The 466,962-nt window shown below is 36.6% G+C and overlaps 10 protein-coding genes and 1 long non-coding RNA gene across 27 annotated transcripts; 8 read left to right on the top strand and 3 right to left on the bottom strand.

Moving 5' to 3' along the window:
* Positions 1 to 373: 373 nt before the first annotated feature.
* On the bottom strand, positions 374 to 31,967 carry LOC139971052 (methionine synthase-like). The gene is made up of 26 exons (XM_071977214.1): positions 31,687 to 31,967; positions 28,433 to 28,632; positions 23,953 to 24,042; positions 23,182 to 23,344; positions 22,311 to 22,477; positions 21,790 to 21,985; positions 20,395 to 20,604; positions 20,082 to 20,194; positions 19,229 to 19,369; positions 18,263 to 18,448; positions 16,865 to 17,044; positions 15,594 to 15,710; positions 14,792 to 14,932; positions 14,503 to 14,592; positions 13,505 to 13,603; positions 12,892 to 13,065; positions 12,167 to 12,335; positions 11,298 to 11,500; positions 9,608 to 9,706; positions 8,887 to 8,962; positions 7,943 to 8,098; positions 7,368 to 7,564; positions 6,401 to 6,601; positions 5,437 to 5,538; positions 4,833 to 5,036; positions 374 to 4,028 (listed from the first exon to the last, which is right to left on the bottom strand). The coding sequence occupies exons 1-26, from the start codon at positions 31,862 to 31,864 to the stop codon at positions 3,942 to 3,944; spliced, it is 3,939 nt and encodes a 1,312-aa protein (XP_071833315.1). The 5' UTR covers positions 31,865 to 31,967; the 3' UTR covers positions 374 to 3,941.
* A 159-nt stretch (positions 31,968 to 32,126) lies between these two features.
* Positions 32,127 to 44,383, top strand: LOC139971054 (syntaxin-5-like). The gene is made up of 9 exons (XM_071977216.1): positions 32,127 to 32,306; positions 33,572 to 33,815; positions 36,128 to 36,201; positions 36,580 to 36,635; positions 37,526 to 37,638; positions 38,412 to 38,540; positions 38,934 to 39,021; positions 40,211 to 40,436; positions 40,988 to 44,383. Exons 2-9 carry the CDS (start codon positions 33,633 to 33,635, stop codon positions 41,145 to 41,147), a joined length of 1,029 nt encoding a protein of 342 aa, XP_071833317.1. The 5' UTR covers positions 32,127 to 32,306; positions 33,572 to 33,632; the 3' UTR covers positions 41,148 to 44,383.
* Positions 44,384 to 45,869: 1,486 nt separating this feature from the next.
* LOC139970532 (uncharacterized) lies at positions 45,870 to 81,125 on the top strand. Its single transcript, XM_071976311.1, has 21 exons — positions 45,870 to 46,247; positions 48,642 to 48,734; positions 50,004 to 50,107; positions 54,661 to 54,790; positions 56,139 to 56,642; positions 56,944 to 57,146; positions 57,737 to 57,863; positions 60,558 to 60,592; positions 60,850 to 61,056; positions 61,570 to 61,672; positions 62,282 to 62,351; positions 67,091 to 67,305; positions 68,129 to 68,221; positions 68,445 to 68,545; positions 72,919 to 73,057; positions 74,498 to 74,980; positions 76,390 to 76,499; positions 77,242 to 77,344; positions 77,502 to 77,530; positions 78,820 to 78,981; positions 79,206 to 81,125. Exons 1-21 carry the CDS (start codon positions 46,126 to 46,128, stop codon positions 79,505 to 79,507), a joined length of 3,435 nt encoding a protein of 1,144 aa, XP_071832412.1. The 5' UTR covers positions 45,870 to 46,125; the 3' UTR covers positions 79,508 to 81,125.
* Positions 81,126 to 81,986: 861 nt separating this feature from the next.
* LOC139971040 (uncharacterized) lies at positions 81,987 to 93,769 on the top strand. Its single transcript, XM_071977196.1, has 9 exons — positions 81,987 to 83,702; positions 85,169 to 85,261; positions 85,456 to 85,556; positions 88,161 to 88,299; positions 89,735 to 90,217; positions 91,487 to 91,596; positions 92,336 to 92,438; positions 92,595 to 92,623; positions 93,152 to 93,769. The coding sequence occupies exons 1-9, from the start codon at positions 83,581 to 83,583 to the stop codon at positions 93,520 to 93,522; spliced, it is 1,551 nt and encodes a 516-aa protein (XP_071833297.1). The 5' UTR covers positions 81,987 to 83,580; the 3' UTR covers positions 93,523 to 93,769.
* Positions 93,770 to 96,649: 2,880 nt separating this feature from the next.
* LOC139971038 (enoyl-CoA delta isomerase 1, mitochondrial-like) lies at positions 96,650 to 107,100 on the top strand. Of its 2 annotated transcripts, none has more exons than XM_071977191.1 (8): positions 96,650 to 96,806; positions 98,325 to 98,461; positions 99,154 to 99,281; positions 100,655 to 100,801; positions 101,743 to 101,841; positions 103,360 to 103,441; positions 103,950 to 104,066; positions 105,557 to 107,100. In XM_071977191.1, exons 2-8 carry the CDS (start codon positions 98,332 to 98,334, stop codon positions 105,721 to 105,723), a joined length of 870 nt encoding a protein of 289 aa, XP_071833292.1. In that variant the 5' UTR covers positions 96,650 to 96,806; positions 98,325 to 98,331; the 3' UTR covers positions 105,724 to 107,100. The 2 variants fall into 2 exon arrangements, with proteins under 2 accessions (XP_071833292.1, XP_071833293.1); XM_071977192.1 differs by lacking the exon at positions 96,650 to 96,806 and adding an exon at positions 97,152 to 97,303.
* Positions 107,101 to 113,996: 6,896 nt separating this feature from the next.
* On the top strand, positions 113,997 to 138,914 carry LOC139971593 (enoyl-CoA delta isomerase 1, mitochondrial-like). Of its 3 annotated transcripts, none has more exons than XM_071978215.1 (8): positions 113,997 to 114,151; positions 115,013 to 115,134; positions 115,682 to 115,809; positions 135,344 to 135,490; positions 136,065 to 136,163; positions 136,770 to 136,851; positions 137,190 to 137,306; positions 137,807 to 138,900. In XM_071978215.1, the coding sequence occupies exons 2-8, from the start codon at positions 115,014 to 115,016 to the stop codon at positions 137,989 to 137,991; spliced, it is 879 nt and encodes a 292-aa protein (XP_071834316.1). In that variant the 5' UTR covers positions 113,997 to 114,151; position 115,013; the 3' UTR covers positions 137,992 to 138,900. The 3 variants fall into 3 exon arrangements, with proteins under 3 accessions (XP_071834316.1, XP_071834315.1, XP_071834317.1); XM_071978214.1 differs by lacking the exons at positions 135,344 to 135,490; positions 136,065 to 136,163; positions 136,770 to 136,851; positions 137,190 to 137,306; positions 137,807 to 138,900 and adding exons at positions 120,042 to 120,188; positions 120,712 to 120,810; positions 121,417 to 121,498; positions 121,855 to 121,971; positions 122,462 to 123,678; XM_071978216.1 differs by lacking the exons at positions 115,013 to 115,134; positions 115,682 to 115,809 and adding exons at positions 133,742 to 133,863; positions 134,281 to 134,408 and having other exon boundaries at positions 114,003 to 114,151; positions 137,807 to 138,914.
* A 3,511-nt stretch (positions 138,915 to 142,425) lies between these two features.
* LOC139971039 (enoyl-CoA delta isomerase 1, mitochondrial-like) lies at positions 142,426 to 152,468 on the top strand. Of its 2 annotated transcripts, none has more exons than XM_071977193.1 (8): positions 142,426 to 142,584; positions 146,323 to 146,461; positions 147,924 to 148,051; positions 148,483 to 148,629; positions 149,875 to 149,973; positions 150,258 to 150,339; positions 151,143 to 151,259; positions 151,981 to 152,468. In XM_071977193.1, the coding sequence occupies exons 2-8, from the start codon at positions 146,338 to 146,340 to the stop codon at positions 152,145 to 152,147; spliced, it is 864 nt and encodes a 287-aa protein (XP_071833294.1). In that variant the 5' UTR covers positions 142,426 to 142,584; positions 146,323 to 146,337; the 3' UTR covers positions 152,148 to 152,468. The 2 variants fall into 2 exon arrangements, with proteins under 2 accessions (XP_071833294.1, XP_071833295.1); XM_071977194.1 differs by lacking the exon at positions 142,426 to 142,584 and adding an exon at positions 145,215 to 145,373.
* A 3,606-nt stretch (positions 152,469 to 156,074) lies between these two features.
* On the top strand, positions 156,075 to 434,547 carry LOC139971031 (DNA repair protein RAD51 homolog 2-like). Of its 10 annotated transcripts, none has more exons than XR_011794289.1 (14): positions 156,075 to 156,295; positions 158,266 to 158,424; positions 159,728 to 159,841; positions 161,037 to 161,138; positions 162,835 to 162,971; positions 164,085 to 164,204; positions 167,918 to 168,101; positions 309,522 to 309,630; positions 314,345 to 314,445; positions 321,471 to 321,549; positions 347,441 to 347,544; positions 355,289 to 355,352; positions 426,172 to 426,298; positions 430,609 to 434,547. XR_011794289.1 is itself a non-coding variant. In XM_071977185.1 (12 exons), the coding sequence occupies exons 2-11, from the start codon at positions 158,341 to 158,343 to the stop codon at positions 347,539 to 347,541; spliced, it is 1,131 nt and encodes a 376-aa protein (XP_071833286.1). In that variant the 5' UTR covers positions 156,075 to 156,295; positions 158,266 to 158,340; the 3' UTR covers positions 347,542 to 347,544; positions 430,609 to 434,547. The 10 variants fall into 10 exon arrangements, 3 of the variants coding, with proteins under 3 accessions (XP_071833286.1, XP_071833285.1, XP_071833287.1); XR_011794288.1 differs by lacking the exon at positions 426,172 to 426,298 and adding an exon at positions 412,004 to 412,101; XR_011794286.1 differs by lacking the exon at positions 426,172 to 426,298 and adding an exon at positions 405,773 to 405,862.
* On the bottom strand, positions 277,409 to 285,176 carry LOC139971032 (uncharacterized). Its single transcript, XM_071977188.1, has one exon. It carries the CDS (start codon positions 284,429 to 284,431, stop codon positions 283,541 to 283,543), a length of 891 nt encoding a protein of 296 aa, XP_071833289.1. The 5' UTR covers positions 284,432 to 285,176; the 3' UTR covers positions 277,409 to 283,540.
* LOC139971034 (uncharacterized) lies at positions 296,642 to 301,390 on the top strand. Its single transcript, XM_071977190.1, has 3 exons — positions 296,642 to 297,245; positions 299,633 to 299,733; positions 300,598 to 301,390. The coding sequence occupies exons 1-3, from the start codon at positions 297,154 to 297,156 to the stop codon at positions 300,798 to 300,800; spliced, it is 396 nt and encodes a 131-aa protein (XP_071833291.1). The 5' UTR covers positions 296,642 to 297,153; the 3' UTR covers positions 300,801 to 301,390.
* On the bottom strand, positions 398,197 to 455,692 carry LOC139971036 (uncharacterized). 4 transcript variants are annotated; one of them, XR_011794299.1, is made up of 4 exons: positions 455,329 to 455,692; positions 427,202 to 427,369; positions 412,686 to 412,894; positions 410,193 to 412,088 (listed from the first exon to the last, which is right to left on the bottom strand). It is a non-coding gene; the product is annotated as an uncharacterized lncRNA (long non-coding RNA). The 4 variants fall into 4 exon arrangements; XR_011794300.1 differs by lacking the exons at positions 410,193 to 412,088; positions 412,686 to 412,894 and adding an exon at positions 398,197 to 398,380; XR_011794297.1 differs by lacking the exon at positions 412,686 to 412,894 and having other exon boundaries at positions 410,197 to 412,088.
* Positions 455,693 to 466,962: the final 11,270 nt, after the last annotated feature.

The following is a 466,962-nucleotide window of genomic DNA, read 5'->3' as shown; positions in this document are numbered from 1 at the left end:
ACAATCACATGGACCTCCCTCTGGATATTGTATCCTATATTATCACATGGGTTCCCTTCCCTCCCCACTAGTGAAGTCATAAAAAGAGGCACTGAAAACTTAACCAAACCATCAGTAAAATCTCCCCATATATTCTGTAGGTTTATACAGTAGGTATAAAGCTTATATTTCATTTGCTTAATGAGGGATCCTTAATAATTAAAGTTTACTTTAATTTTGTTTCCCCAAGAAGTCAAACCTGTTTTATAATTCTTGAATGTTCTTCTTCCTACTACTGCATGTCATATAGCTTTTCTAATGTGTTTCGGTCTTTGAACATGTTAATAGAAATCATGTATATGAATTAATAAATGAGGTTGAACAAAAGCAGAAATTGATCTTTTTGCATAATTTATATATATTTTATCATTTGCAGCGTCTGCTTCAATGCAGATACTTGAATACAAACAAGCTCATTCAGCCATCACATCATCTCACAGAAAAGTCCAATAGACTTTCAATCATTCACTTTGATGTTCTTATGAATGTTCACATATGTACTACACTAGCAGTATCAATATCATATCTCAGGGTAATAACTATTAAAATTAACTTAAAACCATGTTGAAGTGAAAAAATAATACACTGATCTCCTTTTCTTTGTTTTCAATAATCATGAATAACTTCTACCTCTCTGGTATTAAATATATCATTGTAATGCCATTATCACATTTCAGTTCTGCCAATGACCATTTTTTTTTTTGACCTTTGAAGAATATCCACTTATGAATTACTCATAAACAACAACATGGGACAAGACAAAAGGCGAATAAACTAAAATCATAATTTCAAACGAATAAACAAACAATCAAGCAAACACAGAATGGTGTACAGATAAAAATGCACAACCCTTCACAGGGTATGCCTCTCATTGTTATACTATGCTAATAGCAGTCAAACTTGAAACAGCTTTTAAACAATCACTATCGTGATAGCCTTGACAAATTGATTTCTATAACCCACCAGAAGTTACACCAGAAATTGTTCCCTCAGTTTTCTGCCAGGTTCCTAGCAAAGAGTTCAGTCAAACACTTAGCTGGCCCAGGCTCATAGCCAGGATTTCTCAGAACAAGGCGAGGGAGGAACCGGTATTTTAGGAAGGATACAATAATTGTAACCTGTAACTTGTGGAGTTTTTGTTGCACATGGTGGTGGGCATATGAGGGATATTCACAGTGGTCTGCATAGGGCACACCTCACCACCCACCTCCACCCCACCGTCGGGCCAAAAGCCTGGCTACAGGTCGGACCTGCCATGTAGTCTCGGCAGCGTAACGAAAGCGCAGGGATGGTAGAGACACTTTGCTCTCACAGAAGGTTCAAAAAGACAAACAATTGAGATTTTTTTCTTGATGAAAATTTTGAACCAATATGTCACTTCATAAATAAAGATTAATGATGACAATACATTAATCTATCGATTGATACAAAAATAAAACTGATTAAATCATCACATGAATTCAACAATTTCTTAAAAAAAGTTTCAAAAATTTGTGCAAACACTTTTTCCTATTCCCTTATAACAGATTATTCTAAAACCTAGAAATCTATCCTTTTACAATCTTCACTGTCCAAAAAGCTTTCACATAATACCTAAAAGTATAAAGAAGTGCACTATAGGCAACTGTCATTGGCCAAAAGCAAAAAAGAAATGGAATGCTGGGATGGTATCAATTCTGTCTAACCTATGATAAAAATGAGCAAGAACCTTCCAATGTAGTTTTGATTGATTGATTGAAGTATAAAGAACAGAATGAGAATTGAGAAGAATGTCTGTATTAAAATAGGTTTGTGCCATGTACTGTTCATGATTCCAGAATGAAACCTAGAAAAAAGACTGAAAAATAACATGAAGATAAATAGAAGAACGTTTTCTAAATTGTCATGAATGAAAGTCACTTTGTATTGTTTAAAACACAAAAGTGGTTGTATTGATGCTTTAAACATCAGAAGACTTGGAAACAAGCCCAGGAATATCTTGCTTGAGATGCCCCTAAATGTGACATACAAACGAGTTATACCAAGCTAACATTACAACACCGCAGTGCTCATAAGACTTGAAGCAAGTTCAGCCAGATTTCTTGCAATAAAATGCCTGTATACCCACTTCACACAGGTCAAGGTTAATTAAGTTGCACTAAAATATCCTGTCAGGACTTTGTAAACAATTATTGACATCCAAATGTACGGCTTTGTACATGTAAATTGAATATTAACCCCACTGAGAATCAGAAAGCCAGTTAGCATTGTGATTCCTTGCCATACAATTTGCTAAAAATTCAAAATACCTATCTGACGATTGTAGAGCAAGTGGGTTTCAAATTTTTCCAAATATTAATTGAGAACCAGAGAAGATTTGTAGCATTCCCTTGTGGGCATCAACCATGTCTTTCCAATAAGGATATTACGGTATAGAATTTTAAACCAAAATGTTTCAAGATCCAGAAAGACCAGTCTTCCTATGTGAAATATAGACACATCTTACAATTTTGAGCTAGTAAATCCCTTAAGTAATTGTTGAGAGTTACATGACACTGATTATACACTGTGAAATATTTGTGAGAAAACTGCCAAGTTTTCCACCATTTGAGATAACCTTTTATACCCCTTGAACCAGTTTATGTCCATTTGAGACAACCTGTTGACCCCTTGAAGCTCAGAGGGTGAAAAGTGATAGGAGGTTTAAGTGCACCTTTAAAGTGCCTTTCAAGTGCACATTGCACCTTTAAAGCAAGAGTTTGAACTCTTGAGAGTCAGATATCATTACCTGGATGCCAGGTATGTTTCATTGAAGACATTAAGAATTCACAGATTAGTTGTAGCTGTAATATTGGAGTTATCATGTTTAAAAGGTTTTCAGACTTTAATGCCCTCATATGACCTCTACCAATTTCAATAGAATTCTTGCATTCACCAAACTAAATCTACACACGAAGTATGAAGTTGAACAAAGATGTACTTTTTGAGTTATTGTGTTCACAAAGTTTCACACTTTGACATCTGTTGACCCCAAAATGACCATTGAGCTTCTTGTACTCAATAGGACGGATCCACATAACAAGTATGTAGTTAATCCACCATTAACTTTTTGAGTTACCTCGTTTACAAGCAAGTGTCACATACATACACACACTCACATCCATGCACGCCATCACTATCGCCATCGCATAGATTACTTTTGCCTCCGGCAAGGAATAAAATAACTGACAGAGCCATTTCTTCTATTTGGAGAGTGCCATCAAGTAATCATTTCCTGAATCTCTTATTTCTTGAAAAAAAATATTGGCACTTATAGTCACAAGATCTTTTTTATTATATTTTACATATTTATCAGATATTAAAAGCAAGCTGAAATCCACATGCATATATCATTCTTATCTTCATCCAGCAAGCATAGCTAACCAAAGTGTACTAAATAAATGTTGGCAAACATTAGAGCACAGGTCACATAAACATTAACATTAACAATAAACTATACATGTTACAGAAAAGATTTCATCATTTTCTTTTTGAAATATCTTTTGACAGCTAATATGACAATTTTAAAGTATTGAACTCTTGACTACTAAGTCATGCCCAACACTGCATATATCTGTCTGGAATCAATCCTGTAATAACCTTTATGCAAAAATAATCCAAATTTGCTGACATCCAGACTAGCTGTATCATAAAAGGCAACCCATTTTTAATTGCGTATGCACAAACGAGACCTTCACCACCCGTGAAGTTAAAACTCGTCTCTAAAAGTGCTGGGATTCTTACGTTACATCTCGCACAAGCTTTAAATTTTCAATATTGATCATTTCAGCGATATTTCTTCCCAGCGAGAGTCACCCTAGAGCGAGAGTTACCCTGCAACATCTATGCAGTGTAAACATCCATTAGACTGACATACGTTAGCTTCAGTTAGTTTCGTAGGCAAGTGATGCACCCATCCATCTCTCCACCTCAGGGACAGCCATTTTCTTCCTCTGAGCATAGTCTTCCACCTACAAGGTCAAGAAAAGTCAGTTGTGATGATGAAGCAGATGATTGATACAGGGTTTGGTTTTGAGATCTCAGCATCTTTCTAAAGTATTTCTTATAGGATAAATTATAAATATAGACTGTCAAACAGGACTAAAAAAAATTGGTTTTATCTTAGGGTTGCAAATTGATAAAAAATATCACAAGTATCCCTAGGTGGGCTCGAATAAGTGACACAGGCACTGAACGAAATAGCATTTTCATTTAAAAAAAAAGAGTATATTTCAAGAAGAAAATGAAAAGTGCAGAAATGATTGATTAGGTTAATATTCACTTCTAATATTTCACTCATTTCATCACTGCACCATGTCCATCTTAACAAATAGCTTACATTTCTGTAATACCTGTTTCATGACATAATATCACTTGAAAAAATACACATCGGATAAAAACATTTCGGATTAAAACACAATAACTCCCCCTCCATGATGACACAAAATTCTCCACAAAGGTTATGATATGACAGAGAATATATCAAACAACTCTATCCTCTTACTTACTCTTACTTCCCCCTCAATGATGATACAAAATTCTCCATAAAGGTTCTGATATTGACAGAGAATATATCAAACAACTATATCCTCTTGCTTAGAAACAAAAGCAAACAAAAAACAAACAAAAAGGAACAAAAAAACAAACAAGATCAGACAAAGGGGTAAAATATAATCAAGAAGAAAACAAAAACAAGACTATTGAAAGAAAAAGGGCAAAACTAGAAGAAAACAATAATATCAAGTAAGAGAGAGATATAAAAAGATAGAACTTACTTGATCTTTGGTGATTTTACCAACAGCAAAGTAGAAGGATTTAGGATGGGCAAAGTATAGGCCAGATACAGAGGCGGCAGGATGCATGGCAAGAGATTCCGTCAGTTCTATCCCTGTTTCCTCTTGGACTTTCATAAGGTTCCACATGGTGAGCTTCTCTGTGTGATCCGGTTGACTGGGGTACCCTGGTGCGGGCCTGATGCCCTGTCATGAATAAAAAATCATTCATAAATCAAATAGGAAACAGAAAATTCTAATAAACAGGACTCCATTTTCGTCACAGATGCGAGCAATATACTGAGCTGAAATTTTGAAGGAAGTGCTCAATATTTCTCTAAGCCAATGAAAATGATTTGGACCACACTTCACTTCCATCGTGAGGCACTTTCCAAATATAAGCCGGTTTAAAACCATTTGGCTATGGTCTAGTGGGCTACAAGGGGCAAACAATTCTCAAACAACAAATGTGTCTGACGTGAGTTCATCCACTCCAGACAAATTCGTCAGTTTTATTGGTTTTCATGGGTTTCCATATTCCGACACAGACGTTGTCAAGTGGTACAACTAATTAATATGGCAGAAGTGGTTTTTACAAAACCCTTACCTCATATCTGATTCTGTGCAAGTCGTTGGCATCTAAGCTTTCGTCTTTGTCGTACCCCCAGAAGTCCTTCCGTACTCTCTCATGAAGTTCCTCCGCGAATGCCTAATGAGAGATACAACAATAAATGAGAGAAACTGAATGTATAATTGATTTTTTATATGAATTTTATGAATGATACCATGGCTTTTAATATTTTACCATATAAGTCATTGAAAAGATCCTTTGCAGCGTATCTAATCCAAACCATGACCTTTGAAAAACCGACTCAATATCATGCAGAACAGAAACTAGTACATAACCTGACATATTCCCACTATCGTTCATTTTGTAATTCTGGAGAGTTACTTTGATAAGATTACAATCCTACTAAGAGGAAAAAATTGAGAATTCATTTAAAAGACTAAAGATCCGATTCTACCACTAACTTGAGAAATCAACTCTACACCACTTGCCACTTAACAACAGGACTTAGCGGTATGGCAGGGATGTAAATATGGCAGCATATGCTATAGGAAACTTAAGGCCTTCTATATTCAAGTTAATGAGATGATTTGAGTTCATCAAATTTACTAAACTTAGTACCATTTTCACATCCAAGGGGAGAATATTGAAGTTTGTGGGGGTACTGCCCTATGGTAGGAAAAAGACGCATGTTTGGTATTTTGTGTAAATATGAGGATGAAGTCAGGCTAATAAATGATTCAAAGCACCAGAAAATCCTCTCTCCACTTTTCCTTAGAAATGCAGCAAAGTCAAAACTGAATTTCATAACCAATGGATAAAAAGAAAGAAAAATTAAAAAAAAAAGAGTGAAATGTACAGCTTATTCTCCCTTTCTTCAAGAATCAGAGAGTAAATTTATCCTGCTAACAGAAAAGTAAAGAAATGATCTTGTTATTAATGTTATGACGACATAACGGTCATCACATAAACTAATAATAATAGCACCAAACTTCCCACTCACTTCAGCTAGCCTGTCCGCTAGTGCCTTGGCCATAATACTGTTGTAGTCGTCATGTTTTTCTTCATATCCCTTGCAAAGATCTTCGACTCCAAATCCAGCAGAGACTGCAAATGCTCCGATATAATCTCTAACGCCAGATTCTTTTGGAGCCACAAAATCTGATAGACAGGTATATGGATCTGCCTTGGCATCTTTCTCAGCCTATTACAGAGAGAAAAAAAAAGACAACCAAAATCACTTTTTGAGACAAAATTTCAGAAAGTGATGCTCAATTTTAGTCTATGATTCATTTAAGATAATCTAGAACAAGAAAGTACAACGAATGATACATTTATTTGCCTAGACCCGAATGAAACACAGGATTAGAAATCTTAATTGACTGTCTGGAATCTCATTCTAGGCTATTATTTCAATTATGTTCTGTCATGAAAGCTGTCCAAACATGTATTTTGATATTAACATTTAGCCGAGCATTGTTCAGCAAAAACCTTTCCCAATCAAGGCTATCAATTAAGTGACACTTTTCCCAAATTTAAATCGACTCAAACTGAGTCAGAGATGTTTCTTGTTTGTGAAGCTATTGACTCTGTGACTCAACTTGACTAACGAAATTGATGAAAACTTGTGACAGGTGTGACTACAACATGCATGAAATGAGATGCATAGAATCCCTCAGTTCATTCATCTCCCAGATGCTTATATAGTACATATGAAGAGAAATTCTTGTAACCAAATGCAGCACAAGTTTCCTAACTTTTACTGTTTTCAGTGAGATAATACAAAACTTGATCAAAATACTTACCAGATAAATTGACTCATCATGAAAATTGCTCCCCTTAAAAAAGTTACAAAAGCAACCCATTAATACAAATACTGAGTACCATTGCTAACACTAGCTTTCAAACACAATTAATTTTCATCGTGTTAATTAAACCATACAAGCGGATCAATGGCAAGTTTCACTCACCTGCTGTCTGAGTCCATAAAATACAAAATCGGGTTCCCCTTGTCGAGGTACTGTATCTTCCTTGTAGACGTGGATGTCATCATCCACACTGCAGGCTGGGTAAAGTCCTACGATTCCTGTCGCACGAAACAGCTTCTGGTTGAGCACATCTTTCAACATCCTCTGTGCTTCATCGAAGAGCTTCTTGGCTTCTTCACCTGTGTGACAGATATAGTTTACATCTTTCAGTTTTGAGGGAGATTGCAACAAAATGACCAGTAAAGATCATATCAAGGGTGAAATTACTTCCATGAGAAAGTCAAAAGTACTTCTCAAGATGAAAGTGGCCAAACTAACCAGTCTTTTTACATCAGCGATGATGGACGTATTATGATAAATATTCCTTCAAGCTGGAATTGGGAGGGTTCCTGCCATTACCTCCCACTGTGACATATAACTAAGAATTCTATGGGGCACAAGTTATACACTGTCAACTATGTATTACTGACATAACTGTAAATCCTTCAACTCCCAAGTCCAACTTTTTGGACCCCCTCCCCAAAGTATAATAATCGATGTCTATAAAGCACACTTACCAACAGTCTTGTCATTGAATATTTTGGGATAACCTCTGTTGGGATATTTGCCACGTAACTGCCAGACATCAAAGAAAGGCTTCCAGTCAATGTACGGTAGCAACCTGTTCAGGTCGTAGTCCTTGTATACCTTGGTCCCCACAAACTTTGGAACGACTAAAGAAAGGGAACGAGACAAATGGCATCCCTTCATCATGAACTGACAAGTTGTTGTATGTGACAACTGATATATGATGATCTGATGGCTTTTACAATAAGCATCAGTTACATAAACTTCGCATTGCAAATAAAAATTTGGAAATGGGTTATACCATTAATAACGGGGATAACTTTGTGACATTATTATTATTATTATTTATTTCAGGTTTACATTCCTAACTCACAGAGTGATGGGGAAACCCAAACTGTTATAAATCAGACACCTAATTAATGTAATGACCCAAATACAGATTATATCGTATTATTTAGAGATTGCAAATGCAGATAAAAATTGCAACCCAAATTTTCTGTTTTTTTCAGGTGCTTTTGTTTGGTACAGACAAAAAGAAGCATTAGCTACAAGAAAAGAAAAAGAAAAAATCTCTATCTATCTTCTTTGTATCTTTGGACCTGAAGTCATATTTTGGGACAACCAAGAAAATGTGTAACGATCCATTCCACTTATATTTTACATTCTTATATCATTACATTGATCAGGACAGAATTTTTAACTGGTAAATTAACTCTTGATGCAAAAATCTGAAATTGCAGTACACGGCCAGCATATTACAAGGGCACTGCAGCATCAAATTGGTAAGGGAACATTGCTCTGAGAGACTTTCTGTGTTCTGTTTGTGCGAGTCCCAACTGTATTTAAATACATAATGATATGCTAGTCTTACTAGGGGCCTAGGGGTACAGTGATGTCTTTTCTCAGCGTTATTTGCATGGGAAAGAACACTTACCTGGCACACTCTCTCCTTCCCAATCTATCTTAAATTTTCTCTTTCTGCACTCTACCAATGGGGTATACTTCCTGTCCTGATGGGAAAATGACAAACGAACTTTATGAACCATGTTCTTGTTGCATTTTGCAAAAAGCATCATACAGAGGAGGGTTGGGGGGTGGGGGGGGAGGATGAATGGAAAATAGAAGAAGAAAACAAGACAGCAGAGTGAAAAAAAACTAACCAAATGGAACAACACCAACCAACCAAACAGGTACAATTACAGAGCGATACCAATGTAGGCAGAAATAGGTCTGTGGAATATGATTGGATGGGTTGGGGGGAGGGTGGGGAAGTGGGTAGTGGTGGTGACCAACCAACCCCTAAAATAGTGTAGGAAATGAATTGCATGAACTAGTTGGTCGGGGTACAATCTAAATCTGACATACTTCAATATGATGATTTAAAAATTTTTATAGTTTTTTGACAATTTTACATGTGAACACAAATATGATCCCATCATTAATTCAAGTTGTGTTTTATTAAACTGCTAATTCTGGTCATATATAATATGTACAGTTTGGTGACCAAAATCTCATGTAAAAATCTGCTATTACCTTTCATAAGCAGTGTAAGAAAGGGAATGCCATTACTTTGTGTCCCTTCTGTTTCACATTTTGAATGTTTGGACTTTAGATATGAGATTCAAACACTGGACAAAAAAACATTGGCATTTTACCTTCAGCGAATCGTAGTGCTCATCCCTGATTTCCTCGTATTCTTCTTTCACTTCCTCGTAAAAGTCGTCGTACTGCTCCTTGTCCATGAGTTGAGAGCACTAGAAGAGAAATTGTTAACATATCATATTAAATTGGAAACGGTAAAATAAAGTGACTAACTATTATCTTGATGAATATGGCTCATCAATGATATCATTCAAATTGTACTCATATGCAGTTTTTGATTTACATAACTGTTATAGTAAATATCCTTTGATTTTTAAGGAACTAAAACTATGATAAATCAGCCTGTGATGACCATCGTGAACTATTGCCGACTAAAAAATATCTGTTTTTATTTTGAAGCAGATGCAATAACGATGGTAACAACAAGGAGATCAAGAAATCCTTTCATTCACTCATATCAGGAGAATACAACCACATGTCAAAGGTCAACTGAGGTTACATGTCGGCACAGATGGCCTTGACTGTGGATGAAACCTCTCCCCAATTACCCCCCCACCCCCCCACACAGGCATGCCCTATCTCCATGGTGGATAGAGTGCCTTGCATGAATAGTTCCCAAAGGCCACAATTTTAGTGACAAATCAACCCTTTAATAAATGTGGTTTTTCTTTTGAATCTGTCTTAACCTTGTAGTACCATACTTGACAGTTAAAGGAACAGCCCCTAAACAATCTAATCAGATAAAATGAAACTTCAGAGGTTTTCAAATACTCCAACAAGATCGTAATTAAATTTGATGGACAAAATCTCTTTCTTGAACCAATGACAACTCACTGGCTGATAACAGCCAGATGGCTGTAGCAACACAGATCTCTTAGTTATTACATGTAAAAATTCCATGATCTGGTCAGTAGAAGACAAAAGTTACAACTCATCACAAAAAACACAGCTTTAATGTTGAAGTTCTAGGCAAGTTTCTTGTCAATCCCAAAAAATCTATGTTACTTAGAGCATGCTCAGTAGACTGCAGCCATTTCAACGAAAATAAACTTTGATCGAGAAAAGCTTTTTGAGATCAAGTCAAAAGGTGAAGGTAGTAAATAGAAAAGGTTAGACAAGCAAAAATAAGAAAAGCAAGTTTGAGCCACAACAGTGTTTGAGGATAATCGACTCCTTCATTTGCCTAATACCTCTGTTTGAGTCCTTGAAGTATCAGGTAAAATCAGATATAACTGTTCTTTATTTTTATACAAAAAGCTAGTTGCATTCCATGATCATATTTCACTACCCGTCACAATTATTCAAGATACAGTCAAACAATGTTCTGCATCAGGTCGATGAATTTTGTCCCTTTTCAACACAATCTGCAAGTAATTAGCCACAACAGTTAATGACGTAGTCATCTTCAAGGAAGGGTATCTTATGCACAAAGTAAACTACACTAGGTACTTTAGTAATGATAGTATGGTATGTCTAGGTTAAATATTAATCCATCTATGGATTACATTCTTAAGGATTCTAAGCATCTTGTGAGGCAAAGATACAACAAACAATCAGTATTAATGTCAGGGAGAATCAAAATGCAAAATTCAAACAGCTGCTATAAGTTTCTAAGCTAGGCTAGGTACTTTTGTAATGATAGTATGATAGGTCTAGGTTAAATATTCATCCATCTATGGATTACATTCATCAGGATTAATGTCAGAGAGCATCAAAATGAAAGCAGCTGCTACTAGTTCCTACCACAACTACACTCTTGGATGCATCCAGGACGTGAATCGCAGGACATTCATATCGTGGAGCAATCTTCACAGCTGTGTGTGTCTTGGAAGTTGTGGCGCCACCTATCAGGAGAGGCACTTTCAATCCTAGTCTCTGCATCTCCTTGGCAACGTGAATCATTTCGTCAAGGGACGGGGTGATCAGACCGGACAAACCAATAAAATCTGTTATGCAAAATTTAAAAAAGAAAAGAAACAACTACTAACACCACATCGGAAAAAAGTTATGGAATATACCATTATTTTGCATATTCTCTAAAGTTACCTATTGTGTGTTAAAGTAAGTGGGCCTGACATTTTGATCCTAGCAAGATCATCTTCAGAGCCTCTGAAGAAATTCCTGCTAGTATTTGAAACGTCAGGCCCACAAAATTTTGTCAGCAGTTTTGTTTTTATTTTGAAGTTACCTATTGTGTCATACGTTTGTTACACACTATTAAGGTCACAGCGGTCATCACTACCATCACCCCTTAAAAGAACTTATTCGCTCTACGCATTGCAAAGTAACTGTCATTGCTGTGTTCTCTGTTAAATTGATTTGTTTCACTTTACGCCTACTGCGTATAAGGAGAATCAAATGCCTTTATAAACTGATGCTGTGAACGCCAAAACCTATGAGAAATTAATCAAACCTGTTACAAAGTCAGGTGGCATCATTTGCAATGTTAGAGTTTAAAGCGACATTTTGTGACCATGGACATTCGTACTTTACCCAATAACAAGATCAATTCTGCCAAGGAAAGTAAGCAACAATGATTTATTTACATAAAATGCCTAAAAAAGTGCCCAGTGCAACATAAGTCTATACAGGACACACATATCATTGGTTACCTGCTTTGTGTTCTAGCGCTGCAGCTAAAATTTTCTCACAAGGAGTCATGACCCCGAGGTCAATGACCTTGTAGTTGTTACATCCCAGGACAACACCAACAATATTCTTGCCAATGTCGTGGACATCGCCTTTCACCGTTGCAAGAACAATCGTTCCGTTGTTGAAATCCTGGAAGATGGAATGAATATGTTGCAGTCAATTCTACCATAGTATTTACTTGACCCTCCAAAAGGGTGGACACTAGCTTGCAACCGCTAGTATACTGCTAACAAAAATTGTGCACATTATCATCCAGATAGGGGTAGGTTTCTTACTCATTGGTATTTCATATTTCATATAAAGGACTAAGGTACCTCTTCCCTTTCTTATAACATTTTTAACATTTAAAAAAAAATTTCAACATTAAAAAAAAGTACCATGTATGTAGAGCTGATAGATGTTTACAACAAAGTGGCAAACAGTTTTTTGGTAGGATTTGTAATGGAACATGAAAATCCCTTAATGAAAAACATAAATTGGTAACAGAGATTTACAATTTAATCAAGGACATTTTCACATTTTTTGATTTTTTATAATTCTAACATATCTAACAGCAAGATTGTAACAACAACCAGGTGAAAACTACTGATGGCTCCCTATACACAACAAATACCAACCCTTGTAATGAACTAGTTTCACGATTAAGAGGACTGCCAATTAACTTTGTAAAAAACAAAATATTCACCATCATTTCACCACACTCGTCACCATTTGCCATCTGTTCAATCATTTGCCTTTTTTCTTCTTCCATGAAAGGTATCAGATGAGCGACCGCTTTCTTCATCACTCGAGCTGATTTAATGACTTGCGGTAAGAACATCTTGCCAGCCCCGAACAAATCCCCAACGATACTCATGCCCTGTTACAGGAAGACCAAAAGCGACAGGTTCTGTATTATAGTCATATTCCTAGTTATTCTACTGATTATCAGTTTTTAATATTCTATTAAGGTTTTTATCCTTGTCCAAATACATGCAACTAGACTGGCAGTAAAGGTTTCACAAAGTTACTAATTAAACAGAGCTTCAGAGCCAATTCTTGTATGTAGGGCAGCCGAGGCTTGGTACATCTGTTGTAAAAGTGTTGTAGTCAACTATGATTTCCATTTAAATAATTCACTTATAAAAATTGTAGGGGAGGGAAGACATGGGGAAGGGAAAATGTTCCTAAACAGAATTGTTGCAACAGGCCAGTGTCCATATTGCTGAATATATGGAAGGTCCCACTCGTTGAGCAGTGGGGGGTAGGGCCAGGGGCCCACGGTTCTACGCAAACTGATATCGATGATAATATATTACCTGCATCAGAGGGCCTTCAATGACGTTCAAGGGTCTTGGATATAACTTCCTGTTGAGTCTGGCTTCTTCTGTGTCTGCGACAACAAATTTGTCGATACCCTGTTGTTCAAAGAAAATGTTAGGAACGGGTCTTGACAGATATTTTCACCAACATGCCATTGGCTATCAGAGATTTACTTTGAAAAGCTCATTACCTTAAACATCGTGGGGAGCGTTTCAACATCTGGCCAACCTCAGTCAATCATTTACCCGAAGAAGTTTTGTACATTGACATGTACAGTGGGTACCACATGACCATTGGGGGGGGGGGTATAATTTACATGATGCCCAGTAGAATTTTCAGTTAACTGTTTGACAGCAGACTAAATGTCAGTGAAGCTTTACTACATAAAATGAATCTTGTGATCTGCTTTTTCCAGACTGAAAGTGGACTTTTGGTAGAAACTTATTTATTCTCAGTCTTTCAAACTTGACAAAAGCTTCAGATTATATAAACTTGGTTTCCAGTCATGACTAACACAATATGACTGACACTGAATCATAGAGTTGTTCGTTTCTCAGATCGAATTTAACTGCTTTTTTGAGGTTAAATGGCATGTTGCGATCGGCTTCTCATAGGAATTGTTGACTTGAGCAATGTCTGCGTAATGTGAAACAAGTTTTCATTAATGTCCATACAGAAATCTCAAATTGTTCAATAGCTATAGGCAATTAACTGTAATGACAAACTTCAGTCTCGATGCTTATATGCAAATTAGGCTAAGCTAATCCTCTCTAATATGCAACTGTGTGCAGATCCATATTCTGGGCTTTGTTTTGGTTTGTAAGAAACTTTCAAGTCCACAAGCTTATTCAAAAACCTGGTACGAATGCAAGAAGGAAACCAAATTTCACCGTGAATTCCCTCAACTGATAAAAGATCATAAAAGAAATGTCAGCAATGGGAGGGGGGGGGGGAACAAACAAATCAATAAAATAGTAAGCTTTAATTTTCACACCTTCACCAAAGAATATGACAATCTTTTCTCAACAGGCTCTTTTCTCCAGGCTTCATCATCAACAGCTTTCTTTACTCCTTTCCCAAGACCCTATACGGAGATTAAAATTAGATCGGATTATATACAAACGTAACTTCACGTAACACAGATACTACAGAACATATCACATAACATTGCTTGAAAAATGAATAGCATCAAAGAGATGGGTACATGACAATAACCTTAAAATTTGAGAGAGAAAGCTTACACTATGCAACTAGCAAAAACATTCCAAAAGACATATACAAACCTCGGCGTAGGTGAGAAGTTTCTCTGTAGCTTCAGGGTCAGTGTTCCACAAGAGATCTTCACAAAGTTTCAGTAGTTTGGGCTCGATGTCATCGTATACTGGCAAATTTCCTGCATTTACGATACCCATGTCCATACCAGCCTTGGTTAAAAGAAGAAGAAGAAAGTAGTATTACCGATTGTTAACATTTCAGCAGCAATAAATAACAGTTTATGCTGCACAATTATCAATTAGACAAAGTGATTATTGTGGATAAGAGAGTTGACCAACCTACTACCGATGGGTTTTGTCTACTTAGGCCTCTAACCCATTCAACAACATCATACTAAAACAATAAGGACTGACAATGTAGTTAATCATAGCTAGTTAGAATCTTAACGTGATGGAATGGATGCGAGAATCAGCAGTATATTATGGTTGTGTTTTCGGAAATGCCTGTAGCTAACAACGGGACGAAAGGTGGGCCGTTGATGCAATTTTCGCTCATGCTGTTGTCCTAATCAATGGCAATGTCTTAAACTGCTGTTCGGTTAATTTCTCTCTTTTTGCGACACAATATTACCTCCTATGGAGGAATGTGGCTTTTGTAAACATTTCCGTACGATCACGGACACTTCTACGCTTCTACACTTCTACTTCTACGAGTCATCGAATGTTTATTGAGCACAAAGCTATAATTTTTCGGTATTGTCACGGAATAAATGAAGGGTAGAGGCAGTGGGGAAATCCAACTTAATTCATGCCAAGACAAAGTTTGACTTTTTCACACAATAAGCAATATTTGTGTGCTGTTTCTACTCACTTTGATGGCATGGTAGAGGAAGACACTATGCATTGCCTCTCGGATTACCTCCTTTCCTCTGAAGGAAAACGACAGATTTGATAGGCCTCCGCTGATACGACAACCGTATAGCGATTGCTGTGGAAGCAAGAGCAAGTCTAAATTGCTAATTGACTTTAACAACTGAAAACCACCCCCAGTGATTGAAGAAATAAGTCTCTCATACAATCATATGACAACAGTGTACTTTTTTTTCTGAACAGTAAAAGAGGTTCCAATACACTCAAACCCTTCTCACTGAATCCTTGTAGAAAGCATTTTCTTCTTGTATTAGCTATTACACACAATAAGTGGGCCTTAACGTGACTATAACTGGTCTGTGATGACTGCACCACATACTGTCCAGAGCTAAATATAGAAGTAACTATCCTATGTTAATAATTGTGGAGACAAATCAATTCTTTCCTCTTCTTTTATTGTGTCTATTTTTGCTCTGTTCTTTGCTCAATTGTCCACTTTAAACTGTCTGTCCTCCTGTGTACCTTAATGTGTTCTTAATTTGTTTACATTTCAGTCAGCCCACCGAGGAGATCCTGCTAGGAATCTAAACATCAGGTCCTCTATTAAACATTTTACACTCTTTTCTGATTATAGAGTTTGAAAAAACCCTGTTTACAACTTTTTTGTGACTAGCAGCTTCCCAATCAATTTTCTCTTAAGCTTTTAGAGGTTGGTCAGTTAATGTCCAGCAAGTTTACCAAACCTCTTAATTTAAGTGAAAAGAAGATTGGGATTGCCCAAACTGAGACCCAAAAGGATTCGGTGGAAATGAAAGTCATTCATGGCTCCCATTGATTCTGGAGCCCATATACTTATTCATATCTCCATAAAAATGAAAGCGTTAACTAGCAAATAGAATAAAAATTACAAAATGTTCTTTTGCTTTATCCTTTGGAATACCTGACTAGTCAAGCTAAAGAACTTCATCGGTATGAATTTTTTTTTGTGTCACATTGCATCTAAACATTTATCGCAATCTATACAGAAAGCTTCTTTAAGAGATAGACAAGTTGTATTCTGACTATGTTATTCATGAATGTAAAGAAAAAATCTTCTCAGAAAAGGAAAAAGAAAACCGTCTTTTACTAACATCTGTAACAATCTCTTTCATTTGATAAATTAATTCCTTTGTGTCGCTATGGTAACTACTAAACTACCTGACCTAAAAACTATTTCAAACTCATGCTTTTAATAATTTGCTATGTTATCGTTGTTGTTTTTTAACCTCTTACCTTGATTTTTCTAGTAGCATCGATGAAGTGAACCCCGTAGAGATTGTGTTCCTCCATGCCCGTTGCTATGGTGAGGATGTTTGGATCAAAGACGATGTCACAGGGGTTAAATCCCACCTTCTGAACCAGAATATTGTAAGATCTAGTACAGATTTCAAGTTTTCGGTCACTCTCTGTCGCCTATAGAAATAATGAAATCGGAACAAAGTTCTGTAATCAGCAAATACTAAACAAAACATTTTCATGCATTAAACGAAACGTTGGCAAAGAGGGTTACGACCAAGACAAAAGATTCTCAAGGCTTGAAGATCACAGTTTTCCAATATGTTCACCGTTGGCACCCAATGAATAGATATTGTCCTAAATTTCTTTAACATTGCTCACAAGTACCATTTCCACCACCACCACCAAAAAGAGTTTGTTATGGCTGTATTTCATTTAATATCTGTTAAGAGTAGCATAAAATGCAGGTATAATTGAAAAATAGCCATCAATATTTCAAAAAGCTTCCAACCGACATGACTAAAATATTCAGAACTTCAAATAGTGTTATTACAACAACAACGAATCTCTATCATTGCTTGATATAGCAAACACTAAATTCTATGTATTTTTTTGTCTAATATTGTGATCCACTGTCTGGTATTTTTCAATAATTGATACGATTCTTACATATCAAAAAAACACACCCATTTCCTGTGTGAAATATATGACAGTATTATTAGTTCTCTGTTCATCTCTCGCCATTTGTCCTTAGTTTGTTTTTGTTTCAGTTAGCCTCTAACAAAGATCCTGCTAGGATCTGAATGTCAAGCCCTCTAACTTTTACATTTTACCTAGATACAGAGGCATTATCAGTAGTAAAGCAGTTTCTAAACAGTTTTTTCTCTCTCTTTGTACATCAGTATTTGTTTGGCTGGAATGCGACCCACATTAATGTTGACACTAAAGCAATACGGGCTGAAAATTTGATGGAATAAAATTCTGTCTCCATGTCTTTCTCAAATAATCATCTGCTGGGTGACAATTCCTGAGTGGTTTCTAAGCTCGGGTTTATTGCAATCTTTTAGTTGCCCACAGAAATCGATGGATACAGTTATATATTGCAAAGTAATGAACAAACTCCACAAACAGACAAGAACAAGAAGACGAAGAAAGAAAAGGGGATAACGAAGTCCGAGATATCAAAAATTTGTAATATAGAACTTGTGGAACAAAGTACATTGATCCAATACAGCTTTGTAGCTTGTTCTATTGTTGACATATCAAATGTTGCCCTTTATTCACTTTGTTTGTAGGGATCAGATTAGGTTTGAATGGGGGTGTGGCAGAATACAATGTTATGCATCTTGTAAAAATGGTTCATTCCCCTTGTAAAAGAGGTAGCAATAGCTTTACCTGTCCGACTTCATCAAAAGCCATGATAACCACTGCTGCTCCGTGCTTTCTGATAATCTTGGCCTTCTCCAGGAAGTCCTCTTCTCCCTCTTTTAAACTTATACTGTTGACGATGCACTTGCCCTGCGCACATTTCAAGCCTGCCTCTACTACCGAGAACTTGGAGGAGTCGATGCATAGAGGCACCTGAAAGATACAGAAGATGGAGAAAAGGTTAAAAAAATATAAAAATATCCTCTAGTTGAAATCCAATGAGCATACTAACACTTATCACAAAATAACGATCATCATGATCAGCAGTCATTTCTACGACGCTTAAGGGACCACAGATGTGAGAGAAACCAGCAAGGACGTATGGCTTACAACTTACACGTCAGGTGGCTTCCAATTCAACATTTTAACTCAAACTAGGAATCTTTTCGATTTTAGAAAGTCATTTCAGATGGGAAAACGGTAGATTGCTCTTGGATGAAACACCCTTCCTAACTATTACCCAGCTGGGTATCGAACCCGGAACCTCCAGGTTGCTAAGCCTCATTTGCTTCAAATGCCACTGCCTTTATCCACTCGGCCACAGCACGGGCCAAAGCACATGCCTTATAATATCTAGCAAGTACATTCATGTTCACACGTTGTCGTTTAATATAACAAGTCTACTCATTTTTTATTTTCATTATGTTTTATACTTAAAAAGTCTTATTCTCAAATCTTACTGACTTGTAATACATCAATCTTCCAAATACAAAATTGAGTTCCAAAACAGGTCAAATTGTACAATTGTACCTTTGAAAATTGCACCAATTTGTGAAAAAGTTTGACCATAAGCTGTAACGATAAAGAGGAATTTGACTATGCACAGTAACTATAGTGACACATCTGATCAAGCATGGTAACCATGGTGACAAGTTTGATTATTCAGAGAAAATCCCTTTATTGAATGATGAAAACTTTTCTGAATTACTGTACCTTTGAAATGTCGGGTTCTGAGGCTATCAGGTTGACAAATTTGGTCATGGCTTTGCATCCATCTAACATACCCTCATCAAAGTTTAAGTCAAGAACCTGAGCTCCAGCTTCAACTTGCGTCTTAGCAATGGCCAAGGCATCCTTTGGGGAAAAGAAACAAAGAAAGGATGCTAAATCTGTTTCTCATATGGCTAGACACTCATCTGATTTAATGGAGAAGAATAAGAATGAGGAGGAGGAGGAGGAGGAGGAGGAGGAGGAGGAGGAGGAGGAGGAGGAGGAGGAGGAGGAGGAGGAGGAGGAGGAGGAGGAGGAGGAGGAGGAGGAGGAGGAGGAGGAGGAGGAGGAGGAGGAGGAGGAGGAATGGAAGCAGACCAGATTTTAATCAGTTTTAAATGTCAACAAGGATATATTCATGAATTAAGCGTCAGCCTGAGAGAGGTGACAGAGCAAGGATTCTGATGAAAATAAAATTTACAAGTATTTAAAATCCACAAGAATGGTACATGTAGGTTGGATGATATATTAGACTTCTAGTTTTTAGACTGACATATTGAAAACCCTACAAAAAGAGAAAAGGAAAACCTCTAAACAAATATTAAATCTGACACCAGCAGGAACTGCAGACACCAATCTTTCCAAATCTATCAATTGTTTGTTTACAAGAAGATCCAAATATATCAATTGTTTGTTTACAAGAAGATCCAAATATTAAATAATTTAATGATTAGTATACAACGGTATTGATGGTAACTTCAAAATGACAGGGACTTTGAGCAAACAGGAGATATGAGATCAATACTCCAGGAAATATTTTTCATCTGTATATAAACTGATAAACAAACATACTCACATCATACTTGTCATTTTTAATGAGTTTAGCAAACTTTCTTGATCCGGCTACATTACATCTTTCACCAATGTTGACAAAGTTGGTGTGCTTGCTGATAATGAAAGGCTCCAGACCTATTAAAACAAAGGCAAGAGATCAAATTTTAATGAAATTCAATGCAAATTAAACTTTAAGCTTTAAACCTGTAAATACCACATTGAGGTACCACAGTATCATTAAAGTTAGTCAGTAAACTCTTTGTCAAGTATTATGTCAATTTCTGTCTTAAGAATTTTACATTTCAAATACCATTGACAGTTAATATTACGTATACCTGAGAGAAGCATTGATCCGGGATGGAGGATTTTAGGTCTCTTCCTGGGTGGATGCTCGCTGACTGCCTCAGCTATCGCTCGGATGTGGTCCGGTCTGGTACCACAACAGCCTCCGACGATGTTCACCAGACCGTCCTTCGCAAAGTTTCCCAAGCTCTCTGCCATCATCTCTGGTGTTTCATCGTAACCTCCAAATGTGTTTGGTAAACCTGAGAATGGAAAGGGAAAGCTCATTGATATAACCTAGTTAGAGCCATTCAATGGCTGAGTGATACCTTCAGGATTAGAGGTAAATTTTTTTTTCGAGTGACCTAAAAAAAAAAGCCAAGTGAGCTTGTAATTATTATAGGAAGGAGGGAGGGCAGGGTGGGGGGGGGGGGGGTTTAAAGGATTTATGTTTTGGAGTGTACTTGATTTAACCCTCCAGTGACCTCTAGTAAGTTGTGACCTATTCACCATCAACCTGGGAGAATCTAAATACCACGAATCAGTTGTATCAATCTGCTGCTCTTAAGTTATGCGTACAAAGTTTTCAGACACATGTATTACTTCATAAAGACAATTATTGCCATGTTGGGATGTTGGAATTATAAACAGCCCTATTAACCACCAAAAACGCCTGAAAAGGATGAAACTGATGAAATCTAATGACAACTTCAATGACAGCAATGACAACTTCACAACAATTATTTAACAGTTGTGAACGATGCCTATCATATTACTGATACTATAAAATAGTTTCTTTAGCAAGTATAAACTCGTTGCAGCACAATACAGTACCTTTGACCTCGTTGAGACCAATTTAGATCACAGAGATAAATTTTTGTCCATTTCTCCTTATATACAGTGGACATGATAAGCTACAGCTATTCCTATTATTGTACATATTCAGCATTAAAATATGCTAAATCTCCTGAAAGGCTGAGTTGATGATGATCTCAGCTCTTCAGTATAGTCCTCAATATTGACATCAATCCATAGTTTCACACATAATAATAACTCCGCCTAAACATGTTATTTTATCAACTTTTATCTACACAACTAAGCACACTTAAAAGACATTCAACACCTTTGATACTTGACAAATTTGTAAATGGATTGTAATGTGTCATTTCCAATTGAGGTTTGTGTTGCATCTGAGGAATTGTTTAGTTTGTGTTTTAGACTATGTAGTCCAGTCAATTTAATTGATGAACCTTAGCTGTTGATAGGTTCATCTTTTTCTTTTCTTTTTCGATTACTGCATACTAAATTTGCCTTATTTTTTGTTTTCCTCTCTGTTAAAGGGGAGCTGCCTGTAAAAACAACTTGCTTTGTCATCTCAGCTCAACATCCTTGTACTGAAAATAAAACTGAAAACTTTAAGACCCGAACTCAAAAGATGTCGTACCAACCTGCGTTAGGGTAGCATATAACATAAGCTGTGGTTGAGAGACCTATGGCCTCGATGAAGGGTCTCATCTCTGTAGCCCCCAGAGCACAGTTTAGACCTAAGCAGAGAGGGTTTGCATGCGACACACTAACGACAAAGGCTTCTCCTGTTTGACCCGACAGGGTTCTTCCACTTTTGTCGACAATTGTACCTGAAATCTGTAAGAAAAGGGGAGAATTGTCATACAGTTTCTGCATAGTACCTTGATAGGATTACATTTAAAGCAATGCATTTAATGCTGTATCAATTGTAACATAAGATGAGAATGTTGTTCGGTTTGCAAGTTTTAGAAGCTAGTGACAGTCTGAACATCGGGCCCCCCAACCCATCACCTCTCCTGGGCCATACACTATCTTTCATTTTAACCAGCTTCTTCGGTAAAGTTGGAAACTCACAGTTTATCCGGTTAGTTGACGGTCACATAAAATACAAATAGGAATGGTAACATGAAATAATGACCTTCTTGACCTAGCGTCAACTTACAAATATCGGAACGGGTGCGTAGTCACTCTCAAACAATTCTTGTATTGCATAGAGGGCAGCCTTTGAATTTAACGTGTCAAAGATAGTCTCCACCAACAGTAGGTCAGCGCCACCATCCAGAAGACCTCGGCCCTGTTCTTTGTATGCCTCAACCATTTCATCGAAAGCTGTAATAATAAATAGGAGAACAGATGTTTATTACTAAAGAAAAGCAAAATGACATTTTTTTGGGACAACAATGACAACCTTAAATCAAACCAAGAGCACTTTTCAGTCTGAAGTCATATCCCATCTTCACCATACCACTCTCATCCAGAAAAAGGCATTACTTAGACAACAGCAAGCACAAAATGGCACAGAGGGGAAATAAGGCCAGCCCTGCCCAAGGCTACTGTAGTGCTATTGGTCAGGTCATTAAAACAAGTACTATACTGAGCTGGGTGGTCAACTTTTGGGGATAATTACACAGAGAAGAGGACAGCTACGTAATTATACGATGGAGAGGACACACGTGTACAAACAGCAGTAGTTTGTTAATGCCATGGTTATCACAGGAATTCATTATATAAAGCATACAGAAATGATGAGGCAATGATGTGCTCAGGATAACAAACAAACTTGCTCTTGTACTTTTGCAAGTCTGCAAGTTTTTAAGCAAAAGTGACAACAACAACAAAAAAATGAAAAGGACAAACAAGCAAGTTTACTCTGCAATATTGCTGACATTTGAAGGACCCTAAGCAACTATGATATAAATATGCTTTTATATAGTTTGAGTTTTGTCAAGCTAATTGAGACATGTTCATTTCTATTGGCCCTTCTAAACCTGTGTTTCAAAACAAAACAAAACTAGGTTTAGAAGAAATCTTACTTATATTTCTGAATTCAGGTTGTTCCACCTTTGGAGATATTGATAATGTTCTGTTCGTTGGACCCATTGCACCAGCCACAAATCTCTGCTGGCCTGTTTCTGCAGTCACATCTCTTGTTGCACGAGCTGCCAATTCTGCAGCCTGCTTATTTAATCTATATACCTACAAGAGAAAGGATGAAAAAGTACATTTCTGAATTTCCAAGAAACCAACTTAGCTTGATCTTTACTTAAGACTGCAACATATCATTTATAATTAAACATAAAAAACTTTGAGTGAAATCAAATCATTCAGAAAAGATGTAATCTATAAAACTGTTTGAACTTCATTAGTAAATCATCTTTAAAATTAATTCTGACAAATCTGCATGGATACTGTTGCAGATGTTACTGATACTGTAGCAACATTTCAAGATCAAAACACAGCTGATTTAAACAGCTTTGCAGTTGGTTATTAAATAAGCTTTATGTAACATCGAGCAGGTTACTTGATTGCATCCGTTGCAGTAGAATTAGGTTGAATAACAAATGAGAAGACTTCTGGAAGAATTCACATATATAAGACAAAAGAAAGCTTCCACTTGAAAGTTCAATATCCTGATTTTTTTCTGTCCTACATTATGTCATCAAGTTTTTCATCTTGTTAAATGCTAAACTGCTCTTTGTCCGTTGTAAAACTACAGCTCTTTACCTAATTTAATGTCTAAAGAAAATACAAGAGAAAAGCTGGTCAAGTTTTGCTATTCAAATCCAACCAATGAAATGGCTTACTATATGCTCCAATCCATAGTCTGCTTGGGCTATGCTGGTACTACTGAAAGTGTTGGTCTCAATAAAGTCTGCTCCAGCAAGAAGATATTCCTGGTAAGTTAAAACGGAAACAAAACCCTTTATGATCAAAGACTCAAACTCTTCCTGTACAAAAATATGATGTCTAGGTACAGACTTCTTCAAATGAATTTTACAAAATGGTCATCTTAATTGGAAACGTTTTACTGCCATCACTTTGTCGCCACCCTTAAGGCAAATATCTTACAAAGACATTGTCTTTAAAATCACCTGTTACTACATCAAAACGTTGACAAAGCTAAAAGTTGGTCGAAGTCCCTGAAGAGTAGACATCTACCTCCTAAAACTATCCTAAGATATGGAGAAAGGTCAATAAGGGACAATAAAAGGTTCTACTGTAGCACGTAAAAGTGCTTTGAGAGGGGCAATAAAAGAAAATCTCTCTAAGACTGATCATTGGTACCCAGTTTTTGTCTTTTGTCTTATATATATACGTATACATATATATATGGGGGGGGGAGGTATGGGGAGAGGAGGGGGAGGTTACTAAAAATGGTTACCTACTATTGAGCAGTCTGAGTTTTGCATGTATACCTACTTTTGGTTGCCATAAATTTCATGTCAATTGTTCAGTTTAAATGAAAAGAGTCTCAAACTTAAAAATTACTTTTTTAATGAGGTTGGGGTTGCCTACATGTACATGGATTTGGTAAGTATACCTGGATAATCCTCAAGCCAGGGAAATGAACATGCATTATGTTGACTTTATTGGTACAGTGCATGAATGGTTACCATAACACTAATAAATCCATGCCATGATTGCATCAGGTATATATTCCATTTGTCTTAAGTGAGGAATGCACAAACTCAAATACAACATTTGATAAACCATCTTCATTACAACTGCACAAGTAGGTTACAGTAGACCTACCGTTCTGTATGTGTTCTAGAATGCTACATTTGTGAACTATATTTAAACCAATCCTCTTTAACATTATTAAATCAACACTCAAACTAGGGTTGGGCGATATTTGCTTTTTAATGTCACGATAAATAGTTCAAAAATTATCGCGATATTGCGATAATTACGATAATTTTATCTTGTTGTTTTTAGTGTGTTCGCGAACACACTAAAAACAACTGCCGATTTCCCACCGGTGCTTTTGCGCAGCAAACACACCGAGCATAATGGCGTGGGGTTCAGGGGCCCGCCTTAGAGCCCCGTTGGGATCAAGGGGTGGAACCCCTTGTGAGGGTCCAGGGGGCGAAGGCCCCCGGAAACGTTAAGTATTTTTGCGTGTCTGGTGATAAAAAATTCGCAATTGAGGATTCAAACTACTGACTAACTTTATCAGTGGCGTAGGAAGGTACTTTTGAGTGGGGGGGGGAGCTGAAGACTGATGGCCGGCCTGGGGGAGGGGTCTAAGGGGAGGGGGTTCCCCCTCCCCTTTGGAATTTTTTGCATTTCCAGGTAGCCTCAGATGCAAATTGGTGCAATATAGCACACTTCAACACCCACTCCATTTTGTAAACTTAATTTTGTATTTTCACCAGGCCTTAGATGCAATTTGGTGCTCCAAATGAGATTTTTTTTCTCATTTGGAAATGAAAAAGGGGTTCTCTGACCTGCGAAGCGGGGGGGCCGAATGATACTTCCGCCCCTCCACATTTTTCACTGGGGGGGCTGGTGCCCCCCAGCCCCCCCGGTTCCTACGCCCTTGAACTTTATGAATTTAAATTGTCACGAAACTGATGAAAGTTTTAAAATGACAAGTTAGAGTAGCTATATTATGTGATAAAATGAAAAGGGAATTAATCTTTCTTACAATCTTTATGAAGTTTAACTTACAAAACTGTCGATATTATGAAACAAACTACGTTCGGCAAAGCCCCGTTTCTAGACTGCCTAACAATCAGATTACAACTGCAGTGTTTAACCGTACTTAAATATCACGGTAGGCTACATGTGCTTCGAATTTTCCCAGGTACCTTGCAAAACAACTCCCCTGTCTAACACCTGTTTGTTCACATTTTTGGCACGGTTCCAAAAAACTTTTCATGGAGTAAACTATTTTGGCTCCACTCTAGAATTAATTAGGTCAGTCAGTAAAGGATCGGTAAAGTTATGCGAAATATTATCTTAGACGTTCAAGGAAAGTAGGTAAATATCCCCGTAACATTAAGGTAAGTAAAACACACCTCAAGCCAACCGACTCCTCCGCATGAACAAAACAATCTATTCCCCATGAAACACGAGGCAAAGTCTATACCATACAGACATAGCACGATATCAAGGCCCCAATAGCTACAGTATGGCCATCTTTATGAAAGTAAACCTTGTAATTCCATGTTTTAGGCCACCAGGCGTGATTAAATTAATGCTAAATATTGTTTCCATGTCCTTGTAGAAATCGTCAACTTCGCAAAATAAAATTAGTTGTGTTTTTGTTGTTACGTGCGATCCGTAACCCACGAAGTGATTGGCTATTTACTGTACACTTAACTATGGTAGGATATTATTAATATTATTGGGGGGAAATTCTAGAAAATACTTTCTTTTCCCCCCGCTTTACACCAGATGTGGTCTTCTGGTTTATTCATAAATGGGTGTACTAGAGCCTTGTTTACATGACACTTGTTGCATTTAGCACGATATGCCAGTTTCGCGTGAATTTTTCGAAAGTATTTTGCTCAATCTTTCGTAAAATTAGAAAGGTGTACCAACTTACTTAATTCGTACACAATTGGTAATTTCTCTACTGATTTTCAGAGTTTTGTTCTCTATACAGTCAATGATGTAAAGGACGGGTTTTTTACGAAGTTCAAAAGACAGTAAATGAAGTTGATAAACTTTATTTCTTTTCAACTTTCTTAACCATGGAATGCTAGAATAACATTTACACATAAAACGGAGAATTTTTTTTCTACATTTATTTCAAATTTCTTTCACAAGAAATTATCGTCATTTGTTCAATCCTCAAAAAATATCGTCTTGAAAAAAAATTATCGCGATAATAATAATTTTCGATATATCGCCCAACCCTAACTCAAACTAAAGAAATGATAACCAAATTATTTTGTTCACTGATCTCGGGTGTCCTCCCATCATCTTCCCACCCATTAATTCCCTTTAATATGCAGAAATGGTATACAGGTGTATGTGCTGACTTTTGAACTTATGATTGCATAATTTATAGATCTGCCCTCTGACATATACACTAAAGAAAATAGGCTTCTTCAAACCATTAAGCTATAGTACTGGTTCCCAAGTGTCTCTTCTTGAGACATTGTGTTTGAAAATATTGTGGACTTTAACAGCTGCTGACTTTTGAACTCCAACAAAAGCTATACTGTTCACCTAAGCTGTAAGTGACATCCACATGTATACAAAATAGATACAATGGAAAGTTTTGCTTTCGACAGATCATGTTTACAAGGTTTCAAACCATGACCTCTGATGACCTCATATGACTTTATTATTTCCCCTCCATTTATTCCAATTTCTGTTTTAACAATTACATTCCTACCCAAATGGTGTCTAATTTGATAGACAGATTTCACTTGAGACATCCCTAATATTATCATTATCCGAAAGTTTTCAAGCTAAAACTTCAGCAGCTAAAAAAGGGAAAGGAAGGGGTCCAATAGGCAGGCCTGCCTAACACAACCTTGAAGTAGAAAAATTCCAGTTGAGTGCATGTTGTTACAAATACAAGGTATTGCAATTGTTATAAAAAACCCTTATCCAGTGCCAAAAGCTGGCACCGAAATAAAAATAACGGGCACTATGGTTCCCAGCTTTGTGGAATTTTAAAGTGTTGTATGTCATCACCTAATATAATATTTATGCCCACATGTACCAGCTATTAACCAAAAACTGTATTCAAAGTTGGATGCATTCTGATTTAAGGTTGTGGAATTGGGCCCGATAGAATTTTTGAGCCCAAATGGTCCCAATTTACATTTGGCCCAAACAGTGTGGCTCAAAAATATATTTGCCCCCCCCAAAAAAAATGGAACCCCTAAAAATGTGGACCCAAATGGTCCCAAACATTCTGTACCTCACAAATTTTGGCCCAAAGAATGTGTCACAAAATTCATTTGAGGTAGAAATAAAAGTTTGGCTCATGTGGCAAGAAAATGGGCCTGGAATTTTTGGGGGCCAGATGGTTCAAAAAATTTCAGGCCTACATGTACCAGAGCTTAACCAACAACAACAACTGTATACCAAGTTTGACTTAAAATTGCAGAGTTATTGCAATGTTAAATTTCGGAAGCTATTCAGAATCAATTACTTGTATACAAAATGAATTAAATTGTAGAGAATTCAGTAAAACAAGATACATGTTACTAGCTGTTTGCTACAAGCAAGGTGTGAGCCACATAAACTTATCAACACACAAATGCACAACCACACAATACCCACACCATGATTGTCATGGAAACCAAAGAGCACAATTACCTTGTGTATATTGTAGATTGTCTCGGGTTGAGTTATACATAAAAGGTCATTGTTTCCCTGCAGATTCTTAGAATGGTTCAAGAATTCACTGCCTCTGAAGTCATTTTCTTCAAACTTTTGTTCTTGAATCATTGTTCCCATGCCTCCATCAAATATCATGATTCTCTCTTGGAGAATTTTATCGAGTGTAACCTCAAGAGCTGGTGAGAAATAATTGAGATTTCATCAACAAGTGGTGATCAACAAGTGGTGATGGTTTATCTCTGTAAGTAGTAGAACACAGGTGTACCCAGGAAAAAATTTACCTCAAATTTACCGCGGTAACATACCACACTTTTACCCCGGTAAAACCGGGGTAAAAACGCGGTAAATTTGTTGTACATTACCGCGGTGTTTTGGCCCTATGGACGCGGTAAACCGCGGTTTACCGCAGTAAATTACCACAAATTTACCATGGTTTTACCTCACTTTTACCCCAATTTTACCGCAATTTACCACGGTGTTACCATACTTTTACCGCGCTTTTACTACACTTTTACTACGCTTTTACCCCAAATTTACCACAGTTTTACCGTTCTTTTACCCCAATTTTACCGTATATTTACCACGCTTTTACCACAGTTTACCGTACTTTTACCCCAATTTTACCTTAGATTTACCACGCTTTTACCTTAGGTTTACCTCAATTTACCAAACTTTTACCACATTTTACCCCAATTTTACCGTAGATTTACTACGCTTTTACTTTAGTTTTACCATGATTTTACACTAATTGCAGGACAGTTTTACCTTACATTGAGCATGATTTTGTCCTTATCTCAATTAGCATGTACACCATATATTCCTTTGAATTTCACCCATCAGTGTACTGTATTATGATTTGGCTATATGCCGTTACCCTTATTGTAATGGTTGTATGCCTGACATATAAGTCCTCAGTTGTAGAATGCATCAATTTTTAATTCATCAAATCCATGGAGGTTTCACACATGAGAAAGCTTTGTTGAATTTCATTTACCCTAGCTGGTATGATTCCTGACTCTCTTCTTTTGACTTGATTGGTAGTCCAGATTGGACTTTTGATCTCTTATTGTCCTCAAAGACTTGTTTTAAATGGAAAGAGTACTCTGAACATAATTACATAGACTTGTAGTCATTTATTGGACCTGACAGAGAATACCCAAATCTGAGGACACTGATTGGTCAATTTTTGTGTGCCACAGTGTTGAGGCACAGAACCTATGCCTTATGTGTGCTAGTTTATATAGTTCTTTTTTCATTTTAAAGGCTTTTAGGTTCTCCCTAATAATGAAAAAAGAATTAATTGTTGTCTCCTCTCAAATACATCAGGGATTCCATGAAGGAATTCTCTATGTATCTATCCTCTGCTTATTTTTTTTAGGAAAAGAGATGCATACTATAACATATAAGAATAGCAGTTTGTCTCTCTTCTTTATTCAACTCATATCCACAGGTAATTTATATTGCCAACATTAAGATATGAGTAGAACAAAAGGTTTGTCATATCAGTATTGCAAAAATATGGGACAAAATCATGGAAAAATTGCTGTAAATGTACCATCATGTTTCATAGTGTGACCCATATATGTTCTACTGTGGTACAATTATGGTAAATTTACCATAGTATAATTGCACCGTATAGTTTTACCCTATTTTTACTGTGGTTAATCATGGCACAATTGTAGGAATTTCACATATGTAGTTTATGTACCATATAAACTTACCCTACTTTTACTACAGTAATATCATGGTAAAACTATGGTAAATTTACCGTAGTAAATGTACCACACTTTTACCCTACTTTTACCGCGGTAATACCATAGTAAAACTGTGGTTAATTTACCGTAGTAAATGTACCGCACTTTTACCCTACTTATACCGCGGTTATATCATGGTAAAACTGCGGTTAATTTACCGCAGTAAATGAACCACACTTTTACCCTACTTTTACCGCGGTAATACCATGGTAAAATTGTGGTAAATTTACCGTAGTAAATGTACCACACTTTTACCGCGGTAAAACCATGGTAAAACTGCGGTAAATTTACCGTAGTAAATGTACCGCACTTTTACCCTACTTATACCGCGGTAGTATCATGGTAAAACTGCGGTAAATTTACCGCGGTAAATGTACCGCACTTTTACCCTACTTATACCGCGGTAATATCATGGTAAAACTGCGGTAAATTTACCGCGGTAAATGTACCGCACTTTTACCGCGGTAATACCATGGTAAAACTGCGGTAAATGTACCGTAGTAAATGTACCGCACTTTTACCCTACTTATACCGCGGTAGTATCATGGTAAAACTGCGGTAAATTTACCGCGGTAAATGTACCGCACTTTTACCCTACTTATACCGCGGTAATATCATGGTAAAACTGCGGTAAATTTACCGCGGTAAATGTACCGCACTTTTACCGCGGTAATACCATGGTAAAACTGCGGTAAATGTACCGCGGTTGATTTTACCACAATTTTACCACACATTTACCCTATTTACCACACATTTACCATAGTTTACCGCGGTAAAATTAGGGTACATTTTTTGCTGGGTAGCCCACTACTAGAAGAAATTTGAACTGTTAAATGTCAAACAAGTCGTAATAAAATTGCTAAACAGGCCACATAGACCTGAGTTCAAAAGGTCTCAACATCACTGTAAATTTGCAATCACTGACTGATCTGGGAATGATTATAACTTTTCTTTAAATGAAAAAACTGATTTGTCTAATGTGTCTGGACAGCATTAAATTTTGATTAAGTAGTTCTTGTAAATATTTTGCAAGACAGCCATGCTTTTTATTCTTGTTATACTAGTCAAAGAACTTGTTATACTAGGCCTAGTCAAAGAAGTTTGCCTTGATGTTCTCATGCAACTTTTGCATTGAAGGTGACTACTTGCCCTAACATATGATGATAACTATCTGGCAATGTAACTCATTAGTTTCAGTTAAGTCAAAGACTCTGGATGGGGTGGTAAACCTACCTATGGTTGTGATTGAAACCTCCCACTGACTGACTGACTGAGGTTGAATGTTGGTGTTCTAGTTACAATCGGCCTTTGTTCGAACTTAGTAATATATAACTCTTGGAACTGTTGTAGTATTTGTAGGCTAGGCTAGCACTAGTAATGTTATACTTGGCCGGAATCAACGTTTAGGCCTAGTTAGAGGAGTTGCGTAATCACAACATATGAAGATTTCACCCAGAAAAAGACTGAAAAATTTACCAGACGGTTGCCTTGTGTCCACATCTACAGCTGCAGGTATAGGTGGCATCGTGCCTTTCCGTTTGGTTACAAACGAACGACAAAAACCGGTTGATTCAACTGGGAAAATGAAACTTTTGTTTTTAGGACGTGCAAAATTCACCACTGACAACAACCGACGTGATAGTGATACTTGCATGCGCGTCTATTAGCTTGTAATGTCTTTGCTGCCGTGTTGCCAACTGTCAAAAGAGACCGTTCTGGTAGTGAAAATTGCTTTTGAAGGAAAATCCCAGTCTTCCCAGTCTTCCAGTTACGTTCCTTCACGCGTGTAAACTTTGACATATTGCATATGTATTTTTAAACTGCATATTCATATTGCAACTTGTTTTTTTTTTTAAATCCCAGAATGCAAATTGTCAACTCGCTGCCTACGTTGACGATACCGGAACTTGTGATGTAGAAACCAACGTTAACGTAGACACTTTCAGATATTATGACCACAGGCCTATATATATCGTGTGTAACGTAGGCTGTGAATGGCAAAATACGTGCATCATAACTTGTAACAATCTGTTAACAACCGGCGCAAGTCCTTTCGAAAGTCCGAAGCACACAATCACTGTTATTAAAAGAACCGGGTTGGTCTTAAGAAATTTTTGTCCATTTCTGTTTCTAAAGTTTAAGCGTTCTTTAATTCCGTTGCTTTCACGTTCAGTTTAACTTTACTCAGTGACCGATCTATTTCAAATAGGCTATGTAGCCTAGGCTTACAAACTTTAGGACTAGCTTAGCCAAAGCAAACATTTGGATACATTTTAATAAGCTAGCTTTGTAAACTTAAATGTATCGCTAACATATTAGGCCCACTTTATTCTATCTTATGAGGAAAAGTAAAAGTAATATAAATTATATACACTCAGTCATAATGAAAGTAAACACCAATCATTGGATCATTCATGCCAGTGTAAGTTAACTAGGCCAAACATGTTACACTGATACAATGACACTACTGCCCTGGCCTAACATTACACTTACAGTAGAGTCACTCCCTCTAATATTAGTGATGGCACTAGATATGCCCAAGGCCATGGGAATGAAAGTTTTAGGTAAATTTTATCCACTGAACAAAGCTCCCGCCAACAATTTTCATTAATTACCCAAATGTCATTAATTAGACACAATCACAAAAATTGCAAGTTCCAACTCATCAAAAGGCAATAAGATAAGGGGTTTAATAAGCATTTATCATATGAACCTACTCAAGTATCTACATGCAGCAGTCACCAAAACCGATTGGCACAAATTCAGTGATAGGCTTTGCCGGAGTGACGTTTCTACTCTTCCACAACTTCACAACTTTATCATTACTGCATTACACACAAACATAGGCCGCCTAGGCTAAATAGTGATGTGTTAGAGATCACTTGCAATGACTTGACCTTAAAATATAGTAACTCAATGCAATTCTGAGGTGTAAAAGTATATGTAATACAGAGCAAGTAAACAGAAACTCCTTGATCTCATCCTCATCGTTTATTTTTATATGAGATAGGAAGTTTTGAAATAATTGTTGTTGTTTGATGTTATACTGCACACAGTGATTTGTGTAAGTATCCATAAGGTTATGATATGTCAAGAGGATGAAATTAAAGTTTTCAAGCACAGGAGTATCAATATGTTGTTTAGCCTAGGCTTTGTATTCCTTGAACATTTTCTCCTCATGCTAATTTCACTCTTTTTTTTTCCTTTCATAAATTGTACCAACATTTTCAATATATCATATGAATTAAAAATATAAAATAAATATAATATAAGTCAGTGCACCGATGAAAATAAAAATCATTTCTGTATGTTCAGTATTTCTCCAAGTAATCACCTACAAAACTCTTTAATTATTTTTCAGGTCATCCTTTCTGTCATTCTTTGCAAGTTTGGCCTGATATGCTTGGCAGTGCTAAGCCCCAATGACAACAAGAAGACGCCATACCTCTGTTGATAGTGAGTTTTTCGGTGGTACACAGCAGGGGTTTGGAGGTTGGACTGTCACACATACGGGTCCAGTTACAGGTCCCATTCCAACAGAGATGACCTGTCGGGACAGAACTACAGAGTTCTTCTCTGCGATAAAGTCTTTACAATCTAGACAGGTGAGTTGGAGAGACCTCTAGGTAAATCTTGTGGGAGAGAGTGCTCGCTTAATTTAATTTAATAACCCACATCAGTGATTTAAGGCATGAGAAATAAAATTAAAATAATAAGAGGCTATATTAGATATTGGTGATGCCGTAACTAAAGAAACTGATGACACAATTTGTATCAAATGTATCTTTCCTCCTATTGTAAGAGGTGAAATGCCAAACAAGAAGTCCTGTAATATTTGTAATACTTCTTAGCAGCCCTGTTTAATAGCAGTAGCTATTAAAAGTTGCTAGTTTTTGCTAACATATATTGCCCCTTACCTATCAGAGTGTGCATATGTGTGTGTCTTATACTGTATGTGTCCTTCTGTTGCTCATAGTCATTTTGTACATATCACTAATGGTAGACTGCTTCTAATTTACAATCGTTATTATTTTTAAAAAGGTTCTTTCATGTATGAAAGCCTCTTGCTTGCTGGCATCCAAGCTAATATAATGATGCAAATGTTCCTATACAGGTGACAATTAAATTCATTTTGTATTAGCCCCATATCTGCTAGAAAACCAAATAATGCAGCATTGTTACGAACGCAGGATTCTGCGTCCGGGACGCAATGTTTTGGCCAGGGGCGCAAACTCTTCAAATTGCTTGCGTCTGGCGGACGCAAACTTTTTTTTGAGAAACAAACCCCAAGTATACACACTCACAACTAGGTCAACGAAAAACATAACAAAACTGTCAAAACACATTTTGGAATGAACATTATTTCTTTTCAAAAACCACAACTTCTTACAAGAAGCAAAAGTTCTCCTACTCCAACAGATCATTGAATTTGTTTGAAAATAAATATATCATAACAATCAACCGCAAGGTACAGGGTTAACAACACCCCATTACGGAGATTTTCATGCTAAATATAGACAACAATGCTTTTCCAAAATTCACGTGATTTGATTGGATATAAGTCCCCATCCATTGTCTGTGAAAATTCTTGCACCTGTAGTGCTCAGTGAACACGGAGTATGTTGTTTAACAACAATTACTTGCAACTTACTTTCCCCTGTATAGAGATAGTGAAGTTTTTTTGCGGTACAGGCTATCATGTGTGTGTACTCCAATATCATAACGTTAGGCCTTTTCACATACAGTACGTATACCTTTTGACAACGAAGAGGGGTTCGTAATCTTTGAATCATTGTTTTGATGAGAAAATGTTAATGAGTGGAGACAATCTATGAATTTTGTGGGCAGCTAACAACTTTGATCCTGAACAGGATATTTCAGCTCACAGTATGTTTCTTCTCTCTGTATTAATAGTTGCTAATGTAAAATGTGCATTCTTACCATCACTAGTTTCTGTTGCAAAAAAATTTTCGCGGTCCAATTTACCACGTGCTTCAGTAAATGTTATTTTGGTGCAACATTCGTGTGTAAACTACTGTACTTTGGAGCATTGAATTGATTTTTTTTTAAATCTACATTGCGTAAAAAACTACTCAAATAGACCTACTGTTATTTTCGTGTAGATGATTGCTTCAAAGAGCCAGGATAAATGTTGGATCAGATTTTAAGGATTTGCACATGTGTAGTTGAAAATGAAGCTCGAACAGGCATGTACATGCAGTAGTACAGTGAACTGGAATTTAGCGAGAGATATGCACAATGTAGGTACTAGGATTTTTGAAGAGTTCTTTGTTGGAATCGCTGCAAGGTCAAAGCACGGATTTACTACGGAGTTGGCGAGTAGGGAAGTACAAGGACAGATGAAAGAGGGGGGGGGGGGGACTGGGGGTAAAAATGGGTTGAAATGGCAGAGTGGTCGAAAGGAGGGGCGCCCCGGTCGCCCCTGAAAATAACGAAGTTAAGGCACTGAGCATTTCTGCCCTACATTGTGTATAACTTTCACAAAGTATAGGCTTTGATACTACACTAGTATTAGTAACAGTAGGTCATACATTAAACGTAATTGGTTTTGGATTGGGACGCAAGTTTTTTTTACGGGACGCAAACTTTATCGGGGGCTTGCGTCCCTGGGACGCAAACTGTTTTTCACTAATAACATTACTGTAATGGTCAGTAAATTGCTCATAATTCAAAAAGTGATTTTATTAATGTTATAAAAGCACTTTACCATAGATTGAATGATATTTTCATTCTCATCAGCCCTGATCACTAAAAATAGAAATCTGGATGGTCATAAACTTGTAGAATTGCAACAGATAGGCAAGTTTGTCGTACAAGTGTCATTTCCCCATGTCTGAACAGCAACATTACCTTGGGTCAATTAAACGAAAACGAAATATTTCCTTTCATTTTTCAGGGTAATGGTGTTATCACAAATCATAAACGCAATGGAAGGCAACAACAACATACAGAATTTATGCAGATAGCAAAGTAAGTTGGTATGCTAGTTTCACTTGCAAAGCATGTTCATATCATACATATTATTAGCTACCCATCGTAAATCCAAAGTAGAAAATATGCTGTATCAGTGTTTGCTCTGAACATTTGTTGTTTACTTCGTAAGTATCTCTGTCAGGGTATAGTAAGTTTATCTTTTTACTTGTCTGTTTGATCTAGTCTGAAGTTTGAACTATTACAAGCACTTATGTAGCCTACAATTTCACATTAAGCATGCTGTCATTGAGTTCATGAACAAGGTTGTCGAACATTTGGTCGTAATTTTTAGGTTGTAGAAATCATCCACACAGATTGAAAATGCTACTTACTCTTTGCAAGTGAAATATGATATTTTCATCTTTTCCTTTGCAGACGAATTGGACAAGACCTGAGTAACACATTCGCCAAACTTGAAAAATTAACATTATGTAAGTGTAAACTGATTTTCATATTCATAGTCAGATGCTGGCAAAGTATTTGAATTGTTGATTCAGGGCCACCTCCGGGCACCTTACAACAAAGTGTTTTAGGGGAGTACATCACAATTGATTGAAAATCACTCGGGTAGAAGTGAAAAGTTGTATATTTATTGTCTAATGAAGAGTAGGGAAGTGACTTATGAAATAAAAGTTGTTTTCCATCCTTCATACTAAAGTGCAAGTTTTTGTAGTTGATTTTCTAAAATCTTAAGTTCTCTTTTATGCTAAAATTGTGTAAAATTTGAAATTTTGAGCTTGACCAGACAAATTTTATTGCAGATAATAAAAATGATAGTCAACAAAAATTCAAATATTTTTGCTTTGCTTGTGATAGATAGTCATAGAAAAGTGTTTTTGTGACAAAATGTTCAAAACCAGATGAAACTATTAATTGCTCTCTGTCTTGCATGGGCATAATCTTGGCAGATGTCTTAGTTTGTTCTATTTGAATCCTATTGCAAGTAAAATTTGAATCCTATTTCAAATTATATTTGGATTAAATTGTTGACTTAAAGCAAAGATATGCTGTATAAAGGCATTGTGTATCTTGGAAATCCAAGCAAATAAAGGCATCTGCCCCGAGCATTGCATTTTCCTGAGCCAGTTCATCAATTTCTTAGTGGAATGCACTGCTGTCATTATACTCAAGCCTACAGATTGTACTGTTTGCAGAAATTTCAAGTTTATGACCAAAATTCCAAATATAAGGAACAAATTATTTTCCAAACTATCTGAGAACATATTCTAAGCTGTAATCTTTGATACCGTTCACTGATGTGTTTTCAATTTTGGTGAAATCATTTGATATATTTTGTTGCCTTTGATGTATTCTCTCCTAGTGGCGAAAAGGAAGTCTCTGTTTGACGACAAATCGGTGGAGATTCAAGAACTCACATATATCATCAAGCAAGATATCAACAGTCTAAATAAACAGATAGCTCAACTACAAGATGTGAGTTAATGATGGTTTCTCTCTTGAATAAGTTAAACAAACATAGCTCAAAGTAGCTCTCATGTCACTACACAAGATATTCAACAGTCTAAATAAACAGATAGCTCAACTACAAGATGTAAATTATTGATCATTATCACCTTCAATGAGCAAAACAAGAACACCACATTTGGTAGCTTGAAGTAGCATCTGTGGGTCGCTGGAAATACCTGCTGTTGGTAGCTCAAAGTAGCTCTCATGTCACTATGTAAGCTATTCAACTGTCTACATCTAAACATATACCTCAATTACACAATTTGAGTTAACATAAGGGTTATTGACTTCAGTGAGCTAAACAAACACAGCTGTTTGTAGCTCAAAGAAACTATATGCCACTAAGTATTTCAGTGAACTATGCTATGCCTAAATGATCAAATTTAAACCTTACCTATAGACTGAATTGTCTTATTATCTGGAATGATATTAATCTATATTTAATAAAGTTTCTGTGGAGAAAAACAAAGATTCTTCCTTAAGTACTACTGTCTCATGACTTCTGTCATTCATTAGTTAATATGTAAAAAAACAAGAAAAAGCCATTTTGCGCAAGTTACGATATTGGAGAAGGTACCTTTTGGTGTTCACAACTAAAAGTTCATTCTTCATACATTGTATTCTGTCTCTATACTTATTAAACAGCTAATACTAAATATCTTTGTGTTTTTCTGACAACTAGCCTCGCATCTATCATGGTATATTTCTTAATGTTTGCCCCTTTCTGTATTTTCCACCAGTTTGTTAAACAAAGAAGATCACAAAATGGCCATCTGCAGACACATTCCAATACTGTGGTTCTGTCCCTACAGTCAAAATTGGCCAATATGTCCAATGATTTCAAGAATGTTCTTGAAGTTAGAACACAGGTAATTTTCATTTTGTATCTCAACAGAGAGTTTTTTTTGGTTTTTGTGGTCACCCGATTCTGATTATTTCCCCTTTTAAAATATCTCCAAAATTCATGTCCATTTTAAATATTCTATAAAGTGCCTAAAGTAGCCCGCATATTCTCCCAGTTATATGTCACATCGATTTGCATCTCGTTTTCAACTTTGGGTATCAAACATTACAAGGGAAGAGTATGACAACCCCTCCCGCCCAACCCACCCAACCCCACCCAATGCCACCCCACCCAACCCCACCCACCCACTCCACCCAACCCCACCCAACCCCACCCAACCCCAAAATAAAGACTTGATGAAGAAATGATTGCAACCATGACTGCTCTGTAATTGATCCGTCTCGCTTGTTACATTCAGAACTTGAAAGAACAAAAAGACAGAAGAGATCATTTTTCTCAAGGAGCAGTGACCTCTAGTCTACCACCGGCAGCTGCTACTGTAAATGGTAAGTGTTTACCTGTTCCTCCTCCAGCATGCTTGATGATATTTGGCAGTGACAGTAGAAGGAATTATGATGGTAACTTACTAACATCTACAGGGAGAAGCTTCTCCATAAGGCAGCATTATCAGTTAAGATCTTTTTAGGCCATTTATGCTGACTTTCTATTGCAGTGGAAATGATTGAAAACATCATCTTTTAGACAGAAATTTTATGTTCGTATGTCAAAAGTTTACAAAATAAAATAAATACATCTTGTGAATGCTCCTTTAAGGGTTGGTTGATCAGTGCTGGCCAAATTGGTTCTGATAACCTATGGTTTGATAAGTTCTAATTCCCCCCTTTCCCCCTTCCAAAACAGTAATATATCAAAAACATTTATCAAACTACAAGTCTGGGCAAGGAAGAAATATGACAAATGATTGTCATTTGGGAAATTGTAATGCACAATTAACATGTAACTTTAAGCCATTAGAGAGTGTCTTGTTTTTGGAATTGACTTTGCTGAGGATATTATGTAGAAGTTAGGTATAAATGTAATAGTCTATGTACAGTATTCCAATCACTTTGATGGATAAGCTACTGAATTTTGAAGGGTATATGTTTGGTCAAGCACTAAAATGATTACAGGTATTTAGACCTAGAGTTCGTACGCCTTCTGTTTATCTGTGTCGTTGTTTTGAACAAGACTCACAATTTGTTTTTCATTCACATCAACAAGTCAGTCATATTTAATGAGGAATATTGCAGAGCCACCCGCAACTAATATGATTTTACAAACTAGTTTTCAGTCCATAAGTTTGGTTTGGTGTAGGTACAGCGTATACAATTTCTGTTTCACTCTGTGCATGTTTTTTAAATATCTGCTTATGTGTCAAAAATAAAAAATTATCGCATTTCTTGTACATTTTTACAAGCTCCAAAAAAAAAAGAGCTACTACATAAAATGACAAGCAAGCATTGAGAAGTTACTGAACATTCAATACTAGAGGCCCTTATGCATCGTTTGTCTCATCAAGTGATAATATTCGATACGAATCTTTGAGCGAACCGTCGACTTAATTGCTACGGTCGACCGAAGCGGCAAGGAAATGAATGCGTAGTAGCCGCGGGTGAAATGCCAAAGCACAAGAAAACTCGCAGTTTGGTTCGATACGGTTAATATACTTTTTTCCTCAATTTTGTGGCAACCCAGGTGGATCACTGCTCAGCCAAGACGTAGCGGTAGATATGAGTGCCTTGGATGACGGACCTAGACATAGGCATGGCATGCAGGATATGCAGCTAGTGCAACAAGACGATACGTATATCAAAGAGAGGGAGGAGACGATGCACAGCATCGAGAGTACCATCGTAGAACTCAGCGGAATCTTCCAACAACTGGCTCACATGGTCAAGGAGCAAGAAGAACAAGTTCAAAGGTACGCGCGCCGAAAACACGGCTGCTTTAAATAACGGCATCTTAATCCCTTTGTCTGAACGCTCGGCAAAGTTGTGAAATGGAGGTGACGTGAATGCCGTATTTCTTTAGAGATATATGATTGTGTTATATGTGTCATGGTAAAGGGGATAAAATTCTTTGTCCAAATGCTCCCCCCCCCCCCCCCATCTTCATCATTTTGAACCAAGGTGGGTGTATAACATCCAGTAATTCACACTCACCTGATATTGTGTGCTGCTGCTGGTGCTGGTTTCTTGAATCATAGGTAACCATGTGAGGGGTGACAAATTATAGTCAACAATTGTTGGTCCAATGTTGACATAGGAGTCTGTACATGTTCTGTACTATGTACACCCTAGCTAGTGCACCCTGCACTTTAATACCTCTGCCCCTTACTAAAGACCATGGCAGTGATTCTTACGTAATAATCCAAGTAGCCATTTACAGAATGGATAACCGTGTAACAATGAACAAATGGAACCAAAGAGTTCACGTGATTGATATTGATGTTCATTTCCTCCTTGTTGACAGGATTGACCACAACGTCGAAGACACCGTTATGAATGTCGAAGCTGCCCACGGAGAGATCCTTAAATACTTCCAGTCAGTAACGTCAAATCGATGGTTAATGATCAAGGTCTTTATAGTTCTTATAGTATTCTTCATCATATTTATAGTGTTTCTGGCCTAAATTATCTTCAACCGTGACATCTTTTGCCGCCTTCTATTGCAATCCTAGATGGCCAGGTACTTGGTAAGTTAAATATGAGGATTCCCATGTGTGTGGAGACAATAGTTTTTAAATACTCATTCTGTAATGAATATCGAAGTGATGTTTTTTCAAAGGAGGCAAGGGGGGAGGGGAGGGGAAACACTGTCTTTGATGGTGTATCTTCAGCTTTAAATTTGGATAAAACATTTGTAACTTACAAAGCCAGTGGGTCTATTTGTTCAAGAAATCTATCTGTGGCCTCTTTGCACTTTTAAAATATTTTGCTAATTCCCCCCCCCCCCCCACGTCATTCATATTCCAATTGTATATTACTCAAGAGTGTGTTTACAAACATGTAAATTTAACTTTGCTCATATGACCAACCAATTTGTAAAGAGGAACATTCAGAGAAGAAGGATGAAAATATTACACATACTTTTTTGTTACTGTTAAACATGTCAAACCAATTGCCAGAAAAAAAAAGGGGGAAAAAAGAAGACATTTCGGGAATGAAAATGAAAACACAGTTTCTTCTCATAAATGTTACACATGGTGATGAAACTATTCTCTTGCATAAGGGCTCAAGCCACAGCCCAATGTACCACAGGATAAGACACACTCTGTAGCCTTCATGTTGATAGGGCGTGGTGAAGACCCATGGTTGGTTGACAGCAAGAATGTTATAAACCTATTAATAATGATAAACTATCAACTTTTAGCTACCGATTTATGAATTAATATCACCGGGTATGAGAATTGAAAGAAAAAAACGAAAATCAGAAGATGGTTAAAAGGTCAGTCAGTATTAGGTTTGTCTCTTATTCACTCATGATTTTTGTTTGTATAGGAGTATTTTTGTGCTTGTTTCTTTTGAGAAAAGCTCTGCTTTTACGTTTAAAAAATAAGAAGATGAAATGCATTTCAAGGGTCTCACCTTGCGAAGACTCACTGTTCTGTGTGTGTTCCATGCTATAGGTATGGATGCTCTTAACACATGCCTTCCGTTAACTACTTTCAAGTCTTTTACTCTAGTAAATGAAAAAAATCAGTTAGAATCTTTTATGTTGCAGCTATAGTAGATAAGGCTTAGATGGAGGTTCTCTCACTTTATTGGTTTTATACTGCTTATATGGAGGCTCTGTAGTTGAAACTATTAGTGGAAACTGTGGAGTTTTGTATTTTCTGCTTGAAATGCGTCAAGCTCCTCCTCACACTGTAAAATATTTGTTACCATTCACTGTCGCTACAGCCAGTTGGGACGATTTTCAAATGCTATTCTATACTCTCTTCTCATATGCTGTATAGCACTTCTACTGACAGTATGAACAGTTCCAAGCCTTTAGTTATCGAAACCAGATATTCATACTGCTCATACTTTCGGTATGAGTGCTTTGGAAGCGGTGGATGAAAGTACAGTATTTTAGCCGTCTCAGCCAATAGTCAATAGTCACGTTAGTTAGTAATGGGGTTCTCCCAATCGGTTTCTGCTCTATGCTTTTCCATTCAGGAATTTCCTGAATGTCACCAGTCATCAAGTTTCATTTACCTCTGATCTTGAGAATAGCCTTCTCAATCGATGCATATTCATTACCATACATCAACTGTCATTTCCACACATTAATTTACTGCTGATCCGATCTGATATTTGACTTAAAATTTATTAAGAATTGTCATTTCAGACGATAGGTTTTGCTCCCATGCAGTCAATCATAACACTATACTTTATTGACTCAAAGACTAAAAAGCAATTCCACTTTTGATGAGCTGAAATATTTTATCCAACTTTAGTTCTGTTTACTAGGATCCATGCCAGACATCCTCTTGAAATTGTGTGAGAACATGTGATAGTATTCACACTTTGAGATGCTCATAGGCTTAAAAGTTCTAACATGTGCCTGCTTAATACTTTCTCACGTATGAACCAATGGCATTGTAAACTGCTTGCTTTCGAATTGGTCTTTGCCTATGTTAGACACAGTACACTTGCTAGAAGTGTCAGTTTTCCAACTAAATTACTTATTCGTAGTTATTAATATCACAGTAGGTCTTGATGAATTATGTACCTTCTCTCCCTACACCTACTCGCACCTTTTATCACCACCCTAAACCCCCCCCCCTACCCACTCACCATCCATTAAGGTTGTAGATCACCTCTGTGAATGATGTATCAATTACATCTACTTCATATTCATTAGCAGGAACTTTGTTGTCTGACCTGTCCATATTTGTTTCAGTACTTGTCGGTCGTCGAAAGAATATTGTTTCAATTCCGTTCGTTCATCTTAATATTGGTGGAAGTGACTGCCATCTTGAGAGCAAGATGTCAACCTTTGATGTTGAATTTCCAAAGTTCTTCAATTTTTTTTTTTTCTCGAACAGCCCTATTCCCTTTCCAATGTTCTTAGGCCTGTTGTGAGTTCTAGACCAGTTCTTGATGCCATTAACGTCTGGAAATACCTGTGATTCCAAGTGAATGGAAAATTCGTTAGTGGTTATAGCTAATTATCTTTGAGTAAATTGCTTAATAATGACTAAAAGAAGCAAAATAAATTTAAAAAAAAAACAAAACTGAAAACTGAAAAACAAAAAAATAAAATAAAAACAATGATGTTTGACATCTTTTAATCTGACTGAAGGTTTCTAAGCAGGTATATTTTGGGGTCCTTTAACTACGATGGGAAAACAATAGCTGAAACAGATATTTAATCATATGAACGCTTTCCACACTCATATACTGGAAACATAATTAACACTGCTATACGTATTTGACCTCACTCTTAGTGCGGTAAAGTGTATACCACTTGGCACTTTGCCCCTTTTTTCATTTAATGTATTATTTAATTTGCTATAGCATATGATTTATTACTTACCAGAACAACTTTTTTTTGTGGATGATTTGAAGAAGTCTGTGAACTTTATTTGTTTGTTCTTGTAAAACCACCTGTAAAGTAAAATGAAAGAAGCTTGTAAATTGTATTTTTCAGTTATTTTTAAGTTTTTGTTATGTTTAAAGTGATATATATGCCAATAACTAAATTATTTTACATGGATTGATTTATGACTGTACAGAAGAAGTAGAAATGAGACGTTGAGTGCGTGCACAGGGCACCTGGAAGAGATGTGGTCATCCTTTTATTTCAATTTTGTTTAATTTGTTTAAAGGTAAAATATTATGGAGGCTGTGATTAATAATAAAAATGCCTTCACACCAGAAACATTGTTTGCTTCTGTTTGTTTTCCCTAGTCCTTGTTTTTAGCATTCGAATGTGATCACTGATGAATGTGATTTGAATATGAATGATCATTTGACATAGAATTTGGAAAAGTATCTACACAAAGTTTCTTGACACATCTCCAAATGTTCTGTTTGATCCTGAAGATGGTACTTCTCTCCTCACCCCCCCTCTTAAAATTTTGTCTCCAAATGTTAACGTTTTGACAATGCAACGAGTTATGTCTAAAATTGTAGGTTTTATCTTGAAATTTTTACATTTTATCCTTTCATTGTTACAATATATCACTAAGTTTCAACATTTTGTCACAAGATTTTAACTTTTCAACTACAGCATAAAAATTTCCACCAATTGTGACAATAAAATGTTGATCACTTGATTGATCGATTTTGTGGAGCCCAAAAAATAACCCCATCCCGCTTGTTGGCTAAACTTTGTGATGCCCCTGGTCACAAGTTATTCAATTTCACTTATCACAAATGTGTTAATGAAAACTTCATATGTATACACCGAAAGGACAGAACCAATATAAGGCACATATATATAATATAAATATATAAAATCAAGACCAAAGTAAAAGTTAATTAGACATTTGTTGAAGGTCAAGGTGTGGTAGGTTTCTGAATTGAAAATAAGAGTGGACATGTCCACCTTTTGCGCGGAATTGCCAAGATCATGTAAAATTCGATTAAAATAAAAAAAAATTGATTTCCTTTCCTGGCACTACTGTCTTTTTCTGTTAAGAAAAGAAACCCCCTTATTACCCTGTAAAACTGCTTGTCCTGTCAACCAACCAAACCATCACTATGCCACCAGGTATAAAGTGTTTATTGTGACAGAACATTGACAGCACTTGTGTGCTATAAGTCTGGTCAATACGTTTGAAATATTCGTTTCTCCTGCGTATTTTTATCTCTCACAAAGCTTACACGATACCGATTATATGTGAGCACAATCGGGGGCGCTCGTCCTCTCCGTTGTAGCAGCTTATTTAGCTACAGTCTTTGCATTGTATGGTGTATCTACACAGCTCGAGTTTATGTATGTTACGAGGGCGCTTGTCCACTGAATTAAACTTGACTGAGCATCTGTCCGTTATTGGTATCGAGAAGAAAACGAGGAAAATGGGAGGGGGAGGGGGGGGGGGGGCGGGGGGCACTATTAACACACACCACAGAGCCAACATAAAGGCACTCTCGTCCTGCGTTTACTGAAGCAGTTGCTTATAGTATACTAATATACTAGTATACTGGTCTTAACAAGACACTCTGCTATCAGTGTAAGCTACATTATTATACCCTCGTGACGTCATCGACTACGTCGTCCTTCGTTAAAGTCTTTCGTCATCAGGGACTTCACCACATATAACCCTACACCGGTTAATATTGTGCAATTTTCTGCTGACATGTATGTCAAAACAAATATATTCTCTATTATACAAACATGAATAGTCAGAACTTGACAACACTGACAGAAAACCAAAAGTTTAGAAGACTGTATGACACTGGACACGCAGAATTTTTTAGTCTATATTTAGTCTATTCTTGTTTTTCACGGGTCAATACATTTTGTAGGGTAAGATAAACAAACCAACAACTTCATTTCACAGTTATGTGAATAGGTCGTATCGGCCTACGCACACGCTTTACGCTTGTCATTGCGGCAACTTTGTCACATCGACAAGGTTGAGAACACACTGAGTAGACTCGGATTGCCTACTGAGAATGATTCTTGATGGAAACAAACACATGATGACTTTACTTACTTCTAGCATCTTGCTTTGTACCATCTTTTACTTTTCGGAAAGTTTGGAAGAAAACGGTCAAAATGTATTCAAACGTACAAGGTAAGCAAATCACCGAGAAGAAGTGTTTGAGAGTATCTCTTAGACTGACATGCAGATGACTGTGTTTCGTTTGTACATGCATTTCCAATATTCGCTGTATATATTCGTGCAAGTAACTACGTTTCCCAGTATCCCACAACTGTGCAATTATTTGCTAAGATTACCGTACATCCAACTTTCCATGTGCATTTCCTCTCATCTGTTCTGTTTTTTTGTTATCTTACGTGAACTCCCAGGTTGGTTTACAAAATTAACACAATATTAATACATAGAAATTGAATTATTGTAATCGCAGTGTATATGCTAGAAGGAACTATATAACTTCGAATCTGGTATTAATTAAATGTAGTTATGCTCTTCAAAATAATTTTACACACAGTTCGTATACAGTTCGTATATGTACGGTAGGCTATATGGATACATGTTGTAGGCCAAGGCTATATTGTGTATTTGGGATTTACAGGGGACGTAATGAGCAAAAATAAAACCAGTGTCGCTGACACTTAATCATGTTATTTGGGATCTAATAGTTTTTTTTTATAGTTTCTGTGCACGTTTATATATATATATATATATATATATATATATATATATATATATATATATATATATATGCAATGGAGGTAAACGACAAAGGCAAATGAATATATATAAATGAAAATCGTAATGAGTTGGAAAATCGTAATGAGTCTGTTCAAAGTATCTCTTTCGAGATCCGGCTTTAGGAATCACAAATGATTTTCGAGTTGGATAGCATCATGTTTGATCTCTAGAGTAGGGCAAAATATGTCACCAAAAACAGAACTAGTATTGTTCGATATAGGTGACAAACGCCTACAGTGGAATTACGATCTTCCTTACCGGTTTCGAACCTCTGGACATACAATCAGCGTCCATAGCCTAGTGGTTAGGGTGTCCGCGTACAGAGCGGGAGGCCCGTGGTTCGAATCCCGGTGGAGGCTGAAAGTTTTTTCACTTTTCCAACTCATTACGATTTTCATATATATATATATATATATATATATATATATATATATATATATATATAGATATAGCTATATATATATATATATATATAAATGAAAATCGTAATGAGTTGGAAAATCAAGAACAGTGAAAAAACTTTCAGCCTCCACCGGGATTCGAACCACGGGCCATATATATATATATATATATATATATAGATATAGATATATATATATATATAGATATATATATATATATATATATATATATATATATATATATATATATATATATATATATATATATATATATATATATATGGAGTTACTAGTGATTTTCGAGTTGGTTAGCATTATGTTTGATCTCTAGAGTAAGGCAAAATATGTCACCAAAATGCCATCAAAAATACCATTTACGTTTTGCAGTTGTCAGAGCGTTTGTCTGTCATTCGAGTGACTTTGCAGTTTGAAACTACAAAAACGTCCCGGCAGAGTAAATCCTTTATATGTATTCTGTACTACAAATTCCAGACAAAGGCTATTGCTATTTTTCATAAACAAAGTATTGACATTTAAAAAAACAATGACTGGTTAAAAAAGCTCTTCGTTCCCGTGAACTAAGATATACGGAAGCCAAAAAGTGCCATCAACATAAGAAAACCTTGCCCCAAATAAGTCAACGTTTTTACTAAATTCTTTAGATAACAAGATAATATCTTACCAAATCAGGAAAAAAAAATGTATCTCGTCAATTCAACCTTTTTCTGCAAAATGTTTTATGCATGTTCACTTCATTCCATCTGAGCAATTGAACAATTTTTCTGCAAAATGTTTATTTGACAACTTATCATATGTCGTCAATTCAACATTTTTATACAAAATGTACAATTGTTCACTTCATTCCAACTGAGCAACTGAGCAATCCAACATTTTTCTGATTTTTGAGAAGATATAATCTTGTAATCTAAACAATTTACTGAAAATGTCGACTTATGGGCAATGTTTTTCTTATTCTAATTGCAATTTTAGGCTTCCGTACAGATAACCAATTAAGTTTACATTTGTTTGTATAAGACAGTGACTTGCACATTATTTTCAAGGTCGGGTGACGGGGGGGGGGGGGATCTAGGTTACAGATATGAACGTTTCTTGAAAGGACTCCATGGGGGCGGAAGTTCTCTTATTAAGTAAAAGACTTAAGTGTAAATATAAAATAATATAAAAAATAATAAAAAAGTTAAAAATAAAATACTGGATGTTTTACCAGACATTTTTCTTTAGATGGTTTAATTATCATTACAATATAAATGCCGAATGAATTCTTAATTCTGGCTTCATCTCCGCTTTCAAAATAGTAGCAAGCTTGTTGAAAAATTCTTTGTAAACCAGTAAAGCGAATTTCTTTCCTTTGCAATTTCCCCATATAAAGGTTAGTGAATGTACAAGAAAAATACCCATCATCTTGGATGAATGATTGGCAATGTGAAGAAGACTTTAACGCCATAACGTGTGATCGTATTCGGTAAGTACAATGACAGCATCCAGGATGTTTCGGTAGGTTATCCGGTGGGGGGGGGGGGGGGGAAGCATGTGCTGAAGGAAGTGAGAGGGGCGAAGGGAGACGGCTTTGGGGCTGGGTGACATCAGCCATTTATCGCTGGAAGACGATATCTTGGTATCTTGGAAGGGTGTCCCCTCCCCTCCTTGAGAAAAATAAGTTGTTCATATTGGGGTGATATATATGTAATATTATGCTATTGAGTATACATTCTCTTTAGTACCTTGTATTATTGTAGTACTGAAAGCGATGAACAATTTGTTGTAACGATATCAGACAATACTTTAAAAATGGCATTCCTGAGATTGTATATGTTTTTTTTTCTGAAAAAAGGCATATTTATTCAGGTGACTGGGGGAGAAAAAGTTCCCAGCCGATTTGCAATCAATAGGGGAACGGGGAAGGGGCGATTCTTGAATCTACCTCTATGGTAATAAAACCTAGTGCCGTCACGGTTTCCAATGACTTGATGCACGAAGACTACACTCCTTTTAGATCTGACTTAACACACAGCTTTGATGTCTTTTACAGTTTTCACAGTGAGACCGATCAGACAATGGACACAATCACTCCGCTTTTAGTGGTTAGCTAATATTTAACAGTGCAAAAGAAAAATAGAATGTTATGTCAGTTTGATAGCATTTGAACGATTCTGTTTTCGCAATATAAGCTCTCATTTAACAGTCCTAGTTTCACATGCTTCTTATCGTGTTTCTTGAGTTTGAGTGGAAGCCTGACAGTTGCTGTCATTGCCGAGAAAGAGAGATAGAGAGTGGTGGGGGGGGGGGGGGTGGTGATGCTAGAATTGCAGTTTGCTAGCTCTAGCCCCCCCCCCCACTCCCTATAAGCGTCCACGTGAATGTCACTTTTCAGGAGGAAAGCTAACAAAAAACATAAGTAGGTTGGGTTGCAATATATTAGCAATCATACGGTCGATGTATAGATACTTGTTGCTCGATTACCAAAAGATAACGAAGTTTATTTCATTGCATGTCTTGGCTCAGTCTTTGGTGTTTAGAAGTTAGTTAGTAATTCCATCGTGGTAAAGGAAGACAAATTTACCAATAATTTTCATACGCACAATCTATTATTTTCATCATCACGTTATATGGACGCGTTGTTGGGCCCCGTAAATTTGGGGCGATGGGGGACCGGTTTTACCTGACCCAGTTTTAAAGTTCGGCCATGCGGTCGGTAAATGATTGAAATAAAAACTTTTTGCCTCCTTCTCAGAAATGGTTTAATCCACATCGATGACGTGTACGTATATACGGAGGAGTTGGTGTGCAGAGATGGCTGGACCACCGTACTTCCAACTGACAGGGGTTGTACGAAAAGTAAGTACGGCCTTTCTTTATCCGTGATCGTGAATCTGCAGATTTTTATGATACTATCTCGTGAAAAGTTTCTTCTACTGACTTTTTCTGAACAAAATACCGTCAACTACGACAAAAATGTGACACCCTTCAGATTTCTCTGCCATCATGATGGTGTGTTTGCTGTATATGGTCATGTACAAGAGGAGAACAGGGGTTGGGCTTGATAAACTTTTGACAAGATGCCTCCATATCGGTGTTACCTGTGATCACTCGTTTTCTTCTGAGACTTATCAAAAAAGAAAGAAAACAAACTGGTAGAAAAAATAAAAATAAAAATAAAACCTTACTGTTTTATTGTTTTACTGTTTTCTTTCGAGGTTTGTTTACATTGCATGCTTCCCGCAAATGAGTTTCACATATATAGTTCTTATATAGTTCATATATAGGGCTTCTTCGGTTTGAAATGAGCATTCATACGGTGGTTAATGTGAAGTGGGGAAAGTATGTGTGAGAAATGAGACGGGATTGTATCAAATCAGATTTGTTTACTTTGTCATTTTGCATTTGCTCAGCTCACTGAAAATTTGATTGATATCATATATACAAGCTGTATTGTTGCGGTTTATTGTCTTTCCCTCCACGTTACCTTCACTTTACTTCTCCTCCTTTCGGGCTCGTCTCCTCCTCCCCATTCCCCTCCTCTCATACAATGCTCTCATTGGATGCAAGGGCGGCGGAACCGGGGGCACACGGTGCACGTGCCCCCCACTTTTCCTCAGGTTAAAAAATGTGCCCTTTTTCTACATAAAAATTGTACTCTTGATCACCTTATTAGGTCAGCGATATTTCAGTAAGAGATCTAATCCTAATTTAGAACTATTAATGAATTTCTGTGGGTCAAAACTCAAAGCTATTTCGAATGGAAAAAAAATTGTTAGTATCTCGATCCTGTCTGGCCACAGTGACATTCGCCTGGCATTTCCGAATGTTCTCTGTCTAATACACATATACCTACTGGCACCAATGAGCGCAGCCTCCGGAGAGAGATCCTTCTCCGTACAACGCCGAATAAAGACATAGTTGCGGAGCACAATTGGTGAAAAACGGTATAATAATATGCTAATGCTTCATATCCATAAAGCAAGAACGGATGGATTAGTTATACGGGTCATCGTTAAAGAGTTTACAAAGCGAAACCCACGTCGAATGAAATATTTCGGGAAGTTTTAAATGTTTACTATACCACAAGGTTTGTAACCAGTGGCGGAGCGTCCATACAGTCAGGGGGGGGGGGGGCGAATGCCCTCCTGACGGACTCAAATGGACTGCTTGTGCCCTTTTCACGGATGCGGTTTACCTTATTATCTGGTGCCTATGTATAGAAGAAGTTTCAGTTTCGATACATTGTTCGCTTCTGTTTTGACAGAACAAAAGAGTTGAAACCCCAAATATTTGTAGTATTTGTGTAAAGTAAGAATCAAACCGTTAGGGTAATTGAAATGGTGTCTGCAGCATATGACAAGCAAGTCACGCAAGCAAACAAAATCAATCAGAAAGCAAAGGCGACGCCTTACAACCACAGAAATAATTAAAAAAAAAATATGTGTCTATCATTACTACCGTGTTTTGCAGTGGCAGTTTCGCCAATCAATTAAAATATTTAGAATGCATATGCAGTATATAATAAGACTTAGTTTTAGAAGGTTAAGTGGAGGAAATTTAACATGATTGTTACAACGATAGTTACTGTGTTGAAAACGCTTCCATGGTGGAGATATGAAGTACAATTGGCGACTTGTTATTGATTTGTGTAATTTGGGGAAATTCCGACAGTATTCAAATGGTTCTGAACAAGATATGGTTACAACCACGAGACCGAAGGTCCGCGAGACCGAAATTAAAAAAGGTCCGCGACACCGAAGGTCTTCGAGACCGAGGTCCGCGAGACCGAAGGTCCGGCAGACCGAAACTATTACTAGGCCCCGCGAGACCGAAACTATTACTAGGCCTATTATAGTGGTAAGACAAATATTACTACTGGTTATATTACGTTGATAAAGCGCGTAATTAAACAGAATTTTACAGCCATTTCTTTTCATAGTGGCCGACCAGTGACTTGCGCAAGGGGGCTGCATGGTGCGGTTTGCATTGATACTAGGGCTCCACTAGTGGCGTAACCAGAGGGGTTGTAGGGGGCGAAAGCATCCCGCTCTCAAAAGTCTCACCCCCCTGCTGCCCCAAAAGAAATTTGAGAATACAAAATAACTTAATAATTAGATATAGCGATACCTTTATTTAAACAATATTGCAACTCTTGTCAATCTCCTTGACCCCCTCTGAAGCCCCTCTAATGATAAACTCTAGTTATACGCCTATCGATTGACCATCCATAGACCATCGGTCTAGCCGACCATCGGTTCGCGAAAATAGGTCTGGTGGAATTCCCCCAAGATATACCTTACCATGCATGATTGCAGTGCTTTGATTATCAAACAAACCAATATGTCAACTGTATGACTATGGTGTGAAATATACTTTTGGAAAGAGGAACTTGTCTGATTGCTTTCATTTTGTTTATTTATTAAGCACAATAGAAAAGTATAGGTCCACAATGAGGTAAGCTTGACTAGAGTTGCAAAATTTACTGACTCATGCTTTATTCATAACGACAGCGATTCATTGTTCGTCATCAGTGCATTTATAAATGGCTATGGAAAGCAATCTCTACGACGAAAGAAAGTGTATATATATTATTTTCAACCATATACTATATGGTATATGTGCCTTAACACAATTCATTCCTCCATTGACTTCAACACTATAAATTCGTCACTTTCCAAGGCCGCTAAATCATAGATCTAGAAGTTTTTAACTGACATGTCCTATATAGCAACCATATATGATAGCTAATGGCCTGGTCGGGCTATCATAGCATATTCTATTTTTGCCACCATGACCGTTTAGACCGTTGAGCTAGAAGAGCTCAAAGTTTAGCATAGTGCTCCCCAACCAATCAGCAAGTTCTCGCTTTCAGAATATTCTTCCCGTTTCACCAAGGATTTTCTCAAACGCCTCAAGTCACCTCCAACCCTCAAGATTTTTAGACCATCAGTAAATTATTTCAGGGAGGCATTAGAGATTATTTCATCCTTTTTAACATACAGGCATGAAAAAAGGAGAATGATTTGAACTAAAACGTCCAAAAAAGAGAGTCGCCTCACTAGGTCAATTTAGGACTATTTTGCGACGCTGGTTAATTTTTTGTTCAGGCTGACATACACTGCTCTAATTGTGGTATGGTATACATATTATATGAAACCCGCCATGTTGGTTTGTGACTGTAAAAGGAACGTATAGCTTGGGGAGAAGGCAGGATACTCTCATGCACATAGAATGCTTATAAGATTTCAGGCGGAATGGCTAATGAACTTTGCATAAATGAACTTTTATGAATGAGTAATGCCAAGTTTGGATAAAATTTTGCCGATGGCGATTGGGGATTTGATGAGTGGGGAAGGGGCGTTAAAAGACTAAACTTTTATCAACACCTCTATTCATGCAATTGGTAGGGGTATGAGACAGACCTTTCCTTGGTCTCCCAACGTGTTTTTTATTATCTTTACTTACTTTGATAGTACTCTGTGTGTAAGGATGATTCCGATGATAATGCACTCACCCCAACCCACTCACCCCCCCTCCTCTCACCCCCTATAGCAGATCTATTTATATGATAATGATGGGACTGGCATCTAACTTGAAGTCTTTACGAACGATGCTGTCATTGTTTTATGTTACTTACGGTAGTGTCATTGTTATGTTAACTACACAACTGTCACAATCCGGGTATAACCTGATTACGTACTGTATGCCTATATGTCTTTACATTCTTCAACGGAGATACTCGTACTTGAAACACTCCTATGAGTTCTGCGACTTCCATCCCGATGACGGCTTGCATATCTTTGATCCTTTGATCTCTGACTCTCTGAACTACGACTATATATGACGCTTTCCGACGCCGTTATGTGCTTGACCTTTGACAGGAATATAACATGACGACTTCGTTACATCATATATACTGATGCTTGCTATATCGCATACACAAGTTAACACGGCGACAATGTCACACACTAAGATAAACTCGACAAATGAAGTAAAAACTTTGTTTAAGTCAGGCATTACAGTTAGTTGTTTAGTAGATTGAAAATATTGTTAAACTATGGATGTCGGACCACTTAAATCCAAAATGTTGGATTTTATTCTAGGTTATATTAATTTTGAACACTGAAATTAAGGATGAAAAACTCCCAAATGTTGTTTGTTAGATTATCATGCCGCAGTGAATTTAATTGTGATGTTATTAAAACATTAAGAATCCACCCCCAAATCTTGACAAATTTCCAGTCTAAATGTATAATTGTAGCTATATATAATTATGTATGTCTGTTTGAATTCCAAATCTGTGTGCGTCCATTGACGGCTTATTTTCTCATTGGTGTGCATGTTCTCAGTTTTGTCACCTTGGTGATTTTGCTTTTTTCTTCGTTTTTGTTTTAAATGATATCCGACAGACTGCCTACCGGGCTACTATGGTGAAAACTGTGCCTTGGCTTGTCGATGTCTGTACGGGAGTTCGTGTGACTCTGTCGATGGCACGTGTGACTGTAAAGAGGGTTGGAAAGGACACGACTGCACCACAAGGTTTGTGAACAATCAATATTGGAACTATATAAATGAACCGACAAATTGTATACAAAACATTATGTGTACTCGTTAATAATGATACTGACAACGTTAATGTCACTCCTTCAGCCATTTCTCTATCAAAGTCCAGTCAAATTTAGTCAAAATATGAACATTTCACTATTTCCAAATTCCAACTAATGTCGCAATGTTGTATCAGTATTGATCTCCCTTATTGCTTGCTTGTTGTGAAATAGCTGCTCGATGGCTATATACTGTTAATTGCTGTTTCGCTTGGCCGCTCTTTATGTCCGCTATAGTTTGAACAGGGAGGGAGTTGCTATGGAAAACAACTTCCTGGTTTGAAACAGGTACCACGGTTGTACCAGGAAGTTGAAACAACTCCCTGATGCCATAACAACTCCCTGTTTGTATAAGAAGACTAATTGTGTCGTTACTATGGCAAACATTTTTAACCATTTACCTCTCTGTTCTATTTAAGTTCAGTTAAAAGAATAGTCCAATTTAAAATTTCTTTTTGATATGTTAAAGAGGAACATAATCTTAGTACTCTGGTGAAATTTGCATGAAATACTACAAATTATACTTAAGTGAAAACCCGTTGTAATTAGCTTAAGTATAATACAGTTCTACTTGAGTACAATAATTTTTCACGCAGTGAAATAGCATTTGACTTAAGTAAAATGCAGTTGCATTTAGCTTTAGCAGAATTGATGACACTGAAAATTAATTCATTCTTCTTAAGTGAAATTCCACTTAACTAAGAGAATAATTCAATTTCGCTTTAGCTATAACCAATCATTCACTTAATAGAACTATATATTACATACGTGAAATTAGTTGCCATTTTCTCTTTAACAGTAAAGCATTCTAATTTAGTGAATTAATTCATTTATAGTTAAGTTAAATAGAATTCCACTTCACGTTAAAAAAAACTAGTTATTTAGCTTAATTAGAGCACAATTTTACTTAGGTAAAATACAATTACGCTTATGTAAAATACAAGTTTACTTAAAGTGGAATTATTTTCAAATATGCTTAGTCTTATTCTACTTAAGAGGATTAATTCTACTTCAATATAATAGAGAGATTAATGTAAAATGTCGCTATTACAAATGTGCGAATAGACAGAGTTACTTTATAAGATCCACCTTAAGAGAGAATACAAAAACAATAACCACCCACGTAAATCTCCTCAAGATTAAAAAAATAACACTTGCCAATTGCACCGGAATGTTTACGGATCTCATATTAAATGGAAGCCATTTTTAATTCAAGGGATTATATTTTATTTGGGTACAGACACAATGCAATGTCAATATATCATGTCCTGATCTTTTACCAGATGCGATTTGGGCGAATACGGTCGTAACTGCCAGTCAACCGCCTTGATCTGTGAGAATGGTGGGGTAAATCATCCGATAGCCGGGGAGTGCTTGTGTCCGGGAGGTTACCGTGACGACCGTTGTCAGGAGGGATGCAATCCAAGTTATGACGAGAACTGTGCATTAAATTGCGAGCAATGCACTAGTTTGAATGCTGATGTATGCGACTATATCTTTGGATCTTGTAGATGTCACCCTGGTTGGAGAGGGTTTTACTGCACCGAACCCTGTGCTCCTGGTTTCCAGGGATCATTTTGTGCAGAAAGCTGCTGCTCGGGTCATGGATTTTGTGATGAGCCAAACAACCGATGTCTCTGCTTAGATGGCTACACAGGGCAAACCTGCTCCGAAAAGTGTCCGAATGGGTTTTTTGGCAGGGATTGCATACAGAAATGCGTGTGTCCGTTTTGTGATCACATCACTGGGTCATGTGAAACTTGTCCACCTGGTTACCAAGGAGATGGGTAAGTTTTGATATACGGGGGTATACATGAGAGCAGGCGATATAAGGGATTTTGGTGATAATGTGGCTCTGCTATACAAAATAATTTCTAGAGTCCACTAATTGGTGTCGAGAGAAGTGACATTTTATAAACTGCTTGCCAATGTGATCCAAATGCTGGTTGGATTTTCCGTTAATATGACATCATTTTGCGCTTGCCTTGGACTTCTTTACCGACCCCACCCCAACCCGCCCCCCCCCATCCTTCTGCTCGTTAAAAATGAAGTTTACAAGTTTTGTCCTGCTTGAAATATCTCATACAGATGCAAGGGCACATGTAACTTGGAGCAATGGGGACCGAACTGTAACTCATCGTGCACATGCGCAAATGATGCAACCTGTGATGTTTTTACTGGGATATGTAAAGAAACGTCAACCAAGAAATATGAAGACTCCGAAGATCAGGACTCTATGGATATTGATCTTTCATCTGAATCCGAATCCGAATCCAAATCTGAATCCCCAGGTTAGTTTCATTGTCCAAAACCAAAGGAGACAAAAACCTAGCCATATTCATTGGCAATATGTGAAAGATAGGATAAGCAATTATCGTAAAACAGCAGAGAGACATCTCATTCCATTTTGGGATATATCGCAGGTTTAGTGTTTCTTAACACACAAGACTGTAAAACATTTCTATAGCCCCCTCCCCTTCTTTCCATTGTGAACGCCACTGTAGATTGGAGAGCGGGGCAATGAAATGATTCACGACAATCACAAGGAGAGACAGATATGCGTGTATGTGTGGTGTGCGTGGGATGGGGTATTAGGTTGGTTGGCGTGGTTACGCAAACGTTCCCTAAAGTTATCCTGATCTAATTTGTTAAAACTTTCACGTGGGTGCACAAGTAGTCATCCTCCGACTGTTCGTTGGAATGTTTCATGGCAATAAAATTATTTGCCATGGAGGGAATTTATGTAACGTTTTAAGAGGGTGGGCAGGGGAGGGGAGGGAGGCTGTACTGATAACCATTAATGAACAACATGTGTCAATTTCTGCAACAGCTGCATATATTGAATACTATGTTTATCCGTTTGGTATACTTTTTTTTTCAGATGATTCAGATGATTCCACCATCAGCATTGTTATTTTGGCCGTCTCGAATCTATGTGGGATTCTTGCAATCGTTTCGTTTATAGGAATATTAGCTTGCGTCTGCTCAAAAAGGCGGCGGAATAGAAAGTAAGTTACACGACTGTGAACCAAAGAGCGACATATTTAGTTGCTTGCATTCACGAACTGTATTCCCTTTTACATAGGCGTACGAGGCGGGGGGGGGGGCAGGGGGCGGGCAGACTGCCCCCCAAATTTCCAGAGGACAAGAAATTCGGGAAAAAGTCCTGAAAAATTCGGGCAGCCTAAGAGGAGAAAAAACTATATATATGTATATATAAATATGCCATGGCTTGCCCGAATCTTTTTCAAATTTTTGCCCGACAATTCTGTGGAGAGCGTTTTATGTTATTTTTCTTGTGACATTAATATTAATATAGGCCTAATGATTTCTTTATTTAGCATCATGTTGCCTGAATATTTCCGTGTAACACCACCGTAAGCGCAGCTCATCTGGGCTACCACGCTTTTTGCACTATCAAAAATTTGTCTAACTAGTCAACTGTATACCTGGACATCCCCGACATGAGTGTATATAAGAAGCGTTTTCTTGTTCATGGATGGTGGGGGGGGGGGGGAGGGGAAGTGCCTACAAGCCTAGAAGTACAGGTTTATCGTATTCTTTGTTATTTGTTATACTATTTTTTGAGACAAATTGCAGTCTCACCCGACACAGCGACATTATCCCGCCTACGTGGAGGTAGCTGAGTACTGTGTTCAAATAATAAATACGGTATAACTAAATAGGAGCTTAAAAAATATAGTGTCCTATTTTTCCCCTCGGATGTTACCATTTTTTCTTCTTCTAATTTACCAAATTTTTGGGGAAGTGTAAATTTCTAAAACGTGAGATTATAAAATAAAGAATGTTTAGATGCAACTTGCAAGGCCTCAGAAGGGCCATTTCCGGCAATCTGAGAGGCATATTTTGCCAAAAAATTCCTTGTACACTACGCGCCAACCGATGGTGGCGCTCAGCTTAGATAGTGTAACGGGAACTCTCGGGCACAAAAGTTTCTGCCCCCCCCCCCAAAATGAATTGGTCCCGTACGCCTATGCCCTTTTGAGAAAGAGCTGTAGAGTAATCGTAGTTCACATGTCAATAAACACTTTTAAACTGTATCCTTCTTGACCAATCAGAGAATGGTGACATTAATCACTTTTAAACTGTATCCTAATTGACCAATCAGAGGATAGTGCCATTAAACACCTTTAAACTGTATCCTTTAATTGACCAATCAAAGGATAGTGCACACGGTTGTTACGTTTGTAAAATGAATTCACGATCACGATCATTATCATCACTAGAACAGTTCAAAGGGTTCAGGTAAGCACCTTAAGATGTTTTGGTGACTTCTTTTACGAGTGATAAAAAAACTAGCAATATTAAATTCAGTATTAAACAAGAGGGCAATCCACGGAGTTGCATATATCACACCGCCAGCAAACACTGATTCAAACGAACAAATTTACTATTAGCTATGCCATCTGGCAATACAGTATTTGAAGTTAACATGATTACAGTCTTCGTGAAACCGTACACTGAACAAAACTAGGCTGGTTGGTCCTGACTCCAGAATCATACTTTTATTAAAATTGTGAAAGATTCCTCTCTTTTGATGGTCCATTTCATACTAACTTTTAACACTAGGAATATTAACACTCATTGTCAATCAGTGAAATTCTATTGTCGCGTGAAGGTAAATTATACATAGACTAGGCCAGTTTAAAATATATATTTAACATTTAACCAGGTAACCGTTGACCACGGTTCTCATTGTTATCCCATATTGATAGTATTTGATATTGCCATGATACCTGTGGAGGTTCCATGTGAATTTAATGTTTCCCCTTGGAGTTATAACAAAACCTCGATTTGCATTATATTTGACCTTTGATATCTGACCTTAGATTCAAAGGTCCTCCGTGACACAAAGGTTTACCCTGAGGTACCTTCCCACCAAGTTTGCAGAAAATCGACCGAGCCGTTTAGGAGTTTTTGACACAAAATTGTGCTAAAAGTAAAGATTTGACCTTTAAGCATGTTACCTTTGACGTCTTTTCCCATGGCAACCACATATTGTGTTACCACGTAAATGATATGTTTCCCCTTGCAGTAAAAACCAAATTCAACAAACTTTGACCTCTGACCTTTGGTTCCGGGGGGGGGGGGTCTGCGAGACACAAGGGTTTACCCTGGTGTACCTTCCCACCAAGTTTGAAGAAAATTGGTCCAGCTGTTTAGGAGGAATTGTGACCAAAAATGGACACACACACGCACACACAAATCTAATTGTTTTCTAATATATTAGCTACAACCGATGACATTTCTCTCTATTCTAACCCTTTGTCTTGGCAACCGATGACTAGTGTTGTCAACTGTTCGACAACTGGTGACAGGAATTTCTTTTGTCCCATGTCACCAGTTGTGAGACCTAGACATGCCTACCCATCCACACGCACGCACACACGCACACGTTTCAAACCCCTCTCTCAGTTATGAACTTCCGGTCACTCTGGGGTATTTCTTTTGTCCCATGTCACCAGTTGTGAGACTCTAGACATGCCCATACCCATCCACACGCACACACCCACACGCACACGTTTCGACCCCTATCTCAGTCATGAACTTCCGGTCACTTTGGGGTACCCACCATGGGTAACCCTCCGAAGATGAAATAATAACTGCTCATAATAGTACTTGTTCAATTTTTTTTCAATTTATGTGGTACATTCTTATTCTTATTTTCTTTACCTTCACAGGAAAACATATAGGGAAAATCCTCCAGAGCCTAAAAGTAAGTGTCGAAGAAGTTTCCATTCTTATAGAGTTCCTATATCATGTCTTTGCAGGTGTATCTGTATATCTGTCTCTGTTACGTCTCTCTAAAACTGCCAGTCTCGTTAATTCTATAGAGTTATCGATATGGACATGCACTAGCGCTTTCTGCAAACATGAATTATGAATACTTGTCATGATAAACAGTCAACCATATTGCACCTTTTTTGTTATTAATATTATCATTCTTCTCTCCATTCTTCCCCTACCCTGCAGTTGTCAATACAATAAGCAAGACGATAGATGAGGAACCACCAGATACATCATATCAAGCCCTAAATCTAGGAAATATTGCAGATCCTCCCGATGATCGCAATTCTTCCTCCTGTTATGAATACCTTGAGATAGACCCTATACCTGGCCCGGAGCCTGAGCCTGAGCCTGACGGATATATGTCATTGCGACCTGATGCACGTATCGATGGTTAACGTAGCATTTGGAGTCGACTTTGCCGAGAAAGTTATGCACAATTTTTGGGCCTTTTATAAGCTTCCGACATTGAACTCTTGCCACTGTTCCGTTTAGGGTATCACTCTATTCCCTCTGTAGATACATACAGCAGAGGAGATTGGACAGTCAGGTAGAAGGAAGGAACACAATGAAGATTTGGGGCTTTGTGATACAGGGGCAGACGAAAATGCCGTTTTTGTTTGCTTTCTGTCGATATTTAAATAACATTTAATGTAGTTAAATGTAGTTATGCAAACTTTTGTTTCAGGTAAGGAAGAAAGAGTGATATATTTGAGAACAATATGACTTTTGTATTTTGTATATATGTGATCAGTATACCATAGGGCCACTGGACGAAAATCTCAAAATTTGAATGTAATCATTAAAAACAAATTTATATTGACATCAATTCAATGTATAAACCCGTTTTCGTTTTGTATCGGTTGATACGGATATTTTGAAGAAAACTCGCTTGGTTTGTTGTAGCTGACGATCATAGGCAATCAGCTGGTCATTGGATGAAAGAGACTCTAAAACGAGGAATTATTCAGCGGATCTTATTTTGTGGAACTTCTCACCCGTGGCAGCTGTAATGTGCTTACCTGTATAATTGTTTATTGTTTAAAATTAATTTGATTGTCCTCCAGAATTTATTCAAGTTACTATAACTAATTAAGCTTAATTAAGTAGTATAAGAGTATACCTGTCCTTACTGGCTGACTGAGAAACGGGTTGAGCTGTATGCAAGCATCTCTAGAAGCTTCACGAACCAACTTGGTTGGCTGCTCCACCGAGGGACTATTAATATACCCGATGAAATTAATAGTAATAATAATTACAACCATAATAATCAGTTATTTTGATGACGCTTAAGCGACCACAAACGTGGGAAAACACGCCCAAGGGCTTATGGATTACAATTTACACGTCGGGTGGCTTCCAACATTTTCCAACATTTTCCAACATTTTAAATCAAATTTGGAATCTTTTCGATTTAGAATTTTTTTTTTTTAGATGTGGAAACCGTAGTTTGCTCTTGTGGAACACTTACAAAAAAAATAAAATTTGTTCCTGATGAAAATAAGACACCTTTTCAGCTTTCTTTTTCTTTTTCTTTTGTTCGCTAATTGAAGGTTACTGAATGTGTCATGAATAACCCTGTTTCGATTCTAAACATTTCCTGACCCGAAAATTGTAGCTTAGAAGACGCTTACCCCTATGACCCTTATATGATCGCCACCAATGGTAAATCGCAGGCCAAACTGAATGTTGGTTTAAATAAAAATATTGAAAGGTTCATTCATAAATTGCCTTCCACGACACCTTCAACATATTTAAAATGTTTAAACTAGAAATTACATTTGTTAAAAAAAAAACACAATTAGAGCCTCCTTGAAGGTTGATGATTCCGAATATGTATACTAACATTTTCAGACCATATAAATTTTGAGATTACTTAATGACCATTAAACGAAAATTTTAGTTATATCCTCGCCACCAAACATTTTTTTTTGCAGAGATAGGAAAACTTGGAAATGCCATGTGACAATTGCCACACAACTATTTTGAACGTTTCATTTACCTCCAACAACTGGTCACAATGCTCAGTGTATCTGTTCATGTGCAATGCGTACAAATGGTAACTAAATAGTGAGACAGGGTGTTGTTAACATATAAGAGATGGGTGCTCTCATGGGGGGCGGGTTGGTGTGGGGTGTGGGTGGGGGTTCTCCTCTCGGTTTATTTCCGTTAGCTTCAAACCGGTCAAAACGGTAGCATATCTGCAACTAGAGTATAGTGTGCATGTATACATTGTGGAATATGGCTTAAAATGGCCCTGTAAAATAACTGTTTTGGGCATATTTTCAGATATTGTTATTTGTTTTCTTTGATTTTATGTTGAACATTGTCATGGTATAGCTCTATTTCCATGAATGTACACCCGTCCAATGACGCCGCAAACTTCACAGCATGTTTTTGCAAATTTGTTTTCTAGACTACTTTGCTTCTGTTGTGATCATTGTGTTAGTTTTCAGAGAAACCGCAACTCTGTTTATTCAACAATTCATTGTAACATCTATGCCATTTTGCCTATAAATTAATCGGAAACCATTAGATAGACTTTACTCGCTGTGAAAAATAGACAACTTTGGAATTCTTGAAAACACTGCAGTTTCGCTTTGCGGCTTTCTGTGTGTATCGATCGCGATATATAATAATAACGTTATGTCTCCCATAATGCAATGGATTATTGCCTTCGAGTAGATCAAAAACATTCATCCCCTCGAAAATGGCAAAGAAAATGTTTGTTCAAAAGTATTCGGTGAGACCAAGTTGCGGCTCTTACTTCTCGCTCATCGTGATTAACTGAATAATTCACAATGCTGTGTTGTTCTGGTCAAAGTTAATATGTGCCTTAAGGTTCACTATCTTTACGAAACATTGCATATTGTTTACGAAGTCTACATATATATATATATATATATATATATATATATATATATATATATATATTAACTTAATAAAGATCAACACACCAGAAAAAGTCCACTTCACGACCGGTTTCGTCCTTTGGGACTCATAGGGCGAAGATAGGAATCGAACCCCGGACCTTGTGTTACAGACCGAAGTCCGTACCACTCGACCACAGTGATGATATATAATGTATTTTTTTCTTCAATGCGTGTAAACTGACTTAGTAGGCGTTTGTCACATATATCGAACAATACTACGGTTCTGTTTTGGTGACATATTTGCCTTTAGAGATACTTTGAACAGACTTTGTTAATGCAATGGAGGTAAACGACAAAGGCCATGTGGACGCTGATTGTATGCCCAGAGGTAAAAAACCGATATGGTAGGTCGTAATTTCACTTAAGGCGTATATATATAAATGTTTTATATATATAAATATATATATATATATATATATATATATATATATATATATATCAAATCAAAATATACATATATAAAAAAATTAAATTTAGTTTCGGTTAATAAATTATCCCATTTTTAGTCGGCAATATAAAAGATCGGGAACACTATCATGCAGTAGCCTACATATGGAAACCTTTGCTCTATAAACGGCCCGTTGTCATCGCACAGCGCAAAGAAATCAATGTGACTATCAACACTTTATTACGAAAGTTGTTCATACATGTGGGGAGAAGAATTTACTACTTAATCCGAAGAAATCAATAGAAATGGTATTTGAAAATATTAACTTGATCGAAACAAAAGAGGAGAAAACGACGATTCATGGTTCATATCATATGTAGAACGCACTCGCCACACAATGTACTATAGGAGTGTGTATCGATGATAAGTTAACATTTACTAACCATATTTCAAGGAGCTTATCTAAAGTATATTATATTGTTTCAACATTAACATATATTGCTCCCCACTTTCCCATTGAAACACGTAAGAAGGTTTTTAATGCTTCCATATATTACCGCATATAATTTATGCATTTCCAGTGTGGTACCACTTCATACATGCTATAGAGACAAGAAGAGGGTTAAAAGTTTCCTAAAATATTGCGCAATTATATTTTGCTTAGACTGTGATATTCTTGTAAGTATGGTTAATGTTGCAGCCCGAAATGATTTTGTTAGACTTGTCAAAAATATACTTGCCTGCCAAAATCATCCTCTACATTGTGAACTGACTTCTCTGTGCAATAATACAAAATACTATTTAAGAAATCCTCAACTCACTCCAAGTTTTAGAATCACACTTTTTAGAAATTCATTTACTTACAAAGCTGCACTTTTTACCCACAATGGAGTCTTAGAACCCTTGTTATTATCATCTGAAGTATTTAATATTCAATATTGATATCCTTATTATACTTTAAAATGTTCAAATTTACCTGTAACTACCTGTAACTAATCACTGTAATTATATGTTTCCTTTGTGTACTTCTTATCCTATTTATAAATTTATATATAGTGGAATAGATAAAAAAAAAATAATAATAAAAAGAAAATGCTGTTGTATACGCACAGGAAGCGTTACGGTTTTCACTCTCCTAAATTGCTGTGAGGGCACTGCACACACATGTGCTGTATTCAGATTAGCCGCGTAAAGGAGGACTTTACAAATTTCTTACGATGCTTTTGATTTGCCGGTGAAAAGTACGAGCCTTAACATTGACCAATCAAGTCAAATTTTATATCACTAGAGAGAAGTGTCAACGAACTTTTCTTTGGCATAGGAAAGAAATTGGTAACACAAATACATCCCCAGCAAGCACAATGTAAGCATTGAGAGATAGAGACATTTTTAAGAGGTTCACTGCTTTCCGAAGTGGTTTTTACTTTTTCAGATTAAAAAGTACAGGGTTTAGTTTATATGCAAAATAAATAAGGACACAGCATTGTAAAGAAGACACAATATTCTTCAAAATGACATGAGAAAGAGTTTTCTGAGTGCTTTATTTAGAAAGTTATGAAAAGTGTTAGCGCCATATGTGCTTATTTTAGTAGCGATATTTGTTGCGTAACGGGGTGTTTTGTGCCGAGTTCCGTAATGATTCCATATGATTTGTAAATTCCGCTTCCCATTTAAAGCATGTTTTCAGATTTGACGGCCAGATGCATGAGTTCGTCACATTTATCATCAATTATATACAGGAAGTTGTTTACAAGTTTCAAATTCTATACAATATATGTAAGAATACGCAATTAATTGATCCCAGGGTACACTATACGAACATAACAGTATTGTTGAAATCATTACGTGAATTTGAAATACATTAATGGATGCATCAGTAAAATGTTGTGGTACAGCTGATGTCATTGGGTACCCTCTTAAATAGATAAATAACTATAACAGAAAACTTCGTCAGCCAATTATGAAATCAGTTGCAAACTTCACAAAAGTGAGCCTATATACGTTTTTGGCATTTATGATCAACGTACTAACCTTCTGTCTCATATGTAACCTTACATTTACCACGTGACTTTAGTATCTGGCAATATTTTATTAGCAGTGCGCCCCAAACTAATGTTGATTATAATATATTTCTTGTGTAAAATTTGGCTCTAAAAACTTTATCATTTTCATTAAGATTAAGAAAATATTTGTAGGCCTACTGACGTACTGAAATATCTTGAAAATATATGTACTTTGTAGGGTACAAATGGATAGCACCATTTCACATATAAAACAAGAAAAAATCCCATTTACTCTAAACCCCACCCCCAGGGCCGGCAGTCCACAACTTCGACTTGAAACCCTCTCAGACAAGCTTGTGCGGGCGTGGAATCGATTCGAACATTTCACCATTATGCTTTCATATAACACTTTATTTAGTTTAAAATACATTGATATCGGTGGGTCTCTACAAATTATGGGATATAACCAGAAAATTTCAACCAACTAGATCTTAAAGTGGTTAAAGAAATATCATGACTCATTGGTTTCAAGAATGACGTGATCCCGATCACTATAGTTTCTAACCGCAGTAAAATTATCTTGCAAAGTTGCTAAATCATTTATATACCCTGGTGTAGTAGCATGCAAAGATCACTAAATAATGCAACTGTTAAAAGTTATTGTAGAATTTCACCTTTTGCTACTTACAGTGACACACCGACACGGTGACGAATGAAAACGTGAAACAATCATCGCATGAATGGTTTCGAATAATTATGTAGTTGTTATCCTCTGACCTCAGTCCTTACATAATTCTTTACACAGTTAAACTTGTTATATGGTTTTTTCCAGTTCTGTACACAGTAGTACACACGATAGGATATCCCATTTACAGTGTCTGTATAGTCAAACACTCTTTGTAGCTTTTTTTCTGCCGCAGAAATAGAGTGTTCACACTTTATGTATTTGACTTAGTTGCTGGTATGAAGGTTGATGCTGTTCCTTAAAGCATATTAAGTAACACTCGTGTTTAATCTTAGAGCTTAATATTCCTGCTTTTGACTTGATCGTGTATATAAAGTTTACTGCGTTATCAGTCTGTATGTTTTCGAGCATGTACTAGCATTGTTTATTGTGTAACAGCCATTTATCAAATACCAAACTACCCACCGGAAGTGAGGCTCTGTATATACACGCTTATACCCTAGTGGACGTGATGTCTCTGCTATTTCTAATTGGTTCCAGCCGTATTCCTTCTTTGCTAATTTTGTGTTTCTTAAATATTAATCCGTCCAGTGGACTACAAAAAGGAGAAGAGAACGTTTGCTCCAAGTTTAGGTAAGCCTATTTTTTTTATTTATCTTCCTTATTGCCACCGTCAGTGGTTACTTACATCACACGGAACCATATTATATGCAAATTATTTCCTCCTCGACCTTTTAGCTTTGCATATTTGAAATGCATATTCTCAAAGAACGACTGGACTATAGGCCTCCTATCAACCTTGTCGATTTAGCTCTATTCACGGTGTATCGGAATTATCAAATGACGCTTGGCTTGTAAAGGCCAACCTAAAAGTTCTATGATGGGTGACTTTCTTAAAAACAAAATCAACTCATTACCACATCAAAACAAAATTACGAACGCGAAATTAAAATTAATATAAACCTAAATTAAGCCTTGTTATTGAGAAAGGTTAACTACAGCATTAGCTTAAAATATATACAGAGAATAATCCAGTAATCGTTACTATATATGTTCAAAATTATAAGGTAAAACTGCAGCATTTCACAGTCACTCTCAAAGCATGCCTGTATACATTCATTGAGACAATTCTTTGTTCAGGTCAAGTTTGGGAATAACTTGGAGGGTTTGAATTTGCATAAAATTGATTTTGTCAACATTTTTCCTTTCGAGTACTCAGCTGTATCTCTACGATTATCTTTGAGAGTCGGAGAGGAGGGGGAGGGGGTGTTAGGCAATATTGTTGACCTTTTACTTATCAATACGGCCTCTCGTAAAACCAAAGCATACTCGAAATGTACTCGTACCCGTTGCACCCGTATCCCGGAGTACTCTGGCAGTGGTACTCGGTATTCGGAACCATAAGTTGTCAGACAGAACCAAACCGCGTTTTTGTTATTTTCTTATTTCATCATAGATCGGTGAAAGTACTCGATGTCTACCCCTCTAACTGGACCGAGAACTGGGACTGCCAATCATATTTTCCTGAAATATCATGTGATCGGATAAGGTAAAAGAAGCATTCGGTTTGTTCTATCATTATATAATTTGTCTTAATTTTCAAGACCTGGTATTATATTTCAAGCTGACGTTTACTTTTATTAGAAGATTATTCAAAATATCGACATCAACATCTTATTTAAACAGCTTACTGATCAAACGAAAAATGCTGCTATCAGTTGGTATTATTTTTTCTTTAAAAAAATCTGTGTTTCTCTTTGTTTCTCTACTAGATCTGGAGAGGTCGACATTGAATCAGTTTACTTCGTACTTGAGGAATTTACCTGTTGTCCAGGATGGACTATGCCTGACGATGTGAAGCATTGTAATAAAAGTAAGTACAAAAGCAATTATCAGGTACTTGGAGGCACACATGAATCTTTATAGGCCTATTATGTACCTTGTTTATCTAGAACTTGTATCCACAGTGGCCTTATACCCAAACAGAGTAATGGGCAGCAATTATTGCACGATGTTATATATGTTTATGGTTACGCATATATATATATATATATATATATATATATATATATATAAACGCATGATGAAATGTTCCACGTGTTGGATAGAAGTTATTGTAGAAAAGATAACGACAACATGTAATGCCTTGAAATCCAACATAATATTAAGAACAGATACAACTACACGCTACACAAATTTTCGGACACCATGGTCCTTCGTCAGGTGTAAAAAAGGTGATTGAAATCACGTCAGTCTACGCGTTAGCCCCAGACTGCCCATAGTGCTTGAACCCGGAAGTAAAGCCATATCCCCATTAAGACCATGACAGTGTGTTAAAAGCAGTCCTAACCAATTTTTTTTAGGGAATTACGAAGTTAGTTAATGTCTTTCCCTTTACAAGTATTGTTCCTACAGGTTGGACAATATGGCTTATTAAGCCAATCTACAAAGGGAAGGGTGCAATGAATGATGGTGATAATTATCGGGGAATTTCCCTTCTCAGTTGTCTTAATTGGTAAATGTTGACTTCCATTTTTAAATCATCGTATCGTCAGCTTCATTGATTGTGTAAGTCTGATTGGGAATGAGCAAGCGGGTTTTAGAAGTAATCATTCAACTTTAGATCATATTTTTGTTTTGCATACCGTCATTGACTATACCTCAGTAAATGGAAAAGGATCTATTGTGCTTTTATTGACTATGGAAAAGCAGTTGATACAATAAATAGATCTTTCTTGTGGTGTAAATTAATTGCTAGTAATATAAACGGTAAAGTATTGAATGTAATTCATGCTTTGTATGAGAATGCCGAATCGTGTGTGTTAAACAATGGTGAAACGTCATCCTGCTTTTATTGTAATATTGGGATGAGACAAGGGGTATAATTTGTCCCCACTGCTTTTTAGTACTATTCTCCATGATTTTGAAAGACATCTAAGCAATAGTTGTTACAATGGCTTAAGAATATGCTTTCCACGTCTATGAAGGATACATTAAGTTATATATATATATATATATATATATATATATATATATATATATATATATATATATATGTATATGTTGTTAACATATATATATTTTTATTTTCATATTTATATGTATATACATATATATATATATATTTAAACGGTAGAATCATCTTATAGGCAGTTTGTATCACCATTTTCAGTTCCCAGTGACTCATAAGTTTTAACTGTTATCATTTTGCTTATGGTGACCGTAGACATCTATTCATACCATACAAGTATAATATTCACTTGTTCAGCCAACCTTGACTGTAGTGTTTTATCCAAACAAATCAAAGTTGCTTCGTCATACAATGCGACAAAGCATTACTCGTGTCTATTATTCTTGAAGGGATATGTGTCGGAAAACCTACTGGAGCGCGTACTGCTTCAACCTTTGTATCCCCCCCCCTTCTCGCACCTTCATTTACAAGTAAACTTTGAAAAGTGTTAATCAAACACTCTGCACATACTTCTAAAATCTTATAAAATCTTTTGAGCAGGTAATACTGTGATAATTTAAACACACTTATATAGTTGATAAAATATTTCAGCATTTTGTAGATGGTGTTCAGTGATTTAGTATATGACATGTTGGTATATTTAACATGTAAACGTTTGTGAGATGTAACCAGTCTAGGCATATAAGTTTATGTTGAGTTGATATATCATGACCAAACCATAAAGCAAACATATCAGTAGGTCAATTTTGTGTACGATCTATGCTATTTTTTCCCCCTCCGTTTATTTAGATTGCATATAATATTTACAGTTATTCTTCAGTAACTGATACAATGATTCGCATATTTACAATTATAGTTCACCTGCACCTTGTAGTGTTCTGACAGAAAAACAAACACAACTGATAACCGGAGCCGATGACAAGCATATAATGTGGGTATAAGGATAACAAATCGTTTAAACATTACTGGAATAGACCTTGACGTGAAGCAGAAGCTTGTAACAAGTCAGAGAAGTTAACACGGTTTTTCCTAGATCTAGACAATCTCAAATTATTAAAACGTTCGATACTTATTGCAAACTTGAACTTAAAGAAAAACTCATCTTTGCTATATATTACAGACAGATTAAATGCCCTTTAGATAATCGTTTTCTGGCTTCATGAGTAAGTTATTGTTAAGGCCAGTGGATGAACCTAAACAATATGAGGTCCCCTTAGAGAAACTGATTTCGTCATGTGTAAACTTTCCTTGAAAGAATCATTCTTAACATTCCACTCATACGCAAACACAAAATTGACATCTTTAAATGGTCCAAACGTAGTGCAACTTTAGAAGCACCTCTTGATGGTACCGAACTTCAGTGAAATATTGTCTTGGTGAATTTGAAAACATGTGCACGGTATTCGATTGTGTGAACCTTAAAGATGAACGATAGTGATTTTTCACCATCGACGAAAAAATACGATTTTATTCAAGAGTATTCTAGTTGGTTTCCATTTTACACATGTGAAAATTCAAGTCAATCCAATGTTGCGAAAGGCTTAAAAAAAATTCCTAAACTCGTTGATTTTTTAAACAAAAATTGGGCTTTTCGCGAAAAGCGATATGATGATCACGTGATCTACAGTGACATGTGACGTCATTATGATGATAACAACGTGAGCTCGGCGTAGTGTACTTCAGCAGTGGGCACTTAGTGTGTGAGTTTAGTTGCAACCTACTCTATATTGGACTCGACAAACAACGTAAACCACTAGCAAAATCCAAGAAATTGCGTTGTAGGGGGATGCAACAGAACGAATGTGGACTCTACAATAAGTTTTTTTCAATTTTCCAAGCGGAAAAAGTAGTGAGAGATATCGGAAACTCTGGATACGATTTGTGAGGAGAACCAGGAAAGACTTCATCGCACCAGGAGTTTCTCATGGCAAGAATGTGAAAGTTTGTTCTGCCCACTTCACAGAAGATGATTCTCGGGCCCAATTGAAATTTGCGTGTGGCAAGGTCACTAAAGTAATAAAAGTTTGAAAGATTGATGCTTTTATGCCGCATTATATCCCGATAAATGCAACAGTAAGTGTTGGAACTGGAAGACATGTCAGACGTGAACAACCTAATGACTATGTGAGGAGAGAATCCACGTGCAAATTTCAATTGGGGCATGGACGTCGCTTAGGCAGAGTTTTTTGGGGCAGAGATGTGTTCATACCCTCCAAACCACTTTAAATGTAATACGAATAGGAAATGTGTGTATGCTCGAGCGAAACAAAACATCGTGTAAGTATTACTTACGGTAGCGCACACTGTTACTTATGTTTGCACAGTGTGAAAGTACCGTTTGCGGACCTACGTGAAGTTGGGTTAGAATACGATTCCTCCTGAAGCCCAAACCACGAGGCATGCATGTGAATAAACGCAATAGGCATTGCATGTAGTGAGAAAATTGTTCGAACTGGACTAACAACTCGATTTAGTTCAAATGAGGTTGTATTTCAAGCTAAATGAAACCTTTCTGTTGGATTTAAAGACGCACGGAACAAGGAACGTTTATGTTTTACAGTAGGCCTAGTGCATACAAGCGAATCTACTTTGTTTAGAACTTTGGATTTTCTTTCGGATGTTATACTAATCTACGTTTGAGACTATCATCACTATTGTTATTGTGCCAGTTTGACTGGTAAGTGAGCACATTCATACATCACTCTGTATAAAACCCGCCAAAAACGTGATCTTGAGATTTACGTTACTTTGGGTCAGCTTGCGAGTTACCTCTTCAGATATTGGAAAATCGTTGCGAAATCGCGGCAAATTTCGTAAAAAAAAACTTTTAAACACGTGGTGAAGAAATCAAGAAACACTATGATATTCACATGTCTTGAACATTACGCCGGAAAATAACAGTTATGCTGACACGAAATGCACGCACAGCTCCGTACTGAACAGTTCACAACAGAAAAGATCATCACAGTGACGTCATTCACTGACCTGAGGGCTGTTCAAGGTCGTTGCAGTGTTTGCAAATTCCTAAATTACGGAGGCGAAAAAACGATGTTTTAATTCCCTTTTTTATAACTTTCCGGTGTGCTATTTTGAAAATTAAAAAAATATGTTGCTTGGTAACATATAAACTACATTATATATGAAAATGAGAGATTTTTTTTCTGTCACTATCGTTCTACTTTAATCAGAGTTGGTCAAAGGTCGATTAGTTCTTCCCTCTCCAAGAAACAGAGCTGGTATCATCGGGTCCTATTAATTTGATTTTGTCTTCCAAGGTTGCGAAAGTGGATTTTATGGAGAAAAATGTCAATTTCCATGTCGGTGCTTCAACAGTCCAGATCGGACCACTTGTCAGGCCACCGATGGATCGTGTGATTGCTCACCAGGTTGGACCGGTCGTGAATGCGACCAGAGGTATGGCTCTGAATTATGCCGTGTCACGAGTCACTGATCATGTGACCAAATATGTCACAGGTGGCACAGATATCATAGATGTCACTGCAGGTGCGACATGTCACAATGATGTCACATATGCGATACGTGCAACAACTTTATATCAACAACATTATATACACTACAAACAAAGTATATGCTTTATAACATAGTATAGGCTTAGGCCTAAACTGATGGGACCGTCTGTTCTCAATAACATTTGAAAATGAACGGTCTTTTTTGGGAATGTCTTATATAGGCAGATAAAGTCATGATATTGTTCATAACTAAAAGAAACTACAAGAAAAATGTTTACCTCGGTGCGACTGTATCCTATTTCTCTCGCAACATGATACTATTAATTTCCGGTTTTTCTGTTTTTATATTTGATATTAATTTTTTTCCGCTGAAATCCTCTTTTGGCGTTCAGTTCGGGATGCGGGAATGGGAGAAGGCGGAGGGTAAATGTAACAATGCAGTTATAGAAACAGAGGGGAAATTCACCATTATAAGTTCTGCCAACTATATAAGCAAAGTGGTTAATAGTTTGGATTACACGATATGCACCACAATAAAAATCTTCACATGTAAGACCAACGTTGTTGTGTTACTTGATAATGAAGACTCATCAACCTGTTTGTTGTATAAACAGTATGAAGCATTTAAAAAACTGCTAACTTCAAATAAGCCAAACGTTTATTTGTCCTGTTTCGGATCTATAGTTTGCATTAAACACTGAAGTGTTCTCTGAGCCCCTCCTTTCACTTTCTATACCTTATACAGAAACCCAACCATCTTCAAAACTTAGAAGTAAGAAAGATTCCCCCATCACCAGAGTAAACTTACATAAAGGTTTAAATGTCATGCAGATGGGGAGGAGGGGGGGGGGGGGTGTTATAATCTTGTTTTTTCCCCTTTCATGTTCTCTCCATGTAACCATGCAATAAACATTTTTACTCACTGAAAACAATGCAATGTGATATATGTATTACCAAAAGTGTATTATTTTAGCAAAAAAAAAAAGAAGAAAAAATAGGAAAAGAAATAAAAAGAAGCCGTTGCAGAATATAATGCTTTGTGAAGAGAATAAAACAAGCAACGCAGTAAAACCAAAAGAATAATGCACATAATTGCAAGCCTCCGGATGATGTAATTCTTTGAATTGTTCACTCTATAGAAGGAATGGAATGGAAACTATACACCTCGACTGAAATAAAGTTTTTGCTTTGCATTTCGTCGAATGTGTTTCATCACAAATATCTTAATCGCATAGCAAATATATAGGCCTACTGGTTTCCATACGTTCGCTTCAACCTAGGCAGCTGCAGGGAAGCACTTTACCGAGGCATTTATAAGACTGTTCACCAGTAACAAATATCCATATAAAGGGTCCAAATTTACTATGCCCCCTTTTTCTTGCAGATGCAACCCAGGGACATTCGGTGCAGGCTGCAGCGAACGTAGTTTATTCACTTGTCAAAATGGCGGTTCTAACGATCCTGTTACTGGAGCTTGCCTTTGTCCAAGCAGGTACATTGGGCCCGCGTGTGAATTTGAAACTGATGAAGTTAACCCCGTCGAATGCGAGAGATGTCCTCAATCATGTGACACTACAGGTGAAAGATGTAGATGTAACGACGGTTTTCGAGGACGCTACTGTTCAGACATGTGTGAAGTTGGCACACGTAGTTTGTTCTGCGGAGAGGAATGCTGTTCAGGCAATGGACATTGTCCTGGAGAAGCTGAAAGTTGTCTTTGTCAAGACGGCTACAGAGGAAAACAATGTCAAAGTCAATGTGAAAATGGGAATTATGGTAGAAATTGCCAAAAGGAATGCATATGTGAATCTTGCAATCACATCACTGGTGTTTGTACGACTTGTCCATTTGGTTTTAAAGGAGATACGTAAGTTCCTTTCCGTAACAATTTTGTGTGTGTTTTGATTGACTTTAAGTCTTCTAGAAACCGTTACTGGATATTAATATGTATATATGTCATTCTCTTCTTTTTTCGGGGGGGGGGGGATGGATAAGGGTGGTTGGGGCACGTGAATGTCTCTTCCCGTTAAGAAGTAAAATTGTTTTTCCAAGTTTAAAAAACTTCATGGAACTTTGTTTTAGATAATAACGTTATTTATTACGTCCGTACGTAATAATATCACGTACGTACGTAGTAATATCACGTACGTACGTGATATTTATTACGTACGTACGCACGTACGTGGTATTTAGTACGTACGTACGTACGTGATATTTATTACAATCGTAGATACGTGATATGTATTACGTACTTGCGTGATAATTCCTACGTAATTAAGTGTCACTATACTCAGTTAAATTAAAGTTATAAAGAATGGTAGTTCATTTTCACAGTCAATTTACCCATGTGAGATATTTTTTTACTAGTTAGAACAATGTTAGCGCATGTGCATGTTGTACCTACTTTTGTACGTAACCTTATTTGCCTACGCCATCAATATATGAATATTTTCAACACCTCTAGGCAGGGCGGAACCAATAACGTAACGAAAGGATGTTAAAAAGAAAGATATTAGGTGATGGTCTTATATTTACCTATTCTAAACTATTTGCTTCACATGAACAGAAAAATGGCGCAATATTATAATGTCACAATGATAACTCTAGGGTCAGTTGATACAGAGTTACCCCAAAGAGTGTATTGATAACTGATCTTTTATTCGACATACCAAAATAAAAGTTCGATATTTGAACCACATGGCGTGACTTCAAATGCCTAATTGTTCATTTTACAAAATTGAAGTGCGCAGTTACACTCGAGACTTTTCAAATTGTTTTCGACACACTTGTATTATTTTGAACATGCCAATATTAGTTTCGACATGTCTTTATCACTTTGGACCTGCTCATATTAATTTGGACATGCTTATATTATTTTGGATATTTCGCAACATATAGCGTAACTTAAACACAAAAACGTTCACTACAAAATTGAATTAAGCAGTTGCATTCGACCCTCTTTTATTATTTTTCGACACTCTGTTTATATTTAAGACATGCTCATATATTCTTTCGACACTCTTATACTTTTTGGGACATGCTTCTTTTATTTTTGGACATACTCATATTAGTTTCGACAAGTTTATATAAATTTGGACATGTTTATATAATTGTCGACATGCTTATTTTGTCTCGGACAGTTTTGATACATATGTCATTCCGTAACTGCAGTAAATGAGTGCACAAAGAGAAATTCTAGTGAACAATATGTCACGCACGCGCATAGTCGACTTCTCGATCAAGTTTATCCAATGGATTTCTTCTCTTAAATTTCAGATGCACCATGATTTGTTCCTCTTCTGAATGGGGAGAATCTTGTAATAATACATGCCAGTGTGCGAACAACCAACCATGCGACGTTTTTAGTGGCAAATGCCCACAATCTGGTAACCTTATGCATATTCAACATTTATTTTTCTCAATCCCATTTCTTGTTTCATACAAATTCGAAAAAACAGTGACATTTCAACTGTTGCTTGATTTCCATGTACTAGACAACAAACGTAATGTTTGAGGAAACTGACAATTTGGAAAAGCCTGGTTAAGTAATCCTTTTTGTAACATTTATCGGCTATAATATGCTCGAGAATCGCTTCATATACGAAAGCTTATAATCCTTTTAATTCCTGATCAAAAAAAAAAAATCATGAAAAGTCAGAAAATAAATGTCACTGTCAATGTCAATCTCAATATAATAATATCTCGTTGTTTTGGTAAACAAATTAGAATTGGCCACTTGAGGTATATCTGCTGTGAAAAGGAAAAAATAAATAAATAAAATTATATAACTGAAATTATTTAACAAATTTATTTTGAATAGCATTATCTACACTGATATTCTAAAACTGCTGAAAGATTGTAGTTTCATCTGTTTTGGTTTTGAAAGCCTGTTTTTTTTATATAAATTTCTCTACGAATATCAATGTTTCGAAAAATCGACCTTTACTACGCCAGTATGATGATATGATGGTATGATGAATGATATCACAGGGAAGGGAATGCATTAAGCAATATGCAGTCAATACGTGACATAAGCTTCGCAATGCATCGTTAAATGTATGTCAACTTGTGCATATACTCAAGTTTTCTAGGACCTATATGCCAATTTCTCTTCTTGTTATCTAACAGGCTTCACTGGGGCTCTGGTGTCTATAATTGCTGTCATCTTTATTGCTGGTCTTCTTATTTTAATATGTGTGACTCTACGTTGCATCCTGAAGAGACGAAACACGTAAGGCTAAACTGCTTACTATTTATAACCAAAACATCTTTTAAGTTTTATGCGGTTCTGTGCACTGGCGTGCACTGGATTCCGTGAACTTGAATTACGTTTCGCAAATACATGGCATGAATCACAAACTAAACAAAGTTTCTATTTTTAATTGCAGCAAAGTTCAGAATGAAAATAATCAGACTGGTGAGTATTGCATTTTAATTTTAAGAAGATGGCTGGGGGGGGGGTGGCAAAAGGGGGAAGGGGACAAAGGGAATGGTTATTGGGTTTCACGGAAAGGACTCCAATTTTAGGAATGGAGGAATGGGACTGGAGTACAACACAGTTCTTTGTACTGCCATATAAAACTGATTGGTGGAAAGAAATGGAAATGTAAGCAATTAATTTCCCCCTGCTTTTTACTTGAAGGTAATGTTTTAAAACACGACAGAGGGCGTACTTTAGATCGCACCATCTCACTCTACCTATTTAGAAAGGGAGGTCGATGGCTTTGTCTGACTTTGTTCTGACTTTATAGTTAATGCGTTATGCAGAATGGGCAGCTTTGGTTTGGATTGGGCTTGATTCTGTATTTTATACATGCAAATCTCTGATAAAGAGCGATGTTATAATGGGCTAGATATATAGAAGGCAACGCCAACTTCTAAATTATCTTTACTTTGACCCCGTTCGTTGCCAATATGCTAAGAAGTCAAAATAATGGTTCTTTACGCTCAACGTTATAGGAGGCATTTCGCTACCACACTCAAAGGATCTTCCCTCAACGAGTATAAGAGTCATCAAATTGTCTAATTAAACTAACACCCCTCAAGGTCATGAGAGAAAAAAAAAGTCGAAAAGCACCAAAACTTGGAAGTATAGGGCAATACTTTTGTAAATTTTCAGATAGTTTTAACATTCTAAAATATCGGGCCAATACTAATCATCTTTAAATATGTGCCGAATATTTTATTACATATGAACAAAGTATGATATGTATTTCTATGCATCCATTTTTACTACATATGAACAAAGTATGATATGTATTTCTATGCATCCATTTTTACTACATATGAACAAAGTATGATATGTATTTCTATGCATCCATTTGTACTACATATGAACAAAGTATGATATGTATTTCTATGCATCCATTTTTACTACATATGAACAAAGTATGATATATATTTCTATGCATCCATTTGTACTACATATGAACAAAGTATGATATGTATTTCTATGCATCCATTTTTACTACATATGAACAAAGTATGATATGTATTTCTATGCATCCATTTTTACTACATATGAACAAAGTATGATATGTATTTCTATGCATCCATTTGTACTACATATGAACAAAGTATGATATGTATTTCTATGCATCCATTTTTACTACATATGAACAAAGTATGATATGTATTTCTATGCATCCATTTTTACTACATATGAACAAAGTATGATATATATTTCTATGCATCCATTTTCTTCAGTTGTAGAACACGACGACCATTTTACTTTGGGTGCAAGAATCGAGTCGTCTGATTGGACTGAAGACTGTGCCTATACCATTCCGCAAACACAGCATTCGCAAAATACGAAATTAAGTAACCCGTTGTATGGTTCGGCGCCCGCACAAATGCATAATGAACAAAGTATGATATATATTTCTATGCATCCATTTGTACTACATATGAACAAAGTATGATATGTATTTCTATGCATCCATTTGTACTACATATGAACAAAGTATGATATGTATTTCTATGCATCCATTTGTACTACATATGAACAAAGTATGATATGTATTTCTATGCATCCATTTGTACTACATATGAACAAAGTATGATATATATTTCTATGCATCCATTTTCTTCAGTTGTAGAACACGACGACCATTTTACTTTGGGTGCAAGAATCGAGTCGTCTGATTGGACTGAAGACTGTGCCTATACCATTCCGCAAACACAGCATTCGCAAAATACGAAATTAAGTAACCCGTTGTATGGTTCGGCGCCCGCACAAATGCCAACAGGAGATGGACCTTACACTACGTTAGGTGATCGAGACGAACCGCATGAATATTCGAACATATATTTGACACCAACATTTGATAGGTTGTCGTCCGTTCTAACAGAGAACGATGCCTATGCTCCTATCGAAAGCATAATAGCGAAATAACTTGGAAGCAAACAAAAGAGAACAAACATCAGTTGTATGGTTATGATGCTGATTATTACCTGCAGCTGGAATGAGAAGAAAAAAGAAGGACCAACTTAACCAGCAGCGTCAATGAAAACAATATGATAAAGACAGAGAATACCAAACTGCTCAGTTCTTTCCCATATTTAGATTTCTGCAAATGCAATGTGTCTTTAGTTTCGGAAAAAATGACGACTTATTAAGGATTTCTTTATTCATGAATTCGTGAAGCGGTATTCATATCAGAACGGTAACATATATATGATAAAGTAAAATATTAAACTGAATTTTATGAAGAATATATATTTTTTACTATTAACAAAAAAAAAACATTCAAAACAGAAGGTACTAGGAGACGTTAGGAAATATGTTCAATTTTGGGAGCTTTTTGTAAATATTATTGTTTATCAAAACGGGGCGTTTTCTTCTTCTTTGATCGGTGAGTTGATGTGACTTTTCATTAACAATGAAGATTAAGTTAATTTAGTGGTAATGTTTTTTATGTTAATTGAGCTGGATGATATAAGTGATTACAATAGTGATGTAATGCTTTTTCTCGCATGGCGTTTTCAGAGAACAAGAGACGGTTCAAAACAAGAAACTGTAGTGTTCATCAAATTGTCTGCTGCAAGAATAGGGGACTTCCAAAAATATTATACAAACATGGTTAAGAACTTAATACCTGTTATTCCAACTAAGAACATAAGTAAATGAGACATCAAATACCACCATAAGTAAGAGAACGAAACCTGGTGTATAAAAGTAGAGAGGTATATGAAAGCCACCTACACTGCAGGAAACAAATTAAGTTACAATTAACATGTTATGGTAATGGCTTTCTAGTAACTACTTTGGGATTGGTCTTCATTTTACACGTTGTTGAGCTTTATAAAAACACCGTTACCAGTGCCAATATTATTAATGACATGGCCTCTTCTATATATACGTACACAACTGGAAGCATATACGTATATTTATTACCCCTTCCAACACACATGTACTTGTCTTCAGTTGCATGCATGAGATTGGTTTAATAACTTTTGACTGTTTCGTCTCCAGCGTCTCACAAGACATCTCATTATAAGACGTACATAAACCATTAATACTTTGATCGATTTGTCATGGAAACACCATTTAAATATTTATGTAATCATTCACGTCCGAAATATTTACTGGTATTTTCTGGTATCACGTGAGGTACGCATTGCATTATTTAACTTGGAAGTTTACAACCGATCAAGAAAGGTTCCTCTGTATTGTTTTACTTCTTTATTAAAGACTGTGTACAATGTCCAAGTCATTAGCTACTAATGAATTATTTCTTACCATTCAACCATCAGCTCATAAGTCATAACTAGTTATTCATCGTGAATTATTTTTTTAGTGATGTGACAATAAACGTGATGACAAATCTGTTCACATATACCCTTGAATGGTTATGATGAATCATATGATATAAGTCAAAATAGCAAAAATGTTTTGGTTCAACACGTCATTTATTAATTTGGGAACGCCTGCATTATGGCAAAGAACAAGACAACGTATGGTTGAAAGTTTCACACGAGGAGAATAATTAAAAACATTAAAATAGGAACAATTTCTTCTCAATTCTATTATGTTATTGCTGAAACTATAAAGCTAAATACATATTTATATAAATATATTAATATATGTATCATATATATCATATATATAATATATATAAATAATAAATTAATAGCCTAATGCATGCAGAAACATTCTTTGAAGCAATAAAAGGATTATACTTTCCTCATGACTTAGGGTTAATCCTCTTTGGTCTGCGGCGGGCTACCGACAGAAAGTGACATAACTTTGATTGATGGTTTGATAGAGACTCATAAAATGATTGTGGTACATATCTACACATGCCTTATAGGCTATGATCTGGGCTGGCACCAGTGACTTTTGGCATGTCACAATTACATTTGTACATGCAGTCATAACTTGAGTCGCCACTGATGTTAATTATATGCAATCAATGCGGATCATTTGCCTGGACTATTCGCGACCATTGTCGTAAAGACTGTCAACCAAAGTCTGGCGAACTGCTATTGCTTTCTTTTTCAAGTTTATGTTAGCTCTGAGCAAAAACGTGGGCTCATGAACAAACTAGTCATGACCAGGGCGGTAGGAGCCGGTTTTCGGAAGCTTACTGCACCCCTAGTCATGACACTGAATGCGAATCCGTCACCCCTTAACCCTCAATTTCCTAGTTCTCCCCTTTACAAATGAATTAGATGAGGAACGGTACCACAGTAAACACTCCACATAGGGCATATATATGTTGAGCCTCTGAAAATAGTTTCTCTTTCTCTGTTCAAACAAGTACATGTACTCGATCCACTACGAACATCCCAAGGCAGATCCAGAGTTGAAATAACGTTTTACCATGTATGCTTTCGCCATTCAGACGTAGTTATAAACAGGAAAGTTATCTGGTTTATCAAATAATTTGAAACATTTAGTTACTTTCTTTCGCTCATTTGGTTTAGCGCTTACTTTTCTTGCAAATCTTATTGAACCCAGCCCTAGGCTACAGTAGTTTAACGTCAGACCACAGTACGTCGCTGTAGTATGCCTAGGCTAGCCTCAGCCTCATATTGGGCAACCAATTTAGAAAGTGACATTGACACTGTTACAAGCTAATTGCGTATATTATATTTTTTTTTCATTTTTTTATTCAAAACACACGAATATTGTCGTTATATAGTGATTAACTGCAGGCGACGAAGTAGTTATTTGATCATCAACAGTTATTTTTATGGAAAACCTGCCAGGCAAAGGCTTCTGAAGTTAGAACCGAACTGAGGCTAGCCATACCTTAGCCTAGGACTAGTAGAAGGTTAGGTTTTACAGGTAACAAACTGCTTATCCACTAAAGAGCCTGTGTAAAAGTAAGTGGGCAAGACTTTTCGATCCTAGCAGAATCCAATATCCTATAATTTTTTAGCCCTGAAGCAGATCCTGCTAGGATTGAAATGTCAGGCCTAAGTAACACAACTAGTAACAGTTTGTCTAAGCAACCCAGGCAAGGCAAAGTTCCGATAGATTCTACATTAGACGGGTAGTAAACCGCGCCTAGGCTATTGCACAATGTGAATATTGCTACAAAGTTTACACACATTTAAACTATAGAACATTAAGAATAAATAAACACATGATAAGTTGTGTAAAAAGATTTGTCATTATAAAAATGGTGTGAATTCTGTACATGTAAAAAGTATAAGCCTTGGTTTCCTGCTTGTCAGCAAATATTGGGCTGCTCCCGTAAGCATGTACAGTAATGATTATATTTGAACATGTTTCAGAGCTGAGATGGTAAGTAATTTTTTTCTTTTCTTACTGTGTGACTTTGAAGAACTTTGCCTGAATGGGCAAATTGAAGTTGTCAGAGGTTCATGTTGGCTTCGTCTGCAATGATACAGTTCCTGGCATGCAAAATGATTTTGTAATCACAAAATTTATTGCTTTTCAAACTTGAAGTTTGTTTCTACGTAGCTTACACAAAAAAGAAACCGTATTTTCGTCTGCCCTTGTATCACACAGCCTGTTTTAGTCTCAAATCAGTGATCCGTATATACTAGAATCCGATATGACACGTATCCTATATTATAGAAATTGTTCGTTAGGTGCCTGTTAAACCTTTCATGATATATGTGACATACAATTGCTATAGTCATGGTATAGCTCTATTTCAATGAATATACACCCGTCACACTTCACACTACTTTACTTCTGTAAGGATCATTGTGTTAGTTTTCAGAGAACCCAACTCCGTTTATTTAAGAATTCATTGTAACATCTATGCCATTTTGCCTATATATTAATCGGAAACCATTATATATAGACTTGACTCGCTGTGAAAAAATAGACAACTTTGAAATTCTTAAAGCACTGCAGTTTTGCTTGCGGCTTTATGTGCATATGGCCCATATCACGATATAATAACAGTCATTTATCAACTACCAAACTACCCACCGGAAGTGAGGCTCTGTATATACACGCTTATACCCTCGTATTAAGTGGACGTGATGTCTCTGCTGCTTCTAATTGGTTCCAACCGTATCCCCTCTTTGCTAATTTTGTGTTTCTTAAATATTAATCCGTCAAGTGGTCTACAGAAAGGAGAAGAGAACGTTTGCTCCAAGTTGAGGTAAGCCTATTTTTTTTTAACTTCCTTATTGCCCCCGTCAGTAGTTACTTACATCACACGGAACCATATAATATGCAAATTATGTGCTCCTCCTCACGTCCTTTTAGCTAACCTCATTTGAAAAACATATTCTCAAAGAACGACTGGACTATAGGCCTCCTATCATTCTTGTCGATTTTGTTCTATACACGGTGTATCGGAATTATCAAATGACGCTTGGCTTGTAAAGGCCAACCTAAAAGTTCTATCATGGGTGACTTTCTTAAAAACAATATAACTACACATAACTATAACTACAGAACAGAGTATATATGGAGCATTTGTTCATAAGTAAGAGCATATTTATTACCCCGGGAGGGGGGGGGGAGTTTGATGTTTCGCCTAATATTGGAGGGGAGGGAGCGGGAAGGGGGGAGGGTGTCACTGCAACTGAGAGATAAATAAACTGTATCATTTTGTGATATGTACCAGAGTGAGCGACTACCTAACATATAATAACTACTACGCAACGGAATTAGTAAATTGACACGTCTATCAACCGTACATGCTTAATGTTACCATGGAGTCTGTTTATAGCTCCATGATGTTACATAGAGGGTAATAATGGGCCAAAAGGAGGGAGGTTAGGGTATAGCAGTTCCAATTAGGTTGGAAACCATTGATCTAAATGAACACACGTACCATTATCTACGAGTAATTTGAATTTGGAGGTGGCAATAAGGCGGGAGGATGTAGGCTGAGGAGTTACTGTGTATCGGCAATTAAATTATTTTTAAAACAGGGAAGTTGAGGGAACGGAAAACTTATAGACGACACGTGTATTATCTGCTAATTTATTGCTATTCAAATCAAATCAAAAGTCAAATTTGACCTTAATTAAAAAAAAAAAAAACACCGCGAAATCAACTCACTACCAGATCAAAACAAAATTACGAACGCAAAATGTTAAACAAATAATATAACCCTAAATTATGCCTTGTAATTGAGAAAGGTTTACTACAGCATTAGCTTTAAACATATACATGGAATTATCAATTAATCGTTATTATATATGTTCAAAATAAGAAGAAAAACTACAGCATTTCGTAGTCACTATCAAAGCATGCCTGTATATAGTCTTTGAGACAAGTCGTTGTTCAGGTCAAGTTTGGGAATAACTTGGAGAGATTGAAATTTGCATAAAATTGATTTTGTCAACTTTTATCCTTTCGTGTATTCAGCAGTCTCTCTACGATTATCTTTGAGTGGGGAGGGGCAGGGGGTGTGGGGGCATATTGTTGACCTTTTACTTATCAATACGGCCTCTTGTAAAACCAAAGCATCCTCGAAATGTCCACGTACCCGTTGTACCCGTATCCCAGATTACTCTGACAGTGGTACTCGGTATTCGAAACCATAAGTACTCACAGGTAGTCCGTAGTCAGACAGAACCAAACCTCGTTTTTTATCTTTCTTTTTTATCATAGATCGGTGAAAGTACTCGATGTGTACCCCTCTAACTGGACCGAGGACTGGGACTGCCAGTCATATTTTCCTGAAATCTCATGTGATCGGATAAGGTAAAAGAAGCATTCGGTGTGTTCTATCATTACATAATTTATATTTATTTTCAAAACCTAGTATTATATTTCAAGCTGACGTTTACTTTTATTAGAAAATTTTTCAAAATATCAACATCAACTTCTTATTTAAATAAATTACTGATCAAATGAAAAATGCTGCTATCATGTGTTTCTCTTTGTTTCTCTACTAGATCTGGAGAAGTCGACATTGAATCAGTTTACTTCGTACTTGAGGAATTTACCTGTTGTCCAGGATGGACTATGCCTGACGATGGGAAGCATTGTAATAAAAGTAAGTACAAAAAGCAATTATCAGGTACTTGGAGGCACACATGAATATTTATAGGCCTTTTATGTACCTTGTCTATCTAGAACTTGTATCCCCAGTGGCCTTATAACCAAAACAGAGTAATGGGCAGCAATTACCGCACGATGTTATATATGTTTATGGTTACGCATATATTCAAGTTTCAAGTTTATTTTCCACTTTCCATATATATAAACAGTAACAGAGTCAGTGATTAATTTACTCACATTATGATGAAATAACAATAAACAAAGTACAAAATATTCTATAATGGAAGTGGAGGAACCAGAAGTAAGTAGAAACTTTTCGAGTCTGGACCCTTTACAAACAAAAAGAAATTTTCAAAAATCACATAAGTACAGAGAGAGTAAAGAGATAAGGAAAAACAGAGAAAAAATATAAAGAGGAATCGAAGACAGGGAAAAGCAAATCCATACAAAGAGAAAATGTAACAAGTCATCGTGGGTGGTTTGTACTATTATTTAAAAGATAAGGCTTGAGTTTTATTTTAAATGAGTTAACAGTATTTGAGTTTTGTATATCTTGATCAAGTGAGTTCCAGCAACGTACACTAGTACTTCGTACTTGGGTTTGACTGCAGATAGTTCTAGAATATATTTGACTTAAAGAGTGTTTATAAGTAGTGTTAAAGGTATGATACTCTGAGTTACTACAATATAAATTATTGAAAGCTACTGGGAGTGTACCTTTGTGAAATTTATATAAAAAAAATCCCAAGTTGATATTGATATAGGTCAAAGAGAGTAAGAATTTTAAGCTCTTTAAATAGAGGTGCAGTATATCACCTAAAATGTGTATTACAAATATTACGAATGACACGTTTTTGTAGTCTATATAAACTTTCAAGTGTTGTTCTGTGAGTACATCCCCACAGAAGGAGACTAAAGTTCAAATGAGGGAGTACAAGTGTGTTATACAATGTTACGAGTGCACTCCGGGGATAAAATGGTTTTAGTCTATTTATGATGCCATCATAGATGTTGACATTTTATTACAGATATCATGAACGTGTTCTGTCCAATTTAAATTTTCATCAATTGTTATTCCTAGAAAATTCGTATGAGGTGATGCTTTTATCTGTTGTATGGCATCTAGTACAACCATTATATTACTCGTGTCATGAATTTTATTGTCAATATATACATATATATATATATTAATATATAGAGTAGGTTGGCGTCTATCTTGGCGCAGAGTGCTCTATGTCCATTGGACAGAGCGTAATATATGTTGATACTATATGTTGATACTGGAGCATAACTTGAAGCTACCAGTTGTCTGAAGATCGCTATAACGCGTGAAACTCCGAGTAACAACTACTAGTGTTCCACTAGTCTCTTCTAGTATCAACATATATTAATATATATATATATATATATATATATATATATATATATATATATATATATATATATAAACGGTAGAAACATCTTATAGGTAGTTTGTATCACCATTTTCAGCTCCCAGTGACTCATAAGATTTAACTGTTATCATTTTGCTTATGGTGACCGTAGACATATATTCATACCATACAAGTATAATATTCACCTGTTCAACCAACCTTGACTGTAGTGTTTTATCCAAACAAATCAAAGTTTCTTCGTCATAAAACACGACAAAGCATTACTCGTGTCTATTATTCTTGAAGGGATGTGTGTCGGAAAAACTATACAGTGATTTAGTATATGACATGTTGGTATATTTAACGTGTAAACGTTTGTGGGATGTAACCAGCCTAAGCAATGTAAGCATAGAAGTTTATGTTGAGTTGATCATGACCAAATCAAAAAGGATCAGTAGGTCAATTTTGTGTAGGATCTATGCTATTTTTTCCTTTTTCCCCTCCGTTTATTCAGATTGCATATAATATTTACAGTGATTCTAAAGTAACAGAAACAAGGATTCGCATATTTACAATTATAGTTCACCTACACCTTGCAGTGTTCTGATAGAAAAACAAACACAACAAATAACCGGAGCCGATGACAAGCATATAATGTAGGTATAAGGATAACAAATCGTTTAAACATTACTGGAATAGACCTTGACGTGAAGCAGAAGCTTGTAACAAGTCAGAGAAGTTAACACGGTTTTTCCTAGATCTAGACAATCTCAAATTATTAAAACGTTCGATACTAATTGCAAACTTAAACTTAAAGAAAAACTCATCGGTGCTTTTTATTACAGGCAGATTAAATGCCCTGTAGATTATCGTTTTCTGGCTTCATGAGTAAGTTATTGTTAAGACATTGTTAAGGCCAGTGGATCAACCTAAACAATATAAGGTCCCCTTAGAGAAACTGATCTTGTCATTTGTAAACTTTCCTTTAGAGAATCATTCATAACATTCCACTCATACGTAAACACAAAATTGTCATCTTTAAATGGTCCAAACGTAGTGCAACTTTAGAAGCACCTCTTGATGGTACCGAACTTCAGTGAAATACTGTCTTGGTGAATTTGAAAACATGTGCACGGTATTCGATTGTGTGAACCTTAATCAGAGTGGGTCAAAGGTCGATATGTTCTTCACGCTCGGTACCTATTAATTTTATTTTGTCTTCCAAGGTTGCGAAAGTGGATTTTATGGAGAAAAATGTCAATTTCCATGTCGGTGCTTCAACAGTCCAGATCGGACCACTTGTAAGGCCACCGATGGATCGTGTGATTGCTCACCAGGTTGGACCGGTCGTGAATGCGACCAGAGGTATGGTTCTGAATTATGCCGTGTCACGAGTCACTGATCATGTGACCAAATATGTCACAGGTGGCACAGATATCATAGATGTCACTGCAGGTGCGACATGTCACAATGATGTCACATATGCGATACGTGCAAATAACGTTCATGTCGCAATTACATTCTATACACTACAAACAAAGTATATGCTTTATAAGATAGTATAGGCCTAGGCCTAAACTGATGGGACTGTCTGTTCTCAATAACATTTGAAAATGAACGTTCTATTTTGGGGATGTCATATATAGGCAGATAACAGTCATGATGTTGTACATAACTAAAAGAAACTACAAGTAAAATGTTTACCTCGGTGCGACTGTATCCTATTTCTCTCGCAACATGATACTATTAATTTCCAGGTTTTCTGTTTTTATATTTTATATTAACTTTGTTTCCGCTGAAATCCTCTTTTGGCGCTCAGTTCGGGATGCGGGAATGGGAGAAGGGAGAGGGTAAATGTAACAATGCAGTTATAGAAAACAGGGAAAAACACAATTATAAGTTCTGCCAAGTTTATAAGCAAAGTGGTTAATAGTTTGGATTACACGATATGCATCACAATATAAATCTTCACATTTAAGACCAACGTTGTTGTGTTTCTTGATAATGAAGATTCATCAACCTGTTTGTTGTATACACAGTATGAAGCATTTAGAAAAACTGCTAACTTCAAATAAGCCAAACATGTATTTGTTCTGTTTCGGATCTATAGTTTGCATTAAACACCGAAGTTTTCTCTGAGCCCCTACTTTTACTTTCTATACCTTATATAGAAACCCAACCATCTTCAAAACTTTAAGTAAGAGAGATTCCCCTCATCACCAGAGTAAACTTACATAAATGTTTAATGGTCATGCAGATGGGGAGGGGGGGGGGGGTTCTAATCTTGGTTTTCCCCTTTCATGTTCTCTTCATGTAACCATGCAATAAACATTTTTACTCACTGAAAACAATGCAATGTGATATATGTATTACCAAAAGTGTTTTATTTTAGCCAAAAAAAAAGAAGAAAAAATAGGAAAAGAAATAAAAAGAAGCCGTTGCAGAATATAATGCTTTGTAAAGAGAATGAAACAAGCAACGCAGTAAAACCAAAAGAATAATGCACATAATTGCAAGCATCCGAATGATGTAATTCTTAGACTTGTTCACTTTATAGAAGGAATGGAATGGAAACTGTACACCTCGATTGAAATAAAGTTTTTGCTTAGCATTTCGTCGAATGTGTTTCATTACAAATATCTTAATCGCATAGCAAATATCTTAGGCCTACTGGTTTCCATACGTTCGCTTCAACCTAGGCAGCTGAGAAGCACTTAACCGAGGCATTTATAAGATTGTTCACCAGTAACAAATATCCATTTAAAGAGTCCAAATTTACTATGCCCCCTTTTCCTTGCAGATGCAACCCAGGGACATTCGGTGCAGGCTGCAGCGAACGTAGTTTATTCACTTGTCAAAATGGCGGTTCTAACGATCCTGTTACTGGAGCTTGCCTTTGTCTAAGCAGGTACATTGGGCCCGCGTGTGAATTTGACACTAATGACGTTAACCCCATCGAATGCGAGAGATGTCCTCAAACATGTGACAAAGTAGCAGACAACTGTAGATGTAACGACGGTTATCGAGGTCGCTACTGTTCAGACATGTGTGAAGTTGGCACACGTGGTTTGTTCTGCGGAGAGAAATGCTGTTCAGGCAATGGACATTGTCTTGGAGAAGCTGAAAGTTGTCTTTGCCAAGACGGCTACACCGGAGAACAATGTCAAAGTCAATGTGAAAACGGGAATTATGATAGAAATTGCCAAAAGGAATGCCTATGTGAATCTTGCAATCACATCACCGGTGTTTGTTCGACCTGTCCATCTGGTTTTAAGGGAGATACGTAAGTTCCTTACCGTAACAATTTTGTGTGTGTTTTTTGATTGGCTGTAAGTTTTCTTGAAACTGTTACTGGATGTTAATATGTATATCATTCTCTTTTCTTCTTAGGGTGGGGGGGGGGGGTGAGGTCAGGGTGGTTGGGGCACGTGAATGTTTGTCTTCCTGTTTAAAAGTAAAATTGTTTTGCCAAGTTTAAGAAACTTTACGGTACTGTGTTTTAGATGATAACGTTATTTATTACGTCCGTACGTCATAATATCACGTACGTACGTAGTAATATCACGTACGTACGTGATATTTATTACGTACGTACGTGGTATTTATTACGTACGTACGTGATATTTATTACGTATACGTGATATGTATTACGTACGTGCGTGATAATTCCTACGTAATTAAGTGTCACTATTCTTCGTTAAATTAAAGTTACACAGAATGGTAGTTCATTTTCACAGTCAACTTACCCATGTGTTATATTTTATTACCTGTTAAAACAATGTTAGCGCATGTGCATGTTGTACCTACTTTTGTACGTAACCTTATTTGCCTACGCCATGATCAATATATGAATATTTCAACACCTCTAGGTTGGGCGGAACCACTCACGTTACGAAAGGATGTTAAAAAGAAAGATATTAGGTGGTGGTCTTACATATTCTGAACTATTTGCTTCACACGAACAGAAAAATTGTTCAATATTATAATGTCACAATGATACCTCTACGGTGTCAGTTAATACAGAGTAACTCCAAAGAATGTATTGATAACTGATTTTTTACCGAGATACCAATATAAAAGTTCGATATTTGGACCACATGGCGTGACTTCAAATGCCTAATTGTTCATTTTACAACTTTGAAGTGCGCAGTTACACTCGAGACTTTTCTAATTGTTTTCGACACACTTGTATTATTTTGAACATGCTCATATTACTTTCGACATGTCCTAAACATCAAAATTTTCACTACAAAATTGAATTTAGCAGACATGCTCATATAATCTTTCGACACTCTTATATTTTTTGGGACATGCTTCTTTTATTTTTGGACATACTCATATTAGTTTTGACATGTTTATATAAATTTGGACATGTTTATATAATTGTCGACATGCTTATTTTGTCTCGGACAGTTTTGATACATATGTCATTCCGTAACTGCAGTAAATGAGTACACAAAGATAAATATTCTAGTGAACAATTTGTCACGCACGCGCATAGTCGATTTTTTCGATCAAGTCTATCCAATAGATTTATTCTCTTAAATTGCAGATGCACCATGATTTGTTCCTCTTCTGAATGGGGAGAATCTTGTAATAATACATGCCAGTGTGCGAACAACCAACCATGCGACGTTTTTAGTGGCAAATGCCCACAATCTGGTAACCTTATGCATATTCCACATTTATGCTTCCCAATCCCATTTCTTGTTTGATACAAATCTGATACAGACAGTGACATTTCAACTGTTGCTTGATTTTCATGTAATAGACAACAAAAGTAATGTTTTAGGAAACTGACAAGCCTGGTTAAGTAATCCTTTTTATAATATTTATCGGCTATAATATGCTTGGGAATCGCTTCATATACGAACGCTTATAATCCTTTTAATTCCTGACCAAAACAAAAAATCAGGAAAAGTAAGTACTAAATAAAAGTCTGACGCAATCTCAATATAAAAATATCTACTTGTTTTCTGTATACAAATTAGAATTGGCCACTTAAGGTATATCTGCTGTTGAAAGGAAAAATAAATTAATAAAATGATTTAACTGAAATTAATTAACAAAATTATTTTGAATAGCATAATCTACACTGATATTCTAAAACTGCTAAAAGATTGTAGTTTCGATGTTTCATCTGTTTATGTTTCTAAAGCCTGTTTTTTTTTATTTATAAATTTCTCTACGAATATCAATGTTTCGAAAAATCAACCTTTACTACGCCAGTATGATGATATGATGGTATGATGAATGATATCACAGGGAAGGGAATGCATTAAGCAATATGCAGTCAATACGTGACATTAGCTTCGCAATGTATCGTTAAATGTATGTCAACTTGTGCATATACTCAAGTTTTCTAGGACCTATGCCAATATCTCTTCTTGTTATCTAACAGGCTTCGCTGTGGCTCTGGTGTCTATAATTGCTGTCATCTTTATTGCTGGTCTCCTTATTTTATTATGTGTGACTCTACGTTGCATCCTGAAGAGACGAAACATGTAAGACTAAATTGCTTACTATTTATAACCAAAACATCTTTCAGTTGTATGCGGTTCTGTGCACTGGCGTGCACTGGATTCCGTGAACTTGAATTACGTTTCGCAATTACATGGCATGAATCACAAACTAAACATAGTTTCTATTTTAAATTGCAGGAAAGTTCAGAACGAAAATAATCAGACTGGTGAGTATTGCATTTTAGTTTTAAGAAGGTGGCTGAGAGGGGGGGGGGGGGGTTGTGACAAATGGGGAGGGGACAAAGGGATTGGTTTTTGGGTCTGACGGAAAGGACTCCAAGTTTAGAGATCGGTGAATAGGATAAGAGTACAGCATAGTTTAACTTATTGGGTTTTCTTCATCTTTTTGCCGAAAAAGAGTGGAGGTAGGAAGAAATGGAAAAAAGGCTGAGTCGGGTGGGGAAGAAAGGGGGGGGGGGTGGGGTTGGTTAAGGAGAGGACACGTTATGATAACAGAGCGAGCATATGAACAAAGTGTTATATATATTTATGTGCATCCATTTCTACATATGCAACAAGTATGATATGTATTTCTATGCATCCATTTTTACTACATATGAACAAAGTGTGATATGTATTTCTATGCATCCATTTGTACTACATATGAACAAAGTATGATGTGTATTTCTATGCATCCATTTTTACTACATATGAACAAAGTATGATATATATTTCTATGCATCCATTTTCTTCAGATGTAGAAAACGACGTCGATTTTACTTTGGGTGCAAGAAGCGAGTCGTCTCAAGTAGCCGGTTTAACCTTGCCACAACTCGGAAGAACTTCGGCTGATTTGACTGACGACGGTGCCTATGCCATTCCGCGTACACAACATTCGCAAAATGGTGATAGAGACGAACCGTATGAATATTCGGACATATATTTGACACCAAGGTTAGATAGGTTGTCATCCGTTCTAACAGAGAACGATACCTGTGCTCCTATCGAAAGCATAATAGTAAATAACTTGGAAACAAACAAAGAGAATAGACATCAGTTGTATAGCTATGATGCTGAATATTACCTGCAGCCGTGGAATGAGAAGAAAAAAGAAGGACCAACTTAACCAGCAGCGTCAATGAAAACAATATGATAAAGACAGAGAATATCAAACTGCTCAGTTCTTTCTCCGATTTAGATTTCTGTGGATGCAATGTTCCTCCAATTTCGGAAAAGATGACGACTTATTAAGGATTTCTTTATTCATGAATTCGTGAAGCGGTATTAATATCAGAACGGTAACATATATATGATAAAGTAAAATATTAAACTGAATTTTATGAAGAATATATATTTTTTTACTAATAACAAAACATTCAAAACAGAAGGTACTAGGGGACGTGAGGAAATGTGTTCAATTTTGGAAGCTTTTTGTAAATATTACTGTTTATCAAAACGGGGCGTTTTCTTCTTCTTTGATCGGTGAGTTGATGTGACTTTTCATTTTTTTTACTAATAACAAAACAAAACATTCAAAGCAGAAGGTACTAGGGGACGTTAGGAAATATGTTCAATTTTGGAAGCTTTTTGTAAATATTATTGTTTATCAAAACGTGGCGTTTTCTTCTTCTTTGATCGGTGAGTTGATGTGACTTTTCATTTTTTTTACTAATAACAAAACAAAACATTCAAAGCAGAAGGTACTAGGGGACGTTTGGAAATATGTTCAATTTTGGAAGCTTTTTGTAAATATTCTTGTTTATCAAAACGTGGCGTTTCTTCTTCTTTGATCGGTGAGTTGATGTGACTTTTCATTAACAATGAAGATTTATTTTAGTGCGAATGTTTTTTATGTTTATTGAGCTGGATGATGTAAGTGATTACAATAGTGATGTAATGCTTTTTCTCGCATGGCGTTTTCAGAGAACCGGAGATGGTTCTTCAAACAAGAAACTGTAGTGTTCATTAAATTGTCTGCTGCAAGAATAAGAGACTTCCAAAAATATTATACAAACATGGTTAAGAACTTAACACGTGTTATTCCAAGTAAGAACATAAGTAAATGAGACATCAAATACCACCATAAGTAAGCAAACGAAACCTGTATAAGAGGTATATGAAAGCCATCTACACTGCAGGAAATAAATTAAGTAACAATTAACATGTTACAGTAATGGCTTTCTAGTAACTACATACATACATACTTTGGGATTGGTCTTCATTTTACACGTTGCTGAGCTTTATAAGAACACCATTACCAGTGCCAATAGTATTAATGACATGGCCTATTCTATATATACGTACACAACTGGAAGCATATACGTATATTTATTACCCCTTCTAACACACATGTAGGCTATCTGCCTTCCGTTACATGCATGGGATTGGTTTAATAACTTTTGACTGTTTCGTCCCTAGCGTCTCACAAGACATCTCATTATAAGACGTACATAAACCATTAATACTTTGATCGATTTGTCATGGAAGCACCATTTAAATATTTATGTAATCATTCATCCCCGAAATATTTAATGGTATTTTCTGGTATCACGTGAGGTACGCATTGCATTATTTAACTTGGATGTTTATATAACTGAGTAAGAAAGCTCCCTTTGTATTGTTTTACTTCTTTATTTTAGACTGTGTACAGTATCCAAGTCATTAGCTACTAATGAATTATTTCTTACCATTCAACCATTAGCTCATAACTAGTTATTCATGGTAATTTCTTTTATTAGTGATGTGACAATAAACGTAATGACAAATCTGTTCACATATATCGTTGTATGGTTATTATAAATCATATGATATAAGTCTTAATAGCAAATGTTCTTTTGTTTGTTCAACACTTCATTCATTAATTTGGGAACGCCTGCATTATAGCAAAGAACAAGACAGTGTATGGTTGAAAGTTTCACGAGGAAATTGTGAACAATTTCTTTCTCAATTATATTATGTTATTGCGAAAACTATAAGAAAGCTAGAAACAAACTGAACATGCCCCCCCCCCCCACACACACAAATATGAATATATATATATATATATATTTATATATATGAATATATATATATAAATATATATATTCATATATATAAATATATATATATGTATACATATATATATGTTTATATATATATATATATATATGTGTGTGTGTGTGTGTGCGCGTGTGTGCGTGGGTGACAAACATGGGTGCGTTTGTTTTGCTATCTGACCGAGGACTTGAACAAAAGAATTTCAGGTCCTCGGTTGTGATTTCTAAAGAATCACCACGTCCTCGGAAGAATTCTATTGTATGGGGTATTGTTAAAGTTAGGGTACGTGGATTTGAACAATGGAAAATACAATGGGGTCCTCGGTCTGAATGAAACACAAACATGTGTGTGTGTGTGTGTGTATGCACTCAGGAGTACATTATCCATTTTAATTTTAAGATCACGATAAATTGAAATAATGTCACATCCTGTGTCATCACCACTGAGCTCGATGCCGCCTGTGATGTTCAAATGTACAGCTCTCAGATAAATAACAGTACGCCTAACGTCTAGATCTGAATTGTAGACAATTGTTTGTATTGGCCTCCAACATCAAATCACGTTTGATGTCTTAAAGTCGATCAATTATTACCAATACCCCAAAATGTCAATTCAACGACACATCATACAGCACCCAACTCAACATCACCTGCATGCGTTTGACAAATTAATAGCCTAATGCGTGCAGAAAGATTATTTGAAGCAATTAAAGTGTTATACTTTCCTCCTGACTTTGGAATTAATCCTCTTTGGTCTGCGGCGGGCTACCGACAGAAAGTGAGATAACTTTGATTGATGGTTTGATAGAGGCTCAAAAAATGATTGTAGTACATTTCTACACATGCCTTATAGGCTATGATCTGGGCTGGCACCAGTGACTTTTGGCATGTCACAATTACATTTGTACATGCAGACGCAGTCATCACTTGAGTCGCCCCTGATGTTAATTATATGCAATCAAAGCGGATCATTTGCCTGGACTATTGGTGACCAAATGTTGTCGTAAAGACTGTCAACCAAAGTCTGGCGAACTGCCATTGCTTTCTTTTTCAAGTTTATGTTAGTTCTGAGCAAAAACGTGGGCTCATGGACAAACAAGTCATGACCAGGGCGGTAGGAGCCGGTTTTTTGAAGCTTCCTACCTCCTGGTTATGACACTGAATGCGAATCCGTCACCCCTTCCCCTTCAATTCCCTAGTTCTCCTCCGTTTAAATGAATTAAATGAGGAACGGTACCACAGCAAACACTCCACATAGGGCATATATATGTTCAATGAGCCTCTGGAAATAGTTTCTCTGTTCAAACTAGTACATGTACTCGATCCACTACGAACATCCCAAAGCAGATCCAAAGTTGAAATAACGTATTACCAGGTATGCCTTTGTCATGCAGACCTAGTTATTAACAGGAAAGTTGTCTGGTATATCCAAAAATATGTTTGAAACATTAAGTTAATTTCTTTCGCTCATTTGGTTCAGCGCTTACTTTTCTTGCAAATCTAATTGAACCCAGCCTAGGCTACAGTAGTATAACGTCATACCACAGAACGTCGCTGTAGTATGCCTAGGCTATAGCCTCAGTCTAAGTTATAGCGCAATCAATTTAGAAAGTGACATTGACACTGTTACAAGCTAATTGCGTATATTATATTTTAATTTTTCCCCCAAACACACGAGTATTGTCGTTATATAGTGATTAACTGCAGGCGACGAAGTAGTTATTTAATCATCAACAGTTATTTTTATGGAAAACCTGCCAGGCAAAAGCTTGTGAAGTTAGAACCGAACTTACTGTAGGCTAGCCTAACTTAGCCTAGGACTCAGGCTAGGTTTAACAGGTAACACAACTGCTGTAAAGAGCCTGTGTTAAAGTAAGTGGGCAAGACGTTTATATCCTAGCAGAATCCAAATGTCCCATGATTTTTTAGCCTCTGAAGCAGATCTTGCTTGGATCGAAACGTCAGGCCCAAGTAACACAACTAACAGTTTGTCTTTAGGCAACCTAGGCAAGGCAAAGTTCCGGTAGATTCTAGACTAGACGACGCCTAGGCTATTGCACAATGTGAATATTGTTACAAAGCTTACACACATTTAAACTATACAATATTAAGAATAAATAAACACATGATAAGTTGTGTAAAAAGATTTGTCAATAAAAAAATGGTGTTAATTCTGTTCATGTATACTATATAAGCCTTGGTATCCTGCTTGTCAGCAAATATTGGGCTACTCCCATAAGAGTGTACAGTAATGGTTATATTTTGTAACAGGTCAGTAATTCAGGAAAATACCAATGAGATCATGATTTTAACCTGTACATTTATGTAAGCACTTGCAATTATAGACTTGGATACACAGAGCTTTTAAGAAGGCATATATATTACATGGTGTACCATATTGTTTTGCAATTATATAATGTAACGATTGTTGCACCATCTTTCAAGCATAGTGACTATACATATATGTGTACTTTCATTTGTAAACATGAATTGCTTGTATAGAAGTTGGGAGACTTTCTTCTCTCTGAGAAATGAAACTCTTGATTTTCAAGAGAATTGTGTCAACCGAATGTAGTATTGGGTTTTAGTTCTTGTTGATCATTCCATGTGGCCAAGTTTTAAATAATGTACTGTACTTATACACAACTAGTTAAGGGTTTGTTATCTTTTCTACCAACATATGAGAAAGCCTTTTTGATAACCCTGTGTTTGTATTTATGTGTATGCATCATGCATTATTCAGAGGTGAAAATGGCTAAATTTTGGGAGGGAGCACCTGGTGGTCTGATGTCTACACATCTGGATATTCAAAGAAGGCTATTTTTTTTTCATTTGAAAATGAAAATGGATAGGAAAGGTCTTAACCCAGCTAACTTTGCTTCTTCACTTGCAGGGCAAAGATGTTGCCACAACAGATTGGAAGAGGTTGTCTGAGACTGAGACTTTTACCAATCACATCGGTTGGAAATCCACGATGGTTTTCAAATGACCAAAATTATGTCAAAGTTGAACAAGATTCAGAGATGGAAAGTAAGTATCTTTTTCTTACTGTGTGACTTTGAAGTACTTTACCTGAATGGGCAACTTGAAGTTGTCAGAGGTTCATGTTGGCTTTGTCTGCAATGTCGCAGTTCCTGGCATGCAAAATGATCTTGTAATCACAAAATTTATTGTTTTTAAAAAAAAAAAAATTTTGAAAGAGCAGCAAACCGAAAGTTTGTTTGTACATAGCTTGCATGATAGACTTAATCTGTGAAGAAAAATTGTTCCAAATAGGCCAGAGAAGTCTCACTCTGTTTCAGAGATATCGGATAGTTTGAAAAGTTGTGCTACAGTCTTTGTACTTGAAATGTTTCTACAGCAGTTTTTATGAAGAAATTTATTCCTGATATGCAGCACAGTTATCAGTATTGATGCTGTATTAATTATGCAAATTTGTTTTGTCCTTTGACTACTATAGTATGTTCCTTCCTACTCACTGTTTTAGCCTCTTTTTTAAATTTTTTTATGTCTCTAATTACCAAATTTTATTGAAGATGAAATGATAAACAGTTTTATTTTGCAAATCATTTCAGATTTTTTTTTTTTTTTTTAAGCATAACAGTCCTTACATTGCCATATTACCTTCAAGAATACCATTCGTGATAGCTGTTTGCCTACGTGTACAATTTTTTACATATTCGTGTATATGTATGATTCGTCACGGTACTTTGTTTTGATAGATGTTGCCATCGTAACGATGCAGAAGAAACCAGTAAACAGCCTGTGTTCAGATCATCTCCAAGAACTGGCAACAGCATTTGAAGGTCTGGCAGGTAACAAGAAGTACAAAGCAGCAATTCTTACATCTGTGAGTAGCAGATTTACATCATCTCAGAATTATGTCCAAAGTCTGAGAGATTGTGTTGCTATACACTGACACAGCTCTGTTTAGATCACTATTTTACTTACATACATATATACAGGTTACTTCAGAGATGAATTTATCTTGAGCATCTCAGAGCAAAATGCTATTCAAAATGGGCAAATTACTATAAAAATGCAAAGATATATATAAGTAGTTTGTGTTCCCAGGAATCAATATATTTCAGAAGTGACAAAAATAAGTTCCTTGAATGCTACTTCACAAAACAGAAAATTGACTTCTTGCACTTGGTAATCTTTTATGTTTATTTTTACCTTTGTTTACAAATTGTTTATCTACTGCAAGTAAATATGCTAATAAGGTAGAGGGCATGATGTCTTGCCATGATCTTCTTCAGAGGCAAAACTGAAACAAAAACAGATTAAGGACACCTTGTAACTAGACATATGGACAGACAACTGGATTTGGACGAATGAACAATGAATTGAGTCAAAGTAGAATGAACACAGGAGATTAAACAGCCAAGGAGATGAAAGGGGTGCTGAGATCAACTGTGCACAAGGGTGTGACAATGTGGGTTAATGTGTGAAGAGAACAATGGTCCTTGCCTGGAGAACAAAAATATTAAGAAATGTAGGAAGTTAGGAACACTTTTGAGGACGAACGTGTAACTTTATCTTTGGTTGGTAAATGCAACAAAATTTAGTTTGGATAAAGTCCCTACAGTACTAAAGTCTTTCATGCATGCATAGGTCTGGTTGAACATAAAACCATTGTTCTCCCTGTGCTGTAATTATTGATATAATTATTATATTTTATTAATTATTATATGTTATTGTAATTATTGAAACCACATACTTCACTTACAGTACAATTCATGAAAGCGTGTCATTTTCATGCATTATTTTCATATGTTGGTTGGTTCTCTAGGAGAGTAGTGTGATGCTTAGATGTGGACAGGGCGGGGTGGGGGGGGGTAGAGGGTAGGGAGAATTTTTATCTCAGAGGTCCCCATTTATACACCTGGTTGAAGAGAGGCAATGGAGATAAAGTTCCTTGCCCAAGGACACAACTCAATGATCTGGCCAGGACTCGAACCTTCAATCCTTCGATCACAAGTCCACTGCCTTAACCACTTGACCACAACGCTCCCCAGGACAAACCTAACCGATGCATCTGAAGCATCGACCTGTATTAAACAGGGACAGTTAATCAAATGTGAAACCCTGCCCTTCCCCTAGTCAACTTATGAAATGTCTCGTTTATGTATGTTCACCAACCGTTTGGTTGATTTCACTACTTTTCAACAGTCATCTTGAGAAAACCTTTTTGTCCGTATATCTTTCTCCCGTTACCAGGGGTTACCGGGTATTTTCAGCGCAGGACTCGACCTTTTATCAATGTACGGCAGGACATATGACGAAATTTACGCCTTTTGGTCCAGCTTTCAAAAGGCATGGATAACACTTTACGGGAACCCCCTGATCACTGTGGCAGGAATTAATGTAAGTACATTCGAGGAACATGGATCTGTATTTTGGAAATTAACTTTGCTCTGATATAAAGGCAGCTCAGCTTTACTTGTACAATAGCAAAGGTAATGCCCATGTAATGATCCCCGTAAAAAAAACAGCTCTTTACTGTTCATTTTTGACAATATAGTCAGGCTGGATAATGACAATGTTGGGACATATGCCATCATTTTTTTTTAGGACAAATTAACCTGTTTCTGGATTTCATTTTTGAAAAGTCATCATTGATGTCCTGGAAGTCAATATCATTCGTCAAATGGTTGGGGAATGTATGATACATTGATATATATATACACTTGACATGAGGGTGAATCTACTGTCTGTGCCCAATGAAGAAGCCTCATGTGAATTTGCAGGAAATTTACCTACACACGGGGACCTAGGCGGTGGCCTACAGTACTTAACCATAGATGCCATAACCCAATACTCCATATAGTGTCAAATAAAATAATTAATTGGTGTTGTGTGTAATATTTAAGATATTTTCTAAGTACATAGAAGTTACATAAGGACATCTATTATTGTTTTTGTAATTGTTAAGTTTGGGATGAATTGTTCATCTCATTTTGTAGGTTGTCTGAGGTGTCAAAGAGTGGACCAACCAAGGAATGCCTTTATAGTTGAGGAAGTCTATAGCAGAGAATCAGTAAAGATATCTTGACCGAACCTGACCGTCAGCTGTTTTTGTTTCTTCCTCCCTTTTATTTTTTGTGTTGTATATTATATCTAGATAAAAGTGTATTAAAGCAGGAGTGATGTGATACTTAAATTTGTTCCTTAGTTTATGGTCTTACAGGAAAAATGATTTGTACCTTTAATTTCTAATATTTGAAAATGATAAAAAGAAAAGAAAAACGGAACTTGTTGAAAGAAAGTTGAAATTTCATGTTTATTTTTGATTTCATATCAAACAGGGTAATAGTCCAGCCGGTGGTTGTCTCTTGGCATTGTCATGTGACCATAGAGTGATGGCAGAAGGGAAATATGGAATTGGACTAAATGAGACAAAAGTGGTAAATATTCCTGCACATAGACTTAGGGAATCACTTTTGCTTGATCTTAGGGATGTTAACAATTGCTGAGGTGCAAATTTTTCCCTCCACCAGCTCCTCTGGACCACTCAAATGAGCTCATTGTAAAGTTTAGTGTGTCAAGTCATGGTATAATGTTGACGGACAATTATTAAAATATTAAAAATATTTTATATAATTTTATATATACTCAGAGTGTCTCTATAACAATTGTGCTCACGACATCATAGCACTCACTTATCAACTTCTTTTTGTAAATAATAATGAACTCACAAACTTTACTTATAGTTTCAAGATCCCTATAAAATATCCATGTTATCACAAAAAGCCATAGAAAGTCCTTTTTCTTACTTTTCCATTTATTTTTACTTGCACTTGAGAGTTGGATTTGGATTTTGCATTGTTCTGACTGTGTAATATACAAGCATTATAATTTGCATACCACCAATGAAGGTAAGAGGATTGTTGGGGTTTTGAACCATGACTGAAGCAATGTCGGGTGCTACCTGGTGTCCCACACCACCTCTGTAACTGCTACCCATCACAAACCAGAACCTGCTGCACAGCAAGTTGCCAAGTAAGCTGTGCGGTAGCGTAAGTGACATCAGAATTTATGATTATGCAAACTGCAAAACATGGTTTCATATCAATCCAGTTTGTGATCCTGATAGGGTTTGATATATACAAGAGAGAAAACATACACAATCATGATCGTTTATACATTTTGAAATGATATAGCCTTGTACTAAAATAACTCTGTTTAACTGAACACTTTACATATAAAAATAAGTGTAGGCTGAACATCTTTGTATACGGTAAGATGTGATGGAACGACCACAAACACCTTCACATAAATATCTGGAATAAAACTGATGTGGTGTAGTCAAGACTGCTTGTGTTTTGCTAGAACGAAACAAAACATCTCGCTTCAATTCTCCCCATTTACGTCAAAAAAATACTATCATACTATTGCTTATGTTGATAACTATGCCTAAGCAAATCAGCCGCTGCTTTGTGTTTGAAATATTCATTAGCAGACAGGCACTAACTGCTGATGTGTTCACTTGAATATCAATATACTGTATTTGCTTTTATTCTTTTTAAATTTTCTTCCCTATTCACTGATGGCTTTAAAGAGGAACATAACTTTCAATTCAATGTTCCAGTTTGTTATAAAAATTATTGCCCAATATTGTGGCAATTTTGTATTATGAAGGAATAAAGATAATAATTCTCCACTACAAGTTTATAGTATAACCCAGTTATTATGCGAGAATTTATCATGGTTGGCATTATGCAGATCATGTAACCTCACATTTGACCTATGTACACACAGGACAGTGAATACGATCCTTTAAGTTCTATGCGGCATGATCCCGAGGGACCAACCAAAATTATAGCACACCAGATACCAAGGAGCAATGTTTTCGATTGTGTTCATCTATTTGTCATCAAACCCCTCATTGCAGCACAAATTTCTTTGCTTTTCAACATTTTCAGGGTATTGTGGCTCCAATCTGGATGAAGAATACTATGCAAAATGTAATCGGATTCAGAGAAACGGACAGAGCTTTGCAAGAAGGTATTTAAACGGAAGTCATTTTACTTGTACACTAAAAACCCATAATGTTTTACTAGAGATCAAAAGAATGTTACCAGATATCGGCATGATTCTGGTCTCATTTCAGAAGGGACATCACTCGGGGTTAAACCAAAGAATAAGATATCGTTCTGTAAGAATACGTAATGAAACAAGCGGTGAAATTCAGCTAATTTTGATGTAATATTTTTTGATATACTTTGTGAATAAGTGAGCTAAAGAGACTTTAAAAAAACAAATCATTTTCAGCTAAATTGCGGTGATGACATCATTCAGTCTGTTGTTGCCAGGTGCATTATACAAAATACCACCAAATTTGACAAATTCATGAATACAAAATGCTTTGAGTGGTTTTAACCTAATGTTCAACATGTCCAAAACTGCCTAATCTTGTCAGCTTTGGATGGGATGTGCTATTATGCTGTAACAGTCTTTCTTATTTTGTAAAATAATCACTGAACCTTTTGGATGGTTTTCTTTTCCTTCTCAGGGAAGATGTTCACACCTCCACAAGCCAAAGAAATAGGTCTGGTCGATGTGGTAGCACCCATGGATCAAATCATACCATCATGCAGGGAATTCATCAAAGATTATTTAAAACTGCCATGTAAGTGTTAACAGGAAGTTCAACCATAGCAGCTAACACTTGCTTCCTTCTAGTGTTGTAATAATTCCCTACCATTGAAGGTGGAGTTGAGTCATCGCCCAGTAAGTTTCGTGACTCGACTTCTGTCATTTACTCGATTCCCTATCGGGTACACTTGACGAATTTCCTTGAGTGACGCCACTCTTGAAATTTAGTGATTTTCAAGTCGGGACTGGTTTATATAACACTACTCCCTTCCTCGACCCCTTCCGATTCGTGAGTTTGTAATTCATTCCCTCCATTTTGTTGGCGAGGTATGTACAGCATTCTTGTGGGTTATTTTGTTAAATTTTGGGTCAGTTTGACATTGAGATACCCAGCTGGGGTTACAAATTGTTTTGCCAACTACAGTAAATTTATCAATGAAAAACCAACAGGAAACAGACAAGGAAGTTGGAGAATTACGAATAATATGTGACATGTGGTTTTCAACCAGTGATTTTATTTAGTAACATCATCGTTGCCCATATTCAGCTTTATGAATATTCACACGAGAAGATAGACGATCATTTGGGGTCGTGTAAGGTTAAAAAATGAGAAGAAAAACAAAAGAAGAATGTAATAGGAAATATTTGTTTTAACAGATTTTATTCTGTAGAGCTTTACTACTATTTGGACCAAAGTTAGTAACATTCATTCAACATTCATTCAGTAACATTCATCGGATGGTAGTGGGATCAAAGAATGTGTGCAGGAACAAGAGATATTAATCTCATATGAACCTTTTTAGCACTCAAATAGATGAATATTTTCTAGAATTCGATTTGTGAGTTAGAAGCATTCATTATTTGCCGGAGGACAGAGTTGTGAAGGGCAACAGCATTTTAATTTGTGTAAATATCTAGCTTTTACTGCTGGTATACACGCAGACAACCAGGAATGGTTTGCTTTTCATGTTGTCCGGCCCTATGATAGGTGGTGCAAGGCACTTTGTAAAAGTCAATGAGAACTACTACAGCACAAATGACGTTCCGGTCCTGTTTTAATCGTTATAAATATCAGTGGCGGAGCGTCCATACAGTCAGAGGGGGCGGATGCCACCCCCACACCCCTGACGGACTCAAATGGACTGCTGGCACCCTTTTCAGCTTTTTACCACTCTTTACTTATTCGCGATTATTGACTTTTTTATTGCTCTCTCAAATACCTATTGACATTTTTCACATTTTGTTGGTGTTATTTTCTGACAAAATGGTGATGACAACTATTTATTCTTCGTTTGTCTGCAAATTAGCGAGGCCCTGAAAGGGTGATTTCTGGCGATCTAGGGAGTATCTCTACTCAAAAAAAATTCTGTACGCTCTGCACCAACCTGTGGTGGCGCTCCGCTTAGATAGTGTGGAAAGCGCCCCCTACAGACCATTCTCCCCCCCTGACCAATACCCCTAGCTCCGCCACTGATAAATATCTACATTAGTCGTGATCATTCTGGCTGGATTTTTTGCTTTCAGACGGACCGAGGTCTCTGACCAAACAAATGATGCGGCAGGACACCATCAATCAGTTGCAATCCAAACTCCACCAGGATGCCGACTTCACCGCCAACTTCCTGACCCAAGATGTCTTCCAGAATGCCTTGGAGAAATATGTGCAGGCGTTGGCGAAGAAGAGCAAGTGAGAAGTCTCCCCTGGGGCGAGCACTAAAACGAGAGCACGATTGAAACTGGCGGGAAGAACTGAAATGCGTCATTGCAACACAAGAAATGGGAATGATCGTTGGATGCACTGTAAATGATTTTCAACGATAGGTTGATATCTTCTCTGGATTTTATGTACAATAAATAAATTTAACACAAATACAAATAGGGACATTGTAACCCTCTGCTACCTCAGTAAATCCAATGGTAATAAACTGTGTGCTTCAAAGACACTGACTGTGTGTCCAATTCAGTGTAGAACAAATATATTGTTGATTTTGTTGCATTGTTGATTTTGATATAACTCAAAGACTTGACGTTTCTCGTCAATGTTGGACTCGCTGAAAAACTTTATAAGCTTTTTCATTAAAACCTTCCTTGTTTCTAAATGTTATTAAGTTGGTCATTTTTACATGGTTACTGTTACAAAGCACATTGGACAATTTAGTTCAGGTTGGATTCTGTGCTATACAAGACTTATTATTATTATTAATTTATTATGTTGAACTGGGATGGGGAATGGGAAGGGGCATGGAGGGAGATTTAAAGACTCTCAATCAATTAAGTTGAAGTGGGGTGTATTATGGAGCATACTATAAAATTGTAACAAACTATTGTTACAATATATTTAGACAATGCCCTATACTGACTATAATAAGATGGGGAGCAATCCTTGTTTCCCCACCCCCCCCCCCCCCCTCCCTTCTTCAACCTATTAGTTCCCCTGTTGCCACTTCTTCCCAGCTTCAGATATAATTAAATAAGGTCATTTTACTGATACCAGATACAGCAGTGTGATTGGTTGAAGCAAACTAATTATTCATCAACAAAGGAGTTTAAATACACTACGTACACAGTAAGCCTAACCCTATCAATCAGTGGATTGCTATCATTGGTCATTGTAGAAAGGCTTTGCATATTCATATTCCAAAGATGTAAACAGAAAGCAGATATGATTGAGGGCAACATTTATGTCGTGTAGCATAGAGTAAGGCTATGCAGGCAAAATGTGTTGTTGGTGTGCTCTGAGATTGGCTCGAACTCAGTGAATGCATAGCAAATATGGGACAGATTGCTTTTCAAGTATGATTTGAATACTAGTACAAACTAGTACACATGCTGTAGTATTGAAATGATACATGCATTAAATTATTAATATCATCATATTGTTGGAACTCATAGAGTCAAATTACAGTTATTGTATTCTGCAGATTTACTTGAAAATATAAAGACAATTGTGTAAAATAAACAATTTGTTGATGATCTGGTCATGTGCATAGTTGAAGTTACAGGTGTGTCTTTTAAAGGATCTTTGCATGAAATGTGACAATAAATACATTGAAGATGAATTATTCACATATTTGGAAGTAATTTTCATTTGTTTTAAATGTTTAAGTAAACATTGACTTCAGCCTGAAATACTTCTCATTCCATTGATAGCCACTCCCCCATGCCTTTCTACAGTATGAATACCTTATCCCCTCCTTCGAATAGTACAACATTACTCTTGCTGTTGACTTCGCATAACAATAATTCCTCTCACCATTCCCCACTCAAACATTCAGGTATGGAATGTTACTCGCCAGTGTTTTTATGTTGAGGGCGCTGTCATGTTAGTCCTAACCAGTGCCGTAGATAGAGAGAGTTGCGACAACTTACAATTCACCGCCATTTTGTATCCTTTGAGACACTTCGTGTATTTGGTTCATGTGGTAGATGTAGTATCTAAACTCGAAACTTAGAGAAACTGTCATGATGAGTGCCAGAGTATTCGAAGGAGGGTAAAACTGTTCACTTGGTAGGCGATCGTCAGTGGCTGATCATTGGCGCGCCTAAAGGGGTTCCGGGGGCCATGTCCTCCCCGCTCCCCACCTCCGATTGTCAATCAGTGGAAAATGGTTCAGTCCGGAGACTTTTGCAGGCAACTGGAGAAGAATTGGACCACTATTCCTAGTGTCTTACCACCCACCCACCCCTCCCCCTACACCCCTACCCCTTTTATTTTAACCCCACACTGTTGCTGTTTCATCACTACACAAATGTCCAGGAAGCAGTGTAAAATGTCGGTTGGGGAAGGGGTGAGATGTTTCCAGCAGATTTTCACCATTCAATGGAATTACTTCAGTAGACACTGGATCAATTAACTATGCCATCATGTATTGAAGTGTGTATGGTCACCAAAAATTATGCTTACCATTATAGGGGTGAGAGAAATGGGGGTGGTGTAGATGGGAACAGTGGCGTCGCCAAGGGGGGGCCAGGGGGCACGTGCCCCCTGGAAAACCCAGTGCCCCCCCCCCCCCGAGTGCCCCGCCCCCATCTGAGATTTGGGTTGGTAAAAAAATATATATATATTTTGTTTTATTCAACTCCCATCATCTGAGTTGGTTTTTCATAAGGACAAAGAAGCTCTTCCAAGTTCATTCTATTCCTTTTTTAATGCAGTTGACTCATTGTCATGCTGCTTGTGTGCATTTGTCATATGGGTGAGAGTGTTTGTCTGCTGTCTGTGGGTGTCTTTTACCTCTCGCGAATTGGATGCCTGTGAAATGCCGAAAATCCGGACCTGCTGTGAGAAGGGAGGGTACTGCAGTATGTTGCCTTGGTCTGAGGTTGACAGGTTAGGAGCTGACGAAATGTGAGAATGTGAGGGTCCGCAGGCACCATACTTGCCTATATTTGTGGACCCATATATTAACCCTGTTGTGTAGGGGGTGCAGAGGTCATTTGAGGTCAGATGCTTGTAGGAACAAATGGCGAATGTTCACACCTGCATACTGAGTCATACTCGATGTGTGATCAAACTTTGGATTGCATGGTGAGATCCCTGATAGGAGCCAATAACGATGCTGGAACCTATTACATCTTAATAGATAATGGGAGAAAACGAGAAGGACAAGAAAGGAGTCGGGGGTCATGCACACATTAATTCAACAAATGTAGGTTCTTTTGATAGGGTTAGGCATAATATCGACAGCACGTGGTTCATATCCTCTGCGCGTTGTTAAAATCATTACCTCAAAAATAGCAATTTCTGGAGATATCTTCAGATCGAATTTAGCATCAAATGTGGCACCATTTTGCATCTAGCCCATCCTCCGTATGCGAAAATTTTCCAAAGGGGAGGGTGCACCCCCACCCCTTAGACCCCTTCCCCAGGACGGCGATCCGTATCCACCCTAGTGCCCCCCATCAAATGCTGGTGCCCCCCCTGTGCGCCCAGACTGAAAAGTCTGGTGACGCCACTGGATGGGAAGGGGGTAGTGGGAGGTTTGGAAGAGATACTGTTGGTGGGTAAGGGTTAAGCACAAGAAACCAAGGAAAACTTTATCGAAAGTTGTAATAAAAATCAGAATTTTGACCAAAGGTGACCATATTTGAATATCTAGCATATTTGGGGCCGATACAGCATACCTTTAATGTCGGAGGGGGTGGGATCGATATATTCAACACCAACAGCAATCAACAATATATTGTTTTACTAAAGTCACGCGGCGCCATAGAACGTAGTAAACCGGATCCAAAATGGCACTTCAGGCTAATCGAGTGACTGTAAACCTTGCATGTCGCAACTCTCTCTGTCTACGGCTCTGAGTCCCATTACGTGATGTACTGCTTATATGCATTCGAACCATTGAACTCCTTCTATTTTAATGATACGAACACATTAGATCAGGGTTTCCTTACTTTATCCCCCCATGAACCCCCTATGTGGATGTCGGAGTTGTCCACGCACCCCAACTTTTCGAGACACAATCTGAGTTATTATTATACTATAATACGCATAAAAGTGCTTCGTAAAAGATCAAGTTCATAGTGTAATATTGTAATGAAAGAAAACAAGAGAACAACAAATATTTATTTGGAAACTTGAAGATCAGATCAGCTTTTTAAAAAGTTCACGAATTACTGTCATGCGTATACCAACTTCACCAATGTCATGCGGCCTGTGTCTGTTTCATAATTCAGTTGTTTATCACATGCACGGTACGGTACTACTATGGCAACATATGCGTATAGAACGCGAAGAATTTTTTTAGGTACGACTTTTGTACATTACTAAATGATATATCAGATTTTAGTTCAACAAAAAGTTCTCGAGTTTTGACTTTCAGAAACGTCTCACGAACCCCCTGGGATGGACTCACGCACCCCCTGGGGATTCATACACCCCAGTTAGGGAACCCCTGCACTATAGGTTAATTCGTACGTAGACGGACGTGCCTGATGATTGACTCAAGAGTTCCACTTGTGCAGTTAAAGTGCTTAAAGGGATTCCACGCGTTTCGAAAAGGAAATACATAAAACTGTTAATTTTCAAATAATGGAACTTTTGTAAGTCGCTTAAGCTATTTAAGCTGCTTATCTGACGCTTATCGCTGATGCTTATCGTGAAATATGAGAATGTTCACCAATCTAAATTGACAAAGGTATTACATTCATTAAAAACTTAATGATCTTAAGTATCAAACAATTTACCCGCTGAAGACATATAAAATTCATGTATTATTTTACGCCGTGCCTCTTGATTTAAACAGGCCAATGAGAAAACGCTCTGTAATGCATATTAAGTACCAGCGAAGCTCTCCTTGCTCGAAGAAGAGCTGATTATCGATGCGACCAGCAGACTTGTGAGAACAGAAATAATACTACAACCGACTTGAGAAGAAGGGGTGGGGGGTCGGGGGGGGGGAGTTTTGGAAACTGGAGGAAAACATAAAGTAATTGGGGGGATTTCCCCCTGCCACCCCTTCCTTGGCGCCGCCACTGTTTGTGGGATTTACATATACCTTAGTTCTTAAGAGAGATCTGTGTTAGATAATAACGTATAGCTTAATATGAGATTAAACTGTCATTTACCCCTCCTTCCAGAGATTTGAAGAAACAATGTTGAGCATTGTTTTACGTCAAGAAATGGTTAAGCTTACCCCCCCCCCCCCCGTATTCCCACCTTCATCGTCAGTCGGGGGTAAACAATGTTCAGTCGGGGGATTTTTATAACAATAACGAGACAGAAAACCACAATGCTTATTATTAGCTTAAAAAAAATGAGTGAAGTGTGTTTAATACCATAAAGGCAACAAGTCCTTGAAATAACCTTTCTTAGTAAAGTAAATTCCACGCTGTCCTTGATCCAAGTTCAAGTTTACCACAAAAAGATTTGCTTTGCGAGATAAGGTATCTATTTTAGTAACAGTATTGCTGCATATTATAGTTACACATCGTGGTATGACCTATGATTGTTTTATCTGATAACAATTCTAAAATTATAATTAATTGCCAAAGGAATCTAGTCGAAGGTGTATTGATATATATGTGTTTTTTATCGTCTGTGTGTATGGCCACCACGTATTCCTATATGTATGCGTACTTGCTGTGCTTGAACCGACACATCAATCAGTTGGGTGTTTGTGTGCATGTACGCTGTACTTTGAGTTATTTACAAGACTGTGTTGTGAGGAGGGGGGGGGGGGTGTGCCACTTATGCAAACCCCACTCCACGTGGCAACCGCCCGAGTATATATATTGTTTCATGACAGACCAATTGGACTCTTTAAATTTAAATTTTATATAATTTCAACAAAACTTAATTAATTATTAGATTAATAAAGTGAAATACAGTAGATATTCCCAAAATGGCACTTTTTATTTATCAAAGGGGGCACTTTACGAAAATCAAAGTGTATACCAAATTAACGTACACACGAAGATCTGTCTGAGTACTGTTAAGAAATTAATAATGATAACAATCTCAGTTTGATGATGGACTTTTCATAAAATTTCGCAAGATTAACACCAGGATTAAAATACCGTGCAGGGGGAGATTCTACACTGTCACACCTAAATACCCACCCACCCACACACACGCATACACACACACACACACACACATATATATATATATATATATATATATATATATATATATATATATATATATATATATATATATATATATATATATATATATAAAACTGCTTTTGGGTCAAGTTCAAACTTCAAACGTTCAAGTGCATTCTAAAATTAAATGATGTGGTATGATAACGATGTGCACTTTGTACTTTAAAGAGTTTTGATTCGAGAAAAAATGTATCCCAAAATAACCTTGAGGACTGCAATTATGATGGTTATCACAATTGGCATAAATCAACCTACGGCTGTTCTGAAGGACAAACGAGAGGTAGCATTACTGTGTGATAGAGTCATACGACATCACAACAATTTCTTATATATTCATCGAGATACCGATGTTTAAGTATTTTCTGCATATTGACAAATCTTCGACCTTGTCTAGTTGCTGAATTGCACTATACTTATCGAGTTTATGGGTTTCAATCACGTGACAAAAGGTGCCACTTAGTTTTGTTGCTGCTTTATAGTGATCTTGACAACATGTCGAAATGTAACAACAACAACAACGATAAAATACGATATTACATTGACTTTTCCAATTTACACTAACATGACATCAAATTGTCAAGACGTTGTGTTTCATATGGAACGCAGAAAGGGCCACGATATATGTCGTTGTACCTAAAATATACTTCGCTGTACCTAAACTATACGTCATTGTTCTGAAAATGTATGCCGCTGTACCTAAATTATACGTCGTCCTACTGGAAAAATACGTCGCTGCTGTTAACAGAAATGATGGTGTTCGAAGGTGTTCGTATGCAAATAAGGATGTTAGTTGTAGGCGTGTCTGGATGCACCAATGGCATGGCATATCGCGCGGCAGGCTTCACACGACATATATATCGAGACCATTTTTGCGTTCCATAGTTTGATACTTAAGTTGACAACACGTCAAGAAAATACGATATTTGACGAGGTTACGAAAACATGATATCCTGACAGAGAGTATCAAATTTTCGACATATTGTTGTGGAAGCCATTGTAGTCATAAGATCCAGTGGCTTTCTAATTAATCCATTGATCCATTGTTTCATTGATTGTTCCATTAGTTCGTTCGTTCGTTCATGTGACTACACGTGCGCTAAGCTGTCGTTGACAATAAAGACACTGGTTCAACCAGGGGACGTCAATCCGATTTGAAACGTGAAGGAGGGGTGGGGGTACGTAATCGAGTCGAGTATTTCGGCCGTAAGTACTATCTAAGCGGAGCGCCGCCATCGGTTGGCGCGCAGCGTACCAAGAAAATTTCAGATTTCAATACCTGCCAGATCGCTAGAGATGGCACTTGCCAGGCTGGATAGCAGACATCTAGTTGCGTGATTTCGGGAGAAAATTACAAATTCGTCACTCAGGAAATCTGCAGTAGAGTTCATGCGGTCTTAATTTTTGGTGGATTATTTTTTTTATTTGTGATTCCAATTGACATGAACATTAGAACACAGTGCAAGTTGACAAATGATGCGGCGAACTGGAAATCCCGGCCCCATTTTGCCCTATATTTGAGGATAGAATACCCCTCGTTTGTTCGAACCCACGACAACTAACAATCTGTGAATAAATTTACTTCGAAATGGGCACATTATATTGCACCAAGTCGGTCAAGGAATGACCCTAGTTTTAGGCTCCGGTCGCACCGTTATCCGCACACAGCTTGTGGTTTCAATTTCAAACAGACAAAGTTGCAGGTCTACCGATGTGTAAAATCTCGGTCACTTTTCATAGAACTGAACTTCTAATATTCGATGATATGAATCCTGAGATGTGTAAGCCCTAACCAAATAGAGCCACGACACTACTCTTTTTCCACACGTGTGTGTGTATGTGGGGGGGGGGGGGGTATTTAATAGTGTTTCCCCCACCCATCGAAATGTGGGGGGGGGGAGCGTGTCCCTCCGCCCCTCCTCAGGATTGACGCCCATGGGTATAACACCTTGCTATCCCTTAAAATATATGGGCAGAAAATATCAAGCTACAGTTCCTTCTATGGACACGAAATGCCGGCTGCCTTGATATATTAACATCAAAACTGAAGGGACTAAACTTTACCATATGAAAAATAATGTTCGTCCAACCACTTAGGACTGTGTTCCGTGCCGTTTGCTTCACTACAAAGTTTATATTAGGGATCGAGATAATCATTGTATGCTAATTTCTATTCTTGCACATAGTAACCGCCAAGCGAGGACAATAGTTATTTCAAGTCCAAAGGTACTTCCAAAAATAAAAGACGAATTAACTTCTAAATAAATACAGACGCAGACCTTATCAGTTTGTTTGCTATATATCCCAAGATAGCAACAATAATGTCAACGTTACATTTCATATGTACCCGAGAATGAATGAGTAATTTTTATATCATATAAACTTTATATTTTTCTTTGTTTTATTTATAACCCGCATTAGTCAATCTTTCAGTAACGATTTAAACGTCCTTTCGTCAAGGTTGATTCTTGGATGAAGGATAGCACGCACTTTCAAACTTAAGTTATTCACGTAAGTATTTCTTTTATAATAATTTTAACAACAAAGTTTCAGTTCGAGCGGTCTACTCAAATGAAGATTAGTCCAATCAAGTGTTTTACGCTAGTGTAAATCACCACCCACCCCACCCAACCGACACCACCCACCCCACCCCACCCCACCCCAACACCACTTCTCCATCTTCTTCGTCTGGTCTCAGCAAAGACTTTTCCGTTGAACGCTGTCGGTTATAGGTGACCTTTAACAAGTTCATCACCCTCATTTTTCTCTTTTACAGGGGGAAGGAGGGGTGTGGATGGTTTAATATATCTTCTTCTTTTCTTCATGATGTTAACTATGTAATTCTAGGTTTCTTATAGCGTGTCCTTACTGGTGGAAAATTTGGGGGGAGAAGAGATATATTGAGTGTTTAATCTAAAAATGTTACTAATATTGCTTACATAAATGCGATGATTTATATAATTTGATATAGTTTTACATCTTTTGAAGATGATTTTTAGCGGCTATTGGTAAAGGATACAATGGTCCGTCCATTTGGATCTGCCAAACTACTTTAGAACATTTAACACTTTAGACCAAAACACGTATAGAATAAAAATTAGTAGTAGTAGTAAACAAATATTAAAGAATGAAAACAAAAAGACATCTCCAGACACTATCGTTCTCACTTAGGTATCTAGCAATCCAAAAAATCTATCAAACTATTAACAAAACTCTCAAAATAAATTTACATTTAAAATTTGGATTAATGAAAGGAAGGCATTTTATTGTAATGCAGCGATGGCTGTTTAATTTACTTCTGATATGGTGATTAAATTGAAACGGCTTATTTTACATTTTGTTTTACTTACCGAATGTCCTGTTTTTCTACAGCATGGCTTTTTGTCGCCAAACTGTTCGATTATTCCTGCCTGGTAATAGGTACACATGTATAAAGAGGTACATCTCTAACCAATCAAAATATCTGACTGTAAAGAAAGATGAAGAATTTGATGGTAAGATTTGCAATATGTATATATCTATATATATATATATATATATATATATATATATATATATATATATATATATATATATATATATATATATATATATATATATATATATGTATATATATATTTATATATATATATATATATATATATATATATATATATATATATATATATATATATATATATATATATATATATATATATATATATATATATATATAAATATTTAAAATAAATATAAAGATCGACTTTTTAGCTTAACTTCATATATCTGAGGTATCCAGCATGTTTAAAGATGCATGGATGCCTTGAAAACTGATATAGTTATTGAGACATTGTTGGCTTTCATTTCTTCCTTTGTGTTCATTGGACTATGTAGCATATCAATACCTAAGTCATCCTTTCAGTATACTGAGAGTATAGTGAGAAACATTGGGCTTCGATAAAGTGGCTATCAATTGATTGATCAATTAAATATAATCCAGACTTTAAGATATGAAAGCTCACTTGAATGGCATATCCTTTCCTTTCTAATAATTTCTCTCAGACGTTGTAATCTTGAAAATGGTAAAGGAGCCTGATAATTCAATTTGCACGAATCTACTGGAAGTTCTCTCAGAAACATTGCAACAATTAGAAGACTCAAAATCATACAGAGCGATTGTCCTGACTTCGGTAAGTTTGACAAACATTTTGGTTCAATTTGGAAACTATGTCAATTCACATGTGTTTCCCCGGTCCAACCACGCATTAAAATACAGTTCGTATGAATTCTCTAGTGCATTGGTTATAGTCATGATGTACACTACCAGATGGGTATCCAACTGTTCAGTGGCGTAGCTAGGATTTTTTGAGTGGGGGGGCCATGGGGGGCTGTTCTTTCTTGTGGGGGGGGGGCGGAGGTTACTATCTGAGCGGAGCGCCACCTTGGGTGGCGCGGAGCGTACAGAGAAAATTTGAGATTTCAACACCCCCCAGATCGCAGGAGATGGCACCTGTGAGGCAAAATAGCAACCAAAAAGATGTGCAACTTTGGTGACAGAAATGCAAAAAAATATTTTCTCTTTCATGCTGACTGGCCTTGCCAATTCAGCCAGACTTTTAACTTGAGTGAAGTTGACATCAAAGGCGTACGGGACCATTTCAGTTTGGGGGGCAGAGATTTTTGTGCCCGAAAGTTCCCGTGACACTATCTAAGCGGAGCGCCACCATCGGTTGGCGCGTAGCGAACAAGAAAATTTTTGGCACACAATGCCGGAAACGGCACTTCTGAGGCCTTGCAAGTTGCATCTAAACATTCTTTATTTTATAATCTCACGTTTTAGAAATTTACAGTTCCCCAAAAATTTGGTAATTTAGAAGAAGAAAAAATGGTAACATCACTTTGAAGGGGAAAAATGGGACAGTATATTTTTTAAGCTGCTATATTTAGTTACCTTATTTATTATTTAACACAGTACTCAGCTACCTCCAGAAAAACATTGTTCAATGACACGTAGGCGGGATAATGTCGCTGTGTCGGGTGAGACTGCAATTTGTCTCACAAAAAAGTATAAAATATAACAAAGAATATGATAAACCTGTACTTCTAGGCTTGTAGACACTCCCCCCCCCCCAACCATCCATGAAAAAGAAAATGTTACTTTTATACACTCATGTCGGGGATATCCAGGTCAAGGGCGGCGGAAGCACTTTGCAAAGTTGTATGCACGGCTATCTGAGCGGAGCGCCACCATCGGTTGGCGCGGAGCGTACTTTTAGAAAATTTTTGGTTTTACAAATCCCTCAGATGGCCGGAAACGGCCCTTCCCGAGTGTTCAATCTGGTTCCCTGGCCTCTTGCTAACTTGAGGCACCTCAATTTTTATGTAGAAAAAAGGCACATTTCTAACCTGAGGAAAAGTGGGGGAGGGGCACGTGCCTCCTTTTTCCCCCGGTTCCGCCGCCCTTGGTCCAGGTATACAATTGACTAGTTAGAAGAAAAAAAATTGATCGTGCAAAAAGCGTGGTAGCCCAGATGAACTGCGCTTACGGTGGTGTTACACGGAAATATTCGGGCATCATGATGCTAAATAAAGAAAATCATGGAATTGTCGGGCAAAAATTTGAAAAAGATTCGGGCAAGCTACTGCATATTTATAATATATATATATATGTATGTATGTATGTATGTATGTATGTATGTATGTATGTATGTATGTATGTATGTATGTATGTATGTATGTATGTATGTATGTATGTATGTATGTATGTATGTATGTATGTATGTATGTATGTATGTATGTATGTATGTATGTATGTATGTATGTATGTATGTATGTATGTATGTATGTATGTATGTATGTATGTATGTATGTATGTATGTATGTGTGTGTGTATGTGTGTATGTATGTATGTATGTATGTATGTATGTATGTATGTATGTATGTATGTATGTATGTATGTATGTATGTATGTATGTATGTATGTATGTATGTATGTATGTATGTATGTATGTATGTATGTATGTATGTATGTATGGGTGTATGTATGTATGTATGTATGTATATATATATATATATATATATATATATATATATATATATATATATATATATTTCCAGAGGACAAGAAATTCGGGCAAAAGTCCTGAAAAATTCGGGCAGCCTAAGAGGAGAAAAAATATATATAATTTTTCTCCTCTTAGGCTGCCCGAATTTTTCAGGACTTTTGCCCGAATTTCTTGTCCTCTGGAAATTTAGGGGGCAGTCTGCCCCCCCTGCAACCCCCGCCTCGTACGCCTATGGTTGGCATCATTTGTTGTTTCAAGGTGTCAAGGCCTTTCTCCCAACTCAAACCCCTGTGGGCTCCCAGTAGGTTTGCAGGAAATGCCCACATGTGGACTTAAATAGCATTAGAGGAAGGGGATGGAAGACTAACACGCATCGATGTTTCGGTAATGGTCCACATTGGTGGCTCGGTGCTAATTAGGCCATTTATTGGGTTTCTTGAGGCAGCTGTCATCAGAATCTGGGTTTTTGTGCCAATCGATGACCGATAACATGTATTGGTAGATATCGATATCGCGCAGCACATGCACAAGGTTCGTGGTGTATGGTCGCAACCGTCGCATCAACCATTGCCATGCCATGCTGTATGACCATTCTCATGATTACTACAGATATTGTATTATTCTTATTCTGCCAGATGCAGACGAGAAAATTGTGTAACTCTATTTCCCAAATTATTGAACAAAAAATATTAGTGAATCCCACTGATGAGTTTTTTTTTTTTTTTTACAATTTTTTTTACCCCATTCCCAGTGGGGGGCCAGTGGGGGGGCCAGCCGATTTCATGGGGGCCCCGGCCCCCCCAGGCCCCCCCCCCCCGTAGCTACGCCACTGCAACTGTTCTCTTAATTTCCAGTAAATTATAGCCGAATCATGCGGATGTCTAATTCAAACCGTCCATTATGAGCAGGGATGGGCACGAAATTGATCTTACGGGTCACAGAGGGAAATGGTACCCGAGACTGTGGGTTGCTACACATAAAAATGTACCTTTACTCTTGTCACAAAAAAATGATAAAATTACGGCTCGTTAATATAGAAAAGGAAATACCAGAATGTTCCATACATGTGAATTGTTCATCTGGTATGATGAATGTTTCATATATCAGGAGTTTTATATATTAACTCATGCTTTTGCTTTCGGTCAGTCATTTGGTCAGTTTTCGAATGTTATTTAACATCTTCTTACGGGTGGCAGGCAGAAAATGGTCCCTCGAGCATTTGATTTTTAAATGCAAATAAAAATATTGTAAAAAATTGATATAAACAAAAGAATAACAATAATAAATAATAATTATAAACATATAATAATAATAACAATGATCCACATAAAAAAAGCTATACCTTGGTGTAGTTTCCCATTTTGTTCAGTTTTGTTTATGCATGTGATACAACGGATTTATAATGTGAAATATATTATGAATAAACAGTTCTTAAAGAAAAGTCTTATTCTAAATAAGGTGCATGCTTTGTCAGTGTTAGTTGAGATTACACAATGAACACACAGTATTTGTAAATGAAGCTTTAAGTACATGGGCTGTTTAGGGATGATAAGAAATGGAATGGTTTGATATGCTAATCAGAAAAGAACACGTCCAAATAATTCTCTTCTTTATGAATCTCGTGCTATAGGTTAATCTGATGTAGTGAACTTATCGGTAAACCTAAACGTGACATGTTTTTTAATTGTCTTCTATTTGTTCTGATTAATACCGTAGACAAATTTATATCGAAATGTTGACATTAACGCCACAGATCCTTAACAAAAAAGGCCTATATACATGCATGTATTTTATCAACATTAATGTAGTCTAGTAGACTTTGGATTAAACCATATTGATATGGGTATATAATATAATAATAATCAATATAATAATCAGCAGTTATTTTTACGACGCTTAAGCGACCACAAATGTGGGAGAAGCCCGCAAGGGCTTATGGATTACAACTTACACGTCGGGTGGCTTCCAATTCAACATTTTAACTCAAATTTGGAATCTTTTCAATTTAGAAAACCATTTCAGATGGGAAAACCGTAGATTGCTCTTGGATGAAAAACCCACCTTACTATGGCCCGGCCGGGAATCGAACCCCGAACCTCCCGATTGCTATATCGTGTTATATCATTGATTATATATGGAAAAGAGAACGAATATATATTTCCTCATATTAGTAAAAGAATACTGTTACATATACTCAAACATTTTCACAGCAGTGCCAGTTCTTTGCTTCTTGTCCTGCAATAGAAAAAGTTTCGAAATCATATTGTACACTGAATTTTCGGCCAAGTTGCAAGCAGTCAAGACTTAATATTTTGTTATATTTCATTTTCCCTTTCCCTTGTTTCCCCCTTATTCAGGGGGTAACCGGAATATTCAGTTCTGGACTGGATATGTTATCACTTCGCCAAAAACCTAGTAATGAAATCTACAAGTTTTGGTCTCTATACCAAGAAACATGGGTGCGTCTTTACGCATCTTCTCTCATCACGGTCGCTGCTATTAATGTAAGTAATCCAAATGTTGTCATATATTAAAAATTTATTTGAGAAATTGCTCAATAAAACATAAGACTTATTCATTTTTATCACAAAGCAATTATGCGAGTTCAAACGTACTCTTTACATTTGCCTGTTGCAATACAGACATGACAACTACATTTGGATCAAAGAAACATTCCTGACAGGAGTGAGCCCTCATTTTCAATGTCCGTCTCCGTCTACCCCTCCCCCTTTCCCCCCAGCCACCCTATCCGACATACTCGGTCTTGCAAAGTTTGATTCATGGGAATTTAAAAACGGTATCATATTCTGAAATAGAAAAATATCGGATGTGAATTTGGTTACCTAATTTCTATTTATAATAAAACCAATAGAAATCGATGCTTCTCCTTATCACTGTGTGGAAACTTGATTACGTAACCGTGTCATATGACCATTATATGAAACTTTGTTTTATATATTTTCATTGGATTTTATATCCCTCAATAATGATGAAATGTCTGTAAATGATCACTTTTACTTCTTCTAGGGATCCGCTACAGCATCGGGCTGTGCACTGGCCACGGCATGTGACTCTCGCGTCATGGCGGAAGGAGATCACGTGATTGGGCACGATGAAACGAGAACTGTAAGTTAAAATGCACGGAAAAAAAGTCCCAATATTACTATAAGCGCGTATGTTGTGGGTTAGCAGTGTCTTATTTCACAATGTTCAAAGATATTTTTTGGTTCTAATACTTTCTCCCGGACGATTTTCACCCTAAGACATTAGTAATGTATGTGTGTATGTATATATGTATTTTAGATCCTCCTGTAAGCAGGAACTCGCGAAGAAGTCAGTCTCTTAGATTCATATTTAACGTCCATGATTATAAATTGTCAATTGCAAACAACTCTGTAACTAGACGACATACATTTATCTTGGAGTGACTCGAACTCGGGACCTTATGATTGAAAGGCACCGGCGTTAGCCACTATGCTAACACTCCGTTAGCTAATACTCCGAATGCTGAAGTATAGATCATTAATTATCTCACTGTTAACAGACTGGTTTAAAAGGTGAAAATGAAATGTCTTTGATCAGTATTTGAAATTCTGCTGCAATCATGAATGGAGCCAATACTGATAAACATAGGCGTAAAGTATACAAAAGTTAGAAGATATAACATGAATAGACAAACCTGAGATACTGTTTTTAAGGTTGCGTAACTCACTTTTTCTCTTTTCATTCCAGGGCTGGTTGGTACCAAACTGGGTCAAATTCGGTATGGTTAATTTAATCGGATTCAAAGAAACGGAACGTTCATTTCAAAAAGGTAAATTTAGGGTCTTACACCAAAATCGAACAGATGATACCCGATAGTGCATAGAACGTAGCTAAAGCGAAAACTCGTTTAGTAAAACTGTTGTCAGAGGATACTTAAAACATGCACCCATCGTGGGTGAGAGCATGCGATATATATATATATATATATATATATATATATATATATATATATATATATATATATATATATATATATATATATATATATATAAACAGATATATTTTGTATGTTTATGTTTATGAGGTGACAATGAACAAGTATATAGCACTTTAGAAACTTCAGAAAACTTGTCAATTTTCTTGATCGTGTATCTGATCACTTTTATTCATCTTCACGTCACACAGGAACTATCTTCTCTCCAGAAGATGCACAGAAGATCGGACTTGTGGATATGGTAGTCCCAAAAGATGACCTGATGACATCGGTCAGGATACGACTGAAGGAATCAGCATCACTGGAAGGTGAGGGTCTTGTTGATGGGGGAATACATATATATAATATGACTGTTTCAGTGGTGAATACGGTGAGCCCCCCCCACCCCCACCCCACCTTCCCTGAAACTCATTTCCAAGTTCTACTTTAAAACGAAACAAAAAAAAATATTGCATTCTCCATTACAGAAAATAAACATTGTAACAAATAAAGCAAACACAAAAATTCGAGTCACATGTGGCTTCATTACGTCACATTTAGACTTGATCAAGTCTTCTGCCTAGTGTATCTCACAAATGGAATAAGGTTTTTATAAGGCTGTTTTGTGATCTGAGATTTTCCACGCAACGACGTTGGGGTCTGGTCGTGATAAGCCGGGGCAGTGGGCCTCGGCGGGTTAATATGAGTGCCCTGGTCAAACCTAACAACTCACTGGCCAAACTGGTTAAAACTTCACACACATACATGTGATAGCTATTACGTAATGCTTCTTTTCCATATTTTACCACGTTACCTTAGATGATCTCAGAATCTCCACAAAGAATATGATGAGACGAGAAACGACAGAGAATTTAAATCATCGACAACAAGAAGACGTTACAAATATGACGATATATTCCTTGCTTGAACACGTACAGGAGAGTATAGTGGATACAAATGCTCAATATTTAGGATGGAAACCTGTTCCGTGGCCAAGCGGATAAAGTTGGCTGAACGGATTGAACCTTGTACAAGTGCAATTAATCAAACCAAGAAAGTATTTGTCGCAACTTGATGATGTCACTTTGGATTGGGTACGGTTATTAAACATGAACTGGTTAAAACCAGTATAACTAACTTAAAGGTTTGGTTACAACCAGTAAACATGTATATGATACGATGAATACCTAAAAACCATGTCATGATCTGGTTTAAAACCAGTAACCATGCAAACGGTCTGTTTAATACCAAGAACCATGTAATGGTCTGCTTGAAAACAGTTACCATATAAACCTTCTGGTTAATACCAATAGCCATGCTTGCAAATGATCTAGTTAAAACTATAGTGATCGTGTTAATGGTTTGGTTAATACCAGTAACCAGCTGTATGGTCTGGTTAATACTATAGCAACCATGTAATGGTTTTACTAATACCAGTAACCCTTGGTAATATGGTCTTTGTAACAGAGTTTTTTTGTACCGGGTACTGAGAGGGTCACTCGGGGTGCGCAGTCCGGATCGGAGGCTGGGACGTGAAGGTGACAATCCGTGGTTTCGGAAGCCTGTAACCAATATTAAGGTTGAAAAGCGTACCGGCATAAATAAACGAATCAGCGTTGGAATGGAACTTGTCAGCAGACAATTATGGTGAACACTTATACAACTTAACTCGTGGGAAACATACATTAAGCGAGTCGGATCAGATCAAGGTAAAATAGATTGTTTACTTCAATTTAAAACGACAAAGCTCATAACTATTGAAATGAAGATAGCGTACTTTCGCGGTGTGGATCACTCACTCTGGATACATATGGAAGCAACCTTAATTTAATTCATAATTTCAAATTTTAGGCCTATTGTGTGTAATTGACCTTGTATATATAGTCTAATAGTAGTCAACAAGAAGGCTGAAATTTACTTTTTGCCTCGTGTGTTTATTGCAATTTCTTACCATCGGAGGACAAGACAGTCAAGGTTCAAAATAATTTAAATGAAACTTCGTTGCTCTTTTGAGGTATATATATATATATATATATATATATATATATATATATATATACCTCAAAAGAGCAACGAAGTTTCATTTAAATTATATATATATATATATATATATATATATATATATATATATATATATATATATATATATATATATATATATATATATATATATATATATATATATATATATATATATATATATATATATATATATATATATATATATATATATATATATATATATATATATATATATATATATATATATATATATATATGTATATATATATATGTATATATATATGTATATATATATGTATATATATATATGTATATATATATATATGTATATGTATATATATATGTATATATATGTATATATGTATATATATGTATATATATGTATATATATATATATATATATACATACAAACACTTACATATAACCTATATGCAGTAATGGTAAAGTGAGATACAGTCGAAGACAATAGATTGCTATTTGTTTTATATGTAGACTCATGTGCTATCTGTCTGGTAACGCAGACAGTAAACAGGTTTTGTTGAAGATTACCCTAATGTTAATATATATATATTATATAATATTTCATTTGAGTCAATAGTATGTTTCACAGTTGTTACGAAGTCCAGATATCATGGTTTGGGAAACGAACACAATAAAGTAGGTTAGAGAGGTTTTGTTTTAAAAGAATCTAATGCGTGTCTCTTGGTAACAAAAATATATAACTTTGCATAAATACATTACATACCTTAATACTTAAAGTTAACTTAGCGCGCACGCAAGGTACCTCGGCTACCGCTGGGCTCTCCGTCGGGGTGTCAAATCCCAGGGTAGTCTGTAACCGTAGTGCGGGTGTGTCTGGAAGCTTCCGGAAGGCGCTTTTCGTATAAATAACAGCTCCGGTATAGAGAACAGGACCGGGTAAGGTAAATAATAAGTTCAGAAGAATGGTATCCAAAAGAGAGTTAAGAGTATGTCACACACAGCGTGGTTGGCAAAGGTAGGTTTAGTAAGGGCTAGGCAGACATAGTCGTTTTACGTGGCGTGACGTACAGGTTGGTGCCACTGGGAGAAGAGCCAGAGCCACTCCTTGAAAACTAATATATATGACATTCGGTGAGGTTACTCGACCGTAGCTTAGAACTGCACTGATTGTGCTCTACGTCTACAAATTAGCATAATAATACACCATTAAAGAATTGCATAACATCAATTAGCGTAGTTAACCTTTAAAGTAACATGCTGCATCATAACATCCCCCCCCCATAAAGTGGAAAAATACAACCAAAAAGGGAGTCTTTTTCCCTTGAAAACACTTAGCATGTGATGATAATTACACAAATTAAAAACACTTTAACCACACACATATATAAACAATTAACCGACACGGCTGAGTGCGTCTGCACATATGTTTTCCTTTCCAGGTATATGAACTATCTTTAGGTCATACCCTTGGAGGAAAATACTCCATCTGATCAAACGTGCACTCTTGTTCTTAAACTTATTAATGTAAACCAATGGATTGTGGTCGGTGTATACGACAGTTTGATATGGACCGTTAAGATACACTTCAAAATGCCCTACAGATAAAATAAGAGCCAATGCTTCCTTGTCAATTGTAGAATAGTTTCGTTGACTTTGATTTAATTTTTTGGAAAAGTAAATAACAGGATGTTCCAATTTTTGGTCATCCTCTTGAAATAATACAGCGCCGACTCCGACGTCACTTGCATTGATAGTCATGTTGAATGATATCTTAAAATTTGGAGCCGCAAGTACAGGCTCACTTATAAGAATGAGTTTAAGATTCTCAAATGCGGTCTGACAACATTCTGACCATAAAAATTTAACTTTCTTTGCTAATAGGCTAGTGAGTGGACTGGCCACATCTGCAAAATTCGGACAAAATTTCCTATAAAATCCTGTCATTCCCAAAAAACGCATTAGTTCCTTTTTGTTTGAAGGAACTGGAAATTTATAAATTGCTTCAACCTTAGCTGTTTTGGGTAAAACCTTGCCCCCTCCCACAACATGACCAAGATACGTAACGGAAGCCTTTCCTAGATCACTCTTGTTTAGATTTATTGTTAAGTTTGCACTCTTAAGTCTCTCAAAAAAATCCTTGGTTTGTTCTATGTGAGATTGCCAGCTGTCAGAATATAAAATAACATCATCGATATAGGTACCACACCCTTTAAGACCCTTACAAACTATGTTCATGAGACGGGTGAACGTACTTGGTGCATTTTTCATGCCAAAAGGCATAACATATTACATTACATGCCCATACACCATCCGGTGTCACAAAAGTCGAAATTTCTTTAGCTCTTTTAGTTAAGGGGACTTGCCAGTATCCCTTCAATAAGTCATATTTACTCACAAATTTTGAATTCCCAATACGATCGATGCAATCATCGAGACGAGGTATAGGATGAGAATCGGTGACTGTCACTGAATTTACTTTCCTATAATTTATGCATAACCTTTGGGATCCATCTTCCTTGGGTACTAGTAATATAGGTGAAGACCAAGGGCTATGACTAAATAATCCCGTTCTCAAGCATATATTCAATTCTTTCCTAACCACCTGCAGCTTTGAAGGATTGAGTCTATATGGGTGTTGTTTTATTGGTTTTGCATCCCCAACATCAACATCATGGAACAATACACTTGTTTTTCCTGGAATATCGTTAAGAATACTTGGAAACGAAGAGATTAACCGTTTCAGATCTTCCCTTTCATTCCGCTGTAGGTGACCTAACTTGCTGTCAAGATTGCAAAGAACTTCAGAGTTCGTTTTTGTCACTTTTAAGTACTTTCCCAACAATTCTGTCTCATCACCATTATCCTCTACTACTGACATCACACAAAAATTGTCTTCTCCCCTCTCATGATACGATTTCAACTTTGATGTTAATGTGACACAGACGGTTAGACTTACGCCGTCCAGGAGTATCAATAATGTAGTTCACATCACTAATTTTCTTTGCAACACGATACGGTCCAGAGAATCTAGCACGCAATGGTTCACCGTGTACTGGCAGTAAAACTAAGACCTTTTCCCCAGTCTGAAAACTTCTTTCGTTTGACTTCTGATCGAACCTTTTCTTCATTCGATCTTGACTCTTTAACAAATTATCCTTTGCCAATTTGCTAGCCTTGTGCACTCTCTCATTCAAATCTGATACATAATCTAGTACATTGACCTCAGCAGGCGAATCTGTCAACCACTTTTCCTTCATTAACTTCAAAGGCCCACGAACCTCATGCCCATAAATTAACTCAAAGGGGCTGAAACCCGTAGATTCATTTGGTGTTTCTCTAGTTGAAAATACCACAAAGTCGATACCTTTATCCCAATCCATCTGACTTTCGTGACAGAACGTTTTTAGCATATTTTTAAGGGTTTGGTGGTAACGCTCTAGTGCACCTTGGGATTCGGGGTGGTAGGCAGATGACGCCGTTTGCCGAATACCTAGTGTTTGCAATACTTCTGAGAACAACCCGCTCATGAAATTTGAACCTCGATCATGTTGTACTTCCCTAGGAAGTCCAACTCTGGTAAAGAACTTCAAAAGTGCATCAGAAACAGATTTTGCCGAAATATTTCGAAGTGGGATTGCTTCAGGGTATCTGGTAGCCACGTCCATTATCGTCAAAAGATACATAAAACCGGACCTGGTTTTGGGGAATGGACCAACACAATCAATGATAACTTTATCAAAAGGCTGCCCTACTGCGGGGATAGGAATGAGGGGAGCACTCTTAATTTTCTGGTTTGGTTTACCTACAATTTGGCAGGTTTTACAACTTCTACAAAACTCACTTACATCTTTATATAACTTTGACCAGAAGAAGTGCCGCAGTATGCGATCTCTAGTCTTCCTAACGCCTAAATGACCTGACATTGCATGGTCATGAGCAACCTGAATGATCTGAGCCCTGTAATCTGACGGGACAACAATCTGATGAAAAACTAGCCATTCTTCATTGGCTGCTACTTCTGGGTGCCGCCATTTTCGCATAAGCACCCCAGACTTTGACATATAATACCCTACTGGTATCTTAGAAATCTCCTGTTCAGTATGAACCGATTGCAGAAGTTTCTTGATTTGATCGTCAGCTTTTTGCCTTTCGATCAAGTGTTGTTGATCTAAAACCAATGGTTTGACAACATCAGCATTTTTTGCTGGATTCTTATTAAATTGATTTTCTCGAGATAAATCATTAAGATTTTCAAAGAATGTTCCTGCCAGTTGGAAACATTCATCACCTGTTGGAACATTAGTATCATTCACATTAGGTGCTTTAAGAGCCATAGAACGAGTTGTTACACAAGCCGGAAAAATACCAGGAAATTCTGTTAACAACCGTTCTGTTTCCTCATTAGACTGAGGTTGGTTACATACATGGACACAGGGGGAAGTGTGGACTTGGCCACCAGCAATATCATTGCCAAGGAGAAAATCTATACCGTCGACCGGCAACCTCTCTACTACTCCTATCTCGACTACCTTAGAGACATACTCACAATCGAGCTGAAGTTTAACGAGGGGGGCTCTCACGGTATCCTCTCCCATACCCCTTACTAACACATGTATTGGACTGGTTTCTATGCCATGACTTGGGGAAAACACATTACGCAACATCAAAGAACGTGATGCCCCTGTATCCCTCAATATATGAATTTCTGAAAAATCATTAGTGCCTGGCCTAGTAACAGTGCCAACTGACATAAAATTATCGTAGCCATGTGGTTTCAGATTTGCCCTAATTTTCTCAATTTGACTACTAGAAAGCTTGCTTTTCGAAAATATGCTATTGTCCTTAACATAGTTCGGTTGAATGAGTGGGGATCCCATAATTAACTTTTGTTTACTGGCAATAAACGCCGTTGGCTTTTCAATTTCTCTCAACCGTTTGAAACAACTTGCATTAACATGGTCAATTTTGTGACAAAAACTGCACGTGGGCGTATTTCTGGAACCTGCATTTCCAAAACTACCCCTTCTTGTGTCAGAATCATTGCCCTCTCCTGATCTCCCATATTTGCCCTTTCCTTTGAAATAATTTGGAACTCTGGGATTCTGGGATTGACCAAATGAACTCTTGTGAACCAGCTCATAATCATCTGCAACAATGGCAGCTTTCTCCATTTGCTCTACCCCCCTATCTGAAAGATGAGTTCTAATCTCCCTTGGAAGACAGTTACAAAATTCTTCCATCAAAATTAACTCTCTTAATAGCTCAAAATCAACTCCAACTTTCTTAGAAGCAAGCCACTTATCAAATAGTTCCGATTTTGTTCTACTGAATTCTACATACGTTTGATCTGGACTTTTGCGTTTTGTATTTCTGAACTTTTGACGATATGCCTCTGGTACTAGCTGATAAGCATTTAAGACTCGTTCTTTGACTTTTAAATAGTCTGAACCTACAGAGTACGACAATGACGTGTAAACGTCTTTTGCTCTTCCTGTGAATACACTATGAAGCAATGTGGTCCAATATTTGTTAGGCCACCCTAACTTTCTCGCCAAATTTTCAAACGATGTAAAAAATCTGTCTACGTCATTTTCATCAAACTGAGGAACTAGCCTTATGTTCTTAGAGAAATCAAAAGACGATGAAGATTGCCCTATGTGACTTTTCGTTTCCAGCATTTTAAGAGCCATTTCATGTTCTAATTCCTTCAGTCTAAATTCGTTCTCTATCTTTAACTTTTCACTTTCACGTATCTCTCTTTCGTTTTGCAATTCTAGTTCCCTAATCTTCAATTGGATTGTTAATTTCTTTAATTCTTCACTTTCTTCACTAGATTTTGGCATATCCTCCCCTTTTCCTTTGATGAAACCCCATTTTAGTAAATGATTACCAACTATACGATTCAACTGAGGTTTCTTAGCAGCTGGAGGTACTACGATACTAAGGTGCTTAGCTAAGTCTAGGAGATTATCTTTGGATAAATCATCTACATTCTCTATAGTCAATTCAGTATGTGATACAAATGCTTCAGCCGTTGTAAAGGCCATAGCGAAATATAAATACACCGCTATTACATACATATAGAAACACTTATAAGACAAGAGACACTAATTAGATGCAAATTTTGCTAATCTGGTATTTTTGAAAAATTTTGCAAGTTTAGCCAATTTGTTCGTTTCCCGGATAGGCCCCCAAATAATATCTGTTACGAAGTCCAGATATCATGGTTTGGGAAACGAACACAATAAAGTAGGTTAGAGAGGTTTTGTTTTAAAAGAATCTAATGCGTGTCTCTTGGTAACAAAAATATATAACTTAGCATAAATACATTACATGCCTTAATACTTAAAGTTAACTTAGCGCGCACGCAAGGTACCTCGGCTACCGCTGGGCTCTCCGTCGGGGTGTCAAATCCCAGGGTAGTCTGTAACCGTAGTGCGGGTGTGTCTGGAAGCTTCCGGAAGGCGCTTTTCGTATAAATAACAGCTCCGGTATAGAGAACAGGACGGGTAAGGTAAATAATAAGTTCAGAAGAATGGTATCCAAAAGAGAGTTAAGAGTATGTCACACACAGCGTGGTTGACATGGTGAAGAAAGGCCGGAACGGAAAAGGTAGGTTTAGTAAGGGCTAGGCAGACATAGTCGTTTTACGTGGCGTGACGTACAGGTTGGTGCCACTGGGAGAAGAGCCAGAGCCACTCCTTGAAAACTAATATATATGACATTCGGTGAGGTTACTCGACCGTAGCTTAGAACTGCATTGATTGTGCTCTACGTCTACAAATTAGCATAATAATACACCATTAAAGAATTGCATAACATCAATTAGCGTAGTTAACCTTTAAAGTAACATGCTGCATCATAACACAGTACACCCATATAGTGTTTTGTGTCAATTGACCGCGTTTTTAGAAACTTTTATGCTCTCCGTTGAGATTTCTTTAAAAAAAAATGACGGTTTTGATATTAATCAGAAAACAGACGAAAGGTAAGAACCATCTCGCTTTTGTTTTAATATTGTTACTAATTAAAGAACATAAAGCCAAAGCATTAAACTACTGTAATGCTTAACAATGGTGTACGTGCATAAACATGACTTTGATTTTACGGTTTGTTTTAATCTATACATGTATATATACTTACATTGAAAATAATAATGTAGTTTCTTTCATATTTTAGAATGACTGTGTTTGATACTTGTACATATAGCTATAGCTCAGCAGAGCAATTTCCTCACCACGCAATACATTCAAACCCCCTCCCCTCCCCTCCCCCAACGCAGGCTTTAAAATGTATGTTCTTGCCTGTAAGCTTAAAAGATGACACTAGGGATGGGGGGGGGGGTAGTTGAAATATCGCAACTCAATACAAAATAGAAAAATCTGTCATTAATGTTTGTACTCCATTTTTTTTTTCAAGTTTCTCAGTTAATTGTCTGAAATGTATATATATATATACATACATACAAACACTTACATATAACCTATATGCAGTAATGGTAAAGTGAGATACAGTCGATGACAATAGAATGTTATTTGTTTTATATGTAGACTCATGTGCTATCTGTCTGGTAACGCAGACAGTAAACAGGTTTTGTTGAAGATTACCCTAATAATAATATATATATTATATAATATTTCATTTGAGTCAATAGTATGTTTCACAGTACACCCATATAGTGTTTTGTGTCAATTGACCGCGTTTTTAGAAACTTTTATGCTCTCCGTTGAGATTTCTTTGAAAAAATTGACGGTTTTGATATTAATCAGAAAACAGACGAAAGGTAAGAACCATCTCGCTTTTGTTTTAATATTGTTACTAATTAAAGAACATAAAGCCAAAACATTAAACTACTGTAATGCTTAACAATGGTATACGTGCATAAACATGACTTTGATTTTACGGTTTGTTTTAATCTATACATGTATATATACTTACATTGAAAATAATAATGTAGTTTCTTTCTTATTTTAGAATGACTGTGTTTGATACTTGTAAATATAGCTATAGCTCAGCAGAGCAATTTCCTCACCACGCAATACATTCATACCCCCTACCCTCCCCCAACGCAGGCTTTAAAATGTATGTTCTTGTCTGTAAGCTTAAAAGATGACACTAGGGAAAGGGGGGGGGGTAGTTGATTTATCGCAACTCAATACAAAAATAGAAAAATCTGTCATTAATGTTTGTACTCCATTTTTTTTTTCAAGTTTCTCAAAGTTAATTGTCTGAAATGATCGAATGAGTCTAAATCGATAATGACCTTGGTTCATCAGTCCACGCTTAAATGTTTATGATCATCAATAGTTAAGATAACAACCAAAACATGTCTTTCAAACTTCACCCAACCAAAAACAACACCCTTGTCAAATTTCCAATGCATGGTAAACTTGTATATACTCCATAGTTTGATACTTAAGTTGACAACACGTCAAGAAAATACGATATTTGACGAGGTTACGAAAACATGACATCCTGACAGAGAGTATCAAATTTTCGACATATTGTTGTGGAAGCCATTGTAGTCATAAGATCCAGTGGCTTTCTAATTAATCCATTGATTCATTGTTTCATTGGTTCGTTGGTTCGTTCATGTGACTACACGTGCGCTAAGCTGTCGTTGACAATAAAGAAACTGTTCAATCAGGGGCGTCAATCCGATTTGAAACGTGGGGGAGGGGGGGGGGGGCGTAATCGATTCGAGTATTTCGGCCGTAAGTACTATCTAAGCGAAGCACCACCATCGGTTGGCGCGCAGCGTACCAAGAAAATCTCAGATTTCAATACCTGCCAGATCGCTGGAGATGGCACTTGCCAGGCTGGATAGCAGACTTCTAGTTGCGTGATTTCGGGAGGAAATTACAAATTCGTCACTCAGGAAATCTGCAATAAAGTTCATGCGGCCTTAATTTTTGGTGGATTATTTTTTTTTATTAGTGATTCCAATTGACATGAACATTAGAACCCAGTGAGATGTGTAAGCCCTAACCATATAGAGCCACGACACTACTCTTTTTCCACATGTGTGTGTGTGTGTGGGGGGGGGGGGAATGTTTGATAGTGTGTCCTCCACCCATCGAAATGTGTTGGGGGGGCGCCCATGGGTTCAACACCTTTCTATCTCTTAAAATATATGGGCAGAAAATATCAAGTTACAATTCCTTCTATGGACACGAAATGCAAGCTGACATCCCTTGATATATTAACATCAAATCTGAAGGGACTATACTTTACCATATGAAAAATAATGTTCCTCCAACCACTTAAGACTGTGTTCCGTGCCGTTTGCTTCACTACAAAGTTTACATTAGGGACCAAGATAATCATTGTATGCTAATTTCTATTCTTGCACATAGTAACCGCTAATGTAAATCACCACCCACCCCCACCCCAACCCCACTTCTTCATCTTCTGCGTCTGGTCTCAGCAAAGACTTTTCCGTTGAACGTGGTCCGTTATAGAAACAGTTCATCACCCTCATCTTTCTCTTTACAGGAGGAAGGTTTGGTGAGGATGGTTTAATATTCTTCTTCTTTTTAATAATGTTGACTATATAATTCTAGGTTTCTTTTAGCGTGTCCTTACTGGTGGAAATTTCGGGGAGAAGAGATATATTGAGTGTTTAATCTAAAAATGTTACTAATATTGCTTTCATAAATGCAATGATTTATATAATTTGATATAGTTTTACATCTTTTGAAGATGATTTTTAGCGGCTATTGGTAAAGGATACAATGGTCCGTCCATTTGGATCTGCCAAACTACTTTAGAACATTTAACACTTTAGACCAAAAACCGTATAGAATAAAAATTAGTAGTAGTAGTAAACAAATATTAAAGAATGAAAACAAAAAGACATCTCCAGACACTATCGTTCTCACTTAGGTATCTAGCAATCCAAAAAATCTATCAAACTATTAACAAAACTCTCAAAATAAATTTACATTTTAATTTGGATTAATGAAAGGAAGGCATTTTATTGAAATGCAGCGATGGCTGTTTAATTTACTTCTGATATGGTGATTAAATTGATTTTAAAGAAAACGGCTTATTTTACATTTTTTTTACTTACCAAATGTCCTGTTTTTCTACAGCATGGCTTTTTGTCGACAAACTGTTCGATTACTCCTGCCTGGTAATAGGTACACATGTATGAAGAGGTACATCTCTAGCCAATCAAAATATCTGACAGTAAAGAAAGATGAAGAATTTGATGGTAATATTTGCAATATATATATATATATATATATAATATTTATATATATATATTTACATACATATATATATATATATGAATATATATATATATGTTAACAACATTGACTATTTAGCCTAAAATTGAATATTCTGAACTTCCAGCATGTTTAAACATGGATGTCTTGAAAACTGATATAGTTATAGAGATATTGCTATTGCTCTCATTTCTTCCTGTGTGTTTCTTGGACTTTGTAGCATATCAATACTAAAATTAATTCCTCGAGTCATCCTCTCAGTATATTGAGAGTATAGTGAGAAACATTCGGCTTCGATAAAGTGGCTATCAATTGATTGATCAATTAAATATAATCGAGACTTTGTGAAATGAAACCTCACTTGATTGGCATATCCTTTTCTTTCTAATAATTTCTCTCAGACGTTGTAATCTTGAAAATGGTAAAGGAGCCTGATAATTCACTTTGCACGAATCTACTGACAGTTCTCTCAGAAACATTGCAACAATTAGAAGACTCAAAAGCATATAGAGCGATTGTCTTGACATCGGTAAGTTGACAATCATTTTGGTTCAGTTTGGAAATTTAATCAATTCTGTGTTTCCCCGGTCCAACCACGCATTAAAATACAGTTCGTGCGAACTTTCTAGTACATTGGTTATAGTCATGATGTACACTACCAGATGGGTATATAAGTGTTCTCTTAATTTCCAGTAAATTATAGCCGAATCTTGCGGATGTCACAGAGAAAACTTGCACCCGAGACTGTGGGTCGCAACGCATAAAAATGTACCTTTACTCTCGTCACAAAAAATGAATAAACATTTCTTAAAGAAAAGTCTTATTCTAAATAAGGTGCATGCTTTGTCAGTGTTAGTTGAGATTACACAATGAACACACAGTATTTGTAAATGAAGCTTTAAGTACATGAGCTGTTTAGGGATGATAAGAAATGGAATGGTTTGATATGCTAATCAGAAAAGAACACGTCCAAATAATTCTCTACTTTATGAATCTCGTGCTATAGGTTAATCTGATGTAGTGAACTTATCGGTAAACCTAAACGTGACATGTTTTTTAATTGTTTTCTATTTGTTCTGATTAATACCGTAGACAAATTTATATCGAAATGTTGACATTAACGCCACAGATCTTTAACAAAAAGGCCTATATACATGCATGTATTTTATCAAAATTTTTGAAGTCTAGTAAAACTTGGATTAAATAACATTGATATGTGTATATCGTGTGATATCACTTATTATATATGGAAAAGAAAACGAATATATATTTCCTCATATATTAGTAAAAGAATACTGTTACATATACTCAAACATTTTCACAGCAGTGCCACTTCTTCGCTTCCTGCAATAGAAAAAGTTTCGAAATCATATTGTTCACTGAATTTTCGGCCAAGTTGCAAGCAGTCAAGACTTAATATTTTGTTATATTTCATTTTCCATTTCACTCGTTATCCTTATTCAGGGGGTAACCGGAATCTTCAGTTCTGGACTGGATATGTTATCACTTCGCCAAAAACCTAGTAATGAAATCTACAAGTTTTGGTCTCTATACCAAGAAACATGGGTGCGGCTTTACGCATCTTCACTCATCACTGTCGCTGCTATTAATGTAAGTAATCCAAATTTTGTCATATATTAACAATTTATTTGAGAAATTGCTCAAATAAAGGATCTTTACGTGCAGGCTGGAATACCATGTTCAGCAAATAAAACATAAGACTTATTCATTTTATCACAAAGCAATTATGCGAGTTCAAACGAACTCTTTACATTTGCCTGTTGCAATACAGACATGACAAATACATTTGGATCAAAAAACATTCCTGACAGGGGTGAGCCCTCATTTTCAACGCCCGTCTCCCTCTACCCACCCCCCCCCGCTCCGTTTTCCCCCAGCCACCCTATCCGACATACTCGGTCTTGCAAAGTTTGATTCATGGGAATTTAAAAACGGTATCATATTCTGAAATAGAAAAATATCGGATGTGAATTTGGTTACCTAATTTCTATTTATAATAAAACCAATAGAAATCGATGCTTCTTCTTATCACTGTGTGGAAACTTGATTACGTAACCGTGTCATATGACCATTATATGAAACTTTGTTTTATATATTTTCATTGGATTTTATATCCCTCAATAATGATGAAATGTCTGTAAATGATCACTTTTACTTCTTCTAGGGATCCGCCACAGCATCGGGCTGTGCACTGGCCACGGCATGTGACTCTCGCGTCATGGCGGAAGGAGATCACGTGATTGGGCACGATGAAACGAGAACTGTAAGTTAAAATGCACGTAAAAAAACAAAAAGTCCCAATATTACTATTAGCGCGTATGTTGTGGGTTAACAGTGTCTTATTTCACAATGTTCAAAGATATTTTTTAGTTCTAATACTTTCTCCCGGACGATTTTCACCCTAAGACATTAGGAATGTATGTGTATGTATGTATTTTAGATCCTCCTGTAAACAGGAACTCGCGAAGAAGTCAGTCTCTTAGATTCATATTTAACGTCCATGATTATGAATTGTCAATTGCAAACAACTCTGTTACTAGACGACATACATTTATCTTGGAGTGACTCGAACTCGGGACCTTATGATTGAAAGGCACCGGCGTTAGCCACTATGTTAACACTCCGCTAGCTAATACTCCGAATGCTGAAGTATAGATCATTAATTATCTCACTGTTAACAGACTGGTTTAAAGGTGAAAATGAAATGTCTTTGATCAGTATTTGAAATTCTGCTGCAATCATGAATGGAGCCAATACTGATAAACATAGGCGTAAAGTATACAAAAGTTAGAAGATATAACATGAATAGGCAAACCTGAGATACCGTTTTTAAGGTTGCGTAACTCACTTTTTTCTCTTTTCATTCCAGGGCTGGTTGGTACCAAACTGGGTCAAGTTCGGTATGGTTAATTTAATCGGATTCAAAGAAACGGAACGTTCATTTCAAAAAGGTAAATTTAGGGTCTTAAACCAAAATCGAACAGATGATACCCGATAGTGCATAGAACGTAGCTCAAGCGAAAACTCGTTTAGTAAAACTGTTGTCAGAGGATACTTAAAACATGCACCCATCGTGGGTGAGAGCATGCGATATATATATATATATATATATATATATATATATATATACATATACATATATATATATATATAAACATAGATATATTTTGTATGTTTATGTTTATGAGGTGACAATGAACAAGTATATAGCACTTTAGAAACTTCAGAAAACTTGTCAATTCTCTTGATAGTGTATCTGATCACTTTTATTCATCTTCACGTCACACAGGAACTATCTTCTCTCCAGAAGATGCACAGAAGATCGGACTTGTGGATATGGTAGTCCCAAAAGATGACCTGATGACATCGGTCAGGATACGACTGAAGGAATCAGCATCAATGGAAGGTGAGGGTCTTGTTGATGGGGGAATACATAGTTATAATATGACTGTTTCAGTGGTGAATACGGTGACCCCCCACCCTCCCCCACTCTTCCTCCCACACCACCCCGCATTCCTGAAACTCATTTCCAAGTTCTACTTCAAAACCAAACAAAAAATTATTGCAATCTCCATTACAGAAAATAAACATTGTAACAAATGAAGCAAACACAAAAATTCGAGTCATGTGTGGCTTCATTACGTCACATTTAGACTTGAACAAGTCTTCTGCCTAGTGTATCTCCCAAATGGAATAAGGTTTTTTCTAAGGCTGCTTTGTGATCTGAGATTTCCACGCAACGACGTTGGGGTCTGGTCGTGATAAGCCGGGGCAGTGGGCCTCGGCGGGTTAATATGAGTGCCCTGGTCAAACCTAACAACTCACTGGCCAAACTGGTTAAAACTTCACACACATACATGTGATAGCTATTACGTAATGCTTCCTTTCCATATTTTACCACCTTAGATGATCTCAGAATCTCCACAAAGAATATGATGAGACGAGAAACGACAGAGAATTTAAATCATCGAAAACAAGAAGACGTTACAAATATGACGATATATTCCTTGCTTGAACACGTACAGGAGAGTATATTGGACACAAATGCTCAATATTTAGGATGGAAACCTGTTCCTTGGCCAAGCGGATAAAGTTGGCTGACCGGATTGAACCTTGTACAAGTGCAATTAAAACCAAGAAAATATTTGTCACAACTTACGAAATGATGTCACTCCGGGTTGGGTACGGTTATTAAACATGATCTGGTTAAAGCCAGTAACTAACTAAAAGGTTTGGTTACAACCAGTAAACATGTATATGATACGATGAATACCTAAAAACCATGTCATGATCTGGTTTAAAACCAGTAACCATGCAAACGTTCTGTTTAATACCAAGAACCATGTAATGGTCTGCTTGAAAACAGTTACCATATAAACCTTCTGGTTAATACCAATAGCCATGCTTGCAAATGATCTAGTTAAAACTATAGTGATCGTGTTAATGGTTTGGTTAATACCAGTAACCAGCTGTGTGGTCTGGTTAATACTATAGCAACCATGTAATGGTCTTACTAATACCAGTAACCCTTGGTAATATGGTCTGTGTAACAGTTTTTTTTTGTACCGGGTACTCAGAGGGTCACTCGGGGTGCGCTGTCCGGATCGGAGGCTGGGACGCGAAGGTGACAATCCGTGGATTCGGAAGCCTGTAACCAATATTAAGGTTGAAAAGCGTACCGGCAAAAATAAACGAATCAGCGTTGGCATGGAACTTGTCAGCAGACGATTATGGTGAACACTCGTACAACTTAACTCGCGGGAAACATACATTAAGCGAGTCGGATCAGATCAAGGTAAAATAGATTTTACTTCAATTTAAAGACGACAAAGCTCATAACTATTGAAATGAAGATAGCGTACTTTCGCGGTGTGGATCACTCACTCTGGATACATATGGAAGCAACCTTAATTTAATTCATAAATTCAAATTGTAATTGTATTGTGTGTAATTGTATTGTGTGTAATTGACCTTGTATATATAGTCTAATAGTAGTCAACAAGAAGGCTGAAATTTACTATTTGTCTCGTGTGTTTATTGCAATTTCTTACCATCGAGTGACAAGACAATCAAGGTTCAAAATAATTTAAATGAACCATCGTTGCCCTTTTGACGTATATATATATATATATATATATATATATATATATATATATATATACCTTTTAAACATTTAAATACTTGCAAGATTAATTAAAATTCAATGCGTTGCTGTACAGGTAACCAATGAAGAGATTGTAAGTAAAAGTAATGTGACAAAATTTAGGAAGAGCGTAAATCAACCGAGCCGCTCCATTAAGTACCATTTGAACTCTACGGAGCTTATAATCAGGTAAACCAATCATGAGTGCATTACAATAGTCAATATGACTAATTACAAGAACATTAATAAGAGTTTTAGTACAGTCCTCGTCTAGGAATTTTCTGATCTGACGAATGTTATAGAGTCCATGGTATACCCTTGAGCAAACTTTTACAATATGAATGTCCATTGACATGTTGCTGTCAAGATGAACCCCAAGATTTTTTGCACTATCACATGGCTTAATATCCACGTTACCTACTTTTATCATCTGAACCCGAGTCTTAGCAACTTGATGCGAGTACCAATTAAAAGAAACTCAGTCTTGGAATGATTGATCATAAGCCTATTGCTGATCATCCAATATCTTATTTCGAAGATAAGTGATTACATTGCCAGAACAGCCCGTTCCTCAGATAACAGAGAACCAGCATTGAAAGATAAACATAACTGTGTGTCATCAGCATAACTATGTGCGTTAAGAAGGTGTTTAGAGACAATGGCAAACAACTGAGAAACATAACAAAGAAAAAGAATAGGACCCAGACAGCTGCCCTGTGGTACACCACAATTCAAAGAAAAATCTTTCGATGAGATATTTTCTATAGATACATGCTGTTTTCTGAAAGACAGATAATTGCCAATCCATTTTTGTGCATTATTAACAATACCAAATTGGGTACGCAATATGTTCACAAGAATATCATGGTTAACAGTATCGAACGCTGCACTCAAATCCAACAGGATTAAAAGAGTGCATTGTTGTTGGTCCATATTCATCAATATATCACTATGTATTTTCATGAGTGCAGTTTCTGTAGAGTGATTTTGCCTGTACGCAGATTGACAATCAGGAAAAGGAGCATGTAATGAACAATGTGAGACAATCTCATTAACTACAGCTCGTTCAACTAACTTGGAAACATAGCTCAAATTACTAATTGGTCTATAATTAGAATAGATAGGGTTCAAACCTGCTTTCTTTAACAATGGAGTAACGGTAGCAATCTTCCAATCTTCCATATATATATATATATATATATATATATATATATATATATATATATATATATATATATATAGCCTATGTGCAGTAATGCTAAAAGTGACATACAGTCGAAGACAATAGATTGCTATTTGTTTTATATGTAGACTCATGTGCTATCTGTCTGGTAACGCAGACAGTAAACAGGTTCTGTTGAAGATTACCCTAATAATAATATTTCATTCGAGTCCATAGTATGTTTCACAGTACACCCATATAGTGTTCCATGTCAACTTGACCGCGTTTTTAGAAACTTTTATGCTTTCCGTTGAGATTTCTTTGAAAAAAAATTGACGGTTTTGATATTAATCAGAAAACAGACGAAAGGTAAGAACCATCTCGCTTTTGTTTTAATTTTGTTACTAATTAAAGAACATAAAGCCAAAGCATTAAACTACTGTAATGCTTAACAATGGTGTACGTGCATAAACATGACTTTGATTTTACGGTTTGTTTTAATCTATACATGTATATATACTTACATTTAGTTTAGTAGAAAAAAGGATCAGGAGGGACACTTAAGTCCCCATCAAGGACCCTATAAAGAGAGGGAAAAAACTGAAGACACAAACACTCAGACCCGATTACAATGCTTAAAGTGCTTGTCCAAAGCATTCTTAAACCCATTGACACTACTTGCAAGTACAATTTTCTCAGGCAAACTATTCCACTCATTCACAACCCTATTAGAGAAAAAGTTATGCCGAATATTAATCCTACTATGCGACTTTTGAAGTTTAAGACAATGACCTCTAGTACAACTACTGTTTGCAAACATGAAAAAGTCGGTAAAGGATAAATTGTCGAAACCATACACAATCTTGAAAACCTGGATCAAGTCCCCACGTAACCTCCTAAGCTCCAGTGTGGTGAGATTCAACAGTTGTAACCGCCTATAATAGAAAATAATAATGTAGTTTTTTTCTTATTTTAGAATGACTGTGTTTGATACTTGTAAATATAGCTATAGCTCAGCAGAGCAATTTCCTCACCACGCAATACATTCATACCCCCTCCCCTCCCCCAACGCAGGCTTTAAAATGTATGTTCTTGTCTGTAAGCTTAAAAGACGACACTAGGGGTAGGGGGGGTAGTTGAAATATCGCAACTCAATACAAATGGAAAAATCTGTCATTAATGTTTGTATTCCATTTTTTTTTCAAGTTACTCATAGTTTATTGTCTGAAATGATCGAATGAGTCTAAATCGATAATGACCTTGGTTCATCAGTCCACGCTTAAATGTTTATGATCATCAATTGTCAAGATAACAACCAAAAACATGTCTTTCAAACTTCACCCAACCAAAAACAACACCCTTGTCAAATTTCCAATGCATGGTAAACTTGTATATACTTTGTATATAAAGATTTGTGTTGCTTTTGACGAGCTGACCTAATGACATATGTATGGACGCATTAATGACTACTTCCATGATCTACCGGTATACGTGCTAGACTAAGAAGGTCAGCCACTTTCATTGATAAACCTCTTAGCCTCTAATGTAAAAGGGTTACTGCTGAGAGAAAAAAAAAGAGGGGTATCGTGCACACATAAAAAGTTACTCCTTCCCCGTAACTATCACAGCATTGGAGTATTTCCATGCATGGACACAACATTATCTTTGGTGCCCCACGGGTTACTTTTGAAAACGAAAATGGTATCGCAAAATAATTCTTGATTTTGTTACCATAATAAGGAAATATCAAATACACATAATCTAGGCCTAATAAATAACTGTGGTAGCAGATTTATTGTTAGAATTATCGTAACTTCTACGCAGATTGACAATCAGGAAAAGGAGCATGTAATGAACAATGTGAGACAATCTCATTAACTACAGCTCGTTCAACTAACTTGGAAACATAGCTCAAATTACTAATTGGTCTATACTTTCTTTAACAATGGAGTAACGGTAGCAATCTTCCAATCTTCCATATATATATATATATATATATATATATATATATATATATATATATATATATATATATATATATATATATATATATATATATAGCCTATGTATTTATAGCCTATATATTTATAGCCTATGTGCAGTAATGCTAAAGTGAGATACAGTCGATGACAATAGATTGCTATTTGTTTTATATGTAGACTCATGTGCTGTCTGTCTGGTAACGCAGACAGTAAACAGGTTTTGTTGAAGATTACCCTAATAATAATATTTCATTCGAGTCCATAGTATGTTTCACAGTACACCCATATAGTGTTCCATGTCAACTTGACCGCGTTTTTAGAAACTTTTATGCTTTCCGTTGAGATTTCTTTGAAAAAAAATTGACGGTTTTGATATTAATCAGAAAACAGACGAAAGGTAAGAACCATCTCGCTTTTGTTTTAATTTTGTTACTAATTAAAGAACATAAAGCCAAAGCATTAAACTACTGTAATGCTTAACAATGGTGTACGTGCATAAACATGACTTTGATTTTACGGTTTGTTTTAATCTATACATGTATATATACTTACATTTTGTTTAGTAGAAAAAAGGATCAGGAGGGACACTTAAGTCCCCATCAAGGACCCTATAAAGAGAGGGAAAAAACTGGACACAAACACTCAGACCCGATTACAATGCTTAAAGTGCTTGTCCAAAGCATTCTTAAACCCATTGACACTACTTGCAAGTACAATTTTCTCAGGCAAACTATTCCACTCATTCACAACCCTATTAGAGAAAAAGTTATGCCGAATATTAATCCTACTATGCGACTTTTGAAGTTTAAGACAATGACCTCTAGTACAACTACTGTTTGCAAACATGAAAAAGTCGGTAAAGGATAAATTGTCGAAACCATACACAATCTTGAAAACCTGGATCAAGTCCCCACGTAACCTCCTAAGCTCCAGTGTGGTGAGATTCAACAGTTGTAACCGCCTATAATAGAAAATAATAATGTAGTTTTTTTCTTATTTTAGAATGACTGTGTTTGATACTTGTAAATATAGCTATAGCTCAGCAGAGCAATTTCCTCACCACGCAATACATTCATACCCCCTCCCCTCCCCCAACGCAGGCTTTAAAATGTATGTTCTTGTCTGTAAGCTTAAAAGACGACACTAGGGGTAGGGGGGGGGTAGTTGAAATATCGCAACTCAATACAAATGGAAAAATCTGTCATTAATGTTTGTATTCCATTTTTTCCAAGTTACTCATAGTTTATTGTCTGAAATGATCGAATGAGTCTAAATCGATAATGACCTTGGTTCATCAGTCCACGCTTAAATGTTTATGATCATCAATTGTCAAGATAACAACCAAAAACATGTCTTTCAAACTTCACCCAACCAAAAACAACACCCTTGTCAAATTTCCAATGCATGGTAAACTTGTATATACTTTGTATATAAAGATTTGTGTTGCTTTTGACGAGCTGACCTAATGACATATGTATGGACGCATTAATGACTACTTCCATGATCTACCGGTATACGTGCTAGACTAAGAAGGTCAGCCACTTTCATTGATAAACCTCTTAGCCTCTAATGTAAAAGGGTTACTGCTGAGAGAAAAGAAAAGAGGGGTATCGTGCACACATAAAAAGTTACTCCTTCCCCGTAACTATCACAGCATTGGAGTATTTCCATGCATGGACACAACATTATCTTTGGTGCTCCACGGGTTACTTTTGAAAAGGAAAATGGTATCGCAAAATAATTCTTGATTTTGTTACCATAATAAGGAAATATCAAATACACATAATCTAGGCCTAATAAATAACTGTGGTAGCAGATTTATTGTTAGAATTATCGTAACTTCTACGCAGATTGACAATCAGGAAAAGGAGCATGTAATGAACAATGTGAGACAATCTCATTAACTACAGCTCGTTCAACTAACTTGGAAACATAGCTCAAATTACTAATTGGTCTATACTTTCTTTAACAATGGCGTAACGGTAGCAATCTTCCAATCTTCCATATATATATATATATATATATATATATATATATATATATATATATATATATATATATATATATATATATATATATATAGCCTATGTATTTATAGCCTATATATTTATAGCCTATGTGCAGTAATGCTAAAGTGAGATACAGTCAATGACAATAGATTGCTATTTGTTTTATATGTAGACTCATGTGCTATCTGTCTGGTAACGCAGACAGTAAACAGGTTCTGTTGAAGATTACCCTAATAATAATATTTCATTCGAGTCCATAGTATGTTTCACAGTACACCCATATAGTGTTCCATGTTAACTGACCGCGTTTTTAGAAACTTTTATGCTCTCCGTTGAGATTTCTTTTAAAAAAAAATTGACGGTTTTGATATTAATCAGAAAACAGACGAAAGGTAAGAACCATCTCGCCTTTGTTTTAATGTGTTGTTACTAATTAAAGAACATAAAGCCAAAGCATTAAACTACTGTAATGCTTAACAATGGTGTACGTGCATAAACATGACTTTGATTTTACGGTTTGTTTTAATCTATACATGTATATATACTTACATTGAAAATAATAATGTAGTTTCTTTCATATTTTAGAATGACTGTGTTTGATACTTGTACATATAGCTATAGCTCAGCAGAGCAATTTCCTCACCACGCAATACATTCAAACCCCCTCCCCTCCCCTCCCCCAACGCAGGCTTTAAAATGTATGTTCTTGCCTGTAAGCTTAAAAGATGACACTAGGGATGGGGGGGGGGGGTAGTTGAAATATCGCAACTCAATACAAAATAGAAAAATCTGTCATTAATGTTTGTACTCCATTTTTTTTTTCAAGTTTCTCAGTTAATTGTCTGAAATGTATATATATATATACATACATACAAACACTTACATATAACCTATATGCAGTAATGGTAAAGTGAGATACAGTCGATGACAATAGATTGCTATTTGTTTTATATGTAGACTCATGTGCTATCTGTCTGATAACGCAGACAGTAAACAGGTTCTGTTGAAGATTACCCTAATAATAGTATTTCATTCGAGTCCATAGTATGTTTCACAGTACACCCATATAGTGTTCCATGTTAACTGACCGCGTTTTTAGAAACTTTTATGCTCTCCGTTGAGATTTCTTTTAAAAAAAAATTGACGGTTTTGATATTAATCAGAAAACAGACGAAAGGTAAGAACCATCTCGCCTTTGTTTTAATGTGTTGTTACTAATTAAAGAACATAAAGACAAAGCATTAAACTACTGTAATGCTTAACAATGGTGTACGTGCATAAACATGACTTTGATTTTACTGTTTGTTTTATTCTATACATGTATATATACTTACATTGAAAATAATAATGTAGTTTCTTTCATATTTTAGAATGACTGTGTTTGATACTTGTAAATATAGCTATAGCTCAGCAGAGCAATTTCCTCACCACGCAATACATTCATACCCCCCCTCCCCCAACGCAGTCTTTAAAATGTATTTTCTTGTCTGTAAGCTTAAAAGATGACACTAGGGGTAGGGGGGGGGGTAGTTGAAATATCGCAACTCAATACAAATGGAAAAATCTGACATTAATGTTTGTATTCCATTTTTTTGGTATCGCAAAATAATTCTTGATTTTGTTACCATAATAAGGAAATATCAAATACACATAATCTAGGCCTAATAAATAACTGTGGTAGCAGATTTATTGTTAGAATTATCGTAACTTTTGCATTTTTAGTGAATATTTTGACAAACAATTAGTAGCATTTATCCTTGTTACTATAGTGCTCAATGAACGAACTATTGAGTATATGGAGTTTATATATAATCACGTGACCACAGTCCTGTTGTTCGAAAGCTAATGGTAGGCTCGGTTTGGCGTATAGTGCACGAGCGACTATTTGGTATTTTACTGATTTCATGAATGGTCAGTTCTTTTCTGAACAAGAAATCATGTCGTGATAGAGTATAAGAGCGACCCTCAGTTTGTAAGGATAGAGTAACCGAGTTTCTGTCAATATTTTGTTCATTAATAATAACCGGCCACCATCGCTATTCACCTCGCGAAGTGACGCTACGGTACTTTCAAATCGTGCAGATGGTAGGTTGGAAATTACATAAATGAGATAATATCACCATCAGTTTTTCAGATACAAGATGATTCTTGCAAAGATTGGAAGATTTTCCCTGAGACCTTCACCCATTGTCAGTTCAGGATCAGCTAAATGGTTTGCCAGCGGTCACAACTATGTGACGGTAGAACCAGATTCTGAGATGGACAGTGAGTATATAATACATGCAAGGGGGAAGACTGACCGAACGGGTAATCGGGTAGTGACCGATTACCAAAAGCATTAGAGAGTGGGAGGGGGGGGGGGGGGGTGTACAGTAGCCTCCATAGCCTCCTTATAAAATCCAAAATTAAGGGCGCTTGCTAGGTTGCATATATAGCAGTTGCTCAAGGCTCAACATTTGATTCAAGGGCGTAGGAACCGGGGGGGCTGGGGGGCGCCAGCCCCCCCAGTGAAAAATGTGGAGGGGCGGAAGTATCATTCCGCCCCCCGCTTCGCAAGTCAGAAAACCCCTTTTTCATTTCCAAATGAGAAAAAAATCTCATTTGGAGCACCAAATTGCATCTAAGGCCTGGTGAAAATACAAAATTAAGTTTACAAAATGGAGTGGGTGTTGAAGTGTGCTATATGCACCAAATTGCATCTGAGGCTACCTGGAAATGCAAAAAATTCCACCCCTCCCCCAGGCCGGCCATCAGTCTTCAGCCCCCCCACTCAAAAGTACCTTCCTACGCCACTGATTTGATTACAGGAGGGAGACGAGGAGTCCCACTCTTTTATTACTGGCTATTCTGCTGTTGTATGAGATGGCGCAATGCGTCTTTTCTACTTTGCCAGGGGCCTATGTAAGCCATGGCCAGGATATTCGTAATTCTCCATTGTTACTGTATACTAGGACTAACGGTGAAATAATACGTGTTGATATCCCAAAACGAGGTCGCTATTTGACTATTACACACGAGGGTTTCCAGTCTAGTCGCATTGATTACAAATCGTAAGATATCAGCCTGGGCGCACTTTGAAGACTAATTTTCAGAGCAGGGGCGAGGATCGCACAACCTAGTTTTGCTAGAAGGGGAGGGTCCGGGAGGGGTGGGGATTAACACCCTATCCATCTAACCCCCACATAAATTAAAAGTAAAAGTTGTAGCCTAAAGGAGTCTACCGGGGTTTAGATGACGTTCAGCCGAACTGACAGCAATTACTTTTTTACCCAAGGGAGTGCCATTATCAAACTTTTTCTATTTATACTTTATCCTTTCTAATAACTTTTTAAGTTTGCATATTTTCTAGAGAATAACAACAGTTAATATAAAAAGTTTAGAAACACAGAGAAAATAACGCGTATGGATAGCTTCAATTTTGAGAAGGAAACTACCATTCCAGAAACTTTCTAGTAATGGCTCCTACATACAAACTATGAATATGTGAGTGTTACTTTCCTTACATAATAGTGGTTAAAACGAAACAACCAGGAGGACCAAATTGTGCCCCCTCCCTCGCCCCCACCCATAAGAATATATCAGAAAGAGTTAACGCTGCATGAGAATCTGCTAAATAGAGGAAAAGCTTTCCCTAGTTTGTAAAAGGTGACCAATGTTTTAGTACTTGATATTTAAGATAAACTAAAGCGATGGGTTGGTGGATTTTGTTTTCATTATGTGTCTTTAGATGTTGCAATAGTGAAGATGCAGAAGAAGCCATTTAACGTCCTCTGTACAGATATGTTGCAACAACTGACGACAACATTCCAGGAACTACCCAAGGAGAAGAAATATAAAGCGGCCATTTTGACCTCTGTAAGTACGGCGGTGCATAATGTACATTGATAATGTTGTTAGATATGTAACGAATCGATGGCGCTAGTGATAAACATATAGCAGCGCCACAGTTTAATATGGTTACACTGCTATTGAAAAAAATCGCTAGTCAAATAGACATGAGTCACACAAGTGAAAATCCCCACTCGAAAATAGGTGGGGGGGGGGGGGAGGGCGTGGGGAAATACCGAAAAGTTGGCGGTGCCTCTGGTTTTGGCAAATAAGAAACGTGATACTAAGGAAAACACATTTGTTCACTTAAGAAGTCACCAATTGAAAACTCGTCTTGGTGCCTGGCCGCCAGCTACCCAGTCATATGCATTTTCCTCCTGACACCATTCATACCCCCCCCCCCCTCCCCAACTCGAATGTTAAAAATGATGACTTATCATAATGCTTTCATGTAATAGAACATTCCTGGAGTGTTCAGTGCTGGACTTGACATAATGTCAGTGTACGGAAGGACATCCGATGAGATCTACTCTTTTGCTATGGATATACAAAATGCATGGATTGCTCTGTATGGAAATCCAATGATCACAGTTGCAGGGATAAATGTAAGTTGGAAACAAATAAACATTACATGTGCAATATAATTCGTGGAATAGCAGAGCATATTAAGTACTAATTAAGACCGGTTTTTGACGAGAGGTCGGACAAATATCCCTTTCTCTGCCAACTGTACAACTATACAATTATCTTGTAAATTATAGGCAAATTGGTCTCGCTAATGTTATTTCTGAAATCCATTTTTAGATAGTCTGATATAGTCACTTATTTGAAGCACGGCGAGGCAACCTCAGCTTCGTGACCTTTGACCTTATATGGCTAAGATTATGTGTAGCATTATGTTCCACTTGTATACGGGAACACCGTGATACACACCTGATGATGATCACAAAGTCACAGTATCGATGCAAGGGAACTTGGGCTGAGAGCGGATCAGTCGTTCGGTTGTTTGTTTGTTTTTTCGTGCTCAAGATCTTTCTTGTGTGACTTTTCTTAATAAGTTTACTTTCTACCATACCAGAAATGATCTGCTTTTATTGTTTCATCTTTATTTAATGGAAAACGTTACAAGTTCTCAGGACAGAAAGAATACCTGCAAATGTCACCTTCTTGCAAAAGCTTTTGATAGAACTCCCACTAGCATAAACCATATGTAAAAAACTGAAAAAGATTTTAATTTCCTTACTTTTGACTACTCAAGCGAATGGCTTCCAGTGTTATCAGATATTAGTACGGTACCAAATAACATCAATTTTTTATTATTATCAAAAGGTACTCAAAAGTTGCTTTAAGAACATTAGCTTGGGATTGTGTTTTCTATTTTAGCAACAGTTAAGTTGTGAAGACATGTCTATGGTTAAATTAACTTGATTATAATTCAGACTTACTATACCGCATGTTGTTGAAGCCCCTTATTAGAAAAGCTTTGACCGTCATATAATATACGTCAACCTACGGTGGCTTAATAGGGACATAGGAGAAAAAAATAAGTGTCCCCAAATCTCAAAATGTAGACTTTTTGTCTATAAACGTAGACTTTTTATCTCAATATTTTGTCTTTATATCTAAACATTTTGACTTTTTTATCCCAAAATGTTGACTTTTTTTTATCTCAAAATATTTTATTTTTTCCTATGTCCCTATTAAGCCACCGTATCAACCAATTTTTAACCTGTATCAGAAACTATAACCAAGAACATTTCGTGCAAGTTTCCGGTTTTAAATCATTCAAAAGTGAAGTAGTTTGTACGCTGCCCCATAATAATTTGCGATCAATCTCGCTTTCTTCAAAGGGCACCAGCCCAGCCGCTGGTTGTCTCTTGGCTTTATCTTGTGATCACAGAATAATGGCAGAAGGAAAATTTGGGATCGGTTTCAACGAGACAAAAGTGGTAAGCATGTCAGCAGTCGTGGCGAAGGGAGGGGTACGACGGGTGCATGCACATTTTCCTTGGGGTAGAAAATGGTCTTTCGTGCTATACTGGGAAGGTTAACACTATAACTGCGTCAAAAGTCACTCTCAATTGTGCACAAATGGAGATGTGGGATGGGGAGGGAGGGGGGGGGGCTCATCCTCATTTTGTCTACAGCCTTGTCCAATCGCGATACAACAGCCAGTCACGTGTAGATATCGCACTGTTTATTATCATATGTTTCCTCTTTGATACCTTCTCAGGGATTTGTTCCTAGATTTTGGATGAAGAATACGATGCAGAATGTGATCGGATTTAGGAAAACCGAGAAAGCTTTACAAGAAGGTAAAATAATGAATTCTTCATTCATACTTAGTAAAGATTCCTAAATCCTATTGGTCCATTCAGGTCAGCTGACCGTGGTTAATCCTGTGAGTAACGCACGGTAAAATTACGGGCATCACTTTAATAAATCTTTGGTTATATGTAACCAAAAATGTTTTGTTTTATGATTTTTTCCCCCACACAAATGGTAGTGTATGAATGAACGGGGTTAATCAACGGTCTAGCGTGCGTTACTCACATGATTAATGCACTCCGGGTGTTAATGCTATCGCATTATTCCCGATCGTGCATTAATCCTGTGAGTAACGCACGCTAGACCGTTGATTAACCCCTTATTCATCTATCTGAAAACTATATGAGGAGGAAGGGGGAGGGGGGGGGGAGGGGAGGGAAATATGGGTTACAGAATATTGTATTCTCATTTTCATAGTAGGCTAAATAGAAATATGGAAACTTAAATTAAAAGGAGGGAGGCTGTGATATAATTGTCCCAGGGGCCTACCCTGGCTCTGGTCGCCGTTGTCCATGAGACTAGCATATCAGGATATATATATGCAGGTAAAGGGGGCAAGTTTTTGGCACCGTATGGACCGGATGCCATTTATTTGAGAAAGTAAGCAAAATTAAGTAAAAGGGACCCATTTGTTGAGATGGGAGGAGAAAGGGGGTAAACTTCTATTGAATAAAATAACGAATTTGTGTTACGTCTCGTTGCTTCGTTTTGGAAGCAAAATTACCAATTTACTTCAATTATATTGGCGATATTTGAGGGTTTTCCTATTCTGTTATACTTGCATGTATAGGAACATTGTTCACACCTTCACAAGCCAAAGAAATAGGTCTGGTCGATGTGGTAGCACCCATGGATCAAATCATACCATCATGCAGGGACTTCATCAAACAATATTTAAAGCTGCCATGTAAGTACAACAAAACCACGAATTCTTCACGTTTCGATTCGTTTATTCCAGTATAAATTACATAAAATACAGTTCATAAATAGGAAAATGGTTCGCCATTTGATGGCAGCGTACACCACTAATTAAATATTAACCAAACGTCAGTCGGATGGATATGTACCCCCTACTGTTGGGTGAAATATCTGCCCATGTTTTTATTAAGTGACTGACGATGGTTGTCTCGTTAATTGCCTGTATCGATGTTTGTGGCGTTGTTGACGAGAAAAAAAAACCCGATTGTGACACTGACGGTTATCGCAATGACTAATGTTATTGCGGGTTTATGATTTCGACAATGACTTTCATGGCTTTGTAGATGGCCGAGACGATGGCTGTATCGATTTATGTGACTCGTGTCTGTTTTGATGACGGTTCACTTTGACACTGAAGTATTATGACTATTGACACTGTATCGCAACGATATACTTGTGACTGTGTGATTGTGACTGTGTGACTGTGACTGTGACTGTGAACGTGTGACTGTGACTGTGTGAGTAGCACTGCCACGAGGCATGTGACTGTTACTGTGACTGTGACTGTGTATTTACATCAGACTGTGACACTGTGACACTGTGTCATGTGCCTGTCACCCACCACGTACGACGTCGATATTTCACACTGTGCTTTTGATTTTGCTCTGATGGCCAATTTATCTTCGTTTTTACGTTGGACCATGTTTCAGATGGACCGAGGTCTATGACCAAACAGATGTTGCGTCAGGATACAATTAAACAATTGAAGTCTGCGATGAAAGAAGATGCCGAGGCAAGTGCATTGTATTTGAGCGACCCCGCCTTCCAGAAAGTCTTGGGCAGTTATGTAGCAGCGATGTCTGAAGGGAAGGCGTAAATCTTGAATTAAGGGAAGAAATAAAACACCCTTCGATACCAAAGAATATTCCACAGGGATCAACAGGATGAATGTTGAAATGAAGAAAGTTAAATTTGTGCAATGGAAAAGCTATATAAACTCAATGATCGAAATTTGCAAAACATGTGTGTGCCATGTGTTCTCTACCTCAAAACTCTCTTAATACCTCGTTATCGAGCCCTGACATCCACCCTTACAGTTAAATTAGTTGAAAGTAGTCGGAAACTAGTGCAATTCTCAGTTCCACTATTGTGTTATATGTGGCAACAAGTACTTATGATCGTTATACGGGAGCTCATATCACCCCCCCCCCCTTACAGTTAGATTAGTTGGAAGTAGTCGGAAACTAGGGCAAACAGTGCACTATTATGTTATATGTGGCAACACAACACAACACATACTACAGTTAAATTACGGTTGGAGGTAGTCGGGAAACTAGTGCAATTCTCAGTGTACTATTGTGTTATAATCACTGGCGGAGAAACAGGGGGGGTTGGGGGGGTTTTAACCCCCCCACTTTTTGAAGAGGGGGGGTTGGCCCACACAATCAACCCCCCCTAGTTTTTGCCAGTAATGTTCTGTTATAGCCTATGTTATGTGCTCCAAATGGCATAATAAATCAAATTATTAAATTTGAAATTGTTAAAGTCATTTCAACCTTTTACCTGGTAGGCTACATCAACAATTAACGACCGAAAACCGAGTTAGAATTGACCCACACATTATTTCTAGCCCCTTTCCCCCACCTTGCGCATTGGAACTTGTAGCTCATAGCGCTAACTTCACCCCACAACAGACATACACAAAATAACGTTTTGTTGCTGTTGAATAGCTTTGGAACTCTTGCCAACTTCAACGAGGTGAAGGAAGGTAAAGAAAAAGAAGAAAGAGAAAAGGAGAAAAGGATGGAGTAGAAATACGGCAAGAAAACGGGAAGAGAAAGAGGAACAGTGACAAAATTATTCGAATTTGTAAAGCAAACAGCAGATATCACATCCAACTTTTTCAGTAGTGGGGACATGATATACCGTGTCCCCACCAATTTGTCTTGACCAATAGCTGCATTTCAAGTTCCCCTGTATTGAACTTTGGCGCAGTTTGATCCAGCATTGTGCAAATGAAATGCAGCAGTTCTCATTTTATTGTATTTTATCCACAGTTGTTAAATATAGGACGGAAATCGCATTTGCGGCAGTCTATAATTGTTTTCTGGGAGAGGACGCCAGACCCATCGTATACAAAAGTCTACTTGGATTATTTTTCCCCTGATTTTTTTTCTGCAGACGCCCATGCATGTATTTCCCCAAACTAAATTTCTAAGCCATGAGATCTAAAACTTAAGGAGGTTTAGGAGCATCATTAGGTCTGGGAAGTGTTATTTCCGGCGATCTGGGAGGTATATTTGCCCCAAAAAATCGTACGCTACGCGCGAACCCATGGTCGCGCTCCGCTTAGATAGTGTCATAGAACAGACACGCGTCCCCACCATTATCCAAGACTGATCTGCGCCCATGCTCAAAACTGTCGATGTGTGTAGTGTTCGGATTCGGAAATATCTGGTATATTTTTATTTCCTTCAACGAAATTTTTTAGTAGCCGTCTGAATTTTCGAAAATTCCCTAACCAACATTCTTCATCATACTTCATCATACTCGTGCAATTTTGACCCGTCTGTTAGGGTTTGAAGGAAGTTTTTCTATATCGGTTGTCCATAGATGATATTTTGTGCAACATTATGGGTATGTTTTGAAGTGAATTTATTCACGAGAATTGTGAATTTTCAAATTCTGAACAGTGGGGCTGACGGATATTGTGGGCCGCGATGAAGAATCACCTACAAAAGCAATGATCCACAGGATATGTGATGAAGTCGAACATGATGTGTGACTGGTGACAATCTTCAAAAAGGTTATAGATGAGAAAAAAAGTATTTGGAAAAAACTTGGTTCTCAGGCAAAAGTGTACATATGGTTGGTCAGTTTCAAGCCCGAGAAGTGCCATTTCCGGTGATCTGGGGGTACCAAAACCAGAAATTTGCTTGTACGCTGCGCGCCAACCTATGGTGGCGCTCCGCTTAGATAGTAATACGCGTCCCCCGGGTTAGAAAATCCTGCATACGCCCCTTGTTAAATGCAGCTTTTCAAGGCCTGGGCAGTGCCATTTACTGCAATTTGGGAGGCAATATTTGCCAAAAATTCTTGTGCACTTCGCGCGGCCAACTTATGGTGGCGCTCCACTTAGATAGTGAGCCAGCAGTTATGACTTTTTATTTCATCAATGGCCTGCAACCCCCCCACTTCTGACAAGAAATCTCCGCCACTGGTTATAATGATGTGGCAACACATATTTATGATCGATATAGGGGAGCCCATACCACCCCCTTAAAGTTAAATTAGTTGGAAGTAGTCGGAAACGGTTTTAGATTAGCTATTTTGTAAACCTTAAAGTCAATGTAAAGACTGTGCCGATTTGTTCAGTAGGTTTATCGGACTCGATTTTGTTACGAACATCAAGTGACAGAGCGCCATCTAATAGTTAATTGATATGCAACAGTTGTAAAAAAAAAGATCACGTGACCAAGGTCTTAACTTTTCGATTCGTGTTTGTTTAATAATATAAGTATTTAAATGCTTTGATATGTGTCAGAATTATTTCATTACAGTCTAACTAATCTTTTAAATAATGTATCTCTTGTAAACTTGAAAGCAATATAACTCTGTTGTGGGGAATAACGCACTGCACTACAATACACACTGTACGAATATTGTGCTTTTTGTGGCGTGATAATGATATCGTTTGAATGTTCCTTGCAGAAAAGAAGTGAACGCTCAGAACGTAATTTAGAAGCAGGGATAAATCAATTTGACAACTTTTCTCAGTTATATATTACACTATTATGTAGGCCTATTGAGTTCCGTTACCATAATGGTATGGAGAGTGGGTGACCAACGGAAGATGGAGTAGTAGGCTAGGCAACGAGTTGCCGACACAGGTGAATGTGCAGTGGTGTTTGATTATTTATGTAAAAGAGTAATAACGAATTTGTGCAATAAAAAAGAATGAAAAGAATAAAAAAGATAAGGAGATTCATTGTAACTTCCATTTACAGTATTTTCGTCAGTTCTTTTATCATTACCTTCTCGGATATATGTTATACAGCCATTCCGCTCCCTATCCACACAAAAAACACTTTCAAGCACAAACTCTTCTTTGGATATGATATCGCTTCTCGGCCTTTTGTTTAAGATCATGTGTAGTATCTGTTCCCTTTCGATGATCACACAGTCACAGTCCCGATGCAAGGGGACTGGGGTTGAGAGCGGATCAGTCACGGTTCGGTAGTTTGGTTTTCGTGCCCAGGTTCTTTCCTTGGTGACTTTTCTTAAAAAGTATTAGATTAGCGTTCTGTGATGTCAAAATAATACATTGTTGTAGAACATGTAGTTATTAAAGTTCCCCATCTCGTTTTCCACATTTTCTTGGTCACAATTTAAATTTAACTGTATAAAATATAATCACACCTAGTATACCACTCGTAATCCAGTATTCTCCGCGTCGTTTGAAGTTGCTCTTAACCTGATTAATATGAAACAGATTGTCCGAGGGACGAAGTGTTACTGCTAGGATCTAAAATGGAATAAATGTACAAAAGAAATGGGACGAGGCTTTGATTTAATCAATTGAAATCTTAATTTGAGTAATACTTGTAAAATTAGGTAAAATTTCTTTCCAAAAGTCAGAAAATTGCTTATACCAATTTTGTTACACCTATAAATTAGCCCTATACTCAATGTGACAGCGAAGGTGCGTCAAATTGTTGTTGTGGTGGCAGCAGAGCAGAATACTTCCCCGGGAATTTTGATTACATACGACGAGGAATGATAGTGCCCAGGGCAGCACAGTTAGTTATATTGCAATTGAGTTGAAAGGCATGGGAAGTTGATTGGGTCATACATAAACAACACAATATACCGTCAGTGCAGAAGGAAACCGAACATAACCCTTGCAATGTGGTCCACCCACCCATCCGTCCTATTTCGGCGTGCAATGTAAACCGCTTCGGAGAAAAAAAACGCCTTTACTTAGCCATCTGTCACTGTCAGAAGAAGTAACGTACATGTTGCAAGGTAGCAGAATGTCAACATTCGACGTTATGAACATGGGGTTGGGACTAAGTTGCATTACAAAGTGACACAGGCTAGGGCATCTAGGCACTAACCCTGTATAACACTAATAAGAGTTCGGCTTGTGATAGCAGACGGGCGACGTTGACTTCTTGAGACTGTAAATCAACATAACTTAAGCTAAGTCTATGCCTAGGATACCCAATATTAAATTAGGCTAGGCTAGATATATGTGTATGAACTATGATGGAAATATGGTAAATTTTCAATAATACTAGTAAGGTATTAACTTAATGTTGGAAAAGTGAGTAAATATTTCCCAAACTTCAGGCATGTGTCGAAGTTAACTGTTTAATTCAGCTAAATGGGTGGAACAATCCACGAAGTGTCTCAAAATACAAAACTGATGTTAACTTGTTTCACGGTGGCAATTTTGTGGCCATCATAAAGACTAAATTGTAGACTGGAATTGCAATTGAAGAAGTGTTAATAATTGACTTGCAAACACAGCAACTATACAGTCCTTGTCTATCAGTGCGACTGAATATGTTTAACCCCGGTCAAAGGAAGGCCCAGGTCAATATTAAAGGTCCCTTAGGAAGTTATAAAGTTTAATTACTCAAAGTCCAGTCACATTTGGCACACTACGCAAGTTTAGGGAACACCATATGTGCACCATGATTGGTTGAGAGGACTAGCCTATGTAAGGTTCAGGCTAATGGAGTAATGTATATAACTTGTTAATGATATTGTTTGTTAGGGAACTTAGTGTTAGGTCCAGACCAATCTAAAAATTTAAGCCTCCTCACTTAGTCTTGTTACAGACTAGGCTTAGTGAAGGCCTAAGTTTGTCACTTGTACCCAGAGTCATCAGACTGTACAGCCCAGGTCTACAACCTGCTTTGCTGAGGATGAGTCTTCCAACAACGTGATTAGTTTTGACTGAATTGTTACTGCATTGTCACACAAGAGATCAGAAGCTATAGAACAGAAATGCCCCAGTTTGTCAAATTCCATGAGTCTATTGAAGGTATTATTTGCAGATCATTGCAAATCATAAAAACTTGTTATCTTTCCCCCATTTGACCTTAATGTTAAGAATATACAAAGTTTGGTGAAGTTCATAAACGATTTTCTAAGGAATGTAATATAAAGTTACTCTGTATGAGAACCAGGTTAAATGGTAACACAACACATAGTCTAGATTTATTTTTTATTTTTTTAAGAATGCTTACCTCTTAATTAATCGGTACATATTTTTCTTTCCTCACCAGACTCATTGTTGTCTTTCAAAGTAAACTCAATTTTTTTTTAAAATTTATGGTAAATAAAAAATAGGTGGTTATTGATGAACAGTCATAAAGGTAAGATGTGAAACTGCATGTATGCTCATAGTCAAGTGTACCAGCATGACCTCTTCTGTGATTAATTGCAACTGGACAGACATTGACTTTCAGGTTTACACTGAATGATACGTAAACAAGTATACTCTACATTTATCCTATTCAGGAAATGGTGAAAGTCACGTTAGAATACGACTCAAGTCATAAAATTAATTTTAACATACGTTGTAGACGGAAGTTGATAAAAGCAATGCTATCAGTCTTGGTTGCATTTCTATAATACTTTTTATCTGTTGAGAAAACATCTGGGGCTCATTGATTTAAGTGACTGAACTACTTAGTCTAAGACACTGACAGCATATAATCCGTATCACCACACAGACATTTTAATTCCAATCTAAGTCGACACTCCTCAATTGATGTCTTAGACTCATTTGGATGGTTAGAATCTAAAAGAAATTACAGTGTAGAAATTTTGGCAAGTTTAAGTGTATTAAAGTTTCCGGCTTAATACCGATTAACTTTAAATTCAGAAGAGAAGTTCTTTTCACATAAATTATTTGCAATCATTTTGCAACCTTCACACAGTCTTTTGTTTTGTTTTGTTTTTGTCTTTACTTTTATCCAAAGGGAAAACAACTCCTTTATTTCGGCAGGGTTAAGCTTTCTGCTAAAACTATAATCTGGTCTGTATGAGAGCAAGGCATGGCTTCAAAGACGCTGCAGAGAATTGGAGTTTCGCCAGAACTAGCCATGAGACTAAAGAGGCATGGTATCTGCACATGTAAGGTAAATAATGTTAAATAAAAAAAAGTATAAGAATTGATCTTCAGATATTACAAAAAAGTAACATACCATTATCTGGCCTTTTAAAGTTTGGTTCAAAGTTAACTATTGAAAGCCCTTGATTCACACCAAGATGAGAGGAAATAGCTGTTATATATCCATGAGTATGTATCGCCCCAGTCAGACATGCTTAGAAAGTAATTGAACATGCAGAGTAAGTTTAAGTAGTAATAACCTTCTAATACTGCCAAGGGCTCTAACAAACAACGTGGCCATCCATGAGTATGTATCGCCCTAGTCAGACATGCTTAGAAAGTAATTGAACATGCAGAGTAAGTTTAAGTAGTAATAACCTTCTAATACTGCCAAGGGCTCTAACAAACAACGTGGCCATCCATGAGTATGTATCGCCCCAGTCAGACATGCTTAGAAAGTAATTGAACATGCAGAGTAAGTTTAAGTAGTAATAACCTTCTAATACTGCCAAGGGCTCTAACAAACAACGTGGCCATCCATGAGTATGTATCGCCCCAGTCAGACATGCTTAAAAGGTATCTGAACATGCAGAGTAAGTTTAAGTAGTAATAACCTTCTAATTCTGCCAAGGGTTCTAACAAACAACGAGGCTTTTGTTAAAAATGGCCAGGATCAGTTCTGACACCAAGCCATCAAGTGTCACTAGTTAAAAAGGGAAGAATAAGATAGTACTTAAACTTACTCTACAGTTACCTCCTAAGCATGTCTGACTGGGCGATATATACTCATGGATAGCCATGTTGTTTGTTAGAAACCTTGGCAGAATTAGTGAAGGATTTCAAAATAATCATAGCAAATGGGTCAAGGCACAGTCTAGTTTTGCATGTGATATTCTATTCTAATTTTTTGGCTTGTCCTTGGCCTAACGATAAGTTCCCTAACAAATAATATCATTCATAGGTTATACATTAATAACAACATTAGTTTGAGCCCCATTAAACTAAGGCTAGTCCCCTTGACCAATTGTGGTGGCATACAGTAACCTCATGTGTCTCATCTGTGCCAGGTCAGCTAATGACATCTGCTTTGACCGAGAAGCAGTCCTACAGTATAGCATGAGTATTTATCAAATACCCTTAGCTGGTAGAAAGTATGAGTGGATGTGCAGGCAAGTTAACTTGGATTGCATACTTTCGGTCATGATATTCAACTCTTCTTTTTCTTCAGCAGGCGATACAGCTAACCGATGGTGACATTCATCAAAGTTTGAGAAGTGTCATTAACGGTTTCTCTTTCTTCGTCTCTTTACGTATTGTAATCTCTACTTTAGGACTTTCTCTCCAAGAATGAATTGGAGTTGATGAAGGTGACTGGCCTCTCTCGAGTTAAACTCAGGGAGCTGATAGAAGATGTCAGTAGAGCAGTCATACCGCAGCATAATACAGTGAGTTCGAAGATGGATTTGTTTCTGTATTTGCAGAATTCTGTCACATATCGACCCTTCTGACATCTTTGAGGAATTACCCGATAATTTCCATTCCAATTCCTACGTAGGAATGTTCTGGTTGGCCACTTGTCTTAAGTAGTCCTTGTTACTTTGACTTCCACAAGACCAATAAGTTAGACTTGTTTTTGGCAAGGTAATTTTTAGAACAGTTGCACTCACGTTGCTGTGTCGACAGTCCCGTATGTTGTAAACCTGTCTTTTGCAATGGCCTTTTGTTAGCGTGCCAAGTAGGAAATGGCCAGAATCATAAAATAGAATCAGTTTAAAAAGTAAGGCATTGATCTGTAATGTTAAATGGTCAGTGATATTATTAAAATTTAAAAAAAAACAAAGAGAAATACTGCTGACTTTTATTTGCCAAGTACAGATGTCCTACACCTTTGAGATTTGTAGCGAGACTAAGTTATTTTCAACAGGTGTTGAAAAAGAACCATCTTACTTCCAGCTTTATCAGAATACTAGATTTGATCACAAGATAACAAGAACCAATCAGTTTGCAGTAAAGTTACTCTTTTTAGACATTCATTACGACAAAGTTAATATTGCCTATCTGCATATTGCAAAATGGTAAAGTCAATATGGCAATCATCCGGTCCATATCTGATACAACATCTGGTCAGAATTTACAGCAACCTACTGGCATTTAATGTTGCTCAGAATAATAATCACATCATCTAGTTATAGTTTGTTGACTTCTGTGTAATCATGTCCATGACAAAATGTCTAGTGTTATAATAAGCAGAATGGGTTTGATTTTTGCAATGAGGTATGTGGTTCAGAAAATGCATTTGAATGGAACAAGTTTAAAAAAAAAGTAGCCTGTGGGTTTGTGATTTTCTGTTAAACTCCCTCAATTTGTCTGTTTTTTTACATAACATATTGCCATGTGATATCGTCTTAATTATTTCGCATCTATTCCTATTTTTTGACGACATTATTTTCCCTATGGGTTCAGCTGTCTTAAGCACCATATACTGTAATAACTCGCTTCTCATTCAACTAAAACTCCATTATTCACCTTTCAACAATCCATGTCACCAACAGATGTGTGAATGAAGATATGTTTTTTCCTATCCCGCAGAGTATTTTGTTGAAAGTGATACCATTTTTGTTTTCCCTCCTCAATTTACAGGTACTTAATATCTACAAGCAGAATACAGGACTTTTCTCAACTTCTCTCCCACCACTGGATAGCATACTACATGGAGGTCTTTCTCATGGGACGATAACTGAGGTATGATAGTAAAAATAGCTTTTCACATATATGTTGTGTCAATTCTCTCCACACAAGTAATACCTGCTTGAGTACAACGTGATGAGTGCTTGTATTTGCAAATACAAGGACAGTTTCTGGCGGTATGAGCAAGAGTACAAGAGCTCTCAGAGGCCAGTATGCCAGGAGTACTTAATTTTGCACTATTTTCTAAAGCAGAATTTCCAACATGCTTCGTGTATCAAAAAGTGAGTTTGAGTACAAATTGATTGAGAGAAAGTTCCAAAATGTACTCACAGTAATTCACTTATGATCCAAATGGAAGTCAGATATATGATTAATAAAGCAGGCACTTCCAACTCCATCTCATGAATAGGTTTGTTTCAGTTTCACTGATGAGTTCACAATTTAGAAGAAATTGCTTGAAATGGTAGAATTAAGTCGATGGTAGGTCAAGTTGCAAAGTGTGCACCACCTCCACATGATGGACTTCATTGCTGGGAAAGTTAACACATTTGATTCGCTTGACCGCAGATAGAACTGGTGTGTCATATTGTGTCTGGTGTCTCAAAACAGATGTTGGATTTCAGAAAGTGAGTTGTGTGAATGAATAATCTAAATAGTTGAGTCCCTGGTTAGGCTCCTTACCTTTCCTCTGGACTCAAGTCATGCTTGGATGGGGCTCCGACTGTGATGGGTGTATTTAACTGGACAGCTGGATAAGGTCTGGCAGTGTTAAAGGCATTGAAGACTCGCCCCAAACTGCGTGCGGCCATCTGAAAAAGTTAACTTTCCGTTGCTTACAAGTGACGTGTTTTTCGTATCGCAACAAAATGTAGACAGTAATGAAATGTGATACCTTGTTATCTTTAGCTGGACCTGAGATGTCTATCGCTGTTTTGTTTGTACACTGTGCTGTGGGTATTGACCGCAGCTGTATGTACTGACTGTACACTAGTGTCATATTACCGACGGTAGCAAGCTGTGTGTGTATTTTCTGGGATCGATGGTTGTGTCTAAACACTTCTGTTACAATCTCATTTGAAACTAGGTCAGATTACCGGCATTAGACGTTTCTTTTTGCGCGAGTCTTCACACCCTTTAAGGCAGTCTGAATGCTTATCCTGGGTCTGGCAGTTCCTGATTTTAATATGGGAAGTATATGGGGTTTGGGCTACTGTGATCCTGCCTGGTATTGCTGATGCGTTCACATGGTTGGCAAAATGGCACTCATGTTTTCTACACTCTTGATGATAACCGATTCAGTAGGCAAAAAGACTGCAGGGTTATATTTATACGGAATCCTTTAAAAAATTGTTAAAAATACGGATAAATATTGTTGTTGAGCAGCCAATGTAAGCAAACATGAAATGCAAATAGAAAACATTGAATTATAAAGATAAATGAATTTAATACTTGGAAAACTATTAAAAATATGATATAAAAAAAAAAAAAAAATTGGAAAATTCTGTTGATGTCATCTGGAATAAGACATTGATAGTACCAAAAGTGATAATAAATGGAGTTAACATTGTATTAAGCTAGGAGACACTGTGATGTCAGGCTGTGCCCTGTTCCCCCTTCCCCCCCCCCCTCCCCCTTGCCTTCTTTCTCTATTATTGTACAATCCATTGCTTCTGAAAGTCCCAGCCTTTAGGTAAGATCTCTCAGTCATACTAAAGAGAATTTCAAATCAATGTTCTTTTTATATTTCCAGATTGCTGGTCCCCCAGGTTGCGGGAAGACCCAGTTCTGTATGATGTTCAGCGTTTTGGCAACCTTGCCTCGTCCTCTTGGCACAGCCAATGGCAGCGTGGCTTACATTGACACAGAATCTGCTTTTTCCGCACAGAGGTCAGTCTTTATAGTTTCATCAAGAATGGATTTTTGCATTTGGTTAAAAAGATTGCAGTAGTTGTTATTAATGTATTCAGTATTGTTTGGAATAAGATTCTGCACTGACTAGGACCCCACACTGGTCACTTCCAAGCAACTGCTCCCTAACAGATTGCAAGTTAGAAGCTATTTTTTGAAGATTACACGTTTAAAAAGTCTTCAATTTGTTTCCTTTTGTAGCTGAAATGTTTTGCGTAAGCTTATGTTACATCTCATGGAACGTGAAAAGAACTGTTACAAAAATAATGATCAGGTATGATCAAAGAAATTGGACCAGATTATTAAACACAAGTTATAACAATTGTGAACAAAACCTCGGATGGGATAAGAATGACAATTAAAATTACATTAACACCATATATAAATTATTATTAGTGCAATCTGTGCTTCCAAATCAAGTGAATCAATGCATGAAAATTAGTGTTTGGTATCTCATCAACAGAATGCACTAGTAAGACAGGAACCTGTCCTATGAATCTGATTTGACAATTGTCTTTTGTTTGGTTTTTTTCTTTGAGTTTCTTGCTAATACATTTTCTGTTGTAAATTGGGCAGATCTCCCAGACTTAGGTGCCAGATTTTAACAAGTGGTAAAACCTGCAAATACTGAGTTTAATGCTCAATCGGAGAAAAATCAAAGTTTTCAGACTTGCTCTTCGGATGTTTTTGTTTTCCCTTCGAATTCAAAACGACGCCTGATGCCAAGTCATGATGGTGATATCCATAGTAACGGCTCAACATTTACAAAGCTTTGGTGTAGTCATCGTTTTATGACTGGTGGGCTGAAGGTTTTTCATGGCTGCATTAATATACATTAATTCTATTCATGTAAATTAAGCAGACGCGGTTTTTCTCTGTCGTCTTGGAAGAAATTACGGCATCTTTATATGACTGGGAATTTGAAACGACTGCCTGTTTGAAAAAAATGCATCAGTTAGTTTTGGGCCATTTTTGTCTTGAAGAAAAAAATACCCTTCATCAGATGAGAAAGTTGCACCTGTGAAGATTATCTGTGAAACCTAAAAATATATATATTTTTTTTCATATGTATTTCTTTTGGTTCTGCTTCAGGCTCGTGGAAATTGCTAGATCACGTTTCCCGGACCACTTCAATCAAGATGACAATTTAAGAGACCTTTGTAACAGGGTCCACATTTACCAGGAGTCGACTTGTCGGGAACTTCAGGAGAGGTAGGTGTGAGGGGTGGTCGGTGAGGTGAGGGTTAGGTGGCTCTAGTTTTAACCACCCTAACTACCGGACATGCAGTGAATAGTCTGTACTCGTCATCATAGTCTGGACAACTTGCCTAATGTACTTGTACAAACCCTAAATGGTTTTGTACATGTAGTCTCACTACAGGGCAGATCTATAGTATGTGTGGATGTCAGTGTAAGATTAGTAAAGGTACTGGCATTGGTGCTGAGACTCTTGTAATTGGTACTCGTACCCCAGGTGTGAGTGTAAGATTAGTAAAGGTACTGGCATTGGTGCTGAGACCCTTGTAATTGGTGGTCATACCCAGGTGTGAGTGTAAGACTAGTAAAGGTACTGGCATTGGTGCTGGGACTTTCGTTATTGTTACTCATACCCCAGTGTGAGCGTAAGATTAGTAAAAGTACTGGAATTGGTGCTGAGACCCTCGTAATTGGTGGTCATACCCAGGTGTGAGTGTAAGATTAGTAAAGGTACTGGCATTGGTGCTGAGACTCTCGCAATTGGTACTCGTACCCAGGTGTGAGTGTAAGATTAGAAAAGGTACTGGCATTGGTGCTGAGACTCTCGCAATTGGTACTCGTACCCAGGTGTGAGTGTCGTCGTATGAAATTTCTAGGCCTGCAAAGGATCGTCGGTCAAGGATCGTCGGTCAAAGGATCTTCGGTCAAAGGATCATCAGTCAAAGTATTGTCGGTCAAAGGATTGTCGGTCAAAGGATCGTCAGTGAAAGAATCATCGGTCAAAGGATCGTCGGTCAAGGATCGTCGGTCAAAGGATCTTTGGTCAAAGGATCATCAGTCAAAGTATTGTCGGTCAAAGGATTGTCGGTCAAAGGATCGTCAGTGAAAGAATCATCGGTCAAAGGATCATCGGTCAAAGGATCGTCAGTCAAAGGATCGTCGGTCAAAGTATTGTAGGTCAAAGAATCGTCAGTCAAAGAGTCAGCCTGATTTCCGTATCTTACATAGGTCCATGTAGTATTACTGCTTTACTATCAGCAAATGTGATTCGGCTGCTGTCAAAGGCACAGTACTAATGTGGGTTGTAATTCAGAAGAAAAAAATGACCCAGTGAGAACTTGATTTTAGCCAGTAGATTTTTTTGAGAAAGTAGGCTATAATTATGAAATTTCTAGGCTTGCATTTCAGTAATTGTTGAGCAGACCACCACCAGCTTCTACCAAATTGAATGCAAAGATGTGTATCAATTACAAAGACGGAGGTAACAGATATGGCATCGAGGAGAACCTATCAGTATCTGCTTGAATGACATACTATGCTGCAGTTTGTATTTAGAGTCTTGCTGCCTTGTAACTGTAAAAAGTCACTTCCCTATATCATTACTGGAGAATTAGATGAAATGATGATGAAAATGATGATATCTCTTACATTAATAAAATTCATGAGGCATAGAATGGGGATGTCTAACAAATTCCATAATCTGTAAAGCTGAGTTTCTTTAGCTTGTTTCAATCTTATAATGCTGGCGGGGGGCAGGGGGGTTATGGGGGGGGGTGGTGGCAGCAGCCTCACTGTAGCTAGACTGCATAAGGCTGACTGTAGAGCTGCAGTTTGTGTTGCTGATTGTAACTTTGGAACCATTCTGACCAATTAGCCAGGTACTAAAGTTGTAGGCTACATAGTGCCAATTATAAAGACAGAGGTAACAGATATCTAATCAAGGAGAACCTATCAGTAGCTGCTTGAATGACATACTATATAGAATCTTGCTGCCTCGTGAATGTAAAAAAAGTCGGCATCCTCGCAGCATTCGTCCCACCGGGAATTTGTTGATACTGCTTTCTGAGATTAATTACGGCAAAATCTCACGCATAGTGGTGGTGCTCATTAAGATCAATGACAAACTTTGAGAGGACGGCTGTGATTGTACAGGATTTCGGGGCCTCGGAAATTATTATCTAATCAAGCTCAGCGCATTCATTTTCACACATTTCCTCTCCCCCCCCCAAACCTTTCTTCTGAGGCTGAAAATTGATCAGTAATAGGAAGAGAGGTTAAAGACCTTGTGCAAAAAAAAGGCATTAATATTGATGAAGATATTTCTTTTTTCTTTGGGGGGGGGAGGTATTACATCATAAATTTTATTCTACTGATCTCAGCAGGTATTTGATGCAATGAGGCAATCTGTTTTGTTTTAGCATTGCAAATCTGTTGGTGTAGGTTATAATGTACATGTCTCTATACAATTATTCAAATTCAAAGCAGCAGCCTTCAGTAATGGCAATACTAGTCCTTAAAACGTGGAATCATATTCAAGTACATTGATGTTATAATATTAGAAATGTGAAAGCTTCAGGTGGCCTAGTAGTGAGATTCAATTCAGTTCTTTAGTTCAGTAAAAACTATTTAATTTGTGCCAAAATTTCATTATAGGATTATATTAATCTATGCACGGAAGATCTTCTTGAAGTGGCATTATGCTTTGCAACTGAAGACGTTTCCGTGCAATTCTCAGTGCAATGTGACGCTCATCAGATGAACTCTGCTGTTGAAATAATAGAATATTATGTTTGCATATGAAGTCTTTGTTGTTTTTGGCTACCATCATAGTAATTGTCATAAACAGTTGCAACTGTGTAGGCTTTAAATTTAAGTACGAATACATTACCATAATTTGTGTAATGGATTTGTGTAAAGTCAGATCATAAGGGTGCACGTCGTAACAGGTGGCAAACTAAGGTAGTTGTCACTCTAAAACGAACAAATATAAAGAACATGCAAATTCCAGTGCTTGACGTATTGGTCATATCATCAGGAGGTCCTACACTAAGTTTGGGATTGGTTGTGTGAGGCAAAGTCTCCCCCCTACTGGCAAGCACACACAATACAGAAATGTATAACCTTAGTTTGTTGCATTACCGTTACAACAAGAAATTGGTGGCAAAGGGGAAATATCAACACTGTGCTCAGGCATAGAATAGTTTGGTTACCATTGTTATCCAGGCCGAGTCTACTCAGTAGTTTCAATTTAAGGACCCAAGTACGACTGAAGGAATCTCTTGCTGCCATTAATTTGTGGTAGGCACCATGTCAAATGAGAAGCTGCAGCAGCTGCTAGGCCCGTTGCAGCAAGGCTGAATTGAAATAAGACAATAGAGGGTTATCTCAGCAGACCTATTGTGTGAAATGCAAAGCAAAAAAAAGATCCTATTCCACAAAACCTGGCTGCACGGATGCGGCAGCCCTGAGTGTACGACCCTTATCGCATTGACCAAATCAAGGCTAATTCGTAGAAAGTATTATTGCTCCTAGTATTTTGGGCAAAAGAAGTTCTTTAATAGCAGTCCAGACCCTTACCCTGGTCATTTTGTAATGAATATGTTTTGGAGAGTTAAAATATGTAATATCTCAATGTCTGCTTTGATATCTCTTACAAGTAAGGCACTGAATCTGAAGGGATTTCCATTCCTTACTCCCCACTACAGTAGAGCTAAACACTGAAATTCTCATGTTTACTTTTACAATTCTAGAATCGATTTAACAGTGCTTGTTAAGGGGGGAGGGTTGATATTTAATTACTTAAACCCAAACAAACCCTGTATAAGGTATAAATTGTGTTCAGTTAGACAAGAAAGTGGTTTATTAAAGTTTAGACAATTACAAAGTCCCCTGCTGCCTATCAAGAGGTTAGTGAAGTATTTCTTTTGTGATTTTCATGGTTTGAACAGACTTGATGTTATTGAGGAGGACATCATCAGACACGGGGTGAAGCTGATTATAATTGACTCAATAGCCTCTCTGGTGCGTAAAGAGTTTGACAGTCATCTCCATGGCAACATGATTGCTCGGACCAATCTGCTGGCCAAGCAAGCAGCTACCTTGAAGTATATTGCTGAATCCTTCTGCATACCGGTAAGTGAATAAAACTCCCTTTCTTCTTTATCCTCTCAGCCCTGTGTCGACCTCCAGGCAGTGCTGTAACAAGTTTTTTGTACTGGAATGACCAGAATCCTCTCCTTTGCCCTACCATGAGAAATCCCCTTGCCCTCCAAGAAAGCAATTCCATGCCCTCCCAGAAATGAATTAAAAAAAAAAACAATCTAAAGACAATTCTTTTTCATGTTGGTTAACTATAATGTGTATTAAAGTTAGAAAGATATTCCCTAATATATTCGTTGTTCAATTCTGATTGAAAATTCGTTTTGATCATACGTTGCATGTACATCAAAACAACATTGTAGATCTATCTTTGACTGTACAAACTTGAAAGAATCATATACTGTTGCTGGTGTATAGTCCTGATGTGACTACATGAAAACTTACAACATAATTTTACTATGAGAATGGCCCAATGTTTATTGTTTAAGATTTACATTCTTCATGTCACTACATCTTGTAATTAAAAATGTATTTTGATAAATAAAATTCAGCAGGCATAATTTCTCATATGTTTTTGTCCATTTTTAATTCTTCTTTTGGTATTTGGCACTACTTAAATGACATCATATGTAGTGCTGTGGTCATGGTTGTCATCAGTGTTTAAGATGTGCACCTTCTTACTGTATTATTTAAATGAAATTTGTGATTTAAATAGAACACTAAAATACTAAACGTTATATCATTCTGTAAACTACTCTTTCTTTAAATTAGAATGATGCTCCGTTAAGTCTTTTGAAAGAAGATGTTTTCAGCACTTTCTTTTTATACCAGCTCTCTGTAAAATAATAGAAATAGGTTGTATTTTGTTATTTGGTGGAGGGTGGGGGGATGGGGTTGTGGGGAGGGATCGAGGGAGGGAGGGAGGAGGGAAGTCAATTCAGTAGTGACATTTCTTTCAGTTAAGGTCATCTCATTTGGTAAAGAAAGTATGACGGCCTTTCCCTTTGGACACAGTTCTAGTATTCTTAACCTTGCAGTTGAGCTTTTCCGATACCTGTCTTCACTAGTATTATTGATTCTATCTTATCTCAGTTACCTAATTATCTCACTTTGAAAAGTAGTTATTGTTTCTTTAACTAAAGATTGATGGTTCGTTTATAGTCTTGAAGAAAAAAAAAGATGTTTTAACATATAAGTAATAAATATGATCACTCAATGTGAATAGTTCATATTTTTTATCCTTCTGGGAGAGGTGCGGTTAGGTAATAATTATATTCGTTATTGATATTTTTGTTTTCGTTCTTTAAGGTCATTCTCATTCAGGAAAGAAAGATGATAGCTTGTTTATTCCACAGCTCTAGCATTTGACAACCTCGCACTTCACAATCTAAGGTTAAGATTTCTTAGAAATCGTTAGATATTATGAGGACAGGCCTTTCACATGACTCCACTGTTTTTTATTTTGCAGGTAGACTTTGACAGAACTAAACTAAATATCCTTGTTTATGATTTAGTTTTCTAGTATTAATTTTGTGCTGATGTTTGTCTGTGTGCACTGAGCCTATTTATAGTTCTGCATTCAGAAAGTCTTCTTTCTCGAAAAACCCAGCGGTCAAATCCAGTCCAGTCTATCAAAAATATGAAGCAGGGACATGACAACTTCATCCAGTGATTTATTGTTCAGAGCTGAACATATCATATAGTCTAATAGATACTGAAAATGGATAAGATCAGGTTGTATATATGGCCTTGGAAGAGGGAACATCCCTCCCCCCCCCCCAGGCAGCCAACCTGCTGAGGTGACACTTTCTGCATGATGACATTTGATTTTATACTAAAGACAAGTACGCACTTACCCACCCCCACCCATTCCCCTCTCCTATCCACCCTCTGTCCTACCCCTCTCCCCTCTAATCCCCATCTCTCCCAAATCCTGAGCTGTTTAATACTTTTCACATCATCAATGACACACTGTAACGGTTGAACACAAAAAACTTTGTATGCAAATTTTAGTTGCTAAATCTTGCTTCTAAATTTGATGTTTTGAGGATCTAACCCCTCAAGTTAGACTTACTCCAGATTTTATGATTGTTTGACTTGAACGTCTCTGTGATGAGGAAGAATTCTCTGACAGTGTGATAGGAAATGTTGTTGCCATTTTTGTCAGATTATGGTAAATTTGTATATTATTGAGGCAATGCAATGAATATTAATGATGTCCCTAGCTGCACATCTTTCCGTCAAACTATTCATTTACGATACGGTTCATCTTAACGCAAATAAGTTCTCGAAGGGAGGCTTCCCAAAAATTCATGCCCACCGATGTGTAGATGTTGAACTGTTAAAGCATCTTGAATTTTGAGGATATCTGATTCAGCATTTTAATAAGCCTTTTTTTCCCCATCTTTTGATACTTAATCCAAAGAAGCCATGTTGTAGGTCTACTGCTTATAAAACTGAGTTGAGATATGTGTTTAAAGCCTTATGAACACACAGTGTCTATACACTGTACCAGCGTAAAACCACACGGCACACCGGTATGCATGGGTTATTAAAGACGTAACAAACACACACACACACCTAAACAACGTCCCGCTCTACGTAGAATATTCATAGCTCCCAGAGCTCACGGATCCAGATAAGAAACTTCAATTAAAGGTCATAGAGGTGTACGTTCTAACTCTACCCCTCGATTGATTATGCAACCTCTCCCCGGGGAGTTTTCTGCAGCAATATATATGTATATCTATATCTCTAAAGATACATATATATAGATATACAGAGGCACACACACACACAATCCTACAATCACCAGATCCATCATTACATAAATTTTGATAAAGTCGTCCTTATTGATTTGTTTTTCTCCTGTTTGCGTTGCCGTCTGCTCCATTAAAGATATATCTCTCATCGTCGTCGTGAATTACCTTTACCATCGAGTAGGTCCTCGGGGAACCCAAGCCGATGAAATTTTTGTTGCGGCATTTAAACGCTGGAAATGTTGACTTACCCACACACCTTGCAATCTTTCATTTTTGCCGGTGTTTATCCTGGCAAAGGATTGGCGTTTGTCTTTCACAATTTTGCACGGCAGCTGTCAGGAGGGAAAGTCAAGCCCCAACTAATGACTTGAACATTTGACAGGGATAAATTAAAATACAAATATCAATATATATATATATATGCATAAAAGAGAAAGAGAGAGAATAAAAGAAGAAAAATAAGAGATTATAGAAATAAAATGCAAGACTGGCTATAAAATAGCCACAAAAAGAAATATTACGATTGGAAAATATCGGTAATGTATACAAGCAGTCATTTACTCAGCAGTGACTTTCGATGAGATGCTGTGTTATAGATGTTAGCTGTTCATTCTTAAACAGCGCCCTCGATATTGAACACAAAATATATATATGTAGGTGTGTGGATGATAGGCCAAAGTGAAATGAAAGTTTTCTTTGTTGAGCAAATATTAGCTAGTTGATGGATAAAATATAATCAACAAAAACTGCATTTTCATTAGTCACTAATTCTGCTTAATTTTTATCATTTCATTTATATTTTGTTAAGTGTCCTATATCATATGATTTTAACCAAGAAGAATACATTTTGCATGTCTGGGGGAAGAGGGGGGAGGGGGGGGGCGTTTGCTATGCAGTTCGATAATAAAAGGCACGGCAATCTACGATGAAGTGATTTGTGTTTGTGCAATACGGATCCATTATTTTCTATGTCAGCTAATTTCTTCTCAGAAGCAATAAAGTTGTTCTAGTGGATTTAATACCCATTCATCAATTACACATTTTTTTTTTCTTTCCATTTTTAAATGTTATCACAGATGATTCTCTGTTATGACAAAACAAGAGAAGTTTCTCACTGACAGCTGTTATATGCATTTAGCCGTTGCAGCCGCAAGAGTTGTTTTCATTTCGGCACCCTGGAGGTGGGGCTCCCACGCCTGGAACGAAAAAGAAAGTAGGGCAGTCTTTAAACCGAGAGTTGGTAGCACCGTGTACGTCATTCCCAATCAATGCTATTGATATTTTAAAGTTAAACGGTTATCGCGCCTTAGTGAATTGCCAGGGGTTACGTTACGTTCCTGACCTGTAATCACGTTAGCACCCTTTTGATCGATACTTTCTTTTATAGTCCCCGGCCAAAGTTTCTCTACCCGGCAATGTCTGTTCACATGTTCCCGGATAAATATATCATATCAATAAAGATAAAAATGACAAAGTATAATGCGTGACTTTTCTGAAAGCAACTGCCAAATTTCAAGCGCAACGAACATTTGAAAATTACATCATAGATTATTTAATATCAATGACATCAGTTAAACTAAGGGGAAAAATATATCATGAACACAGTTATGGATATTTCGATTAAGTTTTCATTCCTTTTTTTTTTTAATCTGGCTAGAATTGTATGATTACCTTAATACAATCTCTTTTTGCCCTTGTGAGTAAATCATTGTTGGATAAAATAGTAAATAAATCAATAAATCAATAAATGAAAAGTTAATTTCAACAGCTGATACAGAAAAGAAAGATGGCTTGGAAACACCTTTACATGTTGTCTGTAATACTCCACGATTCTTTAAAGAGATAAAACGTTTCATTATTTCCCCATCTTTGCCGAGGAAGTTTACTTTGCCAAGAATTCTTTTCCATTTCTTGTTGTGTCAAACATTTATTTGGGTTTCAATCACAATCGTTTGAATTTCGGTTAATTTTTCAACCTAATCAGAGTGCGAAGAATTAAAATGGACGGCACACAGCATTAAAATTTTGGAAAATAATTGGTTATTCTTAATTCAGACAATCTTTCTATCGAAGAAACCGCTGAACTGAAGCAGGTTATTTTGTTAAGTGACGTCACAGTCCCCAGAAAACTCGGACTTCATGAATAATTTTGTCTCAATTTTTTGTCTTTCTTAACCTGTGCTTTGTGGTTTTCAGAATCTCGGGACCAATGCCAAATTTTAAAGGTCAAAGATGGCATTTTATTGGCATAGTATCATGTGTCAATTTTTTAATAAAATCAAATTTAAATTACTGACCATTTCGGATATGGAAGTGAAGGATAATATAAGAATCAAATAGCGTGGTTTTCTATCACAATATTTCCAGAGAGATTTGTTTTCATCTTTCATTCTAGTTTTGAGGAGGGTGGGATAATGCTGATTGCAGAATGGAGTCCTGCATGGTATTATTGGGCGAGTGCAGGGAAGTGGCACGTTAGTGGGGTTGGGTGATTGATGGGGTGGTCCAAGAGTGTATACTTCCCTCATGTTCGTATCATGTCAGGAACACTTTGTCATTTCCATTCAGGGTATTGCATCGTTATAAATCTATTCAAAGATGTAAGTACATGTATTCCATTGCAGAATGGAGTCCTGCATGGTATTAGTTGGCGAGTGCAGGGGAGGGGGCAGGTTAGGGGGGTTGGGTGAGTGATGGTGTGGTCTAAGAGTGTATATTTCCCTCCTGTTCTTATCATGTCAGGAACACTTTGACTTTGTCATGTCCATTCTGGGTATTGCTATTTATAGATGAAGCACATGTATTCCATTGCTGCAAATATGTTTTTTTTTCAAGTAATAGTAAACTTCTTCCTTAATGCTGTTCCTTAGTGAGATGTTACAGCAGATGTTCCAGTAATTTTTGGGGGTTGGAATCTGATTATACTATTTATTGCATAAATCTCAATACACTGAAATTTTGTCAAAATGAATCCATTTTGAATCCACAATTAGTTTGATAAATTAACCACATACTTATTTTATACATATGGTGAAAATGTTCCCTCTTTCAATGAAATGTGGGAGACATTGAGTTTAACTTATTTTGGAATCACATTTTAGTGCTTCATAGGTCAAAGGTCAATTGAACTTCATTCAGGCATGCATGACCAAGCACATTAATTCTATGAAGGAGCCAGTAAAAAAAATTTTTTTTTTTGGTTTTGGTTGAACAAATTTTACTAGTGGATTGATACAAACCTAATTAACAATAGCTTAGCATTTCCCAATTTTTCGTGATTTTAGCTTTAAAATCACATGTAAGTGCTTTCATGGTCAAAAAGGGAAATTTAATATCGTTAAGACATTAGCAATCCACACTCTTTAACCCATTTCATATGTTTTTCATGTGAATAGCATATTATATCTCCTCCTGTTTCAAAATGAAAGCATTTTATCTGATCAGTGGAAAGTAAACCTGAGCTCTGCTCTGCAGCGCTGCTCGGCGCTGCTGCATGAGTGGATGTTGATTGCTGCTGGATGCATCCTGATACGGTCTTGGTACGGTCTGCGAGATGATTACCACTGTAAATAATGTTATTACCACCTTGGAATTTTCTGGAGGCACCTCGGATGCTTCCTAGACAAGCTATCAAACCTAAGTACGTAGTACGGGGCATACGTAAATGTTAAGTATATATGCACACACATCTTTAGTAGTTGCCAACGATGTGCCAAAATGACTTTTGCCGGATGCGATTTACCGAAGAGACAGTTCTGTCCTGCAGGGGCGTACCACGGGAGCTTACAGAGCCAGTTATTAAAGTCAGCCTGTGTGGAGTTGATGCCAATTTTACAACAAATCTTGCAGCATGTTCATCAGAATAAGATTGTTATTAGTCAAACCAATATAGTACCCTCTTTTGTTTTCTAAACAAATTAAATCTTATATAAAAAAGTGAGTAATTTATCAATTGCAATTGATTTCCTTCTTTTTTTCCCATCCAGACATTTTTCCAACTTGGTATTAATCCACGTCCCACAAATCATATCTGACAGATTTCAAACTTTCCACGTGTAATTCCTGATTATTTGAAATAAAAACTTGAATTGCCAAAACCAATTGATATGCATAGTTATGGGGGTCTAGGCTGTAGGAAACTTTATAAATAAATTTATGGAAGAATTGCTGTGAGTCTCAGCAGTCTTATTCGTTATTGTCCTCCTACCGATGAACTTGTCAGTTGTAAATTTTTACGACATAATACTTTATAGCAAAATTTTGTTATTCTTATACGTCTGTCCACCGAGGACACATTATAAAGAGCCAAAGTTTGTCGTGCATGCATTTCTATATAATGTTACATAAATGCACAGAATGTAAATTTCTTAATCTTTTTGTTTCTGGGCAGATCTTGTAGTTCTTGTCAATTTGTAATAATAATATGACATAAATGACTACTTTAAAGCAGTGGGTTATATATAAAACCCAACGAACAAACAGACAAACATATCAACAAACAAGGGGGAAAAAACGAAAGAATATTCATTGTGCACAAAAAGAATGTATATCTCTGGAGTCTGGGACATTTTCATAGCTGTATGCACATTATATTCTTATGCTGTCTTTATTGACTCATATATTACATTAAAAAAAATATTACATAAAACCGGAGTTTGGCAGTGTCGAGGTACGAGCCAGGGTAAAAGACAAAAAGAAATGACGACAGTCGTTTTTTTTAAAAATCGAAATTAAAAAAAAGATAGTTTTATACGGGAATGATTCTGCTGTCCACGCTTCAGCTGTAACTGCCTCCCACTCTCATCAGGACGACGTGCCACGATCACTTCAGGGCAAATTATTCTGATGTCACCTTGATGATCAGCACAGCTGTTTCTAGAGAATCACCCTCGTAACTTCCCAATCATATTCTGCGAGCTGTAACTATTCGTTAAAGGGGGGGGGGTGGGGGGGAGGCCACGGCCTTCCACGGTGGTAACATTTGATCCGATCCCTTCCCCTGCGATAGAGAGTACAGGTTTTTATATTTGAGGGAGACTGGGAGGGAGAGAGTCGTGGGTTTGATGTATCGTCTGAATATTTCACATTCTGTCGCTGGCCGGCCGCTGCTAATGCCGACGCCGTTGTCCTAATCCTCTCCCTGTGTTTACCTTCGGCAAATTGATCTGCTTTCAAGGTAATGGGTATAGTGGCTTGTACTTGTTTATGTTTTGTAATGATGAGGAAGTTACACAACATGTGTGATGTTTTTCAAGACTTTTCATTTTTAACTTAGAGAGAGAGAGAGGGATAGATGGATGCTCACAGAAGCATGAGAAGATATCTCATGGATTATGATTTTGGGGATAAAAATGGCCTTCAGAAGAACAAGTACTTTGCCCCCTTTGCATCAGATTGAGGTAGAATTCTTATTATATAAATGGTACATCATGGCAGTAATATCCCACATGATAAAATTGCCAGATGTTTCATGCTCAGCAGGTGGTATATACTATGCTATATGTGCATGCTGACAGTGGGGGGCGGGTGGGGGGGTGGACGGTATGGGAGGTTAAACTTGTCTGTTTACTGTGTTTACGGAAATTGATTTTTATGCATGCTATCATGTCACAGGAAGTTTAGCCTTGGACTAACTAATTAACAATATTCTTGGATATAAATACCAGAAGGGAACAACTATTGGGAAGAAATAATGTCAGAAATATGAGGAAAAACATATTCCAGGTATAATTAGATATTATGAATAAATTTAATTTGGTATCAAGGTTGTTGACCTTCACCTAATTGTTGAAAAGTCAAAATGTGCAAATTTCTGGGTGTATTCTAGGAGTCAACACATATGGGTTCTAGAATTTAGTCAAATGTGAAAATTTTAGAGCTCAAAGAATGTTAATGTTTCATTTAGCATACATTGTGATTGTTGGCATATATATATATATATATACAGAGGTGAGAATTAGTTGAGACCAGTGGAACACTAGTAGTTGTTACTCAGAGTTGCATGTGTTTTGTTGTACTCCTGGAATAAATAACCCAAGCAAACTCATCGAAGATTACCGTAGGGGATTATAGAGGATTATCGGCATAACGTCTTTGTCAGCGTCCACTCCTTTGTCGGCCAACCAACCAAAGGTATATATATATATACACATATATATATATATATATATATATATATATATATATATATATATATATATATAGGTGTTTTTGCACAGTGCCATGCTTCTATAAAAAGACATTTAGCCGGTGGTGAAGCTGTTAAGTGCCCTTGAGCTGCAACCAGCACATCTGAAAAAGGAAGACATCCCAGAAATTGCAAAATAAGTTTTCTAGTTTTTTTACACAAAGCAGTATATGATAGCATCATGATTGATCTAAAAGAGACAAATATATCACCAAACAGGACTTGTATTGTTGGATATAGATTCTAGACATACCATCAGTGTCCACAGCCTAGTTAGTTAGGGAGAGGGACCCCATGTAGAGCAGCAGGCCCTGGTTCAAATCCCGGTGGAGGCTGAAAGATTTTTATTTGCATGTGTAGGACTCTGGTGAAGCAAACATTCAGTAGCCACACACCAACTTAAAACAACCCTGAAATGTAACTGGCAGGGAATGGATTTGTTTTTAACAACAGAAAAATAACTGGAAAATATGTATATATAAATGTTTAATTTTTAAAAAGATTTACATTGATTAATTCAATATCCCTGTTTTAATTCATATCTGCATGTCGATGCTGTCAGTCACAAAAAAAATTTAAAATGAAAAACCCATTAAAACTCTTCAATTATCTACCCTGAATAAACAATACCAACATTTAATTTTTTTCCTTTCGTTGATTTATTATTCTCCTCTGGCAGGGAAAAAACAAAAAATGATTCCAATAATCTTGACTAATGTTATGAGTATCAAACACATTTTAGTGACTCACATATTGGAAGGCTTTCTTACTAAGTAGTTGGAAAAGGAAAAAAAAGGAAAAAAGGAAAAGAAAAAAAAAAAGGTTCTGTCTGATGCCCTCCATATAATCCCTAAGAAAACAACCCCTGTTCTCAATTTACAGCTGTTTCTATGGTTTTACAGCGATTAATTAGATCAAACATATGCCCTGGGAATCGGCCGTGATGTAGCTTAGAATAATAGCCACAGCAAGCATAACCGCCGCCATTTGTGTGCAAGGCCCTCCGCATGACGTCAATAATGGTAAACTTGCTCTAAATCATACTGACAAGAAGAAGCTTAAAGTTTTCTCTGAAAAAAATTGACAGTGTGTTGTAAACCACAACATTCATGTAATTGGGTCGGCCTGCATGGTAAGATGAGTTACTGCACTAATCTTCGTACCGTTCCTCCGCCGCGGAGCCAAAAAGAAAAGCGAAAAAAAAAACTGAAAAGGAAAAGAAAAAAAAACAGAAAGAAATATAGGATGGAGGAAAACGATGAAGAGAAGAAGAAGAAGATGAAGATGAAAAGTTTGTTCACCTGCTTGGCCAGGAATGAGAGCTCAGGAGTGTCGTCTGGGAGCATGTCTATGTTAATCGCCATCCTCTTCCTCTTCACCTAGGTCGTCTTCGTCTTCTCCGTCGATAGGAGCGACCCTCCACGTTTCTAAATTGGCATTCCAACAATTTTTTCGAGAGCATGGTGTATTACTCCAGTTATTTTGCCAGGCTGTTTGCCGAGATCAATTTGCCTAGCTGCGTCTTTTCTTTCTTCTCACTGTTTCTTGTATCGAGAAAAGATAAAATGAGGACAGCTATATGGGTCATGCTTTTGATTGAGAATATTGATAGGATGGAAGTTAATACCCTAAAAAAAATCTTTTTGAAGAAAACTACCGAACAGTTGAATGGCTGTTTGTGAATAAACCCTTTTCTCTATACATCCTCCGATTTCTTTTGGAATGGCTATAAAGACGTGGCGAGCATGCGAAGCGACAACAGTTTGAAGGAAAAGACGGAAAGGGATGGTTTGACTTCAACAATGAAAACAGATTGTGTATTAATGAATTCCAACATCTTTAAAAATGGTTTCTTTAAATATAGCTGAATCTTTTATCAAAGATGAATATGATAAAATAAACAACAACAGCATAGAAACAAAACAAAAGGAAAGTACATAATGAATGGTGGGTAGATATGTTAAACTTGAATGATAAAGCTAGTAAACTAGATACAAATAAATATAAACATATGCATCATCTTAGACACTACAACTCCATTCACTCAGGTTGCTGAATGTGGAAGTAGCTGGTTATGTGTTCATCCGAGGTGGGGGGGGGGGGGAAACCCCATTAATGCGAGCAAAAGGAATACATTTAAATTATCTTGAGAGAGTCTGCTTTTCATTCAATAGATATCAATCCTTAGCCTTCAACTACAACGCTATCATAGTAGATGCAAATAAGCCTATAGCATTAATTAACATTAAACTGTGGAAGAATCTGTTGTATAAATTGTGTGGTTTATCTTTCACTGTTTGTAGTTAGACACAAGGTATAATGAATTAATAAGATTTTAGTGTACTGTAAGGTAAATTTATAGCTCTAAAGAGACTCATCTTTTACCATTTTCCCCCAGCACTGAATTGTTTAATTGAGGGAAGGTTGTATTACTCATGTATTAATTATATATTAACAATAGCTTGTAAAGATAATGTGTGTTCAACTAATAGTGATGAATACAACTATTTACCTTGTATGTAGTTCACTTAAATTGTAGAGGTATGATAAAAATTAGTTTGGTTTTATGGATAATTTGGCTTTATGGATAGTTTGGCTTTATGGATAGATTGGCATTATAGATAATTTGGCTTGGTGGATAGTTTGGCCTTATGGATCATTTCTTTATGGATTGTTTGGCTTTATGGATAGTTTGGCTTTATGGATCATTTGGCTTTATGGATAGTTTGGCTTATTGATAGTTTGGCTTTATGGATAGCTTGGCTTTATATATAATTTGGCATGGTGGATAGTTTGGTTTTATGGATAATTTGGCTTTATATGGATACTTTGGCTTTTTAGATAGTTTGGCTTGATATGGATAGTTTGGTTTTTATGGATAGTTTGGTTTTATGGATAGTTTGGTTTTTATGGATACTTTTGTTTTATGGATACATTAGTTTTATGGATAGTTTGTTTATTGTATAGAAGAGACATTTAGCATTGAGAGGAAGCCTTTAGGCCTCCTGCATGTTCCGTTATATGAGTAAAGGTTGTGTAATGCTTATTTTGCTAGTATTTCACACATAATTCATATTCTTATCCAAGTCTCCTTGAAGTTAGAATTGTGAAAGCAGAGCTCCGTCATAAGTGCCTCTTTTTAGGGTTACACAAATGCATAAAAGTCCAGTTGAACAATTGCATAAGTTGCAAATTTATGGGTAACCTTGCAGTGATCGTTGTCAGATTGATGGACGGTGTACTAGGATATTTCTCATGTATGGATGCGATTTCATATTTTGAATATGTATGTTAAAAGAAAGCTAGTTTGTAGTACCTTACCTAATTCTACACTCAATGAGGTTATAGACACCTCTCATATGTTGACAGAGCTTTTGAACAGTTGCCTGACTCTTTGAATGAAGAAGGGTGAGTGAATGGCAGTGACTCTGATGACAGTTAAAGAGGATACAGAACTAACATAAATTACCAACACTTTTAAGCTTGGTTATCTATATATATATATATATATATATATATATATATATATATAGATATAGATATAGATAGATATAGATATATCTATATATAAGTAGCTGTGAGCTTGTAGGTACATCTAAGAGCTCGGTACATTAAAGCTGTGAGCTTGTTTCGGTGGTAAAAACCGACTTCCCCTACCTTACCAACTTCTTCTACCCAATAGACGAGCATCGTGTGAGCTTGCTTTAAGCCTGACAAGTCTAACAGTCATTTACCAATTGTGCTCATATTGGCTGGTATTGAGCTTGTGGCAAGCTTCAATTTGTGTTGAGGCTATAATCATCTTGTCAGGAGCAAATTGCGAAAGAAATATTATAATTATTATTATGAAAATTATAAAGAAGCTTGTGTCATATTGTGTTATTGTCCCATATTTCTCATTCTTCCAATACACTTTGAGGTTTCAAATGACTTTGTTACCATTGAAACATACTTGTAATCCCCTAGTGTGTACTCAACATTGCACAGGCTGGCTCAAGGCTCTCCATATTCTATACTATCACTGATGTTACCATAATGAGACATTCTTAATTGGTGTAGCGTAAAGGAACCTTTTCCGTAGTCTTAAGCTCGTTTTTCTTTTCCTTCAAAAATGCCAGAGCTTTCATCGACAATCATCTTCGGCTGTCGTGATTTAATCAGGTATTCCAAGAACTATTGAAACAACGTTGTGTCATTGAAGTCACTGTTTGTCTTTGTTGACTTGAGCAGGTCTTCTTGTTACATCATTGTGTTTTTTTGTTCACATTTTTTGATAAATCCAGAAAAAGTTAGTTATTATTATTTTTTTGGTGTCATATATCTCTTCCCCTTTCCTTCCCCTCCCTCAACTTGTCAGTCTATGGAAAAGACAAAATACTAAAAAGAAAAAACAAGGGGGTAAAATAGAGAGAGAGAAAAGGAAAATTTGGATGTAAAATTACCTCGAGTGTTCTGGTTGATGACGTCAGTTCCAAATGAAGGAGGCTTTTATCCCTTCACCAGTCTTCCATTCTGACTACTCGTGAAAATTGATCACATGTACCCAAATTGGCTAACTCGATTACGAACAATACGGTCATACTGTAATGTTGAACCGTTGATGCGTGAGTGTGCTTGATGAGGCTTGAGTATTAAACGGACCAAAAAGGATTCCCGAGTGACGTCAATGATAGTCTGATTTTCAGATGGAACTCTTGCTCGGGAAAAAAAAAGAAAAGAAAATAGGTGCGAACATATGCCTTTCATGGAGAAGAAGCAAAGAACACATTTATTATTAAACTATGGTAGAATATGTAACTTCATAAAGTGAAGAATATCCTCTGTTTATGTTGTTGTTAATTCTGTTGTTAATATATATATATTTTTTCACAATTTATTTCAGGGTATATTTAATTATTATTATCTTTATTCAAGGATTGCTGAATCTTGCCATGCATGTACAAGGAAATAATTGTGATAATGTTAGCAAAAAACTTGCATATTTATGGGATTGATACATGACTAAATTTCCAGGAAATAAACTTGACAGGTTTTGTGTAGTGAACTTTTTTGGATTCATGCAGTATATATATATATATATACATATATATATATGAGAGTATACATATATATAAGAGTTTCTAACTTAGTTCACTTAAGTCTATGTCTCTTAAGCATGTGTAATGGATTTTCAGTTGATGAATAGTAGATTGATGCCTAAGCACTTTATTTTTTTTCTTCATACAAATTACTTATATTGCAGTCTACAGAAAAATTAGCAAAAAAAAAAGACACTTTTCATTGCAGTTCTGAAGTGACTAAATAATTGTCTCAATTGCTACATATTCATTTGTGAATATCATTTCGTAAATAGTTAAAAGGTGGATGTATGAAACATAAAGGCAAGGCCTTTAACAAAAACAAGATGCATGTACTTTAATTTGAAACTTGACCTTCCTTCGCTCCGCTTGTGACCAGCCGATCTACTAAAAACGTGTCAATGAACTTTCGCTGCAATTATACATACATATGAACCCTTAAAGGTATTGGCAAATATGTATAATATATATATATATATTTATATATATATAATAAGTGAAATTTTATCAGTAAGATTGGAAGTCGAAGCATTTGCCACAAAATGGAAAAGAAACAGGGGGGGGGGGGTGGGGGGAGATAAGAAGAACAAGATGTAAGGACAAAAACCAGTGATATTTTCCAGAGGCTTGATTTAAGTTTAATTGCCAGACTTGTTGTTAAGAGCTCCCTTATCATCAGGAACGACCTTGATGAAAATTGACAGTTTCTTTTTATAACATTCTCGAGTAGACATGACTGCGATATCTCTTGTAGTCGAAGGGAACAAGTAAACAGTATTGAGTGGCAGATTGACAAGAAATGAAATTGGCTACCCCATTTTTTTCTTGGGAAGAGGTAGTGGAAGGCTATTGAAGTTTTCATCTATTTATATCCATCTTCTTGGATGTGTATATTTGACTTTACCATTCATGCTTGTAGAGGTTTATTATGCATATAGTTAATTTCCCCATTCGCTACAATTTTCCTTCGGGCTTTTTCTAACGTTTGCTTTCTGACAGCTCTATGATGGAAAGTTGCAAATAATTTTAAGGCCAACATGCTCCAAGTTTTCAATTTTTTTAAAGGACACTAACATTTTAAGTTGCTAATTTGTACTCTTCATGCTTTCATGATTTTCTTCAAAAAGGGATCATTAAAAATTTCTTTTTTTTCCGAGTCACATATGTTTCTATTGCCCTCCGTTGTTTTCACTCAAAACGGGAAGGTTGAATTTATTTCAAAGTAAAATTCTAGGAGAGGCCGTATTCTTGTAATGCGACTGAGTGAGGGGAATGTTATAGATAATTTATTCAGGAGAATCAAATTTTGTTGGAAAGAGTACAATTATGAAAACATTTCCATGGGTCATTGTATATTTAATGCTCTGCAGTTATTTACCAGTTTCAACCGAAGAACTCAAAATTTACATTCAGTCCACGAGAGGAGACGTTACGCAGAAAAGCGTCATTTTCTTCCAAGGAGGAAAATCAGGCTTTGACTTAAGACTTGAAGAATCCCATTTGTGCCAAAAAAAAACGAAAATCTGTCCTATGACGAAGAGGAGTATTTAATTTATTTGGTGTAACGTGAAGTGTCTACACTAATGTTGCCAGTAATTCTTGCCTGCCAAATGTTTAGGGTGTTTTATTTCAAAGTCTGCCTCCCTTAGGAACTATTTGTGCTTGAAAATCAATCTGGTAAGTGATAACTTGGAGTCTATTACAGTGTGGATTGCAGCATTCAGCCCATACTCTCTCCTTCTCTCTCTCTCTCTTTTTGAGTTTTTTTTCTTTCTTGCGAGTTGCAGACAAGTACGCGCCCGGACACGATGACTCCATGGTAGACTGTGGTTGTTGAAAATCATATCGAGTAACCACAAGCAGAGAATGCTAGGGTTCGCATATACGCAATCATTAAGAGTATCGAATTTAACGCAAATCTCTGTTTGTTCTGAAGGAAAAGGTATCAGGGAGAGAATAATAACTTAGAACTTGAACGACTGCAAATTGATGAATTCATTATTGAGTACGAAAGAGTCATCGCTCGAAGTTGTGTTATGTCGTTTGATTACCGTTCGCTAAGGGTGAAAAATCTACCCATCCTAAATGCAATGTACTACACAAAAGTAATGATCTGTTTTATAAATATAGCGTAGCGACATGTTTCACGAAGTGACCAAACTCTCTCACACAGATGTGTGTAGATTAGTCGTTGGACACAAAACATTTAGTATAAATACCGATCAAAACCAAATTCATAAATGTCAAAATTTGCGACATTGAAATGCGAAGGCTTTAAAGTATGACTTAGGGTAGAATGTTTTAATCTTGATATTTTATAGTTCAAGCAAAATAGAAACAATTGAGTGCTATTAATGTTTCTATTGATATTGAGGTTTTCAAGATATATTCACCTTGAAAATATGTTTTTAAACTCTGGTATGTTCCTTTAAGGCTTCAGAGACGATATCCGGCTCCTCCGTGAAGGCCAAAGTGTTAAAGTTAATCCATTGTTTTATCAATTATAATAACTCAACCTAAACTGTGATCTTTTTAAACTTTGCATAAACAACAGAGCACCCTAAGATGACATTCAACACCATGAATTTGTCCTCGACAAATTTGTAACACATTGTAAACATGTCATATTGACATTGGCTGTAAAGTGTTAAATGTTCTTTTCCAATCAAGTTTTGTGTTGCATCTGAGAACTGCCCTCATGTTATGCGTATTAGACTAAGTAGTCCAGTCGTTTAATTGAAACACCTCACTTGCTTTTAAAGGGGCTCATTTCTCAAAACTTATAAATGTTGTGGAAATACGATCTGGACCGATAGTGCAGTGTGTATTACGTGGTCTTCAACATATCAAAATTTAAGTTTTGTGCCTAGAAAATTCTCGTTTTAATTATTCCCTGCATTGGAATTGTCGATTCCTCATTAATTGAAACACAGAAGATGAAATGTCTCCTGTGATTGAAACAGAGCATTTAGCATAGCAAATTTATGAATTGGTAGAAATTTGGTAGTATTCTAGATATCAGGAAAGACTGCGTGGGATGTTAGAATCAATCTTCCTGTTTACCGGGAAACAGTTCATTAATTCACTAGGCACCAGATGATGTCACCCCTGGTTTGCAATTTTTATCAGGATCATATAAAAAAACCAAAGAATTGTGAGAAACTGTCTGCAGTCTCTTTAGAAGAGTTATGAAATTTGAGATTAATCTTTCATGCAATATATAAAAGTCTGATAATTTCTTTGAATTTTTTTTTTGGAAAATAGGGATTGAATTATTGGAAAACTAGGAAGGGTTTCTTTCTGGGTTGATAAAATATGATGAGATGCAACACTTTGCAAAAGTAATCGATACAAATTTCTCAGAAAATAAAGTGATAAGGTTGATATTAACTGTGAGTTACATCAAATTTTAAGCCTGTAAAATTCTTTAGACCTGCTGCCAAGGTTTCAACTGGAGATGGTGTATCGTAGCAAAAGTCATTAAACTTTTCGTGCAATCAAGCAACCCTTAGGTATCTACTCCTTCACAGATAGCTTTCATGTTTGTGTCCTAAAGATGCCTTCTGTTTGTACATTATGCTCCTGTTAAATTTGTTTCCTTTTTAGGAAAAATGTCCATGTCACAGTTCATTATTTTAAATTTGTTGAAGCATAAAATGAGAATGTTTTTTTCTACAAAATGATTACAGAATTTTGTAGCGTATATAATGTTGTCTGGGGTTGTATGTTACTTTAGAACAAAGGTTATTAAAGTATTTAGCAAGGTGAGGGTCCACTTCATTTCTGATATGTGGCAAAGAAAGAAATATCTCTGTAATGGGAACATTATCTTGTTTCTTCTTCTTTTGTCATTTTTGGTGATCCAAGTATTCGCTTAGAATATATATATATGAAAGAATATGAAAAAATTGGGTTAGCTGATAAAAAGAGCTGTTAAGAGGTAGCTAATTTGGGGCTAATTATAAGTCTCTAATTTAAACAATCAGCATTTTTCCCCCTGTAGATTGAGCACATATTTCTTATGGCCTAAATCTCACCAACTTTAAGTGATAGTTTGTTGAGTGATTATTTATTCAGATATGGATCTGTATGTAAATGTAAGATTTTTTTCTTACAGGTAGTTGCCTGTTGGCATATTTTAACGTTTGTATTGAAGTTCTTGTGACAGCTGGACACGATACTACATACAAATACAGTCTTAGTCCATTTAGGAGACATAGGTTTAATGTTCCTACACACACACACGGCTGGAGACTTGAGTAAGTCTTAATTATGACATCATCAAACTATATGTTTATGCAGATATAATGTTTGGTAAAATGGAGAAGGATTTTGCAAATTTGCTCCCTTGAAAATATGAAAAGCAAAACAAATCAAAAGTTTGAGTTTTTGATCCTAGTGGCACCAGGGGTATAGAAAAGAGACATCCCATCACAAGACTTTCAAAATAATATGAACGATTTGTCATTCCTGCACGAGGAAGATGTGTTTTAGATAAAATGCCAAAACAAGTCTCTGCTTCATTTATTATCATGCAGTAGAATAATGAAAAATAATGATTAAAAAATATGAAAATAATAATATGATGATGACAATGACGATGGCAAAAATCATGAAAATGAAGAGAATGGTCGAATGATGCCATTATTAGGTTTGATTTTAAAGTCGTATAGTCCAACCGATACTGTAAGGAAGGTTTTGATGGCTATATTAACTTTCTACATTTTCACCTTGTTAAATAATGCTGAATGTCTGGAATGCTGAATTAGGGTATATCCAAAGATAGCTCCTCATATGACTAAATATTAATGAGATCTACTGTTTTATTGAACTTCTAATAACTCAACCAAAACCTGTTCCTTTAAGCTTGATGTACCTTAAGAAGGACACACACTCTTGATGCCCAACAACCTCGAGTTGTACTTGTCAAATCTGTAGTGCAGTGTAAACGTTATATATATATTTTAGGTCATATAGTAATCGTGTTTTTCTATTGCATTTGTAGTGTTGATAATTTTCAAGTCTGAGCCGAACTATAAACTAAATAGTCCAGTCACTTTGACTGAATGAGCCTCATTTGAGGGTAATTTTTCCCCAAAACTGAAAAAGGTGTAGAAATATAATATGGTCGAACAACACATCAAAATTAGTTTTTGTACATATGTATCCATGTCATCCTTTAAGCCACATAACAGCCATCCCAAACTGAGAGAGAAGTAAGTCTTTTGAAAAAACCCCCAAAACCTAATAATCCTTTTTACTTGGAAATGCACAGGAAATGCGTAGAAAGTGCACCGGAAATGCACAGGAAATGCAAACAGTTTATTTCTTTGTAATGTGATCCTTTCTTATATATATTGCATCGAGTGTTTATATATATATATATATATATATATATATATATAGATATATATATGTCATATATGATGTCATATATGATGTATATGATGTCGTATATATATATATATATCTACATATATACAGTTCTGACTAATGTCTTGCAAGTTGCTTTCTCTTGGTTATTTATTACATTACACTGAGTCATGTGATATTTACAAGTTTTTTGGAATGACCTTGATCCATCTCTGTCCCTGGAACCAATTATTATGATCACTTTGTGATATGTGACACACCATGACGACCACTGTGTGGACGTGCAATCCGTGCGTCGCAATCATTGTACCTACAGTGATTTCATAATTATTTTTAAACTGTAGTGAACGTAGGTCGACCGCTACGTCATCGTGGTAGAACTCGAGTCGGCTCAGGATATCTGTTAAGTTGTGCTGACTTATTTAATCATCACCTCTTCTGGAATTGCATTCGTCTTGAGTTCTTTCGTAATGATTCATTTGTGGTTGGTTCGACCAAGAAATCACTGGTGCAATTAAAAGTGATGTAGAGACTATAAAAAGTTGACATTTTACTCAATTTCTTCAACTTGCAAGTGAGATTTCTTTTCATGCGTCATTCATTTATGTAATCTACAAACCAAAAAAATAAAATAAATTCGTTAATGTCCTTGTCAGTTTATGCAATGATGATATAAAGTTCCTTAGGTGTTACTGTTACTATCGTTATACATATATATATATATGTGTGTGTGTGTCATGAAGATAATAATTGTAAGGCTATAATAGCCAAAGTTAAAGTCTATAACCAAGTCTGGCCAAACATTTCTCAATTCACATCAATTAAAAAAAAAAAAGCCCATTTCAAAACATCTCGGCATTCTAGCTGCAGTTAATAGCCGTTGAGCACCCAGATCAACCACACAGTAGCAGAGAATTTTTTCATTTCAGATCTCATTCAGTTTAAACAGTCGCCAGTCTGCAGCCCTCGCTTAGATCAATACCTATAGATATTTTTATCCTGATTGTTGAAAATGCTATAAAACTTTCACCTTTACAATTTAATTTACACACTTGCCACCCATGTCCCTCAATCATCACAGCTTGAGCCGTATCGCTTCTCCTTGTTTGTCCTTCCCACCATTCTCACAGGAGAAAAGCCAAAAAAAAATGGTCCCCCCCCCTAACACACTCACCGTTTGACGTCATGGCTTAAACCATCTGTTTGGCTGCGGACAGGTTACCTAGATTTCATGTCTGCTCTGTTATTTAAGAAAACATCGTATTGAGGTGTATCCGCGCATTTCTGCCTGGAAAGTAGTCAAATTAATTTGGCAGCATATGGTATGCAAATAAAAGTAGGAAATAAAAAGAAGGAGAGGAAGAGAGAGAGAGAGAGATCTGTCTGAAACTCAGGGGCATTCACAAGATTGCATTTAAAATGCTGGAAGATGCTTGAGAACTTTATGACTTTGAAAAACAAATGGTGTTCTCATGTACTACGACTACCACGCAAGCAACGTTTACGATCATGCTAACTTCCCTCAGTGAGCCGTCGCCAAAATATTGTCTCAAGTTTTGAATTGCATGAACATCATGATTTCAAATATTTGACTTTTCTTATAATAGCTGCTATATTTTGCTCTGTTTTGTTGTTTTTTAAATTTGCATAAATCATGACTTAACCCATTTAGTACTCACATCACTGGATGGAATTCATTCTAACAAAGAAGAGTTAAATTTATGTTGCCAAATTTTAGCAAGATATAATCATCTTGTCACATTGTGGGGTTTTCCCTTCCACAAAATTATTCTAAAGTGTTTTGCTGTTTCCTTTGGAAACGTTATTTCATAGTTTAAACTGGTGGAGATTTTGGGTGAATTAAATAAATTATAGGCCTCAGCGTTGCTTTTAAATCGTAGAGTGGTAAGACCACCATACAGGGTTTTGGTGAATTCAGTGGAAAGTATTACCTAATGAAACATTTTGTTGCATAAAATACAATAGAACTTTTTAGAATCCTTGGTTGACAGCATTTGATATCTGCAAAATAAATTACTGAAACATTTCAGCTTTATTCTCTTACTTAAAAATACAAAAATATATATCTATAAATACATTCATTACTACATCATTAAACAAAAATTAATCAAATGAAGGTAAAGCTGCTAGCTACCCTAAAACTCATTTCGCTCTTCGATGCAGCAAGTAAGTTTGCATTATCCTTTATATTGAATAATTCATGGAGTCTACTGTTATCAATGATATATTCACTGTAATATGCTGCGCCGTCTTGGTTTATTAATCTAGCAGCTTGTCCATCTTAATTTGACAATACCCGAGCTTTAATCTCTGTGTTCTGTGACAGCAATTGTCATGCAAAACAGATCTATGTTTTGCATAATTACCCCTCTACTTTATACCGTTGTATGACTCTTGTTCATATTTGCTTTTCATGTAATCCAAGCTATGTCAACAGAAGGAACTGTCTGCGTAGAATACAAATGTTTCGTGATCGAGAGAGAGAGAGTTGAACGCCTTGGTCATCTTAACACAGAGAAAGGTTGGCGTTTTCAACCAATTTAATATTTGCACCCTTTATGCATGGCTACAACGTTGCTATGAAGTGTATATCACAGTCCTCCAAAAGCATCATATGGGACCTACTTTTTTTTGTTGCAGAATCGCTATTATTTTTAATCGCTATTAATAAGTACTGTATCCTACACCCTTCATTGAAGTAAAAAAAAGTTAACAAGCATTACATCTTAAATTTTCTTTTAATATTGGGGGAGATGAGATTGGCGGGGGGGGGGGGGGGTGGGAGGAGGGAAGGGTTGTGCAGACAAAATTTCTCAGGTTTTCTGCCAAAAGTTGATGGCATTCAAACAATGAGGAAACTGGTCAAGATTTTCCAAGGAAAAAATTTAGAGCTCCCCACAAAGAAACTTGAATCTCCCCACCTTTTCTCTTTTATAGTAGGTTAAATATGTCAACAACACATTCCAAAATAGCCAGCGGAACAAAGATTAAAGTGTTTTGCAGAAGTAAGATAAGGGTTATAATTCCAAGTACCCTCCAACATACCCAAACTCCTACATACCCTTCTAAATACCCTTCTAAATACCCTCCTAAATTCCACTATTAACATGAATAAATCCCCAAACTCCTATCCCCCCTGAGTATTCCCCTGTGAATTTGGCAAAGGTTCTATCCGATATAGAACATTTGTGTCCCACAAATTTATGTCTTGCAATATTATTTCCTTCTTACAAGTTTAAATACCTCATGTCATTATTCATCGTATTTCTCTCATCTCATTTTGGTAGATGTTTTGTTAAAGTATTTTAGTTGATAACATTGGGAAGTAAACTATTCGCAGAATTAAGATATTCTCAACAGAAAATGTGGGGCTTATCATCGGAATCATGTGTTACATATGTACCCTACTATTTCTTTCCCTGCATCCTGCAAGTTTAAGTTTCATAGTCTGATCCATGTGACATTCATGCAAATATACGTTGTTGGAATGTACATCGTGGCATTATATTATGTAGCTAAATGGACAAAAAAATGCCTACTGTGAGTTGTACATCTGGGAACTTGACAGTTGACATCTAATTAATTCACACAATTAATACTTCAAATTATATCTACTGAAGAACACAAATAGTAAAAAAAAGAAGTGAAAAAAGTAATAAAAATAAATAAGTTGTAGCAGACTTGCAGCTTATATGTGTATGTCAGCTTATACATTGCAGCATCAAAGTCTCATGCCAGAAAAGCTAAATACTTCCTAAGACTTCCAAAAAATAAATTCTTTGTACATAACAACTTTCTTCTATTTTTAACAAAATCATGAAGTGAATAACTTTCTTTTACATTAAGTCACACTCTTGTTTATTGTAAAGAAGAGCATTTTAGATCAGGTAAAGTCAATTTCTATATATTTGTCTTTGTTGAAAGGCATTTTGTTCTATTTTAAGTGCATATGTATTGCCAAGTATCTCTACATGACCTTTCACGAAAAGCTTTGATATTTTCAAGAGCAGAATTCCTTTTGAATTTACAAGCATTAGCATGGTGCTAACAATCCATATATAGGAAAGTAACCAGCAGGAGATTTGTTGAAGGGATGTTTTTTGCCCCAGTTTATTTTCCATGGCAACAGTTTCATTCCAGTTTCATTTATTCAGTCAGTCATTTATTCAGTCAGTCATTCATTCATTCAGTCAGTCAGTAAGTCAGTCAGTCAGTCAGTCAGTAGGTCAATGAGTCAGTCAGTAGGTCATGAGTCAGTCAGTCAGTGTTGCAAGAAAAGGCAAGTTGGTGGCATAAAACTGATGTGAAGTTGGGTCAACCTTTTGATGGTTAATGAAATTCGTTTTAATTAGTGACATTCTCAGAAACTGTTTTGATGGGAAAATGTAATATATCATTTTTAAACTTAATTTTAAGTTTTGATTTCATATCATTTAATGTCATATCTTGAGAAAGTTTAAATATGTTTTTATAGACTGATTAAGGTTAGTTTAAATACGTATTCATAGACTAGGCTGATGAAGATTTGAAACTAAGGACCTTTATTTTCTTTGTGTTCTTTTTTTTTAGACTGATTAAGATTACCTTAAATACATTTTTAAGACTAGGCCGAACACTCGTTTTTATATTTGTTAATAGTAAAACTGTTTCCTTTTGGTAAATTTTATTAAAATGTTGAACAATATGATCACTTTCACACGAAGTAAATTGATTGTTTCAACTTCAGGGCTACAAAATGTCTGTAAAGTGTGTCAAAACTTCAAAATCATCCAATTTAATGTTGCATGGATATTTGTTCCCCCAAAGAGATGCAAATGATATTTATATAAATCTTTACTAACATAGGATGACTTTCATTGATTTTCCTTTTGGTGGGAAAATCTTGTAGAATTTAGATCAAAACAACTTGGTGTGTCAAAGCGAGGCCTTTAATACCTTCACATTTAAAACATTGTGTGTTATTAATACAAGTTTGTTGTAGCACATTTCATTGTAAAACTTTTGTATAAAAATAAAATATGACATATAATTTTTTTTAATCAAAACTTGTGATACTTCATGCATCCACTTTAACGACATCAGGCATGCATGATTCTTGGGTTTTAATATCAGTCTGTCAGTTCACACAGATCAGCACCGCAAGTCAAGCTCAAAAAGACAGAAAGGGTTTTCGGTATCATGCAGCTGAAAGGAGAGAGGAAAAAAAAAATTGGTGTGCATCTGAAGAAGATGGCTCGGAACAGCTGTGAGAAAACGTGGTGACCTTTACTAAATCAAATCTCATCCCAGGGTGGGTTTTTGTGCTTCTAGATACCTTATGTTGTGATATTTGTTGTTTGTAGTACTGTTGCTAGGAATAATATGTGCTTGCATGCGCCTTTGTGTTCTAACAGATCTTAGCACTTATACTCGAGAGCGATAAAAGAAAGAAAGAAAAGTAAACCAATATTAAATTAGCTCTGTTGTTTCTGTATTTATAAACGCTTAACAAATCCATATCCAGGCCACTTTGGAATAATCTTCTTTTCTTTTTCTTTATTTCTCTCTGAGTTTTGGGGTTTGATTTTCATTTTGTAAGTTGTTTTGCAGTTAAGTCATTTTTTTACAGAACAGGCAACTTATTATGTAGTTTATTAAACTGTGAAATGGAATAGTCATGGTTGTATGCATTTTGTTATGAGAGGGATGTAATGAATAACGTTATGGGCCTTATTAACCAATAAAATCAAATATCTATAGAAACCTGTTTTAAACTGAATAAAAATGCAAAGAATAAAAATTGTGCTTCAACCCTCATATATGTATTCTGTCATGTTGTACTATTTTTCTATTTCCTGGGTGTGGTGGAATGTGAGGGGGGGGGGGATGTTGCGGTAGTTGTGGAGGAAGGAGTGACAAATGGATACAAAGAGAGGTAACATGAACATGATTATATAGGTAAAGATGGTTTTGTTCATTGTAAGTCGTTAGAAATATGATCTGCTAATTTCATATTGTGCTGTATCTTTTACTTTAACCACCAAATACTGTTTCATGCTTGTGAAAGGCAATTTAAGGTCATGCAGGGGATGGGAGGTGAAGAGAGTGAGGGGGGATCATGGGTGGGATACTTCATTGTGAGTAACTAAATGAATAAATGACTGGATTGAGGTAAAATTTGTAAAAAATATCCTAACATGAATTTGTTTAATTAATTCATTCAAAGAAATGAACAAGCCTGTAAAATTTTGTGGTCAGTGATTAAATATGAGAGAGTTTCAGGACATATAGTTGATGATATATGTAAATGAGTTAAATATTTTGTTTCCTGAGCGACTACTCCCTTTGAGTGGCAAGTGTAAGAGATCTGTAAGAGAAGACAGTCGCTGACTGCTGCAAGGAATGAATTATCTAAGGTTCTGTATAACGAAGAGTATTTAATGTACAGGTGCATCACAGTCATATGGCCGATAATATATACATTGCTGTTAGTACTGTATATTAACTATGCATGCATTTGATATTCTAGTTATGTTTGCTATTAAAAGTGGATATTTGTACAAAAAAGGACGGTTGGTTTAGTTAGTTGCCTCGATTATTAAAATGAAAACTGTGTGATATTATATCATCATTCTCATTAAAAAATATGGCCACATTAATATAAAGGAATATACCAGTAACTTTCTCAGTCCTATGACTTATAAGCTTGCAATTCTCTCTCAGATATGAAATATTTAATTAAATTTTGTTGTAAAGATCTTTGGCAGCTGTCCTGACATGGTCGTGGACTGTGTAGATATATTCCTGTACATGGACAGATGTTAAAGAGCCTTTACACTTACTTGGCCAATAATAATAACCTGTGATGGTATGGTGGATCTGATATTCATATCAAAATGGTGGGGGGGGGGGGTGGGAGAGGATATAGGTGAGAAAATAAAGAGAAAGGTCATCCTCAGTGAAAGTGTGGTATTTGATCTTATTGGTTCAAAAGGTGATAAATATTTATTTAAATATTCACAAATGATAAAAACTGTTGGATTTTTTTTTTTAAATTTATAAGCAAAACAAAATGGGTGAATTGATTTGATTTTTAATACATGCCTTACCATCTATAAGCATACTTTGTATAGCTACCTGTGTCGGTAGTCCAAGCCCTTATGGATTTGTACACATACTTTGCATAACTACCTGTACTGGTACTCAAAGCCTTCATGGATTTGTACTCATATTTTGTATAGCTACCTGTACTGGTACACCAAGCCCTCATGGATTTGTACTACTACTTTGCATACCGTAGCTACCTGTACTGGTTCTCCAAGCCCTCATGGATTTGTACTCATACTTTGCATAGCTACCTGTACTGGTACACCAAGCCCTCATGGATTTGTACTACTACTTTGCATACCGTAGCTACCTGTACTGGTACTCCAAGCCCTCATGGATTTGTACTCATACTTTACATACCGTAGCTACCTGTACTGGTACTCCAAGCCCTCATGAATTTGTACTCATACTTTGCCTAGCTACCTGTACTGGTACACCAAGCCCTCATGGATTTGTACTACTACTTTGCATACCGTAGCTACCTGTACTGGTACTCCAAGCCCTCATGGATTTGTACTCATACTTTGCCTAGCTACCTGTACTGGTACACCAAGCCCTCATGGATTTGTACTACTACTTTGCATACCGTAGCTACCTGTACTGGTACTCCAAGCCCTCATGGATTTGTACTCATACTTTGCCTAGCTACCTGTACTGGTACTCCAAGCCCTCATGGATTTGTACTCATACTTTACATACCGTAGCTACCTGTACTGGTACTCCAAGCCCTCATGGATTTGTACTCATACTTTACATACCGTAGCTACCTGTACTGGTTCTCCAAGCCCTCATGGATTTGTACTACTACTTTGCATACCGTAGCTACCTGTACTGGTACTCCAAGCCCTCATGGATTTGTACTCATACTTTGCCTAGCTACCTGTACTGGTACTCCAAGCCCTCATGGATTTAGAGCCTTGTACTCAAATTCATAACATGGGAGGTATCAACTTATTGTAACTGTACTCTTGTACTTGTTCTTCAATTCTGCCCTAAAGGCATTTTTCGTCGTCGTCGTCACCACCATCAATATCATCACTATCATCAGACCTTTGCTTTGCTTCATTATTTGGAATGAACTTTGAAATTTTTTAATGGCAGTCATTTTAATGAATAAATGAAATTATTTGATTACTTTGAAGTTCCATTGGTGACCCTGTAATTGGGTAAACAAATATTAATAATTGTTATTCTCTTCCTCCTACATGTATGCTTGAGAGATGGGGAGAGGTGTTGATAGGAAAATGGGGGTAGAAGATAAAGAGAAGGCTTAAATTGAATATGTTTGCAATACAAAAATAATAAAAAATTCAAAATAGCGGGCCCTATTTCCATTGGATTCCCTGTTTTTGTGGAGGGGGGGGGGTATCGGTTAACTGTCAATCAAAATTGTTGTGAAACAATTTTAATTTCTCATAACTTAATTGTGTTTGACATTGATATTTTGAGTTTGAGACCTAAAGGTCTTTGTTTATTACATTTTTTTTTAAAGAAGGGTGTGCAGTGCTTGTTTATACTGTTGTTGGTTGTTATGTCTGATTATCAAGAAGAACTTTGGAAAGTGGTGGGGCTGGAGTATGTTTTGCCCTCTCACTTTTCAACTAAATCATTCAACTGGATCCTTTTGTATAAGGGAAAGGAATGCCAGGGAATCAAACGTGCAGTGGCCAAATTTTTCGTATCATTCCGCTACATTTAATTCAAATTTTTTTTTATATTTTATTTCTAAATTTTTGATGTGAAAATTATACAGTTTGATGGTATACAAAAGACTTTTACAGCTTAGAAAAAGTAGGTTAATTGGACATAAAATAGACTTTCAACATATCCCAATCTGGGTCATAGTGGTATCTACAAGAATAAAAATTGCCTCCAGACCCCATCAGTCCCCCCCCCCAATTCATGTTTTGATAGCCTCTTAAATCACCGTAAAGTTGAACTTAAAGCAGATGTAACTTGAAAGTATTGATGTGGTGATGAAACACAATCTTCCATTTATCTTGTTACAAAATATAGGAACAGCTGCCGAACCCATCATATTCTTAAAGATCTGCATTATTATTGGCTCCAATTATAGCACTCTATCCCTTGGAAAGTTTTGTGATTACGTAATCGACCTGCCATGGTGGTAAAATCGACCTCTGTACAATTAGCCTTCATAGCTTCTTACTGCCATTAGGCTCTTTGTGTAAACACTGTGTGGAAATATGTTCATGTCTACAGTTTAGTTAATCATACAGCATTCACACAAAGACCCTCATACAAGAAAAAATATGTGGCAGGCATTGCAGACTCATTGGTAAAGAGAGGTCATTTTACGACCAAGGTCGATTATGTAATCTCAAGAAACTTTTCCATGATAGCGTGTTATAGTTGGGGTCTATACAGCAGACCATTAAGCTCAGCTCAGTGGTTAAAGGTCCCGAGTTCGAGTCACTCCAAGATTAATGTATGTTGTCTAGTTACAGAGTTTTTGACAATTGACAATTCATAATCATAGACATTAAATATGAATCTAAGAGACTGACTTCGGTCAGCTTGCGGCTTTGATAAGCCAATGATGGCTTCTTCGCCAGTTCCTGCTTGCAGGAGGATCTAATATACATACATACAAGACAGAGCTGAAAGCCATTGTACACGTAAAAGTGTTAATTCTCTGAGAACCATAGATCAGTTATCACTTGAGCTATAGGAGCATATGACTAGTTAATTACCATTGAATTTATCCTGTTTGATAACACTGGCGTCTATGTTTTGAAATCGGATGGTATAGAATAACCGTTGGTGCCAATGGGGAGGAAGATAACATTCCAGCATTTATCTAACAGTTTGAGAAAGTGGTAATGATTTTGAATTTCATCATGTATTAACAGCGTATGGATTTATTCAATTTTGATGCATGCAACAGTACATGTTTCAAGAATGTAAACAATTCTTATCTTTGCGATAGTAAAATGCGATAATGATTCCGTTTTTGTCACTCAGGTAATTAAAGTAATAATTAGAACGAATGTTGTAATCATGGTGTGTTGGTGGTGTAAGGGAAGGATTGTGGGGGGGGGGGGTTGGAGGGTGGAGGAGCATGATGGGATGGCTTAATTGGAGAAAAGAGGAGGACCAAGTCTGCGATATGTACAGTCCCGTTGATAGACTTCCTATTCTCCTTCCGTCTCTTTTCCTTTAACTTCCAAGTTTCTGGGTTTGTGTTCCATTGAGTCTTATTATTATATTTGCCAAAAATACAAAAGCAATAATAATAATCTCAAGTTACAACTGGATCAAATCTGTTCCCATAATTAGTGTATATGTTAAAGTCAGCTTTTGAAGGCCAAGCTTTGTAAGAAGACATGTTTCACTATGTTTAGGTCAAGCACACCCCATCAGGATAAAACTGAAATAGACACGAAAATTCTCCCAAACAGCATCCCTTTGACAGTTGTGTTGCCTTAGTTTTTTGCAGAACAAGTTCCTATCTCGATTTCACACACTGAATGTATATAAGAGAAACAGCTGAGCTGTAGAAAAAAAACAAAATTTTCGCCATTTTGTCCCATTTTCACTCTCTCTTGCTTTTTCTTTCTTTTCAATTTTCTAAAGCATCCAGGTAAAATATTCGATGACTGTATGGTGCGATGAGTCTGTATTAATTTGAGTAACCGTGAAGGACTCGCTTTCCTTTTTGATCATTAACACCTCAAGGCTATATACCAAGCAATTCACATTTTTTTGCAGTGCATATTACCAACCCCATACTCTTTCTTCTTCTTTCCTGATAAAATAATAAGACCTTATTATGTCACGCGTAGTAAGTCACGCGTGGAGCAATTCACGAGCATTGCTGGTACATCTTGCTTCATCACATGCTCCCTCCATGCTCGACTGACCATGGTCGTCCGGCGATGCGCTGTTTGTCAGACGTCTTTCAGCGTTTCCTCGAGACATCTGTGGGCAATTTTTTTTTTCCTTCTTTCCTTTTTGGGTGGATGGGTGGTATTGCAGCCTTTTTACTGGCTGCATGCATGCATGCTAAGTTTTATTTTTAATTTTGGGATGTGCAGGCCACCTTAAGAAATGTCCTGGTTGTGTAAGGGATATGAGATACAGTTATGGATATAGAATTAGAGATCAAAAGATTTGGGTTATGTGCTTAATTTTGATTTAAACAATTTCTCTAAAAGTAGAGTCTAGGGCAATGCAGGCAGGCAGACCTAAGTTTGTGTAAATCTGGAACTGATGCTTATTGTCTTTTTAATTAGCTAATAGCTAAACTTTAACAAAGAATGTTGCCAATATAAAAGTGAACCTATACAGAGCAATATGTATGTCGTTCCCCATATCGTAATTTGCGAGTATAAGTTTCACTCAGTGCTCAGTCTTACTGCATGAGTATAGGGTTTCTTCAAACAACAATGATTTTCAAAGGCAGAAAATTCCTTATCGTCCATCCAAAATATTGAGTTCTGTTCATCTGTTTTAACATGGTGCATTTTGCATTTTTTCAATTTTGATAACAGAAAATTTAACTGACTTGACAATTTAGAGAAATTTGAAAGAGCAAGAAAAGAAAAGAATTGCTATTAGATATATAGGTAAATAAAAAAAGAGAGAAAAAAAAGAGAAAAACATCCTAGGGTGCTGAACTATTGACTTCAGAATACAAGTGCTTTATCAATAGACCTATATATCCTTTCCTTAGTTGGTGGCAATCTTGTTGATTACCATTTTTATCTTTACCTTATTTTGTCCATTTTATTTATTTATAAAATTGACTGCAGATGTGACAAAGTGCAAGTAAAAAGTAATAATTGCAGCAACCATAATGACATTTGGAATTGAATTTATTACAGTGCCATGTGTGCCCATAGTATGTGCCCATCCTCAAGTATTATAAAGTTATAAGTCTGATTAATTACTTTTAATTAGCAGTAATATTAATTGTTTATTAATATATACTCTGTCAGTCTGTTTAATAGCTATAAAACACCAAGAGGAAATTTTTAAAGAGATATGAGTAGAAAAGTTGAATAAATCTGATCAAAAGCTCATTAAACTCATCTGAAAAAACAGAAGTGAAAACAAACAAACTTCTAACAGTAATAAAAATGAGACATTCAGAGAGAGAGCTGAAAATAAAATACAGCCAATTAATTAACGGAGAAACTGTGTAAAACACATAATTTCACATTGAATACACCATGTAACTCCTTTTTTCTCCTTCTCCCGATACCTCTGTTAATCAATCATTTTATGGCACTTATTTACTTATTAATCGCCACTATTTGTTACTGTCATGCACGATGATACTTAAAAGCCCTCTCTTAACAGTTCAACTGTCTCCCTTCCTTTTTTTTTCATTTTAAGTCAGAGGGTCAGCTATTAAAACTGCCCATAGCAGGCAGCGGCAACGTTTTTTCACCAGAGCGATTCCAACGCATCAGTCTTAAGTGTTGTCAGCCCGGTTACTCTGGTAGCGCCAGATAACAGACGTATATCGTAGGATGATTTAGTGTAACTTTATACTATGCTGAGCACTTCAATCTGAAATGGAATGATGAGTTAAAGTTACAAGCGATCAGTTACAATAGCAGATAGAGTCCCCCCGCTCGTGGCCAGGCTCTTTGACGTCAAGCCAGATCATCTAAACCTTGATCTTCTCCGGTGAGATGATCGCCCGCAGAACTCTTTTAATTACCAAATGGAAATGCTTCTTGTCCCTGGACGCAAAAAAAGAAGAAAAAAGAAAGGAAAAAAAAGGAAACAGAGAGACAAAACCCAAAAAGATAGGAAACAGAATAATGTCTTGAAAGAATACTATCCCAGGGTAGTGGAGCGTACATGTTGGCTCTTTTTTTTTTTGGCCTTTTCATCTGCGAATTTAAATTCCAGGAGGTTTTGTCAGAAAGCAATTAGACACCGAGGAGGGTTGAAAGACTAAAGAACCATCACAGTTGGATGTCCACAGGTGCAAAGATGTATGTACACCATGACATATGGCTTCAACTTGATTCCATCTCAGTGCAAGAGTGTGTATTGAATCGCTATTACATATCACTTTATAGATAATGGTTTCGTGAATGTGAAAAAACGAACATAAGCCGTATATGTGCTCTCATCTATATATATCTGTTTAAAATTCTATAAGTCGTTTTATAATACTTTTGTTCTTAAGACTAAATTGACGCGGTATAAAGTCAAGAGACTGTATGTCCAGCTAAAATGAAGATACGTCAGCCAAACAGCTGCAATGCATCATGGGTGTCTACTTTGGAACGATCGATTGTCATGGATACCGAGGGAACCTTGGCAACACAGGAATATGTAATCCGATAATTCATTTGTAGTAACTGGACATTGGTACACATCATCTGTGTGTCTGTGTGTGTTTGTTAAGTAGAGATGTATGTGTGGCACAGCTGAAATTGATATGGTCTTCTTTTGGTAGAACGTCCGATAGCCCTCTGGTCAGTGTACCTCTTAAAAGGCTCATGGGGGAATGAAAGGTGGCGTTATGTGTTGGGTTTTACCATTTCGTTGTTCTGATCTATGACACCATTTGACACCATATGACACCATATGACACGTTATACACATAATGGATCTCTCCAACATTTAGCAGAGATCGCTGTCATATCTGTCCTTTATAGTTCAGCAAACCTTGACAAGTTGCTGATCTTAAACTGTGCCATGAGCTTGATCACTTCAAGTATATCAAATTTGGTTCATAGAGTGCTGAAAGAGGAATTTTTGGAAACATAGTCTCTAAGTTCCAAGTAAATATAAGGTTAGACCTGTTTCAAGCAGCTAAACTTGTGTTTTCTAACCCATGTTTTTCATTCCCTGAAACTTGTACAATAAAGTGGAACCATGAACTAGTCAATCACTCAGCGCATCAATGTTCCTCTGAAGTTCCGTCTCGTGCAATCATGTTTATGTTCTGCAATTCAGAGGTCGTCAAGATGTTATAGATGATGCATCAGCATATGACATGACAGCGCCCTCTGCTAAATTGCAGGAGAGCCTCGTCGGATACCACTCAATTATCTATGTCTATGTGGCATAAAGAGCTGTAACACCCATCAGAACCCACCAATATTCAGATACATTATTAGTTAATGATTCATTTAATGAGTGTAATTATCACCATACATGTGATCTTCATACAGCTTGCATCATCAAATTGCAAATTAGAGTTGAAAACCATATCAATCATTGAGCTAATTAAGAGCTTGAAACAAACCTAAGGTACCTTTGTGTAGTATAATACACAGTCAAACTATAGGGAGTTGCCTGTATCAAGAGCTTTGAGCACTAACGGTATAGTAAGGTGACCAGACGTCCCCGATTTTCGGGGACAGTCCTCGATTACAGTGTGCTGTCCCCGATGAACAAGTGTCCCCGAAAATGTCCCCGATTTGTCAAAATGTTCAGGAATTTCGAAAATATCCCACATTGTTAGTAAAATAATTGTAAAAACAAAATTTAGTCAAGTGTGCAGTCACAGAACGGAACTAACTAACTGGGCCAGTGTAAAGTGGAATATGCTAGATCCATCTAGCCTAGCACTCTTTCGTAAAGTAAGTAAATTTCATGTAAGAAAATGCTACATTTTTGAAAATAAAATTGATTTAAAATGTGCTTCTTAAGTATCACCATTTTACATCTAAGTACCTTAGGCACTTGAAAATTGACCCCTCCCCCATAACAGTCACGCAATAAATGTCCCTGATTCCAGTCAGGCAAATATGGTCACCTTACGGTATAGCATATTTAAGATGAATACTGGTGACCCATCTTGCACCAACCTTATAATATTACTCTCCAATCGTAATTTGTCACCGTGTTAATTCCGTGCATCCTAGATTCTGTTGTCCAGTGGTGTGTATTTCAGTGTTTTCAGTTAAGTTGGTGTAAAATGAAAAGCCTGTGCATTGTGTGCAACACATCTCTTCTCATTTTATATCACGATCCACCGAGAAGTGTTTGGTCATTTATACTTGACCAAGTGGCATCGGAAAATCAATTACAAGCTTTGACAAATGTACTGTTTAGAGAACCATGACACAAAAAATAAAAAATAAATTAGAAGATGAAGATGAGAGTATTTATATGAAAGGGAAATGTAAGGAGTGGTTGGGTCAAGAATTTTGCTACATCAAAGGAATTATGATGACTCAAAAATGTGATGAAAGGGGAGTGAACTTTTCATACCATGAATAAGGAAAGTATGAGGGAAGGATGGGGGGGCGGGGTGAGGGGGGTGGGGCTACACTGAAGTGTATTATTTGAGTTTGTAATAATACCTAAAACTTTCATTTCAAATAAATCGTCTCCGACAAGTTAGCATCTGCCAATGTTTTCAACATGATAAATCACATTCAACCTTAAGAAACCTTAAAGCTGGTTGCTTACAAGAAGAAGAAAGTTATTTTCTATTCAAGTTTATGCTACTTTATGCAATTGTAAACTTAGTGTGATCCCTTTTACTCCTATTTCTCATCCTTGTCTCTCCTCCCTTGTTGTAAAAAAATGTTTACCAGTTTTTTTTTTTTGGGGGGGGGGGTTGGTTTTGTTAGTTATTTGCAATGTTGCTTTTCCTAGGATAGCTCTGATACCATTGCTGTTTAACAAAATGCCCATTGGTATCTTTACCTCACATCTATGTTTGTAACCGCATTTTATAAAACAATATACACAGTTAAACAATAGAGGTGTATAGGTATGGTTAATAGAAGTTTTTGTAAAGTGTACAGTGATGTCATCATGCCGTGCATGCATGTTTTGGTACAATTTCAACTGTTTTTGTTTCTTTGGAAGAATTAAAATGAGGCACATACAAAGATAATATTAAATATTTTTCCCACACACAAATTCACTCATTAAGTACGTACAAGTAATCCCTTCAATCCATTGACCATGATGTCATAAAATGGCTGTTTACTTGTCACCGTAACATAATCAGTAGAAATGATGAATATTAAGAAAAAATTAAATGAAAAGGAAAATTACAAAATAATAAGAAAATTATTGATAACAAAAAATTAAAGGAAAATTACAAAATAATAAGAAAATTACTGATAACATAAACTTAAAGGAAAATTACAAAATAATAAGAAAATTACTGATAACAATTTTTTTTAGGAAAATTACAAAATAATAAGAAAATAACTGATAACAAAAAATGAAAGGAAAATTACAAAATAATAAGAATATTATTGATATCTTGTAGGAGCAGGTGTGTATGTATAATGGATGTCAGTTTTCAAGTCTTCAAGCTTGCAATATTAATTAATTAATTAAGATATCGTCTACTGATAACTAATCTGCCAGCCAGCGCGGACGGCCCCGATGCACTTCCGTTTTTAAATATTTTGTAGGATGATGATCTCCTTGACCCCCCGCGAGAGAGTTTGATCTCATGTCTCCAGTCGAAAAAACTTGGTTACTTCTCTCCCTGCATTCACACCTCTAATCAAATTCTTACAACTAAACAAATTGACATAATTTCAACCAGGTGACCACATAACTAAGGGCATTGATGAGGAAGGTCAAGAGAGTCATATTACAAGCTATTTGATTTTAGGGATCATCTTAATACCTCTGGCGGGGAGTTTAAGTATTGCGGGGCATGTCTGCTCTCAAAATTAAGCAAGTAATACTGGGAAGCATTCAACTCTTTGCTGTCATCTGTATAGCTGGATTTAGATGTGTGTTTACTATGTGTGTGTGTGTGTGTGAGTCTATGTACGGACTCGACCGATTCGTTGGCAGAGGTGACCAATTTCTGCCGCTAGCAAAATCGAGTCTTGTCTGCTGTGAACGGATATCGTGTATTCTGGGACATCACTATGATGAATAAAAGCGTGTGGCCTTTTGTCGATCAAAATGAGAGATGCAATTGACCTAGCTTGGTGGACTTGATCAAGTTTAAAAAAAAGAAGAAGTCACATCAATTTGTGTAACATGATTTCAATAGTTGAAACAAAACACATTTATTGTGATTAATACCTTATCAGGTTAAATATTAACCCACAGCCATTTTAGAAACCGTATTTCTCTGAAATTTGTACATAAGGATAGGTAGTTTTACATTATAAACACACAGCTGTGATGACCACGTAATTTGCATATTTTTTCCATTCATACTCATCGTGCTGCTTGTCACGGCCTTAATGAACTTCTTGTATAACTTTTTGATTCTGTGCAATTTGGTATCTAATTACAGTATTATGTTCAGTAGAGGTATTCCACCGACACAAAAAACCATAAATAGCAAATTTATAACAAGTTGTCAATCAGGAAAAACATAAATCAATGAAATGCTTTCAAGATCATATTACTCATTCTTCACTACAGAATACAACCAATAGGAAATGATCATCTTTGTGGTATGGCTTTATGCAAATAAGTCTTTTACCTGCTGAATATTTATAGTTACAAATTTTGTAAGACTTGTTGATCCTACATACTTAGATACTTCAGTCTGTAAGATGGAGACTTATAATGCATTTATGGTGATAAACGGCACAAGTTCTAGTAATCTCAATTACTTCAGTCACGTAACGATTGGAGACTTTATGCATATTACGATAAATGGCCAGAGTTGTAGTAATCTCCACATACTTCAGTCTGTAAAGAGGTTCTCTCATGAAATAATTTGAAAAGATACTTCAAACTTTATTCTAAATGTCTATCTATATGCAGACACTGCATTTGGAAGACCAGGACCAACAGATTGATTTTTATGATAGACTGCAAGGAAATCACGACCATCATATTGAGGACATGACAAAGTGCAAGCTATTGGTTAGGTATTTTACAATGTTTCGAAATTGTGGTGGAAAATTCTAAGTTTTGTAGCATTAAAACCCAAACAAAAAGGACCCATGATAAATATTCATGATTTACAACAATAATTTAATGTCAAAAAGGATGTGTGATATATAATGATATTCTGTGAATAGAATATGAGGGTCCAAACATTCACCGTAAATGATGTTTTTGTTATTTAACTTCCTCTTACATCATGTAAATACTAGCCTTAAGAAACAATGTCAGAGCGTCTTTCTGGTTTCTCTCACATTCTTCCCTCGCCCCCTCCCATTCTCCTCAAGTTTGTTCCTCTTATTGTCATGTATTTTAAGCATTCTTGCAGACAAAATTAATGTGGAAGTTTCCATTTAGCAAACATGCACAAGAAGCACTTTACCATGAAACAGTTTTAAATTTAAGTGAATATGATATAATCACATTTGTTTGAATTAATGACTAGTACATAGTTTTTTTCCTGTTACGAAATACCAGGAAACTATAGTGCCTTCTTGCTTGAAGTGGTTAACAGTTCATAATCTACATAATTGACTTCCCCTCATTTGCTTCTTTATTAACTGAGACCGGTCGAAGGTTATTGTTCTAAGTAGTTTGTAGATCTATCATTACACCTATTGTATATGGCTGTATGCAATAATTTCCATGTCCAGGGGAAGGCAAACATATTAAAGAGAAAAGGCATCTTTAGGTTCATTCAGTCAACCAGATCAGGGCTCCTGTTGTCACACTTTGTGTGCTGAATTTTTAAATAGCAAGGCCAACTGTTATTTGGTTGAATAAATACTTTTGATGTTAACTGACAGAACATTTTTTTTGTGAAATTAATTTTTGAGAAATTATCCTTTTGAAACCAAGTAGAATTATTTCACTAGGCATGATGAAAGGAGTATTTGGGCTGAATCAGAAGATTCATAATCCTGTAACAATGTAACATGTTAGTGTATAGGCAGAGTGTCAACCCCCCTGCAACCCCCCCCCCCGCAGCAATGCTGAATCCCTCTGCAGCAAGGTTGAATCCCCTTGCAGCAGATAATCCCCCTGCAGCAAGACAATCCCCTGCAGCAAGGCTGGGTCCCCCTGCAGCAAGGCTGGGTCCCCCTGCAGCAAGGCTGAATCTTCCCCTGCAACAAGGCTGAATCCCCCTGCAGAAAGGCTGAATCTCCCCCTGCAGAAAGGCTGAATCCCCTACAGCAAGGTTGAAACCCTCTGCAGCAATGCTGAATCCCCCTGCAGCAAAGCTAAGTCTCCCCTTACAACAAGGCTGAAACCCTCTGCAACAAGGCTGAGGTCCCCTGTAGCAAGGCTGAATCCTTGCAGCAAGGCTGAATCCCCCTGCAGCAAGGCTGAATACCCCCTGCAGCAGGACAATCTCCTGCAGCAAGGCTAAATCTCCCCCTACAGCAAGACAATCCCTTGCAGCAAAGCTAAATCTCTCCCTACAGCAAGGCTGAATCTCCCCTGCAGCAAGGCTGAATCTCCCCTGCAGCAAGGCTGAATCCCCCTGCAGAAAGGCTGAATCTCCCCCTGCAGAAAGGCTGAGTCCCCTGCAGCAAGGCTGAAACCCTCTGCAGCAAGGCTGAATCCCTTGCAGCAAGGCTGAATCCCCCTGCAGCATGGCTGAATATCCCCTGTAGCAGGACAATCTCCTGCAGAAAGGCTATATCTCCCTCTACAGCAAGGCTGAATCTCCCTGCAGCAAGGCTGAATACCCCCTGCAACAAGGCTGAATACCTCTGCAGTAAGGCTGAATCCCCCTGCAGGAAGGCTGAATTCCTACAGCAAGGCTGAATCCCCTGCAGCAAGGCTGAATCTCCCCTTACAGCAAGGCTGAATCCCTACAGCAAGGCTGAATCCATACAGCAAGGCTGAATCTCCCCCCTGCAGCAAGGCTGAATCCCCTACAGCAAGGCTGAATTTCCCTGCAGCAAAGCTGAATCACTATCAAACAATAGAGATGTGGCTGCAGGAAGCTGCCGCCCCCGCAGTGTTCTACTGTTTCCATGTGATATATAATATCCATTCTCAGTATTTAAATCTGTGATGGTTGAATATTGTATAAAAAAGAATGTATCAGGAAAATTCACTGGCAAAATCCATGGAATCATTTTTAAGTGGAAAATAGGGCTTAAGGAAGAAAGAACAATGGGGTGGTATATATTTCATTTTTGATCTGACAGTGAAATGTTGCAAATTATTTCAGGTGGTCAGATGCTAAAAGAAACTTGAGCATTCATATTAAACTGTGGGCAATTTGTAGTGTGGTATATTTGAAGTCATGCAGAAGTATTTTCTATTGAATGCGAGGGCGTATGTAGACATTGTATGTTAACTTTCATTTGAAACATGATTTTGATCCTGTAAAGACCTGTTTGTGAATACATTTCAGAGTTGAAATTGCCAAAAATGTCTTTGTTTGATATCTATATAGGTATCTTTCAAATGTGTAAACTTGTAAAAAAAAAAAAAAATTATAATTCTAAATGTGAAGTCCTTGATATCCTATTACCCCTCAGAATCAATGCAGTCATTCAAACAAAAGCATAATATGCCAAAGAATTTACCCATCAGCAATGTTGTGCTTGACAGATGGTGTGATCAAATTACAGGCGTTGAAAGTATGTGCGTGTTCTTGCATTCTCGATGTGGTTGTCGGACATACTGCAGAAAGCGGGCATTTTATCTTCCTTGTATACAGGTGGAAATCAGTGGGAGAGAAGTGGAGGGGGGGTCGGCCGGGGAGGAGTGGGAGGAGGGGGCCGTTAGGGAAGAGAGAAGAAAGACGTCAAAGGGTGGATGGCCGTAGTTGTTGCTTTAATAAGCCACTCTGGTATTTCTAATAAAGATGATTAGGTTTGTGCTTCTCTATTTGATGTTGAGAAAGGAGGCATTTGTGAATTAAATGCATATTCTACAATATCAGATTAAGATGATGATAAGGTGGTTTTTCTTTCCAATGGCTCTAAAGGGTGGAGGCATTGTGGAGGAGGGGGAGGGGGGAGGTTAGTCTCAGATCAAATTTGTATAAAGACTGACATGATATGGCTGAAGATCGGTTAACTTAGCCAGCTCCTTCAAATTTGTATCGACTGTTGACTCCTATCCTGATTTTCCCTGATTAGCCAAACAACTACATGTTCATAATAATATTAAAAGAAAAGTCATTTCCTTCAATAACATCGTGAAGGTGGATTGTGGATATTTTTATACAGATGAGGAATATGCACTTAAATTCTTAGAGCAGCTAGATGATTCTCTTCTCTTTTTTATTCTTTGTCCCTAAAGTTTACGGTACCCTAGCTTCAACAGCTGTTTAGGCTATTTTTCACCACCGTGAAATAAATGTCGCAGGGCTATGATCCGTATGAATGGCATGATGTTATTTTATTTACCTGCACCCCAGCATCTTTGACGTATGTATCATTTCTCCTCCGACAATATTATTTCTCTCCGAATTCAGTCGGAGCAGAGATGGTGTGAACTTTTTCTTCCCCCCCCCCCTCTCTCTCTCTCATTTTCCTCTTTACGAAAAAAAAGAAATGTTTTTTTTTTTTCCCATCTCCAGTTGTCTGAGAGTTGATTTGTGCCTAAGGGTAGCAGAGGTGTCCAAATATGTCTGAATCATAAAATTAGCATGTCGGTGCAATATGAGCAGTCATCGCTATAACGTTTGGTTTTATACTGTATATACAGGGGAAGGTGTATAGACATATATATATATATCTATATATCTTCAAGTTAACTATCAGGGGAGAGAGTGTATACATATATATGCGATATAACCAAAAAAAAAGGCAAATGCTTCACCGGTTGATTGAGATGATTGAATATTCTGAACTGTTTTAGCACATGTGGATATTCAACTGTGAAGTTTTTAGGGTTTGAGACTGACACGTACTGTATGCAGCTAGTAGTAGTGATTAGAAGTGTTAATGCTATAACTGTACATATATACATACAGTGAGGGAGTGTACAGGGTTTAAGGTATATTGAGTGTTTTAATGCATGTTACAGAAGGAGACACTGATCCAGTCATTGTTGATTATCTTTTTTATTTCTATGGAGATGCTTTATGATGTACAGTATAGAACTCCTGAGCTACTTTGGTAAACATTATTCTGTTCTGATGGAGGTTGTGGATAAAAACAATAAGAAAAAAGAAAAAAAGAGGGCAATTCAATTTGGGTTGGTTGCACAATTTTCGTACTCTATGATGTCATAGTGCCACCGTTGTTTGGTGGTGAATTTTATTTCTAACTTTCATGTTCTTATGAGGGAAGTATATGCAGCTCAATTATTCATGTTGTGCTCCATACATGGCCCATGGGTTTTCAAATGTTCAGAAACAGGGTCAATGTTGTCATACATTTAATAGCTTATACTTTAGCCCATAAATTAACCTCAATAGGTAACGTCAGTCATGCCCCTGGTCCTTATATTCTTATAACAGAGTAGGGCCATAGGCGGCCTCTGCTGTTTTAGCTCTGTAATCCGGCTAGAATATTACATTTTTAATGTTTGTATCGAGAGACAGTAGTTTCCCTCAAGATGTCTTTTTTTAAATTGAAACAACAAACCCATGAAATAGTTTCTGTTCAATTATTTTGCAAATACAAGCAAGTGCTTTATTATAAGGAACCAGCTTTTGCATACATACAAGAGGAGTTCAAATTAATTTTCTCTCTGTGTTGTTTGTTCATGCACATTTGAGAATGCAACGGTGAGAGGAGGGTGGGTGGGGGGGTTGGGATCAGTATCTTGCTTCCCGCCTAGGAGGGTATAAAGCATGACACCAGACTCGTCCACGTTTTGAAAAGCAGTGGCGGATCAACGTCGAATGAAAGAGCATGCAGTATTTAATCGCGAAACAGTCATGTTTATAATATTTTACGAATCAATTAGCTAGTTTATGTAGTATTACTATGGAAGGAATTTGCACAAGTCTGTGTTTTTATGCAGGGGGTGACGAGGACAAGCTTAAGCAATAGGAGGTCAAGGGTTGCTTAATACATTGAGCTTCTAACATCACCCCCATCATGAATGAAAATCAGAACAACTGTCACTTAAGTTGTCAAAGTTGTGGAATGTTGTAGGTTATCTTTCTAATATTTTACCAGCATATCATCTGATATGGTGCTGCGACTTACATGGGTATGAACTGAAATACACATAAATAGTACTATATGTCTAGAAATGATTGTATTTCATATATTTGAGACAAAAACAAAGAAAAAAACAACAAAGGAGATCAGTTTGAAATTGTTAAGTAATTTTTTGTTAGTTTGAAGCCTTAAGGTACCACAAGTGCATCAAGATAAAAGCTGTAGCAAGGCCCTGCACAAAGCTGATGGATTGTAATTATGAATTTTGAAAGTATTGTGGAATGAGTAAATGCAAATAAGGTAAATTTGTAATCTTCCTAAATGCACATGGTTTGGATGTCATCAGTAAATATTAACTCTCATCAAATATATTTGGTAAAAGAAAAAAATTGGTCAGAAACAAAATGTCTCCCGATCGTTTATTTAATACCCAAACATTTTACCAGAAAAGTTGCTATGGCTCAGAAATAATGAAGCTCAAATATGACAAAATATTGTTCCTTCATTTGTTTCCTTTAAAAGTTTGTCCTTGGTTGAGTTCCTTGCTTGGTTAGGGCACAATGTTGTTGACAGTACAGTGCTGCTCCATAGGTTTTTGTACAGTATGTATCGACTGTGCACACATACTATACGTACAGAAGTTTTAAGAGTTCTGACATATGTGTAGTTGCATTTTCTCTCCAGGTATGCTAGAAACTTGAATAAATGGTCACGCCTATTCAAATTTCAGCCAATCGTTTCACATATAACCGCAGAGCGATTTCGGCGAACCGTTTTGTATCATTTATGACGATCCTCGGCTGAACGTCTGGGAATAATTACGACTGTCAGAAAAAAACCTTTAGCTCTTGGAATGTGGTTTTGAAAGCCTTTAAACAAATATAAGCTGCACTTAAATTTTGGAGGAAATATTGAAAACCGTTAATGTGGCATGATTCTTTTGGTAATCATGCATGTTGCTACAGCTCAACAGAGTATTTGCCAATATATGAAGCAAACCGTAAGGAAGCGATATTTGCAAGTAATTGCAGGGATAACCGGTTAAATCTTTAGGATCTATGACAGGTTACGAACGTTACGTCTCAGCATGTAATATGGAAGTCGTTAACCGCTAAACTCAATCTTTAAGATAATGTGAAGATACTGTATATCGGTTGTCATTAATGTTACTATAAGACACAGTACAACAAACCTCTCTTGAAAATTACTTCTGTTTGATATTAAAAAATCCCCTTTGAAAGGGGGAGCATACAAATGAAAGAAGATAATTTACTTCTTGCCTGTTTGAAATAATAACGTTTGAATGACATGACAGGTTCATGTTTTAAAACATGACATAAGTTAATGTCAATTTGTATAATCTTTGTGTAATTCTAAATCCAAGGCATGTAATAATTCCCATAATTGGATACTAATTAAGATCTAGGTGGTGGATAGAACCATTTGGCTCGCTCCACACAGTCAGATGTTAAACCTTTTACCCAAAATAATTTGTGTCCCATGCATTTCATGTAGCGTTTTCCATCCTGCATAAATAGGCAAAACCTTTTGACGTGTATGCCTAGAATCTAATCACTAATGATCCAATTTTACTGGACTTTATTAGTATTACATAATAAAGTCTGCATACATGTATGTAATCTAATATCCTTAACCCACTCGATCTGTCTGTATATATATATGTTGTACCACCAGATTGCCCCAGCTGAGTCTTAATGCCAAATGCAGCTTTCACAGAACTGTCTTTGAGTGGTATGCAGCCCATTAGCTACTCAGCTGTCAGATTCCATATCATTCTCCTTTTATGACTTTTGAAATTATCGACTCATCCACTTATTTTTTATGGCCCGATGCCCTTTGATCATTACATTCTTCTGTAGTATACCCCCGTCTACAACAATATACCTCACATTTGTATAATTTTTTCGTCGTCACAACAAACATTACAATTAAATGTGAAACGGTTTCAATTATCCTTCAAACCCAAATTGGATTGGGGGAGGGAGGGATGGGGGGTGGCAAAGAGTCGATATGTGTATTAGATCTTAATTGGGCCGCTTTTTGATTAATTTTTGTATGGTATATTCCATATAATGACATGTATAGTTTCTACCTCCCTGTGCTCCGTTTTAAATCGAGCTGCCCCATCAGCGAAGGATGGTTGGAATACCTACAATCGAGAAGGTCTCATCAAGCCGCTCTGAGTCACACCGAGGATTTCACCCAGTCGAAATGTTTCCACGGCATAGCTGGCATTCCATCGGCATCATAGAGGCCTAACGTAGAGCGGCTCATCGGATGCAGAGCCTGTCAACCGTGGGGCTCCATCATCACGACAGATCCTAACAAACATGCATTGGCGTCCTGCTAGAAAGCTATTTCAGCGACATAACTTCAGCCTCTACTAAAGTAATAGTTGACTTTAATCTGCAAGTATGCAAAACTGTGAAACCGGTTGTTTATTTATGTTTTCATTGTTCTTTACTCATTCGAGGATACATGATGATAAAAAAGAGAAAGGGAAAAAAAAGAAGGTTTGTCCGGCTGCCCGGGTATATATTTAGTATATCTGTTATTCAAGCTGACCACCTACTGGTCGTCTGAAAAGCAGGCAAAACTCTGGAGACTGGAACACGGAACCTGGCTTACATCATTACGATACATTTCAAGAATGTTGCACAACAAACAAAGTCGCTATGATGCCAAATATTCGTCCGACATTAGGAATTCAGCCAATACATACCTGTACGAGAACGAAGAGCTCGCTTATATTCCGTGCACTTATTCTCTGCAGCTCACAGTAGAGAAACGACTGCCAACTCCAAACACATTTAATCCTTAGGATATATATATGTAAAAACCACCTATAGTGTGTGCATGTACAGTGTGGTACTTATATATATATATATATATTTCCTTTCCTTGGCATATTCTGAAATTTGATTAACTTCAATTTCACCAAAGTTACTTATGGGAGAGGAATTTTTTTTTTGCTCGGTAGAAACTGGGAAAAAAAAGAAATCCTTGCTTTCTCTATGACAGTAATATGCAAACATCTTCTCATCCTCTGAATAGGCACCAGTGTGCTCTCTCTATCCTTTAGAGATTCCAGTCTGTTTGGAAAAGAGCAACATGAAATGAAGAAGGCATGGCTCGGCCCAGGAAAGAATCTAATTTCACGGACGGCTGCAGAAAAATCCTCTCGCAGCACGTCGACTTGGTAAATTTGAAACGGGAAAATCGAAGAGGGTGGCCCCCGCTCGGAGAGGATGCTTGTGACAGGAAATATGTCAGAACAAAATCAATTCCAAAAACAATTTTTAGCCATCTAGGAATCAAGCCACTTAGATTGCATCAGTTAATACCGAAGAAAAAGCAGTAGCAATCAAAAGTGAACGGTAAAACTGATCAGTGGAAACTTGCCAACCCCTCGAGTGACGCTAACGACATTGAAAGGGCAAATATTACAGAACGAGGGGGGGGGGGAAGAGACCAAAAAAAAAGAAAAAGGAAATAGTAGCAGTCTTTGAGTTTCATTTGTAGCTGTTACATGTTATTAATCAACGGAAATTTGTAGCGACTGTAGTAGTTTAATGTTGCAAATGTGCAACATTCGTATATGTATATGTGAAGATGATGAGAAAAGGTTTTTTTTTATCGTTGAATTCACCAATGTAAATTATACGTCACTTGAGGGAAAATATCGAGCTGAATTATAAGAACCTTATGAAAAAATGAAATTTTTATAAAATTAGCAGACTAGTTTTGAGAGCTGAAAAAGAGAAGAGATTAAGGACAATTAAGAGTGCTGCAGTTAAAGGGAGGCAATTGAGTAGCTTGCTCGTTTTTGTTGTCGAAGTGTTTGATATGTAAAAGAAGGTTACATGTTTTGTCAAATTTGCCACAATCTTGTTAGATAATATGCCGAGTTGACCAAACTCGCAGCAGAAAACATGCAATTGCAGACTCATCAGAGGTTTTCAAATTAAACCAATGAAGCATTATAAATTTCCAGGACACCAGGTTGTTATTAAAGAAAGTTTCACACTAATTAATTAATTAATCACCACCACATGATTCAGACCTGTTGATAAATTATGAGGGTCGTATCGTGTGATAGTAGATTAGAAACGTGAATACACACCAGGAACAATTGAGCATAAATTAGATGTGTGTGCATATATACTGTACATATGTCAATGGCATTGGTCATTTGCATAAGAGCTCCATCATTCGACGATTTTAAACAAGTATCACATGACCACTGTCTTTCTTTTATGCTGGTTGCTTTCTGCTTAGCAACCGTTTTAATTCTTAAAACTGTGACATTCTGAAGAGTCAGTTGGCACCAATTCTTACTGCTCTATCAGTATAATAAGATGAGTAAATTTAACATCACAAGTTTGTTCTATAAAGTTGCCTTTATTTTGTTGAAAGCTAGAGAAGGGAAGGAATATTTACTTAACCCTAAGTTACGAAAATTCTGCACTGCTTTCTATTTCACTTACTTACTTAATTACATATACAGTAGTTGAAAAAAATCTGTTTCCTTCTTCTTCATATCATTGTAGTTCTTTAGTTTTATAGACTCAATTTGCAAGTTTATCTCAAAAGGAGCACAATTTGTTGTTTTAAATTTAAAAATAGTTGTTGTGTGATAAGTACTCTATCGGAAGAACCATCTTCCTGCATGATCATCTCCTTCAAGACTTTTGTTCTATCTGACTTCCTTTTTGATCACTCCTTAATCCTTTTTTTTTGCCCTTTTTCTACAAAGTTGATGAACTTTGGAGTTAAATTTTAATGACTACTTTAGTATCTGAATTCATGGTTTAATTGCACACTAGAATTTTTAAATTCTTCTTGCTTTTAACACATAAAATGCAGCTCAGGGCCATCTATAGTATGGCAAAGGGGATAAAATTCATAAGACAAAATTAAGTTAATGATTTCTGAATATGTAATAATAATATCATTAAAACTTTTCAGTTAGATATCCCTTAAAAGGTGGGGGGGGGAGGGAGTAATTGTGGGGCACTGTTTGGCTTCATTCTCTCCTCTCTAAATTGACTGTTTTTCTTTGTGCGCCGAGGGGGACAGGGTTTGTGAGACACTGTCTGGCTTTCTCATCGCCTCTCTTAAATTTGTTTCCTCTTTGTATGTGTGCATTTTGTATTCATGTGGATGCTCATCTAAGCTGGATGTCCATGTTGGTATATCAGCTGACAGTTTCATCTCAGTGTGTATTAATTACTAACAATGCAAGGCATCTCGTTATATTACCACTTAATAGAAAACAAGATGGGACATAACTTTGGCAGCACTGAAACTGAATGAGGCCTCTCTCAAGGGAACAGTTCTTTTTGTTTTTGTTTTTCTTTGCGACTTTCTCAAATAATGAAAAACAAAATACGAACAGTCAATGTAGACACTGTGGCCACTTCTTTCAAGGGAACAGTTCTTTTTGTTTTTCATTTTCTTTGCGACTTTCTCAAATAATGAAAAACAAAATAACGAACAGTTAATGTAGACACCGTGGCCATTTAGTTTTTATTATATAGTCTAAAATTTGAGTAACACAGGAGTGACTTTTAGCACCCGGTGGAAGGACTTAAGGAGCCATTCAGTGCTATTCAAGGGGTCCTGTACTGTAAGGAAGAACCACACTTTGAACATGCCAACTTTTAAAATGTCATCCCATCCCAGCCTTGTTCTTTTGTTTGATTAATTTATGATGATATTCCCAAAGATGTAGTTTTTGCAAATTAATCTTAGGTTGCCTAGATATCGATATAGCCAAAATTGTGTTTATAAGCATCATAGTACAGAAATTTCAAAGGTACATTTGGTTTGTGTTAAATTATCCATTATCCATTATCCATACAAAATAGCTTTTTGCCAGTTTTCAACATTTTTTTTTCTTTTTTTCTGTAAAGTGAGAAACACTAGGCAGTGAATGTTTCTTCAAAATCAACCACTTTGCACATAAAAGTTCACAGATGTGAAAAAAGAAATTTAGCAACTGAATATATTACGGTCTATCTAAGAAGAAGGTGAAAGGGAAGTACTTTTTTCTGAATATAAAAAAGGGAAGAGGGGCATTGCAAACTGTAATTTGCCAGCTGGCAAAGAAATCATGCATTAAAGTTGCCATAAGCTGGTTCAGTAACTCGGTCAACTTGACTTTCCCGCAGCAAATTATGTGAGACAGTTCTTGGCTCACTGTTCTCTGTTTATAATGCGAAGGAAATAAGCTGCTGGGTAGAGTTGCATTACTTATAAAACATACTCTTTACCTCTGCGAATATTAAACTCAAGCATGTACTCCAGTACTTATGTTACAGTCCCTGTTATAGTATCTTATCAGAACTCTTATGACTAAAGGGTCATTTATCGACAAAAATAGCCTCAATTTGGTATCTTACGGAAAACCGACGTCGTCGTTGACAAAAGTTGCTTTTTATAGGGGTATATTCCTTGAAGCAGGCAATGCGACAATCAATAAAAGAGTAAAATAGTCTCGATATCTCGTTTTTGACTTGAGGTATTTTTAACGGTTGATAGAATGTGAACAGTTTTGACTGGCTGAAAACCCTTGATTCTACCAGGGAGGGGATCACAGTAGGTGGTCTGTTATATCAATATGGTTAGGTTGCTATCCTATCATTATCTTTGTGGTGATTTATACTTGAAAATTTGACATAGTACGTTTGCTTACAGCTGCTATCAAATGTTCTCTGCAGTTGACTCGAACTTTATCGAAATGCACTCTTATGCGGAAATGTCATTTTCCTCCATGGATATTAAAGTAACTTTGATAATATAATACAGTAAAATCAAAAACACTTACAGTTCCATTGTCATGGTGACATCATTGACCCTGCTTCTGCCCTACAAAATAAGCTATCAAGATGTGTATTAGAGTCCTCAACTTGCATAACCTTTCCAACTTTTTTTTTTTTTTTTTTTCTTAAAGCCATCAACTTCAGCCACTAGCAAACATCCCTTTGAAGGTTGGTTTTTATTCAATGCATCCCCAGAAAATTAGGCCTGAAGTCATATGTTAATGGAAGGCACATTAAACCTTTTCCTATCATGAGGGCATTGCCATGAAGGAGAGCCCAGTGCAAATTAGCATGTAGGAAGCATGAAGAAGATATAGTGGATATTTTGACTTGTTGTTAGTTGCATTTATGCAATTTGAACATTAACTTACAATACAAGTGTTGGGTACTACACGGGAAGATGACTAGGGAAATTTCCACATGTCTTACATGTAATGTTGTTTGTAAAATAGATATTTTATCAATAATTAATCCAAGATATGCAGCCAGCCACACACCCCCACTCCACCCACTCCCCCACTCCCCTCATTCCTTAAAAGGAATGGGAAAAGAAAAATAGTATAAAAATTCTCCTTTTATTATACAGTAAGTACCATATCATTGGCATTTGGAGAATCTTGTGAAGAAGAACCATCCTCCCCTTCTCACTGCACCCTCCACAGCTAGGACAAGCAAACCTAACCACCATGATCATTGGTCTAATATTAAGAATCATTTGATGGATTATCCCATCCCCTTCTCCGTACCATCTCCCCACCCCCCCCCCCCATCCTCAAGATCGAGCTAGCAGAAAGAGTCTCAGATATTTCCTTTGGCTATGTGATTGAGAATCTTATGATGAGCAACTTCTCCCAAACAGCAACAGAAAACCTCAGTACATATTAAATGTTTGTAATGACAGAATGATCAACTTGAGCAAGTCTAAAGGTGACATCATTGAGCCATGTGGTTGAATATTTAATGGTTATTTTTCTTTTATTCATCACTTTCAATTATTTATGCAAAATTTAACATTGATAATTTTAAGATATTGACATTTACAACTAATATATGACCAAATATGGCAATAATGACATGCTTTTAAATACAATTTTTTTTAAAGTAATTCAGCTTGAAAATATGCAGAGAAAAATACTGTCTTCTGTTGGCATTATGATATATATTACCCAATTGAAAGAAATGACCGGTCTCTGACATGAGTTCTATAGAATGGTGTGTTTCAAACGAAACAGGATTTTTCTTGCAACCTTTTGTAGGGCTGTTTTTCTTTTGTTGTAAGAAGAGTTTGTTTCGATTATTTAATTTGGTAAAGGAGATGGATTTGTTAAATTTTCTACTCTTTAATTTACAGACTTTCTGATACATACATTCAACATACAAAACATATGATAGGTCATTTCATTTTTTCATATGTACAATCCTATTCTCTTTTGCACCCAACCAAAGGGACAACATCAATAATGTTTTAAAATGAAAGTAGTATGCAATTTCATATGCATGCATAGAATAATATCACCACTAGGAAAGTAAATATGAGGATCACAATGGGACTTCCTCCACTACAGAAACTATGTGGTTCAAACATGTTTCTATCGAAAGCAGATTTTTAAACAAATAAAAATGTCTTCTTTTACTCTCCATTCAAGTGTGACATTAATGGATACAGCAAGAGTGCCCATGTGTTAAATCTGCCCAAATAAAAACTAAGGATACCTCAGTGCCTTTTTGTTTTTTCCAGTGTGTTCGTAAACTACAGATCAGACAGCAGTGGCAGTACGAAGCTTGTTAAACGTTTCACTTTATATCAGTTTTACCAATTCCAGCACCTCGACCGACGGGGTGATCGCGACCAAAGAGGAGCGGTAGTTTTGCAATATCTTTGCCGATTCCCTGTAGACTTCTGGGTAATGGTATGTGTGGAAAACTATAAGTAGAGAAATAGAGATAGAGAGGTAGTTGAACCCGACGATTAGGCCTCCGATCACACTCCCGTCTATCTGATACTGCTCGGATACAGCGGCGTGTGAATAGTCTAGCCTCGAGATTAGATGAGAGGCAGGAAGGAAAAACTTGTCTCGGCAGGATTTACTGCCTGATCAAAAGAACAGTTGATTATGAGGCATCTGGTAGGTTTGCTGAAACCGTCACACCGTCGACTCTTGGCCAGTCTCCGGCGTTTGAAGGTTCTCATACTGTCACCGTTGTCGTGGTATATATACCTACATCGGGACATAACGTAATGTTTCTACAAACATCTCGGTTTGAACCTAAAAACACATTTTTGGAATGCCGGCAATCGAGCAAATGTCATTCTCAAAACTGGGGTAATTCTGTTAGTGTTCACTTCCAGGAATATTAAATGTTCCGCAACATTTTGTAGGTTAGTGGAGTTAATGAGAGACCGAATTGCTTTGGAGAAAGTATAAAGGTGTCTTGAAATGGGGGGAGTATAGAGGCTTTAGTATTTTTTTGTTCATAATGTAAGTGACATTATTCAAATTGGTGTATGGTGCTGTACACAGTATACTGTACATGTGCTATGCGTGGTGCGGTATATAACAAGTCAAACTGAAGATGTCGAAAATTGAAAATGTGGGCTGAAAAAGACTCGAGAAATCATCGAATGGGCATGTATAAGTTACTCTTAACATGTCTCTTTCTTCCCCCTGCCCCCCCCCTGATTTAGTAAATCGCAGTTAACTTCTAAAAGATTAGATGTATTGGAAAGGTTTGGATATCATAACTCATGTAGATCTGCAATATGTCTCCCCCCCAACTCCTCCCCTCTCTCTCTCTCTTCCTTGCCACTAAACATGGCATTAAATATTGTGTGTCGTGTTCCTAGCTTGTTAATGTTTGAATGTGAGCCCAGTTATCAAAGATAACACTATTATGTTGTAGAGCTGTCGCCATACGATGGTGTTGTCATAATGGTATCAGGTCTAGGTGTTTTCTCCTTGACTACCAGAATGAGCAAACTATACAATCTCAGCTAGCAAGAAGCAATATAATCACAGACATGCAAAGATGGTTTTAGGGCTGAGGGCTCATTTTTGGATTGTAAATCTTGAATCACATGTCTTTCCAAATGTCTTTCCGTATGTCTTATCAAATTAGTAATACCTTTGTTGCAGTCTTTATTATTTTCAGAGTAGAAGTGCAAACATACAATAAATGTAAAACCCATAAATTCATGAATCTTCTCTACAAACTTACTAGAAAAAACACCTCTGTTCGGCCAGCAAATACCATGAATTCATCATGCATTGTATAATTTTAGCTACATACAGGACTTGATCAAGTACAGCTGGACGAGCATCCATGAATTATGAGGTGTAAAGCATTTTAATTTATGGGTATGATGTAGTAACTCAGTGTGAACAATTTGTCAAATATTATGTTTAACAAACTTTAGCAAAACTCAAAAATATATTTTTTTTGCATATTAAAGAAGTTAAACATATGTGTAGCATCACTTTATCTTATTGTGTAGTTTTCTTCGGAATAAAATTATGTAAAATTTAATCAGTAAGTTAAAGCAAGAGTAAAGTAAATTGTGCGATAAATTATGGTGCACAGCTTAAACCCCTTATACCTGCCAATGTGAACAGTGTACGATTTCGGTGCCTGATATAAACCTGATGACAACACATACGTGCATAACGCTCTCCAGCCTTAGGTTACCCTTATCATACAGTCTATAATACACTTACACATCATGTATGCATACTACACAATGCGATATGTGTGTAAAATTGGTGTATTTCATAATGTTGAACAAGACAAGAAAAACATTCAATCTCCTCTTTTTCTCTCATGGCCATATATCTTACCCAACATATCCTATTACAAATACGAACACCTTCTCTGAGGAAAGAAACATGTACATCTTATGTGGATGAACAAATCTGACACATCAGTCTTACTAACACCGCTGGAGGCGAAGAGCTCGTCTCTCCGCAGTCACCATACCTCGATGCATCTTCCCAGATGAAGAAGAAGAGTGTATTGTCTCTGTTACCATGGCACCGGGATAAACAGTTCCCTTCCACAACAGTTGGCATACATGCCAATGGGGATCAAACGTACCTGAAAAACAAAGGCTGCAGTGTTTTAAATTCAAACACTATATGTTGAGGCCTCTCACTCGTTTTTCAAGAATCATTTTCTGTGTCAATGTATTCATATCGTCGGTAAACTGGAAAATAAAACAAAAGCAAATCGAGCTATTTTTATTTTTTCATTGTGTTAAAAGAAGAAACAAAATTCAAGCTGGATATACTGAGAATATATGATAAGACGTTGTTGCATTGGATACCTTCAAAATTGGCTGCCATTTTTGGGTGGTTTCTCTTAGTTGATTTGATGTTTGTGGATGTTGTAAAATATATGAAATCTCTTTTTTTACTCTCTTTTTTGCAAGTTCTTTGGTTTAGTTTTTCTTAATTTAAAACAGTTTTTCTTTATTGTTCAATTGATTTTGATGTATTAATGGTATTTGATTGAATCCCATATCAATGTACTAAGTAATTTCATACTGTACTAGCCAACAATTATTTGAAATAATGAAATAATAGTTCAAAGTGTATCAAATCTTTTAAGTTGCATTTTACATGTGATTTAAATACCAATATCATGAAGTATCTTGGTGATGAAATGTTGAGAACAGAATGGAACTTTACTCATTAATTTTATTCATTAATAACTCGTTCACCTTCACTTAAGTTAATGAGAGACTGAATTGCTTTGGAGAAATCAACTATTGTAACTGCACTAGAGACTCATATCAAGAGGAAAAATCCAAGGACAAGCATTTCTCTTGCTTGTTGAATATTAAATTACTATACCAGTAAGTAAAAAGGTGTGCAGGTAAAGCTGGGTTTAAAGATGAAATGCAGAACAGTTATGCATAAAAGTAGTAAGATCAACTGCATCACCATAACAAGAGTAACTTAAGAGGAAGACTAGCATCATAAGAACATGATTAAATCACAAGAGAAGCATAAGACTGAGAGAATCATAAGAATAAGAGTACCTTTAGACTAAGGGTAACATACCAAGAGTAACTTAAGAGGAAGACTAGCATCATAAGAACATGATTAATATTAATCACAAGAGAAGCATATTGCTGAGAGCAACATAAGACTAACTTAAGACTAATGGTAGCATACCAAGAGTAGCTTAAGAGGAAGACTAGCATCATAAGAACATGATTAATATTAATACCAAGAAAAGCATAATGCTGAGAGAAACATAAGAATAAGAGTAATTAAAACTAATGATAGCATAAAATACCATGAGTAACATGAGACAAAGAGAAGCATAGAACCAATAGTAGCATACTACATGATGTTTGTACAGCTAAGTCACATGAAGGAATTCTCTAATGTTAAGTGATGTTATTCATGTAACATATTAATATCATTTTAATGGGTTGAGAGTTACCACAGGAGGCCCCCATGCAGTATCGTCCTAATCATTTACAGTCTGAATTTCATTAGGCTGGATTTATATGAAATCGTCTCGAGAACCATCGGTCTGTCGGATAACCTTTCGATGTTTGTAACCTCTTTATGGAACCTATTTCGGCTAGACTATCTATATTTGCCCCTCACTCATCTTGTGAATGTATCAGAGTTTGCTTCAGGGTTTCTAACAAGTAAAATAAATAGACTGATGTGAAAGTAACATTTTTCAATTTTATGAATTTTAATTCCGTAGCGGTATGGTGCCCGTAGAGTACTCAATAAATTTTTAGAGCTATAATTAATATCGTACCATAAAAACATCAATACACCGACGTACAGTGTTGTTTTCCCCTTCTTGTATCCAGAGACTCGTAGCGAGCCTCTGTACCCCGAGTGTTTTGCCCAATGTTTTTATTGTTGCCAAAGATAACAAATCTACTTGGCAGCAGATATGTTGTATCTAGGTCATGCAATTTATAAGGTATTCATTTTGCTAATGCATTGTAGGCAAACGTCAATGGGACAATAAAGTACATACCTGTTTCTAGGAGTTCAGTAACCAATAATGTGATTATGTTGAAACTATAGCACTCACCAGGCCGCTACCGACCAATTTCCCCAAATCTCCCGCTAGCAGCAAAACTTTGAAACAATCTCAGAGTTTATTGCAAGGAGGACTATAAAAGTGATGATCATTTTGGAGTAAATTTTTTTTCCCCCTCTTGCTTCTTATAAGCTATGTGGGACAGTCTCATCGCAGTGTATATAACCTTTTCACAGAATTTTTTCGAGATAGATCTTTTTGAGAACTGGAATGTGTATCAACTTATATGGTTTAGTTTATAGTTTGGTGGAATCATGGTATGAATTTGATCTTAGTGATTTACGAGATACAGTGGGGAAAAGCGTTTTTGATTGAGGAAATTAGACTGTTTTATTTCTCTCCCATAAATCTGAGTTATTTGATTGTAGCAATTTTAAATTGATTTTGCAGTGGATTGTTCCTGATGTTTGAAGAATTAGTTTGCCATAAAATGCTCTCAAGTAATTATTGATTGAAGAAGGGAACAGAGTGACCCTGTCCATCTTAAGAGTTTTAAGTTGGATTTTGTAAACATCAAACTTTTGAGATACAAAATAAGTTCGGCATCATTAAAACAATGAAAAATTAAGCAAATAGTTGAGAGTATATGAAAAGTACATGAAAATTCTTATCTCTATCCCCCAGCTCCCACCTCCTCCCAAAATCATTCCAGTGCTAATTGATAATTTTTACATTAAGACTTGCTTTAACTCAACAGACTATCTGTCAACCACATGCCGGATTCCCCATAAATAATATATAAATCTTTATCACCATCTCCACCATATTCCCTTCCATCCCCTTCCCCCCTCCCTACCTCAAGTCGTCCTAAGCTCAATATGTTATATGTAATGCTGTAACTTTATGTTCATGCAATTGAAACTGTCATAAACTGTATATAAAACATAAAACTATATTTGTTAGATTTTATTCAGTACCCATAATCCAGATTGAAAGATTACATCAAGTTAAAGGCATAAATAAATTTGGATTTTTAATTTATTCTATTCCATATGGTTTTCCACTTTTATATCTATCATATATTTTTTTCTTTTCACCGTTATTTTTCATTTACCTTTTATGGCTTTTTCCCCCCACTCTGTTTATGCTGGAAGTAAAGATACATATATGATAAAAATTACCCCTCCAGCTCGATTTTACAGAGAGAATGTTTGAAGCTGTAAACATAAACATAAACCACAGCTCGAAAACAGCTGACATAGTTTTTGTCTGCATGGCCCGAAATATTATCCTCCAGCTTTTTATATTCCTCAACTGTTCATCTTCACTTTTTGCATCCTTTTGATAAAATGTGCTGTAATTCTGGTACTGGTAATCACCCCTAAGGTACAGTAGGATATATACCGGTGAGACAAGCTGTTCGGTTTGTCCTGGGAATCCCTGGAAAATCTAATTGTCTTCTCTGAGCAGCCGGAGAGACTCAATGCTACTGGCAGTCTTGGCGCTGAAAATTAATATTTACCGAAATGATCAGGCAGCCAGGCAGGCAGGCAGTTGCTTTACCAAATCTGTGTGTATGTGCATGGCATTGCAGGAAGAAGTAGGAATAGAAAAATAAATAAAAACTGTGAGTCAAGCTTGAAATAAACACGAAACGTGGTACGTCAGAAATATTTAAATACCTTTCCTCATGATTTTAAGGTTACTTCTTTTCGCAATTGGATGCATGTGTGCTAACTAACTCTTGTTAATGTCCGAGACATTTATACCGAATGTCGTGTGCACTTGATTTCGTCCGTAATTAGTTAAAGCAGCAGCCATTTTGAAAATCATAGGGCTGTCATGGTTATACTGGCTTTCCTTGTAAAGTTGGGCTAGTGTGTATTATTGTAGAATGACATGGCTGTTTTTGTTCTTCATGTATTCTTGGGTAATTTTTCAAGCAATAAAACCTATCTTGATTCATTCTGGGGAACTTCCAACTCAAAGATGGTCGAACATATTATGAAAACGTCCATCTTCGTAGGTATTCCTTTAGGGTATCATGCATGTCATGCAAGGCAGGCATGTATCGTACCAAGTCCTATTCCCTTAACCCTGTCTTTGTCCCTCTACAGTTTATCTCCTACCTCTCCTCTTCCCCCTGTTGGTTTCTTTCTTCTCTCCACCCCTTGTCTTATCCTCTTACATATATCTCTTTTGTGTTCACCCTACTCATTAACCTGTCTGTGCTCTGTGTATGTATTTGTCCCTTCTGTTACTGTTACTTGTCATTCAGCCTCTGAAGAAGATCCTGCTAGGATCGAAATGTCAGGCCCTCGTACTTTTACACATCCTATTCTGTTTGTTGACAAGTCATGTAGTTGCTTTAAATATTTTCTGTTTGATATGATAAAATTTACTCTCTCAAACATGTTTGTGGTTGGTGTTACTTTAAACCAGGGGTGGCCATTGAATGGATTGATCTAATCAAATTAAAAAACGGAAACTTTGTACCAACACCAGCGGCCGCAACACTTTGGGGATAGTCCTTAACTCCCATTAAATGGGAATCTCACATTACATGGTCAAGTAAAATATCACAAAGTTCTACACATGCATTGGCCATTTTGTGAATATTGAAATATTTTAAGTAGCTTAATTGTGTGGCAATACAAACTACCTATTCAGATTGCGCCCCCCCCCTTCCCCCCTCACCATATTGTTCTGCATATACTACGGGTTTGCAAAATTCACAAGCCAATGAAAATTTGCCAGCTGGATCATACTTTGCCCACTTGTATCTAAACCGTTGGTTGTTATTGCTAGTGGTCATGGTGAACATACTAGTGTATTTGTGAAGGATAGTAGATTCCTCAAACCATGTTATTATTCATCTTATGTAGATGGGCGTTATGTGGACACCTCAGGCCTCAAATTCACGCTAATTTATCTTCTGAATGTTGGTGGATTTTGCTGTTTGCCAGCAGAAAAGAACACGTGCAATTTTCTACCATCAGATGTTAATGTAGAACATTAAAACAGAAAGTATTAGTCATGGAACCAAAGACTTATGATGATGACCATACTTAACATAAACCTTGTATTATTAATTATTTATTTGTAAATATAAGCCTTTTACAGTATATAACTGATGTGTGCTGTTATTCAAGAAGTTCTGACCTTAACAAATCATATTTTGATATGAAGATTTCCAGATTAAGATATGAAAATTGAATCAATGTTACCAAGGATTTGATGACGTTTGATTCAAAATAAATGTTGTTGACGATACATTTCCGACCTTTAAGTATTATATTTCGATATGCAGATTTGAAGATTAAAATCTGAAATTGATGAAAGGTAGAATTGTATAATCAATGTCTTGATGAAATTGATTCAAAATTTGTTTCCAACTTAAAACTCATAGAGAGACAACCTTAATATACATTAAAGTGAACCATGCAAAGTGGTTTTTATTTTCTCTCATAAGTATTATTCATCTTAATGTCAAAAATAAATGTATACTAACAGCTTCTGTGTACAACAACACTTTAACACAGAATCTGAATATCAGTGGCTGTTTTAAGTGTTGCTACTCAAAACCGAAATCCCCAATATTTTCAAAGACGGAGCCTGATTTGGCTAAATATTAAACAGCCTTTCCTTTTCAACCAACAAACTTTGTTGAAAATTAAGGTACAGGGCAGATATTTAATTTATTTATTTTAATTTCTTTGGTATTTTGTTTGTGTTTTTGTGATACCACAAACCTGTATTTTAAATTCTATCATGTTATCAGGGGCTGTTAATAAGGGGTTGTTTTAGTAGTCCAGTTCTGCCATGCAGTAGCTGAACGGTCACAGAGTGCCAGTATACTGTTCTATGACAACAATGACAAACTGCTGTAAGGCTGTGGGAAACGGAATATATAAAACAACAAATTGCAACGTTTGGTCCAGTTCCTCACAGATTTGTCCCATAAACAGCTGTGTCACGATTGTATAAAATGTTACTATCAGTTGAGTATGCAGAAGCATGAAGGGCCTTCCTTATCCTTCGCTTGAAGTCATAGATAGATAATATTTATATCTCTGACACACCTATATATTTTCCAACTCACTACAATTTCCATGATATATATATATATATATTATATTATATATATATATATTATATTCATTATAGATGTATATAAATATAAAAATATATATATATATATTATATTATATATATAGTGCTGCATGTAAAACTGGATTATAGAGTCCATGGCTCACATGATGACATTTAGCGGTTTTAGCAGCCAAACAATCTATGACTCAGGAGATCAGGTTTAATTCCGTTTGATTGTTATTATGTCTGTCATTCCGTCATTTGAAGAGCGATGACGGTGGTTTGACGACTGCAATATTATCACAAAAAGCAAGCATCTGGTGTAACGCCTAATTTTTCAAATTTGCTATTTACTTTAAAAAATCTTTTTCTTAGAAGAGTACTACTCTATCAGACATATTTATTGTTGCCAATTTAAATGACTACATCTATAGTACTCTTGATACAATAAACCATAATTGGATAACACGGAACCTTTTCTTCCTTCGTTCTCTGAACGGATTCTTTTGTAGGTTACGACAAAAGGCGTTCCAGGTTTATAGATAGATAAACCTCTTTTTATGATGATTGATTTCACAGAAGTTGAAGTAGCTAGCAGCTCTGTATTCATAATACATGCAGTTCCAGTACAAAGACCCCCCCCCCCCCTTTTTTTAATTATTATTATCATTTTTTTCACCAAATCGTTTGGTATACACACAATATTGGGATGACTCTGTGTAAGAGATATATTAACTTATTAAACATGTTAGCTGCTCCCAGCTGTTTGGTACTTACAATTTTTTAATTTCATGTTTAAAGTTCTGAATGTTCTTCTTTTGCTGTCAACCTTTCCAAAATATGCCTCATTCCATTTATTGGGGAAAGAGGAAATAAGAGCAATGTAAATTTATTAGCAGATTTTTTTTCTCATATACCTCGTCTAGCCTTATATGTGTGATTGATTTTTGATGCTATACCACTATGTGTAGTGTATGCAGTCACCACAAAATGACAAACTACCTTAAAAAAATTATTTAAAATTCGCATCTTGACAGATATCAAAGTTTAGCGAAATTATAGTATATTAACGTCCTGTAGAAAAGCTTAGCTCTCCTTGTCCTATAGCCTAGAATATATAGAAATGCTTCACTCTCCATGTTCTATCTTAGAATATATAGAAATGCTTAGCTCTCATATCAATTCCTTCACCCCCAAAAACGACACTAAAAGGTACTGCAATATAAGCTCTTTGAAGGATAAAGTGGGACTCATCGCTCCCAAACGTGAGCGCTGTGGATCAACGCGGTCAGGAAGATTGGACTGATCCATTCTGTTGCAGGTTTTTTTATATTGCTGTGACGCAAACTATTGCATTCTCAATGTATATGGGAATTTGGGTGGGTAAAACTACCAATTAATGTGCTTTTAAACTGATTTTGAGTTCTAAACGGTACAGCAACAAAATTCAATACAATTACACACAAACGATTGAAAAGTGCGTAGTTACAGTCCCCTATACTAGGCGCTACCACGCGGGCGTCTACAATAGCGTCTCTCGAGGTTGGGCAAGAAGGTTGTTATTTTCTAACGAAGACTCTCATTTGTTACCTCTAGGTCCGATTGAAAACTTTAACCAATCACAATAATTTTTATATGTACAGAATCTGTCACTCATTTGTAATGCATATTCAATTTTAGACAAAGAGGAGGGCCAGTGTTATAGAGACACAATTGAACTTTCAAAAATGGGAGTTTCAAAAGCCAGACGACGCTACATGTTGCCATGTGTGTTTTACGTGTGACTTTTGGTTTTCAAATGTTACGTATTTCTACATTTTTAACCCCCAAAGTCCGATTGTGCCATGCTAAATAGAAACTAGAAAACAACAGAGATATGAAGAGATTTATTCCACCTTTCTAAAGATGTTTTAGACAAAGTGTAATGAAATGAGGAAAGAACTGTTATCGGTGAAGAAAAACATGGCCTAACAGTAAGTCAACGGGGGGTGTGGGTAGTAACTGTTGTGGAGGAAGAGCGCTAGGGAATTGATATGCCATATCCTAGCCTTGAATATATAGAAATGCTTAACTCTCCATGTCCTAGCCTAGAATATATAGAAATGCTTAGCACTCCATGTCCTAGCCTAGAATATATAGAAATGCTTAGCACTCCATGTCCTAGCCTAGAATATATAGAAATGCTTAACTCTCCATGTCCTAGCCTAGAATATATAGAAATGCTTAACTCTCCATGTCCTAGCCTAGAATATACAGAAATGCTTAGCACTCCATGTCCTAGCCTAGAATATATAGAAATGCTTAGCACTCCATGTCCTAGCCTAGAATATATAGAAATGCTTAGCACTCCATGTCCTAGCCTAGAATATATAGAAATGCTTAACTCTCCATGTCCTAGCCTAGAATATATATAAATGCTTAACTCTCCATGTCCTAGCCTAGAATATATAGAAATGCTTAGCACTCCATGTCCTAGCCTAGATTATATAGAAATGCTTAGCACTCCATGTCCTAGCCTAGAATATATAGAAATGCTTAACTCTCCATGTCCTAGCCTAGATTATATAGAATCGCTAGCACTCCATGTCCTAGCCTGCATGATGAGAAGTTATGGCCTTAAGGTGACAGCTAATACGTGACTAGACAGACAAACATGGCTGGTCAATGTTGAGGCCAAACGATTAGCGATCGCGGTTTAATTATACAACCAAAGCTGAAACGTGTCTACTTTATTTGACATATTATAAGAGAAAGAAAAAGAGCTAAGTAACCGGTTATAAACTCATTTTTTCCCGTCAAAATTAACTTTTAATTTACTCTCTCATTTTATTTACTTTCATAAGTAGCAAGAGGAAGCTTTGTATTTTTTAACGTTTGTTTAAAAACAGTAAATTGGCAGACGATTGTGAACCATTTCAAATGATGCCTATATGATGCCTATATATACACTAAAGTTTTAATAGACTTAGGCCACGGCAACTTTGGCCAGGCTATAGTTATTTCAACATTTGTACATTTCAGATACTTTTCTCTTAACATGATGATGTTTGAAAGCTCAATGAACCTTAATGATCACGTTTGGCTGCATGATCAATATTATCTGATTTTTTTTTCTTCTCTCTCTTTCCCCTTTTACCGTTCCCTCACAATTTCAGTTTGTCGCATGCAAACTAATGAAAGCAAGCAATTACAACAATGCTCTCACGGAATCAATAAAGCCGATTCTGCACATGTGTCATGGACTTGCTTCCATTTCTACCTTCCTTTCTTTTCTTTCTTCATTTCTCCCTAGATGAGAATGGACTCTATTGTGTTAGTTAAAGACAGAGCATGTTATTTATCTACATGAGTAAAAAAATTCTCTTTAATTTGTGACCGGTGGTAATAGTTTGAAATGATGAAGCGTGAGTCACTGATGATGCACGGAGTGAATTAATCCAAAGTCATAGGGGTAGATAAACTTTAGTCATCGTACTTAGTGGTGTAGTACACCATATATATATATATATAGACATATATACCACCCTAGGCACCCTAGAGAGTTATTAACTATCTATAATTTGTTTAACCTGAAATGAAGATACCCTATTAGTGGAATGCTTGACTTGCCTAACTGGAAAGGGTCATCGCTCTTGTAAATTGATTTTACTGCCAGTCATCAGTACTGACTAGAAACTTCTTTCCAGCTGTGTCACTAAGGGGACCAATTTTGTTTTTCTCTGTGAATTTGTATGTTTGCTCTCTCTGGTCATTCATCGGTCACTATCATATGCAGTGTGTCACTTTTGGGTCGACGCTAAAACTGTTTTAAATTCTTACGTGTGTTTGGTGTAGTAAGTGTGATTCATAAATCTGCATACTTATTTCTATACTCAATAGACTGGAGACATGTTATTGATTTAAACTAGATCTGTGGAATTAAAAATGAAAGTCGGATTGGAAAGCCGAGGTTATTGTTGTCACATAAACATGATCTGCCCACATAATAACTTATGCATAATTCATCACATCATGAAAATACAGCAGTTGGTTATCACATTTAGGCATATATTTAAGGGCATATCCGTTTAGAAAAAGCATTTCCATGAAGAAAAGAACACACTTCCTATTTGCAGATATCCATCGCCAAATTCCTCTGGATATACGACAGAGAAGTTGTGGATCATTGGACGAATGCAGTGTAATCTTCAAAAACCACATTATTTTATAACCAAAATAGGAATAGGAAATTAGAATAGATTTCATTCATCTTGAAAGTTCAAAGACTTCAAACGTAACAACTTAACTTTCATATTCTCTATCGGTTTCATCACCGTTGTATTTCGTTTGCCGTCTTTTTGACAAAATGACATTTCAGGCCCTATTTTTATTTCCTTTTCTGTTTTTGTTTTGTTTTATCCCCCCCCCCCCACTTCTCTTCTTTTCTGTTCATCATGTTTTCTCGACATCTGCAAACTGCCATCTACTGCGAATAATATTGCCCTTGACATTTCTCTAATGTGTAAGATTCTCGCCCTGTGTAGCCTTGTATCCTTTTATTGTGATGATGTGGACATTTTTAAGTCTGTTCTCTGCGTTTAACTCCCAGAAATAAGATATGGAAAGCTTTGACATTGATACTCAAACTCTGCAATGAGAAAATCCAAGATGCGCGCCTCAACGATGTCTTTGTGTATATAAATAGTCCTTTTGACATAGCCGTGTGAAGTTTTATTTAATCTTTTTTCATCATAATTTTATTACAAAGCTATGTTTGATAATTATTAAAATCTGCGACTTCTTTTTCCTTCAATGTCTGTTTCGTGAGTCACGGTTGTTATTTTGTTTGTATTTAAATATTGATCCAAACGCTGTGTTTGCTACGCGATGCATTATTCTTGATTTAAACGTTTAACACTTATAAATTGTGTGGATGGAGTCACTGCATGCTGGCGACCACAATATCAGGTTTTTAGCAATGGGACGTTTTTTAATAAAATACCAATAAAGATCCTGGCTATAAATCCTTGCAAATTGTGTTTCATGCTTCAGCTCAAACTGTGTATATATACTCTACTCAACATGTTATGTAAGTAATCAAATTCAGGGGTGTACATACATAAAAGAAGAAGAAGAAGAAGAAAAAAACATGTTATGAGATGAATGTGTGATCTGAGCGTGAAGGACAGATCACTCATGAACAGCTTTTAATTTGATTATTTTCTTAGAAATTTTCAAAGCGTATCATTCATGTGAAGGCTTATTCATACTTCAGTGGTATTTCTCAGACATATTTTCATGCCAGTTTCCTTCATTGTGCAGTCAACTAACTTTATATACATATACTGTAGGTAGATAGTGTCAGGTATATCCTATATATGTGTACAGTATGATATTTCATCGATGTGTTTTCTTGTGCAGTTAACTAACTCGATATACATATAGTTTGATACTGTCAGGTATAAACTATATGTACAGTATGATATTACATCCATGTGTTTTCTTGTGCAGTTAACTAACTCGATATACATATAGTTTGATACTGTCAGGTATATCCTGTATGTTTACAGTATGATATTACATCCATGTGTTTTCTTGTGCAGTCAACTAACTTTATATACATATAGTTTGATACAGTCAGGTACATCCTATATGTGTACAGTATGATATTACATCCATGTGTTTTCTTGTGCAGTCAACTAACTTTATATACATATAGTTTGATACAGTCAGGTACATCCTATATGTGTACAGTATGATATTACATCCATGTGTTTTCTTGTGCAGTCAACTAAATTTATATACATATAGTTTGATACTGTCAGGTACATCCTATATGTGTACAGTATTATATTTCATCGATGTGTTTTCTTGTGCAGTTAACTAACTTTATATACATATAGTTTGATACTGTCAGGTACATCCTATATGTGCACAGTATGATATTATATCCATGCATTTCCTTGTGCAGTCAACTAATTTTATATACATATAGTTTGATACTGTCAGGTATATCCTATATGTGCACAGTATGATATTATATCCATGCATTTCCTTGTGCAGTCAACTAATTTTATATACATATAGTTTGATACTGTCAGGTATATCCTATATGTGTACAGTATGATATTACATCTTTGTGTTATCTTGTGCAGTTAACTAGCTTGATATAGTTTGATACTGTCAGGTATAAACTATATGTACAGTATGATATTACATCCATGTGTTTTCTTGTGCAGTCAACTAACTTTATATACATATAGTTTGATACAGTCAGGTACATCCTATATGTGAACAGTATGATATTATATCCATTTGTTTTCTTGTGCAGTCAACTAACTTTATATACATATAGTTCTGTACTGTCACAAACGTCTTAATAGTGTACAGTATGATATTATATGCCCATGCAGGTCCTGCATACCCATAATGTGTTAATGTCCGTATGTTTATGTCCTCAGAGATATAAATGTACAGCATGATATGTGACGTCAGGCAGATCCTACACATATCCACTACGTTGATGTTAATTGGTTGATGTCCTCTGATATATACATCTACAATATGATATGTCCTAAGGCAGATCCTATTATGTTGATGTCCTAAGTTATATACAATTAAGGGACAGCATGATATACCATCAGGCAAATTCTATGTTGTTAGGATACAGTAAAATGTGTATTAAATTTGCCCTTTTCGCATTCCCTGGAAGAATGAGCCAGAAGTTTCTCGAGGATTATGTTTGTTGCATTGGCGTTCTAGAGGACTTCTACGAATCGTCCCCAACTTCCTACAACTTTTAGTGCACTAGCTGTCCTAAGACAGATATAACATACATATCACTTACATGTATTTACATTATGGTTATATCAGGCAATATGTCCTGTCCATTATGTTGATGTCTTCAGATACATACATGTATGTACATTAAGGTAATGTCATCAGGGTATATGCTCCTACATATGTTGATGTCCTTAGATACATACATACATGTACATTATGGTAATGTCATCAGGCAGTATGTTCCTACCTGTTGTCTGTTATGATGTTGTCCTCACATACATGCATGTACAGTATGATATGTCTTCAGATTCTACATAATGTACAGTACATGTCCTCAGAGAGATAATTTATGCCCAGTCCTTTGATGTCCTCAGAGTCGCCATCTTTCATGTTTGGTCTGTGGACAGTCCTCATATAGATCAACTCATGTCCAGTGCATTATTGTAAGACAGAACAATAGTCATACACATGTTTGGATTTATTGTCTGTTTTCAGAGAGGTCATGCATGTAAAAGAATTTCACATTTAATTAGATGTTCCTTAATGTATCAATCGCTGAATCAGTTTTGAATCTGTGAATATAGATGAATATATGCGAGAGCAGGCTCTCTCTCTCTCTCTCTGATATGACAATGTTCTCCATTCGTAGCATACTCAGTTTAATTCATGTTAATTTAGGGCGACATTGATCCTCATCCATATATGAGATTTGGTGAAATTAAATAATTGATGTGAGCAGTTCTGCCATGATCTGTAGTCAAAATGCAGCAAAATAGTTCAAGAAAATAACTTCATTGAAAGGGTTCATGTTCCGTCCATATGTGTTGTCTGGTTCAAGATGTATATTATTCATCCACTGTATGCATTGTAGAAGATCAAGCGATTGAGTAACTATAGTCGAGGGTCCATGTAAACACTTGTATTTGTATTGAATCAGCACTTTTACAATGCAAGCAGGAAATGATCGGTCCTAGCTGCTAAGTAATAACCTCTTCAAGTTTATCTCACACTTTTCGGGCGAGATAATTGTCTGATATTGGTTCCTAATGTTGAATAGCAGAAATTTTGTTAACTAGATCTTCAGGAGTGAATGTTTCGAAGGGACCAGCACCCATCTGTATTGTACTGTTCATGTCCTTTATAACTTAAGAAAGGTGTATTCATCTCACCGAGATGGATCAATGTATGGACAACCAAGATTTAAAGACTAAAGAATTCCTCCAAATTTGCCCTGTTATATCATTGTTGTGATAATAACATCTTTAAACCATGTTGCTTAGCTGTAAAAGAATAAAACTCCTGTAATGAACATGTTCATCTTCTTAAGATGATTTCCTTAGCTTTGTCGCTATTATCTGTCTATGCAGTCATGTTTTCTGAGAAACTTCACAATTAATCTACAGAACTCACGTTCATCTCGTTGAGATGACATTCTTCTTAGAATGTTCACTTCTTCAAGCTGCAAACCTGATGTTTCCTCACAACCTAAACAGAGCCATGTTCAGCTCGCTGAGGTGATTTTTTGTAGCTTTATATAACTTTTCTCAGGTGTATATCGATTTGTCTCAGTTCTGCCAGAGTTAAACCTCAAACAATTTTTCATCTTGTAAATATAATCTGCTCAGCAATTATCAAGAATTCCTTTGTCCCAATCTCACAAAACCAATGCTTCCTCATGTTGAAATGATCGTTGTAGGTTTAAAAACAGATCACATTGGTCTATGTACAAAGTAGCTCTGCTACATTGAACATATTGTACCCTAAAGTGACCCTTTTCATATTGATTTCATTAGTGAGGTGCTATCTCTCTAGTGTCAGATATTCTGCTGTGGTTGTGTACTAATCTCTCACTCTTCTCCATCCTTAGCTACAAATCCTATGTTCATCTTTATTCAGATGATAATCTCTGCTGCGTATCAGATCCTTAAAGTCTGTGTATAGCATCTAGTATTGAAATGAATGAAATCAATAACGATAACAATGACACTGTTGTATCAGCTAGTTTATGGAAGTTCTCCTGATCTGGTCTTACTTTTTATGTTCCAAAATACAACATTTTTGGTCCTAACCCCTAAGGTCTACTCCGCATGCACTTGTGTTTCACTTCCCAAAGAGGTATGTAGACCCACCGGAACCCGTAGATTTTTCCTAGGTCAATTTCGTTTGTCAGAGCCCTGTGTTAAGTTCTCTGGTGAGTCTTTAATTCTGTTTGGAATCACTTCTTTGGTAGAATTGTGAGCAGCGTTTGGCGCAGCTTGAGATGATTATCTGTGTGCGTGTGGTTCAACCACACTTCCCATACAGCTAAACATTAAGTGTAATCCATAACTAGTGTGTCAACACGGCTTGTGTGGGTTGTATCATGTTATTGCCCCTTTTCAAGGAAATCACATGCATTTAATCTGACCCCCTTTTATCGATGACTACTTTGTGTGTTGGATGTAATTTAATTGCTGCCGTCATCGTCGGAATTATATTCCAGTGATTTATGTCAGTGGGAAGGTTACTAAGAGTCCAGATTGTCTCAGCACGATCCTGTTTATTTACTCGGTGATTCAGAACGTTGACAGTCTCGGGATTAAATCAAACAAATTACAGTCATTTCTGTGAAATGACTCATATTAAACGCCAACAGATTCAACATTGCACATTTCTGTGTATCGATAAAATCCATTACATACAATTGAATTAATGATTTCTTTCCTTTTGTCGAGAACAGTCAATCAGTTAGAAATTGAGTAGCACAATTGCTAGAAAGCACATTTTATTTTGTCCCTATTGGCCCTCCATGAATATTTTATATTTTTCATTATGTATGTATCATAATGATATCATATTGAAGTAGTATTGTCAAGTGATGAAAATACAAAGAAATTAATTTCATCTTAGAATTGTATTTGCTCAAAATTTATTAAATATTTAGAAATAGCCAAAAAAAGAAAAGAGAGAAAAAAAAAGAAAAACCACCCAAGACAGATGGAGAGAGACTGAGGATAACACAAACAATGAGTTTGTTATAGTTTGTTATTTAGTTGCTATGGAATTATCACTCTCTTGGTGCATAATAGTTTTGTGTCGTGATGAACAGAAAACTGAAAGGAAGGATGATAGTTTGGAATATTAGAGTATCTTAATATCTTATTACTGGGTTGAACTATTAAAAGTCCTTTTCAAGTGTGAAAAGACACTGGAAGGAATATAAATGTAGGAGTCACTAATGTCGTCAATGATAATATGGTTTACAAATTCAGAGTTTATTAAAAGGTGGACAGAATTGAAATTTTTTTCTACTTAAAATTTTCGTTGTTCCATGTATGCTCAGACGACCTTTGACATTGTATCGTTATAAGTACCACATTCATAATCATGTTCACGACAGAGCCGATTGTATTCGCACTTTTCTTAATTTGGTAAGAAATCAAATGTCCTTTGAGTGATCTAAGCAGAGAAAATAATTCTCATGGTGCAGGGAAAGGATTATAAATGTAATTGCATAGATTTTGTTGTTTCCCCTCTTCATAAAACCCTCGCCTAAAATTCATCTGGGCGGCTTTCCAAAAGGAAGGTTTCTGTCGAAAGACTCTTGACTTCAAACAGCAGGACATAACCGGCCGTGAACCTGTTCGAGCTCAAGCATGACGGCTTTCTAAAGAGGCCTCTGATTCGCAGAAGAATGGTGGGGGGGGGGGGGGAGAGGAGGAGGGAGAATGAATATTATCACAGGCTTTAAGGAAATTGTGATATTATGTAATTATGAGAAATAACATTGACAACATAATGGCTTGAAGATCACTAAATGTCACTTCTGTGATAAAGAATTTTCTTTTTTCTTTTTTAATTTAGTTTAGTAGATTGGATTTCCAAATAATGACATTAGTGTGCTGGCAAATATGTTACACAATTCTGTTCAGTATGGTCAACGTCTTTCTCCGTTTGTTAGCTAATTTGTGTCATCAATAATTAGTTCAATTTTCTGCTGTGAGAGGAATTATCAACAGAGAATATTGTAATAGACTTAAATAAAAATAACCTCTTTTGACCTTTTTCTTTAAGAGAAAAGAAAAAAAAAGAAGGGGGAAACAGAAATTCCAAAATGTAGAAGCTTGGGATTACAAGTCATATCAGAAGATTGCTTTTGTCAAGTAGGCTGCTGGGTGTGATAGTCACATGGATGGGGATGTTATGGTGATGGACAAACTTCCAACTCCTCCCCCCCTTTTCCCTCCTCACCCTCACCCTCCTCACCTCCTTCAGCCATTTCCCTTAAGGAAAGAAAATTTGTGTGATATATAGAGATTACCATACAGTTTGTTAAAATTGATCTGTCTGTATGTCTATCTATTGATAGATATAAAAGTATATACATAACTATGGATAACTATACAGAACTTAATTGTGGGGAAACACTGTGGATTTGCAGTTTGAAAATGTCTCAGAGAAATTTCAAAAACGAGCTCAACCCATGGATAACAATATTAACCATTACAAAGGTATATATTTAGAATGTTTGAAATGATCGGAACTTGTATACCTGAATATTTTTTTCAAAGTCATGCATATTTGACATATTTAACCATGGACTCAATTCTTGAAAGTGCTCCAACTAATTAGAGGGCTCAGGATTTATTCTACCGTAATAAAAAAGTTATTATCATTTTCTACAATGTAAAAATTTGAAGTACCACTCCAAATCTCCAATAGTTTGCATGAACTTGAGCGCAGAAGGAAAAAACACAGCTTGTTCTTAAATGATTGACTTGTGCATCGTCTGTAATAACCACCTGGCAATGTAGTGGATGCCGGATAAGTACACATGGGATATAAAGCCTTCAAGATTGGGAAGTAATTAAAGTTCTTCAGATAAATGTCAGTATATCGATGATTAATTCAAATGGAACATAAGTATCTGCTAGCGTATCATCAGAAAGAAGAAAGAAAAAAACGGAGGGAGAGATGGGAAAAATAGGAAATAGGAAATTTAGAGAGAAAGAATAAGGAGAGGAAATAAAAGAGTCAAAATAAGCATTAAAAGCAAAAACAAAAACACAAAAAAAAGTGGAAAAAATTAAGATAATGTGTAACAGAAATCTATAGATGACTATAAACCAGTGCTTGAGTTTTGTCAGATATATGACGAAGCTAAATTCTTCAGCAATGGTTTTAACTCGCATTAGTCATTGCTCTGACTGTTAATTGCTTCCGTGTGATTGGACTGTCATCAAATATCCAGCTATGAATAGTCTGCTCGAATTTCCTTTTTGGAAGTGTTTGGATATTATAGTTCTTTAGCCTTTTTATGATTAGAATCTTCTCATTTAATAAACTTTGCTGCAGTTTCATGGATCTAAATGTAACCCAGATTTCATAACCAGTCTGCTTTTTGCAAATTCAAAAATGCTTCCTACATGAATGTTGCCGATCTTTGATGTTTGATTAAGTTGGATATCTTTGACTGCTGAACCCCTTATGTGCGGTAAACATGCCCCTGTATAGTAACAGTCACATGTTTGTTGACAATTGAATAGCTGTTCTTGAAAGACTTACACTTCATTTATGCAAACTTATGGACTTAGTTAACATGACTGCATGTTTCTTTCTTTCCTTTAATATTTTGTCTAGGAATTCAGCATAAATGGTTTACGTTGATCTCTGACTGGGTTTATAACTTTATATAGATAACAATGTGTGTGAGGGGCAGGACAAATTTGGAAGGATTTGTTTCCTAGTTGTCCCTCGAACAATCAGTTCTTACTTTATGGTTGTCCTAACAGCATAGTTGGTGGATCCGAAATTGTGTCGCAAAATAACAACTAACAAGCAAGATGTACACTGTAAGTCTGTATCGATGAACACTGTAGGTCTGTATCTTCTTTTCAGTGTTTTCATGTGATGTTTTGGACATTCAGAGTACAGATACAAGGCGTGGCCTATGTGTGTGTCGGCTTGTGGCCAATAATTAGTGTGACATTTTCTGATGTCTACTCAACCATCATTTCTGTACACATTGTAAATAGACAGACAAGCAGAACAATGTACTACAAAACTTGAGAAACTCTGGCGTGTCGTCAATGTAATCTTGTTCAGCTATGATGTTCTGATCTTACACAAATAATGTTGCTTGCAAATAGCTTATATATGGAAGCTACTTTAAAATGTGTATGCATGGCTATGTCTACCATTATGCGAGATCCTAGCTATAATCCTATGTTATATCACACAGAAATTATATGATCTTGTTTTGCAGCAGCAATTCAGTGTGCCCAGGGGATCTCTGAATTTTTTCCATTGCCTCATTCATCCAAGGGGGGGGGGGGGAGAGGAATCATTTTGTTTCCCCATACTGAATGCAAGTTCTGTCATAAATTACCTTAAGCTGCTTGCAAGAATCCCCCCCCCCCAAAAAAAAAAAACTGAAATTGGCAAAGATATTTTTGGAAACTATGAAGTGCATGAGAAACGAAATTTGTGTGAAGTGTTTACAGCCAACGGCTAGATAATCATATGCCTCTTTTTTCATTATTTTTTCGTGGTAGATGAAATCGAATTTCAATTATGTTTTCGTTCCAAGCTGTCATTGGAAAGCTCTTTAAATATTCAGTGGTAATTTATTAGAGGAGAAAGAAATTCAAATATATATTCTTGCATTCTTCATGCTGATGCTATATTTATCGTAGTATCTCCCGGTGCGATCTGTAGAGTAAAAATTAAGCCTTAAGTATAAGAGAGCAAGTTTGTATTTTTTAGTCGCTGCGGGCTCTGTCTCTAAATGTCATGTGAAAAATGTTATTTCTCAAAATTCGCTAACAGAGCCAAAGATAATAAGATTTTGTCGTATATAGCAGAAAGAATGATCCGATGACATTTTTTTGGCCACTGCAGGAAGTTTATTTTTTGGTGGAGTAAACAAACTGAAATGCTGTTTTCTTTATGTCCCATTTTAAACTTAAAAATTAACAATGTCACACTTTGTCTGTGAATTCTATACGGATTAAATGTAAGCCACAGATTACAATTGTAGAAAAGTGTATATGAACATGTGCCCGCTCAAATAATTTTCAATTTTTATACGTGCAAATATTCTAGATTGTCAAATAATTGTCGCTCAGTCATGCGCAGATACCTCAACCAGCAGTGTTGCTGCTACATCCTTTGAATGTGACTGAATGTTGTTAAATCATTTCATGAAGAGTATTAATATTTTTGGAATATTTACAGCGAATGATTGATCTCTTATCGCAGTGAAAAATTCTATGCAAAATGGGCAAATAATTCTTTAATTTTTTCAGCACAAATTAAGGAACGTATTACTCTGGAATTCATTGAAATATGTTGTAATGTTTGAAATATGTGTAGGCTTGTGACAGGATTCCTTCCCGGGGATGTTCTGAACGAGTGTATACAGAAGAAGCAAGGGAGGCTCTATATGCACTAGAACAAAGCTGCTCCCTTTGTTGCTAAATTAGTGAATGAAATTTGTACTAGGACTGGTTAAATACTAGCTTATAATGTATACTTGCATTTGTTCCAGTGTATAGAACAAGTTTGCTCAAGACTTTATCAATACTGTAGAAGAAGAAGAAGTAGAAGTATGGGAGGCTCTGTATGCACTAAAACAAAGCTCCTCCCTTCGTTACTATTAATGAATGAAATTTCTACTAGTACTGGTTACTGTATATTTCCAACAAGTTTGCTCAAGACTTTATCGATACTGTAGAAGAAGAAGTAGAAGTATGGAAGGCTCTATATGCACTAAAACAAAGCTCCTCCCTTCGTTACTATTAATGAATGAAATTTCTACTAGTACTGGTTACTGTATATTTCCAACAAGTTTGCTCAAGACTTTATCGATACTGTAGAAGAAGAAGTAGAAGTATGGAAGGCTCTATATGCACTAAAACAAAGCTCCTCCCTTCGTTACTATTAATGAATGAAATTTCTACTAGTACTGGTTACTGTATATTTCCAACAAGTTTGCTCAAGACTTTATCGATACTGTAGAAGAAGAAGTAGAAGTATGGAAGGCTCTATATGCACTAAAACAAAGCTCCTCCCTTTGTTACTATTAATGAATGAAATTTCTAGTAGTTCTGGTTTAATACTAGCTTATGATGTATACTTCCATCTGTTCCAGTATACAGAACAAGTTTGCTCAAGAACTTAAAGACACTGCCGAAATGTCAAATTTTAAGAGACATTTCATGATTTCACTATTAATTATCTGAATTTTAGGGACCATAATGGTATTTCTTTCAAGTATTAAACTCTCTCATCTGTTATAAACTCACTGATCAAATGCTATTATTGTTATGTGGGAGAACTTGACAGGACTACATTCACCACACCCTGCCACTAAACTAAATATGGCCGACAAAACAGACCAGATTGGCAAATCAATTTGCTACAATAAAAATTATGATACTTTCACATTGTGAACTGTTACATTGAACATATATTCTTGCATATTTGACTGTTAATTAGTGTACTGACATATCCCTTGCAGGCCATTATGGTAATAGCAAACTGTCGTACTCAATAGATGGGGGTTGTAGAGCCATCCGTCCCCTATATCCACCTTCCTCTCACTCCCCTCCAAGGTATTAAATAACATTACAACACATTAAAATGACGTTAAAATCCTATAACTGCAGGTAAATGTTAATGGATCATCATCATGACAAAACAGTGTTGTTCAATTCCAAGATTTGCTCTTTTCTCCATTAACATACATATCCTTTTTGTTAAGCTGTGCGAAATATTTCTTTCATTCAATTAAAACTTTTTCTTGTGAGGCAAAGAAAGCAACTTGTAAACAATTTTCAGACATCTCACGACGAATCACACACCCACCATTGAAACGACCAGCTCGGAGTATATTGTTAACTCCATGAACCGTCCATTGCAAATTGCATCTTAAAAAATTTCATTTTCTTGGGTATCCAGTTGTAGTCATTTTCTTGCTTCATATTTCTCCCCACCCCCCCACACTATTTATTAAATACAAAACAATATTTGAAACGAAAGAAGAAACTTGTGTTGTACGATTCCCAGCGGTATCGTAATGCTCTCCGCTATGGTTATTGTGCCCACTTTCTTTTTTCCTTTCTCGGTGAAAGCTATATAAAATATATAGCGTTTATTATACAGAAATACGTCGGTGCACAAATTAAGAGAGGAACATGATTTCTGCGCAGTATCGTTTGCCATTAGTCGCGAAAGATGAAGCACACGTACGGCTAAGGCGTGACACGAGAGGATGAATAATGACGAGGAAGATGGGTTTTAAGGGTTCTATTCAATTTATTTGTGCATCTTTGACATGAGACAGATGTGCCACATATGATACCACACACAGATTAAGTGCAGTGATGTGTGTGGGTGGAACAAGTTGTGAAATTCAATTTTGATCTACAAGTAAATGACAAAACTGGCATGATAGCTTGATTTCCCACGTGGTCTGGAAAAAAAGTAGCGGAAGATAAAAAGAGAGAATAACTTATCTTCTAGGTTCTTGCAAGTCTGTATGCAGTCTGGCAAAAGCAAGGAGAAATTACCTGATTCAATTTGAACTCTTCCTATATCAATACAAAATACTTAGATCAAGGTATTTGAGTCAGTATAAGATAGGGTTAACAATTTTTTGGGTTTAACGAAAATATAAACCAAAACTGTGGTGATACATTATCACTACAGTTAGCATGCCATGTCTCGGGTTGGCTCTATGAACTTTCCCTTTACCACAAATTAGACTGTTTGGCTAATTGTAAGTCTATACACACTAATGATGGCTAATTATAAAGGTAACATTACATTTGGCCATCATCAGTGTGTATAGACTTAACATAGTAAACTATGCAATGTGGTTTGTTTCTTGGAATTTCATTTATTCATAAGTTTGGGAATGATACATTTAATATAGTAAAACTTTCAATATTTCTATCTGTTTCTTTAACCAGCGATAGAAAATTCTTTCAAATGTCATCAGGGAAACACGGTCGCTCTCATTTGTGTTAAAGACATTAATCTAATTAATGTTATTGCGTTTCTCCTACCGTCCTGTCTGATACCCTGTTTCTTTCCTTTTAATTAGGCCGATGCAAATTAAAATTTTGGTCTGTGGTATTAATTTTGTCCATTTGTTTGTTCTGTACATTTGATTTCCAAACTGTCTATCAACTGTACTGATCTTTGGTCAGTAAAGTATACTAGGTATTACTAGGCAAATCCTTTCTGTTCAGATTTGAAAGCTACTGAAATCTAATGTCGTTGCTTTACAAATGCTCGTCTCGGTCCCTATATGAATGAAGCTAAAACGAACCATTCCTTTAATTGTCACCTAAGTATAATCTTATTTGCCGGTCTATCACTAGCTCATTGTCGGCAATAGCCTTCCCCTGTGTCACTCTATTTGTCTCTTCTTTGCGGAGTGACTTTTTTTTTACTAAAGTAGCGATTTTCATTATCTTATTGTATGGTACATCCGGGCTATCTATAAAACTATTATACTTTTATTAATATATAAGTACCTATATAAACTTTTACACTATATGTACGTACTATGTATTATAAACATATATGTATGTATGTATTTTAGATCCTCCTGCAAGCAGGAACTCGCGAAGAAGCCTCATTGGCTTATCAAAGCCGCAAGCTGACCGAAGTCAGTCTCTTAGATTCATATTTAACGTCCATGATTATGAATTGTCAATTGTCAACAACTCTGTAACTGGACGACATAAATCTTGCATGGATATTAAAATTAAACTGACCATAATGGGGGGAGTGGGAGGGGAGGAGGGCTACTTACTCTTGGATTTACCCACCAAATTTACCCATCACAAACTGGTGCAAGCTTTGCATACTATACTACTGTTGATGTTTACAGACCCAAAAAACGATAGAGATGATCTTCAGTGCCTTACTCTATCGGTATCTTCATTTATTTCTTCTTCTTCTTCTTCTTCTTCTTCATTTTCTTCTTTCTTTAATATGATGCCTCTTAGAACATTCAACCTTCCCTAGCCAAGTGCTAGCTCAGCTGAAGTGTTATCTAATTTAAAACTGGCAGGAGAAGTGATATATTCCCAGGGGTAGACGAGGCCCTTTAATTTAAGCTAGGGGCCGATAGAGGCAAAGTCTGCCAAGTTCTCTGTGTATGCATGTAAAATGAAACATAGAAATGCGAGCGAGCAAGGAGCGATTGAACACAAAGCAGACGTGTTTGTTATGAGAAAATGCCGGTTATCGTTGACTGAAGGTGGATGAAAGTGGAGAAGAACCTGTTAACAATTGAAGATACAAAATATCTCAAAGCATTTCTTGCGAGAAAATTGCACATACTAGATGGTGTTTATTCTCATGCTTTGATCGCGTGGAAGCATTTTGATTGTGGATTGTATTACCTGGTGAACTACAACTTCAGTGATTTTATGAGTTCATTGGTATATGAGCTGGAGATGGCTATGTTGGAAAGATAATCATGATTGTTATATGCATATTCATCATGCACATGTCTCATGCATATATGCATATGCAACACCCAATGCATATATGCAAAACCTTTCCTAATAGGAGTTTATACACTATTGTGTGTAGGTCTGATTTTTATAGATTTTTATATTGATTTGAATATATTTGATTCTTCATATTTAAAGAAGAGATGCTGACCATTTAATAAGTACCCTCAAAGATTTAATTGTCGATTAGAAGTGGCGGGCAATAGAAGTAGCGGAAAGCATCACTACGATAGAGGCAAATATTGAAAGAATTTCATGTAAGCTTCCCACACTCAATGGTGTTTAGTGTAATTCTCATCCATTCATAGCTCAGTGAACTATTTGATAAGTTTATATTTTATTTAAAAAAGTAACATTAATTACATCACTGATTATTATAGTTTGATAATTTTGTGGATATAGTTCAGAGTCAGTTATAATTAGTAGCAAAATCCATCAATGTTCAGTAACAATAAATGTTGAAAATAAAATAAATATATGAAAATTTATACACCACCGGACATGCACATATAATTTAATACTGCATAAATTAATAATGCATATTTAAAACTTGCAAATGACATTGAATAATTGGAAAAGGCAGCATAGATGGATGTCATTGAATTCAGTAGATGCCTTACAAAGCAAGCAAGAAAATTGCCTATTTTATGGACACAGATATTTTGCCACACCCTAGTTCATATATAGCATTATTCACATACCATTCATAGCTCTGCAAAGCATTTTGATTTTGATGTCATTGAATCAAGTTTTGCATAAATGACATCAGGATTTAACAACATAGATTGAAATTGGAGACAAAAAAAAGAAAAGACCTCATCCATAGTCCAAATATATATATTTGAAAGCAATTATTTGTGTGAAGTAATTTACATATGATCCTGATCCTTCGATACACTTCAAAAGGAATGAAGTTTGATGTGAATAATATCGATATTTGTGATGATGGAAACAATGAAACCTGAGATGATTATTATTACGCAAGTATAAATTTTCTAAAATAAGATATGAAGAAGTAAATATAATTTAACAAAATATAATAAAATTTCAGTATTTCGTGTCCGAGAAATTTTACTCTCTCCAGTTGTTATTCTACTCAAAGTCAAAAAACGACAAAAAGCGATGGAAAGACTTAGGGCTTTACAACTTACAGTTTGCATTTGGTTATGTCTTTCATAATTGTCAAAATTTTGTGCAATGTTTGCTCTGAGCTAGATACGTATGATGAGTTAGTTGGCTCATAGCCAGCTATAGGCTTGATCAAAATTCAAAAGCATCTTCAGAATAATCTTTCACAGTGCTTTTCCATCTTGGATTAATTACCTCATCGCAGTAATTTCCTGTTGATCTTAACATTAATTACCCAGCGATAGGCTGTAGTAGCCAGCTAAAATTCATGCTACACGCTCCTACCTTTCTCACTAAAACTTAACACCGATGGTGATGGGCGTGAAATTTGGAACCGCTTCGGATATTCCATCTCCGAAGTGTCAGATGTACACTTTAAAATTGAGATGGTTTCTGTCTTGAAGGAGGAGTAAGTAAGAAAAAGACATTGGAATCAACTTAATATGAGAAAGAACTGAACCATCCATCCCATTGCTGTTAAAAATATCCTGCTAGTTGGTAAATTATTGATCTAATATTTATTTGGTATTACTATTATTTACTTATGTAGAGTAAATGCAAGAAACTGCTTCTATCTCATTTTTCTTTTATTTGTTTACATGTGTGATTATCATAACTATGGGTAGTTACTATTAAAGAAGAAAAGAATTAAATTACACATTTCTTTGTTAAGGGACAAAAATTATGAAAAACACTATTATAATATTTATTCATATTAATTGATGTTAAGTTTTGTCTTTTATACTAGTAGAGATGGTGACATAATGTACAGCATTGTGTTTATATCTTGACAGAAATGTTTAGCAAAGCTTCAGCCAGTGGTTTGGGCAACCAAAATGCCCCTCCCCACCCCCCTCCCAAGTGATAACTAAAACACGATTTTCTGACCTACTGGAAATAGATTTTGGAAACCTTCAGAATGTTGAATTGCTGTTAATAAACACTGTGTGTAATTACATACACTTGCAATCACATATAGATGTGGCCTTGCCTATACATGGCATATATATTGAATTAGGACAGAATTTGTTTAATGTGTTATCAAACTAACATGTTAACTTAAGACAACAATTATCAACTACATGGACCATTTTGATTCATTACACTTAAGAACACCCCCCTCCCCCCCCCCCCTCAGCATATATATTCAAGAGGAACTTTAACAGTCGCATCATTTTCGAAGTAAACTGCACCTTGAAATGTTAACCCTGGATTCAATATCAGATTATTAATCTAATGAACAACACATCTGTATTGAGGAGACATATTGGACACTACATGTTGCCTACCTGTAATTTGATATAACTCATAGTTTATATTGTGCAGTTTTAGAATTAATCCCAATTCAAAGATACTCTACAGTGGCATATATACCTCCTACACATCACTCAGTTTAACAATCACCATTAGTACATGTTGTTTACATACATGTGCATTTGTCAATACTGCCATAGGCTATCTAGCTGTTCTTTTCAATATCTGTTTTCTCGTTCTATAGCATGCATAATTTATTTAAAAAAAGGATTTGTATATTATGCATACCTGTTTTAATATAGATATCGTGCAGTCTGTAAAAGTCCTCATATGTTACTACTACATGTAACATCTTTTTATTATTGTGGCATGATTTAACTTAGTTTTTTGCCAACCGTAGAAATTCTTCGAATTTAAGTACACACCATATCATATTTTATCAAGTTTGTACTTGGGTGTGTAAATTAATATCGCATTGTTTGAGTTCTAACTTGTATAGTATATACAAAACCAGATAAATTATTTACTTGGAAGTATATCTTTGTATCCAATACACACCAGGATACGTGTTAACAGCAATAGCAGCAATCTCTAGCAACCTTTCCCCTATCACACATTTTGATGACAACAGAAAATTTTAGTGTCGTCTCTAAAAGCAGCTTAATATCCACAATGTAATATTTAATTGTCTCTTCTAACGCTCTTCAATGTCAACAAATAATTATGAGGGTAAGAGAAACACTATAGATGAAAGTACTTTAGAAAACTTAATTCTAGCACATTTTAGCATGCCAAATATGGGAACCTATAGTCCACTGTCATTCTTGACTTACGTTGCTTACAATGAAGCCTTGTGTAGTTACACATTACTAGGAAAATGGAAAATGTGCACTATACAGTGTTCAGTATTATGTTAAGTCTTATAGCATATAAACATATAAATATATATACATGCACGGTTACTCCAACATATGAAATCATGTCTCAATACACAAATACAAAGATATATGGACCAACATATGAAATCATGTCTCAATACACAAATACAAAGATAGATGGATACAGCATTATTATAGTATATTAATAAGGGGTTAATCAACGGTCTAGCGTGCATTACTCACAGGATTAATGCACGATCAGGGGATAATGCAAGCGATGCACGAGGGCGGAGCCCGAGTGCATCCAGCGATAGCATTAACACCCGGAGTGCATTAATCATGTGAGTAACGCACGCTAGACCGTTGATTAACCCCGTTCATTCATACACTACCATTTGTGTGGTGGAAAATCATAAAACAAAACATTTTTGGTTACATATAACCAAAGATTTATTAAAGTGATGCCCCGTAATTTTACCGTGCGTTACTCACAGGATTAACCACGGTCAACTGACCTGAATGGACCAATAGGATTTAGGAATCTTTACTAAGTATGAATGAACATACAATATTACTCGGTTAGCTTGTAGTTCACAGAATACACAGGTATTACACACTGTAGGGAACTAAAATGCATGCAGCAGTCTATCTTTGTCAAAGTAAACATATTGCTGCATAACAACATGATATGAGCATGAATCATTGTAGCTTTAATATTATAATGGACACAAGTGTCTCTTAATTCCAGTTATTATTGAATTAATCTTTATGGCTATGATAAGATACAAGCCTGGCATGCAAACTATATAATATACTATATAATAATATATAATGGATTATGTACAATGGTAAGAAATATAACTTAGTTTGGAAAGACATATTTTAAGAAGAAAAATAATAAAATTAATCTATATTAAGCAGGACCAGCATATGATGGAGAGAATTATCTCATCATGTCTATAAATCACAAGAACATGAACTTCACTATTTTCAATTGATGATACATAAACAGACATACACATACACAAATAAACAATTAAGTGTTAATGTCATATCTATGGTTGTTAATTGACTTAATTGAGCAATAAATAAATATATATATATTAAAAAAAAACTAGATATAAGGTTACTTTCACTGCAATAATTATTGAAATTAGGTAATGATATGATTAAATTGTTATCATTGATATAATACAGTTATTACAGTTTAGAGAGCAAATTGGCTGAAGGAGTGTGAGTAATATCACATTAATGGTCAATGTTCCCTGTTCACTCCATGTGACTGTTTGGAAACCATAACATGACTAATGCATATTCATTGATTATCAGCAGGGAGTCTTTGATATTTGACCCTTAACTTTGGTTATTTTTTCATGTTTAGAATCAGTACTAGCCCAGCCACAATGAAGGCTTCAACATGGTTGTTTACAAATTATACAATTTCTAGTTATAGTTGGATGTAAGTGATGGGGGTATACAGCTGGTTGAAGATAGATCTTAGTTTTCAGATCACGCATTAACATGCATGAGGACAGAATTAAAACATAAATAGTTTTGAGTCTTTACATAATTAACATAATCATGACCAAAAGCAAAAAAAGGAAAGAATGAAAATCGTAACATCATGCAATGTAAAATAATTGCAAATAATTTTAAACAAAATATTTCTCCTTCCCCCTCCCCCTCCCCCTCCTCCCCCCCCTTTTGCCATAACAAATAATAAGAAGAAGAAAGAAAGAAACAACAAGAGGGAATCAAGAGACAAATTTCCCAGAGATCGAGAGAGACAGAGAACTGCCTGCATCATTCACGTCTGGTATGCGTGTTGTAACTTTCAATTTATGCATCGAATGTTCCATCTAACACATCCCTGGAAAATATTTTAACCCTCGACGACGACGACGACGATCGTCATGGCGCAGTATAGACAGCTTAAGGTCTGCAGCTTCTTGTTTCCGCCCACACAGAAAGTAATGTCCCCCAAAAGTCAACATCTATCATGAGAGAAATGCATTGAAGTGTTTTGATGAAAGGTATGGAGGCCACCAGCGTACAGGAAAAATGTCAGAGCATAATAGCTTTCCCTCTATCTCTCTCACCCTCCCTGCCCTCCCCCCTCCCCCCCCCCAAGATCCTGATGACAAATTTCAGGTTTGCTTTACATGATGGGCTTTAAAAATTTGTGAGCAGCATCTAGATGTGCAATGTGCAAGCACTCATCACATAAATGATTGAGCAAACAGGCACTTCTTTGTTAACATTCCACTTTGCCATGACATTTTACTCTGTTTACATATTTTAGTCTGCAGGTATGGAAAGAGTGTGGTATGAAGCAAGTTTAATGGGCCATACATTATAAAAGACGTTATCTTAGTCACTAACAAAGGACAAACGTGCTGTCGGTATGGTTATCAGTTTTGGATATCCTTTGGAACTGTGAGGTGCAATTCTGCTCTCGTAAAAGAAGATGAGAAAATATTATATATGGTGTCATTTTAAAGGCTATGGATATATAGATAATAATAATAGTAATAGATGGGGATTCATGGGGTCAGAAAATGTCAGAGGAGGAAACTGATACCCAGGGAGAGATTATAAAATAGTTAATATAGAAATTCAGGTTATGATGGAAGAATGTACAAGTTTTGGTTTATTCAGTATTTCGGTTTATTCAGTATTTCGGTTTATTTTACTTTTCTCTTCGGTACTTTTAAAGAAGTATAAGAGCCAGATCACACACACACATGCAAACACACAGTAATATAATAATTATAATAATAATAATAATAATGATATAATAATAATAATAATAATGATATCAAAGGAGACAATGAACCCATAAAGTATACACACTTCGAAAGAAAAAGGAAAAACAAAAATAGCAGAATCAATAGAAAAAAAAAGAGGAAAAAACAGAAAACTCAAGGAACCCCAGCAAATTCACGGTTAACTACAGGAAGGACAAACATAGGAAAGCTAAAACCAGCAATACATAAATACATACCAACATACATACATGTTATTATGCATACATTATACATACAAACATAAATTCATATGCTTTGTCACACTGTATGTGCATGGTTACTAAATTAATTATGCGATGAATATGTAATAACATCTCTTCTTTGTGTATATTAAACTGACACATATTTTCATTCAATAGCCAAATTTCAATGTGTAAAACAATATCATTAATAATACACTTGCTTCAATGCATCATCATTTGAAGTGGTAGGTAATGATGAATAAATAAGACATGCAGATGTAATATATGGCCCTAAGCTGTCACTGTGGGAAGCGCATGCATTCATGCACAGTGGAAATTTCCATCAGCAGTAGTCTGTATGATAATGCAGATGATGATGATGATGATGACTATGATGATGGTGATGATATGATGGTGATGATGATGATGACATGATGGTTATGATGATGACAATGGTGATGGTGATGACATGATGATGACGATGGTGATGGTGATGATGATGATTGTGATGACATGATGATAATCAATGATGATGGTGATGATGATGGTGATGATAATGATGATGATGGTGATGATGACTATGATGATATTACTGTTTAGGAACAGTCATGTTATGTATACTGCTATTTATAACACACATACTTTTATCACATACAAATTGCATTTTGTATCATTAACTGATACATTAATACAACACATTTTAAATGTACAAAGTATTTATTCACAATATTCATATAATTCGATAAACTTGTTAGGGAAAAGAACGAAAGATATTGAAACATGTGACTTCAATTTTGGTATTAAGTTGTCTGATTGCCTAGGTCAAAGCAATTATAGAATATTCATTACCCTGCAATGTTTTACGAATAGTAAATGATAAAGGTAAGAATAGTAAACTATAAAATTAAGGAGCTAACTGCAGATATGAGATCTTTAGAGTTATGATGATATAACTCATCATCCATGTTGTACATGTAAACATCATTCAAACATACTCACACATAGCATTTTTCTTCCCTTTTTCTGTCCGTCCTGATTCGTTTGTTTGTTTGTGTTTATTGAAAATCTTAACAGAAAACTAACAGGGAAATTATGATTTGTTCACAAATTTTTTTTTTGGTAGTCTTCCGAATTTTGAAATGGAAAGTAACAGCTCGGCTCATTTTGGCTGTAGAATTAACAGCTAAGGATGTAAAAGTCTATGAATCTTAGGAAATGGTATGTTGAGAGTTACTCTACTAACAGACATGAATTTATACAGACCCACGTAAACCATAAAACCATATTTTTCTATGAAGCAAATTGTTGCAACTACAGAATCGTAAAATTTCTTATAACTAATAATCTGTATAATTAATCCCGATCCTGTTGTCGCCCTCTTCTAAATACAAATTTACATCCAGTTTATCATCATATCAAAATATCTAATTACTTTTTTTAATCAAATTGAAATGTTAATTAAGTAACCCCCTACCACCAATTCTGTTAATTTTGCACCCTCAAGAAAAAGAAGAATACTGCAATGTACATTATCTCTTAGTTTTACAGAAATTAACCTTGACCTTATAGCTGTGTTATCATACTGTAGCAATATAGCTTAGTACAGCTTAGTACAATAGCGATTGGGAACCAGACGTATCATACATAAGGCCGTTAAATGCTCTTCCGTCGGTCTAAAGTGTAGTACTCTCTATCGGTATAAACATCTAACTGGCCGCCGTTGGTCTTCGTTATTATACGAGCTTGACCAATTGACCGCACTCCTTGGAGCTGTAGAGGCATCCTGCCTATGTATTGGCTACATTAACTATTTGGAAAGCAATACTAGCTTGTGAGTGGTGTCGAAGAACCGAGCTTAAGGAGATACTGTACAAGTTATGAATCAATATAATCTCTTATATGTAGGGTTGAGTTAATGGTTCTTCTATAATTCAAGCCTCACGTTTGTTTCTTGCATGGTCATGGTTGCAAATCCTCATCAAAGTTCTTTTTTCCCTTTTTTTTTTCGAGTTAGATAAATATTGTTTGAAATCGAAACATTAACGGTTGAATTTTGGAAAAAGCAAATTGCTGCTTGAATGCAGGAATTATGTAAAAAAAATTGAACCATTCCTAACACTGCTCAACTTAATTTTTTTGTAGTTTGATTAATATTGTAGGTATTTAATTAATATTAAAAGGATCTTCTAGTGGCTGGGGTTGATTGCTTAGCAAAAAATTTGTGAAATTTTTTAAGAAACTTTATATTAATCGTAAAAACCACATCCCCATAGCATTCCATATCACAGAGATATATAAAATTGTAAAATTTGATGATTTGTAAATGCATCTGGCAACAGTGGAATGCATGATGTCATCAGGGCAATTCAGCTAATAATATCTTTGCATCTCTTTCTACTATTTCAATAATTTATTCACATTTCTACCAAAAAAAAAAGATATTTGATGAAAGTGTACATGGAACATTCATTGTCAGCTAATCAAACATTTCAAAATACAGCACATATCAAGGAAAAATGAACCGATGAAGGTTTATAATAATAGCCAATCATAACCTTTTGCCCAGATGACATCACAGAAGGCATACTGTGATCCACTTTTTGGAGGAACTGGAAGGTTCAGCCAGCCAAAAATAGGTTACAGGTTTCAATTTAAAAACGTTTCAAGTTAGTGACAAGATATTGCGATACTGCTGTCAATGAATACTATGGAATATTTTTCTCTTCAATATAATTGGCTTCTTTTTCTGTGACTGGAATAATACTGACCCTTTAATCTCAGTTTCACCAATCAATATGACCTGCATATCTAAAGTTGAGGTTTCCATATTAGCAAAAGGCACCATCCATTCCATTCTTGGAATGCAATACAACTGCTTTTTCGTAATTGGACTCGACTCACTAGAATCAGAAGTAAAGAATACTTATGTCCCTGTGGTTGCATAAAATTCATTATGTCTAGACAAGTTTCTATTAAAAAGGAAAAACAATGGCATAAAGAACATACTACATAAATTTGTTCCCCAATCAAGCATCACATTTAACAGCATATAATTTTATATACACAAGACTTGACGAGCAGGCAGTCAATTTTTAAGTGATCTACTTTGATGTTTCTTCTAAAGCTGCACAAAATACTCATCCAAAAAATCAATAATGAAATGAGGTTTCTCTTGTTAAACAAAACTTCACTTCGATTGTGCTTATTTTTTTCCGATTGACATGGCGATAAACTTTTTGATCAGAATTTCTTTTGAGTTAAAATTTTAATAGATTCTGAAAGGCCATATTCTTCTATCAAAATCAATCAGCACGTGTTCGATTTATCAATCTAGGTTTTGGATATTAAAAAAATCCTGATCAATATTGCCAAATTTTAACTGTGAATGGAACTGTATCAATTGACAAAATGTTTTGTTTGTTCTCTTTAATATAGAAAAAATTGGATGTAAAACCATTATACTTTATTCCTATGGTAGCATATGAACATTTTATCCATAAGGCAAAGACATTTTGTTTTACTTCTCTAAAACAGCAGAATTTATTTTGAACTAACATCTTCTTTGTGATGACAGTATAAAATGTCCCTGTACTTTCCAAACTAACTGCTTCATGGATAGCTACTGTCTAATTTTACATTAAAATACTCAACATCAAAATTCAGTAATTCAAACAAGGATAGGAAGAAATATTAAATTCACTTCTTTAACAGAATTAATGTATATCTTTTTTTTGTCTTTTTTTTTTTTTGTCTTTATGATGACTCAATAATGATTCTCATTTTCCTTGTCTGTTTATAACTTCACACATAAACCATAGGTTGTGTAATTTGACATAAATTTAAAAATTCTTGAAGAAACAACAACAAAAAGTCAAATTCTATCAAGAAATTTAATTAAAAAATGAAATTTGTAGCAGAATAAAATTTCTGCTTAAAGTTATAAATTTTCATCTGAATAGTTTTCAGTTTCCTCTTAATAATGACCTACAGTTTGTGCAGCTGCCATATGCATCAATATTGCTATGCATAAGCTGTAACTGATTTTTTAGCACAAAATTGAAAAGTTCAAATATTTAACCTCCAGACAAAAATTTCCAAATAATCCAGTAATTCTTTATAAATTTGGATCCACATTTAATTAGCAAAATGTTTTTTGTTATAAGACTTAATTACGATTCAGTTTATGAGATGTTTAAATGGTAATAACTACATCCCATACAATCTATGCTTTGCCAGTTAAGTGTGAATTGAATCAAAGTCAAATTTTTTCTTCTTTTCGTTCAATCGTTTCAACTCTGTTTTTGTTTTATGCACAAATTGATGGATTTTTAAGAGAAGACCTTTGCCAGCACGGTTCACCTGATGGAACATCAATTGCGTCGTCGGCAACTCTCAAAGCCGATACTCGAGATTCATCTTTGATCGCCATGAAGGCTGATCTGATTCAGCCATCCCCATTTGTCATTGTCATTTGTAAAAACAAGTCAGAGGAAGGAAAAGAGTACACAATACATCCGTCCGTCTCTCTCTCTCATTTTTCAATTCCCCGTGGAGTTGGAGAATGACGTATTTTGGTATCGCGAGGCAACCCGCATGCCATACATTGATCTGCATAAAGCGTGTATTTGTATTACATTGCATCACTTTAGATAACTCATCTCAGATCAACTTCTTGGCCCAGTTTTTTTTTTTGGCATTCTTCTTCCTTTTCTATCTATCTTTCTCTCTCTCTTTCTCTTTCTTCTTCAGTTTTGCTAAGATTAAGTATTTGATGGTTCTTGATGGTCTCATTCTTCTTCGTGGTATTGTGTTGATGGTAAAACCAGATTCTTATCTGACATTGTATAGACGATAACATTAGATCCATCTCGTACATGCAGTGACCAAACCGAAATCTTTTCCAAATCTCTGAGAAATCCTCTCCTTTATCCCCTTAATCGTTTCTCACACGCAAAAAGGGAAATTTATGGTAGTAACTACTCTACATAAATTATCTCCTCTGAGACTTTAACCCTAGTCCTGCGAGCAACCTTCTCTTTGAGTAAATAAATGTTAATGATCTGTGCCAAAATAGGCTCTCAAGCGACCATGGTCGATTTCACCGCAACTTTTGGTAAATGACGAAAATTTATAATGCCAAGCAGATCAGGTTGGCTGTGCGAAGTTCTTTATATCTCTCTGATTCTATATGATAAGTCATCTACAGCATAGTCAATGATCAGCTTGTACGTGCCATATCTGTTAAATTTCAAGGAGCTCTCACTCTAGGATTGTAGGAATTGATCAATTACAGAAGTCTAATTAGTACATAATACATGTAAAGCCAGATGTTATAGCGGTGCGCTGTAAATCAGTCCACTGCATCGCCATAAGGATTACGTAGTAACATTATCACATTATTAAAAAGGCAGTATTTTTAATCAGAAATGCTGCCGTGTGAATCGAGTAGGTTCTCAATTCTTTAGTTTCTGAAGATGTTAAAGTTCAATCGAGTTGAGTTTTATCCAACATCAATCATTTATAAAAAATTATATAAAAATATAAATGAATTCTTATGTGAAATTTTCGGTGCAAAAGCTAGACAGAAACTAAATTTTCTATTGATAATTTGCAGTATGTTCAAGTATAGTCATAAAATGTTTGATGGTTTTTAAGCTTTTTCAAGATTTGTTCTGTCCAGAAAATATGAAGACAATTGGCCTTAAATCTAGTTGGTAACATTAGAAAAAAAAGTAGGAAATTTAATTAAATTAAATTGAAATGAGGAAAGATGAATTATTTTTTCACTTAATTCTACAACTTTGATACCTTCCTATTTCTAATTATAGGATATGGGATACATATTTCATTGCTAAGAATATGTGAACTTAACATAGTTGCTGTTTAATCTATAATGAAGAAACAATGGAGTGATTGCATGGTCTCACCCAACATAGCTGGGCAACATACCAGTATGGCTAGTAGAATTAAATAATTCACATCAATAACTCTGGTCTAAATTAGCCTTGCTTGCAACTGTGGCTAATATATAACTGCTTGAAAGAGGCAAATGTAGCTAGATATATGAATATGTTCCTATTGTTGATTCTATTCAAAGGTCAGCTTTTGTAAAGTGCTTTGTATTTTATATGATGTAACATGTTCCTAGGTTTGTTACCGCTCCTCATATATAACTGCTTGAATTAAGGCAAATGTAGCTAGATATATGAATATGTTACTATTGTTGATTTTATTCAAAGGTCAGCCTTTGTATTTCGCTTTGTATTTATATTAAGTAACATGTTCCTAGGTTTATTACCGCTCCTAATATATAACTGCTTGAATGAGGTAAATTTAGACAATGCGTCTGTACGTTTCTCCTGTTGATTCTAACGCATGATAGCTGCTCAGACTTTCTAAATGCTAACATATCAGAAAATCACCTGTTCCTGGTAAGTTTGTCACTGCTTACATCAGGCCATGCAGTGTAGAGGTGATTATGTTGTAAGTGTTGAATCTATTCATAGATTTGACGGCCGTCAACCACACGGAATGTTCAGTGATGTTGAATTGCCACCTGTAGCAGCAATACGCCCATATAAAAATCAATATTGTGAAACTTATTGAGGGGGAGGGGGAATGGGAGCGGGGCTATGGCCCTTACCTGTCCTGACTCCCACATTCTTTAGCCATTGTGTAACAGTGTTATACTTAAAGCAACTGCTAATGCAGATGCAGGTTAGATTTATTAAAAAAAAAATAAAAGTCAAATTTCTCAAACCGATCTATGGTAGCACCCCCGGAGCAGTCCTGTAGCTAGTTTTTCAGGTCAAGCCCTGTACAAGAGTGAGATCTGGAGGCCAAAGGGGCACCCTCCCTTCTTCTAAAGTACACTAGACAGCAGGCCCATAGTCAGTGTTCAAGTTTCCTATTGAGAGGGGGGAGGGGAGGCACCGATGTGGGCTGATGTTCAGCATGCATGGGTTAGGGGTATCCTATGTCCTATGAGAAAGGTGCAAAATGGTGCTGTAGTTTTCATCACTTTAAATATATTAGTGTAGTATAATCCTGTTGATTTTTCGTGCAATCTTCATTAATTTTTAAAATTCTTTTTAAGAAAAAGACCTGAATCAAAATTAATGTCTACTCCTGTACAACATCATTACACATTAAACAAGTCATTTTAAATTCATGCCAATATATGACTTGCACTAATTGTGATCTGTCGGCTGAAAACAATTAGGAGGAGCTAACCCCTGGATGGTCATGAGCTAACCCCTGGATGGACATTGAGGCCCAGTTGTTTTAATGAACTGTCTGAACCACCAGTTCCTGCTACGCCTCTAAGTAGTAACCCAATGAAACCATACCTTGTCCTCAACAACAATGCATTTAGGTAACAGTGGCATGTTCTTTATTTGACTTTAGTTTTACTTAATTAGAACTATTTGTTCCATTACCAGTTTCTCACATGACTGTGCATTGTATCAATCTAATACCATCTATATATGGGCCTGCATGCTTGCAACATGTTTGTCCAAAGAATGTTGCGACACATCCATACAGAGCATCTCAGCCTTGGTTTTGACAGTTTTCAGACAGATAAATGCATTTCATGGATTTTTGAAATGTAAATATTTTGAAAATTAACCTTGGAAGATGTTTAAACAAAATTTTACATTTACATAATTATTTTCAAATTTGTGTTTCCTACAAAGTCAATCAAGACTTTAAAAAAAAAAAAAATTGATACCATAAAGTCTTAATTTCGTTTTCTTTCCATTAAGAAATGGTTGTGGTAACAATTCTTGAGTTCACAAAAGGAATTTTCCATCCAAAAATTAAAAGCAAAAAGAAAGAATGTTGCTCAAAAGCAAACACTATACCTTGTTATTGCCAGAAATATTATGGAGAGAGAATATACAGATTTCATTCATTCTTAGAAAGATTTTAATCACTTTTTGAGGGTACATAAATTGTATACACTTCAGCCACAGCTGCATTCCATAATTACGTCTGAAACAGCTCACTTGTGTATTGAGACTCAGAACTCATATAAATTCATGTTTGTTGCACTGGAAACATAGTCCTCTGTTTCAGAGAATGTTTACATCAGAGGGATCATAAAATATTTCACCGCATAATAAGTCTTGGAATATGAATTGTGTGTGTTTGGAAATATTGATATGAGTTTTGATATTGTCAAGCCCACATTTTAGGATGTGAAAGTATAGATTAAAAAGTTTATAGTTAAGAAACTTGCATACAGTAGATGAATTAAGAATGTACTGCTGATCCCCTGGATAAAAATTCGAAAAAATAGGCCTGTAAATTAAAACATTTACATCTCATGGCTATGACATGGGAATCATAAATGTATTAAAGTCGTTTTAATCTCTCTCTTTCCAGTTATCTCCATATATATTAAAAAATCCATATTTTTCTTTTCCCATTTAGGTGTCTTTAGTTTAAGTCTTTAGTGTATAAGTTGTTGCCCATGAAATGTTGTTAAATCATCTATGATCTATGAAAACCATAATTTTATATCAATTTGTCAAATGATGTCAAATCATCTATGATCTATGAAAATCATACTTTTATAGCAATTTGGAACATTTCTCCTTTCTGTGCAAGAGAATAGCCACATTTTCAAGTTAGATTATTCATAGCTGGTAACACAAGTACTAAATTATGTACATGTATACTCCATTATTTAAGACCCGTGCTCAAACAACCACTCGAATTAAATTTGTGAAAGCGCTCGAAGGAAACTGAAATTTACTGCCCTTTTTTCTTTCTTTCTTCTTCCCCCCCACCCCGTTTACTCGACTGCGCAGCGTTATTTTTTATAGGTTTCTCTTTCTTCAGACTCCAGTAAACAATATGCTAGGGTTTTCCCTCAATGGCTTTGATCAAGTCCCGTTCAAACCCGCCCCGGCCTCTCAGTAGCTTCTTCGCCGAGCAAAGAAACTCGACCACAAGAAATTCACAATTTGTTTTGCCAAGCATGCTATTGTGTAGCAGTGCTTACCTCGAAAATATGTTAATGCTGAACAGGGCAAAGAAAGAGAAGATGAAAAACTTGCATGCATGCAGTGAATAATTTGGAGGCAGACTGACATTTTGTCGCAATGCTAAGTCATTTATTGAAATTTCTACGATTAATTCTCTTCCTTGAGGCCTTCAACATACAGCTGAAGCAGAAATCAAGTTAAAGGGAATATGAAAGTATACATATATATATATGTCTATATATTTATATATATATATAATAGAAGATTTTGACGTACAGTTTGGGGTATAAGTTACACTGCAGTCTGTGAAGCGGGCAAAAACTGGTCACCATCGTTCTTTTGCCCTCCCCCTTCCCCCTCCCCCCCTTTTTTTTAGACCTTTGTTTACTCTTTCTGCTGGCTTTAACTTTGTGACTTATAACAGAGATTATGAATGTCAGAGGTATATTGGAAAGCGAACTCAAAGTCACTCCAGATATTTTATTGCTTAAATTTAGAAAGCTGAAACGGAATGAAAAGATTTCTTAGAAAAGTCTTTACCTCATAGGGTGTCATGAATTATAGAGAATGGGAGGTAAAATGAGGTAAATAACATCTATTTTTAGGGACTTTTGAAAAATGTTTCGATTCAGAAAACGGCAATATCCGCAAAATATTTCTTGCTTCCTCAAATAAAAGGGATGCTCTAGTTAGGGACAATGGGACATATAATTCAGACAAAAATTTCACTAATATATTGGGAATGGGGAGGGGATGGTGGGGGGGGCGAGAAAAGATACATAATCTTTTTCCTAGAATTGTTATTTCTATAAAGGTAAATTGTGTTTTACCAGATAAACTATTTGCGTCATCCATTCTGCTATAAAGATATACAATTCGAGGGGGAGTGGGGGGTGGGAGGGGTGGTAGGTGAGCTCATCATTCTAAATGTTCTTCAAAAGCATTTTGTTATGGTAAGGATAAATCTTTCTTGAAGATACATAAATTTGTAAAAAAAAAAGAAAAAAAAAAAGTCATGGACACTTTCAGGATCAAATTCTTAGTTTAGAAACAAATTAAAAATTGAACTAAAAACAAAGTAGGACTGTAGAAAACATGACAAGAAATAGTGAGCTGAAAATAAATTTCAGAAATTATGAGAATATAAAGAAACAAGAATAAAATGATACTTACATGACATTGGTCTTGCACTATCTCCGAATGTCTGGCTCCGTAGTTTGGGCTCATCGCTCTTGTAAGTGACGGCATGATGTCTGTAAAATTTCAAGTTGTGTTATTTTTGGGACAGTGCATCTCTTAACCCCCTTTTCTGTTACTAACAGTGATAGCAATCCCAACATTTTTTTCTTCCTGCATGGTTGTAAAGTTTGTTGCCATTCGGACCTTCCTTCCTTCCTGAGTCAGTAAAATCCTCCCGAAAATGATCGAAAGTGTTTGTGTAATCAATCGAATCAATCAATCCATCCAAAGACCCACAATGACGGTCAAAAGTATAGTTTTCAAACTGAAATTTGAACTGCAGTACAGTACGACTAAAAAGTACACAAACTGTGCACGGTGTTAAAAGTTCCAGAATATCGTCCTACTTGGTTTTTATTAGTGTCGTCCAGGTGATACACGATCGATAAATCTTTGAAGCTTTGGATCTCTCACTGAATATGGAACAGTCTCGAAGAGATGTCGAAAAGTCGTCTCTCTCTCATGTACGGAATATCACCTGGTTAGAGAAGAACTCAACAAGGCAAAAATTAGTCCTCTTCAATTTCTTTTAAAATTATATTTATTAATATTTTTTACATTTAATAAAAACAACATTCAAAGAGAAAAGAAAATGAGATTACCTACACATCTCTTTGTTTAGCTTTGTACATCGTAAAGCCCAGCTGAGCTAGTTACAAATAAGAATCAAACTTTTTGCTTCTTAAGTGGTCAGTTGATCACTCATCAAAATGTACTTCATTCAGGATATGTATTAATTGTTCACATTTGGTATACCAGTGTAAAGAGGTTTATGAATTTTCTTTCTCATAAAAAAAAAAACAAGAAAAATCTATATACATCTAAATTTGCATTTGTGTATTTTCAGCTTTCCCATCCCGCATAGCATTTTGTGATACGGTACCGAATAAATTATTTCCCTGATTTTCTTCTGTTTGGACAACTTTTGTGATATTCATGCAAATTGAAGTAGCCTTTTTTGGTTCATTTTGGTCAAATGTAGATAATTTGCAATGATACAGTGAAATCACATTAGAGTGGAATGTAATTATTACTTTTATTGTTGCTATCATTAGTTTCAGTCTGTACAAGGAAAAAGTTTAAAACTGTAAAAAAGTGTGAAAACACATCTTCATGGATGACTATATAAGGAACACATCACTATCAGTAAATGTTCATTTGGTGGATACATCTCTTTGAAGAAAATTTCAGATTGGCGATAGCAATGTTTATAGATATATATATGTTTATATATATGTTTATAAATATATATATATATATATATATATGTTTATAAATAAATATATATCTATGTTTATAAATAAATATATATATATATTTATTTATAAACATATATATATATACATATATATATATTTATAAACATATATATATTTATAAACATATATATAAACATATATATATATATATATATATAAATATATATATATATATATATATATATATATATATATATATATATATATATTTATTTATATATTTATTTATAAACATATATATAAACATATATATATCTATAAACATTGCTATCGCCAATCTGAAAAGGGTGTAAGCCACTGTCAAACATTTATTTTCAGTGGCTTACAACCTTAAACATACATATATATATATATATATATATATATATATATATATATATATATATATATATATATAATGTATATATATATGTTTAATATATATATATATGGATACATATACATATATATGCATAGGATACCCAATTCCCAATTCTTTCAAGTTCTCCACTGCGGTTACGTCAAAAGATTAATTAATCATATAATTAACGCTCTGTAAATAGATCTATATAGACTTGGTCACGTTTTGCTCCGATCCTAAAAGCCGAACCATTAATATATAAAATGTCATCATTCTCTTCTACAGAAGTATATAATATAAACTTTCATATTCTTACCTGATACAATATTTTTGTCACCTCCCGTTGCTGAAAATTAAGCTTCTGAGTGCATCAATTTTTCATCTTCCTGTTAATTTTTACTCTTGTAGAAATTTCTCAGATACTAAATTTATCTCAGACGTCCTGCTTGCCTACGTATTTTTATTGCCAGGAATTCTGTCGCTCGCACTGATCACAATTGCTTTATTTTGAAAATTGATCGGGGTGGAGTGGGGTTGGGAGGGGGGGAGATGGTGCACCCAGATAAATTGATCAGGAGAAAGGTGATGCATCTGGAAAATTTGTTACTATATTTGCCCATTTTTTTTCCTTTTTTAAAAAACTTTTTTTTCTTTTTTCTTTATCTCAAGAGAGAGAAATGAGAAAAAAACAGCTGACTTTTTATGGTAGATTTGAAAAAGTGGAAACATCTACAGATTACTCCAGAATGGTTCATTTAACTAACAGTATAGTTATTATGCAATTTAAAGGTACATGGTAAAAGGGATATAAAGTACTAAATTACTACTACTATTACATCCCAGTTTACACTTGTGAATAAATCTCATTTGCCTCCTACCAGTCCAAGCAATAAAACTATTGTAAGTTCTTTTTCCTGCCTGTGTAGACACCTCTCTCCCCCCCCTCCTCCCCCTCCCCTTGCTCCCAAACAGTTCAATTGTAAAACAAACTTGTCCCATTTGCCTCCTTCTAATTAAAGTAAGGCAATGTTCAATGTGTGCTATTTGTAGACTCCAGTATACTCATACATACATGCTGCTGTTGTGTACTGCTGCATGTCATTTAGTGATATTCTTAGTACACTCGCCCATATCCAATGTCACCTTAGAGAAAACAAGTTTTAGGTTCATATCGGGTACATTTTTCATTTCTGCTATTTGATGTAATAATCCTAAATTGTCACACTCGGTATAGCTCATTAGCCTTGATTTTTTTCATCAAGTTTTCATTTCATGTTAATAGAGTCCAATGTGAGAATTTTGTTCATTTTTCTGTTTAATACTTGTGATCATAATTCAACACAAAAGCATATGGACAACAAAATACAGACAACCAAGTGGAAAATCATAATTAGTTTTAACCCTCTAATTGTTTTGGCAAATTATATCTAGGCCCGTATCTTAGTTTGATTAATGGCACGATACTCGTTTTAAGTCATTGAGTCAGTGGGTAATCGCTATCGCATCTGTTGTCCCCAGAAGATCGATGCAAATGACTGGAATAGGCCTTCAAATCGAATCTACGAAACTGTCTTTGCAGGCCTATAGCCTAGCCGTGTGCGTTGTTTGTGTTTCAAGTAATTTGGAAGTGTGGTATTGTTTTAATATTAGCATCAGTTGCATAGCACCAAAGCTATATAATGTACATTAACAATAAATGTTTAATGCTTGCATTACTTTAATGGCGGGACATTGAAAGGTACACCAATAGCCGGGCAAAATGGAACTTTCCTCTGGGTCAATTTTACGAAAATTTAGTAAGATATTTATTTTGCATCCACTTCAGAGGATGGTGATATTTTGAGTGCATTGTTTTTGTTGATCAGTTCTTTTCTTTTTCCGTCCAAATCCTCTTGCTCCCATCTACAATAGCCCCTAACTTTCCCCTCATTCCCAAAAATTGTACCCCTGAAGATAAATTCTGGTTTCGGACATATCAACTATAGCTTCTTTAGACACAAAATATCCCTCTACATTCTTAAAATCTCTTGACGTTGGAGCAATTTTATTCAGAACAGTACGGAGCATGGTCAAAACAAAACTGCACGCAGTTAAATGTTCAAACTTGCACATGTCATCTTAACCCTTTTTTTAACTTTAAGAGATTGCCCTGATTTATAGCAATTAGTTAAGGATTTTATTACCTTCTGACAAATTTGTCACCCGGAGACTGTAATTAATCACAGGGTGGCCTAAATAAAAGGCAGATTCAATTAACCACGTGTTTTCATGAACAGTTTGAAGCATTAATGTTCTGTTACATGTCAAATTATGTCACGGAATGAGTTGGGTTAATATAGTTTTCAGATTTTCAGTAGCAGTTTTATAGAAGTTAATAATTTTTACGTCTCATAATTAAATTACTGGAAAATATGCTTTTTTTTCTGCCCACAATGATCTACATCTTTGCATGTGTGTAGCACATTTACGTCCATAGCATTTTGCTATGGCAATACCTGATAATTTATTCCCAGAGCAATTAATATTCATACTCCATGTAATCTCCTAATTAAAAGTCAGTACATAAACAAATATAGTTTATGTTAAACAATTATCAAATTTACTACGGTAACTTTCTATACCAAAAAGGAGTATTTGTCAAATAAACAAAAACCCCAGGAAATGAAAGCTAAAATGTTGACAATTATACAGAAGGATAATTTATACCCCAGTTCATGATGTAAATTCTTTTTAAATTAATGAGATATCATATATGGCCAGCGATTAAATATAGACCCCAAATTAATTTCGCCATGTATATGAAATTAAATTAATGGGTTCTATAATTCCAACCGAGTTCATCTTCATCGGAAACTTCCCAGGCGGAATAACAACAACCATTCCACCGGGAGGGAGAGAACCTTGACATCGTCTCGTAACCTCATTTTCCCAATTTTGCAAATGTTGCACACGATTGTTAAGATCTGGTCAAACCATCAGCTTTCGTGGGAGGCATTTTCAAACGCTATCACAACAAACAAATCCCAAGATATCCCTTTTTCTCTTTGCAAAACTCTACGACAATTTGGAAACTTATTACCTTAGTTCCGGGAATAAAATTAAGGTATTGCTCTACACGTTTGGCCTCATTTTCTCGAAATTTTCCGCAGCTGAGACTACAACAGCTGCTTTTCGGTCAGGTATTTTTGGTTCAATTTTTTTTTGTCTAAACAGAAAAAAAATAGCCCATGACAAGCGCATACTTTGAACTGTGTGATGTGATATACGAATAATAATACAACAAAAACAGAAGAATAAAGAAGAAGAACAAAACTAGGATATGGTTTCCATTACCTTAATTGTCTTCTCAGAATTGGCTTTTGCTCTATGGAATGGAACTGTTCATTGTTTACAATCTATCCTTTTTTAAATTTTTTTTTAAAGTAAATAAGAAATAAATAATTTGTTAGAAGTTTAATGCCTTAAATTTAAATAATTAATACTACAATAAAGATGAATGAAGAAGAAATATGTGGAATGCTTGATCCCATTGTAAAACTTTACCTTTGATTTTGTTTCCATTATGATTATTATTAATTCGGTTTAATTAGGTTATTGAAAGTGGCCATTCTTGGTAGCTCAACAAATCCAGTGCTATGTTGTTATTATTATTTCATGCGCGGAAAGCTTGGATTTGTATCCGGGTGGAGGCTGGAAGTTATATATATATATATATATATATATATATATATATATATATGTATATATATATATATATTTATATATTTATATCTATATATATATAACATATACTAATATAATATGTATATACATATATATGTTATACATAAACATATATACAGATTATGCATTAATGTAATATCAAAATTTCAAAACTGTACACTGTAAAATTTACATATGTAACCTGTTAAGGCATCTATTTATATAAAATCTTCCCAGTTTATGTGACAAACACCATTTCTGCCTCTCTGAGAAGTCACGTACCAACCATCCATCCATTTGATATGGATGGCGTAAAATAGAGTAGAAAACTAAAAAATACCTTAAAAATCAAAGAGAATTATCCTTTTTTTTTCTTCAATGGATTTTTTTTTTCAAAGGCAGAATATTCCTCAGGATAGATTAAAGACACTTATCAAACTTTCAGTTTAAATTCGTCACTTCGAGTCAGTACAGAGATTTTTTTTTGCGTAAGAATAAAACAGTGTGTCCACTTGGCAGTTAAAGATGCCTGCCAATTTTGAGTATAAACATGTTCAGATTGGTCAAGATAACCATTTATTAAACTTGATTAATCTGGTGACTCTCAGAATTTAAAGGTGTCATCTACGTCGTCAAAGACATGACGGAAATTGATTTCTACCGTTCAAATCCCATCACACGAAGCCTTGACCTGTGTGTTTGAGCATTCCAATGAAATGTCAGTTGCCATTTCATCAGAGATGTTGTTCATTAAACGGTGGCTCAGTCGTCTGCCGATGATGGTCGCACTCGTGACCAAGAATATATGAGAGGACTAAAATGTACATGCATCGGTGAAAAGGTGTTTGGTGATCTTTGATTATCTTAAACGATATGACCGGTCAGTATATATCTTCCAACTGAGGATATAAGCTTTAATACCGCATGTGTGCACAGACATTTAGTATTAGGTACAGTACCATGGGTGTGCAGATGTTACCATGGAAATTGAGAGAACCAAAATACTAGTAGGAATATAAGTATAAATATGTTTTTATTTAGTAGATACAAATCAAACAGAAATGGTCTTTGAATTTATAAACTGAACTTTTAAAGGCGTAAAGGTCCAGTTATATAGCGGTGATACATATGCTAATTTGCCTATTAAGTGCTCTTGAAACCACAGGTCAGTCAACCTAGCTCAGACACACGATACTTCAGTTCAACTGTAAACTACACAGCAACTGCTGATTGTCTAAATATTCATGATTGTCTAAATATTCATGATTGTCTAAATATTCATGATTGCTCTAAATATTCATGCAAGGAGTTAATACTAGAGCTGTGCAACAGAACAAAAACAACAGAAACGACTCATAAACAAATGCAAAAACTATGTAACAATACATATTACAACCATCGAATGTGGATCAAGATTTTCAAATTTCTGAGTTTAAAATTTGGATGATTATATAATGTCTATATAGATCCTATCCATGAAAATCTATAATGTACTTTAGTGAATGTAGATATAAAAACCTATAAAAAAATTGCTCATTAGTACCGTAATATCAAAAAGAAAATATATATATTCTGTCTAAATGTACCCATTTTTATAGTAATAACCAACAGCCTCATACTTTCTTGAAGATGGAATCATCAAAGAACCATCCGACTATCTCGCTTTTGAAAGGCAAATTGTTTGGAACATTGCCAGCTTTTTGATAGATTCAAGGTTTGACAGTTCATGCCTAACTATATTATTAATCGTGTGGATTATCTCTCTGTTTATTTTTCTGTCGATCTCTTCTCATGTTTGTTCCTAAAATTTTTGCCGCAGAATGAAGACTAAAGTATTAAAAACTAGGAATAATAATTAAAAGAAATCTAACAAAATATACCAGTTTAAATTCCAGCTATAGAAAGGGAAGTATATACATATATGTGCATCATTACAACATTTGACTAAATATATTAGCCTGCATAAACAAACATTCGGGTTGTTGAAATAGTGTAATATTGTGTCCATGCTTTTCTAAGCTAATTACTGGAGGGACATTTTGGGAATGCCCTTTTAAGATTCAACATATTTGACAATTAAAAATGAATGTTTTCCAAGAAATGAAAACTTTGCATTCAATAAAAATTTCAATTTCAATTAAATTTAAGTTTTCAAGTTCAATTAATTTTTTTAAAATTTTACCGTGGGTATCAAATGATAACATTTAATTTATTTGCTTTTGAGATTCTGCATGCAGTGCTTCCTGTTTAAATTGCCTAATAACGATTTTCTTTGGCAATATTTGAACTTTGCAGTATGTACATGCATTAAAGACATGATAATCCTCATTCAATGGATGCCATATTTACATGCACTATTTTAAATTCATATCAAGATACATATATATGAAAAATTCATATCGTTTAATTAGATCATGCACAGGTTTGCATATATGAATAAATGTGTCATTGAGGAAAGATGCCATATGTATTAAGAAATTCAGTATGACCTGAATTTTCTTTTTTCTGTAAATGATATTCTTTATAATTTGCAACCAGATGGGACAATTTTTGAATGTGTAATACCATTCTATAGCCATCCTCTCATTTCATACTCAAAGAAACCATACTGACAGTATGAACAGTTCCTATCAACTTCAATACAAGTTCTTTGAAACATTAATACATGAAAGTATATAGTACTTAAAAGTAGTCTGAACTGGTTGTTATTCTTCTCTCTCTATAGGAACAATCTTGATTAATCTCATTCCCCTCCTTTTTTCTTAAGCAATTGTAGTGATGATGTTGGACTTAAAATGGGCAAAAACTGTAGAATATGTCTTTTAATATTTTTATGATCCCTTACATACAAGTTAAATGCTATCATTGTGGCCGAATTCTTTGGCCAACGAAGTGGCTGTTAAGGCAGTGAATAGTTGATTGAATTGGAAATGTCAAGTGGAAATATAATGGCATGATATATTGACTGTGAATTTTGAGATGAGATTTGTAATATATGGTATGATTGTGGTTGCAAGTATACATTAATCCTACCAGTATAAACCATGGCATGAATTATCTTCAATTAGTCTTCAACTGTAATACATGAACCGCACAGCATGTATTGAATTGCACTTCAATTTTGAAATAGGTTTGAATATTCAGATGGTCTAAATTAAAATGGAGTTAAAAAAAAAAGGGGGATCTATGATTACATACAAAGTAAATGCATATATCATGGTACTGCCTTAGAATTCATTTGGATTTTGCAATATATTTGAATATTCAAAGACTAATCAAGGTCACAGGTTATTTGCAACACGATTGCTTTTGGTCAAACCACAATGGAAACTAAATAGGCCTAGTAATTGTAATACTGCTAGTGTACTAACTCACAGTTCAATGAAAATTGAAACAGGCAGCTGACCCGAGCTAAAGTGCGTAGTATACCTGCGCATGCAGTTTCTATTCCATTTTAAAGCGGCTCGTGATCCTTCACAAGATGAAACATTCATCTTCAGTGGCGGAGCTAGGGATATTGGTCAGGAGGGGCGAGAATGGTCTGTAGGGGCGCTTCCGACACTATATAGCGGGGCTCCACCACAGGTTGGCGCGTAGCTACAGAAATTTTTTGAGTAAAGACACTCCTTAGATCGCCGGAAATTACCCTTTCCGGGCCTGGCTAATTTGCAGATAAACGAAGAATAAATAGGTGTCATCGCCAAATTACACCAACAAAATGTGACAAATGTCAATAGGTAGATGAGAGCGCAATAAAAAAGTAAATAATTGCGAATAAGTAAAAAGTGGTAAAGAGCTGAAAAGGGTGCCAGCAGTCCATTTGAGTCTGTCAGGGGGGGGGGGGGGGGCATCCGGCGATCTAGGGAGTATCTTTACTCAAAAAATTTCTGTACGCTACGCGCCAACCTGTGGTGGCGCTCCGCTTAGATAGTGTCGAAAGCGCCCCTACAGACCATTCTCGCTCCTCCTGACAAATACCCCTAGGTCCACCACTGCCCCACATCATTCTTTCTCATGAATAATGAGCATTCTCCCAGACTCTTGTCATCTTCCTTTCTCTACCTCTATCTCCACCCCCATCTCTCTCTATCTACAGTATCTATCTATTGATCTATCTCTCATGTCAAATGAATGTAATACACAGACCATGCATTACACTGACTCTATGCATTAATAACTAATATACTTCCAGACCATTATATACAGGCCAGTTCCCACTGAATAACTATAAGATACTACTCAAACCATTTTACCGCCTGTAGCTATAGTAATATTATGAATTATATACTATACCCATACCATTGTACTCTCTTGAACAACAGATATTTACTACTCCCCAGACTGTCATTCTATACCCCCGTACTCTGGGTATTAACCTGCTCCCCACAATGTTATAATACCATGAAAAACCTGCTCCACCCCCTCCTCCCCCCCCCATTCCCCCAGTCGCTCCTCTGCCTGATCACATTATTATTATTGCAGGACCTCTACCATGAATGGATGAAAAATTGATAGAAGCTGTTATCATGCCAGCCATGTTCCCCAGACTATTATATCTGAAGTGACATTTTTTTATATCATATGCTATTTCTTTCATGGAGTGATCATTGCTTCAACACCTTCCACATGCGTTTTAAGAGATTGCCAAATGATGGCTGCAAGACATCTTGTCAATTTTAAACGGTTTAAAGATAATGAAGGGTGACTTACAAGTAATCTCTCTTGGTTTTTTTTCTGACTGCCTGTCGGGTACGTTGTGTAATCATCCTATTTAGTTAGAGAGATGGATGCTAGAGCCTGCATCTCTCTCCTCCGCCATGTGCCTCCGTCAGGAATCCCGCTCATCCGATTCTGTTTGTTATGACAACATCGTCATGACGAAGATAGGGGTCTACAATTTCAACCAGCCTGGCTTTGTGAGGATTACACTGGATCGGAGGGTGGGTGCATTTGTCGTCGTCGAGGAAGTTGAATTCATATCTCGTTGGATTGCCACAGGCATCGTTCCAATCATGCCCCTTCTTCTCTGCCTTCCATGAGAGGTCAAATGCATTGATTGATCTAAGATATCCCTTGTTACTTACCTCCATATCCATACAACTTCTCCATGAAACTTGTATCTCTACCAGGTCCGTTGCAAACTCTAAAAGCTGAAGTAGTTCTCCAGCTAAAGGCTATATGTGTATATATATATATATATATATGCCGGAATACCCTTAGTAGTATCAAAGCTACTCAGCTAATGTGGGAATGTGTTCTCTCTCCTTCAGAATGACTAATACCTTCTCAATCTGTCCTTAGCTTTTGTCGTGAATCTCTCTTTTATGTTAATTAACCGAATCAAGTTCCTTCTTCAAAGTCCATAATTCACGCACCCTTAAAAAAAAGTGCAGTAAATATTATGCTCCCATCTTTGTCCTTCCTTCCTCTGCCTCTCCCATATCCCCTTCTCCCCTTCTCCCTTTCTCCTTGATCCCCATTTCCACTTCTTTCTTCGCCAGTTCTCTTCTCAACTTTTCCTCAGAATTATGACAATCATTCACTAAAATTAAAAAACAGATTCAAAACAGCTATTAAAGGTGGCATCTCAAAACTGGTTAAAATTATTTGCATCTTTTATAGTCAATTTCAAAGATAACAAGGGCCTCTAGAAATGGTATAGTCCACAGAGAGGGTTAAAATTTCATCATTGTAAACTTTTCTTTTTGGTCGTTGCCGTTGTAATTCGGCATCTCATATCTCCTGACTTCCATTATTCATAGAAATTGACATTTCTCAACAGTTGAATAAAAAGCTACTTTAGTTTCAAGATAAGTAAACATAAAAAAGAATTACAAAAATTCCCACATGGCAATACTGCTCTCCTCTTTAATCATAACCGGAAATAAATTGATGCATGTGAACTCTGGATATCCTGTGATATAAATGCCATAAAAGTTGGCTCCGATGGAAAGAATCCATTTTAATTTAATGACGGCCATGGGAAATTAACTGTTACAATTTGTCCATATTTTAGAGATCAGTCGGATATATATATATAAATACATAAGAAAGTGAAAATAAATTATAAGAAATTAAACTGGGGTGTAATATCAAAGACAATATATATAGTTCTCAAATTATCATTTTCCTCTTCTTCTAATTGTTGTTAATATAAAATAGCTATGGGAATTTAACTGTTATTGTTTTTCAATATTTTAGAGATCAGTCAGATATAAATATATATATATATATACCAGCTTAATTTCTTGTAATTTATTTTCACTTTCTTACCCTCCAGTTCTCAATTTATCATTTTCTTCTTTTTTTCTACTTGTTGTTAATATAAAATAGCCAGTTCCGCCCCTGTAAAAATTTTGTTTTTTTAAATTGCCAGAAAAATTCAATATGGCAATTTTTGGTAAGATATATAGTTTGATTCAGTCTTGCAAAGAATTTAAACATATCTAGCTCATTGGTTTGCCCTATCAATCACAACATGGATTTTCTTGATGAGAGTTCTTCTCGTCACACCTTGTGCAATGCAGTTTGTTATAATATACTGCAGTATACAAGTGTGTCTGTGTGTGTAGTACGTTGTGATTGCTTGCTGATCAGCCCTGAGTCCTACAACGGTTGGCTGTATATATATATATATATATATCTGTGTATGTACTTCTAATGAAATATTTAATTACATTTCCAGTTAAGAGCTCTATGTACATGTGAGATGAGAGAGGGGTTTTCACAAACATACAAACAGACAGAAGTAGTCTCGTTGTCGTAGTGCTATGTGTTTGCCTGTGTAGATAGTGTTTGGTGTATTCTCAGATACACATGGACTTTTTTCCCCTCTTTTTCTGTCCTGTCCTTCGCCTCCCGTCTTGAATGTCAATATTTATGTTGTCATTGATCTTGTATGTGTACGGTCAGAAGTCACTCTGTGTATGTGATGAGAATAGTTTGTGTAGACAGGCTGTATGTTTTGAGGTTTGTTCTACAGTTGCATCTACAGGTATAAAATGTGTAGAAAGTCATTACAAGGAAGAGAATTGAAGAGTATATTTGTACTCTAACTAATGAATTTCATAATGAAACTAAAAAATTGTTATGTAAGCTCCATAACAAGGAAAAGAATTGAAGAGTATATTTGTACTCTAACTAATGAATTTCATAATGAAACTAAAAAATGGTTATGTAATCTCCATAACAAGGAAAAGGATTAAAGAGTATATTTGTACTCTAACTTATGAATTTCATAATGTACCTAAAAAATGGTTATGTAAGCTCCAGGCCCAAAAAACACACATTTTATTTTCCTGATTTGCTTCATTTTATTCTTTTCTTTTAGTATTGTGGTTTATTCGCATTCCTGTCATATGATCGACTTAAAGTATATTTCTATCTTGTCCTTCTTATTCTTTTATTTATTTTTATATATATTTATTCCATACCTGTAAGAATGATTATTCTTGATTAATATATCAGTAAATGTCGACCAGATCGTTCTGGTGCAGGCAAGGGATAGCTTAATGCATGCGTGTTGTATTGTTGTAAGGAAGTGTGGACCATATCGGGGTACATATTTCATAATTCCGCCCTTTGTATATTGTGTTAAATAACAATCCAACTCTATATACAATGGGGGGAATCTTGCATGAGACTTTAAACAAGAAACTTTCTTAACTGTATCGACTTAATTAATCTCCCCCATGTTCCTGCGAGATGGGATATAATATTTTGGAGAGTATGACTTAAAATACGGACTTGTAGTGTGAGTACAACAGCATGAGTACCAGCAGAATCGCCCCTTGATATCAGAAACTAGCACAGAGCTCTAACTCTTGAGCACAAGTACTTTAGCATATATAGTATATTGATATGAGATAAACAAAGGTCCCTGAGTTCAAGAACCAGTACTATGCTATATGAGGATGAATACACACACACACCCATACGCTAGTATTAAACTAATATGCTGATATACAGGTATGAGTGTCAGACTATAATAGTAATAGTAATAATTATAATAAAGTCTGCTTGCTTCCTTAAAATTATAAAATATATTAACCACGGAAACTGGAATTTGGGATGATATTGGAGTGAAATTTATTCTGCGGAATTTTATAGTAGAAACCGCTTTTTTTGTGATTGTGCATATAATATGTCATTTCTACTTCTGCGTGCATGATCATGTGACATGACCATGAAGTTCAACACACAGACACACCCAGTTGGAATTACAATAGGGAAAAGGCACAATTTATTATACTGGTCGGATTTTGAGTGTAGACTGAGAATTATTCTCTTTGCTTATAGGATTATTCATTTTGGTCACATAATCTTGAACCTTGCATATGTAGAGGAGTGATTAAATCTATGAACGTATTGGGAAACTTGAATAGCATTAACATACGTTGATGCTATACGTCTCCCAGACTGACTCTGAGACTGATCTGGTTCTCGGTTTGAGTAGCAACGTGACCCTATACAAGCCCCTCCTCCCATGAATGCAATTAGTCAAGAGTAGTCTGTAAGATGTACTCCTTCCTTCTACTCTCACATCCCCCTCTTCCCTCCCCCCCCCTCCCCTCCTCCCACCCACCCTGTACCTACTATGTTCCCAGGAAGCCAATTAGATATTTATGTTTATTCCAATAAAGTACATGAATTGGATCAACCACATTTGTACATTTTGATTCAAGGGTTAGGATTATCGTATGGAACAAATCATTTCGCTATCATCTGTGAAGAATTATAAATTGAATATATGTATTTTACAAATCACATCAATTAAAATAACCAAATAATTTCAGGGGACAGGGTTCCTGACCCAGATTATAAAGCTATATCTACTTGTATGGTATCTAGTGTGTTACTTATGTATCCATTGGCAAATGCTCAGAGTTGGGGGTGGGGGGATGGGGGATGGGGAGGGATTTACATCATACTTTTGCCCTCGTTAGGGGTGCGTACCCCTGATCACTCTGCCCCCTAGGATAGATGCCCCTACTCAGCTGCCTACCGTTTCCCTTGGAATATTATATGTTAATGAACTTGAAGCTGCTACTTGATGATGCAGAACTCATTACGAATTTATGTAAATAAACCCTGACTTAGTTAAATATCTGTTGCTTTAAAATAACTACTGATTGTACATATAGCAATTGTCATAACAACTCAGATAATGTGACGGTATTGTTTTGTACCGAGTTTCATGATTAATTTTTGTTTTGTACGTATATAAACCCATGTTTCCACAAAATAAACATGTTATTACATATGTGCCATCAGAACCTACTCCACGTCGACAATTAAATCACATTTCTTTCACCATTTTGGATACCAGCACATTTGGTGACGTTTGCATTTTGGAAAGTCCTTCACTAGAGGAATTAACACATCGAAAGCTGAAACACTTTTCAGAGCATGTTGTATTGTAACTTGTGTTAGAGTTGTTTGTACTCATTGTCTAATCTCAAACCGTCCGTATATATTCACCAGTTATCGAGCGAAATTATTCAAATCAAGTCAAATCGACTAATTGTGAGTATGGTAGAAGACGAACATTTAAGACATAATATTATCAAAAGATAAAAAAATAAGAAAAACCCTTGTTCTAAGAAAACTGGCTCATGCATAAATTGACACCACAAGTAAAGAGTACAATAAACAATTGTTTTTGTTTTTTTGCCTTGGACTCTCCCTTCGTATTGCCCACGTAATACCAGTATATAGTTCACAGCAACGATGGATCGATATACTGCAAAATCATTAATGAACCTGCAGTCTTCACACTGAAAAGTCTTTGTCATCTGGCAACAGAAAACTCATAATATCATACCATATATGCAGAAATTGTTTCGCTATTATATTATCAACACACGTTCATGAAAAAAAAAAATGAAAAAAAAATTCAAAATGTGTTTTACGAATCGTCAGATTTTTTCGATAACTCGGTACAATTTTGTAAGGCTGCAGTCGATATCGACAAACCAATCGTCACCACAAGCATAATGATAGTATTGTTAATAGCTATATAGTACCTCATATCATATATTTCTTCTTTTATTATTCCATGTTTAGATATAGATAAAAAAAATTAAAAGAAACAAAAGTAGAGCTTCACAAAGGACAACGTGTCTATCGCTTTCAACCAGAAACTGCCGCCACATTTGACTGAACTTTTTTTGGGGGGGGGGGGTTTCTCTATTTTCTACTCTTCTCTTTGCATCTTTTCATCTTTTTTAAAAATTTGATGTCCCAATTTTGAGAGAAATAATGTCTTGGCTTTAAGAATTAATGTCCTTTTTTGTATTTTTGTATCATATCTTCAGAGGATGAATGTTTGAAAGGTGATCCGTCATCTCGCTGCAGAAGTGGATTTTGGGATATATACGCCCAAAAAAAAACTGACTGTCAAAAATGTTTGCACATTTGTGGTTTTTATAGTTCATGCATGAATCACTAACCTTGTTTTGTAGAACATGCATATTCCACTGTCATTTGTTTATTAGGCAACATCTATATAATTTACAAAAGGTTTACCTCATAAGTATGAAATCAGGAAGACATTGTCATCTTTAAACTTTGACCTTTCGAGCTACCCTTTCAAATGGTACATTGAAATCATTAAATAGACAAACTGTTTCAAAGCTATAGAGGCTTATAAGTTCCAGAAAACTTTGTGGAGTAGTTTTAGCTGATGGCAAAAGTGGCAGCCATTTTAGATCTGAGGGATGTCACGCTGCCCTTTGTTTACAAGTAATCAGACTATTAAAATTTATAAAAAACATCACCGGCATGCTCGTTTACGTTTTTTGTCCTGGATACCACTTTTCAGTTCCCTTTTTTTTTCTTTTCCTTGAAGCCAAACTTTTTTTTTTTTTCAAATTGATTTAAGAAATGACTAGATGGCCAAAGAGTGGTAAATATAACTGTGATACATAGAAGTTGTTTTGACGTTTTGCGAGTACGTCTATAAATACATCTATACCATCACTAAACCCAAGGTTAATATAATATTCAAATAGTCATGAGCTCACACCATTTAAAAAAAAAAAGCAACAGCTTTTTCGTTTGTCGTTTGTTTTTGTCCTTTTTTTTTTTGGTTTTTGGTTTTTGTCGATAGCTTTATAGAAACGTTACATAGAATAATCTACACTGTGATACTCAGAAGACCGAATAGTTCATCTTAGTAATGTACAAACTGCATAGCCAAAAAACAAGAGAGAAATAATGAACTGAGTAATTGGTAGAACAGTATGGATATTTCTCTATATATATATATATATATGTCAAAAAGAAAAAGGAAGAAGTCATATTTTGTTTTCATATATGTAACTGATAGTAGTTCACAGAAGGAGAAGAAACAAAGCAATTTAATTTTTTTATCCATTTTTGTTGTTGTTGTTGATACTTATAATTTAACATTCAGCACCTTCTGAGTTCTAGTATTAACCATTTGTATTAGCTTGAAAGGGATAAATATATATATATATATATATATATATATATATATACAATATATATATATATATATATATATATATATACATATATATATACATATATATACTGTTCTGTTAGTGTCCAGATGTATATTGTCATACAAGCTGCGACAGACAGATGACAACGAAGGAAAACATTTTCAACTCGGAGATAAAACTGAAAATTTAAGGAAGTCTAATATTGCAGCATATGAACTGCATGTGAGATTTGACCATGTAACCCTATTTGCCTTGCCAATCCTCCCCATCCCCACCCCTCACCCCCCACCCCCACTCCCACTGTGATCACTCCATAACACTCATTGATGGTTCTGTTACATTTAATATTTAAGATAAAATGCAGGAATTGTACCCTTCTTCTTTAAAAAGTTTCTTATTTCAAAAAAAAATGTTTACAGTTTATCTTCCATGAGAAAAATTAACAGTACTGATGTTCACAAAGAAAATAAATAAGTAAATAAAAAAAAAAATGAATAATATACTTTCTTAAAAGAAGAAGAAGAAGAAGAAAAAGAAGAGATTGATGTGGCAATATATGACTGTAATCAATAATATCGGCATGGCGTGGCAACACCACCACTCAAGGTCTCCACGACTAATATAGATCTATAATTATAAACTGCAAAATTGACCTCACATGGGAGAAGCGTAACCTTCGAAGGAAACAGAGCCAGAGAATATGGCATTTAGAAAAATAATAATAATAATAATAGTAATAGTAATATGCCAAGAAGTCTGTATGTCTGTCGGCAATAGTGACAAACGCTACTACTACCACTCAGGGAGCCAACATGCGATTTAAATGAACCGGCTATCAATGATCTTTTCTGTATAAAACTAATATATTCATTTAATTTCTTTTCTTTCTTGTTTTGTCTGTAAAGGGCAAACTAGATTTCAGTGTGATTTTTTGTTTTCTTTCTTGTACTTTTAGAAAAAATTTTGTGCTCGAGTAGAAATTAGAGTAACAGATATATATGTTTCTTTCTTTATATTGTTAAATTTTTGCATACATTTGAATTATGATAATTAATGGAGATGAATGTGAATTTTTATACACCGAGCTACTCTCTATGTTTGCACTGTCAGGGTTGGAGGGGGTGGAGGTGGTGGAGGGGGATGGTCTGTGGTGATACTCATAAAAATTTCAAAAATTGGAATTTTTTGAACGTGTATTATATTAATTTACATTTTCTTTTGTTTGGATTTTTTTGATCTCAAAGTTAAATCAGCGCTGTTTGTAGTTGAAATCCAAAGTATATCATCTTCAAATTTTTCTTTCTTTTTTGTGGGGAGGGGGGAGGAGGGAGGGGGGTGAAATCTTGTTTGATGATGGTTCCCCGTTGGGACATATTTTTATTATCAGTACTTAAATGAAACAGAAGAGATATTGCAGTATTTTGACTTTTGCTTGGTGTCTAATTTACGTGGAAGTTTTTTGTATTCAACCTAAGCTGTAGATTTCAGTAGCTTCATGGTGCTTAAACACTATCACCACATTAGTTGTTTTTTATGTTAAAGAACAGAACTTTAAGCAGGACCATCTTTCATAGGGGAAGGAAAGGTGGTGGCAGATGGGGGGAAAGGGGGGGGTTGCATTTAGAGGAGAAAACGAGATCTCTCAAACACATTATGCAAATTAAGATACAAGACATATACTGTCTGTATAATATCAAACCGTTTCATATCTTCTTTTATCAAATGCATGTAATTATCCTATTATTAGCATATCCAGGATTGATAAAAATCCATTTTATATAGTGCAGTAATCTTCACTGTTTCTGATCATTCTTTCATAAATACAGTAACGACAATAATATGCATAGTTATTATTATAATTTAAACATAACACGACATGGACTGACGTTCGGTTATAAAATGCTTTCCAGATATGCCGACTTGTATTGTTTTTTTCCAAAGAAAATTATCACAGTATGGACACAGTAACTTTTGCCATCAACTGACTGTTTGCAGGAGACTTTTATATCCTCCCCGGCTCTCTCCCCCTCTCCCCCTCTCTCCCTCTCTCCCTCCTCTATCTTTTGAAGGAGTATATATCTAATCCAAACACAAAAATTATTGCAAGGAAAGAAAGAAAATTCCTCTCCAGTTGAATTTTGTTAATATACACATAGCAACATTTGCATATCATTCATTTATAGTGTACTTATTTTCTTCTTTAACAACCTGTCCTCCGCCATTCGCTAAGTATCTTTTGTCAATATGTCAATATATATATATATATATATATATATATATATATATATATATATATATTGACATGTATATATTTCTCCAGCCTGAATGATTAATTTTCTTTTGTATACATGTGCTCAGACTTTCCATATCCGAAATGATTGACAAAAATTACATGAATACCAGTTTAATAGTATCAGACTAATGTAATGTGGGAATATATAGTACTTAGCAATATATGATATGGCTTTATACACACTACTATTATCAAAGAGAACAAGGAAGAATGAACAAAATTTGGATATTGGAGGTCGTCTGCTACTTGGACTCAGGATGTAGGATGTTGTGTTAATAGTATGTACTATACAGCAGCAGACACTACTACTACTACTACTAAAATAGAGTGCAGGGTTAGTATATATATGGTTTATATGGAAGCTCAATATCAATCCCCACCACATGTGTCAATGTGTGTTACACTCATCCATACAACAGTTTATTTGAACATGTTTACCAGGTAGCAGAATGTTTCCTTTCTTAGATAATTGTGGGGAAAAGAAAGAAAGAAGAAAAGGAAAAATGAAAAATAGAAGGAAGAGGCGTCCTTAAAACATGATTAATCCATGAAGTCGTTGAGAGCAAGAATATCAACTTTTGCTTTCTGGATTACATAGGAAAGTACAAAGCAGTGTATATCTTATGGATACTTATAATAAGGTACTATTCCAGATTACTTAGGAAAGTACAATGCAGTGTATGTCTTATTGATACTTATAATAAGGTACTATTCCAGATTACACAGGAAAGTACAATGCAGTGTATGTCTTATCGATACTTATAATACAGTACTTTTCCAGATTACATAGGAAAGTACAATGCAGTGTATGTCTTATCGATACTTATAATACGGTACTATTCCAGATTACATAGGAAAGTACAATGCAGTGTACTATGCTTTATCAATACTTATTATATGGCACTACTATTCCAGCTACGTATGATATCAGTCCAAAACTATATTAAAGACCGAAGCAACTTCATTTACACTTAGACCTTCACAAGTATAGTTATCGGTCATAGTTTTATTCACACATCATCACATGGTGAGACTATCTGTCTGTTTTAGTAAACCGAAGAAGAACTGAAATGCTCGACCATTTTTACACATTGTCGTAATGAGAGCGGCATGAAAGGTATTAAATAGTAAATTCATAATAAAAAATTAAAAAATGATGATTTTTTTTGCATTCACAAAAGCTGTTCCACATTTTTGTTGATATAAATCAGTGCATGTACACACACAGCGGTAGTATAGGTAGTTTAGGAAGGAGACTAAATAACTTTGGCATATCATGACCGCATGCAAGGCCCTAACAACCATCATGAACCACACAGGAAAAGAAATGTTGGTTTAAAACGTCATTCTATAAATAGTACACCACATTGACTATTATATTGTTTTGCATCATCAAAAGACAAAATATTTGTAGTTTAATTTATAGTTCCCTTTGAAGCCGTTGATACGTTAGTTAAGTAGTAATAGTAATAGTAGTAGTAGAATAATAATAATAATAATAATGATAAATATTGTTACTCATTACACAGAAACACACAACAAAATATTGCCCCTTTTAATTTTTTGGCGGTGCATTTTTTATAAATTTCACTTCGCTGCACCCCACGGCCAAAATGATACATTGAAAAATTACACGCAACTCTTCATTTCACGTACAGTCTATATGCTCGAATATGTGGTTATTATTTGTATTACATAAAGTAAATCCCATTGCCCCGTTGATTATTATATAAAAAAAAAGGAGGAAAGTAAGCGTGTCTAAAAGGTCAGGTACTTTTAAGGAGCACCAAACATGGGTTAAAAGAATTATCGAAAAATCTTTGTGAAGCATGATCTTAAGAGATAATTCTTCATTTATTATGTTTCAGCTCAAATATGTACAATAATCCATAATCCAAACGGATATGCAAATCTGACAGACATTGCTGAATCTTTGATAATTCTTCAACACTGACGGGAGAGCATTTTGTTTTATCTTTTCTTACTTTTTAGCTGCTAGTACCATGTGGTTCCATAAGAAAAGCATACATTTCAAATTCATTTCTCCCTTTTTCTTCTCCCCCCCCCTCTTTATGTTTTAAAGATTTCTAAAACAGAATGGATTAAAATTATTATGAGATTTGCACATCTCTTTATTGCTACGTTCACTCAAAATACTTAACATGAGGTCAGTACCTTTTTTTTCCCTTCAAAATGTCATTATTGTTGTTCGTTTTTTTTTTTTTGTATCGAGCTGATAAATTGAGATTTTGTAGCCATTGTCGTAGGCTTGTCATGTGACCCTATTGTTTTCGGAGAGCGACGCACTGCTGGGTGTTAAGTGTCTACAGTCTCCCGTTTGCCCGTGTAGATGCTTGGAAGGCCCTGGATTTCCGCAGCTGTGCTTGCTCGCCATGACATTGTTCTTAACAAAGTTTCCCTTGTGAGAGGGGCTATTTGATGATGATGATTTGGCGGTACACTTACCCTTGCATATTTCATGTTGTGGTTCCATCTCCGTGGCGATAAACTCGACGACGGGACAGTGGTATCTCCCCGCCACCGGCGACCGGTCGGCGGCGCTCCCGGGTCGCTGCACGATCTCGGCCTCGGCTCTTATCGAATCCTGAGTTCTATCGACTATGTCGTAATCCATTTCGCTCGTGATGCCCATCTCCTCGATCTCGTCGCGTTTGCGGGACAGCGCGTCGCAGAGCGCCACGAAGGTCTGAAAGTCACACATTTCAAGCTTCTGTGGCATGACCTCCACGTAAGCTTGCCTTCTCAGCTCCTCCTTCGAATCGTCGCCAAGTTTGTCCAGACTGTTACAGACGTCGTCGAAACTTAAAAGAGCGTCGTTGTCTCTGTCAAAATTAATGAACTCCAGTCGAAATTCTGCTATATTGCCCAAGCTGAATCTGCTATATTTCTCAACGATCTGATCAAAGTCCACATTTTCCAGTTGCTCACGTGGTTTGTGCGTGGTCCTTCTGGTATCCACCATCTCTTTGTATATTGCCTCGTGAATCACATGGAACGGGGTCTCGGGCTGCGAGACCGCCATGCGGTGGTCGCTGGGCTGCAGACGTCGCCCCGTGCTCGAGTAGATCTCGGCACGCTCAAAGTAGACCGGTTCCATTTCTATTGGGAAGCTTGGTGCCAAGCCCATTTTACAACCAAGCATAATAAGGTCGTACTATTACACCAACAAGAGGAAAATTTTGTGCTAGCGAAACACAAAAAGAGGGCTACGTTGGGTTCACATTTTCTTTCGTAAATTTTTGCATAAGTCGTACACGGAAAAAATATCTCTCCAAAAAGAACGGGAAGTCAACCATGACGTCCCATCATTACATATTAGTCACTGCTTCTTTGTGAGCATGCAAGTATTATTTTATTTAATAATAAAACAAAAATCACACCTGTTTTTTCTTTTTCCTCCTCGGTTTTAAGAATCCTCACAGAAAACTGTAAACGGTTTATTCCAATTTATCTCTCAATTTATTCTGTTTAGATCCATAATCCATGTTTATAATCCCATCAACTGTTTGTTGATCATTTGACTTTTTAACCACAGTTGTCCTTTGTCCTGTGAATCTGATGATATTACATGAAAGACATTATTGTATCTGCATCCATCCACTGAAAAAAAGCTTAGCTCTGCTTGCCAAAAAACAGGCGTCGTTCAGTATCAAGACTCCACACAGAATTTATACGTGCATTTTCTATAAAGAAATCTATCTCCCATTTAATATCCCCCTTTTTGTTTATGAAACAGAAACAAGGGTATATATTCCTCTCGTGTGGCGACTGCGAAAAAATCCTGTATCTCGTGTCGCAGAGCTTTATGAGCGCCTGGCTTATGAACGCCAGCGTGTAGAATGGCAGCCTGCCTGCAAAACTTACCACTGCAGAACAACTTAATGCATATATCTGGATAATGAGTGTGACTCTAACAGAAGAATATTGCTGGGGAGCCTGGATCATTCCATTCATTCAGGAGGGGGGTTTTGTGTGCGTGTGTGATTTTTTTATTGGTTTTTTTTTTTGGCCAGCTTGTTTGGAGGGACTGAAATAAAAACATTTTGTAGGAATTTTCCAAAGTTTTTCTCTTAGGGAAAAGATATTGAAATTTAGCTATTTGACAAAGGGTTTCCCTTTCTCTTCTTTTCTGAGATGCACATATGTTTCAAATTGATATCAATCTGGTTAACTTCCCACAAGACCACAATGTTTATTGATAATATTGCATTACTTTGAAATACATCAGTAGATGTTTAATTAAAGATGTTTTGAATAAAGTAACCCTAGAGGCTAATTATTGGGATGAGAAGATCCCTTGAGAATGGACTGAGAAAATTATGTAGTATGGTCGGTAAATGTTTAAATTTAGTGGATCATCGCAACAACAGAAAGAAAAAAAGAAACAGCTTTAATAGATTTGACTACAAAATTCCAAAATGAGTCTCATATTATCAAAGCTATGACAGGAATAAAATGAGATAACAAATTTTGAAAATGAAAAATATAAAACAGTTAAATATGGCGACTGATAGTAACAAAGGAATATTTCTGAGATATGATGAACAGTTGTAAAAGTTATATTGGTTAATGGCCGTTTTCTTATATAATTCTTTTCTTTTCGTATTTATTTATTTAAATTTTTTTCATCGTTGACATGAACGGAACATATCTAAATCCAACAAATTTTTGCAGAGATTACTATTAATCGTTAACATTCTCATACAGAAATATTTTCCATTTGGTGGATAATTAAGATCAGTATTGTTTTTCCACCAAATTTGATAACAATCACTGGGTGTGCTTTTTCCTTCTAGCTTATTATTAGGTCTTATTCACAGCTGGCAAATTAAACTGGAGATGACTACAACCTAAGAATACATTTAAAATGGACAGATGGACCGACAAATTCAACAAATTTAATATAGGATTAATGATCATTGGTTCTAATCTGGTTCTAGACATTAATGTGGTCACTCAAGTACACTAAGGAGTGTTAGCTCAGTAATAACGCTGGTGCCTTTCAATCATAAGGACCCAAATTCGAGTCACTCCAAGATTAATGTATGTCGTTCAGTTACAGAGTTGTTGACAATTGACAATTCATAATCATGGACGTTAAATATGAATGTAAGAGACTGACTTCAGTCAGCTTGCAGCTTTGATATTGCCAATGATGGCTTCTTCGCGAGTTCCTGCTTGCAGGAGGATCTAAAATGCATACATACATACATACATACACTATTATTATAAGAAGTAGTCGTACATGCAATGCATATTGAAAATTTCAAACGGTTCCCTTAAAATGAGGATTAATAAATTTATGATTATAGGTTCCATGCGATAGAAGAAGAAGTAGTTATACAACCATTTTATGGAACTGCTTTTCAAATGACAAGTTATTAACCATCAATATAATACAGAGCAAAAAGTTTCAATGTCTTTTATTTTGCATAATTTACAAATCTTGCAAGTTCATTTCTCCTTAGGCAAGTTTACTGGACTTTAAATTACAGAGCAAAGTTTAAGAGTCCTTTATCTGTCATATACTAAATTATTATATAATTAAGTTCACATAGTATAAGGATAGTATCATACAAAATGGAAGGAAACATACTAAATTAAACACTGTCCTTTTTTTATTTGTTATTAATCTGTTCATTGTCATTGTTATTATTTTGGTGGATGGGGGGGGGGGGGATTATGGCTACAGGGGTCTAAGGTCTTAACATGGGATAGACTCATCTGACATATAGCATAGAGGTGGGTCATTTAATGTGGTTTTTCAGTTCATGCCTGCAGATCGTACATCGTAACTGTTGACAATAAATAAGAAGTCGTTAATATAATTGCTAAGAATCTGTTGTTGAAGCTATACACGTTAAAGTGTAGTCGATAGGGTGCTTGGATGCCACCATTGACCTTGATCAAATGACACCTATATCGTGACATGATAATTAAATCTCATCACTAAACACACAACCCTCACTTTTTTTTGGCAGTTCATTGTAAAGGATTCCATTTTTTCATGGCGTTAAGTGTCCGCTCTCCATAGTGGATCAATCTAATATAAAATGTAAGAGAGTCTTACAAGAGTCTTAAAGAGTCTTACAAAGCATGTGTGGGGTAAGGGGGGGGGGAGTGGTGGTGTTCAAAGGGTTCCAGTTAATGGAAAATAAACATTTCCAGTCTTTGTTTTCTCATTCATAATTAAACTGCAGTAAAATTCATCTCAATTTAGAGTTATAATACTGAAGGAACTGTGATTTTTTTCTTCTTTTTTTGCCGTCATAGATCAGACTGTTCTGCAAAGAAAAAATTTGTGATATGTTTATTTAATCGATATTGGTGTCAAGCAGTGACAAAGTGATTCTCTTCTTGAGAGAGAGGGCTATAGAGCGAATGACTAGATCGAGAGCCATATTTTGATGAGTTTATGAATGGGACTTAAGAATCAGAGTAATATAGGTCGATGAAGAAAATAGAATTTTAGGATCACCAAATTCCAAGATGGTACCCAAATCATGTTTGGATGCTATACTGACTATAGGCACACTTGTTACATGACATTAGAGATTAGAAATATATACACAATTTGTATTTTGATTCAGAACATGATTAAAATCTTTACTTTATAGATGCCACCTTTTAAAAGGTGACCAACAATTCCTTGCAGGGCTGGCTAGGGCAAACCAATGTTTCACCTAAAGTGTATTTTGTATTAAGTGAGATTTGTCAGTTTCTCTATATGCAGAACTGGTACCTTGTGCGAGCATATTCTAAAGCTGACATTTGCAAAACCGTGAAAGAGCTTGACTTTATTCAATACCTTATCTCTTTTCTCTTTTGTGATACATACATTTGCCAACTTTGTCAACATAACAAATTCTTTTCAAACTAAGTTATCAGTAATTGACTACAGTACTATTCAGATGATTATTTTTTTTAACTTCATTAAAACGACACATTTTATGGAAAGTTCCAACAATTTCACTAACTGGTGTTCTCTTGGTATTTATTATCTTACGTCCCCTTTAATACTTTCTCAAAGATGTGCTGCCACCAAAAGCCACCTTTTATTATTACCATTTCTCGTACGTTTTCAGATCCATCAATTTCTAAGCTCATTGTTATAAATCGTGACCAATTTCTCTTCAATCACTGCAAGTCATAGAACAAGTCTCCGATATTTATTGAAAAGTTACTGTGAAACCATCTCTCTTTCCCCTCACCCCCCTTTCTCAATAATGGACTGAGCCAGAGCAACATAAACTTAGGTGCTGTATTCCATTCTGCATACATTGACATTTCAAAAATCTGCTGGAGCTTGGTTTATGGCCTGGTGCTTTGGTGATGATGCTATTGTGCACATCAATCATGAGTTGCTAATGTTTCGTCGTCTCTCTCTCTTTGTCATTTCCAAAAAGGTATATGTTTGCGACTCCGGCCTTCATCCTCGTGGACGGAGAGGGACCGGTAAAAAGGGAGATTTGATTGTCGTTAGTTCATGTTACAGCTGCATGATTGATCAGAATAAACAAGTATTAAGTCAAGACAGCTGCAGTGCTGAATGGACGAGCATTCGGGGGAAGTAAACATGCAACAACAGAGCCCCGGTTCCTAGCTGGTATAAAATAGCAAACATGTTTGAGTGGATAGTCAGAGAGCAACTGTGTTGTTTCTTGCTCAGTAGCAATCTGGTGTGTGTGTGTTTGTATATGTGTGTGTATTATATACAATGCAGTCGTGTCTATTCTCTGTCAGAACACAGACAGTTTCAATTATGGAATTAGCTTCTGCGAGAATGTAGCCAATTCTGTAGATTTTAGAATTTCATAATGCAGTCTGATCCGGCGACGCGGACATTTGCAACTTTCTTCTTTCAACTTACAGTCTTGAAAAGTCCTAAAACTTTAAAAAAAACAAAAAAACTGCAGGTTGAATGAAATATCCAATTTGATTTGATTTGATCCATGGTTGAGGGCATTTTGCATTACACATGTAGAGTGCTACATGTTGGAATAGTAGTTATATGCATTTTACGGGTCGTCAAATCACCTTTCAGATTTTCAATCGAATTGTACCAAATTTTCCCATTGATCTGTGGCTCAAGAAGTTGATAAGATTGCTGTCAAATGTTTAAGAGAAGGCCTAGCGTCTGAATCGCTTTGGAATTAATACTTCTTCACTGCTCAGATATGTCCATTTCTTTGACATAGCACCAAAGAACTATATGTAGCTCACTATATATACCTCTATATATGTACCTCACTATATGTATGTACTATATATGTACCTCACTATATATGTGTATATATATGTACCTCACTATATGTATGTATTATATATGTACCTCACACATATTGTTGCCAGACAGCCAGTCTTTCAAAAGTCCGGAGAGGTTTCCCACAACATTGATCACCTTAACTGTCATTTTTGCTTGACATTTTGATTCATACAAGGTTCATATTACTGGTGAGTGTGGTCACTGATAAGAGGGAGTGAAGTTTTTTGAAATCCACCCAAAATTTACATTTCAGCATTTATACATAACTTTGTTGACTTGGCATCGCGAATAAATACGACCTGTTTTCTCCGTCCGTGGCGTACAGTATATGATCGCAACGATATGTAAGTGTTGGTGCCTAGCTCTTTGCAGTCAGCAGATTACTGCAGTAGGATTTAATCACTGATACACTATATTATCGCAACGATATGTGAGTGTTGGAGCCTAGCTCTTTGCAGTCAGCAGATTACTGCAGTAGGATTTAATCACTGATACACTATATTATTGCAACGATATGTAAGTGTTGGAGCCTAGCTCTTTGCAGGAAGCAGATTACTGCAGTAGGATTTAATCACTGATACACTATATTATTGCAACGATATGTAAGTGTTGGAGCCTAGCTCTTTGCAGGAAGCAGATTAATTACTGCAGTAGGATTTAATCACTGATACACTATATTATCACAACGATATGTAAGTGTTGGAGCCTACTTGCCTAGCTCTTTGCAGGCTGCAGATTACTGCAGTAGGATTTAATCACAGATACACTATATTATTGCAACGATATGTAAGTGTTGGAGCCTAGCTCTTTGCAGGAAGCAGATTACTGCAGTAGGATTTAATCACTGATACACTATATTATCGCAACGATATGTAAGTGTTGGAGGCTACTTCTTTGCAGGATGCAGATTACTGCAGTAGGATTTAATCACTGATACACTATATTATCGCAACGATATGTAAGTGTTGGAGTTGACTTGCCTAGCTCTTTGCAGGCAGCAGATACTGCAGTAGGATTTAATTACTGATACACTATGTTATCGCAACGATATGTAAGTGTTGGAGCCTACTTGCCTAGCTCTTTGCAGGCTGCAGATTACTGCAGTAGGATTTAATCACTGATTCACTCCTGATTAGTATCTCACCCCATCAGATACTAGAGTGATTAATGCAAATAAGGTACTGGCAAATTTTCAAAACAAAAATACATGTACAGTATATATGCATCGTAGTGCTCTGTTTAATTGTCTGCAGTAGGACCTTGAAATGTCTATAGTTAATTCAAAGCGTTGACTGTTCTTTAATTCCCATAAGAGCTGGAAAAGGGGGGGGGGGGAAAGGTCCACAATTAAGGGGAGGGGAGTGTGTTTTATCATATTAGAAAATTATTAAGAGACACTAAACAAACCTTTTGAAAGTAGCATTTTTATCAAACCTATCGAGTAAATATATGGACAAGAGAATTGTAAATATATAGATTCAACTATGCATGCCACCCTCATTTGTAAACTTCCTAACTAGTAACGGCAGTTACAGATAACATTTGATATTAAAAATTAAGCCACCTAGACATTCTGTACTGTGAGTCAACACCATCTCATTTTCTTCAATTATTTAATAATACAAACACTTCACTATAGTTGTTGTTACTATTCTTAATTTTGTTATTATTATTACTTTTAATTAAAGTTATAACAAAGGAACTAGTTGTAACTTTTAAAGACTATACCCTTGTCAGTTATATTGTCATAGAGAAGAGGGTCTGTTGTTAATGCAATATGGTAACAATGTATACATACAGGTGTTACCATGAAACAGAAAGGTTTATCGGGAGGGGGTCGAGATTAGGGGAGGGGAAGGGAAAGGGGAGTTGGGGGCTATGAGTATTATTGTCAGAGATTTGTTGGGATAAAGAACCTTTTGCAGCGGGTACATGTGGGGTCCTGTACATTGTAAGGGATGCCATTTAATTTTGAGGGGATAAGGTATGGGGGGAGAGGGGGTTAGGGAAGATATATAGTATTTAAATTGTTGCTCTGGAAAGTACAAAATTCCTTTTTTGAAAAGAAGTCCCTGTGGCTGAAGGTGATATGATTTTCTGTACAGCTTGAAAAAGTTGTTTTATGATCAAATGAAGAATACAAACCTCATGGCCAGCTCTAAATGACTCACTCTTGAATGGAAGGAGGGTACTGTGGGGGGGGGGGGCGAGTGGGGTGGTGGTGAGGAATGAAACAAAACACTCTGTATTGAAATAAACTTCAACACGTATGATCATTTCTTTTTTAACTTAATAAACGACATTTTGTCTAATTAAATGCTATGAATAATTAATTGTCTTCTCTGTTATTAATTATTACAACTGCATTTTTAATATTCACCTCCAGCCTTAATACACAATGTCTGTTTCTCCTCTTAATTCTCTCACTTTCACCATTTAGTACAAGCAGCAGGCATATATATATACCCTGTGTATATACCCATGTACACTGCCTGGCGGTAGATTTTTTTTTTTTTTTTTTTTTACTTGACTCCCAAAGCTGTTTAATATTTTACACTCTAAAGGTCGAGACGTTAAAGTCTTCGTATCGATATTACCCCTCGCTTGACCAGTTAACCATCGGGATGACAATATTCTACTGCTTTTCCATGCATCCCTGTCTTCCATGATGAGTCAGTGTAAGTACTCTCACATCCATCTTATTAACTCCGCCTGACTGCTCAGCGCTCTCTCTTTCACTGTCTCTGATGAACTTATTCAATAAAATATGAACACAGATGGCTCTACTCCCACGGTTCTCCCAAATTCTTTTTGCTTTCCTTAACAATAAACACTGTTTACTTTTCTGAAGCAAAAGAGATCAATGATAATTTACCTATTTGATCGTCTGACTTTTTTTCTTTCGTCTTCTGTTTTTGTTATTTTTTTTCCCCTTCTTCTACTTCTCGGCATCTAATATTTTAGTCTGTATCTCCCTTCTTAATGTGAGCAGTATAGCAGTTCTCACCACCACCAAGACCAAAAAAAATCAATTGAACTTCGCAGTGTTGTATAGCGGCTACAGAACGTACTGCATATGCTTTCCATATAGTCATGTCAGGGAAATAAATGCCATATATTTACGGTCCTGGGATATCTACAAGGAATATTGTTTTTTTCTGGGCTATTTGAACTGTTCCAGAAAAGTAACTTTAGAGTTTTAAGCAAGTATGAATCAAGTATTCTGATTTTGTGTTGTAAAGGTTTATAGTCACGGATTTCTTCTTTTTTATTTCCTTTGGGAAAAGGGAATTGGGGGGGGGGGGGGCAGGCACACACTATGCTTCGTGACAATTTGAGCACACATTTGTTTAAGTTTGTTTTTGTTTAAGTCACATGTTTAATTTCTTCTCTCTCCCTGTCCTGTTTGTTTCCTCTCCTCTTCCTCCTCACTCTCATTCAACACCATTTCTTTACTTCTCCTCCTCCTGCTCCTCCTCCTCCTCCTCCTCCTCCTCCTCCTCCTCCTCCTCCTCCTCATCCTCCTCCTCCTCCTTATCTTTCTAATGCTCATTTTCATCTTCCTCCTTTGCACTACCTTCCTCATCCTTTCTTTACTTTTACTTTACCTTCTTCTCATTCCCCTCCTCCTTCAGTCTCTTCCTCTCTCTTCCTCTCTCCTCCTCCTCCTCCTCCTCCACCTCCTCCTCCTCCTCCACCTCCTCCTCCACCTCCTCCTCCACCTCCTCCTCCTCCTCCTCCTCCTCCTCCTCCTTTGCCATGTGTTTTCTTACTCCTTTGTCATTATCATTTGTCCCTACTTCTCCTTCTCCTTCCCTTCTCCTTCTACTTCTCCTCTTCCTTTAAATCATCTCCTCCTTCCTCACCTCCTCCTCTCCCTTTGACATCTGTTCCACTTCCTCCTTCTCCTCCTTCTCTTTCCTCTGCTTCTCTTTCTCTTATTTCTGCTTCTCCTTTTTTTTCATCCCCCCTCAACAGTTTCATAAAAACACTTCCTACTTAAAGTCTCCTTCTTTACAAATCAATTCTTCAGATTTGATTTTACTCTTTCTTTTCACTTAAAATGTTGATGCTTTGTCCCAGGTCAGCTCACAAAAGAAAAGAATAATACAATACAATACGACAAAATATTGCAAAAGAATGACATATAAAACTTGTATATGAATGAGAACCAGAACAAAGGTCAGTTTCAGAAAGGAAACTGCTTTTTTGTATCTCTCAACCTTGATGTGATGAATTTAGACTAACTAAAGCTTTTACGGACGGCGGTTTGTTTGGCTTCGGAGACAGTGATTATAAACGTGTTGCAGTTCGTTGAAGGTAACGCATTGCTATTGATCTCACCGACAAATTCAATATTCGCTCCTGTTTCTCGACAGTCTATGTGTAATTTTAGTTTTGCCTTCAACTTTTGTTTCCCTGTTGGCTTTTTTTTTACATAAATCCGGGAAAGAGTTAAAAAAAAAAAAAAATTAAAAAAGGGAAGAAGGAGAAAGAATGTCTTAATATTAGGATTTAAATATAGTACTTTATTTTATAATCTAGTTCATATGTTCACATTTTGTTTTGTACAAGGATTTTCAGGTTCTATCAATTTATAATTGATATTTGAGTGGATGAATTTGTCCTCAGCTGTGATATTTAAATTTTGGATAAACTAAACCATTTGTGATTCCTAAAGCTGGATCTCGATATATGTACATATATATATATATATGTACATATATGTATATATATATATATATATATATGTATATATATATATATATATATGTATATATATATATGTATATGCATATATGTATATATATATATATAATTTTTAATTTAACAATGATCAGACTGATTCTTATGATTAAAAAAAGAATAGTTTTAACCAACCTCAGCCAGTGACAAGTAGTAAATTCTACGGTTAATTGACTTTATACCCATAGAAATGTTGCCAATTTCTACATGAAAAGTTTTAACTATTAGATATATTATATATATATATATATATATATATATATATATATATATATTGATATTGATATATATATATTGATATTGATAAATATATATTGATATAAATCTGAGAAAGGTCAAGCAAGCTCATCAACATCCACAGTCATTTGAAAGAAAAACAGTACGTTAACATTGATATTTTTTGTTTCCGTTTGTTAGGTTATGTGTTTATTTCGTTTTTAAGACTGACAAAGATTTCTGATACTGTCATATTCTTAAAAGGATGCCCTGAGACAAACGTTACCTGTTTCGTAACCAACAGTTTTATTTCTTTTGGTTTTTATCTCTTTTTTGGTTTGTTTTTTTTTGTCTTCTTTCTGGCAGATCCTAAGCAATGATGAAGACCATTAAAATGCTACCAAAACCCCAAAGCTGACAGTTTTCACCTTTAGGCTTGCCAAACCGATTATAATCACTCGCGTTTGTCATTTCTCAGTGCACACAAAATGTTCGCGACCCATATCACTTTTTTTTTTCCGGTTTCTGTGGCAACCAAAGCTTGATTGCTTACGTCATGCTCCTTCTTGCCTTCTTGAGCTGAGGTTTAGACGTCTATTAATAGTCGACTCTGCTGGGAGGTATAAATTGTACATGATAGCAGCAGTTGTAGAGTCAGCCACGTACAAGCCCTCGTCCATATAAGATACGACGAGAAGGGTTCCAATCAACGTTTGCCGTACTTGCTCAAAATATATAGAAACTTAAGTGGTACGAGGATCGGTGCAGAGAGAGAGAGAGATACTATATAGCATATATAAATATACACAAAAGATGGCTGTATATAATGCATGGGAACATATTTATGCCGGTCTAAACATCTTATGGCAGTGGCAAAAGGTTTAAAAAACCTGTTCCTGTCCAGGAGACGTTTGCCGTACGATATTACTTTGATATTAACGACTCTGCATTTTGTGAGATATGTATGAGATATGTTTGTAAAAAACCAGCAGTCTGTTTGTGTAGCTGTTGACAAGTGCGATAGAAAAGGCAAAATATGCGGAGATGAGAATCACGACCCGGTTTGTCAGGTATGCTGAAGAGTGAACAACGATACGTGAGGAGCGACTAGATATCTATGAGTCTCTGAGATTCCCTTTGACATGCTATCATTTCGTGATTAGCTAATTCTGACAAAACAGGTCGTAAATCAGATCTGGTGTTTTAAGCTGGTCTGCTTGCTGCCCTGGATCGATTTTTCCAACTGTTTGGAGAGATTAGGATTTACTTTGTTTGTCTGACTCTCTTGCTGTGTAAATTCAGGGTAAAGATTGCAACGATGTAACATTGCCTGTGTTCTTAGCTGCAACAGCGATCTTTGAATGCTGTCTTTTATTTTACGTTAACCCTCGAAACGATGCTGTAGCAGTGGCGGAGCGTCCATACAGTCAGAGGGGGCGGATGCCCCCCCCTGACGGACTCAAATGGACTGCTGGCGCCCTTTTTAGCTTTTTACCACTTTTTACTTATTCGCGATTATTGACTTTTTTATTGCACTCTAATCTACCTATTGACATTTGTCACATTTTGTCGGTGTAATATTCTGACAAAATGCTCTAACGGCTATTTATTCTTCGTTTATCTGCAAATTAGCAAGGCCCGGAAAGGGTCATTTCCGGCGATCTAGGGAGTATCTTTACTCAAAAAAAATTATGTACGCTCCGCGCCAACCTGTGGTGGCGCTCCGCTTAGATAGTGTCGAAAGCGCCCCTACAGACCATTCTCGCCCCCTCTGACCAATACCCCTAGCTCCACCACTGTGCTGTAGGAAAGGGTTTGGTACCAATAATAAAACACTAATGTAACGTGCTTATTCCCTAAATAACCCCCCCCCCTGCCCTCCCTCCCTTTCTCCCTCCCATGCCACATACTATCCTATCATATATCCTAACTGTAAACAAATTAAAATGTAAAGCTTTGCAGTTCGGTATGGTGGACTAGACCTACTCCATACACTACTTGGGAGTGTTAGCTCAGTGGTTAACGCCGGTGCCTTTCAATCATAAGGTTCTGAGTTTGAGTCACTCCAAGATTAATGTATGTGGTCCAGTTACAGAGTTGTTGACAATTGACAGTTCATAATCAAGGCAGTTAAAGGCGATATCGCTCGTAGACTTTTTTTTGAGGGCGCTGGCATTATCGAGGTTTCAGCGAGGTTTAATGGGACCCCTAAAACTCACGTGACCTCGGTGGCAAATTTAGATCAGTGAATAGCACAGGCAAGCGTATGCGTAACAAGCCCGTACCCATGCACACATAATGTTATAGCACAGCATTTCAGATTATTGTACTGTTTACCGCAAAGGATTTTCGTACGCGATAGTTTGTTGTTTGTGTGCCTTTTGAGTAAAGAATACTGTACGATTTTCGTACAAATACATTCGATTAGACTAGAGTATAGTGACAATCATGGAAAAGGGATCAGGGCAAGGAGAATCGGGCGAAAGAAAACGACCTTATCCTGGAACGAGCGTATAGGTTCAAGTGGAGGAAAGCCATTGTTGCATGGACCTGACAAAAACAGCAGTGCAAAGGAACAACAGCGACGAAGAGATGCCACGAAGATCTATCTTCTACGTTCCTACGTAAACTGGCAAATGGAGAAAGAACTCTACAAACATGTCCACGATTTGACTTCTGTTAGCAACGCAGATTTCGCAGAACATTTGCTTCAGGATCACACAAAAAGGTAATGATTTGCTAAGCTAGGCTAAAACTGTATAGGGTAATACTAGTACATAGTAGTACTACAGGGTATTGTCCTAGGTAACTGTCAGTATTGCGAAGTACAGAAAACTGCAAAGTTCGGACACCCCTAAGAAATACACGATTTCACCATGATAACCTACAAGCGAAAGCCAATATCACTAAAAACTAGGAAGCTACAGTTATTTCCTCTCCAAAATGACCCGTGCGCAAGTATGTACGTACATATCTGTCAATAAAATGAAGATAGTTTTTGGGGTATTTTAAGGCTTAGGTGTTCGAACTTCGCAGTGTCTATGCTATTGTATTTGTAACATACATGATTTGATGAGCCTCGGCTTTGTAACTAGGCCTATCATTCATTATTTTTCCAATGGACCTAGCGTATGCTAACCTTATCATACTTATCCTAGCACAAAATAGCAGTAAGTTGTATTACTGAGTCATCATCATCACTGTTTGTGAATGCTTGTCATGAGGATACTGTATAGGCCGTTTCTTACGACTAGTCGTAACAATTATAAACTATTCTTACGACAAAGGCAAATTCAAGTGCAGTAAATAAAGCAACTGCGCATGTAGTAGAGGTAACCCTAAACATAACCCTAACCCTAACCGGAAGTTATTGTTACTCATCGTCGTAAAATTAGTACTCCTAATCATAAAAATAGCAACTGCCCATGCGTAGTCGGAAATTATTCTTACGACTAGTTGTAAGAATAGCCACTTTGTACTGTATACAGTTAAAAATTAAAATATCCTTCCTAAAGAAGACTCACAGGGACTGGGGGTCTTTAGTTTCACTCCTCATATTTATGCCATGGAAAGCTGGGCCTTCTCATCACCAAAAAGTAAACTGTTTTTGCCTCAACAAATTGATGGAAATATATTTTCTAACCACTAGGCCTAGGTGATATGTTCATCCCCACCCCCTCCAGGTTCTAAATTGTTATCAGCTGTCCTTGTTTGAAGAATAATTCTTGTGAATGAGCATTTGAAAGAAAAGCCTCACCTATGCCCAGTCATAATTAACTGGGCATATAACATAGGAGTAAGGCCTATAGTATTAGTAATAAGTAATCAGAATTTAGTGTTCATAGTAACTGTATTCCCTAATTTTGTAATATACACCAGTGAGGAAGGCCTACTGTGCTGTACAAGTACAACCACATGGACCTGCAATTTTTCCTATAAAAATAATACATCTACATAAATAATTTAGAATCACTCCTAACTGATTCACATGTTTTCACACCGCTGCGTATGCAACTAGACCTTAGGTTTTTCTAAGGTCAGCCACAGCCAGCATATATGCAATCAAGTTTTAATGGTTCATTTGGGCAACAGGGTGTTATACTGTTATCTACTGACTGTCTGTCCAATATTCCAGCAATCATGTGTACATATCTGTGTTTGGGATTTTTGAAGGAACCCAACTGCTATGCAAGAAGTTAGGTAAATTAGCCTCACAAATTGAGGGACCATATTAGTACATATAGCTATACCTATATAAACCTTTATATAGCCATGCCTGGAGGTAAGAAAGTACCAGTTTTTTTTTTGCGTGTAGGCCTGATGCTCATACTTTATGATGCTGTGCTAAGTTATCATATTTTTTATATATAGTCAGTATATACTATGCTTGTTTTTGTTCAGCTTCTTGTGAATGATCTGATGTTTAGTGTTCAAAAATTATAATATCTATTAAATTTGGTGGCCGAAACTATCTCTTGTGGAGAGTAATCTAGCGTTAAATTAATGGTAGTCTGAAATCAAGCTATTCATGTGTAAACAGGAATTTTTCACAATGGTGGGCTTATGTCATGGTGTAAGCTACAGTAGCATCTCAATTCTCACTCATGAAACCAACTGCTCACATAAACAGGAAGTTTACACAGTAGGTAAATAATGAGTGTACATCAAACTCTCATCAAAAGACTGGACATCTTTTAGCGATATGAAACCAATCAGTTCACTAAGACAGGAAGTTTACATAGTAAATTTTACATTGACATGTGAGCTCAAGTTGTTGGGCAAGCAGTTGGGCAACACAAAATTATCCTTACAATTCTTGAAAGGTACCGCGGTTTATGGATATGTTGAAGAAGAGTATGAAAGAATATCTCATCCTTATCTGGGTTTAAATCAATGTGGGTTAACAATATGTTATTATTGAAATATGCCTAAGTGTTTGTTTGTTACTTTTCTCTTTCATATTTTTTCTTGGGTAGGTATGATAAAAACATGTATGTTTGTAATGATTTGGTCATTACCAGATTCATTATGCATACAATTAAGCTTGGGGTGTACAGTAAAATTACTATTTCAGTTATATGATTTACGGACAATTTTTTTGGTTTCATTGTATAGGTTTCAAATGCATCTTTTCCGGAAAGATGCTGAAAGTCAAACAGAGGCATTCTCAGCAGCTGTCACCACAGAAAGATCAGTTGACACTCAGAAAGGAGAAGGTAAATTTATATGTTTATCCTTGCATGAATTACAGACTGGAAGAGCAGTGCTAATCTTATCTGATCTGATGTGATCAGAAAAATAATACAATTTCATTCTCATTTAATTCCAAAAGAAAAGAAAAAAATGGTAGCATATTGCTCATCCACTAAAAAGCATACATGTGTATGAAAATTTATAAAAGTAAGTGGGCCTGATATTATCAGGATCTTCTTTAGAGGCAAACTGACTAGTAACAGTAAATTCAAGAGACACAATAGAGCCTGGAACAGAGAGGACATGGTGAACACAAAGAAAGAAGTTAATGGTGTATTGAACAAAAGGAGTCAGTGAAAGCAGAGGTATTTAGATAAACTGTGGAGTACAAAGCGAGGATTAAGTAAGGAGAGAGGGCGAATAAACTATAGCAGAATACAGAGATGGAGCAGGATAAAGTTAGTCATGTCCTTCCTGTATATTGAGCCTATTCAGTTGAATGGTGCTAGGGCATTCCGTCCGCTCACTTTATCTCTGCTGTGGTGTACTATGTCTGAGATGGTTAGTCTACGAATTCAGTTACCTGTTGGGACATGTCTTTAATGGTATGATTGGGCAGCTGAAAGTGTTCCCCTACTGGAGTCTCCATTTTCATGGTATTGACTTGTGACTAGAACTGCTTCTTGAGGGTGGTCTTGGTTTCACCAACATACTTGTAACTTCAATGTCCTCTAAACTCAATGACACCATTTAAATTGAAATATCAGTTTCCAGTGCTGCATAAGTGTGATAAGTTCTAAACAAAAGGTATATTTTTAGTCACAGCCATAGAAGCTATAGCAGGATACTTGCAATCTAGTAACTCTTGTTTTATGTAATCTCTACAGATACTCCTGATCCAGTTACTTCAACACCTCTCAAGAAGCCATCTGCCAATGTTCTGTCCAATGTTACCAGTAGGATTAGATATGGAGCAGCATGGGAGAAAAACCTCAGACTATACGAATACACATTGCCACATTTACATGATCCTGAACAAAAGAGATCATACATATGGCAGGGGCAAGCACTTTTCCCAGACTTTTGTTGACAGGTTGTGCGACATTCACAAATGTTGGATTAGCAGCTAATGATACATCTGCATCACCAGATTGAGATAAATTGCTTTCGTCCATTTTGTTCGATAGTAGCTATGACTGTGAATCAGGAGCTTGGCCACCCTCTAAGTCAAGGTGGGCAAGGTTGGGGAAATTCAATCAAGGAGTAACAATCAGAGAATGGCCAGCTTTATATTATTGTATATAGGCCTACACGCACAGCGTGTATAAATATCTGTATCGGTTTATTTATACTGGTGTTCATTTCCGTTGCCAGGAGGGGATATGATTTGAACGTGGGGGAGGGTGTGGGGGGGTGGGGAGGGGGTCCCATTTGAAGTGTCCAAACGATGCTAATCTTTACATCTATCTTCTTGAATCACATGTACCCCTATCGACACGATCAATCAGTCCTGTCTCTCACCTCCTCTCATGCACTGGTGTATTTATTTCCTGGCAAGATAACAGTTAGGCATAGTAAGGGTCAGAGGTCATCACAACTTAAAGAGTTGTGCGAGTCCCTGTGGTCTCTTACATCCTGGTAGCAGTAGAGAGAAGAAGCCTAATAGATCAGAAACCATAATCATCTTCTGTTGTGTCTTATTTTCCAGCATCCTTGAAACATTATATCCTTCCCCTTTGATTTCTTGATGTCATAAAGCTGTATTTATGTGGTGCATTATTTAATTCCAGTATTTAGATTGTATATTCTTCTTGTGTATTGACAGTATCCCAGTGATCTCCATTTTTCTGCTCTTGGTTTTTTTCTCTCTGTACTTTCATATCATATCTATCTCTACCCCTAGCCTCCATCTCCACATTTTCTTTACTTTCTTCCTCCATCCCTTCATCTGTCTTTCACGCTTTCTTTCTTGACCTCTTTCCTCCCCTCTGTTTACCCTGTATGTTTTAGTTTGCGAATCCCCCCCCCCCGCATCTCACCCCCAAAAAAGTTCACAAGGTTGACAAGTCTCCCCGTGCTAGTCCCAAGCTATACACCCTTGTTGTGGTGACCGTTCAATATACTTGCGGATCAAATGGAAAGCCCCACCCCCCCCCCCACCCCTTACTTCCCAGTGTCATGAATCGGCAAATGGAAGATTATTCGGAGTTGTTCGTGATGGTTCAATGATCTTATAGTCAGGCATAGGCCTATACGGTTCTCTTTGTCCTTCATTGCCGTCGAAGTTTGAAATGAATTAATCGTGCTAGGAACTTCCGGGCAATGTTTAATTTTCTGTGGCAAGAAAAAAAGTTTCTCCCCAGTCTCTCCTGGTTGACTATATAGAGCCCGTTCGCCTATATGGTCACACAATAGTATAGATAAGTATGATCCATGCAGACATCTAGTATATATTTTTTTAAATTCAATCCAATTTCAGTTAAAGTTACGAGTTGTAATTCGAGTCAGTCGTGATGAGGTGCCCCATGGTGGAGCTGGGTAACCCACCCCAACCCCGTTGCCGACTTTTTGGCATTTCGTTGGGAGCCGTTCGGAACAAGAAACAGGATAGTCAATTCTGGGAGTACAGTACGCTGGAAACCAATACACTGACGTGATTTAGAAAAAAAAAAGTTTTTTGCTTTGACGGCCGATGCTCAGCGAGACACTTTTCAATGGAAATAACTATTAGTTTATTGTTCATGTACTTATTCCCTTTTTGCCAATCCTTTCTAAAGAGGGTGGAGCCGCCCCTTATGGCAACGTATTTTCCTTTCCTTTTCCGTTCAAGTTTCGTTATTTTTTAATTCGGGTCAAAGGGGTGCAAGGACAGGGTTTACGTGCACCGGTTAGGTGACGGGGTGCAGCTAGGGCAAGTGCTCTGTGATCGCCTAAAGGGCCCGTTGCCAGGAGTCCAAAAATAATTAAATATACATATTTATCTGTATATGGTATATGACATAAAATGCTTTGTCTTTCCCTCCTGATATATAACTAAAATTTATATATAAAATACAATGTAAGCTGTGACTCAGTCTATGTATAATTAATACCTAAATTGGCTGAAATACCAATTGTTCACACATGACGGACTTGACTTTACGTTTGATACCCAATAGTTTGTAATCACTTCAGTCAATTTTTTCACTCATTCGCGTTTGTCTTTTTGTGACACCAGTCAGCGTGAATCAGACATAAAGTTCATAACTATTAGTTTCTTGAGCTGTTTCTTGACTTCGACTGCTCACCATGTAGGCCTAAAAGAGTAAAAGCAGGGAACTGCTAGAGTAGCAGCTCCCTGGTCGAACTATTACGCCTGATGCAAAGCTCGACCGTAACCTATACTGTACAGCCCATTAGTTGTGAAAAGTTCTGAACGTAAAACAAAGCACTGAGTTTTGTATCACACAACACACACGAAAACGCGGCGTAATACCGCATACTACTGACCAGGGAGTTGTTCCATAACAACTCCCTGTACTGCCACAGACAAGAAACTATGCAGGAATTTCGCCAAGGCCACCGTTCAAGTAACCGAACCCGTTTATTGCTTACTAGCCGTAAATACGGGATTGCTGAGAAATTACGAGACAACAGCGACGATCCGATAGAGGGTAGTATTGATATTATTTTTGAATCGGGTGGTGTGAAGGACAGAATTTACGAGGAAATTACGAGCGATCCCACCTTTAATCTAAGAGACTGCCTTCAGTCAGCTTGTGGCTTTGATATTAAGCCAATGATGGTTTCTTGAGGAGTTCCTGCTTGCAGGAGGATCTAAAAAACATACAATACATGCATACAAACATAAATGAATAAAGTAATGTTGTCAAAATACATGGTGATGAGTAAATTGTCCCTTCTGTTTCACAACTTATTTTAGACCTCCATACAGTAATACAGCCATAATAAGTCATAGTTGTTTTTAATTGTATCTGAGAGCTGTTTGAGAGATTTGGTGAAATGTTATAAGTCTCTGATATTTCATTTTTAATGTAGTTATACAAGTTCGATATTTTACAGCTTGCACATTTGAACCTTAACATGTTTATGTAATTTTGCAAAGGAAACTTCTGTCGTCAAATTGGAGAGTTGGAGAAATAGACTGCAATGTTTAAAGTCGATTACGTTAATCACGTCTCTGTCAAGAGATTTTTAAACTCTTGAGAATTTCTGTTAATTACTTTTCTCAAATGATATGTCAACAACTGAGGTGGTTGTTAGACCAAACAACAATACTCCAGTATCCATAACAAATCAAACCTAGCCTTAACTTTGCATGAGAATCAGGGCTTAAGTTGTTAGTCATTTAATGGTTAAGACTATGAGACTCCTATTTAATCCATGAAATTTTCATGGACGTTAATAAAACAGAACATTGTGCAGTTTAGTATATAAACTTGATTGTATCTGGTAAGAGGTAAAATATATTGACTAAGGAATGGAACCTGTGCTACTATAAGAATTAAGACAATGAAACCAGTACTGTTTTATTTATATGCAGTAATGTAAGGTCTACATACACCTATGAACAACATTGTCCTAATCACTCTAATAGGCATTAGAAGTCACGAAAATAGCTGCAACTAGTCCCATCAAAATCCATCAAAGATTTACCACTTTTACAAGTCTTTACTTAATTCTAGTTTTATTTTTGCATAAACATTAGTTAATTATACACATTTGAGGATGTAAAGGGAGTCAGACTGCCTAATTTCCTCTTATGTTATTCCTTTGTTTTCACAACCTTCTTTTCAAGGATACGAAAGACAGGTTCGTGGCCCTGTGAAATGAGGAAGATCACATTAAAAATGATATATGTGCTGAGGGCTTGTAATTAGGGGTTAACTTAATTAAGGGCTAAAATAAGAACTTTGATGAGGGAAATACTCTACATCATAGTCTGCACATATTTAATGAGTTTCCCAGATTTATCAAAACTTTCAAATGAGTATATCTTGTAAACGAAAAAGAGCTTTTCGAAAAATGTCAACAGATTTTGAACGAGACTATCCCACACGACAGATGTAACTGAATATGGGGCAAATTGTGTAGGTGATCTTACAGAAACTTGCAGGTGATCCAGCCAGATAAGATATATGCTTGGCTTCGATTTGCAAGTTTTAGCATCAACCAACCTCCTGAGGTTCCCATACACTGTATAGTTCAGATCTTGATCTCCTCCCAAGGGAAGGTTGAAATTCAAAGCCGATGCCCCACGAAAACAAGTCTGACACGACGTACTACCGCTCGAGGACAAAAAGATAATAGATTTCAGAATTCAAAGGGTATGGTTTAATTGACAACAACATGTTGGCATCTTTGAAACAATAGTATATATACATGTTGATGTATAGATTATACAGCAGGTACATTACATTTATAGGAAAACTATACCATATATACAAAGCTTATAAGAGACTAGGTTAGCTAGAGATACTATACATGTGTGGATATCTTTCATCTAGAGGATATACTACATACAGATATCTGTAATCAAGGGGATATCCTTCATATGTCTCATCTAAGTGATACTATACATTATGCTATACATATCCAAGGGATACCAAAAATATAGATGTCTTTCTTTTACGGCATATATATATGTATAAAATTATATATATATAGATATATATAGTTCTATTCACTGCGGCGATCATCAGGCAACTGATGATCACCGCAGTGAAAAGAACTCAATGTTTGTGTGAAACTCTGAGTTGGTACGCGATGGAACAGCGTGTTTATACATATAGGCTTTCAATATTTATATCTATCTATCTATATATATATATATATATATATATATTAGTTGAGACTAGTGGAACACTAGCAGTTGATACTCAGAGTTTCACACGTTTCCGCGATCATCAGACAGCTCGATCATCTGCGGGAGTTGTCAGATGACCGCTCAACGCGTGAAACTCTGAGTAACAACTACTAGTGTTCCACAAGTCTCAACTACTTCTCACCTATACTTCCCTGTGTCCATAGGACATTGGGCACTCTGCGCCAAGAAAGACGCCAACAAACCAAATATATATATAATATATATAGATGCCAATCAACCACATACATTTATACATATATACACATACACACACTATATTCAGGGGATACTACAAATTTGTAATCCCTTACCCACGGATATTATGCATATATTATCTCTCTTCCAGGGGTAATTATATCCAAAGATAAGGGTACTACACACATTTAGATGTCTTTTATACATGGGTTACTCTGCCTGGAAATAGACATCTCTCATTGGAAGCTTGGATACAGCACACACATATACCTCTTATCCACAATACTGCACATATAACTCAGCTTTAAATAGTATTATTATTATTTTTTAACATTATTGCTTTAGGATCGGTATCTTGATCCCTGTAGCTCAGTATCATCGATCTAGGCATGATGTTATAATTTTTCCCTCAGTGCAAAAGGGAGTTGAACGAACCCCAAAATGTATATTTGAATGCCTTGCAGAGAAAAACAGTGCAATTTGGTATTCTTCAAGTTTGTGTAATTCCTTATAAATAAATATATTACCTTACTCATTGTATGATCTAGCATACAAAGCTATTGCAAAGAAAAATGAATTTTGTGTTATTGAAATGAATTGTTCAAGTTCTTCTACCATCATTGCTGATTTATACCATTCTCAGATAGCTTCTGGTTAATAAAATTCATTCAAACTCTATTAAAACTAATGAATTATCTAAAGTTCCACATAGAGATATCCACAAAAGTATTAAGCAAATCAAAGATTGCCCTATGTGGCTTCATTTAACTTCTTCCCCTCCTTCTCCCTACCCCTCCACCAAATAACATAACAGCACTTATTACCTCACTTCGATGTTTTACTGTTATATAAATGGGATATAAATATGTCCTATATTAATTTAAGTCTGTAAAATGAAAGAAACTACCTGGAGAATTTTGTTTTTTTTTGAGAAAATGGTATGGTTTAACATTCATATCAAGGGTATCCATTTTGTCCAATGTGCCATTTTGTTTTATGGTGAAGAGACACACTCTTAGAACTCCTCTTCATATGTTCAGTGTGAAAGTTAAAAAACAGTTGCTATGGGAACTATTTACTGTATTATTCAATAGTGTTTATATAAATGTCACCACGGGCATTTGCAAACTTCATGTCTATTTAAATTAAAAACCGATACAAACTAATTGATGATTCAATGATGCCATTTTAGACTTTCTCATGTCATAACTCCTGTTTATGAAGTAAAGGTTCCATCTCCCAAATGTCATAGAAAGTTGTTTTGAGTGGTTTGAGAGATCCATTCTAATGTATCTCATAAACTCAACAATACTGGTCTTGTTTGTGTGTCATTGCCTACAGTGCAGCTATTTTACACAAGCTTATATGAAATGGTATACCATTACTTACACAAAGAAATTGTCAAACGCCTTCAATCCATACAAATTGCAATCTGCTCAGAAGCAATAATTCTTAAATATCAATTAAAATAATTACAATTAGGTTATAATGTGAATGAATTATGCCAATGGGTAAACTGTGTTTGCATTTCTTTTTTTCTTTGAAATATTGCATTTCAACTTCTTCCAAAAGGTTAAACTTTAATATAGATGAAGGATTCATCTTAGGGAATGGAGTTAAATGGTTACCAGATCATTTCTTTGGTTTCGTGGTTTTAAGAAGACACATTGCATTCCTCGTGACATTAAGACTGAATGAAAATTAAATTTCACCTACTCTAAACTATTCTCTTATACTGATGATATTGCTACAGATCACTGATCTCTCTTGCTTTCGGTAGAATGAACTCAGCAGTCGTAGACCTACACACATATATTTTATCTTTCCTATATTCAGATCGGTTATTCCTCCTCCCCCCCTCTCCTCTCCCCTCCCTCCCCCTTTCCAAAAGTGCAAAGTCTTGAATATTTAATTGAGGTCATTGGAATTAATTGAAGTATTGTGATTACTTTTCACCATCAAAGAGGTCACGACAAGATGACGAGGATGGAGACATTGATGAAGATAGCTCATGCTTGAAGAGGATGGATGAGGCTGCCTTAATTGTTTTATGAAATTTTCATTTGCTGAACTTTGAATTGTACAATGTTATTCAAAGTTATTTTACTGATAATGAAGGGTTCAGATGTGTATTTCTTAAACACTTTTGTCCTCTATCAAAGGAAGACAAAGAAAAGAAGAAAAGGAAAAATTGTTGGAAGAAAAATTATTTACTTTTCTTCACCATGGTAATATGGATATTATCAGTCATTGCACATTTGCTGACCACTATAATGACTGTATTCAGATTTCCAGAGTTTTTAGTTGTATCGGCTTCAGTCGAGCTGACACAACATGTTGCATTTTGCCCCCGACTGTCGGTCGATGATGGTCGTGCATTTATCTCCAGAACCAAACTTGGGGAAATAATTTTGCACGTGACCTAAATGTGTACTGTTCGTTCAGTTTGCGCTCACCTGTAAGTGGTCATTCAGTTTTCTGGATTCACTTGTATGATTATGGACCTTGGCATGACTAAAGCAGGCCATCAGAACAGTCATGCACTGCATGTTTCATTTACTCTATGATTATGGGCCTTGGCGAATGAAAAGCAGGCCATCAGAACAGCAGTGTACCTGATATTTCATCTCTTGTATGACTATGGGCCTTGGCGACAAAAAGTAGGCCACTCAGAACAGTTCTGTACTTGATGTTTCATCTGTCGTATGACTATGGTCCTTGGCAACAAAAAGCAGGCCTCACAGAACACCCCTGTACTTGATGTTTCATCTCTTGTATGACTATGGATCCTTGGCGATGAAAAGCAGGCAACGAAAAGCATGACGACAAAAAGCATGGTTCATCTATTTTAACCTTCTTCATTCATGCTGTTTGTAGTCTGACATTTTATTAATAAGTATCATAAATGACAAGTGAGGCAGTAAGGTCAAGAGAGGACTAAGGAGGAGTACCTGAAACATCCCCACCCATCCCCCCCCCCCCCGCACCTTCCATATGCCATTCCCACATTAGCATCATCACTATACATGTCTTACTCCAGCTCTCTCCAAAGTGTACTAATCAGTAGATTACACATTTTAACCTGCATGCATGTAAAACTGCCTGTATGTAAACTGTATCTCTATATTCTCTGCAGTGTACAACAGATCTGTAAGTCCTTTTCCAAGGAAGGGAATCTTTACAAAGATAGTTTATTTGTCATTATGGCATCTTTCATTTTTCAAGACTCAATAATTCATGTATATTTCAGTGACCATCATATCCAAGTGATTGAACTCTGGTTATACATGCTACCTGCCAACTTTTGGTCGAGCAATTTTCCTGCTCCGTAAACTTTCTCCTGCAATAATTTTGCAGTTTTGATGAGGTCCTAAATTCAGTCATTCTTTTCTTCATCGTTCTATCGAAGCATATTAAAGTATCCTTCCTGAATTTGATTTGTTTATTTCATGTAATTTAGACCATGCATGATGCCCTTCTTCAATGATTGACATGAATTGACAATATTTTATATATCTCCATCTACCTCATATACATATTTATGTACTCACCTCATTACTTACCAATCTCCTCACAACTTTTACACTCTCAAGGCCTATACAGGATGCTCTATTTGATGTGAAACTATCAAAAATGTGTTTTCTGAACCAAAGCTGAAATTATGCTTTTTAAATCTATCACTTTCATGCACAGGAAAATATATACGCCTTCAATTCTTTTTTTTCCTTCTCTGATCTTGCAAATTTGCAGATTGTGGTGACAAACCAGATCACGACCAGGATTGGACAGCTGCAGTCACATGTGGCTCAGGGTGGCCACGTTCAAGAATATGGCCAAGGGGATTCAGTTACAACCATAGGTAAATAAATGATTTCAACATTGTGCAATACAGCAAACAGTTCTCATCTAGATCCTACTACATGTTTACAGAGCATGAGATATAAGAACACACATCACTGCTCCCATCATATTCAAAGTAGACAGGTCACCGGTTTAATATATTGGCCTCAAATTTTTGCAAGCTATGCCATGAATATTTCAAAAGTCTTTCTGCGGTGGCGGTTCTGGACCTTCGGTTTTATCCTCAAACAGTGAGGAGTGCTAAGCTTTAGACAATTAAAAATTGTCTGTGCAAGTGTGGAATGAAGCAAAATGCCTTTGAGATTTATTCATAGATATACGACGACCGTGGACCTTTTTCTAACCAAAATTTGGTTGAAATACTTTAGCCATTTCATAATTCTGATAACTGCATCGTTATTAATATTAATTACCTCATTAATTTTGTGGTGGTAGTTTTGGCTTTTGTCCTTCAGTTTGTTTTTCACTTGTGAGATTTTTTTCCTGCTCTAATTCCCAAAAGCAATATATTGAGTTTTCGCTATTTATTTATTTATTTTCATTATTTCTGTTATGATTACATGATATATTATGAGGCAATGTACCTGCCTAAAGTGACCCTTTTCTTTCTTGAACAGTTTTTTTTTCTTCTTTTGACCTTAAATGAATAACCATGCATACCCTGAAGTTTCACATTGCACATGTTCTAGACGTATATATATAGACAAATCTCAAATGAGGAGGGGGGGCACAGGGGGCACGTGCCCCACCCACTTTTCCTCAGGTTAAAAATGTGCCCTTTTTCTACATAAAAATTGTACCCTTGATCACCCTATTAGGTCAGCGATATTTCAGTAAGAGATCTAATCCTAATTTAGAACTATCAGGGGCGTAGCCAGTATGTAGCACTGTAGGCCCGGGCCTATCGTTGATTAACAGACTTTATATGTATAGAGCGGCAGCACTTTGTTGCCTGTTGTTGTCACGATCGGCGTTCCAAGTTCCAAAACAGCCTTTTCGATAAACATGTACTAGCTACAGTTGTATCAAAGACAATTACTGGTTATAGTTCTAACAAAGACATTTCTGGCCTATCTTTGTATCTACAAGTATCAGAAGTTGAAAAGTAAGACTACTCGTTTGTTTTTTGGGGCTTAAAAGTGATATTGAATGAGGTATCTCAAGTTAGCAAGAGGCCAGGGAACCAGAATGAACACTAGGGAAGGGCCGTTTCTGGCCATCTGGGGGTTTTTAAAACCAAAAATTTTCTGGTACGCTCCACGCCAACCGATGGTGGCACTCCGCTCAGATAGTCGTGCCTACAACTTTGCAAATCCTGGCTACGCCCCTGACTATTAATGAATTTCTGTGGGTCAAACCTGAAAGCTATTTCGAATGGAATTTTTTTTTTTAAGCTCTTAACAAGAAATAAACTCTAATTCGGCAAATTCCTACTTTAGCATTTAGCATGATATCACCTCATTTTGTCTCGAAAGAAAACTTGTTCCTTGTTTCCCAATTTGCACATTGGATATTGCAGTGCTAGTATGCATTTTTTCCTTGGGGGGGGGGGGGCAATGGAGTGATGTGTATACGCAAATAAGATAATACAATAAGAGTTATAAAGGAAACTAAATATCAAGCTGCATCAGTCCAATCGAATTTCTGCAAAGTGCCCTTTGACGTTGGTGCCCCCCCCCCGATTAAAAGTGCTTCCGCCGCCCTTGGCCGGCCGTTAGATTTAAAGTGTAAAACTGAAGATAAGAAACATTGTTGGCTGAGTGGAATGGGATTTGAACCTGATATCTCTATGAAACAAAGTTCATAGAATTATATATAAGCCCTACAAATTGAACTATCCGATCTGAAGTTGGTGTGGGCATTAACCATTTCTTGCTCATGGAGGCTTTAATCAAATAAAATTATCAAAAAGTGTAGAAAAAAGATTTAAAAACAAAAATATTGAAATTGTCCCATTTTTGCTCTTTGTACATTTGTTGTCAGTTTGCAATATCTTAGGTTGAGTTGTAGTCAACAGATTTGGTATAAGACCACCAGATATCGACGATTGACAATTTGGCCCACCATAGTATGAAATATAGCTGCTCATGTTAAATACGACGTGTAGTCTTTGGCGCACATATTTTTGGATTGATTGGACTTACCATGTGGCATTTGTAACGGAACATTTGTAACTCAAGATACATTCAGTTACCATTATTGTCACCTTTAAGAATTGCCAGTATTATGTTTAAGACCAGCTTGTCAAAGATTAGTTGGTGGTCAGTTTGTTTATGGTTTTTTTAATTGCTTCGTTAAAGCTCGGGCCAAATTAAGGGCATGAATATTGGCTAAATTGACTATATTTTTCAATAGAAGATAGAAATATTAGGCACTAGTTTTGTAATTTGTTGAATACCATTGAACATGTTGGTGAGGATTGAGCTCATTTTGTTCTCCTTTACACCCCTTGAAATTCTATTACACCTTGCAGCCTCAAAAATAAAGAAATTTGGCCTCTTCTGGCATCCTTTCCCCACCCCCCCTCCCCAATTGCAAAAAGACATGTCATGCATACTCTGCAATCCATACCCTCTAGTCTGTAAATTGCTATTCTATTCTTCTTAATTGCTTTCAGGCAGTAATATATGAAAATAATATTCTAGCGATCATTCCTTAAAAAAAATAAAAACATTCCCAGTAAATGCCTGCTTTCGCAAATTTTCCTTTAAGACGATCGTTAATCTTGCTTTTCAATATTCCCACCCCCTCTCTTGCACCCACTTAAAAATCCAGGGTCTTCAAAAATTGGATAGCAGTGTCCTTTAAACCAAAGTTTCGGTAGCTTCCTTTACAGTCTTCTGTGATTTTGCGCAAGATTTTCTCAATGATACACCATCATAAAAATTCACATTATTTAATTATGAAGTTGAGTGGCCATGCATGGACATCTCAATATTGTGTATGGCGGCGTCTGTAGAGCACTTAACACTTGGAAAACCCATTCAGCAGATTGGTAATAGATATAGGTCATGTAGTAACCCGTACCATCGTGCGTCGGTCGCGAATGAAAAATCAACCTATTAGCCTGCTCATAAAACTTTGGCTTTTGCTTCGTGAAGACCAAACAGGACCCCTGCTTTCGATCTGCTCGCAGAATCTGGGGCAATCCCATCTCCCCGGAGACACCCCTTCAAAGTCACATACGCAGATTTGATATTTTCCAATCTGCGGCCGACTAGTCTATACAAACATATATGTGATTTCCATTTGTGGTATGATATTAAAACAAGCAGCAATTCACTAGAGCTGCAGCCATCATCTGCCCCGTTTGTGTATCATCAACTACCCACAATTGGTTTCATCCAATACAATACAAAAACAGAGGTTTAATGACTAATTTTAAATGCATATTGTTTTCTTATTATGGAGGGGGGGTTTATAAGAACAGCTCATCTATAAAACTGTGCCACACAGTTACACTCCACCTCGGCTGTATGTTTCCATGGAGGTCGTTGTACCCTCGCTGTAAATTGAAACTCGATAGATGAGAATACCGTCAAATGCGTATAAGTTGACGTGATCGGGTTGTGACAAGAGGTTGTTACCGATAACCTTCCCTGCATAATGCATGCATTGAACTGAATTTATTTTGAGATCCAGTTGACAGGAATTAAAACCAGATTGGTCCAATAGATCACTTGAAAAAGATGTAAATCCAAGCCTTTTGCAATTTTACAGTTTAAAAGGGCATTTGTTCAAATAGTAGTCCTCAAATGCCTTAATAGAAGGTACAGCAGTGGTATCTGTCATTTTGATGGGTTGTACTGTCAGAACGTGTAATTGAATGCTATACATAGTGTTTACACGGTTTGTATGGTGTTATGAGAGTGTTCTTACTGTGGGTAGCCTGCGAAAAGTGGGTTGCATTGTAACGGCATCTACATTATGTTGTTCAGAAACTTAACTGTTTCCACTTTGAAACAATTCTCATGCAACGTGATATAGGAGACAGATGTTTGGAATGGACTGAAAATGGCAGTGACCTGTTAGAATGGTAGCCAATTTATTAATAATTTGTATTAAAGTTCTCTGCACCCTCCTCCCCAATTCATGGCATGGGCCTTAATACATACGCAACAGTACCGTAGTTCATTAAGATGTGGACAGCTGTGTAAGGGACATAGAAACAGATAATGCAACAGAAAATAAGTGTAACTATGAATTTTTTCTGTGTGGTTGTGATGGTTATCAGCCTGCTTTGTTATTCCCTTGTTTAATGCAGTAAACAGAGTTGTTGCCATGGTTGCAGACAATATTCCAATATTCCATATCAAACAGATTAAAAACAGAGATATAGAACTTACATAAAAAAATGTGATAGAACATATTAATGTATTCTCTGATATGATCATTTTGAATGGAAACTGTGAATATATATTTGTATCATATACACTTTCAGATATCTATGTATACAGCAGTATTTCAGGCCAAATGAGTTATGCAAATCTTTCCCTCTCGCTCTTGTGCATGGTGGTTTTAATATCCTCGGCAGTTGCCGGTCACAGGAAAGAAAAATTTTCGCATGAATTCGTTGACTTTTCTTTGCAAATTGAGACCCTGAAGAATTACGAAACTGCATTCATTTCTACTTAACAGCTTAACACCTTAACTATATTCCAATTGTCAGACTATTTCCGTCTCTATCAAGGAATCTCTTGTCTCTTCTTCAGAAGGAGCAAAAGGCTTTGTGACAGCCGCCTTGGGCAACACGTGGGGCCACAGCGTTAATACAAGGCTGGTTCTGCAGTATCGCCATGACAACAAGAGAGAGGTAACATGAAGTGAAGAGTCATATTCTAACTTCTGTGAAACATTTGATATTCAAGTCCCTTCTTTTTGATCTCAAACAGTCATTCTTGAATTTCACATCTTTCTCTCTCGAAACAGTTGTAAAATGTTCGGTGCGTGGAATGCACGGAGAGATTTAAAGAGGGGCATCCAAAAGGGGAAGATCGAGCACAAAGATTTTCTTTTTCTATGTTATGCTCTTTATACACAAACCTTTTTTTTTTTTGTCGTCTTTTTACCGTAAGACAATTACATTTGGGCTAAATACAATCAATTGCTTTCATCTTCCTTTCTAATGTGAAACTCAGTATCAAAGAAACTTTGTCAGACAGTTCAGACCAAGGAAAAAGATGTCGAAGTGTAGCATCGCCAATGCTATCAAATATAACAAATTTTGGACAGCATAAGAAAATATATACAAATACTGGTTAATGTAACAATATATTTTCTTATGTTGTGCAGTATTGTACATTGTTACGTAAATGTATGCAACTTTCTGCGATGGCTGAATTGTCCATGCAAGCTTACAGGATGTACAGCCATCCATCCAGATTGTTTGCTTGTCTGATTTGCACAACATAAGGAAACGTTGAAGAAGATTTATCTATTTGTTTGTTAGAAGTTAAGTGATTTCTAAATAGCTGTAGGATATTAGTGTTTGATTGGTTTGCTCATCCAGTATACAGCCTAGCGCAAAACCATGCTTTGTTTCAGTAGGCTGTATGTACAGTATCAGCATACATTGTTTTTGTGATATTTCAATGCAAGGTAAGTGAAGAAACTAGTAGAACAAAGTTGGAAATTGAACTCTACCAACTAATTTTCTTGATCGTTTTTTTTTCTTTATAATATTCCTCGCTGAAAGCAAAAGAAATCTTGGTGGTCATGATGCTGTGTGTGTGTGTATGTCATGCTTAGCCTTGTAAACAGGATAACTCAATATTCATTGTATGTAGATGCACCACATTACATTCTCGGTTGCTATTGTTTTTGGACTAGGTCAAAGGTCATACCAGGTCACCAGGTGTCAAACTTTGAAATCGTTGTAATCGCAATATCTCAAGAGGGGAAGATTTGAAGAATCTAATACTTGACATGTGGATGCTCCATATTCAGTAGAAGAACCCTACTGGTTTTGGTGTAGGTCAAAGATCATTTGAGGCTACCAGAGGTCAAAATGTGAAAACCTTGAAAACACAATAACTCAAACTGGGCAAGTACATACAACATAGTAAGTTCTCAGCTGCTACTGTATTTGGCTGGGATCAAAGGTCATTTGTGGTCACCATTTTAAGTCAAAGTCTGAAAATATTGTAAACACGAAAACTCAAGAAGTACATCTTTCTTGAGCTTCATACATGGTAACCATCCAGCAAGAACTCTATTGCAATTGGTAGATGTACGTCACATGAGGTCAACAGGTGTCAAAGCCTGAAACCTTTAAAACATGATAACTCCAAAATTAAAGCTACCATAATCTGTTAATTCTCCAGTGCTATGATTTTCTTTCGGTGAACATAGTTTGGGCACATTTGTTCAGGTTGGTTTTGTGAAGGGGCTCTATAGGTCTTCAACAAAACATACAGTCATTCAGCAATTGAAATCTGCTTCACTGTGGTGATAATCTTGCTTTAATACACTCACCAGGGCTCTTATCGGTTTTCACCCTCTGGGCTTTAAGATGTCAACAGTTTGTCTCAATTGGAACACAGATTGGCTCAAGGGATCGCTAGGGTTACCTCAAATGTTCTCAAAATTGGCCATTTTCTCTGTGATTTATACTAGATGACTTTTGCTTTGGCAGTAGGTTGTGAAAATATTTCACAGTGTATGAACAATGTCTTGTAACTCTCATTCATTATAATAACAATTATTAAAGGGATGGTTGGCAGCAGAGCTGATTTGCTCAGCTCAGAATTGGTAAAAGAAAATATCCTTTCATTCATACATCTATATGTCTAAATTTCACATAAAAAGACTGTCCTTTCTTGATATTGAAACGTTTTGGAAATTCTATGCTGTAAAATCCTTCCTTACCAGTGAATGAAATGATTGAGGGCTACATGGGAGTGCTGTAAATCTCTGATCTTTTCTGGTTCTTACTTTTATTCTTGGACAAATGTAACTCACTTGCTCTACATTAGTCAGATTATCATTTAACACTTTGAGCAAGTTGCATGGCAAGGAATCACAAGGCCAACTCTTTTTGATTCCCCCCCCCCCCAAAAAAAATGTCTCATTTTGTTTATAAGTGAAAAGCTTTAACATTGCAATATGGCCTCAAATTTGACACACATGATTTTTGATCATCACATTGATATCAAGCAGTGCACATAATGACTGTTCCTTCTCATATGAAGCTGTTCATTCTTTTCTTTCAGTAGTGCATTCTTTGTTCATCTCTGTCTTATCCATGTCATATTTCTATTATTCTTTTACTTTTGCTCTAGTTTCAGTTGTTTTCTTATGTTCCTGTCTCTTTCTTGTCTATAATCTATCAATATCTTTCTTGAATTGAAGCTTTGTTGTTTTTTTGTTGTTGCTTTGTTGGTTTTTCTCCTTCTTAGCCTGTTCACAGTGGCCTTCATATTTACAAGCGAGTTTCTACCGTATATTAGTATGGCATGTTTTCATCCGTACGATATCACTGAACGAGGAATTGAATTGAATTGAAAACTTTCAAGGTCTAAATCTCAAGTGGAACTAAAATGCAGGTACCCTCTTGTTCAAAAAAAGTGACAAGATTTGAGCATTGGAGGTTCATCTTGTCGGTGTTCTAGTTAGTCTCAACATAATTGTGCACTGAACTTTTCCAGACACATTAGTATCCCTGGCGTGTTAAAAATGCTACATTTGACGCAAACACATGGGTGAAAAAAAGTACTAGAGAGGTTAGATAATGAGTTAAGTATTACACAGTTTGTCGTAATTGAAGCTTGTAAACATGACTTGTGGCAGTTTGAATTCATGCACACAAAGCCTCTCAATTGGAGTCATAACACTTAACTATGTTGGTTGAACTTATATTTATATCCTTTACTGACTGACATGCTCTTACTATATTGAAAATGAAACTCATGTTTCTTTGATCAGAGAGGTAAATTCATACTTAATATCACATCATTTTAATATTCAAATCGTTAAACAGAAGTGAATTTAATCTCACAGGGAATGTTCATGCATAACATTTCCATAAACGATCACATATATCGGTCGTTTAGCTGACGTGTTTCGCAGTCGTCTTTGGCCATTTGGCAGGATTCAATAAATATGAACACAGAGTAACTAAATAAAACAAAACCACTCCAAACCTCTTTGTTTGCTACCTTTGCAAGCAAATATATTTTTCTTTTCACCGTCATAACACATAAAACCTTTTGCAACCATCTTTTTGTATTTCTTTTAATATCGCGGCACGGTTTCACAATTTCATCGCTAAATGACTGTCTGTCTTTGATCGGAAGTAGTTTCACCATGAAACACTAGAGATTCTGTCATATTTTTTGTTCTTTTTCTTCTGAAGACCAAAAAAAAAGATAATCTACGTGGGAGGTAGAGAAACATGTACTTTTTCTCTGCAAAAAGTTATTTGCCAAAAGTAAATATTGATCATAAAGAGAATTTGAGTGAAGTATAGTGTAGTTCAACAAGAGGGCTAAGAATTTAATTCTTGCAATTTCATTGTCGAGTGTACCGTGTGTAAACTGTACTTTCTTGGTCCCGTAGTCACTACGACTTTTATTTGATTTCTTAAGTGCCTCAAAGTTAATCGGCTTTGTTTTTCCATTCTCCTTTTCTTCTTTTTTTCCCCCCTCTCTTTTTTCCGCTATATTTTTTGCTTCTATTTCGAGGAAAAAGCATGTCCCTCAAAATTAGTTGCCGTGCAGAACTAATACGGCCGGGTCAATATTGAGATTTTCGGTTTTGATAATATTACGAAGAATTCATTGATGCGTTGCTATCTTGCTTGCATCATTGTTGTTTTTTTCACTTTTCCACAAATTTGTTACCATGACAACCATATAAGAGTAGAAATGCATGTAGGCAAAGCAAACAATATCTGAATGATCACTATATACAGAACCAGACCAGTCAAAGGAAAAACGTTCCTATGCTAAAGCATGATGTAAAAAAATTACTTGACCCAGTTTCCCTTTCAATAATTTTTCCCCCCCAAAAAAATTTGAAAAGCTTTAAAGATATTAACGTTGAAGTTTTTCGAATAAATATAGTTAACCTTGATTTTCTTCACACTCTGTTATACTATAAAGCCCCAAAAAAAAAAAAAACTGTTTTCCTTCCAAAAGAAATTACGATGCAACTGATGAAAGTGGAGAATTTTGTAAGACTTGGATCCCTTTTTCATTTGTCTAATATTGATCAGTAATGTCCTATATTTATTGAGCACTTTGGTCTTTTAAATTAGATGGAGTTGCAAGGGCAGATCCAAGAAGGGAGCTCTAGGGGAGATGGAGAGAGAAGGGGGGAGGAGAGAGAAGGGGGGAGGAGAGAGAAGGGGATTCAATATTATGTGAATATTTAACATGTTTGATGCTGAGATATTCTCTCTGCTATGTCTGAATGTAAAGTGATGCCAGGTATGTGAACTGTGTGATATCTTTGCTCTCTGCATATGCATCACTATGTGCAGAGTGATGCCAGATGTGTGAATTGTGTATCTGATATTATGCTCTATGTGTGCAGGGTGATGCCAGGTGTGTGAATTGTGTGATATATGCTCTCTGCATATGCATCACTATGTGCAGAGTGATGCCAGGTGTGTGAATTGTGTACCTGATATTATGCTCTATGTGTGCAGAGTGATGCCAGGTACTGTATGTGAACTGTGTGATATCTGTTGCTCTCTGCATATGCCTCACTATGTGCAGAGTGATGCCAGGTGTGTGAATTGTGTGATATATATTGCTCTCTGCATATGCATCACTATGCACAGAGTGATGCCAGGTGTTTGAATTGTGTATCTGATATTATGCTCTATGTGTGCAGAGTGATGCCAGGTGTGTGAATTGTGTATCTGATATTATGCTCTGTGTGTGCAGAGTGATGCCAGGTGTGTGAATTGTGTGATATATATTGCTCTCTGCATATGCATCACTATGTGCAGAGTGATGCCAGGTGTGTGAATTGTGCACCTGACATGTTATGCTCTATGTGTGCAGAGTGATGCCAGGTATGTGAACTGTGTGATATCTTTTGCTCTCTGCATATGCATCACTATGTGCAGAGTGATGCCAGGTGTGTGAATTGTGCACCTGATATGTTATGCTCTATGTGTGCAGAGTGATGCCAGGTATGTGAACTGTGTGATATCTTTTGCTTTCTGCATATGTAGAGCAGTGGCGGAGCGTCCATACAGTCAGGGGGGGGGGGCGGATGCCTCCCCTGATGGACTCAAATGGACTGCTGGCACCCTTTTCAGCTTTTTACTACTTTTTACTTATTCGCGATTATTGACTTTTTTATTGCGCTCTCATCTACTTATTGACATTTGTCAAATTTTGTTGGTGTAATTTTCTGACAAAATGGCGATGACACCTATTTATTCTTCGTTTATTTGCAAATTAGCAAGGCCCTGGAAAGGGTCATTTCCTGCGATCTAGGGAGTATCTCTACTCGAAAATTTTCTGTAGATAGTGTCGAAAGCGCCCCTACAGACCATTCTCACCCCCCCTGACCAATACCCCTAGCTCCGCCACTGATGTAGAGTGAAGCCTCGTATGTGTGATGTTATGCTTTGAGAGAATTGCTATTATATTCCATATGTCAAAATAGTTCCACAAGTTTAATAAATGCAATTTTTTAATGAATTTCACTACCAACACACTATGGCTCATTTTGCTTCACTTTTTGATGCCTTGAAAAGGATATAATTTTAAGCAGAGTTTTTGTCGGGATATGTCATAGTCAAAGACAAAAGGAAGAAGATTGCTAGTGATGTTCTATCGCTGTTCTGGTTTTCAAGATACTCACCTTTAAACTTAAGTATCCTAAATCGCTGGAATGCCCCTTTAAGGATACCCATACTGATGAGGCTACATACTCAGTGCAGATGTAAATGTCATTCATTGTTGTTATCAATTCTGATAAACTCAACCGAAATCCTGTTCTTTTAACTTCATATTAGGAGTGTTAGCTCAGTGTTAGCTCAGTGGTTAATGCCGGTGCCTTTCAATCATAAGGTCCCCAGTTTGTGTCACTCCAAGATTAATGTATGTCGTCCAGTTACAGAGTTGTTGACAATTGAAAATTCATAATCATGGACGTTAAATATGAATGTAAGAGACTGACTTCAGTCAGCTTGTGGCTTTGATAAGCCAATGACGGCTTCTTCACAAGTTCCTGCTTGCAGGAGGATCTAAAATACATACATACATACAAACATATTAACACAGAGCAGCACCCCTGGAGGCCTTGGATGATATTTTAACAATGTTTGTCCTTGACAAATTTGTAATATGTTGTAAACATGTCATGTGATGCCATAAAAATCTCAAGTTTCCAAACGGAGTTTAGTGTTACACAGGAGGAATGTACTGTCCTAAAGGTCTGTGTATCCGACGACGACGAAACAGTCCAATCGCTTGATCTGATGAACCACCGCCGCGGTTAAACGGTCTTATCTCAAAAATTGAAAGTGGATGTAAAATAGAAAAATAAACCATACAACATATCAAAGTGAAACTGATTTCTTAAAATTCTTATAATTCTGTATCATTGTAATTCTTCCTGATTGTAAATTCACGTTATAATTATGATATGTAATCAATTTTTGATTTTTGAATATTGTGTTGGTCTGACAAAACCAAGAAAGCAGTCTGAGGAGAGAGTTTTTCTGAAATGAGTGGCATAGTTCTTTAAGTGGACATGTTTAATAGTTGCTAAACTTGTCAACTCATAAAATACAACTTTTGTACCTGTAAAAATATGTTATTAAAATTAAGAAAATTAAAGATCGTTAACTACAATTCGTCTTCTGTCCTTTCACAGCTGATAATTGCCAAGTCGCCAGTCGCTCCTGCTGCCCGATTAACGTACACCATTGAGAGCCAAGGAATTGTTATGAACGGTATTGTCTTTTTCTCAGTTTGCTATTTATATGGCTATAACTTTAAAGGATTGTGATACTGGTACAGCCCACTGTTATCTTTAGTTTTATATGATAGAGACCTCTGTGATGAAAATAATAATAATAATAAAATTTTTGCTTTTTATATAGCGCTTTATACCAGGGATAGGTCTCAAAGCTCTTTACAGACGTTATATTACCCCTGGTCAATGATAACCTGTCCCAGAGACAATCCCTCCAGTCGGCAGCAGTTATATACTGCGCCCAATGACAAGTTACCTCACAGGTACCCATTTAACCCCTGGGTCGAGAGAGGCAAGTGAGATAAAACATCTTGCCCAAGGACACAACGTAATGAACTAGGCAGGAATCGATCAGCAATCCTTGGAATTACGAGTCCGACGCCTTAATTGGCCAACACGGCAGAGAACTATCTCATTCTACCTGGGCGGTATCCTATTTTAGAAAGTTGTGTCTGTGGGCCGCCATTTTGTAATCTTTGTTGTCATAGTTACACTTCAACCTGGAAGCTTTCACTTTCTCCTTGTTTTCTGTATTCTTTTTTTTCCTCATATTTTTAACAGTACAATGTCGACAGTGTTTACTCTGAAACCAAAGGCAGTCATTAATTTTTGTTGATAGTTTCAATGTGTTTAGATCCCCAGGATTTGCTAGATTCATCTCCATTACAGTAATTAAACATTGTTATAAACAAGAGAAAAAAGAAAAAAAGAAAAAAAAAGCACATTTTGGCTGGATGATGTCATACTTTGACTTGGTAAGCCTTGTGTATGATTACCAACATTAATATGTGATAATGGAAAAAGATCTTTATCAGCTCTTTGGTGAACTGACTGGTTTTAATATCTCTATTACATTAGACCAGGTTTTTGTCTCTCCTTTAAATTAACAGTGATTGTTTTGTAGTTCTTATAACTGTAATGGCATGTACATCAGTCATTGGTTGTTGACTACGTATAATGTCCAGGTCTGTATTGAAATCAACTTCTTTGTGTCTTGTATATGGTGATAGATTTGAGATTTGGACTGATCTGTGGGTCTGTAAAATTAAGTTACCGGAGGGTGGGTGAAAGAACAGCATGTGTGGGATGAAGTAGACAATGATAAAAATTATAATGACCACTATTAAACAAAGACAGAATTAAGTGTGCAAGCACTTTACTCTAACACAAAATAATTCAATATAAAATAAAACTGTTAGCAAACTGCTTATCCACTAGAGAGCCCGTGTAAGAAAATGTGTAAAAGTAAGTTGGCCTGACATTTCGATCCTAGCTGGATCATCTTCAAAGGCAGACAAAAGTAGACAAGGGATGGAGAGGAGAAAGAAAGAAACCAGCAGGGGAAGAGGAGAGGTAGGAGATAAACAGTGGAGGGACAAAGAGAGGATTAAGGGAAGGGTGGAAGAGAGCTAAGAGCTCCCTTCCACCCGTTTTTCTCCACACCTTTCTGTCTTTGTCCTTCTCTAGTTTATTCCCTACCCCCTTCCCTTTATGTTTTACTTCTGATATTTGCCCCCATTAGGCAAAAAGACGGTTTGTTGTTGTCTGAAATCATGTGATAGAGACAATTTGATTGGTTGATTTTAAAATATGAATTAGAAAGGTGTGGTGTGCATGCATATGGGTGTTAGGCCAACAAAATTCTCAATTTTGACAAAATGGTTAATTACTTGCTAATTAGGGTTCGCTGTGTAAAAATTCTATCACAGTTATCTCTCTTTCGTCAATCGCAAGTTGCTGCTATGCAAATGAATGTATGTGACTATGGAATGCTAAAAATTCCAGATAAACGCAATATGGACCTTTCCGAAGCGGTTGATATATCGGCACGGATAAATGCTACATAGTAAATTGCAGACATTTTGTAGAGCTATGTCGCCTCTCAAATTAGAAAGTGTAAACTGTCCCTTGCGAAAGTTGTTGTAAATAAAATAACAAATAAACAAATAAAAAAGAATAAATAAAAGAATATAGATAAGAACACCAGTCAGCAACAATACTTTTCTTACTCTCTTAACTCTTGGATGTATCTTTTTACCAAGAAACAATTCACAAATGTGGAATTTTAACCCAAGTCAGACTCATAATGGTTTGAAATGAATACCTAGGCTTCTTGTTTTTTTTCTTAAATCTTTTTACGCGTACGTACAAGTGCATACCTGCAACTCTGTGTGGCCGATGCAACCCTGCTAAACTTGACACTCTTTACTTTTACTTTAATATTTTTCATAGAGAGAAGGTGAATAGCATTTTCAAGGGTATTTTTGACCATATATTGAAGGTATGTTCTTGAGGAATTTAGCTGTCTTGTTTTTGTATTACTAGATAAATTTTCAAGAGGCTATTGTAAAATCCCCTTCAGCTGGACAAAGGAGATTTTCGTTTTAATTTGGCCCTCACAAAAATTCTCCAAGTATTTACAAGAATTAACAATTAAAAAGTATTTACAATTCTTTTTAAAAGCACCTGTTTTTTTTTTTTTTGGGCATTGATATTTGTCAATTTATGAAGCTATTTGGCAAGGGTGGATCCAGGATTTTAGAAAAAGGGGAATATACACCCCTCCCTCTCCCCTCACCCTCCCCCTGGATCTGTGCATGATCGGATACTGAAACTCATTTCAATAGTATAGTTCAGGACTAGCCATTAAGTTTTTCTTAATTTCCAATTATGTGCAAAATGTCAAATTTTGTGACAATTTCAGATTCTCCTTAGTTAGTAGCAAATAAATATACAAGAATGGGTGATTGGATGACGATATCTTCAGAATCTGACGCCATTGTTAATTACCTACAAGCTACATAATTAATGTTAATTTGATGAGAAATTTTTAGAGGGATGACTGCGTCTGATAAAATGCAGTCTTAATGTGAGTTTGCAACTCGACGACAAATGCGAAAAATCAGCTCTTCGGTTGTTGGCAAGAAGAAGATTCTATTTTTTGTGTCATATCGTTATTTTATCGTAACACAATACACTCACTCTGTAGCTGACAGCCAGAGTTTGCGTTAGTCGTTACATTTTCCTCATTCAAGATGGTGGATTAGGTGAATTCAGTCGGGCGTCCGGCACATTTCCCATTTTATGCATCATTTCCTTTTCAGTTTTAACTGTGATTCAAATCTGTGGGCCCCAGAGTCAGAAAAAGTCATGTTAAACTTGAATTCTTCTCTTATTTTAATGAAAAGCAAGATTCAGACTGGTTTCCCTCAACTTTCGAGACTGACGCTGCAAGAAGAAGGAAATAATACCATCTTTTAAATTTGGCTAGTATAGTTGAAACCCGCACTCTGGCAGCCCACATGGCTGGAGCTGGCTTTTCATGTCTGTTGTGAACACAGAAATATAAGGATCATTTATCCAGCCTAAATTAACCTGACCATTGGTGTATTTATATGTAAAAAAGGCCAACTTTCAAGTTCAAGAGAAGGTCATATATAACAAACCATGGTTGTAGATTATTAAAGAAATTCTACCCAGACATAGCGTGTGAGCATATTCCACTCTGCAGAGATGATGATGATGTCCAATGGTAAAGTGACACTTCTCAAGTGCAAACGGCATACTTTCACTACCAGTAAAATGGTTCTTCCTGTTATAAATCTCACGTCCGGCTCTGCAAGATCAAGCTTTTATTGTACTGTAGGACCACACAGTCAGTCTTCCCACCTGAAGGTATAATCAACAACAATTAGTCTCAAATTTGTAATTATTAGTGACTTAACTATACCACGATCAAAATCAAAATATTCCCCAAAAATTCTACCATATATTTATTTTATTTTTTTTGTATAATGAAATTTTTTGTACACCTTGGTTGTGTTTTATGTGGGTCAAGAAAACACCCCCTCGTTGGGATGTCGTGGAAATCTTCAAACGTTGTACTTTTGTTTCTGTAAAATGATGTCGTGGAAATCTTCAAAAGTAGCAGCAGCTTTGTTTCTATTCGAATGGGAAAAGCATACACTGTCATTTTGGAGCAGTTGCAATGTCTCAAACAGAGGGGTTTTTTCTCTCTCTCTATTTTGATCCCCTATAAAGTTTGTTTCTTGCTATTGATGCAAATTAATGTTAACACTTTGAGTCTCCAATAGTTCATGTTGTTCTATGGTTCAGTGATGAAATGCTCTCTGGTTTCATAATGGGCTTTCTAATCTTAACTTTAGTAGCTGTGATCCTTCATGATTTCATTTGTGTGAAGACATAATCAATTCTAGTATCAACAGAAATGTGCAATCAATCAACAGAAATAATAAAAATAATAATCAGCAGTTATGTTTTGTGACGCTTAAGTGACCGCAAATGTGGGAGAAACCCGCAAGGGCTTATGGATTACAAGTTACACTTTGGGTGGCTTCCAATTCAACATTTTAACTCAAATTTGGAATATTTTCAATTTAGAAAGTCATTTCAGATGACAGGGAAAGTGTAGATTGCTCTTGGATGAAAATACCCACCTTACTATGACCCGGCCGGGTATCGAACCCGGAACCTCCTGATTGTTAAGCCTTATTGCTTCAAATGCCACCGCCTTTATCCACTCGGCCACAGCACCAGAAATGATCGATCAGTCAGAGTTTTCTTCTTGAACTTTAGAAGGCTTGAAGTTGAACTTGAAGAACTTGAACTTGTGAGGCTGATAAAACCTTTTTTACCAAAAAAGAAAGAACTGTTTGTGTTCACTGTTAATACCCTCTTCTTTTTTTCCTATTTGTTTCTGAATAAAACTACCAATAGCCATATTTGTGGTACTGGAATATGTTAAAAAAAACATATGCCAGATGTCATAAAGTAAGTCCACATATGGAGGGAAAAACAAGCCAGACTTTTACAACAAACTGAGATCAACTTTAATAGACAAGCATGAGCACTGCAAGCTAATGTGAGCAAGTCTCAAGCTTACATATTAAAGCTTGTATAAAAAACAATTTACAAGCTATAACATAAGCATTTCATATTACAAACAATTTACAAGCTGAGATCAGCAAGTTGCAAGCTAAAATAAGCTTGCACTGAAAAGAAGTTGTAATCATAGATAAAGTAAGTTGTAAGCTAAAGTATAAAGCTTGCACTGTAAAGAAGTTGTAAGCTTAGATAAAGCAAGTTGTATGTTAAAATAAGCTTGTACTGATTATAAGTTACAAGCTGAGATAAAGCAAGTTGCAAGCTAAAATAAGCTTGTACTTAAAACAAGTTATAAGCTTAGATAAAGCAAGTTGTAAGCTAAAATAAGCTTGTACTGATTATAAGTTACAAGCTTAGATAAAGCAAGTTGCAAGCTAAAATAAGCTTGTACTGATTATAAGTTACAAGCTTAGATAAAGCAAGTTGTAAGCTAAAATAAGCTTGTACTGATTATAAGCTACAAGCTTAGATAAAGCAAGTTGTAAGCTAAAATAAGCTTGTACTGATTATAAGCTACAAGCTGAGATAAAGCTTGTTGTAAGCTAAAATAAGCTTGTACTTAAAACAAGTTATAAGCTTAGATAAAGCAAGTTGCAAGCTAAAATAAGCTTGCACTGAAAAGAAGTTGTAATCATAGATAAAGTAAGTTGTAAGCTAAAGTATAAAGCTTGCACTGTAAAGAAGTTGTAAGCTTAGATAAAGCAAGTTGTAAGCTAAAATAAGCTTGTACTGATTATAAGTTACAAGCTGAGATAAAGCTTGTTGTAAGCTAAAGTAAGCTTGTACTTAAAACAAGTTATAAGCTTAGATAAAGCAAGTTGCAAGCTAATATAAGCTTGTACTGAAAACAAGTTGTAAGCTTAGATTAAACAAGTTTTAAGCATAGATCAGCAAGTTTTAAGCTAAAATAAGCTTGTACTGAAAACAAGTTATAAGCTTACAGGTAGATCAGCAAGGTGCAAGCTATATCTTAGCAGGTGGGAAGCTTCAAATAAGTTTGCAGACATTGCAACCTGACATAGTAAAGCCTAGTAAAGGGTAAAGCTTTGCATTTGTCCATTTTACAAGATGTAGGAAACGTTGATTGAGTAATTTGTTGTACACGTGTGTTAGCATACAATACAATGATATTAAGGGCTGTTTAGGCAGATGCAACTTAGAATAGTTAAAAGCTTAACTAATACATGCCAGTAGTATTTATTTGCTGGTATTAAAGGTTCTTTGGGTATAAATTAGGGAGAATTGAACATGTATCAGTTTCAATATTAGGTCTTTTGTTTTTTAGTTAATACATTACCGAGAAGACTCGCTATCTTGTTACAACTTCATCGGAGCCAACTGGCTGACAGAGTTGATAATTTTGAATATTTGTACTGGTCTATCTTTTCTATTGTTTAGTTGTACTTTTGTAAAAGGTTAGTTCTCATGTTTGCTGCCTGATATTAACCCACATAAAATGACCTCTATACAGGATTTTCTGTGGGGACTGCTTATTGAACACCCACCCTCCTGAGAGAGTTGAAGATTTTTGTGTAATCAAGGGTGCTTCGATGTAAGGTGTTTGTATGTTTGTATTGTATGTATGTATTTTTATCCTTCTGCAAGCAGGAACTCGCGAAGAAGCCTCATTGGCTTATCAAAGCCGCAAACTGACCGAAGTCAGTCTCTTACATTCATATTTAACGTCCATGATTATGAATTGTTAATTGTCAACAACTCTGTAACTGGACGATATACATTAATCTTGGAGTGACTCGAACCGGGGACCTTATGATTGAATGGCACCAGCATTAACCACTGAGCTTTCCTTTGTAACCTGTTTTATTTGTAACCATCACGTTTGACGCAGTTGATAGCATTAACATCCATCAGGAACCAGAGACTTCTCTACACAGGAAATGGTGGGTTATTGAAAATGCGAAGGGGGATGCATATTAGTTGCTTGTATCATCCCCCTCTGCATATGGGTATCTGACAATACCACCCCCACCCCCCCACCCTACCCCTATAAAGTTGGTCATGGATGCACCTTTTGTTCTTCATTTGTAAATCACATTTTAATGGAATCTTAGAAAATATATGTAAACAGAAATCAGGTCTGAGATTGGCATGTTTTTATTTGAAACTGTAGAATTTACCATGATATTAGTTATCATGTGATCATGAAAAAATCAAATAGGCAGTGTTGTTCCGTTTTTTTTTCTCCCCCTGCTGTGCTTCTTCAACTGATCAATAGATAAGGTGTGTTGCCAGATGAAACGGAATCCTGAATCCCATATTGTGGAAGGAAGCCAGATGCCTAAATTTTGATGTATTAAAATAGCAATCATTAAATTTGGGTAAACAACTTTGGTTTCTTCTTGAATCATAACATGATTTTACTTCTTTTTTTTTTTTTTTTTTTCTTTTTTTTTGATGTATGGCTGCACAAAACAAAATCCCATTGTCATACAAATAAGTTCTCATTATGAGAAGATTATTGTAGAAGGAAATGGTTGCCAGCAGGTACGGTACCATTCATAAAATGAATTGAACATTACCAAAAATCAGAAAAATTCACAATTAAAGAAAACCATTTGACACTTACCAAAATAGTTATTTGTAATGCAAGAAATTTAAAACAAAAGGACTTAAAAATTACAAAAGGGAGGTAAATAGTGGCAGATCTCAACAAAAGAAGGTGAATATCGGCCTTAAGTTCTGAAGACAGTATACATCAAGAGATATTAATGTGAGGATAAAGGGAAAAAATTACAGATTATTATACATTTTAAAGTGTTACAATCAAGTAGAAGCCTCGGCCTGATCGCCCTTCATAATGAATAACCAGGAAACAAACGATTTCCAAGGTTTTTTTTTGTGGTTTCAAAGTAGCAATTCAGAGCCCCACTGGTAATCGGTCAAAAGTCTTTACCAAAGAGGATTGACTATTTACGTAGCAGTTTAGGTACGTGCCTTTGAATAGCATGATAGTTTCTTCCCTGTATTGCAAAAGACAAACCTAAGATCTTTCTTAAGAAATTGGATAGTATGAAGTTTACAGCCTTTTGTAAACAGATTCTACCCTTCAATAGCACCATGGTAACAGAGGTAGTTGTTTTCCTACTAATCAAACGTGACTTGTGAACCTGTCTTGTGTTTTTTTTTTTTTCAATTTACGTAGCAGTTTTAGGTGTTTGCCTTTGAAAGCATTTTTGTTTTCTTACCTGTTTTTTGAAAGATAAACCTAAAATCTTTCAAATCAATTTATTAGAGGTACAACAGGATGCTCATGTGTAATACAGATTTTCAAAAGTTTGGGGTAATATTGTATCATTTTAGGACATCTTTTTATACTGAAAAAGTTCCCTTAATTTGTGTTCATTTTCTTGTAGACATATATGTGTATATCATTGAAGGGGGAATTTTTTTTTTTTTTTTAATAGTTATGTAATGTCTACTTGTCATTCCAATTACCTCTCTTTGTTTATTCGTTTTTTCTATAATTGGCAGCAAAATGTTTCCAAAGCTTATCAGAAACCAAAACCTTTTTTATTATATCTTTGGCGGGTTCGGAGACTATAGGAAATTGGTTAGTATGAAGTTTACAGCTTTCTGTGAGCCGATTCTACCCTTCAATAGCACCATGGTATCTCTACTAATCAAGTGTGACTTGCAAAGCTGGCTGGTGGGCTTCTCTTCAATCGTTAGGAATCAAATCAGTTGAAAAGGTACCGAATCAAGTTGTGTGCTGGGAAAGTTTTATCAGTGTGTAGGTTACTTTAGGACAACAGTGGTTGAAATTTGGAGAGAAAAGAAGAGCTTGCTGGCATGTTTTTTTCAGGTTGGGTTTTGACCCTGGTCTAATGAAGGGGGTTCTATCGAGGGAGCTTGAAATGCTTTAGAGTGGTTTTAAATCAATTTAAAGGAGCTTGGTAGCTTTTTGGGAGATTGAAATATCGATTAAGGTTAAAAGTCTTGTAACATAAACCCCTCTTAGAGTTGAAAAATTTGCTGTGGAGTCGGTTCTTTGCTCAGTTAAATGGCAAACTTTTCTTTAAACCCAACTGGACTTGTCAAGCCACTAAAAGAAGTTTCTATGTTCAATTTTGATTGATGTGTATGTCCACTTTATTCTATGGGATCTTATCTCTGTTCGAATTAATGAAATTAAACTGAAATGAGACTGGGATAATAAACCTAGGGTACTAGCAATAGAGCACAATAACAATATTCATGAGGGCGAGTATGAGTGAAGGCAAATATGTGAGTACAAAGATGGACTCACTACACTAGTCTTCAATCAGCATCACAAGGTGTCCTCATGGAGTACTAGCAGTAGAGTACAAGAACAAATTCATGAGGGCAAGAATGAGTACAGGCAAATACGTGAGTACAAAGATGGACTCACTATGTTAGTCTACAATTGGCATCATGAGGTGTCCTCATGGAGTACCAGCACTAGAGTACAAGTACAAATTCATGAGGGTGAGTATGAGTACATGCAACTATGCTAGAATATGAGTACAAAGACAGCATCACTACATCAGCAGCGTGTCCTCATGGAAGAACATGTGACCAGACTCGTGTACTTTACAGGACAAACGTGCCTTGGAATAACTCTTGTTGACCTGAAATAGATTTTAAACCTTGGGATTGAGTGGGCCTATGATGACTACAAGAGTGCTGTAACTTCACTGGAGAGGATTTTATCAATGCATAGCTAATTAGTTGTAATCGTATAGCCCCTGACAATTAGATGAACAAGGTCAGACATAATGAAATTTGAAGAAAAGACAAAGGACTTTTACAGCCCTGACATGAAGCTAAATTAAAAATTGGGTAAACCTTGGTATGAGGAATTCATCAATAAATGTACTCTGCAGGGGTTGTAGGGCTGTTGTACAGACCATTTGAAATTCATTAATACATTAATAATTCATTAATTATCATTGGGTGCGAGATGAAAAGTCATTAATGGTAGAAAATTGTCCTGCAAACATATAATGGGATATTCCAGTGGTAGACAGTGTGACCCTTTTCAATGGAAGTCGAAATAATATTCTACACTGATTAAAAGCATTGAAGACTCGCCCAAAAGCATGTGCGGCCCCTTCAAAAAGTTAACTTTCTGTTGCTTGCAAGTGAAGTTTTCTGCTTGTCGCTACAAAATGCAGACAGTAATGAAACATGATACCTTGTTATCTTTAGCTGGACCTGAGATGTCTATCGCTGTATCAATTGTATACTGTGCTGTGGGTATTGACCGAAGCTGTATGTACTGACTGTACACTAGTGTCTAATTACCAACGGTAGCAAGCGGTGTGTGTATTTTCTGGATCGATGGTGGTGTTTAACACTTCTGTTACACCTCATTCGAAACTTGGTCAGATTACCTAGACATTTCTATTTGCGAGAGTCTTCACACCCTTTAAGTTGTTGCAGACTCCATCTCAATATCTTTGTTCCTACAGTGTAGATACAGTTGTGGGAATGTAAAACTCTTACCAGAAAGTGCATTTATACCCATTAGATCACAGTAGGTTTTCTGTGATTTCATAATGGCAAATATATTCCAGGAAGGTAATTTACTCTCATGGTAGTATTTTTGTTGATTTATTTATGTCTTGAAATGTACATTGTCAATTGTTTTCTTCATTAAGAATTTCAGTAATATGTAAATTGTGTGCAAGAATATTGTTTTCTTCACAGCATTAAAATGACTTCCACATGAAAAAAAAACATAAACAAAAAAATTAACCACATTCTTAACCCTATTGCCATGGTGACATCACTAATTAAAGCCTATAGTTGTCAGATGCATTCATAAAATTTGCACCAAACTTTGGAGAACAAATTCATAGAAACTACACCAAAGTCTATTAGGACCTGGTTTTGACCTAGCAGAATAATTTAGTCAATTTTTCTAACAGTGGTGTTCAGCAACCTGAATGTCCCTTTAACTTCAAAACTTGTCCTCAAGATAATATTTTAAGGTGATGGTACTCTTTTTTCTTTCTTTTTTTAGAGTATGAGTATTTTTTATTTATGTTTGTTTTTAGCAGAATGGACAATTAAAATTGCCCAACAGAGAACAGGTCTAAGAAAAAAAGAAATTCAACAAAAATTAAAATAATTTTGATGAATTATATTTTGTAAGATCAGTAACTACTGTACATCAGTTGTGTGAAGATAGTCTTTTGCTAAAATGTTCCTAACATTACTTGCCGTGTTCCTCATGCCCTAAAATGGATTCCCGTTCCTGACTTTTTGAGCTTTCAAGACGCATGAATGACGAGTGTGCGAAAACGTAATGTGTTAGGGTCATGTTCTGAACCTGATGTTTGGATTATGAACAGTTACATTATTAACTTTCCAAGAAATGTTTGTTTATCATTGGGCTTGCTTTATGTGGTTGAGGATAAATGACAGAGGTTTTTATTTATTTTTGTTGTCAGATTTATTGGACTAGCAAGATTGAAGGGGGAAAATGCATATAAGTTGTGTTGTGTGTGCGTGTGCGTTTGTTTTGCTATCTGACCGAGGACTTGAACAAAAGAATTTCAGGTCCTCGGTTGTGATTTCTAAAGAATCACCACGTCCTCCGAAGAATTCTATTGTATGGGGTATTGTTAAGGTTAGGGTACGTGGATTTGAACAATGGAAAATACAATTGGGTCCTCGGTCTGAATGTAATACAAACATGTGTGTGTGTGTGTGTGTGTTTCCTTATGAAACATTGCAATGTAGGTGTCATTGGTGTCAAGAAGCTTTGCTTTCAACCTTGAATGTAGCTATTTATTTTGGAAATATCAAACCATTTTATTCCCTTTTCATGATCTGACAGTGAGTAAAATAGCATATCATAATCACGATTGATCGCATGAGAATGAAAAAAAAATATATAAATAACCCCCCTTATTAGATGTCATAGTGAATGATGGTGTTTCAACTATAAAGGAATTGGACCTGAACCAAACGGTTTACAAACCTGTTTATTTGTCTCTCCAGTCACCAAGGAAACAATACCTTAGTGACGAAGTGTAAAGTGAGATAATGTAGGTTTAGCTAAACATAAAGGAATGGCATCTTGTTGTTTGTCAGAGGTGCAGCAATTGGTTCATGTGCAACCAATAATAACTCATCATCCTAATTATTGTATTGCAACTATGAGACAAAAATAGAGGGCAGTATTGCAGAACTTGTATTTCATAAATGCCAGAATTTGCCAAAGAAACCAGAAGTTGCTGTTGTATCCTTACTGATTAGGATAAGAAAATATTAACACTTTCTGTTGGACCAGTATCAGTTTGTCTGTCTATGTGTATGTTTGTTGGGGGGGTGGACATTCTGCAAGGGTTTATTTGAAGCCTGCTTGCACTGGGAATTTATCTCAAAAGATGCAAATTCAGATATATTAGCCCACTTGACATGTTGAAAAACACATCGCATCAGTACAACCATTTCCTTTTTCAGTGGGCAAAGGTTTGAAAAGTTAATAGGCTAAGTTTCTTACCAAGATAACTCATTGGAAGAATTGTTCTTGTTGGATAGTGTAGTCTGTCACTCATGTATATAGGATGAGTATTCATAAATCAGTTGTGAAATTGGCATTACTTTTTACTTAATGGGGGTGGGGGAGGGGGTGTGGGGGGACTGTTCTGAGATGTGTGCAGCTCCTTCATGTAACCAACATCATCCACAGCCAGAAGTTAGCTTTACAGTAGATGTAGGGCAATGCAAATATTTCTTCCCATGCCATTTCATGTTATTCTGTTTTTGAGGTGAAGTCACTGCCCGTTTCACTTGCTTACAATTTTGATGTGAGGTTAACGTAGGGAAGACCGAAGCTCCTCTCTGCATGATTGATGAGTTCTTAAAGTTACATTATTGAGTTATACAGTGTTTCATTTAATCAATTCTTAGTACATATTCGTGAATGAAATTGCAAAGAATACATCCGAATTTGTATTGTCTGGGAAGTTGCAATGTTAAATGTATGGGATAAATGTAGCCCATCATAAATGGTTTTAGGAATAGGTGAAAGGGCACATAATTAATATGTCAATGTGATGAATGGAGAACTTTTGCTGGCATGCGTCTTTTTCATTAGTGTTGTACTCGTGCAATTTTGTTCAATACCAATATGCATTACCCATCGTTGACCTCGTTGTAATCCATACTGGATGAGAGAGAGAGGCAGAGAAAGAGATAAAATCCACATTAATCTCTGTGACATGCCAAGCCAAACCCTATAAATGATGACTGCCATCTGACTTAAAGCAGTATTTTGCGTTTGGTCGCCGTTTTCTACTTTTTTTGACATGTCCATCGAGTTTTTTACATATATCAATCACAAAACAGCAAGCTAAGATACCAGCCAAGTTTTTCCCTGCCAACATCGTTAATTGGCGAGTAATTAAGGATATTTGCAGATAATGAGAAAAGTATCCACGACAAAATTCCACATTTAAAATTAATCGCATACAGTTCTCCAAACCCACTAGTTTGAATTCAACCAATCAGAGATCCAGGTTTAGTTATGAGCCATTGCTAAAAATAGATTCCAGGCTTTGCGTTGGTACAACCAGGGAGTTGTTATGGAACTCCCTGGTACAACTGCCATATAGACTGTTCACAAATCAAGCTTGGTGTTGTATTACGTATTAGTCAATGACGTTCGTAGTGTTTAAATATTCATATTATGGGCGAGGTTTATTGGGATCCCAACGGAAAATATCTTGGAGAAAAACAAAGTTGAAAGTTGCAAATTTTTCGACTTTTATGCTACCATTTGAAGTAAGATTTAAATAGATAAGCTAGTTATGTATGTCGTTATGGCATAGTGGAGTCAGTGAGGTTGAGAAATATCATAGAAAAGGACGCAAAATGCTGCTTTAATTTCCTTATGGTGCAAACCACTTTGCTAAGTCATTGTGTAAGTGTCATCAAAAAACCACTTCCCATGACCACCTCAGGGGCAAAATGAGAAAGTTTGGTTGTAAGGTACTTTTATAATAGTTGCATAGCACCCTCTATTATAGCTCCTTCCCACCTCTAGTCTGTCTGTGTGGTGTGCATTGGATGTTGATTACTATAAGTCAAGTTCAAGACTGAAATCTGGTCCAGATGCAGTTTATGAATGTGATCATTTATGATTCACTTAAAGAATGGAAGAAAAATGGTCCATAATTTAGAGAAATATTTTAATTTACTGCTTTTGAAATATTGACACTGATATAACAAAAATGTCTTGGATGATGGAAATACTTACTAAGGTGTGGAAACTATGAAATAATTGCCAAGTATGTCCATTCGCAACTAAAATACAAAGAGGAAATATGGCATTCAATCGTCCACTCTTACACTGACTAATATGCAGTATGGTTTGTTACAATTTATAGCATGTGGGCGACTCACACAGCTGTTTCAAAAATTTAAAAAATAATACTTTGTCAAGTTTCACAAATTCAAGCTAGTTTCTAATATAATTTGTTTCTCATCATGAACTTTAATGTAAAATAGCGCCATCATTTTAATTTTCTCATCATTGCACAACTGTATTTAACCACAGTGCAGCATTTCTACATAATTGAACCTTCTGTGAAACCGTCTGTTACTGACTATATCAGAGATGTGATGTTAATATGTAATAATGTAATATATAGTAATGCTAATGTATGTTATAAAATTTGCATCAAATTGAAGTGGAATTTAAAAACAAAACAAAATATTTTGTGACAATATTAAATTAAGTATATATATATATATATATATATATATATATATATATATAGATATATATATATATATATATATATATAGGTACGTATTAATGCTGACACAGGCTGCTAAACATATAGCACATAGATACATATATGTCAAACTTCCTTATTGCATACATCGAGTAGAACACGCATTATTGCACTGTGATGAAGCATGTATGTTTTATCATAGATCTGGGACATTAGCAATAACACATGATGACTCATCTGAAACACCCAGTGTGTCAGAGGTCAAATATCAGTAGAGCGTTCAGGGCTGCGAGGATGGATGGGAGGGAGGGATGGAGGGATGGGGGGGGGGGACAGGGCTAAAAGATGGTGTTTCCTTTTTATCCTTCTCATTGGCAAGTAAATACCACATCACTGAGGTTGGGAAGAATACAAAACAAAAGAATTGTAGAGAAAAAAAGTAGTAAAGTTCTACTTAGGTTAAGGTGATTGCATGCACATGCTTGGGTAAGACTACACTTTCATGGGGGATTTTTTTCTCAATGCAATAGAATCTTAGAAAATTAAATTCCATATTTTGAGCAGTTCTAAATTTACCTTTTTATTGGTGTTTAGATAATTTTGTGATTGCTATCATATTTTAGTTCCTCATTGACCTTAAGAGTTTTTGGTAAAAGTAAAAGGAATATTGAAACTGAGAGAGGAAGCTTCCATGAGCAGGAAGAACAAAATAAAGGGAACTAAAAAGTGACTCTGTTTTCCGTTCCTACATCAAGGCATGCTGTTGCATCCATCCTTCCCTATTTGATACTATCAGAGTATATTAGGAACAGCCTACATCTGTTGTCAACATGAATACATCACTCTTTATGTACATGGTGATGACAGGTGGTTTCATAAATTTATACAACAACCCCCCTGAGGTAATTTACTGCTGAGCAGACCAGAGGGGGGTCGTAACCAAACACTCTTCAACCAGGACTTCCGAACATGACACAAAATACGAGCCACGCAGTCATACTAAGTACAGGCATCCTAGTTTTTGCCTCCCAATAATAAAAACACAACTTAAATAGTGATTGGAAAATTATAAACAACAATATTCAAAAAGTAATGAAAAGAAATGAAAAGAGAAGAAAGAAAGAAAGAAAGAAAACAAAGGTAATGTTTTGATATCAATTTCTGCAGTTGGTGATGTCAGATATCAGATAAGTAAGAACATGTTTGAAAGATTGAACTTAATACAGGCAACTTGGTAGGTCTGTACTCATGCAACTTTTGAAGAAAATATTATAACAAGTCTTTGTTATTTACAAGTAGTGCATCTGCAGTTCAGGCTAACACTTTAATGCAACGTTTTTAAATGCAGAAGCACTGATGTGTCACTATTTGCTCAAATGTACAGAAATTCAAAAATCACTCTCATTATTTGATAAGCAGAGGGCAACCCCCTCCCCTGTTGCACCCAATCAAGGTTGAAGGTTACCGAATTTTAGCCAACGTAAAAACTGCTGAAAAGTTTTTCAAATCCTTTCCTGGAGGTTGAAGCCATCCAAGATGTTCATGAACATAAAGTGATATCCATACAGTACAGAAGCAAAAACATGTTGATATATCTGATTATGGATATGGATCTAAGCTGAGTCAAGTTTAAAGGTTATTATATAGAGGGTACATATTAGCTCAGTGGGTGACTCCATGACAACTACAGGGATAAAGCTAGAGGGTACCTATGTATGTATACAAGAAATGACTTTGACCTTTAACCTCCGTGACAGATTATCTATCCCCTGTGAACATTGTGATAGAGTTGCAGTTACAGTGACAGGTGTTGAAATATGATAACCTCTCCAAATATATATATATATATATATATATATATATATATGTAAATATATATATATATATATATGTAAATATATACTATAATATTAATAAAGATTCAATAGGTAGATGTGTATCAACAGTGCATTGCATGCAAAAGGCATAAGAATTTGTTGGATATTTGTCAAATTAGAAAATTCTAGGCTTAGATCTTATAGCTGGCAAAGGGTTGGATTATTTATCTGTTGTTGGTCATTCTTCTTTTCAATATTTGTGCAATCAATTCATCATTTGTTTTCTCTCCCCTACCCCCACCCCCCCCCCCATCCAACCTCATCTGAATGTACGTTTGCTTCTTTATGAATAAGGAAGATACCAGATCAACAGTAGCTATAAAAAAAAAAGTATTGTGCAGAGTAACTTGCTCCATAAACCCCAGATGAAGAAAGACGGACTATACTATGCAGTTGCGACAGATTCAGAGATTTAGTAATCATTTACATCACTGGGAAACCCCCCTTTTATGGAATGCCAAATCAAAATATACTGCTGTAATGACTAGTATCATGTCGTGGTGATTTCCTGTTTCCAGGTCAGAAAATTATCTGCGTCTCTGCTGGGTGAGACTTGTTGTATTCCCAGGACTATGGAACGCCAAAAGGGTCAACAGTATACCACGATGATGTAGAAAACATAGGATGATGATAATGATGATGTAAAAACCAACGAAAATGATATAAGAATATACAATGATGATACTATGTACAACTACATGGAGCACTAACCCATAGCCATAATTTAGCTTCCTTTGGGGTGGGGAGGAGGCACACGTGTTGGCTGATGTCCATCCTGGGGAGGGATGCCTACACCTCTCCTTTGAGTCATTTTTTTTTGGATAAGAGGGCTTATATAGATACATGAAAAATTGTACTATTATTTTCATTGCTTTTAATGGCATTTGTTCTGTGCAAGCTTTCATTTCTTAATGTGTGTTTCTTTGGAAAAAGTCTGGAACATGTGAGGTTGGTGGCAGGGGGGTGGGTGGGGGAGGATTGGTCATACACCTTTCAGTGGGGCCCTGATAAGCAGTAAAATGGATCCAGAATGTTGGAATGAATGTGCAGACGGGAACTGAAATGAGAAACTCCAAAAACTGACTTTAGTTTACAACAATCTTCTGAGGTGGTCTAGGCCTTGATTGTTCCTGCTGCTCAATGGAACAAACTTAAAAAGATTGCATTTTTTCAAGTATGGCGATATACCACAATTTTGTGAGTTCCTTAACTTGTGTAGTCTTATACATATATGTCAGTGCACTGGTGGACACTGTAGTTAACTTGTTTGGAGCCAAATTTTGACCATTGTTAGGAACATATTTTTTCATTGACACAACAAAGAAAATGAGTGGCTTAAAATTTGGTAACAGTGAAAGGAAGAAACATCAATTATGTATTCTGAGCCTTTTTCACAAATCATTTCACTAAGTGACCAGAACTATACAGCAAACCCTTTAATGAATCTGCAAATTTTTAGTGAATTTTTTTTCCTCGCTATATGCATTTTGACTCAAGACCTTTACAAGTATAAATAAATCCATGCCGTTCTGGTGAAATCTTATCCGAGCCAAGGATGAAATGATTGACGGATTAACTAATCAGAGAGATTGTTTTTGTTACCGTTTTTCCTCTATCAGAAATATTTGTGCTATTAACATTGCTGCAGTTACTGTTTACATATCCTACATTATTATTTTTATTATTATTTTTTTTTATTTTTTTTTTTAAATTATGAATATTATTATTATTATTATTCTGATATTGGTTAGGTTATGGTACCACCTGATTTGGTAAATTACAACAACGCTTTAATGCAGTCAGAATTCATTATCCGGTCCAACTGCTACTATTTTTCGGTCCAGAGATGTGAATTCTCAAACAACTCAGAATTTAATCCCCCAAGCAATATCCTCTACAGGTGGATTGGCGACGTGACATACAAAACCAAGACATTAATGCTACAGTCATCTAACATTTTTTACAAAAGAGAGAAATTAGAGAAAAATGAAATAGAGGCTTCCATCATTTGACATCAACGCACATTTGCTGTTCGCTATGTGTTAGTGGAATTGAAAGGTGCAGACAATATTCATGGTGAATATACACGATATTATTAAAGGATTGGTTTATAAGGCAAAAAGTTTAGTTGGAGAATTGCTTTAATCACCACAGTTAGTAGATATCATGGACTACCATGCATTGAGTTCAGGGTTCACATATATATATATATATATATATATATATATATATATTTATATATATATATATATATATATATATATATATATATATTTTCGCTAGACATATTAGTCCAGGAGTTATGCCAAGAGATTAACGGTCATTAACACACGAAATAAGGCTTTGAATGGGAAGCTGAAGGGTTCCTACAAAGTAATTTTGATATAAGACTAAAAATATTATTAATAGCAAAGATGTGGATATGGATTTATAGCATTTGGTCTTTAAAAATTACAAAAAAATACACCAAAACTGACATGCGCACACACGCACAAACACACGCATGCATGTATACAACTATATATATAAATGAAAATCGTAATGAGTTGGAAAATCAAGAACAATGAAAAAACTTCCAGCCTCCACAGGGATTCGAACCCGGGCCTCCCGCTTTGTACGCGGACACCCTAACCAACTAGGCCATGGACGCTGATTGTATGTCCAGAGGTTCTAAACTGGTAAGGAAGGTCGTAATTCCACTGTAGGCGTTTGTCACCTGTATCGAACAATACTATTTCTGTTTTCGGTGACATATTTTGCCTTACTCTAGAGATCAAACATGATGCTAACCAACTCGAAAATCATTTGTGATTCCTAAAGCCGGATCTCGAAAGAGATACTTTGAACAGACTCCATTTCATTAACATATATATATACAGTCACACACAAACATTGTGGTTTCTCTCAATGTGTGGGTACATATATGTTAAATACTCTCTAATGGTTCCAAACCTCCCACACAAAAATTTTAATTCCAGTAGTTTGTCACTTTTCAAGAATTTTAGCCCTCCTGTATGATAACATGGGCACAGTTAGCATGCATGCTATATAGCCATCAGATTGTTTAGACTATTTTTGTTATGAATTTTCGATTCATAGAACCCATATACTGTAACCACCAGAGAGTAGCACCCCCAGGCATTAAGAAAAAGTTTGTGGGGATGACTTTTATGTTATTTTTAATAACTTCTTATTTCTTTCTGACATAACAGGTGCTTCCCATCAATAAATTCAGTTCATGGATGAACCTGACACAATTTATATTGCTGCAAATTTACCCACCCTTGTCAATAAAAACAGCCTTGTTTCTTCTTTCGTTTTTAAATATTCTTTCTGGCTTTAATAGACAATAAAAATGAAGGAAAATCAGTAACGGCACATTAGTTGTGCATTCCGATAGGAATTAACTAGATTTTTTTTTCTTGGACTGTTGGCAATGTATTTATTGAGGCTAATCATTTTCAATCTGTGAGTACTTTGTTGATTGAAGGTTCAAGATGGTACATCAAATTCCAGGATGTTCTCAAATTTAATATTTTTTATATTCCATTTTGGAAGGTCAAATGATAAGCAGGTATTAAAGATCTGTTTGATATGGCTAGACCTAATTGTTGGCACTCCTGTGGTTTCAAGAACTACTGGATCATGCTAATCTATTTTAAATTTATTAGAAATTGGTTAACGTTTCATCTAACATTACGATGTCACATTTTTGTGGGTTATGCAAGTATATGCATCCATTAGGGTCATGGAATCAGTATAACACATTATTTTTTTTTTTTTTTTTATTTAAGCACATATCTCTTCGATATATACTTTACGTCTTAAATCCGTTCACAAGTCAGTATTAAATATTAACTTTGACTCATGATCTAAATATCTCATTTTAGTAGTGACAGAATTACTGTCAAATATTCCCCCAAGTTGCATATTAAAGGCATTTTCACACTGATGTGAAAATTAAGTGTCTGCTGGAGACAATACGATGAGAAGCCAATCAAAGTCAATCATCGCTTGCTCCTTTAAAAGGGAACCGATTCCAAACATCGTCATATGACAAGAGATGTTTGTGGCGAACAACTTTCCCCAAAACAGCTTATTAGAGATATCTTATTCCGTTTATGGAGAGATATCTCAGTTCTAAAGTTCTTTTAAGAACAAAATGGAAGACTTGAACAAGTCTAAGTATGACATCGTGCAATCAGGGAGTTGTTACCATAACAACTCCCTGATCCAATCACCTACGCTTGAGTTTTGGTTCTCGTTGTATATATATGTAAGCTCTAATTGACATGACCTAACACTAAAAAATGTCAATAGGTTTTAGTGTCAAATGTTTCCACATTCAGTTTGAAAACATGTAAGGAACCCCCCCCCCCCCCAAGGATAAATTCAAAATTGTTAACCTTGTTTATGGGACTACAACATCACAGGCTGACTTTAAAAATGGAAGCCCCTTGACATGTTGAACAAATGGTATTAGTTCTAAGAGGGAGTAAAAATTGTTTATTTTAATTACATAATTGGGTGAGTGGCTCATCACAAGGATGATCCCTATCATATAAGATGATGGACAGGGTTTGCTTCTCCTTAAAGGGTGTGAAGACTTGCGCAAAAAGAAATGGCTAAATCTGACTGTAATCTGACCTAGTTTCAAATGAGGTGTAACAGAAGTGTTTGACACCACCATCGATCCCAGAACATACACACACAGCTTGCTACCGTCGGTAATTAGACACTAGTGTACAGTCAGTACATACAGCTGCGGTCAATACCCACAACACAGTGTACAAACGATACAGCGATGGACATCTCAGGTCCAGATAAAGAAAACAAGGTATGTTTCATTACTGTCTGCATTTTGAAGCGACAAGCAGAAAACTTCACTTGCAAGCAACGGAAAGTTACCTTTTTCAGAGCGCAGCACGCGGTTTGGAGCAAGTCTTCAATGCCTTTAACTTAGTGGATTTATATCCAGGAAGTTGTCATATATTTGATCACTTTGGAATCATATTTTGAGTACAAATTGTCGGTAGTTTTAGTAAAATTTCCATCCAAAAGAATTTAAAGGCTGCTTTAAAAGTTAGAATTTCAGGGATTTTGAAGAAAAGAAAAAAATCTCATATTCTGTCACTCATGTGATATCAGTTTCTGTTGAATGTGATTGACATGAGGTCGCTGGCAGTTCCTTCAACTAATCAGACAGATTACTGAAAGGTTTACTGTGGCAGTCAACCAGAACTGCGAGGTCTAGAATATTTAGAGAAATTTCAGAAAATTGATCAGTTTGGCATTTCACCGGCCATTTCATGCCGATGAAAACAGTCTTTTACTGCAGATTCAGGTCTTATAATGACCAAACTTTTCACAACCTCGGTAGCTCTCTAATTAGTTTCAATTAATTTCATTGTTAATGATGCGTTACACCAACTTCCCGAGTCGGTTTGTCACGTTTCACTTTCTGTACAGTCTTCCTTTGCCTTTGCAAATCCATAGGTTTTTTTTTTATAGGAAACCTTGCAATATACAAAGTCTATAGTGTGGAGTGAACAGTGTGTACGTGTTGATGGATATTTCATGGTTCGTCATTGCGCAAAAACATATTAAATTCACACAGAGGCATCGCTTTCTTGAATTCAGTATGTGATTTTTTTATAAGTCCAAGACTATGTCAGATTAATTTCCTAGGTGAATGCCAATGCATGAATGTACACAGGGGCGGCGATCTGTTTCAAATATTGGGGGGGGGACATTTGCTTGGATGCAGGCGAATTACTATCAAAGTGGAGCGCCACCATTGGTTGGCGCGCAGCGTACAAGAAAATTTTTGGTTTTGATAGCCCCCCAGATCACTGGAAATGGCACTTCTCGGGCTTGAAAATGACCCAGATGTACACTTTTGCCTGAGAACCAAGTTTTACCTAATAGATTTTTTTCTTCATTCATCATACCTTTTTTCAAGATTGTCACCAGTCACACATCATGTTCGACCTCATTGCATCTCCTGTGGATCATTGCTTTTGTAGGTAATTCTACGTAACGCCCCTTAATACCCGTCAGCCCCACTTTTCAAGGTTTTAAGCCCATTATTTGTCCAGAATTTGAATAATAAATTCACTTCAAAACATACCCATAATGTTGCACAAAATTTAATCTATGGACAACCAATATAGAAAACCCCCCTCAACCCCTAACAGACCGGTCAAAATTGCACGAGTAGAGGGAAGTATGATGAAGAATGTTGTTCAAAGAATTTTCGAAAATTCAGACACAGTTAAATTATTGGTGTAAAAATATTGAAACCTCTTATAACGGCTACTATAAAACTTCGATATCATAGAAAATCCAAAAAAAATATGCTCGAGGGGGAAGGCGGTCTCCACCCTTCACCCCCCCCCCACCTCCCTTGGCTAAGCACCTGCGGTTAGAAATCTTGTAGGAAACAGGCCAAATGGAAACCCAGTGAACCCATATCGATGTGGATCATATGTGTGATTGTACGCACTTACACTCATACACAAGATTCCAACCAAATTTCATTACGGATGCGGTCCGTCTAGCTATTCATTTCGAAAAAAAAGTAAAAACTACTTTAGGTCATATATAGTAACAAATTGTGACACGGTTAAACAGGCGCCTTGTGAGGAATTTGCCAAGGGAGGGGCAAAGCTTGTACCCAGACTATCTAAGCGTAGCGCCACCATAAGTTGGCGCGAAGCGCAAAAGAAAATTTTGGCCGAAAATGCCTCCCAGATTGCTGGAAATGGCACTTCCCAGGCCTTTTAAGTTGCATCTAAGCATTTTCTATTTTGAAATTACTAGCGATATCATAAAAAAATACAAAACATATGCTTAAAAAAAAACTATGCCACCAAATATTGGGGGGGGATATTAGATACTATATCCCCCCAACAAAAATATTGGGGGGACATGTCCCCCCCGTCCCCCCCATGATCGCCGCCCATGAATGTACAATCCTAAAGGTTGCTATTAACTTCATAGAATACAAGTATTAAAGGTAGTCAGTATAGGCCCCAAATTATAGCACGCTATAATTGCTAGAAGTGTTCAAAAAGAAATTTCCTGGAGATCTTTACACTCCAAATTGTTCTCAGATATTTTTAAGGAACACACAAGAAGATTGAATGTCCTAGTGAGGAAAATTTCCTTGAAGGTTGTAATGAAAACAGTTCAAGAATTTTGACCAAAGGTGTCCATATTTGAATATCTAGCATATTTAGGGTCAATATAGCATACCTCCAACCAGTATGGCAGTCATCATTATAATGTTGTAGAAACGATCCCTAACTCGTAATGCATTCTTCTATCATCATAGATTTGAACAGTCTTTACTGACAGTGCATGCATGTTGGCCACTTCTCTCAGGGTTCTGGAAAACTCAGAATTAAGCTTCACGATTTTAGAGGCAGAACACATGCACTGCTTTGCGATGTCTTAGGCATGACTTTGTACTGTAAGTCAAACATCGCTGTGCACTTGAAACAGTTGTTTTCAATCTAACTTGCATCCCAATTTGCATTTTGCTATTTCACAGAAAAATTTCCACAATTGTCATTAAAACAATCGACTTCGGCCACAGGAATCCTCCCTTGAATGAAGAAATCCCAGACGACCAAAAAATGTGACATTGCATTTGAAACCATCTTCTTTTACAAAATAGAGATGCATTTTTCTTCGTTGATCATTAATAATAATAATAAATTTTGTCCAAAATATTCTCCTCTATTCTTCATTCATTCAAACCCCAAACAAAACTTTAGAATTTTCAGATTCATACCCCCCCAAAAAAATGCCATTATTCTTGACATTTGTGGTATTGAACTTAACAAAGTTGCACATTTGTGGTTTAATGCATCAATGGTAATACATCACAATTTATGAACTCTCTTAATTTCAGGCTGTAACATACTTTCCACATCTCTTCTCTTGTGACCACCACAAAATTCTGTCAACATTTCACAAAGTTTAGTGGCTGTCTAATAAAATTCAGATTCCTCATTGCCTGATCTGGCATACACATTACAATACACAGGCGCTGTCTACTCAGTCAACCACTGTGTAATATGATGGGCAGCCAGCTAGACCTGTTTGGGAGCTTGCATGGGGGGGGGGGGGGAGAGGGGAGACAAGCGGCCATATTTCAGTAAATGTGCCAGTTTCAATGCCACACGTTTTATCAACATCAATAAACTAGCTTGAATGAAGACAAAGACTTGCTTTGGACTGTGTGGACAGGAGGTAGGAGCCCTGGGGGCACGTGCACCCCCCACTTTTTCCCAAAATAGCAAATGTGCCCTACTGGCAAATAAAATGTGCCCCTTTGATGAAGAACTGTGTTTTGGATATCTTAAGCCTTTGTTAATTTTAATATTTTATTTTAATTATTTATTTTTAGTCTTTACATGCTATTTTTAAATTGGCATCCCATATTTTTTTGTTGCAGCTCATTCTACTAGCATATTATTCTATACTGTACAGATGTAGGTTGATAGAGTCACATGCACCATAATAGTATCAATAGCATACTAACACATCATGGTAGTTGTAGAATGAGAAAGTGCCCCTCTGATGTTGTGCCCCCCCAACTTTTTGGAAGCTTCCTGCCCCCAGTGTGTGGACATGCCCCCACCCCCATTCTTCCCTGTCTTCTTTTCAAATTTTTTACACACACAAGTAAATAGAAGTTCTGCCAAGCTGCATCATCTAGCATCCTGTTTTCTGTTTTAGTTTCTGTCTGTTTTTCGTCTGAAGTTCTGCAGGTTCTTCTCATCATAAATTCAAACTCTATTATTGCAACTTTTTTTTTTACATTAGTAATTCTACAACTCCTTGCTTTTCTATTTTAACCCCAACATGATAATGCCCATTAATGACAGATTTTGATTTACAGGGAACATTACCTAGTGTACCATTACCCCCCAAAGAAACAAGAAAAACCTGAAAAAAATCCCAAAATGAAAACTTACTCCTTGTACCTGTCAAAGACTATTGCTGTATAACCCATGTGGTACCTACCAGGTGGCTTAACTTTTAACCCCTTAAAAGTCACTTTGAAGAGGAGAGACTTTTCCCCGGGATGCCTCCTTCTTTTTCGTTAACGTTACCCTCATTTCTATGCTTTTTAATGTCAAGTCTTCCCTAATTCTCATTCTCTCAAGGTAATAGGATCAGCTGGTGAAAAACATTAAAAGCAGTTCTTTTTATGATTCAAAGTAAAAACTTTGTGACAACCTATCATCAAATCTCTCCCTTGGAAAGGATATTTCGGGGTTATTTTAATTGACTGTTTTTCTTGTTTCTTTCTTCTTTTCCTTTATGTGCGGAGTATCAGATCACGAGGAGAGAGAAAGCTGGATGCAGGTTAGCGGAGTTGATCCGGGTCAACAGAAGATCTGTGTCAGGGGATCTGATGACACCGCATCGGGTCATTGAGGGGTGAGTCTGCAGGGGGTAGTGACAGGGCTAGCCTGGCAGGAGTTTGGACTTTACTACTATTGGTAGCTACTTTACTGCTATTGGTAGCTACCTGAAAGTAGCTCACTTTGTATAATGCATCCCACTGCCAGGCTTGTGAACAAACAAACGACATAATATATGATCACTTTGTTGATGTTGCCAGAGCTGGGGCCTTTTGTCTTAAAAAAGCTGTGCTCCTATAATTAAGCATAAGAGTAGATTTCATGACAATTCTGACAATTTAAAAAAAAAATAATTTGGAAAAGAACTCCTTAGACAGAAAGCGGTCTTAAAACCAGTAACATTAAAGTCCTGTATTTTACCCAAAGAACTTCTCCAATTCATTCCTTATATAATCAATTATATGCGGGTAAGGGGGGGGGGGGTAGGGGAGGGTTAGCAGTGACACTATCTTGCAGACTGTGTATAAACTAGGGATCACACCCACATTTTATTCGATACAACCCAAAAGCGGCAGGGAAGGAATTTGGAGAGAAGTTCAGCATTTTATGTATAATTTGGCATCCTACAATAAAAGTAATAAACATCAGTTACTTTTACGATGCTCAAGCGACCAAAAACGTGGGAGGAGCCTGCAAGGGCTTATGGATTACAGCTTACACATCGGGTGGCTTCCAATTCAACATTTTAACTCAAATTTGGAAGCTTTTCAATTTAGAAAGTCATTTCAGATGGGAAAACCGTAGATTGCTCTTGGATGAAAAATCCACCTCACTATGAGCCGGCCGGAATTCGAACCCGGAACCTCCCGATTGCTATTAGCCCCATTGCTTCAAATGCCCCCGCCTTTATCCACTCGGCCACATGTAGCACCGGTATAGATTATACCAAAATCAATCTCTGACAGTATTGTGTCACAAGATATAAATAGTGCATGGAATGAAGATCATCCTCTTTTTAGTTTGTTCAATAATAAATAAAATTACAAAAGCAAAGAATAAGGTGTTTATACTTTATTTAGTATACCCCGTAGCACACTGTATAATAAAGGTTTTCATTGTAGCGTTGCAAGTTACAAACCAAATTCCTAACTGGGGTGTCTATCTAGTATGCACTGCCAATTCCAGGGTCTCGGTGGAATAGTCTACACTTTGGCATTTCAAGCTGGGGTAGCTAACTATAAGAGGGACATTGACCTTTTGCAAATATCAGTTCATCATCCCCACCCTCCCCCCATACCCCCCCACAAATTCAAACACCCTATAAAGTAGTGACTGTTCAGACTTGTTTTGTTTCATGACTAAATAAAGGTGTATATTTATTTTTCGCAGCTGTTTGGTAGATGAACAGATGTTTTGTTTGGTTGTGTGTTGTGTGTGGATTCATCAAGTCACTCAAGTGACCCCGTGTCATTCTGTGTTTGTTGATGCAATCAACAGATGGTTCGCATATGTATGTAATATCTAAACATAAAAGCTGTACATAAAATAAAGCGATTTTTTGGGGGGGTTTAAAAAGAAAAGAAAAAGAGGATAAAAAGGCATAATGTTATCAACAGCTGGTCGCTAATACCCTTGGGTGTATGCTCAAGCCTTTTTCCAGATTTTTTATGTTGACTTTTGACCTTTTGGATTCACCTGCAAGTTGAGCATTCAAAAGATGTTGACTTGCTTCTCAGTATATTCTCATATTCTAGCATTATATACATACATATATATATATATATATATATATATATTTTTTTTTTTAGCAGTAAGTCTAAATCACATGGATATACATATACAAAATCCTAATAGAGTCATGTAGAGATACAGCATACCAACTAAATTAATGTGGTAACCCTGGACATGCCGTGAAGTAGTGTCCATCCCAGTCTTACTGCTCTACAACCACCACCCCTCCCCCCTCCCACCCTGGTCCTCTCTCCAATCTCTAACTTTCCCCAACCAAGAAAAAGCACACTCAGTCCCTCCCTACACAAAATAGTTCAATACCCTACCTGTTTTCTTCTCCGACCCAACCCAGCGAGTGATAGGTTAGAGTAGCCGCTCCCTGCACAACCTTAACCAAAGAAATGGTATAACAGCTGGCATTCATCTGCTGTTGTAAAATGTATGCCTATAATTACTTGAAAAGAGGATTTAGGGCTGGCACCACATGCCCTCCGGTTTTATGAAGAACCTCAAAAGTGCCCGTTTTCATTCGTAATCATAAGTATCCTGTTTCTACAGTCTGGTAATGAGTAAACTGCCCTTTTATTGCAAAAGTTAGGAAAATATTATCATCATTGAAAAGTGCTGATTTTTTCAAAAACACACCATTACTGCAAATTTGCGGTTAAAGTATGCACAGAGGATCAATTTCGTCTGCAAGTTTGGAGGTGTCCAACTGGCCCTCAAAGTTTGTTCCTCCTCCTCCTCCTCCTCCTCATCATCATTTAACCCCCCTTCCACTGCCTCTGATAGCCATGAATCCTCCCCCCCATCCCCTTCCACTACCTCTGGTAGCCATGCTAAACCAGATGTATAATCATGGTCACTATTTTTAGCTGAATAAATCAAGAAAAACTGCAATGCTGGCAATAATGTGTGTGTATGTTGTGTGTGTGAGACAGTCATTAGAGATGCTGAGCCAACAGATAGATGATGTCATAGCAAACTCAAAATAGCAACATCACCTACCTACACAGAGTATGTATAGATCAAAGTTGTTACTTATAGACTAGTAGATTGCTGTAGCTGCATGTGCAGTCTATACTCCTACGCAAGCCTCATTCACTGGCCATTGTGCTATGTAAACCTACTGTGACCTGTTTCACTTTCTTAAAACTTGGCACAAGACATTGTCAGGAAATTAGCAGTGATGTAAAAGGGAAAGTTTAATTTTCCCCTCACTTCCCAAACTGTCCAGAAACGGATCACATCCATCGCCAAATCTGCATCATACTGATATATAATCAACTGCTCATAAATATTTGAAACTGATGTCATCAAATTGATGATGATCAGATTAAGAACAATAAGGAAAAACAAAGAACCGAAGAGAAATTATTAAGGAAAAAGAGGGACTTAATTAATGTGTAGGCTGGTAATATAGATTAATTATCTTACGGAGCAAATTTAACTGGGACGTTGAGCTGGCAAAATGGAACACACTCGCATATCGCGTTACGAATCCGGGATAGCTTGGAATAATGGACTGAACAATGCTTGAAAATAGAAGACTAACTTGTTGGATAGAAGTAATGTTGTCAGCATAAAACACAAATTCGACAATTGCAAAATTCTTTTCATACTGGAAATAGCTGGGTTGAGACTTTCAAAGTGATGTTACCTAAAAAATGATTGAAACAGTGACAAAATTTGGTGTCCCTCAAAATAAATTTTTGGAAAACTTTTCATTTATATATTTTTATATTTACAACCCTTTGAAATATTACAGTTTGCACGATTTCTTTATTCCATTGTGACTTTTTGTTAGCGGAAGTAACAGATGGTGCTTCAGATACCTTTTCTTTCCTTTAGCAGTAACAGTAAAAGAGTTGTGGAAAATACACCAACAAATGTTAGCTGTAAAAAGATGTATCTTGACAAATGAACTTATAGCAAGCAACTCTTGTGCTAGAATTATCCAGATCAATTTAAGAACGGAAAGCTAGCTATCTCTTTCCAAATCAGTGTTCCTGAGAATTATGAAGCACATACTAGTCATACTCAATATTCCTCCCAGGACCACTGTTTAGTGTCCACACCCCACGAGGAGAGTGTACCTAAGCATGTGACCACTTTCTCAAAGATGAAGTCATCTTATAGTGCAGCCATTTTGATGAAAGAACAAATTACAAACCCCCATTGCGCAACCAGAAATATCGCAAAATCCCCTCAACACAATAGTGATATTGAATAACTCAAGAGAATCTGATTCCTGGTGAGTTTTGAAGCTGGAACCTACTCACTGATGGGTAACTTAGAACCTCACTGGTGGGTAACTTAGTATATTACTGGTGGATAACTTAGAACGTCACTGGCGGGTAACTAAGTATATTATTGGTGGATAACTTAGAACATCACTGGTGGGTAACTTAGTATATTACTGGTGGGTAACTTAGTACCTCACTGGTAGGTAACTTAGTACCTCGCTAGTGGATAACTTAGTGTATTACTGGTGGGTAACTTAGTACCTCACTGATGGGTAACCTAGTATCTCACTGATCTGTAACAGCACCTCACTATTGGATAACTAAGTACCTCATTGATGGGTATAAACTTAGTACCTCACTGATGGGTAACTTAATATATTACTGGTGGGTAACTTAGTACCTCACTGATCTGTAACATAGCACCTCACTATTAGGTAACTATAAGTACCTCCCTGATGGGTAACATAGTACCTCATTGATGGGTAACTTAGTACATCACTGATGGGTAACTTATTATATTACTGGTGGGTAACTGAGCACCTCACTGATCTGTAACATAGCACCACACTATAAGGTAACTAAATAGTGGTACCTCACGGTGAGTATCTTACTGATGGGTAATTGGGTCATTAGTATTATTTTTAGCCATGTGGTGTTCTTATACTTGGAGAAAAATTTACAACTCAATAATGTGCATGGAGAAAACAGTTGTCCTTTAAAAGTAATAAAGTATTTATTGTTGAAGTAATAATTTTTTGATGGTCTTTACCCACCTGTTGCTCCACTTTTGCTAATAAACAGTCAAGCCATTTTCCATTTTTAACCTAATTAAAATAAACAAAAATCGCAAGAGCACCTGTTTTGTGACCTTTTTAAGTACATTGCTGGGAAGGAGGCAATAACTCAACATTTTATCACAAAGGTGATTAAACTCAAAAAAATTGCATTTTTCAGAAGTCTGATGGGTACCACACCCTACCCTACCATTAAAGGATTAAAGGATGAGAAACATGAAAATGTAAGGTATCTCCAAGTCCACCGACAAAAACTCCCGACGCAAATAATGTAAACCAGTGTTGTCATTCAGATTTCCGATTGGAACGTAGGCATTAGGGGTCTCTGAATGAATATTTTGACAGATCATATTAAATTTGATAGATCATATGAAATTTGCAGGACACCAATGTTTTTGGTTATTGGAGTAAGTGGTTGATCATCTGTTGCCTAGTAACCACTAAATGGCCCATGGCATTTCCATGGTTTTTATAAAAATACATTTATGCATCTCTCATCCAGTTAGTTTGACTAATTGATATAGTTATATTTGACGCTCATTATCATTCGTGAGATTGCTGCAATAAATTACAAAGCTTCACATTTCCTCTAAGAGTGGACAAATGATGCACTATGCACAGGTCCCTCATCCATAGGTGATAAACGGGTGTGCAAATGTTTATTTTCAATTGGCAAAAAAAAGTGTGATACAAGTAGAGGAATAGGTTACGGAACACTGGTTTATATGCGTGTATGTATTTTAGATCCTCCTGCAAGCGAGAACTCGCGAAGAAGCCTCATTGGCTTATCAAAGCCGCAAGCTGACCGAAGTCAGTCTCTTAGATTCTTATTTGAACGTCCATGATTATGAATTGTCAATTGTCAACAACTCTGTAACTGGACGACATACATTAATCTTGGAGTAACTCAAACTCGGGACCTTATGATTGAAAGGCACCGGCGTTAACCACTAAGCTAACACTCCCTCACTTGATCATCCACCTATTCTTGTGTGTCATGGCATTCATGTTGCCAACCATCCCTCTCTCACACACACACACAGCTGTGTTTTACATCCAGACCGAGGACCCCATTGTTTTTTGCCATTGTTCAAACCCACGTACCGTAACCTTAATAATACCCTTTGTCCCCTTAACAACAGAATTCTTGCGAGGATGTGGCGATTCTTTGGAAATCACATCTGAGGACCTGGAATTCTTTTGTTCAAGTCCTCAGTCAGAATACAAAACAAACACGTGCATACATATATTTTTGCACAAAGTTTGCAAACTTTCTTCCCCTTTCTCCTAAAATAGTCAAAACTACTACTGAGCTTACAAATGTAATAATAATAAAACCCTCAACAGTCTGGACAACATTATCATTAACAGGCCTTGACAAGATATGAGAATTCCCTTTTAACTGCTTTGAATAATGTCTGTGTAATAAAAGCCCATTGAAATACAGTGGACTGTAACTAACTTAAAAGTTCCATTAAATTGCCATAATTTATATGATGGCATCTCTCTAAAAGGTAAAGTAACATTTCCTTCAATAGTGATAAATTATATATCAAACCTATCATCGTTAAATACTTATTTTATTACTGACCCTTCCTGCAGCGGTCCAGACATACAACCCTACAAAAAACAACTAATTCTTACCTTAAGTCCACTTTGCCTCATATATTTCGTTAGTTTTTAGTTCTAAATCTTAAAATCTCCCTTGATAAATTTACCTTTCTGATTTTTCTTTTGGGTATAGAAAATATTAAAAGACACTTATAGCAGTACAGTTATATATTTTCTAGTGCCACATTCCATTAAGCGAGTGCTTTATCATTGGGGATCCGGGATTTGTGAGGGTCATGAGGTCATGAGAAACTTGGGCAGTATTTCGGCCCATACATAGGACAAACTCCTACAGCCAAAAACTGACCAATCCCTGATTTGTATGGAATGAAGGAATGCTGTAATTGTTCATAACAAATTGGTTCAGTTTTCACATTTGAAAGCCATTTAAGCAATATAGGGGGCTGATTTTTGTTTTAGACTTTTTGTTCTCTTCGCGTAGTATTTATTGTTTTACAGTCAAGCCATAGATCTCAAACAATCTGAAACTGATGTGGGTAGTTTTGTGCTTCTAGGTGGTTTCCAAGTTGAATGCTACAGTTTTAAAGCAGGAAAGAATGGTAGCTAGGGTGGGGAAACAGAATGACCAGTGAGGTAAGGGTATAGGGGAAAGAGTGAAACAACTCAAATGGCAGAATTTTTGTCATAATATCATAGTCCAATAAGAAAGGTATGTTTTTAGTTCTACTAATTTTTCTATAGCTATTCCAGTTTTCACGATATTCACCTTTATTCACCTTGATCTCTGGTATGACACTTTAAGTCCAGTTTAATGTTAATCCATTGTTCATCAATTCTAATATAATAACTGAACCAAAACATGTTCTTTTTGATTCTATATGAACAGCAGAGTCACCTTGGATTGACATTCAACATAACATGTCCTTGACAAATAAATTTGTGACAGCATTGTATCAAAATGTCATTCAGCAGGCCATAAAAAGTCTCTTGTTTTACTTTTACCCATTGAGTTTTGTGTTGCATCTGAGGAACTGATCAGATCAGGGAGCTGCTAGAGCAGCAGCTCCCTGATCAGATGGTCTGTATTAGACTAAATAGTCCAGTCACTTTAACTGATGAACCTCAGCTATTTAAAGGGTTCGAAAATGAAATACAACCTAGGATGATGGCAGTGATTTTGTAATAGTCTGCAAAATTTCTGCCTAAAATCAATCTTTTAAGTTCATTGTAAGTATCAATGCTCTACAGTGCTGTATTTCTACTTGCATAACATTTTCAATATGGAGTGGCTGAAAGGTTTTGGAATACAGAAATCTAAACATTATAATGTGCATGATTGTTTTCATATACTTTATCCTGGACGGGGCAAGTGATGTGATTTTTCATGGATACATTTATCTTGTTTTTACAACCCATTCATACATTTGAATATATAAAAACAAAACAAAAATTGTTTCTTGTTTTCTGTTCTCCTGAGAGGTTTACAGTCAAAATTAATATAAACAGCAGTTCACCGGGCCACAATGTTCCTGAATTAGAAGGTGAGGTAGAATTTTATTTTCACGACAGTCGATGTTCATATCTATTTTCAGCTGTTTATTTCTTGTTGTTGCAACTTCGCTTTGATGACCGAGTTATCTTAAAAGAAATGGACATAAGAAAAAGTGATTTCCAAGATTTGCGATTTAAATCATCAAGTAAAAGTTTCCATCTCTTCTTGTATAGTAAATTTCTATTTTTGAATTTGTGGTGGGCGTTATTGCACATTTTCCCGGTAACTGGAATAGTACTACTCTGTCTAGCCAAAACCTTGCGTCACTCAAACACCATTATCCCATTTCCGTGATGTGAATTCATTTCCTGTTTTATGTCCAACTGGAAGCGAAGTTGATGATACTCTGTTGGTGATTAAGACAACAGTCAAGTTTTCTCCCGGTATTTCCCTTTCTTCTTCTCCACATGCAACCCATACCATGCAGAATGCCTGGTTACATCACTGGGAATTCCCCGCAGCCTTTTCAAGTCTTCATATATTCCAGTGAGATTGCCAACTCATTATCACCCCCCTTCCCCCCCTCCGCCCAATCATATATTCACCACCACCAAGGTGACTGTTCCCATCTGATAACAAAAATCATGGGTACACCGGCTACTTTTCAATAGCCCATGTGATGTCCCACCTGCATGAGTTGCCAATAGCGTGACAGGTCTTATGTTGTTCAGATGGATACCTAGGTCCCCCACCCCAGCTCCCATCCCCTTCACACTTGACCTATTCCCACCTCCTTCCTCTCATGTTCTTCCTCCTCCAGTCCCTCAATGACAAAAATCAAGATTATATGATTCGGCTTCAAATTGTGAAGAATGGGGATAGAGATCATGATGTTGGTGGTATAGAGGTGGTGGTATAGAGGTGTAGAGATATGGGATGGGTACTGTTGTTTGGTGTTGTTGGCATAGAGGTGTAGGGATATGGGATGGGTATTATTGTATGGTGTTGTTGGCACAGAGGTGTAGGGATAGGGGATGGGTATGATTGTATGGTGTTGTTGGCATAGGTGTAGGGATATTGGGATTGGTGTATGGTGTTGTTGGCATTGGTGCAGCGATATGAGATATATATTATGTGTTATTATATGGTTGGGCAGATGGTTTGCATATGGGCAGGAGGCAGCAAATCCCCTATGGTGACATCACTAGTCAATTGAAAGAGTCAATTATTCAGCCTGGTTTGGCTCCTCCCATGCTGACTGTACAGATTGTCCTCAAGATGATCCATCACCTTGTGACTGGTAATAATTGGCTGACCCTATGAGCATCATCTGCATACGTAGTAACAACCTATAGGGAGAGTGTTGATGTCAATCAGACATTCCAAGCAGGTTACTTCAACTGTGCATGTGTAAAACAGAGTGCGTAACTGAACCCAAACAACCCATTGTCCTGTAGGTTCTATCCCTTCTGTACTATCCTGGTATATAAGTCATCCTCTATAAGGTTTCTTTTCCCCTTTTCCCCTTTTTTTATCTGATTTTTTTGAAATTTTTATGTAATCCTTCCTCAACTAGTGTGAACTTCTATCAGCATGTTACCATTCTTTCTCAGGGGCTTTCCAGCGAGGCCCTCTGGGGTGGTATTTTTACAGCTCATAGTGAAATAAATTACTCTTTCCGTCTTGAAAGCGAGCCAATATATAACAGGTGCTGTAGTGTTTGGTATGTGGAGTTGTTGGGGGAGGAAAAGAGATGTGCTATTTCATGGAAAGCTTCAGCCAGGAAATTCCAATATTAAACATGACATCATGATGGGTCCTTAAGGTCACAATGGGTAATCTAAAATGCAGAAAGCACTATACAACTGTTACAGAACATTCCTCCTCCATATATATCATATTTAGTGGGAGTTGTTAACAACTTTCCTCCCTATATGCAATGCAAGTAGCTTGTCGTGGTCCCAGGGATAAGGTCTCAACAGAGGGTACTATATTTTATCATAAGGAAGGAAGAGGACAAGTTGCCATGGTCCAGGGAGAGGGTGAAGAAGGGGGAAGAGGAAGAGGTCTGAGTGTCAGGGTTGCCCCTCCCCTGTATGGGGAAACAATTCACCACTGTCACAGCACATTCAGCCTCCTACATATATATATATATATATATGTAGAAAGTAGCTTGTTGTGCGTCCCAGGGTAAGGTCTCAACAGAGGGTACTTTATAGTAAGAATCTTTTTTTTAAGCTTTGGACATCAAATGCATCAAGGCAGTAGTAGTATCGCAGATTGGATGTTTAAACCAGGGCACTTGCAGATGGAATTATTGTTTCTAAGTCACAAACTCTGCCTGTTGCTTTATTTCAAAAGAACGAAGACTGGGAATATGCAGCATGATCAGTCACTGTATACAGTTTCCTATTATTATCTGCAGTAAAACTGAGGGGCTGTCGCGTGATCATCATCCTCAAAGTCCGGATCATCACGTGTAACTTATTTCCCCTTTCTCTTTCATAATCCGTTTGAATTATCACCTACCGTTTATTATCATTCTGCTTTGACGGAAAATGTTCTCATTCTATCCTGGTTGGGTCAAAATAGAAAAACGTGATAAATGAGTGTTATCACTGAACATCTTTTACACTAGCTTTCTCGGGACTGAACCGTTCACCACATTCCACCCACGGATGGGATATGTGAATCCTATTTACTTACCAGTATTATCAGTTGTAATATTTGTTGATGCAAAGAAAGGTTGCTCTCCTTTGGTTTCAAATTGGTATTCCACTTTGTTTTGTATCCTGGATTGATTGATTGATTAGGTGGTACATTGCTTGATAGAGTAATGGTGCATTGCCTGGTTGGTTGCAGACTGCGTTTGATAGCACCATTTAATATGAAGGATTGATTGATTCATCGATCGATTGATTTTGTTATTTGGCTGATAATTGGTTATTTGATTGATCAGGTATGGCTGCTGAGCAGTTTTGATATTTCTTCTCTGATGGATTGATTGATTGATTTATCGATTGCTAGTTTGTTTGGTTGATTGATTGGTTCATGGCTGCTGACCTGTTATGATGTGATTGTTCATGTTACAGATTGATTGGTTAGTTGGTTCATTGAAAATTGGTTGTTTGATTGATTGATTGGTTCATGGCTACTGATTAGTTTTGATATGATTGTTCATGTTACAGATTGATTGATTGGTCGATTGATTGGTTAGTTGGTTCATTGATAATTGGTTGTTTGATTGGTTCATGGCTACTGATCAGTTTTTATGTGATTGTTCATGTTACAGATTGATTGATTGGTTCATGGCTACTGATCAGTTTTTATGTGATTGTTCATGTTACAGATTGATTGATTGGTCAATTGATTGGTTAGTTGGTTCATTGATAATTGGTTGTTTGATTGGTTCATGGCTACTGATCAGTTTTTATATGATTGTTCATGTTACAGATTGATTGATTGGTCGATTGATTGGCTAGTTGGTTGTTTGATTGATTGATTGGTTCATGGCTACTGATCAGTTTTGATATGATTGCTTATATCATGGATTGATCAACCTATGGATGAGCCGGTTGACTGATTAATTAGTTGATTGCTTTATCGACTAATTGATCAACCAACCGACTGATTGATTATTTTGGTTGATTGACTGATTTTCAGACTGACAGGCAGAAGTCTAACCTACAATGATGTAGGATATTCTATAGGTTTGCTATACCTATTAAATGTTATATCCTGGCTTCTCACTCACAAACTGGTTCTAGGTAGACTATGTGTAGTAGATACTGAACTGGTGCACAAAACTATTGCCAAATCATGAACACAGTCAGTTTGCAATTTGCACCAATCCAATATTGCTCACATTAAGTGGCTGTAGAAACACTTTTTGGCTTCAATCCAGCTAGCTGTCTAGCAGAGTTTATAGTTATATGGATTCTTGTTGTAACTGTTTTGTGTTCTTTTTAAGGGTATGGAAGGGGACAGCTACATATGCCTATATCTGTACAGTAATAGCCAAGTTTCACTGAATGAATGAGTGTATCATTCCAGAACATTTTTATGATTATTTTAGAAAACTTCAAACTTTCCAAGTATTTTAAAGATGTTGCCTGTGGTGCCATGAGACAATTTTATTACTTTTCTTTCTTTTTTTTTTGTGGAAAATAGTAGGACAACAGGGTTTCCTCCAATTGTTTGTCTTTTTCCTCAGATAACCTCAAGTTTTATATATTATGGCACCAGAAATCCAGCTGGTGTATATTATATTAATTTGCTACATTTTGTAATAAATTTGGTAAGGTGCAGTCGAAGCAGCCTTAAATTTTAAACCAGGCCTCTCTTGAATTAGGTACCAAATACATACATGCATACATACACGCACACATACACGCACGCATACACGCATACCCACATGCGAGCATACATGCCTGACATACATACATACAAACAACTTCCCAGGTTTGCAAATGGATTTTAACATTGGATTATGACTGTTTATAAACTAGTTTCTATATATATATATATAGATATTCCAACTCACTATGATCTCAGTTATAAATATAAATATTTATATAATATATATACTAGTTGGATTGATAGATATATAAGTAACTTGCACTTGAAAGATTAAAATCCCAACCTGTATGCATCATCAAAATGACAATGCTCTTTCTTCAGAAAAGGATATGAAGCAACCGTGTTGATAACTTAGACTGTTTACTCCACGTGGTGTGGATGAGGCAAAATAAAGTACCGCAAAGCACCAACGATAGCTAATGCAAGTTATTAAAAGCCAACAGGCTTTTCCTCCAGATTATTTTTGTGGTTTCCTTAGATAGCTTCAGTTTAAGTTGAGTCAGTCATTGAACAACCAAACAAGGTAGCAGACACCCATGGTTAATTTCCCAGTACCTCTAAAACCACAACAAATTAATCCTTCATTCCAAAACATATTCTAGAAAGGTCATCTGTATAACCTCCAAACTTTAAGCTGCTAAAGTAAATTTCTCTGAGCTTTTAAATGTCAGTTTTACACCTGTGTTGGAGGTGAGGTAGGGTAGAGGTGGGGGGAGGGGGCAGGGGTTAATTCTCACCGCCAAAACTAATTCCATAGACTGAGATGTGTTATAACCTTAAACAATAAAATACCTCCGCAAGACTTTGGCTGAAAGGAGAAATGGTTTGAGGTAGGAAATGAAAAGCTTGTCTAAAGTTTGAACATGTGTGACCATTGCTTGCCCCAATCTACCTCCCACCTCCTGCCCCCTCCCCGGGTTAAGTTGGTGTAATTACTGATTAATCATTTTCTGACGGAATCACTTAGTTCTGATTTAATCTTATACTCAAAATTGGTTAAATGATTAAAATTGCTGCAATGGGGCAAAAATTTCAAGGCTGCATGTTAGCATTGAATTAGTGATACATGCCACCACTGACAGGAAAATTCATCAAGGATTCCGAACATTGAAAATAATTAAATATTGTGCCCCCCCCCCCAAAGAAATCCCAAATTATCTCAATTCCAGGAATGGTTAAATTGTCATTGTAAACAAAAGCAAGTGTCATTGAAAGAGACAATGCTAATTAGCTGTACATGTAATCCAATTAACATGAAGAAATAAGATGTATCAATCAAGCCCTACAGCAGGGTGTAACCACCATTTTTTGTACTGGAAGGTGGAGATGTAAAGTCAATCATGGAAAGGGTGATTTGGGAGGGGATCATTCAACTGAGAAAATTTTGGCAGAATAAAGGGTGCTTAGATGCCAACTGGTGCTATATGTTGCAAATTTTTGAAACAATGTTGAAGAATTATTGACTGTTTTGGGTTTGCACCTCACATACCATATATATACTTATGTACAGTAAGATTTTTTCCAATAAAGTGGGGGGGGGGTGGGAGGATATGGGTTAGAGCGGAGCTGAGCTCCATTGATTTCATTTTATTCTTGGAAGTGTACATAGTTGCACCCCTGCCTTATACAGAGTCCTTTGCTAGATTGGGTGGTATCCATCTGTTATGTGGCTCATTCAGAGTAAATATCAAGATTGTACATGGTGCAAATTCACAGCTTTCCAGCACATTTCCTATGTATGGTAGATCAAAGTCATGAGATGGAAATTAAATCCTCTTTGACCTAGATATTAAAACAACTTTACTGATTTAACAGATATTTTACTTACAGCAAATGTTCAGCAAATTCACTGATAACATTCTTAAAGCAGCATTTTGCGTCCTTTTCTATGATTTTTCTCAACCTCACTGACTCCACTATGCCATAACGACATACATAACTAGCTTATCTATTTAAATCTTACTTCACATGGTGGCATAAAAGTCGAAAAATTTGCAACTTTCAACTTTGTTTTTCTCCAAGATATTTAACGTTAGAACCCAATAAACCTCGCCCATAATATGAATATTTAAATACTACGAACGTCATTGACCAATGGGCCTAAGTAATACAACACCATGCTTTACTTGTGTACAGTCTATATGGCAGTTGTACCAGGGAGTTCCATACATCTCCCTGGTTGTACCAACGCAAAGTCTTGAATCTATATTTAGCAACGGCTCATAACTAAACCTGCATCTCTGATTGGTTGAATTCAAACTAGTGGGTTTGGCGGAACTGTATGCGATTAATTTTAACAGTGGAATTTGTTGAGGACACTCTTCTCATTATCTGCAAATATCCTTAATTACTCGCCAATTAATGTTGTTGGCAGGAAAAAAACTTGGCTAATATCTTAGTTTGCTGTTTTGTGATTGATATATGTAAAAAAATCGATGGACATGTCAAAAAAGTAGAAAACGGCGACCAAACGCAAAATGCTGCTTTAACTGGTTGGTACCAGCTTGGTATAGCCACTGCCCTCAGTGTGTACACCATTAGCCTAACCTATGCATTTGTATTTCAATCGTTTCCCTGATGATATTGTACATATGATGTGAAACATCATTTGAAAATAACAGTCTGCATGTTTAATTGATACTGTAAGGTAGCGGCCTTCTCATGGTAAGGTTCAACCTCCCCCTTCCTCCCCCCTCCCAACTCCCTCCATGTCCCATGTGGGGATATATTTTTCAAATAATTCAAATTATCTCCTTTGGATATTTCATAATTTCGAAGAGATATTTTTTGTGAGAATTATGTCACTTGAAGATATTGTACTAGCCAATCATTGAATACACCACTACAGAATTGAGAATATTGTTGTTTAATAAATAATATTTGCAAACATCCAACCTTTGAAGGAGTGTTATTGGTTCAGGAATTAAGATTCAGCTTTTTTGTCAGACCAAGTAAATACAGCCAATGCCATGATCATTTCAGATGGGACATGTTCTGTTTCCTTTCCTCACGGGAAGTAAGAAACGACTTTTCAACTCCTACCGCGTAATCTAATTATGTTTTGGTTCCCCCTTTGCTTTCCAGTGGAGATTCCTGGAAAGCAAGGTTAATTCAAAGTAGATATTTCAGACATTAGATTCCCAATCCATGAGACATACACTCATGACCTCTCTGTGACCTTTGCATGATCTTTTGCGTGTGACCTTTGTTCTTTCGAATTACATTGATGACCTCTTCTTGCATTACAAACACGGCTCATTATATGGGAGAACTTCGTAAGACTGTAGAAATTCCCATATGGGCTGTTCCAACTTCACCACAAAAGATACGAAGAATCTAGTATCAAGCTACTTTTGAACTGATCGTCCCGTTTCAACATAGAAACATGACGTTGCCTATTAAATTCACTTTGAAGGTATTTTAAAAGCTACCAATTTTGCTTGAATAAATGTTATCTATGTCGTACAGATCAATGAACTGTATATCAATTGGAAAATACTAGTCATATCTAGTAGTAATAAACAGTTGTCTTTTCTCCTGGGGTAATCCCATCCATAAAATGATGGCATAACTTAAAGGGTGGTTTCTGGTACAGGGTGTGGGAGGGTGAAAGGGAAGCAGATCAGGCTACAAAAGGAATATTCTTTGAAGGGCTTTCTTTGATATCAGATTTGGCTGATTTGCTATATGTACTACTACTGTGAAATGTAAAGCTATGATAAATCACCTCCTTAAGTGAAGAATGATTTGAAATAAAGGTAGGATTAATTTTTAAGTGGACAGAGATATACATGGTGTTAGAGACTAAATTAAGACTACGATGGCCGGCTCCCCAAGTCAGGCAGAGGTGTGGTTATGGAGCCAGCAGGATGAAATGATACGGTCCCAGCGTCAAATCATTGCATTTGTCTTCTGGGATAACTCTGGTCTCTAAATCGCATCCCTATTTGTTTGGTATCTGTTTGACTGTCACGTGATGTGCTGCATTAACATACAAAGATTTGGAGAACATCCACAGTTATGCATTGTTTAGTGTGGTGGACTCCAACTATTAAAGTTAGCAGACTACATGTCAGACATTTTAGAGATTCCTCAGAAACGAACCCAATCAATCGATCGAACGATTGATCGTTGCACAATGCTATTTGCTAGAAAAACTACCCTCTGGAAACATTTCCATTGTCAATACAATCTTCATCAAGTGCAAGAAAAGCCATACACATGGAAGGCTTGTCAAAATGGTAATGTTCTGTTTGTTTGTTTTCGAAAGTTTTTACCAATACGAAGGCTATACCAAGACTTAATGGAAAGTAGGGGATGGGTGCGGGGAGGGGGGGTGACGGATTTGCCACTATCTTGCTAGCATTTGAGGGAGGCTTTTAAGATGTACAATACATTCAATAACGTTTTTTTTTCTATCCATGATTGAACATTTAAATGAGTACATAACAGGATGTGGAAATAACTGTCTTTATAACTTCCTCACATCCAGCTGTCCAAATTATATCAAACATAGTTGATGTTAGGATAGAAACTGAGAAATCAGCAAACCCGACTATCAAAGACAAACAGAATAAATGCATATTGCTTAGGAAAGCAAATTTAAATTGAATCAACTTTCTCCAAAAAGAGCCTGTTGTTAAAGCAATATTTTAAGTCAATAGGGCTTTGATCATTTATCGCAAATGCTACTTGCTGCTGAAATTCGATAACAAAATTGTTTGTCATTTGTTGGACTAGTCAAAGTTCATTTCAAACAAAGAAGAGAATAAAAATTGAGAAATTTTGAAATATTGAAATATATTCCCAATTTGAGTATGCTTTGGTTAATGCCAGGGAAATGTTTTAAGAGATGGAGAAACAACACTCTCTCCAGGTATAACCCCATCTCAATACGTACTTGGAAGTCAGTTTATCCATTTGTGTTTTAGTCATGTGATTGACAGACATATTTTTTTTTGCACAATTGAAACTAAGTGTGATTAACCTTCGCAAAGAATGCTGAAGCTTTCACATTCTATAAAAAAAAAAAAAATCAGACAAAAACACAGTATAGACAATATACTTTGAAGAAATTTCCTTAGCCATCAACTTTGAAAGCAACTCGGCACTTTAGATTTATCCGAATAAACATGAAATCTACAGTACTATAAATCAAAGCGATTTACAAGTCTTTAGTTTTCAAGAACCCCTTAACCTATGAAGTAATGGATAAGGTGCATGAAATTTCATTTGGGATCAAAACAATCACTTCATACCATTAATCAACCAGTTCATACTTTTTAACAATCAGTTAATACTATTAATCAATCAGTTCACGCTATTATTCAATCAATTCCTACTAAACTGTCAATACATACTATGAATCAATCAGTTCATACTAACTGTCAAACAGATCATACTAACTGTCAATCAATTCATACTATTGAACAATCAGTTCGTACTAACTGTCAGTCAGTTCATACTATTTATCAATTAGTTCATACTATAAATCAATCAGTTCATACTATTAATCAATCAGTTCATACTATTAATCAATCAGTTCATACTATTAATCAATCAGACCATACTATTAATCAATCAGTTCATACTATTATTCAATCAGTCCATACTATGAATCAATCAGTTCATACTATTAATCAATCAGTTCATACTAAGTTTACTCAATCAGTTCATAGCATATAACCAGACATCCTTTCACATGGTCTCATTTGTCTTCCTCTTTTCGTTTTCCTTTGACAAATATTTATAACTAGACTACTTTCTATAAAACAATGCATCGTTTGTTATGCTGATTAAAGCTGATGATAGAAACAGGAATCGAATTTGGTTAATGGGAGATTTAATCTGTTTTATAATCGAATTAAAACTGCTATGAGAATGAAAACATAAGTATAAGATAATCTTTGAAAAGTGCTGACAATAACAAAGTTTTATCACTTCTCGTCAATTCAGAACAAAAGGAAAAGTCATATTGGAGAAGAGTAATTATTACCTGTTTATTGTGACCTCATCCGTCGAGTATCTGAAAGCGAAAATCATTTCAGCTGCTTTAAGCTGTCGTAGGGATGAATTGATGCCCCACTTTTGATTAATTGACATTGTAGGGGAGTGCAGCTTTTCTATGATGCCTGTTGCCTTTTTCAATTTGTTTTCCCCACACAGTTACAATATGGAGTGATTTAATAAACTGTTAGACTTTGCAGAAACATTACTTTGCAGAACAATAAAATACATTAAAACAAATACATGGGATAGTTGTCTCTCATAAATGACCACTTCCTTGAGTACCCTTCTACCTCACCCCCTCCTTACCCCCCTCCTCACCCCCTCCTTACCCTTCCTGCCTGCCACTTTCTCCTCCACTTGTCTGGCCTATATAACTCCAGTAGGTGCACAACGGGAGAACACATCTGTCTTCCCAGTTTGGGGACTAATTTAAAATTATCCCTTTATATTTAGCTATATGTTAATAGCAGCACTATTTAAATTAAACGGTTTAATAACTCAAAATAGTTTTGCTCAAAACTTTTATTTCAAGTGCATGTTCAGAAAAATATTTATCCTTAATATAATATTGAATGTTCATAGCTGTATATTAAGACCTAGATTCTTGATAGAAGAAGGGATAAATTAAACAGTAATATGACCCAATCCTTAGATAAAAAATAGCTATTTCAAATGTGGTCATGTAGTGCTAGAAATGGTTATATGAATATATGTTATGTTTGTTTGGATCTTTTTTCGCTTTTAAGAATAGCACCCTCTATTACTAATGAATCCTGTAGGTTTTGATTTTTAAATCTTGCTTTATCAATGATATCCAACTAATGCCTTCTCCTGTTACTGGGGGGGGGGAGGAGGTAGGGGAAAGGGAGGGAGAGGGAAGGGAGGGAGGGAGAGGGCTGGGAGTATTCTGAAAGAGGCAGCTGTGGTATCAGGAGAAGGTTCAGTGGCAGGGGCAGTGCTAATTCAAACCAAGAATATCATATCATATAGTATATTTGATAAGCAGTTGTAGTAGTATATTTAGTGTTACTTGGAAAGGGGCAACAAGGGTGGGGGAGGGATACAATTTAAACTTCTGGTAGGCATACATGTGTAAAAAACAAACATTGTTAACTGTTTGGTTTTATAAGTTGTCCCATGAGATGTGAAGTATCAAAAGATATTATATACTATTATATATATTACTTACTACTTTGATTAGATATGCAAGTGATCATGTTAGTACCAACTGTTTCACCATTTCATTGGAGTGGAATGACTCATTAATGTATTTTTTATCGAGGGGTGAAAAGAAACTGTGGAACTGAAGAGCAAAAAAAAAAAAAAAAGGTTTTACAATATTTTGTGCAATTTCTCTATTGAGATCAAGTGCAACCAGCACTACCATTTGTATTGTCTTACATTTTAACCTGATATCTGTTGCCTATATGTTTTCAGGACTTAAATTCACAGCCCTATAAACTTCCCCCGCAATTCTTGTTATAATACAAAAACCTACACAGTTCATTTCGGTGGCATCACTACTTGGAAACAATGCAACTGACCCATGTTGCCCTGTGTAGGAAGCTTACCCTGGGAATGGATGTGAATGCTATTAGGGTAGATAGAACAAGGTTCTGTGAATTCATTATTGTTTCTAAGATTAGCGTGAAGTTAGTAAATGTCACATGAAATTCCGCCTGATACGATCACAGATTTTCAAAGAACCAGTCGCAGGTTAATTTTAGTCATTTTAAACACATTTGGAATGTATATTTTTAGGTTTTCAAAAATACTAAATGGATTTTTGATTCAAGTTACAGTAGTGACTGTGGTTTCTGGTTAACTTAATAATCATTGTTTTTTGTTTCTCTTGCTAATTTCTAGGGATAGGACAATGAAGGGAGTGTTTGCTCAGTGGTTAACACCGGTGCCTTCCAATCATAAGGTCCCCAGTTCGAGTCACTCGAAGATTAATGTATGTCGTCCAGTTACAAAGTTGCTGAAAATTGACAATTCATAATCATGGACGTTAAATATGAATCTAAGAGACTGACTTAGGTCAGCTTGCGGCTTTGATAAGCCAATGATGGCTTCTTCGTGAGTTCCTGCTTGCAGGAGGATCTTAAAAACATACATACATACAAGGGACAGAGATGCTAGATAAACCGAAATGGCCACAAAGTTTCCAAAACGGTATCCATGCTGTTTTAGAATTACTTTGACAGCTGTTTTTCAGATATTTCTTTACATGCCTGGTGTTCTTAATTTTGTGTAAATTCTTTAAGGGTACGTATGCTTTGATGCCGGCATAAATGGTATCAGCAATGAACTCTGGGCCCAATGTTGGGGTACAATCATTTTGATATGCCCATATCCTTGCCTTATTTTACATTTATCTGGGACATATACATGTCCAATGTTGGGTTACCATCACTTCAATATATGCCCATATCCTTGCCTATTTTGCATTTATCCAGGACTTATACTTGTCCAATGTTGGGGTACCATCACTTCAATATATGCCCATATCCTTGCCTATTTTGCATTTATCCAGGACTTATACTTGTCCAATGTTGGGGTACCATCACTTCAATATATGCCCATATCCTTGCCTATTTTGCATTTATCCAGGACTTATACTTGTCCAATGTTGGGGTACCATCACTTCAATATATGCCCATATCCTTGCCTATTTTGCATTTATCCAGGACTTATACTTGTCCAATGTTGGGGTACCATCACTTCAATATATGCCCATATCCTTGCCTAGTTTGAATTTATCTGGGACTTTAACTTGTCCAATGTTAGGGTACCATAACTTTAATATTTGTCCATATCCTTGCCTAGTTTGCATTTATCTGGGACTTATACATGTCCAATGTTGGGGTACCATCACTTTAATATATGCCCATATCCTTGCCTATTTTGCATTTATCCAGGACTTATACTTGTCCAATGTTGGGGTACCATCACTTCAATATATGCCCATATCCTTGCCTATTTTAAATTTATCTGGGACTTTAACATGTCCAATTTTAGGGCACCATCACTTTAATATTTGTCCATATCCTTGCCTATTTTGAATTAATCTGGGACTTTAACTTGTCCAATGTTGGGGTACAATCACTTTAATATATGCCCATTTCCTTGCCTAGTTTGCATATATCTGGTACTTAAACTTGTCCTGATCAATGAGTCGTTGCTGAAAATTAACAAATACCAACATACAGCAATCCTTTTTGAACCAAGGGATTTAGTAGGTTTATGTCAAGTACATTGCAATATTAACTTGAGCACTATAAGGTACATGGGTGGGAGCATAATAATTTCCCCTCCCCCCTCCCCCACCACTTTCAAACTCAGACATAACTTGAAGAGTTGTTTATAATAGCACAAAACTTGCTTTTAGACCAAATAATAGTCTAAGTATAGTCTAAATATTCCTCGGTCAGATTACACCATTTGACTTTTTTTTTTTCTGAGTGTGAATCTGGAAGTCAGCTTCAACAATACTAGGGCCACCCCCCAACCCCCCCACCCACCCCCACCCCTCCCTCTCCTTTATAAACTTCTGAATCCATTCCATATTGAGTGAACCTGGTGAAAAGTGGAATAATGATATGAAAACTCAGACATATACATTCTAGCAGATCTTTGAGTTGATAGTGATGGAGTTAACCCTTAACAAATATACTTCATTAGCTTGACTAGCCTGAGGTATTTAAAAAAAAAATGAAAAATTGAAGTTTCCCAAGTTGCTGTTAACCATGGTGGTAAATGTAACAGTGGCCAGGTGACAAAAGTTTAAATATCAAATCAACTTTGTTGGTGTTCTGCAGATCTTTCCTTCTACCTTGCCCACCATATGTACAGATCCCACTGACTTTTGGCAACAGAATACTTTAAGCTGGTTGTCGGGACAGATCCACTGACCTTTGGTAATGGAATACTTCTATCTGGTGTTGGTTGAACGATCCACTCCAGTTGACTCATGTTTGAACCCGGATATCAAAAACTGGCGGATATCAAAACCTGGCGTTGAATAGTTTTGGTGTTAGGAGAAGTTGTAGAGTCCCAAAGTCCAATGATGACTGAATGTGGTTAAGCTTAAAAGTGATATATCAAATGTGAATTAGTCTCTAGATTCTTCTCTAGTTTGTTAACGGCATTGAAGACTCGCCCCAAACCGCGTGCCGCGCCCTGAAAAAGTTAACTTTCCGTTCCTTGCAAGTGAAGTTTTCTTCTTGTCGCTACAAAATACAGACAGTAATGAAACGTGATACCTTGTTATCTTTTATTTAGACCTGAGATATCCATCGCTGCTATATACACTGTGTTATGGGTATTGACCGTAGCTGTATGTATTGACTGTACACTAGTGTCTAATTACCGACAGTAGCAAGCTGTGTGTGTTTATTTTCTGGGATCGATGGTGGTGTCTAACAATTCTGTTACACCTCATTCGAAACTTGGTCAGATTACCGTCATGAGTGTGCGGGAGTCTTCACACCCTTTAATAGTCAAATTTGTACTTGTGTATAGGACCTTTAGGCAAATTTGTTAGAATTATGGTCTTTATAATTTGTTAGTTTTTAATGTTGTTGTTGTTATGAGCCACCTCACACTTATTTCAGAACTTGTTGGCAGCTGCATGTACATACTAAACCATGCTTTACCTATAAACTTATAGTCATTGCAACCCTTCTGGAGGTCTGCTATGATGAAGGACAAAGGAGCGAACCTCACTTGTACAGCATAAATAAAGCTTAATAAAAATCTGCTACAGATATACAAGTTACAACATTGTAAGAACAAGAATCCCCTTTATAATGGAGGTCAAATGTCATTTGGAGATGAACAGAGGTCAAAGTTTAACAACCTGGGTAGGTATAGTGCTATTGTTTTGGGTGGAGGTCAAAGGTCATCTGAGGGCAACAGAGAACCAAGTCTATAAAGAAAAGGTAGCCTGTGCCTAAAAATTATAGTTCACTAATCTTTGTATTCTTTTTTTATTGAAAGAAATAAGTTAGTATGCAGTATGCCAATTTTAAATTTTAAAATGGAATGTGATCAGCATGGATTATAAACGAGGTTTAATCAGAGATGTCCTACTGTTCCATCTTTGACAAGTTGTGTACGTAGCTTGGATATACTGCTTTAACGTATGCCATGTAGCTGGTACACTGCCTTTAATAATTCTGGGTTATGACAGCACATTAGTAAACCAGGGCTTAAAGTGACATATAGAAGAGATATTAGCAATTTGCAAAGGTATGATGTTTTCATTAATTTTTTTACATCATTTTGATAGCACTTTTATACAAAATCTAAAAAGAGTTTCTGTGTACATTGTTATATCCGTTTTAGCCCAGTGCAGGGAAACAGTGACATTTTAAACATCTTTGCAGGGTGTGTTTGTCCAACTTCATCATTCCTTTTGTGATTTGTTGAATTAAAAAATTAAAGAGGTTGTGTATTCTGGTATCTGTAACATCTCTCCTGTCAAGTTGGCACGGCAACACCTGGTTGTGGGCAGAATCAACCCAACATGTTTCTTTTTTGTAACCTCTTGCATCCCACTGAATTACAACCCCCTCCCCCTCTTTCATTGATCTCTCCCTTCCCCTACCCCCTTCCTCACCCCTCTCTTTCACCCTTTCCCCTGCACCATATCATCATATGTGCTATACGTTAGGCATGTGTGGCTATCCTAGACGAAATACTCACAATATACTGCTTTTAGATAACATTTATCAGCAGCTTCTTTTCTCACCTAACCTGTTCCATTTGTTTTCTGTCCCGTGGGAATCTTTATGACTGTGTTGGTTGGTTGTGACTTTTTGTAAACAACAAGTCAGTTATCAATAAAGTCAGTATAGGCCTACGTCGAGACATTTTCAACGTATCCGTCCATGGTACTATACAACCCGATGCGTCACACACACAACACAACCTATCTTATCGTTTCACAAATAGAGAATTATACTTTACAATTTACTTTTACGGTCTCCTGTGATACCTTCAATGTACAACTTAATATTTCAAGTTCAAAGTTAGCAATAAGTCAGACACATCAAGATAAGATAAACTTAGTTTACCCAATTCTGGAGAGCTGATAACTTTAGCGTCCATGTTAATGAATAACTCCTCTGTAAGTAAATTATCATCGACGTGGTCCTCCGGTTTACTTTTACGTATGTTCCTCAAGTGTCGATTCAGTCCTGTATAATGCTATAGTTCCAAAGTTACAAGAGAATGATACCAGCCGCTACAGGGCTTTATCTCACAACCGACGTAAATGACCATGAGACATTCGTCGGCTGTGAAATCGTATCTCATTTCATCTGCAATGCTTTCCAACTTTTCTCTTTCATTCCTTCCTCTTTTTTCGTCTCTTTCTTTTTAAAGGCTTCGTAAGGAGAGTCAATAAAAAAAAGCTTTAAATTTTTGCAAAAGCTTCCTCAAAAACAAATGAATCCCCAGCAAACACAACATCGGTTCTCAGTGATTCATACATGTATTAAACCTATTGTTTTTTTGTTTTTTATCCTTTTGTAAAAAGATAAAAGTCAATTTGAGAACTCTAATAATTACTATCTAATTAATTTCTTTTCTCCAGTTTTGTTAAATCTTATATGATAAATTCTGCTTGCTGTTCTCCAAAACCCTATTGCTTAAATTTAATCGAACCAACGGAGGCATTACTTTGATGCATTTGCCTCTCCCCTTTGCCCATAAATTCCCACTCATAATGGAACTCAATCAGTACAATGAAAATACATATGCTCTCCAAAAAAGTGTAGAAATTAGTAGGATACTTTTGCCCCCTCCCCCCTCCAAACATCCAACGAAGTAAAAGAACAGTAAATTTGTCTTTCTCCTCCCCTCTCCCCCTCCCCCCCCCCCGCCTCTCCCATCCTTCTCTTCTCATCCTTGAAAGGTTTTGCTCCTGGCATCACATCAATACAACCCTGGCATTAGACCCTGACGACACTGTTGCTTTGTATATAGAGGGGTAAACAACCCTTGGGAGAATTGTAAACCCATGCATAAATTGCATTACTGGATAATTAGTACATGTATTTTGTTATTAGTAGATGCACGTCCTATTCTTTCCATGCATAAATAGTTCAGATTAAAGGCATCCACGAAATTGAAGAATAGTGTAGAACTTAAATTCACTCTCTTTTACATATATCAATGTTTGATTTTGTGTTTTCTAAATTTGAGTTGATATTTCAATTTAGAGTAAGTACTGTTAAATATTAAAAAGTTATGAACTTTGATTAAACCTTTAATGTCTATACATTCCTGCTAAAAGGGAAACACGGAAGCATAAGTTCTCATCACGCCTTTGTTCACAATGATGTGGATCGAGGAAGCATGCTCGGCTGTGTACAATTTTGGATGGCAATTTTCATTGTCCGATCGCCTTTATAATGTTTACAATGTTCAAATGTTCACAATGATGTGGATTGAGGAAGCGTGCTCAGCCGTTTACAAATTTGGATGGCAATTTTCATTGTCTGATCGCCTTTATAATGTTTATTCGTTAATAGCAGCGATTATTAACACTAGAGTGAGTTATTATCCTTACTTTCAGTTTTCGTTGCACATTGTATTTATCTTTCTCTTCATCGTATCTGTCCATCTGTGTCGCTCTCGTCGGCCAAACTTAACCGAAAGCAGATCTGTCTAAGTACTATGGATATACTCCCACAATGAAAATAGCTGCTGCTGCAGAGCTCTAACAATAGTGTATTGTCATGTTAATTCATTTCACGGCATTGTTCTGGATCCTGCAACTAAATGTGCATCATTTATAAATCTTCCCACACGAATCTACTCTTTGCCTCTCCCCCATCCAGTGTTTAATATGATTGTGGGTTTGGCGAAAAATAACAATCTGCATCGGAAACGTATAAACGTACGCTCATGAGTAAATAGTGGATTTATGGTAGGTATACAAATTGGCATAATCCTAGAGATTAGTAGGTTTAACATAGAAAATGTGTGGATGAAATAAATAAGGGGCGTTTGTTATCACATCCTGATTGATCCGTCCGCTTATTTAGGGAGAACCGTCGTGTGAGTGGGCGACACACTCGCACGAGGGTAGATGAGGGTGGAGGTGGGCTGTGACCGTGCGGGGTAATTTCCCAACTTTTGTCTCGCTTTATCAGAATTGAAGGAATATTTAACAGATTTGCCGAAGTTCAGTCTGAAAAAGGGTTTCTTCGTATGATATCATCCCGGTATGAAATTACCTAAGAGGAGGGAGATTTTTCCATTTCACTTGACAACTTTTATAAATCCTGTTGACTGTTCGAACCTTCAGCTCGGAATAAGTCGGGAATTGATCGAATTAATACATTCTCCCAGATTTTCCACACCCAGTCAAATTTAAGGAGATGAAATTAATACTAGTTAACTTCTTTCATTTGTCACCCTGCATGCAGACACGTTTCACATTAGTATATTATTTATACCATTCTTAATAGCCAATTGAAGAAATTAACATGATTCAAGTTGTACTTTATTTCTTACTTTTATTTCTTGTTCTGTTTATTTTCATTTTAAATCTTTTGATAAACATGATACAGACAATATCGATTGATTCTCAGTTGATTTTTATAGGACGTCAAAATACAATGGAACTACTAGAGCCATACACACACACATATGCAGTCTAAGCAAAAACCACAGACAAGAACTACAAAAGGAGACAGTTGAAACACAATCATAAAATATTATTTAGTGAAACTCCTAAATAATAAATGTAGCATTTCCACGACTTTCTTTTCAATTTTTAATCATTAGCATTTTTTTTTGAATTCTAGCAAGTTTGACTAGATATCACCTATTGTGCGAGTACAACTGCTTGTCATGTTGTCTTCTCATTCATCAAGGGCGTAGGAACCGGGGGTGGGCTGGGGGGCGCCAGCCCCCAGTGAAAAATATGGGGGGCGGAAGTATCATTCGGCCCCCCGCTTTACCATTGAAATAATTGGTTGATGCACACAAGGGAATGCTAAAAATAAGAGCTGAAAATCTCCTTATCTTTTCAGGCTCTCACATAATTCTTCAACAAATTTAAAGTTCAGTTTCTCTTTATTAGCCAGATAGTTATTAGACATTTTCAGCAAGTTGTTTGTCAAGGAATCACAGAGCCGCTTAGATTTAAGGTTTATTATTATTTAGAGGTCATCCATTTACTGACTCGCTATATCAAAGCTATTTATTCCTTTCTATTGTGCTATTCTTCTTCTCTCCTTTACTTTTTTCTTTCTTCTCACCCCCCCTTCTCCCTCCCCCCCATTCTTTTGTTTTCTTTTTCTTTAAAAGAGGGAATTCCTGTCACTGCAGACAATAATTTCAGCAGTACACTCCTTGTCAGACACACTGCTGGAACATCCTTGGTCTGTAATCTCCTTATTATCAGGTGGATTTGACCAAAAGATGATAGCCCTCAGATACAAAAAAAAAAAAAGTTGTTGAATCGTGGGTAAAAAAAAAAACCTTGGGAACAGGTCTTATTTTGAAAGAGTTGCTGTGAGTGGTGTTAGTGTCATTCTTTACAGTAGTTTACTACAGTAGTTTCCTTGTTTACCTTTCTCATCAGGTAAAACCAGAAAAGTATCCGTTCTCTTCTTATTCTCCTTTACTATTTGATTTTGACACTTGGAATCTATGCGTTGCTGATTGCGTGCAAGTAATGCCTCTTGGCTTAATAAACATGATAAACTCAAAAAGATACATTGGATGGATTCATTTCATATACTCGGTATGTAACTTCCATCTTACACAAGAATCCTATCAGTTGTTGTCGAGTTCAAAGGTCACAGGAGGTCACCAGAGGTCAAAGTTTTTGTTAGCGTGATAATGCCGCCCGCCATTTGAAGTACTTCATGCACAATATCTTGATTTATCTTGTAAAGGAAATTTTTATTTCATGGAGGTCATAGTTCATTGGCAGTGAATAAAGCTCACAATCTGAAAACCATGTTAAATACAATAACTCCAAGAAGATAGACTTGGACAAAGCTCATATGCAACATGTGCTCCAACATTAAATGAGTGAAAGAACCCATATGTTTTTAGGGTTATTTTTCTCTTGTTTTTATAGTGGTCAAAGTTCCTTTGAGGGCCAAAAAATGGCAAATTCTGAAAACATTATAAACCAAATAACTCCAAATTACAAGCGTGGATTTGCGTCGTACTTGTCTTGTGGATCCACTTTGAATAGTAAGTACGGGGATTCTATCAGTTGTTGTAGAGGTCAAATCTCATTTGACCTCATCATAGGTCACAGTCTGAAAACTGAATAAATATGATAACTCAACTTTGTACAAGTTTGGTATGTCACTTTCCTTATGTATGTGCAAGTTTATTGCTTTCTGTAAAGGTCAACGGTCATTTGAGGTCAACAGAAGTCAATGTCTGAAAACAAAATCAACGTAATAACTAAAATATGTATACGGTTAGATGAGTCTGTCTTCAATAAGTAGATTCACTTAAAATAACTGAATCAAAGAATCCTGAATTTGTTTGTGTTAGGGCAAAGGTAATCTGAAGTCACCAGAGGTCAAACTCAATTAAGTACAGCTTGGATGACATTCATAGTTAATCTATATTTTTACTGTGAAAGGCAAAGGTCAGTTGAGGTTAACAAATGTCAATAATGTAAAAAAGCCTTGTAAACTGAGATCCACATGTGCTTATATAAGAACCCCATGTGTCAGTGAATCATTTATTTATCCCAGCTAGCTTTCTGGTTATCTTTCTTTTCATTTTGTCCTATTTGTTCTTGTTTATCTTTCAAAGGACTTCTAACTTGGACACTTTCTTTACGGTAGATTATAACACATCTAATTGCACTTTCTTTGAATCTCTGTTGAAATCAACCAGGGTTGGAGGACTCAGAACCGGACTTGCAGACTTGAGTCCGAACATGAGTCCAATTTTTTGTGACTCGGACGGACTTGGCGCAGAGACGGACTTGACTCAGACCCGGCACCAACTGGACTCATAGGCCGATTCCATAATTACACGCATGACTGCCATGACAAAAGAAAACAACCACCCTTTCCCACCTAGCTCTTAATCCCTTAAATCTCATTTATGTTGATGAAATACCTTTTTTTCCTGATAATGTCTTTAACTTCTTTGTTGGGGGAGTTTCCCCTAAACTGTGAGTCCTTTTCTTGAAGTATACATGTTCCAGATATCAAAATTAGGTTCATACGGTCAGTAATTACACTGGTCCTCTCCGAGATAATCTACCTCCTTCCTTGTTTCCCACTTGAGAGGAAGTCATTAACCTAATCCAGTCCCTGCCACTGAAAGTTCAAGCAAATGAAAATGCTCATTAAAGAGTAAAATGAACTCAACAGGATAGGGCTAGGGTCAACTTGGAAAAGTCTTTGGCAACCGTTCTTTTTATAGGCCCCCCTTTTGTTTTTTATTTTGAAAAAATTCAGGCATGTTATGTTGAAGGAGTTAATTTTTTTATCTAAGTTATTTATATCCTTTTTTCCTCGTCAGAAACAATATAATTAATGAAATAGTGTTACCTCGTATGTCTCGATGAGCTCCAGAACGGAAACAGTAGGAAATACCTCGCAGTACCAAGGGCACGAATTCTATCGATGGTATTCAGAGATAACTTCAATTATGCTAATGGTTGCACTCTTTCAGTAACTGTTGGTGCAGTTTTTGGTTTAGTATGGGTGCGTGCATGTGTCTTAACATTTCAAATGAACTAAAGCTGTTCAATAATTCCTAAAAGTCATTTAGCATAACAAGAAATAATATTAAATTGGTAGAGATGATGGGTTGAAAACTAAAGCCACGATGGCAGTTTTTTTGTAGTCTGAGGGGTGGGGAAGCGGGTGGGGGTCGACTGGAAACGGTAAGAAGAGCAGGAAGATAAAGATAGGTATAGATAAGAGATTTGGGGGATGAAGTCCCTCTTCAGATTCCTCCATTTATTTTAAGTGTAACTATAAGGTATGTGAAGTGTTGCTCTCATGTCTTCAGTAACAATAGTTCATTTTTACATCTAGGCAAGGGGCTTGAAGGATTTTTCTCAGCATCTTATTCGCTGTAAAAAAAATATTCAAAATAAGGCCATAACAAATGAATGGAAGAATTTGACCAGGGAAAATACTGGTTTTGATCCGATTCTGTGAAAGAGACAGCGATAATAAAATGCTTTGCTATCCATCCCCTCTATGTACATGTACTGCATGGGTAGGTCATCAGTGTATTCGGATTGCGATGTATCCCTATTTGAGTTCATCCCAAACTATTGGATGCAACTTGTATAAAAAAAACACTTTCCCCCTCACCCCCTCCCTCACCTTAACCCCCCCCCAAAAAAAAAATAACAGTTTTATGACATCAGGCCTGTTGGCTTCAAGTTCACGTTTGATTAAAAAAAAAAAAACTCAAATGTCGATTGTTTATCATCAGACGAGGATGTAGAAATTGAATTTTAAATTTCAATTGCTATAAGATTCATAGATCCTCAATGTTATAGTTTTACTTTCTGTTACTATGGGTAACAAGATTTAAGTGTGTGTTGCACTGTTTTAAAAATGGTGTATTATTTATCTTTATTATTGTTATGATTATTTTTATGTTTAGAGTATGTTTCTGTTTCATGCAGAAATAGATTTATCCCATACTATATCCTCACAGCTTATTAGAAGGGTTTGGGGGGGGGGCGAGGGAAGAGATGTCAATTTACTGTATAGTTCCTTTATATCCTGGACCAGGCCCGACAAGACGTGGACCACAGGTGCTACAGGGTCGATTAGGGACAATATAAGACTTTCATAATATACTTAATGAAAAGGGGCCCCAAATGAAAAACAATTTCCCCTTGGGACCCTGTCAAAGTCCCTGTCCTTTAGTTACCTGAACATGTTAAATTTATTAACCAGTACTGATGTCTGTCAGCAACAATATATTACTCTGAAGTAGTTAGTAAGTTGAAAGTCATCTCCTAAAAGTTTCTTTGGGACACTTTCACTTTTATTCAGGACATGTTTTTGAAACTAATCCAGCTTTTTCACTGTTATTATTCAGGGTGCGAATGTTTCTACCAATCACCCCCCCCCCCCTGCAGGAAAGGTACCGTTCAAAACCACAGTAATTGAATACTGCCTAGAAAGCTGATTGTATCTCTGCAGGAAATCCTCAACGATCCAACTCTCTGACTATACTTTGTTCAAATGCGCTGTTAATTCCATTAACTTCCTCCAACTCGCTATAGCTGCGATCTGCCTTTAACCTTATATCTCATTTGCACTGGTAATCTCTCGGACTGAAGTCACTGCGGACTTCAGATGTCCTCTTCGGTTACTGTATCGTTTCCTCTGAACCAACGACGGAAAGGAACGTGATACAACAATAGTTTCACAACATGTTTTTCCGGAGTATTCCATGAGTTACGATTAGTTTGTTTTCCCACCAATGGAATCCAGATGTTACTATACATTAAGAGCAAAGCAAGCATGAATTAATCAAGAACCGCACAGCCTAGGCTGTTGAACTTGGCTTAATCCCTGGTATCATAACCATTTAGAAAGGGGATCGGTTCTATACTTATGCAATTTCAATAAAACCGTAAGAATGAAAGTAGCTTGTTTACAAACATGACACTTCCCACCCACCGTGGTCACTCTAGAACTGAGTACAACGGTCACAGAAATATCAGCTAAAATTATCACTACCGTGCTAGTAGTAGAGCTTTTTGCAATCGTTGATTTAATACAATAACTTCATTTGGAGTTCATTATTTGCCAATGCAGTCAAACCTGGATTATCAGAACATGTTTGGTTGATCGATTGATCGAGACCAGAGGTAGTCTAGATGTGGCAAAAAATCTGGATAATGAAACTCGGTATACTTATGGTCTAGTTAAACCATCTTTCGTGTCCATACACGGCATAATATGTGTTTTAGTGATATTGTGAATATGGGGCAAAAGTTTACATGCCTACAGTCATAGCTTGGATATTAAGTTAAAAATAAGTTGCCAAGGGTACTTAATGTGACATATTTTTATCTCATTTGGCAAGATTTATAACACCTGTGTACGATCTGTATGTTGGTCTTTAAAGTAATTAGCTATTTGGCATATTGCTTGATATCTTTACTCCTTCCTGTAATTATATGAAGCAATATTCCACTTGCGTCCAAGTTTCTCTGTACATATCATTCATGCATTGAATGACACCGGGTCGCAACTCTGACTGAGGTCGCCACTTCCTAAGGCATTCAAACGCTCTGGAATTCAACATTGTAGGAGTCTGGCTGGAGTCATCCAAGCCTCAGCCAACACCTGGTCAAACTGGTCAGGTCTAAGTCTGTGTAACCTTCTGTCTCCAGTTTTTTATTCCTTCCTGAAAGCAATGGGGAATCTTTGCATTGGAGATAAATAAATACCTTGTAAACATCTGATAACTTTAATAGCAAGTCTTGGATGAAGATCATGCATAGTTCATATGTTTCCCACATTAGCTAGTACCAGAACCTATTGTTTTTTTTCTTGGAGGTCAAAGGTCATTTGGGGTCACCAGAGATTTTTAAAGTAATTATAGCTTGGATGAACTTCATTTGTGATATGGATATAGATCCACCCTTAGTACAAGTACAATATCTTTATAGTTTTATGTGGAGGTCAAGGGTCATTAAGGTCACCAGAGGTCCCAAGTGAAAAGCTTGTAAATTAATTTCAGTGATGAAGATCCACCTTGCTACTGAGTACCAGAACTCTATTATTAACAGGAGGTCAAAGGTCGGTTTGCAGTTGTAAGAAAAAAACTTACCAGTGTGCAGTGCTGGTTTCCTGCTTCTTCTTCTCAACTACTTCTACTTTTTTTTTTTTTTCCTTTTTTCTTTCTAAATCAGAGAACAACAAAAATGTTTCTGCCTTTCCAATGACCAATTCTACCTAACTCAAAGAATCTGTGATGTTTTGTGCCTTCTTTCTTCTCTTCGTTTTTTTGTAGAGGTATTAAATAGTACAAGGGTGCTGAATGACGGACTAATGTGATCCTTTTATCACATCATGTGCTGCTACCTTATTAAAGTCTATTATAAACATCCTGAATACCCGGACACCTTGAAACTGTTATCCAAATCACCTTCAAGAGTTGCTGCCAATATACCGAGTAGTAGTATACTATAGGTACTTGCCACCTTCAATAAGAAATCCTCCTGATTTCAGATTTACACTCAGAAATCCTCTCAATTGTCCATCGACCTCGTCTTAAATGGTCCATGGCTTCCTTTTTGTCTTTCCTTCTTTAAGTTTCCTTTCTTTTTTTTCTTTCCTTTTTTTGTATTCTTTTTTTGGTGTGTGCGTGTGTATAAGCTTCTCTTTTCTCTGGTTCTTTTTCTGTACGTTTTGTTCTCTCTTTAGTTTTTCGGGAAACATTCAACATTGCAGAGTGTGAACTTTCAAGGATAATATATCTATAGAATGTGCCCCAAAAATAGGGTCTGTTGGCCGACCTTTGTGGGAACTTGTGAGAATAGGAGCTATGCGGAGGGAATGTGTCAATAGGTACCTGCATCGCCTGGCTCAGTGTGTGCTTGATAAATGCCTTGTGATGTCGACAATAACGCCCAGGTTTTGTTTACATCTTACGAACATGAATATGTTTAAATCTAGTATTGCATGCCGGGGGGAGGGGGGTCAATTGGGGACATAAATTGCTAACAAACAGCCCAGTGATCCACCTGGCAACTCTGGTGCCTTGAAACGAGGGGCACTTTGTGCCTTAGATGTAACTAGCACCTTTTGCGTACAGGAGGAATTGAGGGCCTTCGATCGGGGCAGTGCACGGCCGTCTAGAGCCATTAAGCTGGTATCCGAGTCACCATGGTTGGCTGTTATTTACTAGCCGTACATATCTACGTGGACTTCTTGAATATTAAGTTCATTACTTACTGAGCCTTTCAAGGAAACAGGCGATACTGTATGCCTCAGACACATCTAGCACCTCTCGCGACCAATAGGAAATGGGGAGGGTGTGGATATCTCAACCTGGTGTGACATCAGGCGCCTCGCACCCAATAGGCCAATGCCACTCTACTACATGCAATCATAGTAATGAATTGTTACTGTCCAGCCATAAATGTACCTCTCCCCCCCTCCCCCCATCCCCATTCCACTGTTTAACGCTGAATTTGTTTGACTTGTGGTGATGATAGCAACTTGTCAATAGATAACCTTTCAGTCATGAAATATTAATAAAATTTACAGCTTTGAACCATATGGGGAAAAAAAGGTATCTTCTAACCAATATTATGGTCCCTCTTCTTTACCAACTACCCTCTCACCCCCATCCCTAACTTCCCCTCTTCCACCCCTCCCTTCCCCTACCACTGCCTCCACCGATTGTAAAGAGGCTCTATTCTTAACATAAGAACACGCCATAGGTTAAGCACGTCTTGATTTTCATGCTAACCTAGATACTTTATTTGTTTATTGCAGAGGATTTCAGTTGGTAGGATGCAATGACTGTAATTACATATCAAACTTCCCGTCATTAAATCGTAAAATCGGTATTGTTCAAGCAAGCCAAGTATATGTTCCCATGATATTGGTGTGGGAAAGGTCAATCCATCTTTACATGAAACACTATAATTTACAATTTACAGTCAGGAATGATTTAGTCATAATTTCTCAAATATCTGTGGTGTTTTTTTAGTTGTTTTGGGGGAATCGTTCATCATAAAGATCTCTGTCACATGATGATGTTTGGGTTGGTGTCGTCCTCCCCCTTTGACATGTGTCTAATTTGAAGCAACTTTATTAGATGCAGTTCCTGTCATATATCCTATTTAATATAGATGGCATCATTACATGACTTAAAACAGGAATGGAATCCAATGCAAAATGCAGCAATGAAGGATCATCAGAATTACCCTCAATCCTTCTGCTTCTTTTGTTGCTTACCCCCTCCCACCCCTACCCCCTCCTCTCACCCCCTCCCACAAATAAAGGAATATCAGAATAACCCTCAATTCTTCTACTTCTTTTGTTGCTTACTCCCCTCACACCCCCCCAACTCCCACCCCCTCCCTCCCACAATAAATGATCATCAGAATAACCCTCAATCCTTCTGCTTCTTTTGTTGCTTACTCCCCTCCCCCCTCCCTCCCATCCCCTCCCACAATAAAGGATCATAACCCTCAATCCTTCTGCATCTTTTGTTACTTACTCCCCTCCCAACCCCTCCCACACCCCTCCCTTCCACTCCTCCCTCTACCCCACTCCCTCCCTTTTGTTCTTTTTCATTTTCTTTAGGGAGTCAGAATTTGCATATTAAAGTCCCTCTGAAACCTTCTCTCTGGTTGCCTTTCACATCAACGACAGGGTTTCGTTTTGGTACTCTCATACTTGTTAGTGGTAGTGATGCAGGAAAAACTTCATTTTTTTTATTTTTGGTAAAATATTAATTGGTTATTGGCTTTCTGGACAAATTTGCACAATGACTTCATTGACTTGATTGACTTCAAGTACTGAATATTCTTGTTGAAAATTGTCACTATGCATGATCATTCCCGATTTCTTAAATGTCAGAAATTCAAACCATGTAAAATAAATTGAGAGAACTTTTAAATAATCTACTGTCTGTGTGTATAACTAATTCACTCACTGACTGAGCTAACCGTATGTCTTTTTGTATGACCAGCAATGTGTAATAGCGCCATCACATTGATAAAGTTTCACAGTTACTCTTCTTCCCATTTGGTCTATTGACTTTGTCTGTAACGTTGTCTGATATGTTTGTTAGACTGGTGGTCCCTGATGCAGACAAATAAAGCAGACAAAAAGGAGCGTAAATATTTGTGGACAATATGGCGCTATAGGCTCTTCCCACCCATCCCTCCCCCCCCCCTTCCTCTCCATCTTAGTCATGCAGTAATATGGAATGTCATGAGACTGTTATTATACATTCTATATTTGTATCACCTCAGTAACTTTCATCTTTTGTGCAGAAATTGAGTTAATTGAGGCAATGGTTTCTGTTAACAGATTCAACTTAGGCAACTGATATCAAATCGAGAATGTCGGAGGATTGTTGAAATGCATCTTCTTTACTACGAGTATCCTGCAAACCAGGTCCGCCGTGGCATCGTAGCAGGGACGGGGAGGGGTGTGGAGTGATAGGGAAGTGACAGGGAAGGATTATTAAGCAGAAATGGAGGGGGAGGAGGGAGCTGTGACGAAAGAGAATCTTTCAAAGATATTGTATTTTACAGCTGGAAAAAAAAAACAAGAAGTTCTTAGCTATCTGTCCCAATACACACTATTCTTCATTGACTTCCTTGGCAGTTGTCTTTTAAGTAGGAATGTGAAAGATGTCAGGTAGTTTTTTTTTTTTTAACTTTTCATTGCGCTAAATATAGTCATGCAAGTATATATATATATATATATATATATATATATAGATATATATATTTAGATATATATATATACATATATATATATAGATATATATAAATATAGATATATATATATATATATAGATATATATAAATATAGATGTATATATATATATATAGATATATATATATATATATGCATCTACCCAAATGTGTTATTTGCTCGATTCTTGTCTATTCTTAAACAAGTCATGTAGTAATCTCTCCTTTAAAACAGGATGTAATGTTGAAACCCTTTATGATTTTGCCACATTGTTTTAGTCATTCGCCAGGGACTCCATTAACTTACCTGATGAAATTCCCATTTCCAATTTACCAAATTAAGGCACTCCAAAAGCCCATAATTGAGGTATTTGAATTCTGTTTTCCCTTCAGTGATCTGATTAAGGAGATAGGGTTTGTTGTGATATCTGCAACTCGTACCTGGTTTTCATAATCGTGTTGTCATTTCAAACTCTTGTGACTTTCTAAAAAACTGTTTCAGATGTAAACATCACATGGTTCAACAGTCAGAAGTGCTTTGAAAATAGTCGAGTAAAATACTTTGATAAGATTGATTGATGGGAGGAGTAAGACCTCAAAATTCTGGCTGTTTCCTGGCTAAATTATGCCAGTAGAATTTGCCATCTGCCAGTAGATAAAAAGACTGAAGGAAGACTACTTTCTGCCAGTAGACGTTAGGAACTGAAGCACTTGGTTAATAATCACCAGTCTCGGCATCGGCACGGTGTCCGTACCTGTTAAACATAAGTCCCGTATAAACTTGCTTAATATGAGCAGATATATTGGGCTGTTCTCAAAAGCCTGATGGGGGGTTCAGTAATTCAGAAAAATAGCCAGTGAAAACTAGATATTTAGCCAGTAGATTTTGTTGAAGCACTGGCATATTTTTTACCAAGTGGCTACAGTTGTGAAATTCTAGGCCTGGGTATCGACACCAGTGTTTTGGATTGAATTTTTCGTTCGCTCCATCTCGGCAAATTAATCGGCCAACAGTTCGGTAAAGAAAAGTGCAAGGTCATGATTGTGTGATTACCTAGCATTTCAATAGCGTCAAAGTAATGATTGATCAGACAGTCAAGATTAGGATAGCTAATTAGGCTTTGACTTAGACAATTGACTATTAAAGTGAAGGGATATGAATCGAGGGTGACAGGATATACTTGTTGTATTATGAACAGCAGTGACCATAATAAAATATATACTTCCTGCTACTTAGTCTCTCAGATACGTGTGCATACTATGCCCTATAGGCACAGGACAGAGAATGTACGTATGTTTGAACAGATCCATCCGGGCCACTGGAGCTCCGATAGCTGGGGTTTACAGAACAAGCAAGTCTGTGTTGACTTGTTGATAAAACCAAACTTTAAGACGGTCATTCTTTGCAAAAGGGCTAATTCCTGTGTAAAAAGAGGAACCTTGTCGTAGTAACTTGTTTGCAGGGAACCCGAATCCCAGAAAACTGAAGTAGTTCAATGGATCCGTCATCGTTATCTGTACGTGTTTAGAATGGAATACATAATCCGGTTTAATTCCATCCCTCACTGAATGGTTGCTGAACATTGAGTTGGACGGTATGCTTCGACAAATGTCGCTGTTTGTCAGTGGCCGGAACTATGGGAAGCTATCGAAGTGTAGGGGGGAAGGAGAGGGGTTCAGACAACTGGTGGGGTCTGGGATCTTCACCAGAAAACAGATGAAACTTGGAGAAGAAACTTAAATATATTAGGTGAATTATGAAACAGAAGAAAAGTTTATCTGATTGTCTGGCACTCCTTTTGCGTTAACGAAGGATCCAGCTGAATAATTTAGCACTACCATGGAGTGACATCCCTAGTTGAAAAAGGGAGGGGTAGCAGCCCCTCTAACCATAGCTCCATGCTCTAACACACACCCCTCCACCCAACGGCTTTGTTCATATCCATGAATGGATGACCCTGCAAGAAGGCTACTCTTTGAAGCTAGATATGGTATGATCATTATGTCTTATTATCACTCCTGGCTCAAAGAAGGTTAATGCAGGCTAACATTCTATTATAGACAAAGAATGGTGTATTTCAATGTTTTGCGCTTGCTTCTTAACATGATTCCCAGAGATCTGTCTGTGTAAAGAAAAGGTGTGAGGTTCTGCTTCAACTCCCTCTGGCAATAATCTTCATCCTTTCCTCTCCAACTCCAAAATATTTTTTGAATTTAATCACTCCCAAGGTTGCCTCCTCTTTTTTAGGGTTAATAATATAATTGATCACCTTTTACCGAAAAAAAAAAAAAAGAAGATAAGGAACAACAACATATTAACTGGCTGTGTGATGTCCCAAGGCCAACTGGTAGGAGAAAGTTTGATCAGAAAACATTCATAATGGAGGAGAGGATTTAGTCCCGCCTTTTTTATTTGAGGGATGCCCTTGAGAAATCTAAACAAGGTCTCCAGGAGAAATTTAAGTTTTGTGACCACTTTTTTTTTCCTTTTTTTTTTTTGTACAATTCTTTCGAGTACTGAGGCAGTTGTTGACCTTGCCAATGTTTGATGTTTTACAATTGTTGATATAAATTATTCTAGCCTCATGAGGGCCTTAAACATCCAAATTGTCTGTTCTTCGAGGTTTTCTACCAAGTTTTATTCTGAAAGCAAGGAATGTGTTGATTAAGAGTAAAATGTTTGGCTTTTGTTATCATGCTGGTGAGACGTCTCCACATGCTTGCTTGCAGGCGGTTCCCTGTGTCCAGCATTTTCTCCTCACAGTGAAATGATTTCCATATCAACAGTGTTTGCAGGGACAGATCCAGTAATTAAAAAGCATTGAAGACTCGCCCCAAACAGCGTGCCGCGCTCTGAAAAAGTTAACTTTCCGTTGCTTGCAAATGAGGTTTTCTTCTTGTCGCTATAAAATGCAGACAGTAATGAAATGTGATACCTTGTTATCTTTTATTTAGACCTGAGATGTCCATCGCTGCTATGTACACTGTGCTTGTGGGTATTGACCGTAGCTGTATGTATAGACTGTACACTAGTGTTTAATTACCGACGGTAGCAAGCTGTGTGAATATTTTCTGGGATCGATGGTGGTGTCAAACACTTCTGTTACACCTCATTCTAAACTAGGTCAGATTACCGGCATGAGACGTTTCTTTGTGCGCGAGTCTTCACACCCTTTGAGGATGGGAGAGTGGTCATGGGATCATTAAAGCTGACTCGCATGAAGGGAATCTGAGGGGGTCTTCCCCTAAAAACTTCAACAAATTGGTTCAATATAAGGTATACACAGGCTACAAATTTGTTCCATAATTATGTCTACACACAAGAGTTTTCTAATGATTAGTTTTATTTTATGTGTGAGATTGAAAAAGAAACATTCCCTAGCCTCCCCCTCCCAACCCTGGTTGCATGTCTGCTATAGCCTTTATCTGAACACAATGATTATCAAGACCTGCATTTTGCTGTTGGATTTGTCAAAATTTGATGATACAATAATTGTACCGTAAAGTCTACCAAAAGTTTCAACTGACTGAAACTATGAAAAAATTAAAACGTAAAACTTGAAGGTTTGATGAAGCTACGTACGTAATATATATATTAATATGAAATTAATCATTTCTAATCATGCCATTTTTGTGTTCTAAGGTAATAAATGGTGTCACATACTTTTTAATCTGTCTTCCTTTAACAGTTGAAAATGATAACTTACCAACACCAGATTGTAGCTTCAAGACCTATAAGCAGTAAAGCCTAGGATGATTTCATTTTAAAAAAATAAAAATATGCCATCAAAACCGAGTCAAGATGCATGCTTAGCAAAGTAAGAATAAGCAAGTAGAAAATACAGACAGATTGTTTACATCTTTTAGGACTGGGTTTAGAAGGTATAATTAATAGGAATTTTGTTTTCTCATAATTAGAACATTATTTTTTTCACTTATGTATTAAAAATGGAGAATGTGTTAATTTAAATTTAATATTTGAAGCCATGCAAATAGCTGCTGCTTTAATTAATGTGTATTCATCAAACAGAATATGTCTTTATTCTTCTGTCTGAATAGCAAGCTATTTAAGCATGTGTGGGAGTCTGTGTGTTTGTGTTTGCTACTGTGCTTTTGTTTGTTATTCTCGTTTTTGACTGGTAACCAGAGGTAACCTTCCACAATAGCTTACATTACCCATGCCAGAGAGCTTAATTTTAGGTCATGTACATATTATATTATTCAATGCTATAGCTGTATGTAAGCAACGTGCCGCCAGAGAGCTCAATTTTAGGTCATGTACATATTATATAATTCAATGCTATACCTGGTGCCATGGGCTTAAGAAAATAAAGTATGTTTCACTTTGTTTTTGCTTGTAAGGTCAGTACGTAATACCCTATGCAGCATTCGACCTGTCCCTACGGCCAGTCTTTTCTGGCGGGCGCCCTGTGGAGGATATAATTTAGGAAAATGGGGGAAATATTGAGGAGGCTGGGAAAATATAGGATATATGGTAAGAAACAAAAAGGTGACTTGATTGTCCCTGCTCCTACATGGCTCTGAACACCACCCCCCCCCCACCCCCTGCCTATGGCTAAAAGTCCTCAACCTGGCACCATAACTGAGACCAAACCAGCAAACTATGTAAGGTGTTACCATATTACTGTTACAACCATCCTTGGCACTTTTGGGGGTTTTTTTTCAGAATTGATGACTGTGTTAATTGTCATGCAGTCTTTGTTAACATAATGCTATGAATAGCTCTCAAAGTGACTTGTTGTATTGACTGTGGAAGGTATTTTTTCATCTATTTTTAGATGAATGCTTCATTAAAGCTGTAGTAATGTCTGTAGCTAAGGAAGAAACTTTCTGCCACTCTCCAATGGCTGACCAAATGTTATTAATCTTCACGCATAAATTGATATCTGGGCCATCGACCTACCTAAGAGATTATATCTACATGTTCGAAACAGTATGACTCACTCCTACATGGAAGAAATCATTGTCAGTTTTAATCCAGCCCAGAAAATTTTGTATCCCCAATTAGTCCCAAAGTCCCATTGTTGTGAGAAAAAAAACATTTAATTTTTTCTCTCCAAATATTGGCAATTAATGCCATAATTTTAACTACATCATCAATTTTATACATATGTAAGGAGCTCTGTTCCACTCTCCAGCCACTTACAGAACGCTACCATTGGCAACAATTGGCAATCGTTTGGGAGATCTGAACATGGTCATAACTGAAATGTTTCGAAAGTTGAACTATAAATGGGGATGTAATTGTCATGCAAAGAGCTGGGCTGTGTAATATGTGTTACACCAGAATGAGGATCAACAGATGTGATAAAGAGCAGGAGAATAACGATTGTTAAGGTGGGTGGTATGAGTAACATTGGTAATTATTTTGGCATGATTTTGGTGACATCTGAAACAAGCATGGTATCACTTTAAAGGTCTGTCCAGGGCCCCCCATACCAAGACTGAATATAACTGTCCTCAATGTGTATTCTAGGAATAAGCTAAAGTGGTGCCTTGTTTGACAACCAAACTCTCTCTCTGATAGCTTTTGTTTGGTCAGTTTAAATAGAAGAAGGTTTAAGAACCTCTCCCACTGTGTTTATTCAATGGGATTATGTCTGTGGCCTATTCCCTCTACATTCCTACCCCAGCTTTCATGGAAATCCCCTTCGAAATCCGTACCAAGGAATGATGAACTCATCACTGGTACTCAGTATCCCAGCAGTTATTCCAGTATCCCAGTATCAGTATCCCAGCAGCTATTCCAGTACCCAGTATCAATATCCCAGTATCAGACAGTATCTCAGTGTCCCAGTAGTTGTTCCAGTACCCAGTATTAATATCTCAGTATCAGTATCTCAGTATCCCAGTATCAATATCCCAGTATCTCAGTGTCAGACAGTATCCCAATATCAGTATCCCAGTAGTTATTTCCAGTATCCTAATATTGAAGTATCCCAGTATCAGCAGCTCAGTATCCCAGTATCAGTATTGCAGTATCAGTATTCCAGTAGTTATTCCAGTATCAGACAGTATCCCAGTATCAGTATCCCAGTAATTATTCCAGTATCCCAGTATCAGTATCCCAGCAGGAGTTATTAGGTCCACTCTGTATAGCTCTGATTTTAAAACCAAGAACCAATGCCCCATTTATCAGGAGTATAGTTGATTTATATATTACACTTTAAATATCATTTTATACCAAAAGGATGGACTTTAATTAGCCAGAAATATTATTTTCAAACTAGCTTAAGGACAGCAGGGTGGCCTGGTCGTGGTGTTGGAAATCTAAGTTATAACCACATGTAAGTGGATCTTCCAGCCTGAAGCCCTTAAACCTTGCAGTGACAAACAACAGAACAGTCTAACATGAATTGCAGTGTATATATAGAGCCATATTATATTATCTTGTTACCATGGCAATGTACATTGACAGCTTGTCAAAGTTTATCCAAGGGAGTCATGGACTCTGAATATTGCACAAGTACTTACTTTGCAGGGATTCCTGATGCTGCTTTTACATTTATAGGACTAAGGAACCACAGCCATTTGCTCATAACTATTACAATAAAGTTCATTTTATATGTAAAACTAATTTAGGATGATATGCCCCTGTAAGTTGCATTATGATTAAAGCCAGAGGTTATCATGTGTGCAATGTGTGACAAAAGTTTTAAAGATGAACTGAGCAATCCATCTCTATATGTATGTACAGGTACAATCCCCTTTTGTAAAGTTGGAATCCTATCAGATCCAAGGTCAAAGCAATAAAGTGAGAAAAATAAACAAAACATAGCATTTGCTTGCCAATGTACCACTATGGCAACACACCACCTGTTTGCTTCAAATATACAGATCTGTTGTTAAATTAAAGTTCTTAATGGAGCAAAACGATCTCATATCGTTCTTGGTTGCCCATTTTTGTTTTTTGGCATTCACCTAACTCCTTAAAGCCCAAAAACTTCACAAATATAGGAGCTAGGTTAATGATTATTTTTCTAACTTGAGTTAGTTTCAGAATTCATTTCAATGACTTCCTGCGAGCTTCCTGCCACTCTCATGAGTGACATCATACTTATTTTTAGCATTACGTAACGGTTGATCACTTTGAATTTCTTAGAATGTTGTCGTTGTCCTGTGAGGATTGAATGCAGAATACCTCTTAATGCAACGGGATCCTTACTCCCGTCCCCCCTCCCTTGCCCCTCCCTTCCTTCAACGATGGGGCTGTTCCAATGGCTGATGTTGATTTTTTAACAAAATTGTGGGCAAATTTCCTGCATCTGTAGGCCATTAAATCACATCCACATAGTATTTTTGTGTAGCAAAAATATGAATTTTTCAAATTTGGTGATATTTTGTGACAATATATCTGGTTACAGCAGGGATGAGTGATGTCATAATGGCAAGTGAGCTTTCTTTCTTTTCTTTTTTCATTTCATTCTTTTAACCGTAAATATAACATTTAGCTTTACTTATCTGCATTTGATAAAAATGTGTATATATGCAGGGAATATAATGACAGCTAGATTAATGCAAATATTCCAAAATGTAAGGATAAATCAACAAGGAAAATGTAGACTGAATTTAGAAAGGAAAGAGGGTTAAACTGAATAAAATCTACCATGTTGTCACCCAGGGACCCACCTAGCTACTCCATGATCCATTCCCTGGATGTTTTAACTCTTAAAGTCAAAATAGGTTGCATTCTGAATCAACCACTTCTAGTGTGAAAGGACAAGATATTGAGGTTGGGGTTTCCAGCTGACTGTATTGAATATTTTCCTTTCTACCATAAGTATTACACACCATAGTGTCTGCCAGTGAAAGATCCCTTAACTCTACTCAAGAGCTCAATGAAAAAGTTTAGATCACAATCTTCAAAATCGGCTCTTGTTGATTTAACGAATGTAAACTTTGAACATTGAGCCTCCTCCTCAAGCGGTTGAACAAGTGCTTATTTTACGAGGATCCTCTGTTGTAAGTTCTCTGAAGGGTAGAATCGTTAAAGTCTGCACTGCTGCTGTCCCATTCTAGTCCAGCTGTGTATAGATTAGCAAGTTATACAAACCAGGGGCCATCTAGAAGTCACAGATAACAGACTGTTTACTTAAACAAGCCTCCTGGTGATGAGTACTGCATCCGATTAATTGCACAAGCTTGATTATTATACGGCTCACGATTCATCGACTTAGGTAGACCAGAAATAAACCGCGTTTTGGTATATATACCAAAAAGTGGATCTTTCTTATTGCCGCTGAACGATGCAGATTGAATTGGGTTAGGACACTGCTTGGAATTTTGACCAAGTGGAGTAATATACCTCTTCACCCAGGTGTATAAATGGGGACTTGCAAGGTGACTTGTAAATATAGTTGTAAATATAGTAGTTCCTATGGGAAGTCTCCCAGGGGACACATGGCTGTGGTGCACTGTGGTGCCCCAGGAGAGATTGTTTGAATTGTGCACACTTTGGTGTGTAGGTGTGACCACAAGTTACCAATGACCAGGGTTAAGTACAGCGCGGCGAGACTTTATTGTAAGTTGCGCTATATAAGAAGTTAATGTTTAAGTTAATTATTATTATATATTCACACAACTTTTAAAATGAAATAGAAATAGATAAATTCGTCAATCATTTCTGGATCGAAGAAAGAAAAGAAAAGAGAGACGATTTTCGGACCTGGTTGTGATTCAGGTGAACAACGGTTCAGATATCTGGGTATAATAGGTTCTCTTTCTACAATGATGTCACCTGGCTTTATAATTAAAGCTACTTGCTTAGATTTCAAAACACAGTGTTGTGGAATCATAAATGAACAGTTCCTGAAAATTGATAACTTACTCTAAATGGACTTCACAACAGGAACAATTAGTGCAGTATGCAAGTGAAACTGATTGTGATCAAACTTGTGATTCTCACCGACTTAAAATGTTCCTCTACTGGACCTGCAGTTTGCAGCTTGCTTTATCAGCTAAAGTTGTTGAAAATGAGAACCCAAAGACAGGTTGAAATTGAGAGAGGGGGGGAGGGAGGAGCTGGGGAAGGTGTCAGATCAATACTGGTATAATTTGCACATGAAAATTGTTGATGTGAGTTTAGATGGCCCTCCTCCCCCTTCCCTCTCCCCCCCCCCTACTCCTCCATGCCCCAGTCAGATTGGTAGTTAACAACCGAATGCAAAATGCAGTTTCTATAGAAATGGCACAATAAAGGCAACAATTACATTAGTACGATACATTTTTTCCTCCCCTGTAACTGTGATCAACGTTTCGGATCTTATTAGTCGTAAAAGTCTATTAAAAAAAAAATTCTGTTTGAGTTTTTTTACTTTTCAGGTATTTTGGATGAGTTAGCACAGTTTATTTGCTTTTTTTTCACTCAGTTGGATGACTATTTGTTTTGATGAAAGTTGACAACGGAAATAAGGCTAATAGGAAACCCCTGCAAATAAGTTTATTGATCTCCAAAAATGAAAGGGGAACTTCTTCTCTTGCAGTTCGAATAACATCCTTTTTTTTTTCTTTCCCCAGGGCCCAAATACCAATCATGTGACAAGTTTAATGCACGCTGTGCTATTTTTAAAGAAGTACATTATAACTTTTCAAAGGAAAACAATCTAGTCAGTTTACTTTTCGTCTCTCAGGTTTCAAAATCATGAAATATTAGATATTCCATGAAAGAGATTTAAATCACCAGCTGAGCTCTGCTTTCATGTGCAATATGGGGAGTTTTTTTGGGGAGGAAAGATGTGGAAATGGGCATATATTTCCCTAATTTCTGTGTGCTAAGTTGAGAATTGTCATACAAATATATTTGTGTTTGGAATGTATCGGTTTAAATGACTATGAGACACTTAGTTGTGGATTCTTTTCAAAATTTGGTTTCAGTTCAGTTTTTTTTTGTCTTATTCTGAGTCATGTTGATGAAATAATACGAATCAACAATAGTAGCTCTGTTTGGTTAGATTTGTCCAGATCAAGTTTTAATCTTACATTAGTGCACATATCCAAAGTGGTGCCTTCCCTATGCCATTCAGTGTCGCAGAGAAATCTTCAAAAATGACCATTTCCAGCAGGCGACATACGTGCGTAGGTATGACCAGGTCAGTACCGAACAATGTCTGTCAGCTAGGGCAACGTTGGGTACATATTTCCCTAATTTCTATCCAGGGCCCCTAAATTCCTTTTGATGTGGTAGTCAGTAGTGTCTTGAGCCTCAGGAATCTGGCGAAACTCCTCAGGAACCTGTCAATGCTCTTCTGGTATCTTGTGAAGCGCCTCTGAAAGTCGATTAGCGGTCAGTTTTACCGTCACGTCATATTGAAAGTTGGATTTGGTATATTGATCTGAATTTTATTACATAAATCTATTATTATTATTTAACGGATTAATGACCAATTATTACGAATGGTGGCCTAACTTTTGATCTTCATGTCTGAAGAATTATGTGGTAATTAAAAAAAAAAAGATTTGGAGACTTCTCATTATCTGGCATGAATTCATTCATATTTGGTTACTTTTACCAACCTTTCCAATTTCCCCTTGGAGGGCCAGAAACCATTTGGCCCCATTTCTTCACATTTGATGTAAAATTGCTATGTTAAAATGTGTTCACAATCTTTGGAAGTTGCCAAAAACTTTAAGAATTAAAATTCGAAAAATATTTCCTCCATCTGTTAACCTTGAAAAAAGTTGACTGTGATGGATTATAGGTTTGATCTCTTTAACCCTTGATAACTTTGTCATTCCCTGAGCGCCATGGAAGTTAATTCTGAGAAGTACTTGTGAGTATCCTAGGTAATATTTACTTCGTAATCTCGCCTTCCTGATTCATAAACTAATAGCGGTTTTCGATCACCCCAGATTGATCTAACAGTCCACAAACATTTCCTCCCGATTTAACATCTTTCCCTATTAAAGGAGTCACAAGACCCACGGACAGCTGGACGGGACAGATAAAACCTCAAATTCTCATTTTAGAACAGAAACAACATTGGACAGACGATTATTACCCATAAAGTCACCCAAGTCGAGAATGAATATGACATCCTGTAATTCTCCTGATGACAAAATATTGTATTTAAGAAGCTTTTTTTCGCAATAGGTCAACAATCTTGCCAACTGTTAAACTCTGAATCAACTTGCAAGTGGTCGACTGTAGACATCGTTAATCTCACCAACTTTATCTCAAAGCCAAAGGTCATTAAGCATATAGTAATTAGTGAAATTGATTTGATGCAAATATTTTTTGCGCCTAAGCAAAATTTTGATTTCTTTTATACTGGAGGCAAACCGAATCTATTAATAGACTACCGTGATGGCATGTGTTTGCGCATGTGTGCGCGTGTGTTTGTGCCATGTGCCATACTTAACATCCATGATTATGAATTGTCAATTGTCAACAACTCTGTAATTGGACGACTTACATTAATCTTGGAGTGACTCGAACTCGGGACCTTATGATTGAAAGGCACCGGCTTAAACCACTGAGCTAACACTCCTAATAAATACACATAATAAAACAGTGGACTGATATAGCGCCAAACAAGATGAAAAAAAGACAAGATGTCGCTGCTCTAGGCCCTTAACGAAACATGTTCATCGCAATCAGAAGAACAAGTAAAGAAATCTGGGTCTGTGCAAGAAACGATCTTGCTGATCACTCGAAGAGAATTAACAGCTCGGGTGATAACATTCAAATCTTGTGTGCAGTGTAACCATATCCAAGGTCATCAGTATTGACCCCAAAATATGCTAGACAAATAATGGTCACTCAAGCACCAAACTTAAGCTAGCATTTTTACTGCGTGCCAGCCAAACCGGCCGGCTTCGAATCAGTTATACTTCACCGATACATTTTTTAACGGTCTAATTTAATGCTGGATCTGTAAATAACCTAGAAATATTTTGGAGATTCAGCATGAACCATCAGGTGGTACTTGACTTCTCAAACTGTGTACTTATTTCTTTAGCTAAACTAAAATTTGGTGCCGGTATACTGATCTCCTTTCTCGAATAAAACAATGGCCAAGAATTACTTAGACAGGTTGGCTAGGATCTTGTTTATTTCTCCACAATGAAACGTGACTTTATAATCGAGAAAATGTCAGCTTCTGCGTTATGCTAGGATTCTGCCATTGTGACATTTAAATTTAATTTGTCAAATTTTAACCAAAAGAACTTTATTAAACTAGAAAAAAAACAGCTGAAACCTTACAAAGAAGAATCTCACATAGAAATCTTACAAATTATCTTGAAATTCAAGCTTAAAGTCTGTTCCCGATCTGTTAATTAGCGTTTTGTTTGTGATTAATTTTGCTTTGATATACATTATTTATTAGTGGGTGTCTGTAGGTTGGAAAACGTGTTTCTGTAATACACTGTACTGGTATTACATAAGTCAAACGTTTTTCAACTCGCTTTGTTATTAAAGTTCCGCCTTGGATAGAAAAGCACTGGACTGACGCTGTGTTTCCTTTGCCCGTATATAGTTTCCATGGCGATGTTCTTTACTTATCATTTTAACGGTTTTTCTAATGTTTGTAATGAATAGCTGATGGCTTGTTTCCTCCTATTTTATACTATGTGATTTCTTGATGAGTGGAGGCTGACCTTTGACACAGCAATTGTTCTTGATTGCACACTCTTAGACAAACGCCATGGATAGACAATTATAGGACTCACTTTGTTTCCTTTGCCTATACATAGTTTCCATGGTGATTTTCTTTACTTAACACCATAATAGTGGTTCTAATGTATTGTCATCCATAGCCCGATGGCTTATTTCCTTTGATTTTCTACTAGCTAGGTGATTTTTCTTGATGTGTGTGACTGGCTGACCTTTGACACAGCAGTTGTTCTTGACTGCCCACATACGTAGGTCAGCTAGTCAATGCACTTTTTATTTTGTGTATAAAACCACTCCACTTACGAGCACATGTACAAAGAGTGCATGTCACCAATAACAGAAACTTAATTAGTTTAGTTTCTCAAGACATAGATATAACAATGTATATATGAAATACTCAGTGGCACATTGGCATGTTTCAGTCAATATACATTGTCAGCACAAGGCCTGTTCTTATGTTATTTATGTGTTTACCTGCTGTTTTGGCAGTCACAAGAGAAACAGGATGGGGGGATAGGGGGAGGGGGTTAATGTCCACCATGCATGTACAATCCATGTACTATGATGTGGATGGATCTAGCCAGTTTGACCAACTATCAAATGACCACATTCATACTATTGTCAGTAACAATTTCTCCTAATTCCAACAAGGCCATTTATGTTTAAACTGCTAAATAATTCCAGGATTAACTGCCCAGGTATGTTTTATAATGGCAAGGTCGTGGTATTAGATCGCTATAGGTCCCATCTTTGTTGTGGCAATTAATTTAAGATGTTGACTAGTGCATCCCAACAATAACAGTATTTTGGTGCAATGCCTTCAGAACAGCGGAACGTACCTCTCGCAAGGTATTGTGATTCTCATCCACAAGTTCAATTAACTTATGCCAACCCTGCAGCTTGTAAGTCTCTGCTCTGTTCCGCTCCATTCCCCCACCCCACCCCTACCCCACCCCACCCCTACCCCACCCCACCCCTACCCCACCCCACCCCTCCCCAACCCTGTTACCTTTCTTGAATTGATCTGTTGCTTTATGTAGATCCATGAGATATGATGATCCTGTGAAAACCTCTTCATTTCCTCATAATATGTCTTTTGGTAATGCTCACAATCAACTGTAATAATCTTGAAGAAAACATAATTCTTTTCCACTTGGCATGGTTGCTACACTAGACCTGGTTCCTCTTAGTCACAAATGGGATCATATTCATCTGATGCCTTGAAATTAATACTCCACTTGCTTCAATCCCCTCCCCCAACCCCCCCCCCCCCCGCCCATGTACATAAACACTGCAACCACAGGGCCTCACTGATTTTATCCAAACTCTGGCATCTGTGCCTGTAGAAAGGTTACCATTGAATTTCATCCTATTAGTTTTTATTTTCACATACCTGACAAACACAAGTTCCCCCACCCCCCCCCCCCCACATCCACCACCATTCACTGTCGACAAAATTATTATTCTCCTAGTTATTTCATCTTTTGCTTTGACATTTGACTAACCTACAACAAGACTACATCTTGATTATAATTGCCACCACCTGATTCTGGAAATCCCCCTCGTTCAGATTACATACCCACGCTGGCATGTGTCCAAAATAAGCCCTTCAGCGGCAAACATTTCTCTGGAGTAGCAGTTCCTTTAAAAGGGAAAGAAAAAAAGGAAAAAAAAAAACAATGCTATGGTAGAGCAAGGCTACTTAATAAGGTGAACTTCAACCCCTGGCGAAAAAGCTTGGAACTGGTATATGACTAAGATTACCTAATATGGTTTCAGGCCATTTAAGGAAGTCATTGAATAAAATACTAAGTAAACAGCTGCTAGTGTGTGTTACTGCCTCATTCAAACTTAAGGGCACGGTTTAAAAAACCTGTAGGATTTTTAAAAGTTGTTTTTGTGGTGAAACTGCAATATCTTTCAGCTTCGTTGCACAAGAAAGAAAAAATTTTTAGCTGGAGATTATGGAATCTATTTTGTTCACAAATAGGTAGTTTTTTAAGTTTGAAACCGCAACGTGCACGTGCTTGTATTCAGGAGGACAAAATCTGGTAAAGGACTGACGTTAAAAATGATTAGTTGGCAAATATGAAAGGAACTCAGTTATGAACCTGAGATTGAACTGTATGTAACATGGAAATTAATGCAATGGTGAAAACTTGTTTTTGATATGCATAGTAGAGGGCGAAAGATCTGATTTTTCCCAAAATTTCATGCAAGTGTTATATATATATATAAAGCAAAAATATGTGAGTCGGGCTATGGGCTGGTCGCATGATGTTGCATTTCCTAGTTACAAAAATGGTTGATAAATTGTTAAGATCCTGCCACTACTTGGAGGTTAAAATAATGAACTGTGGATGTACCAAACATTTTAACCACCCCCTTCCCCCTGTCACTCCCAACCTCAACCTGCTGTTAAGACACTTGTCTTTTTGTACTAAGTTATCACTAGTGAAAGACCATTCAGAAAATTTTGAGCATAATTGCTTCATGGACTTGATTCGAGCATTAACCAATGGTGCACTCCTTATTAACATGGGATTGTACTCATTTCTGGTATTCAATAGCAATTTGAAAAGGTTATAAAAATTAAGATAATGGTCCGCTTTAAAACCTATATATATATATACAATCACTTCTGTTTATCTGTATACTTCCTATATAGAGCTTATCTAGTAACTTTTAGAGTGCCCTAATTAGTGTCCTTCCATACAACAGAGCCTTTCAACTAGTTTATTCAATTAGTCAGATGGCAAGATATATTAGAGCAGATACCTTGCTTTGGCATTGCTGGCAAGTAGGTTGTCTCAGTTCATATCTTAAATCTATATTTGTATAAATATAGACATCCTTAATCTTGTACCTTGAACTTTGTTGAGAGGTCAAAGGTGAAATGTCCCCAGCATAAGCTAGATAAGGCTGCCGAAGTATATGCTTAAACTTGTAGTAGTAAAACACGGCTACAATCACCTTCATAAACATCATGTTTAAAAATCACTGAAGAAACATTTTGTTGTCTAATGTGACATTCCTCCCTGGCCATACTTGCTTTCAAGTCTAAAATGCCAAGATTTGAAGTAAAGACTGATTACTCAAACCTTTTCAGACCTTAACATGGTTTTTCATTCTTGTTGCATATATATATACATGGTATCATTGCTTTCTGATCAACAAATCATCCTGCTATAAGGATGGATATAATGATCAGTTGTGATATAATTACAGCTCATCTTTTATAACATTCTACTAGTTTGGGTACACTGGTTTGCACACTGCTGGCGTAATAGAGTCTCTATAGGGATCATTCAGGGATCTCACCAAAGTAGGAAGGATCTGCAGAATATGTCCTTCAATACCCATGATGCAATTCAGTGAACCGAACAAAATAGAGGTGCAAGATAATTGAGTGGGTGGTGTGTGTTAGCAAAATAGGGTCTTCCCCAGGGGGCATGAGTTTCCTTAAATATATCAGTGGTTAAAAGAAAATTAAAGTTATTTTCCAGTGGCAGACAGTGATAGAGAGAAATATTCCCACAGTTGTTTTAGTTGAAAACCCTATCTCAATATCTTGTTCCTAACAGATACAAGGCATGGCTGGTACCTGACTTTTGCATGTGGTGTGGCTGATTTAATGTAATGTTCTGACATGCTAAAAGTGTCAACGCCTCCAGGGAGTGTTTCTTTTAAAGGCAGACTGAGATATCATTTTGATGTTGTGCAAAAAGAAATTTAATTTTGATATTGTGATCTTCTTGTTGATTTTTATCCTTTAGAATATTTGTTCAGCATATGTCACTATGTCGTTTGCTATTTTTAGAATTTCATGCAAATGCATCTGTAGAAATATAACTTTCCACTGTGAATACTTAATTGATCCCAGATAATGATAAAATAAAACAAAATCATATTCTGCTGAAGTGCAGTGATGATGACATCATTCACTATGCTGGGTTGCCAGATGCAGTCGTACAACCTCATCACCCAAATGATTTGAAAAATTGATTTCTTAGCATTGCAAAGTGCTATATAAAGGATGTTGTTTTGACCTGAAGAAATTTTATTTCATGCAATCATTATCAATATTTACATTTGTAATCACAACTAAAAATTTGGAAAAATATTTAATTTTTTTTTTTGGGGGGAGGGGCATGTAATACATGTATTTGGTTTCTTCCTGTGCTAATATTAACTGAAGGAAGATTTTTCTTTCTTTAATCTTCTTCTTTGTTATTTGTCTTTGTTTTGTTTCTTTGAAAGATTTGTTAGACTCCTGTCATAAAGAATAGACCAGGGGAAATTCATTTTTGACTGATAAAAAAAGAAGGAAGCAGGTGTGTCATGGAAGCATTCTGCCAAACAACAAAAGAGAAATATTGTCAAGTTCAATCATAATATTAACAATGATAATAAATGAGACTTATATAGCGCCAAATCAGTAGACAAAAGTCACTGCTCGAAGCACTTTACAGAGAGAGCAGATTAATTTACAAAAGAACAAGTGAAAAGATGGGTCTTAAGTAGACTTTTGAATGTAGAAAGTTTAGAGCATGTTTGAATTTGAACATGCAACTGACAATTTCAATAATAAACATCTTGAACATGTTATGTAAGAATTACATGCAAATGATGCTTAAAATATGCTCTTCTTTAGGTAGTTAAAAAATAAATTTCCATGGGGACTTAAACTATATATAGAAATGAGATTTATACGATCATAGCTATGCGTAGTGATCAGAGCAGCGGGGGTGTGTGTATACCATCAACTAGAAATGTGATAATTGTCATGAAAAATAGAAATTGATGAAGAGAGACTGCTTTGACCTGGCTTCAAAATTGGAATTGATTCTTTATTAGAAGCACGTACATCAAGTACCAAAACATACATGAAAAATCTAATTGCCCTGTATACATAGGTTGTCCTTTAAAACCAATTTACCCCCTCTAGTTTATGAACTCTTGCGGTTATGAAATGGAGGCCAACTTCATATTTTGCAACGATCTGCAAATCATTTCTGCATCACCTTGGAAATTTGTTTTGCAAAACTGCCCTTGTTTGCAAACAGTCAGACCAGTGGAGACCAGACTGTGAGGATTATATTGTGGGTCATTAAACTTGTAAGCATTCAATGATACAAAGTCCTCTCCAAGGCAGGTTTCTCCAGTCAACAAGAATTTTTAATCCCACTTAAATTATTGGAAATAGTTTCCAAATGTTTTCACAGCTTAACCTGAAGCAATCCAAAATGGCACGCCCTCTCTACTGTATAACGAATATAGATGGACACAAATGTGAACAGGGAGATTTGGCCCCTTTTTTTACCTTTTTTTTTTTTTTTTTTGTGACCAATGAAAAATGAGCAAGGTGAGATGAAGGTCATGACGGTAGTTACATTAAATGCAATGTAATATATATAGTATAGCATATGTGAGAAATCATGGAGGGAGGGAAGGGAGGGGACATAAAACAAGAGAATAAAAAAGTCAGAGTTGAGGGTTTGATATTCCAAATCATGGCAAGTTTACACATCTTTCATGAGACCTTAAAAAGTATCACCGGTCCACTGTATCATGCCATTTGAAAGATCTTTGGTTATGTTTTAGAGTTGAGCAAATAAGCAATAGAATTAGGGTTTTCTAAAAATTATCTACTCTGAAAGATGTGAAAGATCTTGCAGGTGACTCTCTCTTCTTTTTTGGGGTGGGGGAGGGGAGGGGCTTAGAATGTTTGTTTTGTACCCCTTTCTTTTCTTGCAATGGCTCTGTCTATCTCTGTGTCTGTCTTTCCTATTCAATATTAACTTGAAATAAGAAAGTTTTTTCTTTGCCTCTTATTTCCAACCGGGCGTTTTGGACATTGTGAATGTTACTTTCTCAGAAATTTGATAAAAGTTGGACAAGATAACATTCTTTCTTTCCCTTCTCATTGTTCAAGTTCATTTGATCAAGTTACCAAACCCTAACTGTAGTGTTTTTGATTCTTTCCAATTTTTTTACACTGTGGTAAAATTAGAGCACCTCCCTGGGTGGCTCGTTCTTGGTAATTAATATTACAATGCTTCATTGTGCTTTACCATTGAATGATAACCAGTTTTTAGTATTTTGGACGAAATGCATCCTTTGAGTTGTAATTTGTGTGTTTAAAAAGGTAATAAAGAGCCTGTTTTCCATTATCCCACAAAGACATAAATCCTGAAACCCTATCAAATGGCCGATGACTGACCTCCCGCTGGGTCGGGGAGATATATTATATACCAAAATTAGAATGAAGCTACATGTTTTCTCTTTGTTAATTGGCCAAAATAATTCACCATGCAGTAAGATTACTGTACATCAGCAGAGAAGTAACTAACTTGGAACATATTCTTTCTTTTTTTCTTTATTCGATTCATTTGTGTCAGATCAGATGTTTGTTTTATTACACTAATATGCTAACAGAACAAAACTCGGTGGCATATGCAATGGGGGGGTGGGGGAGGTTAGGGGGCCCAGAGTAGGCAGTATGTTATAAGAACAGCTTCTGTAACCCATCATAGGCAGTTATTGATAACACTTACCTAAACCATGGAGGTAAAACAGAACCAAGCATCTAGGCAATAAGCATATACACTGTTACTTAAACCTAGCATAGGAAGTGAGATATACACACTGTAAATTAAACCATTAAACCTAGCATAGGCAGTAAATTATATGTACATTAAAGTAACAAAGTTATATATACACTGTTACTTTAACCAACAGTAGGCAGTAAGTTATATATACACTGTTACTGGAAAACAGCATAGGCAATAAGATATATATAGAATGTTACTGTAACACGTACAGCATAGGAAGTAAGATATACACACTGTTAATATTGGAACACGACATAGTCAGTAAGTGGTGTATACACTGTTTGCTTTATTACCAAGGGTAGGCAGTAAGTTATATGTATACTGTTACTTCAATGCAGCGTAGGCAATAAAATATATACTGTTACTGTAACACAGCATAGGAAGTAAGATATATACACTGTTACTTTAACACAGCATAGGCAATAAGTTATATGTACACTGTTTACTTTAACACAGCATTGGCAATAAGATATATAGATTGTTACTTTATCACAGCATGAATGTAACTTATATACATTGCTACTTTAACCCAGCATAGGCAGTAAGATGTATCCACTGTTACTTTAACACAGCTTAGGCATTAATTTTATGTATACTGTTACTTTAATACAGCATAGGCAATAACATATATATACTGTTACTTCAACACAGCATAGGCAGTAACTGTTACTTTAACACAGCATAGGCAGTAACTGTTACTTTAACACAGCATAGGCAGTAAGTTATATGTATACTGTTACTGTAATACAGCATAGACAGTAACATATATATACTGTTACTTTAACCTAGCATAGACAATAAGATATATACACTGTTACTGTTAACCTAGCATAACCTAGCATAGGTATAGCTATAGTCAACTGCAGGGACAGATTTCAACCGACCTCTCTTTGACTTGGCCTGTAAGTTACCTCTGTGGGAAAGAGTCATAAACGAATTTAACTAGTCTATGATGACAGTTTTAATTAGCACAAAGCATTGTTGTTCTTCATCAACTGGCCATCACTCTATCTGATCAAGTGAAAAGACCATCACAGCTATAGCTGTATGCTTTAGTAGCCAAATACAAACAATATGTACTACCTGTGTAAGGTCAAAAGTCTGAAAACTATAATTAATCCAGACCAATTTAAACTTGAACCTCTCTGGCAAACTTAAAATATGAACAAGCAACAATTTTGATTTTGACCTTTGTCTAATTAATTTGTGGTGAAGATCAGGTCACCTTGAGATTATTACAGTTCAAAGTTTCCTGAAAATCTCAAGTTACTTGAAGAAGTGAAAACAAGATTAAGGAAAAACCAACAAACGATTATTTCTCACCAAAGTCTCTGAAGGTGAAATCAAAGCCCTTTAAAATCACTGGTTTACTTAAAGGTCCATATTGCATTTATCTGGATATTTTAGCATTCCATATTGTCACATACATTCGTTTACATTTCAGCAACTTGCAATTGATGAAAGAGAGATTACTGTGATAGAATTTTTATTCGGGGAAACCCTAAGTATCAAGTTATGAACCTAATTTTTTGGGCAAAAAACCATAATGCATGTACACCACACCTTTCTGTTGTCATATTTAAATTAATTATGGTTTAAGTCATGATTTTTTTTTTTTTTTATATTGTAAATTTTTCACAGTTAAGTTTCATTTTAGTGTTGCTAAATAAGAAGATTTTCAAAGCAATATATGCAAGCTCATTTTATAACAATTCGTATAGGAATATAATGCACTGTCATGTGTACATATATACATACATATCGTTCGCACACCGGCAAAGTATATGGGACGGTCAGTAATCCAGAAATTTCAAACGTATTGCGCAATACTGAGGCAGGCCAACTTGACCTTTTATGCATGAAATGCATATGTAATAGAGAGAGCATTTATAGGTATGGTTTATCGTTTTTCGCGCAAACTATGTTTGGTACATGTTTGGAGTAGTGTTAAGAGCACAGTTAATGGCATGCAGGCATCACTTTGGGGTGATACTTAAAAGCAGTATGCTCCTTTAGGTATCCCATTGTTTGAGTTCATTTTTTTTTTTTTTTAGCCGTTGTTAGCTTATTTAAGTCAAAATTTGCACCAGACTTTACTATGCCACAATGATGCATAAAATTGATCCAATATCAGACACAAATGAACCAAAGTTTATCTGTTTTTGTATCAAATCAGTGTTGGTAATGAGAGGGGGATGAGGGGGGGTTGGGACATGATTTGAGGATCATCCTCAAAACTGAAGGAGATGGAGTCATATAGCTGAAATATTATTGTGAGAAGAATATTTTAAAGCTATTTAGAGATTCTTCATTTCCTGACCCTTCATTACCTCATCTTCTATATTTATGAATCTGAAACCTCCTCTGGTTGCTAAGCTGACATCTATTTCCGCAATCTCTTCCGTCTCTTCGTCGTACAGTTTTACCAAGAAATTTGGATTCTCGTCATCTCGGAGATGGCCTGTTGCCAGGACCTTATCTAGTTTACAAGCCATCCTCTCGGGTGAAAAGTGAGGTTTCCTGGCGGCCTATTTTTCGCTATTGTCTTTCACTTTCCCCGTCTGGGTTTAACCTTTTCATAAGTGCTCCGCAAATAACGAAGCTCTCGAGAGGAGGAGAACAACTGTTATTGATTATCCAGCATTTGTCATTACTGCACTTAAAGCAACATCTGCTTTGTTTCTGGTCAAAAATTATACCAAAAGCTACAGGTTTTGTCATTAAAAATCAGATTTTGATAGATCAAAATTAATCAAACTGTAAGTAGTACCCTCCTAGATATTTCTGAACAAAGTTAAGGCCAACGAGTATTTAATTAATGTACCTGATTAGACTTATCGACATCTTGTAGCCCGCACACTTTTCGTATTAACTATTAATCCGGGCGATCCCGAATTGGGAGAACTGACACTGAAATTTGACTTTGACGATGTGAATTGAAATTTTTCTTTTTTTTCACCCCCGTGAAGCCGAACGAACGAAGTTTTAAATTGTCTATGGCAGCGTCAAAATATTCACCTAATGGAATTTGTAGTGCTACGAAATTAGAGCACCGATCTGCTCAATATAATCACTGTAGCCTAGTCTAATGGCCACAAGAATATCATACATGTGCTACCTATGCAATTAACAATACCCAGAGAGCATTCAGGGAAAATCTTAACTATTTGAAATTTATCTGAGCTGGAAGGAATCATAGCATGATAGTCGCGATGGTCGTTGACTATTTGGTCGTTGCTCTCATGATTTCGGACGGAAAAAGGATATGAAAAGATAGCAAGAATGGAAACGATTTGTGTCAATTCTTATTTCCTGTCTTATTGTGTAATTCCTTTAAGACGGCTTTTATTGTCTTTATCTATCTCTCTTTGTGCATGATGAAGATATCCCTATTTCGGATGATAACTTTTTATTTATTTTTTATTTTTCTTGCCTTTGGCCTTGGTGGTTATTTAATCCCCTTCAGTGTAAAAATGGGATATTTTCTCAGTCAAGGTCTAAGGATATTTGTGGTATTATGATAGGCTTAACTTGTGATAAGTATTCACAGGATGTTGGCATAAGTAATAGGTCATACAATGTCTCCTTTAATTTATATCAAAATGTTTGGAGCAGATACATTATACTGAATACAACCCCAAAATACACTAATGTTGCTGTTTATAAACAGTGATCACTGAATTCTGTAAAGGATGGTGGATCTAGGGTAGGGTTTGTGGGGGTGGTTTGTTGGGGGGTTTGTGGGGGAGGTTGGCTATGTATACCCCACTATTGTGTCATTAGACTAAAACTACCCCAATACCCAAAATTACATCAATTAACATCATAAATTGTCATAAAGAACCAGCTATTAAATTCAAATCATTTGTCAGGGCATTGATGCAGAATCAGGTGCAGTCTTAAGGCTCCCAATGAGATGTTATTTATATTTGTCTTAATCTCCCCTCCCTCCTGTCCCTCTCCCCCTCCCTCCTGTCCCTCTCCCTCTCGCCAACCTCAACCCCCATCCCTTGATTAATCAGTTGCAGCCTCAAGACTGCTGTAATAGTGTTTTTCCATGTTTAAACTTACTTTGGGGGAGACACATCTTTTAAGCTGTATAATTAAGTTAAATTAACCCTTGAAATAGTTAGTCCCATTGATGATCAAGAAGCATGACAGCCCTGTACACTGAACATGTGGAGTCATTGTAGTCAGCAAATATACACAAGGTATGCAGTGTAAGAAAAATGATCAAAACAACTCCAGCAGTTGGCAAACACCCACCCCAATCTCATAAATAGCTTTTCAATAATAAAGGAGGTTTCATTCAAATAATTTCCAACACCTACCTACCAGGCTGAATGTTGAATAAGGCCATTTTTTTACCAATCTCTTTTAAAGAGAGTGTTAAAACAAAGTTTGGTTTCTGTATTGAGTAAACAAACTGGGTAGATGTTTGTTACGAAATAATAAGACTTTAACCTATCATCGTTGTCGGTAAGTTAAAGAATTATGAAAAGAAATAAAAGACACTGCACGCATTACAGTCACTTCATATAGAATCTGCATAACTCACTTGCACTGTGAAAAGTTGTCTTTATATGGATAGTTTCGATTATAAGGAAAACCCACAGGGCACAGTAATAAATGTAAACATGAAATCTGTACCACTGGTATTGATGAATTTATGATATGTCCATTTAAGCAATATAACAAATTTGAAAAAAAAATCTCCCTACATATTCCTGACTCTTGTTATTTACTATAATGTACACATCTATTAGGCCTACCAAGCATAACCATCAGAAGAATATTTAAACTTATGTTTTTCTGGCAAAAATATTAGTTTTGTTGAATATTCCAGATGGTTATTCTTCTTTCTTTATTATATTAATGTTTTGGAAATTTCAGTATTGAGGGGGTTTTTCCCCCTCCCCCCTTCTCTTCAGTTTGAATATGCCATATTTATTACTATTAGTACAACACTACACAGGTTTTGTGACATATGTACTCTGTAGTTAACTACAATTTAGAGTAAATGGAATAACCACTTATAAGGAGTCATTTTGACCAGGACGCATCACGTATATACTGCAAACACATCTTGGATTCGACTGTTCGTGCTGCATACACCTTTAAGATCACGCTCCTTGAAATGACTGGTCCAAATTTGGGGATGCAACTCCATATTAGTATACCCCAGTTAGTCAGTTCACCTTTTATGGTGCCTGTCAAACCTTACTACTATACGAACATTTTAACACTACGTTTGGACTTGTCCTTACACCCCTCGGAGTTTGATCAAGAACAATCACAAAAGAGACACCATCACAACCAACAATACAGGTGCCTTTTTTGCCACTCCAAACCAGAAAAGTCAATGTTTGCCTATAAAATCGTCCCCCTCTTTCTTTCATTAAGTCCTCTACCAGTTTTAAAAGTCTGTTTACCTAAAAACTTGACGATCTGAAGGATCAATCTTGGAACTATATAATTTAACTGCGGTATAAAGTTGAACATAACAGAAAGGATTGCAACTGCTCTGATAATTTGTTCAGTGACCATAAAGTGTACGTCTGAACAAGGAACCATCCAAAAATGTTACCCAGAAAATTTGCTTTCAAAATAACACCATATTGGCAGCAATGTGACTTTAAAAAATGTTGATGCAAGAATGTTTTGCTTCTTGTTTCATTTCTGATCCTTCCAGAAAAAAACCATCAAACTAATAAAAAAAACCATGAAGAAATCAACTCATTACAAAGTCAACCTGAAAAAGTTTACATTATCTTAAATCCTAGATGTTTTTCAATTCCGACAAATTGTTTGAAGTTGGTCAAGGGTTAAGACATTTCTGTAAAGTCGCTGTACTTTTCACAGGAGTTAAATCACGTACAATCACGGCGGGCTGTGATGTTTGGCATTCTGCACATTCTGCTAGGCAGTGTGAATAAATTGAGAGAGATGAGGAACAAGAACAGGGGACAACATCCACCCCTCCCCCCAACACATCCCTAAGTTTTGTGAAGAACTCATTTTTTATTTATTAGAAATGTTCTTTCATTGAGAAATCAAGGAAACAGTATAGAAAGTTACCTTTTGTGGGATAGATAATAAAATAAAAAATTTATTACAAAAGTGTATTTCTTTCTGGTTTACCCGCTCCAATCACATCCCACTGCCCTTCAAAGTTTCTGTTCCCCCAGTCGTCCCCGACCCCTTCCCCTCCCCTCCCAGCTACCATCACGGCGGGCTGTGATGTTTGGCATTCTGCACATTCTGCTAGGCAGTGTGAATAAAGTGAGAGAGATGAGGGACAAGAACAGGGGAAAACATCCAACCCCCCTCCCCCCCTCTCCACATATCCCAAGTTTTGTGAAGAACTCACTTTGTATTTATTAGAATGTTCTTTCATTGAGAAATCACAGAAACAGTTAAGAAAGTTACCTTTTGTCCGATAGATAATAAAATAAAAAAATTAATTACAAAAGTGCATGTTTTTCTGGTTTACCCCCTCCAATCACAGTCTCATATCCCACCGCCCTTCAAAGTTTCTGTTCCCCCAGTCGTCCCACAACCCCTCCCCTCCCCTCCCAGATTGAAATGTTTACTGCAACTTCTATCTTCATATATTTTAACAGCTGTTATAACAACATTTGTGCATGCACAATAGGTTATGTCTCAACAGGGAGTTGTAAACAGAGAACCTTTACTATTAAAATGATCAAACAGGCAGTTCACAGCCACCTTCAAAGTAAATTTCTGTACTTTTAACATGCCTAGAAAGAAGACGACTATAGGCAGAATCTTAATCTTATATGTCTAATAGTCCGAGACGGGGGGGGGGGGGGGGAATGTCCATAGCTGTTCTGGTTTTCAAGATATTCAGCTTTAACTTGTGCCCTATCTATGGAATGCTCCTTCAAGGCTAAACTGATGATGAGGTCAACTCATCAGTTTAAGCCTCCATGTTTAACATTAATCCATCGTTTTATCAATTCTAATAACTCCACCATAACATGTTCTTTTAACTTCATATAAACAATGGAGTCATCCTTAGATGATATTCAACACCCTTTGAAATTTTGTAATGTACTTTGAAAAAGATTATTAGTATTATTTTTTTTTTTTTTACCACGCTTGGTATTTTTATTGGTAACATTCTTGTGCCAATTCGAACATATTTGAATACAATAAGGTCAAAAACCTTTTACAAGTAATGATAAGTACATACAAAAACAATCGTAATTAACTGAACAGTATAGTGCAATTAATGAGTCTTTTAATTGCTCGTAAGAAATAAAAGCTTTGCCTCTTTGCTTGAGTCCTTTTTCAAGTTTAATAGTAAATTTTAACTTATATAAAAAATCTCTACATATTAAGCTATTTAGAAGTCTTAAGTTTTCCGTTGAGTTGTGTATTGCAAAACACTTGAGGATCTGACATAAATGTTAGTGTATTAGACTTAGAAGTCCAGCCGCTTTCAATGATGAGCCTCATTTGTTTCATTGGTCATTCTCAAAAGCAGATTGTAGAAATACAACCTGGACAGGTAGCACATGTTCTTTATACGGGTCTAAAAATACTAAAATTAATTCTGTGCCTTATGATCATCCTTTAATGTCCAGGATATAAATTTCATTAACCAGGAACATTCTTTGGATTAAACTCCTAGCAAGTCTTAGCCACCTAAAACTGGGCAACTTGACTGATACAAACAAGCCTAGAACATAGCAGTTGTGTTCAAAAGGGTTAAAACATGGTGTAGTAGCACTATAAACTGACTGGTTACTTTCAGTATGACTGTAAGGTTTCGTATGTTATAAAGTTATAAATTAATAAATTACTAGCTAAAACCAGTTAATTATTATACTTATGTATAAATTCAACAACAAAGTTGTTCTGTTATTTACAAACATGTTTAACTCCAGGAAAACCATATCTCTGTCCATTCCAAAATGAAACTACAGAAGTGCATAGTTAGTCAGCTAAAACTGCTAACAGCACTTCCTCCAGGGTATTCTGTCCATCTTAATTTATATTCCGAAGTTTTACGGAAATTAAATGTATCAGGATTGAGAGAGAGAGGCAGTGAAACTGGGGGGGGGGGGGTGAGGGAAGGGAGAGGGGGTGGTGGTTCTGTTTGTTTTCTTCTTTTGGTTCTCTTGTCTAATTGTAAAGTTCTGTTTTTTTTATTAGGGAGTGTCACTACCCGACAAGCCCTATCGGATTTTTTAGTACACTTCCTTTCACAAGTTTTGTTTCTTATCTCCTTCTATGTCATATGTCATACTTATGTTGTGATAAAACAAAAATAAGTAAATGAAATGACATGAAATTAAGTTCTTGGTTACCATTATTGGATTTTTTCTAGTCACAAATTTCCTATACTTTTTTTCTGCATCACATGGTGAAATTGAAATCCTGAGAGAGGGGTGGGTTTATTTGCAAAAATGAGAATTATGGATAATTTTTTTTATTTTTTATGAATGTATCTTAGCAGCATCTGGGTAATTGAGGATTATTTTTTAAGTTTCAAAAATATTCCAAAATGTATCCCATTGTAATTTGTACCTACAGGTTGGGTACTGGAAGCATTATGTCACCACACCCCCCTTTTTGCACTCTACAAACAAACCATATTTTCCCTGCTTCCATCCTTTCCTCAGGTCCAGGCTCTGGGACTGTAGACTCCCCAACCCCCATCTCATCAGGTGGTGCATGAATGTTAAGTTAGCCGCAAAGCTATAATGGCTAAGAAAAAATGGTAAAATATCAAAAAGTCAGAAGAAGTACATTTTGTGAGGCAAAGATACGCAATACCCCCACCCCCCCCCCCCATCAAGGTTTTTCCATGCAACTATTGTCAATACTAATTCAACCATATAAATCAGTATAGCGGCATTGTTTTCCCAACATTCATCTCTCCACTTTTAATCGCCTTCGTTCCTCCTATAGCGAGGCCCTATCTAATTGTGGGGGGGGGGGGGGCGGTGGGGATGATCATTCACGTTCTTCCGGCAGATTTCACTAAAGCCATATTGAAAGTTTTCCTTTCCATGGATATCTATGAATAGATTTCTTGTCACAGCAACAGAAAGAAAGAAAGAAAAAAATCCCATAAACAGAACTTGAATGGTTACATGGTTTACTGCTCCCTTTACTATTCTTCTCAAGGACATGTTACCAATTTGCCAAGCTGCTGTTGCCATGACAACACCCTACTTTCAAGATTTTCTAAATAACCAATTGACTTGATGGTGTCAAAAGCATCATTCAATATTTTTATGTCTCTATCGAGTTACACCCTCCAGGCACGAAAAATCAATTTTCAGTCAGAATATTTCATACCCTTGTATTTATGATTGTTCTGTCTGGTGAATTCCTGCACCCATGTTGTTCCCCTACGTTCACACGTTTTTCTTTCCTCTTTTGCCGGAACTAACACATTGATCGGGGCCGTGTTGTGATTGGTCACCTCGATGCAGAAACGGATCGTTTCCGATTGGTATTTACGTTTCCTTCAAGTTTATGTGAGAGCTCTTTCGTATGGAACATAACTAAGAATTTCCATAAAAACATGATAAAAGAAAATAAAATCAATAAATATTTTCTTGATGTCGATCATGTCTTTGAATGAGTGAAAAAAATAAGGTTCGTCTTGGATTTATGGAGGGATTAGAGACAAACAAAACATATCACACTGAAGCCGTATTGTACAGACGGCATATTCAAAGACGCATAAGATAATTTAGGGCATTTTCTGTTCATATTATTCGTGTTCTCCTAAGTTGTCAGGAATTTTTGCTACATTATGTTCTTGACCAATAAAATCACTTTCTCAAAAGCAAACTCACTTCGCTCAGAGGAATGGAAGACAAAGTTTCCTAATTAACTGGGTACATTTTTTTTTTTTTTTTTTTACGCATTTTTACCACTCTAAGGGGTGACATGTTTTTGTGAGGGCTGCGTGTATGTTTGCTGTAATACTAAGCCATTTGGTGAACATCATCACCATTATCAAGTAATAAGTCAAAATAAGCGAGTATAAGCACTTTGGAGGGGGAGGGGGTGTGGTGGTGCGGGAAATGTGATGTTGCACAGTTTGAGGGTGGTTCAGATATTGCAAATCTTAAGAATTACATGTTATACTTACATAGGAAAGTAGGTCCTTCAACACAAATTTGAAAAGAGTAAAGAAAACAAAATGATTAAGTAGCTACACCCCACCACCCACCCCCCACCACCCACCCCCCTCAATATGATCGGTGGAAGTGTCTTACATATCTTCTGACCAATCAGAAGACAGGACATAAGACGTAACAGACTCTTCCAAATGATTGATAGGGCAGGGCAAGGTTGCAGGTGTTGAGTGAGTGGTGAGAGTGTCTATAAATAGCAAGACACTGGGTAACATCAGGGTTACATTGTGGTTTATACTGTACTCTCTCTCTCACTTTGTAAAAATATGAATAACTTTGTACATAAACAATGATTTATCTTCCACCCCTGCATGTGGCCCTTCACATTGTTTAGATTAACAGAAGGTTTGAGCTTCCCTCATTCCTGGAATTTGTTAGGCCTTTTAAACAGTTTCATTTTTGGAGTTGAAGTATGCCACCTGAATCTGGTAGGTAGCATGAAGACTTTGGAATATATACAATGGTAAGGTCCGTATTAACTCAAACATATTCTACAACTTAAGTTATAGTCGGCCAAACAACCCACCACTGGAACTCGATGGATTTAGGCATAGTTTGAAAAGGTCAACAATGAAGAAATCACACACAAAAAAAATGTGGGACAGAACATTTTTGTGCATATTTCGTCAGTGATGAAGGGGGAAACCAAGCTTGGATTTTACTTCCTGGGTGGGTGGGGGTTTCTTGGTTTGATTTACAGGGTCTCACAGGGAATCTTTTAACCAAGCATCACGTCGCAAAAATATTATACGGGTAAATTTGATGTACAAAATGTGCATAGATGTATAGCAGTTTTGTACACACAGACCATAGTACTTCTGCTTGAGAGACAAAATACAGCGGAGACTTCAAAACTGTTAAGACTTACATTATTCCTTGCATCTATGGGCAATATTCAGGCCTAAATAGAGGCAGGAAAGAGATGGCTACAGGCCTGGTTCAATAATGGGGGTCTGGAGAAGTATGGAATAAATAATACCCCCTCCCCCTCTGAAAAACTTTTACTTATCTCAGCGGGATTAGATGCCAAATTATGCAATCTTTTCCATCTGTTTCCTTTCATTTTTATTCCATTATTCTGTTTGTTTACTACTTTACATTTAATGAGCTATAAATTTTGCAAAATAGTGATTTCTATTTGGGGGAGGGAGGGGGAATCGATCACCCAGATCATTGGACAGGAATGTTATTCATCAGAGGGGGGGCGGGGAGAGAAGAGATTTGTAAAGAAATCAATGACACCATACACTTGATTATGTCTAAATGACAGGGGGGGTCTTGGAGTTCGTTGCTTGACTATATAACAACTACTGACCAAGAAAGGTCACGACAGCCCATTAGAGTTAAGTGGAAGAAAAGGGTGAGATTCTGCTGGAATTTAGCTGCAGGCAGACTTTGCCAAGATACAAAAAAAAATTAACTTTATTTTACGACTTTCTACATCTGCAGTGTTAAGTGCAATGTGACATTATGAATTGAGGTAACTTTACATGACATATACAAATGGTATGTGATCTCAAGCATAATAAATCCATGTTTGTCTAAACATTCATGCCATCCAGGATCACTAAGGTCAATAAGAATTGCCTTCCATTAACTTCAGAGGCACTTTCACTTTCAGAATTATTTTTCCCACGCAGTAACAACAAACATAACATATCCCTTCTGTGGACTAGGTTAGATGTTAAAATATTTTGTGTAATAACCAGTTTGGAGGGGTGTTTTTCCAAAGGTTGTCTGCATTGCCCCCCCCCCCCTAATATGCCAGATAGAAAAAACAAAAAGTGGTCACCTGATCCTGGTTAAAGGATGATGCTGGGCCAAAAATTAGATGCAGAATGTCACAGACCAGTAACAGCAAGGTAACTGTCAGCTTAAAGATCTGTTCTATTGGTGCTAATTATAGCACGCAAAGATTTGTGGTTACGTAATCGACCTGCCACGGTCCTAGACCGGCCTCAGGCTTTACAATTAGCCTGCATAGCTTCTTAACACCATAAGGTTGTTTGTGTAAACACTGTTTGGAAATATGTTCATGTCTACAGTTTAGTTAATCATACAGCGTTCACACAAAGACCCTCATACAAGAACAAAATATTTGGCAGGCGTTGCAGACTAATTGGTAAAAACAGGTCATTTTACGACCAAGGCAGGTTGATTACGTCATCTCAAGAAACATTTCCATGATAGCGTGCTATAGTTGGGGATCTATACAGCAGGCCTTTAAGTAGGTTATATGTTTCAAGGAAACCGATTTATTATCAACAGAGAAGCCATCTGACGATTTTGGCTGGAAGGAGAATCTTCTGGAAAATAGTTAAATAGACTTCTAGATAGACATGTAAAGTCAAGTGAAATTGAGCCAATTATTTCCTCCCAGAATGAATGATAGTTGCTAGCAGTTTAATAAGTCTGATACTTTAAATTCTCTTGCTCCGGTACTTTTTTTTTTTTTTTTGGAGTTGCATTTATCTCATGCAAACTATAGGCGAAAAATATCATTTCATTACCTAGAATGAAATTTGACTGTTCATGCTAATATGACTCAATTTGTTGACAGGTATTGTGTTACAAATGTGTTACAAAACTGCAAAAATTATTTGAAATTAAAGTTAAACTTGTATTACCAAAACCCAGGTAAAAAGCTGATCTAAATGTGTATAATCATAATAAATGAGACTTATATAGCACCAAATCAGTAGACAAAAGTCACTGCTCAAGTTTAAGGACCTTCGCTGCCTCCATCCTCCCCCCTCCCTGCCCCCCCCATTTCCCTCATACTATTCAGTAAGTTTTTTGGCCCATTCCTTCTTATGCACATGGTTAGTATGGATATGTATATACATGCTTTATTGTAAACTGCTATACTGCCCTCTTTCCCATTCCCCCTCTCTCTCCCCCATTCCCCCTCCCTCCCCCATTCCCCTGCATATCCATATGTTGAGCTCACATTATCCTATTTTCTACAGTTCTGCTTTTAAACAGTTACACAAAAATCTTTTTGTAAAGTTTCTATACAAAGTTTAAACCAATGATGGTGAAAGGTAAAATTAACTGCAATGGGGGGAGGGACATTGATAAGCTCACGAAAAGTCTCATATGTCACATGGTAGTATGAATTTTGTATGAGAAAGTCCACATACCTTCATGTTTTATTTTACTTTCCTAGAATTATAAGTGATTTCAGCATTCCATTTGTATAGTGCCGCACATGACCTCTGTAGGTCATGTTCATTGCCATGGATACTTCCATTGTTCTTGGATACTACTCCATGACATAAACACAATAATAGCTGATAAATATTAAATTCCATAGCATTATGGAATGACAGTACTATATATTCGTTATTTATAATCTTACAACCCCCCCCCCCTACAATTTTCTTGTAACAAAATATTGCTCACAGTGAGTGTCCTGGAGACAAAATGTTGAGATTTGAATAATAGAATTATGAATTAGTTACTGACCTTAACCTTCATTGGTTTGGGAGGGGGGGATCAAATACAATGTCCTACTTTGATCCATTGCAAATATAATTTAAGAATTAAAACAGTGAGTTTATTGGTAAACATGCCCACCAAAGCACATCACACCCTCCTTTGAAAAATAGAAATATAACTAACCCAAACAAGAAGTCTGTTTGTCAAACCATCTTTTCTAAACTTGATTTTAGAGATATGAGTGCAGCTATGGGTTTGAACTACCCAATAGTGTAGGTTTGCAGTTCAAACCACAAGACTGTTTTATTTAAGGTCAAATTCAGGGCACCTGCAAGAATCACAAACTTCTCCCATCTGTGTGAGGTCAATCAAGGGACACAATAGGCAGGAGAGAGAATTTGACTAAAGGAATTCTGCTTTGAGTGGGAAAGTTTCAATTTTTAGCCTGAAAAACAACAAAATTCAGACAATGGATTAGCAATTATTAGTACTATTATGTGGCAGCCATAATCTAGTTATTTAAAAAACAAAGTTAGTTGGCTTTAAAAACAATATGGTTGAAGATAACTAGTTTTTGCCTCAAAGTCATAACAAACTATAATTGTTAACTTAGTTTTCAAAGTAGTTTCCTGGAAGTCTTTGCTGACATAACTATTGCCATTCAAACCAAGTATCCCAAGTTTACAAAACAATTAAAAACACCTCCGGAAAGGGGGATAGTGCCTGTTACCGTGGACACAAAAAATGTTTGTTTGCTGATTTTTACTGACTGTTAGTTGACTTTCTAAACTATTTTGTGGTGTGTTTACTGACGACCTGTGAAGATAACCATGCAAACTTGGATACTGTTTTCTCAGTTGTTCTGAACAGGTTGAAAGAACAGCAGGGAATTAAACTAAATTAAATTTAGTAAACTCTGGTAACAAAATTATGATCATAAAGTGTCACTTACAGGCAAACTGGTGGCTAGTACTGACAACCTACAAACAGAACATATACAGATGGTTGTACACTGTGACATATTGGAAAATGACTTTGTTTCCCCCACCCCCACCCCCCAAAAAAAAATGAGGAGAGGGGAGGGGTTGGGATGAGAGAAGGGGACACTGGGTTGATGGAGTTAGGGGAGGGAGTAGTAGTAAGGAAGGTGGTGCTTTATATAATCATGATCAGAATACTTGGATATCCTGTTAAATTGAAGCAGCACTTTATTAAATCTAGATTTTTTTTTTTTTTTTTTTTATTGATTTTTTTTATATTTAACTTGCAGTCCTTGTAATTTATTAGACTAAATCTCTGTTTCAGATTCCATTTCTAAACATCAAGACAATTGGTTCATACCAAGGGTGAAAAAAATAAGTGGGGATTCAAACCAGAGGATATCCCCCCCCCCCCCAATGATGCCAAACCGGTTGTCCCAGAAACTAATGCCATCAGTATACATGCTTTTAAATAATAAGTATTTCTCCCACCTAGTCAACCACCTATCTAACGACACCTTGCAGAGCAAAAGTAAATCGAATGTGTAACCTTGATGGTCCTGTACATTATTAAAAACAAGTTTAAAATTGGTAGATTTAAAATTGTGAGGTGAATGCTTGTGTCACTGAATCGACCCCTGGTTCCAGCAAAGTGCCTATGAACCCATGGATGGATCACATTTGTAATCGGAAAATGGCCCAACATATCCTGGTATGGTAAACTTGAATCAGTTTGTGGTTACAATGTCCTGTGCTCAATACTAAATGTAATAAACATGTGAGTCTGGATGACAAATATGTAAGAACGGAATGGAAGTGCTGAGTTAATTTGCTCTTTGTAGGGGAGTAGTGAGAAATTAAGAACAACGCCCCCTAATTTAGAAAAAGTACAAACAAAACATGAATTTTACTGTTGCAACCCATGGTCATCAAACCTAATGCTCAATCCAAATTAACTGAAGCCCCCTCTGACAATTGGCTTCAATTATATAGGTCCTACTGAGTTCTTCCTTCTTTTATATGTTATTTACTCTTGCATGGATCACAGCTAATTTATCCAAATTGACCCCCCCATTTTTCATAATTGTTACGCAGTCTAAAGTGGACAAGTCTTCCCGAACGGTGTGGCTAGGTCGGTTAGTATCGTTTAGCTGAATGTATGAATTGGATGGATACATTGAACGGTGTGGCTAGGTGGGTTAGTATCGTAAAGGTTAATGTATGAATTGGATGGATACATTGAACGGTGTGGCTAGGTGGGTTAATATCGTTAAGTTGAGTGTATGAATTGGATGGATACATTGAACGGTGTGGCTAGGTGGGTTAATATCGTTAAGTTGAGTGTATGAATTGGATGGATACATTGAACGGTGTGGCTAGGTGGGTTAGTATCGTTAAGTTGAGTGTATGAATAGGATGGACACATTGAACCGTGTGGCTAGGTGGGTTAGTATCGTTAAGTTGAGTGTATGAATTGGATGGATACATTGAACGGTGTGGCTAGGTGGGTTAGTATCGTTTAGCTGAATGTATGAATTGGATGGATACATTGAACGGTGTGGCTAGGTGGGTTAATATCGTTAAGTTGAGTGTATGAATTGGATGGATACATTGAACGGTGTGGCTAGGTGGGTTAGTATCGTTAAGTTGAGTGTATGAATAGGATGGACACATTGAACGGTGTGGCTAGGTGGGTTAGTATCGTTAAGTTGAGTGTATGAATTGGATGGACATATGGAACGGTGTGGCTAGGTGGGTTAATATCGTTAAGTTGAGTGTATGAATTGGATGGATACATTGAACGGTGTGGCTAGGTGGGTTAGTATCGTTAAGTTGAGTGTATGAATTGGATGGATACATTGAACGGTGTGGCTAGGTGGGTTAGTATCGTTAAGTTGAGTGTATGAATAGGATGGACATATTGAACGGTGTGGCTAGGTGGGTTAGTATCGTTAAGTTGAGTGTATGAATTGGATGGACATATGGAACGGTGTGGCTAGGTGGGTTAGTATCGTTAAGTTGAGTGTATGAATAGGATGGATACATTGAACGGTGTGGCTAGGTGGGTTAGTATGGTTAAGTTGAGTGTATGAATTGGATGGACATATGGAACGGTGTGGCTAGGTCGTTTGATATCGTTAAGTTGAGTGTATGAATAGGATGGATACATTGAAGGGTGTGGCTAGGTTGTTTGATATCATTAACTTGTGTGTATGAATTGGATGGATACATTGAAAGGTGTGGCTATGTCGTTTGATATAATTAACTTCAGTGAATGAATTGGATGGATACATTGAGATATTTCAAATTACGCTCTCAAGGGTCCGCCGTGCAGACTCGCTTTATATCAGGGTTGACTACCTAGCACAGTCTACGGTACCGTGGCACTGGTAATTATGTTACATTAACACGGTGAGCCAACACATTACTTCAGAGCCAGCTAACATGCATTGAACTAGTTGGTCACATTACATTGATTTATGCAGACAATTAGCTACTGATCGACTCAAGTGCACATCTGTATTTAAAAACAAATGCACAGGCCCACTGTGAGTGTGATACTTAAATTAACAGCACAGTACACGTTCTTTGAGCAAATCTATGGCACCATACCAAGAGACCTTTCTTTTTCTTTTTTTTCAGTTTTTCAAAAATATTTGCCAAGTAAAGTTTCCCCAGTATGTTTTTGAAAAAGAATAAAAAATTATGCCTCTCTTTACTATTTTCATTATCAAACTGGGAATAGTTTCTAAATTCCCATTCAAGCCATCTATCATCTCCCAAACCGGATATTTTGGTCGTTAATAGCGTCTTTCTGTCTTCTTTCCTTTGTGTTTTTTTTCTTTGTGGTGTTTTTCGTACTTTATTTTTTGCTTACTTTAATGGGGTGCAACCTAGCATTAAGCAAATTATTCATTTAGAATGTAATATTGATCCCATTGTGAACTGTTAAAGGGGAGGTACATGAGACTGCTAAAATACCCGCCTCACATCGGAAGGCTTTACCCGTCCACTATGGAGGAGAAGGGGGGGGGGGGTGGGTGGAAGATGTGTTTGAATTAACAATGATAAGTAATTAACTCCTAGAGCTTTTATTTACCAACCAAGGAAATGCAACCTTTTCAAGTTTTTCAATACTTAATTACAGCTAAACAACCATCTCATACGGAAGATTGTGGTTTACCCGGGGGTGGGGTGGGGGGAAGGGGGGCAGGCACCATATTTGGCCACTTACAGTACAGAATAATCACTTTGAACGACAAACACTTTTAGTTCTTCTTCTGACCAGTAAGCTTGATGTATAGTTAACAACAATAAAGTTTCACTATGTAACACTGAATTAACAATGATAAGAAATTAACTCCTATGTTTTTTTATTACCCATAATCTGATTACTTGAATCCGGCAGGTAAAAGCTGAACAATGGTTATTAATAACTCCGGTGATGAATAACATTCATGACTTTGAAACGTAAATATCATTTCATGATATTTGATAACATGTTTAGGTAAAAAAACATATCTTGATGCATTAGTCATCAAAATAGAAAAGTTAATTAGGCACAGATATATTCCGTATTTTTACAGGGGCTTTATAATAAATTGCATGCAAATACTTTACAATGTACTCGACTTAATTAGCTTTAATATTCTATATTTATTTGATTTATCTGGTTTTTTATTCCTTGGAGATATAAGTTTAGGTCTTATCTATAAAGAATTTAGTAATATTCACAGAGAGCATTATTAATCTTTAGCCCAATGTTCACCAGAAACTCTTGGGAATTTTCTTTTCCTTTTTGTATTTTGATGTAGTCAGTGGACCACAAATTATGTTCATCTCTGGAGTAATATTTTACCACAACATCCGAAATTACATTGTTGTTTAATGACCAACAAAGGAAATGCAGCCTTTTCAAGTTTTTCAATACTTAATTACAGCTAAACAACCACCACATAACGAAGATAGTGGTTTACCCGGGGATGGGGGGTGGGGGGAAGGGGGGCAGGTACGATATTTGGCCACTTACAGTACAGAATAATCTCTTTGAACGACAAACACTTTTAGTTCTGTTTCTGACCTGTAAGCTTGATGTATATAGTTAACATCGATAAAGTTTTTCAATGCAACACCAAAAAAGTGTTTTTATTATTTGCCTTTTTATTTTTATTTTGTTATTATTTTAGTTTATTTTTTGTTATTTATGATATATATTTATTATTATATATTATTATGTATGTACCCTGCATGGTGTACAATTAGTAACTATGCACAGTGATGTACTCTGTATGGTGTACAATTAGTAACTATGCACAGTGATATACCCTGTATGGTGTACAATAAGTAACTATGCACAGTGATGTACTCGGTACGGTGTACAATTAGTAAATATACACAGTGATGTACTCGGTATGGTGTACAATTAGTATCTATACACAATGATGTACTCGGTATGGTGTACAATTAGTATCTATACACAGTGATGTACTCGGTATGATGTACAATAAGTAACTATGCACAGTGATGTACTCGGTATGGTGTACAATTAGTAACTATACACAATGATGTACTCGGTATGGTGTACAATTAGTATCTATACACAGTGATGTACTCGGTATGGTGTACAATTAGTAACTATACACAATGATGTACGCGGTATGGTGTGCAATAAGTGACTATACACAGTGATGTACTCGGTATGGTGTACAATTAGTAGCTATGCACAGTGATGTACTCGGTATGGTGTACAATTAGTACTTTTCATGTACTAACATGTCATCATTGTGTATTAATATACATTATGAAAAATAACTAAAGCATCATCTATAATGGTCCTTTACAGGTTTATAGTATTAACCCGGTCATAAATGTCACGTGAATAACTTTGACCTTCTCCAACGTTTCCATACCCAAATAAAAGGGAAAATGACATGCCCTTCAATATTGCAGGAATACAATAGAGGGTTTCAACAATAGAGGGTTTCAACAATAAGCATGCAAGCACAATTGTTGCTGTTTCTAGAATTATTGAACGGTTGAATGATTATTTTCGTTGTGGGAGTTGTGAAAAATGAGTCAAAGAGTGTGTGGGTTACATTGACTTCCATGCAGCAGTGTATGTCTTTAAAGCTGTAGTAAATATGCATCGTGTTGAAGGTTTAAATGGTTTGCCCCAACCTATGTAATATTCACAGCTCCCCTCCAACCCCCTACTCCTCCTCTCAATCCAAGTCAGTGATCCACATGTTATGGCAGCCGCAATATGTGGCCGCTACCTCTTAATTTGTAAAGTTTATTACTTAACTGTTTAATCCCATCAATAAAATGTTATATTATGTCATGTAATGAAATTAAATATTAGTTGCTCAACCTCTTCGGTCAGGTCATGTGTATATAGAGTACCTGTTCTTTTCACTACCCAGTACTCTGTATATACCTCTCATCAACCTTCTAATACAAGGATAATACCTACAGTGCTATTCCCTTTCGAACAGACCGACGTGATACTACTTCACCAGACGATGAACACGACGTTGAGGTATTGCAAACTCTCTTGATCACATGGTTAGGGTATCGACGTACGAGGACTGGGGTTGTGGGTGGATAAAGTTGTTTGGGTTTTCGTACCTATAGGCTTCATCATGGGTGACTTTTTCTTTACGTTTAAGCGTGACCGATTGCTGAATTCCTTTGCAAAAACTTACATAAAGATGATGCAAACTTACATCTTCGCTGCAGATGCGATGGTTCTGTTGGATTTATTAATCTAAACGGATGACACTTGTAAAGATAGCCCACTCTAATGATTGCTACATCATGAGCGATACCGCCTGAATGTTAAGATTTCAATTGCCTTATGCTGCTTTAAAGAACACCACTTTTATTACACCTGTGAGACTATCAGAGAGCTATATAAAGCAATTGCAGTTTCATGACTATGCTTAATCTCTTTTGAAATATATATGCCTTACAGAATTGTGGGTATTTTTGGTATTCCTTGTAAAAGCTAACCTTTGATCTAACAATAGCACATTGTAATCATCAACACTTATAAAAGTACCACAAAATTGTACCACCTTTTCATGGATGACTACATAAGGCATACAGTAGATATTCATTTGTAACAGTCACCCACACAGATTGTTCTGTTCTCGTCTTGCTTGTGTTTGAATCTGAGGGTTCGTTGATCTGTGTTTGTATGTTATTGCAACCATTGCACTCTACACTAAAACTGCATTCTAAATGCACTCTACACTCTAAATGCACCCTACACTCAAAATGCATCCTACACTATAAATGCACTCTATTGCACTCTACACTCTTAATGCACTATATTGCACTCTACATGCATTCTGTTGCACTCTACACTCTAAATGCACTATATTGCACTCTACACTCTAAATGCATTATGTTGCACTCTAAATGCACTCTAAATGCACTCTATACTCTAAATGCACTCTATTGCACTCTACACTCTAAATGCACTCTACACTCTAAATGCACTCTACACTCTAAATGCACTCTACACTCTAAATGAACTCTATTGCACTCTATATTCTAAATGCACTCTACACTCCAAATGGCATTATGTTGCACTCTATACTCTAAGAGCACTCCATTGCTCTCTACACTCTATTGCACTCTACACTCTAAATGCATTCTGTTGCACCCAACACTCTAAATGCACTCTATTGAACTCTACACTCTAAATGCACTCTTTACTCTAAATGCACTCTATTGCACTCTACTGTAACAAGTGGCTGGGAAGATCACCAATATTATGGAGCCCAGTCAGCCTCTCATTGATAGGTGGTGTCACATTTACACTTTTGAACATTTTTGGTATTAATTTGTTCAATTGCAAAATAAGGTGATATTTCACAATGTGGTAGTATTTTGTGTTAATTTAAAATAGTAGTTCAAGGAGATTACTTTGAATTTTGTGACGTAAAGGGGAAAGCAGGTAACACGTACAGAGCAATAACTTATCCTGTCGGGGATTTGTTGCTCTATTCCTTACTGCATCGCAGAAATCTCTTGGTCTAAGCAGACTGCCTGTCTACTGTTGTGTTAATTGAATCAAAACCCTCTATTGCCATTTCCAGGAATAAACTGGTTTTGTTTTATGGTAATGACATTTATTGAAGGTGTATCGTTTATATTTTTCCGGTGGTCTACTTCCCTCTGGTAATTCAGTAAAGGTTGATTAGTTCGCCTTAACATCTTGACTCATTGTTAACCAAAGGACTCACCGTTAAAACTCATCATTTCTGGATTGGTTTGTTTGCTATAAAGTGGCAAAGTCAAGCCATGGGAAGGGGGTTTGGTTGTTGCCACTCTCTCCTTTCCTGATTTTCTCCTCCTTCCCCCCCCCCTTCCCCTGTTGTGATTCCAAAGCAAACAAAATAAGTGCACTAATTTTCTATCAATAGTTTATACTTATGTCATAGTGTTTACATTCTTTCCAAAAAAATGTGTGTTTTTTAGACTTTGTTTCTTCTTACTATTTGCAACACTGCCTACATTTTTTCGTTGTATAAAAAATAGTGAATTCAGACATAAATGTTGGCTATGTTACCATCTCTTAAATTCCTCATTGACTATTTTCTAGTTTATTAATAATAATAAAAATAAAACCTGGCTTGGAATTGAGGAATTCCATCGTATTTTTCAGTCAGTACAAGTTCCAGTGGCGTAGCTAGGGTTTTAGGGGCCGCCCGGTTTAAAGAGTGCGTTTACGAGCAAAGCCATAAATGTTTGTACTAGAGGACTAAGCCACCAGATACTTTTTCTAGCTGTTGAACAGTCAATTCCTCAACTAGATAAACCAATTGTTAGTGACATAAAAAAAATTATTAAAAAAAATAAATTGAAAAAAAAATAAATAAAAAAAAATATAGACTTGTTGATACTTATTCAATTCTTCATGCCAACACATGACTCAAAATTTTGGAACTAAACATCGGGGGGGGGGGGGGGGGCTCACAGGGAGTGTCTTGGTTCAACAAACTACCCGAACCAGTGTAATGCTACCCTCTGCAGTTCCCATCTTCGCCAATGTGTGTCATCTTCTGGAGACTGTCATTCAAGTCCTATACCTAATTATTAGTAATCTTCTGGCGGTCCTCAGATCTATAGCTCAGTTTTATCACCAGCTCACTATAAAAGCTAACCAACCCATCCACTTTTCGATCTTTTTTTCCTCCCTTCAAGGTGTCCTCCTTCACAGTAAAGCAAGATTTGGTACTTTTAAAACCCAGAGTAAACCTGTTTTAAACCCTAGCATCTTTCACCCAACCATTTTCTGGTTGATTCCATCGTGTGCAGGCATCCCGGCGAGGTGAGCAAGTGTGAAATCGCATAGCATTGTATTTGTCAGGGTTGGTAAGAAGTTGTGAAGATTCACAAGTCCATTTTGTCACCTGCACACCACGCACTTACCCGTGTCCAAACAAACGAGGGTTGTAGAGGTAACACCAGTGGGTCATGAAAACAAAGTCTGCCTTTCCCGATTTCACCCCTGACTGTATTTGTTTTGGCTTCAAAATGTTTACCAGTAAAATAACCTAATCAATGCAACTGTGTTTTCATCTTTCGAGGAGTTGAATACATCTGATCGAGGTTTCATGGTCTCCCGCACCACCAGGCAGCGTTGAACAAACTAAATCATAGCATGATATTGATATATAATTTGCTAGCTAAGTTTAAATCTTTATAAAGCATCTACATGAAATCACATTTGACCTTCTTGCCAGCTAGTTGAAACAGAAATGAGCATAACACCTTTATTTGCGTCTTTCTTGTGTAATTTTTACCGTAAGTGGGGATTGTAAGCTAAAGACTTTGTAACATTCGAGAATGCGAAGGGGATCTCATACAGCCTCGAGTATAAGCTTCTCTAGCTAGGAATCATATCCCTCCCCCCCCCACCCCCCAATCGCAATCACACATGGGGGAAGGATCGCGACCCCACATGACCGATCAGGAAATGCAATGCGAATGCTCGGGTATCATGTGATCCCAGATCTCTGGTTACTGTCACCGACATACACTTAGACAATTGATTCATAAAGAAATTTTTGTGACCCATGTATTAGCGATTAAATAATGCTATGGGTGGACATTGATCTACCACCAGGGCTCAAATGCTTCCAGGGTCAGTTTTATGATTAAACATCACAAAGGAAAATGAGATCATGAACATCTTTGCATTCAGTCTCAAATGTGAACATTATGTTCATACCTTTGAGCATGTCCACATGCAGCCCAGGACTGCACCAGCATCATCTGCCCGCAAACTCACTTTACGCCAGCCAGCATGCATGCCAATGTCCTTGATTGACTACTGTGTAACAACTGACGACCATGGACGGCTAGTTTTACACTCACATGCTGATTGACAGCTAGATTACTAACATGAAAAGAAAGAAGGAAAAAAACAACAATAATAACAGTCAAAAAGTGTTAACTATATTGAATGTCAATGTCATATAGCACTGTATGGAAACATAAATAATGAAGGACCTTAACTGTAGGATCAATTGTGAATAGTAATTCTTTCAAGGTCTTCCTTGTCCTTCCAACCCCCATCCCCACCCCCCCCCATCCCCCCTTAATCATCCTACCCCTCACCCTACTCTCACACACACACACGCATTCATGATTAACCAACTTACTGTGTATTGGAGTACATGTAACACATTCATTTGTCTTCCACATGCATGAGGAAAATATAAGTGGCTCGATTTATTTGCTAGTTTAACCCTCCAGTATAATACTTACTGGGTAACACAAATGTATGTGTGTGTGTATGTGAGCAGAATGAAGGGTTGGGTGATATGGGGAGGGGGGAAGGTACGTTGTCCAACAGTCTTAGAGACAATTTTAAGAAAACTCTGGCTGAACTGAATAAATATTTCAACCCCTCTTCCAGTAAAATTAATTATTTTGCCACTTTTCAAAACAGCGGACTGGCTTGTGAAGAATTTTAGCAATTCATCTCTTCGCCTTACCAAAGAACGTGCATTTCTGTCCACCATCATTTACAGAAATGGCCCACTTACATGAATCTTTGTAACAAACATTCATTTTGCAAAGGGTAACAGGAATTGCAGAGTAAAGTCTCCATTTAATGAAGTTCTGTCGGTGAAGTGACATTATGTAAAACAATTTTAAAACAGCCTTTAGAATTGATTGTTTTAAATTTGGTGATACTATTTCATACAAAATTCCCCAAAACAATATAAGTCATTAGCTTGGCTTATGTCAGAGTGTCAAGATTCAAATTCGTCCAAAATTTACCAAATTTGGTAATATTTGGTGATATGCAAAAAAGGGTCTAGAAGGCAAAAAAATATAAAAAATCAGAATCCAGTCAAATTCATAAAAGGTACTCGTTAATCAGCTCAAAAGTTTCAGGAGGATATCTTAAATTATCTTGTTTCGAGTATTTCTTGATTGGTTTGGTAAAATGGAGAGGAACATTGATTCAAACAGCAGCAAGTTCACAATTCCCAAATCGTTCTCTGTTAAAACAATGAAAAATTACAAACGTTTATACAGTTGTTGCACTAATAGCTACTCGTCAAGGTTTTCTAAGCCATTTTACTTTCTCGTTGTATTTTTTATTTATGTCAGTATTTATTTACTGTAACACCTGTATCTTGAGGAGAAACAAATAAATTAAATGAAATAATAGCTGTAACAAGGTTGACCACAATATCCATCTTAAATATCTGACTACCTTAACAATAATTCATTCTGATTTTGGCCAGTATCTGCAGTTCTAATTGAAAAGTTATATCAACAAATGTGAGTTTTAAAAGGCCTATTCTTCTACTGACATTGATCAATTACAGGTAAACAGGATACAAAAACCTTACAATTTTTGCTTTTACCCCGCTCTTTCTCCTTTTTTTCTTTTCTTTTTTTCAATATCGTTGTTATTAATTCCTATATTCTGTTGTTAGGACTTCCCATTGTTAACTGCACAATTTCTCAGAAGTAGCGTTACTGTATTTCCCCCTTTAATTTACTGAATAGAACTTTATTGCTTAAGTTATTGGCCCATTGCAAACACACAGATTTTTTTTTTTTTGAGGGGGGGGAGGGGGGATATCAAGGCTTTTAATTTTCAGTTAATATTTTACAAAGTTAAGAGTCACAGTATTTGCTGTTTTTTGTTTGGAGAGTTAACTATTTGTTTGAATACCCATAATGCATCATTCTCAATAGTCTAGCTGAGTCATATGATACAAACAATGGTGACCCTCCAAGCATGAAGTTTGTAGTTATTGTGAACCCTCGATTCCTTTGCGGTTTTTCTATTTCATATTTTTTCTTTCTTCTTTTTTTGCTGTTGTTGCATTCCTGTATATTTTTGTTTTTGTTTTCTGACTGGTAGAGATAAACAAATCCAGTGCAAGCATCAAATAAAACCTATTATGTCCTTCGAGTTTGTCAACCTTTCCGGTACTTTAAGTGCGACTGTTCGGTTCCGTTTGTGACTGCCTCGTTGACTTTTATAGCCCTTGCCTTTTTTGGTGTTATTCTAACATTTGAAGTAAACAGCAATATTGCATGTTTAGTACACTGCATGTCTACTTCAATCATACATAAATTATGAAGTGCAAGCACTCAAAATTTGGTCAAAAGTCAAAAAGTGTATATTTAAACATTGAGCACCTGTATATATATATATATATATATATATATATATATATATATATATATATTCAGTTGTCCTGCAGTCGCAACTGGTACTTTTTATAAACTTGTAAACTGGCCATTGAGTTCACTCTACTGTGCATAAACTCTCATTGCAATTGTACTTAACTCTGAAGAGGGTGACAAACATTAAAAACAAACTGACTTTAAGCCAAAAATGTTCCTTTTTGATGTATTCAAAGGCCTACAAAAACAGGAAAGAAAAATTAGGTTAGGATTTTTGTTTTCCTGCTGTCTCCATTTTCAAGAGATTCCTCTTTAAAATTTAATGCGAGCTCCTTTTAAAGCTGTGATTGGCACCGATCCTCAGTCCAGGACTTGGCTGTTCCTCTTCTGTACCCATTGGTTTATCAATTCTCTTTCAAATAACATTTGAGTGACTTTGAAACAGATACACCTTAGAATGAATTCCAATAGCATTTTGTCCTGTTCACATTCTAAATACACTGCAAACATGCTATTTTGATATATCATTAAAAGTATATGTATTGAATTACTTGTTGTGAAGACTTGGAGAAATGTTATCGCTGAACTGATAGTCAGACGGGAGACTAAAATCAATTTCTAATCTTTGAGGAGCAGCGCCTCCGGAATATAAGACTGGTAATTTAATATAAACTGAAATGATAGGAGTTGTTTGTAAATCAGCCAATGAATATTCATTTGGTGTCAAATTTTGGCATCCTGTTTAGTTGCCAACTTTTAAATAGTGTGGCACACATAAAATGTGTTCTTCACTAGAAATGCATTTTTAGCTGCATCCCCCCCCCCTTCTTATCATCCCATCCAACTCCTCCATTCCAAATGTTTTACGGTTATATCTTTCTAGTATTTGGTCAGCCTGGCAAAAACTTGATGGATGGGAAAGGTGAGGTTATAGCTAGTTTTAAAGGTTTTCCTTCCTTCCATTTTTTTTTTCTTCAGAACTTCGTGATGCATCTACAACACCTCATTATGTAAATCGAAACTCCTGTTGCAAGATTTCCATGAAGTCTAGAATAGCAGACCAGTGAGACGACCTACAATAATTTTGAACCTTCTAAAATTGAAATTCTGTGATCAAATAAATGGTGTCATGGGGGAGGGGGGGTCTGGAGATGAGCCCTGGCTGGCAGAGACGGAGGTACGGCTCTGGACAGAGGGGATGACCTGCAGATGGAGAGGATTAGGGTTGCAGACTGTCTCCAGGAACTATACAAGTTTTGAGTTTTTGAAATCGGCACCAGAAGCAAGAATAATAGATCTCTCGGTAACCAGGTAGCTTACTAATGGATGGATATTGGTATTTACCAACATTGATTTTGAGTTGTGTAAAATTTATGGAGGTGTTTTATCACAAGGAACATAGTTATCCATAAAAAACATTTGCATCAGAGTTTTCAAAGCTGCAGGTTATATTCTCACCATAGTTTGTACTCTTGCCCACTAAGTATAGCGATGGTATCAATATTATTTAACCTATAATCACTTGGTGAAAATAAAATAATTACTGCCCCTGCCCCCATTGGCAGACAGAATATTTACATAGAAATCCTAGTATACAGTACATAAATATATAACATGTATGTGAGATACAACATGACCAGTCAAAAAATTATATCAAAAATTGCAAATACTGCTCATCATTTTGCATCTAAGCACCGTCCAATATACCAGAATTTCTGACATGAGGAGGCCCATCCTTCCCCTTAGATCCCTCCCCTGGATGATAATATCTTATTCCCAGTCCCCTCCTGCCCCTACCTGCAGTCAAAAAAAAATAGTGGTTGCTGCCCAGTTCATATGCACATTAGGAATATAGACCTTGATGCAACAGCTTGGAAATTTACAGAAATGGCATCTTAAGTAGGAAAACCATTTCACAAGATTACTCAAAATTGAGCAAGGAACCTTACATCAATAGCCTTAGATAAGATCGCTGATGCCTCGAAAGTTCAAACTTGAGCAAGGCACCTTACATCAATAGCCTTAGCTAAGATCGCTGATGCCTCGAAAGTTCAAACTAATTGTTTCACTACTTCCCACACGGACAATGCATGACCCTAAGTCATGCTATTTGAAGGAGGGGGGGGGGGGGACTTTCTTGAACTAAACTGAAAACCATTTCACCAGACTCCTCAAAATGGGGCAAGGCAATTTATTCGCTCATGTTCCCTCAGACGTTCCGATCTAATTGTTTCAGTACTTTTCACAGGGCCAAAGCATGAACCTTGGTCATGCTGTTGGGGGGGGGGGGTGACTTCCCTGCACATGTATTTTATAGGAGATATATCATTTGGCAGGTGAACTCTATGTCAAATATTTTACAGTCTAAGTTGTGTTATGGACATGAAGTGTCTAGGACAATTGTATCTCCAGCCATTGTTGTGTGATTTGTCTGACCCCAAAACCACCAAATCATTCACCATCCCCTTCTTGATCTGATCATCCTGCAAGCTCAGAAGAAGAATGGTTCAAATTCCTCCAAATAAAAACTTGACATAGCTTTCTTAGCTATCGGTTTTGCGGGCCTGTGTTCGATTTACCAGGAGGTAAACTAAGGGTTTGAAGGGTCTTCCATCATTTTTTATAAGGCTGAACAGTCAACACTATCCATCATATTTGATAAGCTCTGGAAAAGGAAAATGGAAACTTGATCAAACTAAAAGTTTGCTACCCTAGTCCAGGACATGGGTCACAACCACACATACTTTGCCCCCCCCAGTCCAGGATGTATGTTCTTGGTACATTATAAAAGATTCAATTACCTGTTTCTCCTTTCACCCTGCCTCCCTTCCCTCCCCCACCCTTCCCCTCCCCCACTACCAATTCCCCTTGAAACACTTGATCAGACCATTGGTTACAGGACCAAGTTCAAAATGAGTCTGCAATACATTTAATCCTTTCTAAATATACCCCTATGCCTGCTTATGTGTCATATATTAAATTTAGGTTTGATCAGGTTGCACAATAGGGTTACCAACACACAACAAGATTTGATGATTTCGATGGGACACACTCCGGTCATATTTTTTGGATCTGTTACATTTTAATGTTATAATCCATTCGCAATGTAACTTGAACATTGACAGGCCGGGGCAGGCCGGCTAAAAAAAAAACATAAAATTTGGAAACTGATTAAGTTTTACATTTGAACTATGAAATTAAATTATTTGAGGATGTTTGCAAGGAAAGGGGGAAGGGGGGAGGAGGGGAAGGACAAAGTCATAGACAGTCCTCATAGGCCAAGGCAGTGTGGTTCACTTAATATGATTAAAGCATTATTATACCAGGTAGGTCTTTTCCTCCATATCACCAATCGAGCCATAAAACATGGCAATTCTCAAGGAGTGTAGGGAAGCCATACTGGTGCCACCATCATTCATGGAGCTGCATACCTGCTATGTTACGTACGTGCTTGATTAATCAGCAGATCAGGAACATTAGTTATCCTTATATGTTATCAGTGGTTATAAAAAAAATTCTACTTTTCTAAAGTAGAATGGAACCAAAAACTTTCTCAATGATAGAAAAACCACAATTTACTCTTCTCAAATCAATGAAACTAGTTTACCCATTGTTGAAAGTTGGAAACTTAAGTTACCAAAATAGTGATAATAACAGGATCGGCTTGTAAGACAGATACCGTAATTAGAAATCTCTCAGTTTTCAGGACGTGATTGGGACTCCATGAAAGAATGCTTATTTTCTGTGATCTGACATGCGATATATCAGACCTTCCAATGATATTTTGTTTTATCGAGATATTGTACCATTGTAAGAAGAAAAAAAGAAAAAAACTGGCCATATCGCAGAATGCCTGAACAGAAAGCTGAAAAAATAATTGACGAAAGTTTTAACACAACAAGCTTTGCTGCTGCCAATGGTATAATCTTTTCATGGAAATTCAGGAGATAAAACTTTAGGGTGGTGACAGATAGACGTCAAAAAGCTCCACTCTGCCAGAAATTATCAGAGATGTGTATACGAAGATGGATCACTTACTAACAGAGACTATGTGGTTTCCATGGAGATATACATGCTGTTATGAATAAAAAAATCATGAGTGGAAATGCATTCTCGAACACTCATGGGACTCCCTGTACATACCTTGGGTCAGTGGCATCGCCAGGGGGTGGCCTGTGGGGAGGGGGCATGTGCCCTCCGCCAAACAAATTGTGACCCCTCCCCCCCCCCAAATGCGACTTGTAGTGTTACAAAAAAATACTCAAACAAAAACTTTATCTGCCTCAATTAAAAACTTAAATATCGGACATTCTAAGCTCAAAATTCTTGAACATAAAGTTACTTCAAGTTTCAAAATATAGCACCAGGTTGCATCTAAGAACCCTTAATTAATCAAACATTTCTCAAAGGGGAGGGGACACCACCTCCCCTTAGACCACTCACCCAGGATGGCATTCACAAACAAACATTGTGCCCAACTAATTAAGTGATGTGCCCCCCCCCCCTCAGTAGTGCCCCACCAGTTTGAAATGTCTGGCTACACCACTGCCTTGGGTATATATTGTTACACTATTAACCTTTTCCTATCCGACACTACAGTACATGTACTACTTTCTGATAATTTAGGAAATTTGTTACGTAATCTTTGAACCTGGTTTGGTGCCAACTATTTGTAAAATATAAATGAAATCATCTCAAAGAGTCAAGTGAAAAAAATCCAAGGACGAAGAGACACCTCTTACCACTACTAAACCATAGCATGTGACATATTTAGTGTCCCTGGACCGTGTAAACAAAGCTATAGAAACCAATCAAAACTTTGAAGAAGGGGAAAAAGGGACTACGTAGGGGTAAGCGTAGTTCGTACGTAATCCTTTTTCGAGGGTTATTTTAATTTATTAAGAACGTAACGTTCTTCCCAAAAGGTTGGACTCGCAGTCCTGCAACTCGGGTTCCATGTGTGTCATGTGTCAATCAGCAGTTCTTGTACCCATTTTAGAGTAATTCTAGCATAATCTGCTAGATGAATGAAGCCAATTTTGCTTGGCTTCATTCTGGTAAAAATAATGTCCAGTTGGATAAATATCTAGGGATAAACTTTGTTAAACTTGATAAGCTTATAATATTTTGATAATACTTTGTAAACTTCATTTTCTTGTTCTCTTGGGAGGAGGCGTGGCAGGGGAGAGGAGGAGGAGGAGGAGGAGAAAGGCGAGAGGGGGAGGTCATGGGTAGGTTTGGATAGAGGGTGTGAATGTGGTTGAGACTGGCATAAAGACTGAAATAAACACTTTGACAACTGAATTTAACAAACTACCTTGCAATTAATTATCCCCGAGCATGTTTGATCGATCTAGTTTGGAACAAACCCTCTCGTTGTTTAATATACTTTTGTTTGTTTAAGTTCTTGACAAAATGTCTGAAAGTGGGTCAAGATAGTCTTGATTGATTTTGATCACAGGACCCTCCCAATTTGACTGCAGAAGCATTGAACTTGACTTCATTAACTATACATCGATTACATGCAGCTCCCCTTTATAAAAATAACTACGTAAATTTCTGACTTGGCTGGCTTCCAACTACAATCTTGTTAACTTTCAGTTTGTCATAATAAAACACACCCTTAATCTTTATTTTCATACAAAACATAATAGAGATCCTTTTGTTTTCATTATTTGAATGTTTGTTGTAATTAAGGTATGAAATATTTCCTCTTAAATAATAACAATCTTCTTTCTGGGTTTTCATTTCCCCCTTTCACTTGTTTTAAACTTCTGTTAACCTCATCAGATGTTTAACCTCTGAGCCGTTGCAGCATAGATGCGAGGAGGGAAGTGTTAATTTCCTCTGACGCACAAGACTGCCGAAAGCCAGCGTGTCAAACCATTCCCAAAAAGGTCCTCAATACCCGAGGCTTAATCAGTCCAGCGTGCAATACCCTGTGCGGGCGGATAGGTTAAAAAACAGAGTGCGTAGCTCCTCTGTCGTCAGACGCAGACCTTTAATGAACGCAACTTGTTATTTCCGATGGGTTGATTCGGTGAGGGGGCTGTGTGATGAAATGAGAACATCCTCATGTGTAATAAGTAAGAGAAAAAAAAAACCAACCTGAAAGAGAATTGTCTCAAAATGGAACTCGTTTGATAAGAACAGACTCTGATAGCTCATACCTGTGAGGTAACTTGTCATTGGGCGCAGTATATAACTGCAGCCTCCTGGAGGGATTGTCTCTGGGACAAGGTCATCATTGACCAGGGGTAATAACGTCTGTAAAGCACTTTGAGACCTATATTGCTGGTATAAAGCACTATATAAAACATTAATATATTATATAAATATATGTAGCTCAGAGAGTCACAAAATTCAAAGGACTTCTTACAATAGATTCATCGTGTTTGCCATATCTGTTTTTTATTATCATTTTTTATTGTATTTTAATAGAAAGGATGGTTTTAAAATGTAACAAGTGACACTTATGTTGCAATATTATGTTAGGTTTTATGGAAAATTCCAAAAAAGAACCAAAAAATCTGATATCATTCAAAACATGTGAAGGGAAAAAAAAAACTGATATCATTCAAAATTTGGGAAACCAAAGTTTGTTAAAATCCTTTGAAACAGCTTTTTGAGGTTGCCAATTGTCCAACCTTAATAATGAGTATTTACACTCAAAACATCCATTGAACTATTAAAGCCAGTTTGCTACATGTTTTCAACACAAATAACCATCAGTTATGTTGTATATATATGTAAGAAGGAAATTCCAGTTAATTGTTAACTTTTCATGACCCAGTTTCTTCCCTTCTTGTTGTTAGCGAGAATCACATCCAATATAAGTCCCCATTTTAAAGTGGTTTATTATAGGTCTTCATTTACTTTGATATGTATGTTAACTTTGCTGCAATTCTATGCGTGGTTGTGTGCGGGTGTATGCATTTGATTTCTTTGCATTGAGCTGTCAAACTTGTTTATTATTAATTCCTATTTGGATTGTTTTAATTAACCATCCAGCAGTCCTATTAATGAAATACGGATGAGCGAGATACTCTTTTATAACTCGTCCTCTACGATAAACCCTATCTTTGACCACGACTGGGGGTCCTCGACAGTTCAGACGCATTTCCTGTTATTGTCTTTTAGGTACTTTACGAGTAAACAAGCCTCACGATAAGTCTTTCGTTTCTATCGTTTTATTTCTTTCTCTTTTCATTTTGCTGTTTGCCATCTGCTTGGCTTTCATGACACATATGACCTCCTAAGGCTATCTTTAAATCTATCAATGCACTTTGTACACACGTTCTGTAATCTTCAAACTTTGTCACAGAGAATCCAAACAGGTTTGTTTGGTTTAGCACTGTTTATTGTTTGATATCAAAGTTATGGAATATGAATGAATGATGGAACGGGTGGGGAGGGGTGGTGGGGTCGACAATCAGCCGATAACATCATCGTGCAGTTTGTTAATATTTCTAGTTTAAGCTGCTTGTTTGTTCTAGACTGGTGTTCGACTGAATCAAGTATCATATACATTGCTTATAGTCCTCATCTTAGCCTTCGAGTTTGTAGTCGAGACTACAGGTGTTTTGAAATATCAGGATACGTAATCCAAGGACTGGAGTGGCCCAGCAGGCAGTAATGAATGATTCTCAAACATATTACTTTATAACACTGACTGGCAAATGAGATTTTTTTTTCAAACTGTTTTATTTGCAAATTGCCGTTTGATGTGGTGTGATGAAAACTACTTTTGAAAAGTTCCAGCAAATGACCAAAAAGTAAAAACGTTTCTTATTTTAGGCAAAAACATAATTTGGATATATCTTACATCATTATGAACAACTTCTGTAATTGCAATTCCCCTCCCCCCCCCACCCCCTTAGAATTCACCCTTCAGATTAAAAGCATCAGAGGGTTTATAAAGTGGCAGGGTTATTTCCTATAGTCTAGTTCTAGAGAAAGAAGCTAGCTCAAATCAAATACAACATATAGAAAAATGATAATACTTGAATATCTTCAAATGATATGTTTTAAAATAGGTTTATCATTCTATCAACAGCACCAACCGTATGTCTTGGGCTCTGTGCTGTTAATGTGAAGTTACTGAGCATTACAATGCTTGTATCAGAAAATTATTAATAACATGGATTAGCATTCATAGGCCTGAACTGAGGAACCAAGTCATTAATCGGTTATGGAGTTTGAGAAAAGTTCCAATTATAACATTTCATTAGAGACCACAATAATCTATATTTCATGCTGATTTTTGAGGAGGTATCTAGTCTGCTGCATGCTAAACTAACAAGTCCAGCCACTTTGATTGATGAGCCTCTCTGTGATTTGTGAGTGGTGGGTATTTATAGAACATAAAGAAGCTTCACAAGTTTAATCTTCTCTTAATAATATACTTTATAATAGTCTCTTTGAGCGAACGAGTTTAGTAGTTCTTCAACAACTTCATGAACAAACTACGAACCACAAGTAGCATTTATTTTAGGGATATATGGACCGAATGTGCAACAGACATTTTTTTAACCAAAAAGGGCCTTTTGGAGATTTAAGTACTCGACTGTGGTGGTGCTTTGGAAGATCCTACTTTCATGCTTTATATTAAATATTCAATATCATATAAATATTTATTAAGTACATATTGTTATTGTTATCATTGTTGTATATGGTAAGAGACATGGAAATAAAACTGAGTTTACCAAACTTATTTAACGACATCAAGAACACAAAGATTGCTTAGTTCTGATTTCTTCTTTTTTTTCTCTTTTTTTTTTTTTTTTCTTCTTTTTTTTTTGTCAGTGGTTGTTTCATGTTGGATGACTTGTACTATAAGTATATTGTCTCTTCCATCATTAGGGTAAAGGTCAAACCTTGCCTGGTGAGTCATTGATAGATATTCGATTCTATAGGACTTATAACACGACATATGACTACTACATGGATAAATTCATATGTATAACACAGCTGTTTCAAACAATCATTTTATGTTTTAAAGTGTTATCGACTGCCACCCCCCCCCCCCCCATCCCGCACACACACACCCAATGTAATAACTTTGTAGAGTGGCATTTCCTACAAGAACATACATGTTGCATGCACGCATACTTATCCATGTATACTTATGTATTCTTATGCTTGTATACTTATCCATGTATACTCTAGCATGTACTTATCCATATTTAGTGATATCTACTTGATGAGGCTATATATCAATCCGTTAAACTGCTGAAAGCAACAGGAATTTTTTTCTCTCGATACGACATCAAATAGCTTGGATCTCAGCGAGTACAGATATAAAAGTACAGATGGTGCGAACATAGAGGCTAGCCAATGTTAGACCACTTAATAGGCCTCCCAAGAGCAGCCCTACTAAACTAGGCTAGCCAATGTTAGATCACTTTATAGGCCTTCCAAGAGCAGCCCTACGAAAATTGTTTACTACTGAGTTAAGAGGGATTTAAAAGTGACGAAAACTTCATGCTCTCAGCTCAAAAACAAACAAACAATTACATGGTCCTAACACGGAAAAACTGAAGATGCCACGAATGGACAAAACAATGTCAGCTATCCAGTGGGGGGAGGGGAGGGGGGGGGGTTAATGAGAACTTCTACAAGGACTAAGCGACCACATTACTTACACATGACGACTAAGCGTGTAAGTCAATGGGGGTAATCATATGACCGAGTCTGACTGAAGCCACGTTTCCAACCAATAAACATAAGATAATTCTTTGGAGCATTAAAGGTCTCGAGTTAACAAGATATCCAGAGAATAATGTGATTGCTTGCTGTTCTTGTTTACTAGCTACTTGATAAGCCATCGCTGAAGGGGTCTGACAGTATCAGTCATTGTTTACTGATTGTACCTATCTAATCAGTCAAATACGATACAGGCGATCAATGTATTACCGGGTTGTCGACTAATCGCAAATATAAAAAATACTAAACTAGCTAAGGATTGACAAGTTGGCTGGTCTTGGTTCTATATTACGTTAATACTAGCGCGGAGTATTCATGATTGCTCGGCGAGCTAGCTACACTGCCGTTTCTTTTTTAATGTGTGCTTTGTTCGTGTGTGTGGGGGGGGGGGTTCGACTGCCCCTCCCCCAAACGTGATCCGAAAACAACAAACAAGGTACCAAAAATAGAGTTAGATTGTTGTTGTAAGATAGGCAAAGCATAACCCATATTAAAGGTATCACACCATAAATTAGAGTAGTGTATATCCTCTCGTAAACTTAACCATTGTCTGAAAAAGGAGCTAAATTGACCTAATGTAATGCTTGTTTCAGCATATTATCAGTTATCATCATTGTTTCTTCTGTCGGCGCCGACAAGGAGTTCGACATTTTCGCTTGCGGGGTGAAGGGTGAACACCGAAAGTGCGAACAGGCAATATGGGGGTGGGGGTGCTTCTTTTTTAAGATGCTCTTAACCCTAATAATCACTGGAAACGGCTTTAGTTTTGTTTGAAAGTTTGTCATTCTGCTCAGCAACATGTTGCTGAGGAAGGGAACTCACTAACGTATACGACTAGCTTGGTAGTGTTCTTGGGATGGTGACCATTTTCAATGGTTCATTCCTTTATTGGTTTGCCTGAAAGGGAAAACTTTGGAGTCACTCTTACCGACCTTGCACAATTTTGAGGGGGACCGCGAATTGCAACGTCGACAATGACTACAATGCGGGTCGCACAGTCCGTAACTACAATTACGGTTAGATTAGATTAGTCCAGCACGGTAGCATACAGAAACATTGTACTCAAAGCCGAAGCAAACGTGCATCAATCAGGTCACGCATCCGGACTCTATGCATGCTGTCTTCTTCAATACCGCCCTCATTTTCAGGAAACATTTCGTACTGTAATTTTGATTAGATATATTCATTAACACATCTAAGCCTATTAACTATACCTTATACAAGGCGCGTAGCCAGGAATTTGCCAAGGGAGGGCCGAAACTGTAGATTCGGCATTGCAAACTATCTAAGCGTAGCGCCGCCATGATTGGCGCGAAGCGTACAAGAAAATTTTGGCTGAAATTGCCTCCCAGATCGCTGGAAATGGCACTTCCCAGGCCTTGTAAGTTGCATCTTAGCATTTTCTCTTTTGAAAATACTAGCGATATCATAAAAACATTAAAAAAAAAATTAAATATATGCTCAAGGGGGGCGGCTGCCCCCTTCGCCACCCCCCCCCCCTTGGCTACGCGCCTGCCTTATACATCACCAACAATTACCATTCTGCAGTTTGTGATGCCAAAAATTGCATACGTTTATAAGCAGACCAATTTGCTAGATTGTTTATAACAAATTGGGTAACCTTTCTCCATCATTTCAAATTTTTGTTTATGGCTTTCCGTATTGATATTGGATTCGCACAATAGCTTCTTGCACAAGATCGGAGATAAGATGCGTATCAGAGTAATTAATCAATATAAATAAATAACCATGAAGTTCATGAAAGGGTTTATGGGTACAAACGTCCCATAATGTCTACCCAGTATATCATGCCAACGGTCGTTTGATAACGCTGTAGTAATCTTGTAATCCCAAACGGAGAGCATTTTGACCCAGCAAATGATCATTATCTCAAAACATTATAATACGCGCGTTTAACCTTCTAGACTGTTCTTCAACATCGCACCATGTATCTTAGATTTATCAGATGTAATCTGCGACTTGTTATTCCACTAGTTTTGTTTAACTGAGTTTGACTGTGGGGTTTGTATATGTTATGTGTAAGAATAACCATACTTCCATCATACAGTTTGTCGTTTTTCTGCAAAGCTCTTCACCCTGTCAACTGCTGTGCAGCTTTGCTATAGTCAAAATTCCACCAATCGGGTGAGACCGGAACAATACTTTGCACCAATCACAGCCGAGAACATTTAACGCGCACCAATTTGCACTAAAATTATCATTGTGCTTAGAATCCCGGCGTGCTCGTGGCGTGCTCGTCGTTTTTCTGCAAAGCTCTACACCCTGTCAACTGCTGTGCAGCTTTGCTATAGTCAAAATTCCACCAATCGGGTGAGACCGGAACAATACTTTGCACCAATCACAGCCGAGAACATTTAACGCGCACCAATTTGCACTAAAATTATCATTGTGTTTAGAATCCCGGCGTGCTCGTGGCGTAGGGTGGCAGTGTTAATTAAACAATAATGCTAACTGTTGTCATATTCGCTGGAAGAAATAAAGTCTTGTTAAGACCCTAGTAGGAACAGCCTAGCGTACCTTTCTTCCCGTATCTATTTGCTGTACTGCCCAGAGAACGCCCGCGGTACCGATTTCGGTTTGTATCGGCCAGATCCTCGGGTATGTAAAATACAGTGGGCAAGCACTTTCGTAGTAGGCAGAAACAGACTCTGAGGCATGTACAGTTGCACGCGAGAAAACGAGTATTACAAATGACTTGGCCAAGATTAGAAGAAATATCGAATGGAGTCATGCCGAACCACTGCGCTAATTACCAATGAGCTTATCCGTACATCAAACATGGCCATAAAGGGACCTTCAGTGGCGCATAGGATTAGGAGGCTATGAAACATGAAGGGGCATATAGCTGGTGGGATATGGGGGTTTCCATATTTTTTCTTCTTAATGCTTCAGAGGCCAAAATCTTGACTGCTTCATGTCGAAAGTTATACTTTTTACTAAACTGTTCGAACTGTTATGATTTTCGAGAGAAAAAAAAGGACATATTATGAGATACATGAAATAAAAAATTGATTATTTGAATTTTTACGCTATACCAGAGCAAAAATCTCGAGCGGTTTAATTTAAAAAAAAATAAGACATTCATCTTTAAGCAGTCTTGGGATCTTTTAAGTATTTGCACGGGCAAAAAAAAAAAAAATCAAAATATTTTAGCCGCCCACTTCCAGGGTAAAATGTCACGTGGAATCAAAATATTAAAACTTTGTATGGAGTGTGATGGTGAATACCGAGTATTTGAACGATGGTGTAACTTTTATTCTTAAAATATTATTATGTATCCTGTTTCTACATCCTGTAGGAGATTATAATGACATTTAAGCCTTCCGTGTTTGTGTTACTCATGCAAGAGTCGCAACCCAAACATACATCGTACTCTTCCGACTCCGCACACTAATTTGCAAAAAGGTCACAAAGGTATGGTCGATTTTTTGGAAAAGAAAAAAATTGCAACGTAGTGACGCATCATTTACTTTGAGGGGAGAACAAAATATATATATATATATATATATATATATATATATATATATATATATATATATATATATATATATATATATATATATATATATATATATATATATATATATATATATATATATATATATATATATATATATATATATATATGTACCCAGCCCGATCCCTCGCTTTTTCTCTCTCGCTTGCTCCACTCTCGTGGACAATTTAGACGTAATAGGCTGATAAGAGATTCGTCTGGACGGTTTCAGTTTTAGTTACTGTAGCTTTAAATAGACATCATCCTATATGCCGACCCCTTCCTAACCCCCCCTCCTCCTAACCCCCGCCTAACCCCCATAACAACTCCACTTCTCTTTCCATCCACCCCTCCTGTCTGCATTCACAATATTTTTTCTTATCTAGCAACATTTTCTCAATAAAAACAAACATTCGTTCTCCGTGCTTAACATTGTAAATGCTTATTTTATGCTTCCCAATATGTAATGAAATCAACTTACTATATGGTCTTCAAGGTTTCATGTTTCGTGTGATAATTAACTATAAGTAAGTGACGTCGAGAGAGTGTCAGGTTGGGTCCGGGGACAGTTATCTCACCAGACCTCCCCCCCCCCCCGCCCCCTCCGTGAGATTGTCCTTTATCCCATATTTCCCAAGCATTGTACATATATATATATATATATATATATATATATATATATATATATATAGGAATAACGGAAAAACTGTTAAACAACTATGCTGCATTTAGAGAAAGGCTGGATCTCGAGTGAGATACAATAATTGAATTAGGTAAGTGATTGGAAGTAAAACAGCCAATGTTTGGTTTTTGCAGAGCTTTCGAGCAAAACTAGCTCTTCTTCAGTGCATGATCACCGAAAGTGACAAGGAGTAGCAGGAATTGAAACTATATATATATATATATATATATTTACCAGCAGTCTCGGAATAGACACAGGTTGTCCCTATAAAGAAAGACAACTATTATTTTGTCTTTTTGCGGACATTGTTCTCGAAGACAGGTAATATATGCAAATCACATTCAAATATATCCCAAGATGTAACACTTTCACGACCACGCGATTAATAGGACGATCATCAAGAGGAACACCATTGTCTTATATAAATATTGTAAAGGGTTCGAGTTAATATTTCATATTTACAAACATTGTATAATTTTGCATTATAAAAGCCGAGCCTTAGCCCTGATACAAAGCGTACCACAGAACTCACGACATGGTGAATATATATATATAGGCTATATATATATAGGCTATATATATATAGGCTATATATATAGGCTATATATATAGGCTATATATAGGAGGCTATATATATAGGAGGCTATATATATATAGGAGGCTATATATATATATATATATATATATATATATATATATATATATATATATTATAATGATTCAATGTAAGTGTACTTTCAGCATTGCTTCAACAAACATTGTATAATTTTGCATTATAAAAGCCGAGCCTTAGCCCTGATACAAAGCGTACCACAGAACTCATGACATGGTGAATATATATATATAGGCTATATATATATAGGCTATATATATATATATATATATATATATATATATATATATATATGTAGGCTATATATATATATAGGCTATATATATATATATATATATATTATAATGATTCAATGTAAGTGTACTTTCAGCATTGCTTCGTGTATTTATATAGTTTTATTACCTTCTTTTTCGTGTTTATTCTAAAATTATGCTCACTTTGCATTGCTACACCCACCCTTTGGCGGTATATTAGCCTTACCATAAATGGTGTAATATCCACTGCATGACGAATATATTTATCCGGTGTAAGATATAATAAAATGGTAAACTTTAAAGTACATTGAATTCTGCTGCGATACCGTATATATATTTCTATAGGAAACCGAAGCTGACGTTATACTCAGGGAAAAACCATCCTATGTATCTTACAACGTTGTGTGACATTGATAGTATCAGTCGTTGCATGGAACATTGAAATAACTTTCTTTGTTTTGTTACACTCATGCATCGCAACAACGGAAATAAATACGAAAATGAAACGTTCTAAATGGCGATAACATAGATGCGTCAGTTGAACAAGGTTCATTTTCCTAATGAAAAAAATCGTCTTTTATCGTCCGTCAGTTAATTGATATGTGAAGTGATTATTTATCAGCTCGGAGACTATTATCTAAGTGCCACATAATATAAGCTCAACAAAATTTGCATAAAAAGAAAACATTTGCTCAGCAGCTTAAACAGAAGCTCACCGTCCTTAAAAGATGTTCAGTCTCCAAAAACTAAAACACAATCTCTTGATTTTGTATACAATTGTCTCAAAATTCGAACGGGAGGGGGTATAAGGGAGGGGTAGGGGTAGGGGTAGGGACATTTGTCTGTGTATGGCTACGCATGGGATAAGGCAAATTATCGTGCTTTGCAAACCGTCTATACCCTCAACCCATGTCTCTTTCCTATACTCTGTACTTAATACTCTCATTATCTCAACTCTCTTCATCTCCATCTTGTCGATGTACGAAGAACGAGAAACAAAGAAAGATAAGAGAACGTGAAACTATAGGCCGAAAGCCGACGATCTGAGAAATTCTAGAAAGATAAACGAGAACATTTTTGTACCTAATCGCCAAGAACTAAACACGTTTGAAAGAACCTTCGACGAAACAGAACTTATGCTTAAACCAGAAGGAAGAAATATATTGAAGCCAAGTAAAGACGAGGTTGAATGAAACCATGTGCAGTAGATAAGATTTAAACGTAAAAACTTAAAAGAGGATATATAGAGAGATGCTTCTATCTAACTGTTATTAATTTGGTTTTTGTTTATCATTATATTTCACTTTGAAACTCATATATACTCCCTCTGTCCTTCTTTACGCCCTTGTCGACCTCTCTCTACAAAGAATCCGTGACAGTCTGTCATCTCCAAGAGCCAATTTGTCTTTGAGTTCCTTTTGCCTAAAGTCAGACAATATGGGATATCCGTTTTAGAAGATATTAAATATGTAACAGAATGTGGCAACGTGTTTGGTTTCAACCGCAAACTACTTGTCACTTCTGTCTCGTTGTTGACTTGGAATCTTTATCAACATCAGTGGTTTCCGTATAACGGATTATTCCTTCAGTTTTTTTTTTAATTCTTTCTTTTTTTCTCCTTAACGTTAAAAGAAAAAACTGCAGGGATTACAAAAAAAGCATGGTTTGCCTATACATTCGTTCAAAAGAGAATGGGCTAAGTTCTCCCCACCCTATCTCCCTGAAACAAACCCACAACCACCCCGCCCTCCCAAATGGACGAAGGTCGTCTTTGTTATTTTGAAACTTTAAATCTTTGAAGTTTTCAGAAAGGTTTCTGCCTTTTAGTCGGGAGGGGGTGGGAGGGGGAGTGAAGGAGTTAGAATGCAGGGGATATAGAACAACTGACAAGTGCCTCCTTTCATAAATTAAAAGTGTTTTTGGCAACATTTTTCGGAAAATTAAAAAGGGATATTTGCTAATGAAAACTATGCTACCCATATTTGGTGTAAAACAGGGGATATGGGGAGTCGGGGTAAGGGTGTGAGCCCTTTTCCACAATCTGGAGTGAAAATCACTTGAAAAGGGCCCTGTGCCATAAATAGCGGTGTCCCTTTTTCGACATATGTTCCACTTGCCGCAAGAAATTCGTCCGCCTTTCTCCCCTCCCCACCCCTCCCCACCCCTTCCCCATCCACTCCTGGATTCAATTGTCTACGCCCCCCCCCCCTCCGGCTAGTATCTGTATAATGCAAATGATATTATTTCCACTGCCTGTGTTCGAAGGAGGATCCTATGTTATCATTCTATATACACAGGTTCCCCCTGGGTCTGTACAAAAAGCACAAAAATCAGTGAATTTAGACATTCACAGATGAAACTCAAAGTACAAATTCACCATTCTAGGTTCCTGGAGGAATAATCTTAACAGCTAAGATAGTACAACAATAATAATTATAATTATAACGTGGTTCGATTTGATGCTTGGCATCTTCCTTTTATCTTCAAATATATTATAAGAAAATTCAAATGTTGAATTATTTCCGGCAAATCAAAAGGCTTTATACCTTGTGTATAATGTCCATAACAATGTGTGTTGTTATCATCAATAGATGACTTAGTGACCTCACAGAATCTCAGAATCCCAAACTAAGTTTCGAAGGTATTATCAGTAAAAGAAAATATTAATTTGGCATTTATAGAATTCAAAAATCACTTCTGCTAAGCCTTCGTCTGTGTAGAGGAAATGATGTTTAATTAATGTAAATTGTACTGTTACCATATTCAAAGTGTTGCTATGTTACCCGCCATGCATGCACGTCGTCAAGGTTAGCAGTACCATGACTACCGAGCTACGTTTATTCCTTCTTGTATACCCCCCCCCCCCCCCCGCTTTCCATGGCATGTAGCTGAGCGTTCAAAAGCTAAGTAACAATGTGGGTGGCTCCCCGGTTTCCAGTACTTAAATTATATATGTATGAACGAGGAGGGGTTTCACGACGTTATAAACAAAATTATTTTCTGTATTAACTGCAGGCCCGTATTCTGGAATTCTAACTGGGGGCGGGGGGGGGGTCAACAATTAAAGGAGGGTCTCCACATTTTAAAGAATCTCACAATACTCTTGTTCTGCAACTTGTTAGTTTTTTTTTACACAGGATGGGTGGAATACATGGTGTCCCCGCCCCCAACATCCCTCCCAACCGTTCTCCCTGATTGAGTTGTACGCTACACTCAAAACCATTGAGTATACAAATGACCCCATTTTGATAAATATTGGGGTAGGGGCGTGGATATATGAACCCTGACTGACTACTAGCAAAAGAGGAAACACAACTTCACACTTGACTCAATTTTATTGTATTGTAATGTAAACATGTAATATCCGACCACAAGTCTGCGGGCTGTTTTCTACTGTTTCTATGATAAGGAACTACTGACTTACTGATCATATTCAATACGACAAAAATCATATTTTTGACGTGCTGTCAAGTTTTGTCAAGATGTTTACCGGAATTCAACTCGACAAAAAAAAAAAAAAAAAAAAATTAAAAAAATAGTCTTCTATTAACAGGCTCATTCTACACCGACACTTTATTGGTCCAGCAACAATAACCAACTTTCACTATTAATCACCAAAAACCACTTCCTTCATTTGTAAGGAAAATTCGTGAACAACTCTGTTACTGCAGAAAGTTATGTCATCAGTTTTATAATAGCGACCGGGAAGGAGAGGGAGATAAGCACTGTAGGGGGTGGGGGAAGAGCTGGGGAGGGGACGTTTTGTATAAGTGATCCATTCAATATCTATATAGGTGTAGTGGTTTGCGAATATTCACCTGCACTTATCTCATGAACAGAAGGTGATAAGTGGTTTAAATTATGCCCTTCATTAAGTCCGCCAGTGGCTATAGCAACTCATCATACTGACAATGTTCGGCTTATGTCATTTGATTTGAAGAGGAATCCCCTTCATAGTAATTTCCATAATCCTTCATAATGTCGACAACGCATGGTTAACAAACACTTCCATCCCCGACGGCCTATCCGCACCCATTTGTGTACGCGCAAACCGTACCTCCACAGTAAACGTGAAAACGCCAACTATGACATTGGGTTCGTGTTACATCAAATATACATGCGTTATTAATGAAAGAAAATAGCATGATCAACTTGCACACGTTACCCACCGAATCTCCTGTTACCCCCCCCCCCCTTCTCCTTCCCATCTTTCTCAACACGTTGCTCTGCCGCGACGAAGTCTCTATCTATCTCTCCCCCTTCCATTCTCTCTACCCCCCCCCCTTCCATTCTTTCTCCCCTCTGGGATGAAGTTTAACGTGAAACTTTTGACATGCAACTAAGGTACTAAAGGCTTTCGTAGACCTCACTATACCCATTGTCAATGAACAATTTTGCAGTCGAATTCTTTACTGTGGATATTATATATTGTATCCCAGTCGTTTGTATTGTCCACTAGCAGGAAGTCGCTTCGGTTGCGAATTTCAAATCCATTCTATGCTGCTAAAAAGTCAAGTGCATACTTGGTAAAGAATTTTAAAGCACCACTTCAACAATAAAACAAAATATAAGAAAACGAACAAAAAATTACTGTTTGCTAAAGTAACAATACTTGTCAATCCATCAAAGGTATGCTTTATCAAGAAAAATATTAATTGTTAGTCATAAGCAGCAATGGAAACAAGGAAAAGGATGTTAGCGAATCGCAAGTTTCGCATTACACAGTTTAGTTAATGATTCACGACAAAGTCAGCGTATTAAAAATTTACTTCCTTATACAACACACATTGTAGGTAACGATAGCTTCATTTTCAGGATAACTAACTTATAACGACCAAGTGCATATACTACAGTGTACATAACGAAACGTGATTGGGGTGTATACTTCCTAGCTTAAATGCTACAGACTTCTCTAAGAGGAGTATAAATTTATCTGCGTATGTATGGGTGTGCGTGTGTCAGTATGCGTGTGAGTGTGTCCATGTAAATGCCTAGTTCTATGTATGTTCAATAAGGTGTCACTAAAAGAGTTTCTCACCTCATCCCCTTCCCCCTCCCCCATGAAAATGTGGATCATGGAAAGCTGATCTCAAAACTTCACTGATACGGGTAGCCTTGAAAAACTTTCTGAAGCAATATGATTATCATCATTGGTCCAGTGAAATTAGATCTTGAATTATGCTGTATTGATGTGCCTATAGCCGGCAAGAGATGGTGTAGGGGCAGGGGGGGGGTCAGTGAAGTGGGGTACTCAGAAGCAACAAATATAAAGGGCATTTATACATTGACAACCCCCTCCCCACAGGGTATGCAATGCGTATGAGGACATCATGTATCTGAATTCAACGTTACGAGGCTTTATACTATAAACCGTTAGTCATCAGAACTAATATCCTACTTGCATAGACTACTACATATGTACATATGTAATGCGATTATCTTGATATATATCTATGACGTCATCCGTCTCAACCAGAATGAACGTCTCTCCTCGCATCCTCCCCCACCCCCCACCCCCACCCCATCCCAAACTTCCACCCACCCCTGGTCCATCTGTTTATAATCCGGTTGCTATATTATGTATTCATATAGTCTCATATAGGAAGTCTGGAAATATTAGTGACCATTTATATAACTTTCTAGCATATTCGGGGGCAATTATGCTAACCTTTACACAGATAATTTATGTTCAGCTTGCTGATCTACTGATCGTCATTATGTGATAAGTGAACATAAAGTGAACATAAGACAATCAATCACGCTAAAAATAAAAAGAGAAGTAAAACACAATGGAAATAACTGACACTAGGAACAAATAACTTGTCATCTACCTGTCAAAAAAAAAGATATAAAATTAAACAAATTTTCTTTCTCGTTATTGGTGGAATGAAATACGCCTGCAGGCACAGTGACGTTAGCAACATTAATTGGCTAATGGAGTTGACCTATAGCAGTGGTTGGGAGAAGATGGGGGATTGCTGGGAGAAGAGGGGTGTTGGGAGAAGGGAGGGGGTATTGGATATGGTTAACTATCACTACTCTCTCTACTTTTTGAACAAGCCATATTGTTTATTAATATATTAATTTTCCACATTTGGTTACGCTACAGTATTAAATATATATGCGCTAGCATTTAAACCCGATCAATTTGTTTGAATGGAAATAGCTTTAATATTGCTTATTTTCTCTATAGCGTGTTGCAACCCAAATAAAGACCATACACCAGGATAAAGTTAAGGTACCAAATATAATAAGAGCTAATATCACATGAACCGCTGCCAGACAGAATAGGACAGACCAACAGTAGCATACATTGCTGACATAATAATCAACGTTTGTTGTGATTTCTGTTTCGCAACTGGTTTTCTTATCTTCTTATATTTCTTAGAATTAGACGAATTTTATTTTGCAAAACAATGTTATTTTGTATAGTCAAAGTGTAAATACTTCTCTTTTACTAAACATATTATTGTTTAACATGTCTACTTGCCTACTATTGCAATACTCTTTCTTCTTGTTCTTGGAAAGTGATTCCGTTTAAACACGTGTAATTCAGGCAGTCTGGAATTCAGGTTTTCTTGTATATAACTGACGTCAATATTTCTCAGAAAGGAAGATTGATTGTTTAGACATGGGAAGTGTACAGCAGGCGCGTGGGCTTTAAGTATATTTCCGCCTCTGAGTTGAATCGACTTTTCCAGGAAAGATAATATATCTGTCCAGTTCGAAGATAACCATTTCATGGTTTATACGACATTGGCAAATATTTTGACCGTCTATTTGGAAAGCCATACAACACTTTGTAGTACTGACACAGGATCAATTGCTAGTTCGGGTTGTTGTCCAACTGTCCTCGTAGTGCATTCCACACGATCAGATCCACTGAAGTGTTTAATGTAATGTATACTCCTAGTGTGTGTGTGTGGGGGGGGGGGGGGAGAATTCTGTTCACCGCCTCAGGTCGGAATATAAAGTAACTAAAGATTTGCTAATATGGCTGAGTAAAAAAAATGTTGAGGGCAAATAAAGACAAGTTTCACAGAGTAGAAGAAGGGAGGCAGAGGAGGGGGAGGGATGCTGGAAATAACATACACGCATGGGCAACAAGCTACCCCATTACAGGACCCCCCCCCCCCCTTCTCCTACAGACCTTCGTCGCTGGCTGGACTGTTCCAGAGGCGAGAGTATGACTCAACAACCCTATAGACATGCAGCTAGGGGTGGGCACGGAATTGGATTGACGGGCCACAGTTAAATTTGATAAACGGGATCGACGTGGTCAACATTGAAGGATGTATACCTGTACCCGTAGCAAAACTGCATGGACAAGTACAACAGCGTATGAGATAAATAACAGATCAGTGCGTTCTAAATGTCGTCCATCAGTTAACTTGAACTATCCTATCACAAGATTCGGCATGAGTTGAATGCAAACTCCTCAAACGTGTATATACACTTAAATAGGTATAGGCTACTTCATCTTCCTCTGTTTGCTCTAGAGCTATATACATGCGGCCCGCTGGCCACGTTTTGCCCATGCACATGTGAATGTTTTTCCTCCCTTCTCTTCCTTCTGAAAAACAACAAACTTGTCACAATTACTTCGTAATTACAGCTTTATCGGTTAATAAGGTCACTTAACTAACTTCCAAACCGACACTTATTTACATTGCAACTGTATATAGCCCTTCATAATGTTTCAATATTTATTTTATAAATAAGTCACGTCTAATAATGAAGATGTCGGTCAGGAGAAATAACAAATCAGTCCATGATGATTTAGAGGCCTATCATTACGGTATTCTATTATTAGGAGACTGAAGGTTCCGAAGACTTGGTTCACAAAACCCAATCACCTTGCAAATTTATTTATATAGTTTGTTTTTCTTGTATGTTGTTGTTGTTGTTTTTGTTTACATCATTCGAACCCAATAAGGTTTAATGTGAAACACGACCATTTCTAATTGTCAGGCATCTTCCTTCAGAGAAATCCAGATTTCGGTTTCACTTATAGAACGATGGACAAAATATGCATAATAAACCTTTTGTTAAGACTTGTCTGAACTTCCTTCAAGCTTTTCATTTTATTTCAAAAAATACTTTCATCGTTGCGTATAGATATGCCTATCTACAGTACTTCCCCCTCCCCCCCCCCCTCCCCCATATCCAACCCAAACTGAGCCTACTAAATTGCTAGCGATTTCTAAATTATTCCCCTGCATATTTTGCAAGGTAAAATAAACACTGAGGCAGGGCGGAGAACCTGTAGTGGAATGGTGGTGGGGGAGGGGAGGGGGTGGGGTGGAAATGACATTCGAGGGTCGGTATGACATATGATGATGTAATGATGTGAGGCGATGGGGGGGGGGAGGCGGTGGAGGAACCACCAAAAATTACCTAAAAAATGTCCTAACAAATTAAATTCTTTCTGAAATCCGTACCACAAGTTTAGTGTTTGAAAAATTTTCAATAAGAAGTTATAGGCCTAACTATGGTAAATCACTAAACTTTTGAATTTTCAACAAAAACACACATTTCATTTTAAAGTAAAAACAACAGAGCAATCACAGGGCACCTTTGAATATCATGCACTAAAGGTTGCCGGAATACGTTTAGTTAAAATTCACAACAGGTGACATTTAGTCGATCAAAATGGAACATTATTCTTGTTTTTCACAAATGGTTTAACACGTACCAGGAATAGCCTATGTTTTGAGTGTTGAAGCATAAATATTTTTTTTTTTAGGTCCAAATAACTATGACCTCTTAGCTTACTGTGAGTCCCGTTGGGATAACATTGTCAACTTGCGATGACCAATAAAATCATTTCAGAGAAACAGTGCGATAATCTGTACTGATATGTTACTTATTACATGCTTATAGATCCCTATATCAGTTAGCAATAAATATAGCTGTGCTACTCAGTACCAATCACTGTGGTTTGTGATTTGGTTTCCGTCTCAGTCGAGTGCGCATGACGTCACAAAAGTATTGTGTCGTCATAAATAGAAAAACAAATCGTCATGACGTCATTCGATCTCTTGACGGGGTAATCATGGTCAAAGTGTTTGGTCAGTAGCTTATAGAAACCTCACGCCTGGTCAGAAATTAAGCCGTTCTTTTTTAGTTCTTGTTTTGTTTTATTTGTTTTGTTTTAACGCCTCCAATCTGAAAACTTATTTGCTTGTCTACTTTACTCCTACTTTTTACTAGCCTGCTTTTCTATTTGTGGTAACTTGCAGGAGCTCGATCAGGCTTCCCCCACACAACCCCTCCCCCCCCCCCTCCCCTCGCCTCTGTTACCAGCAGGCGCGTAGCCAGGAATTTGCCAAGGGAGGGGCGAAAATGTAGGCTAACTATCAGAGCCGTAGATACGGCATTGTAAACTGTCTGAGCGTAGCGTCACCATGGTTGGCGCGAAGCGTACAAGAAAATTTTTGCTGAAAATGCCTCCCAGTTCGCTGGAAATGGCACTTCCCAGGCCTTGTTAGTTGCATTTTAGCATTTTCTCTTTTGCAATTACTAGCGATATCATAAAAAACATTTAAAGAAAATGCTCTAGGGGTGGGGCGGCTGCCCCCTTCCCCCCCCCCCCCCCCTCGGCTAAGCGCCTGGTTACCAGTAGAATTAACCCCTCGCCGTGCATGCAACTCTATAGCAGTACAGACAACCCTGGTCCATGCAGCATAGCCTCTAACTTCAAAGATTGTGTATATTGGTTAATTTTTCATTATTGAAAATATACGTATAACTAAATTTGTTCACTTTCAGCGAGGTTCACGAAATAAACCCAGTATGTATGGCCAATACTTTAATGGTTCATGCATGCGTAAGTTACTGTAATGTGTGGTAAGTTTTTTTCTAAATCTTTCCTTAATGCTTAAAAAGAAAGAAAGAAATTCTTTACTGTAGGCTATGTCACTCCACATTACTTTACATGATGATGAACTATACCCAGCGGTCGGGTATGGGGTGCTCTGAATGATGAGGCAAGAACCACCCACCCCCCCCCCCCCTAAATCAAAACAATGACTAAGGTTTGACAAAGTACACCTGAACACCCCGTTATTTTATCTAACTACATTTCGGGACAATATTATAGAACGCCAAATGGCCCAAAATTGGCATTTATAATACTTTGAGTACACAATGGACTTATGAAAGTACATATAGGCTTGAAAATGTAAAATTACACGATGATAATATTACGGTACAAATACACACCCACCCACACATTGTGACAATGAACATAACCTACGATTAATAAGACGGATTATGGCATATGTCCTTGATTATTATTACCTCCAAATTTTTGTTACTTATTTGTCCTTATGTTTGCATCATAATCGTTAATATTCATATATGGTTTCCACACCAAGTCTTATTTTTGACTGAATCAATCTTGAGTGCTATGTATCACAGTGTCATAATTCGTAAAAAGCTTGTATTTACCGATCCAATTATATTAAGGTGACTCGACGATTTTGTTGTTGTTTTTATTTTGTTTTTTGACGTCAATCATAATCAGTGATTACGATTGCTCCCTAAATATCGGGCATGTAACACGTGGAAGGGGGAAAACGCCGGCGGAAGAAAATGGGACAACTGGGATAAAGAAATATCGTGTCATATACAGGCATGACAAAGTGTTCTGTCGTATTCGTTTTAATCGAACTCACTAAACGGAAAATCGTTAGACTATAACTAAGTCGAACTTCCGGGAAGTAATATCCAAGCAAGAGTGATTTAACAAAGGCAATTACTGGATATTTCGGCTTATTCTTGTTTCTTTTTTGCTGAAATCACTCCTCACGAGCACACACACACATGCACACAACTCCGATATAACACTATTGTTAGTCAACTTCTTATGTATGTCCTCCAATCCAGGCTTTGTTAATATGATGTTTTAAAATGCAATACTCACAGAGGCCTACCAGGAGATGACGTAAACAAACTAAAGATAACCGAGTCTTCTTTCGTTGAAAAATCTTTCACGTTGTTTCAGTGTTTTTTTCCCTTCTTCCCCAAGCATCCTTTCTTAGTTTTGAGTTGCGTTTCAGTGGATTGGTCAAACTCGATAATTTAACGATGGCATATACGGGGAATGCAGTATCATACACTAAATTAACTGCAACGTACCGCCGATTATCTCAAAAATGGAGAAATTGTCAATGCGCTTACTTTTCTTGTGTCAGCCTAACCATGGAGGTTTACCTCCATGGGCTGCCTAACCAACCATCTTCTGGCTACAACACAACATGTACGGCTGTAAACTGCTACCGACTGAATACCAAGTATAACAATAGGCAGATAGCATGGAAACAAAAGAAACGAATTTGCATAGGGATGCCAGTTAAAATTCCTAAGATAGTAATGAGGATTATCTGGCGAGTGTAATAAATGCAAAACTGGTCACTGTATTACTCCCCCCCCCCCCTCAGATCATGAGGCAGCTTCCACCCTGTCCCATCAACCTCCACCTCCCCCCCCCCCCCCGGTCTCGCGTTATCTTATTCTTTTAGATGTGTATGTCATGCAGTAAAACCGTGACGATGTATTATTTATTTCCCTTATCAAATCGATATTAGCGTTTGAGAAGAGGTTGACCACATGCATATAGTATAGAAGTAGTCAGATCGCCCTAGCTCAGAGTTGTCCAACCTTTTGCAGAGGAGGGCCACATGGAATGATTATGATGAAGGATGTGGCCGCATGAACCCTACGCTCGATTTTCCGATTTTTGCCCGAAGCCCAAGGCAACAAAATGTGAGCACTGCGCGCGGAGCGCACTGATTTATTTTCCTTTCTGATAAAACAGATGAATAAAGTCCAGCCCCCCACTGGGAGTGTCACACAAACTGACCTGTATGCAGTTCTGTGGACCCAGAAGGTTCGAATGATTGATTATATAGCTTCAAGTTATCAATAAATCTGCTCACTAAAATTTCGCACCGTAGAGAATCTCTGGCGGGCCGGACGCAACCCTGCGGCGGGCCGGACTGTGGCCCGCGGGCCGTAGGTTAGACAACCCTGCCCTAGCTCATATGATTTGTTCCACCATGCATGCATATAAACGCTAAACGGCGCATAAATATTTCCATCGGTTACAACAATTTCGTTGCTCGTTGCTCAGACACGTTTACACTGTATTAATATAATTACATGTAGAAAACAATAAGGACTTCTCACATTGGAGAAGGAAATATATATATATATAGCATTGTAGTGGAAATGTATATAGTGGTCCACAGACAGTAACAAAGTTTAAAGCAAAAAAGCAGACAGAAGTCAATGATGTGACCAGGTGTGCAACCAACAGGATTTTTTTCTACAGCATTCGGGCGGGGTGGGGGAGGGGGTGGGTTAGAGATAATATGTTACGTCAGGCAGGGTGGTTGTCTCGACAAAGTTTGGTAACAAAAAACGGATAGGCAAGTCTAAAGATTTCAAAAGGTAAAACGTTCAATTTGGCATGCTTTCGCTGACGTTATTGTGTACTACAAGGTAAGGTCGGCCTATGAGACCTTATCTGAATAATTGGGCATATCGTATATGGACGTTTTTCATACATCCACGTTTGCTACCAAGCCCAACATATCATGTATGACACAAAACAGAACCAGCCATTGGGTGATATATGCAAACTATAGGCCGTGCCGATTATATTGTTATCTACGGTATTTGTTATCAAATAATCAAACTTAACCTTCGGAAAGAAACCTGCATGGTGTCAGTGAGTCACTTCTTGATTCTTTTGCTTAGTATAGTGCTGAGTTTATTGTTAAAGTTTTTGAACTTGACGTGGCCCTTTTCATGTCTTTGTGTCTTTGATGTGAGAAGCAACGGTCCAATGATCATACAGAATCATTATTTACGTCACAATTGAACTACAAAAATGGCCAGTCATCGTTTTTCTCTCAAAATAATACAAAAAAAAACAACTTTTTTCTATTGAATTTGAAAAAGGTTCAAAAAGAGGATCCGGTTTGATTTTTTGTTTTTGTTGAACGCTTGTTATTTCTTGTTCTCTGTGATATTTTTGGTAACAAACAAATATTCGGATTTGTCATGGGTAGTTTTACAAATAAATTATTTCAAAGAGGAAACTTGTAAGTTATCAGTGTTATGTTATGAATCATGAATAATTCCATAAAACTCCACCCTGTAGTTTGTTAATATAATGCTCTGTGTATACTATTGTCTTCCAAGCCTTGTAAATTTTCCCGCATATATAATTAACTTCGACTAAATATAGATAGATAGATAGATAGAAATCAGAGAATATGTGGTAATATATATATATATATATATATATATATGGCAACATACTTCCATCAAAATCGCAACATCAAATCGCAAACAGCAACAAAGATCTTTTTAATATTTGTTTGATTTAATTTATTTATCGTTATCTTCATTCTTACCTCAGCCGGAACAAATAGCAATTGCTCTACAATGGGAATTGGGAACCCTGTGGTTACGAAGTAAAGGGGCAGTGCACTTTAGCGTTAAACAGGAATTTCGTGGAATGACTTTCACATTTGGTGACCTAACAGAGATTCGGTAAATCCGTCCCGGTTATCGGAAACAACGCGTATAGAACAGGTGTTAAATGATTACATTAAGCACAAAAATTAAGTTTAATGTGGCGTAAACCATTAATGTGTTGTAAACCATTGGAAAACATTGCTATATATATATCATCTCAGGCTATTATTTCTGTACAAATTTTACTTTGTAACAAAATACCTTCTAAACATGAGGCTCATCAATAAAAGTGCAGGTGATAATGAGGGTGGACTGTTTAGTACAACGCATAGAGCATGGGTCAGTTTCGCAGATTCAACTTGATTTAACCCAAAACCTATAGGAAAACATTTATATATTTCCTCAAGTAAAATCTTTACATTGTAACATTGGTCAAGGACAATGATGTTGAATGTCATCTAAGGATGCCTCTGTTATTCATAATAGAAGTTTAAAAAAAAAACAGTTTTTGGGGGTGGAATTAGTTGGAATACTTACAATCTGATAATGCTCTCCGTGTTTAGAATTTCAAAAATCGCAAAAGTTTTGTAGAAATAATGCCGTTTCCTCTGTGAACCAGGTGAGTGAAATAGTGTATAGAATAAAAAAGAGGCGGGGGGGGAGACTTTCAGCGGAATCGCCGTGATGACGTCATCCAATCTACTGTTGCAGATGGCATCGACCGTTTACCACCAACTTTTGAAAACTTATTATCTTCGCCATGCATGTTTTGGACCAACAGCAACAGGAACCTCTCGTAAAAGCAATAAATTGTTAGCCACCGGAATATTCCTTAAATCCTTACGGCCCTGACTGATTATCGGCCTGCGCATATTTAAGTTATTCCATCACCCTGTTTGGACGGTGTATACTTGGGGTTAACCTACTTAGAGGGATTTCTCTGATTATTTACAACAGGTGGTAACCACTGATCTTTTCGTATGTAGTATACCCGTTAGTTATACCCATGATACCACTAAACTATCAATGAACCCAATGCACGAGGTGTTGCACGAGAAGCCGTATAGTCACTGAACACTGAATGTGTATATTCAAGTACAACAAGTATACTTGAGTGTGTGACGTTTAACAACACACGATTTCATAAACTTTCCATCACGAACATTCATGTGGTTTTTATATTTGCTTGTTATTTGTGTGTTACTTATTTTTCGCAGAGCTCTCATTACTGTTGTTGTTTACGTTTCATATTTTTTTTGCAGACTTGTCATTATTGTTGTTGTTTATTTTGCCGTATGCTGTTTCCGCCTTTTATTTTATACCAATTCTCTTGATGCTTCCCATCCTTGTTCAAATATATTCACCCAAATATGATCTATGACGTCACTAATGTATTAACCGAAGATGAACGAATCACCTCTCACAGGATATGGCTGTTTCAATATGAGGGATGGGAAGGCGGGGGGTGGCGGTGGGGGAGAAGAAGGAGGACTGGTAAAGATGCAGAAGTGAGTGATGGATTGCCTGCCATCCTACCTATTCCTCGCTGAACCCTCTATCTAACTCCACATCCTACCCGTAAACTCGGTCAATTGATATATATGCAATAATGCAGCCAGCTCGCAAAATGAGCACTGGAAATAGTTGTAACCATATCCCTATATACATTATCTCCTAGGTTTCATGGGTTCTCAATTGCTATAAATAATAATAGTTAATATGTTGTAAAAGTTCACTTTCTATATGTTTCGGTGTTTTCTTGTTTCTTTTTCAACTTCGATATACCCCTCCCCTCCCCTCCCACCCGGCCCCTGCACCCAACCTTTAACTATATAGGACAATAGACCAAAGAGTATTTTGAAATTACAGAAATGGAGGGGAGGGGGGGGGGGTTACTCAGGTGCATGTAAAAAATGATTAGATAGCCGGGTTAAATATTCGCGATATTGTATACAATGTCTGGTCATTATTTGACTTTTTATCAAATTAGTGAATACTGAAAATGACCCCAAAGTACAAAGTCGCACAAGCATGTGTTTTTGTTCTTTTTTTATAACTTGTTTCACTCATTCTTCTGTCTGTTTTCTTTCTTTCTTTCTCTTTTGATCTGTGACCTCCTCATTGTATAGTGGTCATCATTTTACCACTATAGTGCGCTACTATTAATGAGTTTTTACCGTAAAAACAAACGGCGCGTTAAGGGAATGTAATGATGTGGTTAATTTATCAATAAAGGTGATCCCTAAATAACGTTGGTCCAATATAATAGTAACAACCGCTAATAACCGCGTATACTTGTAGTGGTCACTAGATCACGTATAAAACCTTTGCCCTGTTGGCGACCCATAGAATCCTGCTTTCCTAGTACAGTACCAACCTTCCCCATTTCCGCGAAAGCCAATAGTGTCATGTTGACACTCGGGTTTGTTCTGAATCCCCTTGGCCTTGTTCGAGCATTCCAGGAAAACCACGCTTTTTACTTGCTGAACCTATCAAGTGCAAGCAAGAGGTCGAAGAAATATATGGCGGTAAATTGCGTGGGCATACATACTTACGGCAATAGATGGGTGTCACTATGGCAACAACATCTTACAAATAGAAGGTATACGGTGTAGAGGTTGTACATAGCGCTTGATAAATTGCTTCCCGTATAAATGCATGTTCATCTTGAATCGTGGGATGGTAAACCATCCGAGGAGGAAGTGAGACACTATGGAGAGGAAAACTATTTGAAAAAAAAACTATTAAAAAAGAAGAAGATATGTTTACGTGTAATGAACTCAACGTGCAACAAACGTACCAACGTAGGAATGCGTTTTAAGGTATAAGAGCATGCTAACATTTCAACAATATATAACGTATCTCGGCATACGAATCGCATATAACAGAACCAAAATAATATTGTTGTAGTTGTTCAGTGATAGAAATTCATCACATTTAATAGATATCTCAAAAAGCATGACTGTGTATTTCAGAATGTTTATTCTGTAGACACCAAGCTATCCCGAATATATATATAATTATAAATATGTAGCCTACAGCATAAACCCCTATAGCATATAGCCTACAGCATATAACCCTTTAGCCTACAGCATACAACCCTATAGCTTATTGTCCTATATGCATATAACCCTATATCATACAACTATATAACCAATAGCATGCGGCATATAACCCTATAGCCTGCATCATATAACCCTATAGCATATAGCATATATCCCTATAAGTATATACGGTAGCCTATAGCATATAACCCTATAAGCATATAGTCTGTAGCCCTATAAGAATATAGCCCACAGCATATAAGTCTGTAGCCTATAGCATATAACCCTATACCCTTTCAATACATTCCGTCGCAAACACACTTTTTCATAATAAATAAGAAAAGGCAAATCAGAAATGTTCAACAACATAAATATATTTTGGTTTCAGTATTTTAAATGATATTTGCATATATAGTCTAGATAGTATATATAAGTGTTTAATATTTAGTATATCTGTAGTATCTTTATATTATATATAGTTAAGCTCACTGGCGGATCCAGAACCTTTGTTTGGGAGGGGCCAAAGTGGCATTAGAGTGATATGGGGGAGGGGTGTAAGGGGAGGGGGTGCCCCCTCCCCTTTGGAAAATTTTCTATTGCTGAATGCCCTCAGATGCAATTTCTTGCGACAAAAGTGTACAATGGTGATGCTAATTTACTTCTAAAAGAAAATGTTTCCCAGGTGTAATTTTCTAAAATATTTATAAAGCAAAGTTGGGATCATCTTTCTCAAGAAATTTTATTTCTCATAGGTTATAAATTTCTTACAACCAGCCTGTAACTGCAAAATTGTGTTAAACTGTAAATCCTCATGCTTATACATTCATGGGCGGCGATCCGTACTTCCGAGTGGAGGGGATATGACCTTGTTGACTATCTAAGCGTAGCGCCACCATGGGTTGGAGCGAAGCGTACAAGAAAATTTGGGGATTTACAAACCCTCTAGATGGCCGGAAACGGCACTTCCCAAGGTTTCCAAGCGGCATATACCCAACTTTAAAATAGGGATATCATGTCCGAAGTATCTCATAATCAGGATCCAAAATACTTTTTTTTGAATTTCGGGTGTTATTTTGGGAAAATTGCCCCTTGTCAATCTTGTTTCAGGCGCTACGTTAGAATGTTCGAGAGCTCTTTTATATTATTCGATGAAGAAAATGGCCTCATGCAGGCTATTATAGGCCTATACACATGCAATACACAATTACACATAGTTACATTCCTAGGTACCGATTGCTAGGGCATCCACTGGTGAAACGTGTATTAAGCATTACCCTGGTAACATGAGATTCTCAGCTGTTCGAGGGAACATGTACGTGTGTATAGGCCTACTATAGGGCATATATGAATACTATGAGGGTGCATATATGTACTATATCAATACCGTGATAAAGATAAAGACGGTTTATTTGAAAAGATCGTACTGCGTTTATGGTAGGCGAGAAATGAAGCTAAAAAAGAGCCGTACATTCACGATGATACATAAATGTAGGCATGAAAATATTCTTATCCCTGGCATTTGGTGGGGGGGATATGGTGTATTACATCCCCTCCACCCATTTTCATGGGGGATATATCCCCCTCCCCCCCCCCCCAGGATCGCCGTCCATGCATACATTTACATAGCTCCCAACTCTTGAGAAGGCAAATGCTGGTCCATGCCACGAATCGCCGTCCTGGGGGAAGGGTATAAGGGGAGGGGGTGTTTCCTCCTCCCCTTTTGAATTTTTTTGGAATCCTGGTGATGCCCCTACATGTAAAATGGTGGCACTTAGAAAGGCTTTTGTCACCCAAAATTTTCTGAGAAATATGCATTTGTTTGTGTGTAACATCAATAAATTGAATAGTAGGTGATAATTCATTCTTTCCCGTGGCATGAAAATGTTCGCTGCTCGCCCCAATGAAAAGAAATATAGGCTAATTTGAGGTTCAAATGATGCTGTAAAGGAGGTTTTATACTCTATTATGGTAAATGCTAAAGAAATGATGGTTGCTAAGTCAAAAATTGATGCAATTTTTTTTATGTATACTTGACAATTACAATGCGGTTTTTTCGGACGCTTGTGCTGCGGGTCAGCGGGTTTGGGTGTTAGAATGCGGGTCTAATTCCCGCGAATTGCGGGTCAGTTGGGAGCTCTGCATTTAATTTTAAACCAGAAAACGAAAAGGTTTAGACTAGTCTACCACTGCTATTCCTCTCGATTTTTTAAATTTCCAATCATATGATTTAGCGGATGTTCGGAAACACTTTTTGGCTCACCTTTGGGGGGGCCATGGCCCCCCTTGGCCCCCCCTTGGATCCGCCAGTGGTTAAGCTTAAGACTTGCATTGTGACTAGATTTTAATATAGATAGCACGTTATGATCAAGATTAGCGCAAACCCTTGAATTGTATTAGGGGTATACCATACACAGGTTTAGTGCAATTCAATGCACGGCGGTATACACGTAATAGGCTCAAAGGGAACTTCGAACTTGGAATTACTATTGATTGGTGAAGGTCTTATAAATTCCAAACGACAATTCTGTCTTTCTCAACACAGTCCAAAAAGTCACTCTAAAAACACAATGTTGCCTACCGAGTAACTTTTACTACCCAATGAATTTTGCTACATTATTCTTGTTGGATTATAAAAAATGATTATATTTCTCATGGGGGGGGGGGAGAACTTTAACGGGTCTAACGTGCTTCTGGCTCTTCAATAATATCCAAAACGTCAATTGTTTCTGTTTCTGTTATCTTTGTCTGGATTTTACTGTCCAGGGGGGTTGGAGCCGGGGCACTGGTGGCACTGGGGAATGTGCCCCCCACCCACTTTTTCCAAAGTAGTAAATGTGCCCTGCTGGCAAATAAAATGTGCCCATTTTGATGAAGAACTGTCTTTTTGGATATCTTAAGCCTTTGTTAATTTTAATATTTTATTCACGTGCACCATAATAGTATTGATAGCATACTAACACATCATATCTAAGTGATGTGGCCGGTGTGTATCGGTTTATAGCATAACGAGTGGTGGTTGTGGAATGAGAAAGTGCCCCTCTGATGTTGTGCTCCCCTCCTCCACTTTTTGGAAGCTTCCTACCCCCCTGACCGACACTATATCTATAGTCAAGCCCGATGCATGGGTCCACTCGTCTTTACATCGCTTCTGGTACAATGTTTACTTAATTTATCCTAATGTATGAAATTAAGGGAGAAAATCATGTCAAAGCATGATGACTTTGTACATATTGCAAGAGTGAGTTTACAACAGGAACATTACCCTTTGCTATAGAAGTGAAAGTCAATCGTTTCAAAGAATGACTCCACACATCTTCACCCTATAAGAGCCAAATTTGTTTGCTTTTTATTCAGAGGGGGAAGACTGAAATTACTCCCCGAAATAGTGATGATTCATTCACGAGAAACCTTTTGACAAAATCAGTGTTGCTCGTTGTTAATTTTCTGCATAGACATGTGTATAAACGGGTCTGCATTACTTTTGAACTGACCTATAATAACGACCCGTACATGCGCAGTAAAACGTTATCACCAACAAAGCCGACTTATATAGAATGACCGAATGCATGCATATAGACTTGGTTTGTTGTTGTCAAATTACCACACGCGCATGCGCTCTTCCACAAAAGCATATACATCCGCCCTATAGTAACTCAACTCTTCTACAGGTCGCGAAAAAAAGCCATTTATTGTTTTCTTTCCATGAGTCTGTTTTGAGTATGAAACTTTTATGGACTTGTTTACGTCATATTCAAAGAGTTTTAACTCGTTTACTAAGTTTCTATACTGTATTGTATCATAAGGTATTTACACCCAACCACAATGCAATTGTTTTTTAACATAACCATCCCCGACCGCACTCCATAGAGTGAGTGGAGTGAGTTAACCGCAAATAAATACGACTGAGTTATTTTCATAAATTATGACTTTTTCGAGCAGAAAACTTTCCAAAATACTCTACTGCGTTTTCTTACCATTTCTACCATCTGCAATGAAATAATAAACAAGACTCCCATTATACTCTCCCTAAAGAATGGTTCCCATAGGATATCTCTGTGGCTTGATCACGTTTTGTGGGGTTATTTACTATACAATGGAAAAGTAGTGAAGCTTTCGTTTGAGATGAAACAATGATTTATTATGGTTCATGGGAATAGTCCTGGTAAAAGTGTGTGTGGAAAACATGAATGTCTATGCAGCACCCGGTGTGTTGGTCCAGGGAGCAACTCCCCATGGTTTGGTCAGCTTGACCAGAAGACCAGCCGAACAGACAATAATGTAACCGCAATAAACCGGTCTGCTATTAGTGGCGTCGTCAGACATTTCGAAGTGTGGGGGAAGGGGAGGGGTGGCAGGAAGGCAGTAACTTGAGAGCAACATAAGCGAGAGGGGGGGGGGGGGGAGCTGCAGCACGCGGGCAATGCTAGCTGGCGCCGGAGGGCGATGCTTTGTAGACGACAGCAAATTATTGTCAGTATAGAAGTCATCGTATCCCATGTTCATTTTGTTTATTTATAATATATATCTATCTATCTATATATATATATATATATATATATATATATATATATATATATATATATATATATATTTGTGTGTGTGTGTGTGTTGCCTAAAGGTTTGTACTCATCTATATGGAGCTTTCTTGTTCAATGTTTGGGATATCATTGTATAAGATTGAAACCATTTGAAACATGTTATAAAAATGGCATAAGTAAGAAGAAAAATATCAAGAAATATACCGTACATAAAGGTATACGCAAGCAATGATGTGCTACATTCAAATTGTGAAATTGAATGGACAATGAATGCAAATATATTTGTAAATACAATAGTGAGTGATAACGTCATCAATGCTCGTCACTGGCGAAATCTTTACTGTTAATTATTACTCTTAAAGTCACTTTGCTGTGATGTTTTATTCACAAAACTAATTCAAATTTAGAATTACGCCACGCTCCAAAATAGAACTGATGATGGCTATGAAATAGTTATTACCGCGCCGCGAGAAACAAAAATATCTCTGACCGACACACTTACGAATAAAGCAAAACAATAAGAATAATAAAGACACATACAGAGGTCGCCGTTTCCCGTATTTCATTATGTATGATCTGTACTATTTTATTCTAATATCTAATTGTTATATCTATGACGTATGACGTATGCATAATATAAATACATAAAGATACGGAGAAAAACAATAGAAATCGTCTCAAACTAAAACTTCTACCTGGTATTTCATATCATCACGAGAACTTTCGTAAGATCAAAATAGGAGTATTAAAATTGATGACGAAATAGCGATGACATTAAGAACAAAATAATCCAGAGTGCCCCCCCCCCGATTGCAGCACGCATGGGTAACACGGTAATTCCTGATAACTATCATAGGTAACAATAACAATTGTTAGCGACTACTGACGTCATTTACGTCCCAGCATTCCTGAAGAAACTTTTGTTGACAACAGTTTCCGGCGACGCGTTGAGTCTATTATTAGTTCAGTCATACCACCTGCTTGAGCAGTGACGTAGAACAATGATACCAGTTCCAACTTTTGTACAACGTCAGCGAACCAATCACAAAGCAGTTTGACTTGAGAGGCGCGTAGGGTATACAGAGCCATGGTGTCACCATACATACCATCGTTTCAGTTGATCAAATAAGGATTGTAAATCACTGATAGGCATTTGTATTGCCGGAAATGAGTCTTGTGGGTACAGAAGATGTCGAGGGGGGGGGGGGGGGGAGGAAGGGGATGCATGCTTAATGTTGCGTAAAATACACATAGCAATAAGCAAATGTAAACGATCACAAGTTAAAACATTGAGGTATCTGTACCAGGATTTTTCCCTGTCGAGAATCTTCTGTATTGTATAAAACTAACTTCCGAGTACAAGACACAGAGTTGATTTATGAATATCTTCATTTATACCCCCCACCCCCTGTCACCCCCCAACACTACTATCACCATCAGAACACCTATAACGATACTATCATTAACGGGTTTAGAAGGACAATCCAG

The sequence above is a fragment of the Apostichopus japonicus genome, chromosome 8, assembly GCF_037975245.1.
Source record: "Apostichopus japonicus isolate 1M-3 chromosome 8, ASM3797524v1, whole genome shotgun sequence".
Classification (NCBI taxonomy): Eukaryota; Metazoa; Echinodermata; class Holothuroidea; order Aspidochirotida; family Stichopodidae; genus Apostichopus; species Apostichopus japonicus.
Note: the sequence above shows the minus strand (reverse complement) of the source record. Positions and strands in the feature narration are given on the sequence as shown.

Bases quoted from the DNA above. Each gene is read 5' to 3' on its own strand.
- LOC139971052 (XM_071977214.1), bottom strand. From the start codon at position 31,864: ATGCAAGTATCACTATCACGTCGGTTGTTGTCAGTGGTGAATTTTGCA. The intron at 21,986-22,310 runs GTAAGTTGACGC...CTTTTCTTACAG, and splicing joins ACGCACCCGTTCCGATATTT to ATTTCAGGTACAATTGTCGA. The intron at 6,602-7,367 runs GTGAGTGAAACT...TCTCTGTAATAG, and splicing joins TTTATGGACTCAGACAGCAG to GCTGAGAAAGATGCCAAGGC.
- LOC139971054 (XM_071977216.1), top strand. From the start codon at position 33,633: ATGACAACAAGAAGACGCCATACCTCTGTTGATAGTGAGTTTTTCGGT. The intron at 37,639-38,411 runs GTGAGTTAATGA...ATTTTCCACCAG, and splicing joins AGATAGCTCAACTACAAGAT to TTTGTTAAACAAAGAAGATC. The intron at 40,437-40,987 runs GTACGCGCGCCG...CCTTGTTGACAG, and splicing joins CAAGAAGAACAAGTTCAAAG to GATTGACCACAACGTCGAAG.
- LOC139970532 (XM_071976311.1), top strand. From the start codon at position 46,126: ATGATTCTTGATGGAAACAAACACATGATGACTTTACTTACTTCTAGC. The intron at 56,643-56,943 runs GTAAGTTTTGAT...TATCTCATACAG, and splicing joins CCTGGTTACCAAGGAGATGG to ATGCAAGGGCACATGTAACT. The intron at 67,306-68,128 runs GTAAGCCTATTT...ATTTCATCATAG, and splicing joins AACGTTTGCTCCAAGTTTAG to ATCGGTGAAAGTACTCGATG.
- LOC139971040 (XM_071977196.1), top strand. From the start codon at position 83,581: ATGTCTCTGCTGCTTCTAATTGGTTCCAACCGTATCCCCTCTTTGCTA. The intron at 83,703-85,168 runs GTAAGCCTATTT...TTTTTATCATAG, and splicing joins AACGTTTGCTCCAAGTTGAG to ATCGGTGAAAGTACTCGATG. The intron at 88,300-89,734 runs GTATGGTTCTGA...TTTTCCTTGCAG, and splicing joins GGTCGTGAATGCGACCAGAG to ATGCAACCCAGGGACATTCG.
- LOC139971038 (XM_071977191.1), top strand. From the start codon at position 98,332: ATGTTGCCACAACAGATTGGAAGAGGTTGTCTGAGACTGAGACTTTTA. The intron at 100,802-101,742 runs GTAAGTACATTC...CATATCAAACAG, and splicing joins TCACTGTGGCAGGAATTAAT to GGTAATAGTCCAGCCGGTGG. The intron at 103,442-103,949 runs GTATTTAAACGG...TTTCCTTCTCAG, and splicing joins GGACAGAGCTTTGCAAGAAG to GGAAGATGTTCACACCTCCA.
- LOC139971593 (XM_071978216.1), top strand. From the start codon at position 133,743: ATGGCTTTTTGTCGACAAACTGTTCGATTACTCCTGCCTGGTAATAGG. The intron at 134,409-135,343 runs GTAAGTTGACAA...ATCCTTATTCAG, and splicing joins GAGCGATTGTCTTGACATCG to GGGGTAACCGGAATCTTCAG. The intron at 136,164-136,769 runs GTAAGTTAAAAT...TTTTCATTCCAG, and splicing joins GGCACGATGAAACGAGAACT to GGCTGGTTGGTACCAAACTG.
- LOC139971039 (XM_071977193.1), top strand. From the start codon at position 146,338: ATGATTCTTGCAAAGATTGGAAGATTTTCCCTGAGACCTTCACCCATT. The intron at 148,052-148,482 runs GTAAGTACGGCG...TTCATGTAATAG, and splicing joins AAGCGGCCATTTTGACCTCT to AACATTCCTGGAGTGTTCAG. The intron at 151,260-151,980 runs GTAAGTACAACA...ACCATGTTTCAG, and splicing joins ACAATATTTAAAGCTGCCAT to ATGGACCGAGGTCTATGACC.
- LOC139971031 (XM_071977185.1), top strand. From the start codon at position 158,341: ATGGCTTCAAAGACGCTGCAGAGAATTGGAGTTTCGCCAGAACTAGCC. The intron at 158,425-159,727 runs GTAAATAATGTT...TCTCTACTTTAG, and splicing joins ATGGTATCTGCACATGTAAG to GACTTTCTCTCCAAGAATGA. The intron at 321,550-347,440 runs GTATTGTCTTTT...GCGGAGTATCAG, and splicing joins CCAAGGAATTGTTATGAACG to ATCACGAGGAGAGAGAAAGC.
- LOC139971032 (XM_071977188.1), bottom strand. From the start codon at position 284,431: ATGCTTGGTTGTAAAATGGGCTTGGCACCAAGCTTCCCAATAGAAATG.
- LOC139971034 (XM_071977190.1), top strand. From the start codon at position 297,154: ATGGAGAAAGAACTCTACAAACATGTCCACGATTTGACTTCTGTTAGC. The intron at 297,246-299,632 runs GTAATGATTTGC...TTCATTGTATAG, and splicing joins CTTCAGGATCACACAAAAAG to GTTTCAAATGCATCTTTTCC. The intron at 299,734-300,597 runs GTAAATTTATAT...TAATCTCTACAG, and splicing joins TGACACTCAGAAAGGAGAAG to ATACTCCTGATCCAGTTACT.